Genomic DNA, 493,158 nt, shown 5'->3' with positions numbered 1-493,158 from the left:
AATTAACATCAGAAAGAATACTATTAACAATCAGCTATAATCAGCTATTTTTAAACAGTTAATAGATCTAAATTAATGCTGTCAGGTACTGAAGTTTGTTTGTAGTTACTGAAGTGTTTCTGTGGACATTTGTACCAGTCACTCTGACAGCTGATACAGCTGTTATCAACTTGTTATCAGTAACTGTTGTCACTAAAAGGAACTGAGGATTTTTCATTTCATAACTTTGTCTCCTCTGTCCTCGCATCTCTCTCTTTCTCATGTCCTCACTGGGTGGAGCTAGGACACAAGGAGAGGAAGCGAATGGAGGAGATGAGGAGACAAATTTACCGAATGAAAAGCACCCAATGGCTTCCATTCCCCAGTGCGGTAAGCATTACTTGTGACCTTGGTATAAGTTGGTATAAGTCATCCAGCATTAAAGCACCACCATCTGGTGGTCAAGGAGAAAGAAACAGAACAAGAGCAGGAAATGTAACTGTAACTGTAACGACTTTACATTAAGCAAGACTTCTTAGATCTTGTTGTAACTCATTGTTTAATCAGGTAAAAGGTTAACTTGAAACTTAACAAATGCAATAGCATTTGAAGTGTGAGTGTGTTCTATTTTACCTACACCCTTGAAAATGTATTCTCACATATTTGGTGTGATAAAGTCACAAATCTTTTTTATTCAGATATATTTATTTAACATCAGACCACCTTTCTTGATATCTTAATATTTAAATTTCTATTTAACTAATTTTCTGCCCATACTTTTCTATTTTGCACATGAAAATGATTAATTTTGTTTCATTAACTTACATGCAGTTTTTATGACTCGATGCCCCGACCCATGATTGCTTTTTTTGTATTCCTCTCTGGTCTCAGCAGGATTATGTAACATTTGGGTCCAAACAGTGCCACCAAGAGGCCAAAACTAGAGGCAAGGATGGCAAACACCTCCACTGCATCTGCATATTTTCCTGGTGAGCTGATATAAGCAGGGACAAAGGCCACCCACACAGCACAGAAGATCAGCATACTGAAAGTGATGAGTTTGGCCTCATTGAAGCTATCTGGAAGATTCCTTGATATAAATGCAATCAGAAAACTGAGGATAGCCAGTAAACCAATATAACCAAGTAACACTGCAAAACCAACTGTGGACCCAACTGCACACTCATAAACTATTTTGTCATTGTGGTATTGAGTGTTTTTATGAGGAACTGGTGAGGCAGATACAAGCCAGGCAGTGCAGATTGCTGCTTGAATAGAAGTGAGAACAATAACTGTTCCTCTCTGCTGCAAAACACCAAACCACTTGAGACTGGCTCCACCTCCTGGCTTGGAGGCCTTGAACACAGCCAGAACCACCATGGTTTTCACCAGGATGCATGAGATACAAAGCACAAAGCTGATCCCAAATGCTGCATGTCTCAGCTGGCATGTCCACAGCCTGGGACGACCGATAAAGAGCAGTGAACACAAGAAACATAACTTAAGTGACAACAATATCTGGAAACTCAGCTCTGAATTGTTGGCGCGTACTATTGGTGTTCTGCGATGATAGATGAAGATGCTCAGGACAACAGCACAGATACATGTGCCCAGCAATGAGGTGACTGTCAAGCAGATACCCAGAGGTTCATTGTAGGAGAGGAACTCTGTTTTCTTAGGAACACAGTGGTCACGCTGGGGGCTGGGCCAGAAGTCCTCTGGACAACTGGTGCACTCCATGGAGCCTATGAATATAGGGACAGTCTTGAGATGCATTTTCATAATTACATGTACAACCTCCCATGTTTAAAACTGAATACCAACCAGTCTCATTGCTGATCTTTCCCTCAGAACAAGGGATGCAGTCAAAACAGCACACAGGTTCCCCTTTCTTTCTGGCCATGCGGGTACCTGGAGGACAGCTCTCACTGCACACTGACCGGGGTGGCTATAGGAAGAAAATTACATGTCTGGTATTCTAGATGACCTGACACTGTTATAATGAGTTGTCAATGGGGTGTCTGAAAAACCTTTTTTGATTCAAAGTTCCAGAAGATTTTGTCTTCATCAATTGTGAGTTCTTCTCCATTGAAGGCCGACCTCTTAACTTCACCCACAGTCTGAAGCTTAGTTCTTCCATCAGGAAGCCACACCCAGTTCATGATATCATATATTGGTAAAACATCACCATTTTCATCAAATGAGACTTGATCACCAAATGGTGTGGTAAAGCTGACCTTATGTAAGTAATACAGAAGCTAGACAGAGGAAAACCGAATAACACAGATTAAAAAAAAGACACAGCAGTAGTATTTAGTAATCATATTGAGGACATCACCATTAGAGATGTGTTGCTGTTATGCCTGCAGGCACACAGGTAAATTGTGGATCAGGCGGGACGGTTCATAAAAATGAATGAATCACATTAATGTCGGGTAGGTTGTGCGTGGCTGAAAAATATATATAATGAGGAAAAGTTTTGTGGTTTGCAGTGATTTAGAGACTTGTTTGTAAAGTTTTGTACAGTTACTTGTTTTGTAAGGTTTACAGCCTGTCTTGTTTTCACTGTTCTTTGTAACATTTTGAATCCTAAAAGCAAGTTCTGAAACGTTTTACCACCCACTCATTTCACCTCCTCTCATAAGTGTGACAATAAATATAAAACTATATTTATGATTCTCTTTATTTATAATTCTTCATTGAAACGTGTGCATTTTTGTATCTGTTTTATACTGAAAGTGTAGGCTAATGCATACTGACTGACGATATATAAAAAATTACTGCTCAACTGAAAGAATTTCAGGAGCAGCCCCACAGTGTGGATGCAGGCCTATAAATTAAAGAAAATAATTGGTCAAGGTCAGGTAATGTCAGGGCCCATCTGTGCATCTCTGATCTACATAAAACTGAATTGATAATAATATCCACTGCTTTTACCCAGTGGCAGAGAAAAGGCTTTCAGGTATGTGCATGGAACTTTACAATTAGTACACAAAGTATTGTATTTAATCCTATGCTCTAAATGATACTGTGCAAAAAATATAAATGTATATAATTTTGTCATGTAATCAGGTGGAGTGTAAACTGATACCACACCTGCCATGGCTCCAATCCTGTCAAATTACCACAGCTGTGCCCACTGAAAGGCCCTCTACCTGGCTCACACTGCAGCATTTCATCAAGGGCATATGCCAGAGCATACACAGCTTTGTACACATTATACTCTGGCCTGAGGTTTGAAATGTCCAAAAATTCAGTTTCTACATTCCCTAGATCTTCCTGTCCAGTGCATAATGCTCCCCCAGTGTCTCCACCTGATGGAAGTGAATCAAATCTACACTGAAATGTGTGCTCCCAAAACTGGTTCACCTGAAACATGAAAACAGTGTATCATCAGTAATAACAATATATTATCATTTCAATTACCAAACCAGATAGCATAAATAATCTCTCACCATGCTATTTCCATAGCTGTTGTTGTGGTGGGGATCAGGACGTATTTGTAGAAGGAATTCTCTGAGGCCTGGAATTTCTCCTCGTCGGATGGCGATGCCCAGTGTGCCAGCCAGGTATGGCATAAGGTCAGGAGTCTGGAGCACAGTAACTCCTGTCCAAGCTTCACTGGCCATCCACTGCAGGTCTGTCACATTCTGCCTCACCACCTGTGTATTAAGCCAACTATTTAATTCCTTACTGCCATGCATAGTTTTGTGTAATTTGTTTGAGTTAGGGTCCTAAAACCATGCCTTTAACAAATACATGGTGTGATTTATTTTCTAAAACATATTTGCCAAAGGCCAAGATGTACTTGTTACTTAAAAGTTGACTATGACAAATAAACATTAATAATATTAATTTGTATAATTAAATTTTATGTCAAGCCCAACCTCTTCCATGAGGTTAATCATGTTACTCTCATGCGCAAAAACAATGACCACACGAGCTGTGGATTTCTTCATCACATCCACAATCCTTCTTAGTTTTACTTTGTCCTTGTCACTGGGCAACACCTCTATGTAGGCCAGACAGCCTCCACCAGACTCAGCCAGGTCAGATTGGAAGGATCGGGCAGCGCGGAGTCCATAGTCATCACCACTGATCAGCAGACCTGCCCAAGTCCAGCCAAAGTGGTTGAGAATCTGAATCATAGCACGGACCTAATTTAGTAAAAAAATGATGGGATTAGCACATGGGCTGAAATGATCTTTCAGTGTAAAACCTGCTAAACAGGTACAACAATGGACCCTGTTTAATTATTGCCTTTCAGCTCTGTTATCTGAAACTAAACAACAAAATCACAAAGGGAATATATTTTTCATTGTGGTGAAGGGACTTTCTTTCTGTGGAATGTTTAGCTATATATGCTTTCTTTTATGAATTTTCATTTTGCTGATAGATGGTCACCTGGAAAGCATCACTTGGTATCGTCCTAAAGAAGGATGGAAAGTTTTGTCGGTCACTCAGACAGGAACATGTGGCAAAATGACTCACCTGTGAAAAACACAGACTGTACATCCTAAAAACATTCAAAGTCTTTTTTCTTAAAGTTTTTTCCTCTATGTTTAAAATTGACATTAAATTTGAAATTACATCAAACCAAAATAATTCAATAGAATTCTGGCAAGACAGAAAACTTACCATAGGTACTCTGTACAAACCTAAGACACTGGAGATGGCAATAGAAAGTGTAGAGGAAGCATCACCCACAACCCCTAGGACTGGAGGGGTTCCTACACAGTTCTTGTCTAATATAAACTGCTCCTCTTGACCACTGACTAAGTACAACGATGCACTGAATCCAATCCCTAGGTTTTCACAGTTATCATACAGACTATATCCCAGAGTCACATTAGGTAGCAGGTTGGAGTTTCTGTTGATCTCATCAATAGCAAAGGCCATGGTCTGAGCCCACCTGAATCCTAGAACATCAAAACTAACACAAGAAACACCACTATTAACTACTGGAAAATACAACATGAAACAGTAACTGGGTCAACATGTACATATTTCACAGCAACAGGTTTTGTAAAGAAGTAAGCAGAATGAAATAGCAACAATCAGTATACTCCTTAAATAAAAGCATGCAAAAAGTAGTATTCATAAAGCATAAAAGCACAATGTAATTCTTTCTGAGTAATATGTATGATTCTCAGAACTAAACTCTACTCATTGGATATATTTTCTGTTGTTTTTAATTTTTTGCTGTTTCCCTGACAGACTCACCCATGGCATGTTGGCTGATGTGGCTCTGAGGTAAAGGACAAGTCAGGAAATACAGAAAAGAAGTGGACCTTAAACAATCCACCTAAAACCACATCTCCAGCTTTGTGCATTCCATTTAGATGAAATTGTCCCTGCAACCGACAAGAATAAAGAGGGGAGGACACAGCAGAAGAAAAGAGGGAATGCAATAATATGAAATACATGAGCAAGAGCAAGTTGATCTCTGAACATTCCCACATTGTTCTGTTTATCGTTTTTCTGAGCCCGGACAGCTTACTTCCCATGTCAGTCCCTTTTATTGACTTGCTGTATTGTTTAATCTTGCACACCGCCCATCAGGGCGAGCAAAAGTAGGGGCAGGGCCTAAAATACCTGAGCACTGACCTCAGTGTCAGGATCCTGTTGAAACTGAAGGAATTATTAGTTTCCTTTTTTTCCTTTCCTGTATTTTTTAAATTAATTGCATATTGGGGGGCTTTACATGCTCTAAAACATACCAAATTTGGCACACATGTCAGTTGCGGTGAAAATTTACATTTGATATGATTTTTGCTGATGGGTGTGGCCTGATTACTTAGCCATGACCTCTAAACAGCAGTCCCCCCAATTTCAACATTTCCCAATGACTCCTCCTAAATGCTTGACCAATGTACAACTCAAATGTGGTCAAAAAAGATACTGGCAATGCTGTATTGTGAAGTGACATTTCGTCCAACAGCATTGCTCTGATGGCATGGTAAAATTTGATGTTTCAGCATGACACAGGAAGTTGCTGTAACTTCTGTGCACATAGTCCAATCTACCCCAAATTTCACATTTGATAAGAGCCCCAGTCTGAAGATCTCTACATGCCAATGTGGGGTCATAGTCTTAGCACCACCTGCTGGCAACAGGAAGTAAGCCTTCTGTGACTATCAACCTTTGATTACATGACATTTCCAGTGTGGTCTACACTTGATATACTGGAACATGATGTACAATTAGTCGGTGTTCTGTAGCGCCACCTAGTGGAGACAGGAAGTGACACCGAACTCCTTCCTGCAGTATCCAAAGCATGGGAAACTTCATTGCCTTGTCAACCGGTCTGCATTTAGCAATGAAGCCGTGGCTGCCATGCCCAGGGAGGCAGAAAGGGTGCCAGGGCCCACCCAATGCTGCTTGCCACTTTAATTTGAGATTGATTGTGTGTTATACTGAGGCACACTTTTATTAATATCTCCCTATGGTCATCTTTCCAACCCAAATTTAAGTTGTGAATGACTGCAATGATTTAGGTCTACTGAAATTTGTGTATGTATGTTTAGTTGTAGATAAAGCAGACTGTTTCACCTTTCAGTAAAACATTTCCTTACATTGTTCTCTTCAGAATCCCTCTGCAGTCCTGAGCAGATACCTACATGAATCAGAGGAGACACTTTATATGGAGTATAATCCCATATTTATGTGTGTACCAAGCATACCAAATTAAACTCACTAAATAGTAAGTGTGTACAACAAGCCCTACAATGCTGGGCATGTAACCATATTTTAAGCCTGTAAAACTAGAAACTAGAGGACCTGCACTCAGCAGAGTGCAGATCTCTGCCAGGCAAACTGCAAATAATATGCAGATGTAACCTCTTTGTAATCATGATCTGGCCATTTGTGACAAGTGACAAGAAATTTCAAGATGTTCTTGAAATATTGTATTCACAAGGGTGAGATGGACATGATGCGGAGATAATAATGAAGCAGAGCAAACTTGATGCCTTTCTTCTGTTCAGTCTAGTCAGAATCGCAACTTATGACAACTAAGTCAACAAGACAATGCCTTTGCAGCAGCACTTGCTGTCCTCTGCTACCCCTTATCTGCTACCCCCTACTTTCTGTAGTGGTATATTTTAACACCTTTCAGACCACTGGAGTTTAATCACTATATCTGTAACACTGAAAGTGTCCTATATATACGTATACAGACTACACCTGTGGTGGAAAATCTGAAAATAAAGACAGACCCAATGACCAAGATTGTCTTGGTGTTTTAGTAAGACTTTGCAAAGGATCGGTAAACATATTCTCCTACCAAATGCATCTTTCCTTCTAAAAAGATGGTGCCTCCCTCACATGTAAACCAAGCTTGTTTTGGCAGCCACTTCCGCATTCCATAAAACCATTTTGTTGTCTGTGGGGGGTTATGACAAAGGTAAACAACTGTCAAAACAGAAGCATTGTAAGTGGATTGTGGATGTGATTCTACATGGTCACGTCACAAAGCCTGTGTGTGTCAAGTGATGCTTGGTGTCACTCTACTCAGAGTGTGTTCACATCCTGAGCAGTGTTAAATAGATTTTCTCTACAATATAAGACATATACAGCTCATTGAAGAGTCAAGATGGCTGCCAAGGGGACATGGAGACTTGCAGGTACTCTGTGTTCATCCCACAATTTGCAGCAAATTTCCATCTTATTGCTACAACAATTATGTACCTACTCATATCCCCAATATAACTTCATCTTGTAGCTGAAGACAGCGGTGAAATCTACTCTGTGTTGGGAGGAGGTCAACATCTCTTGTTTGATACATTTCTGGACAATGACTAGGATACCAAGCTAGGATGCCTTCAACAGCAAAGTGTGTGATGAACATATGTACCATGTTGCAGTGATACTGCTTTTGGCTGGTGATGTGGAACCCTCAGTCTAAAAGTAACTTAATCGCTGACTTGGAAACCACACATGTAATGCAGCTAATCCAGCTAGCCCAGCATGCAATCCCTACTAATAGCTGGATGACTCCAGTTTAAAACATGCTGCTCTATTTGACCTTGCTTTACTACCTCTTCCTATATCCCTATGGACACCAGCAGGTCCATGTTGACGACTAAATGCCCAGCAGCTGGCCTCAACATCCATGAACCAGTGGGAGTAGGTCTCAGGCGAATCACTGCTGACGTTAGCGGCTATGATAAGCCAGCTGACCCCAATGTCAGCAGCTTCTGACCAATGGCACCATGCTGAAATGCCCAGTAGCTGGCCTCAACAACATCCACAAACCAGCAGGAGTAGGTGCCTCAGGCAGACTGCTGCTGATGTTAGCAGCTATGATGCTAAGCCACCCAACACTAATGCCAGTGGCTTCAGACCAGTGAGGGAGTGCCCATGACTCAATGTCCAGGAGCTGGCCTCATCAACATCAACAAACCAAAACCAGCAGGCCTCAGGTGGATCATTGCTGACGTTAGTAGCCCTGGTGCTAATCAATGCTAAGCCAACTGACACCAGTGCTAGTGGCTCCATACCAGCGAGGCCGTGCTGATGACTTGACTACCTGTCCAGCAGCTGGCTTATCTGACGTCCACGACCAAGCGGCAATAGTCCTGAGGTGGTCCTGTGCTGGTGGCCCCAGGCCTAACTGTTGCTAATGTTAGCAGCTCGATACCAGCAGATCTGCACTAATGGTTAGACACTCAGCAGCTGGTCTCACTGACACTGGCAGCCTAGCAGCTGAAAACACAGAACAATACAGGGCCTGTGCATTCTCTACTGCTGACAGGCTCACAAACTGTCGACTGTAACTAGCAAATCCAGGAACGCTGTCATGAAAAAATTACAGTTCACAAAGTTTGCTAAAGCTCTAAATCAAGCTCAAATAATGCGGGACCCTCAAAGTAAAGCCATGGGGCTATTTGATTGACATTTAAATGTCTGTAGTATGACACCCAAATGTGAACAGTTGGAGCATTTACTTGGTTGAACCCCTCAGCCAAGGTCAATTTTTATAATCAACTGAAAGTCCTCCTCAATCACTATGATTTTAATAAAGAGATAATTATCATGGGCAATTTTAATGTAAACTGGGATTAGAGAAAGAACAGACAAAAACTCAAACAGATCACCAGCCACTATAATCTCACTCAATTAATAGAAAACCCCACTAGGATAACTAATGGCTCCAAAACAAGGATAGCTTTAATATTTACAAATAAACGTTAAATAATCACCCATAATCACCCAGACCCATAACCTCCTGATCAGACTATCAGACCACAAAGCAGTCTTTTGTCTGGGAAACTTACTAAGTAACAGTTCATTAATACACTCTCAAATCCTCCCAGAACTACATCCTCCGATAACATTGTCCCAAATAATCAAGAACAAAATCTAGCTATAACTCTGCAAGATCATGAATGGGCCAAAGATAACAACTGTGATTCTTTTCACATGTCAATCCAAGAGGTTATGGCACCCTTCATTAGGAAGGGGATTCCCTGCCCTGGCTTTATAATGAGTGTAAGAAATTAACGGCATGTAGAGATAAACTTCTAAAAAAATTGCTGAAATCTGGCTTAATAACAGAAAGACATAATTTTACTTTCATAAGAAACAAAGTCACACAGACCCTACCAAAGGCCAAAGCATTTTTTTTATTACTGTTGCTATTATTACTGGAAAATAATCTGGCAAAACATTAATAAACCAGTTAGCAAGCAAAATCAGCAGGACAACAAAGGTTTGGAGCTCAAAACTGATAACCTGCTGGTGTCAGACCCCAACATCCTGGCTACTAACCTCAAGAAATCTTTTTTGAACTCTATTAGTGTACAAATATTGACCACTTTTTGCCATTTTCTTCAGTGGTAAATAGTTGGTTGTGTGTGGTTTAAAGGACTGCGTGTACAGTGAGGTCAAGTAAAACACTGAGATATCTCATGAACAAAGCTTCAAAGCCAAGGATAACTATGGATTTGACACCAACTTCCTGCAGTACACATCTGATCATCCTATCATTCATACAATCAGCTGTTCATATGGCTTGGAAGGTGGCCACAGTTATCGTCTTACAAACAACATCCTTGTAAAATACAGTCTGTTAAGCTTCATTAATTTTATTTTTAAAATTAAAACTGCGTGTCTCGTTTATAAAATTCTGCATGGGATGGCCTCTGTTAAATGGTTACATTAAGCAGAGGACAAGTCCAATAAGGACAAAAAGTGGCACCACTATTCAGACTACAAGGGCCCCCGTTAGAGGGGACTGTGACGTGCCCCTAAGACAAACCACCATTGGTCAAAGTGTCCTGTCATTTAAAGGTAGTACATTGTGGAACAGCCTACCACTTATAGTCAGGGAGTGTTGTAGCTTTCCAGCATTTAAGAATCATTTGAAGGTTTGGCTCAGGGTAAGCTAGACTTGTGCTCACTTCTAAATAGAAAAAATTGTGCAAACATAAATGCATATATGTATCCAAATCTTATGCTTGACTGCATACATATATACATCTATGCATGCTAACTTTGTGCAATAGCACATTCATATAGATATCTATGCATGCAAATCTTGTGCAATAGGGCAATGTGCAATTTTCAACAGCACTTTACACCAAATAATGTGCAGTAACACTAGCACTTTAGCACCTGTCACTAACACTTCACACTCTAAACACTTTACTCTAATGGTCTCCTTTTCTCCTGGTTTGTACTGACTAACAGCTCATATTGTACTGTCGTTCATTTGTCTTTGTCTATTACAGTATAGTTTTTGTTATTACTGATTATCTTTTTCTTGTGTTAATTATTTTCTGTTCGTGTGAAGTTTATATAATTGTAATTTGTGAACTCTGGTATGTAACATCAATCTGCCAAGCGACTACAGACCAAAATATATAATAATATAATCTTGCATATTTACATGTAAATGTTCATTAATAGGCACTGTGCCTGTTTTAACAATTAAAGGAAAATTAAGTGAAATTAAATTAAATTAAATTAAAGATGTCTGTACTGCTGTGACCTGGAGGTCTTCATGTACTTTTACTTGTTATTACTGTGTCTGTGTCGCTGGTCCCCACACTGTAGCAACAGCTGTCCTGTACACTGCTTACATTTCTTAGTACAGAAAGCATTCCTTGTGACTTTGTTGATATGAATCATCCAGTGCTAAAGCAGCACCATCTGGTGGTGAGGAGGAATGGAATAGAATGACAGCGAGGAATGTAACTAGAGTTCTATGAATTCTCGATGACAGTCGGACTGGTCTGTCATTCAGAATCTGGTTGAGAAGATTCTGTAGAAACAAATAATGGGACGACATTAGGCTTTTTGTCATCACATGATCACAGGTGACTTTGTTGGTTGGAGCTGAGAGGAGGTTTTTGTATTATGGAGCATTATAAAAAGAGTGAGTGTATCTTGATGTCCACATCAGTTCCAGATGAAAATTAAATTGATCTAACAAAGATGTTAAATGAACCCAGTTAATCTGCATAACTGATACAGACAAATTAATTCATCAGAGAAAGTAGGGCTGCACATCACAGATCATAGATCTAGAAGGTTATCAGCGTTCTGGCACAATTTTGCATTGTGCAAGACTTTTTGGATCTTGCTGCAACTCATAGTTTAAAGAGGTATAAGGTTAATTTAAACTATAAAAGTTGATAAAGGCAATAGCATTTGAAGTGCAAGTACTTTTAACTATGTCTTTGAAAAAAAATTAATGCATTTCGACATATATGATCCAAATGGAGAGGGATTTTGTGTACAAGTACATTAATTTGACATTTGTCCTGGTTTCTCAGTATCTTAACATTATTATTGATTTTAAACTTTTTTGTACTTTGTGGAGAAAATTATATATTTTGTCTCATTAAATTAAGGGCATATTTTATCAGAGCAGCCAGTGTGAAACAGGGCTAATAGATTTGAAGAAAAAGATAATCAGCCAGGTTAACGCACAACACCTGTGTGGGTGTACAACGGCTTTAATCCAGAGCTGGAAGAAGGGCAGTGAGAATTATGTAGCCGTAGGCTTAGCTTAACCCTGGGTTAACAGTGTGTGTATAAGGGCTGAGGATAGCCCTGGGCTAAGAATATCCAGTGTGGAAAGTCCTCCTCAAGGCATTCTTAAAATATCATGATCACAAGAATCAGACCAAAAAACATAATGCCTCTGACCAGGGCTGGCATCAATGTGGAGGCATGAAAAGATGTTTTTTTTTTCAGAAAGTGTGAATTACAGAGGTCCTTGAACATACAGTCATGAATGAGATGATGAAAAAAAAAATAGGCTGATGGGTCCAGTATTATGCAAGATTAGCAGCTGAGAAGCACCAGGTCCATTGTCATGAATGCACACACACAAGTGATTGCATAACCCCTCCAGGTTAAAGCCTAGTAGATAAGAGTAGTTTTGCCTCAATAATATTTGCTGACTGGAGGCTGGTAAGCCTCAGGCTAGCTGGCTAGGTAGCAGACTGAGCTGGAGTGATGGGCTCAGGAGAAACACAATCTGTAGTGGTAGTGTGAAACTTCCACCTGTAGAATGCCACATCTTGCACTAACTCAGGATCCTGCTTCCAGAAAATAGTGAGGGTTCAGGAGGCCATTGTCTTCATTTGCAAAACCTTCCTTTGATATTTCAGTCTTGTGGCAGGATAAAAGCCAGGCAAGACATTGTGAGTCTGCTGAGTCCACATTTGGCCACATGTACTAAGCAGAGACTGTCATGAGGGTAAACACCAGGCAGCAGTGGAAGGACCCAAATGCAGAAAGACTAGGCAGATGTCAGTGTGTGAAAGCTCCATCCACCAGGTCACTCTATGCTAATCGGTAGAAGTTTTTCTCCCAGTGGTGCAAGATACATGACAAGGCGTCGGAGAGCTGGGTGCAGCTAAGACGCAGGGAGAGGAAGCGAGTGGAGGAGATAAGGAGACAAATTTACAGAATGAAAAGCACCCAATGGCTTCCATTCCCCAGTGTGGTAAGCATTACTTGTGACCTTGTTGGTATAAGTAAAGTCATCCGGCATTAAAGCACCACCATCTGGTGGTCAGGGAGAATGAAATAGAACAAGAGTAGGAAATGTAACTGCAAATCTATGAAGTCTGGATGACTGACTCTGGGTAAGAAAATTTTGTGGGCACAGATTGCAGGAATGAAGGCTTTTATACTAGGACGTGCACCGTATGTCATCACATGGACATGGTTTTTTTGGTAGGTGCTGAGAGATGCTTTTTGAATTCAGAGGTATTATAATAACTTGTGAGTCTATCTTGAAGTCCACATGAGTTCCAGGTCAAAAATAAATGCATATAATAATGTTAAAAGAATCCAGAATATAATGGGAAAAGGAAGCACTGCAAGTGATCTTCAGTGGGGCAGGTTGTTTGCACAACTTTACATTAAGCAAGACTTCTTAGATCTTGTTGTAACTCATTGTTTAATCAGGTAAAAGGTTAACTTGAAACTTAACAAATGCAATAGCATTTGAAGTGTGAGTGTGTTCTATTTTACCTACACCCTTGAAAATGTATTCTCACATATTTGGTGTGATAAAGTCACAAATCTTTTTTATTCAGATATATTTATTTAACATCAGACCACCTTTCTTGATATCTTAATATTTAAATTTCTATTTAACTAATTTTCTGCCCATACTTTTCTATTTTGCACATGAAAATGATTAATTTTGTTTCATTAACTTACATGCAGTTTTTATGACTCGATGCCCCGACCCATGATTGCTTTTTTTGTATTCCTCTCTGGTCTCAGCAGGATTATGTAACATTTGGGTCCAAACAGTGCCACCAAGAGGCCAAAACTAGAGGCAAGGATGGCAAACACCTCCACTGCATCTGCATATTTTCCTGGTGAGCTGATATAAGCAGGGACAAAGGCCACCCACACAGCACAGAAGATCAGCATACTGAAAGTGATGAGTTTGGCCTCATTGAAGCTATCTGGAAGATTCCTTGATATAAATGCAATCAGAAAACTGAGGATAGCCAGTAAACCAATATAACCAAGTAACACTGCAAAACCAACTGTGGACCCAACTGCACACTCATAAACAATTTTGTCATTGTGGTACTGAGTGTTTTTATGAGGAACTGGTGAGGCAGATACAAGCCAGGCAGTGCAGATTGCTGCTTGAATAGAAGTGAGAACCATAACTGTTCCTCTCTGCTGCAAAACACCAAACCACTTCAGACTGGCTCCACCTCCTGGCTTGGAGGCCTTGAACACAGCCAGAACCACCATGGTTTTCACCAGGATGCATGAGATGCAAAGCACAAAGCTGATCCCAAATGCTGCATGTCTCAGCTGGCATGTCCACAGCCTGGGACGACCAATAAACAGCAGTGAACACAAGAAACATAACTTAAGAGACAGCAATATCTGGAAACTTAGCTCTGAATTGTTGGCGCGTACTATAGGTGTTCTGCGATGATAGATGAAGATGCTCAGGACAACAGCACAGATACATGTGCCCAGCAATGAGGTGACTGTCAAGCAGATACCCAGAGGCTCATTGTAGGAGAGGAACTCTGTTTTCTTAGGAACACAGTGGTCACGCTGGGGGCTGGGCCAGAAGTCCTCTGGACAACTGAAGCACTCCATGGAGCCTATGAATATAGGGACAGTCTTGAGATGCATTTTCATAATTACATGTACAACCTCCCATGTTTAAAACTGAATACCAACCAGTCTCATTGCTGATCTTTCCCTCAGAACAAGGGATGCAGTCAAAACAGCACACAGGTTCCCCTTTCTTTCTGGCCATGCGGGTACCTGGAGGACAGCTCTCACTGCACACTGACCGGGGTGGCTATAGGAAGAAAATTACATGTCTGGTATTCTAGATGACCTGACACTGTTATAATGAGTTGTCAATGGGGTGTCTGAAAAACCTTTTTTGATTCAAAGTTCCAGAAGATTTTGTCTTCATCAATTGTGAGTTCTTCTCCATTGAAGGCCGACCTCTTAACTTCACCCACAGTCTGAAGCTTAGTTCTTCCATCAGGAAGCCACACCCAGTTCATGATATCATATATTGGTAAAACATCACCATTTTCATCAAATGAGACTTGATCACCAAATGGTGTGGTAAAGCTGACCTTATGTAAGTAATACAGAAGCTAGACAGAGGAAAACCGAATAACACAGATTAAAAAAAAGACACAGCAGTAGTATTTAGTAATCATATTGAGGACAACACCATTAGAGATGTGTTGCTGTTATGCCTGCAGGCACACAGGTAAATTGTGGATCAGGCGGGACGGTTCATAAAAATGAATATATCACCTTAATGTCGGGTAGGTTGTGGGTGGCTGAAAAATATATATAATGAAGAAAAGTTTTGTGGTTTGCAGTGATTTAGAGACTCGTTTGTAAAGTTTTGTACAGTTACTTGTTTTGTAAAGTTTACAGCCTGTCTTGTTTTCACTGTTCTTTGTAACATTTTGAATCCTAAAAGCAAGTTCTGAAACGTTTTACCACCCACTCATTTCACCTCCTCTCATAAGTGTGACAATAAATATAAAACTATATTTATGATTCTCCTTATTTATAATTCTTCATTGAAACGTGTGCATTTTTGTATCTGTTTTATACTGAAAATGTAGGCTAATGCATACTGACTGACGATATATAAAAAATTACTGCTCAACTGAAAGAATTTCAGGAGCAGCCCCACAGTGTGGATGCAGGCCTATAAATTAAAGAAAATAATTGGTCAAGGTCAGGTAATGTCAGGGCCCATCTGTGCATCTCTAATCTACATAAAACTGAATTGATAATAATATCCACTTTTACCCTGTGGCAGAGAAAATGCTTTCAGGTATGTGCATGGAACTTTACAATTAGTACACAAAGTATTGTATTTAATCCTATGCTCTAAATGATACTGTGCAAGAAATATAAATGTATATAATTTTGTCATGTAATCAGGTGGAGTGTAAACTGATACCACACCTGCCATGGCTCCAATCCTGTCAAATTACCACAGCTGTGCCCACTGAAAGGCCCTCTCCCTGGTTCACATTGCAGCATTTCATCAAGGGCATACGCCAGAGCATACACAGCTTTGTACACATTATACTCTGGCCTGAGGTTTGAAATGTCCAAAAATTCAGTTCCTACATTCCCTAGATCTTCCTGTCCAGTGCATAATGCTCCCCCAGTGTCTCCACCTGATGGAAGTAAATCAAATCTACACTGAAATGTGTGCTCCCAAAACTGGTTCACCTGAAACATGAAAACAGTGTATCATCAGTAATGACAATATATTATCATTTCAATTACCAAACCAGACAGCATAAATAATCTCTCACCATGCTATTTCCATAGCTGTTGTTGTGGTGGGGATCAGGACGTATTTGTAGGAGGAATTCTCTGAGCCCTGGAATGTCTCCTCGTCGGATGGCGATGCCCAGTGTGCCAGCCAGGTATGGCATAAGGTCAGGAGTCTGGAGCACAGTAACTCCTGTCCAAGCTTCACTGGCCATCCACTGCAGGTCTGTCACATTCTGCCTCACCACCTGTGTATTAAGCCAACTATTTAATTCCTTACTGCCATGCATAGTTTTGTGTAATTTGTCTGAGTTAATGTTCTAAAACCATGCCTTTAACAAATACATGGTGTGATTTATTTTCTAAAATATATTTGCCAAAGGCCAAGATGTACTTGTTACTTAAAAATTGACTATGACATATAAACATTAATAATATTAATTTGTATAATTAAATTTTATGTCAAGCCCAACCTCTTCCATGAGGTTAATCATGTTACTCTCATGCGCAAAAACAATGACCACACGAGCTGTGGATTTCTTCATCACATCTACAATCCTTCTTAGTTTTACTTTGTCCTTGTCCCAGGGCAACACCTCTAAGTAGGCCAAACAGCCTCCACCAGACTCAGCCAGGTCAGATTGGAAGGATCGGGCAGCGTGGAGTCCATAGTCATCACCACTGATCAGCAGCCCTGCCCAAGTCCAGCCAAAGTGGTTGAGAATCTGAATCATAGCACGGACCTAATTTAGTAAAAAAATGATGGGATTAGCACATGGGCTGAAATGATCTTTCAGTGTAAAACCTGCTAAACAGGTACAACAATGGACCCTGTTTAATTATTGCCTTTCAGCTCTGTTATCTGAAACCAAACAACAAAATCACAAAGGGAATACATTTTTCATTGTGGTGAAGGGACTTTCTTTCTGTGGAATGTTTAGCTATATATGCTTTCTTTTATGAATTTTCATTTTGCTGACAGATGATCACCTGGAAAGCATCACTTGGAATCGTCCTAAAGAAGGATGGAAATCTTTGTCGGTCACTCAGACAGGAACATGTGGCAAAATAACTCACCTGTGAAAGACAGAGTGTACATCCTAAGAATATTAAAAATCTTCAACGTAATTTTCAGCTTTTTAAAGTTGATTGCTTCATCTTTGCAATTGACATAAAATTTGAAATTGAATTAAAATGATCCAAAATAATTCTTAGATGGCAGGGCAGAAAACTTACCATCGGTACTCCGTACAAACCTAAGACACTGGAGATGGCAATAGAACGTGTAGATGAGGATTCACCCACAATCCCTAGGACTGGAGGGGTTCCTACACAGTTCTTGTCTAATATAAACTGCTCCTCTTGACCACTGACTAAGTACAACGATGCACTGAATCCAATCCCTAGGTTTTCACAGTTATCATACAGACTATATCCCAGAGTCACATTAGGTAGCAGGTTGGAGTTTCTGTTGATCTCATCAATAGCAAAGGCCATGGTCTGAGCCCACCTGAATCCTAGAACATCAAAACTAACACAAGAAACACCACTATTAACTACTGGAAAATACAACATGAAACAGTAACTGGGTCAACATGTACATATTTCACAGCAACAGGTTTTGTAAAGAAGTAAGCAGAATGAAATAGCAACAATCAGTATACTCCTTAAATAAAAGCATGCAAAAAGTAGTATTCATAAAGCATAAAAGCACAATGTAATTCTTTCTGAGTAATATGTATGATTCTCAGAACTAAACTCTACTCATTGGATATATTTTCTGTTGTTTTTAATTTTTTGCTGTTTCCCTGACAGACTCACCCATGGCATGTTGGCTGATGTGGCTCTGAGGTAAAGGACAAGTCAGGAAATACAGAAAAGAAGTGGACCTTAAACAATCCACCTAAAACCACATCTCCAGCTTTGTGCATCCCATTTAGATGAAACTGTCCCTGCAACCGACAAGAATAAAGAGGGGAGGACACAGCAGAAGAAAAGAGGGAATGCAATAATATGAAATACATGAGCAAGAGCAAGTTGATCTCTGAACATTCCCACATTGTTCTGTTTATCGTTTTTCTGAGCCCGGACAGCTTACTTCCCATGTCAGTCCCTTTTATTGACTTGCTGTATTGTTTAATCTTGCACACCGCCCATCAGGGCGAGCAAAAGTAGGGGCAGGGCCTAAAATACCTGAGCACTGACCTCAGTGTCAGGATCCTGTTGAAACTGAAGGAACTATTAGTTTCCTTTATTTTTTTCCTTTCCTTTATTTTTTAAATTAATCGCATATTGGGGGGCTTTACATGCTCTAAAACATACCAAATTTGGCACACATGTCAGTTGCGGTGAAAATTTACATTTGGTATGTTTTTTGCTGATGGGCGTGGCCAGATTACTTAGCCATGACCTCTAAACAGCAGCACCCCCCAATTTTGACATTTCCCCCGTGTGGTATTTTAATGAACTCATCATAATGACCTAAAAATTGCCGTGTGCCATCTGGACTACTTTGTGATAAAATGTTACTAGATTCAGCTATTGTTGAAGTGCGTGGTGTATAGTTTGATGTCTCGCCATGAAACACAAAATTGCCATAAATTAGGTGTAAATAGCACACCAACACCAAAATTAACGTGTTTGACAAGAGTAAAGTCCAGAATACATCTACATGACAGTATTCTGTGATAGAGCCACCTACTGGACACAACAAGAAATGACATGCTTTACATTTTGGTGTGCTTTTTCTAGCAGGTTGACCACATCCAATTCAAATTTAGTCAGAGAAGCCTTAAGACCCTGATAATACAACAGTGTGAGGATTGTGATGTTTTGTCAAATGGCGTTGCCCTGGCAGCATGGCGAACTTCAGTGTTTCTTTAACTTCAGTGTACATTGTGGAATCTGATGGGCTTGGCCAAATGGCTTGGTCATGCCTTCTAAACAACAGTCCTCACAGCAGGTTTCACCGACATACACGGAAATCAGAATACTCATATCATGCCCAGTCTCTTGGACCCATAGCTTAAACCCAACAGGAAGTAGGCCATTTTGAAATAAGTGGTCAGTTTTAATGATTTCCACATATTGTACTTTAACAAATTCCTCCCACAGCGTAACTCATAATGAGCTCAAAATCTTTCTGTGTCATCTACATTATTTTGTGATCAAAAGCTATTCAAAAATGTTGTATCATTGAAGGACGTAGCTGTGGTGTGGCATTGAGTTTTGATGTTTAACCATGAAACAGGAAATTGCTATACTTTTGGTGCAAATGGGCCAATCTGCATTAAACTTACTGTCTTTGATAAGACTCCATGCCTCAACACATTTACATGACCATATTCAGTCATAATCATAGCACCATATGCTGGCAACAGGAAATTATATGCTTTAGACTTTCACCTGGTCCTTGCTTGACCAATGTACAACTCAAATGTGGTCAAAAAAGCCTAAAGATACTGGCAATGCTGTATTGTGAAGTGACATTTCGTCCAACAGCATTGCTCTGACGGCATGGTAAACTTTGATGTTTCAGCATCTGTGCACATAGTCCACAGTCCACTGTTGGAGCATTATAAAAAGAGTGAGTGTATCTTGATGTCCACATCAGTTCCAGATGAAAATTAAACTGATCTAACAAAGATGTTAAATGAACCCAGTTAATCTGCATAACTGATACAGACAAATTAATTCATCAGAGAAAGTAGGGCTGCACATCACAGATCATAGATCTAGAAGGTTATCAGCGTTCTGGCACAAATTTGCATTGTGCAAGACTTTTTGGATCTTGCTGCAACTTATAGTTTAAAGAGGTATAAGGTTAATTTAAACTATAAAAGTTGATAAAGGCGCATTTGAAGTGCAAGTACTTTTAACTATGTCTTTGAAAAAAATGTAGTGCATTTTGACATATATGATCCAAATGGAGAGGGATTTTGTGTACAAGTACATTTATTTGAAATTTGTCCTGGTTTCTCAGTATCTTAACATTATTACTGATGTTAAACTTTTTTGTATTTTGTGGAGAAAATTATATATTTTGTCTCATTAAATTAAAGGCATATTTTATGACTCAGGGCCTCGACCCATGATAACTTTCTTTGTGTTCCTTTCTGGTCTCAGCAGTATTATATAACATTTGAGTCCAAACAGTGCCACCAAGAGGCCAAAACTGGAAGCCAGGATGGCAAAGACCTCCACTGCATCTGCAAATTTTCCTGGTGAGCTGATATAAGCAGGGACAAAGGCCACCCACACAGCACAGAAGATCAGCATGCTGAACGTGATGAGTTTGGCCTCATTGAAGCTATCTGGAAGATTCCTTGATATAAATGCAATCAGAAAACTGAGGATAGCCAGTAAGCCAATATAACCAAGTAATACCGCAAAACCAACTGTGGAACCAACTACACACTCAAAAACTATTTTATCATTGTAATATTGAGTGTTTTTATGAGGAACTGGTGAGGCAGATACAATCCACACAGTGCAGATTGCTGCCTGGATAGAAGTAAGAACCATAACTGTTCCTCTCTGCTGCAAAACACCAAACCACTTCAGACTGGCTCCACCTCCTGGCTTGGAGGCCTTGAACACAGCCAGAACCACCATGGTTTTCACCAGGATGCATGAGATGCAAAGCACAAAGCTGATCCCAAATGCTGCATGTCTCAGCTGGCATGTCCACATCCTAGGACGACCAATAAACAGCAGTGAACACAGGAAACATAATTTAAGAGACAGCAATAGCTGGAAACTCAGTTCTGAATTATTTGCACGAACTATAGGTGTTCTGCGATGATAGATGAAGATGCCCAGGACAACAGCACAGATACATGTGCCCAGCAATGAGGCAGCTGTCAAACAGATACCCAGAGGCTCATTGTAGGAGAGGAACTCTGTTTTCTTAGGAACACAGTGGTCACGCTGGGGGCTGGGCCAGAAGTCCTCTGGACAACTGGTGCACTCCATGGAGTCTATGAAAATAGGGAAAGTCTTGAGATACATGTTTATATTGTATTTGTAACCTGCCATGTTTGAAACTGAATACCAACCAGTCTCATTGCTGATCTTTCCCTCAGAACAAGGGATGCAGTCAAAACAGCACACAGGTTCCCCTTTCTTTCTGGCCATGCGAGTACCTGGAGGACAGCTCTCACTGCACACTGACCGGGGTGGCTATAGGGGTAAAATTACATATCTGTCAGACTGCTGTAATGAGTTAGCTATGGGTGGTCTGAAAAATCAGAATTAACCTTTTTTGATTCAAAGTTCCAAAAGATTTTGTCTTCATCAATTGTGAGTTCTTCTTTGAAGGCCGACCTCTTCACCTCACCAACTGTCTGAAGTTTCATTCTTCCATCAGGGAGCCACAGCCAGTTCATGATATCATATATTGGTAAAACATCCCCATTCTCATCAAATGACACTTGATCACCAAATGGTGTGGTGAAGTTGATCTTTTCTAAGTAATACAAAAGCTATGAATATCACAAAACATAAGAGACGACAGGTTAAAAAAAAAAAAAAAAAAAAAAAAAAAAAAAATATATATATATATATATATATATATATATATATAAACTATATATGCCTATGGTGAACACAACGGTAGTATTCAGTAATCAAATTAAGGATGTCAAAATACAACTGATCTGATAATAGTATCCACTGCTATTAACCAGTGGTGTGGAAAATAAGTATTGGTTATGTGCATGACACTTTACAATTACCAATCTCATACTTTTGTATTTAATCTTATACTCTAATTGCTACTCTGCAAGAAACAGGTGGAGTGTAAACTGATATCACACCTGCCATGGCTTTAATCCTTTCAAACTGCCGCAGCTGTGTCCACTGAAAGGTCCTCTCCCTGGCTCACACTGCAGCATTTCATCAAGGGCATACGCCAGAGCATACACAGCCTTGTACACATTATAATCTGGCCTGAGGTTTGAAATATCCAAGAAATCAGTCTCTACATCCATTAGATCTTCCTGTCCAGTGCATAATGCTCCACTAGCATCTACACCTGTTGGAGGTGGTGCAAATCTACACTGAAATGTGTGCTCCCAAAACTGGTTCACCTGAAACATATTGAAATCAGTGTGCTTTAAACAATTACAATATTTTCTCCTTTCAATTACCAGATCAGATTGCATGGTTAATCTCTCACCATGCTATTTCCATAGCTGTTGTTATGGTGGGGATCAGGACGTATTTGTAGGAGGAATTCTCTGAGCCCTGGAATTTCTCCTCTTCGGATGGCGATGCCCAGTGTGCCAGCCAGGTATGGCAGAAGGTTGGGGGCCTGAAGCACAGTAGCTGCAGTCCAACCTTCACTGGCAATCCACTGCAGGTCTGTCACATTCTGCCTCACCACCTGTGTATTAAGCCAAATATAAACATTCATACTCTCATGCCACTGAAGTAGTGTCTAGTCTTCTGAATTATACAGTTCACACAGTTTTCTTGCCTCATTCATTCATACACAGATCCAATCCTATGTTTTTTACAGTATAGTGAGCAAAATATTTCATCATCATAACTAGAGTATTAAATAATTTAACTGGGTGACTGATGTCACAAAAGTGTTTCTTTCACAAATAAGTGGTGTGATTTATTCATTAAAATTTAGTTGTCAAAGGCCAAGATATTCTTGCTACTTAAATTTTTGTCTTTAACAAAAAACATTAACAACATTGACTTGACTTGTATACTTAAATTAAATTGCAATTAAATTTTATTTAAAGCCCAACCTCTTCCATGAGGTTAATCATGTTACTCTCATGTGCAAATACGATGACCACACGAGCTGTGGATTTCTTCATTACATCAACAATCCTCCACAGTTCAGCTTTGTCATTGCTCCAAGGTAAAACCTCTAAATAGGCCAGACAACCATCATCAGACTCAGCCAGGTCAGATTGGAAGGATCGGGCAGCGTGGAGTCCATAGTCATCATCACTGACCAGTAGACCTGCCCAAGTCCAGCCAAAGTGGTTGAGAATCTGAATTATAGCACGTACCTAATTGAATACAGAGTGAAGGGGTAAGGCTGTCAAATCTTTCAATGGAAAACCCGCTGTTCAGGTTCAACAATGAACCTGGTTTAGTTATTGCATTTCAGCTTTGTTATTTAAGACCACAGAACATCAGCAACTCAAAGAATGTGACTGTTGTCACACAAAAGGAATATATTTTTCATTGCAGTTAAGGGATGTTCTCTCTGACCATCATTTTATTGAACACGCTTTGTTGTATGAATTTTCATTTTGTTAATAGATAATCACCTGGAAAGCATCACTTGGTATCGTCCTAAAGAAGGATGGAAATCTTTGTCGGTCACTCAGGCAGGAACACGTGGCAAAATAACTCACCTGTGAAAGACACAGACTGTACATCCTAAAAACATTCAAAACCTTCACTGGCTCTTTCAACTGTCTAAGGCTGATTACACCATGAATACAACTGACATTAAATTAAATGAAAATGATCAAAAAGAATTCTTAGATGACAGGGCAGAAAACTTACCATAGGTACTCTGTACAAACCTAAGACACTGGAGATGGCAATAGAACGTGTAGATGAAGAATCACCCACAATCCCTAGGACTGGAGGGGTTCCTACACAGGTCTCGTCAAATATAAACTGCTCCTCTTGACCACTGACTAAAGACAATGCTGCACTGAATCCAATCTCTAGACTGGCACAGTTATCATAAAGACTGTATCCCAAAGTCACATTAGGTAGCAGGTTGGAGTTTCTGTTGATCTCATTAATAGCAAAGGCCATGGTCTGAGCCCACCTGAATCCTAGAACATCAAAACTAACACAAGAAATACCACTGATTACTCATGAGAAAACAACATGATAGTGACTGTGTCAACATGTACATTTTGCACAACAACAGATTTTGCAATCGATCACCGACAATAATTTCATTCAGTTATACTACTTAAATAGAAGCACGCAAATAAAACATGTTTCAAATAGCATAAATACACAATGCAATTCTTTCAAGTAATATTTCATCAAAAACATATATTCTACTTATAGGATTCATTTTTCATGTCTTTTTCTTTTTTTGCTTTCTTGTTTCCCTGACAGACTCACCCATGGCAGGTAGGCTGTTGTGGCTCAGAGGTAAAAGACAGGTCAGGAAAGATAGAAAAGAAGTGGACCCTAAACAGCCCACTTAGAACCACATCTCCAGCCTTGTGCATCCCATTTAGATAAAACTGTCCCTGTAACTGACAGGAAATAGGAGAGGACATAGCAGAGGAAAAGTAATAATACAATAATGGGAAATACATGAGCAAGAGTAATTTGATCTCTAAAAATGCCCACATGACTTTCCTCTTGTTTACTCTCTTTCTGAGTCAACCCCTTTTATTCTCTTGCAATGTTGTTTAATCTGCACACTATTCATCAGGGCATTGACACTAGTAGGGGCAGGGCCTAAAATACGTTTCATTTGAGATTAATTTTGTATTGAGGCAGAAGTCATTTGTGCACTTTTAAAGTCTTCCAAAGGCCATCTTTCCAACCCAAATTTAAGTGGTGGATGACTACAGTGATTAACCCTCATATTGTCTTCCCAGGTCAAAACTGACCCGGTCTGGTTTGACTGCTATTAAAGCACAAAGTATAAAATAATCATCAAATTCTGTGTTGCACCTTTTTAGTCAACTTGTTTCCAACACATCAACATATATTTTACACTTATTTTTGTAATGTATGGTATGATAGATGTGATTTATATAGAATTGCACTTCATTTTTTATTTAAAAAAAAAACAGAAATTCAGATTATTTTGACTATGGTTATGATCTGAGGCACATAAATTGTTGTATTATCACAGACTGGTATATGTCAAAGTTTAGTCAGGATATTGTTTTGAAATAATGTAAAAAAAAAATTAATGGCAGCAAATAGTCACACCTGTTGTCCGCCCGGGTCAAAATTGACCCGGTGTGGTTTAAATGTTTAAACGATATATTTTATGACTCTAAAATGACAGAAACAACTGGAGTCTGTTGTGTTTTCCAGAGACACTGCACTAAACTCAGACACACCTACGTGAGGTTGATATTAACTTCACTTACAGTACAAACACACCAACAAAAGCCCGCAACCAGTACAGAACTAGGAGAAAATGTTACACTGAGCCATATTTACAAATAGAGCAGAGCAGAGCAGAGCTTCCCTTCGTTAGCTGCCAGTTAACCACTAAAGTTAGCTCCGCAGCTGTAAAAACACCGAAGCCCACCAGCTACTAGCTAACAGCTAACGCTAACTAACGTTACCTGACCCTTTCCCAAATTCAACACTGATTTGTTGTCCAGATGGAGATTGTTCATGTGCTGGAAAGACTTATGGCTACCTAGCAATGACTAAATTAAGTTAGTTGATACATTTGCTGGTCAGGTCTGTGACATATAAGCAACTAACATTTGCAAAGCTAACTAGCTAGCCTGTTAGGAATCGGCATCTGGGCTCTTCACCTGTGCTAACATTCCCAGTCAGGGCTTAACAACTTATGTTGCTAAATCCCGACTTATCTTGCTAACCCTGTATGTCATATTTATAAAACAGCTATTTTTTTTACATTTACTTTAAGTGAGTTTACCTGAAGACCTGGCTGACATGAAGTAGCCTCTCCATCTCCAATGCTTGCTCTCAGTACCGTTGGCACCAATTGGATAACATGCAATGTATCGATCCACAGCCGATCTATCGCCGACTTTGAAATGGCATGCATAATCCCGTCCTCTGACAAACCATGTCCTGCTATGGGCCGATGCTTCTCAGATGCATTTACAGACGTCAGGAGTAGAATGCTGACGCATGATCTGAGGCCAACGTTGGTGAGACGTATGTGTGCTATCTGGGTTTAGTCAACTTGTTTCCAATTAATTACCACAAATTTTACATTCATTTTTGTATTGTATGGTATAATAGTCCTCATTTATATAAAATTATACCTCATTTTTGAGTTAAAAAAAAACACAGAAATACTGAAGTACAATTCTGTGTTCCATATTTTTAGTGAACTTCAGTCTAACTCATTACCACAAATTTTAAACTTTTTTTAAACTTTTCTGTGTGTGTGCATCAGTGTCTGTGTAGGTAGGGGCACATCAAAATCATGAAATCAAAGTACAGTGTGTGTGTGTTTTCATTTGCATGAGTGGCAGTGTGTGGTCACAATGCAATGGCTTTAGCAAATATATGCACCACACTCGTGGCACATGGTGCTCGTTTTCTTGTCACCCACATAGAATCGGCACCTCTTCTTTGCTCGTGATGGAAGAGGAGGAGCAACTTGGTGAGGGGAGCTGCTGCAGTGGTCAAAGGACTTCCATTACCAAGTTGGCAGAGGCTGGCATGCGGGGAAGTACCTGGCGTCGATTGATGAGTGGTGTCACAAGTTCTCTCCCAAGCTCCTGAAGGAACAGCCTCCTCTTGTGGCACTTCTCCTCCTTTTCTGGGGCAGTAGGAGACCAGAGCATGCATGTCAGTGAACACAAACTTGGATGAGAACTTTGCCCTTTTTCTTGTCACCAGCAGTACAAGGGGATGCTCTGGTCTGTTCTTCCTCACTGTTCCCACCATAGCCATCTTCCTCTTTAGCAGCTCCTGGCCAAGGACACAGGAGGTGAAAAAGTTATTGCAGGTGATGGTGTGTCCCCGAAGACCCTCCGTCACCTCGAGAACCACGCGCTGGCCCTGATTTTTCTCCGGCTGGCCATCCACAGGTTTGCCTGTATACATTTGCATATTCCAGGCATAGCTGGTCTGGGCATTGCAGGCTACCCACATTTTGATGCCGTATTTTCCTGGTTTACTTGGCATGAATTGCTTGAAAACACAGCGACCTCTGAACAGGGCCAGGCCCTCGTCCACTGTTACGTCAGTACCGGGATTGTAAATGAGTGGCAGGCGACACACCCACTTATCCCACACCTCTCGGATGACAGCAAGTTTGTCTCTTGCACGGTGTGCTGGTCTGGTGTCACAATCATCAAAATGAATGATCCTTGAGAGGATATGAAATGTCTTCAGTGGCATGGTGGCACGAAAAATTGCCCCAGATTTAGCATGCCATAGTCTAGATGTACTCTCTTTACTGGACTTGTAGATGCCAGCAAGAATCAGAAGACTCAAATATCCTTCTAGTTCAGTTTTGTCCATCTCGTTCCACTTGTCACCATACACACGACGCCCCTCCTTATTTGTCATTTGTAGTACCACGTTTTCAATTTCCTCTGACATAAACAACTGAAATGTAGACTTTATGCTATCAGCATGAGAAATAGCATACCTCGTTGGCCCTTGGGGGCTCCTCTCTGTCTCTGCACCCAACATATGCCTTCGGTCAGTTGGAGGAATGGAGGACCAGACTGGTCCAGCTGATTGTGGGTGTTCACCTTCCTCTTTACTATCCAATCAGATTTTGCCATGGTTTTGTTAGCCAGTCAATTTGCTGCTGCCAAACTTTAAATTGCCTCTGTCTTTGCTCCATCAGTTTTCGTTCAGACAGTTGCGCGAATGGCTCAGGCTTTACTCGCCATTTTTGCTGCTATTGTTTGGTGCTCCTCAAGCCGATTCCGACCTCGATCCCCTCGAGGGTCCCAGCTCTGTTTTCTTCCTCCCTCTCTTCTGATAGCCTGCATAGGAGCATTGCCTGTCTTGAGGCAGCTCCACCAGAGGAGTCTGAGCTCCTTTTATCCCAACTTCATGAACCAGTGTCTCTCCTGCAGTGGGCCTTCCCCTCTCCCAACTCGTGAGTTGGCTGAACAATTGCCATGATCCATCAGAGTCCAGTCGGCTCGAGGCCCTCCAGTCTGCTCGAGGCCACAAAGAACCAGGAAATCAGTCTTCCTCAGCTGATGAGAAGGAAACCCTCCACTGCATCTTGATCTACTGCTCCCTCCTCTTACTCTATCCCAGGCGCCATGGACAGCTCCTTGCTCTCCACCCTGCAGTAGCCAACTCTATTCATACCATCAACGCATGCTTCCAAGCACTGGAGACCGCCTCACCCCTGCCTCTCCTTCAGCGACTCTTCTGCCGCGCAGGTCTCTATACTGCAGTCATCCTCCACTACAGGAACCTCTCAGCATTCCCTGGCTTCAGCCGTTCCAGCCCCTCCTTTAGGTAGGCCGTATGCAACACAAGCAGCAAATATATCCAGTGTCTGAGATGAATTTCTCCAAGGTAAGACATTAACTTGGGTAGCCTTATCATGCATCCCTGAGTGCGTTACAGCATCGCCACAGGGAAAGTATTATTGCTGTGTTCTAATCTGCTGATCTCCAGCTGATCACAGATTTATCTATCGGGCATTTATTTATTTTTTTGGGGCCTTGCATATGTTGACACTCTTATTGTTTATCTTGTTAGAATTTTGCTGTCTGCTAAGGTAAGGATGCATGGTTTAATCTGGGTATCCTCTCTTATTTTTTGGGGGGGTTCTCTTCACTACAGCTTCATCACCCCATTTATATATGTGCAAATTGTATTCACCACGATGGGGTCTAACCGCCAAAGACTTTTCATGTTTCATATCACATGCATGTGTTAATAAACTATTTCCTTTTACTCTTAGTCTCTCCTGATTGAAATATACTGACTGCTGACTCCTTATACCTCTTAACTATTAACCCCGCGAAAGCTTAGAGGGCTTTCACCTGCAGATAGCGCCGCCATCAGGCACACACACATCCTCCCACACATACACACCATCACCCCATGAAACTTACACCTATAGAATACCATGTTTTGGAACAAGTACAGAATAAAGTTGTCAGAATAAAGTCAAAAGGTGGGGGAGTGTGCCTTCTAGTTAACAACTCATGGAGCACTGATGTAGAGATAATCTACCAGTCCTGTTTGCTGGTACTGGAACACCTTAAGTTCAGGTGCCAACCATTTTATTCACCAAGGGAATTTCCCTCTGCCTTGCTTACATTCCACCTCAAGCTAATGCTACAGTAGCTCTGGATGAACTCTATGACACATTCAGCAGCTATGAGAACCAGCACCTGCAGGCTATTCCCATCAGGGCGGGGGATTTCAACCACTGCAGCCTCAAATCAGTGTTACTAAAATACTATGAGTACGTCATCTGCAGGGGCAACGGACTTTTGATCAGTGCTACTCTACTGTCAAGGGACTGTACAAGTCTATTCTATGCCCTCATTTCGGGAAATCAGACCATTTATCCATGCTTTTGCTATTTGTTTACAAGCAGAAAGTTAAAAGAGAGAAGCCCACCTTGAGGACAGTTCAGTGTTGGTCAGCAGAAGACAAGCTCAAACTCTAGGGTTGTTTTGAATAAACTGACTGGATGGTTTTAAGGAATCTCCTTAACCTGAACAAATAAGCTGATACAGTGAATATGTTAAATTCTGTGCGGAAACTTGTATTCCCAATTGCGCCATTTGCTCCTAGCCAAACCAGAAACCTTGGATTAATAGCAATGTCCTCCTGAGACTGAAAGAAGGGACTGCTGCTTTTAAGGGAGAGCACAATGCACACTACAAGGAAGCAAGGTTCGAATTCAGGAAAGCCATTAAGTCTGCATAAAACAACACCAGGACAAACTCAATCATTACAACAGCTGGGACTCATGGCACTTGTGTCAGGGACTGCAAGCCATAATGGGCTACAAAACCAGGTCAAGTGGTCTCACCAACCCCACTGCTTCATTCCCAGATGAACTCTATGCCTATTCAGAGCATGATTCAGGACTGACAGAAAAACGTACAAATTCTTGAAGTGACTGAGGCTGACATGAGTTGACATGAGTGAGGAGTTTTTAAAAGCAAATCAAACCTCCTCGCTTGGATAGTATTCCACTTTGTGTCCACTCAGCTATTGCTTGTTTTCACAGACATTTTTAATTTGTCACTATCACTCTGTGTGGTTCCTACATGCCTGTACTCAAAAATATCTGAAAACTGTTTGAATAATATTAGACCTGTTGCTTTAACCTCAGTAATAATGAATTGCTTTGAGAAACAGGTTGACCTGTACATGAACCATAACATCTCTGCTGATCTTGATCCACTACAGTTTGCTTAGATCCCTGGAGACGCTGTATCATTATCTTAACATACTGTGCTGAATCATCTTAGGGTAAGATGGGACCTGCTGCACCAACAATGTTGAAGCCTTCCTCTAAAGCTGAAAGATGTTGGCCTCTGTAATTCTATCTGCAGGTGACAATATGACTTTCTGACAGGCAGACTTCAGACTGTAGGAGTTAATAAAAGGGATTCATCCACCACATTTGTCAATACTGGAGCACCAAAAGATTGTTGTGGTCATCCCTTACTTCACAGTTTGTTCACATATGACTGTGTTGCCAAACATTCATAAGAATTGCATTAACAGCACTACTGAAATTGGGCTCATTACAGTCAACAATGAGGACGCTGTGGATTTCAGGAAATCCAAATATGACACACCTGGTGAAATTGTAAACAATTTCAACTTCTTAGGCATACAGATCTCTGACTCCCTCTACTGGTCTCTGAACATCAGTTGTGTTGTCAAGAAGGCACAACAGAAACTATGTTTTTCTGAGATGTCTTAAGAAACATAGACCACAATATGAGCAACTTTTATTGTGCTACAGTAGGAAGCATCTTGACAAGGAAGTATATTTGTGTGATTCAGCAACATAATAGAATAAGACTTTATAATCATCTGGATATGAAAGGATGAAAGGATAGTAAAAACAGCTTCAAAAATTATAGGAGTACCACTGCCACAGATACAGGACATTTGCAATGCCCGCTAGAGGAAAAAGGCACTGTGCAATATAATGGACACTAGTCACCAAACACATGGTGTGTTCTCTTACCTTCCCTCAGGGAAATGCTTGCAGAGCATTGGAGCTTGGACCACCTGCCACAAAGACAGGTTCTTCCCCTAGGACGGGGGTCGGCAACCCGCAGCTCTAGAGCCGCATGCGGCTCTTTAGCGCTGCCCTAGTGGCTCCCTGGAGCTTTTTCAAAAATGTTTGAAAATGGAAAAAGATGGGGGAGGGAAATATATTTTTTGGTTTAATATGGTTTCTGTAGGAGGACAAACATGACACAAACATTCTTAACGTTTTCCAATGCTGTAAAAATGTGTAGAATAAATATTAAATTTCAACATTTCTGTCAACGAAGATTTGCGTCATAGCCTGCGACACTTTTCTATCAGCAGGGCAGGATGCCAGGCAGGTGGCTGTTGTAAACAAACCGGCGGCTGTGTGATGGGCCATGGATCCCAAAGGGAAAAAGAGAAAAATAACTGAGGAGAACAGAGGATTCAACGTTTCTTGGGCCGAATCATTTGCATTCATTGCCAATGCAGAAGGATTGCCTGAATGTTTGCTCTGTAGCGAGAAGTTGTCAAATAACAAAAAGAGTAATGTGGAAAGACATTTCCAGGGAAGGCATGCTACATTTGCAGCCGAGTACCCAGTTGGGAGTGAGAGAAAAAGTGTGATTGCATTACTTCTGGAGAAATTAGAGGAGCGGAAAAATAGATTTAAGAAGTGGATTGCACCTCCAAACTCCACTACTGCTGCAAGTTTTGTTGCAACCCGGGAGATAATAAAGCATGGAGAACCGTTCACAGATGGTGACTACATGAAGGAGTCATTCATCAACATATCAGAACACCTATTTGCAGACTTCAAAAACAAAACCGAGGTAATAAAGAAAATCAAAGACATGCCTCTCTCCGCTAAGACAGTGAAGGAAAGGGCCATTAAAATGGCAGGCAACATCACCGATCAGCAAATCAAGGACATTAATTCAGCGCCAGCATACTCAATTGCCTGTGATGAGTCGTGTGATGTGATCAATATTGAACAGACTGTGCTTTTATGCAGGTATGTGAACTCCGATGGACCACAAGAAGAAATGATCCAATTAATACCACTGAAAGGCCAAACACGGGGGGAGGACACATGTGAGGCTGTGCTGAAGTGTTTAAATGACAATGGAATAAACACCAACCCACCTGATTTCAGTGGCTACAGATGGGGCACCCAGCATGAGAGGATCAAAAAGGGGGTTTGTGACTTTGCTACAGAAAGCATTGGATCGAAATCTGCTTGCATTCCACTGCATCTTGCATCAAGAGGCACTGTGTGCACAAACATTCCCATCGGAGTGTATGGCGGTGATGAACTTTGTCATCGAGATGGTGAACAAGATAATTGCAAAAGCATTGAACCACCGTCAGTTCCATGCATTGCTTGATGAAGTTGACAGTGAATATTCCAATCTCCTACTACACAACAAAGTCCGATGGCTGTCCAGGGGTGAGGTTTTGTGTCGCTTTGTCGCTTGTTTAGAACACGTGAAAACATTCCTAAAAAGCAAAGACCTGAACTACCCGCAACTGGAAGATACCGAGTGGCTCGAAAAACTGCACTTTTTGGTGGATATGACAAGCCACCTAAACAAGCTGAATGAAAGTCTCCAGGGGCAGGGAAACACTGCACTGCAAATGCTGGAAGCTGTTTTGTCATTCGAGCGCAAGCTGACTGTCTTTGCCAGAGATGTACAGCGAGGCACGCTCTCCCACTTCCCCTCCCTGAGAGAATTCAAAGAAGCCCATCACGATCACACACTCAACGGTGATTATTTACAAGGTGCGATTGTTGATATGCAAACTGCATTTGGGAGCAGATTTTGCGAGTTCCGAAAGGAAAAAATGACACTGTCTTTCCCTGTCACACCCCTTGAGATTGACCCGTCCTTGTTGAGCACATTTCCAGGAGTAAATCAAGCTGACCTTGAAATGGAAATGGCTGATATAGCCAACAAAGATTTAAGGGGTTTCCAAATTCAAACGTCTGACAGCCGAGCTTGAAGATGTCACTCGCCAGAAAGCCCAGCTTGCCCAAACCCACAAATGGAGTGAAATTGAAAGCCTCCCAACACCCGAGAAACTTGTCTATGACACATGGAATGCTCTTCCTGACAGTTATAGGAACATGAAGACATATGCATTTGGAGTATTATCCATCTTTGGATCAACATACCTGTGCGAGCAGATATTCTCAAACATGAAGTACATCAAATCAAAATATCGCACCCGCCTCACAGATGAGAGCTTGCAGTCCTGCGTCAAGATTAAAGTTACATTTTATATGCCCGATGTTGAGAAGCTGACCAGTGATGTCCGAAAACAGAAGTCACATTAAACGGGTAAGAACACAATCCTGTCATAGGCACATATTTAGTAACAAAGTGGCTGTTTTTATAAAGTGATTTCTGATTTTTGTCAGTATATATTTGGAATGACACTTAGGGATATTATTGTGTTTTGTTGCTCAGGTCCGAGGATAGCTGCATTGGTTGCGTGTCAAAAGAGAAGAGGATGCTGCTGCGTTTTACCCTTGCACTGACTTGCTTGGTATTTGCACAGAAATCAAACTTAAAATGTATTAATTTGATTTTATATACTTAACCTTTTCAAAAGGCTGCTGTTTTATTTTTATAAATGCAGGCTGCGTTTTATTGCACTCTATTTGTTGCCCAGATAAGGGGCACGTTATGCACGTTCCATTTTGTTGTTGTTTTTTCGAATCCTCAAAATAAAAATGACATCAAAAATCGGATTTCTTTATTGCATTTCTTTAATTTCATCAAAGCAATGAAACATAATTCATTAATATTGTAATGAAGTTAAACTTGAGGCGACATCGTACAACAGAGTAGTCACGTGGTGCGTCATTCTCTACAGGATGCACTGCAGGGAAAATAAACATTTAATCATGAAGGCTCATTATGTATTTGTAGCCAACTTAGTCATTTTGATAGTAGGCTAATATAGCTAATATAGATACATACAGCATGTGTTGCCTTCATTATAAGGCTTCTATAAGGCTTTTAATTTTTTGCGGCTCCAGACATATTTGTTTTTTGTTTTTTTGGTCCAATATGGCTCTTTCAACATTTTGGGTTGCCGACCCCTGCCCTAGGAGACCAGACTACCGAACAATAGTTTTAAATGTTTCTGAGATTCTGTTCTTATTTATTGGTGTTTTTACTCTATGCTGTGTATGTATTCATTTATTATTCTTATTTGTAGGTTTTATAGGTTTTTAAGGGCATAATGCATTTCATTGCATTGCTTGTGCACTTTAATTTTAATGTATGTGACAATGACTGTGAACTTTAACTTGTGTAAGTCCACATCAGTTCCACACAGGTCAAATATAAATGCATATAATAATGTCAAGTGAACCTAAATGAAGTGATGAAATGAAATGAAGTGCACGTGCTTTACATTTAAACCACATCCTGGAAAAAATAAAATGACTTGTTTTGAATTATTCTCATATATGATTCAAGTGGTAAGCGATATCATATTCCAATATATTTATTTAGCGCCAGTCCTGTTGCTTTTATTGTTGTTATTATTATTATTATTATTATTATTATTATTATTATTATTATTATTATTGCTAATATTGCTGTTATTGATAAACTGCTTTCCTGACTGAGAAAAACCATTCATTCTAGTTCATGGAACTGGGTACAGTTTTTATGACTCAGTGCCTCGACCCATGATTGCTTTCTTTGTGTTCCTCTCAGGTCTCAGCAGGATTATGTAACATTTGGGTCCAAACAGTGCCACCAAGAGGCCAAAACTGGAAGCCAAGATGGCAAAGACCTCCACTGCATCTGCATATTTACCTGGTGAACTGATGTAAGCAGGGACAAAGGCCACCCACACAGCACAGAAGATCAGCATGCTGAAAGTGATGAGTTTGGCCTCATTGAAACTATCTGGAAGATTCCTTGCTATAAATGCAATCAGAAAACTAAGAATAGCCAGTAAGCCAATATAACCAAGTAAGAATGCAAAACCAACTGTGGACCCAACTACACACTCATAAACTATTTTGTCATTGTGGTACTGAGTGTTTTTGTGAGGAACTGGTGAGGCAGATACAATCCAAGTAGCATAGATTGCCACTTGGATGGAAGTAAGAACAATAACTGTTCCTCTCTGCTGCAAAACACCAAACCACTTGAGACTGGCTCCACCTCCTGGCTTGGAGGCCTTGAACACAGCCAGAACCACCATGGTTTTCACCAGGATGCATGATATGCAAAGCACAAAGCTGATCCCAAATGCTGCATGTCTCAGCTGGCATGTCCACAGTCTGGGACGACCAATAAAGAGCAGTGGACACAAGAAACATAACTTAAGTGACAGCAATGTCTGGAAACTCAGTTCTGAATTGTTGGCACGTACTATAGGTGTTCTGCGATGATAGATAAAGATGCCCAGGACGACAACACAGATACATGTGCCTAGTAATGAGGCAGCTGTCAAGCAGATACCCAGAGGCTCATTGTAGGAGAGGAACTCTATTTTCTTGAGAACACAGTGGTCACGCTGGGGGCTGGGCCAGAAGTCCTCTGAACAACTAGTGCACTCCATGGAGTCTGTGAAAATAGGCACAGTCTTGAGATACATGTTCATAATTATATCTATAACCTGACATGTTTCAGGCTGAAAACCAACCAGTCTCATTGCTGATCTTTCCCTCAGAACAAGGGATGCAGTCAAAACAGCACACAGGTTCCCCTTTCTTTCTGGCCATGCGGGTACCTGGAGGACAGCTCTCACTGCACACTGACCGGGGTGGCTATAGGGTGAAAACTAAATATGAGTTATTTTACAGTACCTTACGCTGCTATAATGAGTTATCCATGTGGTGTCTGAAAAAACAGAATTAACCTTTTTTGATTCAAAGTTCCAGAAGATTTTGTCTTCATCAATTGTGAGTTCTTCTCCTTTGAAGGCTGACCTCTTAACTTCACCCACATTCCGAAGTTTAGATATTCCATCAGGGCGCCACAGCCAGTTCATGATATCATATATTGGTAAAACATCCCCATTCTCATCAAATGACACTTGATCACCAAATGGTATGGTGAAGTTGACCTTTTCCAAATAAAACAATAGCTAGACAGAGGAAATCAAAAGAGCACAGATAAAATAGAACTACATATTACCATGGTGAACACAGCAGTAGTATTCAATAATCAAATTCAAGACATCAACATATAACTGACCTGATAATACTATCCACTGCTATTAACCAGTGGTGTGGAAAATAATTTTTAGCTATGTGCATGGCACTTTACAATGAGTGATTTAATACCATTATATTCAACCTTATACTCTAAATGCTGCTTTCCAAGAAATACTTAAGTATGTGATTTTGTTATATAAACAGATGGAGTGTAAACTGATATCACACCTGCCATGGCTCAAATCCTTTCAAACTGCCACAGCTGTGCCCACTGAAAGGCCCTCTCCCTGGCTCACACTGCAGCAGGTCATCAAGGGCATACGCCAGAGCATACACAGCCTTGTACACATTATATTCTGGCCTGAGGTTTGAAATGTCCAATAACTCAGTCTCCACAGCCTCTAGATCTTCCTGTCCAGTGCATAATGCTCCCCCAGTGTCTCCACCTGCTGTAGGTGGTGCAAATCTACACTGAAATGTGTGCTCCCAAAACTGGTTCACCTGAAACATATTGAAATCAGTTTGTTAAAAGTAATGACAATATTTTATCCTTTCAATTACCAGATCAGATTGCGTGGTTCATCTCTCACCATGCTTTTTCCATAGCTGTTGTTATGGTGGGGATCAGGATGTATTTGAAGGAGGAATTCTCTGAGCCCTGGAATTTCTCCTCGTCGAATTGCAATGCCCAGTGTGCCAGCCAGGTATGGCATAAGGTGGGGAGTCTGGAGCACAGAGACTGATGTCCAAGCTTCACTGGCAATCCACTGCAGGCCTGTCACATTCTGCCTCACCACCTGTGTATTAAGCCAAATATAAACATTTATACTCTCATTCCACTGAAGTAGTGTCTAGTCTTCTGAATTGTACAGTTCACAAAGGTTTCTTGTCTTACTCATTCATATACAGATGTGATCATATGCTTTGCACAGTATTATGAACAAAGTAATTCATCGTCATAACTGGATCTGTGCAATTTGTCTAGGTAAACAGTCTCACTCTGAAACCATGCCTTTAAGAAATAAGTGGTGTGATTTCTTCACTGAAAAATATTTGTCAAAGGCCAAGATGTTATTGTTACTGAAATCATTATCTTCAACAAATAAACATTAACAACATTAAGTTGCATACTTCAATTAAGTTACAATTAAGTTTCAATTCAAGCCCAACCTCTTCCATGAGGTTAATCATGTTACTCTCATGTGCAAATGCAATGACCACACGAGCTGTGGATTTCTTCATCACATCAACAATCCTCCTCAGTTTGACTTTGTCATTGCTCCAAGGCAAAACTTCTAAATAGGCCAGACAACCTTCACCAGACTGAACAAAGTCAGACTGGAAGGATCGAGCAGCGTGGAGTCCATAGTCATCATCACTGATCAGCAGACCTGCCCAAGTCCAGCCAAAGCGGTTGAGAATCTGAATTATAGCACGGACCTAATTGAATACAGAATGAATGGGTAAGTTACAGGCTGAAATAATGTTTTGATGGAAAACCTGCTGAATGGGTTCAACACTGAACCTAGTTTAGTTATTGCATTTCAGCTTTGTTATTTAAGACCACAGAACATCAGCAACTCAAAGAATGTGACTGTTGTCACACAAAAGGAATATATTTTTCATTGCAGTGAGGTTATGCTCTTTCTGAGTTATGTGTAACTGCACATGATTTCTTTCATGAATTTTCATTTTGCTGATAGATGATCACCTGGAAAGCATCACTTGGAATTGTCCTAAAGAAGGATGGAAATCTTTGTCGGTCACTCAGGCAGGAACATGTGGAAAAATAACTCACCTGTGAAAGACACAGACTGTACATACTAAAAACATTTCAAGCCTTTACTGGCCCTTTCTATCATGGATTGCTCCATGATTTCAACTGACAAGAAATTTGAAATTAAATGAAAAAGATCGATAAGAATTCTCAGATAGCAAGGCAGATAACTTACCATAGGAAGTCTGTACAAACCTAAGACACTGGAGATGGCAATAGAACGTGTAGATGAAGCATCGCCCACAATGCCTATGACTGGAGGGGTTCCTTCACAGGTCTCGTCTAATATAAACTGCTCCTGTTGACCACTGACTAAATCCAGAGCTGCACTGAATCCAATCTCTAGGTTGGCACAGTTATCATAAAAACTGTATCCCAGAGTCACATTAGGTAGCAGGTTGGAGTTTCTGTTGATCTCATCAATAGCAAAGGCCATGGTCTGAGCCCACCTGAATCCTTGAACATCAAAACTAACACAAAATATAACACATTTTTACAGTAACTGGGTCAACATGTATATTTTTTACAACAGTAGATTTAGCACAGAAATTAGCTAGTTGATTCGCAACAATTATCATACTAGAAAACTGAAAGTATGCAAAGAAGCACTATGTTTTAAATAGCATATATACACAATATTATTCTTTCAGAGTAATATTTGGTTGTCAAAATGCATCCTGATAATTTTAACTTTCTTCCATGCTTTTTTTTTTACTTTTTTGCTGTTTCTCCAACAAACTCACCCATGGCAGGTAGGCTGTTGTGGCTCTGAGGTAAATGACAGGTCAGGAAAGACAGAAAAGAAGTGGATCTCAAACAGCCCACCTAGAACCACGTCTCCAGCCTTGTGCATCCCATTTAAATGAAACTGTCCCTGTAACCGGCAGGAGGGAGAATAAATAGGGGAGGACACAGCAGAAGAAACGTAGGAATACAACAACATGCAATACATGAGCAAGAGCAATTTGATCTCTAAAAATGCCCACATGACTCTTCTCCCATTTACCATTTGTCTGAGTCTAGTCAGTTCTATTGCTTTGCCATCCTCTTTTATTGACTTGCAGTATTGTTTAATTTTGCACACCACTCATCAAGGAATAAACAAATTTAGGGGCAGGGCCTAAAATACATTTCATTTGAGATTTTGAGTTGAGGCAGAATTAATTTGTGAACTTTTACCCTATCCTACTTTCCCTACTTTTACCCTACCATACTTTCGCTCTATGACGATCTTTCAAACCCAAATTTAAGTGATGAATGACTGCAAATATTGAGGTCTACTGAAGTTTGTAGGACAATAGTATTATGAGTTTATTCATTTTTCTTCAATCTCATGGACTTTCATATGTATCTTCAGTTGCAGATAGAGTAGATAGACTATTTCACCTTCCAGTAAAACACTGACTTGCATTGTTTTATTTAGAATCACTGTGCATTCCTTTGCAGATAAATACTGTACATTTATCAGAAAAACTCACCATATATCAGATAAACTCAATAAATGATAACTGAATATGTGATATGCCCTGCTATGCTGGGCATGTAACCAGATTTTAGACCCATTAAGCAGGGGAAACTAGAAGACCACACTTAAATAGAGTGCAGATGTCAAAAAAGTATGTTCAGATGTAACCTTGGGAATCACCAATGGACGTGAGGTTACACTGAACTTTGACCACCAAAATCTTATCAAGTGAGATTGACTGGTCTTGTTTGTGAAGTTTAAAAAAAATACTGTCAAAGTGTTCTTGAAATATGGTGTTTAGAATAATGGAACAGACATGAGGTCACAATGACCTTGACCTTTGACCACCACAATTCATTATTGTATCAAGTTGAAAATACTCCAAGTTCAGGCGGGTGAGTCAAATAAGTTATTTATGACTTCCAAAAACACCTCACCTTACCACGAACTGATTTTACCTGGCTGAAATCAAGATCAGTTTCAGTCTATGTTATGTTTAGAACATTTTCCTCTCTGTACTTCTGCATTAAGTGGTCTTTACTGACAGCCCTTGAAACCAATCACAGTACCCACTCTCATTTGGGATTGATGTAAAACCAGGAACACGTCATCAAGGCGCACTCTGTAACAAGCCAAGCAAGCTCTCCCTCTTTCATTCAAATAAAACACGGTAATGGTGATGGCAGGAGAAAGACAATCAACATTAAATCTCAAGATTTTATAATAATTAGGAAAAGATAAATAATTCCAGGTAGGCTTTTAAAGTTGGATTGTTAAAACATCACATAATTAATGTATATTCTGCTCCTGAGGCAAGAAAGAAATCTCAGTTATTTGACAGACTTGGAGAACTCCTTACAGTTGGCTTCAATCTAATTTTAAGTAGTGATTTTAATAGTTACATAGAAAAATGACAATAGCTGTCCTTTTTGTTTTTGATTGCATTTCTATATCATTTTTTTTACATGTCAAACTCTAACAGGTTATTTAATTAATTACAGAATGACTTGAATATATTCTTAAGAAGTGTGCTTCTAATCCTAGGTACAATTGTTTGTTTTTCTCAGTTAATATTGAACTATTGAATTAACAAAGAAAATAAAGGAATTGTGTGAGAGAACATGTCCACCTTGCTTAACAAAAAAACAAGGGATTAGCGAATACTGAGGCAGTTGAGGCTTCCTCACAGTTATAAATAAACAGTCTTTATCACTGTCAGCTGCTTCATCCATCTGCAAAGCAAAATGGTTGTCTTGTATCTTGACATTTAGCTGCTCCTCTGTGTCTTTTGACATGTCATAAACGCGATGGTATCTGTGGTCATTCCTCATTTCCCATTGTTGTGCCAGTGAAGCCAGTAGCAAGATAAGCCTCGTTATATTTTCTTGTCTTTGTTTTGGCAGTTTTGATGTTTGGTGTACAACCATTGTCTGTTTTTCGTTTATCTGGCAAACCTATCATATACTTCTTCATGCTTTGCTAGTGTGCACTGCAGCATGCCTCATTTGTTTACATTTAACCCTCCTGCACTGCCCCTCCCCTATCATGTCTCTGCACCTCCCACTTTGGCTGGCGAGAAGGAAAGAGAGGCACAATATGACGTTTTCTGTCATTTGATGTTTGGAAACTCTTGAACCCAAATAGTCTTTGCAATATGTTCAGAGAAAGTGACTATACTTTAATCGGGTGTCTACATAACTTATTATTAAACGAGACTTCTTGGATCTTGTTGTAACTCATAGTTTAATTAGGTGTAAGGTTAAAATTTACATCAATAAAGGTCACAAAGGTAGTGATAGCATTCAAAGTAGAAGTGCTTTGTAATTGAACTACATCCTGGAAAAAAACAAAACAAAAAAATACTTTTTTGATTGTATTTCTGTATTGTATAGAGAGGATTTATTCTGGCCCATGGATGGAAGGGCACTGTTTTTATGTCTCAGCACTCCTACCCATGATTGCTTTCTTTGTGTTCCTCTCTGGTCTAAACAGGATTATGTAACATTTGGGTCCAAACAGTGCCACCAAGAGGCCAAAACTAGAAGCCAGGATGGCAAAGACCTCCACTGCATCTGCATATTTTCCTGGTGAGCTGATATAAGCAGGGACAAAGGCCACCCACACAGCACAGAAGATCAGCATACTGAAAGTGATGAGTTTGGCCTCATTGAAACTATCTGGAAGATTCCTTGATATAAATGCAATCAGAAAACTGAGGATAGCCAGTAAACCAATATAACCAAGTAACACTGCAAAACCAACTGTGGACCCAACTACACACTCATAAACTATTTTGTCATTGTGGTATTGAGTGTTTTTATGAGGAACTGGTGAGGCAGATACAAGCCAGGCAGTGCAGATTGCTGCCTGAATAGAAGTGAGAACCAGAACTGTTCCTCTCTGCTGCAAAACACCAAACCACTTCAGACTGGCTCCACCTCCTGGCTTGGAGGCCTTGAACACAGCCAGAACCACCATGGTTTTCACCAGGATGCATGAGATGCAAAGCACAAAGCTGATCCCAAATGCTGCATGTCTGAGCTGGCATGTCCAAAGTCTGGGACGACCGATAAACAGCAGTGAACATAAGAAACATAACTTAAGTGACAACAATATCTGGAAACTCAGCTCTGAATTGTTGGCACGTACTAAAGGTGTCCTGCGATGATAGATGAAGATGCCCAGGACAACAGCACAGATACATGTGCCCAGCAATGAAGCAGCTGTCAAACAGATACCCAGAGGTTCATTGTAGGAGAGGAACTCTGTTTTCTTAGGAACACAGTGATCATGCTGGGGGCTGGGCCAGAAGTCCTCTGGACAACTGGTGCACTCCATGGAGTCTGTGAGAATGGGAAGAGTCTTGAATATTGTATGCACCAAGTGTTATGTTATAACAGGGACAAAGGACAAATAGGGACAGTCTTGAGATTAAGGATTAATATTTATACAGAAAATTAGACTTTTTCTATCCCAGGAAAGGAAGCCTGACCTTTATTGTGTCTTATTTTGATAATTATTAAGGCAAAATAACACAATTAATGTCCATCAGCATTAAAATGAATATAAGCTTCACATTCGGCTTGAACTTCAATGTATCTGCTGCTCAACTGCAACTGCCAGAATTATGAAATGCCAAGTATTTTGTCTATGGTTTGTCTTCTAAGAATAACAGTCACATGAAGGTGATATTTTACAAATCTTCATTATATAAACAAAATTCTTTAAAGCAAGTCATTTGGTGTTTTCTAAGCCATTTTATTAAACTAAGTTTTCTACAGCTGCTCCACTGCTGCAAGCCGAGGCTGTGCCTGCAAGCCACCACCAACAGATGAATTCAGTGATCCGACCGCATTAATTATGATATTCGCACAATCACAAGAGGTCAGCCTGCAACAGAATGAATTTGATGGGCCAAAAGATGTTACCATATTACCAACAATAGAGACGAAATCCCACAAAGTCAGATTCAGAGCATGTATGTGTGTGTATGTGCACACAGTTCACACACACATATCTGCTGCATGTTTTATGACAGTGAACTGTCAGCCAAGTATTTGAATATGTTCTGTGGTAAAGGTAAATAAATAAAATATTTTTCCCGTTTTCTGTCAATATATTTCCCAGGAAATGGGAAATGATCTTGATTAGACTTCCAGGAAATGCCATTTCCCTGAATTAAATCCTACTTGAGATAAATATTTATACTATATCTAAAAATGCCACGATTCAAACTGAATACCAACCAGTCTCATTGCTGATCTTTCCCTCAGAACAAGGGATACAGTCAAAACAGCACACAGGTTCCCCTTTCTTTCTGGCCATGCGAGTACCTGGAGGACAGCTCTCACTGCACACTGACCGGGGTGGCTATAGAGAGAAAATTACATATCTGTTATTCTATACTATTTTACACTGCTATTTTGAGTTATCCATGGGGCGTTTAAGACAATGTGAAGCAACCTTTTTTGATTCAAAGTTCCAGAAAATTTTGTCTTCATCAATTGTTAGTTCTTCTCCTTTGAAGGCCGACCTTTTGACTTCACCCACATTCTGAAGTTTAGATCTTACATCAGGGAGTGGCAGCAGATTCATGATATCATATATTGGTAAGGGATCACCATTCTCATCAAAGGACACCTGATCACCAAATGGTGTGGTGAAGTTGACCTTTTCCAAGTAATACAAAAGCTATGAATTTTAGAATAAGGGAAAGAGGAAAACCAAAGAGGACACATTAAAAAATAATTACAAATGACTATTGTGATACTGTATAATCATACTGAAGGTATCAATATGTCCCTGACCTGATAATACTTTCCACTATTATTAATCAGTGATCAGGAAAATCCATTCAGCTATTTGCTCAATACTTTACAATCAGTAATCTCAGAGCTTTGTATTTAATCCTATACTTTAAATGCTGTTTTGCAAGAAATGCTTAAGTATGTGATTTTGTCATATAAACAGGTGGTGTTGTAATCTGATATCACACCTGCCATGGCTCCAGTCCTTTCAAACTGCCACAGCTGTGTCCACTGAAAGGCCCTCTCCCTGGTTCACACTGCAGCAGGTCATCAAGTGCATACGCCAGAGCATACACAGCCTTGTACACATTATACTCTGGCCTGAGGTTTGAAATGTCCAAATATTCAGTCTCTACATTTTCTAGATCTTCCTGTCCAGTGCATAATGTTCCCCCAGTGTCTCCACCTGCTGGAGGTGGTGCAAATCTACACTGAAATGTGTGCTCCCAAAACTGGTTCACCTGAAACATGTTGAAAACAGTGTGTTATAAACAATGACAAAAGAAAAACAGATTAGATTGCATGGTTAATCTCTCACCATGCTGTTTCCATAGCTGTTGTTGTGGTGGGGATCAGGACGTATTTGTAGGAGGAATTCTCTGAGCCCTGGAATTCCTCCTCTTTGGATGGCGATGCCCAGTGTGCCAGCCAGATATGGCAAAATGTGGGGAGTCTGGAGCATTTTGGCTGCTGTCCAAGCTTCACTGGTTATCCATGTAGGCCTGTCACATTTTGCCTCACCACCTGTGTGTACAGATTTAGAAATCAATAAATAATGTCTGGTCTTCTGAATCATACATTTTACACAGTTGATGTTTTGTTCATTCATACATAGGTGTAATCCAATGTTTTACAGAGTATCATGACTTTTGTGTAATTTGTCTCAGTGAAGATCTCACTCTTAAAACAAATAAAAAATGAGTGTTGTGATTTATTCACTTAAATATATCTGTCAAAGGCCAATACATTATTGTTGTTTAAAATCTGTCAGTTTAACAAATAATCATTAACAACAATAAGTTGTATACTTCGAATAATTTAAAGTTATACTCCAAGCCCAACCTCTTCCATGAGGCTAATCATGAGACTCTGATGTGCAAACACAATGATCACACGAGCTGTGGATTTCTTCATCACATCCACAATCCTCTGTAATTCAGCTTGGTCATTGCTCCAAGGCAAAACTTCTAAGTAGGCCAGACAACCTTCACCAGATTGAATAAAGTCATATTGGAAAGATCGGGCAGCGTGGAGTCCATAGTCATCATCACTGATCAGCAGACCTGCCCAAGTCCAGCCAAAGCGTCTGAGAATCTGAATCATAGCACGTACCTAATTAAATACAGAGTGAAGGAATTAGAACATGAGCTGAAACAATCTTTCAGTAGAAACCTGCTGAACAAGTTCAAGTTCTGGTTTAATTATTGCCTTTCAGCTATGTTAACTGAGATCAAACAACATCATAAGTGACACAAAGAATGTGGCTGTTACACAAACGGAATATAAACTTTCTGAGCAATGAAAACCTGCACATGCATTCTTTTATGAATTTTAATTTTGTTGATAGATGATCACCTGGAAAGCATCACTTGGTATCGTCCTAAAGAAGGATGGAAACCTTTGTCGTTCACTGAGGCAGGAACATGTAGAAAAATAACTCACCTGTGAAAGACACAGACTGTACATACTAAAAACATTCAAAACCTTTACTGCTACTTTCAAGTTAAGGTTGATGGCACCATGTACACAGCTGATGGTAACTTACCATAGGTACTCTGTACAAACCTAAGACACTGGAGATGGCAATAGAACGTGTAGATGAAGAATCACCCACAATCCCTAGGACTGGAGGGGTTCCTTCACAGGTCTTGTCTAATATAAACCACTTCTCTTGACCACTGACTAAGGACAATGCTGCACTGAATCCAATCCCTAGGTTGGCACAGTTATCATAAAGACTGTATCCCAGGGTCACATTAGGGAGCAGGTTAGGGTTTCTGTTGATTTCATCAATAGCAAAGGCCATGGTCTGGGCCCGCTTGAATCCTAGAACATCAAAACTACCAAAAGAAACACCACTGTTTACTACTGGAAAATTCAACATGACACAGTAACAGGGTCAACATGTACATTTTTCACTACAGAATTTTGCAAAGACATAAGACAATCAAGCAGCAGCAGTTATAATGCTATCACGTTCTTGATAAAAACATGCAAGTAAAATGTCTCAAATAGCATTCATGCACAATGTAATTCTTTCAGAGTACCATATTGTCAAAAATACATTCTAGTAATGTGATTCATTTTCCATAGTTTTAGCTTGCTGTGTCCTTGACAGACTCACCCATGGCATGTAGACTGTTGTGGCTCTGTGGTAAAAGACAGGTCAGGAACGACAGAAAAGAAATGAACTTTGAACAACCCACCTAAAACCACATCTCCAGTCTTGTGCATCCCTGTATGAAACTGAAACTGTCCTTGTAACTGGCAGGAATAAAGAGGGAAGGACACAGCTGAAGAAATGTAGGAATACACCAACGTGAAACAAATTAGCAAGAGTAATTTGATCTCTAAAAATGCCCACATGACTTTCCTCCTATTTACCCTTCTTCTGAGCCTACTCAGTTTTATTGCTGTATCAACCCCTTTTATTGACTTACATTATTGTTTCATCTTGAACACTGCCCAACAAGGTGTAAACAATAGTGGGGGCATATCATATTTTTGGTCCATCGGTCTCTTCAAGTTTTATGGTGTGTGCTCCTTCAGTGCAACCCAAGCCCTGAAAGACATCTTCATATTCAGAGAGTAAATCATGGCCTTCAAGCCTGTGAATACCAGAGGTCTTTGAGCATACAGTTGTGAATGTTCACAAAAAAAGTAGGCTGATAGGTCCAGTAGTGTGTAGGATTAGCTGAGAAAAAACTCCAGGTCCGTTGAACAAACACATGCATGCAAGCACAAACAACCAATCTCATGATCTTCAGGTGTATGCCTGGTTGATATAACCAGGCTTAACACCTGGTGAAAGTGAAGCAGAGAAAACTTAATGCCATTTGTCTGGTTGGTCTGATGACCACTGTGTCAACAAGACAGTGCCTTTATGGCAATGTTGTGCATTCCTCTGCTCAGCACTTACTGACTGTAGTGGTATAGTGCTATATAGTAATAGCAGTGTGTGTAGACACAGGAGCCAGTAGGCCACTCAAATTTAACAAATTAAGTAAAAAATCTAGAGATTTTTTCAGGTTTATTGCTGATACACGTATTACGTATTACACTAATACAGTCATCCACATTGGGAAAGAAATTGCAAGAATTGGATCAGGTGCAGTGGACCTTGACATGCTCTTCGCTCTCGCCATGTCCTGTCTTGATAACTAGATCAAACCAAACGTAATCACAAGCAGAGGAAGGGGAAGTGAGCTGCGCTAGATCAGCCGCACCAAACATCATCGCAAGCGATGTGCTCAACTAAGCAGGAAGGGAAGCCTGCTGGGCTGAGAGCTAAGCTAACACAGCTTGGACCTAAAGCTGTTCCACTCCCCAGTCTACTCCTAACTAATGTCCGATTAGCATGACAAAAAATGGATGACATAAGACTCAGGCTGACTCAGCAATGACAAATCAGAGAATGCTGTGCCCTCATCCTCAATGAGACCTGGCTCATAAACAACATCCCCAATGAAGCTATTGCTTTGGATTGGCAGAATGTGTTCTGAGCTGACACAAGACTCAGGAGACAGGAGAGGGCAGTCTTTGTATATGATGATTTCGCTGCTTTTCCTGTCTGCCAAAACCCAGCTTCTAACTATCAGTTAGAAAAGTCAGTGTGGACAGATGAAGCTACAACAGCTCTAAAGGACTGTTCTGAAAGCAGTGACTGGTTGATGTACAGGGCTGTAAAATCTTCTCCGCTTCATCAGTATCCACAGAGGATGTGAGAAAAATCCTGCTGATAGTGAATATGAGTAAGGCTGCTTGGTCTAATAACATTTCTGGCTGTGTACTAAAATCATGTGCCAATTAGCTAGTAGATGTCATCTCTGATCTTTAACCTAACACTGTTCAGGTGAGTGTTCCCACCTGCTTCAAGGCAACCACCATCACCCCTGTGCCTAACAAAACTGGAGTGTACAGTCTAAATGACTACTGCCCTGTGGCACTCACTCCCATTCTGATGAAGTGCTTTGAAAAACTGGTTCTCCAGCACATAAAAACCAGCATCCAGCCTGGACCTTCACCAGTTTGCTTTCAGAACCCACAGATCCACAGAGGATCATTAACATGCACCCACATAAACACACTCTCAGACACATCTTTTGCTTGAGAACTGTTGAAGAATTTACTTGAAACATTTTCTGAAATAATTAATACCGAACTACAACTTTAGCTTGTGACATCTTACTGAAAAAACTAGGGATTTTAAGAGTGGAAACAACACAAGTAACTGCAGCACGCATCTTCTAAATTTGTATTTTGTATTGGCTGAGGAAACAGCAACTTTATGACATCTTACTGAGACAAAGAACTAAACATGGAACAAGTCACAACAATGGAAGCATTAAAAGTAACACTGTAGCATGCATCTTCTATTTTTTTTACTGTGTGACAGCATTCATCACATTCACCCCCCCAAAAAATTGCACTATATATATATATATATATATATGTATATATATATATATTCTGATTTTATCCTGCAGTTTAAACACCCTGGATAAAACCTTCTCACCTGACAGCCATCAGGACCCATCTCCTTGCACAGTGCGGCAACAATCTGGGCATTGACGGGTGTTGTTTTTATTTAGTTCACTGTGGCCAGAATGTCTGTCATTACAGTGTTCAGTCTTGGTAATATATTCAGAGAAAGTAACTATACTTTAACCAGGTGTCTGCACAACTTATCATTACATGAGACTTCTTGGATCTCGTTGTAACTCACAGTTTAATTCGGTTTAAGGTTAACATTTACATCATGAAAGGTCACAAAAGTAGTGCTAGCATTCAAAGTAGAAGTGCTTTGTACTTAAACTATATCCTGGAAAAAATTAAACAACTTCTTTTAAACTATTCTCACACATTAGAGATTTTATATTCCAATTCATTTACTTGGCATCAACCCTGATTTCACAGTGTCTTAATATTTATTTTTGTATTAGGTGGAGAGAACTCATTCTGGCCCATGGAAAACAATGTGTTTTTTATGACTAAATGCCCCGACCCATGATTGCTTTCTTTGTGTTATAGTTTATAGTTATATAGTTTAATCAGGTATAAGGTTGATTTAAAACATGAAACATGCCATAGACAATAGTACATGAAGTCTAAGCGGTTTGAATTTCAACCACATCCTTGAAACAAATCAATGTCTTCTCACACATATGATCAAAGTGATAAGGTAAATTTATTTTACATCAATCTCTCTGCTTTCATGGTATCCTAACATTATTATTGCTATTAAACTTATTTTCCGACCAAATTTATGTATTGTGTGTAGAAAAATGATTATTTTCTCCATTAAATTAAGTGTGGTTTTATGACTCCTTGCCTCGACCCATGATTGCTTTCTTTGTGTTCCTCTCGGGTCTCAGCAGGATTATGTAACATTTGGGTCCAAACAGTGCCACCAAGAGACCAAAACTAGAGGCAAGGATGGCAAAGACCTCCACTGCATCTGCATATTTTCCTGGTGAGCTGATATAAGCAGGGACAAAGGCCACCCACACAGCACAGAAGATCAGCATGCTGAAAGTGATGAGTTTGGCCTCATTGAAACTATCTGGAAGATTCCTTGCCATAAATGCAATCAGAAAACTGAGGATAGCCAATAAGCCAATATAACCAAGTAACACTGCAAAACCAACTGTGGACCCAACTGCACACTCATAAACTATTTTATCATTGTGGTATTGAGTGTTTTTATGAGGACTTGGTGAGGCAGATACAAGCCAGGCAGTGCAGATTGCTACCTGAATGGAAGTGAGAACAATAACTGTTCCTCTTTGCTGCAAAACACCAAACCACTTCAAACTATCTCCACCTCCTGGCTTGGAGGCCTTGAACACAGCCAGAACCACTATGGTTTTCACCAGGATGCATGAGATACAAAGCACAAAGCTGATCCCAAATGCAGCATGTCTCAGCTGGCATGTCCACAGTCTGGGACGACCAATAAACAGCAATGAACACAGGAAACATAACTTAAGTGACAGCAATATCTGGAAACTCAGCTCTGAATTGTTGGCGCGTACTATAGGTGTTCTGCGATGATAGATGAATATGCTGAGGACAGCAGCACAGATACATGTGCCCAGCAATGAGGCAATTGTCAAACAGATACCCAGAGGCTCATTGTAGGAGAGGAACTCTGTTTTCTTAGGAACACAGTGGTCACGCTGGGGGCTGGGCCAGAAGTCCTCTGGACAACTAGTGCACTCCATGGAGTCTGTGAAAATGGGAACAGCCATGAGATAAATGATCATAGTTATGTCTACAAATTGCCAAATTTAAAGATGAATACCAACCAGTCTCATTGCTGATCTTTCCCTCAGAACAAGGGATGCAGTCAAAACAGCACACAGGTTGCCCTTTCTTTCTGGCCATGCGAGTACCTGGAGGACAGCTCTCACTGCACACTGACCGGGGTGGCTATAGGAAGAAAATTAAAAATCTGTTATTCTACACTACTTTCCTGTGCCATTTTGAGTTTTCCACTGGGTGTGTGATGAATCAGAATCAACCTTTTTTGATTCAAAGTTCCAGAAGATTTTGTCTTCATCAATTTTAAGTTCTTCTCCATTGAAGGCCGACCTCTTAACCTCACCCACATTCTGAAGTTTAGATCTTCCATCAGGGAGTGGCAGCAGATTCATGATATCATATATTGGTAAGGGATCACCGTTATCATCAAATGACACTTCATCACCAAATGGTGTGGTGAAGTTGACCTTTTGCAAGTAATACAAAAGCTATGAATTTTAGAATTAGGGTAGAAGGAAAAGCAAAGAGGACATGTTAAAAAGGGATTACATATGACTATCATGAGCATATTGAATAATCAAATTGAAGGCATCAGCATACCACTGACCTGATAATACTTTACAGTGCTATTACCCAATGATACTGAAAATCTTTCTAGCTATTTGCTTGACACATTACAATTAGTAATCTCACAGTTTTGTATTTAACACTATGTTCTAAAAGCTACTCCGCAAGAAATACTTAAGTTTGTGATTTTGTCATATACACAGGTGGCGTGTAAACTGATATCACACCTGCCATGGCTCCAATCCTTTCAAGCTGCCACAGCTGTGCCCACTGAAAGGCCCTCTCCCTGGCTCACACTGCAGCATGTCATGAAGTGCATATGCCAGAGCATACACAGCCTTGTACACATTATACTCTGACCTGAGGTTTGAAATGTACAAAAAATCAGTCTCTACATTCTGTAGATCTTCCTGTCCAGTGCATAATGCTCCGACAGCACCTATACCTCCTGGGGGTGGTGCAAATCTACATTGAAATGTGTATTCCCAAAATTGGTTCACCTGAAACATATTGAAAACACTGTTATAAATTATGATCATAAAAAAAACAGATCAGATTGCATGGTTGATCTCTTACCATGTTATTTCCAAAGCTTCCATTGTGGTGGTCAGGACGTATTTGTAGAAGGAAATCCCTGAGACCTGAAATTTCTCCTCTTCGGATGGCGATGCCCAGTGTGCCACCCAGGTATGGCAAAAAATGTGGAGTCTGGAGCATTTTGGCTGCTGTCCAACCTTCACTGGTCATCCATTGTAGGTCTGTCACATTTTGCCTCATCACCTATGTATTATACCAAATATATAAATCAATAAATAATGTCTGGTCTTCTGAATCATACATTTTACACAGGTGATGTCTTGTTAAGTCATAAATAGGTGTAATGCGATGTTTTACAGAGTGTCATGACTTTTGTGTAATTTATCTCAGTGAAGGATCTCACTCAAAAAAATAAGTAATAAGTGGTGTGATTTATTCACTAAAATGTATCTGTCAAATGCCAAGATTTATTGTTGCTAAAATTTTTTAGTTCAACTAATGAACATTAACAACATTAAGTTGTAAGTATAAGTATTAAGTATACTTCAAATAAGTTAAAGTTATATTTCAAGCCCAACCTCTTCCATGAGGCTAAACATGAGACTCTGATATGCAAAAACAATGACCACACGAGCTGTGGATTTCTTCATCACATCCACAATCCTCTGTAGTTTAGCTTGGTCATTGCTCCAAGGCAAAATTTCTATGTAAGCCAGACAACCTTCACCAGACTGAACAAAGTCAGATTGGAAAGATCGGGCAGCGTGGAGTCCATAGTCATCATCACTGATCAGCAGACCTGCCCAAGTCCAGCCAAAGCGTCTGAGAATCTGAATCATAGCATGTACCTAATTAAATACAGAGTGAAGGAATTAGAACATGAGCTGAAACAATCTTTCAGTAGAAACCTGCTGAACAAGTTCAAGTCCTGGTTTAATTATTGCCTTTCAGCTATGTTAACTGAGATCAAACAACATCATAAGTGACACAAAGAATGGAACATAATGCTCATTGCAGTACTTCATGAGCAATGTATAACTGCATATGCTTTCTTTTATGAATTTTCATTGTGCTGACAGATGGTCACCTGGAAAGCATCACTTGGAATCGTCCTAAAGAAGGATGGAAACCTTCGCCGGTCACTCAGACAGGAACATGTGGAAAAATAACTCACCTGTGAAAGACACAGACTATAAATCCTAAAAACATTCAAAGCCTTTACTGTTTCTTTCAAGTTAAAATTGATTGCACCATGTATACAACTGATATTAAATCTGAAATTAAATCAAATCATCTAAAAGAATTCTCAGATGGCAGGGCAGATAACTTACCATAGGTACTCTGTACAAACCTAAGACATGGGAGATGGCAACAGAACGTGTAGATGAAGAACCACCCACAATCCCTATGACTGGAGGGGTTCCTACACAGGTCTCGTCTAATATAAACTGCTCCTCTTGACCACTGACTAAGGACAACGCTGCACTGAATCCAATTCCTAGGTTGGCACAGTTATCATAAATACTGTATCCCAGAGTCACATTAGGTAGCAGGTTGGAGTTTCTGTTGATCTCATCAATAGCAAAGGCCATGGTCTGAGCCCGCTTGAATGCTTGCACATCAAAACTAATAAAAGAAATGCCAATGTTTACTATTGAAAAATTCAACATGACACAGTAACTGGGTCAACATTTTGCACAACATATTTTTGCAAAGAAGTAAGCTAATCAAACAACAACAGCTATAACACTACTATGTGCATGATAAAAATGTGTTAAAAATGCAAAACGGCTGAAATGCATACATACACAATGTAATTACTTTCAGAAAAACATTACATTGTCAAAAATACATTCTATTAATGTGATCATTTTCCATATTTTTTCCTCACCCATAGCAGGTAGACTGTTGTGGCTCTGTGGTAAAAGACAGGTCAGCAATGACAGAAAAGTAATGGACTTTAAACAGCCCGCCTAAAACCACATCTCCAGCCTTGTGAATCCCTGTATGAAACTGAAACTGTCCTTGTAACCGGCAGGAATAAAGGTGGGAGGACACAGCCGAAGAAAGGTAGAAATACCAGAATGTATAATAGATGAGCAAGAGTAATTTGATTTCTAAAAATGCCCACATGACTTTCCTCCTATTTACCCTTCTTTTGAGCCTAGTCAGTTTTATTGCTGTGTCAACCCCTTTTATTGACTTACATTATTGTGTCATCTTGAACACCGCCCAACAAGGCGTAAACAATAGCGGAGGCAGGGCCTAATAAACATTTCATTTGAGATTAATTTTACATTGAGGCATAATGAATTTGTTCACTTGTAATAATCTCCTCACCGCTATCTTTCCAGCCCAGATTTCATTTGTGACTGACTGCAATGATTGACATCCATGGTTGGCATTCCTTCTAGATGTCAAAAGCCACTTATGAGCTGTAGGCACAGTAACTTGAGTCTGATCTGAATGAAAATACTTCACAAAGGGTTCAACATTACATCACACAATAGGGAAAAACTATGTTCACCCATGCCTGACACAGCTCTCTCTGCTCCTTTGTACTGCACAGGACATTGCTCAATAAATTAAAGGAGGTATATGCAGTTCTCAGCCAACATATATGAATTGTGTTTTTTGCCTCTTATACAAAGCCAGTATCTTATTCCATAAATAAAAAAAAAACAAAGTATGAAATTTGCCTTATTTTTAAAGTGAATTTTACCCTTTATTTTCCTATTGTGGGTTTAACATATCCAGCCCCTAATAGCTAAGCAGGAAGATTAAGTCATTATCAAATAACTCAAGTACTGAGAGCCATCACACTAAAACAATTATTACACAAACTCTACTTAAAAATTATTAGTCATCAATAAATTACAATTAAGCACTTTAAACTCTTATTTATCAGTCTTTAGTTCACAGTTCATCATGTTGTCTTCCACTGTTTACATTGCTTCCTGTAGCAAGAACAATTTATTTACAGGTCTCTCCAGCATGCTGGTTTTTGGTCTGCAGCTTTACTTAATGTACTGTCCCACTGTAGTTGGGCAGGGTTTGGATTATTCTTCCTATTATCCATGCGTTTCATGGGGATGACCTGTTGACTACAAGCACCACATTTCCAGGCTTGAAGTTTCTTTGCAGGCTTGACCGTTTCTGGTGCTCCTAGAGGAGGGGCAAGTATTCACGAGTCCATCTGGTCCAAAATAAATCTGACGCATATTGTACTTGTCTCCAACATCTCCGAGCATACTGATCATCCTTGCTGAAGGTTGGGCTGTACTTTCATCAGTAGCAAATGGTTGGGTGTGTTGTGGAAATTTTCCCCTACTGGTGAATAATGAAATAGAGACTTCTGCCGGCCGACAAGGTTTTATTTCTTTGCAAAGAAGGTCAATCAGCACACCAGCGGTCAGAGTGGAGAAAGACCCAGAACATGGGGAGACCTGAACATTTATGCCTGAAGAACGCCCCCTAAGGTGTGTTTCACACCCCTTTGTCTGCTGCAGGTATCGGTACCCCACAAAGAGTGTTTTCACACTCCTTTGTCAGGTATCAGCACCGACTCCCTAGGGTGTGGTTCGCATAAGGGGCATCCTGCAAGGTTTTGTATTCAGTTGCTCCCACTGTTAAGAGGTCTAGACATGATTAATTTAAAACACGAAAGGACCTGGTATCTTGATGTGCTCAGAGGGAGGTTGGGAATCTCAAGTGGTTGACAAAAGGATCTAAGCATTGATGAAGAGACAGAGGGGAAGGATGTCTCACGTGGTTAAAATGCAAAGGAATTATATTAACAATTGCAATCAAAGAGTTTGGCATTTTGGTGAGACGGTGGGAGGTTGTGTGTCTCATAAAGAAGTCAAAATTACAATTACAGGTGTCAAAGGCTCAATATCATGTGGGACATCAGGTGGGCCTCTGATTTGTTGGTCATTAATAATGCTTTCAACCTCACACAGGAGCATTTGAAGACTGTCATCTGTGAGGGTTTGTTCTTTTACTAGGGTGTTGAGGATCCTCTGTACAGTACAGATTTGCTCCTCCCATACCCCTCCTTAATGGGAAGCAGCTGGGCTATTGATAATTAATTTCATGCCCTTTTTCTGCATATCCTTTTCAATGTGTGACTAGTCCAGGTTTTCAATGGCCTGTCTGAACTCCTTTTCGGCACTGTCAAAATCTGTGCCATTATCCCAGCGCATCACGGTGACCTGGCCTCTTTTGGTTGTGAAGCGGTGTATGGCATTGATACAGACGCTGGTGTCAAACTGTCTGTGACCTCTATATGGACTGCCCTGATAGCAAGGCAGGTAAATAATACTCAAAGGGTCCAAAGAAATCAACACCTATATTTGTGAAAGGCGGTTTGTCTGGTAAAAGATTATCTTTTCGCACATTTGCCATTTTCTGTTCTCCAACTCAGCCCTAGTCTTCTACAAATTATGCATTACGATATCAGCTTCCTGATGGCTGATGCTGCTTGAGGAATCCAAAACTTTTGTCTTAACTGTGACATCATGTGTTAAAAAAAATATGAGACTGATAACATAACTTGTCATGTACTAAAAACATGTGCCAAGCAGTTACTAGATGTTGTGTTCCCACCTGCTTCAAGACAGCCACCGCTGTCCATGGCCTAAAAAAATTTGCAGTCTAGTCTAAATGACTACTGCCCTGTGGCACTCACTCCTATTCTGATGAAGTGCTTTGAAAAACTGGTTCCCCAGCACATAAAGAACAGCAACCCAGCCAGCCTGGACCCTCACCAGCTTGCATTCAGAACCAACAGATCCACAATAGAAGTGCTCCAGGCCTCTAGGGCTCCAGGCCTCTAGGAGCAGTGCTGAGCCTCCACCCGAGAGATGGACAACGGACGTATCAAATCAATATGGTATGGAGCAGATGAAGGAGTGGGTGAGAAGAAGAAAGTTATGATTGGAGGAAAGTTGTAGTCGGGAGAGGCCACATAAAAAGGTACATATTCTGTTTTTTTTTCACATTTGGCCTTAATCTTTTAGAGTATTATGAAACATCAGATGATTTACATAGCTGACGTTAGCTCTTCTATTTCACTCCCTCATCTGCTCCATACCATACGTTGATATGTCCATTTGTCTGTCTCTCGGGTGGAAGCTCAGCACTGCCCCAAGAGGCCTGGAGCACTTCTGTTGTATGACTGGATATGCAGCGTTTTCCTTTTGCATTCGTCCTCCTATACGCAGTATGCTTCTGTATTTGCAGCACGTTTCAGTATATGCAGTGCCACGCTGTATATGCTGCGTGTTTACCCTTGTCGGCCACCAAAGGTTCTCCACTGATTCTCCTCACACCACAACTGTGATTGTTATTTCACTCAACCCTGTTTTGTTGTTAGTCTCTTTGATTCCTAGTAGGCTCATAATTAAGAGCTTCTGGTCCATCACATTCATATGAATATACAGGCTACAATGCACAATGTAGCATGCAAAATGTTAATGCTTAGCTTTGAATAAACAGAAATCAAGACCACATTGACATAGCCTCCCTGCTACCTGCTGTATATTTTTATTTTGATTCTATTATCTTCACTTGCTGTGTTGTTCTTTTTTGTTGTCTTGTGATATGTTAAGCACCAACACAAGAGGGCCACAGTGGAAATAATCCCTCTGGCTTTATCATCTGTGATTTTTAAAGTATGTGATGACTGCTGTGCAGTTTATCATCAAATGGTTTCAGTCAATCAAAGCATTTGGCCCTGATCAGAGAACAGTTTTTGCAGTAAGATGTGCGTCTTCCAGGAGTCAGTGTGATGCAGACTTTGAGTCCCATAAACTCATGTGAAATGAACATAAATAATCTGCATATCTTATTCAGAGGAAGTTACGGTTTAAACAGGTTTAAGGTGAAATACAGTGACAGCGTTCTAGAAAATAAAAGAATAACTTGTTTTTGAGTATCCTTGCACATATCATATATTTCATATTTAAATACATTTATTTGACATCAGCCCTGATTTTACAATATCATTACATTACTTAAGCTTCTTTTCCAACAAAGATTGACCAAAAACGGTCCATGGTATTAGGTACAGATTTTATGACTCAATGCCCCGACCCATGATTGCTTTCTTTGTGTTCCTCTCTGGTCTCAGCAGGATTATGTAACATTTGGGTCCAAACAGTGCCACCAAGAGGCCAAAACTGGAGGCCAGGATGGCAAACACCTCCACTGCATCTGCATATTTTCCTGGTGAACTGATATAAGCAGGGACAAAGGCCACCCACACAGCACAGAAGATCAGCATACTGAAAGTGATGAGTTTGGCCTCATTGAAGCTATCTGGAAGATTCCTTGATATAAATGCAATCAGAAAACTGAGGATAGCCAGTAAGGCAATATAACCAAGTAACACTGCAAAACCAACTGTGGACCCAACTACACACTCAAAAACTATTTTGTCTTTGTGGTATTGAGTGTTTTTATGAGGAACTGGTGAGGCAGATACAAGCCAGGCAGTGCAGATTGCTGCCTGAACAGAAGTGAGAACCAAAACTGTTCCTCTCTGCTGCAAAAGACCAAACCACTTGAGACTGGCTCCACCTCCTGGCTTGGAGGCCTTGAACACAGCCAGAACCACCATGGTTTTCACCAGGATGCATGAGATACAAAGCACAAAGCTGATCCCAAATGCTGCATGTCTCAGCTGGCATGTCCACAGCCTGGGACGGCCAATAAACAGCAGTGAACACAGGAAACATAACTTAAGTGACAACAATATCTGGAAACTCAGCTCTGAATTGTTGGCGCGAACTATAGGTGTTCTGTGATGATAGATGAAGATGCTCAGGACAACAGCACAGATACATGTGCCCAACAATGAGGCAGCTGTCAAGCAGATACCCAGAGGCTCATTGTAGGAGAGGAACTCTGTTTTCTTAGGAACACAGTGGTCACGCTGGGGGCTGGGCCAGAAGTCCTCTGGACAACTGATGCACTCTGTTGAGTCTATGAAAAATGGGACAGTCTTGAGATAAATGTATAAATTGTGTCTACAAATTGCCAAATTTAAAGCTGAATACCAACCAGTCTCATTGCTGATCTTTCCCTCAGAACAAGGGATGCAATCAAAACAGCACACAGGTTCCCCTTTCTTTCTGGCCATGCGGGTACCTGGAGGACAGCTCTCACTGCACACTGACCGGGGTGGCTATAGGGAGAAAATTAAACATCTGTTATTCTACACTACTTTGCATTGCTACTTTGAGTTATCCATGTGGTGACTGAAAAATCAGTTGTTACCTTTTTTGATTCAAAGTTCCAGAAAATTTTGTCTTCATCAATTTTAAGTTCTTCTCCTTTGAAGGCCGACCTCTTAACATCACCCACATTCTGAAGTTGAGATCTTCCATCAGGGAGTGGCAGCAGGTTCATGATATCATATATTGGTAAGGGATCACCATTCTCATCAAATGACACTTGATCACCAAATGATGTGGTGAAGTTGACCTTTTCCAAGTAATACAAAAGCTATGCGTATCAGAAAAAACGGACAAAGAAAACACAAAGAGGGCAGGTTAAAAAAGAATCATATATGACTGTAATGAACACAGTGGAAGGGTTGAATAATCAATCTGAAGGCTGACCTGATAATACAATCCATGGCTATTAGCAGGTGGTAGGGAAAATATTTTTAGCTATTTGCTTGACACATTACAATTATGAATCTCACAGCTTTTTATTGAATCCTCTACTCTAAAATGCTGCTCTGCAAGAAATACCCAAGTTTGTGATTTTGTTACATAATCAGGTGGAGTGTAAACTGATATCACACCTGCCATGGCTCCAGTCCTTTCAAACTGCCACAGCTGTGCCCACTGAAAGGTCCTCTCCCTGGCTCACACTGCAGCATGTCATGAAGTGCATATGCCAGAGCATACACAGCCTTGTAAACATTATACTCTGGCCTGAGGTTTGAAATGTCCAAAAAATTAGTTTCTACATTCTTTAGATCTTCCTGTCCAGTGCATAATGCTCCCCCAGTGTCTCCATGTGCTGTAGGTGGCGCAAATCTACACTGAAATGTGTTTTCCCAAAACTGGTTCACCTGAAACATATCGAAAACAATCAGTTCTAAGTAATGACAGTACATTATTCTTGCAGTTACCAACTCATATTGCACAGTTAGTCTCTCACCATGCTATTTCCATAGCTTTTGTTCTGGTGGTCAGGACGTATTTGTAGGAGGAATTCTCTGAGACCTGGAATTTCTCCTCGTCGGATAGCAATGCCCAGTGTTCCTGCCAGGTATGGCAAAAGGTGAGGAGCCTGCAGCATAGTAGCTACTGTCCAAGCTTCACTGGTCAACCATTGTAGGCCTGTGACATTCTGCCTCACCACCTGTGCATGATGCCAATTATACAAATACATACTGCCATGCCACTAAAATCGTGTTTAATCTTCTGAATTATACAGTTTACACAGTTGATGTCTTGTTTTACTCATGCATGCACATGCTATATTGTGTTTCACACAGAGTTATGAGCAAAGTAATTCATCATCATAACTGGAGTTTCATGTAATTTGTCTCAGTGAATGCTCAAAACAAATAACAAATGGTGAAATTTATTCACAAAAATAACTGTGAATATGGAGTGAATGACACTGTGACTTAAAATCTTTCAGTTTAAAAATGAAACATTAACAACATCATATTGTACACTTAAATTGAGTTATAATTGAGTTATACTCCAAGCCCAACCTCTTCCATGAGATTAATCATGAGGCTTTGATGTGCAAACACAATGACCACACGAGCTGTGGATTTCTTCATCACATCCACAATCCTCTGTATTTCAGCTTTGTCATTGCTCCAAGGCAAAACCTCTAAGTAGGCCAGACAACCTTCACCAGACTGAGCCAGGTCAGATTGCATGGATCGGGCAGCATGGAATCCATAGTCATCATCACTGATCAGTAGACCTGCCCAAGTCCAGCCAAAGCGCTTGAGAATTTGAATCATGGCATGTACCTAAATCAGTACAGAGTGAAAGGATTAGGGTACAGGCTGAAATAATCTTTCAGTGAAGAATGTACTTAACAGGTTCACCAATTTAATTGATTTAAATTTTGCTTTTCAGTTTTGTTAACTGAGACCAGTCAACATTATAAGTTACACAAAGAGTATGACCTGTTTCACAAAAGGTAGGTATGTTTCACTGTAGTAAAGGGATAGACTTTCTGAGCAGTGTTTAACTGCACATGCCGTCAGTTAAGGTTTTTCATTTTGTGGATAGATGCTCACCTGGAAAGCATCACTTGGTATTGTCCTAAAGAAGGATGGAAATTTTTGCCGGTCACTCAGACAGGAACATGTGGCAAAATAACTCACCTATGAAAAACACAGACTGTACATCCTAAAAACAAAGTCTTTTTTCTCAAAGTTTTTTCCTCCATGTTTAAAATTGACATTAAATTTGAAATTACATCAAACCAAAATAATTCAATAGAATTCTGGCAAGACAGAAAACTTACCATAGGTACTCTGTACAAACCTAAGACACTGGAGATGGCAATAGAAGGTGTAGACGAAGAATCACCCACAATCCCTAGGACTGGAGGGGTTCCTGCACAGGTCTTGTCTAATATAAACTGCTCCTCTTGACCACTAAGTAAGGATAATGCTGCACTGAATCCAATCCTTAGGTTGGCACAATTATCAGAAATACTGTATCCCAGGGTCACATTAGGGAGCAGGTTTGAGTTTCTGTTGATCTCATCAATAGCGAAGGCCATGGTCTGAGCCTGTCTGAATCCTAGAACATCAAAACTAACACAAGAAATGCTAGTATTTGAAAGATACCACATGACACAATAACTGTCGACATGAACATTTTCCACAAAATAATTTCCACATTTTTAAGCCAGTTTAATAGCCACAGTTATTATAATGTCAAAATTATATGCTACTAATGGGATTTATTGTCTTTGGTTTTTCCTTTTTTGCTGTTATCTTGACAAACTCACCCATGGCAGGTTGGCTGTTGTGGCTCTGAAGTAAAAGACAGGTCAGGAAAGACAGCAAAGAAGTTGACCTTAAACAGCCCACCTAGAACCACATCTCCAGCCTTTTGCATCCTATTTGGATAAAACTGTCCCCGTGACTGGCAGGAATAAAGATGGGAGGACACAGTAGAAGAAAAGTAGGAATGCAATGTAATGAAATACATTAGCAAGAGCAATTTGATGTCTAAAACTGCCTGCATGACTTTTCTCTTGTTTTCCCCTTTTCTGGGCCTACTCAGTTTTATTGCTATGTCAGCACCTTTATACCGTAAGTCAATAGACTGCCAGTATTGCTCAGTCTTGCACACCGCCCATCAGGGAATAAACAGTAGTAGGGGCAGGGCCTAAAATACACTTCAATTGAGATTTGTTTTGGACTGAGGAAGAATTCATTTTTTGCAGTTGTAAAATCTCCCTACGGCCATTTTACCAATCCAAGTTTTAACTTGAATGATTCCAATGATTGAGACATGCTGTAATTTGCAGGACAGTCATGATATGAGTTTATTTGTTTTTCTTGAAACTCATGTTTAGTGGACTTTGATATGTATTTTCAGCTATAGATAAAGTAGATAAGACTCTAACACCTTCCCCTAAAACATCTACTTGGCTTGTACGATACAAGCTTTTGTCATTTTACAGATGACGGACTATTTTAGCTGAAGTTACTGAATCTACTTAGGGATATACACAACACATGAAATGTTGCACACACACTGTGAGCCACATACAGACAGAGGAGTGCTGCAGGATCCCAAACAGAAGCCGGTGTTTTGTTACTAACATGACAACATTACGATGTGAAATGTGTCTTTCTGAGGCCGAGAATTAACGTTAGCATATCCACTGTTCCAGTCTGTTACCTGACAGTGTTACCAGACTTTAGCCTGTTTCAGCAGCTCTGACTGGCTGTTGGTCGGAATTGTAGAGAAGTTTGGACTTCAGTAAAGTGAGCCCAACTCGTTATCTGATATAGTTGTCACCTTTGCTTGTAAAACATTTTGTTTAGTCCTCATCCTTAAACTGTACGAAGTCAAACCAGTTTATGTCCATGTGATACAACAGAAGTGCATTACTCTAATAACTCTAATAACTCTAATAACACAACACTGATATCTAAACACTGTGTTCAACATGGATGAGCAGCTGGTTACGCTGTCAATGTTTTGGTTAGCAGGCTCTGTATACGTTATTGTTATGATGCTCTAGGAAACATGGAATATTATTCCCTATTATTTTAGTTATTATTCCTCAGTGGTTCCTTACATTCTCCACTGACTGCATGTTTCTTCAACAGGGACATGCTGATGGATATTTCTGCCTCCTAGTCTACATATTCATCTAATGTAACTGCTTATAAACATTTGGGTTGCACAATTGATTTAAACATTGTTAAAATATGGCCACGTGCAATATCCAAATCACAGAAGCTGTAAATTTTTTTCGCTAAAGGAAAAATGTTTGACCAACAGCATTATAATGAAGAACTGTAGTGCTGCATAGATGTCCTGACCTTCAAATCTTGTTCTCCAGATGTGAGAAAACATATTTGTTTGATACAGACCCCAACAAATGTCACATAATCATGATTTTTTTTTTTTTTCACTATAAACAAAAGTTATGATGCTAAAAGAGCATTCCCACTCATAGTGAAACAATCACCACATCTGTCAAAGTAATATGATATGTTTTTTGAATCATATCATGCAGCACTATTATTATTATTATTATGTAAATCACATACTTTCATACTTTGGTATGAAATATGTTGTTTACTGTAAATAAGTTTGCCTTGCTATTATTGTGTTCATTTTTTGCAAACAATATTGCCTGATAGTGAGTCAGCATTACTTGGAGTGGACTGCGGGGCCACAGACATCAGAGAGACAATCATCTAGTTTTGCAGGGCTGTGTAATACAGGTCATTAGAACAAAGTTTCCATCTCCTGACAGACAACAAATTGAAATCAACAGCAGATGAAGAGGATGACCTGTGACTGTGAATGAATTTCACACATTTCTTACCACCACCCCCCCCCCCCCCAGGAATGAGATCATAACATTATTCAGTTCAAAAAAAGGTTGCTCATATATATAAAAATTCATTAGTGAAGACATGTCATTGAGTTATTAAGGCAGTAGCAAATATTAGGTTTGTGCCTTTTGCAATAGATTTTCTTGGCACACAGCTGTTGCTGGCATAAATTCATTTTTTCCACATTCATTAAACTAGGAAATATTTTTTTTACTGCAGTAAAAAGGTTGATAAAAAATGCTAGAGATGCTGAGCTACTGATTTTCACATCAACCAAGACAAAAAATGTTTGTGGTTGGTTGTGTGGTGGAGTATGGCTGAAAATACATGGAGTAAAACAAAGGACTATGATTTATGTTGGGTTTAATTATGCTATTGTGCTGACATTTATTTAACTAAAAGTCAGTTTAGAGACTTTTTACCAGTTCCTTTTATCCAACTGATAAAAAAAATGTGAGGTGTGACCTTTTTCAGCTGCTGACATGGGGCATGTTTGAGATTCCCTGAACTATTGCAATAATATTGAAGGAAATTGCCAGTTTACAGGGGATCAAAAACAATTGCACATTTCTGCACAGTCCACCCTCACATCCAGAGGTCTGTCGTCTTCAGAAGCTGCTTTTGAATTGGGTTACTGCAGCTCCCTTTGAAGGTGTGGACACCGGTACAATGTTGGCTTGCAGTGCAGGATGGGCCGGGTGAAGACAGAGACACACCTGAGGCTTCAATACCCAGTATCCAATATCTACCCTATAGGATAGCGGAGACTGAATAGAAAAGAGCGGGATGGTTTTATACTGCTGACTGACAATAGAAGTGGGGAAGATCAGGTGGTGTAAATTGTGGGAATGGGGTTACTGCAGGGCAGAGGAAGAAAAGTGGAATAGCAGTAAACAGGTTGAGTAATGTGGCCAAGATGGATAGGGAATCTGCCAGGGCATCTGGTGAACAGGTGGAGAGTTGCAATAAAGGGGGCTGGTGAAGTGGGAATGCAACTGAAAGGAAGGGCCAGAGAGGCACAATATGACATTTTATGACATCTTATGTTTGGACACAAAGGAGCTGTGATAAGCTTTTTGAATTTAGGATCAATAAATTAATTAATATAGGGGCAGTGGGTGTATCTTTGAGTCCACATTAATAAACATAATAAATGACAAAATATAACATAATAAAATAAGAGAAAGTTTGTAGTTTATTTAAATTTGTGGTTTATTTGGGTGTACAGTTAATTTACACCATCAAAATCACAGTGACAGCATTTGGAGTGCAAGTGATTTTATTCAAACTACATCCTGGAAAAAATACAGTAACCCATTGTGTTTAAGTGTTCTCATACATATTGATCCAAGTTGACAGAGATTTCATTTTCAGATACATTTATGTGGCATTAGCCCTGCTTTCTCAATATCTGAGCATTAAAATTACTTTAAACTTACTTTACTACCTGCATTTCTGTATTGTGTAGAGAGGATTCATTTCTCTTTTATGACTCAATGTCCCGACCCATAATGGCTTTCTTTGTGTTCCTTTCAGGTCTAAAGAGGATTATATAACATTTGGGTCCAAACAGTGCCACCAAGAGGCCAAAACTGGAAGCCAGGATGGCAAAGACCTCCACTGCATCTGCATATTTACCTGGTGAGCTGATATAAGCAGGGACAAAGGCCACCCACACAGCACAGAAGATCAGCATGCTGAAAGTGATGAGTTTGGCTTCATTGAAGCTGTTTGGAAGATTCCTTGATATAAATGCAGTCAGAAAACTGAGAATGGCCAGTAAACCAATATAACCAAGTAACACTGCAAAACCAATTGTGGACCCAACTACACACTCAAAAACTATTTTGTCATTGTGGTATAGAGTATTTTTGTGAGGAACTGGTGAGGCAGATACAAGCCAGGCAGTGCAGATTGCTGCCTGAATAGAAGTGAGAACCAGAACTGTTCCTCTCTGCTGCAAAACACCGAACCACTTCAGACTGGCTCCACCTCCTGGCTTGGAGGCCTTGAACACAGCCAGAACCACCATGGTTTTCACCAGGATGCATGAGACACAAAGCACAAAGCTGATCCCAAATGCTGCATGTCTCAGCTGGCATGTCCACAGTCTGGGACGACCAATAAAAAGAAGTGAACACAGGAAACATAACTTAAGTGACAGCAATAGCTGGAAACTCAGTTCTGAATTGTTGGCGCGTACTATAGGTGTTCTGTGATGATAGGTGAAGATGCTCAGGACAACAGCACAGATACATGTGCCCAGCAATGAGGTAACTGTCAAGCAGATACCCAGAGGCTCATTGTAGGAGAGGAACTCTGTTTTCTTAGGAACACAGTGGTCACGCTGGGAGCTGGGCCAGAAGTCCTCTGGACAACTGGTGCACTCCATGGAGTCTGTGAAAAAAGAGAGAGATACATGTTTGTGTCATATCTACAATCTAGGGATGTCCTTGACAAAGAACTGATTTGTCTGTCCAATACGAATAGTTAATGATTTGTTTCCCTTTTTTCCAGTTCAGTGTGCCACACTAAACGCCTTCATCTGCCTGTGTATGTTTCACCAGTAAGACTTGCATTTTAATGTCTTTAATAGTAGTTGTCTATGATGTAAACATCAGATTTTCACACAATATGTGCATTGTCCTACAGTTCACTTATAAAATCAGCAGACCTGCTGAGCTCCCCGGCCAGAGTTTGTGATTGTAGGAACAGAGGAAACATGACCAAAGATGTTGTTTCTGTCACTATGGAATGAAGCTCATCATGATGATTTGCAAAAGTAGCCCCAATATAAATTCTCCTGTGTAAAACAGGATACTAACCCGTCTCATTGCTGATCTTTCCCTCAGAACAAGGGATGCAGTCAAAACAGCACACAGGTTCCCCTTTCTTTCTGGCCATGCGGGTACCTGGAGGACAGCTCTCACTGCACACTGACCGGGGTGGCTATAGGGAGAAAATTAAACATCTGTTATTCTACACTACTTTCCTGTGCAATTTTGAGTTATTCACTGGGTGTGTGATAAATCAGAATTAACCTTTTTTGATTCAAAGTTCCAGAAGATTTTGTCTTCATCAATTGTTAGTGTGTCTCCTTTGAAGACCGACCTCTTAACCTCACCCACATTCTGAAGTTTAGTTCTTCCATCAGGGAGCCACAGCCAGTTCATGATATCATATATTGGTAAAACATCCCCATTCGCATCAAATGACACTTCATCACCAAATGGTGTGGTGAAGTTGACCTTTTCCAAATAATGCAAAAGCTAGACAGAGGAAAACCAAAGACGACAGGTTAAAAAATTACTAAATATAACTATGGTGAACATTGCGGTTGTAATGAATTATATTTAATCCTATACTCCAAATGCTACTCTGCAAGAAATGAAAAACATATAGTTTTGTCAAATAAACAGATGGAGTGTAAACTGATATCACACCTGCCATGGCTCCAGTCCTTTCAAACTGCCACAGCTGTGCCCACTGAAAGGCCCTCTCCCTGGCTCACACTGCAGCATGTCATGAAGTGCATACGCCAGAGCATACACAGCCTTGTACACATTATACTCTGGCCTGAGGTTTGAAATGTCCAAAAATTTAGTTTCTACATTCTCTAGATCTTCCTGTCCAGTGCATAATGCTCCCCCAGTGTCTCCGCCTGCTGGAGGTGGTGCAAATCTACACTGAAATGTGTGCTCCCAAAACTGGTTCACCTGAAACAAATTGGAAACACTGTGTAATAAATAATGAAAATATATTATCATTATTATTATTATCCTTCCGATTACCAGATCAGATTGCATGGTTAATCTCTCACCATGCTATTTCCATAGCTGTTGTTGTGGGGATCAGGACGCATTTGTAGAAGGAATTCCCTGAGCCCTGGAATTTCTCCTCGTCGGATGGCGATGCCCAGTGTGCCAGCCAGGTATGGCAAAAGGTGAGGAGTCTGGAGTACAGTAGCTGCTGTCCAAGCTTCACTGGCAATCCACTGCAGACCTGTCACATTCTGCCTCACCACCTGTGAATCATACCAAATATACAAATTGATACTGCCTTGCCACTAAAGTAGGTATTGTCTTCTTATAGTTACAGCTGATGTCTTGTCTTACTTATTCAGACACAGATGCAATACATGCTTTACACAGCATTATGAGCAAAGTAATGCCTCATCATCAGTTTTGTGTAATTTGGCTGAGTGAACGGTCAAATTCAAAAAATGTGTATTTAACAAATAACTGGTGTGATTTTTCCATTTAACTATATTTGTCATGGACTAAAATGTTATTGTTACTTAAAATCTTTCAGTTTACCAAATAAGTATTGCCAACATAAATTATATACTTAAATTAAGTAGCAATTAAGTTATATTTCAAACCCAACCTCTTCCATCAAATTAACCATGAGACTCTCATGTGCAAACACAATGACCACACGAGCTGTGGATTTCTTCATCACATCCACAATCCTCCGCAGTTCAGCTTTGTCATTGCTCCAAGGCAAAACCTCTAAGTAGGCCAGACAACCTTCACCAGACTGAGCCAGGTCAGACTGGAAGGATCGGGCAGCATGGAGTCCATAGTCATCATCACTGATCAGCAGACCTGCCCAAGTCCAGCCAAAGCGGTTGAGAATCTGAATTATAGCACGAACCTAAGTAAATACAGAGTGAAGAGATTAGAGCACAGGCTGAAATAACCTTTCTGTGGAAAAACTGCTAAACAGTTTCAACAATGAACCCTATTTAATTATTGCCTTTCAGCTTTGTTATTTCATACAAAATAAGCTTATCAGCAACACAAAGAACGTGGCTGGTATTTCACAAAGAAATATTTTTCATTACAGTGGGTTACAATGCTTTTTTCTGAGCAATGTTTCTCTGTAAATGTGATCTTTTATGAATTTTCATTTTCCTGATAGATGGTCACCTGAAAAGCATCACTTGGGATGGTCCTAAAGAAGGATGGAAACTTTTGTCGGTCACTCAGACAGGAACATGTGGAAAAATAACTCACCTGTGAAAGACACAGAGTGTACATCCTAAAAACATTCAAAAACCTTATCCTGATTTTCAACTTTCTAGGGCTGATTGTGCCATGTTTCCAAAAATATTAAATCTGAAATTTAATCAAATGATCCAAAAGAATTCTTAAATAGCAAGGCAGAAAACTTACCATAGGTTGTCTGTACAAACCTAAGACACTGGAGATGGCAATAGAACGTGTAGAGGAAGAATCACCCACAATCCCTAGGACTGGAGGGGTTCCTACACAGGTCTCATCTAATATAAATTGCTCCTCTTGACCACTGACTAAGGACAACGCCGCACTGAATCCAATTCCTAGGTTGTCACAATTATCATACAGACTGTATCCCAGAGTCACATTAGGTAGCACCTTGGAATTTCTGTTGATCTCATCAATAGCAAAGGCCATGGTCTGAGCCTGCCTGAATCCTAGAATATCAAAACTAACACAAAAATTGCTACTGTTTACTACTGATAAATTCAACATGACACAATAACTGGGTCAACATGTGCATTTTGCAAAGAAGCAATCCAACTGAATAGCAACAATTATTATAATCATCATAAAAGTTTGCAAAAAAAACATAATGTTGAAAGTGGCATAAATACATACTGTAAGCATTTTAGAGTAATATTTGATGGTCAAAAATACATTCAACAAATGTGATTTTTTTTTCCAACAATTTTTCCTTTTTTGCTATTTGATAGACTCACCCATGGCACGTAGGCTGTTGTGGCTCTGAGATAAAAGACATGTCAGGAAAGACAGGAAAGAGGTGGACCTTAAACAACCCACCAAGAACTACATCTCCAGGTTTATGCATCCCATTTAGAAGAAACTGTCCCTGTAACTGGCAGGAGGGAGAATGAAAAGGGGAGGATAAGACATAAGATAAGTAGGAATACAACAACATGAAATACAGAAGTAAGAGCAATTTGAGAGTTAAAAATGTACACATGACTTTCCTCCTGTTTACTCTTTGTCTGAGCCTATTCAGTTTTATTGCTATGTCAACCCCTTTTATTGACTTGCAGTATTGTTCTGTCTTGCACACCGCCCATCAGGGCATAAACAAAAGTAGGGGGAGGGCCTAAAATACATTTTATTTCATTTCAATAACAATATACTACCATCTGCAGTACACACACATTACAACACTGAATGAGTGTCTCAATACCACTCTGGTCTGAGTGAACCCATAGATAATCTTATATTTGCCAATTCATTATGGGGTGCCAAATGTAAAAACTTGATTACAGTTTTCAAACTGATATATTTTCAATATTTAGTTCATTTTCTTCACATTTAGCACACTTTACACACATTTGAGACATAAATTATTTTAAAATTTGGTTATATGTGAATGAAAATGAAATATTAAATCTAAATGTTAAATCCATATCTAAATGCTAAATCTAAATCTTAAATCTAAATCTAAATCTTAAATCTAAATCTAAATGTTAAATTTTAAATCTAAATCTAAAGCTAAATATTTAGAAAATATCCCACGCCCCTTCTCAACCACGCCTTTCAGCAGTAAACGGTTGCAGCTAATGATCTTGCAATATTTTCACACGCACATCCATTAAGGTATATACGAAGTCTCGCGAGATCGGCGACATGTTACATGCTACCTGCTACATGCTACAATTGACGTTTCGGCCAAAATCACGGTGTAAATGGCGACTTTTGTGGTTAAATTTTAATGTCGTGGCTCACGGACACTTGGATTACACCACACGAGCAGGATGTAGATATTTTGTGTTTGTTTTGTGTTCTTTTTTTTACATTTACATTTGATTTCCATTCACTGCCATTGTACTGGATTTGGCTGCAAGCCTACTTTACACTCGGCGACCCATTTAGATTTAGATTTAAAATTTAAGATTTAGATTTAGATTTAGATTTAAGATTTAGATTTAGATTTAAGATTTAAATTTAGATTTAACATTTAGATTTAGATTTAACATTTAGATTTAGATTTAACATTTAGATTTAGATTTAGCATTTAGATTTAGATTCAGTCAGATAGACTCAGTCTGCTTCTCGAGGAGAGACATACAAATGGGGACTTGCCATTCCAACATTCTAACTTTGACAATCTGCTGGTGAATGCATGGAAATGAGTGGGCTGTTTATACAGTGGGAACCTCTTCTAATCATCATGCTTCTAGTCATCAACTGCTTATATGGATGAAAAAGCTTGGAACAGAATCAGTCATAAAATTATGCAGTTTAAGTAATTTGCTTGTAGTGGTCAAATAGTTCACCTACAGTGTTCATTTTGAGCCTTTTCATATGAGATATCACATGGGAAAAAATATTATCTACAGTAATTCTTTATTTTTTTACTCAACCCCGTTACTTTTCCATGTGGTAACCCATCTGTTTCCAGCTGCTACCCAAGGCTACTGTTGTGTCCACATTGAAATCATGATATAATAAAGAAATTTTCTCTTAATTAGAACAGTAATCTCCTTTAAAGCTGGAGTAGATAGAAAGCCTAAAACAGTTGATTGTTGAGTCTCATCTCCAGGATGTAAGTTACGTTTTGTTTTCTCCGTCTTGAGCCCCATGCAACTGAAGGTAAAGTCAAAAGTGGCTCATTAGCTGGACTCTTCAAAACTCTCTTTATGAGAATTCCATACTATAGTGACCTTCCCTTCAAGAGTTTCTGCCATTGATTCAGGATTTCACTGAAGGAATGTGCACAAGCAGCTGTACTAGTAGGACAGCAAATCAGAACGCTCAGTCTCTGAGATGACCTGTCATTGGTTTAAATCAATCATCTAGGGCCAGATTTCCTAAAGCCAGAAAATAGAACCAAGAGGAGGTGCAGAAGTCTAGTTCTCTGTTAGACCACATAATTTACAATATGCTGAAAGGTCATTATAGAATTATTGCTCATCGATGCCAAACAAATGTTGCCTACCACAGTTTTATGCTGATGACAAACTCTCAGAAATGAGCCAACAAGATGCAGTAGTGAAACTTGGTGTTCCTCAGGTTACCTTGTGTAGTCTACTCAAACAATGAGAAACAGTCTGCTGATGGAGGGAGAAAAGTAATGTAATCCCTTCTTGAGCAGGCCCTTGGCGAGGTAAAAATATTGAAGTGTCTGTTTAATCACTTTATATTTGTATGATAAATATCCAAATGTCAAGAAGATGACAATCTGAATGAGAAATAAAGAAAAATAAACGGGTTATAATGATCATCCCTTTTCAGTAATTAATTTGAGCCAGAGAGATGTTGTCACAATAAGATGTTTCTACTGTGCACTGCAGACTGGCACTGAAATGGGGAACAGGTGAGCAGGTAAGTTGGGGCGGGGTTACAACAGGGCAGAGGAAGAAAAGTTTCAACAGGTGAGCAGGTTAAGTAAGCTGACGGAAATGGATAGGGAATGTCACAGGGCATCTGGTACACAGATGAAGAGTGGAAATAAAGTGGGATGGAGAAGTGGGAATGTGACTGGAGGGAGAAACAGAGAGGTAGAATATGACACTTGGAAACTCAGGAACTGAGAGGTGCTTTCTTTCAATTCAGGGCCATTACAAAAACTGTGAGTATGTCTTGAAGTCCACATCAGTTCCAGGTCAAAAATAAATGCATATGATGAAAACGTTAAATGAATCCAGATAGTCTGCTGAAATAATTCAGAGAGAGTAACTCATAATTCATAATGGGAGAAGGACATCGTTAATGGCTGACCCAGCAGCTGATTTTCAATGAGAAAGGTTGTGTGAACAACTTTACATTAAGCAAAACTTCTTGGATCATAGTTTAATCAGGTATAAGGTTGATTTAAAACATGAAACATGCCATAGACAATAGTACATGAAGTCTAAGCGGTTTGAATTTCAACCACATCCTTGAAACAAATCAATGTCTTCTCACACATATGATCAAAGTGATAAGGTAAATTTATTTTACATCAATCCCTCTGCTTTCATGGTATCCTAACATTATTATTGCTATTAAACTTATTTTCCGACCATATTTATGTATTGTGTGTAGAAAAATGATTATTTTCTCCATTAGATTAAGTGTGGTTTTATGACTCCTTGCCTCGACCCATGATTGCTTTCTTTGTGTTCCTCTCTGGTCTCAGCAGGATTATGTAACATTTGGGTCCAAACAGTGCCACCAAGAGGCCAAAACTGGAGGCCAGGATGGCAAACACCTCCACTGCATCTGCATATTTGCCTGGTGAGCTGATATAAGCAGGGACAAAGGCCACCCACACAGCACAGAAGATCAGCATGCTGAAAGTGATGAGTTTGGCCTCATTGAAGCTATCTGGAAGATTCCTTGATATAAATGCAATCAGAAAACTGAGGATAGCCAGTAAACCAATATAACCAAGTAACACTGCAAAACCAACTGTTGACCCAACTACACACTCATAAACTATTTTGTCATTGTGGTACTGAGTGTTTTTATATGGAATTGGCGAGGCAGATACAAGCCAGGCAGTGCAGATTGCTGCCTGAATACAAGTAAGAACCAGAACTGTTCCTCTCTGCTGCAAAACACCAAACCACTTCAGGCTGGCTCCACCTCCTGGCTTGGAGGCCTTGAACACAGCCAGAACCACCATGGTTTTCACCAGGATGCATGAGATACAAAGCACAAAGCTGATCCCAAATGCTGCATGTCTCAGCTGGCATGTCCACAGTCTGGGACGACCAATAAACAGCAGTGAACATAAGAAACATAACTTAAGTGACAGCAATAGCTGGAAACTCAGCTCTGAATTGTTGGCGCGTACTATAGGTGTTTTGCGATGATAGGTGAAGATGCTCAGGACAACAGCACAGATACATGTACCCAGCAATGAGGTGACTGTTAAGCAGATACCCAGAGGCTCATTGTAGGAAAGAAACTCTGTTTTCTTAGGAACACAGTGGTCACGCTGGGGGCTGGGCCAGAAGTCTTCTGGACAACTGGTGCACTCCATGGAGTCTGTGAAAATTGGAACAGTCAAGAAGATAAATGTGTTTATTATATGTACAAACTGTCATGTTAAAAACTGAATACCAACCAGTCTCATTGCTGATCTTTCCCTCAGAACAAGGGATGCAGTCAAAACAGCACACAGGTTCCCCTTTCCTTCTGGCCATGCGAGTACCTGGAGGACAGCTCTCACTGCACACTGACCGGGGTGGCTATAGGGAGACAATGAAATATCTCTTATTCTACATCATTTGACACTGCTATAATGAGTTGTCAATGAACCACACATTAGGTGTCTGAAACCTTTTTTGATTCAAAGTTCCAAAAGATCTTGTCTTCATCAATTGTGAGTTCTTCTCCTTTGAAGGCCGACCTCTTAACCTCACCCACATTCTGAAGTTTAGTTCTTCCATCAGGGAGCCACAGCCAGTTCATGATATCATATATTGGTAAAACATCCCCATTCTTATCAAATGACACTTGATCACCAAATGATGTGGTGAAGTTGACGTTGTCCAAGTAATACAAAAGCTATGAATATCACAGTGAAGGATTGAGAAAAAGAGGACAGGTTAAAAAAATTACATAAGTATATGGTGGACACAAATTGAAGACATCATCATATCACTGACCTGATAATACTTTCCATTGCTATCAGCCAGTGGTAGGGAAAATGATTTCAGCTCTATGGTCAGCATTTTACAATTAGTAATCTCATAAATTTGTGTTTAATCCTATACTCCAAATGCTACTCTCCAAAAAGTACAAAAGCATGCATGATTTTGTCATATAAACAGGTGGAGTGTAAACTGATATCACACCTGCCATGGCTCCAGTCCTTTCAAATTGCCACAGCTGTGCCCACTGAAAGGCCCTCGACCTGGCTCACACTGCAGCATGTCATCAAGGGCATACACCAGTGAATACACAGCCTTGTACACATTATACTCTGGCCTGAGGTTTGAAATATCCAAAAATTTAGTCTCTACGTTCTCTAGATCTTCCTGTCCAGTGCATAATGCTCCCCCAGTGTCTCCGCCTGCTGGAGGTGGTGCAAATCTACACTGAAATGTGTGCTCCCAAAACTGGTTCACCTGAAACATGTTGAAAACAGTGTGTTATAAGTGATAATGACATATTATCCTTCCAATTACCAGGTCAGATTACATGGTTAATCTCTCACCATGCTATTTCCATAGCTGTTGTTGTGGTGTAGTTCAGGACGTATTTGTAAGAGGAATTCTCTGAGCCCTGGAATTTCTCCTCGTCGGATGGCGATGCCCAGTGTGCCAGCCAGGTATGGCATTAGGTGGGGAGTCTGGAGTACAGTAACTGCTGTCCAAGCTTCACTGGCCATCCACTGCAGCCCTGTCACATTCTGCCTCACCACCTGTGTATTAAACAAAATATACAAAGTTATACTGTCATGACACTGAAGTCTTATGTTGTCTTTTAATTATGGAGTTAATGCGGTTTATGTCTTTACTCATTCCTACACATGTGCAATCCTGTTTATCTGAATCCTAAGTATTACGAGCAAAGCAATGCATCATCATAACTGGAGTTTTACGTAATTCATCAAGTTGAATGATCTCAGTCTACAACTGTACCTTTAACATATTAGTGGTGTGATTTATTGAATTAAATATATCTGTCACAGGTCAAGATGTCCTTGTTATTTAAAATTTTGGCTTTGACAAATAAATATTAACAACATTAAGTTATATACTTAAATTAAGTTTTATTTAAGCTGTATTTCAAGCCCAACCTCTTCCATGAGGTTAATCAGGTTTCTCTCGTGTGCAAACACAATGACTACATGAGCTGTGGATTTCTTCATCACATCCACAATCCTCTGTAGTTCAGCTTTGTCATTGCTCCAAGGCAAAACCTCTAAGTAGGCCAGACAACCTTCACCAGACTGAACAAAGTCAGATTGGAAGGATCGGGCAGCGTGGAGTCCATAGTCATCATCACTGATCAGCAGACCTGCCCAAGTCCAGCCAAAGTGGTTGAGAATCTGAATCATAGCACGGACCTAAGTGAATATAGAGTGAAGGGATTAGTGTACAGGTTGAAATAATCTTTCAGTGGATAACCTGCTAAACAGGTTAACCAGTGGACCTGGTTTAATTATTGTTTTTCAGCTTTGTTATTTCAGACCAAACAATGTCATCACAAAGAATGTGACTGTTGTCACACAAAAGAAATATGTTTTTCATTGCAGTGAAACAATATTCATACTGAGCAATGTTTCCCTGTACATGCTTTCTTTTATGAATTGTCATCTTCTTCTGATCTTCTGATAGATGGTCACCTGGAAAGCATCACTTGGGATCGTCCTAAAGAAGGATGGAAACTTTTGCCGGTCACTCAGGCAGGAACATGTGGAAAAATAACTCACCTGTGAAAGACACAGACTGTAAAACATTTCAAGCCTTTACTGTCTCTTTCAACTTTCTCAGGTTGATTGGTCCATGTTTACCCCTGACATTAAATTTGAATTTTAATCAAAATGAACCAAAAGAATTCTTAGATGACAAGGCAGAAAACTTACCATAGGTACTCTGTACAAACCTAAGACACTGGAGATGGCAATAGAACGTGTAGAGGAAGAATCACCCACAATCCCTAAGACTGGAGGGGTTCCTACACAGGTTTCTTGAAATATAAATTGCTCCTCTTGACCACTGACTAAAGACAATGCTGCACTGAAACCAATCCCTAGGTTTTCACAGTTATCATAAAGACTGTATCCCAGAGTCACATTAGGTAGCAGGTTGGGGTTTCTGTTGATCTCATCAATAGCAAAGGCCATGGTCATGGCATTCCTGAATCCTAGAACATCAAAACTAACACAAAAAATGCCACTGTTTACTATTGAAAAGTACAACATAACAGAGTGACTGGGTCAACATATACATTTTGTGCAACAGATTTAAGAAGTAAGACAATTGAATTGAAATCATTATTATAACACTTGAATAAAAGTTTGCATAGAAGTAATGTGTTTAAAGTGGCATAAGTAATAATGGCATACATTCCTTTTTTGCTCTGTCACTGACAGACTCACCCATGACAGGTAGGTTGTTGTGGCTCTGAGGTAAAAGACTGGTCGGGAAAGACAGGAAAGAGGTGAACTTTAAACACCCCACCTAGAACCACATCTCCAGCCTTTTGCATTCCATTTAGAATAAAGTGTCCCTGTAACTGGCAGGAGGAAGAATAAAGAGGGGAGGACACAGCAGAAGAAAAGGAGGAATACAATAATGTGAAATACATCAGCACGAGTAATGAAATCTCTAAAAGTTCCCACATGACTTTCCTCCTGTTTACCCCTTTGCTGAGCCTAGTCAGTTGTTTTGATATGTCAAACCCTTTTATTGCAGTATTGTTCTTGCACACCACCCTTCAGGGCATAAACAAATGTAGGGGCAGGGTCTAAACTACATTTTATCACATGGTGGCTGGTCAATAGAGAGCAGCAGGGTGCTGCCCCACCACTCCCCTTGTCCTAGTGAACAAGTCTAATTACTTTGAAATACACACTGTTTATTTTTTTAATGACCAAGGACAATATTGTGCAGTCAATAAGTAAAATGTGCAATCTGCATAAAATTAAAATCAAATGTAATCAAAATAAAATTAAATATGTTTAACAATAACTAATGTTACTGATAGGTCATGTGACCATGGCCTGGGGCACAATTTTTTCACCCATGCTCTCAATACAAGAGATGGGAGCTTGGTGGAGTGCACATTACATGCACCCTCAGAATTAATCTAAATGCTGCTGATTTACACATCGTCAACCTCTGGGAGGCAGCAGTTGGATAAAGTATTGAGGTCCTTTACTTCAGGAAACAATAACAGTAAAAGTCAAAACCTTACTTGAGTCAAAGCATGTAAGTATTATCAGCTGTTATCAGTATGAAAGGTAAAAGTAACAAGTCACTTTTTCTCAGTAACTAGTAACTGTACCTGTCAGGCAAATGTAGTGGAGTAAAAAGTTGAGTAAAACTATAAAGAAGCATGAAATGGATGTAATTAGAAATTCTACTTAAGTACAGTAATTGAGTAACTGTACTTAGTTACATTCCCCCCTGGAGACGACAAAAGGGGAATGTGTGGTGTCGGTCTTTTCCAGACTTGAAAAGTGCTGTATTGTGCAAAATAATTGGCAATACACCAGTAGGTACTTTATATTAACTTATCGAAAGACATTTAACCACAAAGTCACTGAGAAATCTGCATTCCTCAAGGAGAATTTATGTACAAAAAGCAAATTTTAAGCTACAAGCTGGCAATGTACAAATTTCAAAATGTAATACCATATTTTAATTTATCTATTCTTAAAGTTTGTTATTTTATTCTATTTTTTCCATTGTCTCAGAGTTTGTGTCATCAGATTTCTTTCACACTTTTTTTGCTGACTTTAGTCTTTCAACTTAATAAATTGTGGCATAAAAGATAATTATTGTAAAGGATTGTCACTACTAATTTGTACTAAGTACCTTAACTAAGCAAGTTAAGAGATAATAATAAAGCAGAAGAAACTTGATGCCATTCTTCTGGTTGGTCTTGACAGGATGGCTAGCTTAGTAAGTTTCAGGAATCAAGGTGAACGGCTCAGGTTGCAGGTTCAGGTTACAGGCTAAGGTCAGAGAATCAGTGGAAATTGTGAGGCAGGGGTAACTACAGGCCAGAGGAGGAAAAGTGGCGACAGATGAGCATGTAAGGTAAGTAGTAATTAAGGTGACCAAGATGGATAGGGAATGTCCCAGGGCATCTGGTGGATAGGTCACGAGTATCAATAAAGGGGGCTGGGGAAGTGGAATTGTGACTGGAGGGATGGACGGAGAGGCAGAATATGACTTTTTGTGACATTTGTGATGAAACTCAGGAGCTTCTGCACCAAATGTTGTGAAATTCTAAACTAGTCATTCCTTGATCTGACTGTGTTTGTGATACGCTTTGTACAAAGAGAACTTAAGAGAGAGAGATCAGCTGTTGAAAGACTCCACCACAGAGCTTGACTTCAAGTCAATAAAAGAGACCCTGGAGTCCACCATGGAGAAATACTATCAAGAAATAGAGAAACTTAAAATCAAGATATTCAAGAGAGATACTCTTGATTACCATGAGTCTATCCTTGGTTGACCTTTCTTAAGACCTTTCCAAGAGACACTACTACACATCAGACTCTAGCACCTCACTTGACAAAGATGAAGCATCCATCATCCATCAACAAGGAAATGTCATTTGTTCCAACACCTGTTTCATCTTGTCATCTGTTTTTTTGCAGCATTTGTTTTTTTTATTCATTTATTTATTTTTTTTTTCACAAAGAGAGTTTTCTTTTAAATATTGTGTCATCTGAATGTAAACCTGTTCTAAAATTCAAATGTACTCTCTGCCCCCATACCAGTAGCACACCTATCAACACTATTTGCAAGTTGGTTGAGAGAGATGTTGAATCCTTGTTTCAAGCACCATCCTCCTCAGTAAGAAAAGAGGTTATTGTTAAGCCAGCTGACAGAAGAGGTGGGGTTGTTTTGATGAACTGATTGTGATTACAATATTGAAATTTGAAGGCAGCTTTTGATGATCAGTTTTATAAAAAAAAAAATGTCCCCACACAGCATTTTAAAACAGTGCTGCAAGAATACCTTAGTGATGACTCTACATAAAGTTAACAGATATCTCAGTAATGTACCAGATGGACCTATAGTTACAGACATAAGGTCCCTCACAGAACCCCTTTCTATCCAGTCACTGCTCTCAGATTCTGTGGCATTGAATCCCAGCTGTAGACACACAGACCTTGAAACAAAACTTATTCAGGGTGAAATCAGATACATCTTTCTTCTGAAAAAATGAACAGCTCTAGGTCTTAAATAAACACTAAACTTTTGTTTTCTATAGGCATCCCCTCCAGATCTGCATGTTCCAACACGGCTCCTCTTGGACATATTAGTGCATTCAGCTCATTCAGTTTGTGCAAATGTATATTCTATGTATATCATATGTTCATTTTTGTTTCTTTTTCCTGTTTACCTGCTTCTCGGGATCTTGTAAATAGATTAGTACTTGTGTGACATGACGTTGTGATTTTGTGTGTCCTCGCCTGAGTGAGGTGGTCTCATCTAATTCATAGCACCTGCTGATTGATTGGTCAAAACCTGGTAGGGTTTCTGCCTTGGCCTTTGTGTGTATAACTGCTGTGTGAAACACTCATGTCAGTAGCACTGATAATAGTTAAGGACTGGAATGTTTGCTGCTGTTTTTATTCACCTTTTCTTGTGCACTGAAAGCACCTTTTGTTTGAATACTTGCGTCTTAATTAAATAGATTATTTTTGCATTTATCTCAACTTGTGGACTCCTTTGTGGCTTTCCAGTCCAGTCAAACTGGTGTGCAGGTATCTCCTTTGCCGTCCATTCAGATTTCTCTTTCACGCCACATCAATTCCAGACGGGTCAAAATTAAAGGCATGACATAATATTAATAACACCCAGACTGTCTGCATAGTGAATTCAGAATTTATAGTTTAAACAGGTGTAAGTTCAACTTAAACCATCAAAAGTCACAGTAATAACATTTAAAGTGCAACTGCTTGTATTTTAACTTGTGCCTGGAAGAAACTGTATAACTTGTTTTAATTAGTCTTATGTAAATGGTAAGAGATTTCATATTATGATACATTTATTTGGCATTAGCCCTGCTTTCTCAATATCTTAGCATTACTGTTAGTGTTAACTTACTTTTCTGCCTGTTTGTTTTTAATGTAGAGAAAAAATTAATTCATTCAGTTCAGTCCCATTAAATAAGGTATACTTTTTATGACTCCTTGCCTCGACCCATGATTGCTTTCTTTGTGTTCCTCTCTGGTCTCAGCAGGATTATGTAACATTTGGGTCCAAACAGTGCCACCAAGAGGCCAAAACTGGAGGCAAGGATGGCAAAGACCTCCACTGCATCTGCAAATTTTCCTGGTGAACTGATATAAGCAGGGACAAAGGCCACCCACACAGCACAGAAGATCAGCATGCTGAAAGTGATGAATTTGGCCTCATTGAAGCTATCTGGAAGATTCCTTGATATAAATGCAATCAGAAAACTGAGGATAGCCAGCAAGCCAATATAACCAAGTAACACTGCAAAACCAACTGTGGACCCAACTGCACACTCATAAACTATTTTGTCATTGTGGTATTGAGTGTTTTTGTGAGGAACTGGTGAGGCAGATACAAGCCAGGCAGTGCAGATTGCTGCCTGAATACAAGTAAGAACCAGAACTGTTCCTCTCTGCTGCAAAACACCAAACCACTTGAGACTGGCTCCACCTCCTGGCTTGGAGGCCTTGAACACAGCCAGAACCACCATGGTTTTCACCAGGATGCATGAGATGCAAAGCACAAAGCTGATCCCAAATGCTGCATGTCTCAGCTGGCATGTCCACAGCCTGGGACGACCAATAAACAGCAGTGAACACAGGAAACATAACTTAAGTGACAACAATAGCTGGAAACTCAGCTCTGAATTGTTGGCGCGTACTATAGGTGTTTTGCGATGATAGGTGAAGATGCTCAGGACAACAGCACAGATACATGTGCCCAGCAATGAGGCAGCTGTCAAGCAGATACCCAGAGGCTCATTGTAGGAGAGGAACTCTGTTTTCTTAGGAACACAGTGGTCACGCTGGGGGCTGGGCCAGAAGTCCTCTGGACAACTGATGCACTCCATGGAGTCTGTGAAAATTGGAACAGTCAAGAAGATAAATGTGTTTATTATATGTACAAACTGTCATGTTAAAAACTGAATACCAACCCGTCTCATTGCTGATCTTTCCCTCAGAACAAGGGATGCAGTCAAAACAGCACACAGGTTCCCCTTTCTTTCTGGCCATGCGGGTACCTGGAGGACAGCTCTCACTGCACACTGACCGGGGTGGCTATAGGGAGAAAATTAAACATCTATTATTCTACACTACCTTAAACTGATATGATAAGTTATCAGTGGGTTGTCTGAAAAATTGTAATTAACCTTTTTTGATTCAAAGTTCCAGAAGATTTTTCCTTCGTCAATTGTGAGTTCTTCTCCTTTGAAGGCCGACCTCTTAACTTCACCCACATTCTGAAGTTTAGATCTTCCATCAGGGAGCCACAGCCAGTTCATGATATCATATATTGGTAAGGCATCACCATTCTCATCAAATGACACTTGATCACCAAATGATGTGGTGAAGTTGACTTTACCCAAGTAATACAAAAGCTATGAAAATCAAAATAAGGAATAAAAGAAAATCAGAGAGAACAAATTAAAAAAAAGAATTATATATGACTAAGGTGAGCCTACCTAGTATTCAAATATACTGCACAATAGGCAATATGGCCTAAGATCACAGTGTAATTTGAAACACAGATGGTAACTACATGTACCATGGTATTTTTCTTTAAATATAAATACTTCTGTTTGGTGTAAAGCACTGGTATGGCAATTGCATGGCAGGTATTACTGCATTCAACCATATTCCTATTTCACATAGTACAGAGGTATTTTAACAACATTTACTATGCAAAACTGGGGTAATAAATAGAAAAATAATACAAAACATTTTCAGGTATATCAAGTACTATCACTCTTGTTCACTACTTTTGACAAGATTTGTCAATTTTCTGCTCATTGTTTGACTTTTTATCCTGAACTGTTATGTGCGGATAATGCAAGATGCATCAGTCTTTTTTGACCAAGTCCTCCTTATTGTCATGTGGACTGTAGCAAATTGTTGCAAACAAGCTAAACAAACATGTCTGCATGTAGTTAACCTGTTTAGTTTCTAGCGTATCTCAAAATTGAAGAGAAAGAAATTGTTCTTTTATTGGTTCTTTAATCTTATATTGTAATTTATTGACATGCTGCAGCCTCTCATTTGCTTTCTGTGTCTGGACAGCTCCTGCACAAGTCAAGATAAGTCAAAGAAGTTAGAAAGTGACAGAAGTATTTTAAGGTGCTCTGTCTACAGCCTCTCATCCACCTCCGCCATGTTTTATTTAAACACAGCATGCTAGATTGACTGTGCAGCACTTTTAACCATTTCCAAACGAATCTTGTGCCAGCTTTTCTTCTTGTTGAAGGAAAGTGAGGGCTCTACCCTTCAGTGTGGTGAGGTCAAAATTCATACTGTAGCAGAGTTTCTATATTGTCAACCCCTGCTGCATACTAGACTTATCAACATATGAAGACAACCTGTCACTGACCTGACAAAATCATCATCTGCTATTAACCAGCAGTAGGGAAAATCCCTTCAACTATTTGCTGAGTACTTAATGGTAAATTAAGTTGTTGCATTACATTAATGCCAGATGGTGTAAAAAATAATAAAATAAAGTTAAAAAAATAATAACTTAGACTGATAAACCAGGAATGTAAACTGATATCACACCTGCCATGGCTCCAATCCTTTCAAACTGCCACAGCTGTGCCCACTGAAAGTCCCTCTCCCTGGCTCACACTGCAGCATTTCATCAAGGGCATACGCCAGAGCATACACAGCCTTGTACACATTATACTCTGGCCTGAGATTTGAAATGTCCAAAAATTCAGTCTCAGCATCTTCTAGATCTTCTTGTCCAGTGCATAATGGTCCCCCAGCTTCAACCCAACCTACAGGAACTGGTGCAAATTTACACGGAAAAGTATATTCCCAAAACTGGTTTATCTGAAATATATTGAAAAAAGCAAGTTAAAAAAAACAACAATATAATATTCTTGCTATGTCAGACTGTATGTTTTAATTCTCACCATGCTATTTCCATAGCTGATGTTGTGGTGTAGTTCAGGACGTATTTGTAAGAGGAATTCTCTGAGCCCTGGTATTTCTCCTCGTCGGATGGCGATGCCCAGTGTGCCAGCCAGGTATGGCATTAGGTGGGGAGTCTGGAGCACAGTAGCTGCTGTCCAAGCTTCACTGGCCATCCACTGCAGGCCTGTCACATTCTGCCTCACCACCTGTGAATCATACCAGAAAGAAATTATTAAGATAAAGCTCATGAGATGACATAGCTTCTGAGTGGGACCATCTTTTCTTGATACAAAGTGATGTATCATAACTCAGTGTTATTTGTCTGAATAAATTGTCTCACTCTAAAACCTGCAAACAGGGTCTTTAACAAATCTCAAGTCTGACTCATTCAATACAATATATTTGTCACAGGCGAATATGTTGAAACTTAAATCTTTCAGTTCCACAAATAAAACATTGATTTGTTTTATTATATGAAGTTATAATTAAATGGTATTTCAAACCCAACCTCTTCCATGAGATTAATCATGTGGCTCTCATGTGCAAACACGATTACCACACGAGCTGTAGATTTCTTCATCACATTAACAATCTTCTGTAGTTCAGCTTTGTCATTGCTCCAAGGCAAAACCTCTAAGTAGGCCAGACAACCTTCACCAGACTGAGCCAGGTCAGATTGGAAAGATCGGGCAGCGTGGAGTCCATAGTCATCATCGCTGACCAGCAGACCTGCCCAAGTCCAGCCAAAGTGGTTGAGAATCTGAATCATAGCACGGACCTATATGAATACAGAGTGAAGGGATTAGACCACAAGTTGAACTAATATTTCAGGGGAGAAACTGCTAAACAGGTTCAACAAAAGACCTTATTTAATTATTGCCTTTCAGCTTGTTATTTCAGGCCAGATAAGCCCATCAGCAACACAAATAATGGTAATACTGGTATTTCACAAAGGAGTACATTTTTCACTACAGTGGGGTGTTTTTTCTGAGAAATGTATAACTGCTCATGCTTTCTTTTATGAATTTTTATTTTGCTGAGAGATGCTCACCTGGAAAGCATCACTTGGGATCGTCCTGAAGAAGGATGGAAACTTTTGTCGGTCACTCAGGCAGGAACATGTGGCAAAATAACTCACCTGTGAAAGACAGACTGTACATCCTAAAAACATTCAAAACCTTTACCAGCTTTTCAACTCTCTAAAGCTAATTGCAACTAACATTAAATTTGAATTGTAATCAAAATTCTTAGATCACAAGGCGGAAAACTTACCATAGGTACTCTGTACAAACCTAAGACACTGGAGATGGCAATAGAACGTGTAGAGGAAGAATCACCCACAATCCCTAGGACTGGAGGGGTTCCTTCACAGGTTTCTCTTAATATAAATTGCTCCTCTTGACCACCGACTAAGGACAATGCTGCACGGAATCCAATCCCTAGTTTGACGCAGTTATCATATAGACTGTATCCCAGAGTCACATTAGGTAGCAGGTTGGGGTTTCTGTTGATCTCATCAATAGCAAAGGCCATGGTCTGAGCCTGCCTGAATCCTAGAACATCAAAACTAACACAAGAAATACCACTGATTACTATTGAAAAATGCCACATGGCATATTCGGTGTGTCAACATGTACAGTTTGCAAAACAACAGATTTTGCAAAGAAGAAAGCCAACATAGCAAGATGATCCAAGAACATCAAAACTGAAGGAAGACAGATAACAGTTTACTTATTGAAAAACACAACATACAGTGACTGTGCCAACTGTAGTGTTGCAAATATAGACTGTGCAACAATTGCACACATAATAAGGGCAACAACATCAGATTTCAACAGTAACACCAGTCCAACAGAAAATTTATTAGATAAGGCAATGTAGTATGTTAACAAGGCAGTGATATTTAGTCCCATGCACACCAGTGACCAGATTTACTATTCTTAAATAATACTGTGCAAAAAAAATCAATCAATGCATAGTGTAATTCTTTTCAGAGTAATATTTGATTATCAGAAATGCATTCTACTAATGGGAACTCTCCAGTTTCTCCTTGTTGCTATTTTCCCAACAGACTCACCCATGGCAGATAGGCTGCTGTGGCTCTGAGGTAAAAGACAGGTCAGGAAAGACAGAAAAGAAGTGGATCTCAAACAGCCCACCTAGAACCACATCTCCATCCTTGTGCATCCCATTCAGATGAAACTGTCCCTGTAACTGACATGAGGAGGAATAAAGAGGAGAGGAAACAGCAGAGGACACATAGGAATACAATAACATGAAATACATCAGCAAGGGCAATTTGATATCTGAAAAGGCCCACATGACTCTCTTCCTGTTTATCCCCTTTTTGGACACTGGTCTGTTTTATTGCTATGTCAACCCTTTTTATTAAATATCCAGTAATGTTTAATCTTGAGGACCACCCATCAGAGAATAAGCAAAAGAAGGGGCAGGGCCTAAAATACATTTCATTTGAGATTTATTTTGTATTGAGGCTTCAATTTCTGCAGTTTTAGTAAAATCAAATGAAGGCTATGTTAGCAACCTTTCCCACCCACATTTGCCGAAAAGTAATTTTATGTATTTATATTTTTTTCAGTATCATATTAAGTTGACTTAGATAGGCTGTTTCAACTTCCAGTAAAATATCTACTTCATGGTTGCAGCATACTAATACATGAGCTGAACTAACACATATTAGCATGTATTTTTTTTATTGCACTGTGTTTAATGAATGACTGTTGCATCTGTCTGGCATGCAATTAGATATTGTCGGTTCTTGTTTTTGCATTAGATTCTTGTTTACTTAATTGGCAATGTAGATTTTCTCGTTAGACAGTTTAACCAGGGCTGCAGCTATTTCCTCCTCTTCTTCCACAGGGGTTTGTTCATAGTGTTCATTTAGTTTAGTGGCATGTGTTACTGTGTTTCCCAACACCGACAGCATATTTAGCTAACTAGCTCACAAAAATATATCATATGAGGACAGTTTATCTTAATGATTAGTAACAGTTACTTAAAGAAACTGTGATAGATGCTAATACATCACAGAAGAGCCACTGTGTCTATTTTGATTGTAGTTTGTCATCATTACTAATGGCGTTTTGGTCCTTAAAATGCACAATTCAATTTGACTTTTAACTTTACTGTCACAGTTCAATTCTTTTTATACAGATCATCAGTTTATTGCCTTGTCAACGGTCATTCCTACTTCCAAATCCTTCTTTTAAAAGACGAGCTATAAAGTCAGATATAATATGCACCACACTAAGACCACATGGCCAAATTTAAATAATGTATTGACAATACAGTAACTTATTCCACTATAACTAGTCAAGTGGAAACAAACTGTTAAGCACAAAAGACAACAGCTACTTTACAACAGCTCACCTGAAAAAAATCCACCAGGACAATTAATCCTGTTGATGTAAAGTAACCTTCTGCCATCTCATGACTCTTTTTTTAACTTCAAAGTGCAGTCTTTAACATGAAACAATAGCAGATGAAATTCAAGCTCACAACAAAATAAAAAACACAACATTATGATTGTAATATTAAAATGGACTTTGACAGAATGGTGTATTCATTGTATTGTCACATTCTTTAAACTGTTAAGAGCTTTAAAAGCTAATATCTGAATGAAAAACAGGTGAACATGTCACACTAGTAACTTTTTAAATCTTATTATGCCCTTTGAGGGGTTCTGACAACTGTCAAAATTTTCAAATTCTTTTTTAAAGGGATAGTTCAACCAAAAATAAAAATAATTTCATTATGTACTCAATCTCATGCCAATTGAAGTTCAGCTTTAGTTTTTTAGTCCACAAAACACTGCTGGATTTTCACAGTAAAACAGCATTACAAAATCCCCCAAACAATGGACACAAATAGTGACCAGTTTTCAAATGCAAAAAGCAACAGAATAAAAACATTTAATGCCTCTAGACTGGTCTGGTGTAATCCAAGTCTCCTAAAGCCCCCATATGATAAGTTGACTACATAAATGTTATTTACACAATGTTTTTAGCCTGAATCTTCACTGTAAATCCTTAGCTTAGTGCCACGTTCACATGCACACTGTCTGAACTGGGTGTATGTGGTGTGATGGTGTGAAAACAGCATGTTGGGACTTGGGCCTTTTCCATACACAGATCTGTCCTGGCTCAACTCGGTTTGACTCAGTCTGTCAGCCCAGCACGGCAGGGGTTTCCATTACAACAGGGCTACCCACTGGAAGGTTTGTCTTTTGAATGAAGACAAGCTTGAGGAGGCTTGAGTTGAACTGCTGTATAAAGGTGGATAAATATACACGTCTATTTCCTTGAATACTTCAAATTAAAGGTCCCCTGTTGATTTGTTCTTGGAAAAGACCTAGACAAGCAATATGGAGGCATTTTGTGATTTTTCCAGTTTTTATTTTTTTAATTTAAAAACTGGTCATAATTCACCTACACTTTTTGGGGGATTCTACAACACTGTTTTCCAGTGCAGCAGTGTTTTGTAGGCTAACAAAAAAAAAGAAGATCAGGACGTCCACATTCTCTCTCGAGAGGGCTGCTCTTTGAGTCACAATGTCCACTGTCTTTGAGAACACTCTTTATCTTGTCACACTTGTTGTTTGTACAGGAAGATGATGATTGGAGAGCTTGGACAAATGTGGTTCAGATGCTCATTTTCTTTGCACCATTTCAGTGAATTTGTGTAAGCATTCTCAAAGGGAAAAGATTTTATATTCAAATAGATTTATTTGGCAACTATTTATTTGGCTTTCTCAATTTCTTACAAATGTACCTTTCCATATAGGGTAGGGACATGCGCCCACCAATTATTTGGGAAGACAGAATTGTCCCTACCAGTATTTGAGCAAACTCATTCACATGATCTTTTGGATGAAGTAAAAAAAAAAAAAAACATAATTATTGGCTGACAATCATGTGACTATTGCTTAGCTGTTGTTTCACAGACAGAGAGAGCTGCAAGCTGCCAAGAGTTGTTTTGATGCACCTTCCCGAACTGATTTTGACAGAGCATAGTTCAAAAACTGAAAAAAATATTTGGTGCTCAGCTAGTGCCACATTATTTGAGTGCTCATGAATTCTTTCATATTATGGTTTGTGAACAATGTAGTGGTTTTCTCTCTCCCCAGCCCTTTTCTAAAAATGAGGGTTATATGGACACACCCTTTCATGCTGTTGTTATTTTGCCATCAGGCGATTGCATGATTAAAATGATTAAATTTTTTTGCCCCCTGCAATTTTAAAAGCACTCTCAGTTCATTTCAAGTGGCTTATCTTAACATGGCTATTACTATTAATCTGCTTTCCTACCTATTTCTGTATTGTGTAGTAGGGAAGGTTTCAGTCAGTCCCATGAACTGAAGTGCAGTTTCTATGACTCCTTGCCCCGACCCATGATTGCTTTCTTTGTGTTCCTCTCTGGTCTCAGCAGGATTATGTAACATTTGGGTCCAAACAGTGCCACCAAGAGTCCAAAACTGGAAGCCAGGATGGCAAAGACCTCCACTGCATCTGCATATTTACCTGGTGAGCTGATATAAGCAGGGACAAAGGCCACCCACACAGCACAGAAGATCAGCATACTGAAAGTGATGAGTTTGGCCTCATTGAAGCTATCTGGAAGATTCCTTGATATAAATGCAATCAGAAAACTAAGAATAGCCAGTAAGCCAATGTAACTAAGTAACACTGCAAAACCAACTGTGGACCCAACTACACACTCATAAACTATTTTATCATTGTAGTATTTAGTGTTTTTATGAGGAACTGGTGAGGCAGATACAATCCAGGCAGTGCAGATTGCTGCTTGAATAGAAGTAAGAACAATAACTGTTCCTCTCTGCTGCAAAACACCAAACCATTTCAGACTGGCTCCACCTCCTGGCTTGGAGGCCTTGAACACAGCCAGAACAACTATGGTTTTCACCAGGATGCATGAGATGCAAAGCACAAAGCTGATCCCAAATGCTGCATGTCTCAGCTGGCATGTCCACAGTCTGGGACGACCAATAAACAGCAGTGAACACAGGAAACATAATTTAAGTGACAACAATAGCTGAAAACTCAGCTCTGAATTGTTGGCGCGTACTATAGGTGTTCTGCGATGATAGATAAAGATGCTCAGGACAACAGCACAGATACATGTGCCCAGCAATGAAGCAGCTGTCAAGCAGATACCCAGAGGCTCATTGTAGGAGAGGAACTCTGTTTTCTTAGGAACACAGTGATCACGCTGGGGGCTGGGCCAGAAGTCCTCTGGACAACTGGTGCACTCCATGGAGTCTATGAAAATGGGAAGTCTTGAAACACATATTTGATTATATTGTATGAATAAACTCTCATGTTTAAAACTGAATACCAACCAGTCTCATTGCTGATCTTTCCCTCAGAACAAGGGATGCAGTCAAAACAGCACACAGGTTCCCCTTTCTTTCTGGACATGCGGGTACCTGGAGGACAGCTCTCACTGCACACTGACCGGGGTGGCTATAGGGAGAAAATTAAATATCTCTTATTCTACATCATTTGACACTGCTATAATGAGTTGTCAATGAACCACACATTAGGTGTCTCTAATGTAAGAAGAAACCTTTCTTGATTCAAAGTTCCAAAAGATTTTGTCTTCATCAATTGTGAGTTCTTCTCCTTTGAAGGCTGACCTCTTAACTTCACCCACATTCTGAAGTTTAGTTCTTCCATCAGGGAGCCACAGCCAGTTCATGATATCATATATTGGTAAAACATCACCATTCTCATCAAATGACACTTGGTCACCAAATGGTGTGGTGAAGTTGACCTTTTCCAAGTAATACAAAAGCTATGAATATCAGATTAAGGGAGGGGGAAAAGAAGACCAATTTAAAAGATTTACACATGACTCATATGAACATAGTGGTTACTAGCACTTAATGCAAAATTGCATTCTACACTTATCAGCATATGAAGACATCAACCTATCTCTGACATGATAATACAATCAACAGCCATTCCTCAGCAGTAGGGGAAATCATTTCAGCTATGTGCTTGGCATTTTACAACAAGTAATCTTAAGGTTTAGTATTTAATTATATACTGTAAATACTCTGTGAGAAATAATAAAGCATGTGATTTCATCCTAAACAGGTGGAGTATAAATGCCAGACAGTGTAAAAATAATAAAATAATGTTTAAAGAAAATAATAAAAATAATTTGATCTGATAAACAGTTGGAGTCTAAACTGATGTCACACCTGCCATGGCTCCAATCCTTTCAAACTGCCACAGCTGTGTCCACTGAAAGGCCCTCTCCCTGGCTCACACTGCAGCATTTCATCAAGGGCATACGCCAGAGCATACACAGCCTTGTACACGTTATACTCTGGTCTGAGGTTTGAAATGTCCAATAACTCAGTCTCAGCATCCTCTAGATATTCCTGTCCAGTGCAAAATGCCCCCCCACTGTCTACCCAACTTACTGGAGGTGGTGCAAGTCTACACTGAAATGTATATTCCCAAAACTGGTTCACCTGAAACATATTTAAAATAGTGTTATAAAAAATGACAATATATCATTCTTGCAATTCCCAAATTATATGGCACTCTTAATCGCTCACCAAGCTATTTCCATAGCTGTTATTGTGGTGTAGTTCAGGACCTATTCGGAGAAGGAATTTCCTGAGCCCAGGAATTTCTCCTCGTCGGATGGCAATGCCCAGGGTGCCAGCCAGGTATGGCATGAAGTGGGGAGTCTGGAGCACAGTAACTCCTGTCCAAGCTTCACTGGCAATCCACTGCAGGCCTGTCACATTCTGCCTCATCACCTGTGTATTACAGCAAATTTAAATATATGTTTACTTGATTGTCTTGTCTTACTCATACATACACAGGTGCAATCCTGTTTTATGAGCAAATTGATGCATATATCATGACTGAGTGTTATCTGCCTGAATAAATGATCTCACTCTGAAAACCTTACAGGGTCTTTAATAAATAAAAGGTATAATTCATTCAATTAAATATATTTTCACATGTGAATATGTTATTGTAACGAAAATCCTTAAATTTGACAAATATACCACTAAATTGTACAACTATATTAAGTTATAATTAAGTTGCATTTCAAACCCAACCTCTTCCATGAGGTTGATCATGTGACTCTCATGTGCAAACACCATGACCACACGAGCTGTGGATTTCTTCATCACATCCACAATCCTTCTTAGTTTAATTTTGTCCTTGCCCCAGGGCAACACCTCTATGTAGGCCAGACAGCCTCCACCAGACTGAGCCAGGTCAGACTGGAAGGATCGGGCTGCGTGGAGTCCATAGTCATCACCACTGATCAGCAGACCTGCCCAAGTCCAGCCAAAGCGGTTGAGAATCTGAATCATAGCACGCACCTAATTTAATAAACATAAGTGTTAAATGCTGGTTTAAATAATCTTCTAGTGGAAAACCTGCCAAAGAGGAACAACAATGGACCCTGTTCAATTATTGCCTTTCAGTTTTGTTACCTGAAACAAAACCACAACATCACAAAGGGAATATATTTATCATTGTGGTGAAGGGACTTTCTTTCTGTGCAACTGCACATGCTTTCTTTTATAAATTTTCATTTTTGCTGATAGATGCTCACCTGAAAAGCATCACTTGGTATCGTCCTAAAGAAGGATGGAAACTTTTGCCGATCACTCAGGCAGGAACATGTGGCAAAATAACTCACCTGTTAAAGACAGTATGTACACCCTAAAAACATTGAAAGCCTTTACTGTTTCTGTCAGCTTTAATGTTTAAGCTTAATTACTCCATGTTTACAACTGACATTAAATTGAAATTAATTAAATTATCCCTAAGAATTCTTTTATGGCAAAGTGGGAAACTTACCATAGGTACTCTGTACAAACTCACGACACTAGAGATGGCAATAGAACGTGTAGAAGAAGAATCACCCACAATCCCAAGGACTGGAGGGGTTCCTATACAGGTCTCATCTGCTATAAACTGCTGCTCTTGACCATTGACTAAAGACAATGCTGCACGGAATCCAATCCCTAGGTTTGCACAATTATCATACAGACTGTATCCCAGAGTCACATTAGGTAGCAGGTTAGAGTTTCTGTTGATCTCATCAATAGCAAAGGCCATGGTCTGAGCCCTCCTGAAACCTAGAATATCAAAACTAACACAAGAAATACCAGTATTACCACTTACCATTGAAAAAATCAACACAGTAGCTATGCCAACATGTACATGTTGCACAACTACAGATTTTACTGTTCATAGTCAGTTGAAAAGCAACAATTATTATAATGCTTAAAACTAATTACAAAATTGCACAAATATATATGTTCAAACTGACATAAATTCCTATAATGCTTTTCTTATTTCCTTTTTTTCCTGATGGACTCACCCATGGCAGATAGGCTGCTGTGGCTCTGAGGTAAAAGACAGGTCAGGAAAAACAGAAAAGAAGTGGACCTGAAACAGCCCACCTAGAACCACATCTCCAGCCTTGTGCATCCCATTTAGATGAAACTGTCCCTGTAACTGGCAGGAGGACGAATAAAGAAGGGAGGACAAAACAGAAGAAAAGTGAGAATAGAACAGTATGAAATATACAAGCAAGAGCACACTGATCTCCAAAAATGCCCACATGACTTTCCTCCTGCGTACTCCTTTTCAGAGTGCAGTTTTATTGCTATGTTAACGATTTTTATTGACCAGCAGTCTTATTTAATCTTTTGCACCACCCATCAGGGCATAAGCAAAAGAGGGGGCAGAGCATTTGGTCTGGCACCCTCAGTTACTTACTGCTACTCTCTAAAAACTCCCTCAACAAACAGTCATCAGAAAATCCAAAACACAATGAAAGATCAAGAACTTCAAACAATCACTAACTGTTATTCAAGCAATCAGTCACTGGAAAAGTTCAGAAAAATTGAATTAACATTTAGCAAACAGTTACCTTTTATAGATATAGTTAGTCCTTTATAGATCAACATACTACCATTTGTGATAATCCACATGATTTTAAGGTCAAAATGGTTATTCTTCATATAAAATCACTCACCAACAAAAGCTTTTTTATTTAAGATATGATTAATGAACACAATCTGGCAGATCTGGCTGTCCCATTCCAACTCTGCCTGGCTCACTGAAGCCCCCCACCAATCTTAGCTTCAGTACACTCTCCAAAGCAAAATAAGTAAGGGGGTGCTGCAACATGTATGTATGCAGCTATATTACTGTCAAGGACAAATTATACTCCAGCACTTTTGTGACAATCTACTGCCTCCAAAACACAATGCCAACTTCCTACCTGAATATTTATCCCATATTTGTACCAAGTTTGATAATTCAGTTCTCATTTGAGATATAGAGGCCTATCTTATGCTGATCTAAAGTGGAAGTTGAAAGCACAAGGTGCAATGGATTTAATGTACCAACCTTTGCCGTCTTGTACAAGAGGTGCAGGGGTATCATGTCCTGTCCTGCCTCTTGCACCCGCAGCACACAGTAGCATACACCTATCAGCTGTGCCAAACTACCTTGATTAATTCATGGGTGCAGCTCTGCTGGCTGAGGAGTGGAGGAGAGGAATGAGGAGTAGGGGAGAGAGACAGTGTAGACAACAGGAGAAGCAAGCAAAGCCTCCATCTCCTCTTTCTCCTCATCCTCATCTCCTCTTCCAATAAATGGCCATGTAGACCAACTTTTATATAGTTTAATATGGTTTGTACTTTGTCTTTAGTTGTCTTTTTTAATTAATTCAGAACAACTGCAGTCTTCATAATGCAGCCCACAGTACACCTCAAGGTACATGAATTCAACATTAACATCTTAAATTTTAAGAGGAATCTGTTTTCTTCAGAACACAGTGGTCACGCTGGGGGCTGGACCAGAAGTCTTCTGGACATCTGATGCACTCCATGGAGTCTGACAAAAAAGTGGAGATAGTGAAATACTTAAATAATATCTGTTGAGTAAAATAAAGATATTGAAAAAATGTGGCACTATTGCACTATTTGTTTAAGAAATGGCTGTTGTATCTGTCAGGCATACAATAACTTATCTGATATTGTCAGTTCTTGAGAAACATGCATCCACTAATTATCTAAATGGCAATGTCGTAGATTTATTCATGTTCTCATTACTCATTTTCTTCCACAGCTGTAACTTTGGTGGTGTGTGTTCCTGTGTTCCCACCACCTATGGCATATTTAGTTCACTAGCACACAAAAAAGTATCATATGTGGAGAGTTTATCATAATATTTAGGAACAGTTACTTTGATTGTAGTTTGTGATCATTACTGGGGGTGTTTTGATTCTTAAAATGCACAATTCAATTTGATTTTTAACTTTACGGTTACAATTCAATTCTTTTTTTTATTTTTTTGCAGCTCTTGATTTGTAAGGATCAACAGATCATTGGTTTATTGGCAGCAGCCATTCCCACTTCCAAATCCTTCTTTTAAAAGATAATATGTCATGTCAGATATAGCCACACCACATGAATATTATATTGCCAAATTTAAATTATTTATTTACATTATATTTACTCATTCCACAATTACTAATCAAGTGGGAACAAACTGTTAAGCACAAAGACAAAAAAGCATCACTAAATGACAGAGCTCACCTGAAAAGAAATCCAACAGGAGGATTTATCTTGTTGTAAAGAAACCATCTGTCAACTCGTGACCCTTCTTTAACTTCAAAGTGCACTCGCTACTCGCTTGAAGGCGTGTCTTTTGGGTGAAGATGAATGGATAAACCTTTCATATATGCCTGTTTACCTAAATCCTTCACAATAAAAGTCCCCTGTTGTTTTGTTATTTACAGAAAATGTTTTCATTTCATCAGCAGTAACTTAACACAACTCCAGATACCTAAAATTCCAAACAGCGACACAGGAGAGAAGCTACATATTAATACATAAGGATTCTGTTAAAAGCTACAAAAGCACTGAGAGCTGAACATAAAGAGATTTTAAGAAATGTCTTCATGTCCCTGCATACACATGAGCTGAGTATCACAACACTCACTTGTTCGAGGGAGAGAAAGGAAGCTTGTCACAGGTTGGCCCTGGCTGGCAAGATGTCACCACAGCCTATCTGGAGGCAGGTCAGGCTCACTTTTTCCCCACTCCAGAGTAGGTCTATCTCGGGCGTGGCTTGAACCAGCATGGCATGTTGAAAGTGATAATGGAAATGCTATTTGTTGTGGTACGTTTTTGCTCAGCCCAGGGAAAAGCACAAGTGGGAAAGGCTCATAGGAGACTTGGATTAGATAGACTTGGATTTTTTTTTTTTTGAAAACTGGTCACCATTCTCTTACATTATTTGGGAAATTTTTCTACAACACTGTTTTCCTGTGAAAATCCAGCACTGTTTTGTGGACTAACAAAATAAACCTGACCTGACCCTCAACCAGCATGAGGGTGAATAGATAATAGCTGATTTTGTTTTTTTTTTGGGGGGGTGAACTATGCCTTTAAGCAGATCAGGACGTCCACATTCTCTCTCGAGAGGGCTGCTCTTTGAGTCACAGTGTCCACTGTCTTTGAGAACACTCTTTATCTTGTCACACTTGTTGTTTGTACAGGAAGATGATGATTGGAGAGCTTGGACAAATGTGGTTCAGATACTCATTTTCTTTGCACCATTTCAGTGAATTTGTGTAAGCATTCTCAAAGGGAAGAGATTTTATATTCAAATAGATTTATTTGGCATCAAGCCTGCATTCTCAATTTCTTACAAGCCCACCAATAATTTGGGAAGACAGAATTGTCCCTACTAGTATTTGAGCAAACTCATTCACATGATCTTTTGGATGAAGTAAAAAACAACAACATAATTATTGGCTGACAATCATGTGACTATTGCTTAGCTGTTGTTGCAGAGACAGAGAGAGAAATGCAAGCTGCCAAGAGTTGTTTCAATGCATCTTTCACCACTGATTTTGACAGAGAATCGTTCATAAATTCAAAAAGTATAGCGCTCAGCTAGTGCCACATTATTTGATTGCTCTGATTAATACATATATTCCTTGATATTAGAGCTTTTTCTCTCTCCCCAGCCCTTTTCTAAAAATATGCTGCTATATGAACAAACCCATTTATGCTGTTGTTATTTTGCCATCAGGCGATTGCATGATTAAAATGATTAATTTTTTTTTGCCCCCTGGCAACTTTAAAAGCACTCTCAGTTCATTTCAAGTAACTTATCTTAACATAACTATTACTATTAATCTGCTTTCCTACCTATTTCTGTATTGTGTAGTAGGGAAGGTTTCAGTCTGTCCCATGAAATGAAGTGCAGTTTCTATTACTCTTTGCCCCGACCCATGATTGCTTTCTTTGTGTTCCTCTCTGGTCTCAGCAGGATTATGTAACATTTGGGTCCAAACAGTGCCACCAAGAGGCCAAAACTGGAGGCCAGGATGGCAAAAACCTCCACTGCATCTGCATATTTACCTGGTGAGCTGATATAAGCAGGGACAAAGGCCACCCACACAGCACAGAAGATCAGCATGCTGAAAGTGATGAGTTTGGCCTCATTGAAGCTATCTGGAAGATTTCTTGATATAAATGCAATCAGAAAACTGAGGATAGCCAGTAATCCAATATAACCAAGTAACACTGCAAAACCAACTGTGGACCCAACTACACACTCATAAACTACTTTATCATTATAGTATTGAGTGTTTTTATGAGGAACTGGTGAGGCAGATACAATCCAGGCAGTGCAGATTGCTGCCTGGATGGAAGTAAGAACAATAACTGTTCCTCTCTGCTGCAAAACACCAAACCATTTCAGACTGTCTCCACCTCCTGGCTTGGAGGCCTTGAACACAGCCAGAACAACTATGGTTTTCACTAAGATGCATGAGATGCAAAGCACAAAGCTGATCCCAAATGCTGCATGTCTCAGCTGGCATGTCCACAGCCTGGGACGACCAATAAACAGCAGTGAACACAAGAAACATAACTTTAGTGACACTAAAAGCAGGAAACTTAATTCTGAATTGTTGACGCGGACCATGGGTGTACGGCGATGATAGATAAATATGCTCAGCACAACAGCACAGATACATGTACCCAGCAATGAGGCGGTTGTCAAGCAGATACCCAGAGGCTCATTGTAGGAGAGGAACTCTGTTTTCTTAGGAACGCAGTGGTCACGCTGGGGGCTGGGCCAGAAGTCCTCTGGACAACTGATGCACTCCATGGAGTCTGTGAGAATGGGGAGAGTTTTGAATATTGTATGTAGCATGTGTCATGTTTAAAACTGAATACCAACCAGTCTTATTGCTGATCTTTCCCTCAGAACAAGGGATGCAGTCAAAACAGCACACAGGTTCCCCTTTCTTTCTGGACATGCGAGTACCTGGAGGACAGCTCTCACTGCACACTGACCAGGGTGGCTATAGGGAGAAAATTGATTATATCTCATTCTACATCACTTGACACTGCCATCATGAATTGTAAATGAACCACAAATTAGGTATCTGAAATGTAAAAAGCAACCTTTTTTGATTCAAAGTTCCAAAAGATCTTGTCTTCATCAATCGTGAGTTCTTCTCCTTTGAAGGCTGACCTCTTAACTTCACCCACATTCTGAAGTTTAGTTCTTCCATCAGGGAGCCACAACCAGTTCATGATATCATATATTGGCAAAACATCACCATTCTCATCAAGTGACACTTGGTCACCAAATGGTGTGGTGAAGTTGACCTTTTCCAAGTAATACAAAAGCTATGAATATCAGATTAAGGGAGGGGGAAAAGAAGACCAATTTAAAAGATTTACACATGACTTGTATGAACATAGTGGTTACTAGCACCTAATGCAAAATTGCATTCTACACTTATCAGCATATGAAGACATCAACCTATCTCTGACCTGATAATACAATCCACAGCCATTCCTCAGCAGTAGGGAAAATCATTTCAGCTATGTGCTTGGCATTTTACAACAAGTAATCTTAAGGTTTAGTATTTAATGATATACTGTAAATACTCTTCAAGAAATAAGAAAGCATGTGATTTCATTCTAAACAGGTGGAGTATAAATGCCAGATGGTGTAAAAAATAATACAATAATGTTTAAAAAAATAATAAAAATAATTTAGTCTGATAAACAGGGGGAATGTAAACTGATATCACACCTGCCATGGCTCCAATCCTTTCAAACTGCCACAGCTGTGCCCACTGAAAGGTCCTCTCCCTGGCTCACACTGCAGCAGGTCATCAAGGGCATACGCCAGAGCATACACAGCCTTGTACACGTTATACTCTGGTCTGAGGTTTGAAATGTCCAATAATTCAGTCTCAGCATCCTCTAGATCTTCTTGTCCAGTGCAAAATGACCCCCCACTGTCTACCAAATTTACTGGAGGTGGTGCAAGTCTACACTGAAATGTATATTCCCAAAACTGGTTCACCTTAAACATATTCAAAACAGTGTTATAAAAAATGACAATATATCATTCTTGCAATTCCCAGATTATATGGCACTCTTAATCACTCACCAAGCTATTTCCATAGCTGTTATTGTGGTGTAGTCCAGGACGTATTTGGAGAAGGAATTCCCTGAGCCCAGGAATTTCTCCTCGTCGGATGGCGATGCCCAGGGTGCCAGCCAGGTATGGCATGAAGTGGGGAGTCTGGAGCACAGTAACTCCTGTCCAAGCTTCACTGGCAATCCACTGCAGGCCTGTCACATTCTGCCTCACCACCTGTATATTATAGCAATATATCATGTCTGAGTGTTATCTGCCTGAATAAATTATCTCACTCTGAAAACCTGCTTACAGGGTCTTTAATAAATGAGAGGTATAACTCATTTAATTAAATACATTGTTACATGTGAATATGTTATTGAAATCGGAATCTTTCAGTTAAACAAATAGACCCCTAAGTTGTGTAATGATATTAAGTTATAATTAAGTTGCATTTCAAACCCAACCTCTTCCATGAGGTTGATCATGTGACTCTCAGGTGCAAATACCATGACCACACGAGCTGTGGATTTCTTCATCACATCCACAATCCTTCTTAGTTTTACTTTGTCCTTGCCCCAGGGCAACACCTCTATGTAGGCCAGACAACCTTCACCAGACTGAGCCAGGTCAGACTGGAAGGATCGGGCTGCGTGGAGTCCATAGTCATCACCACTGATCAGTAGACCTGCCCAAGTCCAGCCAAAGCGGTTGAGAATCTGAATCATAGCACGCACCTAATTTAATAAAAACATGTTGGAATAAGTGCGCAGGCTTAAATAATCTTCTAGTGGAAAACCTGCTAAACAGGAACAACAAAGGACCCTGCTCAATTATTGTCTTTCAGTTTTGTTACCTGAAACATAATCACAAAGTCACAAAGGGAATATATTTATCATTGTGGTGAAGGGACTTTCTTTCTGTGGAATGCTTAACTGCACAGTCTTTCTCTTGTACATTTTCATTTTGCTGATAGATGCTCACCTGGAAAGCATCACTTGGTATCGTCCTATAGAAGGATGGAAACTTTTGTCGGTCACTCAGGCAGGAACATGTGGAAAAATGACTCACCTGTGAAAGACATGGACTGTACAACCTAAAAGCATTAAAAACCTTCATTGTTTCTGTCAGCTTTAATGTTTAAGCTTAATTACTCCATGTTTACAACTAACATTAAATTGAAATTAATTAAATTATCCCTAAGAATTCTTATATGGCAAAGTGGGAAACTTACCATAGGTACTCTGTACAAACTCACAACACTAGAGATGGCAATAGAATGCGTAGAAGAAGAATCACCCACAATCCCAAGGACTGGAGGGGTTCCTATACAGGTCTCATCTGCTATAAACTGCTCCTCTTGACCACTGACTAAAGACAATGCTGCACGGAATCCAATCCCTAAGTTTTCGCAGTTATCATAAAGACTGTATCCCAGAGTCACATTAGGTAGCAGGTTAGAGTTTCTGTTGATCTCATCAATAGCAAAGGCCATGGTCTGAGCCCTCCTGAAACCTAAAATATCAAAACTAACACAAGAAATACCAATATTACCACTTACCATTGAAAAGATCAACACAGTAGCTATGCCAACATGTTGCACAACTACAGATTTTACAATTCATAGTCAGTTGAAAAACAACAATTATTATAATGCTTAAAACTAATTACAAAATTGCACAAATATATAATTTGTTCAAACTGACATTTTTTTCATTTTTTTCTGATGGACTCACCCATGGCAGATAGGCTGCTGTGGCTCTGAGGTAAAAGACAGGTCAGGAAAAACAGAAAAGAAGTGGACCTGAAACAGCCCACCTAGAACCACATCTCCAGCCTTGTGCATCCCATTTAGATGAAACTGTCCCTGTAACTGGCAGGAGGAGGAATAAAGAAGGGAGGACAAAACAGAAGAAAAGCGAGAATACAACAATATGAAATACACAAGCAAGAGCACACTGATCTCCAAAAATTCCCACATGACTTTCCTTCTGCGCACTCCTTTTCAGAGTGCAGTTTTATTACTATGTCAACTATTTTTATTGACAGGCAGTCTTATTTAATCTTTTGCACCACCCATCAGGGCATAAGCAAAAGAGGGGGCAGAGCATTTGGTCTGGCACCCTCAGTTACTTACTGCTCCTCTCCTCACTAACTGTTATTCAAGCAATCAATCACTGGCAAAGTTTAGAATAATTGAGTTAACATTAAGCAAACAGTTACCCCTGTCTGTACTTAGTCTTTTATAGATCAACATACTGCTACTTGTGATCATCCACATGATTTTAAGGTCAAAATGGTTCTTTTTAATACAAAATCACTCACCAATAAAAGCTTTTTTATTTAAGATATGATTAATGAACACAATCTGGCAGATCTGGCTGTCCCATTCCAACTCTGCCTGGCTCACTGAAGCCCCCCCACCAATCTTAGCTTCAGTACACTCTCCAAAGCAAAATAAGTAAGGAGGTGCTGCAACATGTATGTATGCAGCTATATTACTGTCAAGGACAAATTATACTCCAGCACTTTTGTGACAATCTACTGCCTCCAAAACACAATGCCAACTTCCTACCTGAATATTTATCCCATATTTGTACCAAGTTTGATAATTCAGTTCTCATTTGAGATATAGAGGCCTATCTTATGCTGATCTAAAGTGGAAGTTGAAAGCACAAGGTGCAATGGATTTAATGTACCAACCTTTGCCGTCTTGTACAAGAGGTGCAGGGGTATCATGTCCTGTCCTGCCTCTTGCACCCGCAGCACACAGTAGCATACACCTATCAGCTGTGCCAAACTACCTTGATTAATTCATGGGTGCAGCTCTGCTGGCTGAGGAGTGGAGGAGAGGAATGAGGAGTAGGGGAGAGAGACAGTGTAGACAACAGGAGAGGTAAGCAATTCATATTTCATGACTTTTCCTAATTTGATGGGTACAATTGATTAAGCATAAAATTATCATGATGATATTTATTCAATGTGCTGAACACATATTACATGCATCGTTGTTCCTCTGGGGTCAATTTGACCCCAAGCTGTTTTATCTGTGTAAAACTTGTACGTCTGTGTGTGACCCATGTGTGACCTAACATCCCCACACCTGCAGGTGCAGAGTTGATACTTTTGAGTTGATACATGACATGGGGGAGGGGGAACAATATTGGCAGGTGTCAGGTTTGTCCCACCCGAAATGATTCTAAGACCAGCATTACTTGTTCGCTATGCAAGAAATATGTCTGCAAGGAGCATGAACACACTCTCTGCACATCATGTGTAAAGTAGTGCAGACTAGAAGCTTGACTGTGGGCATAAAGAACTGTTCCATGACTATCTGACTGATGTTCTCATTATGATTTTCTGTTTCACAAATGGGTGAATTTTCAAACATGTAAGCCCCTCACACACACCAAAAAAACAAACAAACAAACAAAAAAAACAAAAAACAAATCATAAACAAAAAAAGGATAACAAAAGAGGAGGGGTGAGTGAGACTTTATAATGACTAACCACAAACATGTCACAAAAAAAGGAGATAAAAATAAGTAAATAAATATGTTTATGAGAGGAAAGGGGGGATCACCAACATCAATCAATATGGTTCATTCTGTGAGAGTCATGAATATGCACCCCAAATTAGAAAAGCTTTGGATGAAAGATTTTCAAGATCAAGTCTAAAACTGAAAATTTGACCTGATGGTGGTGCTGCAGGAAAGGTCATAACATCACGAAAACCAATAGGGTTCATACTCTTGTGGTTATTAATGTTGTCAGTAAATTTGAGAAGATTTGGATGAAAACTTTTCAAGATAAATTAATTCTAAATTTGTTTGGCCTGATGGTGGCGCTGGAGGACAGGTCAAGGTTTCATTACCAAGGGGTTATTTATGTATTCAACAAATAAAGAAAGTGCCTGACACAAAAACTTGGTCAACAATTTTCTGTAAATAATTTTGTGGAGGCAAATATCCCTGGGGTCAGATTGACCCCAAGGGTAAAATGTGTTAGTAATATTTGAGGATAATAGGAGGGTTAAATAATATCCATTGAGTAAAATAAAGATATTGAAAAAATCTTGTCAAGTGGGAACAAACTGTTAAGCACAAAAGACAAAAAAAGCATCACTAAATGACAGAGGGGTGGGTACTTTACAACAGCTCACCTGAAAAAAATCCACCCGGAGGATTGATCTTGTTGTTGTAAAGTAGCCGTCTGCCACCTCGTGACTGTTCTTTAACTTCAAAGTAAAGTCTTTGACATCAAACAATATTAAAATGGACTTTGAGGGAAAGGTGTATTCAAAAGACTTAAGAATAACCATATTTGTTACATTCTTTAAACTGTTAAGAGCTTCGAAAACTATCCATCCATCCATCCATTGTCTTCCGCTTATCTGAGGCCGGGTCGTGGGGAGAGCAGTCTGAGCAGGGACACCCAGACTTCCCTCTCCCTGGACACTTCCTCAAGGTGTTCCGGAGGGACCCCAAGGCGTTCCCAGGCCAGCCGAGTGACACTGTCACTCCAGCGTGTCCTGGGTCTTCGCCGGGGCCTCTTCCCAGTGGGGCATGCCTGGAACACCTCCCCAGGGAGGTGCCCAGGAGGCATCTGATATAGATGCCCGAGCCACCTCAGCTGACTCCTCTCGACGTGGAGGAGCAGCGGCTCTAATCCGAGTTCCTCACGGGTGACAGAGCTCCTCACCCTATCTCTAAGCGAGCGCCCCGCCACCCTGCGGAGGAAACTCATTCCGCTTGTATCAATCAATCTTGCATTCCATCCTCCCCTCACTCGTAAACAAGACCTCAAGATACTTGAACTCCCCCACTTGAGGCAGGGACTCTCCTCTGACCCGGAGGGAGCAAGACACCTTTTTCCGGTCGAGAACCATGGCCCCGGACTTGGAGGTGCTGATTCTCATCTCAGCCGTTTCACACTCTGCTGCAAACCACCCCAGTACAAGCTGAAGGTCCTGGTTCGAAGGTGCCAACAGGACAACATCATCTGCAAAAAGCAGAGATGAAATCCTGTGGTCCCCAAAACGGGCTCCCTCCGGCTCCTGGCTGTGCCTAGAAATTCTGTCCATAAAATGAATGAACAGAACCGGTGACAAAGGGCAGCCCTGCCGAAGTCCAACATGCACCGGGAACAGGTCTGACTTACTGCTGGCAATGCGAACCAAGCTCCTGCTTCGGTCATACAGAGACCGTAGCAGAGGGCGCCGAACTCCATATTCCTGAAGCACCTCCCACAGAATGCCACAAGGGACACGGTCAAATGCCTTCCCCAAGTCCACAAAACACATGTGGGCTGGTTGGGCAAACTCCCATGAACCCTCAAGCACCCTGTGGAGGGTATAGAGCTGGTCCAGTGTTCCACGACCAGGACAAAAACCGCATTGTTCCTCCTGGATCTGAGGTTCGACTATCGGCCGAATTCTCCTCTCCAGTACCCTGGAATAGACTTTACTACGGAGGCTGAGGAGTGTAGTTGGAGCACACACTCTGGTCCCCCTTCTTAAATAGAGGGACCACCACCCCAGTCTGCCAGTCCCGAGGCACTGTCCCCAACTGCCACGCGACGTTGCAGAGGCGTGTCAACCAAGACAGCCCTACAACATCCAAAGACTTGAGGTACTCAGGGCGGATCTCATCCACCCCCGGTGCCTTGTCACTGAGGAGCTTCCGAACTACCTCAGTGACTTCAGCTTGTGTGATGAATGAGTCAACCTCTGGTCAGCCTCTGCTTCCTCTATGGAAGGTGTGTCAGTGAGATTGAGGAGATCCTTGAAGTATTCCTTCCACCGTCCGACAGTATCCCCAGTTGAAGTCAACAGCTCCCCACCACCACTGTAAACAGTGTTGGCAGGGTACTGCTTCCTCCTTCTGAGGCGCCGGACGGTTTGCCAGAATCTCTTCGAGGCCGACCGGTAGTCCTCCTCCATGGCCTCCCCGAACTTTTCCCATACCCGAGTTTTTGCTTCCGCAACCACCCAGGCCCCAGCGTGCTTGGCCTGCCGGTACCCGTTGGCTGCCTCAGGAGTCCCACGAGCCAACCAAGCTCGATAAGACTCCATCTTCAGCCTGACGGTATCCCTTACTTCCGGTGTCCACCACCAGGTTCGGGGATTGTCGCCGCGACAGGCACCGGAGACCTTATGGCCACAGCTCCGAATGGCCGCGTCAACAATGGAGGCAGAGAACATGGTCCATTCGGACTCAATGTCTCCAGCCTCCCTCGGGATCTGGTCAAAGCTCTCCCGGAGGTGAGAGTTGAAGACCCCTCTGACAGATGGTTCCACCATATGTTCCCAACAGACCCTCACAGTATGTTTGGGCCTGCCAAGTCTGTCCAGCTTCCTCCCCTGCCAGCGGATCCAACTCAACACCAGGTGGTGATCAGTTGACAGCTCAGCCCCTCTCTTGACCTGAGTGTCCAAGACACACGGCTGGAAGTCAGTTGACACGACCACAAAGTCGATCATTGACCTCCGACCTAGGGTGTCCCCGTGCCATGTGCACTGGTGGACACCCTTATGCTTGAACATGGTATTCGTTTTGGACAAACTGTGACTAGCACAGAAGTCCAATAACAGAACACCACTCGGGTTCAGATCGGGGGGGCCGTTCCTCCCAGTCACGCCCCTCCAGGTAACACTGTCACCACCCACATGATCGTTGAAGTCCCCCAGCAAAACGATGAGTCCCCAGTCGGAGCACTTTCCAGCACCCTTCCCAAGGTCACCAAGAAGTCCGGGTACTTTGCACTGCCGTTCGGCCCATAGGCCGAAACAACAGTGAGGCACCTGAAGGTGCAGGGTGGCGACCCTCTCGTTTACCAGGGAAAACTCCAACACATGGCTGATGAGCTGGGGGGCTATAAGCAAGCCCACACCGCCCCGACTGTGCGTGGAGGTGAGCCCTACTATCTCTAGCCAGTACTGCTCAACCTCCCACACTAGCTCAGGCTCCTTCCCCCCCAGCGATGTGACATTCCATGTCCCCACTGTGAGATTCCATGTCCTGGGATTGGGTCTTCGGGGCACCCGCCCACGACTGCCACCCAAACCATATTGCTTCGGCCTCTTCTGAACCCTCCCGCAGGTGATGGGCCTACAGGAAGGCGGGCCCACGTCACTCCTTTGAGCTGGGCCTGGCCGGGTCCCGTGGGCAAAGGGTGGGGCCCCGGTAACACCAATCTGGCCGACGTAAGCATCCCTAATGTTGAATTGTTCAGGAGGAGCTTTGGAACCGCTCTTAGTCTGACCGATCACCTAGGACCTGTTTGCCTTGGGAGACCCTACCAGGGGGAACAAGCCCCCGACAACATAGCTCCTAAGATCATTCAGGTTCTCAAACCCCTCCACCACGATAAGGTGGCGGTTCAAGGAGGGGCTTTGAAGACTAATATCTGAATAAAAAACAGTTGAGTTAGTTTATGCCCTGAGTTTGAGAGTTCTAAAATCTGTCTTTTGTTTATCATTTCAAATTCTTTTTTAAAGGGATAGTTCACCCAAAACTGAAAATTCAGTCATTATCTACTCACCATCATGCTGACTGAGGGTCAGGTAAAGTTTTATAGTCCTCAAAACACTGTTTCAAAGCAACAACAGCATTACAGAATCCCCCAAATGGTGAATAGTGACCAGTTTTCAAACAAAAAACTATTTGTGTGGTAAAATCCAAGTCTGCAAAAGCCCCCACATGCCAAGGTGACTAGAAACTGTTATTTACACCATGTTTTCAGTCTGAATCTTCACTGTAGATCCTTAGTTTGGAGCCATGTTCACATGCAACTGGGTGTATGTGGTGTGATGGTGTGCAAATGGAATTCTGGGCTTTTAGTGGCCCTTTGCCATACACAGATGGCTCAGCTCAGTTTTGCTCAGCCTGTCAGCCCAGAATGGCAAGGGTTTGCATTTCCATTACAACCGGGCTACTCGCTTGAAGGCGTGTCTTTTAAGTGAAGATAAACAGAAAAACCTTTCATATATTCCTGTTTACCTAAATCCTTCACAATAAAACTCCCCTATTGTTTTGTTATTTACACATTTATTATGAAGCAGCACAGACAGAAAATGTTTTCATTTCATCAGCAGTAACTTAACACAACTCCAGATACCTAAAAGTTCAAACAGCGACACAGGAGAGAAGCTACATTTCAATACATAAGGATTCTGTTAAAAGCTCCAAAAGTACTGAGAGCTGAACATAAAGAGATTTTAAGAAATGTCTTCATGTCCCTGCATACACATGAGCTGAGTATCACAACACTTGCTTGTTCGAGGGAGAGAAAGGAAGCTTGTCACAGGTTGGCCCTTGCTGGCAAGATGTCACCACAGCCTATCTGGAGGCAGGTCAGGCTCACTTTTTCCCCACTCCAGAGTAGGTCTATCTCGGGCGTGGCTTGAACCAGCATGGCATGTTGAAAGTGATAATGGAAATGCTATTTGTTGTGGTACGTTTTTGCTCAGCCCAGGGAAAAGCACAAGTGGGAAAGGCTCATAGGAGACTTGGATTAGATAGACTTGGATTTTTTTTTTTTTTTTTGAAAACTGGTCACCATTCTCTTACATTATTTGGGAAATTTTTCTACAACACTGTTTTCCTGTGAAAATCCAGCACTGTTTTGTGGACTAACAAAATAAACCTGACCCTCAATCAGCATGAGGGTGACTAGATAATAGCTGTATTTTTTTTTTTTTTTTTGGGGGGGGGTGAACTATGCCTTTAAGAAGATCGGGACGTCCACATTCTCTCGAGAGAGGGCTGCTCTTTGAGTCACAGTGTCCACTGTCTTTGAGAACACTCTTTATCTTGCCACACTTGCTGCTAGCACAGGAAGATGATGATTGGAGAGCTTGGACAAATGTGGTTCAGATGCTCATTTTCTTTGCACCATTTCAGTGAATTTGTGTAAGCATTCTCAAAGGTAAGAGATTTTATATTCAAATAGATTTATTTGGCATCAAGCCTGCATTCTCAATTTCTTACAAGCATAGCTTTCCATATAGGGACACATTATTTGATTGCTCTGATTAATACATAAATTCCTTGATATTAGAGCTTTTTCTCTCTCCCCGGCCCTTTTCTAAAAATGAGTGCTATATGAACAAACCCATTAGTGCTGTTGTTATTTTGCCATCAGGCGATTGCATGATTAAAATGATTAAATCTTCACCCCCTGGCAATTTTAAAAGCACTCTCAGTTCATTTCAAGTGGCTTGTCTTAACATGGCTATTACTATTAATCTGCTTTCCTACCTATTTCTGTATTGTGTAGTACGGAAGGTTTCAATCTGTCCCATGAAATGAAGTGCAGTTTCTATGACTCCTTGCCTCGACCCATGATTGCTTTCTTTGTGTTTCTCTCTGGTCTCAGCAGGATTATGTAACATTTGGGTCCAAAAAGTGCCACCAAGAGGCCAAAACTGGAAGCCAGGATGGCAAAAACCTCCACTGCATCTGCATATTTACCTGGTGAGCTGATATAAGCAGGGACAAAGGCCACCCACACAGCACAGAAGATCAGCATGCTGAAAGTGATGAGTTTGGCCTCATTGAAACTATCTGGAAGATTCCTTGATATAAATGCAATCAGAAAACTGAGGATAGCCAGTAAGCCAATATAACCAAGTAACACTGCAAAACCAACTGTTGACCCAACTACACACTCATAAACTATTTTATCATTGTAGTATTTAGTGTTTTTATGAGGAACTGGTGAGGCAGATACAATCCAGGCAGTGCAGATTGCTGCCTGGATGGAAGTAAGAACAATAACTGTTCCTCTCTGCTGCATAACACCAAACCATTTCAGACTGTCTCCACCTCCTGGCTTGGAGGCCTTGAACACAGCCAGAACAACTATGGTTTTCACCAGGATGCATGAGATGCAAAGCACAAAGCTGATCCCAAATGCTGCATGTCTCAGCTGGCATGTCCACAGTCTGGGACGACCAATAAACAGCAGTGAACACAGGAAACATAATTTTAGTGACAACAATAGCTGAAAACTCAGCTCTGAATTGTTGGCGCGTACTATAGGTGTTCTGCGATGATAGATGAAGATGGTCAGCACAACAGCACAGATACATGTGCCCAACAATGAGGCAGCTGTCAAACAGATACCCAGAGGTTCATTGTAGGAGAGGAACTCTGTTTTCTTAGGAACACAGTGGTCATGCTGGGGACTGGGCCAGAAGTCCTCTGGACAACTGGTGCACTCCATGGAGTCTGTGAGAAGGGGGAGAGTTTTGAATATTGTATGCACCAAGTGTTATGTTTAAAATTGAATACTAACCAGTCTCATTGCTGATCTTTCCCTCAGAACAAGGGATGCAGTCAAAACAGCACACAGGTTCCCCTTTCTTTCTGGCCATGCGGGTACCTGGAGGACAGCTCTCACTGCACACTGACCGGGGTGGCTATAGGGAGAAAATTAATTATCTCTTATTCTACATCACTTGACACTGCCATAATGAGTTGTCAATGAACCACACATTAGGTGTGTGAAATATAAGGAGCAACCTTTTTTGATTCAAAGTTCCAGACGATTTTGTCTTCATCAATTGTGAGTTCTTCACCATTGATGGCTGACCTCTTAACCTCACCCAGATACTGAAGTTTAGTTCCATCAGGGAGCCACAGCCAGTTCATGATATCATATATTGGTAAGGGATCACCATTCTCATCAAATGACACTTCATCACCAAATGGTGTGGTGAAGTTGACCTTTTCCAAGTAATACAAAAGCTATAAATATCAGGGAGGGGGAAAAGATTTACACATGACTCATATGAACATTGTGGTTACTAGCACTTAATACAAAATTGCATTCTACACTTATCAGCATATGAAGACATCAACCTATCTCTGACATGATAATACAATCAACAGCCATTCCTCAGCAGTAGGGAAAATTGTTTCAGCTATGTGCTTGGCATTTTACAACAAGTAATCTTAAGGTTTAGTATTTAATTATATACAGTAATGCTCTGCAAGAAATATTAAAGAATATAATTTTGTCCTAAACAGGTGAAGGGTAAATTGATATCACACCTGCCATGGCTCAAATCCTCTCAAACTGCCACAGCCGTGCCCACTGAAAGGCCCTCTCCCTGGCTCACACTGCAGCATTTCATCAAGGGCATATGCCAGAGCATACACAGCCTTGTACACATTATACTCTGGCCTGAGGTTTGAAATGTCCAAAAATTCAGTCTCTACATTCTCTAGATCTTCCTGTCCAGTGCATAATGCTCCCCCAGTGTCTACACTTCCAGGAGGCGTTGCAAATTTACACTGAAATGTGTATTCCCAAAACTGGTTCATCTGAAACATATTCAAAACAGTGTTATAAAAAATGACAATCATTCTTGCAATTACCAGATTAAATTGCACTGTGAAACTCTCACCAAGCTATTTCCATAGCTGTTGTTGTGGTGTAGTTCAGGACGTATTTGGAGGAAAAATTTCCTGAGCCCAGGAATTTCTCCTCGACGGATGGCGATGCCCAGTGTGCCAGCCAGGTATGGCATGAAGTGGGGAGTCTGGAGCACAGTAGCTGCTGTCCAGGCTTCACTGGCCATCCACTGCAGGCCTGTCACATTCTGCCTCACCACCTGTGTATTATAGCAAATATATAAATTCATACATATAAATTAAAAAATATGTTTACTTGACTGTCTTGTCTTACTCATACATATACAGGTGTAATCCTGTTTTATGAGCAAATTGATGCATATATCATTACTGAGTGTTATCTGCCTGAATAAATGTCACTCCGAAAACCTGCTTACAGGGTCTTAAATAAATAAAATGTATGACTTATTCAATTAAATATATTTTTACATGTGAATATGTTATTGAAACCTAAATCTTTCAGTTTGACAAATTACCAGCATTTGACTTAATACCATTAAGATGTACAACTATATTAAGTTATAATTAAGTTTAATTTCAAACCCAACCTCTTCCATGAGGTTGATCATATTACTCTCATGTGCAAACACCATGACCACACGAGCCATGGATTTCTTCATCACATCCACAATCCTTCTTAGTTTTATTTTGTCCTTGCCCCAGGGCAACACCTCTATGTAGGCCAGACAGCCTCCACCAGACTCGGTCAGGTCAGACTGGAAGGATCGGGCAGCGTGGAGTCCATAGTCATCATCACTGATCAGTAGACCTGCCCAAGTCCAGCCAAAATGTCTGAGAATCTGAATCATAGCACGCACCTAATATAAGAAAAAAAATACGGGATTAATGCATGGGCAGAAATGATCTTTCAGTGGAAAATCTGCCAAAGAGGATCAACAATGTACCCTGCTCAATTATTGTCTTTCAGCTTTGTTACCTGAAACCAAACCACATAATCACAAAGGGAATATATTTATCATTGTGGTGAAGAGACTTTCTGAGGAATGTTTAACTGCACATTCTTTCGTTTATACATTTTCATTTTGCTGATAGATGCTCACCTGGAAAGCATCACTTGGTATCGTCCTAAAGAAGGATGGAAACTTTTGCCGATCACTCAAACAGGAACATGTGGCAAAATAACTCACCTGTGAAAAACAGACTGTACAACCTAAAAACATTCAAAACCTTTACTGTTTCTGTCAGCTTTAATGTTTAAGCTTAATTACTCCATGTTTACAACTGACATTAAATTGAAATTAATTAAATTATCCCTAAGAATTGTTATATGGCAAAGTGGGAAACTTACCATAGGTACTCTGTACAAACTCACGACACTAGAGATGGCAATAGAACGTATAGAAGAAGAATCACCCACAATCCCTAGCACTGGAGGGGTTCCTACACAGGTCTCATCTACTATAAACTGCTGCTCTTGACCACTGACCAAGGACAATGCTGCACGGAATCCAATCCCTAGGTTTGCGCAATTATCATAAAGACTGTATCCCAGAGTCACATTAGGTAGCAGGTTAGAGTTTCTGTTGATCTCATCAATAGCAAAGGCCATGGTCTGAGCCCTCCTGAAACCTAGAACATCAAAACTAACACAAGAAATACCAATATTACCACTTACCATTGAAAAGATCAACACAGTAGCTATGCCAACATGTACATATTGCACAACTACAGATTTAACAATTAATAGTCAGTTGAAAAGACAACAATTATTATAATGCTTAAAACTAATTACAAAATTGCACAAATATATATGTTCAAACTGACATAAATTCCTATAATGCTTTTCTTATTTCCTTTTTTTTCTGATGGACTCACCCATGGCAGATAGGCTGCTGTGGCTCTGAGGTAAAAGACAGGTCAGGAAAAACAGAAAAGAAGTGGACCTGAAACAGCCCACCTAGAACCACATCTCCATCCTTGTGCATCCCATTTAGATGAAACTGTCCCTGTAACTGGCAGGAGGAGGAATAAAGAAGGGAGGACAAAACAGAAGAAAAGTGAGAATACAACAATATGAAATACACGAGCAAGAGTACACTGATCTTCAAAAATGCCCACATGACTTTCCTCCTGTTTACTCCTTTTCAGAGCCCCGTTTCATTGCTATGTCAACAATATTTATTGACGAGCAGTCTTATTTAATCTTTAACACCACCCACTAGGGCATAAGCAAAAGTCTGGGCAGGGCTTTTTGCCTGGTGCCGTCAGTTACTTACTGCTCCTCTCTAAAAATTCCAAAATGAAGTTGTCAGAAACCCAGAAACACAATGAAAGATCAAGAAATTCAAACATAGCAATCTGAATTAGCAAAAGAATCAGTAATGGTCATTCCAGCAAGCAATCACTGGAAAAGTTCAGAAAAATCAAACTAATATTAAGGAAACACATACCCCCCACCCGCCCCCACCCCCAGATGAGTTCCGGGTGAACATGTTAGCAATCAGAGAATAAATTATATTTATTTATTATTATATATTATAATAAATTTCAAAAGCAGGTGCACATGACGGTAGATTTATCAGGAGGTAATAAAGAGAAAAGATTTTCAAGGGAGGAGACAGATCTGGTTTGAGAAGAGAAAGTGCAAGAGTGTGCAATATGCTAAGATTTCAGGGCGCCTCCAAAGCAGCTTCATGTGTGAAGTCAAGTCATTTTACATGAACACTTACAAAAATTATTACAATAAATGAACCGCACATGTCATGCAGATATGTACCTGGTTATGCTTTACACTGAACCACCTTTTGATTACATTATAATAAAAAAATAAATTTCATTTTATTTTTTAATTCATTATTACCATCATCATTATTATGCAGCTCCACTTGCGGTGGAGTGGAGTGGAGGAGAAGGGTTAGGAGTAGTCGAAAGAGATGGTGCAGTTGAGAGGAGAGGCGAGGGAAGTTGCATCTCAAGCCAGGTGAACACCCACTTGAGCCTGATAGAGGTGCAGCTTCTCGGCCACCTCATCTTGTCTTTGTCCTCATCCTCGCCTCCTACTCCCATCATCGCTCCTCTGTCCCATTAACACTTAGAACCAGAAAGTGTCTCCAAAATTTTATAACCTGCGCCCAAAAATATGCAGCCAGCATCAGTCTCTGACAGAAGTACACATATCTTTTTCTCCCCTGGTCGGGCCAGTTTTGTGGTCAGATACAATATCTCACAAAAGTGAGTACACCCCTCACATTTCTGCAAATATTTAATTATATCTTTTCATGGGACAACACTGAAGAAATGACACTTTGATACAATGTAAAGTAGTCAGTGTACTGCTTGTATAACAGTGCAAATTTACTGTCCCCTCAAAATAACTCAACACACAGCCATAAATGTCTAAACCGCTGGCAACAAAAGTGAGTACACCCCTAGGTGAAAATGTCCAAATTGGGCCCAATAAGCCATTTTCTCTCCCCAGTGTCATGTGACTTGTTAATGTTACAAGGTCTCAGGTGTAAATGGGGAGCAGGTGTGTTAAATTTGGTGTTATCGCTCTCACATTCTCTCATACTGGTCACTGGAAGTTCAACATGGCACCTGATGACAAAGAACTCTCTGAGGATCTGAAAAAAAGAATTGTTACTCTACATAAAGACGGCCTAGGCTATAAGAAGATTGCCAACAGCCTGAAACTGAGCTGCAGCACGATGGCCAAGACCATACAGTGGTTTAATAGGACAGGTTCCATTCAGAACAGTCTGGGGCAAGCACATGACACACACACACATGCAGGCTATTAAATATGATACTTATACTTTATTGCAGATAAACAATATGTTCAAAAGACACTTTATTGTGTGATGTGTGTGTGCTTCACCAAAACGTGCCAACTGCTGTCTTGTGCAAACAGACTGATTGGGCCACAGACTTCATTAAGGTTTTGGCCAGTTTTGACTTCAGTGCACTGAGCACAAGATAGTGAATGCGCCTGGCTACGCCTTCGTTTTATCTTCCATGGCTACACAAAAATGGCACCTGTGCTTGTGTAAAATAGCCAAGCCACCTGTCATCGCTTTGTACCGGGTGCAAGATAGGGCCCTTTAACTTGAATGTAGATCAATGAGAAAACTCAAAAGCCCTAGAGTTTTTAAATTCCATTGTCTCTTTTGATTTTATTCAACATGTCAAGACACCAACACACGGACATGACCACACTCTTGACTTAGTCTTATCAAAGGGTATTGGCATTGAACATTTTTGTGGTCTGTTTGAAGCCCCCATTTCTGTTATGAACCACACATTTCCTAGATAAGGTTCTAGAGAAGGTAGTGTTATAGCAATAAACACCATTCTAAGAAGGACCTTCCATCCTGGTGATATGACATTAGTGTTGTCTTTTCCTGATTTTAAAGGCTGTATTAAAGTAAAATAATGTAATTTTCATAACTGATCAGACTGTTCTAGCTGTTTATATTGTTTAATTTTGCCCACTTAGTCAATATAGTAAACATGGTGCACGCTCTTGACTCTCACTCCTTGGACCAGAAGATCTGTTTTCTTGCTTTACAAATCTTTTCTCTTTGTTTCCTCCTGGTAAATTTGCCACCATTCTGCCACAGATTGCACTCCTGGTGCACCTGTTTCTTAAAGATGATGACAGCTAACTTTCTGATTGGTTTATTGTATGTTCGGGCACTTGGGCACACCTGATACGTGTACCCTGCTTTGTGATGATGGTGCAAGGGGCGAGGCAAGATGGCAAAGGTGATTTTGGATACACCTTAAATAAATTAAACCCATTACGCCTTGCGCTTTCCACTTACACTTTAGATCAGCTTAAGATATGGCCTTAAGTCATTCATAGTATTATTTACACAGTTAATTCTTTATTTGTTTTTTGTCCTTGAAGTCCTAGTGACTGTGAAATCATAAATGAACCTACAAAAACAGCATTAATCATGTAACACTAATTTTTTATAGAGATTTTTATTTTCTTTAAGTTTCATCTGACAATGATCAGTGTTGAATGCAAATCACAAATGGAATTAGAACTTACTTTAAGTGCAAATTTTGTGATTTTGATGTGCCTCGACCCATGATTGCTTTCTTTGTGTTTCTCTCTGGTCTCAGCAGGATTATGTAACATTTGGGTCCAAACAGTGCCACCAAGAGGCCAAAACTGGAAGCCAGGATGGCAAAGACCTCCACTGCATCTGCATATTTGCCTGGTGAGTTGACATAAGCAGGGACAAAGGCCACCCACACAGCACAGAAGATCAGCATGCTGAAAGTGATGAATTTGGCTTCATTGAAGTTGTCTGGAAGATTTCTTGCCAAGAATGCTAAGAGGAAGCTAAGGATAGCCAGTAATCCAATGTAACCCAGTAACACTGCAAAACCAACTGTGGACCCAACTGCACATTCATAAACTATTTTGTCATTGTGGTATTGAGTATTTTTATGAGGCTCTGGTGAAGCAGAGACAATCCAAGCAGTGCAGATTGCTGCCTGAATGCAAGTAAGTGCTAAAACTGTTCCTCTTTGCTGCATCGCACCAAACCACTTGAGATTGGCTCCACCTCCTGGCTTGGAGGCCTTGAACACAGCCAGAACCACCATGGTTTTCACCAGAATACATGAGACAGAAAGTACAAAGCTGATCCCAAATGCTGCATGTCTCAGCTGGCATGTCCACAGCCTGGGACGACCGATAAACAGCAGTGAACACAAGAAACATAACTTTAGTGACACCAAAAGCAGGAAACTTAATTCTGAATTGTTGGCACGGACCATGGGTGTACGGCGATGATAGGTGAAGATGCCCAGAACAACAGCACAGATAAAAGTGCCCAGTAATGAGGTGGATGTCAAACAGATACCCAGAGGCTCATTGTAGGAGAGGAACTCTGTTTTCTTAGGAACACACTGATCACGTTGGGGGCTGGGCCAGAAGTCCTCTGGACAACTGATGCACTCCATGGAATCTGACAAAAAGGTGGAGATAGTGGAGTACTTGATGTAAGATCCATGAAATAAAATAAAGATACTGAAAAATGAACACCCACCAGTCTTATTGCTGATCTTTCCCTCAGAACAAGGGATGCAGTCAAAACAGCACACAGGTTCCCCTTTCTTTCTAGCCATGCGGGTACCTGGAGGACAGCTCTCACTGCACACTGACCGGGGTGGCTATAGGGAGAAAAATGAATTTGTTATTCTATACTTTGCTCTGATCCACAGTGCATAATGGGAGAGGTGTCTGAAAAAAGTATGTATAACCTTGTTTAATTCAAAGTTCCAGAAGATTTTGTCTTCATCAATTGTGAGTTCTTCTCCTTTGAAGGCCGACCTCTTAACCTCACCCACATTCTGAAGTTTAGTTCTTCCATCAATTAATGGCAGCCAGTTCATGATATCATATATTGGTAAGGCATCACCATTCTCATCAAATGATACTTGATCACCAAATGGTGTGGTGAAATCGACCTCTTGCAAATAATGTAAAAGCTACAAAAAACAAAAAGAAAAGAGGAAAAAAAGAAAGAAAAAACATAAGGAGTGTGACAGATTAATCTTTAACACTGTCTAATTGGTTTTATAGAATTAGTTAGTCATCATTTTTACAAAACATATTGGAAATGTGTTTTATGCTGTTACTAGTATTTAATATTTTGAAGGAAGATAATAAAACTAATAGCCAGCACCCAATGTCATTACAAAGTATCAAAGTATCTTACAAAATTGTTCCAAATATTCTATACCCACAAAAAGCTCCATACAATAAATACCTCAAGGCGAAGCAGCTGTTTTCAAAACATAAACAGGTGGAGTGTAAACTAATATCACACCTGCCATGGCTCCAGTCCTTTCAAATTGCCACAGCTGTGCCCACTGAAAGGTCCTCTCCCTGGCTCACACTGCAGCATGTCATCAAGTGCATATGCCAGAGCATACACAGCTTTGTACACATTATACTCTGGCCTGAGGTTTGAAAGATCTAAAAACTCAGTCTCCACATTTTCAATATCTTCCTGTCCAGTGCATAATGTTCCCCCAGGTTCCACCCAACCTGCTGGATCAAATTTACACCGAAATGTGTATTCCCAAAACTGTCTCACCTGAAATACAGTAAAAAAAAAAAAAAAGTCAGCATTAACAGAAATGAAAAAATATTTTTGCAGTTTGAGATCAAATTGTTGTTAAACTACCATGCTATTTCCATAGTCATTGCCATTTTGGTTAGGACGTATTTCTAAAAGAAATTCCCTGAGCCCAGGAATTTCTCCTCGGCGGATGGCGATGCCCAGTGTGCCGCTCAGATAAGGCATGAGGCGGGGTGTCTGGAGCACTGTAGCTGTTGTCAAGGCTTCACTTGCTATCCACTGCAGGCCAGTCACATTCTGCCTCATGACCTGTGTATAGCATTTTATAAATATACAGTCATTTCACACCTCTGTTGAAAAAATACATTGTACCTGCAGCTGCAGTTTTTTGTCACAGAAGCACAGAAAAAAGTGTTTATTAAGTAGGTGCTCAGTTTAGCATAGGAACTGCTTAGTATAATGTATCAATAAGTAAAAAAAAAAGTAAAGTGAGATAAGTAAACACAGCTGTCTTTTAATGCATAGTACGTGGTTTGGACTTTCTCCAAAATACATAACTCAAGCTTATAACAAGCTTCTGTCTGTTGTAAGCTTACCTTTAAAACAGAATCAATTTAATCACTTTATTTTCATAATATAATTATTCCTTTCATTTCTTCTAGAGTGGTCCTTTCAGTCATTCACACTGATGGAAAGTCATATTTTTTTGTTATATACACAGGTAAGACTGTCAAACAAACTGAACAATTTGACCTCTGGAACTACAATTCTTTTTGTTAATAAGAAAGACTGAAAAGCCTGACAATGATGATAATTGACAAAGTTTTGGTATGCAAGTGTAGACAAACAAATAAAAAAAGCAAATTACATAATTTATCATGTTTCATAAAAATCATGGATTTCTCAATTATATGACATTTTGAATCCAACCTCTTCCATTAGTTGAAGCATGTGGATTTCATGTGCAAACACCATGACCACACGAGCTGTTGATGTCTTTATCAAATGTACAATCCTCCTGAGTTCACTTGGGTCACTGTCCCAGGGTAAAACCTCTAAGTACGCCAGACAACCTGCACCAAACCGAACCAGGTCTGACTGGAATGACTGGGCAACATGGAGTCCATAGTCATCATCACTGACCAGCAGGCCTACCCAAGTCCAGCCAAAGTGTTTTAAAATCTGTATCATAGCACGCACCTAAGTGGACATGTAAGCATTACAGAATTAGTACACAGACTGTTCTCTTAAAGTGATACATACAACTTATTTCAATAAGTGTAACTTCTAAAGATTGTGTTATTTATAGAAGTTTTACAATTGGGTCACATTTAATTAATCCCTCTTAATATCAGACAGAGTTTCACCTGAAATGCATCACTTGGGATTGTTCTAAAGAAGGACGGAAACCGCTGTCGATCACTCAGGCAGGAACATGTGGCAAAATAACTCACCTATGAAGAAATATACATGCACACCATTTACTAATTTCATGCAAGACCCAGTCAAAATATTTTCAAATTTCACAATTTATCACTTTTAAGTATGAAGATTCAAATATAGTACATTAAATATACAACAATACAAACAAAAAACAGGAAACATACCATGGGAATTTTGTATAAACCTAGAACATTGGAGGCGGCAATAGAAAATGTTGAATAGTGGTCACCAACAATCCCCAGGACTGGAGGGGTCCCTAAACAGTTCTCCTGAAGCATAAACTGCTCTTCTCGGCCACTTGCCAGTGATAAGGCACCACTGAATCCAACAACAAGTGCACCACAGTTATCATAAAGACTGTATCCCAGAGTCACATTAGGTAGCAGATTAGAGTTCTTGTTGATCTCATCGATAGCAAAGGCCATGCTCATAGCATGCCTGAACCCTAGAATATCAAAGCTAACACACAAAATATCACTTTTAACAACTGAAAAGTAAAATGGCATTGTGTAAACTGGGTAAATATACATATGTAAATAAGAAATTACACAGTTGCAATGTTATTTAAAACTGTCATGAAAAGTTATGTACATGTTCCATAACCATTTAATGACGTTTTCTTCCCTGCCATGAATATTCGTCACAGACAGAATTTTCTGCACACAGCCATGCTTTTTGCTCTGTGTGTTAAACTTACCCGTTGCAGATGGGCTGTGCTGGCTCTGAGGTAAATGTTCGCTCAGGGAAGACAGAGGTGTAGTGGACCTCAAACAGCCCACCGAGAACCACATCACCAGGCTTGTGCATTTCATTAAGGTGAAATTTTCTCCGTAATTTACAAGATGAAGGGAAAGAGAAAGAGGCAGAGCATAAAGAGGAGAAAAAGAAAAAGAACGAGATAAGGTAGACACACAAGAGGAAATATGAGGCAAGAAAATCTCCCATAACTGCGCTCCTCCCTTTGCACCTGTTTCTCTTCCTCATACAAGGTTACTTAATTTTATATAGAGGGCTAGGTCATCCCTACTGCAAGCTTTCCGTCACTGTTTTCACCTCCCCTATAAGGAGAGGGGCACTGGGACTCCCAGAGCCCCTCCCAGACTGGGAGCATATCATATAAAATAATAATATAAAATGCTTTGCCATATCAGCAAGTTTTTGGCAATTCTAAGCCACGAAACATATATTCTTTTTCTATTTGATAAATTTGGGAAATGACTGGGGATTACAATCAGCTACATAACACTGATTAGGAGTCTATTGGTTTAATCCTATTTTGTCAGACTTTTCCTTTCTCTGTTTTTTAAAAAAATCTCTTGGGATAATACATCTCATTCCTGTCGTATGTACTATATGTACTGTTTGTGTACCACAATAGTTTGACCGTGCCTTTTTAGAATGTTTAAGGTGTTGATCATACAGTACTTAACCATGCCGTAGCCAAGAATAGTATTCTTCTGACACCAAAGTAATTTTTGTAAATATGACACTATATTATCATTAGCATGTAACAAAACTACTTCACTAACACGTATACTATGCAGGATTTTTCACTTGATGTTTGTAAGAACACAGTTCAAAGATGGCCCCCTCTTCCCTGGCTTAACCCAGCGGTCGCCACGTGAGCTAGGAACTGATTGAAGAGAGGAAGCAGTGTTGACAAGAACAAAGTGAATGAGAGAAGTAAAATGTTATTTTCTGATTAATTCACTGAGATTATTGTATGTGTGTGTGGCTCAGCACTGCCCTTGCTCAAACAAGCACTACAGACCCGCAGCTCTTTATACATCCAATGATACATGTGTGCTACTATTGGCTGGGGGCTATACAAACTGCCAAAACACAGCAAAGCAATAAGAAAATAGATTTTACTCTTACTTCAGGGAAAGGATCTTATTCAAAACTAAAGCAGTCCTTTGTGAGGAACCTGGCAGCAACAGATACACAGAGTGGATTAATTTCATCTTCGAATTTTAGCCAGCTGGAAAATGAGGCAAAAATCTCAGTCTACGATCTTGCAAAAAGGAGATTAATGTGATTCACATGATTCATGTTTCACATAACATTTCTTTGTTTCTTTTGAATTCATTCTTTACAGAAAAGTTTACTTGCTGAAGCTGAAAATCAAGTTACTTGTTTGTAATATATTGACCACTTCAAGGAGAGATCACAACTGAATGAATGCAGATTATACACTGGTTTAGACCAGTGTTTCCAAACCTGGGGTCAGGGCCCCTCTTAGAGAGGCGCCAGAAATCACAGGGGGTGTCCAAGACTTTGTCTGCTCTGAGCTCCTAAAAATCAAATTTGCACATGTTAACTAAAATCACAATTTCAGGATTTGTACACCGTTTCCAAAGTCAGATTCAAGCACTTTTTAAGAATTTTTAAGGTGCATCTTCACGCTTTTCCAGCACCTCATAGCTGTGGGTAATGACATGCAAAACGATTATTTCACCTCTTCATCACATTAAATCAGATGTTATTGTGCTATTTTCGACCAAAATTATGTTTTGTGATAGACTATTACAGATGAGTAACAAAGTAAAGGAAAACAAAGTTTCATGTTTCAAAATATGTCAACTGTCTGTAAGTAGATCTGGCTTCCTATTAGGGCTGCAAATTGTGTGCATTTTCCAAAAAAGATTAATTAAGAAGATGGAATACGTGTTTTTTTTTCCTCTTTTTTTTATTTTAAGTTGAATTTTCCTTATCTGATGGATGGCTTCGCCAGACAAAATGATGTCAAATGAGGCACAATTGATGCCATTTCAAGATTCATAGTACATTAATACATGTTTAATTGTTATTTTTTTATTTGACAGTTAATCAATTGATGTTTAATCATTAACTTCCTGTACAATCTGGCTCAGCAAATATTTGACTTATTTTATTTCTTTGTGTAAAATCTAATTCAGTCATGAAGCAATTTATCATGAAAAAAATATGATTAAAATTTCAAGCACTTTATCCAAAATCCAAGCATTTTTCAAACCTTGAAAACACTACATTAAGACTAAGATGTTAAAAAGATTTCAAGCGCCTTTTAAACCTTGCAATTTATACAAAAGTCTGTATACAAAACTATTTAAAAAGATCAGTTAAAAATAGTAGGTTACTTTGCAGGCTACTTAGTAGGCAACAACACTGTGACCTCTCAGCTCTATTAGAAAAAATATTAAGCTGATACAAGAACAGAAACATTTACAAAATGTAAAAGTTATGAGAATGAAACAATTTAATTTATGTTTATTTTGGACAGTAAAGCTTTGGAATGAATAACTTATTCTTTTATTGTATGTGCATGTGTTTTCAGTCTGAGGAGGCTCAGCTTTCCTTAGATACAAGTAGGGGGCCCTCCAAGGAATAACGGTGGAGAATTGATCATTTTATCACCAATGTGGCTTTTATGGCCTGGTAGTTTCTCGACCCATGATTGCTTTCTTTGTGTTCCTCTCTGGTCTCAGCAGGATTATGTAACATTTTGGTCCAAAAAGTGCCACCAACAGTCCAAAACTAGAAGCCAGGATGGCAAAGACCTCCACTGCATCTGCATATTTACCTGGTGAGTTGACATAAGCAGGGACAAAGGCCACCCACACAGCACAGAAGATCAGCATGCTGAAAGTGATGAATTTGGCCTCATTGAAGTTGTCTGGAAGATTTCTTGCCAGAAATGCTAGCAGGAAGCTGAGGATAGCCAGTAATCCAATGTAACCCAGTAACACTGCAAAACCAACTGTGGACCCAACTACACACTCATAAACTATTTTGTCATTGTGGTATTGAGTATTTTTATGAGGAACTGGTGAGGCAGATACAAGCCATGCCGTGCAGATTGCGGCCTGAATGGAAGTAAGAACCAGAACTGTTCCTCTCTGCTGCACAGCACCAAACCACTTGAGACTGTCTCCACCTCCTGGCTTGGAGGCCTTGAACACAGCCAGAACCACCATGGTTTTCACCAGGATGCATGAGACACAAAGCACAAAGCTGATCCCAAATGCAGCATGTCTCAGCTGGCATGTCCACAGCCTGGGACGGCCAATAAACAGCAGTGAACACAGGAAACATAGTTTAAGTGACACCAAGAGCAGGAAACTCAGTTCTGAATTGTTGGCGCGGACCATGGGTGTACGGCGATGATAGATGAAGACACCCAGGACAATAGCACAGATACATGTGCCCAGCAATGAGGTGGTTGTCAAGCAGATACCCAGAGGCTCATGGTAGGAGAGGAACTCTGTTTTCTTAGGAACACATTGATCACGCTGGGGGCTGGGCCAGAAGTCCTCTGGACAACTGAAGCACTCCATGGAGTCTGACAAATACCAAAAGATGATGAGAGAATCCTTGCTGTATTCAGTATTATATATAATAGCCTTAAAGTAAGAACATATGAAACATTAACACCCACCAGTCTTATTACTTATCTTTCCCTCAGAACAAGGGATGCAGTCAAAACAGCACACAGGTTCTCCCTTTTTCCTGGCCATGCGGGTACCTGGAGGACAGCTCTCACTGCACACTGACTGGGGTGGCTGTAGGGCAAAAATAAATATCTCATTCTATATTATTATCCACTGCTAAGTTTTACTGTCCAAAAAGGGGAGGTTTTTTTGAAAAGGAAATAATAACCTTGTTTGATTCAAAGTTCCAGAAGATTTTGTCTTCATCAATTATGAGTTCTTCACTCTTAACCTCACCCACATTCTGAACTTTAGTTTTTCCATCAGGTAGCTGCAGCCAGGTCATGATATCATATATTGGTAAGGCATCGCCATTGTCATCAAATGACACTTGATCACCAAATGGTATTGTGAAGTTGACCTTTTGTAAATAATTTACAAGCTGCAAATAGGTGATATGTATTGTAATAAGGAGAATAAGAGTGTGAAAGCCCAAAGAAAAGTGTTACACAATTTATAACAAAATCATCAACATTTTATACCTTTCTAAAGTTTTATCTATGCCATACACTGACTCTCTGTACCTCCCTCTGGTCACATTCATAGTTATTCAAACCATTGCCATTATCTTCCTGGCCAGCCTAAGACATTTCCTCTTTTCCACATCAGGGTGCTGCAGTGGTCTCCTGTTCTTAAAGCTGTAGTAGTTACCAGTTCCTGAGCTGCTGCATCAGTCCCCTGTTCTGGAGCTGCAGCTTCATTGTGCTTCTGACTCTGAACAGCAGCATTCAGAAGTTGGCTGCAGCAGCCTCGTGCTTGTCTATCAGTTGCTGTGCTCCTGTCCTGCACTCCAACCACCGATAATTAGTCCTGAACTCCATACAACAGATTTTGATCTGGCAGTTTTGGGATCCAGTGGAGGCCACATAAAAAGGCAGGGTTGCCATGGCTTCCAACACCATTGGTTGTCTCAGCTGTCCAGTACTGCAGAGGTTAAGCTACTTAGTGCCACAGAGGCAATATCTGCTCCTGATCCCCAGTCGGTCTCTAGCAGTCACCAGTTCCCAATTTGCAGCACTCTTCAGTTCTTGAGCTACAGCAGTCCCCTGTCTCTGAGCTGCAGTAGTGCTGTATTCCTACTGAGCTGTAGTGGCCCCTTGTTCCTGCTGAGCTGCAGCAATGAACTGGTCCTGCATTCCATCCGCCGGCCACCAGTTGTGAACTCCAGTGTCTTGCTCTGCCCCTGTCCAGCCCCCAGGCTGTCCACATGAGTTCCCCCATCTTGCCCCTTTCGAGTCCCTGCTGACTGTCTGAAATCCTCAGTTCTATCAAGTTACCAGGCCAATTGCCCCTGACCAGCATAATGAGACTTCTGGTATCTGTTTCTTGAGGTGGGAGGGTTCTGTCACACTCCCTCTCCCTCCTCCAGCCATTTTCCCACTGCTATTCTCTTCCTGGCCACCAGATGTCCTTGAACTTTCCCTCCTTTCCCCACAACTGACTGTTCCACTCATTTGTTTCCACTTATGTCTTTAGCTGTACAGTTACTGGAATGTCTCTGCCCACTTTCTAACCAGTCCTCCCTTCCCTCATATATATATTACAGATGCACCAATTTCAATTTTCTTGGCCGATTTTTTGGAAGGGTCTGACCTACTGATTCCGATTTTGGCCAATTCCAATTTTTAGTCTTTCTAAGAATTGTAATTGAGAGCATTCACAAACATTTTTGAAACTTTTCTTGTAAAAACTAAATTGGATGTTCATAATTAGACACTGACTATTAAATATTCATTAAATACTATTTAAATTTTCTCCAAAGTCCTCCAGGTTACAGCCAGGCCTTATTATAATTTTATATTAACATTATGAATCAGGTGAATGTGATCTCGCCGGACATGATTTCACATGATCTCCTGTGGAAGCAGATGTAAACAAACTGGAGACTGATGCAGTGCAACAGTTTGCTGCAGTAAAACTTTGCAGTGAGAAAAACAGATGCAGAAGTTAAACGAGTCTGGATGAGAAAATGTTTGAGGAGGCACATCAACACAGGTTGTTTATTCTTCAGCCAGAACAGGAGGTGAGATTTTAACTGTCCCTCTGTGAACAGCAGTCTGCTGCCGGCTAACATCAGCCTGAAGAGCTAGAGAGTTTACGGCTGTTCTGAGACATTGTCAGCTGCTCTGTCTCCTTGTAGACTGTCTGTCTTCTCCTTATTCTGTTCTTGGAATCTGTCGCTGACACCAGCTTCAAGCAAGCATGTGTCTGAGTGTGTAGCTGTTATCAGTGCTGTGGTGATATCACGGTCAGTTTGTCTGCTGCGCGCATGACGTGACCATTGTGCAGAAGATGTGTGTGACAATGACCGGCACATGATCGGATTTGTGACGCTGACCGGCCGGTCACCGGTCAGGGCCTGTCACGTGAACACCAGCCCGACTCCAAGCATTGCCTATTAATCGGTGCAAGTCTCTCTCTACATATGTATATATATATACATGTATATGCAGTGAAGACCTCAGGGTGTAGCAGCAGTTTTTAAAACATTAACAAGTTGAGTGTAAATATCACACCTGACAGCTGTAGTGTTTGCAAAGCAGCACAGCTGTGCCCACTGAAAGGCCCTCTCCCAGCTTATCAGTGTCATTTTTATGAAATGTGCCCTTTTTCAATACTGTATTCACAAAACTAAAATCAGTAAGTACCTTGGGTAAAGCAAGTGTTTTAAAACATAAACATATGATGTGTAAATTGATATCATACCTGCCATGGCTGCAGTGTTTGCAAAGTGGCACAGCTGTGCCCACTGAAAGGCCCTCTCCCTGGCTCACACTGCAGCATGTCATTAAGTGCATGTGCCAGAGCATACACAGCTTTGTAAATATTGTACTCAGGCCTGAGGTTTGAAAGATCCAAAAACTCATTCTTCACATTTTCAATATCTTCCTGTCCAGTGCATTGGGCGCCCTCAGCTTCCGCCCCGCCTGCTTGGGCAAATCTACATTGAAATGTAGATTCCCAAAACTTCTTCACCTGAAATACAGTATATTTTACACTCACTCATTAAAATATCTTATTTAATATTTAAATGTATTACTTATTTTAGATTAAACTGTAAAATTAAACTATTACCATGTTATTTCCATAGTTGCCATTGTCATTTTGGTCAGGGCGAATTTGTAAGAGGAATTCCCTGAGGCCTGGTATTTCCCCTCGATGGATGGCGATGCCCAGTGTACCACTCAGGTATGGCATGAGGCGGGGTGTCTGAAGTACAGCAGCTGCTGTCCAGGCTTCACTTGCTATCCATTGATGGCCTGTCACATTTTGCTTCACCACCTGAGTGCATAATTAAAAAATATTTGAAAGACAGAAAAGTCAGTTAGCAAAAATAAATGTGGGTGTGAAGAGCTTTGAGCAGTTGACAAACTAGAAAAGCACTCTATAAAAAGCAGTCCATTCACAATTTACAAACACGTCCAATTTAGCATGGGGCTTGGCAGCTGCTATAAGGTACAGTAAATAATCACTATGTTTTCATGTATCATTTTATTATTATGTTTGTTATTTTTTTGATTGAAAATGTCAGTAAAATGTTAAAATAAAGCATTATATTAAATTCTAGCCTCTTCCATTTGTTTATTCAGGCGAATCTAATGTGCAAAGACCACATAAGCTGTAAATGTCTTCCAAATGTAAAATTGATATAAACAATGAATTAATCGATTAAATCTACTTGTTGTGTGAATATGTTATAACCGTGTTACTTAAATCTCTCAGTCTGATAAATAAAACAATAAGTTGTGTAGATCTATTTAAGCTCTAACCAACCTCTTCCATGAGGTTAATCATGTAACCCTCATGAGCAAACGCCATGACCACACGAGCTGAGGATTTCTTCATTACATCCACAATCCTCCTTAGTTCATTTGGGTCACTGTCCCAGGGTAAAACCTCTAAGTAGGCCAGACAACCTCCACCAGACTGAACCAGGTCAGACTGGAACGACTGGGCAACATGGAGTCCATAGTCATCATCACTGACCAGCAGACCTACCCAAGTCCAGCCAAATCGTTTTAGAATCTGAATCATAGCATGTACCTGTGTGGATATATTAGTGGCAAAGGATTAGAGCAAGACTTTAAGAGAATAGACAAGTCTATTCTCTTAAAGTGACTTCAGTTTTTGCAACGTATATAAATCACTATTTGTGTGCACATGTTTTACAATCAAATTGAATTTGTGTCATGAAGGACAATTTCTACACGCTTGCTGTACTGCCTGAACCAGACATAGTTTTCAGTTCTCAACTTAGTAGTAGTGATTCACCTGGAAAGCATCACTTGGGATTGTTCTAAAGAAGGATGGAAACTGTTGTCGATCACTCAGGCAGGAACATGTGGCAAAATAACTGACCTATAAAGAGACATGCAGTATAAATGCAGTCAAAACATTTTCATATATATTTCATATGTAATCATATGCAGTATATGAATATACAGAAATACAAACGGTAGAAGACAGGAAACTTACAATTGGCATTTTGTATAAACCTAGCACACTGGAGATGGCAATAGAAGATGTAGAGAAGGAATCACCCACAATTCCCAGGACTGGAGGGGTTCCTAAACAGTTGTCCTGAAGCAGAAACTGCTCCTCTCGGCCACTTGCCAAAGATAATGCACCACTGAACCCAATAACAAGTGCACCACAATTATCATAAAGACTGTATCCCAGAGTCACATTAGGTAGCAGATTGGAGTTATTGTTGATCTCATCGATAGCAAAGGCCATCGTCATGGCATGTCTGAACCCCAGAGTGTCAAGGCTAACACACAAAAAATCTCTATCAATCACTAAAAAGTAAATATGGCACTGTGACAACTGGGTAAATATACGAAAAACTAAACCTGTTCATAACAGATTACAAAACAGCAATAATATACTTCAAACAGATGTATTTTGATATTTCAAAAGCATCACTCTCATGAAAATAAAAATATATATCATAAAAATATTACTCATGTTTCATAAGCATTTTAACACTCTGACATTTTCTTCTTTACAATGATGCTCTAAGCAGACAACATAATTTGCACAGTGCCACGCTGTGGTGTGTGAAACTTACCCCTTGCAGCTGGCCTGCGGTGGCTCCGAGGTATATGTTCGCTCAGGGAAGACAGAACTGTAGTGGACCTCAAACAGTCCACCTAGAATCACATCACCCGGCTTGTGCATTTCATTGAGATGAAAATTACTACGTAATTTACAAGATGAAGGAATAGAAGAGGAAGAAGAGTATGAAGTGGAGGAAAAAAAACCCAACAAAATAAGGTAGACACACAAGCAAAAATATGTGTCATGAAGAGGTCCCATTACTGTCCTCCTCCCTCTGCCCTCCTCTGCTTCTCTTCTTCATACAAAGGTAGTTAATTTTATATACAGGGATATGTCATACCTATTGCATGTTTTCCGTCATTGTTAAATGATTCACACCACCTATCAGGGCACAGACTATGGGGGCAGATCATAATACACTTAATTATGCTAATATAACATACAGGATTTGCATAATGTAAAATGCTATGCTATATCAGCAAGTATTTCAGCAAATACAAGCAATGAACTATATTATATATTTTGTGAATCACTTAAATATTTATCTCTCTTGCTTTTCAATTGGAAAATTAAAACCCATCTTGTTCATTATTTAAAGCAACTGCAGGGAGTCTTAGGAGTGCTTAGGAAACAGTCTCAGTTTATTACTGATACCTCTATATGACCTACGCTTAACAGTTAAAAGTTAACAGGATCATCCACAAGAAGATCAACCATTTCTGTATTGTTGTTCTTAATGGCTGCCATTGGGTTGTTACCCAGCATGTTACCCAGTTAAAAGAAGCAGGAGGAGATTTTTATTCCAATAATTTAATTGTTATATTTTGTGGTCACTAAATTGGAAACATGACCTTTTGTCCACAGGAGCCTCAACAAAATATGAAAGTTAGCACTTCTGTCTCACAGAAAGAAGGTTGTGTGTTTGAATCCCAGTTTGCCCAGCCTTTCTGTGTGCTTGCATGTTTTCCCTGTGCTTGCATGGGTTTCCTCCAGGTGCTCTGGTTTCTCACGCCATCAAAAACATGCATAGTAGGTCAATGCTTCAGTAAGTATCCCTCATCCAGTTGGTCTATGGATGCTGCATAATGGCTGCTGACTGCTCCTAAAGTTAGGATGTGCTAAAAAAAACACTTATATATAATTGTATTATTAAGTGACAATAAAGTTGACCTTCCTTGCTTTACTCATCTTCTTCTTCAAAAATCAAAGGGGATGCATAATTGGTGTCCATAGGACTGAAAAGGTTAGATTGAGTGTAACATCTCTTAACTCTATTCAGTTTCAAAACATGATTTGCACTGCAAAGCTAATTGAACAATCGCTTTTTAACAGTAAAACCATGTTTTATATATATGTGGAGACAAATCTGACAAATTATTAGCCAATCAACTCAAAGGCTTTACAGCACAATAAAATATTTCTAAGATCCAGCTGCCAAATGGCCACATAACTGTGGATCACTCACAAATTAAAGAAGCATTCAGGGACTTCTACATCCAGCTTTATACCTTGGAATCATAATAATGCAATTTTTGACTTTCTAAATTGCCTCAATATCCCCAGACTCTCATTAGACTTAGAGAACAGATTAGGAGAGCCTATATCACAGGCAGAAATAGCCTCAGCCATTTCCTCAATGCAGTCAGGTAAATGTCCGGGCCTCGCCAGCTTCCCAAAAGAATTTTTAAAGAAATTTTCTCCACTGCTTTCCCCATTGCTATGTTCAGTTCTCTCTGAATCTTGCAGACAAGGTTCCCTTACTTCATCATTTACAGAGGCCTGTATTCCTCTCATTGCCAAAAAAAGTAAAGGCCGACTTCGCCTCCTACAGGCCTATTTCCCTCCTAAACATGGATGCTAAAATTTTAGCCAAGGTCCTAGCCCGTAGATTGGAGAATGCCCTTTCTGCTATCATATCTAAAGACCAAACCGGCTTTGTTAAAAGCTGACAATCCTACTTCAATATAAGGCAACTGTTTGATATTATCTACTCTGCCTCTGATCAAAAGTGACATAGTCTATGATAGGGAAACTTTTTCAACAATTACACTTGTTACAATAAAAGCTGTTTAATTTAACTTTTGTATGTCTTTGCATCAATTTTTACTTGACATAAACTTAAAGTCCTGCAGTTAAGAAGTGGGATACATATTTATTATGAATGGGCCATTTGAGGGCAGGTCTCTACTAAATAACAGCAGACTACATAATGGTTCAGACTAGTTGATCATGTTACTGAAATTGTTGCTTTTATGAGTTTGTGGTTCCTCGACCCATGATTGCTTTCTTTGTGTTTCTCTCTGGTTTCAGCAGGATTATATAACATTTGGGTCCAAACAGTGCCACCAAGAGGCCAAAGCTGGAGGCCAGGATGGCAAAGACCTCCACTGCATCTGCATATTTGCCTGGTGAGTTGATATAGGCAGGGACAAAGGCCACCCACACAGCACAGAAGATCAGCATGCTGAAAGTAATGAGTTTGGCCTCATTGAAGTTGTCTGGAAGATTCCTCGCCATAAATGCTAGCAGGAAGCTGAGGATAGCCAGTAATCCAATGTAACCAAGTAACACTGCAAAACCAACTGTGGACCCAACTACACACTCATAAACTATTTTGTCATTGTAGTATTGAGTGTTTTTATGAGGAACTGGTGAGGCAGATAAAAGCCAGGCAGTGCAGATTGCTGCCTGAACAGAAGTAAGAACAATAACTGTTCCTCTCTGCTGCAAAACACCAAACCACTTGAGAGTGGCTCCACCTCCTGGCTTGGAGGCCTTGAACACAGCCAGAACCACCATGGTTTTTACCAGGATACATGAAACAGAAAGCACAAAGCTGATCCCAAATGCTGCATGTCTGAGCTGGCATGTCCACAGTCTGGGACGACCAATAAACAGCAATGAACACAGGAAACATAGTTTAAGTGACACCAAGAGCAGGAAACTAAGTTCTGAGTTATTGGCACGAACCATGGGTGTGCTGCGATGATAAGTAAAGATGCCCAGGACAACAGCACACATAAGTGTGCCTAGCAATGAGGCGGATGTCAAGCAGATACCCAGAGGCTCATGGTAGGAAAGAAATTCTGTTTTCTTAGGAACACAGTGGTCACGCTGGGGGCTGGACCAGAAGTCCTCTGGACAACTGTTGCACTCCATGGAGTCTGACAAAAAAGAGAAGGTGGTGAGCTGAATTTGTATCCTTAAAAGAAAATTATAACATTGAACATAAACACTTACCAGTTTCATTGCTGATCTTTCCCTCAGAACAAGGGATGCAGTCAAAACAGCACACAGGTTCCCCTTTCTTTCTGGCCATGCGGGTACCTGGAGGACAGCTCTCACTGCACACTGACTGGGGTGGCTATAGGAAGAAAATAAATCTGTAACTATATTATTATAAACTGCCAAGATCTATAGTCCAAAAATGGGTATGCTTTGTGGAAACGCAGGAACAACCTTTTTTGATTCAAAGTTCCAGAAGATTTTGTCTTCATTAATTGTGAGTTCTTCTCCTTTTGATTCCAGCCTTTTAACCTCACCCACATTTTGCACTTCAGTTCTTCCATCAGGGAGCCAAAGCCAATTGACTACATCATATATTGGTAAGGCATCACCATTTTCATCAAATGACACTTGATCACCAAATGGTGTGGTGAAGTTGACTTTTTGCAAATAATGTAAAAGCTACAAAAGGAAGTGACATTTTAATTGAAGGTTATCCAACAGTTCAAGTACGAGTACTTATATTTGGGCTGTCAGCTCGTCACCCTGTGTCACAGAACTAGACAAAAACGTGTTTTATCCTGCTATTTGTACTATATATACACTTATTTTTCAAAGAAAATAATGAAATTAATAGCTGGCACACCAATGGAATTTTTACAAAATCATAACATTCTCTACTCACCAAAAACATAAAAATTAATATCACACCTGCCATGGCTCCAGTCTTTGCACAGTGGCACAGCTGTGCCCACTGAAAGGCCCTCTCCCTGGCTCACACTGCAGCAGGTCATCAAGGGCATACGCCAGAGCATACACAGCCTTGTAAATATTGTACTCAGGCCTGAGGTTAGAAAGGTCCATAAACTCAGTTTGCAGATTTTCAATATCTTCGTGTCCTGTGCATACTCTTCCCCCAGGTTCCACCCAACCTGCTGGATTAAATTTACACTGAAATGTGTATTCCCAAAACTGCCTCACCTGAAATATTGCATTAAAAAGTCATTATTGGCAGAAGGTTCAATATTATTTATTATTGTTATTTGTAATTGTAATTGTAACATTCAACTACTACCATGTTATTTCTATCATTGTCATCATTTTGGTCAGGACGTATTTGTAAGAGGTATTCCCTGAGTCCTGGTATTTTGCCTCTGTGGATGGCGATGCCCAGTGTGCCACCCAGGTATGGCATGAGGCGGGGTATCTGGAGGACAGCAGCTCCTGTCCAAGCTTCACTTGCTATCCACTGCTGGCCTGTCATATTCTGCCTCACCACCTGTATACACACACACACACACACACACACACACACACACACATACATATATATATATATATATATATATATATATATATATACATACATAGAGAGAGAGAGATGAAGTTTACAAGTGGATTCTGTTTTGTAAGCTTACTATTGTAACCAAACCAATTTCATTGAATTTTTAGATTAATTTATTATCCCTTACCCTCTAGCTGCACACTGATGAAAACCCAAAAATGTATTCATATATTTCAAGAAGGGGTGTGTATCTCACTGACTGAGATGATTCGATACATATTTCAATATATGTTCAACAATACGATATATTTTATAAATCTTTTAAGTGGCCAACGATTCAGTTCGTTATAATTCAACTCTGTCACAATACGTTACAAATCAATACAAGACATTGCAATGTGTCAGTCTTTACATTTTGATTCAATAATGCTACATTTGTAGAGTGCTGTTAGTTGCCAAAAAATCCTGATAGTTTTACTAAATATAGTAACAGTAGAGACAGAGAGAAGGAGACATTGCAGTGATGTTTATATCTTATTATGAGTCACGTGTAAATGAGATGAGATAAATGAGAAACTTTAAAACTGTTTAAAATATCAGGATTTCTGCAGCAAGATGATCTGCTGCTCTGTTTCATATGAAGAGTGCTGTGGTTTTGATCAGTGTGGAGGAACAGCGATGCTCTGTTACCTGCTTCCACAGTGACATGACATCTCTGTGGGTCAGACTCATGTCTCTGTTCTCTGCTGTCAGACATGTTTTGCATAAATGATCTGCAGCAGCGTTTCTCATCTTTCTTATAAAACAAACTTATTCTACTTTTGAGCGTTACGAAAGTTTGGTGGTGTGATGCGGTACAATGTCACTTCTGTTGCTGTTTTCAGTGCCGTCTGTTTTAAGCAAATGAAGAGGAGACCCAGGAGAGGGAGGAGGGAGCGCTTGTTTTCTGTGAGCGCGGCAGCAGGTGTCCAGCGCAAGCGGGCGGGAGAGAGAAGATGGTGGAAAGTTACACTGACCGCTCCCTGATCCCAAAATTAAATGTGTGCACATCCTAATGAGTGCTGCATCGATTTGTTTCCGATTCGTGTTCAGCTTTTTACCGATGAAGGCCGTCTGAACCGATGCACTTGTATCTAACACATTCGAGTCCGATGCATCGGACGCATGAGTGAATCGTTACACCTCTAATTTCAAGCAATGTTTTCATCTAGCTGAATCTTTGACAGGTTGACGTGTTCCAGAGAATGTTTCTTGTGTACAGGTAAAGTTATCAAACATGTTGAACTGACAATGGTCAAACTGGAAATTAAATTTACTGTTGTAGATCATTTTGTTTGACTGAAAGAGATGATAATTGACAGGAATTTCACAAGTGAATTTGGCTTTGGAGAAATATGTAATTAAAACAAAGAAACAAAAACTGATTGTGTCACATTTCTTAATTATATTGTATTCAATTCCAACCTCTTCCATTAGATGAATCATGTGGAACTCGTGTGCAAACACCATGACCACACGAGCTGTGGATTTCTTCATCACATCCACAATCCTCCTGAGTTCACTTGGGTCACTGTCCCAGGGTAAAACTTCTAAGTAGGCCAGACAACCTCCACCAGACTGAGTCAGGTCAGATTGAAAAGATCGGGCAACATGGAGTCCATAGTCATCATCACTGACCAGCAGACCTACCCAAGTCCAGCCAAAGTGTTTCAGAATCTGAATCATAGCATGCACCTGTTGTAGTGGTTTTAAGGGATTATAGCAAAGAAAATATGTTTTAATTTATACATATACTCTGACGTTAACTTATTTTAACATTAAAATCAAATGCAGTATTCAAATACCTTTCACAAGCAATCACACATAATTACTCCCATTAAGATAAAAAAAAAGGGGATTGTGTCATCAGGGACAATTTCTACAAGCTTGCTGTACTCCCTGAAACAGACGTAGTTTTCAGTTCTCAATTTAGCAGTAGTGATTCACCTGGAAAGCATCACTTGGGATTGTTCTAAAGAAGGAAGGAAACCGTTGCCGATTACTCAGGCAGGAACATGTGGAAAAATAGCTCACCTGTGCAGAAACATAAAATATCAAATGCACTGCATACAATTCAGACTCAGTGAAAATATTGTCATACTTCAACAATGTATCACTTTTGAAGATGGATTTAAGTCATATATAAATAGATCAATACCAAAAACTGAGGATAGGAAACTTACAATGGGCATTTTATATAAACCTAGCACAATGGAGGTTGCAATAGTAAATGTGGATGGGGAATCACCCACAATCCCCAGGACTGGAGGGGCACCTGTGCAGTCATCCTGAAGCAGAAACTGCTCCTCTTGACCACTCGCCAGTGATAAGGCACTACTGAATCCAACAACAAGTGCACCACAGTTATCAGAAAGACTGTATCCCAGAGTCACATTAGGTAGGAGATTAGATTTCTTGTTGATCTCATCAATAGTAAAGGCCATGGTCATAGCATGTCTGAACCCTAGAGTGTCAAAGCTAACACACAAAAAATCACTATTAACCACTAAAACATATTAATGCTCTGTGAAAATGGGTAGATGTTACACAGTTGCAATAAAATACTTTTTATATATGAATTTTGATATTTTAAAAGTATCACTAAAACTGATATACTGATCAGACAGCATAATTTGCACAGTGCCATGCTGTCTGCTCAATGTTTGAACTTACCCTTTACAGATGGGCTGTGCTGGCTCTGAGGTATATGTCCGCTCAGGGAAGACAGAGCTGTAGTGGACCTCAAACAGCCCACCTAGAACCACATCACCAGGCTTGTAAATTTCATTAAGATAAAACTTTCTCCGTAATTTACAAGATGAGAGAGCTGCAGAGCATAAAGGCATAAAAGGACAAAAACACAAAGTAAGGTAAACACACAGAAGGAAATATGTGTCAAGAAAATTTCCCATAATTGTCCTCCTGCCTTTGCAACTGTTTATCTCCTTCATACAAGGTTACTTTATTATATATGCAGGAATATGTCATCCCTATCGCATGCTGTCTGTCATTGTTTAATCTTTCACGCCACCAATCATGGCACAGGCTACGGGGGCAGGACAAAATACACTTACAGACTTGATTAAATCATGATATAAGCTATAACTGTATTAAATGTTTTGTACATCACTTTGTTTTTTGTTGTTTTCATACTGAGACATTGTTCATTATTAAAATATACTGTGTAAATGTCTGGATTGTAATTATATTGTAGTAAACTGCATAGCACTGATTAGGAATGTATTGTCTTAGTCCGTTTTTGTGAGGTGAAGTTTCTTTTTCATTTGTATTTTTGTTTTTTCAGTATTACACATTCCGTAATTCGTAATTAATTTCGTAATTTCTACACAAAGCCCTGTTATATGTACCATATATTATTATTATACATATTCAGAATTGATTTTAAAATTATTTTATTGGTTTATAAAGCTCTTAATGGTCGTGCTCCTTCTTATTTATCTAGCTTGCTTTTACCATATGAACCCAGCAGAGCCCTCAAGTCTTCTGGAAGTGGCCTTTAAATAGAACCAAAAGCTGGAACTAAAACACACGGAGAGGCATCTTTTTATTACTATGCCGCCCATTTATGGACTAGCCTGCCTAAAGATCTGAGGGCAACATGTAATATTAATACTTTTAAAAGCAAACTTAAGAAAAGCAAACTTAAGCAAACTTTTAATTCAAGATGGCGTTTCCTCAGTACTTAGTTCATCATGATGTAATGTGTGTGCTGATTGTGTGTTTGTGTGATCTTGGGTGTGGGTGTGTGTGGGCAGGGTGGGGTGGGTTTCTTTATTTTCTTTATCTTTGATTGTAAAATACTTTGTGCTACATTTCCTATGATTATTATTATTATTATTATCATTATTGGTAGTAGTAGTAGTAGTAGTAGTATTTTATTATTATTATTATAATTATATGTTTGTGTACCACAGGTTGACATTGCCTTTTTGTAAGGATTAGAAGCATGGATCATGTCAGGAATGGAGTTCTTGACTTAATGTTAAAAGTTTCAATCACAAACCATGAAACCTTACTTACTTCATATAACAGACAAATCCCAAAATGCCTTTCTCCAAGAGAAACAATGAAATGATTTGGATCATGTGAGTAAAAGGTGTGACTCATTTATCCTTTTCTTCAAAAATCAGTGGGGAAGCACATTTGGCATCTATAAAGACTGCTTATAATGACTGAAAAGGTTTCACTGAGTGTAAATGTTATTCATACTCTTTGAAGAATATAAGAAATGTGCCTTAAAATTATGTCAACTTATAAAATTAGACCCAGTGGGCTTTATTAGTATTGTAAAGCAAAGATTTGGCCTCATGAAAGAACCTTTCATATGAACAGATTTGTTCTAACAAGGTTTGTACTGATTTAGGAGAACTCTGATCTGTATATCAGATCATATATATATATATATATATATATATATATATATATATATATATATATATATATATATATATATATATATATATATACATATATATACATGGCTTGATTGATAGATATTTTTGAGTATCTTCTGCATATCAGTGGAAATTTACGGAGTGTTTCCTAATAATATTTCCTAAAGAAAGCATATATAAAGTGAACAGGATTGTTCCAAGCACTAACCCTTGTGGAATTCAATTACTAACTTTGGTGTGCATATAAGATTCATTGTTAACATTTACAAACGAAATGCTCAAGTCTCAGTAACAGGATATTGTAGTCACTGATGTCAAAAAGCTGCAATAAGATCTAGCAAGACAAGCACAGAGACAAGTCTGTTGTCAACTGTGATAAGAAGATCATTTGTAACTTTCATTAGTGCTGCTTCTGTGCTATGATGATCTATGTTCTAAATCCTGCAGTCCCTCTGTTTTCCTGGTACCTGCCAACTGCTTCAGGAGACTGCTGGGCCAACCAACTTGACAGCTTCCTTTATCCCTGGTTTGCACCAGTGGGTTCAGAGGTTGCCACTATGACAGGAACTGACGACCCTCTGACCACAGACCCCTAACAGCTGCCTCTGCAATTAGAGGTCACCTTTAAACATGGTCCACTCATATTCCATGTCCCCATCCTTCCCAGGGATGCACAAGAAATTATTTAGGAGGTGGAAGTTGTTCACAGTTCACCTGCACTACACACCTGATTTTACCTGGTCTGTCTGGCAGCCTCAGATCCAACTCACCACCAGGTGATGATCAGTTGACAGCTCTGCTCTTCACCTGAGTGTCCCAGACATATGGCTTGCTTAAAACAATCTTACTTTACTTATTGCTGAAAAACAAGTTTGTTTGTTGTATTGTGTAAAATACATAGCAGTGATCATGAAGTTGAAGTATTCTGCATAAAGGGCCATTGTAAAGGGGAGTCTAACTAGAACAAGCAATGATATTAAAGGATGTCAATCTGGGAACAGTCAAAAAATTTCATTATGTGCAGATTTTTTTTCTGTTTTTCTAAAATCCCCAAACTCTATATCTTGTTATCTTAAATATTATGTAATGTTATACTCTTCAGGTGTTGATGGAAGAGCAACCTGGATAAGTCATGCTTCTTGACTCATACAATGGTGTATAAATGTTTTCCTTGGACTTAGACTAAAACATAAGTATTTTCTAAAGGCACAAGCTGATCTACTTTGTCTCTCACTTTGGGTGAAGTAGTTATTTCTAAACTGAAATACTGTACTTGGTGGGGAACATGCATGAACAACAACAACCATCTCAAAGAAGCTGGTTTTATTTCATATTGGAGTTTTAGTCAGGTGGACTGAGGCAAAGCCACCCAAATCCTACTATATATGCTGAGTCAAAATAACAATAATTAAGTAAGAATTGATGTCTTTATTTCTTCCACATTCCTCTGAATTTATTCTTTGCAATAAAAAACATATCTATAGTTAAAAGCATGTTTACTTGTTCATAACATTTTGGTCATTTAAAGGGCAGATCACTACTTAATTAATGCAGAATACATATTAGTTCAGACTAGTTCATCATTTTACTGTAACTGCTGCTTTTATGACTTTGTGGTTTCTCGACCCATGATTGCTTTCTTTGTGTTCCTCTCTGGTCTCAGCAAAATTATGAAACATTTGGGTCCAAACAGTGCTACCAAGAGGCCAAAACTAGAAGCCAGGATGGCAAAGACCTCCACTGCATCTGCATATTTACCTGGAGAGTTGACATAAGCAGGGACAAAGGCCACCCACACAGCACAGAAGATCAACATGCTGAAAGTGATGAGTTTGGCCTCATTGAAGTTGTCTGGAAGATTCCTTGCCAGAAAAGCCAGTAGGAAGCTGAGGATAGCCAGTAAGCCAATATAACCCAGTAACACTGCAAAACCAACTGTGGACCCAACTACACACTCATAAACTATTTTGTCGGTATGGTATTCTGTATTTTTATGAGGAACTGGTGAGGCAGAGACAAGCCAGGCAATGCAAATTGCTGCCTGGATAGAAGTAAGAACCATAACTGTTCCTCTCTGCTGCATTGCACCAAACCACTTCAGACTGGCTCCACCTCCTGGCTTGGAGGCCTTGAACACAGCCAGAACCACCATGGTTTTTACCAGAATACATGAGACACAAAGCACAAAGCTGATCCCAAATGCTGCATGTCTCAGCTGGCATGTCCACAGTCTGGGGCGCCCAATAAAAAGAAGTGAACACAAGAAGCATAGTTTAAGTGACACCAAGAGCAGGAAACTCAGCTCTGAATTATTGGCTCGTACCATGGGTGTGCTGCGGTGATAAGAGAAAATGCCCAGGACAACAACACAGATACATGTGCCCAGCAATGAGGTGGTTGTCAAGCAGATACCCAGAGGCTCATGGTAGGAGAGGAACTCTGTTTTCTTAGGAACACAGTGATCACGCTGGGGGCTGGACCAGAAGTCCTCTGGACAACTGGTGCACTCCATGGAGTCTGTGAAAATAGGGATAGTATTAACATACATGTTTATTTTTATCTCAGACCTGCAATGTTAAAAACTAAATACGAACCAGTCTTATTGCTGATCTTTCCCTCAGAACAGGCAATGCAGTCAAAACAGCACACAGGTTCCCCTTTCTTTCTGGCCATGCGGGTACCTGGAGGGCAGCTCTCACTGCACACTGACTGAAATGGCTGTAAGGACAAAAATAACTATATATTATTGTACCCAGCTAATACAGTCCGAAAAAGTAAAGGTCTCTGAAAAAACAGAAATAACCTCTTTCGATCCAAGGTTCCAGAAGATTTTGTCTTCATCAATTGTGAGTTCTTCACCTTTGGAGTCCGACCTCTTCACCTCACCCACATTCTGAACTTTAGTTCTTCCATCAGGTAGCCACAGCCAGTTCATGACATCATATATTGGTAAGGCATCACCATTCTCATCAAATGACACTTGATCACCAAAAGATGTGGTGAAGTTGACATTTTGCAAATAATGTAAAAGCTACAAATGGATTGTTAAAATAATGAAGAAAAATGATCAGGACTGTGACAGACTTCACCCAGGACCCTTTTATCTTTCTAGAACTTTATCAAAGAATGAGATGCCTGGTAGCCCTTCTATTTAGATAGATTTCCACCAGCCCTGGATCTCTTTGGGTCAGTCATAACCATTTCCTTACAATGAGATGGGTTTGTTTCATTGAATGACATGGGTGCATCATTGGTCCAGATTTGCAAAGTCACTAGGCACATAAAACTCTGCCAAACTACGCAGTGGTGATCAAATATAAATCAAAATTCTGTTATTGCATTGCCTGGTTCTTGCCTAAATTATTTTGAGAAACACTTTTCAGTGTACTTTGTAGCTGTCATATGAAAATGTTTTTTTTCCTACTTGAAAACAGACTGAGCATGGGCCCAACTTGATGAACTATGATGAAATATGATTCCTTTCAGAAGAAAATAATGAATATTCAGCTTACCAATATAAATGTTACAAAAAGTGACTTTTTAAAATAACATTCTTTACTAATTAAATGAGTACCTCAGGGTATTGATGCTTTTTTCAAAACATAAACAGGTGGAGTGTAAACTAATATCACACCTGCCATGGCTCCAGTCTTTGCACAGTGGCACAGCTGTGCCCACTGAAAGGCCCTCTCCCTGGCTCACACTGCAGCAGGTCATCAAGGGCATACGCCAGAGCATACACAGCCTTGTAAATATTGTACTCAGGCCTGAGATTTGAAAGATCCAAAAACTCAGCCTGTGTATTTTCCAGATCTTCCCGTCCAGTGCATAATGTTCCCCCAGGTTCCACCCAACCTGCTGGATCAAATTTACACTGAAATGCAGATTCCCAAAACTGCCTCACCTGAAATACAGTGTATCATAAAGTCAATATTGGTAGAAATTACAATACTATTTATTACTTTTATTCATTTCATACCAAATTGTAGCATTCAACTCTTACCATGCTATTTCCATAGTCACTGCCATTTTGGGCAGGACGTATTTGTAAGAGGAATTCCCTAAACCCTGGCATTTCTCCTCGGCGGATGGCAATGCCCAGTGTGCCGCTCAGGTATGGCATGAGGCGAGGTGTCTGGAGAACGGTAGCTGTTGTCAGGGCTTCACTTACTATCCACTGCCGGCCAGTCACATTTTGCCGCACCACCTGGATACAATATTATGATGTATGTTTTAGATTTTGTTGAAAAAATAGTCTGCTTTGTTACAAATATTGATTTGTCTACAAAAATCTTGTCACAAAAGCACAGATGTAAAAAATAAATCATAGAGTGCTACAGGGCACTCAATTCAACATAAGGTCTGCATACAGCGATCTATAATTAAGAAAGGAGCAGTCACTACAAAGTGAATAAATAAGCAGTACTTTTTCATGCATAAGTGGTCATTTGGGCTTTCTCAAAATGCATAAGTGAAGTTTACACCTGGATTCTGTTTCTGTGTTCTGTTTCTACTGTTACTGTTCAGGCATGGTCCTTTTCCTGCCTGCTAAATGTAAGCTGCAAATGTATTAAAATATTTAGAACAACGTTTCCATCTGCCTAAATCTTGTACAGGTTAATATTCTTGACATATACACAAGTAATATTATCAAACTTTTCAATTATCAAAAATTTGACCTGATGAGGATTGAACCAGAAGTGATTTTGGTAACAAATAAGAAAACAAAATAATTTATAATGTTATTTTTGTAAAGGTCATGGATTTCTAATAAATATTATATTTTATTCCAACCTCGTCCATTAGATGAATCATATGGAATTCATGTGCGAACACCATGACCACACGAGCTGTTGATGTCTTTATCAAATGTACAATCCTCCTGAGTTCACTTGGGTCACTGTCCCAGGGTAAAACCTCTAAGTAGGCCAGACAACCTGCACCAGACTGAGCCAGGTCAGACTGAAAAGATCGGGCAACATGTAGTCCATAGTCATCATCACTGACCAGCAGGCCTACCCAAGTCCAGCCAAAGTGTTTCAGAATCTGAATCATAGCATGTACCTAAGTGGATACATTGGTGCCAAGGGATTATAGCACAGAACAAATATATTCTTTTAGTATGACATTAATCTCATCAAAAGAAATCTGCTGCCTGAAACAGACATGGTTTGATGTTCTCAACTTAGTAGTAGCGATTCACCTGGAATGCATCACTTGGGATTGTTCTAAAGAAGGAAGGAAACCGTTGCCGATCACTTAGGCAGGAACATGTGGAAAAATAACTCACCTTTGAAGAAACATAAAATACATGTCAGCCCTAGCTAAAACATGTTAATGTTTCAACAATATAGATGGCATTACTTCATATACAGAGAGAAATAGAAATGCAGGATATGAAACTTACAATGGGCATTTTGTATAAACCTAGAACATTGGAGGTGGCAATAGAAAAGGTAGAGTAGGAATCACCCACAATCCCCAGGACTGGAGGGGCACCTGTGCAGTCATCCTGAAGCAGAAACTGCTCCTCTTGACCACTCGCCAGTGATAAGGCACTACTGAATCCAACAACAAGTGCACCACAGTTATCAGAAAGACTGTATCCCAGAGTCACATTAGGTAGCAGATTAGATTTCTTGTTGATCTCATCAACAGTAAACGCCATGCTCATGGCATGTCTGAACCCTAGAGTGTCAAAGCTAACACACAAAAAAAAATCACTATTAACCACTAAAAAGTAATCTCTGTAAAAAAAACAGGGTGTTAATAACATACAGAGTTACAATAATATATATTTTTACAGATGTATGTATCTGTAATAAGAAGTTACATTACTCATGTTTCATAAGCATTTCCACACAGTGACATTTTTTTTCTTACCAAGAAAACTGAGTAAACAGCATAATTTGCACAGTGCCATGCTGTCTGCTCCATGCCTGAAACTTACCCTTTACAGATGGGCTGTGCTGGCTCTGAGGTATATGTCCGCTCAGGGAAGACAGAGCTGTAGTGGACCTCAAACAGCCCACCTAGAACCACATCACCAGCCTTGTGAATTTCATTAAGATGAAACTTTCTCCGTAATTTACAAGCTGAGGGAAAAGAAGAAAATGCAGAATATAAAGAGGAGAAAGGAAAAAACAAGATAAGGTAGACACACAGGAAGAAATATGCATCAAGAAAAGCTCCCATAATTGCCCTCCTCCCTTCCAAATGCTTCTGTTCCTCATTCAGCATTACTTAATTTTATATGCAGCTATATGTCGCCCTCATTGCATGCTTCATCACTTAATATTTCACGCTACTCATCAGGGCATGGGCTATGGGGGCAGGACATATTACACTTATAAACTTTATTGGTTTTTTTTTGGGTTTTTTTAACATATAAAACATGATGTAGAATGCTACTCCATAAAAACAGATGTTTCAGCAAATACAAAACATGAACAATTTCATATACTTTGACAATTATTTTGTACATCACACAGTTTTTGTACATTTTTTACATCATACAGCTTAATTAATTCTATTAAAGGCCCAGAGTGTAAGACTGATGGGTATTTATTAAAATGGAATGTAAATATTTCATTGTCTTAGAATGAAACATTTTATCCACAAAGAGAGCAGGTCCTCTTCCACATATTCTGCCATGTTGCACCACTATGGTTCTACTCTTGCCCAGAACAGAACAAACCAAGCCTTTCATGTTTTGTGCACAGCCACATTATGTTCTCCACTTTAAGGAGAAAATGAGACAAAGTGTTTGCAATCTGCAGGCTCACCACTAGATGCTACTAAATCCTATACACTGGTCATTTAATGTTAAAAGTTTTAATCACCAAGTGTAAAAAGTTATTTACCTCACTGAAGAGGCAGTGAAATTGCTCAGTTGGTAGAGTGTTGGCCTCATGTACTGAGGCTGTGAGTTCTCTGCTGTGGCTGTGGGTTCAACTCTTGCCTATGGCCCTTTGCTGCATGTCATTTGCCCACTCTCTTTCCTCTCATATCTTCAGCTGTTCCATCAATTGACGGCACAAAAAGCCCCCAAAAAATATTTTTTAAAAAGAAGGCGTGGCTTTGTTTAGGAGATGATGAGGTACTATTGAGGAGATGCATCGTTGGTGTTCATATGATTGCCTCTTGTCACTGTAAAGGTTGTGTAAATTTTTTCTGTTTCCAAACTTGTTACATCAGACAAAATGGGCTAAAGGTTGTTATGAGACCCTTAATTAATATGATGCTAAGCTAGATCTTCCCCCACAAAAAAAAATCTTATTTCTTTTCATGCTGAAAAAAGATAGTATTCAGTGAAACTACTTTCAAAGTACCATGTTCTTACCAAGTGTGGGTTTTGGAACATTTTATTAGGCAGTCTGGACTTGTGTATTCTACAACAAGGGTGTGTATTATTGTAAATCAAAACCTTCAAAAGATTTCCCCAGGGAGAGAGGAGGCCACCAAGGTTGTCCCATCTCCCTATTGATGTTTGCTAACTCAGAACAGACAGTTATAGTAAGAGCAGCAGTATGGGAACAACCTGTTACAAAATCACATTATATGCAAATGACATTTGGCTGTTTGTCTCAAATGCAAAAACCATACATCATAAAGATTGTGCAAAATTATAGGTAATCATTAAGTGGTGTTGTAAGAACAACCAGATTAAGTCCTGATCCTTCCCTTTTACAATGTTCACTTAAAGCTATCTTGTGACTGCATGTCTTGTTTGGATATATAAACATGTTCTCTCTCCAAAATCGTCCAACAGCAGCTTGGTCAGTGGCCCTAAAATTCAAAATATGATGCAAGAGCAGGAACACCTTTGATGTTAGTTTTGCACATGCAGGGCTCTGCAGTGAAGTTAGCAATAATAATATGCAATGTTTGGATAGACTTTCAATATAAAGGCACAAAAACTATTAAATAGGTTTAGGCAACAAAAGTAGTTGCTTAGGTTTAAGCACAAACACTACCTGGTTAAGTTGCAGAAATGATCTATGTAACATAGGTAAGTTAAAAAGAAGCCAACAATGTTGACTAGGTAAGTCTTATGTCTTATTTAAGTCCATCTATTTTTGCCAACTCCTTCATACATGGACTTGATCACTTTTTAAGGTTACCTAGAGTGTCATAGGGTACTTGCATAGGGTACTGACCAACCTGATGTATTTAACATGTTGGGAGTGAGAAACGAAATGTGTATATCTTTTTAGTTTTGAAGTAGTTTTACATGGGAAACTTCTTTGAACGACTGCAATAATCACATAAAGGGATTTTATTTCATCTTGTAGGTTTCGGTATAAATGGAGACAAAGCCTTTAAAAGTCTCTGTAATCATAGGTAAAATCATCAGGTAAAAAAGGGAATAATAAAGTAAGAATCTCATTTGTTACGTGTTTATTTTAAATGTACATTATTTGCAGAAAAGACATGTATAAATTTAAAATGAGTTACTTCTTTGTTGTATGTTGGCCAGTTGATCTCTACTGAATAAATGCAAAATACGTACTGGTTCAGACTAGCTTATAATTTTACTGTTCATGCTACTTTTATGTCTTGGGGGTGCCTCGACCCATGATTGCTTTCTTTGTGTTCCTCTCTGGTCTCAGCAAAATTATGTAACATTTGGGTCCAAACAGTGCCACCAAGACACCAAAACTAGAAGCCAGGATGGCAAAGACCTCCACTGCATCTGCATATTTACCTGGTGAGTTGACATAAGCAGGGACAAAGGCCACCCACACAGCACAGAAGATCAGCATACTGAAAGTGATGAGTTTGGCCTCATTGAAGTTGTCTGGAAGATTCCTTGCCAGAAAAGCCAGTAGGAAGCTGAGGATAGCCAGTAAGCCAATATAACCCAGTAACACTGCAAAGCCAACTGTGGACCCAACAACACACTCATAAACTATTTTGTCAGTATGGTATTGTGTATTTTTATGAGGAGCTGGTGAGGCAGAGACAAGCCAGGCAGTGCAGATTGCGGCCTGGATTAAAGTAAGAAACATAACTGTTCCTCTCTGCTGCATCGCACCAAACCACTTCAGACTGGCTCCACCTCCTGGCTTGGAGGCCTTGAACACAGCCAGAACCACCATGGTTTTTACCAGAATACATGAGACAGAAAGCACAAAGCTGATCCCAAATGCTGCATGTCTCAGCTGGCATGTCCATAGTCTGGGGCGCCCAATAAAAAGAAGTGAACACAGGAAACATAGTTTAAGTGACACCAAGAGCAGGAAACTCAGTTCTGAGTTATTGGCACGTACCATGGGGGTACTGCGATGATACATGAAGATCCCCAGGACAACAGCACAGATACATGTGCCCAGTAATGAGGCGGTTGTCAAGCAGATACCCAGAGGCTCATGGTAGGAGAGGAACTCTGTTATCTTAGGAACACAGTGGTCACGCTGGGGGCTGGGCCAGAAGTCCTCTGGACAACTGTTGCACTCCAAGGAGTCTGAAAAGAAGGGGAATGTTCTACTTTTTCAGCAGTTTCCACATCTTTTCTCATACCTTCCAGTTGCTATGGCAGTCACAGGAACATTATCTCTCCCAGCTTTGAACATTTATTGATATGAAACCATTGCTGAGGATGTAAGCCCGGTTTCTGAAAGTAGTGGGTTCCTTCAGGGAGAAATTACAAATTAGTACTGCATAAAAAATATTGATACAAACCAGTTTCATTGCTGATCTTTCCCTCAGAACAAGGGATGCAGTCAAAACAGCATTCTGGCCGTCCTCTTTTCCTGGCCATGCGGGTACCTGGGGGGCAGCTCTCACTGCAAACTGAAATCGGTGGCTATAGGGAAAGAATAGTAAAATCACTCTTATATACATGTGATATCTACATTTGATGTCATTGCATGCAATACCAAAGGAATAAGGAGAATTAACCTTTTTCAATTCAAAGTTCCAGAAGATTTTGTCTTCATCAATTCTAAGTTCTTCACCTTTGGAGACTGACTTTTTAACCTCACCCACACTCTGAACTTTAGTTTTTCCATCAGGAAGCTGCAGCCAGTTCATGATATCATATATTGGTAAGGCATCACCATTCTCATCAAACGACACTTGATCACCAAATGATGTGGTGAAGTTGACCTTTTCCAAGTAATACATAAGCTACAAATGAAAGAGATACAACAGGCTCATAATGTCCAATTTTCTTGATTGTGTAAGGGTCTGGGAGCAAGGCCTGCTAGATTTGGTCATTCTGGTGTTCAAATGAAGTATATGGAAAACATGAAAATGCATAATCTAAAAATTTTATCAACAGTAATGAGGTATCCTAAATATAAGTTTTGTGTGTACAATATATTACCAGAGGTTAACTGTCACAGCAAAAACAAACTTTCAAAAACATCTCTTCCAACTACTTCTACAACTACTTCTGACTACAACAAAGTCTGATTAAATTTGTTCTTTAAAGTGTAACTTAACCCAATTCTGAGCCACCCACTGCATATTTTTTAAAAATACTAAAAACTGGGAAAAAGGCTGAGGAGGTGGTTGGGGTGGGGCTGCACAGGACAGCCATTGTAGGGGTTGTAGCCTTGTGGTAATGGACCATCAGTCAGTGTAGCTATAAACAGTGATACAGAGCTGGTAGTCAGACGTAACCAGCCACAAGCAGCTGCTATCAGACTATCAGTCCACACTGACACAATAGTCTACCAGAGCTTTGACAGTGACTATGAAACACAATAATGGTTCTTTGGTAAGGTTCTGTGTAGTACGTCACCTATATTGTAGTTGGGCTAAGTGTTCGTGGCTCGGGGAGGCTGGGAGCTGTGGAGCTTCTACAGCCGTCAAATGTACAAATTGGTGACGAAAAGTGCCACCATATACTGTAAGTCATCTGCGACCAAATTAGCCAATAGCAAAATTAAATTGTATTAGCAAGGTTTCAACCAGTAGAGGGCAGTCACCATGCATATTTAAAACACCATATGTAAAACTCAAATACTTGGCACTAAAATGTAAAGATCTGGACCTGAATCAATCAACAACACTACTAAATACCTATATATATTGGTTTTCAACTAAAAAAAAATGGTTTGGGGATTGTGTTACACTTTTATACTTATTAAAGGAAATTGCATATCAATTAAATTATGATAATAGCAGACAGTTATATGTTTTATATACATATAACTTTACATAATAGTTTTTTCCATTATTTTCTGCTCTCACAGAAATGCATTCAGTATCAAGGTGTGCAAGCTGTTTTCAAAACACAGTGTACATTTATATCACACCTGCCATGGCTCCAGTCTTTGCAAAGTAGCACAGCTGTGTCCACTGAAAGGCCCTCTCCCTGGCTCGCACTGCAGCAGGTCATCGAGCGCATATGCCAGAGCATACACAGCCTTGTAAATATTATACTCTGGCCTGAGGTTTGAAATATCCAACAACTCAGTCTCCACATTCTCCAGATGTTCCTGTCCAGTGCATAATGTTCCCTCTGATTCCACCCAGCCCGCTGGAGGTGGTGCAAATCTACACTGAAAGGTGAATTCCCAAAATTGCTTCACCTGAAATGCATTAAGAACTGCTTGATAACAGACATAATAGTAAAATTGTATTTTTACAATTTGTCATCAGATTGTAAAGTTGATGATTGTAAAGTTGATGTCCCACCATGCTATTTTCATAGTTACTGCTGTGGTGCTGCTCAGGATTAATTCTTAACAGAAAGTCCCTGAGTCCTGGTATTTTCCCTAAACGGATAGCAATGCCCAGTGTGCCAGCCAGGTATGGCATAAAGGCAGGGGTATGAAGTCCATCAACTAATGTCCAAGCTTCACTGGCAATCCACTGCAGGCCTGTCACATTCTGTTTCACCACCTGTGCATAGCATTAAACCAGTATTTTTCAGACTGCCAAAGTCTTTAAGTCGTAAAAGTCTAAACATAAACTCTCATTATACTTTGTTTTGTGTAATGCATTACAACAAAACTACATATAGTAGTCTGTTATAGTTGTTTCTTAGTGATGAAAATACAGATTTATTTATTTATTTCAGAGCAAAGTGATTCATTTAATTCAACATCAACATATTTTGATCTTTGTTCAAAAAATATGAGTTATGGAAAAAACAATAGGCATAAATGGAATGTAGTTTAGTGCATGCAGAATATTGGTATACATATAAGCATAGATATGTGCAGAACTGTTGCGTGACTTAATTTTTTTGGCAAAAATATATAGTTTTGCTACACTTAAGTTAGTCCTTCAAATGAAACATGGAAGTATTGTTTTTAATAAAGATATGATGAACACATGATCAGGTGTGAAGACATGAATTTAGGCTAAGAGGAAAAGAAAAAGATTTTATGGAGTCATGCTATCGATTCATAAACATTAGTGCTTTTTCACTCCCCAACCTCTTCCATGAGTTGAATCATGTGCATCTGATGTGCAAACACAATGACCACACGAGCTGTGGATTTTGTCATCACATCCACAATCCTCTTGTATTCATTTGGATCATTGCCCCAAGGCAAAACTTCTAAGTAGGCCAGACAACCTTCACCAGACTGAGCCAGGTCAGATTGGAAGGATCGGGCAGCGTGGAGTCCATAGTCATCATCACTGATCAGCAGACCTGCCCAGGACCAGCCAAAGTGTTTTAAAATCTGAATCATAGCACGCACCTAAGTGAATGCAGAATAAAGGGATTAGTGTATAGGCTGGAAGATTGTTTCAGTGGAAATTTATACATACATCTCTGATGATGGAATCGTAATTAATTAACCCTCATTATGCTTTTCATCCTAAATATATACAGTATAGTTTCACCAATGATGCACAAAGCAGATTTATTTTATGTACACAAGATTTGTTTGATTGGAAAGACTTATTTTCAAGTTTCCTATGATTTACTTGTGTCATCAGTGCAGTCATTATTTTGGTAACAGTGTTTCACCTGGAAAGCATCACTTGGGATTGTTCTGAAGAAGGAAGGAAACCTTTGCCGATCACTCAGGCAGGAACATGTGGCAAAATAACTCACCTGTAATAAAACACACATAATGAAGTGGAGGCATTCAAAATAATTTGCTTATTTTCATAATTTATATCAATTCAGATGCAGCAGGAGAGACAGGAAACTTACAATAGGCAGTTTGAATAAACCCAGAACATTGGAGGTGGCAATTGAAAAGGTTGAGAATGGATCACCCACAATCCCAATAACTGGTGGGGTCCCTAAACAGTTCTGCTGAAACATAAACTGCTCCACTCGGCCACTTGCCAATGACAGTGCAGCGCTGAACCCAATACCAAGTGTGGCACAGTTGTCATAAAGACTGTATCCCAGAGTCACATTAGGTAACAGATTGTAGTTCCTGTTGATTTCATCAATAGCAAAGGCCATGGTCATGGCATGCCTGAACCCTGGTGGATCAAAGCTAACAAACAAAATATCACTATTAATCTATTTAAGAAGTAATACAGAATGTACGTATATTATCGTGCGCTGGTTATCTGTAACATTTGTGTGAGACTTACCCTTTGCAGCTGGGCTGATGTGGTCTTGAGGTGAATGTCAGCTCGGGGAAGACAGAGCTATAGTGGATTTCAAACAATCCACCCAGGATCACATCACCAGCCTTGTGCATCCCATTAAGATTGAAATGCCTCCATAATTTACAAGATGGGGAAAGATAGGAAAGCTCAGAGGAGAAAAAAGTGAAAGAACTCCAAATCAAATAGACACATAAGAACAAATATTTGACCAGTAAGACCCGCATAACTGCCCTCCTCCCTTCACCCCTCTATCTAATCTTCATGCATCGGTACCAAATTTATATGCAGGGCTATGTCATTCCCTTTTGTCGCTGTTTTATTGGTCTCGCAACCTATCAGCACATGAGCAGCAGAGGGGGATGGGCATAAAACATATTTCAGTATAACTGTGCCACATCAACAGGTATTTATGCAAATGCCCTCATATATTTCGTTAAACATTTGAATGATCGTGGTCTTTAGATTTGAGAATAAAATACAAGATTCATGTTAGTGTGTCAATGATTTGACAACTGTGCTTTATACCCAGTGGTGGATAGTAGTGAAGTACATTTACTTGAGTACTGTACTTAAGTACATTTTTTGAGTATCTGTACTTTACTTGAGTATTTGTTTTTTTTGGAAACTTGTGACTTTCACTCCACTACATTTCAAAGACAAATATTGCACTTTTGACTCCACTGCATTTCTAGGAAGGTTGTTGTTACTTTTCGACTGACCTTTAAAGTAAAGGAAACCAATCACAGTAGCTCCTCTCAAATGGGATTGATGTAAAAGTGGAAATAGGTCATCCAGGCGCTTCAATCTAATTTTATGATGTGATTTTAATACAGTTACATCAGAAAATGACAATAACTGTCCTTTTTGGTTTTGATTGTATTTCTATGCTATTTTTTTATAGGTGTTTCTATAGCCTTTGTGTAGCAGAGTGGTTCTACAAGCATCAGTGCATCATTAGGTGGTTTCAGAGAGTTACAAGGTTCTGTAAATGCATCGTGAAAACAATACATGTATTGATATTAGAAAATGTACTTTGTAATTTGTACTTTTGAATACTTAAGTATTTTTAAAAACATGTACTTTTCAATACTTAAGTATTTTTAAAAGCAAGAACCCTAGTACTTTAACTCAAGTAAAATTTTGACTGAGCAACTTTCACTTGTACTTGAGTAATGTTTGACCAGGGGTATCTATACTTGGACTCAAGTACTTGGGTTAAGTACTTTGTCCACCACTGTTTATCCCTCACACTGACACTAGGGTTGAAATACTTGAACTCTTTCCCCGCTAGTGTTTTTTAATAAAGTTGCCAGCCAGTGGCAGCATTTTTGATGGAATTCACTTATTTTTCAACACCAGCAGAATATTCAGTTCTATGAATATGTTAACATGGGCATATCACAGGAAAGAACAAATCTCCTAGTTTCAGACACAAAAAACAGTTTTATTCTAGATTCATTTTTTTTTTTTTTTGTAAGCACTTGAATATTGGTTGGTTTAATCAAAAAATACACTTTTCAGACAAAAAATGGAGATAATGGCGTTTTTTGTGAAAGAGACATTTTTTAAATTAAATTTTTGTTTTTTTAATCGCTTAATTTTACATGTGTTTACATCACTGTCACCAGTCTGGTTAACATCATGTGTGTGTGTCCCGGCTGCGGCACGGGTCACAGGGACAGTGGTGTGAGTAGCATCACTGTAGGAGGTCCAGGAACTGCAGCATATGCAGCCCTGCCGCTCTACAGCTGAGCACCATGTTTTCATGCTGAATAACATCATCTTCTTCTTCTGCTGCTCAGTGCCAATGGTTCCCTTCATCTTGAAGTTAAAATTTTAGTTGGATGATATGTAGTGCAGTGAAAACAGCAACTGACGGAATATCTCGTCATTGGCGAGAAAGTGTTGTGTCTTAAATGATGAGATATCTCGTCAATGGCGGGGAACAAATTAATTAAAGTGGAACTGAAAAATACAGAGTTACAAAGCAATAACACCAACAACGTATTTGTATAAATCTACTTTTATTTTGTAAGAGACTAAATACTTATTGAGTAAAAGCTGGGAGCCTACATTCATCATGAATTTGGTGGGTACTGGGAACTGAACAAGGCAATTTGCAGTTATTTTAGGGGAAAATGGCCAGAAGAAAAACATCAGGTGCAGAATAGATTGTTAATAGAATAGCAGTAATGATTCAACAACCCAGGTTACTAAGGGAGAGGGAACTAGATGTTATTTCTCAGCAAAAGTGTGTATTTGTCAGATCAAAGGGGAAGTGGCAAGAAGAGTGTGAGAGAAAGTATTATATAATTAATGTTTAATAAATAAACATTTTTAACTTTGAACAAAGACTTATGGAAATAAATTACTCAAGAAGTTCTCAATCTGAACATACATGTCTAATTTCTACATTTATATTCATTTGTCCTCAAATCTTAATTCTTGCAAACAAATGAGAAAAGGCTCTTTTATACATCTTGAGCCAAAATTAATGTCTGAACAATTTGTCTTTGGAGGAAATTAAAAACATAATCAAAACATAATGAATCTCCAGGGAATGGCACAGTACAGTAAATTCTTACAGTTATATATATCATTATTTTATAATTATTTTACTTATTACCATGTAGTTGTATTTCAAGACATAGTGGATAATGAGCTACTTCCCTCTTTTTCAACAGTGTGGGTTATCATGCATTTCAAAATGTCCCCTCTCATATTGTTATCGAACTTCTTGAAAGTATCTAAAGCAATCGTTAACATCAAGGACGCTCTGTTACTTTATGTCATTTTTAATTATCAATAAAAAAGAATCATTTCAAGACCAGATCACTGTTGAATGAATTTGAAATACAGGCACAATGAAATTAATTAATATGGAGAGTTACATTTATGACTTAGTGGTGCCTCGACCCATGATTGCTTTCTTTGTGTTCCTCTCTGGTCTCAGCAGGATTATGTAACATTTGGGTCCAAACAGTGCCACCAAGAGGCCAAAACTGGAGGCCAGGATGGCAAAGACCTCCACTGCATCTGCATATTTGCCTGGTGAGTTGACATAAGCAGGGACAAAGGCCACCCACACAGCACAGAAGATCAGCATGCTGAAAGTGATGAGTTTGGCCTCATTGAAGTTGTCTGGAAGATTCCTTGCCAGAAAAGCTAGCAGGAAGCTAAGGCTGGCCAGTAAGCCAATATAACCCAGTAACACTGCAAAACCAACTGTGGACCCGACTACACACTCATAAACTATCTTGTCATTGTAGTACTGAGTATTTTTATGTGGAACTGGTGAGGCAGATACAAGCCAGGCAGTGCAGATTGCTGCTTGGATTGATGTGAGAGCCAGGACTGTCCCTCTCTGCTGCATTGCACCAAACCACTTCAGGCTGGCTCCACCTCCTGGCTTGGAGGCCTTGAACACAGCCAGAACCACCATGGTTTTCACCAGGATGCACGACACACAAAGCACAAAGCTGATCCCAAATGCTGCATGTCTCAGCTGGCATGTCCACAGCCTGGGACGGCCGATAAACAGCAGTGAGCACAAGAAGCATAGTTTTAGTGACACCAAGAGCAGGAAGCTCAGTTCTGAATTGTTGGCACGTACCATGGGTGTGTTGCGATGATACGTGAAGATGCCCATGACAACAGCACAGATACATGTGCCCAGCAATGAGGCGACAGTCAAGCAGATACCCAGAGGCTCATGGTAGGAGAGGAACTCTGTTTTCTTCAGAACACAGTGGTCACGCTGTGGGCTGGACCAGAAGTCCTCGGGACAACTGGTGCACTCCATGGAGTCTGACAAAGAAAAGATTCTCTTTGTTTCTGCAATTTTTTACTATAATCATTTTCACAATATTTACCTTTTGTCACACATTAGCATGGCCAGTTTTTTCCCCCTTTGACATGACTAGCCTAATAGGTAGGGCCAGCCACTGGCATAAACACTCTTTATGGTTGTGTAGGACCACAACTGCCACGAGGGGTATTCACTGATCAGTGTGAGTTTCTGTGTTTTTTGGCCACAGTGGCCTTGATGACCTGCCCACACTTTACTGAAAATTAGGATATTACAGAGAAAGAAAAAGTTCTAATGCAGACGACTGCAAGACACAGAGTGTGCAAATAGTGACAAAAGTGTCAACGTGAAATAAACTTCCTTTGATTATGGATCTGTTACTATGCATTTTCTTGGTTTACACCGCAGACTGGAGTCTCTGTTAGAAATGACAAACAGCATGAGCTGTATTATACACTTGTCTCCACTATGACATGTGTCATTGCCTTTTCTCTCTGTATGGAAGCCCATTTCTGCCAGTGTGATAATTGAGGACAAATTGGGTTATAATTGATACCATAATGATACCAACCTGTTTCATTGCTGATCTTTCCCTCAGAACAAGGGACGCAATCAAAACAGCACACAGGCTGGCCCTTTTTTCTGGCCATGCGGGTACCTGGAGGACAGCTCTCACTGCACACTGACCGGGGTGGCTGTAAGGATTGTCAGGATTATATCACACTGAATCTAGACAGTTTAATGTTATTATTGTGTGTCCTAAGGCAAAAAACACAATAAATAGAAGTAACCTGTTTGGAATCAAAGTTCCAGAAGATTTTATCTTCATCAATTGTGAGTTCTTCTCCTTTGAAGGCTGACCTCTTAACTTCACCAACATTTTGAACTTTAGTTCTTCCATCAGGGAGCCACAGCCAGTTCATGATATCATATATTGGTAAAGCATCACCATTCTCATCAAATGACACTTCATCACCAAATGATGTTGTAAAGTTGACCTTTTCCAAATAATGCATAAGCTACAAAGGAGTATAATACAGATAAATACTGCGATAAGTAGATTCAAAAACAAAACTTGTTCTGGATTGGGCAAATGTTTTCAGAGGTTCTGGAATACATAAGCTGGATGTAATCATTCTAGGGTTCAAATACAGCACACTAAAAACATGAAAAATGAGATTCTCTAAACTTGATTTTATACTGTTGATTGATTAATTAATTATTTTTCTCACAACAAGTAAAGGGAATTTCATTTTGGATCAAAAATATTCCACTCAAATAAAATCAAGAGATTCAAAGCAGCCTACTCATGCTATAGTTAATAATGTCTTGTTTACCCAAATCTCTTTCAGTAAACACCTCAATAGGCAACAGCTGTTTCCCAAAATTAAACAGGCGGAGAGTCAACTGATACCACACCTGCCATGCTTCCATTGTCTGCAAAGTAGCACAGCTGTGCCCACTGAAAGGCCCTCTCCCTGGCTCACACTGCAGCATGTCATCAAGGGCATACGCCAGAGCATACACAGCCTTATAAATATTGTACTCAGGCCTGAGGTTTGAAACATCCAAGAATTCAGTCTCGATACTCTGTAGGTCTTCATCTCCAGTGCACAGTGCCCCCCCAGCTTCCATCCATCCTGCTGGAGGTGGTGCAAATTTGCAATGAAATGTGTACTCCCAAAACTGCCTTACCTGAAATGTATTAAAAACAGTCTTAGCAAAAATAACGTTTCATTTTTTACAGAAATCTGACTGTAAGGTTACAAAATTACCATGCTATTTCCATTGTTATTGTCATCATGTACGTCAGGACGTATTCTCAGCAGAAAATCCCTGAGCCCTGGTATTTCCCCTCGTCGGATGGCAATGCCCAGTGTGCCACCCAGGTATGGCATAAGGTGAGGGGTCTGGAGCACAGCAGCCGCTGTCCAAGCTTCACTGGCCATCCACTGCAGGCCTGTCACATTCTTCTTTACCACCTATGTATTGCATCTTATAAATATTTGGTCAAAACAGCTGAGTTACAATAATAGATATATAATTGATAAAAAAAAAATAGTTAATATTGAATTGTTGATTTTAGGATACAACTCTCAAGCTCTCAGACCATGAGCATAAATGGAAATGAACAATAAAGATTTGGGAAGAATGGTGTGCTAAACCAGTTCTTAAACTGAGTCTGTATGCACAGTTAGACAGATAGATAAATACCTCATCCATTAGCTGAATCATATGGATCTGATGTGCAAACACGATGACCACACGAGCTGTGGATGTCTTGATCACATCCACAATCCTCTTTAGTTCAGCTGGGTTGTCACCCCAGGGCAAAATCTCTGAATAGGCCAAACAACCTCCACCAGACTGAGCCAAGTCTAATTGAAAAGATTGAGCAACATGGAGTCCATAATCATCATCACTGACTAGCAGACCTGCCCAAGTCCAGCCAAAGCGTTTTAGAATCTGAATCATAGCACGCACCTAATTGAGTACAGAGTAGAGTGTACAGGTTGGAATAATCTGTCAGTCAAAACTTTACTCTATTTATGTCTCACAGTTAATTGATCCCCTTACACTATTTCTTCTAAATGCACATAGTTTCATCAACTCTGCAAAAGGCAAAGCACTTTTCCATACAAGCTAAAAAATATTTTTGGATTCGGGGACAAACTTTTTTTGCATTATATTTCTAGAGTTTCACCTGGAAAGCATCACTTGGGATTGTTCTAAAGAAGGATGGAAACCTCTGGCGATCACTCAGACAGGAACATGTGGCAAAATAACTCACCTAAAAAGAAACATACAGTGTAATCACAGGATGTTTGTCTCATGCAAGCCTGTAGAAATATTGAACATGTCATCATTTAAAATCTAAAATAAAATATGCCTGTGTACAAATCAAAGGCTTGCTGGAGAAGCTATTTTTTCTTTTTCCGCCCTATGCTATCAAGTTTGCATTGTATTCAAATACATCACATCAAAAGACACACAGTTAAGACTGAAGGAAGAAAACTTACAATGGGCAATTTGAATAAACCTATCACATCAGAGGTGGCGATAGAAAATGTTGAGAAGGAATCACCCACAATCCCCAAAACTGGAGGGGTCCCCACACAGTTCTCTTGAAGTAGAAACTGCTGCTCTCGACCACTGGCCAATGACAATGCAGCACTGAATCCAATCACAAGTGTGGCACAGTTGTCATAAAGACTATATCCTAGAGTCACATTAGGTAGCAGGTTGGAGTTTTTGTTGATCTCATAGATAGCAAAGGCCATGGTCATGGCATGCCTGAACCCCGGAGGATCAAAGCTAACACACAAAAATAACTATTAGCCTTTAAAAAATAATACCATTTGCACTTTACACTTTCCGATGCATGAGTGTGAGACTTACCCTTGGCAACTGAGCTGATTTGGCTCTGAGGTGAATGCCAGTTTGGGGAAGACAGAGGTGTAGTGGACTTCAAACAGCCCACCCAGAATCACGTCACCTGGCTTATGCACTCCATTCAGATAAAACTGTCTCCTTAATTTGCAAGATGGGAAGAGAGGAGAAGGCTCTGACAAGAAAAAGGAAGAAGAGAAAAACATCAAGATCAGATAGACATACGAGAACAAAAATGAGTGTAAAAATGCCCCCATGACTGCCCTCCCCCCTACACCTGTTTATTATTTTCATGCAAGGTTTCTGTTTTATATGCAGGCTAATGTCGTCTCCTTTGGTGATTTTCGTCATAGTTTCACACCACCCATCAGGGCATGAGCAATCACGTGGGGGCCTGGCATTTACTCTACAACCAGAGAATATCATAATAACATTAATTATGTACTGTAATATCACCTCATCACTTTAATGTAGGTCGTAATTATTTTGCTATCATGAAGTTGGAGCTCATCTTCAGTTTTTGAATGAATGAATTAGCACCTTATTTGACTTTATGGAAACATTACAACAGAACTGCATTGTAAACTAAAGTAAAATCACAGAGAGTTAAAAAGACTTTAGAGTCCTGTCAAGGCTGTCACCTCATGCCACTAACAGTTCTGGAGTTGCACTTGCAGGTGTGTCAGCAGCCTCAAAAACTGACCCCTTCAGCATCTTTCTGTCTTCTCATCAAGTCATCTCTAAACAACTCATGCCAAAGAGAAAATATAATCAGGAAAAACCCTTTACCCATAGAGTTCTCTTCAGGAACCACTCTGGCTTAGAGCAAATTGAGGAGATGGGTGTAACGTCTTGTCCTCTATACTTGCAGTGGTTCTGCAAGTTCACAATTTGACAACCAGTTTAATAGAGGCAAAAGACAACACAACATTAAAAGGGTTGAAAACATAATTTATCATTTATACATCTATTAAAATTAACAGAGCAATAATCCAACTTTGAAGAGGGGGAGGTTCAATTCTGCAGTTCTAAATGGGCAGGGAAATGTCCATTTCTACTCGCCAAGGGGAGGGGGAAGAGCAGGTCAAGGTCGGCTTGTCATGCGTTGGTTGCTCCTTCTGTTGTAGCTCCATCGTCGCAAATTAAATGTTGTTGATGGCTGACTTCTGAGCAGTCGCCACAGACTGGGCCAGCATCATACTTCGGCCTTCCGGACGCCTAACATGACCTTAGGGCTGCAGCATGTGGCGTGGAACTTGGCCTGCAGATTGAAACACACGAGAGAATGAGAGACCAACATTCACAGAGTTAAATTTACATGCATCACAAAATAGTGAGCACCCTTTGAATTGAATCATGAACATACCCGCAGATTGAAATGCACAAGAGAATGAGAGACAGTAGTGTTTGCTGCATGCAACTTAAATACCCTACAGAGTGAGACACATTCTACCACATCTGCCTTCAATCAGCACTTGTATAACAGCCATTGGCTCACCACAAAGTGATGTCCCTCCACCCCATACACAGTCTCAATACCACTGCACACAGAAAACTACTCCAATCAGTGCCAGTAGAATGTAGGTGAGATAGTATGAAGGTGCCAATACAGGTCTACCCTGTACGGAAGAAGTCCCCCCAAAAAAGCCTTTAAACAGGGAAAAAAATCAAGAAAACCTTAGGGAGAACTATAAAACTAGCTTTCACGGCAGCTTCACTTTGTGATTTTGCTTTTGTGAACATAGCCTGCTGTGACACCAGACTCTTTTTAAACTCTTCTGCCTTCTGTAGCTTCTGCTATGTGTCCAGTTTTTGTACTTGTCCTGATGTTATGTCTCATAGTGCCATCTTATGTTATATTCTTTAATTACAGCCACATAAGCTCTGCAAACAAGGCACAGAGGTTTACCTCTGATGTCGACAAACAAGTACTCTGCCTCCCACCTGCTTTGAAAGACCCTGTTTTCAAAAGTCCACTTTTCATTTTGTCATTTATTTTGGGGGCTAGCTGAAGTGTCACTGTAAAAGCGCTGACCGATTCATTCATCCGCTGACCACTGATCAGTGTGTCATTTCATCTGGTTTCATAGACATAATTGGGTATCATCTGCACAACAGTGGAAGATTAATGGAGTGTTTCCTCATAATATTTCCTAAAGGAAACATATATAGAATGAATAGAACTGGTCCAAGCACGGACCCTTATGGAACTCCATGACTAACTTTGATGTGCATAGAAGATTCATTGTTAACATGTACAAACTGAGATTGATCTGATAAATAGGATCAGTTTAGTGCCATTCCTTTAATGCCAATTAAATGTTTGAGTCTCAGTAATAGGATATCATGGTCAATGGTGTCAAATGCTGCACTAAGATCTAGCAAGAAATGTACAAAGACAAGTAAAGACAAGTCCATTGTCAGATGCATTTAGAAGATCACAGAGCCCTTTCTCACTATTTGTCCCACTGGTTAGTGGAGGGGATTTGACTGGCTTATGGAATCGATGGGTTACAGCCTCTATTAGGCTTGCTAACACCTTCCACTCTTATGGTTAGGTGATGGCCCTCTTCATTTCTGTAAAGGGTACTGGTGCCACCATGAGTTTGAAATCCCAACAAAATGATTTGTTTAACAGCTTGGATACAACAGCACCTTCACTGGAGGATGCAGTCTTCAGTGTGGTTCTTTGTAAGCATGTATAAGCCCATGGACAGAGGAATTGGACTCTACAGTATCTCTCATAGTGGAATACAGAAAAGAAGATTTAGTTCCAGGGTAACCTCAGATCTCTAAAAACTTGAGTGAAGTATCTCACCACACTAATTGAAGTATGCATTTTTATGTCAACAGATGGCAATAAAACTACCTTACAGAGTCAAACAGTACACATTCATTAATAAATTAATAAGAAATAACCAGTCAAAGGAGGCAATAATGATGGATGACTCAGCATTAACAGCTTTATTCCTTCTCATTTGATTCTGCTTTTTTCTTACGTGTAAAGAACGCTATGTAGTTAAAAATAAAGTTACATTTAATATGGATCACTTATGAGAAGATCATTCTAGAAGGACTGTTAAATGCAGACAGTATCCGAAGTGCTGCTTTATGTCTTTGGGGTGTCTCGACCCATGATTGCTTTCTTTGTGTTTCTCTCTGGTCTCAGCAGGATTATGTAGCATTTTGGTCCAAACAGTGCCACCAAGAGGCCAAAACTGGAAGCCAGGATGGCAAAAACCTCTACTGCATCTGCATATTTGCCTGGTGAGTTGATATAAGCAGGGACAAAGGCCACCCACACAGCACAGAAGATGAGCATGCTGAAAGTGATGAGTTTGGCCTCATTGAAGTTGTCTGGAAGATTTCTTGCCAGAAATGCTAGCAAGAAGCTGAGGATAGCCAGTAAGCCAATATAGCCCAGTAACACTGCAAAACCAATTGTGGACCCAACTACACACTCATAAACTATCTTGTCATTGTGGTATTGAGTATTTTTATGAGGACTTGGTGAGGCAGATACAAGCCAGGCAGTGCAGATTGCTGCCTGAATAGAAGTAAGAATGATAACTGTTCCTCTCTGCTGTACAGCGCCGAACCACTTCAGACTGGCTCCACCTCCTGGCTTGGAGGCCTTGAACACAGCCAGAACCACCATGGTTTTCACCAGGATGCATGAGACACAAAGCACAAAGCTGATCCCAAATGCTGCATGTCTCAGCTGGCATGTCCACAGCCTGGGATGGCCGATAAACAGCAGTGAGCACAAGAAGCATAGTTTGAGTGACACCAAGAGCAGGAAGCTCAGTTCTGAATTGTTGGCACGTACCATGGGTGTGTTGCGATGATATGTAAAGATGCCCAATACAACAGAACAGATAAATGTGCCCAGCAGTGAGGCAGCTGTCAAACAGATACCCAGAGGCTCATTGTAGGAGAGGAACTCTGTTGTCTTCGGAACACAGTGGTCACGATGGGGGCTGGACCAGAAGTCTTCTGGACAACTGCTGCACTCCATCGAGTCTGACAAAAAGATGTTCTTAAGATAAATATCTATACTATATGTTTAAAGGAAACCTAGGGTATTCCAAAATGAAGACTAACCAGTGTCATTGCTAAAGTCTCCTTCAGAAGAAAAACACAGACTTGTTACAAGGTTGTTACAAACCTGATTCATTGCTGATCTTTCCCTCAGAACAAGGGATGCAGTCAAAACAGCACACAGGTTCCCCTTTCTTTCTGGCCATGCGGGTACCTGGAGGACAGCTCTCACTGCACACTGACTGGGGTGGCTATAGGGATTGTAAGAGTTATTATTCTACACCATTTCAAACTGTTATGTGAGTTGTCGTTGGGAAGAAGATCAACAAGCAGAGGTAACCTGTTTGGTTTCAAAGTTCCAGAAAATTCTGTCTTCATTGAGTGTGAGTTCTTCACCTTTAGCTGACTCTTTAACCTCGCCCACATTCTGAATCTTTGTTGTTCCATCAGGGAGCCACAGCCAGTTCATAATGTCATATATTGGTAAGGCATCACCATTTTCATCAAATGACACTTGATCCCCAAAACTTGTAGTGAAGTTTACCTTATCCAAATAATACACCAGCTTTAAATGGGTAAAACAACAGATAAATAGTTTATGAATTCAAATATGTACCTGATCCAGTATATCACTTTTTGTTTGATTATTAAGAAGTATTCTATGTTCCAGCTTTGCTGAAATGATCGTACTGGCTGAAAATTTTTGATTTGCCGCCCTCTCTGGTTAGAGGTTTCAAGTCTGTTTCACCTCTGAACCCACCACACAGCTATGCAAAAGGTAAAGCTAAAAGGAATTTTTAACTGATTAAGGAATGTCTCAGATTATTACTGACGTATCTATATGACCTACGTAAGTTAACAAAAAGACTGGCTACTTCAGCATAGTTGTTCTTAATACCTGCCACAGGATTGGATCTCCTTGAAAACAGAGGGAACCATCCTATGTTTGCATTTTCAGCCAAAGGTACAGTGAGTAGTACGTTAGCCAGTCAAAAAGAACAGTTATCACATAAGGATAAACAACATCAGTCAGTACCTCAAAGTTTAGCAGTTGTATTTGGAAATATAAACAAGCAGAGTATAAAGTTATATCACACCTGCCATGGCTCCAGCATTTGCAAAGTGGCACAGCTGTGTCCACTGAAAGGCCCTCTCCCTGGCTCACAACGCAGCAGGTCATCAAGGGCATACGCCAGAGCATACACAGCCTTGTACACATTATACTCTGGCCTGAGGTTTGAAACATCAAACAACTCACTCTCCACATTATGCAAATCCTCCTGTCCAGTGCATAATGTTCCTGCAGCTTCTTCCCAACCTGCTGGACGTGGTGGAAATTTGCACTGAAATATATATTCCCAAAATTGATTTACCTGAAATGTAAGAAAAAAAAAAACTGAGTTGACAGAAATAATGACAATATATTATCTCTGGTCAGATTTTATGATTAAACTCTCACTATACTATTTCCATGGTTGTTGTGGTATTGGTTAGGGTGTATTCCTAAGAGGAAGTCCTTGAACCCTGATATTACTCCTCGACGGATGGCGATGCCCAGTGTGCCACCCAGGTATGGCATGAAATCAGGCGTCTGGAGTACATCAACTGATGTCCAGGCTTCACTGGCCATCCACTGCAGGCCTGTCACATTCTGTCTCACCACCTGTGTATTAATTTATATCATTAGAAGTCTAAGGCAATGATGTAGTCTGCTTTGTGGTATTCACTCAACTGTGTACAATTATGCTATGATAATCATTTTATTTATATAGCACTTTTTAAGCATAAACACAAAGTGCTTTCCATATTACAAGACAAAATTCAAATCAAAGACCTATATAAGCCCTATATAAACCCTCCGGCCCATCCCATACAGCATGTATAAACCTTTTAGAGCACATAATCAAGTGGCACTGAGCCCATACTGTCCATAAACTGATGGAAGAGCAAATGCAGAATAAAAGAAATTAGTTCGTATAAAATTTGAATATCTCAAAAAATGGTAAATGTATTTAAATGTATCTAAGAACACTAAAATGATGATAGTAAGACATGCACAATTAAAATATATTAAGGCAAAGTTAAAAACAGAGTGCAATAAAATAGTAATAAAGGAGGAAATAATGCAATGATGGAAGAACACAATAATGGAATGATCAAAACTTTTTAAGGTAGACATCCTCAGTCTGGTCTGTGGAACAGCCACAGTGTTTTGATTAGCTGGGCCATAAGGGTTTAAAAGGTCTTTAATATAACCTGGAGCCTGACCATGGGTGGCCTTGATCGTAATAAATAAAATTTTAAAATGACTTCCAAAATTAATGGGCAACCAGTGAAGTGACACTAAAATTGTGGTGATTTGACAGAATCTTCTAGATTTAGTTCATAATGTGGCTGCAAGACTGAGAGTGAGTTTAAACAGATAAAAAGAGACTTGCAGTAGTCCAGACTTGAAGATATAAAAGCATCTTTGACTTTTTCTTTTTTTTCTAAAACTGAGAATGTGTCTGATGTAGAGATGTTTGGAGATGTTTTTTTAACTGATAAAAACAAGCTTGGGTGATCTTTGTTGTATGCTGCAAGGTTCATTGCTATGGATTTTACACTGTCCATAACAGAACCAAGAGATCAGCATAACAGTGAAATGAGATGTTGTGTTGCCATGATAATTATACATAGATTCATGTATTACATTGTATTTTGAACCCAACCTCCTCCATTAGTTGATAAATGTGGATTTCATGTGCAAACACTATGACCACACGAGCTGTGGATTTTTTCATCACATCCACAATCCTCTGTAGTTCAGCTGGATCATTGCCCCATGGCAAAACCTCTAAGTAGGCCAGACAACCTTCACCAGACTGAGCCAAGTCGGACTGGAAAGATCGGGCAACATGTAGTCCATAGTCATCATCACTGATCAGCAGGCCTACCCAAGTCCAGCCAAAGTGTTTCAAAATCTGAATCATAGCACGGACCTAATTAGAGAGAATGTAGTTTAAGGTACTGCAAAATTCACATCAGAATTTATTCAGTGTTCTCATCTCAGTTTACAGTTTTTCATGCACAAAGGATTTCCTCATGCCCGACATTGTTTGTTTCATTATATTCAGGTTTGCATGTTGTACTTATTATGTTGCTTATAGTTTCACCTGGAAAGCATCACTTGGGATCGTTCTAAAGAAGGATGGATACCTTTGCCGATCACTCAGGCAGGAACATGTGGCAAAATGACTCACCTAAAAAGAGACAGACAGAATGTGCACATGCTTTGTAGAGTTTCTATAAATATATACCCATTTGACTTATTTCAACAATTTATTGGCATTTAATATGAAACAAATTACTAAAGTGCCCACTGAAAGCACAGAGGAAATGTAAGCTCACCATGGGTAATCTGAATAAACCTAGCACATTGGAGGTGGCAATAGAAAATGTAGAGTAGGAATCACCCACAATCCCTAGGACTGGAGGGGTCCCTAAACAGTTCTCCTGAAGCAGAAACTGCTCCTCTTGACCACTGGCCAGCACCAAGGCAGCACGAAATCCAATAACAAGTGCACCGCAGTTATCATAAAGACTGTATCCCAGAGTCACATTAGGTAGCAGGTTAGAGTTTCTGTTGATCTCATCAACGGCAAAGGCCATCGCCATGGCATGCCTGAACCCTTGAGTGTCAAAGCTAAAACACAAAATGTTGCTATTAACTTGAGATATTGTGAGAAGTATACAACTATATTATTTGACCAAGTTATTTAATGTCCTGTATTACTGTAAAATGTCCTACTTTTTAATAGCAACATTTAATGTTATAGAAATTTCTTAATATCTGATCATATATCACAATACATGACACATATCACATCTTCGTCCTTCATGTTTTCTTTTCTCAGTATCTTGGTTTTATGCTGTTTGCTGTGTATATGTGAGACTTACCCTTTGCAGGTGGGCTGACGTGGTTCTGAGGTAAATGTCCATTCAGGGAAGACAGAGGTGTAATGAACCTCAACCAGCCCACCCAAAATCACATCTCCAGCCTTGTGCAACCCATTGAGATGAAACTGTCTCCGTAACTTACAAGATGGGGAAAGAGAGGAACACACAGAGAAGAAAAAAGAAGAAGAAAACAAGAGTAGGGATATGTCAAAAAATGTCGCCATAACTGCCGTCCTCTCTTCACTTGTTTCTAATCTTATGTATGGTTACTTAATTTTATATGCAGGACTATGTCATCTTCTTTGTGTACTTGTGTACCTTTCGTCATTGTCAATTTTTCACACCACCTATCAGGGCATGGTCAGTTGTGTGGGAAGGACCTAATACAAAGACTATCAGTTTCAGTTGTGTAGAGACACAGTGTAGAGACTACACCATTATATAATGGAAACAATTCATTCATTTGTGCACAACAATATGAAAAATATATTAGACCATATTTCATAAATTACAAATATACAGTTTTTTCTATACCTTTGAAATATATTGAGGGGAAAAAACAAAATTATAGTGATTAAAGAAAATAAAAAAGCTAAACATAATTAAAAAAGTATTTTTTTTGTTTAATTTCAGATGTGGCACAGCGATTAACTGTTTGGCCTCACAGCAAGAAGGTCCCGGGTTTGAATCCCACTCCTTGCAGGCCTTCTGTACCTAGTTTGCATATTTTCCCTGTGCTTTCATGGGTTCCTTCTGGGTGCGCCAGTTTCCCCCACCAGCAGAAACATTAATGCTGTAGGTCAATTCTCCAGTCAGTACCCATGACCAAGTTGCTGGCTTAGGTTGCTGGAGTTGGTCCTTCATAATACATATAAACATATAGATGTGTGCCTCTGCAGAGAGTGGTCAAACTATATGTCAGTGGTTCCTAAACTGGGAGACAGGCAGAGACAGTGACAGAGCCACTGCAGGGGGTCGACCAGGGGGAGAAATATACAGTGAAACAAAGTTATCTATATATATCTTAGCTATCATGGGGAGCATGCACTTTTTTTGCCTTCTAATGGGAGGCATGCCAAAAAAGTTTGGGAACCACTGACATATGCTATAAGGAAATTGCACATGTAGTATTTGTCACGTCCTTTTAACTATAGAGCTGAAAATCATCTTTTAAGATCCATTTTACTGTAATACAGCCTCTGTCCACTGGGTGGTAGTGGCAGAGCCTGCCTGGCTGGCATCTTGCATTTCGGCAAATATACACAAGGCCTAGTACTTCACTAGATCTGTTGTTGCTCAGTGAATCCCTCACAAAAATACATGCAAATTTCATTTTGTCTGGGTGGTTGTCAAACATGTGCACAAGCACTGAGGAATAGATACAAAACACCATGCCATGAGGTGCACAAAATACAACAGACATACATATATACATCATACATGTCTACATCAAATTAAGTAATAATCAGTTGACCCACTAACCAGAAAATAACAACAGGTATAAAACCATTTCAGGACATATCTGCCTTATCTTATCAAGGTCAATTCTGGTTTGGTGTCTTTATATTAGGCTTTACAACAATCATTCTAACATCCATCAGACTCAGCTACAGAAGTTTTCAAATACATGAATTTGGACAAACTATTCAGTGGTACCTATTGCTCATAGAAATTAGTGTAATCTGTCAGACTCACAGGACAGTTTTATTATTGAATCATTATCAGAATAAGAAATGCGTCAATGATCTGTGGGGGAATTTTTTTCTATCACAGTTGCTGCCATTCAAGAATAGAAGTATATATATAAACCCAGAATAAAAAACAGCCTAAAATAACAGAATAGAAATAGTAAGTATCTAAAAATATGTTAAAAAAAATGTGCACTAAATACTACTATATACACTAATATCTAGAAAAATAAAAAATAAGAAATAAAATAAATATACAACAACAACACAGGTATGCATCAACAACAATTATGCTGAATATGGGGGATAATTGGGTTAGGAAGCAAACGTATAACAAATGAGACTATGGATTAGCTTACATGCAAAGTATAAATAAATAAATGCAGTCATGATGCTAGTGTAACCAGTGTGTTGCATTATTGATTTGTTATTGCACAGTATTAAACCATTGAATTGTTTCACAAATTACTGTATTGTTGGATCATTATTGCACAGATGACAATATAAATGACAAAACAGATAATAATCAGTCAATCTGTTGTATTGAATATATAGATAAGATATATAGAAGATATAAATAATTTATATTCTAAAGTTTTACTAAATACTTTTTTTCAAACATCACAATGGAACAATAAATTGTGTTATTTATTTTATACAGGAATCAAACCACTCAAACAAGCAATTAAATGTATGAATTTTTTGGTTGCGTAACTTAAACATGAGGTGACACCAAGCAAAAAAACGTGTAAGCGTAGAAGCTATTTAGTCTTTAAAATGATATTTAGTCTTTAAAATGATGACTTTACAAGAAGAGAAAAGAGACAGGAACACAACATAGAAAAGACTTTAACGAGAGTTCACTAAAGACACCTAGGTGAAAGGAATCCTCTTTGTGATGCATAGCTGACGTACAGAAGAAGGAGGGAAGCTTTTGTCTGAAAATCTATATAAACCTTTGAAAACACACACACAGTGTGTCCACATGCAGACCCTTGAGGGATGGAGATCTCTGCTCTCTTCATTGGCCTGATCCTTTCTCTGGGTTTGTGTGAACTGAACTCAGCTTTTGCCATAAATGGTTCTGGGGATGGTCTGAAACAAAGGACTGAGCTCAGAACAAAGGCCTCATCTCTGACATGTAAGCTCCAGGGAACGACTCGTGTACCTGCATTCTCAATGGATGGTGACTACATCATTGGGGGTGTTTTCTCCATACACTACTACATGCACACAGTGAAGCATAACTACACTTCCAGGCCTGATCCACTAAGATGCACAGGGAGGTTAGTAAGACGGAGAAGTGGTGGATAAGAGGATGTTACACTGTGTTGGGATAGAAATGTTTTGATTTGTATGATGTGCTTAAGATAATGTTGCAAAGCTTTAAATTCCCAAGTCTATATTTGGCCATAAAAATTACCAGCATTATGTTCTCCAAAATAGTAATGAGAGACATTGTTAAAAAAATAAGCATTTTTGTATTTTTTAAATGAAAAAATAGGTAAAGTAAAATCAAATATGTGTGTCTACCAACTGTTTTAAATATTTAACAGGGTAAAACCAAATTAGCTTTAAAAAAAAAAAAATAGATGACTATTATTCTGTGCATTGAATTCCTGTCAATTTTGAACTGATATCTAATCCTGTTTGCTGAATTAATGGTCAATTTGATTTTTTTTAGTATGATGTAGCATTTATTTGGTTCTCAGATGCAGTTCAGATATCAGTTATTGTGTGTAACTAAGAATTGCAGTTCTCCTTCAGTGTTTATTTCTGTTATATTGATTTTAATGTCAATTTAAACAGTAACACGAGTGTATTTGCGCAGCATGGACTCCCGTGAACTGCGCTTCTCACGCGCAATGGTCTTCGCCATTGAGGAGATTAACAACAGCTTGGAGCTGCTGCCAGGAATCAGACTCGGTTATCAGATCCATGACTCATGTGCCTCTGTGTCCGTGGCGGTGCAGGTGGCATTCCAGTTTACAAATGGCCTGGACCCTGTGTTTAACACCGGAGAGAACTGCGCGCAGTCCAGTATGGTGATGGCTGTAGTTGGTGAGTCTGGGTCCACGCCATCCATCAGCATGTCACGCATCATGGGGTCCTTTAACATTCCTCAAGTAAATAATTTTGAATTTCTGATAAACGATGTGTTTAATGCTGCTTTTTTGTTTCTCCCAGTAAAGAACTAGACTGTTGTTTTCCTTTAGGTGAGTCACTTTGCCACTTGTGCATGCCTGTCTGATAAGCAGCAGTACCCAAGCTTCTTCAGAACAATTCCCAGTGACCAGTTTCAGGCTGATGCACTGGCCAAGCTGGTAAAACACTTTGGCTGGACTTGGATAGGAGCTGTCCGCTCAGATTCTGACTATGGCAATAATGGCATGGCATCTTTCCTGCACGCAGCTCAGAAGGAGGGAATCTGTGTGGAATATTCTGAATCTTTCTATCGGACACATCCACGCAGCAGGATCCAGAGAGTAGCTGAAGTTATCCGCAGGTTTCTCCTTCACTGATTGTGCTTTTGTTCCGTGTGCTGACATTGATCCTGTAAACTACAAGAAATGTTAGGTCAATTAGATGATGGAAGATTATTTTATTATTTTAGCGAAAAAATAGCAGTTTATTTATTTATTATTTTTAGCAATGTTTATTTTATTACCCCTAGAAGTGAGACAAATGCTGCACAGTCAGCATATCAAAAATCTAAGTTATCAATTTCTTTCTTTCTGTTAAGCATCTTTTATTTGTATAATATAATATATTTGTAAAATATAATGCACTATAATATCTCTCCAGGTCGGCGGATTATTTTGTTATTAAAGTGTTATTTTATTATTTTATTGGCAAATCAATGCAATTTAAAAATGTTTCTTATCATTACTATCATATTTATAACTCATATCATAAAAACATTGACTCAGTGAAATAAATGCAGTACATTCAGAACAAAAAATCTAAACTTATCATTTTTTTAATAGCTAACTAACTAACTATTAATAATTTTACTGGTATAATGTAATGCATTATAATATCTCTTCAGGCTGACAGATGGAGGATTGTTTTATTATTTTGTGGCAAATTAGCTATTTATCTTTTTTTTAATTAATATTCATCACTTATATTATTAAAAATGAAATAAATAAGATGAGTGCTGTAATTTAGCACATCAAAAATCTAAATTATCTATTTGCTTGTTTGTTTGTGTTAATTAGCCTAATACATTTATTGGTATAATAAATATAATATCTTTCCAGGTGGACAGATGGAGGATTATTTTATATCTTTATTGTCTGATTATGCAGCACATTAAAAATCTAAATTATTGATTTCTTCATTTGTGGTAACCATCTATATTTATTTATTTATTTATTTATTTATTTATTTTTGGAATAATATAATACACAGTAATATCTCTCCAGGTCAATAGATGGAGGATTATTTTATTATTTTACCAGAAAATTAGCTATTTATCTTTTTTTACAATGTTTCTTTTTCTTGTAATTATTGCTTAAAAAGATACAGTCAGTGGGACCAATGCTGTACATTCATCACATCAAAAAAAACATTTAGAGATTTCTTTGTTTGTTTGTTTGCATTAATTATTTTTATAATTTTATTGGTGTGATATAACTATAATATCTCCTCAGGTCAACAGCTATGGTTGTTGTGGCATTTGTAGCCTCTGGAGACATGAGGATCCTGCTGGAGGAGCTGTCACGCAAGCCTTTTCCACCTCGCCAGTGGATTGGCAGTGAGTCCTGGGTGACAGACCCAGACATGCTGAGGTTCAGCTTCTGTGCTGGAGCCATCGGATTTGGGATTGAACAGTCTGTCATCCCAGGTCTGAGAGAATTTTTGTTGGATCTCTCTCCCACTGAAGTGGCTGCCTCTCCTTTGCTCACTGAGTTCTGGGAGGATGCATTCGACTGCAGGCTGGGAAAAAGTGAAAAAGGTGTGCTGATTTTTAACACAGTTGACAGTTATACTTGGGTCATTGTGGTTTTGTTGTTTTGTTGATTGTCTGTGCGAGTGCAGCCTCCTGTGTTAGAAAGTCAGTAGCTGCATGAAGATCAAACCTCAAATTTATATTGAAATCTATGGATATTGAATAAAGACATGAGGTGGACATAAGGTGCATGTCTGTAACTCTTACTTGATGATTTCAGGTCATGTTTAGGCCTTTTCCTGTCCCAGACATGATTATGCATCAGCTTAGCTGCAGCGATTCCTCAACACTGAAGTCCTGAACACAAGCATGTAGTATATAGACAGAAAAATTAAGAGGGGGTGGCAGGATCTGAAACAGCAGTTATTTAAAAGAAAATAAAGCATGTGCTTTGACAAGACAAGTTCCTGCAAGGCATATTCAGCTGCTGAAATACATCATAAAGAAGGCAAAAAAGAATAAGAAACATAAGAAAGAATAATAATGTAATATCGTTGTCAAAGGTCAAAAAAACAAACACCTCCCTTAGTCTTTGTGTGTTCCAAGGTGCAGCCTTAGACGAGAGTGTGTGTGATGGAACTGAAGACATACAGACGCTCCAGAGCCCGTACACGGACACATCTCAGCTCCGAGTCACTAACATGGTGTACAAGGCTGTTTATGCAATTGCACATGCCATTCATAATGCAGTGTGTCAGGAGACTAATTCCACAACTCATTGTGACAAATTCACCAGGATAGAGTCCAAACAGGTCTGGTGAAATGCATGAAGGAACACCCCAATTATTTTTCCACTATATTATACCTTTTATGAAATTAAATATTACATGTATTTTACAATCTTTCCTTTCACTCCCTCACTGTCTAACACAATTTCATTTTCACAGGTTCTTAAACAGCTTAAGAAAGTAACTTTTTCCCAAAATGGTTATGATGTGACATTTGATGCCAATGGGGATCCTGTGGCCAAATATGAGCTGGTTAACTGGCAAAAAAGAGAGAGTGGCAGGATTGAGATGATGACAGTAGGGCACTATGATGCATCACTGCCGGTGGGCCAGGAGTTCCACATCAACAGGAATCTCTCCTGGGTGGAGGGTGGCACAGAGGTGAGGAGCCCATAAGCAACAATTTAACATATTAGAATCAAAATCAAATCAAATCAACTCTTTTTAGTGTTATTCTTACCATACATTTCTGCAAGGCACAATGTAAAAATGTTTCTCTGGGAACCAAAGTGTAAGCTGACATACTTAAATAACACTACAACACAGATGTTTAAAATCAGACAGACATTTAAAAGAAAGCACAACAAATGTAAAAAATGTTAAAAAAAAAAAAAAAAAGTAAAATTCAATGTTAAATGTAATATCCAGTATAAGATGTTGTATTTGCTACAGCTGATCAGAGATAGAGATGGAGCTACTGTTCAGCAGCCTGATAGCCTATGGAAAGAAACTCTTCAACAGTTGTTTGGTTCTTCCTCTGATGTTGTGAAACCTTCTGCCTAGTGGCAAGAGATTGGACGGAGGGTAGGGAGACACCTATGATCTTCTTGGCTCCCCTTACCACTCCGCAGGGCTTTATTGTCACTGGTTTTGCAACTGGAGTACAAAGATTGACAAAAGACTGATTCGGTTATATGCTACATTTGTATAGTCTTTCAAATTTTCAGTCCCACATGCAAATTGATTCTTAAAAAATAAGACAATAATTAATATAAGAACATCAAACAAAAGCAAAAAAACAAACAAATAAATAGAATGGATCCAGATGTTTTTTTTTTTTGTTGTAAGAGGGGGAGAATGTTAAGAGTGATAGTGGGATTAGAGTTCCTCTTTTTACTTTTCCTCTTCTCCAAACCCTTTGGACTGGTTTTCATTGAGAATAATATTGAGGTGTGGTTAAGCTGTGTGTTTTGGAAATGATGTCACAGTGAGGTGTGCACCCACTGAAGTAAATATGTGACAAAGCTCAGGTGTGGGGATAGTGCAGCAGTTGAATGAGTGTTACGGAGACAACAGCTTTTGGAAAGCTCAGCTGAGGACATAGTACAGCTTCACCACTATTCAGCTTGCAGATTTTTGTTTGAGAACGAGATTTTTTATTTTCAGGATCTGTACTACACCAACCTAAACTCAACTGCTGAAACAAAACAGAGCTCATCACTCACAAGAGTGCTGGCAAGGTCTGGTCCAATGGACCTCCTACTAGCTAGCTTGCTACTCAGTAAGCTAACCCACCTCCCACCTATTTCTCTGTTCCGAAAACCAATCTAATTTCCCCTTCAACACACTCCAGGTTAGATAATTGTTAGTAAAACCCCTAGACTTGACTAATCATAACACTTGAAAAAATGCAAAACTGTCCTTTAATACTAAAAGCTGCTTTGCACACTTGAATGTGTGTTATCTTGTATCTATGTGCCAGGTGCCTGTGTCAGTGTGCAGTAACAGCTGTCCACCAGGAACTCGTAAAGTGCTGCAGAAAGGAAAACCCATCTGCTGTTACGATTGTATACCATGTCCTGAGGGAGAAATTAGCAATGTTACAGGTAAATTCTAATGTATATCTACATCATCACATATATAGCTGCTAAAATCCCTTTCTTTTATTGTTTTTTCAGGTTCCCCTGATTGTAGCATTGCTATGGATAATCTTTTTTTCATTTGTAATGCATATCTACGACAACAAATATATTAATGATAGTGCTAAAGCCCCTTTTATTTGTTTTTTTTTTTTCAGATTCCCCTGATTGTTTCCCTTGCCCAAAGGAGTTCTGGCCTAATGCAGAGCGAGACACCTGTTTCCCCAAACCTGTAGAGTTTCTTTCTTTTGACGAGGTCCTGGGAATCATCCTGGCTGCATTCTCAGTTGGTGGTGCCTGTCTTGCCATTATAACAGCAGCTGTATTCTTTCGGCACAGGACATCTCCAATTGTCAGAGCCAACAACTCTGAGCTGAGCTTCCTGCTGCTCTTCTCTCTGACTCTGTGTTTCTTATGTTCATTAACTTTCATTGGAGCACCCTCTGAGTGGTCCTGCATGCTGCGCCACACAGCGTTTGGGATCACCTTTGTCCTCTGTATCTCTTGTGTTCTTGGAAAAACAATAGTAGTCTTAATGGCCTTCAAAGCTACACTTCCAGGTAGTAATGTCATGAAATGGTTTGGGCCTCCACAGCAAAGAATGACTGTAGTGTCTTTTACATTTATTCAAGTTTTAATATGTACTATTTGGTTGGTTATTAATCCACCTTTTCCAATGAAAAACTTCACCATATACAAGGAGAGAATCATCCTGGAGTGTGCATTAGGCTCAGCTGTTGGTTTCTGGGCTGTACTTGGGTACATTGGTCTACTGGCTGTCTTTTGCTTTGTGTTAGCTGTCCTCGCCCGGAAACTACCTGATAATTTTAATGAAGCCAAGTTTATCACCTTCAGCATGCTGATATTCTGTGCAGTCTGGATCACCTTTATCCCAGCATATGTCAGCTCTCCTGGGAAATTCACTGTGGCTGTGGAGATATTTGCCATCCTGGCCTCCAGTTTTGGACTAATACTGTGTATATTTGCTCCAAAGTGTTTCATCATATTGTTTCAGCCAGAGAAGAACACCAAGAAACATCTGATGAACAAAAATCAATTCTAAGACATTTAAAGTTTAGAAATAGACGAATACTTATAATTAATAAGAAATAAGAAATTATTCTTGAGGTCCTTAAGAATGTGTATGACTGCTGTCATCAAGTGCCATTCAGTCAATTATATCAATATTAATGCAAAGCTGACATTGTGTGAGATGTCTTTGTCACAACAACTTGACATTAGGAATCTTAAAAGAAACAGCTTAATGTTGTAAAAATTACATTACATTGTCAAATGTGGTTGGTTTTTGATTCTGGCCATCATTAGACCATTATAAGTGTGTCATGAATAATTTCCTTGACATTTTTGTCTTGATTAATGACACGCTGTCATAAAGAAAAACATTATCAACTTTGCCTTAAAAATGACACTTCATGATGACAGACAGAAACATTCATAAAGAACAGTCATGTTTGTGATGGATGTCATGACATGGTTGTAACAGGATAATGACAGCCTTTGACCCAGACCTTCAAGTTAATTGTTCCTGAAATACTTAAGATGGCAACATAAAGTGTGTCAAATCATTTTGGAATGTCTTTTTACTGTTTTATCATAATTTCAGAAATATTTTCTCATCATTTGCCAAATAAAGTCTAAATTCATAACACAAATATGTGGTACTCAGGTCTCTCTTAACATTTTGATAAGTTTCCAAATATATCAAAGTGGAAGAATGAATCTTGTAATTCACTGAAGACAGCCATTAAAGGTGTACATCAGTTAGACTTAACTGTCGTGACATCTGAAAAAGGAGAAAAGACACTAGGACACTACATGAAAATTCTATTGGTCATGCAGCCTGTAGAACAGACTTGGACAATAAAATACCACTAGGTAAGGGCATCCTCTCTCTGCTGTATACTAAGCATATGTACAATAGAAGGAGGGAAGTCTTTGTTGAAACATCTATATAAAGCAGTGAAACCACACATTCAGGGGACTGTGCCCACATACAGACATCCAAGGGATGGAGATGTCAGTTTTTTTTATCATCCCGGTTCTGTCTCTGGGTTTGCATGAGCTGAACTCAGCTCTTGCCTCGAATGATTTGGGGAATGGTCTGACACAGAGGGCTGGGCTTACGGAGGGTAGGTTTGGTGCTGGCGTTGTGACTGAGGCCTCATCTGTGAAATGTAAGCTCATGGGTACTGCTCGTCTACCTGCTTTCTCGATGGATGGAGACTACATTATTGGGGGTGTATTTGCCATACACCGCTACAAACACAGAGTGAAGCATAACTACACCACCATGCCTGAGCCAGTAAAGTGCACAGGGAGGTTAGTAAGTGGGAGAAGTGTTAGGGGAGAATGTTACACTGTGTGTGGATAGAAATGTTTTGATTTTACTTGATTCCCTTTCATTAACAGGATAAAACAAATTAAGACTTAAGAATTAGTTGACTACTATTCCTTGCATTAAAATGCCATTGAAATGAATTTTGGACTGATATCTAATCCTTTGCTTTGAATTTTGGTGGTCACTTAACCCTTTGATGTATATTTGGTTCACAAATGGAGTACAGATGTCCATTATTGTCCTTAACTATGAATTGCAAATCTCTATTATTGTGTGTTCTATGTTAAGATGTCAACTGTCCTCATCATATGCAAATTTGAACACTCATGTGTGTCTGTGTGCAGCATTGACTACCGTCAACTACGCTTCTCACGTGCAATGATCTTTGCCATTGAGGAGATTAACAACAGTACAGAGCTGCTGCCCGGAATCAAGCTTGGTTATCTGATCTATGACTCGTGTGCCTCAGTGATTTTGGCGGTACATGCAGCGTTTCAGCTTTCAAATGGCCCTGACATAGTGTTTCACAACAACTGCTCTCAATCTGGTATGGTAATGGCTATCGTTGGTGAGTCTGCGTCCACACGATCCATCAGCATGTCACGGGTCATCGGGTCCTTTAACATTCCTCAAGTAAATATTTTTGAATTTACGACAAATTATGTGTTTAACATAGGTGTGTTTTTATTTTTGTTTTTTTGGTTCCATAAAACAATTACACTGTTGTTTTCCTTTAGGTGAGCCATTTTGCCACTTGTGCATGTCTGTCTGATAAGCAGCAGTACCCAAGTTTCTTCAGAACAATTCCCAGTGACCAGTTTCAGGCTGACGCACTGGCCAAGCTGGTAAAACACTTTGGCTGGACATGGATAGGTGCTGTCCGGTCAGATTCTGACTATGGCAATAATGGCATGGCATCTTTCTTGGAGGCAGCTCAGAAGGAGGGGATCTGTGTGGAATACTCAGAATCTTTCTATCGGACCCACCCACGCAGCAGGATCCAGAGAGTAGCTGAAGTTATCCGCAGGTTTCTCCTTCACTTATTGTGCTTTTGTTTCCTGTGCTGACACTGACCTTGTGCACACAAAACCACAAAATGTTTAGTAAAATATTAAATGGATTTTTTTTTTTAATCCTGGTGGGAAATGGAAAATATATCTTCTTTATCATTACATTTATTTCTCTGATTGCTGATGGTTAAAAAATAGAATTAGTGAGACCAATACTGAATATTTAACACACCAGAAACTTTAGTATCAGTTCCATTTCTTTGTGTTAACTATCATCATACTTGTATTGCTATAACTGTCATGCACCTTAATGTCATTGTAGGTCGACAGCTATGGTTGTTGTGGCATTTGTGGCCTCTACAGAAATGAAAATTCTGCTGGAGGAGCTGTCACGTGAGTTCTCTCCACCTCGCCAGTGGGTAGGCAGTGAGTCCTGGGTGACCAACAGAGATTTGCTGAGGTTCAGCTTCTGTGCTGGAGCCATTGGATTTGGGATTGAACAGTCTGTCATCCCAGGTCTGAGAGAATTCTTGTTGGATCTCTCTCCCACTAAAGTGGCAGCCTCTTCTCTGCTCACTGAGTTCTGGGAGGATGCGTTCAATTGCAGGCTGGGAAAAAGTGAGATAGCTGTTTATTTTTTAACATAGCTATTATTCATAGTTGGGTCCTTGTGGTTATGTTATTGTGGTGATTGTGTGTGTGGAGCCTGTTCAGCAGCTGCTTAAAGATCAAATCAAAGATTTCTCTTGAAAGGGACTTATTTTACTGATTTTGCTAAAGACCCTAAAGACATAAGATAGAGAAAACGTGGCTATATTGTTGTCAAAGTTAAAAAGCACTGGACTCTGTCTCTGTGTGTTTTAGATGTGGCTATAGACAACAGTGTTTGTGATGGATCTGAAGATATAAAGGTGCTTCAGAGCCCGTACACAGACACATCTCAGCTCCGAGTGACTAACATGGTGTACAAGGCCGTTTATGCAATAGCACATGCCATTCATAATACAGTGTGTCAGAACACTAATTCTACAACTCAGTGTGACAAATTCACCAGGATAGAGTCCAAGCAGGTCAGTTGAAATTAATAAGTGAACAACAAAATTCATTTTTATACAACAATGTGCCTTTTATGAAATTAATATGAATTACATATTACATTTTTTCCTTTATCTCCATCACCATTACTTAACCCAGGTTCTTATCCAGCTGAAAAGGGTTAATTTTTCCCAAAATGGTTATGATGTGTCATTTGATGCCAATGGGGATCCTGTGGCTGTATATGAGCTGGTTAACTGGCAAAAAAGTAAAAGTGGCAGCTTAGAGTTGGTGACAGTAGGGCACTATGATGCCTCACTGCCAGTGGGCCAGGAATTCCGTATCAACAAAAACCTCACCTGGGTGGAGGGTGGTACACAGGTAAGGAGCCAAAAATCAGTTTTAAGCTTTTACATTTCAAATTGGCTGATCTCACAGTGTGCAATATATGTTTGTAGTCCCTGCCCCCCCCCCCCCCCCCCCCCCCCATCTTCAATGGCTGTAGACATCTATTGCTAATACGATTCCCAAGTAAGAATTTTGGGATAAAAAACCTCATTCTGTGTAAATTTCCAAAATTGAGATAATGTGAGACTTCTTCAGTCTGAGATACACAAACATACATACATACATACATACACATATACATACTATATAATATTTACAAAATTTTAGTATAGGATATAGTTCTTTCGCTGAGCTGCTGCAAAAGGATATGAACGAAAAGGAAATTTGCACAAAACTGCTCTAACTCTGAAGGATAACCACTTGATTTGTCAGCCTCTGATTGCTTTGCCCTCATTTTACATTCAGATTAACTGAAGAACACATTTTTACGCAATCAATCATTTTATCCCGTAGCAGTTACATAGAAATGGCTTTAGAAACGGATATCCCCATGGTCAGAAATCATCAGGAGAAATCATAATCGTGCTAAAACTTTCAATGAGAATATTGGCATGTGAGCACTGTTTCATGTCATAAAATGTAACTCTATCCTTTCATCCTAAAGCTGTTATTCATGTCTGTGTGCCAGGTGCCTGTGTCAGTGTGCAGTGACAGTTGTCCTCCAGGAACTCGTAAAGTGCTGCAGAAAGGAAAACCCATCTGCTGTTATGATTGTATACTGTGTCCTGAGGGAGAAATAAGCAATGTTACAGGTAAATTCTAATGTATATCTACATCATCACATATAGAGCTGCTAAAATCCCTTCTTTTAATCATTGTGTTTTTCAGATTCCCCTGATTGTTTCTCTTGCCCAAAGGAGTTCTGGCCTAATGCAGAGAGAGATACTTGTTTCCCCAAACCTGTAGAGTTTCTTTCTTTTGACGAGGTCCTGGGAATCATCCTGGCTGCATTCTCAGTTGGTGGTGCCTGTCTTGCCATTATAACAGCGGCTGTGTTCTTTCATCACAGGACATCACCAATTGTCAGAGCCAACAACTCTGAGCTGAGCTTCCTGCTGCTCTTCTCTCTGACTCTGTGTTTCTTATGTTCATTAACTTTCATTGGAGCACCCTCTGAGTGGTCCTGCAAGCTGCGCCACACAGCGTTTGGGATCACCTTTGTCCTCTGCATCTCCTGTGTTCTCGGGAAAACAATAGTAGTCTTAATGGCCTTCAAAGCTACACTTCCTGGTAATAATGTCATGAAATGGTTTGGGCCTCCACAGCAAAGAATGACTGTAGTGTCTTTCACATTTGTTCAAATTTTAATATGTACCATTTGGTTGGTTATTAATCCACCTTTTCCAATGAAAAACCTCACCATATACAAGGAGAGAATCATCCTGGAGTGTGCATTAGGCTCAGCTATTGGGTTCTGGGTTGTACTTGGGTACATTGGTCTACTGGCTGTCTTTTGCTTAGTGTTAGCTGTCCTCGCCCGGAAACTACCTGATAATTTTAATGAAGCCAAGTTTATCACCTTCAGCATGCTGATATTCTGTGCAGTCTGGATCACCTTTATCCCAGCATATGTCAGCTCTCCTGGGAAATTCACTGTGGCTGTGGAGATATTTGCCATCCTGGCCTCCAGTTTTGGACTAATACTGTGTATATTTGCTCCAAAGTGTTTCATCATATTGTTTCAGCCAGAGAAGAACACCAGGAAACATCTGATGAACAAAAATCAATCCTAAAACATCTGATATTTGAAAATAGTAAAGATTATAACGTACTGCACAGCATTTATACTGTGCTCATTCACTGCAGTCTTCACCTGATCTGCATGTAAGTTTTTTGACATTAATTTTTTTTTATTTCAATGTTATATTTTACATGTTCTTTCAATGTCTTATCGTCTTATTTCATATTTAATTGTGTGCTTAATAAAGTCTAAATACACCACAAAAAGTGTGCTGCTTTGTGTCTCAATATTTTGATAAATAACCCTCAAACATATAAACGTGGAATAACAAAAATTTTCAGCTCCAGTTTTACGTTGATCTAAAGTGCAAGTGGAAAGAGCGAGGCAGAAAGGATCTGATTTATTCAAGGTGTGTCCAAATCCACCTTTGCCGTCTTGCACCAGGGATGCAAGTGGTATTTTGCTCTGCTCTGCCCCTTGCACTACCAGCGCAAAGCAGGATACACCTACCCTCATTAATTCACAGACGAGTTTAGGCCAAACATGCAAAAAACAAATCCAAAAGTTAGCTCTCATTACCTTTAAGAAGCAGGTGTGCCAGGAGCACAAGCTGTGTCAGCATGAAGGCGAATTTGCCAGGTTTTAGCTGGTCTAAGGTGCAAGTGGGTTTTACTCCAATGCGCTGAGCATTGTAACACCTTCATTTTGCCTTCCGCCTTCCGCCCACTGTCGCACAGCTCAGGCGGAAGTGCATTTGCTATCTTGTAAACGTGGCAAAAATGACACTTACACTCCTGTAAGATAGCAAATGCACCTGTGCCACCAGTGCAACGGCTTTGCACTGGGTGTAATATAGGGCCCTTGATGTTTTGAGAGGGGAATAAATCACATGAAAGTTTGTCAGGTTTAAAGTACCAGTGTGTGGGATTTTTTAAATTTGCACATCTAAAGGCAATATCTAAAGTCATGTTTGGCTTATCCATTATGGGTGACTGTAAAAGCATGGCAGTACAACATGGTGCCTTCTCTGGAGGAAGACCTGCATTCTCTGTAGATAGAAACAGCTCATTCTAAATGAACAGAAATACATTATTATACAAAAAAGTCCATTAGGTAGGGGTATCCTCTCTCTGATGTACAATGAGCTGACGTACAGTCAAAGGAGGGACTTTTTTTTTTTTAAATCTATATAAATGAATGCAAACACAAATACAGTATGCCTACATACAGAAACTTAAGGGATGGAGATCTCATCTCTCCTTATTGGCCTAATCCTGTGTCTGGGTTTGGGTGACCTGACTTCAGATCTGAAACAAAGGGTTGGTCTTGGAGAGAAAAAATATAATGCTGAGGGCAGCACCAAGGCCTCATCTGTGAAGTGTAAGCTCATGGGTACCACTCGTCTTCCTGCATTCTCAATGGATGGTGACTATATTATTGGGGGTGTTTTCTCCATACATGAGTTCAAACAAACAGCGAAGCATAACTACACCACCAAGCCTGAGCCACTAAAGTGCACAGGGAGGTTAGTAAGAGGGAGAACTGATGGATATGAGGATGTCAGACTGTGTGGGGAAAGAAATGTTTTGATTTGTACAATGTTAGTTGTGTTTGAGTAAAAAGAAAGTTTTTATATTCAGTTGAAAATCAGTATTTAGCCATAGCAAAGTGTGACTATCTGAAAAAAAATAAAATAATTGTGTTTCTTAAATGAAAATATAATTGTGTTTAACACCAGTTTTCTTTAACGATTATTTGTCCATGCATTCAAATTTCTTTCAAAGTTAGGACTGACGTATACATAATTCTGTGTTTTGAATTTTTATGGTCAGTTAACTTTGTGATGTACAACTATATTTGGTTCACAGATAAACTGCAACTATCAGTAATTGTCTATAACTGAGAATTGCATTAGTGCTTCATTGTGAATTGTCCTCAGTTCATGTAAATGTGATATGAGTGTCTTTGTGCAGCATCGACTCCAGTGAACTGCGCTTCTCTCGTGCAATGGTCTTCGCCATTGAAGAGATTAACAACAGCACAGAGTTGCTGCCAGGCATCAAACTCGGTTATGAGATTCACGACTCATGCACCTCAGTGCCTGTAGCAATGCATGTGACATTACAGCTTTCAAATGGCTTGGACCCTGTGTTTTACACCAGTGACAAATGCTCACAGTCTGGTATGGTGATGGCTATTGTTGGTGACTCTGGGTCCACGCGATCGATCAGCATGTCGCGCATCATCGGGTCCTTTAACATTCCCCAAGTAATTACTTTAAATTACTAGCAAACTATGTATTTAATATGGGCCAGTACTGATCATTTGTCTGTTCTGCTACAAATTATACTATTGTTTTCCTTTAGGTGAGTCACTTGGCCACTTGTGCATGTCTGTCTGATAAGCAGCAGTACCCAAGTTTCTTCAGAACAATTCCCAGTGACCAGTTTCAGGCTGATGCACTGGCCAAACTGGTAAAACACTTTGGCTGGACTTGGATAGGAGCTGTCCGCTCAGATTCTGACTATGGCAATAATGGCATGGCATCTTTCTTGGAGGCAGCTCAAAAAGAGGGAATCTGTGTGGAATACTCAGAGTCTTTTCATCGGACCCACCCACGCAGCAGGATCCAGAGAGTAGCTGAAGTTATCCGCAGGTTTCTCCTTCACTGATTGTGCTTTTGTTCCTTTGTTAATTTTAACGGGACATAGAAAATCCTCATTCTACATCACATTTATTTCTTTTATATTTATTACTGATATTGTTTGTGTTAATGAGCTTTACACTTGCATTGGTAAAATATTATTTGCTATAATGTTTGTCCAGGTCGACAGCTTTGGTTGTTTTAGCATTTGTGGCCTCTACAGAACTAAGGATCCTGCTGGAGGAGTTGTCACGCAAGCCTTCTCCACCTCGCCAGTGGATTGGCAGTGAGTCCTGGGTAACTGACCGAGACATGCTGAGGTTCAGCTTCTGTGCTGGAGCCATCGGATTTGGCCTTCAACAATCTGTTATCCCAGGTTTTAGAGAATTCCTACTGGATCTCTCTCCCGATACAGTGGCTACCTCTCCAGTGCTCACTGAGTTCTGGGAGGATGCATTTAACTGCAGGCTGGGAAAAAGTGAGTGTGTTGTTTTATTGTTTGTCTTTCTGAATGCAGCTTTTTCAATGTTATATTTATGTTGTCAGGCCAAACTCAGGCTATGTTTCTAGAGGGAAATCCAATTATATTGAACAATGACCTTAGGTGCCACTTGAGATGAATAATCTTATTTGATAATTTCAGGTCATGTTTCGGCCCTCTGCTGCCTTGGAGAATGTTTTGTGTGAACTTCAATACATTGATTTTATAATACCATGACTGTCAAGTCCTTGACACAAGCACACAGTAAATAAACATTCAATAGACAGTGTACAAGCCATTAAGCTAAATAAAGATAAAATCTATATACATACTTATTAGCATCTATCAATTCCAGTATATGTAAGTATGTATGCAGGTCTAATTAGACTATAATATTGAAAATAATTAAAGATGGTTAATTTATATTAAATGAAGTAAAATATGTTAAGTTAGTGATTAAATGAAAATTTGTGTATATTTTTTGTCTTTTGTAAATTTGATTAATCATCTGATAAGAGATTCATGTTAACCTGATTTTGTGTGAGAATAAAAAAAACGGGTCTGACACAAACTTAAACAGCAGCTGTTTAAAAGAAAGTGGATAAGGGCATGTCTGCAAAACAGTGCCATGAAATGTAATGTGAAATATGCATGTTTTATGAATAAATTAGGAAAATATAGATATAGGAGTATTTACATGGCACATTTGGCAAATTTAATTAAACACAAAAAAGGCAAAGTCAAATAACAAACACATAACAAAGAATAATAATCTAATATCATTGTCAAAGCTAAAAAAAATGCTCTGTGTGTTTAAAGTTGCAGCCAAAGATGTGAGTGTGTGTGATGGAACTGAAGACATACAGACGCTCCAGAGCCCGTACACAGACACATCTCAGCTCAGAATTACTAACATGGTGTACAAGGCTGTTTATGCAATAGCACATGCCATTCATAATGCAGTGTGTCAGGACACTAATTCTACAACTCATTGTGACAAATTCACCAGGATAGAGTCCAAACAGGTCAGTTAAAGTGAACAAATGAACACCACAATTCATTTTTTTTTCACTCTAATGTACCTTTTATATAATTAAATAGTCACTCTATTTATTTTTCTTACTTTACTAATCCAATTGTCTTTCTTTATTTCATCCTCACAGGTTCTTACTCAGTTAAAGAAAGTTAATTTTTCCCAAAATGGTTACGATGTGTCATTTGATGCCAATGGGGATCCTGTGGCCAAATATGACCTGGTTAACTGGCAAAAGAGTGAGAGCGGCAGTATTGAGTTGGTGACAGTAGGGCACTACGATGCCTCACTGCCGGTGGGCCAGGAGTTCCGTATCAACAGGAACCTCACCTGGATGGAGGGTGGCACACAAGTAAGGAGCCCAAAAGAAATCATTTCATATATTTAAATATTAAATTTGATTATGTCAGAGGTGTCTTCAGCATTGTGGATCTGTTTCTGGCCCCAGTTTCTAAATAAAAAAAAAATACTAAATTATCTGCCATGAAAAGAACATCCAAAAGCCTAGCCCTTTACATAATAATTCCAATCAAAGAAAATACAAATAGCCTAATGCCCACAAAGCCTTTGACTGCTAAGCCAAATCTCACAAATCTACCACATCTCCCCTCTAAGTTCCTCCAAGAGAGATACAGAGTCTGCTGGCTCCATATTTGGCTAATACATACTGTCACATATTTGTCAAGTAGGGCAACAGAACAACAAGAGGAGAAAGCCAAAATGCACAGTAAGGCAGAACTGGTGGAGTTCAAATGACTTAATGTAGTCAAAACACAAAAAGGCTTATGGAGGGTAGGCAGGCAAAGGTCTAAATCAGAAGGTCAGGCAGGAAAACCAAAGTCCAATAAATCAGACAAATTCTCCAAGACACAGAGGCACATGAAGGCAAGGGCTGCATTGTGTGACTAAGACAAATTGGCACAAGAACGAGGGAATGTAGGCCAGTCAGGGGCATAGGAAGCTAGTAGGTAATCAGAAGAGGTGGAAAAAAAAGACAAACACAAGAAGTAAAGTAAGCAACGGTACATTTGTGAAAAATCTTATCAAAATACAACAGGAAATAACTGAACTGAAACCCAAACCCATAACAGTCTTGAGAGTTTTGTTAAAAGTCTTGTTTTCATTCATGGCTCCCATCTGGTGCACTCTCAGCTGTTCATGCTATTGAGATGGTGTGGCTGGTAAAGCCCTATGTGGTCCGTTGACACTCCACACAGCTTGACAGTGTCAACCTTGTTTAGTGGGGTGAGTGTTTAGGATATATGTACAGGAGCATTGTGGACTACACCCTGTCCATTCAGGTTCCCTCTCTTGGACATTTTAGATTCCTTTTCAGGATCATGTGCTCATGAAACTCAGGACGTATGAAATGGCGCTTTTTGCGTCCACTGTGTTACACCAGACATCCACCTGCATTCTCCCGTGCTTCAGAAGGACTGGCTTAAAAGGATTTTATGCTTTTAATCCCTACAAGGATAGGCCAATTAGTTTAATATGCATGTTAAAGGCAAAATAAAGTAGTGCGGGGCAGCTGGGACTAACATGTAGCCAGTCAAGAGCAGAGGGGTTGGTTTGATGATATATCGCAATAAGGCATAATTTCATTGGATTCCATCCAGTATTTCAAGAGAGTCCAGTGGAGGGCTGAGCCTGTGTGAGATAGAATGAAGGTTATGATATTGTAACCTTAGTTCTATTAGCATAGCTCTGCCACTCTATCATCGTACGTTGAAGGGGTTAACAGATGAAGAGACAGCAAGGATGCTTCCTTATCGTGTAAGACGTATTCGGTCAGCACATCCTGATTTGGAATGATTTCAGTTGGCGAATACAAATCCACATCCAGTAGGCGGCTCCACCTGTGCTTATAGAACTAGCGTTAGCAATAGCGTAACTCTCTATTTGTCTAAGTTTGTGCAGATTTCTGAAGCCTTATTTCAGTTTCATTTTAACTTTAGACTGCAGTGTGGTGAATTCTGTCCCACAGAAATGGCATTAGGAAGGGATTTTTTTCACAGCCAGTATAAACAAGACCAATGGTTACAAAGATCAGTAACCTATTAAATGGCATCAGTAATGCCATTAAATACACATATTGTCATGTGAGTATTGTTTCAAGACAACCTTGAAAACACATGAACCTATCCTTTCATCCTAAAAGCTACGCCACACAGTTGAATATATGTGTGTTTCTTTGTGTCTTTGTGCCAGGTGCCTGTGTCAGTGTGCAGTGACAGTTGTCCTCCAGGAACTCGAAAAGTGCTGCAGAAAGGAAAACCTATCTGCTGTTATGATTGTATACTGTGCCCCGAGGGAGAGATTAGTAATGTTACAGGTATTTTTTTTTTCTAATACATGTCTACAACACCAAGTCTATTTCTGCTGAAAGCACTTTGTAATTTATGTTTTTCAGATTCCCCTGATTGCTTCCCTTGCCCAAAGGAATTCTGGCCAAATCCAGAGAGAGATACTTGTTTCCGTAAGCCTGTAGAATTTCTTTCCTTTGACGAGGTCCTGGGAATCATCCTGGCTGCATTCTCAGTTGGTGGTGCCTGTCTTGCCATTACAACAGCGGCTGTATTCTTTCATCACAGGACATCACCAATTGTCAGAGCCAACAACTCTGAGCTGAGCTTCCTGCTGCTCTTCTCTCTGACTCTATGTTTCTTATGTTCATTAACTTTCATTGGAGCACCCTCTGAGTGGTCCTGCAAGCTGCGCCACACAGCGTTTGGGATCACCTTTGTCCTCTGTATCTCCTGTGTTCTCGGGAAAACAGTAGTCGTCTTAATGGCATTCAAAGCTACACTTCCAGGTAGTAATGTCATGAAATGGTTTGGTCCTCCACAGCAAAGAATGACTGTAGTGTCTTTCACATTCATTCAAGCGTTAATATGTACTCTTTGGCTGGTTATCAATCCCCCATTTCCAATCAAAAACCTATCTATATACAAGGAGAGAATCATCCTGGAGTGTGCATTAGGCTCAGCTATTGGTTTCTGGGCTGTACTCGGGTACATTGGTCTACTGGCTGTCTTTTGCTTAATGTTAGCTGTCCTCGCCCGGAAACTACCTGACAATTTTAATGAAGCCAAGTTTATCACCTTCAGCATGCTGATATTCTGTGCAGTCTGGATCACCTTTATCCCAGCATATGTCAGCTCTCCTGGGAAATTCACTGTGGCTGTGGAGGTATTTGCCATTCTGGCCTCCAGTTTTGGACTAATACTGTGTATATTTGCTCCAAAATGTTTCATCATATTATTTAAACCAGAGAAGAACACCAAGAAACATTTAATGAATAAAAATCAATCTTAAGAAATCTGAGGTTTGGAAATAGTTATTTAGTTAGTTATTAGAATGTACTTTCATTGTCTCATTGTCTTAACTCAGAAAAACTGTTTTATTGTGTGCTAAATAAAGAATAAATTTACAACAAAAAGGTGCGGTACTGACTTCTGTCACAACATTTGGATAGATTTCCTTAAACTATATCAAAGTAGAAGGATAAACCTTGTGACTTTTTTTTAGTAGGGAAGGAGTCACATAAACACTTCATTAAAGGTGTATAATTGTTCAACTAACAGTGAGCTTGCAGGTTGCAAAGACCTTGTCTCACTTGCCCCTTCCAAGGATGTATGTCAAGTTGAGCAACACAACAAGATGACTGATCTTAAATATACAGACAAAGGCTGAGCAGGAGTAATTATTATTTTTTTTTTAATGACACAAAATCCAAAATTCAAAACTATGCAGAAATTATAACCTTGGCCAGACAGCACAGAATAAAGGTAAATGAGAAGGACCAGAGGCAGGGCAAACAGGTGGGGGATCTGGGGGCAGGGCAAAGGCCAAGCAGGGGACCTCAGGCAGATGATCTGGGTTCAAGACAGATGAGCGTAGCAAGAGGGGGACCAGGAGGCAGGGCTGAAGGGTGAAGATCCTCTGTACAATGGCATGATTGCTGGCAATGAAAATAGAGCAGTTCTGGAGGCCAGCAAAAAGGCTGGAGCACAGGAAAGACAGTCTGCTGCAGTGACTGCAGCCTACTGCTGGAGATCCATGTCTGGAGTGGACTGGAATGTGGTGGCAGGGGAGCCAAGCAAGAGACTGGCAACAGGACTGCAGTGCTGGAAAATGTCGACAGGGCAGCAGGACTGGAGGCCGGCAACAGGGAGTCTAGCAGGTAAGCTGGTGAAGCCAGGGAACATGGAAGCAGAGGCAGCATGGGCACAAAAGACTGCTGAGGCTCAGGATAAATGGAGTTCCTAAGAAAAGACAGCTGCAGCACTAGACCAGGAAAAGACAGCAACTTTGGGACCAAGAGCAAGTGATGGTTGCAGCCCAGCTGGACCAGGAAGTGCAGATGGCTGAGGCCCAACCAGAAAAGGTGCTGAAGATGGATGTCGCCAAGTTGGAACAGGAGATCGCTGCTCTCCAGCTTGAAAAGGAACAGATGATGGTGGCGCCCACCCAGGACAGGCACAGGAAATGGCTGCAGCCCCACCAGAACAGGTGAGACGAGGGGCCACTTAGGCACAGACATGGTGTCAGCTGACCCAGGGCTGAAGAAACATTGGTTGACTCAGGAGCTGTCTTGGTGTCAGCTAGCCAAGGCACTGGAGAGATGTCATAGGTATTGGGAAGCAAGATGTCCAAGTCACGTGACAGCAGACGTCCAAATCACCAGGCAACCATTTTCAAAACTATGTGATGCTGGGCAGCCAAGGCTCTGGGACATTGGACAGCTGGGTATGGTGAGTACCACGCTTTCTTCTAGATGGCTTTCCAGGAGGTGGCTCCTGGGCAGGATCAAGCAGGGAATTAGCTGTTTCTGTACTAGCCGACTGGTCAGCTAGCTTCAAGCGAGCAGTCTGGCTACTGTCTGACTCTAAAGCAATGTCAAACAGAAAGAAGACCACATAGCTAACAATATGGAGTAAGACAACAGGGAGCCTTGACATTGTCTGGAGCTTTCTTGCGGGGGCCATTTTGAAAGGTAGCCAGGTGCCGCAGAAAGGACACTGGGAATCACTAGAGTTGGGACCAGGCAGGAAGCTGGCCACCTTCTGGGCACAGGAACTAGCTGGAGGCTAGCAGGCCGGTGACTCGCCAACTCCAAAACTGGAGCTGACAAGAGGCTAGCAGGTTAAGGATTGGCAGGTAGCAGACTCCCTAGCTCAGGACATGAAGGCTGCATCTCATAAACTCAAGCTCGACTGACTGGAGTGCAGGCTGAGTTGAAAACTGTTTGCTAGCAGACTGGGCAGCTCGCTGGATCTTAGCAGGCCTAGGTGCAGATTGGAAGCTTTCAGGCTAGATGTTAGCAGGCCAAAGTGTGGGCTGGAGGTTAGCATGCTGAATGCTAGCTGGCTGGGTAGAAGGCTCATGGTTAGCATGTTGAGGGTGGCAGAAGCTCAGTCCATAAGGGCATGTATTTAAGCATGCCAAGAAGGCAACAAAACAAGATTAGTGATCAAAAAAATACAGACAGTATTTACAGTACATACAGTAAAAATACAACAACCATACAGGGATAGAGAGGGAGTCCACACAGTAACAGAAGCTGACAAAATCCAAAATCCAAAATTAGTTAGAAGTCCACAATCACCAGGAAAATACAGGAAAGGACTGAGATTAGCAGCAAAAGCAAAAAGCAGGGGCTTTCTCGGCGGTAGGGGGAAAAAATAAATGGGTGCTGAAAGTTGTGATGCATTTATGGTGAAACAGCTCCATTTCCTGGTTTTGATTAAAACAGTATTATATACTGGTAATTGAAGAAGTGCTTAAAGAAGTTAATAATGAAGAAAAGAAATGAACACCTTTAATAATGACACTAGCAAAAAAATTTAAAAAAGTATAGTAATCAATTGGAAATCCAAGAATCCACCTTATATGAAGCAATGGTGGATAAACTTATTGTTATATAGCAACACAGACAAAGTAATGTATAATTTTAGAGGGCAACAAATGAATTTCAATAAAGGGGCAAATTCATTAGTGATATACAAATATACACTAGAGGGGTAGCTTTCCTTATTGACAAATGTATGTATTTGTGTATTTTGGGACCCTCTAACTTACTTTTTCTCTTTTGTATGTTGTATGTATAGAGAGCTGACGTACAGCAGAAGGAGGGGTCTGAAAAAGTCTGAAAAATTAATGTAAATTAATGGGAAACGGTTCATTCTAAGTTAAAAACACAACAAATCTTATTTTCAGGCTATTATCCATGAATCAAAACATACATAGAAATATTGTATTCCATTTGTGCCATTATACTATTAAGTCCCTGTAAATTTTACACACTAGACCTTCAACTGTAATGCCAGTACAAATTTAGGAAGATATGTTGTCTTTCCAATTATAGCTATACAAAAGGAGAAAAGAGTTCATAAAAGGCCATTAGGTAGGGGCATCCTCCCTATGTTGTATAATAAGCTGACGTACAGTAGAGGGAGGAACTTTTTTGTCTGAAAATCTACATAAATCAATGGAAACTCATATGTGTGTGCCCACATACAGACACTCAAGGGAATGGAGATCTCAGCACTCTTTATTGGCCTGATCCTGTGTCTGGGTTTGTGTGAGCTGACCTCAGCTTTTGCCTGGAATGGAGAGAAAAAATATGGTGCTGAGGGCAGCACCGAGGCCTCATCTGTGAAGTGTAAGCTCATGGGTACCACTCGTCCTCCTGCATTCTCAGTGGATGGTGACTATATTATTGGGGGTGTTTTCTCCATACACGAGTTCAAACAAACAGCGAAGCATAGCTACACCACCAAGCCTGAGCCACTAAAGTGCACAGGGAGGTTAGTAAGAGGGAGAACTGATGGATATGAGGATGTCGGACTGTGTGGGGATATTAGTGTTTTGATTTATATAATGATTCGCGTGTATCATTGAAAATTCTGTTAAGTTTGGACTGATATAAAATTCCATGTTTTGAATTTTGATGGTCAGTTAACTTTGTGATGTACACCTGTATTTGGTTCACAGATAAACTGCAACTATCAGTAATTGTCTATAACTGGAAATATATCACTGCTTTATTGTGAATTGTCCTCATTTTACGTAAATCTGAATAGTGACATGAATGTCTTTGTGCAGCATCGACTCCCGTGAACTGCGCTTCTCTCGTGCAATGGTCTTTGCCATTGAGGAGATTAACAACAGCACAGAGTTGCTGCCAGGCATCAAACTCGGCTATGAGATTCACGACTCATGCACCTCAGTGCCTGTAGCAATGCATGTGACATTACAGCTTTCAAATGGCTTGGACCCTGTGTTTTACACCAGTGACAAATGCTCACAGTCTGGTATGGTGATGGCTATTGTTGGTGACTCTGGGTCCACGCGATCGATCAGCATGTCGCGCATCATCGGGTCCTTTAACATTCCCCAAGTAATTACTTTAAATTACTGGCAAACTATGTATTTAATATGGGCCAGTACTGATCATTTGTCTGTTCTGCTACAAATTATACTATTGTTTTCCTTTAGGTGAGTCACTTTGCCACTTGTGCATGTCTGTCTGATAAGCAGCAGTACCCAAGTTTCTTCAGAACAATTCCCAGTGACCAGTTCCAGGCTGATGCACTGGCCAAACTGGTAAAACACTTTGGCTGGACTTGGATAGGAGCTGTCCGCTCAGATTCTGACTATGGCAATAATGGCATGGCGTCTTTCCTGCACGCAGCTCAGAAGGAGGGGATCTGTGTGGAATACTCTGAATCTTTTCATCGGACCCACCCACGCAGCAGGATCCAGAGAGTAGCTGAAGTTATCCGCAGGTTTCTCCATCACTGATTGTGCTTTTGTTCCTTGTGCTGACACTGACCTTCTGCACACTAACCACAAAAATGTTTGGTCAAATATGAGACAGATTTTTTTTTCCTTTCTTAATTTTAATGGGAAATAGAAAATCCTTATTCTACATCACTTTGTTTCTTTTATATTTATTACTGATATTGTTATGTTTGTGTAAATGAGCTTGACACTTGCATTGGTAAAATATTATTTACTATAATGTTTGTCCAGGTCGACAGCTTTGGTTGTTTTAGCATTTGTGGCCTCTACAGAACTAAGGATCCTGCTGGAGGAGTTGTCACGCAAGCCTTCTCCACCTCGCCAGTGGATTGGCAGTGAGTCCTGGGTAACTGACCGAGACATGCTGAGGTTCAGCTTCTGTGCTGGAGCCATCGGATTTGGCCTTCAGCAATCTGTTATCCCAGGTCTGAGGGAATTCTTACTTGATCTCTCTCCCACTAAAATATCTGCCTCTCCAGTGCTCACTGAGTTCTGGGAGGATGCATTCAACTGCAGGCTGGGAAAAAGTGAGAACATTAATCTGATTTTAACAAAGTTGACTTTCAAAGTTTACTTCTTGTGGTTGTGTTGTTTTGTTGATTGTTTGTCTAAATGTTGTTTTCTGTGTTACAAAGTCAGCAGCTGGTTTAAGACCAAACTTCACATCCTATTGAGAGGGAAATTCATTAATATTGAACAAAGTCCTTAAGTGTTTCTTAAGGTTAATAATCTCACTTGATGACTTCATGTCATGATTAAGCCCTCTGCTGCCTTGGAGAATGTTTAGTGTAAATTTTACTGCATTGGTTTCACAATACCAAGACGTGAGTCTTGGACACAAGCATACAGTATATATATATTAAACATCTGATGAGTGATTCATATTCACCTGATTACAAACTGGGTCTGGCAAAAAATTTAACAGCAGCTACTTAAAACACAGTGGATAAGGGCATGTCTGCAAAACAGTCCTGTGAAATGTAATTTGAAATTAGGATGTTTTATGAATAACAGAAAATTTAGACACAGGAGTATCTTCAAAGCACATTTGGGAGGTTTAATTAAATGAAAATAAAGCACAAACCAAAAACAAATACATGCGAAAGAATAATGATGTAACATTCTGTGTTTTAAGGTGCAACCATAGATGAGAGTTTGTGTGATGGAACTGAAGACATATGGACGCTCCAGAGCCAGTACACAGACACATCGCAACTACGAATCACCAACATGGTGTACAAGGCTGTTTATGCAATAGCACATGCCATTCATAATGCAGTGTGTCAGGACACTAATTCTACAACTCACTGTGACAAATTCACCAGGATGGAGTCCAAACAGGTTAGTTAAAGTGAACAAATGAACACCCCAGTTCCCTTTTCCCTAATGATTTATGATTTATGAACTTACACATTTATAGTAATACATTTTGTTTAATGGCACTTTTCATGACACTCAAGGTCACCTTACATCAGATAACAACAACAGCAGAGATTATAGTCATCATTAAAATATACAATCAACAGCAACAGTAGATAAATTAAATATTCATTATATTTACTTTTCACTTTTACTTGTCTTTCTCTACTTCATCCTCACAGGTTCTTGCTCTGCTGAAGAAAGTAAATTTTTCCCAGAATGGTTATGATGTGTTGTTTGATGCAAACAGGGATCCTGTGGCCAAATATGAGCTGGTTAACTGGCAAAAAAGTGAGAGTGGCCGTATTGAGTTGGTGACAGTAGGGCACTACGATGCATCATTACCAGTGGGCCAGGAGTTCCACATCAACAGGAACCTCACCTGGGTGGAGGGTGGCACACAAGTAAGGAGCCCAAAAGCAATCATTTAATATATTTAAATTTCAAATTTGATCATGTCAGAGGTGTTGGATGTGGATCTGTTTCTGGCCCCAGTTTCCTCTGTACATATACAGGCTGTGAAGAGACCAGTGCTTTACAAAATTACAGCATAAAAGAAGTGAGACAAAATCCACAGTCCTCTTATGCAAAAATTGTCCAAAATTAATATATGGGACTTCAGCAGTCTGAGATAGACAAATCAAGTGGTTATCTTCCAAATCAGTATTTGTATTTCAGCATGAGAAATTGCTGAGCTGTGGTAGAGAGATAGTTTTGAACTAAAAATCTGTAATTTTGGAAGATAACATGTTCTATGTCATGTGGGCTCTACTCTCTACTGGAAAACGTTCCTGCTGGGTTTTCCTATTTCAGACAAATTCCAAAAAACACAGACACAATAGGGCAAGGGCTCGAACACGTGACTACAAGACAAAGACAAACTGGCAAAAAAGTCGGAAAACATGCTGAGTAAATACATAGGGAGGCTGATCAGGGACAGAGGAAAGTAATCAGTAATCAAAAAAAGTGGGAAAAAATACAAACGCTTGAAGTAAAGTAAACAAAGGCACATTTGGAAAGGCTCTTATTAAAATAAAACAGAAAATGACTGAACTGAAAGCCAAAACCATAACAGTCTTGAGGGTTTTGGTTTAAGACTTGTCTTCAACCACAGGCTTGTGAAATGTTTCTTGCAGGGTGTCAGGAGGCAATGGCCAGTGCTGCGGGAGCCTCTGGAGCAAAATTTGCTGCTCAGGAGATAGAATGAAGGTTATGATATTGCAACCTTAGTTCTATAAACGCTGCTCTGCCACTCTGTCATTGTCATTGAGTCCAGCAGATGGCACATGCTAATATAACTAGCATTAAATAGTGTAACCTTCTGTTTGTCTGAGTCAGAATGCTGAGGCCTCATTTCAGTTTCAGCTGTGCTGCATTTTTACACAAAAGGAGTGCTGTGGATTTTGACCCTCAGAAATTACACTGAAGTAGCTTCAGGATGGGATTTCTTCACAGCCAGTATAGACAAGAGTAATAGTTACAGAAACCAGTAACACATAAGATACTGTCATGTGAGTATTGTTCCAGGACAAGCTTTAAAAAATGTGAATCCATCCTTTCATCCGAAAAGCTGTACAGCACACCTGCATGTGTTTCTTTATGTCTATTTGCCAGGTGCCAGTGTCAGTGTGCAGTGACAGTTGTCCTCCAGGAACTCATAAAGTGCTGCAGAAAGGAAAACCCATCTGCTGTTATGACTGTATACCATGTCCTGAGGGAGAGATTAGCAATGCTACAGGCAATATATAATATATATATAATATATAATATATGTCTACAACACCAAGTCTATTACTGCTATAAGCCCTTTGTAATTTACGTTTTTCAGATTCCCCTGATTGTTTCCCTTGCCCAAAGGAGTTCTGGCCGAATGCAGAGAGAGACACTTGTTTCCCCAAACCTGTAGAGTTTCTTTCCTTTGACGAGGTCCTGGGAATCATCCTGACTGCATTCTCAGTTGGTGGTGCCTGTCTTGCCATTATAACAGCGGCTGTGTTCTTTCATCACAGGACATCACCGATTGTCAGAGCCAACAACTCTGAGCTAAGCTTCCTGCTGCTCTTCTCTCTGACTCTGTGTTTCTTATGTTCATTAACTTTCATTGGAGCACCCTCTGAGTGGTCCTGCATGCTCCGCCACACAGCGTTTGGGATCACCTTTGTCCTCTGCATCTCTTGTGTTCTTGGAAAAACAATAGTAGTCTTAATGGCCTTCAAAGCTACACTTCCAGGTAGTAATGTCATGAAATGGTTTGGTCCCCCACAGCAAAGGATGACTGTGGTGTCTTTCACATTCATTCAAGTTTTAATATGCACCATTTGGTTGGTTATTAGTCCACCTTTTCCAATGAAAAACCTAACTGTATACAAGGAGAGAATCATCCTGGAGTGTGCATTAGGCTCAGCTGTTGGTTTCTGGGCTGTACTTGGGTATATTGGTCTACTGGCTGTCTTTTGCTTTGTGTTAGCTGTCCTCGCCGGAAACTACCTGATAATTTTAATGAAGCCAAGTTTATCACCTTCAGCATGCTGATATTCTGTGCAGTCTGGATCACCTTTATCCCAGCATATGTCAGCTCTCCTGGGAAATTCACTGTGGCTGTGGAGGTATTTGCCATCCTGGCCTCCAGTTTTGGACTAATACTGTGTATATTTGCTCCAAAGTGTTTCATCATATTGTTTCAACCAGAGAAGAACACCAAGAAACATCTAATGAACAAAAATTAATCATAACAAATCTGAGGATTGGAAACATTTAAGATGGCTGTGCTTATGCTGGGCACACATTTCCCAAGCTAATTAAACATGTTTTTTATTTATTTCATTGTCATTCCTTCAATGTCCTTTTAATATGTTATTGTCTGTTTTCACCAAAGATGTTGAATGTCCTTGTCTTTTTCACAAAAAAACTATCATTGTTGTTAAATAAACTTTAAATTCACAACAAAATCTGGGGTACTGTCTCAAAATTTTAAGCCATTTATTTAAAATATGTCAAAGTTAAACAATAAGTTTTGCAGTTTATTTATTTATTTTTTTAAGATGGAATGAACCACAATAAACTGCACTGTAAGCTATAAAATGCTGAAGGGGTAAGGGTAGAACAAAACTATGGAGATATCTGGTGTTCACGTGTATATTTGCAAGAAGAGAAAAGAGACAGGGACAATTACAGAGACTATATTTAACATGAAACCCAATGCAAAGACTTGGACAAGAGTTAATAGAAAACTATTACATAAAGGCATTAAGCTGATGTACAAAAGAGGGAGGGAAGCCTTTTTCTGAAAATCTATAAAGAGCAGTAAAAACACATACATATGCAGTATGCGCACATGCAGACACCTGAGGGATGGAGCTCTCATCTCTCTTTATTGGCCTGATTCTGTCTCTGGGTTTGTGTGAGCTGAACCCAGCCCTTGCCTTGAATAGTTCTGAGGGCGATCAGAAACAAAGGGCTGTGCTTACAGAAGATAGGGCTGGTGTTGGGGTCAGCACTGCGGCCTCATCCATGAAATGTAAGCTCCAGGGTACCACTCGTCTACCTGCATTCTCAATGGATGGAGATTATGTTATTGGGGGTGTTTTCTCCATACACCATTTTAAAAACACCGTGAAGCATAACTACACCACCAAGCCTGAGCCACTAAAATGCACAGGGAGGTTAGTAAGAGGGACAAAGTGGGGGATAAGAGGATGTTACACTGTTTAGATTTTGATTTGTGTGATGTTTCAATAATGTTGCAATGCTTTTGTGTAGTATTGAAATTGATATTAAGTGTGGAAGAAGTATTTGGCCATATGCAGGTATTATATTTACAAAGAAAGTACTGACTACTTAACACAAGTTTTTGAAAACATTTAACAGGATAAAAACTAAAAAAAATTTACACGACTCTTCTCCATGCAGTAAAATTCTCATGAATTTTGGACTGATTTTGAATCATTTGTTTTCAGTTTTTGTGGTCAGATTAACTGTGATGTATTGGTTCACAAGTAGAGAACAACTATCAGCTATTGTCCACTACTATGAATTGCAGTGCTGCTTTATTGTGTGTTTTGCTTAAAACTGTGAATCGTCCTCACGTAAATTTCAACAGTAATATGACTGTCCATGAGCAGGATTGACTCCCGTGAACTGCGCTTTTCACGTGCAATGGTCTTCGCCATTGAGGAGATTAACAACAGTATGGAGCTCCTGCCAGGCATCAAACTTGGTTATCAGATCCATGACTCGTGCACAGCAGTGCCGGTGGCAGTGCATGTATCATTCCAGCTTTCAAGTGGTCAGGATCCGGTGTTTAACACCAGTGATAGTTGCTCGCAGTCAGGTATGGTGATGGCTGTCGTCGGTGAGTCTGCATCCACACCATCCATCAGCATGTCACGCGTCCTTGGGTCCTTTAACATTCCTCAAGTAAAAGTTTTGAATTTATGGCAAACAATGTGTTTAACAAAGGCCAGTATCGTTTTTTTCTGTGAAGACTTAGACTGCTGTTTTCCTTTAGGTGAGCCACTTTGCCACTTGTGCATGTCTGTCTGATAAGCAGCAGTACCCGAGTTTCTTCAGAACAATTCCTAGTGACCAATTCCAGGCTGACGCGCTGGCCAAGCTGGTAAAACACTTTGGCTGGACATGGATAGGAGCTGTCCGCTCAGATTCTGACTATGGCAATAATGGCATGGCGTCTTTCCTGGAAGCAGCTCAGAAGGAGGGGATCTGTGTGGAGTACTCAGAATCTTTCTATCGGACCCACCCACGCAGCAGGATCCAGAGAGTAGCAGAGGTTATCCGCAGGTTTCTCCTTCACTGATTGTGCTTTTTTCCCCTCTGTGCTGACACTGACCATCTGCACACAAAACCACTACAAATGTTAAGTCAAATAATATAATGTAATATAATTTTATTATCTTCATGGCAAATTGAAATGTATCTTTTTTTTTTTTCAGAATGTTTAATTATCTCATATTGATTATTAGTCCATGAAACCAGCACTGCACATTCAGCACAGCAGAAATCGAAGTATCCCATATGCTTCTTTTGTATTAATCTTGATAGGCTACTTTGTATTGGTATTACATAATGAACTATAATTTCTGTCTAGGTCAACAGCAATGGTTGTTGTGGCATTTACAGCCTCTACGGAACTGAGGCTCTTGCTGGAGGAGTTGTCGCATGAGCCTTCTCCACCTCGCCAGTGGGTAGGCACTGAGTCCTGGGTAACTAATCGGGACATGCTCAGGTTCAGTATCTGTGCCGGAGCCATTGGATTTGGGATTCAGAAATCTGTCATTCCAGGTCTGAGAGAATTCTTACTGGATCTCTCTCCAACTAAAGTGTCTACCTCTCCTGTGCTCACTGAGTTCTGGGAGGATGCATTTAACTGCAGGCTGGGAAAAGGTGAGAGTTATGCTCATTCATTTTTAATATAACTGAATTTGCAATTGGTCCACCAATGTCTGAGTGGAGCTTCCTGTGTTAAACAACTGCTGACCAACTGCTTAACATATATATATATATATATATATATATATATATATATATATATATATATATATATATATATGTATTTTTGGTGACGACAGTTTGTTTTGTTGATTACCTTTCTGACTGGGACTTCCTATGTTAAAAATTTAAGAGCTGCTTTCAGACTAAACTCCATTTTACCTTTGAGAGGAAAGTCTATTGTTATTGAACACAGACATGAGGTGGACATAAGGTGCATCTCTGTGAATAATCTCATTTGATAATTTCAGGTTGAGTTTAGGCCCTCTGCTGTCTAGGAGAAGATTTTTTATGAACTTGGCTGCAGTAGTTTTACAATAGCAACAGTCCTGAAGTCCTGAAGAAACACACACAATATATAGATATTTTCCAAGCCACCAAGCTAAACAGAGACCAAAGAATTATATTTCCTGGCATGTATCACTTACGGCTTACAGAATGCTGGTCTAATTAGATAATACTAACAGTGATTTCCGATTATTTATTTTGATCACATTAAAATAGATCTAATTTGTTTCATGAGTAACTCATATTAATATAAGTTTATATATGTAAAGCTGGAAAAAAAGGACCAATACTGAAACATTAGTTTTTAAAATGAAGACTGATCTATTTATTTAAATAGATAGTGTGTGAATGTCTGCAAGCCAGTTCTTTTAAATGTAATGTAAAGTGAGCATGATTTGTAAATTAATTACAACAATATAGATATACTGTATTTTTCTGCAAGGGCGTTTTTGTGGTTTCAATAAAACAAAAAGAAAGAAACAATGTCCATAAACAATAATAATGTGATATCACTGTCAAAGCTGAAAAAACACCTTCCTCCATCTCTACATGCCTCTAGGTGCAGCCATGGACAAAAATTTGTGTGATGGAACTGAGGAAATGCAGACGCTCCAGAACCTGTACACTGATACATCTCAGCTCCGAATCACTAACATGGTGTACAAGGCTGTTTATGCAATAGCACATGCCATTCATAATGCAGTGTGTCAGGACACTAATTCTACAACTCACTGTGACAAATTCACCAGGATAGAGTCTAAAGAGGTTAGTCAAAGTAAATAAGTGAACACAATTAATTTTTTGAAATTAAAGATGAAGTTTATTTTTAAATGTTTCCTTTCACTCCATCACATCACATCCATCTTGTTTACTTCTTACTTCTTACATCTCATTTTACTTGTTTACTCTCACAGGTTCTTACTCAACTTAAGAAAGTAAATTTTTCCCAAAATGGTTATGATGTGTCATTTGATGCCAACGGGGACCCTGTGGCCACATACGAGCTGGTAAACTGGCAAAAAAGTGAGAGTGGCAGTATTGAGCTGGTGACAGTAGGGCACTATGATGCCTCACTGCCGGTGGGCCAGGAGTTTCTCATTAACAGGAACCTTTCCTGGGTGGAGGGTGGCACACAAGTAAGGAGACCAAAAGCAGTAACTTAACAAATTTTGAATTTGTTGATCTCAGCAGGTATGATATATGAAATCATAAGAGGTAAGCGATTGAGACACAAAATCCTCAGTCCTCATTCTGTGCAGAAATAGCATCCAGGATTCAGGTAATATGAGACTTAAGCAGTTTGACGTAGAGACAAATGAAGTGAGTATCTTCAAAGTACTTAAAGTATTTTGATATAAAAGTATAGTATAAACCAGGTTCCCTTGCAGAGATGAGGCAAAGGGATAGTAAAAAGACTATGTTGAAAGACAACCAATTGATTTGTCTTACTCTGACTGTTTAAGCATCATTTTAGTTTCGATAAATAAATGAAATACTTGTAAGTTATTAGATCACATTGTTTTTGTCAAGACATTTAATAATGCTGTGTACATTTCAAGAACATAAATATTGAACATAAATCCAAAACGTCACTGCTGGGACTTTAATTTTTGTTTTCCTTTTGGACGAGCTTCTGTGTATGACCTTTTGGATTGACAGTAACAATTGCGTGACTTTGAACTCAACTTTGTCCCCAGTGAGTATCTCTGTATCTGAGTCTCTGTTGCTTTGAGAGTTGTTACAGTATAATCTGGTCATGACAGACTCAGCAGAGACCCACCAGCTACCCGTTTTCCAACCTCACATCCATCCTAATGACTCTGAATGGGAATCCATTATCAAATTTCTTTCACCCGGTGTATGAGGATGACTTAACTCTGGCCACAATGTTTATGGGAGTCTACTGGCAGTCTTTTAAGCATGACACATCTCAGGTTTGTGTGCCTGCAGCTTTCCTGTCCAGCCAGCTAGTCCATTACATACCAGTCCCGAGCCAGCTAGCCGGCTACCTGCTGCCAGCTACTAGCCACCTGCCAGTTCCTACTACTGAGATGGCTAGCCATCAACCTGCTAGACTATGTTATCTCCATTTCCTGAATTGCCTAAACATTGGCCTGCTAAACTCCTGCAAGCTCCACCTCCTGAGTCAGATAGCTGGTCTGCTAGCTTTCAGCCAGTTCCTGTTCCCGAGTTGGCTTGTCTGGTGCCTGATTCCTCCTTCAGTGACTCCCTAGAGATTTTGGGGAACCTGGCTAGCCTTAAAGATGGCCCTCACAAGAAAGCGAGGTTCCAGATGGCATCAAGTATCCACATTATCCAGTTCCTTATCATCCTGTTCCCTGGTTTCTTTTGTGCTAGACCTCACTCTTAAGCCAGACAACACCCAAACTGCTAACCTCCAGCCAGTCGGCTAGCACAGAGCCAGCCAGCCTCCATCCTGCCATGAAGCCACAGTCAGGGAATCCTTCCAGATGAAAGTCTGACTCTTGCTGAAGTTGCTCAGTATCCTGGCCTCACTGTTGCCCAGCATCATGGAGCTTTCATGGACAAGTACTCCAGCCAACACCTCTCCAGTCCCCAGCTTGGCTAATGCTAAGGCAGTCTTTGAGTTGGCTGAAGCTGCAGCCATCTTCCATCCCAGCTGGGCCAAAGCCATCTTTAGTTCCTGTTTAGGCAGGGACATTTCCAGGCCCTCCACCTGAGGTCTCCAGGTCTGCCATTAGGTCACTCATTTGAGGTCTTCTGCTCTGCTTTGGCCCTGCCACCTAGCCATCGTCCTGAGTGGCCTCGCCTGTTTGCCCAGGCTCCGGGCTGTCTTCCAGAGCGATCCCTCAGTTTGCCCTACCTTCGGGCCATCCTCCAGAGCGGTTCAACTCACCTCCCTTTCTGCTGGGTTATCCACCAAAAAAAAAAAAGGCTTTTGCTTAGTTTTTGGCTTATGGGGGGTTGTGTGTGTGTGTGTGTGTGTGTGTGTGTGTGTGTGTGTGTGTGTGTGTGTGTGCATGTTTTACTTGTTTTTCTGACTTATGGATTTTTGTCTACTCCCTGCTGACACTGTTTGCCTTTTTGGACTGCCTGTCTGTGTATAATCTTGTGGACCATCACTAGAGACTCCATGACTTAAAACTAACCTTGCCTCCATTGAGTATCTGTGCATCAGAGTCTTTGGTACGTCGAGAGTTGTTACAGTTGCAATGCCTTCTGACAAAATGAGTGCTGTGGATTTTGTTCCTGAGCAGATATACTTAAATGGCTTTAGGTAGGAATCTCTTCACAGGCAGTATAAAAAAAGGAATTATTAGAGTGACCAATAAAACTGTCAACATCCATCTCGGCATGTGAGAATTATCAGAAGGCAGACTTGAAAATAACTGAACTTGTCCTTTCACTCTCAGAGCTGCAAAGCATACCAGAATGTTGCTTTGTATCTTTGTGCCAGGTGCCTGTGTCAGTGTGCAGTCACAGCTGTCCTGCAGGAACTCGGAAGGTGCTGCAGAGAGGAAAACCCATCTGCTGTTATGATTGTGTACCATGTCCAGATGGAGAGATCAGCAATGCCACAGGTATTTTCGTTTTCTATTGCGTATAATCAAATATGATGAGTTTTGCATATCCAGACTCCATGTGTCTGCATTGGATAAAGGACTGGCTCCACATATTATCACTCTGGTATAGTGGAAAATATGCTCCGACTTGTTTGTATTTCTTTAAATATATCACATTCTTCTTGGCCATCACAAAGCCCAGGATGCAGCAATACTGTTCCTTCAGTGTAACAGAGGTTATTACAGGGGACATTAAAATGATTAAATCCCAACAACAGAAAACCTAATAGCTCCTATTTTGTTTATGTTTATAATGTTAGCAACCAAGTTAAGGTTAGGGGAACTTGTCATTACTAACTAGGAGGTTGTTGGTGTTTCCTCAACAGGAATTTCAAAAACAGTAACATGCAAACAGTGGAAGGAAAAGAGAATGCCAACTGCTATAGGGGGGCATTGGCAGGTTTACACAAGTCTACATCTAGTCAGTCTAATATATTGCTACTAAATGCCTGTTTTCATTTACTGTTTTTCAGATTCCCCAGACTGTTTCCCGTGTCATAAGGAGTTCTGGCCAAATGCAGAGAGAGACACTTGTTTCCCCAAACCTGTAGAGTTTCTTTCTTTTGACGAGGTCCTGGGAATCATCCTGGCTGCATTCTCAGTTGGTGGTGCCTGTCTTGCCATTATAACAGCGGCTGTATTCTTTCGGCACAGGACATCACCAATTGTCAGAGCCAACAACTCTGAGCTGAGCTTCCTGCTGCTCTTCTCTCTGACTCTGTGTTTCTTATGTTCATTAACTTTCATTGGAGCACCCTCTGAGTGGTCCTGCATGCTGCGCCACACAGCGTTTGGGATCACCTTTGTCCTCTGTATCTCTTGTGTTCTTGGAAAAACAATAGTAGTCTTAATGGCCTTCAAAGCTACACTTCCAGGTAGTAATGTCATGAAATGGTTTGGGCCTCCACAGCAAAGAATGACTGTAGTGTCTTTCACGTTTATTCAAGTTTTAATATGTACTATTTGGTTGGTTATTAATCCACCTTTTCCAATGAAAAACCTCACCATATACAAGGAGAGAATCATCCTGGAGTGTGCATTAGGCTCAGCTGTTGGTTTCTGGGCTGTACTTGGGTACATTGGTCTACTGGCTGTCTTTTGCTTAGTGTTAGCTGTCCTCGCCCGGAAACTACCTGATAATTTTAATGAAGCCAAGTTTATCACCTTCAGCATGCTGATATTCTGTGCAGTCTGGATCACCTTTATCCCAGCATATGTCAGCTCTCCTGGGAAATTCACAGTGGCTGTGGAGGTATTTGCCATTTTGGCCTCCAGTTTTGGACTAATACTGTGTATATTTGCTCCAAAGTGTTTCATCATATTGTTTCAGCCAGAGAAGAACACCAAGAAACATCTGATGAACAAAAATTAATTATAAGACATTAGAGGTTTGAAAATAATTCTTCACCTTCATGTTTTTGATTTTAAAGGACCAATGTGTAGGATTTAGTAACATCTAGTGGTGAGCTTGAAGATTGCAAACACTTTGTTTTACTTTCCTCTTCTAAGTGTGTAGGAGAACCAGTGGCGGCTGCCCTATGATGGCTGCCCAAGCCCAGTCTTTGGATTGTCCTTGTAGAAACATGGTTGTGCAACAATGCAGCCTTCATGGGGGACGACCCATGCCCTATGTAGATATAAATGGCTTATGCTATGATAATGAAAACACAACAATTCTTATTTTGATGTGATGATACAGAAATGAAAATTTTTGAATAATAATAAAACAAATAATTTCTGCCAATAAATCTTTGCAAATCTTACACACTGGAAGTATGTTCTTGATTAATTTCACAAAAAAATGTTTTTTCATGTGGCTAAGGCTAAATTTACAACACAAATGCATGGTGCTGAGTTCAGTCCTGACAAGTTGATGAATTTATTTAAAATATATTCAAGTGAAACAATCTTGTGATTTATTAAGGATGAGAATAAATCACATACATTACCCATTAAAGGTTTACATTGCTGCACATTATGATATGTTGCTGACTTTTATCTTACAATCCAGACTCGGTGGCCAACAGCAGTAATACGGAAAAGTGGTTGCAAAAGGAGTTTGCAATCTGTACTACAGTAATCTAATCAAGAACAGGACTGAAAGACAATGCCAAATGAAAGGTAATATTCCTAATTTCAGCTAAAAATATCCTAGCACCTATAGAAAACACACAACACTTACCTATAGACAAATGGGTCCCATTCAGTGAAGAACATTTGTAACATGTTGTACATGACAATTTGTCGCAGGTCATCGTACATCATCTAGCTTAACTATATCATCTAGTCTATTTCTGGCAGATGTACAGGAGACAGGGTGTCTTCCATGTCACTGTTGCTGGTGCTTGCATTCTACTAGGCTAGTGGAAGTAAACATTAACTGCTTCAAGTCAGAACCAACGTTGTTCCACGTCACATCAGTATTGCAGTATTATTGCAAAATACAGCAATATCATTTAGGGAGTTTAAAATTATTTTAAATATTTCAAAATATACTTTGAACTTTTGGCAAAGCAGAAAAAATAGATGATCATATTACACAATGAATCAACACAAAATACATACAACCAAACAAAAGAAAATGAGATAAAGCAAACCATTATGAAATCTAATCAAGAAAAAAAATCTTTTAAAATAAGAAGAGGTGGTCCAGTGAGCTATCCTTACATCTGGAAAGCCTGACATATATCTATATATATCTATATATCTATATATCTATATATCTATATATATATATATATATATATATATATATATATATATATATATATATATGTATATATACACATATATATGGATCTATAAATAGAAGTTACATCAGATGATGGCACAAACCCAGTCTGTTAATACTAGACATAAACTGATGCAAGGTAATTGGTTAATGTGCACTTACACCGATCAGGCATAACATTATGATCACCTGTCTAATCTTGTGTTGGTCCTCCTTTTGCTGCGAAAGCAGCCATGACCCATCAAGGCTTGGACTCCACTAGACCCCTGAAGGTGTGCTGTGGTATTTGGCACCAAGATGTTAGCAACAGATTCTTTAAGTCCTGTAAGTTGCGAGGTGGAGCCTCCATGGATCGGACTTGTTTGTCCAGCACATCCCACAGGTGCTCGATTGGATTGAGATCTGGGGAACTTGGAGGCCAAGTCAACACCTCAAATTCGTTGTTATGTTCCTCAAACCATTCTTGTGGCATGGTGCATTATCCTGCTGAAAGAGACCACAGCTATCAGCTGTGCAACAATGCTTAGATAGGTGGTACGTGTCAAAGTAACATCTATCCCCATGTGCATTAGTGAGCCTTGGCAGCCCATGACCCTGTCTCTGGCTTACCACTTTTCCTTCCTTGGACCACTTTTGATAGACCACTGAAGACTGGGAACACCCCACAAGAGCTGCAGTTTTTGAGATGTTCTGACCCAGTTGTCTAGGATCACAATATGACCCTTGTCAAACTCGTTCAAATCCTTATGTTTGCCCATTTTTCCTGCTTCTGACACATCAACTTTGAGGACAAAATGTTTACTTGCTGCCTAATATATCCCACCTATGAACATGATGAAGAGATAATCAGTGTTATTCACTTCACCTGTCAGTGGTCATAATGTTATGCTTGATTGGTGTATGTTACTTCAGTTAAATTACATACATTTGATACTAGTAACCCAGATACATGTATCTAGGGAAATGTGGTAAAATACATGAGTTTTGGGGGAAATCAACACAGCAAATGCGCCCGGGTATCCCAAAATTTCAGAAAAGCAAACAGTCCCTCCTCGACATGTGCGTACTACAGGCTAGATGTCTGATTGCCCTCTCTTGGAAAACAGCCATTCTGCCACTCTGCCATTTGCATCACATGACCCTAAATTATCGTACTTAACAAAAATTATTGTACATGTGTACTGTACCTTGTCACACAGAGGCTCTGTCTGTCTTGCTCTGAACAGGATGGCATCTGTGTTTCACTTTACACAGTCAGTTTCAGCTCATCACACACACACACACACACACACACACACACACACACACACACACACACACACACACACAAACACACACACATTCCTTCTGTTTTTACCCATCAAAATAAAAGCCCCAGACTATGTCACTGCTCTACCACCTGCTTGAATGAACTTTCCTGAGAGTAATATTCTCATTTGTAATTAACTCTAGGTCACTGTTTCTGTCAAAAATGATCATTCCAATGCTTATTGATATACTTATGGTGGCTTGATTTGGTACTACATACATTTTGTTGTTCATGCTTTACAGTAGTTTGCCCCGATGCTCTCAAGATGCCAATACCTAATGGTGACTGTTTTATTATTCTAGTATGGTAAAAATACGGAGTGTAGAACTGCATCAATAAATACTGTTGGAACACAATACAATTAAGAAAAGAAATAAAGGCTCCTTATCCATTTATTCCTGTGTCCCAACCGGTACACAAATCTGTTTACTGCCAAATCCTCTGTCTGACGTACAACAGAAGGAGGGAAGCTTTTTCTTCTGAAAATCTATATAAACCAATGAAAACACAGCATACCCACATGCAGAAACGTAAAAGATGGAGATCTCAGCTCTCCTTATTGGCCTGATCCTGTCTCTGGGTTTGTGTCAGCTGAACTCAGCTATTGCCTTGAATGGTGATGGGGATGGTCTGAAAAAAAGGGCTGGGCCTACAGAAGATAAAACTGGTGCTGGGGTCAGCACTGAGGCCTCATCTGTGAAATGTAAGCTTCAGGGTACTGCTCGTCTGCCTGCATTCTCAATGGATGGTGACTACGTTATTGGGGGTGTTTTCTCCCTACACCACTACATGAACACAATGAACCATAACTACACAACCATGCCTGAGTCACCAAGCTGCACAGGGAGGTTAGTAAGAGGGAGAAGTGGTGGATAAGAGGATGTTGTATGTGTTGTATGGATGCTGTAGGGAAAGAATGTTTTGATTTGTATGATGTGCTTATAGTCATGTGGCAAAGCTTTTTTGTTGTCATGAAAAAACAGAATTTCAATTTATTAACAGTATAATATGAATTATTAGAATATTATAATATAATTATAAAATTATAATATTGTTGTTATTATTTGCAGTGAAAGTAGCTGAATTTTGACTGGTATCTAATTGTTTCAATTTTATTGCCAAACTCTTTGATGAGTATTTGATTCACTGTTGCAGTGCAGCTATGAGTTAGTGTCCAGTATGCAGTTCTGCTTTAATGTGTTTTCTGTTAAATTTAACTTCACATCTTGTCCATCATCATCATCATTATCATATGTAAATTTTAACAGTGAACATGACTGTGTTTGTGCAGCATTGACTCCCGTGAACTGCGCCTCTCACATGTAATGGTCTTTGCCATTGAGGAGATTAACAACAGCACAAAGCTGCTGCCGGGAATCAAGCTCGGTTATCAGATCCACGACTCATGTGCCGCAGTGCCCCTGGCAGTGCATGCAGCTTTTCAGCTTTCAAATGGCCTGGACCCGGTGTTTTCCACTGGTGACAGCTGCTCGCAATCTGGGATGGTGATGGCTATCATCGGTGAGTCTGGGTCCACGCCATCCATCAGCATGTCGCGTGTTCTTGGGTCCTTTAACATTCCTCAAGTAAATATTTTGAATTTCTGCCAAACTATGTATGTAACAGAGGCCAGTGCTGATTTTTCGGCTTGTCCCATTAAAGGATTGTACTGTTAATTCCTTTAGGTGAGCCACTTTGCCACTTGTGCATGTCTGTCTGATAGGCAGCAGTACCCAAGTTTCTTCAGAACAATCCCTAGTGACCAGTTCCAGGCTGATGCACTGGCCAAGCTGGTAAAACACTTTGGCTGGACATGGATAGGAGCTGTCTGCTCAGATTCTGACTATGGCAATAATGGCATGGCGTCTTTCCTGCACGCAGCTCAGAAGGAGGGAATCTGTGTGGAATACTCAGAATCTTTCTATCGGACCCACCCACGCAGCAGGATCCAGAGAGTAGCTGAAGTTATTCGCAGGTTTCTCCATCACTGATTGTGCTTTTGTTTCCTGTGCTGACACAGATCCTCTACACACAAAAAACAAAACCAAAAAAGTTTGGTCAAATATGAGATGAAAGATCATTTTACTATGTTAGGGAAAAATTGAAAATCGTGTTTTCCTCACATTTATTTCTCCCATTTGTTACTGATTTGGATTTAAAAATAGAAATAAACATTCCATTTTATTACATTTATATTATTATAATATAATGAACTATATCTCTTCAGGTCGACAGCTAAGGTTATTGTGGCATTTGCAGCCTCTGGAGACCTGAGGATCCTGTTGGAGGAACTGTCGCGTCAACCTTCTTCACCTCGTCAGTGGATTGGCAGTGAGGCCTGGGTAACAGACCCAGACATGCTGAGGTTCAGCCTCTGTGCTGGAGCCATCGGATTTGGCATCGAGCAATCTGTTATTCCAGGTCTGAGAGAATTCTTGTTGGATCTTTCTCCTGCTAAAGTGGCTGCCTCTCCAGTGCTGACTGAATTCTGGGAGGATTCATTCAACTGCAGGCTGGGAAAAAGTGAGACGGTCATACTGAATTGTACCAGCTGGCATTCACAGTTTCACCGGGTCTCTGACATTGTGTTGTTTTGTTGACTGTCCGTCTCATTTGAGCCTCCTGTGTTAAATAGTCAACAGCTGCTTTAACGTCAAATCCCAGATTTCTATTGACAAGGAAATCTATAATCTCACTTGATGATTTCAAGTTCAGGTCTTGGACAAGATTGACTTTGGCTGCGTTGGTTTCACAGTAACAATACTGAAGTCCTGAACACAAGCGTATATTATTACACTACACCACACTACAATCTCCAGGCCAAATTACAGAATAAAAAATGTCCTTACTAACATATGTCAGTTTCAGTACATGTCAGCCTAATTAGGTCATCATACTGACAGTAAATTGAGATCAAGTGTGTACTGTAAGACATTAAAACAGGTCAAGTCAAGTTGGTGATTAATAGAAAACTTGTTGACTGTTTTTCCTTTTGTAAATGTGACTAATCATCTCGTCTGACTGGTGTTAACGTGAGTTGGTATACATAAACATAAAATAAAAGGGCCTTACACAAACTGAACAGCAGCCAAAAGAAAATAGATGAAGGCACATCTTAACAACAGTTTTTCAAAATGTGAAATATTTTATGAATAAGTTAAAACTATACAGATATGAGTTTCTGCAAGGCACATTGGGTGGTTAAAACACAACAAAGAGGAAGGAAAAAATAACAATAAGCTTATAACAAAGAAGAATAATGTCATATTATTTTCAGGGTAATAAACACTTTGCTCTGTCTCTGTGTGTTTTAGGTGCAACCATGGATGAGAATGTCTGTGATGGAACTGAAGACATAAAGACACTTCAGACAGCGTACACAGACACATCTCAGCTGCGAATCAGTAACATGGTGTATAAGGCCGTTTATGCAATAGCACATGCCATTCATAATGCAGTGTGTCCAGACACTAATTCTACAACTCAATGTGACAAATTCACCAGGATAGAGTCCAAACAGGTCAGTGGAAATGAAAAAGTGAACGACACAATGCTTCTTTTTATACATTTCCTCTCTGTCTTACTTTATTTCATCCTCACAGATTCTTACTCAACTGAAGAGAGTAAACGTTTCCCAGAATGGTTATGATGTGTCATTTGACATCAATGGGGATCCTGTGGCCACATATGAGCTGATTAACTGGCAAAAAAGTGAGAGTGGCAGTATTGAGTTGGTGACAGTAGGGCACTATGATGCCTCACTGCCGGTGGGCCAGGAGTTCCGCATCAACAGGAACCTCACCTGGGTGGAGGGTGGCACACAAGTAAGGAATCCAGTTAACCTACAACAAAAATTAACATAATCACATTTCAAATTTGGTGAGCTCAAAGGGAACAATATATGTTTTTGGTCCTTGTTGCCCCTGTACATCCTTTAAAAACAGCTTGTTGTGCTGTGGATTATGTTCCTCAACATATACATTGAAATGGCAGTAGCAGGGATCTCATCAGCCAGGGTAAAGAAGAGCAGTCGTTAGAGGGTGTGGTAACCATTTTATTTTAAGAAAGACTTGAAAAATTGTGAACCTATTCTTTAATCTATTCTTAAGAGCTGCGTATCACACCTGAATATGTGTGACTTTGTTTGTATCTATGTGCCAGGTGCCTGTGTCAGTGTGCAGTGACAGTTGTTCTCCAGGAACTCGTAAAGTGCTGCAGAAAGGAAAACCCATCTGCTGTTATGATTGTATACCGTGTCCTGAGGGAGAAATTAGCAATGCTACAGGTAATTTGATTTTTTAAATGTATATCTTCAACATAAAATAAACAGTTGCTAAAAACGCTTCTTCTTTCAGATTCCCCTGATTGTTTCTCTTGCCCCAAAGAGTTCTGGCCAAATGCAGAGAGAGACACTTGTTTTCCCAAACCTGTAGAGTTTCTTTCCTTTGACGAGGTCCTGGGAATCATCCTGGCTGCATTCTCAGTTGGTGGTGCCTGTCTTGCCATTACAACAGCGGCTGTGTTCTTTCATCACAGGACATCACCAATTGTCAGAGCCAACAACTCTGAGCTGAGCTTCCTGCTGCTCTTCTCTCTGACTCTGTGTTTCTTATGTTCATTAACTTTCATTGGAGCACCCTCTGAGTGGTCCTGCATGCTGCGCCACACAGCGTTTGGGATCACCTTTGTCCTCTGCATCTCCTGTGTTCTTGGAAAAACAATAGTAGTCTTAATGGCCTTCAAAGCTACACTTCCTGGGAATAATGTCATGAAATGGTTTGGTCCTCCACAGCAAAGAATGACTGTAGTGTCTTTCACATTTATTCAAGTTTTAATATGTACAATTTGGTTGGTTCTCAGTCCACCTTTTCCAATGAAAAACCTCACCATATACAAGGAGAGAATCATCCTGGAGTGTGCATTAGGCTCAGCTGTTGGGTTCTGGGCTGTACTTGGGTACATTGGTCTACTGGCTGTCTTTTGCTTTCTGTTAGCTGTCCTCGCCCGGAAACTACCTGATAATTTTAATGAAGCCAAGTTTATCACCTTCAGCATGCTGATATTCTGTGCAGTCTGGATCACCTTTATCCCAGCATATGTCAGCTCTCCTGGGAAATTCACTGTGGCTGTGGAGATATTTGCCATTCTAGCCTCCAGTTTTGGATTAATACTGTGTATATTTGTTCCAAAGTGTTTCATCATACTTTTTAAGCCAGAGAAGAACACCAAGAAACATTTAATGAACAAAAATCAATCCTAAAACATCTAAGTTTTGTAAATAGTAAAAATATAAAATATACAGCTCATGCTGTGCACATTCAATAGTCTTCACCTAGATTTGAATCTCTCCTTGTACAGTTTATTTTAACCTCTGTTTTTTGTTTTTTTATTGGATGTCCTTTTAATGTCATTCTATTTCACAATAAATGGTATGTACTGGACAAAAAATAAAATTTGCCATTCTGGCCTCCAGTTTTGGATTAATACTGTGTATATTTGCTCCAAAGTGTTTCATCATATTGTTTAGACCAGAGAAGAACACCAAGAAACATTTAATGAACAAAAATTAATCCTAAAATAAATTGAAGTTGAAAATAGTGAATATAATTCACAATAATTTGATATACTTATATGTCAACTAGATATGATATATTCTTATATTCTGTCTCAATATTTTGATAAACCATTATTATTAAAACCATATTAAAAACATTATTATCTGTAGAATGTTTTTCTTTGACTGAAAATAAATATGAGGATGCAAGGTTAAACTGTTTGTTTTGCAAAATAAAAATAAGTCCTTTCATTGATTAATAGTCTCAATTAAAAACACCTGGGATTTGGAGAATATGATGCTCATTACACTCTAATTAAGTGTAATCAGGTATAGACTGAAGCATTTCCATTTCAGTTTGCTGTAGAACTGGTGTCTGCTCCTCTGTGACATATCAAATTATTATTTCCTTTATTAGAATTTAAATGTCATAAAAGCACAAGTAATTGTAAACAGGTTTGAACCTAATTTACAAACTACCTACAGTAAATAGTAAGGGCAATGATTGTTTATACTGTAGATCCCTTTCTTGAAACATATGATGAAGAAGTCCTTCCTGCCTGTGCTATATCATCCATTAACATCCCTCAAACTCCAAACGCCCTAACTACCTGTTAATGGTTTGAAACACTTGTGACCTGTGTTGCAATTTGTGATGAATTTTCAAACAATGGCACTGAATAAAATCAGAATGAAAAGAAGTGTTTTTTGTCTAACAGTTGTCTAACAGCATCTATAATATTGAAGAGATAATGCTGAAATAACAGAAAGTAAAAGAAAGATGCAACAGTAGCATGTTTCTTAAATCTAATATTTAGGAATGTCACATTTTTCTTAGTTACCATTCATGGTCATATTTACAGTGTACACAATAGGCTGGTTCATAACACTTACACACTCCACTTCTAGGACACTTGAGTTAATTCATGGGTCATAAAAAATAACATTTTAAGTAATTAATTCTGATTAAATCTGCCATTTAAATAGCAAGACAGGCACATCTTGCTCTTAAAGGGAGTGGGGGATAACACTGATTGGTTTCATTTATATAACATTCTAAACACAACTATGATTAATTAAGAAACTACATAAAACCTCTTTGCACCTTGTGCCTTACTTTGTGTCCAGATTATGCACAATTTAAATAGTAAAATGGAGTTGGACAAAGCATAAATGCCCGTGCGCCACGCATTTTTATAGATCATCTGAAAAGGGTCCTGTATATCCAAAACATCAAAGGTCAACTTCCTTGTGACATCATAATGTCCTGCAAAAACACTTCTCCCACAGTCCATCAGGACTTTGCTTGCAGGCCGGAGGGTGGCCACTTCAAACTCATGATCGCAAATTCCTCCACTGCATCAGTGAATTTGTCACTGTGGGATTGAGGATAGAGTATAGAGGAGCTGGTGAGGAAAGTACGTATGAAGTACAGCGTATTATCAAGAGCCTAGTGCATACACAGCATCACAAGCATTGTACTCAGGCCTTGGGTTAGAAACATCCAAAACACATCAATAAGTCTTTATCTCAAGCACACAGGACTCCTACAGCTTCCACTCAACCTACTGGAGGAAATGCATATCTACACTAAAATGAATATTCCCATAACTGCCTGAAAGAGATTTAAAACAACTTTTCAACAGACATACCAATATTTCATGCCTGTACAGATTTGATGTAAAGCTATAATCTTTCCATGCGATTTCCATAACTACTGTTGTCCTATAGGTCAGGACATATTCTTAAAAAAAACTTGCTAGCACTAATATGTTGTATTTTTCTCTGCAATAATCCTTTTTTTTTTTTTTTTATCTCTGACCCTTTTGGGTTTTGAGTGTGCTGTCAAAGTAAAATGCAGTTTAAGTTCTGAATAGTAAAGATAAATCAAAGGGTAATTGAGTTAGGGTAGATCAATTATGAGCAGATGGCTCCTAAAGGAATGTAAAATACAAACAGAACAATCAATATCTGTTTAATGTCTGTTTTTCTGTCTGGTCTCAGTAGAATTATGTCACAGTTAGATCCAAACAGTGCCACCAAGAGGCTAGTTGGCAAACACTACTACATCTGCCTATTTTCTCAGAGAGGGTCACCCACACAGCACTTGAAAATCAGCATTCTGGAAATGATATGTGTGGCCTCACTGAAGTTCCCATGTGTGTTGGAAGTAACACATAGGTATCTACAACCTCCACTAAGCTAATAGTAGAAGGTGGAAATGACAAGGACTGCAGTCCACGTGGAAGTGTCCATTTAAAACTGTGAAAGAAACTGGACAACTGCAGGACAATATCTCTAACAATTTGTCTGTTTCTTCTTAGGGAAATACCAGCAAAATGACTGATTGTTAATTTTAAAGCACTCTTGGTTTTCTTTGAGCATATAATATTTTTCTTAACATGTTATCTGTTTTAGATTTGATGGAGTGGACTCGATTATAGATTAGCTGAACTTTACAAGGGTATTTGGGGAGGGGGGTTGTGATAGCATCAGTATAGATTTCACAGGATATTATAGTAAAATATTTCTTATGTGTGATGAATGTAAAACAGGATTTAACTTAACGAACAGCACAGTTAAAGTGTGCATTTGTTTGGCTTTACAGTTATATGAGCGAGAAGAAAGAAAAATAGGTGCAAGTGTAGGGCAATATTGGGACAATATCTGCTGTTTACAATGATAACTTTATATGAGAAGAGGAGGGGAAGAAAAGCCACAGAGGCATAGTAGGGGCATTTACTCATCTGATCCATTTTAAGATGACGTACATTAGAAGGAGGGAAGCTTTTGCAATTGAAAATCTATATAAACCAGTGACAACAGTAAGCCAACATATAGGCACTTAAGCTTGAGGGATGGAGTTCTCAGCTCTCTGTTTTGGCCTGATCCTGTCTCTGGATTTGTGCAAGCTGAACTCAGCTTTCGCTGGGGGTGATCTGAAACAAAGGGCTGGGCTTACAGAGGGTAAGACTAGTGCTGAGGTCACCACTGAGGCCTCATCTATAAAATGTAAGCTCCAGGGTACCACTCGTCTGCCTGCATTCTCAATGGATGGTGACTATGTTATTGGGGGTGTTTTCTCCATACACACCTACATGCAAACAGCGAAGCATAACTACACCATCACACCTGAACTACTAAAGTGCACAGGGAGGTTAGTAAGAGGGAGAAGTCAGGGATGTTAGACTCGGGAGAATAGAAATATTCTGATTTGTATGATGTGGTTGCAATAATGTTACAAAACTTTTGTGTAGTATTAAAAACTTACTTAACAGGATAAAACATTTAAGTCTTTAAAAAATTGTTGACTAGTGTTAAAGTCATGTATTAAAATGCCTGTGAATTTTGGACCGATATCTAATTCTGTGTTTTGACTTTTGGTAGTCAGATTGCTGTTATAGTTACAGTACAGTACACAGTTTATAGTTGTGGGAAAAAAAAAAAAAAAAACTAACCAGAAAATAACTAATTTGTGGTACTGATAGATTTAAAAAAAAAAAACGACTTGTTTTATTTTAATCAAGTCCAAAATCAGTATTTTGCCATTTAAATTGCAGACATGTTCATACAAAGTGTGACTGTATAAAAGACACAAAAGGTCTTAACTGAAACTGCTGAAACACTGAACGGGATTAAAAATACCTTTAGAATTAGATGACTGTTTTTAATCCATGCATTAAATTCCTGTGAATGTATATCTCATCCTGTGTTTTGAATTTACATGGTCATGCAACTCTATATTGTAAATTTTGTTTAGAGTCCAGAGCAACTATCGCTTTTTATCCATGATTATGAATTGCAGTTCTTCATTATTGTATTTTCCTGTTGAAATTATGAATTGTCCTCATCATATGTAAATTTCAGCAGTGATATGAGTGTCTGTGTGCAGCATTGACTCCCGTGAACTGCGCTTTTCACGTGCAATGGTCTTCGCCATTGAGGAGATTAACAACAGCACAGAGCTGCTGCCTGGCATCAAGCTCGGTTATCAGATCCATGACTCATGTGCTGCAGTGCCACTGGCAGTGAATGTGGCATTTCAGCTTTCAAATGGCCTGGACCCGGTGTTTTACACTGGTGACAATTGCTTGCAATCAGGCATGGTGATGGCTATTATTGGTGAGTCTGGTTCCACGCCATCCATCAGCATGTCACGCATCATCGGGTCCTTTAACATTCCTCAAGTAATTATTTTGACTTTATTGCAAACCAATGTGTTTAACAAAGGCTGGTACTGATTTTTCAGACTGTCCCCATTGAAGAATTACACTGTCTTTCTTTCAGGTGAGTCACTTTGCCACTTGTGCATGTCTGTCTGATAAGCAGCAGTACCCGAGTTTCTTCAGAACAATTCCCAGTGACCAGTTCCAGGCTGATGCACTGGCCAAGCTGGTAAAACACTTTGGCTGGACCTGGATAGGTGCTGTCTGCTCAGATTCTGACTATGGCAATAACGGCATGGCATCTTTCCTGGACGCAGCTCAGAAGGAGGGAATCTGTGTGGAATACTCAGAATCTTTCTATCGGACCCACCCACGCAGCAGGATCCAGAGAGTGGCTGAAGTTATCCGCAGGTTTCTTCATCACTGATTATGATTTTGTTTCTTGAGCTGATATTGACCGTCTCCATACAAAATAGCTAAAAATGTTTAGACAAATATTAAAAGGGAGATTTTTGAGTAATTTTAGGGGCAAATTTGAAGTGTATTTCATCTTTTTTTTCAGTACCTTTCATCGCCTTGTGTCAACTATCTGTTTTACTTTAGTTTTATCTATTTAAGTGTCATTTTCATATTTCATATTTTTCATATTAATTCAATATGATCAATTACAATGACTCGCCAGGTCGACGGCAATGGTTGTTGTGGCGTTTGCAGCTGCTGGAGATATGAGGATTCTGCTGGAGGAGCTGCTGCGAGAGCCTTCTCCACCTCGCCAGTGGATAGGGAGTGAGGCCTGGGTAACAGACCCAGATTTGCTAAAGTTCAGTTTCTGTGCTGGAGCCATCGGATTTGGCATCGAGCAATCTGTTATTCCAGGTCTGAGAGAATTCTTGTTAGATCTCTCTCTTGCTAAAGTGGCTGCCTCTCCAATGCTCACTGAGTTCTGGGAGGATGCATTCAACTGCAGGCTGGGAAAAAGTGAGAGAGTTGTATAACATGTATAACTTGGTTTCACAATACCAACACAGGTGTCCTAAGCACAAGCACAAAGTATATAGGACATCAAGATAAAGATTAAAAATTGTACTTACTGGCATGTATCAATTACTGTAGGTCTAATTGGGGTTTTCGATCATTTATGTGTTTTAAACATGTCAAAGCAGATCAAGGGAATTGTGGAAATCTTTTTTCATAAATAGGACTGACTGTCTTGAAACTGATTTGTGTTAATGTCAGCTGGTAGACCTATACATGAAGTTTAAAGAAAGACAAAGAAAAAGATACTGATACAAGATGACACAACAGTAAACAGCAGTCAACATAAACCGTAGCCTACTTTGAAAAGTAATGGAAAATAAGCCTGTTTTGTGCATGCATTAGGACAATATGGAAATAAGTCTCTCCAAGGCATGTTTGGCAGTTGGAATATAAAAAAGAGATAAAACACAATGAATAAAAACAACAAAAATAATAATGTAGTAATGTTTGTCAAAGCCAAAAAAGTCATTTGCTCTTTTGCTGTGTTTCTAGGTGCAGCCATAGACAAGAGTGTGTGTGATGGAACTGAAGACATATGGACGCTCCAGAGCCCGTACACAGACACATCTCAGCTCCGAATCACCAACATGGTGTACAAGGCTGTTTATGCAATAGCACATGCCATTCATAATGCAGTGTGTCAGAACACTAATTCTACAATCCAGTGTGACAAATTCACCAAGATAGAGTCCAAACAGGTCAGGTGAAATGATTAAGTGAACACCCCATTTTTTCTGTAAAGATTAATGTTCAATTTGTTTTTTCCATTCTCTTGCTCACTCTCTTACTTTATTTCATCATAACAGGTTTTTACTCAGCTAAAGAAAGTAAATTTCACCCAGAATGGTTATGATGTGTCATTTGATGATAATGGGGATCCCGTGGCCAGATATGAACTGGTTAATTGGCAAAAGAGTGAGAGTGGCAGCATTGAGTTGGTGACAGTAGGGCACTATGATGCCTCACTGCCGGTGGGCCAGGAGTTCCGCATCAACAGGAACCTCACCTGGGTGGACGGTGGCACAAAAGTAAGGGTCCCAAAATCATTTTAACATTGAAACTTCAAATGTCGTGATCTAACCTAACAATGTGTGTACCTTGAAAGAGATCCCGGTAAGTTTTTTATAATTGCTCTTCTTATAACCACTAATTGTGGAGAGATCCTTTCCTAAAACAATTCTAAGGAAATTGATGTTGATGTTTTGGGTAAAAATCTCTTCCACTCTTCAGTCAAAAGTTTGAGATTGACATATTGTCACAAAAAGATTGAATTTGTATTTATAGTGTTACTTTATAGGATAAACATTGATTTGTCCAATTCAGACTGCTGGAGCCTCACGTTAGCTTTAACTGAACTTTAGAAGGCATTTTTACAGTACAAACAAGTACATATCAGCATGTGAGTATTGTTTTAGATAGACTTTGGACTTATCCTTCAAAAGCCATACCGCACGTCTTAATGTGTGTGTTTGTATGTGCCAGGTTCCAGTGTCAGTGTGCAGTGACAGTTGTCCACCAGGAACTCGTAAAGTGCTGCAGAAAGGAAAACCCATCTGCTGTTATGACTGTATACCATGTCCTGAGGGAGAGATTACGAATGTCACAGGTATCATTTTCCAAATGCATATATATTACACAGCATCAAATATATGAATACGACAAGTCCTTTTTGATTTATTGTTTCAGATTCCCCTGACTGTTTCCCTTGTCACAAGGAGTTCTGGCCTAATGCAGAGAGAGACACTTGTTTCCCCAAACCTGTAGAGTTTCTTTCCTTTGACGAGGTCCTGGGAATCATCCTGGCTGCATTCTCAGTTGGTGGTGCCTGTCTTGCCATTATAACAGCAACTGTCTTCTTTCGGCACAGGACATCTCCAATTGTCAGAGCCAACAACTCTGAGCTGAGCTTCCTGCTGCTCTTCTCTCTGACTCTGTGTTTCTTATGTTCATTAACTTTCATTGGAGCACCCTCTGAGTGGTCCTGCATGCTGCGCCACACAGCGTTTGGGATCACCTTTGTCCTCTGCATCTCTTGTGTTCTTGGAAAAACAATAGTAGTCTTAATGGCCTTCAAAGCTACACTTCCAGGTAGTAATGTCATGAAATGGTTTGGGCCTCCACAGCAAAGGATGACTGTCATGTCTTTCACATTCATTCAAGTTTTAATTTGCACTATTTGGTTGGTTCTCAGTCCACCTTTTCCAATGAAAAACCTCACCATATACAAGGAGAGAATCATCCTGGAGTGTGCATTAGGCTCAGCTGTTGGGTTCTGGGTTGTACTTGGGTACATTGGTCTACTGGCTGTCTTTTGCTTTCTGTTAGCTGTCCTCGCCCGGAAATTACCTGATAATTTTAATGAAGCCAAGTTTATCACCTTCAGCATGCTGATATTCTGTGCAGTCTGGATCACATTTATCCCAGCATATGTCAGCTCTCCTGGGAAATTCACTGTGGCTGTGGAGATATTTGCCATCCTGGCCTCCAGTTTTGGACTAATACTGTGTATATTTGCTCCAAAGTGTTTCATCATATTGTTTAGACCAGAGAAGAACACCAAGAAACATTTAATGAACAAAAATCAGTCCTAAGAAACCTTAGGTTTAATTAGTTTAGTTAAGTTATACATAACAACACTTATACTGTGCACATTCAACAGTCTTCACCTAGATGTTTTAAATATTTGCACATAAAAGTTGTTAATGGAAGTGCTTATTATTTTTATTTCATTACTATTTTTTGATTGTCCTTGCAATATAGCATTGTCTTATTTTATAAAAAATCTTATGGGCTAAATAAAGTCTAAATTCATAACAATAATGTGTAGAACTGAGTCAACTTTTTCATATACTTATTTCAAATATAACCAAAGTTGACCAATAAAAATGAAAAAATATATTGTACTTGGAGGTCATAGAAATACCTTGGTCAAGAGTTCATCAAACATCACTAGGTAAGGTCATCTTCTCTCTCATGTATAGTAAGCTACAGTGGTGGAATACTGAAATAGTTAGCTTTGTGTTAAGTTTGGAGTGTTTCTAACCCTGCCTGGGTCACCTGGATGATGGTTATGGACTTGAACCCCATCCTCACATATGGGTTCCCAAGTGTCAGTCCAATTTTAAGGCCATGTGAGGCTATTGGAGGCCTTTCCCCAGGGCTATAATCAGGTTAAGGGGCAGGGAGCTCTGCCTGGGGTGTCTGGAGAAGGGCGTGAGTCCCAGCTAGACATCCTATTCAAAAGAGTGCCAAATGTCAGAAAATGAGAGTTCGATTTTGGCAATAACACTGAATGGGGTTCCCACATATCAGCCCAGCTTTGGGTCTGTGTGTCAGCCTGTGAGCCTGCTGTAGGCCTCCACACAGGGCCAAAGAGCCAGTGTTAGCAGCTGTGGATTGGGTTTAGTGGCTCTGAGCCCTGCACACAGGGCACAAATACAATACAGTATATATAATATATAATAAAGTATAATGATATATCCAGATTATAAAGAATACTCATTAATTCTCAGTCATTCTAATTTATACACACACAAGACCTATAGACATGCATCGGAGAGATGTCAGAGCAATGGGGCTGCACATATACATGTACATAGATATACTCAGGTGCCCCGAGTTTCAATGCCTTGCTGAAAGGCGTCTTGGCAGTTCCCAGGAGATGAACCGGCACGTCTCCAGCTACCAGTCCTGTACTTCAGTCCATGCCAGACTTGACCAAGCTACACTCTGGTTCTGGTTGTATCCCCATATACACACTTAGAAAATATTTCAATTCAGTATTTTTAAAGTGTGGCATTAGTACTTTCAATTACTAAAAGATCTGAATACTCCTCCCCCCCGGTAAGTTGACGTACAGGAGAAGGAGGGAAGCTGTTGTCTGATAGTCTATTTAAGAAAATGAAAACACATATGCAGCCGATCCACACACTGACACTTGACGGATGGAGATCTCAGCTCTCTTTGTTAGCCTTATCCTCTTTCTGGATTTCTGTGAGCTGAATTCAGCTCTTCCCTTGAATGGTTTTGTGGATGATTTGAAACAAAGGGCTGAGTCTACAAAAGATAGGATTGGCATTGGGGTCAGCACTGAGGCCTCATCTGTGAAATGTATGCTGCAGGGAGCCGCTCTTCTACCTGCGTTCTCAAAGGATGGTGATTATGTTATTGGGGGTGTTTTTTCCATACACCACTACAAACAGACAGTGAAGCATAACTACACCACTATGCCTGAGCCAGTAAACTGCAGAGGGAGGTTAGTGAGTGGGAGAAGTGGTGGATGAACTGTGGTTAAAAACAGTTTTGATTTGTTTGAAGTGCTTACAATCAGATTACAAAGTTGTGTAGTGTAAAAAAGAAATATTTTATTAACAGGTCTCAAATTAAGACCTTAGAAGTAGTTGAATTTTGTCAAACTTCTGTGATTGTTGGACTGATATCTAATCCTGTGTTTTAAATTGTGGTGGTCCGTTAACTCTGTGATATATGATATTTGGCTCACAGATGCAGTGCAGTATACCAGTAATGTTCATAAATGTGATTTGAAGTTCTCCTCTATTGTGTGTTTCTGTTAAAATTATGAATTGTTCTTATCATTTGTAAATTATTAGACTGACATTAGTGTTTCTGTGCAGCATTGACTCCCGTGAACTGCGCTTCTCACGTGCAATGGTCTTTGCCATCGAGGAGATTAACAACAGCACAGAGTTGCTGCCAGGAATCAAGCTTGGATATCAGATCCATGACTCATGCACCTCAGTACCTGTCACAGTGCATGTGGCATTTCAACTTTCAAATGGCCTGGACCCTGTGTTTTACACCAACAAAAATTGCTTGCAGTCTGGTATGGTGATGGCTGTTGTTGGTGAGTCTGGGTCCACGCCATCCATCAGTATGTCGCGCATCATCGGTGCCTTTAATATTCCTCAAGTAAATATTCTGAATTTCTGGAAAACTATGTGTTTAATACAGGCCAGTAAGGATTTTTTGTCTGTCCCAGAAAATATTTACAGTGCTGATATCCTTCAGGTGAGCCACTTTGCCACTTGTGCATGCCTGTCCGATAAGCAGCAGTACCCGAGTTTCTTCAGAACAATTCCCAGTGACCAGTTTCAGGCTGATGCACTGGCCAAGCTGATAAAACACTTTGGCTGGACATGGATAGGTGCCGTCCGGTCAGATTCAGACTATGGGAATAACGGCATGGCGTCTTTCTTGGAAGCAGCGCAGAAAGAGGGGATCTGTGTGGAATACTCTGAATCTTTCCGTCGGAACCACCCACGCAGCAGGATCCAGAGAGTAGCTGAAGTTATTCGCAGGTTTCTCCATCAATGATTGTGCTTTTGTTCCTTGTGCTGACACTGACCTTCTTCACACTATAACACAATAAGTCAAATATAAGATGGCACATTATTTTATCATTTTAGTGGAAAAATTTAAATATGTCTTTTCATGTTTATTTCTCTCATATTTATTATTGATATTGTTATAAAAATATAATTTCTGAGACAAATACTTAACATTCACCACACCAAACAACTTAAATGTTGTCTTTTATTTCTTCCTGTTAATAATCTTGATACTTATAATCTAATGCACTCATAATTTCTCTTCAGGTCAACAGCTATGGTTGTTGTGGCATTTACAGCCTCTGCAGAATTGAGGATCCTGCTGGAGGAACTGTCAATTGAGCCTTCTCCACCTCGCCAGTGGATTGGCAGTGAGGCCTGGGTAACCAACCAAGATTTGCTGAGGTTCAGCTTCTGTGCTGGAGCCATCGGGTTTGCCATTCCGAAATCTGTTATTCCAGGTCTGAGAGAATTCTTGCTGGATCTCTCTCCCACTGTAGTGGCTGCCTCTCCTTTGCTCACTGAGTTCTGGGAGGATGCGTTCAACTGCAGGCTGGGAAAAAGTGAGAAAGTTGTTCTGACTTTTAACATAGTTGCTATTCACTGTTGAGTCGTTGTGATTTGTTTGGTTCATTATCTGTCTGAGTGGAGCCTCCTGTGTTAAATAATCAGCAACTACTTGGAGATCAAATCCCAGATTTCTATTGAGAGGGAAATCTATTGATACTGAACAAAGGCGGAAACAGGCTCTCTGCTGTCTCGTGTTTTACCCTGCAGTGATTTTCCAATCCCAAAATGAAGTCCTAATCACACTAACACAGTATATAGACAGTGTCTGGGACACTTAGTTAAATAAAAATCGTAACAATAACTTTAATAACTGAAAGTACACATAGAGTTTACTGTATATGCAAGTATGTATGTAGGCCTAATAAGGCTTTTATATGGACAGTGATCAGATTATTTATGTGTTATAGATGCATAAAACAGCCTAAGCAGTTGATAATTTAATGAAAAGTTGACTTTTTTTTGTCTAACATGAGTATGATTATCTGATGAGTGATCCTTGTTAATGTGACTTTAAAAAAGAAGAAAAGTACCGGACACAGACTGAAACAGTAGCTGTAAAAAAAGATACAGGCATGTCTATAAAAGCAGTTTGAAATGTAATGTAAAAGTAAATATGTTTTGTTCATGACTTAGAAAAATATTTTTAAAGTATTACCTATAAGTAAAATACTGGTATGAGTTTCTTCAAAGGATTTTTAGTGGTTGAAATAAAATAAATAGAAAACAAAACAAAATTAAGCTCATAAGAAAAAATACTTATGTGATATCACTGTTAAAGCTAAAACCACCATCCTCTGTCTCTGTGTTTTAGGTGAGGACATAGACAAGAGTGTGTGTGATGGAACTGAAGACATACAGACGCTCCAGAGCCCATACACAGACACATCTCAGCTCCGAGTCACTAACATGGTGTACAAGGCTGTTTATGCAATAGCACATGCCATTCATAATGCAGTGTGTCAGAACACTAATTCTACAACTCAGTGTGACAAATTCACCAAGATAGAGTCCAAACAGGTCTGTCAAATCAAATAAATAAACACATCAGTAAACATCTTATTTTCATCAACTTAACTTTTATGAAATTAAATACTTTTTCTTATTTGGTTCCCCCTTTCTCTCCCTCCCTGTCTTACTTTATTCCATAATTACAGGTTCTTAATCAGCTAAAGAAAGTAAATTTTACCCAAAATGGTTATGATGTGTCATTTGATGCCAATGGGGATCCTGTGGCAAAATATGAGTTGGTTAACTGGCAGAAGAGTGAGAGTGGCAGCATTGAGTTGGTGACAGTAGGGCACTACGATGCCTCACTGCCAGTGGGCCAGGAGTTCCGTATCAACAGGAACCTCACCTGGGTGGAGGGTGGCACACAGGTAACTCAAAAGCAGCATTGTCATATATTAACTTTCCCCCCAATCCATACTGGCTGAGAGGAGATTGATACCTGACACAGTTCTGATCTAAAAGACAAACAAAATCCACAGTTTTAATTTTGTTTAGAAAATACCACACAACATTCAAATATAAAAAGTCAAGACATTTCAGCAGTCTGAGACACACAGATCAGTGGGGTATCAGCTTAAGTTAGAGCATTTCTTGCATGACATACCCAGTAACAAACAAAAAAGAAGATGTACAAAAAAAAAAAGATTGCAATATTGAAAGATTATTATTTTATTTGTCAGAGTGCTGAAGCCTCATTTTAGCTTCATTTGAGCTTCACAATGCATTGACCCCAAACGAGTGCCATGGATTTTGCCTCACATCATCTATGTTGGAATAGCTTTAGGAAGGAATTACTTTGTGGCAAATATGAACAAAAGGAATGGTCACATTGGGCCAATAAGAATTTCAACACATATTTGCATGTGATTATTATATGAAGAAGGACTTGAAAAAATGTGAAACTATCCTTTAATTCTGAGTGCTGCTAATTGCACATAAAATGTGTAATTTTGCTTGTATCTATGTGCCAGGTGCCTGTGTCAGTGTGCAGTGACAGTTGTCCTCCAGGAACTCGTAAAGTGCTGCAGAAAGGAAAACCCATCTGCTGTTATGACTGTATACCATGTCCTGAGGGAGAGATTAGCAATGTTACGGGTAATTTTTTGTTTATCATGCATATCTACAACATCAAATATATTACTGCTAAAATCCCTTTTAAATTTATTTTTTTCAGATTCCCCTGATTGTTTCCCTTGTCCAATGGAGTTTTGGCCAAATGCAGAGAGAGACACTTGTTTCCCCAAACCTGTAGAGTTTCTTTCCTTTGACGAGGTCCTGGGAATCATCCTGGCTGCATTCTCAGTTGGTGGTGCCTGTCTTGCCATTATAACAGCAACTGTCTTCTTTCGGCACAGGACATCACCAATTGTCAGAGCCAACAACTCTGAGCTGAGCTTCCTGCTGCTCTTCTCTCTGACTCTGTGTTTCTTATGTTCATTAACTTTCATTGGAGCACCCTCTGAGTGGTCCTGCATGCTGCGCCACACAGCATTTGGGATCACCTTTGTCCTCTGCATCTCTTGTGTTCTTGGAAAAACAATAGTAGTCTTAATGGCCTTCAAAGCTACACTTCCTGGTAGTAAAGTCATGAAATGGTTTGGGCCTCCACAGCAAAGAATGACTGTAGTGTCTTTCACATTTGTTCAAGTTTTAATATGTACTATTTGGTTGGTTCTTAGTCCACCTTTTCCAATGAAAAACGTATCTATATATAAGAAGAGAATCATTCTGGAGTGTGCATTAGGCTCAGCTGTTGGGTTCTGGGCTGTACTCGGGTACATTGGTCTACTGGCTGTGTTTTGCTTAGTTTTAGCTGTCCTCGCCCGGAAATTACCTGATAATTTTAATGAAGCCAAACTTATCACCTTCAGCATGCTGATATTCTGTGCAGTCTGGATCACCTTTATCCCAGCATATGTCAGCTCTCCTGGGAAATTCACTGTGGCTGTGGAGATATTTGCCATTCTGGCCTCCAGTTTTGGATTAATACTGTGTATATTTGCTCCAAAGTGTTTCATCATATTGTTTAGACCAGAGAAGAACACCAAGAAACATCTGATGAACAAAAATCAGTCCTAAGAAACCTAAGGTTTAATTAGTTTAGTTAAGTTATACATAACAGCACTTATGCTGTGCACATTCAACAGTCTTCCCCTTTATGATTTAAATATTTACACATAAAAGTTCTTTGTGTAAGTGCTTATTATGTTTGTTTCATTACTATTCTTTAATTGTCCTTTCAATATAGTATTGTCTTATTGTCCAAAACATGTTATTGGATAAATAAAGCCTTAGCTAATAACAAAAATGCGTGGAACTGAGTTCTCTCTCAACATTTTGATGTAATTAATTCAAATATAACCAAAGTTGACCAACAAAAATGGAAAAATATATTGTACTTGGAGGTCATAGAAATACCTCTGTCAAGAGTTCATCAAACCTCACTGGGTAAGGTCATCTTCTGTCATTTATAGTAAGCTACAGTGGTGGATTATTGAAATAATTGGTGTGGTAAGCTTGGGTCACCTGGATGATGGTTATAGACTTGAACCCCATCCTCACATATGGGTTCCCAAATGTCAGTCCAGTTTTGAGGCCATGTGAGGCTATTGGAGGCCTTTCCCCAGGGCTATAATCAGGTTTAGGGGCTGAGAGCTCTGCTTGGGCTGTCTGGAGAAGGGCGTGAGTCCCAGCTAGACATCCTATTCAAAAGAGTGCCAAATGTCAGAAAATGAGAGTCAGTTTGATTTTGGCAATAACACTGAATGGGGTTCCCACATATCAGCCCAGCTTTGGGCCTGTGTGTCTGCCTGTGAGCCTGCTGTAGGCCTCCACACAGGGACAAAGAGCCAGTGTTAACAGCTATGGTTTGGGTTTAATGGCTCTGAGCCCTGCACACAGGGCACACATACAATACAGTATATATAATATATAATAAAGTATAATAATATATCCAGATTATAAAGAATACTCATTAATTCTCAGTCATTCTAATTTATACACACACAAGACCTATAGACATGCATCGGAGAGATGTCAGAGCAATGGGGCTGCACATATACATGTACATAGATATACTCAGGTGCCCCGAGTTTCAATGCCTTGCTGAAAGGCATCTCGGCAGTTCCCAGGAGATGAACTGGCACGTCTCCAGCTACCAGTCCTTGCTTCATACTGTACTTCAGTCCATGCCAGACTTGACCAAGCTACACTCTGGTTCTGGTTGTATCCCCATATACGCACTTAGAAAATATTTCAATTCAGTATTTTTAAAGTGTGGCATTAGTACTTTCAATTACTAAAGGATCTGAATACTCCTCCCCCCCGGTAAGTTGACGTACAGGAGAAGGAGGGAAGCTGTTGTCTGATAGTCTATTTAAGAAAATGAAAACACATATGCAGCCGATCCACACACTGACACTTGACGGATGGAGATCTCAGCTCTCTTTGTTAGCCTTATCCTCTTTCTGGATTTCTGTGAGCTGAATTCAGCTCTTCCCTTAAATGGTTTTGTGGATGATTTGAAACAAAGGGCTGAGTCTACAAAAGATAGGATTGGCGTTGGGGTCAGCACTGAGGCCTCATCTGTGAAATGTATGCTTCAGGCTCCCGCTCTTCTACCTGCGTTCTCAAAGGATGGTGATTATGTTATTGGGGGTGTTTTTTCCATACACCACTACAAACAGACAGTGAAGCATAACTACACCACTATGCCTGAGCCAGTAAACTGCAGAGGGAGGTTAGTGAGTGGGAGAAGTGTTGGATGAAAAAAAAAAGGTTTGATTTGTTTGAAGTGCTTACAATCAGGTTACAAAGTTGTGTGGTATAGAAAACTATATGTGATTTGAAGTTCCCCTCTATTGTTTGTTTCTGTTAAAATTATGAATTGTTCTTATCATTTGTAAATTATTAGACTGACATAAGTGTTTGTGTACAGTATGGACTCCCGTGAACTACGCTTCTCACGTGCAATGGTCTTTGCCATCGAGGAGATTAACAACAGCACAGAGTTGCTGCCAGGAATCAAGCTCGGATATCAGATCCATGACTCATGCACCTCAGTACCTGTCACAGTGCATGTGGCATTTCAACTTTCAAACGGCCTGGACCCTGTGTTTTACACCATCAAAAACTGCTCCCAGTCTGGTATGGTGATGGCTGTTGTTGGTGAGTCTGGGTCCACGCCATCCATCAGTATGTCGCGTATCATCGGGGCCTTTAATATTCCTCAAGTAAATATTTTGAATTGCTGGCAAACTATGTGTTTAATACAGGCCTGTAAGGATTTTTTGTCTGTCCCAGAAAATATTTACAGTGCTGATATCCTTCAGGTGAGCCACTTTGCCACTTGTGCATGCCTGTCCGATAAGCAGCAGTACCCAAGTTTCTTCAGAACAATTCCCAGTGACCATTTCCAGGCTGATGCACTGGCCAAGCTGGTAAAACACTTTGGCTGGACATGGATAGGTGCTCTTCGGTCAGATTCGGACTATGGGAATAACGGCATGGTGTCTTTCTTGGAAGCAGCGCAGAAAGAGGGGATCTGTGTGGAATACTCAGAATCTTTCCATTTGAACCACCCACGCAGCAGGATCCAGAGAGTAGCTGAAGTTATTCGCAGGTTTCTACATCAATGATTGTGCTTTTGTTCCTTGTGCTGACACTGACCTTCTTCACACTATAACACAATAAGTCAAATATAAGATGGCACGTTGTTTCATTATTTTAATCATATTTATTCATCTCATATTTACTGTTGACATTGTTATGAAATATAATTTCTGAAACAAATATTTAACATTCACCAATCCCAAGAAATACATTTTGTCTTTTATTTCTTCCTGTTAACTACCTTGATACTTACAATCTAATGCACTCATAATTTCTCTTCAGGTCAACAGCTATGGTTGTTGTGGCATTTACAACCTCTACAGAACTGAGGATCCTGCTGGAGGAACTGTCAATTGAGCCTTCTCCACCTCGCCAGTGGATTGGCAGTGAGGCCTGGGTAACCAAGCAAGATTTGCTGAGGTTCAGCTCCCTTGCTGGAGCCATCGGATTTGCCATTCCGAAATCTGTTATTCCAGGTCTGAGAGAATTCTTGCTGGATCTCTCTCCCACTGTAGTGGCTGCCTCTCCTTTGCTCACTGAGTTCTGGGAGGATGCATTCAACTGCAGGCTGGGAAAAAGTGAGAAAGTTGTTCTGACTTTTAACATAGTTGCTATTCACTGTTGAGTCGTTGTGATTTGTTTTGTTCATTATCTGTCTGAGTGGAGCCTCCTGTGTTAAAAAAAAATCAGCAACTACTTGGAGATCAAATCCCAGATTTCTACTGAGAGGGAAATCTATTGATACTGAACACAGGCGGAAGCAGGCTCTCTGCTGTCTCGTGTTTTACCCTGCAGTGATTTTCCAATCCCAAACTGAAGTCCTAAACACAATCACACAGTATATAGACAGTCTCTGGGACACTTAGTTAAATAAAAATCTCAACAATAACTTTAATAACTGAAAGTATACATAGAGTTTACTGTATATGCAAGTATGTATGTAGGCCTAATAAGGCTTTTATATGGACAGTTATCAGATTTATATGTTATAGATGCATAAAACAGCCTAAGCAGTTGATAATTTAATGAAAGGTTGTTGACTTTTTTTGTCAAACATGAGTATGATTATCTGATGAGTGATCCTTGTTAATGTGACTTAAAAAAAAAAAAAGAAAAATTAAAAAGTACTGGGCACAGACTGAAACGGTAGCTGTAAAAAAAAGATACAGGCATGTCTATAAAAGCAGTTTAAAATGTAATGTAAAAATAAATGTTTTGTTCATGACTTAGAAAAATATTTTAAAGTATTACCTATAAGTAAAATACTGGTATGAGTTTCTTCAAATAATTTTTAGTGGTTGAAATAAAATAAATAGAAAACAAAAAAAAAATAAGCTCATAAGAAAGAATACTTATGTGATATCACTGCTAAAGCTAAAATAACCATCCTCTGTCTCTGTGTTTTTAGGTGAGGACATAGACAAGAGCGTGTGTGATGGAACTGAAGACATACAGATGCTCCAGAGCCCGTACACAGACACATCTCAGCTCCGAGTCACTAACATGGTGTACAAGGCTGTTTATGCAATAGCACATGCCATTCATAATGCAGTGTGTCAGAACACTAATTCTACAACTCAGTGTGACAAATTCACCAAGATAGAGTCCAAACAGGTCTGTCAAATCAAATAAATAAACACATCAGTAAACATCTTATTTTCATCAACTTAACTTTTATGAAATTAAATACTTTTTCTTATGTGGTTCCCCCTTTCTCTCCCCCCCGTCTTACTTTATTCCATAATCACAGGTTCTTAATCAGCTAAAGAAAGTAAATTTTACCCAAAATGGTTATGATGTGTCTTTTGATGATAATGGCGATCCTGTGGCAAAATATGAGCTGGTTAACTGGCAAAAGAGTGAGAGTGGCAGCATTGAGTTGGTGACAGTAGGGCACTACGATGCCTCACTGCCGGTGGGCCAGGAGTTCCGTATCAACAGGAACCTCACCTGGGTGGAGGGTGGCACACAGGTAACTCAAAAGCAGCATTGTCATATATTAACTTTCCCCCAATCCATACTGGCTGAGAGGAGATTGATACCTGACACAGTTCTGATCTAAAAGACAAACAAAATCCACAGTTTTAATTTTGTTTAGAAAATACCACACAACATTCAAATATAAAAAGTCAAGACATTTCAGCAGTCTGAGACACACAGATCAGTGGGCTATCAGCTTAAGTTAGAGCATTTCTTGCATGACATACCCAGTAACAAACAAAAAAGAAGATGTACAAAAAAAAAAAGATTGCAATATTGAAAGATCATCATTTTATTTGTCAGAGTGCTGAAGCCTCATTTTAGCTTCATTTGAGCTTCACAATGCATTGACCCCAAACGAGTGCCATGGCTTTTGCCTCACATCATCTATGTTGAAATAGCTTTAGGAAGGAATTACTTTGTGGCAAATATGAACAAAAGGAATGGTCACATTGGGCCAATAAGAATTTCAATACACATATTTGCATGTGATTATTATATGAAGAAGGACTTGAAAAAATGTGAAACTATCCTTTAATTCTGAGTGCTGCATATTGCACATAGAAATGTGTAATTTTGCTTGTATCTATGTGCCAGGTGCCTGTGTCAGTGTGCAGTGACAGTTGTCCTCCAGGAACTCGTAAAGTGCTGCAGAAAGGAAAACCCATCTGCTGTTATGATTGTATACCATGTCCTGAGGGAGAGATTAGCAATGTTACGGGTAATTTTTTGTTTATCATGCATATCTACAACATCAAATATATTACTGCTAAAATCCCTTTTAAATTTATTTTTTTCAGATTCCCCTGATTGTTTCCCTTGTCCCATGGAGTTTTGGCCAAATGCAGAGAGAGACACTTGTTTCCCCAAACCTGTAGAGTTTCTTTCCTTTGACGAGGTCCTGGGAATCATCCTGGCTGCATTCTCAGTTGGTGGTGCCTGTCTTGCCATTATAACAGCGGCTGTGTTCTTTCATCACAAGACATCTCCTATTGTCAGAGCCAACAACTCTGAGCTGAGCTTCCTGCTGCTCTTCTCTCTGACTCTGTGTTTCTTATGTTCATTAACTTTCATTGGAGCACCCTCTGACTGGTCCTGCATGCTGCGCCACACAGCGTTTGGGATCACCTTTGTCCTCTGCATCTCTTGTGTTCTTGGAAAAACAATAGTAGTCTTAATGGCCTTCAAAGCTACACTTCCTGGTAGTAAAGTCATGAAATGGTTTGGGCCTCCACAGCAAAGAATGACTGTAGTGTCTTTCACATTTGTTCAAGTCTTAATATGTACGATTTGGTTGGTTCTTAGTCCCCCTTTTCCAATGAAAAACGTATCTATATATAAGAAGAGAATCATCCTGGAGTGTGCATTAGGCTCAGCTGTTGGGTTCTGGGCTGTACTTGGGTACATTGGTCTACTGGCTGTCTTTTGCTTAGTGTTAGCTGTCCTCGCCCGGAAACTACCTGATAATTTTAATGAAGCCAAGTTTATCACCTTCAGCATGCTGATATTCTGTGCAGTCTGGATCACCTTTATCCCAGCATATGTCAGCTCTCCTGGGAAATTCACTGTGGCTGTGGAGATATTTGCCATTCTGGCCTCCAGTTTTGGACTAATACTGTGTATATTTGCTCCAAAGTGTTTCATCATATTGTTTAGACCAGAGAAGAACACCAAGAAACATTTAATGAACAAAAATCAATCTTAAAATGTTTGAAGTTTGGAAATAGTAAAGATTGCATCTCGCAGTAGAGCTTATGCTGTGTACATTCAACTAGTCTTCACCCAGCTTATTCAAATGTTTACATGGTCATGTTTCCTTTATTCTTTTGATTTCATTGTATATTTTGAATGTTTTGTCAATATTTTACTTCTCTATTTGGCAATATTTTCTCATCTGCTAAATAAAGTCTACACTCAACTGAATTGTATGGTACGGAGTTCTGGTTTGACTTAGATTATTTCAAACAAAGTGAAACAAATCATTCATTTAACATTGGAATAAATCACATGAGCAGGCCATTAAAAATCTGCTTTAGTTCATGATACTACAAGTTTAGACTGGGATACTATACAATTATATATAAAAAAAAAACAACAACAACAATACTTCTTTTGATACAGCAAAAAGAAAAAATAAGTCCAAAGCACAAAAAGTGCTGTAAGTTTTCTTCCAGAAAGTTACTGAACACTGTCTGGTTTTGTGCAAACAGTAAAGACTCAACTAAACTGAGGTCTTAAATGAGCCCTTATGCTTTTGTTTACAGCGCTGGTACTTTGGATACTATGAAATTTTAGTATGGTATTGTTTTTAAACACATGGCATGATCTTCCTGCTCATAAGAAAGCCACTGTGTTGAAGTTCTCCCCAGAGAATGAGAGGGTCACCTCCAGTGGTGGACAAAGTACTCAACTCCAGTACTTGAGTCAAAGTATAGATACTCCTGGTCAAATATTACCCAACTACAAGTGAAAGTTGCTTAGTCAAAATTTTACTCAAGTTTAAGTACTAGAGTACTTGCTTTTAAAAATACTTAAGTATTCAAAAGTACAAAGTACATTTTGTAATATCAGTACATTTATAACAATACTGCATTGTTTGCTCAGTGTTTTTACAGAACCTTGTAACTCTCTGAAACCACCTAATGATGCACTGACTTGCTTGTAGAACCACTCTGCTACACAAAGCCTATAGAAACACCTATGAAAATGTCAATATAGAAATACAATAAAAAAACAACAAGGACAGCTATTGTCATTCTAATTTTTTTATTTAAACATCCCCACCCCAAAAAACAGCAGGGCCTTTTTTTTTCTCCCCACACATTCACTATGGGGGAGTTGCAAGGTTTCCTGTATAGTCTGTTACCACAAACAAATTACAACTCTGCTTTCAAGAACCCATCATTCTGTTGAACCACTTGGCTACATGGGAACATAACACATGCCTTAATAAAATCTGTAAACCACACACAATATTTGCCCTGGATTTTTCCCCATCTGTGTAAAGTGATGGAAATCCCTAAAAGACGATGCACATTTAGTCTCTTTCCTCAGCCTCAGTGTTCATATACAGCTGTGTGTGTGTGTGTGTGTGTGTGTGTGTGTGTGTGTGTGTGTGTGTGTGTGTGTGTGTATGTGTGTGTGTGTGTGTATGTGTGCAAGCGTGCATGTGTGTGAGTATGTGTTGACAGCCATAACTTAACACAGGACAGGAAACAGTAACACTGATAATTGAATGTACTGCCATACTTCAACATAGGAGTTTACAACACAACGAATGCTCTGCATGGATTAATCTAGCTTAATACCTGGCTCCTGCCTCTTTCAGCAAGACAAACTCAATAAAATAAAAAATAAAAAAATTAATCCAAAATAAATAATCCAAGCAAAGTCTTTGAACAAGGAACTACAGAATTTTTTTTTTTTTTTTTTCCCACTGTAGTAACGTCCACTCAGTTTTCCAAAGGTGAATGTAGTGCATTTCTCTACCTACTCAAACTTGAAGAAGTCCTTATTCAACTTCAGTAGAAGCTGGTTTTCGAAGTTGTGTGAATCAGTTCTTCCCCTCCTTGGGCTGAAGATCAATCTAGCTGCAGTGAAAAGCCTTTCACAGGCAGCAGAGGCTGGTAGCGCAGTGTTTAACTTGAGTGACAGGCTGGATACAGCTGGGTAAGATGTTAAAATATCCATACCTCAGCCGGTACGCATCCATTTGTTTGGTCATTGTTTCCTGGGTGTGTACATGCTTCATGTTTGAGAAGTCCTCTTCATCAGAAGTGCTTAACGAGTGAGTGTGCCACAGAAGAGGCTCATCATGGTCAGGAAGATGTTCCTTGATGTAACTGAGACCGAAATCACACAAATGGTTTTCATCATCAGGCTATACATATTTACCAATTTTCAAATCATTGCATTGGCTGCCTATAAGTGTATAAAACTCTTAATGGCCTTGCACTCAGTTATTTGTCAAATTTGCTTTTACGGAATGAACCAGCTAGATCCCTCAGGTCTTTTGGGTATAAATAAAGTTTTGCTTGATCGATTTAACTTTAGTTTAAAAAAGTGGGAATGAGAACATGACCAAGCAACATTTAATGATAGATGTTTTCTTACCTAGTTTGAGGACATCTTCATCAGCGGTCCAGGATTTTTTGAATTTCGGATGAAGAACGGCTGCAGCAACCAGCTCTGGGTCAGACATCATTTCCCCAAACCATTTCTTCAACCCATCTTGCAGGGCATCACCCAAAAAGGCGATGTCAGCTGGACTGTACCTAACACACACAAAAACAAAAAATGTTTGGGTGAATGTAACACACATTGTAAAGTGATTTGGATAAAGGTGCTATAGAAGACCTTTTACCATTTAATAAATCTAACCATTACTTTTCTTTTCTACAAGACTTCTGACAAATTCCAAGATTCACTTGGAATTATTTCTATAGGTTCCGCATAGGGTAATGGTATTAAGTATTAGTGTATGTAATAAAACACACAAACATTCACTAATTACATTGGAACATCAGGTGCAGCACACACAGCTCTCACAGCCCCATCTCCTTGTTCTTTGAGGATTCTCAGGATCCGCTCCACAGCCAAGTAAAAGGAGTTCCATCTTGTTGCATTAGGTTGGACCAGCTGAAGTTTGCAGTCTTCTTCAACCACCTCTGCAGCAGTAGTAGTCATTCCAGAGAGCCTGACAGTTGGAGAAGGCAGACCATGACAATTTCTTGTAGGCCTCTACCTTGTTTGCATTATTGGCATCCACTGTAGAAACCAGATTCATCAATTGACAACCACACCGATGATGCTTTGGAAGTTGGTACTGGAGACCATCATCTTCAGTCATAATGGTGTCAACATCAATGATTTCCACCTCCTCACCCTGATCCTCATCATCTTGTGTTGGATCTTGATCAGTTACCTCCTCAGCAGTAACATTGTGGTCATTGTTGGTCATGGTTCTGACTATCTTCTCACGGATTTCATATTCTGAGGGTATGTTATTCATTGCACTTGCCAAGACGTCAAATGTGTGAGTGTCCTTCAACTGCCTGCATGCAAGACCAACAGAATGCCTCTCAAAGCTGCTTGAATCCAGCCAATGTGCTGTAACACCAATAAAACTCCTCCTCCTTGCAGTCCAGCAATCAGTTGTTGTGGCTATGTATGAAATCTTCCTCATTGCTTCCTTCACCTGCTCCTTCATTGCCAATGTGACTTTATCAAGCTTGCACCACACAGTGGTCCGAGACATGACGGTGCAGTTTGGCTGTAGATCTTGAACAAGGCTCTGAAATGCTGGCTGCTCAACAAGAGAGTAGGGCTGGAGACCATGAACTATAAAGTTGAGTCACTCGTCTGAGAGACTTGCTTTGTTTCTTCAAGCTTCATCTGTTTGAGTTTCATGGAAGACATCCCAGCCTCAGACTTTCTCTTGCAGGCTGCTGTAGTCAGTTCACTGTATTTCTTCAGCTGACTTTTATGCTTCCTCTTTAAAAGACAAAGTAGAACTTCAGTTAAAAATAGTTAACTCAGATAGGTAGGTAGGTAACTGAAGAAACAATTTCAATGTAATTTATGATTATTTCTTGGATTAACAAATTTTAAGAGGTTTATTTCTAAATGTACACATTTCTTTCAGGAACTTGCATTCCGCTCCATTGTTCTCAATCACCAAATATAGAACATTAGTAGGGTTATAAGATTAACATCATATGTATATGTCCTTGGTGTCCAAAGAAATGTAAAAGAAAGGCTTAACAATGGGAAGAGTGGTTGCTTCAAGAGGGCGCTTGGATAGTGATTAAAAGGCATTAACCTCGTGTCACTAGGCTTTCCACAGCACCTGCCCAGGCTGCTCTCCGCAGGCACTCGCTCGACTAATGGCTCGCTTGGGCACGGCTCACGGGCCCTAAGTCCTGGTTGTCAGCGCCATTGCCTTGTTGTCAAGTGGATTACAGACATCGAGTTAACAAAAACAAGTGCTCCTCTTCTTCGGCCATCCTTGGAAAAACAGTATGGCTACAAACTACAGTTGGGCGATATATTAAAAATTTCAAACGACCATCGTCAGCCCATTCTTCTGTGACTGGCGATATCTTTGCCCCCCCATCTCCCGTCCTCTTAAGCCTCTCGCTGCACAAGAGGTGAATTCATGATGTTACGCATTCTGCATATGTTCATGATGTCCAATAGACAAAATAAACTCACAAAGTGTGTGGAAATTACATGTTCTGACATGTTATTTTCAATTTTAAATTCGGGAATACAACCATACACCTTCTGAATTCAAGTTTCTCTATTGTACAGAACTAATTGGCTCATTAACTCCTCAGAAAACACACTTGTTTCAAACTCAACAGAAAAACATGTAAAACTGACCCAAACCATCTTTGTTAGTCTGTCCACTCTTCCAACAATCACCAGCTCTGGTTTGATCAAAATAAATCCTTTATCCAGCGTGTGAAAACAGTGTACAGAGTCTGACTCTGCAGGCTGAGTGAGTGTTACTGCACCGCTGGATGAGAGCGTGGTGCAGAGCAGAGGCTGTCGCTCTGCAGGCTGTTACATTAGCGAAATAAAATGACAAATATCGCCCTAAAAATTGGCAAAAGTCGATTCACTCAGGACACGGGTCCCAACAAGGTAAGGGCCTGAAGGGAGTCGAATTGAGAAGTGAAGGGACAAATATTTTGCTCAAATTATAATGTTATAAAATAGCATTTCAATCACCGGTCACTGCATTAAACCACAACCACTTCAGCCTCAGATAACTTCATTTAAAATGTTTATCTGGAGAGAAAGAAATGTTTGTTTGTTTTTTTTACATACCTTGCATATGATTATTTCTGACCCAGTGTATGTAAAATTAATGTTACATACATACATAAGGTAAGACAATATATATTTTTTTCTGTTCATTGAGTAAGAAAGAAAAAAACAATGAAAACAATGATTTGTAGTGATCAAAAACAAGATATTTAATAAATACTTGCAATATTTAATGATTAAATAAAATGGGTGAGGGTCATGCCAACCCATGGTGTGCATTAGAAGGGATTTAGATAGCTTGTACAGTAAAGGGCTTGGTAAGGCCATCCTTTCTCTGAGGTACTGGAAGCTGACGTACAGTAGGAGGAGGGAAGCTGTTTTTGAAAGTCCATATAAACTAGTGAAAACACAGTATGCCCATAATACAGACAGATGAGGGATGGAGCTTTCAGCACTCTTTATTGGCCTGATCCTGTGTTTGTGTGAGCTAAATGTATCTCTTGCCTTGAGTGTTTCTGGAGATCTGAAACAAAGGGCTGGGCTCGGGGTCAGCACTGAAGCCTCATCTGTGAAATGTAAGCTCCAGGGTACCACTCGCCTACCTGCATTCTCAATGGATGGCGACTACGTTATTGGGGGTGTTTTCTCTATACACCGCTATGTGCACACACTGAAGCATAACTACACCACCAAGCCTGAACCACTAAGCTGCACAGGCAGGTTAGTAAGAGGAAGATGTGGTGGAAGGTGTTATACTATGTGGAAAATGAATTGTTTTGATTTGTATGATGTTTACAATCCTGTTGCAAAGCTTTTGTGTGGTCATGAAAACTTTTTAGAAATCATTTTTAATTTTATTTATTTCATATTATATGCCAGATTAGTATACTGCCATTTAAATTGGAGTTATTAAATTCACAAGTACATTTAATATGTGAAAAACATTTCTTTTGTATTCATTATCTAAAAACTGATATCTAATCCTGTGTTTTGTTTAGCCATCAGTTATTGCCCAGAATTTGTAGTTCTATTTTATTGTGTTTCCTGTTAAAATTGTGAACTGCTCTCATCATGTGTAAATTTGAACGGTTACATGTGTTTATGTTTAGGATTGATCTCCGTGAGCTGCGCCTCTCACGTGCAATGGTCTTCGCCATTGATGAAATTAACAACAGCACAGAGTTGCTGCCAGGTATCAAGCTCGGTTATCAGATCCATGACTCATGTGCTGCAGTGCCTGTGGCAGTGCATGTGGCATTTCAGCTTTCAAATGGCCTGGACCTGGTGTTTAACACCACAGACAATTGCTCACAGTCTGGGATGGTGATGGCTGTAATCGGTGAGTCTGGGTCCACGCCATCAATCAGCATGTCACGCATCATTGGGTCCTTTAGTATTCCTCAAGTAAATATTTTGAATTTCTGCCAAAATATGTGTTTAATACAGGCCAGTGCTGTTTTTTGTCTGTTCTGTAAAGACTTACACCACTGCTTTCCTTTAGGTGAGTCACTTTGCCACTTGTGCATGTCTGTCTGATAAGCAGCAGTACCCGAGTTTCTTCAGAACAATCCCTAGTGACCGGTTCCAGGCTGATGCGCTGGCCAAGCTGGTAAAACACTTTGGCTGGACTTGGATAGGTGCTGTCCGATCTGATTCAGAATATGGCAATAATGGCATGGCATCTTTCCTGGAGGCAGCACAGAAGGAGGGAATCTGTGTGGAATACTCTGAATCTTTCTATCGGACCCACCCACGCAGCAGGATCCAGAGAGTAGCTGATGTTATCCGCAGGTATCATCTTAGTGACAAATTGAAAATGTTTTTTTTTTTACCATTTTTTCTCTAAAATGTATTACTGTTATTGTTAATTAAAATATCTCTTATGTTTCCTTGCACTGACTATCTCTACGTTTGTACTGGTATAATATAAGTCACTATGCGTTTCCAGGTCAACAGCTGTAGTTGTTGTGGCATTTGCAGCCTCTGGCGATCTGAAGTTCCTGTTGGAGGAGCTGTCGCGTGAGCCTTCTCCACCTCGCCAGTGGATTGGCAGTGAGTCCTGGGTAACCAACCCAGACATGCTGAGGTTCAGCTTCTGTGCTGGAGCCATCGGATTTGGCATTGAGCAATCTGTTATCCCAGGTCTGAGAGAATTCATGCTGGATCTCTCTCCCACTAAAGTGGCTGCCTCTCCTTTGCTCACTGAGTTCTGGGAGGGTGCATTCAACTGCAGGCTGGGGAAAAGTGAGAAAGTTCTGCTGATTTTTAACATAATTGATATTCATGGTTACATCTTCTGGTTGTGTTGTTGTGGTGTTTTTGTGCATGAGTGGAGCTGCCAAGTTTTTAAAAAGCAAGCAGCTGCTTTAAACCCAAATCCTAGATTTCAGATGAGGGATAATCTACTGATACTGAACAAAGACATGAGGCAGATTTAATGTGCATTCTGTAAATAAACTCACTTGATGAGAAGTCAACTTTAAGGATGCCTAAATTTGACCTCTCATCAAGTGAGTTTATTTACAGAATGCTGTATTTGACAAGATTTTGAAAGTACTTTTCTGCAGTGGTTTCACGATACACAAAACTCTAGAGGCCTCTACAGTATATAGACAGTCTCCAGGCTGTCAAGTTAAATTAAAATTAAAAAAAAATGTTCTTACCAGAGTTTATTGTATCAGTAGGTATGCATATAGGTATTATTAAAATTTTCTCATATTGACATGGATTTCAGACCAGGTATATATATTTCTTAAACACATTTAAGGGAGCATAAACAATTTGATAGGAAGTTAGTTGATCACTGAGTCTCACTGTTTTGTTGAGTGGCTCGGTCCAAACCATCAGCCCTAAGCATCAGTATTTGACAATCTGGGAAGGAGGCTCAACAATCAATCACGTTTACCTTGAACCGTTTACCCCACCTTTAAAACAGGTTAAGTCGGATGGTGATTAAAGGAAAAAAAAGCCACCACCACCTAAAGTAAAACACCAGCTTTAAAAAAAAAAGATTGAAGATTGTCATATACTTTGAAATATAATGTAAAGTGTGGGTGATTTATAAATAAAGTAGAACAATACAGATGTATGAGATTTTGCAAGGCAGGTTTGGCAGTTCAAATAAAACAAAAAGAAAGAAAAAAAAGAGCAATGAACACAGAATAAATAATAATAAAGGATCCTTGTCCAAGTTAAGTTAAGCACCTTCCTCTCTCTGTCTTTTTAGGTGCAGCCATGTACAAGAGAGTCTGTGATGGAACTGAGGACATGCAGACGCTCCAAAACCCGTACACCGACACATCCCAGCTCAGAATCACCAACATGGTGTACAAGGCTGTTTATGCAATAGCACATGCCATTCATAATGCAGTGTGTCAGGACACTAATTCTACAACTCTGTGTGACAAAATCACCAGGATAAACTCCAAACAGGTCAGTTTGAATGAAAAAGTGGCAACCTACAAGTAATTTTCTGGTATAATGTACCATTTCTGACAAGTGCGTTTTATTATTCCTGCCAGGCATAAGACTGGAGGGAATATGTGTGCGTGCGTGCATGCATGAGTGAGTGTGTGTGTGTGCATGATCACTTGACCAACAGCTTGTCCACAACTAATGTTGAATCCTACTTGACTGATCAGGGACCGAGGGACCGCTTTGATTCAGAATCTTTGAAGAACCTTGAAAAACCATTTTTATGAGTTTTATGGCCTCATGTTTCTATTGACAGTGTCTTTCTGTTTTGAGGTCATCCCATTCTTATGAACAGAATAGGGAATTCCTTCAAACTTGTGATGAACTGGTTAGCCTTTGATGGTCAGCTTACAAGGTCACAGTGACTTTACTAGACACACTTTTGGGCATGATTCAGGAATTCATATGCTAATTAAGACAAAATTACACACAAATATCTAATATGATAAAATGATGATATGGTGACATTTTATTTGAAAAAGGTCAAAGGTCAGCTTTACTGTGACATCATATGTCATAATTATCTTAAAGCGTGTTTCTCACTGGACATTATTCACTTGAATCATACATGTGTAGTGATGACATCTACTTTGTCAAAATACACTTAATACCTTTGATTAAATTTCCTCAAAGTAAAAGGTCAACTACATACATAATATGTGTCTAGGCAGACATGGATGTAAACTAAAAGTTGACTGGTTAGTGGAGGCATACAACTGCAAGGCAGTCATTTGACTTTTGATTCCTTTGACTGCTCTGTTTCATACAACCACTGACAGCTGCTTCCTCACTCTTCCTAAGCAAGTAATCAACAACTGCTTCAGTCTGATACCTTGTTTCAGCAACGGGGGTCATGTTAATGTTGCAAACCTCTGCTGGTTGCATCTGACAGTTGTACTGGCATTGGAGTAGGTGCTTATCCATCTATTGCCTGGTGGGGATCTGCAGTCTAATGAGTACCCTTTTACATTTTTTTCCTTTCTCTTGCTAACTGTCTTACTTTATTTCATCCTTATAGATTCTTACTCAGCTGAAGAAAGTGAATTTCTCCCAAAATGGTTATGATGTGTCATTTGATGCCAATGGGGATCCTGTGGCAAAATATGAGCTGGTTAACTGGCAAAAGAGTGAGAGTGGCAGCATTGAGTTGGTGACAGTAGGGCACTACGATGCCTCACTGCCGGTGGGCCAGGAGTTCCGTATCAACAGGAACCTCACCTGGATGGAAGGTGGCACACAAGTAAGGAGCCCTAAAGCATCAATTTAACATTAAATTTCCTCAAGTCCATACTGGCAGCTAGGAGATACATCCCTAATACAATTCCAATGTAAGAAAGGGGGACAATATAAAGTTACAGTGTAGTAACTTAAGTGCAGTGACAAAAGAAATTTGTACTATTACTAATTTGATCAGCTGAACTTTAGAACACAGTCACACATGCCGATTAAAACTTAGGTTTAGTTTTTTGGTCCACAAAATTTGGAGATTTGGAGAAAAGCTGGAGTTTCATTGGAGCACAGCAATGCAGAATCTCTCAGAGAATTTAAGTGAATGGTGACCAGTTTTCCAACATAAACAAACAAACAAGCAAAAAAAAAAAATCAAACCCAAATGCCTCAGTACTACTTATCTGGTCCCAGCAAACGAAGTTCACTAGAAAGCCTGAAACTTGACTGTAGATCCTTAGCTTGGAGCCACATTCCACACTGTCTGAACTGGGTGTGTGTGGTGTAATGGTGTGCGTGCAAGTCAACGGCATGTTGGGGCTTTAGGAGACTTGGATTACACCAGACAGGCAGTATTGAGCCATTTTTATGTGTTATCTTTTTTTTTTTTGTTTGTTTGTTTTTCCATCATCCATCCATCCATCCATCCATCCATCCATTCATCGTCTTCTGCTTATATTTGTTTTTCCCCATTTGAAAACTGGTCAACATTCACTTAAATTGTTTGAGAGATTCTGCTGGGCTGTTATCTTGTAAAACTCCAGTAGTCTTTTGTGGACTCAAAAACTAAACCCATTCTTCAATCTGGATGATTGTATTTTCATTTTTGGTTGAACCATTCCCTTTTCGACGCCTTTAGGAAAGGATTTCTTCTGTATAAAAAAGAAGAATCATTACAGGGATAAACAGTTTCAATTCACATATTTACATGTGACCATGGTTATTATTTGTATCTATGTGCCAGGTGCCAGTGTCAGTGTGCAGTGACAGCTGTCCACCAGGAACTCGCAAAGTGCTGCAGAAAGGAAAACCCATCTGCTGTTATGATTGTATACCATGTCCTGAAGGAGAGATAAGCAGTGTCACAGGTAATGTTATTTTTTCCTACAACATATCGACAGCATCAACTATATGTCTCAAAATCCCTTTTATATTAATTTCTATCCAGATTCTCCTGATTGTTTCCCTTGCCCAAAGGAATTCTGGCCGAATGCAGAGAGAGACACTTGTTTCCCCAAACCTGTAGAGTTTCTTTCCTTTGACGAGGTCCTGGGAATCATCCTGGCTGCATTCTCAGTTGGTGGTGCCTGTCTTGCCATTATAACAGCAGCTGTATTCTTTCGGCACAGGACATCACCAATTGTCAGAGCCAACAACTCTGAGCTGAGCTTCCTGCTGCTCTTCTCTCTGACTCTATGTTTCTTATGTTCATTAACTTTCATTGGAGCACCCTCTGAGTGGTCCTGCATGCTGCGCCACACAGCGTTTGGGATCACCTTTGTCCTCTGTATCTCCTGTGTTCTTGGAAAAACAATAGTCGTCTTAATGGCCTTCAAAGCTACACTTCCAGGTAGTAATGTCATGAAATGGTTTGGTCCTCCACAGCAAAGAATGACTGTAGTGTCTTTCACATTCATTCAAGTTTTAATATGTACTATTTGGTTGGTTCTTAGTCCCCCTTTTCCAATGAAAAACCTCACCATATACAAGGAGAGAATCATACTGGAGTGTGCATTAGGCTCAGCTATTGGTTTCTGGGCTGTACTTGGGTACATTGGTCTACTGGCTGTCTTTTGCTTTCTGTTAGCTGTCCTCGCCCGGAAACTACCTGATAATTTTAATGAAGCCAAGTTTATCACCTTCAGCATGCTGATATTCTGTGCAGTCTGGATCACCTTTATCCCAGCATATGTCAGCTCTCCTGGGAAATTCACTGTGGCTGTGGAGATATTTGCCATTCTGGCCTCCAGTTTTGGATTAATACTGTGTATATTTGCTCCAAAGTGTTTCATCATACTTTTTAAGCCAGAGAAGAACACCAAGAAACATTTAATGAACAAAAATCAATCCTAAAACATCTAAGTTTTGTAAATAGTAAAAATATAAAATATACAGCTCATGCTGTGCACATTCAATAGTCTTCACCTAGATTTGAATCTTTCCTTGTACAGTTTATTTTAACCTCTGTTTTTTTTTTTTTTTTTATTGAATGTCCTTTTAATGTCATTCTATTTCACAATAAATGGTATGTACTGGACAAAAATTAAAATTTGTAATGCAAGTGTGTTCTGTCTTGACTTTTTAAATAAAATTGTTTCAAATATATCACAGTAAAGCTTTAAATCCACAGTAGCCAGAATGGACAACCTTATCATCTGCAAGTTTGCTACTAGATGCCACTAAATCCACATTGGTCTTTCAAAGATGTACATTTTTAGGTTTAGTTATAATATGAGCTAAAAGCATAAAAGATGGGGTGAAAAAAATTAGCGTATCTAGTGCTTCCAATGATAACTTTAAAGTTGAACAAGCGTTCATCAGAAATGACTAGGCAAGGACTGCATCTTGTCTCTCATGTAGAATAAGCTGCAGTAGTGGAATGTAATTAGGGTAGTAATATTGCAACCCTACTTTTACTGGCGTAGGCAGAGTTCTCTGTTAGCCCTCTCCAAACACATGCAGGTATTCCACTGAAAATCTGCATGTGCATTTTGCCTAAGTCACCTCCTGTCATCACAGACCCTGAAAAAGAGCCCAAAAGAAGAAATCACAAGCATGGACCACTATGCTGCCATACATATGTCCTCAATGCTTGCCCCACCTGAACGAGACACTGCCACACTAAACAGGTGTGGACAGACCACAGTGGGAAGGTCTCTGCTACCTGCATATGGGCTTGAGAGATCAGTAATTTTGCCTCCCTGTCCACCACATGGGGTTGAGGACAAAACGCATCCAGCCGTATGCATTTGCACATGCACTGTGCATATGTGCCCAAACAGATGGATCATTTTGCAGAGTCAGGGAGAACCACAATGATAGTGAAAACGTTTTTGCTTTCCAGAACAGAAACCAAATCTGCTGTGCAACGGAGGGGTGTATTGATATACTTGATACATACAATATATGATATCATTGATACATGATATATATATATATATATATACATATATATATATATATATATATATACGACACAGACACTGCCTGTTTCTTTAACAGGTCCTGGATCTCTGTGGAGAGAAATTTTTCCTCATGGAAGGATAGATTTATCTCATGATGCCCATGAATGGAGGATGGACACTGAAGAACTGGAGATAATAACCCAGTCTCAGTATTCTGTCCAATTCTCACTGTTTCAGAATTTTTACAAATCAGATAATCATTTGATTAATAGAAAAATGATAAATAATTAATCCAAAATGAAGAAATCAGTTGCTGCCCAATACAAAATAGTTCAAAAGTAGCTCCACCTCAACCGACAACAGTAAAATGCATTAAAAATACGTGAATTAATTATTAATACTAATCTAGTAATAATAAAAGTCACAGGGACTATTTTACTGCATTAGGTATTTTTTACTAGATTTTTTGCAGTGAGATATTAGTACTTTGTCTTAAGCAAAGAATCTGAATACTCTCCCACCACTAATAAGCTGACGTACAGTAGAGGGAGGGAAGTTTTTGAAAATCTATATAAACCAGTGAAAATACACACCAACAGTATGCCCACATGCAAACACATGAGGGATGGAAATCTCTGCTTTCTTTATTGGCCTCTCTCTGGGTTTGTGTGAGCTGCACTCAGCTTTTGTCTTGAATGGTGATGATTTGAAACAAAAATCTGTGCTTCCAGAGGATAGGACTGTTGGTGGGGTCGGCACTGAGGCCTCATCCATGAAATGTAAGCTTCAGGGTACTGCTCGTCTACCTGCATTCTCAATGGATGGTGACTACATTATTGGTGGTGCTTTCTCCATTCATACCTACATGCACACAGTGAAGCATAACTACACCACCAAACCTGCGCCATTAAGTTGCAGAGGGAGGTTAGTAAGAGGGAAAAATGGGGTATAAGTGAATGTTTGACTGTGTGGACTGTTTTGATTTGTATGATGTGCTCAGAATCATACTGCAAACTGTTTGTGTGATATTGAAAAAATTAAAAACAACATTTCTTGTTTTTGTTTTTTGTTTTCTTGATATCAGATGCCAAATGAGTATTGTGCCATGTTAAGTGCAGGTATTATATTCATAAATATCGTCTTTTATTCATAAAGACAGAGTGTGAAGACATGAAAAAGAGGCATTTTGGTGTCTTAAAATATATCGTGGTGTATTAATACCAGATTCAGATTAAGACTTTGGTTGACTATTGTTATTCCATTTGCTTAAAATTCCTGTGAATTGATTTCTAATCCTGTGTTTTGAATTTTGGTAGGTACTCTGATGTATATTTGGTTCGCAAATGCAGTGTGCAGTCAGAATTGCAATTTTCCTTTATTATGTTAATGTAAAATTCATCAGTGACATTGGTATGTCTGTGTGCAGGATTGAGTCCCGTGAACTGCGCTTTTCACGTGCAATGGTTTTTGCCGTCGAGGAGATCAACAACAGCACAGAGCTGTTGCCAGGAATCAAACTTGGTTATCAGATCCATGACTCATGCGCCTCAGTGCCTGTGGCAATGCATGTGACATTGCAGCTTTCAAATGGCCTGGACCCGGTGTTTTACACTGGAGACAACTGCTCGCAGTCTGGTGTGGTAATGGCTATCGTCGGTGAGTCTGGTTCCACGCCATCCATCAGCATGTCGCGCATCATCGGGTCCTTTAACATTCCTCAAGTAATTACTTTGAATTTCTGGCAAAATGTGTTAAACATAGGCCAGTGCTGATTTGTTTGTCTGTATCAAATTACCTTGTTGTTTTCCTTTAGGTGAGCTACTTTGCCACTTGTGCATGTCTATCCGATAAGCAGCAGTACCCGAGTTTCTTCAGAACAATTCCCAGTGACCAGTTCCAGGCTGATGCGCTGGCCAAGCTGGTAAAACACTTTGGCTGGACTTGGATTGGTGCAATCCGGTCAGATTCGGACTATGGCAATAATGGCATGGCATCTTTCCTGAATGCAGCACAGAGGATGGGGATTTGTGTGGAATACTCTGAATCTTTCCATCGGACCCACCCACATAACCGGATCCAAAGAGTAGCTGAAGTTATCCGCAGGTGTTTCTGTCACTGCTTGTGCTGTTGTTCCCTGCGCTGGCACTGCATACACAACTAGAAAAAAATGTTATCTAAAGTTACATTAACATTAACATTAACAAATGTAATATTTTATTCTCTCATCATATTTATTTCTCTCATAATATTGCATAATATAATGCTCTGTAGTGTCTCTCCAGGTCGACAGCTAAGGTTGTTGTGGCATTTGTTGCCTCTGGAGACATGAGGATCTTGCTCAAGGAGCTGTCACACGAACCTCCTCCACCTCGTCAGTGGATTGGCAGTGAGTCCTGGGTAACTAACCGCGGCATGCTGAGTTTCAGTTTCTGTGCTGGAGCCATTGGATTTGGGATTGAGCAGTCTGTTATCCCAGGTCTGAGAGAATTCTTGTTGGATCTCTCCTCCAGTAAAGTGGCTTCTTCTCCAGTGCTCACTGAGTTCTGGGAGGATTCATTCAACTGCAGGCTGAGAAAAAGTGAGAAAAGTGTGTTGACTGTTAACATAGTTGCCATTCACTGTTGAGTCGTTGTGATTGTGTTGTTTTGTTCATTGTCTGTCTGAGTGGAGCCGCCTGTGCTAAAAAATCAGCAACTACTTGGAGATCAAATCCCAGATTTTAACATAGTTAAGATTAACACTGAACACTGAAGGCCTGAAAAAAGCACACAGGATATATTAAGTCTCTGGCCACGAAGCTAAATAAATATGAATCAAATCCAATCCAAATGTATTTATAGAGCACATTTAAAAACAACAACAGTTGACAGTTGCAGTGTTGTACATTCAAAATATAACAAATGAAAAAATGTACTTCCTAAAATGTATCAGTAACAGCTTATGTTTGTCTAATTATGCTATTATACTTAGTGATTTTAAACAAATCAAAACAGGAAAGGAAAGGATGATGATTAATGGAAAAGTTCTGGACACTTTTGCTTTGTGAATAATTGACTGATTGGTGTTTCAGCTACAAGTTAGATAGAAAGTAGATGAAAACATATCCTACATATACTACTTTGAAATGTGATGTAAATTACGCTAGTTTTATGAATAAATTATAACAATATAGAGGAATTTCTTCAAGGCATGGTTGGTGGGATAAATATTCATATTAAATCATATTATATTATATTATATATATATATATATATCATATTAAAATAATATCATCGTATCGCTGTCTCTGTCTGTGTGCTCTTAGGTACAACCAAATACAAGAGTGTGTGTGATGGAACTGAAGACATACAGACGCTACAGAGCCAGTACACTGACACATCTGAGCTCCGAATCACCAACATGGTCTACAAGGCTGTTTATGCTATAGCACATGCCATTCATAACGCAGCCTGCCAGCACACAAATTCCACAACTCAATGTGACAAATTCACCAGTTCCCAACAAGTCAGTCACAATGAATAAGTGGATGCCCCAATACACTTATTTTGTTATAATGCATCTTTTCTGAAATATTAATTTTGTTTAACTTTTTTCCCTGTCTCTCTGTCACTGTCATATTTCATCCTCACAGGTTCTTACTCAACTGAAGAAAGTAAATTTTTCCAAAAATGGTTATGATGTGTCATTTGATGCCAATGGGGATCCTTCAGCCACATATGAGCTGGTTAACTGGCAAAAAAGTGAGAGTGGCAGCATTGAGTTGGTGACAGTGGGACACTATGATGCCTCACTGCCGGCAGGCCAGGAGTTCCGTATCAACAGAAACCTCACCTGGGTGGAGGGTGGCACACAAGTAAGGAGCCCAAAAGTAATTTAACATATTTAAATTTCAAATTTGGCCATCTTGAAACACACAATAAGTTTGCATTGGAAGCATTTTTGGTTGATGCTGAAGAGTCATTTTAGCTTCAGGTGAACTTTAGAATGGCATAACAGTTCAGTGCAAATGTGGACCCAAATGCAGACAGGACACATGGTAATGCTGAATGAACACAAGGTATTTTTAATAACTTACTGGAGGTCGTAACTGAGCAGGTAGGGCAACACAAAATAACTAAAGGCAGTTGAAGAGTCCAGGTACAAAAAGGCTCACAAACAATAGACTGGAGGCTGAAAACAATAGTGCAGGCCTCGGGGATGATAACTGGAGTGCAGGGCAGGAGGCCAGCAACTGGGAGACTAGCATGTAGGCGAGTGGGGCCAGGGAAACAGAAGGATGCTGCAGAACAGGAAATGAGGACTACTGAGGCACAGGAAGTGATGCCAGCTGCAGCCCAACGCTAAAACCCAAAACCATAACAAACACATTTTTACACAAAATGGAAACCGTTGATTTGTCCACCAGCAGTTACATTGAAGTACCTTTGGCAAGGGATCTCTTCACGACCATTATAACAAGGAGTCATTACAAGGAACATTTTCAGTATGTGTATTGCTATGTGACCATTGTTTTAAGAGAGACTGAAAAAATATGAACCTATAATTGATAGAGCTGTGTAGCACACCTGAAAATATGTGAATTTGTCTGTATTTATGTGCCAGGTGCCTGTGTCAGTGTGCAGTGACAGCTGTCCTCCAGGAACTCGCAAAGTGCTGCAGAAAGGAAAACCCATCTGCTGTTATGACTGTATACCATGTCCTGAGGGAGAAATAAGCAATGCCACAGGTAATATTTGGTTTGTAATGCATATCTACAACATCAAATATATTACTGCTAAAATCCCTTTTAAATTTATTTTTTTCAGATTCCCCTGATTGTTTCCCTTGTCCCATGGAGTTTTGGCCTAATGCAGAGAGAGACACTTGTTTCCCCAAACCCGTAGAGTTTCTTTCCTTTGACGAGGTCCTGGGAATCATCCTGGCTGCATTCTCAGTTGGTGGTGCCTGTCTTGCCATTATAACAGCGGCTGTGTTCTTTCATCACAAGACATCTCCTATTGTCAGAGCCAACAACTCTGAGCTGAGCTTCCTGCTGCTCTTCTCTCTGACTCTGTGTTTCTTATGTTCATTAACTTTCATTGGAGCACCCTCTGAGTGGTCCTGCAAGCTGCGCCACACAGCGTTTGGGATCACCTTTGTCCTCTGCATCTCTTGTGTTCTTGGAAAAACAATAGTAGTTTTAATGGCCTTCAAAGCTACACTTCCTGGGAATAATGTCATGAAATGGTTTGGTCCTCCACAGCAAAGAATGACTGTAGTGTCTTTCACATTTATTCAAGTTTTAATATGTACTCTTTGGTTGGTTATTAGTCCACCTTTTCCAATGAAAAACTTCACCATATACAAGGAGAGAATCATCCTGGAGTGTGCATTAGGCTCAGCTGTTGGTTTCTGGGCTGTACTTGGGTACATTGGTCTACTGGCTGTCTTTTGTTTTGTGTTAGCTGTCCTCGCCCGGAAACTACCTGATAATTTTAATGAAGCCAAGTTTATCACCTTCAGCATGCTGATATTCTGTGCAGTCTGGATCACCTTTATCCCAGCATATGTCAGCTCTCCTGGGAAATTTACTGTGGCTGTGGAGATATTTGCCATCCTGGCCTCCAGTTTTGGACTAATACTGTGTATATTTGCTCCAAAGTGTTTTATCATATTATTTAAGCCAGAGAAGAACACCAAGAAACATTTAATGAACAAAAATTAATACTAAGGCATCTTAAATTTGTAAATAGATAAGATGGAAACATACAGTATAGTCTGTGCTCTAAAAATTTATATTAAAATGTAAGATTATTCATTTTTCCATTTAACATTTTCTTAATTTCACTGTATTTTCATATTTTTTAACATGTTAAGATCTGTTATTTTGCAAATCATTTTCGATCATGTACTAAATAAAGTTAAAATTAATAACAAATGCATGATACCAAGTTCTGTATCAACATTTTTCATCAACTATTTGAAGAATGTTTTTGCATGACTGAAAAACATTTCAAATGGTGAGAATACAAGTGCCATGCGAAACGAGGGAGCAAAACTACAGCATATTACATATTGTGTAATGAAAAGAAGATGGCTATATTACCATTAATGCATTGCATCAGCACATCATATAAAAGACAAATAAAATGTAAATAAAAATGTTTTAAATGTCCAACGATTAGATTCGATACGATTCAGCTCTGTCATAATACGATACAATATGATGCAATACAATTTAATAAAATGAGTGGATCTTTACATATTAATTCAATTAATGCTACATTTGTAGAGTGCTATTAGTTGCAAAAAGAATTCGTGATAGTTTTAGTAAATATAGTAACAGCAGAGACAGAGAGAAGGAGACATTACAGTGATGTTAAGATTTTATTATGAGTCTCGTGTAAATGAGATACTGCAGCCTAATCTGTGAACAAACTTTAAAACTGTTTAAAATATTAGTATTTTTGCAGTAAGGTGATCTGCTGCTCTGTTTCATATGAATAGTGCTGTGGTTTTGATCAGTGTGGAGGAACAGTGATGCTCTGTGTTACCTGCTCTCACAGTGACATGACGTCTCTGTGAGTCAGACTCGTGTCTCTGTACTCTGCTGTCTGACACGTTTTGCATAAATGAACTTTTTCTACACTTGTGCATAATGAAAGTTGGGTGGTGTGATGTAGTACAATGTCACTTCTGTCACTGTTTTCTGCCTGGTCTGTTTTGATGAAATGAAGAGGAGACACTGGGGAGGGAGGAGGGAGCGCTTGTTTTGTTTTTTATCTTTTTACCGAAACAGGCCATCTGAACTGATGCATTTGTATCTTATACATTAAAGTCCGACGAATTGGACATTGCATTTGCATTTTTGCATGGGGAGTTGACATAAGCATGGGCAAAGGCAGCTCACACAGCACAAAAATATACTGAAAGTAATAAACTTGGCCTCAATGAAGTTTGGAATTTTGTGATTCATTTAGAATGGGATTAGACTCCACAAATAATGCATTAAAGGTAGGTATTCATTAGGATTAACGTTAATGTGAGTTGATAAGGCAAAAAGGGACTTGGACAAGAATTCATCAAAGACCATTGGGCATCCTCTCTCTGATGCATAGTACACTGACGTACACCAGGAGGAGGGAAGCTTTTGTCTGAAAGTCTATATAAATCCATGCAAACAAATATACAGTGCCCACAGAGACTTGAAGGATGGAGATCTCAACTCTCTTTATTGGCCTGATCCTCCCTCTGGGTTTGTGTGAGCTGACCTCAGGTCTTACCTTGAATGATCCTGGGGTTGGTCTGAAACAAAAGACTGGGCATACAGAGGAAAGGATTAGTGCTGCAGTCAGCACTAAGGCCTTATCTGTGAAATGTAAGCTCCAGGGTACCGCTCGTCTACCTGCATTCTCAATGGATGGTGACTACGTTATCGGGGGTGTTTTCTCCATACACAACTACATGCACACAGTTGAGCATAACTACACCACTATGCCTGAGCCGCTAAGGTGCACAGGGAGGTTAGTAAAAGGGAAAGTGCTGGATAAGAAAATGTTACACTGTGCTGGGATAGAAATGTTTTGATTTGTATACTGTGCTTAGAATTGTGCTGCAAAGCATTTGCTGTACTGAAAACGTGAAAAGTTTCCTTTTTTTAGATGCAATATTAATATCAGGCCATAAAAATTGCAGTCTCTATATTCATTCATATTTTGTCGACTATTGTTAATATTTGCATTGCTATTCCTGTGAATTTTGGACTGATATCTATTTGAATTGGTTTGAATTTTGGTGGTTGGATAACTTTGATATATATTTGGTTCACAGATGCAATGCTGCTATCATTTATTGTCCATAACTATGAAATGCAGTTCTCATATATCCTGTTTTCTGTTGAAATGATGAATTGTCCTCATCATATTGTTGCTTTCCCACAACTCATGTCCAAAATGTCAAGTTTTCAGGACCCAAAAACACAGCTATGCTTAATTTTTCAGAAGATCCAGTGGCTTGGTAATCTTTTTTCTTTTTGGTTTAAGAAATAGGAGATTGTCTCAGCTGATAAAGAAGCATCTCCCCCTTCAGTGTTATCAAAAAATTCAAAACACCAACTGTGGAGATGAATGATTTTCACAGGAAAGTGACGATACATAAAAGCAACCAGTTACATGAGTGTCTGTGTGCAGGATTGACTCCCGTGAACTACGCTTTTCACATGCAATGGTCTTTGCTATCGAGGAGATCAACAACAACACAGAGCTGCTTCCAGGCATTAAGCTAGGTTATCAGATCCATGATTCATGTGCCTCAGTGCCCATTGCAATGCATGTGACATTGCAGCTTTCAAATGGCCTGGACCCTGTGTTTTACACTGGTGACAACTGCTCGCAGTCTGGTGTGGTAATGGCTATCGTCGGTGAGTCTGGTTCCACGCCATCCATCAGCATGTCACGCATCATCGGGTCCTTTAACATTCCTCAAGTAACTACTTTAAATTTCTGGCAAAATGTGTCACACATAGGCCAGTGCTGTTTTTCCATCTGTCCCAGTTACTAGTTCCCTTGTTATTTTCCTTCAGGTGAGTCACTTTGCCACTTGTGCATGCCTGTCCAATAAGCAGCAGTACCCGAGTTTCTTCAGAACAATTCCCAGTGACCAGTTCCAAGCTGATGCACTGGCCAAGCTGGTAAAACACTTTGGCTGGACTTGGATAGGTGCCGTCCGCTCAGATTCAGACTATGGCAATAATGGCATGGCGTCATTTTTGGAGGCAGCACAGAAGGAGGGAATCTGTGTGGAATACTCTGAATCTTTCTATCGGACACATCCACATAGCAGGATCCAGAGAGTAGCTGATGTGATCCGCAGGTTTGTAATTTGTGCTGACACTGACTTTCTACACACAAAATCACAAAAACATTCAGTCACACATATGTTGGAGAAATATGGAGAATTATTTCATTTTATTAGTGAGAAATTGAAAATGAATCTTTTTTCATCTTGTTTATTTCGGTCATATTTTATTACTGATATAAAAGTCGAATCAGTGAGACCAATATTTCTCATGTTTGTTTGTGTAAAATGTCTTTCTGCTTATACTTAAGGATAATTTTATATTTAATGCATCACAGCCTAATGTTTCTCCAGGTCAACAGCTATGGTTGTTGTGGCATTTGTAGCCTCTGGAGACATGAAGATTCTGCTCAAGGAGCTGTCACGTGAACCCAGTCCACCTCGCCAGTGGATTGGCAGTGAGTCCTGGGTAACTGACCGAGACATGCTGAGGTTCAGCTTCTGTGCTGGAGCCATCGGATTTGGCATTCAGAAATCTGTTATTCCAAGTCTGAGAGAATTCTTGTTAGATCTCTCGGTCGCTAAAGTGGCTGCCTCTCCAATACTTACTGAGTTCTGGGAGGATGCATTCAACTGCAGGCTGGGAAAAAGTGAGAAAGTTGTGCTGATTTTTAACAAAGTTGACATTTACAGTTGGGGGCATGGTTGTGGTATTGTTGTGATTGTGTGTTTGTGGAGCTTCCTGTATTAAAAAGTCAGAAGTTGCTTAAAGATCAAACCCAAGAGTTTTATTTAGAGGAAAATCTACTGATATTGAACAATTGCTTGAGAAGATTTTGTCTGCTGTGCTCACAACAACAACACTGATGTCCTAAAAAAAGGCACACAGTATATAGGCAGTCTCCAGGCCACCAAGCTAAATAACAATTAAAAATTGTATTTCATAGCATGTATAAGTTACAGTATATATGTAAGTATGTAAGTCAGTTTAATTAGGAAATTCTACTGGCAGTGATTTCAGATCTTTTATACATGTTGTACACCGAAGAAACAATAAAAATATAATATTGTGTCAAAACTAAGAAATGTCTTTCTTTCTCTTTGTATTTTTAGGTGCAACCATAGACAAGAGTGTGTGTGATGGAACTGAAGACATACAGACACTCGAGAGCCCGTACACAGACACATCTCAACTCCGAATCACTAACATGGTGTACAAGGCTGTTTATGCAATAGCACATGGCATTCATAATGCAGTGTGTCAGGACACAAATTTTGGAACTCAGTGTGACAAATTCACCAGGATAGAAACGAAACAGGTCAGTCAAAGTGAATAAGTGAACACCCAGCCTGATCTCATTCCCGACTAGTTACATACCAACACTTTGTCTAAACCCTTCAGTGGCTCATACAGACATGGACACTGTTCACAGTTAAAAGCAACACACCAGGCTTTTCAAGTGATATTAATGCAAAACCGCTTGTGTCTGTATAACCTAGTCTTCTGAAGTGGAAAAACAGGGAGGAAGTCTGCACATGGACCAGGTGGGGTGGATGGATAATTAAACAAACACAGGACTCTCGCCCAGGAGGTTGACCCATGTGAAACCAAAATGTTATTAAAAGTTGGAAGGCACATAGCGGTCTAGCTCAGTTGGTAGAGCATTTGCCTCATGTACTGTGACTGTGAGTCCTCTGCAGCAGCTGTGGGTTTGAATGTAACACAAGACCCTTTGCCGCATGTCATTCCCCACGCTCTGTCCCCCTTTCCTGTCATATCTTCAGTTGTCCTATAAATTAAAGGCATGACAGACCGCTGTCACATTAGTGACGTGACTTCCATGTGTCATGTGATGTACATAGTGTAACATGATTTTTACATCCCCATCTTATACAAAATCTAACTAAGTAGTTTTGGGGCCTAAACTTGGGCAACATCTGACTTGTTTAAAAGTATTAATCATGTGTTAAAAAGGTTTTCTGGCCGCATCTGATACAGTAGCCTTGTGCTTCAGTGCTGCCAAAGGGCAATGACAGATCGTTGGTAGGCTATGTCATGAGTTGGGATATGAATGCGTTGGAACACTGCAATGCCCTTTTTCACTAAAATGTTTTATTTTTCCTTTTTCTCCTTTTCAGTCTGCCTTTATTTCATTCTCACAGGTTCTTACTCAGCTGAAGAAAGTTAATTTTTCCCAAAATGGTTATGATGTGTCATTTGACATCAATGGGGATCCTGTGGCCACATACGAGCTGATTAACTGGCAAAAGAGTGAGAGTGGCAGCATTGAGATGGTGACAGTAGGGCACTATGATGCATCACTGCCAGCAGGCCAAGAGTTCCATATCAACAGGAACCTCACCTGGATGGAAGGTGGCACACAGGTAAGGACCCCTAAGGCAACAATTTAACATACTTAAATTTCGAATTTTATGTCTTATAGTAAGTTATATGTGTGCATTGAAATAGTTTTTGGTCACTGTAATTGTTCAGGTCGAAGATAATGGATAGGGGGACAAAATCCACAGTTCTAGTTCTGTCCAAAACTTCCATACAAAATTCAGTCAAGATACAAACCTTGGGACTGGCTCCAGGTACAGAATGTTTTCGTAATAATCACAGTAATAATCATATAATCACTTCATTCATCTAGCTCAGACTGCTGAACTTAGTGTTCCCCATCAGTGACTTAGATGGCTTTAGGAAAGGATTTCTTCACAGCCACTATGAATGAGAGAAATGGTTATGATGACAGAAAGACTTGAAAAAAGGAGAGCTGTGTAGTACACCTGAATATGTGAAGGTCTGATTTTATCTATGTGCCAGGTGCCTGTGTCAGTGTGCAGTGACAGTTGTCCTCCAGGAACTCGCAAAGTGCTGCAGAAAGGAAAACCCATCTGCTGTTATGACTGTATACCGTGTCCTGAGGGAGAGATAAGCAATGCTACAGGTAGTATTTCTGAAATATATTTACATCAAATATACAAAAATACTAAAGCCTTTTTTTTCATTTGTTTCAGATTCCCATGATTGTTTCCCTTGTCCCATTGAGTTTTGGCCTAATGCAGAGAGAGACACTTGTTTCCCCAAACCTGTAGAGTTTCTTTCCTTTGACGAGGTCCTGGGAATCATCCTGGCTGCATTCTCAGTTGGTGGTGCCTGTCTTGCCATTATAACAGCGGCTGTGTTCTTTAATCACAGGACGTCCCCGATTGTCAGAGCCAACAACTCTGAGCTGAGCTTCCTGCTGCTCTTCTCTCTGACTCTGTGTTTCTTATGTTCATTAACTTTCATTGGAGCACCCTCTGAGTGGTCCTGCATGCTGCGCCACACAGCGTTTGGGATCACCTTTGTCCTCTGCATCTCTTGTGTTCTTGGAAAAACAATGGTTGTGTTAATGGCCTTCAAAGCTACACTTCCTGGGAATAATGTCATGAAATGGTTTGGTCCTCCACAGCAAAGAATGACTGTAGTGTCTTTGACATTTGTTCAAGTTTTAATATGTACTCTTTGGTTGGTTATTAGTCCACCTTTTCCAATGAAAAACCTCACCATATACAAGGAGAGAATCATCCTGGAGTGTGCATTAGGCTCAGCTGTTGGTTTCTGGGCTGTACTCGGGTACATTGGTCTACTGGCTGTCTTTTGCTTTCTGTTAGCTGTCCTCGCCCGGAAACTACCTGATAATTTTAATGAAGCCAAGTTTATCACCTTCAGCATGCTGATATTCTGTGCAGTCTGGATCACCTTTATCCCAGCATATGTCAGCTCTCCTGGGAAATTCACAGTGGCTGTGGAGATATTTGCCATCCTGGCCTCCAGTTTTGGACTAATACTGTGTATATTTGGTCCAAAGTGTTTTATCATAATGTTTCAGCCAGAGAAGAACACCAAGAAACATTTAATGAACAAAAATTAATGCAAAGGCATCATGGATTTGTAAATAGATAAATTGAAAAAATGTGCTCCAAAAAATTACATTGAGATTTGAATTTTAAAAAGCTTTTTTTTCTATTTAATATTTTAATTTCCTTGTCATTTCATATATTTTTAACATTTTGTCTGTCATTTTGCAAAACATTTTCAGTCATAGACTAAATTAAGTCAAAATTCATAACAAACACATGATACCACGTTCTGTCTCAACATTTTGATAAAATCTCTGCTATTTGAAGTTTTTGCATGACCGAAAAATATTTTAAATGGTGAGAATACAAGTTCCATATGAAATGAGGGAGTAAAACTACAGCATATTACATATAGTGTAATGAAAATAAACCTGGTTATATTACCATAAATGTGTTGCATCAATGTTTTGCCCTGCCATTTAATCAAAATACATTTTGTTAATAAATGAACTGTGGCAAGTATAAAATATGAGCATGTAAAGTTCCTCTCTTTCCTTTGTAGCATAAAAATTACATTATTACTTTTATTAATGCAATAGTAACAATTGAGAACAACTAGGATTCATAGAAAATGGTGCTCATCACATCTTGGTGAATAGACTTAAGTACTGACACTATAGTCTACAGCTATTCTGTTGCATATCCAATTATTACAATGTTTGTAACGTAATGGCATGCGATCATAATGGAAGGCCAGCAAAATGAGACCCTGCATCTTACAGTAAAGGTCATTACTACAGTATTACATGCATACAGTAGTTCTAGATTGGACCACCATCTTCAAACTTGGCCTTCCTTTTGATCTTAACTAGGCCCATTTGATGTCTGTTGACATAGAGACAGACAGACAAACACCTGGCAAAATACTCAAAACCTCTTCTGTGATAGTTCCTGCTATAGTAGGTGTCTCCAAGACCACATTTTGCCATGAAAAACATTAATCATAAATTAATCATTAATCATATTTAAATATTTACATTAACAATGTTGTTTAACATTAAATATTTTCTTCTTTTTTTGCCATCTTTGCCAACTTTTGATATAATTATTATTGTCCGATTTTACAAATAATTTCTCTGTCTGTGCTGAAACTATAAAACAAAGTGAATTCATAACCAACATATGTTCTACTGGATTCTGTCTCAACATGTTCAAAATACACCTTTTATTTTTGTTGTACCACCCATTAACACCTTCAAATCCTCAAATATCCTGTTAATGATTTAAAATATGACCCGTGTTACAATTTGTGTTGAATTTCCAAACAAACAAGCTGAGTCAAAATGAGTGGAGTGTTTCTTGACCAACAGCTGGCAACAGTATTATTGATATTTAAGAGATGATGTTGAAACACCAGAAAGCAATGAAGATAAAACAGCAGCATATTTTTGCAATTCCATTTTCAGCTAAATGAACTCACATATTTCAGTCACTATTCATATTAATATTTTAATGTGTGCACATGAAAAGACAGACTGGTAGGAAAAATAAAAACAAAAGCAACAGAATGTATAAGTTCTCACTGCACAGACATATGTACATGTGTATGTTAAATTAGCCATGGATATCACTGAAACAGACCATTCACAGCACAAGGTGAGCTTTAATCCAGCTTCAGGATGTCCAGTCACATAAGAAGGAGGTGAATGCTGGTGAGAGTTTCAGCATGTCTGCCTTTTAGCAGTTATAAAAAGGGCAGTGGTACCGTTCCCTTTTGGTACTGCATGTTCAGCCACTCTTTGGGAAACTTCCTCATCCACCAGCCTTCATCTTTTCTCCCTGTGGCTTATGATTGGTAAGACATAGGAAGAAAAATATTTTCTAATATATACCAATCATGAAATGTGTAATTGTTAAAAAATAGATTACAGTATACAGCATATCTCCTAGGAGAATGTCCACATTAACTCTGTGGAGATGTACATGTAACTCCATGACCCTGGGAGTTGTGCTTAGCCTGCTGCCGACATGACATGGACCCAGATAAGCAATGAATAAGTGATGTATGAATGAACAAAAAATATGTATATATCTGAGAAAACTACGTTACAACTGCAATGACAAGACAAGAAATAAATGTTTATTAAGATTTGATTACATTTGGTATGGTTATTCTCTGCTGGGTTAACAGGCTCCTCAGTTGCTTTGTTTTACATACAGTGTGACTGTATGTAATCATGTACTTATGAGCAGATTTGCTGCATTAAACAAAGTGATGTTTTATGACTTTGTTGTACCTCTACCCATAATTGCTTTCTTTGTGTTCCTCTCTGGTCTCAGCAGGATAATGAAACATTTGGGTCCAAACAGTGCCACCAAGAGGCCAAAACTGGAGGCCAGGATGGCAAAGACCTCCACTGCATCTGCATATTTTCCTGGTGAGTTGACATAAGCAGGGACAAAGGCCACCCACACAGCACAGAAGATCAGCATACTGAAAGTGATGAGTTTGGCCTCATTGAAGTTGTCTGGAAGATTTCTTGCCAGAAATGCTAGCAGGAAGCTAAGAATAGCCAGTAAGCCAATGTAGCCCAACAAAACTGCAAAGCCAACTGTGGACCCAACTACACACTCATAAACTATCTTGTCATTGTGGTATTGGGTGTTTTTATGAGGAGCTGGTGAGGAAGACACAAGCCACGTTGTACAAATTGCTGCCTGGATGGATGTAAGAGCCAGAACTGTTCCTCTTTGCTGCATAGCACCAAACCACTTGAGGCTGGCTCCACCTCCTGGCTTGGAGGCCTTGAACACAGCCAGAACCACCATGGTTTTCACCAGAATGCATGAGACACAAAGCACAAAACTGATCCCAAATGCTGCATGTCTCAGCTGGCATGTCCACAGTCTGGGACGACCAATAAACAGCAGCGAACACAGGAAACATAATTTAAGCGACGCTAAGAGCAGGAAACTGAGTTCTGAATTATTTGCGCGTACCATGGGTGTGCTGTGATGATAGATGAAGATGCCCAGGATAACAGCACAGATAAATGTTCCCAGCAACGAGGTAGTTGTCAAGCAGATACCCAGAGGCTCATGGTAAGAGAGGAACTCTGTTTTTTTAGGAACGCAGTCATCATGTTGGGCATTGGACCAGAAATCCTCTGGACAACTGGTGCACTCCATGGAGTCTAAGAAAAGAATTGAGTTGTTGAGATATACATCTATTTTGTGTCTCAAAAACAGTGTGCCTCATTCACTAACATGTACCTAGGAATGTTCTCACTGTGGACACAAAATAAGTTCTGACTCAGACTTAAGCATCTAGCTCATAAAACGTGTGCACTGGCCAAGTTTGTTCTTACCGCTGTACATATGTTAGTGAATCAGAATCATTCCAAATTGACAGGCTCATTCTTGCTCTGTGCAATCTGCATACTGCCATGACCCCAATTCTCTATATACGGAAATACATTTGAATAGAAAATTATCATGGAGAAAGCGATGTAGTCGTAATTTCACATTTAGAAAGAATCAGGCGTAGCTGCGGTATGTGGGGGTGTTTATTTGTGTTTAGAGCTTAACCACTGTAAAACAATCATAAAATAATGTTTTATTTCTCTGATTGATTGACTTTCTACCAGCACTGAGTGCTGCTTCACCCCATTCAGTATGTAAATCAGACACACAGCTGTACTGCCTGTGTCAGAGGAGGAGCGCAGAAAAAATTATTTTGCAACTCATAATAATTCCTTGGGCTGCAATAACCGAAGCGGTGCATGTTGTGTCCCTGGAGAAACGTACTGTGTCTCAGTTGACAATGAAATGGCTTGAAATTAAATCTGATGCATTAAAAAGAATTAAAAAAAAAACAGAAGAAAAATGAGGAAACAGGTGGAGAAGAAAGGGAACCTGATCTGTCAGCCCAAGACAGGAGATTCACCGGAATTATTAGAATATCCTTAAATGGGATAAAAAGTTAAGGTAAAAGTAATGACATCCAGCAAGGACATTCACTCAATAACAACAACAACAACAACAACAACAACAACAACAATAATAATAATAATAATAATGATCTAGCACAGTACATTCTTAAATTGCAACACAAAGTGCTAAACATAAAAACAGCAGAAGGAAAATAAAACAAGCTAAATCAACCATAATTTATTAATATTAAATCTCTTTTTTTTCTTTTGATATGTTCTGCATTAAGCTTAAAGGTGTGTTTCAACATTTTCTGAGACAGCCAGTCTGTCATTAATTGCGCATATGCATAGTCTGGCATTCCAAAAGTATTCACAGGGTACGATCATAGGTAAGAAGATATCAGTGAATCCCAGATTTGTACATACCATATTTGTTCACAGCTTTAAACACAAATGTAGTGATACACACTGTTTGTGAATGAGGCTTAATGTTCAAAACTGAATACCAACCAGTCTCATTGCTGATCTTTCCCTCAGAACAAGGGATACAGTCAAAACAGCACACAGGTTCCCCTTTCTTTCTGGCCATGCGGGTACCTGGAGGACAGCTCTCACTGCACACTGACCGGGGTGGCTATAGGGAGAAAATTAAATATCTGTTATTCTACACTACCTTACACTGCTATTATGAGTTATCCATGGGCCAAAATTTTGTGTCTGTAAAATCAGAATGAACCTTTTTTGATTCAAAGTTCCAGAAGATTTTGTCTTCATCAATTGTGAGTTCTTCTCCTTTGAAGGCTGACCTCTTAACATCACCCACACTTTGAACTTTAGATTTTCCATCAGGGAGCCACAGCCAGTTCATGATATCATATATTGGTAAGGCATCACCATTCTCATCAAATGACACTTGATCACCAAATGATGTGGTGAAGTTGACCCTTTGCAAGTAATGTAGAAGCTACAAAAGGATGAGAGAAGACACAGAAACACAAACAATACCACATACTAGAAGGAAAGCGCAGTTATTTGTGTGCAGTCCTTTCTTAAAACCAATTAGATGAATTAGATTAGGTACATGAAAAATGTAAGTGTTAAACATGATTTTGATCAAAACAGTTGTTTGCTTCTATATCCATGTTTTTAGCAGGTGTGCTCATGTTATACATAATACATTACTATTTGTACAATTTATTGGGTGCTAATTTTCTGCAATGGAAAACACCATTTAGGTGGCACCTCATGATGTAGTACACAGCTTAAAATTGAAAAACACATGGAGTGTAAACTGATATCACACCTGCCATGGTTCCAGTCCTTTCAAACTGCCACAGCTGTGTCCACTGAAAGGTCCTCTCCCTGGCTCACACTGCAGCATATCATCAAGGGCATACGCCAGAGCATACACAGCTTTGTACACATTATACTCTGGCCTGAGTTCTGAAACATCAAACAACTCAGTCTCCACAACATCTAGATTTTCCTGTCCAGTGCATAGTGCTCCCCCTGCTTCTATCCAACCTGCCGGAGGTGGTGCAAATCTGCACTGAAATGTGTATTCCCAAAACTGCCTTACCTGAGGAAATGAATTCAAGATTAAAATAACAAAAACAATGTGACATTTTAATGCTGATCAGCGAGTGAGGTAAAGAAAAAGGCCATCACTATGCTATTTCCGTAGCTGTTGTTGTAGTGTGGGTCAGGATGTATTTGTAAGAGGAACTCCTTGAGCCCTGGTATTTCTCCTCGACGGATGGCGATGCCCAGTGTGCCAGCCAGGTACGGCATGAGTTGGGGAGTCTGGAGTACAGCAGCTGCTGTCCAAGCTTCACTGGCCATCCACTGCCGGCCTGTTACATTCTGCCTCACCACCTGTGCATTGTATTATACATCAATGTCACCCAGTTGAATGTTGTATAACACATTTGTCAAGTAAAAAATGTGACTCCTTAGTCACACTTAAGTTTTAGATTTCAAAATCAATATCATTTCTTTATTCTTACCTCCTTCATAAGGTGAATCATGTGACTCTCATGTGCAAACACTATTACCACACGAGCTGTGGATATTTTTATCAAATTCACAATCCTCCTTAATTCACTTGGGTCATTGCCCCAAGGCAAAACCTCTAAGTAGGCCAGACAACCTTCACCAGACTGAGCCAGGTCAGATTGGAAGGATCGGGCAGCATAGAGTCCATAGTCATCATCACTGACCAGAAGGCCTACCCAGGTCCAGCTGAAGTGTTTTAGAATCTCAATCATAGCACGGACCTGATTGAATAAAGAATGAAAAAAATGAGTGTACATGATAAAATATTCTTGCATAGAAAATGTATCATGTATTTTATTCTCTGCCATGTGCATCATCAAACCTTTATAGCCTCGCTAATGACATGTAAAGCACATATTCCGTATTTTGAAGCAAATCAGCTTATTTCAGAGGAGAATATATAGCATAGAGTATGTATTGTGGAATAATATATTTGAATGTTGAATATCTTTCTGCTTTAGTTTACCTGGAAAGTATCACTTGGGATTGTTCTAAAGAAGGATGGAAAGCGTTGCCGATCACTCAGACAGGGACATGTGGCAAAATAACTCACCTGTGAGAGACATGTATACAAAGGGGTATTCACTTCACGCAGGTTTGCAGACCCATTCTAGAAACTCTGAACAAATATATATGCTGTTTCACTAAAATAGAGCATATCAAAATCATTCTGTGATGACAAGTGGAAAAAGAACTATAAGAAACTTACAATGGGCACTTTGTATAAACCTATGACGCTTGACATGGCAATTGTAAATGTTGAATATGAGTCACCCACAATCCCCAGTACTGGAGGGGACCCCACACAAGTATCATCCAAAAGAAACTGTGCCTCTTGCCCGCTGGCCAGTGACAATGAAGCACGAAATGCAATTCCAAGTGTGGCACAGTTATCATAAAGACTGTATCCCAGAGTCACATTAGGTAGCAGGTTGGAGTTTCTGTTGATCTCATCGATAGCAAAGGCCATGGTGTGAGCATGCCTGAACCCTAGAATATCAAAGCTAACACACAAAATGTTACAATTAGTAAGGAGTCACCTGTGAGAACTCCCTTTCCACCATACATACTCTGGGAAGAATAGAAAAAGAATGTGCACACTTTTCCTACCCTTACCCTTTGACAACTCACCCTTGGCACCTTGGCTGATTTGGCTCTGAGGTGAAGGAAAGCTCAGGGAAGACAGATGAGTAGTGGACCTCAAATAGCCCACCCAGAACCACATCGCCATCCTTGTGCATCCCATTGAGATAAAATTTCCGCCTTAATTTACAATATGGGGAAAGATTGGAGAGTACAGGCAGTAAGAAAGAGGAGGAGAGCAAAATCAAGAGACACAGGTGTTTGTCAAAGGCCACCATAGTTGCCTTCCTCCTTTCACCTGTTTTCTAATCCTTTTGTACAGTTGCTTAATTTTATATACAGGACTGTGTCATCCCCCTCATCAATTTACGTCATTGTTTCTTAAACTGTTTACACGACCTGTTTTTGCATGTGATGTAGAGGCAGGACCTAATAAACTTGATGAACTGACTTGAGTGAAAGTCCACTTCCTACATGCTAAAATATACAGGTCAGTGACTGAATAATATCATTTATTTTAAAAATTCTACTACGGAGGGCAAACTGTAGGTATACAGTAAACTTTGCAGACTAAAAAACAAAGAACTAAATAAACTATACACAGCTGTGAATCAGTGGGAAACATGCATGCAACTTGATAACATTCACAGCTGCTTTACCACATGATGTCCAGTAGGTGGTAGCACTATGCCAAGGTGTTTTATTATTTAGACAATTTAGTCTCTAGTTTTACACAATTGAAACTAGGATAAACTAGGACAAAAATACCAATTTTTTTTATTTCCTAATTATATTATTATGATATTTACTCTTTACTATTATTTACTGTTATTCTTTGGTCTGAGAAACAGTGTATTTCTGAGTCTCAAAATGCAATTAAAATGATAAATTAAATTGAGTTATTAAAATTCCAAGCAATTAATTCCTCATTGTTTTGGCAAATGACTGTGATGAAAACAAATTGTACCATACAGCATTTTTTTTTCATCCTGTAATTTACATTCTTCATGGCAACCTGAAATGCTCCAGTTGTTGCTTTGCGTTTTACTGTAGTATGCCTACATCTAACTGCACAAAGTGTAAAAAAAAAAAATCAATCCCTACTCATTCATTCATTGCATGTGTTTATTATGAGTCTAGGACAAAATCTTTTAGTGGTAGAAAGTAAAATTTTGCAAGCTAATTACTGTACCTCAGTTCAAATTTGACACACTTGTACTTTACTTGAGTATTTCCATTTTGTGCTACTTTATCGCTCTATGACACATTAATGCATCATTAATTAAGATGTATAAAAAAGAGTGCTTTTACTTGTACTTTCATTACATGAATATGCTTTTTTACTTTTACTGTTCTAAAATTTTCAACACCAAACTTTTCTATGCAATGGGATAGCTATGTCTACTTAAATAAAATATCTGAGTATTTCTACCACCACTGATCATTGTTTTAAAAGAACAGGAGTTAAAAGAGAGTGACTTTATTTTCTGAAAATACAGAGCAAGACTGATAGTTCAAATGAGACATATCTTGCCTTCTCTCGTGTGCCATTGCCTTTTCATTGTGATTGGTTGATCCAGCATTGACTCATATGACCTATGAAAGGAAGCATGCATTGGACTTTTTATATAGTCTTGTTCATTAGTCTTTCAGACTCTGTTGGAGAACCACTGACTCCAATAAACAGTCTTTATGGGGTCAGTATGGACACAGCATTCAACCCTTGTTGGGGCCTCATCCTGGCTGCTTCTTTGGGCATTGTTTAGCATTATTTTTCCAGTGTTCCCTGATGTTCTGAAAAGTTCAAAGGAAAGGACAGAACAACATTCAGACAGAGATGTGGTGAAAGAAGAAGAGACTGTAACAGAGAGATTGACAGGTTTGGGGATAGAGAAAGTGAATGGTATTGCTTCTAGATTACCTCAGTGTTTGAAACTGACAGACAGTGAACCTCTAGCCCTGCATTCAAAAGGGGATGTTGTGATTGGAGGACTTTTTCCTCTGCATTACGTGGCCCCTAAGCCACAACACAGCTACCGCAACAAGCCTGAGCTCACATCTTGCAGTGGGTGAGGATACTTGGTATAAAATATCATCCAATGTAAAAAAAAAAAAAAAAGCTCACATTTTTACAAAAATAAGAGACTGAAATCCTCTTGCTGTGCTGTTACTCCTAAACATCTCACATGTTATTAGTTATATTGTGCTACTGTGATACTGTGTTTTCTGTCTCATAATGAATTGCATAGACTGCATACAACTTTATTTAATGTTCTGCAGCTTTGACCACAGAGCCTTCCGCTGGATGATGACCATGGTGTTTGCAGTGGAGGAAATCAACCGTAATTCAAGCCTGTTACCAGGTGTTAAACTAGGCTACCGGATCATGGACAGCTGTGACCATGTCCACACCAGCCTGCAAGCCCTTCTCTCTTTAGTCAGTCACTCCAGTGCTGTGATGAGTGAGGTGAAACCTCAGGAAAGTGAAAAAGGATCAGACATGCTGAAGGACAGAGATACTGGGGTAGAGGAAGAAAAGACAGTAGGAAAAACTACAGGAAATTACATGAAGGACAATGTCACAGAGGAAAGACTGGATTGGAGTACACAATCTGAAACTTTCCCCTCATGTCTGTCTGATTCTCCTGTGCCTGCTGTGATCGGTCTTGCATCCTCTTCCCCAACAAGAGCTGTAGCTCACACTCTTGGCCCTTTCAGCCTCCCACTGGTAAGAAAGGAATGCCAGTATACTTTTTTAGATAAGCTGGCCTTCCTTCATTCATTTGTTTAATATTTCAAAAGTATATTTGGTAATGTTTTCTTTTTGCTATGTGTTGTTTCTCAATAAAGATAATGTAAACTTTATCTCCCCACAGGTAAGTTATTTTGCCACTTGCACCTGTCTTACTGACAAGCAAATGTACCCGTCATTCTTGCGAACTGTGCCAAGTGATCTCTTTCAAGTTAGAGGTCTTGTCCAGCTGGTCACATTCTTAGGCTGGCTCTGGGTGGGCACAGTAGGGACCACGGTGAGATACAGACTTTTCTTTTGCACACTAGTATGGTTAGTTAAACACACCAACATGATTTCAAGACCCTTCTCTATTTCAGGATGACTACAGTCACTATGGCATTCAAGCATTCTCTAGTCAGTTTAGACAACAAGGTGGGTGTCTTGCATTTCATCTGACTATCCCCAAATCACCCACAGTGGCTGAGATACAGGAAATGGCAGACATACTGCAGAGTTCAACTGCACAGGTAGTGGTTGTCTTTGCCACAGAGGGACAGCTGCTGGAACTACTATTAGAGGTAAACAACCTACATTTCAGTTTGTGTATGTGACCAGGCATTACATATTACAAATTGCAGTTTAAATTAATCAAAATTAGTAAATGAGAATTTGAAATGTCAAAAGAATATTTTTTTCTGAATGCCCTATTTTCCAGTTGACTGAGAGAAATGTGACTGGGATCCAGTGGGTAGCTAGTGAAGCCTGGGTGACTGCTACTCTGCTAAAGTCACCCCAGTTCCACCCCCTCCTAGAAGGCACACTGGGCTTCTCTTTCCCGGGAGTTAGGATACCCGGCTTGAAAGAGTTCCTGCTGAATGTCCGCCCGTCTCCCAAACCTGGCATGGAATTTGTCAACATGTTCTGGGAAGAACTGTTTGGGTGTATGCTTGAGTTTAGAGAGGTCAGATACCCCCAAAATATAACTGATTCTATTAATAAATTTATGGAAATGGGTGCTTTTGGTTACGAATTAGACTCTCAGAAAGATTCTGAGTCCTTGGTTAGGCCTACTGTAGGAAAAACAAGCACACCAAAGGAGTCAGTTGCTGCAAACTATAAAGATGCTGGTGAAAATCCTGTATGCACTGGTTCAGAGGATCTGAGGTACACTGACAGCAGTTACACTGATGTATCTCAGGTCAGAATATCATATAATGTGTATAAAGCTGTATATGCCATCGCCCATGCTCTGCACACTGTATTGAACTGTGAATCTGCAGGATATAACAAGGGGAAGTGTGAGAAACATAAGTCATTTACTTCTAGGCAGGTAAGTTGAGTAAACACAAAATGTATTTGATATTTGAATATGAATTCTTGTGAATTGATGTTATGCTTCATGACCTGTTTTCCTCTTCTCTGTACTTTTTTGTCTTCTTCCTTCAATATAGTTGCTGCATCATCTAAGCCAGGTGAATTTTACCAACCAATTTGAGGAGAAGGTATATTTTGACTCTAACGGAGAGCCAGTCCCTCTCTATGACATCATTAACTGGCAGAAGGACAGCAAGGGTGAAATTAGGTAGAATATCTGAGATGAATACAGCCGTCTATTTAATAAAACATGGTTAAGAAGGATTATATATGATTGTTGTGGCTCTTTCATCCTTACCGTATCAGCATATTTAACATACAAGGACTAACAACTGGGGTCTCTAAATACTCCAAGAATGACCTACTGTCAGAAACAACCATCATAGCAAAATGTTAATTTATTACTTCTTAAAACAAAAATGTTTGATTCATGTCATCTGAAGAAAAATAAAGAAAAAAGTTTAAGATCATTTTAAGAAAGTTGCAGACCACATGAGGAAAACTGTGTCTACTGCCTCCTCTAAAATGACTTAAAGAGTACCACTACCCCCTCATACTGTGTGATTCTGGCAAACATGAACTCAATCAATAAATAGATCCATCTATTAAAATAGTACAAGGGGAGTTGGATGTTTTGACTGTGACTGGCACTAATTAAAACAGAAACAGAAAACGATATGAAGTCATTTGGAACAAATTAATTGTCAAGGTCATGAAAAAAAGAATTAAGCACCTGTAAGATATAAAGATATGACAAAAAGTATACCTCTGGGGCCTGCAGGTACCCCAGTCATTACCCCAGGCATTTGGACAAGTTATGCAGCTAAATTGTTACACATGTTGTTTGGCCTGATTGCAAAAGGATTATGTTATGTTTAGATTTGTCAGAGTTGGAAGCTATGATGGCTCCGCTCCCTTGAGACAACAACTGCAGATGGAGCAGAAAACCATTGTCTGGACAAAAGGACAATCACAGGTGGGTCATAAGTCCTGTAAATCTATTCCATATGTATCTTTAAAAAAGGTTTCTTTACAGTATGCTAAATTTGAACTAGGCAATATGATCATTTATTTTTCCTGAGTAAAAACCTTGTATGCTTGTTTCACCAAGCATGTAATCAGCTGCACGGAAAATGCTTGTTGTGTATTTTTTCGTCTTTATTTGTTCAGGTGCCTGTATCTCAGTGTAGTGCTCCATGCTCCCCTGGCAGCAGGCAGGCCAGGCGTCCAGGAGAGCCCCATTGCTGCTTTGACTGTTTGCCCTGCGCAGATGGGGAAATAAGCAACCAGACTGGTAGTCCATATATGTCTTGTTAATTCATAACTGAATAGTCATGCTGTGTGGATGCAAACTGTTCTATAGAGTTTGAATTTGATTGCAGATTGATTTGATTGTCCCCAAAGGTTCCACCGAGTGCACAAAATGTCCTGAGTACTACTGGTCAGACAAAGACAAGGTGAAATGTGTGGCCGGGGTTGAAGAATTCTTGTCTTTCTACGACACCATGGGCATCATCTTGGTCACACTTACACTGCTGGGTGTTATCCTGACAACCATCATCACTACTGTCTTTCACCATTTCCGTTCCACACCGATTGTCAAGGCTAACAACTCAGAGATTAGTTTCTTGCTTCTCCTGTCACTCAAGCTCTGCTTCTTGTGTTCCCTGGTGTTCATTGGCCAGCCATCTGTGTGGACATGTAGGCTATGTCAGGCAGCATTCGGGATCAGCTTTGTCCTCTGTCTGTCCTGCCTCCTTGTTAAGACCATTGTGGTTCTTTTGGCCTTCCGGTCTAATGTACCTGGTTCCAGGGCCCTGCTGTTTGGTCCATCTCAGCAGAGGGCTCTGATTCTTTGTACCACAGCTCCTCAGGTGGGACGGGTACAGCACCACAACTAATTTTCACCTCAACTTGTGACCAAATTTCATGTTTCTTTTAAGAACAGCTTATGTTTCTATCTTTGCTGTCAGGTTTGTCTCTGTGCTGGTTGGCTGTTGGGTGCACCTCCCTTCCCATTCAGGAACCCAACCTACCAAGCCTCAACTGGAAAAGTAAGATATCCACAGTGTCTTTTTTGATATTAGCTTTAAGAGCTGCCAATGTCACAAATCCTACAACCATGTTTTTTTTTTTTTTTTGTTTCTATGTATATCCTTGAGATCAGACAGAAACCAAACATAATTACATAAATTAGTTACTTGACACGCTAATGCAAATTGTATTATATGTTTTGATTGATCTGTATTAATGTGTTGTTGGACATAATTAGATTGTGGTGGAGTGTAAGGAGCCATGGCCTCCTGGATTTTATCTGGTCCTGGGCTACATTGGCCTACTTGCCTTCCTCTGCCTCCTTCTCGCGTATCTTGGACGCAAGCTACCTGATACGTTCAATGAAGCCAAGCTTATCACCTTCAGCATGCTGATCTTCTGGGCCGTGTGGATCTCTTTCATTCCAGCGTATGTCAGCTCTCCTGGGAAGTTCACTGTTGCTGTAGAAGTATTTGCTATTTTAGCCTCCAGCTTTGGACTGCTACTATGTATTTTTGTGCCCAAATGTTACATAATTTTACTGCGGCCTGAAAGAAACATTAAGAAAGGCATGACTGGAAAATATCTCAGATGAACTCAGCATTTATGTCGTAGGTGGTAATTTTAAGTGACTATCAAGCAAAGAGAAGAATTTTTTTTATTTGAAACTGTGGAAGTAAATTTTTATTGTCAGCAAAGTTTGAATGTGAAACAAAATATAATGCTGCAAAAACCATGCTTCCATATTTTTATTTTAATTATATGTGTCAAGTACTGACCCGACTGAAAGTTTCTCTCCTTACTGTAAATCAATATGACTGGAATGTGTGGATACTTTTCATTCCCCTGCATCCTACACAACAGCTCTTTATTTGGTGATATATATTTTTTTTCTAATGACTGAAATAATAAAATGTGTGTATTCCACCTTCCTCATTCACCTGTTGAGCATGTAATTGTATTGTTTGTAATTTTGGCTGGGACCATTACTGGTACAGCACTTCAATTCTGGAAGCTTAGTGATTTAAAACAGTGTCACATCTATGAGACTTTCAAAAGGACACAGTTACTCCTTCAATAAAAAGTGGAAGCGTGGCATTCACCAAAACACTTATGAATCTCTGATTTTTTCTTTAAACACCATCAGTCTCAGCATGCTGAGTATGTTGTCTTTGACTCAGCAAAGAATAACTGAAATCAGTGGGAGTTTTAATAGGTCATCATACCTTTTCATGTGCTTGAGAGACGGACACACACTTTGAATAAACTTTTCCTTTTTTCCCCAGTCAGAATTCTGTTATTCCTGTTTCTTTGATTAACAATATGTTTTCACAGCACTTAATAGTTCTATTCCAGATGGAAAATTGCACAAGGTTGAAGAGGAAACAAATCTTTTATTGTTTTAAGTGCCATAGTGCCCCTGAAGGGTATTTTTTGCAGCTCCACTGCTTGTGTGGCGTGAGGGGCATGGGAGGATAGAAGGGTATTTTTCTCCCCTGGGAAATTATATGTACTGGTATATATATTATATAATAATTCATCCAACAATTGTTAAGGCACACAGGTTCAATATCACCAGGGCAGGAGACGTATTCCAATAAAACAATAATTTATTTAATAACAAAAAGGAAAAAAAAACAATTAACAATAATGATTAAAATGTCTGGGTCACCAGGGGTTATGGGTGAAGGCAGGTACACTAACTAAAGGTAGGAGGTCAGGCTGGCTTACCAATGGCGGCAGGGGACAAATACAAAAGGGGAAGGGTCCTAAAATAATCCCACACCTGTGACACAGCACACCAACCAAATAGGGACTTGTGAAAACACCACCACCAGGGGACTGGACCGCCACCAAGGTTCACCGTACCTGTCTGGAAAAACAGAAATAAAACAATTAGTACACCTGCCATCAAAGGCTAGCAGTGCCTGGTGACCAGACAGCTGAAATATGGTCATGCATAAAACTCATTCACTCACACACTCACTCTGGACCATAACTTAAAACTAGAATCAAAATACAAAAGAAATCCAAATCCAAATTAAATTTATATTAATATATTCAACAGAAATGTAAATTAACAGAAACTTCATTAACTAACAAACAACCAAATATACACATTAAAATACAACGATTGGCTCCAATATTGGCTGCAGTTTGCGGCCCTAACAAACAATTGAGTGTCTGCAGGCAGCTATGGTTACGTCTTCAAGGGTCTGACAACGACCCGAGTTAAACTGCTCTGATCCACACCAGGGTCCCAGAAGAGGGGGAGAGCCTCGTAGAGTCTAGCAGAACCAAGTAGAGCTGAGTAGAGTCGAATAGAACCAAATGGAGCCAAAACAGAGCCAAACAGAGCTGCAGTGTGGCAACAAGCAGGTGGAGGAGAGCCACCAAAAGCCGGAGCACAATACACATGCAGGCACAAGACACAACCCGCAGCACGCCAAGTGGAGCGACCTGTCTCCCGGCGTCTCAACAGTCAGCTGTTCAAGTGGTTATGCTGTGCACCCAAATATTGTCAAGCCACAGACCTGCTCCGCCAGGTTGCAGCCACCTCCATGAGGAGATCTTTGAGCGGAAGGAAAAAGAAAGAGGTGAGGCCACCCTATAGCCACAGCACCGGTGAACTTGGCACAGTGCCATGCAGTGGCCAGGAGGGAGAAGTCATCTGGCTACACTTGCTAAAGCACTCAGTGATTTTATTTCATATTGATCACAGACTGTAGATCTCTCTGCCATTGAACAAGTGTGACTCCCAGAAGCTGGTAGTCAACAAGAAAGTCAGGAGCAGTGAGAGGTCCCCCCACCTTCCCATAATCTTAGGTCTACATTGTAGGACACCTGCTTCATTGTCACCTTCCTCCCCCCTTTGCAATGTTGGAGGAAGATGAAGATTCATAGGACATTGATTTGGAAACTGTGCTCTCTGAAGACAATGAATGACAGACAGCAAATCATCAACTTGCCATTCTAAAGAGATTACTGGCAGGGCAACCAGTACTGAGGAGGATGTGGATTTGTGATCCCTATCAGTGCAGGTGCCCCTCATGCTGGATTTTAAAGACCTGGGGCCCTATCTTACTCTAACCTCACGCACAAGTTGAAAGCATGAGGTGCAATAGATTTAATTTTTTCAAGGTATATCCAAATCCACCTTTGCAGACTTTGCACTTTGACCAGGTTTTAGCCCGTCTAAGGTGCAAGTGGTTTTTACTCCAGTGCAACGACCACAAAATAATGAATGCATTACAAAGCAAAATTTGTGGGAGCTGACTCATGGGTTGTGTTCACCATGATGTATGGCTACTGGTTACAACTGTCTCGCACTCCTCCTATCAGGAGATGAGCCACTTTAAGAAATGGTGTGAGGCCGTCTATCCCTGTAGGTGGTTGGTTCTCCACTATCGACCTCAGTGATGGGTGCTTCTACATCTGGCAGTTGTACTAGACCTCCGCTTGCTGCATTAAGGTCGTCTTTGCAACCATGAAGAGGCAAATGCTGCTGTCTTGGAGCACATTTAAAACCTGGCCCTGCATCTGTAGTTACCTGTAGTGAAGACTATGCAGACTATACAACACTGTACAGTCTACAGAGCCATCCACTTGGGCTGCCTACTTGGAATGACTGGGGGTCTTTACCGCAGGCTGCAGGGCTCAGCAAGTGAATCCCCATTCAACTACAGGCCAGGATATCCTATCTCTTCTGCAGTCTCAACTGAAGACAGGGAAATCTGTCATTGCTCTGCAAGGGATGGTGGCAGCAATGAAGGCTCTCAGTCAGTTCACAGAAGTGGACTTTTAGTTCCTCTATAGGACTAGGACATAGTCCTCAGTGTGTTTCCCATTTTTACCCCTTAAGGTTGCCAATTTGAAGGAGCTTTTCCTTTTCATGGATGCACCATAAGAAGAACAAGGCTGCATCAATGCGTGCAAACAAAAGGTTATTATAGTATGCTAAGGGGGCCATTTAGCTCAGTTGGTAGAGTGTCTGACCCATGTATGGAGGCTGTCAGTCCTCTTCAGCGACCACTTGTTTGACTCCTGCCTGTGTCCCTGTTGCCCTCTCTCTTCAACCCCTTTCCTGTCTGCTCTTCAGCTGTCCTATCTCATATAAAGGCAGAAAAAAGCCCAGAAACATAACTTAAAAAAAAAAAAAAAAAACTATGCTAACATAGAGATAGGGCAAATATCTTTGCTACTCATCTTTAAGGTGTGTACTATTGATATATGCATTTTCAATTACTCAACATTGTTCTACTGTGGTCACAGAATAAGTAAACAGTTGATGCCAACAATAGTGGCTGGGGGGATAAGATAGTGAAGTTCTGTATACGCATACTTATACACATAGATTCAACAATCTGCTGGAAACAATTTTCTAGATTTGGACACACTACACCTTGCGCTTTGAATATGTTTGAGTATGTCTACATGACACAAGTACCCTGCTTATGATGGGTTATACAGGTTTTTGGAGTATACAGGTATTTGTTTTGTGCATGTAAACAGCTTATCCTGGTTTCGGAAACCTCGATATGACCTTTCCCCGGTTACCTGGATAAGACCTTACCCCAGTTGCTTGGATAAAACCTTACCCCTGGTTACCTGGACAAAACGTTACCCCAGTTACCTGTATGAGACCCTACCCCCAGCTTACCTGTCTGTCATTGGCCCTTGGGTTGCACTTTAAGAAACCATGTGATAGCACATTCTAGTTGTGTGGGGTAACTGCCAGTGAATAAGATTTAAATGTATTAGTAACTGAGTTGGGATATATAAGAATTCGATGACTGCTTTGGAGAAATATGTTCATATTGGCCTACACATTATCACACCTGTCACAATTGTGACTGATTATAAAACAAACTTTTTTACCCACTTGTCCATAAAATAATGATTGATTACTTTGGATGGTTACTACTGACACGAGATTTGGACACTGTCATGTTTGGGGAAAATTTGGGATTAAACAGTTAAAAGCAAAAGTATCTCAACTCATAGAGGAGCACTTCCTCCTTTAGTTTTAGTGAAAGATTCAAAATAATCACATTTTGGAAGCCAGCAATGTAATATACAGAGCTATTTTGTGATTTAGCTTGGTAGATGTGTTTATTATGGTTAGGATCACAAAAACATATTTAAATCTTTGGATAACAACAAAAGTGTTGCTCCTCTTTGTGATTGGTTAATCCAGCAATGACTCATTTGACCAATGAAATGAGGCAGGGCTCAGACTTTTTATATATTTTGTGTCATTAACCTTTAAGAAACTTTGTTGGAGAACCATCACCTCCAACACACACAGGCTTTATGGGGTTAGTATGGGCACTCCATACAACCCCTGTTGGGGCTTCACCCTGGCATTAGTTAGCCTTCTTTTTCCAGTGTTCTCTGATGTTCTGAAACATGCAAGGGAAGGGAAAGAACTGTGTCTAGAGAAAGGTGCAGTGAAAAAAGAAGACATTACAACAGAGAGACTGGCTGGCTTGGGGATAGAGGGAATGGGTAGTGTTGCTTCTGGGTTCCCTCAGTGTGTGAAACTTACAAACACTGAACCAATGGCCTTGCAGTTTGGAGGGGATGTTGTGATTGGAGGGTTTTTCCCTCTGCACTATGTGGCCCCAAGGCCACGGCATAGCTACCGCAGCAAACCTCAGCAAACATCTTGCAGTGGGTAAGGTACTATTGATACTTGATATAGTCCCACATAAAATCTCACATTTCACACAAATAAGTTACTCTAATCATTTCCTCTTTCTGTGACTGGGCTGTATGTTGCATCCATAATATTAACGTGTTATGAGTTATATTGTGCTACTGTGATACTGTGTTTTCTGTCTACAACTTTATTTAATATTCTGCAGCTTTGACCATAGAGCCTTCCGCTGGATGATGACCATGGTGTTTGCAGTGGAGGAAATCAACCGTAATTCAAGCCTGTTACCAGGTGTTAAATTAGGCTACCGGATCATGGACAGCTGTGACCATGTCCACACCAGCCTGCAAGCCCTTTTCTCTTTAGTCAGTCACTCCAGTGCTGTGATGAGTGAGGTGAAACAAATGGAAGAGACTGAAAAAGGATTAGATATGTTAAAGGATGGGAGTTCTAGAATGCAGGGGGTAAAGATGATAGAAAAAATAAAAAAGGAAAGTATGACAACCACAGTGAAAAAGAGAGGCACTGAAATCAGTAGAGTAGTACCTTGCAGCATTGAAAATACTGGGAATTACATGATGGAAAATGTAACAAAGAACAGAATGGATAGGAGTACACAATCTGAAACTTCCCCCTCATGTCTGTCCTATTCTCCTGTGCCTGCTGTGATCGGTCTTGCATCCTCTTCCCCAACAAGAGCTATAGCTCATACTCTTGGCCCTTTCAGCCTCCCACTGGTAAGAATGAAATGAAAAAAAAAGATGTTCCCCTTACTTGTACTACTTGATTTTTTTAAGAAGTCACACAATAAAAATATAATGTTTTGTTTTTGGATTCTGTCTTATCTCATAGATATTGTTACTTTGTCTCCCCACAGGTAAGTTATTTTGCCACTTGCACCTGTCTTACTGACAAGCAAATGTACCCGTCATTCTTGCGAACCGTGCCAAGTGATCTCTTTCAAGTTAGAGGTCTTGTCCAGCTGGTCACATTCTTAGGCTGGCTCTGGGTGGGCACAGTAGGGACCACGGTGAGATACAGACTTCGTTGTAACACAACTAGTAGTTAGTTAAATATACCAACACTGTAATTTACAAGATCCCTCTCTACATATGTTTCAGGATGACTACAGTCACTATGGCATTCAGGCATTCTCTAATCAGTTTAAACAACAAGGTGGGTGTTTTGCATTTCATCTGACTATCCCAAAATCACCCACAGTGGCTGAGATACAAAAAATGGCAGACATACTGCAAAGTTCAACTGCACAGGTAGTGGTTGTCTTTGCCTCAGAGGTACAGCTGCTGGATCTGTTTTATGAGGTAAGCACTCTACATGTGAGTTAATTAACTAGACATAAAATATGATAATGTGCAGTATTTCAATTAATAATACTGTACATAAATTAGGAATATCAAGGAATGTTGGTGCCCATGGTAAATTGTTGTATTATCATTATTTTTTTAATGTGCCTTATTTTCCAGTTGGCCCAAAGAAATGTGACTGGTATCCAGTGGGTTGCCAGTGAATCCTGGGTGGCTGCTAGCGTACTGACCTCACCCCACTTCCACCCCCTCCTAGAAGGCACACTGGGCTTCTCCTTCCCAGGAGTTAAGATACCCGGCTTGAAAGAGTTCCTGCTGAATGTCCGTCCCTCTCCCAAACCTGGAATGGAATTAATCAACATGTTCTGGGAAGAAATGTTTGGTTGTAGGCTTGAGTTTAGAGGACTCAGATCCAAAGAAAGTGAAACAATGAATAACTTGGGATCAGATGTTTTTCCTCACAAATTAGACTTTCAAAATAATTCTGGGTCCTTGGTCAGGTCCATTGTAGGAAAAACAAGCACACTAAAGGGGTCAACACACTGATGTATCTCAGGTCAGAATATCATATAATGTGTATAAAGCTGTATATGCCATCGCCCATGCCCTGCACACTTTACTGAATTGTGAATCTGCAGTCTATAACAAGGAGAAGTGTGAGAAACATAAATCTTTTACTTCTAGGCAGGTAAGTTGAACAACTACAAAACACATGATATGTTTAATTCAATAATGTGATCATTTAAAACTTTCCTTGAGTTTTCGCGTCTTTGCACCATTCTTTAGTATGTATTTCTTCTCTGTACTTGTTTTTTTCTGTCTGTTTTCATACAGTTGCTACATCAACTGAACATGGTGAATTTCACCAACCAGTTTGAGGAGAAAGTATATTTTGACTCCAATGGAGAGCCGGTGCCCCACTATGATATCATTAACTGGCAGAAGGACAGCAGCGGTGCAATTAGGTTCAATATTGTACTTATACTTCTAATGAAGACACAGCAACACAACTGTCTATTTAAGGAATCCTAATGGAGAGGCTTTATTTATGTTTATTGTGGCTATTTACAATTTAAGCTTTTAGCCAAGTTATTAAGCAAAGCTGTCACACATATTGTCTGGCTTGATTGCAAGATTTCTATGCCTTTAGATTTGTCAAAGTGGGAAGCTACGATGGCTCAGCTCCATTGAGACAACAGTTGCAGATGGAGCACAGCAAAATTGTATGGACAGGAGGACAGTCACAGGTGGGTCATATGCCTCCTAAACTGATTTCATAAAAAAAATAAATAAATAAATAAATAAATTTAAAAAAATCCTATACAGCACACTAATTTTGACTTGGGGGATCTGTCATTTTTCTTCTGTAAAAGAGCCGTTGTTCCAACAAGCATCTAATCAGCTGCACGGAAAATGCTTGTTGTGTATTTTTTCGTCTTTATTTGTTCAGGTGCCTGTATCTCAGTGTAGTGCTCCATGCTCCCCTGGCAGCAGGCAGGCCAGGCGTCCAGGAGAGCCCCATTGCTGCTTTGATTGTTTACCCTGTGCAGATGGGGAAATAAGCAACCAGACTGGTATTCCATAAATGTCTTGTTTATTCATATATTTTCTATTTTGTGTATATAACAGAAGGGCATGAAAACCACAGAAATGTTGCACAACTGAATAGTCATGCTGTGTGGATGCAAACTGTTCTATAGAGTTTGAATTTGATTGCAGAGCATGTGTTGACTGTATGTGTCCCCAAAGGTTCCACCGAGTGCACAAAATGTCCTGAGTACTACTGGTCAGACAAAGACAAGGTGAAATGTGTGGCCGGGGTTGAAGAATTCTTGTCTTTCTACGATACCATGGGGATCATCTTGGTCACACTTACACTGCTGGGTGTCGTCCTGACAACCATCATCACTACTGTCTTTCACCATTTCCGTTCCACACCGATTGTCAAGGCTAACAACTCAGAGATTAGTTTCTTGCTTCTCCTGTCACTCAAGCTCTGCTTCTTGTGTTCCCTGGTGTTCATTGGCCAGCCATCTGTGTGGACATGTAGGCTCCGTCAGGCAGCATTCGGGATCAGCTTTGTCCTCTGTCTGTCCTGCCTCCTTGTTAAGACCATTGTGGTTCTTTTGGCCTTCCGGTCTAATGTACCTGGTTCCAGGGCCCTGCTGTTTGGTCCATCTCAGCAGAGGACTCTCATCCTCTGTACCACAGCTCCTCAGGTGGGAGCTCTATAGCACCACCACACTTTTTTGTTTTATTTCTTTTTTTTTTTGTTTTTACTGTGAAGCATCATTTTCAAAGATAACAACATAACTTTTTGCCATGCTTCTTTTCCATATACCATACTATTAAAAAAAAAAAAAACATGAGAACACACTTCTTATTTAACCGCCACACATTTAAACCTTAACTTGAAGAAAAGAAAGAAGAAAGAATTGCTTATGTTTCTATCTTGCCATCAGGTTTGTCTTTGTGCTGGATGGCTGTTGGGTGCGCCCCCTTTCCCATTCAGGAACCCAACCTACCAAGCCTCAACTGGAAAAGTAAGAATGATAGTGTCCCACAGTGTCTTTTTTGATACTACCATTAAAAGTTGCCAAATTCAGGAATGCTAAGACTATGTTTTTTGATTGATCTGTATTCATGTTTACATAAATAGATTGTGGTGGAGTGTAAGGAGCCATGGCCTCCTGGATTTTATCTGGTTCTGGGATACATTGGCCTACTTGCCTTCCTCTGCCTCCTCCTGGCTTTCCTTGGACGCAAGCTACCTGATACATTCAATGAAGCCAAGCTCATCACCTTCAGCATGCTGATCTTTTGGGCCGTGTGGATCTCTTTCATCCCTGCTTATGTTAGCACTCCTGGAAAGTTCACTGTTGCTGTGGAAGTATTTGCCATATTAGCATCCAGTTTCGGACTGTTATTATGTATTTTTCTGCCCAAATGTTACATAATTTTACTGCTTCCTGAGAAAAATGTCAAGAAAGGCATGACTGGAAAATATTACAGATGAACTTAAGATTCTTGTTTTAGGTGGTCATTTTGAGTAGCAAACAGAAGCTAGTGCTTTTAACTGGAAATTATGAACATAGTGTAGTGCACTGTAGTGCACACTGTAGTGCACTTAAAAATGTTTTAATATTCAAATGTGAAACAAAATTAAATGCAACATGAAACACGTTTCGATGATTTGACTTTAATATGCTTCAAGTACGCAACTCACTGGGAGTTTCCCTTATTACAATAAATTATTACTGTGTAACCGATATGAATATGTCTTTCCTCCAAAGCCCTTTGCCTAAAATTTGTGAACCTGAGTCTTTGACCTCACTCAAACCACTGTATCTTTGAAAATGAGGTATGATTACTTGCCTCATTTCATCTGTTGAGCATATGAGCCTAATTTTAATTGGGTGCTGAAAGTGTCTACTGCACTTCAACTGTGAAAACTTGATTGTGAGTTGAAACAGTGTCACAAATTACTGGAGAGAGGCCGACCAAAATCTTCGCCTAAACACCATCATCCTCTGCATACTGAGTACTTCGTTCTTCAACCGACCAATTGATATAGACATTTTTATTTATTACCGATAATTAAGGAATTATATTCAATCAGTGACAAAATTTGTATGGCATTTTAACATAAAATGAGTGTAAAATGACTGCAATTAAGCCAATTATTGCCATGAAAATGCTGCCCAGTGCCTCAGGAGATGGTTGCATAAATGCCAGGCAGTCAGCATCTTCAGCCACATCAGTTTTACACATATAACTGTATTGGTACTTTGCCCAAACTTCTAGTGTACCACACAAGAACCAAGCTTTTAACCCTCACCACCACATTTATCCTGTGTACAAGACATACATGAATGGGGCTGATTTGAAATAAAACTATAAATTCTCTCAATCCCACCTTTAATTATGACCATCATTTTGGACTACACCTTTTTACTGATTCTTTCCATGGTACCTGTATCTCTGTGCTCTATGCTCCCTTGTTCCTGTGTTTCATCTTTTAGATCATGATCTAAAAGCCTTGTTTATTGATATATGGCAAATAAGCAATAAGTTAATAACTTAAAGTCACCACACACATTTTTCTTTTGATCCCTCTGTACATGAACAGTGTTGTAATACCTTATCACACTGTACTTTGCAAACATTGGAATCTCACTGACTTTGGATCAATCCAAAAATAAAACTTGCAGGAGTAGCAGGAAAGAGGATCAGCAGAAAATCTTTTCCACAAAAAAGAGCCTTAGAATCTCCAAAGAACATTCACCACTATTTTTTTTTATTTCTTTGAAATATCCATTAAAGTTAAACGCTTCTTGAAATGATACATGTGTGTTTACTTATGTATCTTTCTTCTTCAATGCTGTAATATCACTTGCATACACCAGTAACCCAGTTGATACAAATGTACAGTATATAATTTGTGAAGACAACATTCAAATAACATTGAACACTTAATAGAAATAAATATTTTCAGAAAGGCAATTTATAGCATATTAATTCTTTTATTTTCCTATTAGATGCTGTTTTGTATTCTTTTCTGGTTTCAGTAAAATAATGTAACACTTTGGAGCAAACATGCAGAACAACAAGCCAAAGCTGGATGCCAGGATGGCAAATGACTCCACTGCATCTGCATAATTTCCAGGGGAGCTGATATAGGCAGGGATGAATGCCAGCCACACAGCGCAGAAGATCAGCATGCTAAAAGTGATGAACTTGGCCTCATTGAAGTTACCTGGCAACTTACGGGCCAGAAAAGCCAGGACAAAGGAAAGACAGGCCTGAAAACCGATATATCCCAGCACACACCAGAATGCAAGGCTAGAGCCCACGCTACACTCCAGTATGATTTTTGAGTGTTCATATTGTGTATTTCGAGATGGAAATGGAGGTGCATCAATAAGCCAGGCAGCACAGATGACCACCTGAACCAGAGTGCAACTGAAGATGATGACCCTCTGCTGCTTTGGCCCCAACCACTTCATGATGTTGTCCCCTGGTCTGGTGGCAGTGAAAGCAGCCAAAACCACCAGAGTCTTTCCCAGAATGCAGGAGAAGCAAAGTGAGAATGTGATGCTAAAAGCAGTGTGGCGCAGCATGCAGGACCAAGATGTTGGCTCTCCAATGAACACCAGGGAACACAAGAAACACAGAGTCAGCGCAAACAGGATAAAGAAGCTGAGTTCAGAGTTATTCATACGGACAATGGCTGTGTTTCTATGATAAAAAAAGATGCCAAAAACAGCTATAGTGATGCAGGCACCCACCACAGAGATCACTGTTAGGGCTATACCCAAGGAATCATAGGCCAAGAACTCCACTTGTTTGGGAATGCAGGCTGTTCTGTCTTTGTTTGACCAGAAATCCTCAGGACAAAATGTGCACTCTACTGAATCTACAGGGAACAAGGTAAAAAATATGACCTGATCATAATAGAATATATTTCTCTGTAACTGTTAAGCATATATTGCTTGGTTTTAAGCTCACTTGTCTGATTGCTAATTTTGCCACTGTCACATGGTACACAGTCAAAGCAGCAAACAGGCTCCCTATGGCGGACAGCCTTCCGAGAGCCTGGAAGACAGCTGGCACTGCATACAGACACTGGCACCTAGGGATCAGATAATGGCTTTCAGTTTTGCGGTGTGAAATGACTGTGCTGGAATTATGAGTCACTACTTGATTAGCTTATGTCAGAAAAAAAGACTGTTGCATTTTGTACTGTTGGGGAAAAAAAACAAAAAGCTGCTTGCCTCACTCTGATGCCCTGCCCATATGATCCTGTCCTCCTGGATCACCAGCTCCTCTCCGGCAGGTTTGGTTCCATCAAACAAACCCACAGTGACAAACTCAATGTTCCCGCCGGTGCCTCTCTGCCAGTTGAGGATATCATAATAGGGTATGGAGTCGCCCTTCAGGTCAAAGTTCACCTGCTCCCCAGCAATGTTAAATTTCACTTCCTGAAGGTAGTATTGGAGCTTGAAAACCAAGAGATAATATGAGATACTCTCACTCTTTTCAGTGTAATACTGTAACAGTAAGAATACTAGATTGTACCTGCCAGGGGTGTATGTTGTTGCTTTGAGCACAAGAGTTGTTTTGGAAAGGTCCACTGCCTGCTTGACAGAGAAGAAGGTTGTGGAGGGAATGAGCAATTGCATATACAGCCTTATAGACATTATATGCCACTCTAGGACTAGATGTGTTCATGTAGGCTGAATGCTGCTCCAACAGGGACTCCTGGCCCGAACAGGGAGGCAATTGGGAGCCAGAAGACAGAGAAGGACTGCAACCATACAGAGCCTCCCACAGCTCTTTAACCAAAAGATTACTGGGATACATCTGAGGGTTTACTGTTTGCAGATAGTCACTCAGTCTGGATATATGTCCTTTCCTGACGCCGAACCCAATGGTTCCTCCCATGAAAGGGTAATACTCGCTCCCTGCAAAGACAGATGCTGTGACCCAGGCCTCACTAGCCACCCATTGTATTCCAGTGATGTTCTGCATCATATAATCTCTCAAAAAAGGTGCCATCTCCCCCTCAGCTGAAAAGAGCACCACCACTTTTGCTGAAGAGCTGCGCATCACCTATACAGAGAGGCAGATGGTGAATTTAGGAGAGAGTTTTGCAAGGAAGAGAGAGGGAAGAAAGAAGACTAAAATTAGAGACACTGAGTATGACAGGTAAGCTATGTAATGTGAAATAATTGAATTTTTTTCATCCTCAACCCCCCAGTTATACATCAACACAAAAAAGACACTGTGGGAGATAGCAGTGTCAGTACCCCTCTTGGTTGGGTCCATGGAGGCATCGATCCAACCAGAGGACACTGAGATATATGGGCTGGAAACATCATGTAGACTGCAGTAATTTTAGCCTTGATTGTCTAATTTTATGACAAAATAAAAATTGGCACTGATGTAGAAAAGGGGCTGAAGGTTAAATAAAAATCTCTAATACTTTAAAACTGAATTAGGTGTGTCTTTGTACATATTTACCTGGATGATTTCCAGTGTCTTCTTACGATTGTAGAGCAGAGGGATAATTTCTTGGTATGCTACACACACTTTGGTACCCTGTAATTCTCTCAGTAAACCTTCCACAGCAAAGCGCCCATATTCACGGTCCCCTCGCACCAGCCCAACCCAAGTCCAGTTGAAGCGTACCAGCAGCTGAGCAATGGCCTTCACCTGGATGCAAGAGACCAGGCGAAGGAAAAGTATAGTCCTAGCCAGTGCTGATGAATTATGAATCAACATTTTGTTCCTGTATTATGTATTTCCCAAAAGTTTTCAGAAACAAACTTTAATTGACTATTTGCTGTAATTTGAGAAGATTTATGAACAGGTTGCCATTTCTTTCCTGCTTGAAAATGAACCAAGCACCACCCCTCCAACGTGTCATTACCATTGTTACACACATTGTGCTGTTCTGATTGGCTCTAATTGCACCCAGAGGCTGCACTCACTGACAATGGCCCTTGGCATCTGTGAATTTGTCTGGTGATGTTAGGCTAATGAAAGGGTGTCAAACTCTTTTCAATCTGAGGCCAAACTCTCACCTGATAGTCATCATTTGGGATTACTCTGAAGAATGTAGGAAAATTTATTCTGTCAGAGAGACATGCACACGAGGAAAAGTAGCTGATCTGTGTAAAGAAGGAAAAAGAGCACAGAAGAAAAAGGTTATAGGGACAAGCAAACACAATATATTTTACCAGTTATTTGTGTTGAGAAGACATGTTGAGTGGCCATTTGTTAAAAAATGTCATCATCTGGTTTCGATAATAGACTTAAGAGACACTTAAGACCCAATTGTTGCCCTTTTATGGTGGAGGCAAAGGCTTGTCACACCCACTGGTATCCTCTGCAATACTTTTACCCCTTTGCCTGTGCTGCTTGCTAGGTTTGACTCATGGTGTCTGCCCAGCACAGCAAATTTTGTCCCAGCTTGAGGGTGTGTATTTGATTTACTGATGCACACATGGCTCTGTAAATTCTTCACATTAAAGTCGCCTGTTATTTTGTTATATTAAAGCTTTTAAGAATCATTGGGTTTTCATCAGCAATAACTTAGCAAGTTAGTCTAAAAAAAAACTGCATAATATCAGCTAATTTTGGTGTAAAAACAGTATAAGATAATGAACAGTAATGACACCTGGGACACAATAATAAAGTGGTCAGAATGTAACGACCCCGATCATATTGCTTAAGTGTGATGTGGTGAAGGAGAAAAGACTGGTGTACTCGATACTGACTAAATGATGGCTGTTGCAGGAGAAACGTTTATTTATATTTACCATACTTAATTTGAGTTGAACAGATATGAAAAAACTGAGATTGAGCTTGTTTTTTTGATATATGGGTACATGTGTCCTGATGCAGGTTTGGTTTGACTTTGTTTGGTCTCTGTTTTGTCGGTCTCTGTTTTGGAGAAGTGCATCTGTTATTGATTGTGTGCAATACAAAATCCAAATGAAATCAAAGTAATGTTTTTAGGGGTATTTGTAGCAAGGAACTGAAGAAGCTTCTTGGATGAAAGGCGAAACGTCTTCAAGAACTCTATCAAGTCCAGTTGCCTATGACAACCCTTGCTACAAATATGATGACCTGGATGACTGAGAATCTTCACGGACACATTTTTGGGGGTATTACAGAGAAATAAAGTCATCATTACCACTGGTATTCTGAATGGCTGCAGGATTCTTGACAGCACAATAGACAGGGCAGAACCAGATTCCCCAATCACAGCGAGGAGAGGAGAGGCACCGCTGCACATGGGAGAGTCATACTCACTCAGCCCGTTTAACACAGCCAGAGCAGCCCTCTGCCCAGTCAGTGGATATGCACATGAATCAAAGATTTTGTATCCAAGGGTTTTATTGGGCAATAGCTCTGTACTTTGGTTTATCTCCTCCACTGCCAGCCTCATAGTCTGAGCCCAGCGGAAAGCTCTGGGATCAAAGCTGCAGTCCAACAGACACAGATGCACACACCACACACACACATTGAAACATGTATGTAAAAAAGGTCAAATTAAAAGCAGAGGTAGTGTGTTAATTTTAAGTTAATCTGACTTGCATCTTTGCATCAATCTTGTGATCATGTGTTTTAGTGGTTTCCTTTTGGTTTGTCAATATATTCTCCTTTTTTTTCTCCAAGATAATTGTGTCTTTAGTAATGCTTTAATTTTCAGAGCTGTAATTTTTACATAATTCTGTAATAATTTCCAAGATATTATTTTTGAACAAACCATGTAATTTGGAACAATTCTTAAGAAAAAAAAGATGAATTATTCAACTGGTGTATATCCAAATATTAATTCAAATTAATTCCTTGTGTAACCTCAAGCAAATTCCTATTTCTAAATAATGCCAATATACACCATTCTTTCCTGGACACTTTGTTGAAATCATGTGGAAATTATTATTAGGGAAATACACATCCATAAAATAAAGCATTACCATTTCTTTTTGTGTCTCTCTCTGAAGCCCTAAATAACCTAACTCAAGCTAAAAGAGCAAGTTAGTTCAAGTCATGACTGTATAAGATTGTTTTCTTACATGTCAGGCTAAACTGCATGCTATGAAATACATTCATTAAAAGAAACCATAATTACAAGTCAACATCTATTAAACTCACCCATTGCATTTGATGGGTGGTGGTGTGTAGGTGCTGTTGAGGTCTGGCATTTCCTGGTTATAGTGAATGGGGAAGATCCCCCCAATGACATAGTCACCCTTGGCCACAAAGTCAGGCTGAAAGCTGTTTTGAAGCTTGCACACTTTGGCCGCAGACAGGGGTGAAGAGTTGAAGCTGGAAATCGGGATATAGTTTATAGTGAGGACACAGACAGAGTAAAGCAAGGGAAATAAGACTAGGAGAGTCATACTGTTAAACATCTCCCAAAAGACAGAGAGAGAGAGAGAGAACAAGAATTCAGGCAAGTTATACACAGTATGTGACCTTCTCATTCTTACATCATCAAGACATCACAACATTGGACATCAACGCCCCGCCTGATTTACTAAAGTGAGTTGATGCAGTTTGATTGACAGGATGCAACGGAACAACGATACTGGAGAGAGAAAAAAAAGTCATATTTATGTCAATGCATGGGTCTATCCACACATACAGATATGGATAGAGCCTTCTCTCCACACTGTGCATTAATTTTGTCCATGTTTCTGCATGTTTTCTGAAAGCTTATGGATATGGACGAAGTGGAGCAGTACCTCCAGTAGTTGTGGGAGCAGTGTAGCTAATAGTTCAAACTAGACAAGACCACAGGACATAATGAAGTTTTAAACATCCCACAGTATTGAAAATGGTATTTGTCGTTGATTAGTTAGTCAAAAGAATTCTCTGTTCACATGTTGTGATGTATTAAATTTCAGCACAGATCACTGCTGTCTCTGCATTTGTCCTCTTCTTAAGGGCTGCATTATTACATCCTCCCCTACAGTCGCCATGTTTGTTGGAACTTTTGAATATCTTCTTTGGGGTAACTTTTGAGCAGCAATCTCTGTGGGATGTATTGCTTAACATTGATTTCAATATAAAGGATGCATAGAAGTAGTGAGCAGTGGTGGTTACATGGTTTAAAATGTGTATATTTATTTGTGCATGTAAAGGATAGTTAGCTGCTGTTAGCTTAGTTAGCCATGCAGCTAGAGGTACTGTTATGACTCAAGTCTGGTCAAACCTGCAGCTCTGTGGACTATTTATGACTTCATGTAGTATTCAGGGAATAGTGTATCAATGTGATTAACAGTGGCTCTGAACAGGACTCTGATTCCAGAAGCAACGATGATGACAGGCAGGGACAGTTGAGACATGAAGGGGAAAGGAGTGAGAGGGAGGTTGGCACCACAGAGGCAGCCACAAGCCAAAACATTTTCACGTCTAATGCGGTGGATTAAGGATTTATGTCAACCAAACCATGAGTTAGTTATACTGATTGTTGAGCAATGGAATGGCAAGACAAGACCTTTTTTTTAGTTTAATTTTGTTCTGTCAAGTTTGAAGTGTGTTTTACGGACAAGCTTGTCTTAGTTAGGTAAAAGAGAGAACATTTAGTTCAGGAGGTGAATGGTTTACACAGACAACAGGTCTAAAATATCTGGTTCTCAGCTTTGCAGGTGTAGACGGGTTTGAAAAATTGGACTCATGCAGGACTCTGATTCATGATCATGAAGTATTAGCTATAGTGATGTCACAGCTACTGAGTCTGGGCGGTCCCCTCAGCTCTAAATGTGGTCACTACAGTATATAAATGAGCTGTGTCCTGAAATATCATAATCTTTTGAGTGTGTATGAGAAAGGGCAGGTATTGTATCGTCAGCCATTAAAATAGTTAAAACTACTGAGCTAGATCTTCTCCTCAAACCTTAGCCAGCCATGGCAATGCTGGCGGCAAAGCTTTTTATGTTTCTTTTTCTCTTGGGGAGCAAACTTGCTTTAGCTGCTGCTCTGGATGTCTGTGTTTTCTTGGGGGAAGAGGAGAAAAACAGCTTATATGAAGATGGAGATGTAGTTATAGGAGGTTTATTCCCTCTACACTACAGCCCTGTGCCTTCTCTTCTCACATACAAAACAAAACCAACACCTTTTATGTATAAATAGTAAGTGAATATCTGAATATATTTGATAGTAATTGGCAAGAGTGGTATAATGAATTTGTATTTATTTTAATATATGTATATGTTTGTGTTGCGTGATGAATTTTATTTCACTTCTGCACAGTTTCAATTCTCGTGCCTTACGTTGGATGCAGACCATGACTTTTGCAATCAAAGAGATCAACCAGCGCAGTGACCTCTTGCCACAGCTCAAGCTGGGTTTCCATATCCGTGACAACTGTGGTGACATCCCTGTGTCTCTGAGAGCATCTTTGCTGTTGGTGAACGGTCAGCCAGAGAGAAGTTCCAGGGCTGTGAATGAAAACAGAAACTTGAAACTTGAAAAAAACATTTATTCTAATTTCAGTTGTGCTGCCATACAAAGGACTGTGACCCCAGTAATCATTGGAGGTTCTTCCTCTGGAATATCTATAGCTCTACTAAGAAGCTTTGGTTTGTTCCATATTCCCCTGGTGAGACTGCCTGACTGTCTAAGCACTTTTGTTGTGGTGATGTTAAAAATATATGTTCTTTCTGTGTTTAATAAGTCATACATTTACAACTCATTGCTGCTCTGTGTAAATGGTGTCCAAGACATCAAATGTTGAAAATGATTTCTTGAGCGTTTGAATAGGGAACATTTGTAAGAAACACTTATTCCTTAAACACATTAACACCTCAACACCTTTGCTGTAACATGCTTTTCACTGGACAGAGATAAAATATTTGTTGCTCTTGATTGGTCTTTCAGTTCGATGGTGCTTTATTTATAAATGTACTAGTTATATGCTTACAATAAAAAATATACAGATTTATATTTTGAGAAATCTATCAAACATTTCAAATGTCTAAGTTTCAAAAGCAATATGCATTTATCTGCTATTTTGAAGACTAAGTAGTTCCACTTCCATTACACTCCCACTCTCCTTTTCATTCAAGAGTGAGGGAAATTATGCATGACTGAATGTTTGTGTAGAGGGTGGTGTTGTTTAGTGTAATTTTATGCTTGTTCAACAACTTATTCAGTGAGTCAAACTGTGCAGAAGATTAACTACTGTTTGCTATAACAACAGGTGAGCTATTTCGCATCCTGCAGCTGTCTGAGTGACCAAAGGGAGTTCCCCACATTCATGCGCACCATGCCTAGTGACGCCTTCCAAGTCAGAGCCCTGGCCCGGCTGGTTAGCTATTTTGGCTGGACCTGGGTGGGAGTCATTGGTCTGGAATCTGATTACGCTCGCTTTGCCATCCAGCTCTTCCTGCGTGAGTCAGTGCAGTATGGTGTGTGTGCTGCCTACATTCACTTCTACCCTGTAGTCCTGAGTCAGCAGGCTCTAGATGAACTTCTGGATATTATTCAGGTACCTATGGGTGAACAAGATTTGTATGCAGGGTCAGACGAAATGACATGAACAATAACAAATTGTTTCAGACATTTGTTGATTAAATTGGTAAATGGTTAAATAGAGGCCATTGTTTGAGATGCTGAGTTATTATACTGAATAGACAAGGTCATCGGGGGTAGATGTCATTTGAACATTTAAAATACTTTTGCAGTTAACACATCTCAATTATATTGGTCTTTGAGTCTGTTCTACTACAGTAATAGAACTGTAAATTGTTGTACTATCAATTGGAAGTTTAGGGTCACAAAACCTAATATTGCAACACTGCAAACTATGTGTAAGAAATATTTTTTTTTATTCATTTGTTTTACACCCCTGTACATATGGACTGTTCAGTATTTAAAAGTGTTATAATTTATACTATTTTAGGTAGAGGAATGTTAATCATATGTCATATAAATCAGAGGAGGCCAACAACTCATCAGTTAATCAGTTTATTTCATCAGATAGTGATATATTTATATCTGCATTTTCACTGTTTAGATGGCGTCCTCAAAGGTAATCATTAACTTTTGTAGTGACTTAGAGATGAAGAGTATTCTCAGAGAGATCCAACGTCGGAATATAACTGGACTGCAGTGGATCGCCAGTGAGGCTTGGTCAACTGCCAATTCACTCTGGGAAAAGTTTGGAGATCTCCTAACGGGAACAATGGGATTTGCCATCCGGAGAGCTGATGTGATTCCAGGGCTGAAACAACACCTCACTAGTCTGAGACCATCACTTATTCATGAATCAGCTTTTTTGGCAGAATTTTGGGAAGAAACGTTTAACTGTCGACTGAACGGGTCAGTGAACAGCCACTCTCACACGGGCGATAACTACTTTGACAGATTGCCATGTAAAGGGACGGAGGATTTAAATGATGTTTACTCTCCTTACTCTGATGTGACACAGTTAAGAGTGTCCTATAATGTCTACAAGGCTGTGTATCTGGTGGCCCATGCCTTGCAAGACATGAGTAACTGCATGGTGGGACAGGGACCTTTCCTTAATGGCACCTGTGCAAACCCAAAGAACTTTCAACCTTGGCAGGTGAGACTAATCCTAAGTTCAATGTTATTTTTAAGTCAAAATTAAAAAAAAAAGATGACAAAGACGTCAAAAGCCCCATAGTTTGTATTTTTATAACCTGTTTTCCTCCTTCCCTCAGCTAATCCACTACATGAAGCGTGCTACTTTTTCTGTGCTGGGGGAGAAAGTCAACTTTGATCAAAACGGCGACCCAATTGCTTATTATGATCTCATGAACTGGCAAAGGAAGTCTGACGGCTCACTACATTTGGTGAAAGTAGGTTTCTATGACGCCTCCTCGCCTGCTGGACGCAGCCTGGTCATAAATGACTCCATGATTCAGTGGCCTGTTGGGAAGCAGGTGTGTTCTCTGCAAGCTGGCTTGAGGCCATGTTCACCTCTTACACTGTTCTATGTACTGCTGATCAACACTTCAGCTAATTTCTTCTCATTAGTGTGCAATATACTTTATTGTTAAACAAGCAGAAGAAAAAATGTCAACTGCAAATATGAACTACTCCCACGTCAATTGGAATGTTGCATAAACCTTATTGACAACTTTGACAAATTTAATAAAAAAAATATTCTATATAATATTCTAGTAAGATATGTCAGGTTACACCTCAAAATGCAGAAAATATGTTCACAAGAAAAAAATAAGAGTTTTTTTGTATCATGTGTTTGGAGATTATGGAATGTTAACAATGGTGTTACATCTGACATAGACATGAGTTTGAATTTGCTCTTTGTGCAATAATTATTTAGCCCATTTTCACCATAAAAAATGTGCATGTTGGTACAATGTGCATGCACCTTACAGATCCTTTTTCTTTGAGTAAACATGATGTTTTTGTTTGGGCAGAACTTAGGTGGAGGCAAAAAAAAATTCCCTAAACGCATTAGCCAATACTAGCTAGCTACTTTTGTTGGTTTGTTTCTTAACAATGGCTGAAGAAAATACAAGCTGAATATGTACGGTCACTCACTCTCCAGGAATGGAGTTGAAAAAGTTAATTGAAAAAGTTTACATGAACCAATGGGACCAGACTGGTCCGACCCGTACATGCCTTACTACAACTACAACTGCCATAGGGTTGGGGTATTGGAAGAACATATAAACAACTGTCTGAGTCCATTGCTAGATGGTCTTTTTGGAGGTATCTGGCAAACTTTTGTAATTTAATGATCTGCATGAGTGACAAATACAAGAATTAAAGCCATTTAAATAGACGGAAAGATAAAATATATTAATTCTAAAAATTACTGGGAGCCAGTGTAATGAGCTAAGCACAGTTGTTATATGGTCAAATTTACTTTTTCTAGTTAAAACTTTAGCAGCTGTGTTCTGGAGTAGTTGAAGTCGATCAAGGTGCTGAAAATAAAAGCATGGAGGGTTTTTCAGCACCATCCTCTAATACAAAGCTCCTGACTTTGGAAAATATTCTCAGATGATAAAATCTAGTATTTAACTGTACAGTTTATTTGGCTCTGGAAAGTGAGTTCAGTGTCCAGGATGATGCCAAAATGTCTGACCTGTAGGCTGCTTTCCAGAGCCCACTGTGACAATTTTAATGAGATTTCTTGTCTGTTAGCCTTAGCCCCTGTAATCGTTAATTCTGTCTTGTTATTGTTTAGCTGTAAAAATTACTGGGTGTCCAGTTACTGATATCCTTGACAAACCCAGATAGTGTATCAGCGAGATCATTTGGGGACAGAGCAATGTATAACTGTGTGTCATCAACATAAATATGGTAGCACTTGTTGTGACTACTGATAAATTGGCCGAGGAGCAACAAGTATAAATTAAGCAATAATGGGCCTAAAAAAATGCCCTGGGGAACACCACATGAGATAATATTTTATTTTTAAATCCCGACGACAATCTTTTTTCTCAACTTACCCAAGTAGTTTTTATGTCTTAGTCTAACCAACCTGCTACAGTTTTGCAATGTCAACCACATATGTAATGTTGCTTGAGTTATGTCACTTTCCACCACTAGCGTATGTAATTTTAGCCAAATTAGCAATTGACTGGTTCTCATGTGTAGGTTATGAATGTGCTGTAATTATTATAGAATTGTACACTATTACTCCCTTATAATTCTGTTAATTCTATAACAAAATAAGGGGTAGTGTACTGAACTGTATTGTTTTTTTTGTTTTTTTTTGCACAGCTATTACATGTTATAGTTATGAGAAAGATTTTGACTTGTACTAAACTGGGTTTGCATACTTTGAACATTTAATCTATATTGAAATAGAGGCTGCAGAGACCAGAGACAGAATATTCATGAAAAAGCAGCTGAATATAGATTGAAATCTGTGTCTTTCTGAGTGGTTGAACTTTGCCTCTCAGGCTCCCCGGTCTGTTTGCAGCGACAGTTGTCCTCCAGGTTCCCGCATTGCCAGGAGAAAAGGGGAACCCATCTGCTGTTTCGACTGTGTCCCCTGTGCTGAAGGAGAAGTTAGTAATGAGACTGGTGTGCTATATTTTGTCTTTTATCATGCTTCTTTCTTGGTTCAAGCAATATAAACACACTTGTTTGTATTTACAGTAAATGTGGTTTCTCTAAACTAAAAAGTTCTTTTTCTCTCCCCATTTCAAGATTCTTTAGAGTGCTCAGGCTGCTCAGAGGACACATGGCCCAATACAGCCAGAGATCTCTGCATCCCAAAGACTATTGAGTTTCTGTCTCACCATGAGTTAATGGGTATTGTGCTATGTGTTATATCTGTCATTGGAGCTTGTATTTCCCTCTCTGTCCTCACCATCTTCTTCACATACAAAGACACACCACTAGTTCGGGCCAACAACATGGAACTGAGTTTCCTTCTCTTGGTGTTTCTTGCTGTCTGTTTCCTTGTTGGCCTGTTGTTCATTGGTGAGCCTTCAGACTGGCTTTGCCGTATCAGGTACCCAGCATTTGGGATCAGTTTTGCCCTCTGCATTTCATGCCTCCTGGCCAAGACAGTTGTGGTCCTAATGGCTTTTAGGTCGACGCTTCCAGGAAGTAATCACATGAAGTGGTTTGGACCTAACCAGCAGAGAGCCAGTGTGTTTTTAGGAACAGCTGTCCAGGTAAAACACTTTGCACAAGTCAACTTTATATATGTTTTTTAAACTGTTGATTAAAACTGATTATCCTGTTTTTCCCTCCACTCAGGGAATAATCTGTCTGATCTGGCTGCTCATGAATCCTCCTCATGCCAACAACAACACAGATTACCACAGTGCTACCATCATCATCGAGTGTGTTCCAGGTTCAGAAGTCGGCTTCTGGTGTGTTCTTGGTTACATTGGCATCCTGGCCTGCATGTGCTTCCTAATGGCTTTTTTGGCTCGGAAGCTGCCAGATAATTTTAATGAGGCAAAGTTCATCACCTTCAGCATGTTAATATTCTTTGCAGTGTGGATTACATTTATTCCAGTTTTTGTGAGCACAGCTGGAAAATACACAGTGGCTGTCCATATTTTTGCTATTTTAGCTTCAGCTTTTGGTCTCCTGTTTTGCATTTTTGCTCCAAAGTGTTACATCATCATTCTGACACCTGAAAAAAACTGCAAGAAAAACATGATGCAAAGATGAAAATGAAAGTCATGATTAATGATATATCTTCCATAAAAATAGTAGACATTTGAACAACATTTAAACACTGATCTCAGAGAGCTTGATGTCAACCCATGCCCATGTTCAACATTAACTCACTTTGATATAATCTCTCTGTCAACCCTGGAATGTACTGTTGCACTTTCAAAATCACCCACCTGCCTTTCAGTCTGCATCCTTGCTTGGTTTTTAAAAGTTCCATTTCAGACGGTGGGCCCAGAAATTTTAGTGATTGTTAACTGCTGTCTGTCCACTGGGATATAAAATCTTCCTTAGCCATCTAAAGAACAATGGGCCTCATTCACTAATGTGCATAGAAATGTACTAACTGTGCACATAAACTAAGTACCCATGCAAAGTTACTGTCTGATTCATGAAACATGTGCACCAGCCAAGTTTGTTCTTACAACCGTGCATATATTTGTGAATCATTCTAAGATGACAGGCTCGTACCCGCTGCCTGCAACCTTCACACTGACACACACCCCCTTTTCTCTATATAAGGAAACATGTTTGCATGGAAGAGTAACATAGCGAAAGCTGTGAAGTTGTAACTTTACAGTCAGACCGAATTAGGGTGTTGCTGCAGTTTGTGGGGGTGTTTATTTGTGTTTAAAGCTTAACCACTGTGAAACAATCAGGAAATAATATTTTATTTTTCTGATTTACCCACTTTCGACCAGTGCTGTAAATACAGTTTTGATATGCTTTACATTTAGTTAAAAGGTGTGTTTCAACATTTTCTGAGGCAATTCTAAATTTGTCAGCAGAATACAAACAAGTTCAGGTAAGAAAATATTGATGAATCTCAGATTTGTGCCGAAAACTGTTCAAGCACCAAATTATGCGCACTCACTGTTTGTGAAAGAGGCCCGATGTTGGCATTCATGATGTGGCTCTAGAATGATTTATCTCATATATGTCAAACAGATCTTTCTCTGTTATGCTTGGAAATTTTTTCCCCTATGTGCCTCTCCTTTGTGGGATACTTTGTCCTGTCTGGCAGAAATTAAAAATTGGATATCAAACAATTTCCTGCAGCTGAATGACTCCAAATCATGTAAACAAGTAATCTAGTTATGGTGCCTTATCTAACAATGTCAAGAGAGATGTTCACAACCGAGGGGTTATTTTTGACTCAGAGCCGTCTTTTGATGTTCAAATGACCAAGCTATAACAGACCTTCACACAACTGATACAACTAAAAGTCATTCATGCGTCTATTTCCTTTTTATTTCCTTGCAGCAGACTCTATTCTAGTATCAACAAGCAATCCATTCAAAGAACTGCAGCTGGAACAAAATGCTGGTTAACTCTGAATTCTAGAACTGATTTTAAGATTTTACTGCTTGTATTCAGAGCCTTGAATGGTCAGTCTCACACCTGTATCTGTGATATGCTTACATATTTGGTGCACTCAAAGGCTGTGAGAAAAACGTCTTCAGTAGCTCTGTCCTTCATAAAAAGTTTCAAAAAGTATTAACTTTTGAAAGTAGCAAGCTAACCTCGTCATCAGGATGGAAGGAGCACAGGCACTACACCAGTTGAGAACACAAGTTAGTGACAAATGAGTGACTGTATGTGCGTTTAATTATGGGTAAGGGCCGGATCATGGGACTTATATTCACTGTTTCAGGCCGGTGCAGATTTAACTTAGAGATAACTGTAGTTAATGGGCTGGTTCTGGTTCTCAGCTTTGCAGGTGCAGGTCGGTTTGAAAAATTGGACTCATGCAGGACTCTGATTCACCCTACACCCCAGGAGCATGAAGTATTAGCTATAGTGATGTCACAACTACTGAGTCTGGGCGGTCCCCTCAGCTCTAAATGTGGTCACTACAGTATATAAATGAGCTGTGTCCTGAAATATCATAATCCTTTGAGTGTGTATGAGAAAGGGCAGGTATTGTATCGTCAGCCATTCAAATATTTAAAACTACTGAGCTAGATCTTCTCCTCAAACCTTAGCCATCCATGGCAATGCTGGCGGCAAAGCTTTTTATGTTTCTTTTTCTCTTGGGGAGCAAACTTGCTTTAGCTGCTGCTCTGGATGTCTGTGTTTTCTTGGGGGAAGAGGAGAAAAACAGCTTATATGAAGATGGAGATGTAGTTATAGGAGGTTTATTCCCTCTACACTACAGCCCTGTGCCTTCTCTTCTCACATACAAAACAAAACCAACACCTTTTATGTATAAATAGTAAGTGAATATCTGAATATATTTGATAGTAATTGGCAAGAGTGGTATAATGAATTTGTATTTATTTTAATATATGTATATTTTTGTGTTGCGTGATGAATTTTATTTCACTTCTGCACAGTTTCAATTCTCGTGCCTTACGTTGGATGCAGACCATGACTTTTGCAATCAAAGAGATCAACCAGCGCAGTGACCTCTTGCCACAGCTCAAGCTGGGTTTCCATATCCGTGACAGCTGTGATGACATCCCTGTGTCTCTGAGAGCATCTTTGCTGTTGGTGAACGGTCAGCCAGAGAGAAGTTCCAGGGCTGTGAATGAAAACAGAAACTTGAAACTTGAAAAAAACATTTATTCTAATTTCAGTTGTGCTGCCATACAAAGGACTGTGTCCCCGGTAATCATTGGAGGTGCTGCCTCCGGAGTATCCATAGCTCTACTAAGAAGCTTTGGTTTGTTCCATATTCCCCTGGTGAGACTGCCTGACTGTCTAAGCACTTTTGTTGTGGTGATGTTAAAAATATATGTTCTTTCTATGTTTAATAAGTCATACATTTACAACTCATTGCTGCTCTGTGTAAATGGTGTCCAAGACATCAAATGTTGAAAATGATTTCTTGAGCGTTTGAATAGGGAACATTTGTAAGAAACACTTATTCCTTAAACACATTAACACCTCAACACCTTTGCTGTAACATGCTTTTCACTGGACAGAGATAAAATATTTGTTGCTCTTGGTTGGTCTCGATGGTGCTTTATTTATACATGTACTAGTATTATGCTTACAATAAAAAATATACAGATTTATATTTTGAGAAATCTATCAAACATTTCAAATGTCTAAGTTTCAAAAGCAATATCCATTTATCTGCTATTTTGAAGACTAAGTAGTTCCACTTCCATTACACTCCCACTCTCCTTTTCATTCAAGAGTGAGGGAAATTATGCATGACTGAATGTTTGTGTAGAGGGTGGTGTTGTTTAGTGTAATTTTATGCTTGTTCAACAACTTATTCAGTGAGTCAAACTGTGCAGAAGATTAACTACTGTTTGCTATAACAACAGGTGAGCTATTTCGCATCCTGCAGCTGTCTGAGTGACCAAAGGGAGTTCCCCACATTCATGCGCACCATGCCTAGTGACGCCTTCCAAGTCAGAGCCCTGGCCCGGCTGGTTAGCTATTTTGGCTGGACCTGGGTGGGAGTCATTGGTCTGGAATCTGATTACGCTCGCTTTGCCATCCAGCTCTTCCTGCGTGAGTCAGTGCAGTATGGTGTGTGTGCTGCCTACATTCACTTCTACCCTGTAGTCCTGAGTCAGCAGGCTCTAGATGAACTTCTGGATATTATTCAGGTACCTATGGGTGAACAAGATTTGTATGCAGGGTCAGACGAAATGACATGAACAATAACAAATTGTTTCAGACATTTGTTGATTAAATTGGTAAATGGTTAATTGAGGTTGTTGTTTGAGATGTTGAGTTATTATACTGAATAGTCAAGGTCATCGGGGGTAGATGTCATTTGAACATTTAAGATACTCTTGCAGTTAACACATCTCAATTATATTGGTCTTTGAGTCTGTTGGTGTGTTGTACTACAGTAATAATGAATTTAATCATATGTCATAGAAATTAGAGGAGGTCCAACAACTGATCCGTTAATCAAAGTTTATTTCATCAGATAGTGATATATTTATATCTGCATTTTCACTGTTTAGATGGCGTCCTCAAAGGTAATCATTAACTTCTGTAGTGACTCAGAGATGAAGAGTATTCTCAGAGAGATCCAACGTCGGAATATAACTGGACTGCAGTGGATTGCCAGTGAGGCTTGGTCAACTGCCAAATCACTTTGGGAAAAGTTTGGAGATCTCCTAACGGGAACAATGGGATTTGCCATCCGGAGAGCTGATGTGATTCCAGGGCTGAAACAACACCTCACTAGTCTGAGACCATCACTTATTCATGACTCAGCTTTCCTGGCAGAATTTTGGGAAGAAACATTTAACTGTCGACTGAACGGGTCAGTGAACAGCCACTCTCACACGGGCGATAACTACTTTGACAGATTGCCATGTAAAGGGACGGAGGATTTAAATGATGTTTACTCTCCTTACTCTGATGTGACACAGTTAAGAGTGTCCTATAATGTCTACAAGGCTGTGTATCTGGTGGCCCATGCCTTGCAAGACATGAGTAACTGCATGGTGGGACAGGGACCTTTCCTTAATGGCACCTGTGCAAACCCAAAGAACTTTCAACCTTGGCAGGTGAGACTAATCCTAAATTCAATGTAATTTTTAAGTCACAATTTTAAAAAAGGATGACAAAAATGTCAAAAGCCCCATAGTTTGTATTTTCATAACCTGTTTTCCTCCTTACCTCAGCTAATCCACTACATGAAGCGTGCTACTTTTTCTGTGCTGGGGGAGAAAGTCAACTTTGATCAAAACGGTGACCCAATTGCTTATTATGATCTCTTGAACTGGCAAAGGAAGTCTGACGGCTCACCACATTTGGTGAAAGTAGGTTTCTATGACGCCTCCTCGCCAGCTGGACGCAGCCTGGTCATAAATGACTCCGTGATTCAGTGGCCTGTTGGGAAGCAGGTGTGTTCTCTGCAAGCTGGCTTGAGGCCATGTTCACCTCTTACACTGTTCTATGTACTGTTGATCAACACTTCAGCTAATTTGTTCTCATTAGTGTGCAATATACTTTATTGTTAAACAAGCAGAAGAAAAAATGTCAACTGCAAATATAAACTACTCACACGTCAATTGCAATGTTGCATAAACCTAACTGACAACTCAAATTTTTCTAACATTTAATTTGATAAAACATAATCTACATAATATTCTATTAAAATATGTCAGATTACACCTCAAAATGCAGAAAATATGTTCACAATGATATTACATCTGACATAGACATGAGTTTGAATTTGCTCTTTGTGCAATAATTATTTAGCCCATTTTCACCGTAAAAAATGTGCATGTTGGTACAATGTGCATGCAGCTTACAGATGCTTTTTCTTTAAACATTATGATGTTTTTGTTTGGGCAGAACTTAGGTGGAGGCAAAAAAATTCCCTAAACGCATTAGCTAATACTAGCTAGCTACTTTTGTTGGCTTGTTTCTTAACAATGGCTGAAGAAAATACAAGCTCTTCTGAATATGTACAGTCACTCACTCTCCAGTTGAAAGAGTTAGTTGAAAAAGTTCCTATGAACCAATGGGACCAGACTGGTCTGACCCATACATGCCTTACCACAACTACAACTGCCATAGGGTTGGGGTATTGGAAGAACATATAAACAACAGTCTGAGTCCATTAACTAATAAGAATATAAAAGCATGTGGGGTTAAATTAATGAGTGTCACTAAAATAAAATGAAACAAAACTCAACGTAAAGACTAGCCAACCAAAATACTGAAAGGCACAGCTAAACAGGAATGTTTTCTGTTTATTGTTAAAAGAGGATAGCATTATGACACACCTGGCATGATCTTTATGCTTGGAGCATAAAAGCTAAAGGCAGATTCACCAATTTTTATGGGGACCCGGAGAATAACAAGGCGACCTTTTCCACACGGCTTGAGGGTTTAACTAGCATGTCCGAGAGATACTGAAGTGGCAGGCCATCCTCTAATACAAAGCTCCTGACTTTGGAAAATATTCTCAGATGATAAAATCTAGTATTTAACTGTACAGTTTATTTGGCTCTGGAAAGTGAGTTCAGTGTCCAGGATGATGCCAAAATGACTGACCTGTTGGCTGCTTTCCAGAGCCAACTGTGACAATTTTAATGAGATTTCCTGTCTGTTAGCCTTAGCCCCTGTAATCGTTAATTCTGTCTTGTTATTGTTTAGCTGTAAAAATTACTGGGCATCCAGTTATTTATATCCTTATTTTTAAATCCCAATCTTTTTTCTCAACTTACCCAAGTAGTTTTTATGTCTTAGTCTAAGCAACCTGCTACAGTTTTGCAATGTCAACCACATATGTAATGTTGCTTGAGTTATGTCACTCTCCACCACTAGCGTATGTAATTTTAGCCAAATTAGCAATTGACTGGTTCTCATGTGTAGGTTATGAATGTGCTGTAATTATTATAGAATTGTACACTATTACTCCCTTATAATTCTGTTAATTCTATAACAAAATAATGGGTAGTTTACTGAACTGTATTCCTTTTTTTTTTTGCACAACTATTACATGTTATAGTTATGAGAAAGATTTTGACTTGTACTAAACTGGGTTTGCATACTTTGAACATTTAATCTATATTGAAATAGAGGCTGCAGAGATCAGAGACAGAATATTCATGAAAAAGCAGCTGAATATAGATTGAAATCTGTGTCTTTCTGAGTGGCTCAACTTTGCCTCTCAGGCTCCCCGGTCTGTTTGCAGCGACAGTTGTCCTCCAGGTTCCCGCATTGCCAGGAGAAAAGGGGAACCCATCTGCTGTTTCGACTGTGTCCCCTGTGCTGAAGGAGAAGTTAGTAATGAGACTGGTGTGCTATATTTTGTCTTTTATCATGCTTTCTCCTATGTGATCCAAACAGAAACTTATCTGCTTGTACATAAATGTGGCCTCTCTAAACAAAAGTTCTTTTTCTCTCCCCATTTCCAGATTCTTTAGAGTGCTCACGCTGCTCAGAGGACACATGGCCCAATACAGCCAGAGATCTCTGCATCCCAAAGACTATTGAGTTTCTGTCTTACCATGAGTTAATGGGTATTGTGCTATGTGTTATATCTGTCATTGGAGCTTGTATTTCCCTCTCTGTCCTCACCATCTTCTTCACATACAAAGACACACCACTAGTTCGGGCCAACAACATGGAACTGAGTTTCCTTCTCTTGGTGTTTCTTGCTGTCTGTTTCCTTGTTGGCCTGTTGTTCATTGGTGAGCCTTCAGACTGGCTTTGCCGTATCAGGTACCCAGCATTTGGGATCAGTTTTGCCCTCTGCATTTCATGCCTCCTGGCCAAGACAGTCGTGGTCCTAATGGCTTTTAGGTCGACGCTTCCAGGAAGTAATCACATGAAGTGGTTTGGACCTAACCAGCAGAGAGCCAGTGTGTTTTTAGGAACAGCTGTTCAGGTAAAACACTTTGCACAAGTCGACTTTATATATGATTTTTAAACTGTGTTGATTAAAACTGATCATCCTGTTTTTCCCTCCACTCAGGGAATAATCTGTCTGATCTGGCTGCTCATGAATCCTCCTCATGCCAACAACAACACAGATTACCACAGTGCTACCATCATCATCGAGTGTGTTCCAGGTTCAGAAGTCGGCTTCTGGTGTGTTCTTGGTTACATTGGCATCCTGGCCTGCATGTGCTTCCTAATGGCTTTTTTGGCTCGGAAGCTGCCAGATAATTTTAATGAGGCAAAGTTCATCACCTTCAGCATGTTAATATTCTTTGCAGTGTGGATTACATTTATTCCAGTTTTTGTGAGCACAGCTGGAAAATACACAGTGGCTGTCCATATTTTTGCTATTTTAGCTTCAGCTTTTGGTCTCCTGTTTTGCATTTTTGCTCCAAAGTGTTACATCATCATTCTGAAACCAGAAAAAAACTGCAAGAAAAACATGATGCAAAGATGAAAATGAAAGTCATGATTAATGATATATCTTCCATAGAAACAAAATAGTAGACATTTGAACAACATTTAAACACTGATCTCAGAGAGCTTGATGTCAACCCATGCCCATGTTAACTCACTTCGATATAATCTCTCTGTCAACCCTGGAATGCACTGTTGCACTTTCAAAATCACCCACCTGCCTTTCAGACTGTCAACAATCAGGAAATTTCTCTGATTTGAATCTCTGATTCAAATCATGTAAACAATCTGTCTATCTAACTATCTATCTGAGAACGCCAAGATACCCACAGCCTCATTTTTTGAGTCAGAGCTGTCTTTTGATGCTCAAGCGACAAAGGTATCACAGTCCTACTTTGCACTACTGAGACAACTAACCAAGGTCAGGTCATCCCTTTCCCCTGCAAACTTAGAAAAAGTCATTAATGCATGTATTACCTTTTTATTTCCTTGCAGCAGACTTTATTTTAGTATCAACAAGCAACCCATTCAAAGAACTGCAGCTGGAACAAAATGCTGCTGATATAGACAGGACTGCCAGGTACAACACAGATGTGGGACCAGTGGAAGACAGAGGGTTCAGAGGCAGCAAGATTTTCACAGCCTGGATTTAAATGAATTAACTGACAAAGCAAATGTGAAAATAACCTTAACCACTCCATATTCACTCTTGTACCATACCTGTAATAATAATAATAATAATAATAATAATAAGAATAATAATAAGAATAATAATAATAATAATAATAAACTTGTATAATGTCAGAAACAGCCCATGCCAGATTCACTTCAGTTTTTTTTAGGTGAACACATTTACCATAGGACATCACCTACTGACAGGTTTCAATATTGCAGCAATACTTGTTTTGCAAAAGAATTCACTGAGTGGATTAAACTGACTGAAACAACTCTGAACACACTATAGCAGGAATCAACAACTCAATGAAAATTCAGGGTAATTTAAGGATAATTTCTTTCTTTAATTTCTTAGTTCTTAGTGAACACTGTCATGACTGGAAATGTATAATGTATTACTATGGATGTATTTGTAAAATGCTTTAGGTACTGTAATTGACACTGAGAGCTAGAATGACTAGTTCTATTACACTTAATATATCTGCCAAACAAAAACATCTGTTATATTGTCATTACAGAAAATCTGATCAGTAATCAGAATGCAGTAAGGCAGAATCTCAAAGTGATGCTGCTGCATATATCTTTGTCTGTTGCCTGACTTGAATAGTTCAACAAATATTTACTTAACATTAATATTAATCTTACAATCTATTACATTGATGCAATGTAGTAGTTTTTTTTGTGCAGCAGTTTCACAATATAGGATGTTTCATATTCATACAGTGAAAAGGAAGATCCAGAGGAAGACCAGAGGCAGCAAGAGGGAGGAGGAGTTTGAGAAGACTGAGAAGCTTCTAATTCAAGCATTGAAAAAGCTTGTACAGTTGCCCCAACAGAAGGAATCTTTCAAATTCATTAGTTCATTTTTGAAGCCAGCACTGTGCTGCTCAAACTGGAACAACTGGAATAAGTTACTGGGGGAAAAAATCTTTGCAGGGAACAAACCAGACTTTATTTTTGCCTTTGGCATGTAAACAATGACAACTCCTGTCATTGTCATTCTGATGGCACTGACATGCTTAGAAATATTTACTTTTTTAGAGATAAACAGTGTCCTCCACGATCTGGGACACAGCGTCTTTGCTCTGTGGGAGGCTATGTAGCTTATGCAAGTTTGAAGTATAATGCACCAATTTTGCATTTTATTTTGAGTGAAAATCATGATTCTTTTTCTTCTTTTTTGGAGTTATGTTAATGTCCCTTGGGTGTGTTTATTCAGGTCGTGTCATGAGATTGTGGGAAGGCCAGCTGGTGTTGTGCACAGCAAGAAATTGATCTTTTAGATGTATGTTTTTGTCTTTGTTTTTATGGAATGTTTTTAATCTTATTTGTTAATGCAGTCTATATATAGACTGAGTTCTGTCTCTGTCTTGTGTTATTTGAAATCTGTGTGACCCTGTGTTGTGGTTGATCATTTCATTCATTTTCATGTGAGAATACTCTTGGGATGAAATTCCCCAGATGGCGCTTTGAAAACTTGAAAAATTCAAACACCTCCCTATATACCAATTTCTAAACTCTGTTATGTACTTGACAAGTCAAACCAGCTAGTAATCAGGAAAGTGGAAAACAAAAACTTAAATCTCAAATTGTAAAGTAAAGACAAAACATAATTGTGCTGTCACAATGATAACCCATGGAACACACAGAACTTTGGGGACTGTCTAATGGCAAAAAGGAAAATGCAAACACATGTGCATCACTTACATGCTGTTCACACAGGGTGTGTGTTTTTCAGTCATACATGTCACATATGTGTGATGGAACAGTTACACTATGTTAATCTTTACAGCTGTCTATGCAAGTTATATGACATGCAATACAAAGTTAAACTATCCCGTGTGAACCCATAGATTGTATATAGACAACATGAGAATCAATGACAATCCCTAAAATTCTGAAAGTGAAGCAAAACAATCTCGATTGCCACTTTGTGGCAGGCTGCAGTACATGTCATAAATCCTGCCATCCAGTGTTAAATGGTGGGATAAGTACACATAAAATAAAATATCATGCTGACGTACGTTCAAGTGTTTATTTTTTCTGACCAGTTTTGTTTTCATTAATTATTCTATTATATAAAAATGTGTTTGATGGAACCCAAAAAGTGTAGTCACTACTTCACAGACTCTGACTCTGTCACCAGTACAAGATGGCAGCTTTTTTGGCTTCTGTTTTTTACAGTGGCATTTTTTATTTATATCAATGTGCACACCAAAAAATACTCTGTGCACATGAGAAAGTTTCCCATGCACTCCAGAAAGTCTTTCAGGAACCTCACAACATTTCAGCCTTGATTTGGAGCTCTGTAATTTTCTTGCCTTTTACATATGACTTAATTTTCTTAACTCAGTTAACAGTTAATGTCAGTAAGAAAAAAAAAAAACTTTTTTCATCATCTGAACAGCTGATTATGAGTATAAGCTCATTTTCATTTAGGCTACTGTATATTCAGCCCAAGAACACAAGGCGTTGCCTGTCATGGTGTCACAACAACTGTATCTGGGCGGTCCCCACAGGTTCATGTATGCAAATTTCAGTATACATATACACATGTATATATATATATATCAGCTGTGCCCTGAATCACAAATCATTTGTATGTGTATGAGAAAGGGCAGCTATTTATGTAAATTCAACTGTTAAAATATTTAACTTTACTGGCAGGAGCTTTCTCTCAAACCTGGGCCAGAAATGGCAATGCTGGCTGCAAAGCTTTTCATCTTTCTTTGTCTCTTTGGGGGTAAACCTGGTTCAGCTGCTGCTCTGAATAATTGTGTTTTCTTGGGGGAAGAGGACAGCAGTCTGTATCAAGATGGAGATGTTGTTATAGGAGGCTTATTCCCTATACACTACAGTCCTGTGTCTCCGCTTCCAACATATCAAACAAAACCAACACTCATTATGTATAAATAGTAAGTGACTATATGAATGCATTTGATAGTAATTGGCTTGTGTATTGCACTATAGAAATGTACTGTATTTGTGTGTAGGGTACTTTGAATTAGGTATATGCAATTTCTGTGCTGTGACATGAATTGTTTTATACTTCTGCACAGTTTCAACTCTGATGTCTTGCAATGGATGCAGACCATGACTTTTGCAATCAAAGAGATCAACCAGCGCAGTGACCTCCTGCCACAGCTCAAGCTGGGTTACCACATACGAGACAGCTGCTATGACATACCGGCATCTTTGAAAGCATCTTTTCTGTTGGTGAATGGTCAGCCTGAGAGAGGCTCCAGAGCTGAGAGTGTGAACCGAGACAAAGGAAAAAACATTACTTCTAACTTAGGTTGTGCTGCCATACAAAGGACTGTGTCCCCGGTAATCATCGGAGGTGCTGCCTCTGGGGTGTCCATGGCTCTTCTAAGAAGTCTGGGTTCTTTCCATATCCCCTTGGTGAGGCTGCCTGACTGTCTATGCATTTTTGTTGTGATAATGCTGCTTCATATTAATAATGTGCCATACAGTTGCAAATCATTGCTGTCTTGTAAAAACTATATGTCTCCGAAATAACAAAAGTATATATCAAAGTAAATATCAGAATTCATTTTTTAAGAATCTTTTAAATCCATTGAGAAACACTTTGCATACTTTTCACTGGAGAGATAAAACATTTGTTGCTATTGATATGACTTTGAGGTACACAGTATTTTTAAATATATCCGTACTGTGCATTTAATAAAAAAAAAAGGCAAAATTAAATTTTCAGAAATTTAATGTTCATATTTTAAAATCATTATTAGCTCATTTTCCATTTTGAGTCATAAGATTCCAAACTCTGGGAAAGTTCTGCACCACTGAATCCCTGCAAAGACGGTGGTATTGTTTAGTGTAATTTGATGCTTATTCAAAAGCCTTTTCAGTGAGTCAAACTGTGCAGAAGATTAACTATTGTCTGCTCTAATAACAGGTGAGCTATTTCGCATCCTGCAGCTGTCTGAGTGACCAAAGGGAGTTCCCCACATTCATGCGCACCATGCCTAGTGACGCCTTCCAAGTCAGAGCCCTGGCCCGGCTGGTTAGCTATTTTGGCTGGACCTGGGTGGGAGTCATTGGTCTGGAATCTGATTATGCTCGCTTTGCCATCCAGCTCTTCCTGCAGGAGTCAGTGCAGTATGGTGTGTGTGCTGCCTACACTCACTTTTACCCTGTAGTCCTGAGTCAGCAGGCTCTAGATGAGCTTCTGGGTATTATTCAGGTACCTATGGGTCAATATGAATTTTTCATACATGCAGGTGCAAGACAACATAACTTGACTGGCAATAAATTGTTTAAAAAAGTTGTTGCTTAAACTATGATCAGTTAAGGCCATGGTTTGAGACAATGTATTGTGAACTGAATAGTCAAGGGCATAGGGAGTACTGCAATGTGTTTTTTTTTTGTATTAGAATTATATAGTTAAAATTGTTATATCACCTAGAGCATTCAGCTTGCAAAGTGTACTATTATAACACTATAAACAGTATCCTGGAAAAAAAATGACATTTGGTTAATTTGGCTCCACTCTGAAACAATTTATCAACTTCATTTGTGTTATTTCAGGCTGAAACATTAGTTCTTGTTATTTATTTATTTATTTCACCCTTGTGTCTGTGGCCTTTTCATAAACCTATTCATTAGTGCAGTATTTTAAAGTGTTAAAATGTATTGTATTGTATTACAGATGCTTGAATGTCAGTCATAGTTCATATTAAGGAGAGGCCGAGCAACACAGTGTCACTTAATTTTACTAAATACGGACTGTACTTTAATTTTCTCTGTTTAGACAGCATCCTCAAAGGCCATAATTAACTTTTGTGGTGAGTCTGAGATGCAAAGCATTCTGACAGAGATCCGACATCGAAATATAACTGGACTGCAGTGGATCGCCAGTGAGGCTTGGTCAACTGCCATATCACTCTGGGAAAAGTTTGGAGATCTCCTAACAGGAACAATGGGATTTGCCATCCGGAGAGCTGATGTGATTCCAGGGCTGAAACAACACCTCACTAGTCTGAGACCATCACTTATTCATGACTCAGCTTTCTTGGCAGAATTTTGGGAAGAAACATTTAACTGTCGACTGAACGGGTCAGTGAACAGCCACTCTCACACGGGCGATAACTACTTTGACAGATTGCCATGTAAAGGGACGGAGGATTTAAATGATGTTTACTCTCCTTACTCTGATGTGACACAGTTAAGAGTGTCCTATAATGTCTACAAGGCTGTGTATCTGGTGGCCCATGCCTTGCAAGACATGAGTAACTGCATGGTGGGACAGGGACCTTTCCTTAATGGCACCTGTGCAAACCCAAAGAACTTTCAACCTTGGCAGGTGAGACTAATCCTAAGTTCAATGTTATTTTTATGTCAACATTTTAAAAAAAGGGTGACAAAGAAGTCAAAAGCCCCATAGTTTGTATTTTCATAACCTGTTTTCCTCCTTCCCTCAGCTAATCCACTACATGAAGCGTGCTACTTTTTCTGTGCTGGGGGAGAAAGTCAATTTTGATCAAAACGGTGACCCAATTGCTTATTATGATCTCTTGAACTGGCAAAGGAAGCCTGACGGCTCACTACATTTGGTGAAAGTAGGTTTCTATGATGCCTCCTCGCCAGCTGGACGCAGCCTGGTCATAAATGACTCCGTGATTCAGTGGCCTGTTGGGAAGCAGGTGTGTTCTCTGCAAAAATGTACTGTTGATTTACATACTTTAGTGTCCAACAGGTAGAATCAAATTTTACCTTCATGTATAACCTACTCATACTGACAACTGTTGCATAAGAATATCTCAAAAATAGACCCCATTAATAACCCAACATTGCAATAAGAATAGATTTAATAAAAATCTCTTTAATATTATGGTATTGGGGTTTGTTACATGTAACATCTGACAAAGGTATGAGTATCTCTGTTGATTGTTTGGAGATTAAAAGAATCTAGACTTTGTGCAATATTTACTTTTACTTAACGCTCCCATATAATGCTTAGATTATCTATTTCAATAATTGGCTGGTCACAGAAGTGTGTTCAGCTTTGACAGAATGATTTGGGTTTGCATACTTTCCCCTTTTAGTCTGTATCTGAACAGCAACCTGCAGAGAGCAGAGAGAGAAAACCTATGGAAAAGATGGGGAATATGGTTTGAAATCAGTTTCTTTCTGAGTGGTTGAACTTTGCCTCTCAGGCTCCCCGGTCTGTTTGCAGCGACAGTTGTCCTCCAGGTTCCCGCATTGCCAGGAGAAAAGGGGAACCCATCTGCTGTTTCGACTGTGTCCCCTGTGCTGAAGGAGAAGTTAGTAATGAGACTGGTGTGTTGTAATTTATCTTTTATCATGTACCTTTCTTGGTTCAAGCAATATAAAAGGACTTCTATGTGGTTTCTCTAAACTAAATAGTTCTTTTTCTGTTCCCATTTCCAGATTCTTTAGAGTGCTCACGCTGCTCAGAGGACACATGGCCCAATACAGCCAGAGATCTCTGCATCCCAAAGACTATTGAGTTTCTGTCTCACCATGAGTTAATGGGTATTGTGCTGTGTGTTATATCTGTCATTGGAGCTTGTATTTCCCTCTCTGTCCTCACCATCTTCTTCATATACAAAGACACACCACTAGTTCGGGCCAACAACATGGAACTGAGTTTCCTTCTCTTGGTGTTTCTTGCTGTCTGTTTCCTTGTTGGCCTGTTGTTCATTGGTGAGCCTTCAGACTGGCTTTGCCGTATCAGGTACCCAGCATTTGGGATCAGTTTTGCCCTCTGCATTTCATGCCTCCTGGCCAAGACAGTTGTGGTCCTAATGGCTTTTAGGTCGACGCTTCCAGGAAGTAATCACATGAAGTGGTTTGGACCTAACCAGCAGAGAGCCAGTGTGTTTTTAGGAACAGCTGTTCAGGTAAAACACTTTGACATTAGTGGACATAAGTCAACTATATAAATATTTTTTTTCAACCGTGGCAATTAAAACTGATTATCCTGTTTTTCCCTCCACTCAGGGAATAATCTGTCTAATCTGGCTGCTGATGAATCCTCCTCATGCCAACAACAACACAGATTACCACAGTGCTACCATCATCATCGAGTGTGTTCCAGGTTCAGAAGTCGGCTTCTGGTGTGTTCTTGGTTACATCGGCATCCTGGCCTGCATGTGCTTCCTAATGGCTTTTTTGGCTCGGAAGCTGCCAGATAATTTTAATGAGGCGAAGTTCATCACCTTCAGCATGTTAATATTCTTTGCAGTGTGGATTACATTTATTCCAGTTTTTGTGAGCACAGCTGGAAAATACACAGTGGCTGTCCATATATTTGCTATTTTAGCTTCAGCTTTTGGTCTCCTGTTTTGCATTTTTGCTCCAAAGTGTTACATCATCATTCTGAAACCTGAAAAAAACTGCAAGAAAAACATGATGCAAAGATGAAAATGACAGTGCATTGCATGTGTTGGTAAAGAATGTCCATGTATAAGAAAGTCTTTTTAATAAAATATATTTGTGTTTTCATTCATGCTGAATTCATATTAAAATTTCATTCTGAAAATACAATGATGCAAGCCTTTTTTGAAATAAGAAAAGTAAAAAACTTCTTTTAGTGATATTTTACAACTACATATAAACATTTTTAATATAAATTCTTACTGGATGTAGCTTTCTTTTAGAACTCAATCTACTGCAAGCTTTATCACAAGGAATGTTAAACAAGGAGGAGCACAACTTACATACATGGTTCTTTTCATTATTTTATTCAGTGTTTATTTGAGTTTGTGAGTCATGTACAGTAAATGATGATGATAAAGCAATGCATTCAATTTCATTCATTCAAGTGTGTCCCCAAGTATGAGCATATAATACAGTCCCAATTCCAGAAATGTTGCGTAAAACTTATATCAAAACAAAATGCAGAACAAACACAAGATATTTGACGTTCAGATAACTTTATTGTTTTCTTTTGCTTTGTTTTGGAAACAAAACTCTCATTCTGAATTTGTAGCCTGCGGAACATGTTTAGCACTGTTTTATGCCACCTTTTCTTTTAACAACACTCAGCAACCATTTGGGAAATGAAGGTTATGAAAGTGAAATTCTTTCCCATTCTTGCTTTATATACAGCTTCAAGTGTGCAGCAATCTGGGGTCTATTATGTACTTCATAATAGATTACACTTTTTCAATGGGAGACAGGTTTGGACTACAGGAAAGCAGAGCACCCAAACTCTTTCACTAAAAAGCGACACTGTTGTAACACATGCAGTATGTGTCTTGGTATTGTCTTGCTGAAATAAGCAGGGACACCTCTGAAAAAAAAAAGAATCTGAATGGCAGCATATTTTGCTCTAAAACCTTTATGTGTTTCTCCTCTTCTAATTATTTAATCAAATTTGACAGTTAGCCATACCATGGGCACTAACATACCCCCATATCATCACATTACTTATTTTTTAAATGAGTTGTAACTAATTATCAAGTACTCATTCCCATCCATGATTTTCTCCTGTACTACAGTACATCTCTAAAGTCATATTACGCGCATGGCATTTATTAATTAAATATCAGACTTGTAGATGCAGCTCTGAATTGTATAAAATGCAACAAAATACTGCTATACTCATTTAAGTGTGCACAGCATATTCTTAAAAAAAAGTTTTAAAATTAAAGGATATTATTTTTTGTTGTTCACAGTTTTTCCCATGACATGTTTCTTGGTATTTTTCTCTGGCTTGATCAATATTATGTAACATTTTGGTGCAAAAATGCTAAGTAATAAGCCAAATGCTGAAGACAAAATAGCAAAAGTTTCCACAGCTACAGTAAACTTTCCAGGCGAGCTGACATACGCTGGGATGAAGGTAATCCAGACAGCACAGAATATCAGCATGCTGAATGTGATAAATTTGGCTTCATTAAAGTTATCAGGCAACTTTCTTGCAAGAAAAGCAAGGATCAAACATATTATTGCAAGGATCCCTATGTATCCCAGCACTGCATAGAAAGCAGCCTCAGAGCCTGTGTTACATTCTAAAACAATCTTTGTATTGCTGTATTTGAAAACCATGTCTGGGAAAGGCGGGTTTAAATTAAGCCACAACACACATATCATTATCTGAATCAAAGTACATGAGCAAACTATAATTCTCTGTTGTGCAGGACCAAACTTTCCTGCAATTTTGTTGCCGGGAACTGTGGCTTTGAAAGCTGTAACAACAACAATAGTTTTTCCCAAGACGCAGGAAATACAAAGTGCAAATGTCACACCAAAAGCTGTGTGACGCAGCATGCATGTCCAGACTGTGGGTCTGCCAATGAAAGTGAGGGGACAGAGAAAACACAGAAAAAGAGAAAACAACAGAAAACAGCTCAGTTCAGTGTTGCTGGCCTTTATCACAGGAGTTTCTCTCTGGCAGATAAAGACCATCATCGTGGCCAGCGACAGGGATGCACCTAGCAGAGATACAGCTGTGATAGCTATTCCCATTGGCTCATGATATGTCAGGAACTCAACTGTTTTAGGAATGCACTCATCTTTCCTCTCATTGGACCAGAATTCTTGTGGACAGGGTGTGCAGTCAACTGCACCTGTTGAACAAGAACAGAAAGGATCAGTTTGGTGTCTACCACTTGGGACAAATATATGATATTGAGCAATTTAAATTAAATTGACTGTAGCTGACTTGACCTGAAAATCAGACCAATCAATTGTAAACCAAGAAAATTCAACACTGAGCAGTGACATTGATTGTTAAACATGAAACACTGACTATGGAAAAGTAAATACATGTCATGATATTGATATGTACATTTTTTTATTGTATAGTATATATACTTTTGATACCTGTTGAGTTGGCTATGGTTCCATCAGCACATGTGATACAGTCAAAACAGCAGGTGGGTTTTCCCTTAATTTGAGCTTTCCTGGTTCCTACTGGACAAACATTAGAGCACAACGATGTTGGAACCTGAGAGAAAGTTTAAGAAATATAACAATAGTGTAGCTATTTTCAGTTGACCTTATCACCATGTGTTCAAACAGGGGGAAAAAAGGTTTTCATGATTACCATTTTCCCTGTCCTCCAAACAATTTCTTCCTCCAGGATGTTGAGCTTATAGTCACCATTAACAGCAGATACAAAATGACCCAGTGTGACATGTTGCACTTTCCCATCTATCAGCTGCCAGTTAATAATATCATAAGAGGCAGGAGGGTCACCATTGTCATCAAAAAACACATTATCCCCAAACTGATTGATAAAATTCACCCTTTGTAGATGATCAGAGACCTGAGAAAAAATACACAGATCTTCTGTTAGATAGTGTTTGTATTCACCAGGTAGTAGTTTAATTGCAGGCAGTTGAGGTATCAGAGACTGCAGGTATCTGCACTATTTCTCACCTGTATAGGTCTAATTTCTGATATATTCACACATGGCCTCACTGGTTTTCCTCCAACTGGTTGGCAGAATACCAGCTGATGGAGGGCATGTGCAATGGCATAAGCTGCTTTATACACATTATAGGACACTCTGAGTTGTGTTACATCAAAGAACACATCCTGTGAATTCATTAATGTCTCATTGCCTATGCATATTTCATTTGTTGCCTCAGTATCTGTATGTTCCCCAGATGCAACAGGTCTACAGCCCACCATAATCTCCCAGAAATCCTTCACAAAGGCTGCATTTGGATCAGTATATGGACTGATGCCTGTAAGAAATGGTTTTAGATTTGGAATAGCCATCTTCTGCACCACAAATCCTAGGGCTCCACCGAAAGCTTGGTAGATTTCCGGTGTAGAGGCCTGAATCGCTGTTATCCAGGCCTCACTGGCAATCCACTGAATTCCTGTAATGTTCTGTCTCACAACCTCTTTCATCAAAGGGTAAAAGTCACCCTCTGGCACAAAAGCAAGAATGACTTTGACAGTTGACTGTTTGATCATTTCCACAACATCCAGAATTTTATCCATGGTGTATGTACGTTCAACTGTTCCAACAAATGCAATACAAATCCCCAGCTTTTTAACCTCTTCACTAAAAGCCAGGATCCCGTTCCGCCCGTAGTCATTGTCTGACTGTATGGCCCCAATCCACTGCCAGCCAAAGTGTTTGACAAGTGCAGCCAAAGCTTTTGCCTGGAAGTAGTCGCTGGGGATTGTCCGAAAAAATGTGGGATATTTAGCTCTGTCACTCAGGCAGGCACAAGTTGAGAAGTAACTAACCTACAAAAGAAAGAAGTCTGAAAAAAAGCCTCAGAACAAACACTGCACAAGTCTTAAATACAGAGAACAGTAATGTCATAAGACTATTATTCAGTTTCTTACTATTGGCACTTGAAATGGTCCAAGAGTTCCAGCCACAGCTAAAGACTGAGATGATCCTGCCTCTGCTATGACAGCAGATATAGCTGGAGGACAAGGAGAAGTCAGTTCTATTTCCTCTGGTCTACCAGCCAGTGTCAGTGCAGCACGTAAAGTATTTGTAGGAGATGAACAAGAGTCAAGGATCCTATAGCCAAGAGATATATTTGGCAGAAAAGCAGGATCTTTGTTGATTTCTTCAATTGCAAAAATCATCACTTGGGCCCACCGAAAAGCTCTCAAGTCAAATCTAAAAAGGTTTTAGAAATTCACATAGTTTGTAGGATTAAAGAGCTGCTGCTGTAAATGCACATACAATAGCAAGAGTGTAAGAGTAAGAGTAGAGTTAAGAGTTTGTAAGACAAGAGTAAAGTAACATGTATGGAATGTATGGAAAAATCAAATATTAAAGCTCACCGTGCACACTTCACTCCAGGTGGTTCGCTCTCAAATGCTGAAGAAATGCTACTTATGTCTTTGTTGAAAACTGGGAAAATCCCCCCGATCATTATGTCTCCCTGCTTGAACAAACTTGGCATATCAAATCTACCAAGCAGTTCACAGCCAGAAACTGTGTCCAGGTAGAGAACAAACAGAGATAAGATAATAGCTCTCTGCAGGTCATGCATGTTTGCTGGGCATTTTTTAGATGAGGTGAGGACACAGCTCTTATAACAACTGCGCCATACAGAGGTCTCTTCATAAAAGATTTAATTTTATTCCCACAGGGTACAGCAACCTTCGATGAGTAGGTATGGGTTGGGTGATGTAATGTGCCTCCCTGTTTGAACAAACTTTCTTGTAAACCATTTTCAGATTCTGTTGCTTTGACCTTTCAGTGTATTGACACAACTCAGCATGGGACTTCATGACAGAAGGCAGTAATGCTGAAACACTCATATCTTTAAACCATCTAAAAAATCATCATCATGAACTTTTGGCCTGCATTTTCACTGGTGTCAGAACTCAGCTGATTGCCTGCAGCTCACCATCCTGACAGGATAGGTGGTGCATAGCCGTCACTAACAAATTAAAAATTATTTTGTCTGATTGGTCAGAAGTCATGATTACCAGCAAATCAACATAGACACAGATCTGCACTGGTGAGCAGAGAGGAGCAATGTCGAAGTTAAGACAGCAGATATCGCCAAAGTTTCAAACACTATCACAACATTATGATCTGTTTCTTTGACAACTGCATAGTTACACCAGTGCCTTTAGTCATGGTCGGGATTTCACTTGAGGTGATGTGACAGCTTCAGTTGCTCTTCATAGAGATACGCTGCAGAGTAAAACTTAGCACACATCTGTCCTGTCTTTTTTATTGCAACTCTGCATTGAGATTTCAAGTTTTATTACTTATATAAAAGTATAACAGTGACAGTAAAACTGTATTTTACACTATGCCAAACAGGACAGCTGCGATCTATTACAGTCCTAGAGGGGACCCACAATACCAGGTGGGGTCCCCTTTTTATGTGGTGGTTGACATCTATGCCCTTCCCCCACTACGCTGGTCATACAAAAGCAGTACAGGAGTCAACAAAGTGCATCGCCCATTTGATCATTATATTTGGACATGACATTTTTAGTATTGGAACAATCAGGGTAAAGTGGTAATGCCAGCATAATGCTTGATGAGAAGGATAACAGCTTATCACTAATGCATTCAGTATAACATGCATGAACTCATGCACAAAGTATATATTTAGGCAGGTTTGGGAAAAGAAAAGGTTTGTGTTTAAATAGGTTTGTTATGTTAGTTCAAGGGTGTAATGTAATTCATATACATAATGTAACTTACACACATTACATGACTTATGTATGTTAGACCTACAGCTAAAAAAATTAAACAGAAAAAAAAAACAGTGACTATTAGTCTCACACTGGACACAAAGCATGGCCACCTGGGTGAAAGTCCTGTGTTTGTTCGAAGCATCCACCCCACATTCCCAGCTGGCTTTCTCCCTCTTTATACGACGTTACCTGACTTTGATGGCATTTAAAATACTTAACACTACAGGGATGCCTTCAGAAATGATGCTGTAGGGTTATTTACAGAGTCATAGTTTGAAGCATAGAAGCACTGACCAAGCTGCTGTATGAGGTACAATTTCTTCTCAAGAACTAAAAGACTAAAGTAAGGAAGAACTGTTTGTAATGATACGTGTATTTATATTCTATATTCAAAAGAAATTAAACACCTATTAAAAGGTTAATTGGTGACTCTAAATTGTCCATAGGTGTGAATGTGAGTGTAAATGGTTGTCTGTCTGTGTGTGTACCCCACCTCTGGCCTAGTGTCAGCTGGGATACGCTTCAGCCCCCATGATCCTTCAAGGAAAAGCAGTTATGGATAATGGAGAAATGAATGAATGAAAACAGGAATATAAAACAATTGTAAGACACTTAGGAATTCAAATAGACCTAAAAACAATGGCTAATTAATGCTATTCCAGCCACCCCTGCATAAATCAGTGGTCAGCAACAGTTAAAAAGTCTAGACAGGCCACTGATGAGTTAAAACAAGACTACTGCATCCAATTCCTCATTTCATATAAGCACAGGTACAGTAGGTTGCTGCTGCAGCTAACTGTATGGACACACAGCAGTGATGGCAAAACAATGGTTTCTGGATACCTGAACCATACCTGAGCCATACCTGAGCCGTTTTCAACAAGGTTTATTGATTTGACGTCCTTGATAGATGGTTGCATCTGCTGGGGCAACGCTTGATTCTACATTTCTGAAAGAATTCAGACAGCTTGTGAAACATTGATTCAAAATATTAGTCACCTCACCTCTGTCAACTTTGATGTTTAATATAAACAAAGATATCATGACAATGTCATGAGTACATGCCCAAAAATGTTGCAAAAAAAGTCCATCTTGGCTTGGTTGACTGTAAGTTACAACAATTTGACTCTTCTGTGTAATCATGAATGGTATGGGACTGTGCAACAAACCACAAGCCATAACTCTCTCCTGCAATATTTTCTTGCTGTTACAAAGTTATGTTTCTTATTTTTATATGAATATAATGTTTATTAATGACAAAGTCTTGTATATCTACATGATCTATGTAAGATTTCATGCTGGTATTTTCCCCATCAAATGTTTTTTAGAGTTTTGTTCTGGCCTAAAGGCAATGATATAGCACTTTGGGAAGAAAATGCATGCCAGCAAACCAAAACTGGAGGCCAGGATGGCAAATATCTCCACAGCTACAGTGAACTTCCCAGGAGAGCTGACATATGCTGGAATAAATGTGATCCAAACTGCACAGAATATCAGCATGCTGAAGGTAATCAGTTTGGCTTCATTAAAGCTGTCTGGCAACTTCCTGGCAAGAAAAGCAAGTATAAAACACAAGAGAGCAAGAAGTCCGATATAACTCAAAACAGCCCAGAATCCAACAGCTGAACCCAGCGCACACTCTAAGATGATCTTCTCTTTATAGTACTTCATGTTCATCTTTGGGAATAGAGGGTTGATTGTCAGCCAGAGTATACAAATCACAACTTGAATGAGGGTGAAAGTCAGAACACTGAGTCTCTGCTGTGTAGGACCAAACCACTTCATCACATTACTGCCTGGAAGTGTGGCTCTGAAGGCCATCAAAACCACTATAGTTTTCCCCAGAACACAAGAGATACAGAGGACAAACGTGATCCCGAATGCTGTGTGACGCAGCATGCAGGACCACTCAGAGGGCCGTCCGATGAAGGTCAGAGAACACAGGAAACACAGTTTTAATGAGAATAGAAGCAGGAAGCTCAGTTCAGAGTTGTTGGCTTTTACAATGGGAGTCTCTTTATGAGTCAAAAAAATGACTGATGTCAGAAAAGATAAAAATACACCAACACAGCTGAATCCAGTTAAAAGTGCGCCCATGATCTCTTTGTAGGAAAGGTATTCAACTGGTTTTGGAAGACACTGATCTTTCTTTACATTTGGCCAAAATTCAGGTGGACAGATCAAACAGTCTGGAGAATCTGGAAAAGGAGTGAAATCACACAGAAATGCCATCACTGCACCAAAGTAAAATATAATTTAACCATTTCCTTATTGTTCTGTTACTCTTTTCAACATTACTACTATAAACATGAAATAATTCAATTCCAAAATCCTTACTTGTCTGATTACTTATTGTTCCCTCAGGGCACTCAAAGCAGTCGAAACAGCACACAGGCTTAAACTTGTTTATGGCCTTACGGGTCCCTGGTGGGCATGGTTCTCTGCATACAGACCTTGGCACCTTGGTAAAAAACACTGCATGTAGAAACTCTATGCAAAAAAATATATTTTTTGCATATCACTGATTGCAATATATAAAAAGTTTCTAGGAAGTCAAGATTGTTATCAATCTGTGGATGATTAAATACATTTTATTAAAAATGACATTATCTGTCGCATCAAGACTACCTCTCCACACTATACATTACATATGTATAGGGACTGACCCCCACAGGACAGCTAACATGGATACTCTTTAAGGCACAAAACCTGTGATGACCATCACAATAAGGATGCCATGATAGTCATGCCACACAGAGAACCTGGGTTACATATGCTACCTTCACTTTACCTTATCACTGTTTCCTCCCCAAACTATTTTGTTGTTGTCTTTTAGTTTGAATTGTTTCCCCTCTGGAAAAGAGGTATCATATTGACCAATATTTTCAATCTCAACAGAGCCATCTTCTTTCATCTGCCAGTTAACTAAGTCATACTGGGCAGCCGAGTCTCCATTTGCATCAAAGAAAACCTTGGCCCCATTTGGTGTTGTGAAGTTCACAAATTTTATGTGTTCCAAGACCTGCAGAGAGACATTTGGCAGACTTTAGCATACACAAAACATCCAAGCAAAAAATAATCCATCAGGACTTTTTGAAAGTCAAATAAAACTATTAATAAATGCAGAACATTGTTTTTTTGCAATAACAACAAATAAACACTAAACACTAAATACTACATGAGAATAGTATGCCTAAGTAAATTAACCAGAACTTACTAGCTTTGGTTGAACTTCATTCTTGTTCACACAGGGCTTTCCTGTGGTGGGATTTGAGCCATTTTTACATTGCAGTAATGCATGAAGGGCATATGCCACCAAGTACACAGCTTTGTACACATTATTCTCAACCCTGAAATGTGTAACTTCTGTATAGTCACTGGAGACTGTCCTGAGATCCTCTGTGCCAGTGCACATAGCAGAGGTATTTGATGGAGAGAAGCTGCAGTCAAAGAACTTCTCCCAGAAAGCTTTAACTACAGCACTCTGTGGTTCATCAGAAGGCTTCAAGCTGAGTAAGAATTCACCAAGACCTGGTATGAATGCTTGAGGGAGGGCAAAGCCCATTGCCCCCTGTAAAATGCCCTTTCTCTCAACAGAAGACAGATCTGCTTTTGTGATCCAAGACTCACTGCCAAGCCACTGCTTTCCTGTTATGTTATAATTCTCCATTTTTGACAGGAATGATTTGGTGTAGGACAAGGACATAAACAACAGGATCACTGTTGACGAGGATTTCCTTACTGTCTCTACAATAGCATTCATTTTGGTTGTAGATGTCTTAGAGTGAGGTAATTTGTATTCAACACATATGCCCTCTTTCTTTGCTTCCTGAATGAATTCAGCTGAACCTTGCTCTGAGTACAGTTCTTCAGAATAAATAATCCCCACCCAGCGCCAGTCAAAGTATTTCATCATCTGCACCAGGCCGATGATTTGGAAGCGATCACGTGGCACAGTTCTGAAGAATGTGGGGTATAGTCTTTTGTCACTCAAACATGCACAGGTTGAAAAATGGCTTACCTTCAAAGAAAAAAAAAAGTTAAATACAATAAATAGATATATTTTAAAGCTATACAAGACAATTATACATTGTACATTTTGCAGAAATTTCCCAGTCATTTCTTCTCACCTGTGGAATGGATAGTGGGCGTAGTATCATGTTTATATCTTTGCTCATTCCAGAGGATGAGTGGCCTAAGAAAGCCTGCATCTGACCACTGCAGTCCTTTGAATCCTCTCCATTTACAGCTTCTATAGCTGCACGTATCATGTTTTCATTACCACAGCCATCGTACAGCCTGTATCCCAAACTCATACTGGGAAGGAGTTCAGTATTTCTGTTGATCTCCTCTACAGTGAAAATGACTGTCTGAGCAAACTTCAGTTCCCTGTCATTCCATCTGCAAGTATTGACACTTTACTGACAAACAGATTATTATAGCTGATCTTTTTGCAACAGATCAGGTTGACACATAAAACATGTTATTTCCTCTCACACTGTGCATCATTTCTTACATATTTTAAGTATATTCACTTACTTTTTGCAGTATATATATGGAAGTGCCTGGTAGCCATAATCTATTAGCGTGAAAGCACCACTCATAGCAAAAACTCCCCCTATAATAAAATCACCTTCTTTTGAAAATTCCATGAACCCTGTCTCCCCAATTAGTTTGCATGTTTGGTTCTCTGACTTTGTCCTTCCCAGCAGAGTGAATAAGATAACAGTGATCCAAACCATTACGACCCACCCTCCCCTTCACTGACACAAATCTGACCTGGGAGTGAACCTTTATAACTTTTTCTAACATAAGAGAGACATCGCCTACCCCAGCGATGCTGTTGTTTTTCATGCGTCACAATTCTTCTAAGAAACTCATCCTGGTGATTGAAATGTAGTAAACAGAAGGTCTGATTTACCTTTTCTTTCTAAGAATCAAAACAAGAGCTTCTAAGGAAGTTAAGGTTTGAATAGTTATGGGTACATCCTGTGCTGCAATGTAGTTTTTACTGTACATTTTTTTGAATATGATATATCCAGTATGACAAGTGTAAATAAATGACAAAAAGGTCACAAACTATCAGGAATGTCCATAAATTAACAGTATGTCATTCATGACTTAATGCAATAATATAATAATTAATGCAGCAAGTGTCAAATTGTTGTTAACTTGTTCATGTCTTCTCCATAGGTGGGTATACAGTTAAAGGGCCAGGCCAAAAATAGACCTTACTTCAACAGGATTTAAAATACATTACCCCAGAGAGGTGCCTCCAGAAATGACGCCACAGAGGTACCTAGAGTGTCTTAGTGTGAAGTTAGAAGCACTCAACAAGCTTCCATATTTGATGAATATAATGCAAGTACAAACAAAATCTCAAGGAAATATGAGGGGAAAGGACTTAGTGTAGTGTGGTGGAAACTAAAGTTGATTCATTACAACATCTTGTGTTTCTATATCATTTCCTGTTAGAGACTTCATGCTGGAATTTTCCCCATCAGATGTTTTTTAGAGTTTTGTTCTGGCCTAAAGGCAATGATATAGCATTTTGGGAAGAAAATGCATACCAGCAAACCAAAACTGGAAGCCAGGATGGCAAATATTTCCACAGCTACAGTGAACTTCCCAGGGGAGCTGACATATGCTGGGATAAATGTGATCCAAACTGCACAGAATATCAGCATGCTGAAGGTGATCATCTTGGCTTCATTAAAACTGTCTGGCAACTTCCTGGCAAGAAAAGCAAGTATAAAACACAAGAGAGCAAGAAGTCCGATATAACTCAAGACAGCCCAGAATCCAACAGCTGAACCCAGCGCACACTCTAAGATGATCTTTTCTTTATAGTACTTCATGTTCTTCTTTGGGAATGGAGGGTTGATTGTCAGCCAGAGTATACAAATCACAACTTGAATGAGGGTGAAAGTCAGAACACTGAGTCTCTGCTGTTTAGGACCAAACCATTTCATCACATTGCTGCCTGGAAGTGTGGCTCTGAAGGCCATCAAAACCACTATAGTTTTCCCCAGAACACAAGAGATACAGAGGACAAACGTGATCCCGAACGCTGTGTGACGCAGCATGCAGGACCACTCAGAGGGCCGTCCGATGAAGGTCAGAGAACACAGGAAACACAGTTTTAATGAGAATAGAAGCAGGAAGCTCAGTTCAGAGTTGTTGGCTTTTACAATGGGAGTCTCTTTATGAGTCAAAAAAATGATTGATGTCAGAAAAGATAAAAATACACCAACACAGCCGAATCCAGTTAAAAGTGCGCCCATGATCTCTTTGTAGGAAAGGTATTCAATTGGTTTTGGAAGACACTGATCTTTCTTCTCATTAGGCCAAAATTCAGGTGGACAGATCAAACAGTCTGGAGAATCTATAAAAGGAGTGAAATCAAACACAAATGTATTATCATTACACCAAATTAAAACACAACCCTGGTTACAAAGAAGGTGGTATGCTGTGTAAAACATCAATAAAAACACAATGCAATGATTTGCAAATCCTTTGTGACAGATATTCAGTTGAATGAAGTTTAAAGACAATACATTTAATCTTCAAACTGATTAAATGTATTGTTTTTGTAAATACACACTAATTCTGAATTTGAGGCCTACACCACATTCCAACACACTTACAACAGCTACAACAAAAGACTTGGAACATTGTGGAATGCTCAGAAAACACCTGTTTGGAACACCCCACAGGCAAACAGGTGAACTGGTAACAAATGATGTCATCATGATTGGTTATTAAAGGGGCATCTCTGAGAGGCTCACTTGTTCCCAAGCAAGGATGGGGCAAGGTTGACTACTTCATGAAAAACTGTGTGAATAACAGTTTAAGAAATTTAGTTGAAGAACAACAGTTCTCAACACTCAGTTTAAAGGAATTTAGGGATTTCACTATCAACAAGCCATGATGATGGCAGCATGATGACAGATATACAATGAGGAAACAAAGAGAAAAGATTTTCAAGCGAGGAGGCTGATCTCCTGGTTTGAGCAGTGAAAGCACGAGAGCGCGGAATATATGGAGATAGCTGGTTGTCTCTAAAGCAGTTTCATGTGAAGTTTATTTTACACCTACAAAAAGTAATACAATACCTGAACTGCAAATGTCATGCAGATATGTAACTGGTTGCGTTTTACGCTGAAGCACCTTGCATTAATGCTGTGTTAATTAATTCATTCTGAGAAATTCATCATAATCAACATTATAACACAGCTTCAATGGCTGAAGCTCCTGAAGAAAGAGCCAGTGGGCAGGAGTGGGGAGAGGAGTGAGGAGTGGAGGAGAGAAACAATGTGGTTGACAGGACATGCAAACTGACTCAGACCTCAATGTGGTTCGTGTGGGTGTTCAACCAGAGTGAGGCGCAGCTTTGCAACTGGCTATTCTACATCTCCTCCTCCCATCCTCAGTCCTCCATCCCACTAACACTAGTGTGGGTGGAAGAAACAGAGCCAGAAAGTGTGTGCAGAATTCCACATGGGTTGTCTATGGGTATCCAACCAGCATCCGACTTTGACAGAAGTGCTAAGATCTTTTTCTCCTCGGGTCAGGACAGTCTTGTGGTCAGAAATAATGTCTTGTTCATTTTGTATACTATACATCATAACTGTTTAATCCTTGACTTTCTGGATCCCAATAAAAACACAGGCACAAACACTATACTTGCTCCAGCTGTCATGCTGACTGATCTGTTAAAGACGATCCGTCAGCTGTGATCCTGTCCCGTGCACAATCTGCAACGCGCTGGCTGCTATCTTGTGCAGACAGATCGATCCTGCCACAAACCTTGGGCTTCGACTAGGGTTTAGCCATTCTCAGGTGCAACTGGTTTTTACTCCAATGTGTCAAGCACAAGATGGCAAATTCATTTTCTATCTTACAGATGTAGCAAAAATGGTAGCCACCTGCTCCACCAGCATAATGGCTTTGCACTGGGTGCAGGATTTGGCCCTAAATACCTTTTCTTTGTACAATAGGTTGAAAAGTCTTTGCAGATTATTGAATTCTGTTTTTAATTGACATTTTACACAGTGTCCACACTTTTTTTGGAATCAGGTGTGGAGATCAAACATTGTTTTATTGTTCACTTACACTTTTCATTCAATCTTACAGCAATAAACATAGGATAATTCAACTTTGAAATCCTTACTCACTTGTCTGATTACTTATTGTTCCCTCAGGGCACTCAAAGCAGTCGAAACAGCACACAGGCTTAAACTTGTTTATGGCCTTACGGGTTCCTGGTGGGCATGGTTCTCTGCATACAGACCTTGGCACCTGATGAGGTAAAACACTGCATGTAAAAACTCAATGAAACAAATTCTTCTTCTTCATCACCAACATTGCAATGTTTATAAAATCACTATATAAACACAGCACATGTCAACTGTAGTGACCACAATAAACATGGGTTAAACATGCTACCCTCAGTTCACTTTACCTTGTGACTGTTTCCTCCCCAAGCTATTTTGGTGTTGTCTTTTAATATGAACTTTTTCCCTTCTGGAAAAGAGGTATCATATTGACCAATATTTACAATCTCAACAGAGCCATCTTCTTTCATCTGCCAGTTAACTAAGTCATACTGGGCAACCGAGTCTCCATTTTCATCAAAGAAAACCTTGGCCCCATTCGGTGTTGTGAAGTTCACATATCTTATGTGCTCCAGCACCTACCCAGAGACAATCAGCACATTGTAGCATACATACAACAAGCAAGTAAAGAGGAATCCATCAAGACGTGTTAGTAATCGAATGAATCCCTCATTGAATGCCTAACATTTAGCATTAACCACAAAAAAGAAACACTAAACACTACATAAGTATATTATGTCTGAACAATTAACCACAACTCACTAGCTTTTGCTGAACTTCATTCTTGTTCACACAGGGCTTTCCTGTGGTGGGATTTGAGCCATTTTTACATTGCAATAGTGCATGAAGGGCATATGCCACCAAGTACACAGCTTTGTACACATTATTCTCAACCCTGAAATGTGTAACGTCTGTGTAGTCACTGGAGACTGTCCTGAGATCCTCTGTGCCAGTGCACATAGCAGAGGTATTTGATGGAGAGAAGCTGCAGTCAAAGAACTTCTCCCAGAAAGCTTTAACTATAGCACTCTGTGGTTCATCAGAAGGCTTCAAGCTGAGTAAGAATTCACCAAGACCTGGTATGAATGCCTGAGGGAGGGCAAAGCCCATTGCCCCCTGTAAAATGCCTTTTCTCTCAACAGAAGCCAGGTCTGTTTGTGTGATCCAAGATTCACTGCCAAGCCACTGCTTTCCTGTTATGTTATAATTCTCTATTTTTGACAGGAATTGTGTGGTAAAGGACAAGGACATGAACAACAGGACCACCTTTGATGATGATTTCCTCAGTGTCTTGGCAATAGTGTCCAACTTTGAGAGAGATTGAAATGTCTTAGAGTAAGGTAATCTGTATTCAACACATATGTCCTCTTTTTTTGCTTCTTTAATGAAATCAGCTGAACCTTGATCTGCATACAGTTCTTCAGAATAAATAATCCCCACCCAGCGCCAGTCAAAGTATTTCATAAGCTGCACCAGACCGATGATTTGGTGCCCATCACTTGGTACAGTTCTGAAGAATGTGGGGTATAATCTTTTGTCACTCAAACAAGCACAAGTTGAAAAATGGCTAACCTTCAAAGAAAAAAAAAGAATGTGTTATAGACAATCAATCTACATTTTTAAGATGGACAGTATTATGACAAATTGTACATTTTGCAGAAATTTCGCAGTCCTTTCTTCTCACTTGTGGAATGGAGAATGGGCTTAGTATCATGTTTATGGCTTTACTAATTCCAGAGGATGAATGACCTAAGAAAGCCTGCATCTGACCACTGCAGTCCTTTGAATCCTCTCCATTTATAGCTTCTATAGCTGCACGTATCATGTTTTCATTACCACAGCCATCATACAGCCTGTAGCCTAGACTTGTCCCAGGAAGGAGCTCAGTATCTCTGTTGATCTCCTCCACAGTAAAAATCACTGTCCGGGCAAACTTTAATTCCCTGTCATTCCATCTGCAAGTATTGACATATTACTGATAAACAGGCTATTATAGCTGATTATGTTGCAATAAATCAGGATGGCATATAAAACAGGTTATTTTCCTCTAAAATTGCATGCAGTTTTTTTACATAATGTATGCATAGTCACTTACTTTTTGCAGTATGTATATGGAAGTGCCTGGTAACCATAATCTATCAGTCTGAATGCGCCACTCAGACCAAAAACAGCTCCTATAACAAAATCAGCTTCTTTCATAAATTCCATGAACCCTGTCTGCCCGATCACTTTGCATGTTTGGTTCTCTGACTTTGCCCTTCCCAGAAGGGTGAATAAAATAACAGCGATCCAAACCATCATGGGCCACCCTCCCCTCCACTGAAGCAATTCTTACCTGGGAGCTTACATTTATAGTTTTTTCTGACATAAGAGAGACATCATCTACTGCAAAGATAATATTGTTTTTCATGCATCACTACACTTCTAATAAAGTTATCCTGTGATTAACATGTAGTTAACGGAAGGCCTGATTTACTTTTTCTTGTGAAAATCAACATAAGTAGGCCTGCTTCTATGGTAATCGAGTTTTGAATAGTTGTGGGACCATTCTGTGCTGTACAGCATTTTGTAAAGTACATATCTTTGAATGTGATATACCAAGTATGACTTAATGTGCTAATAATAAAATAATGATTGCAACAAGTGTCATATTTCAGTAATCATGATTTCTGAGTTATTAATGATGTTAATGTCATCTTCATAGGTAAGTTAACAGTTATAGGGCCAGGCCAAAAATTCACCTTATTCCATTGGCATTTTAATTAATTAAGGGTTATTATTTTAAATAACCCTTGAGAGGTGGCTCCAGAAATGATACTGCAGGGATACCTACAGTGCCATAGTTTGGAGCATAAAAGCACCGACCTAGCTGCCATAATTGTTAGTTTGGAACTGACAATAATGGAATGGCATGGCACAGGTAATATAGGTGACTGCTTTACCTGCCTGTACGTACATGTAGCAGTCGTGGCAAAACAAAGGTTTCCAGATCATTTAACTATTTTGAGGAAATTATTCTGAAAAAGGCTCATCACTTTGAATTCCTTGATGTAGGGTGAAAACTCGTGGAGAACAATTTGTTTGACATTCATGAAAGGACTCAGACACCTTGTGAAACAGTGATTCAAACTGTAAATTATCTCAACTCTGCCTACTTTGGTGTTTAAAATAAAAATATAAAGAGATTTTATGACAATGTCATGAGTGCATGTGACAAAAAAAAAAATGCTGTTTGAATGACTGCAAGTTATAACCATTTAACTCATTTGTGTGGCCATGAATTAGAGAGATTATGCAGCAAACCACAAGCAAGAACTCTAACCTCTTTTAGAGTTAACTTGCTGTTATCTAGGTAATATGTTATTTATTATATTCAATAGCAAAACAATAAAATATTCACTTTTACAATATCCCTTATTATAACCTACTCTAAAGGTACCCCACTTAACAATTCTAAGTTGAAACTTTTTGACTGAATGCTTTAATGAATCTTTTATAGAAAAAAAGTTTGTGTCCCACATGAAAATAATAAAGATACAAACAAAATCACACAATCAAATAAAAATTAAAGTAACTGACTTTACGTACTGTGGTGGAGACTAAAGTTCATTAAACAACAACTTGTGCTTCTACATCATCGTCTATTAAAGACTTGTTGCTGGCATTTTCCCCATCAAATGTTTTTTAGAGTTTTGTTCTGGCCTAAAGGCAATGATATAGCATTTTGGGAAGAAAATACATACCAGCAAACCAAAACTGGAAGCCAGGATGGCAAATATCTCCACAGCGACAGTGAACTTCCCAGGAGAGCTGACATATGCTGGGATAAATGTGATCCATACTGCACAGAATATCAGCATGCTGAAGGTGATCAGCTTGGCTTCATTAAAACTGTCTGGCAACTTCCTGGCAAAAAAAGCAAGTATAAAACACAAGAAAGCAAGAAGTCCGATATAACTCAAAACAGCCCAGAATCCAACAGCTGAACCCAGCGCACACTCTAAGATGATCTTTTCCTTATAGTACTTCATGTTCATCTTTGGGAATGGAGGGTTGATTGTCAGCCAGAGTATACAAATCACAACTTGAATGAGGGTGAAAGTCAGAACACTGAGTCTCTGCTGTGTAGGACCAAACCATTTCATCACATTGCTGCCTGGAAGTGTGGCTCTGAAGGCCATCAAAACCACTATAGTTTTCCCCAGAACACAAGAGATACAGAGGACAAACGTGATCCCGAACGCTGTGTGACGCAGCATGCAGGACCACTCAGAGGGCCGTCCGATGAAGGTCAGAGAACACAGGAAACACAGTTTTAATGAGAATAGAAGCAGGAAGCTCAGTTCAGAGTTGTTGGCTTTTACAATGGGAGTCTCTTTATGAGTCAAAAAAATTATTGATGTCAGAAGAGATAAAAATACACCAACACAGCCGAATCCAGTTAAAAGTGCGCCCATGATCTCTTTGTAGGAAAGATATTCAACTGGTTTTGGAAGACACTGATCTTTCTTTACATTTGGCCAAAATTCAGGTGGACAGATCAAACAGTCTGGAGAATCTAGGAAAGGTGTGAAATCAAAGTGAAATTAAATCATTACATGAAAAAAAATGCAATCTCAAATGCAAAGAAAGTGGTATGCTGTGTAAAAAATAAATAAAAACACAATGCATTGATTTGCTAACCCTTTCCAACCCATATTCAACTAAATGAAGTACAAAGACAACATATGTAATATTCAAACTGATTAATTTTATTGTTTTTAGTAAATATACACTCATTCTGAATTTGGGGCCTTCAACAGAAATGACAAAGAAAAGTTAATCCTTCTATTATCCTCAAATATTACTAACACATTTTATCCTTGGTGTCAATCTGACCCCAGGGATATTTGCCTCCAGAAAATGATTTACAGAAAATTGTTGACCAAGTTTTTGTGTCAGGCACTTTGTTTATTTGTTGGATACATAAATAACCCCTTGATAATGAAACTTTGACCTGTCCTCTAGCCCCGCCATCAGGCCAAACTTTTAAATTAGAATTAATTTATCTTGAAAAGTTTTCATCCAAATCTTCTCAAATTTACTGACAACATTAATAACCACAAGAGTATGAACCCTATTGGTTTTGGTGATGATATGACCTTTCCTGCAGCGCCACCATCAGGTCAAACTTTCAGTTTTAAAGTTAGTGTATCTTGAAAATCCAAATCTTTTCTAATTCGGGGTGCATATTCATGACTCTCACAGAATGAACCATATTGACTGATGTTGGTGACCCCCCCTTTCTTTTCATAAACATATTTCTTTACTTATTTTTATCTCATTTTTTGTAACATATTTGTGGTTAGTGACTATAAAGTCTCACTTGCCCCTCCTCTTTTGTTATCCTTTTTTGGGTTATTTATTTATTTATTTATTTTGGTTGTTTTTTTTGTTTTTTGGTGTGTGTGAGGGGTTTACAAGTTTGAAAATTCACCCATTTGTGAAACAGAAAGTCATAATGAGAACATCAGTCAGATAGTCAGAACATGGAACAGTTATTTATGCCCACAGTCAAGCTTCTAGTCTGCACTACTTTACAGAGGATGTGCAGAGAGTGTGTTCATGCTCCTTGCAGACATATTTCTTGCATAGCGAACAAGTAATGCTGGTCTTAGAATCATTTCGGGTGGGACAAACCTGACACCTGCCAATATTGTTCCCCCTCCCCCATGTCATGTATCAACTCAAAAGTATCACCTCTGCACCTGCAGGTGTGGGGATGTTAGATCACACATGGGTCACACACAGACAGAAAAAAAAAAAAAAGGTAAACTATTATTTTTTGAATGATAAACATTGCATGGGGTCAAATTGACCCCAAGGATAATAGGAGAGTTGAAAAAAAAAAAAAATCAAAACTCAACTTTGAAATCCTTACTCACTTGTCTGATTACTTATTGTTCCCTCAGGGCACTCAAAGCAGTCGAAACAGCACACAGGCTTAAACTTGTTTATGGCCTTACGGGTCCCTGGTGGGCATGGTTCTCTGCATACAGACCTTGGCACCTGATGAGGTAAAACACTGCATGTAAAAACTCAATGAAACAAATTCTTTTCCTGCATCACCAACATTGCAGTGTTTATAAAATCACTATATAAATACAATCTACATCAACTGTAGTGACCACAGTAAATATACAGTAGGTTGCCAAGATAGTCCCAGCACTTAAGGAACTTGGGTTAAACATGCTACCCTCAGTTCACTTTACCTTATGACTGTTTCCTCCCCAAACTATTTTGGTGTTGTCTTTTAATATGAACTTTTTCCCCTCTGGAAAAGAGGTATCATATTGACCAATATTTACAATCTCAACAGAGCCATCCTCTTTCATCTGCCAGTTAACTAAGTCATACTGGGCAACCGAGTCTCCATTTTCATCAAAGAAAACCTTGGCCCCATTCGGTGTTGTGAAGTTCACATATCTTATGTGCTCCAAGACCTGCAGAGAGACAATCAGCACATTGTAGCATACATACAACAAGCAAGTAAAGAGGAATCCATCAAGGCATGTTAGTAATCAAATCAACTAACTAAATCAACATTTAGCATTAACCACAAAAAAAGAAACACTAAACACTACATAAGTATATTATGTCTGAACAATTAACCACAACTTACTAGCTGTGGCTGAACTTCATTCTTGTTCACACAGGGCTTTCCTGTGGTGGGATTTGAGCCATTTTCACATTGCAGTAATGCATGAAGAGCATATGCCACCAAGTACACAGCTTTGTACACATTATTTGCAGCCCTGAAATGTGTCACGTCTGTGTAGTCACTGGAGACTGTCCTGAGATCCTCTGTGCCAGTGCACATAGCAGAGGTATTTGATGGAGAGAAGCTGCAGTCAAAGAACTTCTCCCAGACAGCTTTAACTACAGCACTCTGTGGTTCATCAGAAGGCTTCAAGCTGAGTAAGAATTCACCAAGACCTGGTATGGATGCCTGAGGGAGGGCAAAGCCCATTGCCCCCTGTAAGATGCCTTTTCTCTTGACAGAAGCCAGGTCTACTTGTGTGATCCAAGATTCACTGCCAAGCCACTGCTTTCCTGTTATGTTATAATTCTCTATATTTGACAGGAATTGTGTGGTAAAGGATAAGGACATAAACAACAGGACCACCTTTGATGATGATTTCCTTAGTGTCTTGACAATAGCATCCAATTTTGATAGAGTTTGAATTGTCTCAGAGTAAGGTAATCTGTATTCAACACATATGTCCTCTTTCTCTGCTTCCTTAATGAATTCAGCTGTACCTTGATCTGCATACAGTTCTGCAGAATAAATAATCCCCACCCAGCGCCAGTCAAAGTATTTCATAAGCTGCACCAGACCGATGATTTGGAAGCGATCACTTGGCACAGTTCTGAAGAATGTGGGGTATAGTCTTTTGTCACTCAAACACGCACAGGTTGAAAAATGGCTAACCTTCAAAGAAAAAAAAAAAAAGAACATGTTCAATACAATCAATCTACATTTCTAAAGATGGACAGACAAATGACAGATTGTAAATTTTGTAGTTATTTCCCAGTCATTTCTTCTCACCTGTGCAATGGATAGTGGGCTTAGTATCATGTTTATGGCTTTACTAATTCCAGAGGATGAATCACCCAAAAAAACCTGCATTTGACCCTTGCAGTCCTTTGAATCCTCTCCATTTACAGCTTCCATTGCTGCACGTATTGTGTTTTCATCACCACAGCCATCATAGAGCCTATAGCCCAAACTCATTCCAGGGAGGACCTCAGTATTTCTGTTGATCTCGTCCACAGTGAATATCACTGTCCGGGCAAACTTAAATTCCCTGTCATTCCATCTGCAAGTATTGACATATTAATGGTAAAGAGTTTATTGCAGCTGATCATTTTGCAATATATCATGTTGTCACATAAGAAATGTTATTTTCCACTAATACTGCATAGTATTTTTAAATATTCAAGTATAGTCACTTACTTTTTGCAGTATGTGTATGGAAGTGCCTGGTAGCCATAATCTATTAGTGTGAAAGCACTACTCATGCCAAAAACTCCCCCTAAAATAAAATCCCCTTCTTTCGAAAATTCCATGAACCCTGTCTGCCCGATCAGTTTGCATGTTTGGTTCTCTGACTTTGTCCTTGCCAGCAGAGTGAATAAGACAACAGTGATCCAAACCATTACGAGCCACCCTCCCTTTGACTAATGCAAATCTGACCTGGGAGCGAACCTTTATAACTTTTTTCAACATAAGAGAGACATCACCCACACCAATGATAATATTGTTTATCAAGGTCCACTACACTTCTAAGAACGTGGTGGTAGATGTGTAGAAAACAGAATGCTTGATTTACCTTTTTTGAGAATCAACACAAGTATGTAGAAGGTAGTTAAGTTTTGAATAATTGTGGGTACGTTCTGTATTGTATAGTATAACGAACAGTGCAATATGATATACACAGCATGATGAGTAAATGACTGATTGATTGATTTCATTCATGAACTATCAGGAATGTCCAAGAATTTACGGTAGTTAATTCATGACTGAATGAAAGAACAATATATTAATCAATGCAACAAGTAACAAATTTCAGTCATCGTGGATTCTAAGTTATTAATGATGGTCATGGGTAAGTTTACAGTTAAAGGTCCGGGCCAAAAATTCTCCTTCGTTCTGTGGCATTGAAATTACATCAACCTAGAGAAGTGCTTTCAGAAATGACGCTACAGGGGCACCTACAGTTTCATAGTTTGATGCCTAAAAGCACTGACCAAGCTGCCTCATTTGACATGCTAGGATTGACAATGTAATGGCACCTTCCTTTTGTGTCTAGCCTACATTTATACATACAATTTCTTTTACTATTTAAAGACTATTTAAGTTCTATGGTGTCATCCTGTTGTGTTGTGATTGTTAGATCTATTTTAGTTTTAAATAAGATATTAAACACAGGAATATAATGAACTGCAAGATAGTGATTTTAGTGATCAAAATTCACAAATAATGATATTCCTGTCTGTGGGTTTATGCCAGTGTGTGAATGTGTGTGCACATACCCTGCCACCCAAACATAAGTCAGTGTCCCCTTGGGCCGTCCCTGTATGTAAAAATCTAGGCACAGCACTGAAGACTTTAAAACAGGGTGGCCTGGTGGCTCATTTGGTGGGCTGTAGGTTTGATCCCTGCCTGTGGCCCTTTGTTGTGTGTCATCCCTCTACTCTCCCTCTGTCTTTCCTCTCCTCACTAAATTTGTCCAATCAATAAAGGCATAAAAAACAAAGTAATATATTTTTTAAAAGAATTTAAAACAGGATTCCTGTCTCTGAGTCAGACAACTTGTGAAACAGTGCAAATTATAAATCATCTCACTTCCGTAAGTTTTGGTGTTTAATATAAAAGTACAAAAAAGATTTCATTACAATATAATGAGTTCATGTGGCAAAAAACATCTGGGTTTGATTGACAACCTAAAACCATGAATTATATGAAGAGATGATGCAGTAAACCATGACAAAAGTCAGTTTGCTGTTATCTAAGTTATTATATTCAATAGCAACAAAACTTCAGTCAAAAAAATGAAACATTCACTTTTACAATATTGTTTAATATAACCAACTAAAAAAATTAGCCTACTTAATAATTGCAAGTTGAAACTTTTTGGTTGAATGCTTTAATGAATCTTGTATAGAAACAAATTTTGTCTCCAACATGAAGATAATACAGATACAAACAAAATATCACAGTTCAGCATTTACCAGTTTGGACCCAAATGCAGAGAGAGGGGAGCAGTTAAATGATATTTAATAAACAAAACAGAAACAACAAAAGCTACACAAGGAGAGTCCTCAATCAAGGCAGGAAAAACCAAAAATAGTCCATACAGGGAAAAAAAAAGAAAAAAAAAAAAAAAACAGAGCAAGAAGATTTCATAAGAAAACACTAAGGTAAAGACAAACTGACAAGTACAAACCAGCAACTAAGGACAAAAAGACACAAGATTAAATATACTAGGGAGAGGGAGAATAACAAGACATAGGTGATGGCTGTCAGGGACAGGTGAAAATAATCAATGATCAGCACTGAGGCGATGGAGCATCCATCAGGTGAGCTGGTGATGCCAGGGAGACTTGAGGCAGCTGCAGCTCAGGATGGACAGGAGGTGATTGCAGCCCAGCCGGAACTGGAGGTGGCTGCGGTGGCCCCGCCAGAACAGGAAGAGGCTGTAGCGGCGGCCCTGCCGGGACTAGAGGTGGCACCAGCAGCAGCCCCGCCGGAGCAGGAAATGGCCATAGCCCCACCGGAACAGGAGAGATGAAGGCTGGGTTACTGGGCAGTTACTGGGCATCTGTGGCGCTGGACAGCTGAGAGGACAGCTGAGAGGCGTGATGTCAGCGACAGCCGTGCTTGCATCTGGGAAGCTTCTCAGATAATGACGTAGGGGCTGGCTCAGGCAGGGAACAGGCTGGCTGAGAAGCAGGCTTCAAGCTAGCATTGCTTGGGGAATCAATATAGGGCTGCAGGCTTCTATTTAGGTTGGCAAGCACTGCCAAGGTCTAAGAATTTTGGGCCTTGACAAAATGTTTTTTTCCATTAAAGAATGAACAAATAGTCTGCACTTTAAATCAAAGCAGCCTTCAATGGATGATCCTACTTGCTCCAATTCAGAGCTCACCCTCTTCAGCTCCTCTAAAACAGAAAAGTATGCTGGGTCCTACTGGCTGGTTTGTTCTGTCACAGTTCAAGAACTTACTGGCTTGGACGCAAGCACAGACAATGCAGAGAGCATGGAGCAGTTAAGTGATATTTAATAAACAAAACAAAACCAACAAAAGCTTACACCAGTGTAACACAGGGCACGAGCAACAAGATTTTATAAGAAAACACTAAGGTAAAGACAAACCGATGAGTACGAAACAGCAACTATGGAGGGAAAGACACAGGGTTAAATACACTAGGGAGAGGGAGAATAACCAGACACAGGTGAGGGCAGTCAAGGGAAGGTGAAAATAATCAGTGATCAAAAAGAGCTGGAAAACAAACAGAAACAGGAAGTTAAGAACAGCAAAGACACACAAGGGAAGACACACCAAAATAAAACAGAAAGTGACTAAGAAAAATCCAAACCATGATACAAAATCCAATAATCAAATAAAAATTTAAATTACTGACTTAGCATAGTGTGGTGGAGACTAAATTTCATTAAACAACAATGTGTGTTTCTGTATCATTTCCTGTTAAAGTCTTGTTGCTGGTGTTTTCCCCATCAGATGTTTTTTAGAGTTCTGTTCTGGCCTAAAGGCAATAATATAGCACTTTGGGAAGAAAATGCATATCAGCAAACCAAAACTGGAGGCCAGGATGGCAAATATCTCCACAGCTACAGTGAACTTCCCAGGAGAGCTGACATATGCTGGGATAAATGTGATCCAGACTGCACAGAATATCAGCATGCTGAAGGTGATCAGTTTGGCTTCATTAAAGCTGTCTGGCAACTTCCTGGCAAGAAAGGCAAGTATAAAACACAAGAAAGCAAGAAGTCCGATATAACTCAAAACAGCCCAGAATCCAACAGCTGAACCCAGCGCACACTCTAAGATGATCTTTTCTTTATAGTACTTCATGTTCATCTTTGGGAATGGAGGGTTGATTGTCAGCCAGAGTATACAAATCACAACTTGAATGAGGGTGAAAGTCAGAACACTGAGTCTCTGCTGTGTAGGACCAAACCATTTCATCACATTGCTGCCTGGAAGTGTGGCTCTGAAGGCCATCAAAACCACTATAGTTTTCCCCAGAACACAAGAGATACAGAGGACAAACGTGATCCCGAACGCTGTGTGACGCAGCATGCAGGACCACTCAGAAGGCTGTCCGATGAAGGTCAGAGAACACAGGAAACACAGTTTTAATGAGAATAGAAGCAGGAAGCTCAGTTCAGAGTTGTTGGCTTTTACAATTGGAGTCTCTTTGTGAGTCCAAAAAATCACTAATGTCAGAAGAGATAAAAATACACCAACACAGCTGAATCCAGTTAAAAGTGCGCCCATGATCTCTTTGTAGGAAAGGTATTCAACTGGTTTTGGAAGACACTGATCTTTCTTTACATTTGGCCAGAATTCAGGAGGACAGATCAAACAGTCTGGGGAATCTAGAAAAAGGAGTGAAATCATACAGAAATGCCATCATTACTCCAAAGTGCAATACAATACACGTGTGGTGGAACTTGTGTGTGATTTTGCACAAAGGTTATCAAACTTCAGAAACACTCTGATTCTGTTTCCTCCACCCACAGTAGTGTTAGTGGGGATGGGAGGAGGAGATGAGGATGAGGAGATGGAAAAGGGACAGCCGAAGCTTCACCTCGATCCGGCTCAGGTGGGTGTTCAGCCGGTTTGAGTTGCAGCTTCGCGGCGAGACTGAGTCGGCTCACCTCTCCTCTTGACCACAGTGTCTTTCCCCCGCTCCTTTCTACTGGCTCCTACTTCAGGATATTCAGCCAGTTGAGCTGCATAATAATGCTGACAATGATGAATTATCATGCACTACATAAATTCAAGGTATTTTTTTGCAGGTGTTCATGTAAAATAAACTATTTACACATGACGGCTGCTTTGGGGATGCCTGCTGTTTCCATATATTGTGGGCTCTCACACCTTCACTTCTTGAACCAGGAGATCTGTCTCCTCGCTTGAAAGCCTTTTCTCTTTGTTTCCTCCTGCTAAATCAACCATCATTTTGCCAACACTTGCCCTCCAAGTGTTAATTCTTAAAGGTGATTAGAACTGACTTTTTTGGATTGGTATATTGCATGTTTGGCCTAAAACTCACCCATGAATTAATACATTTGTGCACAGCAGATAGGTTTATCCCACTGTGCAGTGCAGACACAAGGTGTGGGACAGGGCAGGATGCCCCTGCACCCTTTTCATAATAAAAGGTGGATTTAGACACGCCTTCAATAAATTAAAAGCTTTTCCCCTTGCACTTTGAACTTGAATTTACGATCAGCGCAAGATAGGGCCCTGAGTGTTGGTCTACAAATCTTGCATTTGTACTGTATTCAATTGAACATAGGTCAAAGAATTATTTGCAGATCATTGCATACTGTTTTTATTTACATTTTACAAAATGTCCCAATTTTTTGGGAATTGTTCTTTTACTCATATGCCATTCAATCTTGAACATGAATCAATTCAGTTCTGAAATCCTTACTCACTTGTCTGATTACTTATTGTTCCCTCAGGGCACTCAAAGCAGTCGAAACAGCACACAGGCTTAAACTTGTTTATGGCCTTACGGGTCCCTGGTGGGCATGGTTCTCTGCATACAGACCTTGGCACCTGATGAGGTAAAACACTGCATGTAAAACCTGAATTTGCAATGTTTACAAAGTTTATATGAAGTCAAGATTGTCATTCAGCTGTGAAACAACCAAAATGAAATGACATTCTGATACTGATACTATGTCTCCACCCTACACATTATGTATGTGAAGGAACTGACCCCCACAGAGAGTGTTAATGTAGACATAACCAACATCATATGAGGTGACCACAATAGTCTCACTACTTAGAGAACATGGATTAAACATGCTACTTTCTATTCACTTTACCTCTGTATTTTCAGTGTGGTCACTGTAGTGACCACAACAAACATACAGTAGGTTTCCGAGATAGTCTCAGCACTTAAGGAACTTGGGTTAAACATCCTACCATCTGTTCATTTTACCTTATGACTGTTTCCTCCCCAAACAATTTTGGTGTTGTCTTTTAGTTTGAATTGCCTCCCCTCTGGAAAAGAGGTATCATATTGACCAATATTTACAATCTCAACAGAGCCATCCTCTTTCATCTGCCAGTTAACTAAGTCATACTGGGCAACCGAGTCTCCATTTTCATCAAAGAAAACCTTGGCTCCATTTGGTGTTGTGAAGTTCACATATTTTATGTGTTCCAAGACCTACAGAGAGACAATTCAGAATACATACAACATGCAAGCACAAAAGAATTCATCAAGGCATTTGATGTTCAAATGGAGCCCTCAATGAATGGCTAATATTTTTTTGCAAACGCCACAAAAAACAAAAACACTAAGGGCCTCAATTACTAAGGTCCCAAATAAAGAGTGCTAAATTGCACATGCTTTCTTACATATTGCACATTTGTTTGATGTAAGTTTTGTGGGCAATCAACCAAAAATAGTTGCATAAATGACAACAGGTGCAAACACTGGGGAGACAGCAGTAATTATATGATGGTTTTGCATGTATTACAGGTTTCCGCCATGGAGAGTTTGGATGGAAAGCAGAATGACTGCAAGTGCAAAATGAGATTTGATCTCACGGAGGTGTTAGTGGAAGAGGCAAATATTAGACATATTGTCAAGCTAAAGCAAAAAAGCCAAGAACAACAAATGAAATAGAGAGAAGATGGCAAGATATCAGGCAAATAGCAAAATTCAATCAGAAGAGACTTCACTCTGAGAGCATGAAATATATTTAATTGAAATGTACACAATCTGGATGAGAAATGTGCAAAGTGTTAGGTGATTAGATTCCATTGTGACGTCATTATGCATAAGGGGGTAGTAAAGACACAATTAATGTAGGAACCCCCCGATGGAGTCTAGACACTGGTGGTGATAAAGGGATAGTTGAAGGTCAGGATGTGATGAGGACTGGACTTCTGATGAGCTGAAGCTGGGCACTGGATATGAAGAAATGGAGGTGAATGGGGAGGTGGAGGGTTGCAACGATCTGGCTGGCCAACTGAAAAGTAAACACCCATAATCAGCTGATTGCAAATAAGCAGGAAAGAGAAAGAAAGTTGTCAATGAATGACTCGTAAAGATAGTCTTCCAGATTGAACTTACGCTGAATTTTATAAAAATTGGCTCATAAATGAATATAATTAAAAATAAACAAATAATAATAATAATAATAATAATAATAATAATAATAATAATAATAAAATCCATTGTGCATGGGGTGCGAGCTGTGTCCTCTGTGGCCCGACTACTCTGGTCGCGTACACCAGGCAGCTGGTCAACCCTGTATCTGGTCTAATACTGGCAATAAACGCCCTGGCAAGCGGGCTCAAAGCTGGGGCACAGGCAGTGGTGAGGTCTCAAAGTCAAACTGGGCCCACAGTGGTTGGGGACTGGAGGAGGAGGGCAGGTGATTTGGGGAGAGGGGAGCAACCGTTGCGGCAGTGATGCACAACCTGCCAAAAAACCTCAGTTAAAAATGTAATGTTGGTGAAAAGAAAAAAAATAGGAGGACATAAAAAAGGTCAGGTCAGGTGTTAATTTTCTTCAGGCTTCAGTGACTGCGGATGTTCAGTTTTGTTTGGCTGCAAATAGGCTGCAATAAATTTATGTTTAATCTTGGTGTTTTTCTGCAACAAGGACAACTGAATGAAAATAAAAATAAATGCATCCCACAAACAGCTCATGTGAAATTACTTTAAATTAGAGTGTCTCCTCATCGCCACAGTAACAGCGGCCATCTATGCACACTGCTGGCCTGATTAGCACCTTCCTTTCAAATGTATCAAATACATATGCAGTCACAGTCTCCACAAATTATTTTCAGGCTTGGTAATTTGCAGTACGTGCACTGTTTGCATTTTCCCCTCCCAGTATTTTACACACTAAGGTAGAAATGTCCTATATTGCAAGTTCATTAAGGCAAACATACTAAATAGGTAGTGCGTGTTGTGTTGCACATTTGAAAGATGCAAACTTTTCACATATTTTTACAAACACAAACCTGTAGTACATCAGGCTAAGTAAGTAAGTGAATTAACCAGAACTTACTAGCTTTGGTTGAACTTCATTCTTGTTCACACAGGGCTTTCCTGTGGTGGGATTTGAGCCATTTTTACACTGCAGTAATGCATGAAGGGCATATGCCACCAAGTACACAGCTTTGTACACATTATTCTCAGCCCTGAAATGTGTCACATCTGTGTAGTCACTGGAGACTGTCCTGAGATCCTCTGTGCCAGTGCACATAGCAGAGGTATTTGATGGAGGGAAGCTGCAGTCAAAGAACTTCTCCCAGACAGCTTTAACTACAGCACTCTGTGGTTCATCAGAAGGTTTCAAGCTGAGTAAGAATTCACCAAGACCTGGTATGGATGCTTGAGGGAGGGCAAAGCCCATTGCCCCCTGTAAAATGCCCTTTCTCTCAACAGAAGCCAGGTCTGCTTGTGTGATCCAAGATTCACTGCCAAGCCACTGCTTTCCTGTTATGTTATAATTCTCTATATTTGACAGGAATGGTATGGAAAAAGACAAGGACATAAACAACAGGACCACCTTTGATGATGATTTCCTCAGTGTCTTGACAATAGCATCCAAATTTGGGAGAGATTGAAATGTCTTAGAGTAAGGTAATCTGTATTCAACACATATTTCCTCTTTCTTTGCTTCCTGAGTGAATTCAGCTGAACCTTGATCTGCGTACAGTTCTTCAGAATAAATAATCCCCACCCAGCGCCAGTCAAAGTATTTCATAAGCTGCACCAGACCGATGATTTGGAAGCGATCACTTGGCACAGTTCTGAAGAATGTGGGGTATAGTCTTTTGTCACTCAAACAAGCACAGGTTGAAAAATGGCTAACCTTCAAAGTAAAAAAAGTGATAATACAATAAATATATATATAATTTTAAAGTTGGACAGGACAGTGAAAATTGTACATTTTGCAGTTATTTCCCAATCATTTCTTCTCACTTGTGCAATGGATAGCGGGCTTAGTATCGTATTTATATCTTTACTCATTCCAGAGGATGAGTGGCCTAATAAAGCCTGCATCTGACCACCACAGTTCTTTGAATCCTCTCCATTTACAGCCTCTATGGCTGCTCTTATTATGTTTTCCTCACCACAGCCGTCTGACAGCATATAGCCCAGACTCATACCGGGAAGGAGCTCACTGCCTCTGTTGATCTCCTCCACAGTAAAAATCAAAGTCCGGGCAAACTTCAGTTCCCTGTCATTCCATCTGCAAGTATTGACACATGAATAATAAACAGATTATTACAGCTTATCTTTATGCAGTACATCAGGTCTCCACATAAAACATATTATTTACCACTAATACTGCGTATAATTTTTTGCATATGTAAACATTGTCACTTACCTTTTGCAGTATGTATATGGAAGTGCCTCGTAGCCATTATCCATCAGTGTGTATCCACGGCTCATAGAGAAAACTCCTCCAATATTAAAATCCCCTTCTTTTGAAAATTCCACAAACCCTGTCTGCCCAATCAGTTTGCATGTTTGGTTCTCTGACTCTATCCTTGCCAGCAGAGTGAATAAAACGACAGTGATCCAAACCATCATGAGCCACCCTCCCCTTCACTGAAGTAATTCTGACCTAGGAGCTGACCTTTATAGCTTTTTTTTCATCATAAGGAAAACAGCACCCACAACTATGATAATAGCGTTTTTGATGCATTGCTACATGAACTAGTGCATCAAACTCTTCATTTCACATGAACACGGGTACAGTAGGTGGCTACTTCAGCTGACTGGATGGACACACAACAGTGATTGCAAAACAAAGGTTTTCAGATCACTGAACTATATCAAAGAAATTTCCATTTTGAAGTTTTAATTGTTTTACTTTACTTGATACACGGTGACAACTCCTTGATTCTGCATTTATGACACAGGCACCTTATGAAACAGTAATTAAAACTATAAATAATCTCACCTCTGTCAACTTTGATATAAAATACAAAAAGATATAATGAAAATTTCATGAGTGCATGTGGCAAAAAAAACAAAACAAAACAAAAAGAAACCTCCATATTAGTTTGACTGATGGCGAGTTGTGTGGCCATGAACGGTGTGAGGAGAACATGCAGCAAACCATGATCAAGACCCTTCTCTTTCAAAGTTTTCTTGCGGTTACCTAAGTTATATATTGTTTATTATATTCAAAATCAACAAAAATTCACTGTTAAAAAAAATGAAACATTCACTTTTTCGTACGTTACTTGGTTACCCCACTTAACAATTGCAAGTTGAAACTTTTTGATTGAATGCTGTAACGAGTCTTTTATAGACACAAACTTTGTGTCCAACATGGATATAATACATGTACAAACAAAATACCATAATCAAATAAAAATTGCAACAACCAAGTTAGTGTAATGTGGTGGAGACTAAAGTTCGTTAAGCAACTTCTTGTGTTTCTACGTCATTTCCTCTTAAAGATTTCTTGCTGGTATTTTTCCCATCAAATGTTTTTTAGAGTTCTGTTCTGGCCTAAAGGCAATGATATAGCATTTTGGGAAGAAAATGCATACCAGCAAACCAAAACTGGAAGCCAGGATGGCAAATATCTCCACAGCTACAGTGAACTTCCCAGGAGAGCTGACATATGCTGGGATAAATGTGATCCAGACTGCACAGAATATCAGCATGCTGAAGGTGATCAGTTTGGCTTCATTAAAGCTGTCTGGCAACTTCCTGGCAAGAAAAGCAAGTATAAAACACAAGAAAGCAAGAAGTCCGATATAACTCAAAACAGCCCAGAATCCAACAGCTGAACCCAGCGCACACTCTAAGATGATCTTTTCTTTATAGTACTTCATGTTCATCTTTGGGAATGGAGGGTTGATTGTCAGCCAGAGTATACAAATCACAACTTGAATGAGGGTGAAAGTCAGAACACTGAGTCTCTGCTGTGTAGGACCAAACCACTTCATCACATTACTGCCTGGAAGTGTGGCTCTGAAGGCCATCAAAACCACTATAGTTTTCCCCAGAACACAAGAGATACAGAGGACAAACGTGATCCCGAACGCTGTGTGACGCAGCATGCAGGACCACTCAGAGGGCCGTCCGATGAAAGTCAGAGAACACAGGAAACACAGTTTTAATGAGAATAGAAGCAGGAAGCTCAGTTCAGAGTTGTTGGCTTTTACAATTGGAGTCTCTTTGTGAGTCCAAAAAATCACTAATGTCAGAAGAGATAAAAATACACCAACACAGCTGAATCCAGTTAAGAGTGCGCCCATGATCTCTTTGTAGGAAAGATATTCAACTGGTTTTGGAAGACACTGATCTTTATTTACATTTGGCCAGAATTCAGGAGGACAGATCAAACAGTCTGGAGAGTCTAGGAAAAGGAGTGAAATCATACAGACATGTCATCATTACACCAAAATAAAATACAATACACCTGTTGTAGAACTTGTGTGTGATTTTGCACACAGGTTATCAAACTTCAGAAACACTCTGATTCTGTTTCCTCCACCCACAGTAGTGTTAGTGGGAATGGGAGGAGGAGATGAGGATGAGGAGAAAGAGGAGAAGGAAATGGAGAATGGGCAGGAGTGAAGCTGTACCTCAATCTGGCTCAGGTGGGTGTTCAGCCGGATTGAGCTGCAGCTTCGCGGCCAGACTGGGTCGGCACGCCTCTCCTTTTGACCACAGTGTCTCTCTCCCCTGCACCTGCCCACTGGCTCCTACTTCAGGATATTCAGCCAGCTGAACTGCATAATAATGATGACGATAATGAATTATCATGCACTACATAAATTCAAGGTATTTTTTGCAGGTGTTCATGTAAAATAAACTATTTACGCATGAAGGCTGCTTTGGAGGTGCCTGCTGTTTCCATATATTGCTTGTTCTCACACCTTCACTTCTTGAACCAGGAGATCTTTCTCCTCACTTGAAAGACTTTTCTCTTTGTTTCCTCCTGCTAAATCCCCTGTGATGCTGCCAAAGCTTACGCTCCAGGCACACCTGGTTCTGAAAGGTGATGAAAACTGACTTTCTGATTGGTACACTGCATGTTCAGCCATAAAGACACACAATAATTAATTAAGGCACTTGTGCACAGCTGATAAGGGTATCTCGTTGTCCACTGCGAGTGCAAGGGGTGGAAAAGGGCAGGATATCCCTTCACCCCGTCACAAGAAAAGGTGGATTTAGACACACCTTGAATAAATGAAAACCTTGTCGTTTTGCACTTTGAATTTGCACTTTACATCAGCATAAGACAGGGCCATGAGTGTCATTTATAAAAAAAAAAAAAAAAAACAGAAAAAAAAGTTTATCAATTTCAGCATTAAATATTTTGTCTTTGTACTGTATTCGATTGAATTTAGGTCAAAAAGTATTTGCAAACCATTGCATCCTGTTTTCATTTATATTTTACACAATGTACCAATTTTTGTGCAATTCTTTTGTTACTCATATTTCACTCAGTCTAACAACAATAACCATGAAATAATTCAGTTCTGAGTAGCTCAGTTGGTAGAGCATGCGCCCCATGTTTGGAGGCTCTGAGTTCTCTTTGGATTTGACTCCCGCTTGTGGCCCTTTGCTGCATGTAATTCCCCCATTTTCTCTCCCCATTTCCTGTCATTTCTTCAGATGTCCTAATAATTTAGGGCATAAAACAACCCCAAAAATATTAACAAAATGGTGACATTCCTACTCACTTGTCTGATTACTTATTGTTCCCTCAGGGCACTCAAAGCAGTCGAAACAGCACACAGGCTTAAACTTGTTTATGGCCTTACGGGTCCCTGGTGGGCATGGTTCTCTGCATACAGACCTTGGCACCTGATGAGGCAAAATACTGCATGTAAAAACTCAGTGAAACAAAATATTTTGTATATTACTCAACCTGCAATGTTTACAAATTTCATATGAAGTCAAGATTGTAATTCAGCGACCAAGATAAAATGAAATGACATTCTCCAACATGTTGATACTACGTCTCCACCCTACATATTACTTATGTGAGGGAACTGACCTCCACAGGGAGTGTTAATGTAAATATAACCAACATCACGTGAGGTGACCACATCAAAATGTACCAAGATAGTCTCGCTACTTAGAGACCCTGCGTTAAACATGATTCTTTCCATTGATTTTACCTTATCACTGTTTCCTCCCCAAACTATTTTGGTGTTGTCTTTTAGTTTGAATTGTTTCCCCTCTGAAAAAGAGGTATCATATTGACCAATATTTTCAATCTCAACAGAGCCATCTTCTTTCATCTGCCAGTTAACTAAGTCATACTGGGCAACAGAGTCTCCATTTGCATCAAAGAAAACCTTGGCTCCATTTGGTGTTGTGAAGTTCACATATCTTATGTGCTCCAGCACCTACAGAGAGACATTTGGCAGACTTTAGCATGCATAAAACATCCAAGCAAAAAATAATCCATCAAGACGTTTTGGTAGAATGCATAATGCATAGCATCATTTTCTTCAATAACCTCAGATAAACACAAACACTAAATACCTAAATACTACATGAGAATAGTATGCCTAAGTAAATTAACCAGAACTTACTAGCTTTGGTTGAACTTCATTCTTGTTCACACAGGGCTTTCCTGTGGTGGGATTTGAGCCATTTTTACATTGCAGTAATGCATGAAGGGCATATGCCACCAAGTACACAGCTTTGTACACATTATTCTCAGCCCTGAAATGTGTTACTTCTGTGTAGTCACTGGAGACTGTCCTGAGATCCTCTGTGCCAGTGCACATAACAGAGGTATTTGATGGAGAGAAGCTGCAGTCAAAGAACTTCTCCCAGACAGCTTTAACTACAGCACTCTGTGGTTCATCAGAAGGTTTCAAGCTGAGTAAGAATTCACCAAGACCTGGTATGGATGCTTGAGGGAGGGCAAAGCCCATTGCCCCCTGTAAAATGCCTTTTCTCTTGACAGAAGCTAGATTTGCTTGTGTGATCCAAGATTCACTGCCAAGCCACTGCTTTCCTGTTATGTTAAAATTCTCCACTTTTGACAGGAATTGTGTGGCAAAAGACAAGGGCATAAACAACAGGACCACCTTTGATGATGATTTCCTCAGTGTCTTAACAATAGCATCCAACTTTGATAAAGTTTGAAATGTCTTAGAGTAAGGTAATCTGTATTCAACACATATGTCCTCTTTCTTTGCTTCCTGAGTGAATTCAGCTGTACCTTGATCTGCATACAGTTCTTCAGAATAAATAATCCCCACCCAGCGCCAGTCAAAGTATTTCATAAGCTGCACCAGACCGATGATTTGGAAGCGATCACTTGGCACAGTTCTGAAGAATGTGGGGTATAGTCTTTTGTCACTCAAACATGCACAGGTTGAAAAATGACTGACCTTTGAAAGAAAAGAAAAAAAACAAATTAAATGCAATAAATAGATATAGAATTTTAAAGTTGGACAGGACAGTGAAAATTGTACAATTTGGAGTAATTTCTAAGTCATTTCTTCTCACTTGTGCAATGGATAGCGGGCTTAGTATCGTATTTATATCTTTACTCATTCTAGAGGATGAGTGGCCTAATAAAGCCTGCATCTGACCATGGCAGTTCTTTGAATCCTCTCCATTTACAGCCTCTATGGCTGCTCTTATTATGTTTTCCTCACCACAGCCGTCTGACAGCATATAGCCCAGACTCATACCGGGAAGGAGCTCACTGCCTCTGTTGATCTCCTCCACAGTAAAAATCAATGTCTGGGCAAACTTCAATTCCCTGTCATTCCATCTGCAAGTATTGACACATGAATAATAAACACATTATTATAGCTGATCATTTTGCAGTACATCAGGTCACCACATAAAACATATTATTTTCCTGTCATACTGTCTATAATTTTTGCATATGTAAGCATTGTCACTTACTTTTTGCAGTATGTATATGGAAGTGCCTGGTAGCCATAATCTTTCAATGTGTATCCTCGACTCATCGAGAAAACTCCTCCTATAATAAAATCCCCTTCTTTTGAAAATTCCATGAACCCTGTCTGCCCAATCAGTTTGCATGTTTGGTTCTCTGACTTAGTCCTTGCTAGCAGAGTGAATACGATGACAGTGATCCAAACCATCATGAGCCACCCTCCTCTTCACTGACGCAAATCAGACTTGAGAGCTGACCTTTATATCTTTTTTCATCATAACGGAAGCATCACTCACACCTATTATTATTTAGGTTTTCATTCGTTACTACACTAGAATCTTAATTTGGTGATTGACATGTAGAAAAAAGGAGGTTTTCACCTTTTTTTCTGAGAATCAAGACAAGTTCTTCTAAGGTAGTTAATTTGTGAAAAGTTGTGGTTACATTCTATAGTGTATGAGAAACTAGATAAGTTACATTACTTCACACACAAGAAAAGATTGACTTCATTCAAGAACTATCAGGAATGCATAAAAATTAACAATATGTCTTGCATGACTTGATAAATAATAATAGCAATAATAATAATAATAATAATAATAAGCATAATCACCATATTATTGTTATTGTTATTGTTATTGTTATTGTTATCATTATTATTATTATTATTATTATTATTATTATTATTATTATTATTATTATTATTATTATTATTTGTACTTGTGTGTCTCTTTCATAGTTTCCAAATAACATAAATTTGGTTTTGGCCATCCATCACCCTGGATTATATTTAATTATGGGGCATAACCAGGCAAGCTGGTGTGTCTTAAAGCTGTAGTATGCAATTTTTTTTTGCATCAATGAGCAGTAATTCCATAATAATATTTCAGCACATTGTCAATCAAGTACTTTGGGGGAAAAATAGACTTATGCACCTCTTTTTGGCTCTGTTTTCAGGCTTTAGGAAATCTGGCCCATGACAATAGATTTAACCAATCACAGGTCATCTCAGAGACCAGACATTCCTATAAGTCAGGGTACAATGGAATTATCAGAAAGATAATCTTAAAAAGAGTCCAGCTAATGAGCAACATGCTCAGCCCAGCCCAGCTGTAGTTGACTTGCTCAGATTTTGTTGATTTGGTTGTTTTTCTTTGATTTTTGTGCATCCACAATGGTTAAGTAGGCTACGTAGTCTCTGTGCCGTTGCTGTGTCTGCCTTCCTGCCTGCTCGATCTGCAGCTTCAACAGCTTCTGTCAAAATAGGCTCAGCATGTATTTGAAGCAGAGCAAAGTTGAGAGCCCCTCCTGAGATACACTGTGGGGCTTCTAGCAAAATCACAAGTGCTGTGTATAATACACAAAATCAGCTTCAGTGGCCACAATGCAGCCGTAACATGATGCCTAAGTTACCCAACTAAACAATCACAAGTTGAAACATTTTGGATGAATGTCATTAAAAATGTTGTATCCAAGATGAATAGAATGCATTTACAAACTGAAATTTCATATATTTTAAACATTGCCGTATTTATGATCAAATAAAAATAGAAAACAAGGCCTGAATCAATGTATACAATTTATTAAACACATAACAAGTAAAAGATTACAAGGTACCACAGTGTCTTGTGTTTCTACATTATCTGGCAGACTATACAGCAAAAATGGTTTATTTGTTGTCACACTGAGGCCATTCATTTTGGAGGACACATACTTTACAGATTAAATAGTTCTTGCTGGTATTTTTCCCATCAAGTGTTTTTTAGAGTTTTGTTCTGGCCTGAAGATAATAATATAGCACTTTGGGAAGAAAATGCATACCAGCAAACCAAAACTGGAAGCCAGGATGGCAAATATCTCCACAGCTACAGTGAATTTCCCAGGAGAGCTGACATATGCTGGGATAAATGTGATCCAGACTGCACAGAATATCAGCATGCTGAAGGTGATCAGTTTGGCTTCATTAAAGCTGTCTGGCAACTTCCTGGCGAGAAAAGCAAGTATAAAACACAAGAAGGCAAGAAGTCCGATATAACTCAAAACAGCCCAGAATCCAACAGCTGAACCCAGCGCACACTCTAAGATGATCTTTTCTTTATAGTACTTCATGTTCTTCTTTGGGAATGGAGGGTTGATTGTCAGCCAGAGTATACAAATCACAACTTGAATGAGGGTGAAAGTCAGAACACTGAGTCTCTGCTGTGTAGGACCAAACCATTTCATCACATTACTGCCTGGAAGCGTGGCTCTGAAGGCCATCAAAACCACTATAGTTTTCCCCAGAACACAAGAGATACAGAGGACAAACGTGATCCCGAACGCTGTGTGACGCAGCATGCAGGACCACTCAGAGGGCCGTCCGATGAAGGTCAGAGAACACAGGAAACACAGTTTTAATGAGAATAGAAGCAGGAAGCTCAGTTCAGAGTTGTTGGCTTTTACAATGGGAGTCTCTTTATGAGTCAAAAAAATTACTGATGTCAGAAGAGATAAAAATACGCCAACACAGCTGAATCCAGTTAAAAGTGCACCCATGATCTCTTTGTAGGAAAGGTATTCAGAGGGTTTTGGAAGACACTGATCTTTCTTTACATTTGGCCAAAATTCAGGTGGACAGATCAAACAGTCTGGAGAATCTGAAAAAGAAGTGAAATCAATTATTATCTCACACACACACATTCATTAGTACTGGTACTGGCAGATCAGGAGCCTTGAGGGATCACTCAGGGCTAATCAGTTAGAACTGAAGACAACTCCTTGATGAGAGGTGGAACATTTTCAAGAACCCCACCAGACTCAGCTGGCTACGATAACCCTCTCTACGAAAGCTGTGACCTGGATAGCTGAGAATCTTCACAGATGTGTGTAAAAGTAAAGTAAAAATACAGTTACTTTACAAAAACATGTACTCAAATAGAAGTAAAAGTGGGCATCAAAATAACTAGTTGTGTAAGAATAGTCTGAAATTCTATCAAACACAGATGGTCTTTCTCAGGTAAAGATAAAGATGTAACATTCACTTTTATTTGTGTGAAGAAATTACAAGTCATCATCTCCTGATTAGACAACCTGCCACATATACTCCAGTACAATATTCTCAGTCATCAACAGTAATTTAACACAAAACTGACACAGCTGAAAGCCAATATGAAACAGTAAAATAATGCAGACACCTAAAAGTAATACCGCGCCAGAGGAGAGAAACTACATTTCAAAAGATATAGATTCTGTTAAAAGCTACAAAATTACTGAACATAAGAGACTTTCAGAAACGTCTTTCTCCCTGCTCTCATGTATACACATGAGCTGAGAGTAAATGTAACTCATTACTACCCACCTCTGCATTTTATCACTCTTTTTAATTTTTCCTTATAATATACATCAATGTTTTCAAATTGAAAAACAAATCCTTACTCACTTGTCTGATTACTTATTGTTCCCTCAGGGCACTCAAAGCAGTCGAAACAGCACACAGGCTTAAACTTGTTTATGGCCTTACGGGTCCCTGGTGGGCATGGTTCTCTGCATACAGACCTTGGCACCTGATGAGGCAAAATACATCATTTAAAAACTCAATGAAACAAAGTGTCTTTTTTGTCTATCACCAATTGCAATATTTATACAGTCCCCATAAAGTAAAGATCGATACCCAGCTGTGAAAGGACCCTGATTAAATAGAAATGACATTTTCTATTGCATCAAGACTGCATACACTACATATTCCATATGTGCCACTGGGCAGCTAACATGCATATTGCGGTGACCACAGTAATAAGTAGGGCACTGAGATAGTCTTGACACTTAGAAAACCTGGGTTAAACATGCCACCTTCCAATCACTTTACCTTAAGACTGTTTCCTCCCCAAACTATTTTGGTGTTGTCTTTTAGGTTGAATTTTTCCCCCTCTGGAAAAGAGGTATCATATTGACCAATATTTACAATCTCAACAGAGCCATCTTCTTTCATCTGCCAGTTAACTAAGTCATACTGGGCAACCGAGTCTCCATTTTCATCAAAGAAAACCTTGGCTCCATTCTGTGTTGTGAAGTTCACATATCTTATGTGTTCCAAGACCTACAGAGTGACAATCACTACATTGTTAGCATATATACAACATACAAGCAATACCTAACTATTTTATTTTCACATTAACAACAAAAAATAGAAATACTAAATACTATAAGTTCCTCAATATATTAACCACAACTTACTAGCTTTGGTTGAACTTCATTCTTGTTCACACAGGGCTTTCCTGTGGTGGGATTTGAGCCATTTTCACATTGCAGTAATGCATGAAGGGCATATGCCACCAAGTACACAGCTTTGTACACATTATTCTCAGCCCTGAAATGTGTCACATCTGTGTAGTCACTGGAGACTGTCCTGAGATCCTCTGTGCCAGTGCACATAGCAGAGGTATTTGATGGAGAAAAGCTGCAGTCAAAGAACTTCTCCCAGACAGCTTTAACTACAGCACTCTGTGGTTCATCAGAAGGTTTCAAGCTGAGTAAGAATTCACCAAGACCTGGTATGGATGCTTGAGGGAGGGCAAAGCCCATTGCCCCCTGTAAAATGCCTTTTCTCTCAACAGAAGCTAGGTCTGTTTGTGTGATCCAAGATTCACTGCCAAGCCACTGCTTTCCTGTTATGTTATAATTCTCTATTTTTGACAGGAATGATTTGGTGTAGGACAAGGACATAAACAACAGGACCACTGTTGACGAGGATTCCTGTAATGTTTCTACAATAGCATTCAGTTTGCCTTCAGATGTCTTAGAGTAAGGTAATTTGTATTCAACACATATGCCTTCTTTCTTTGCTTCCTTTGTGAATTCATCTGTGCCTTTCTGTGAGTACAGACCTTCAGAGTAAATTATTCCCACCCAGCGCCAGTCAAAGTATTTCATAAGCTGCACCAGACCGATGATTTGGAAGCGATCACTTGGCACAGTTCTGAAAAATGTGGGGTATAGTCTTTTGTCACTCAAACAAGCACAGGTTGAAAGATGGCTTACCTTAAAAAAACAAAATAACATACTTTTTTCAAAGATTGCAACAACAATAACCAAATACAATCATGAAAATTTGACAGTTTGCAGTTATTTCACTAATCATTTCTTCTCACCTGTGGAATGGATAATGGGCTTAGTATTATGTTTATGTCTTCACTCACTCCAGAGGATGAATGACCTAAGAGAGCCTGGATCTGACCACTGCAACCCTGTGAATCCTCTCCATTTACAGCTTCTACAGCTGCTCGTATCAGGTTTTCACTCCCACAGCCATTGTACAGCTTATAGCCCAGACTCACACCGGGAAGAAGCTCCTTATCTCTGTTGATCTCGTCCACAGTAAAAATCACAGTCCGGGCAAACTTCAATTCCCTGTCATTCAACCTACAAATAGTGTCAAGTGTTCACACATTACTGATAAACAAGTCATTACAGCTAATCATTTTTGGATACATCAGATCAGCACATAAAACATGTATTTTTTCTCAAGCATTACATACATTTTTTTTTACATATTGTAAGTATAGTTACTTACTTTTTGCAGTATGCAGATGGCAATGCCTGGTAGCCATTATCTATCAGTTTGCGCGTACTACTCATAGAGAAAACTCCTCCTATAATAAGATCACCCTCTTTTGTAAATTCCATGAACCCTATCTGCCCAATCACTTTGCATGTTTGGTTCTCTGAATTTGTGCTTGCCAGCAGAGTGAATAAGACAAGACTTACCCAACCCATCACGAGCCACCCTCCCCTTTACTGAAGCAATTCTGACCTAGGAGCTAGTCTTTATAGCTTCTTCTAACATAAGAAAAACATCACCATCCAATGTGAGCATACTCTCAATCCTCTCAAGAGTATTGACTTTTTCATGCACCACTACACTTTTAACAATGTGATGCTGCTGATTGAAATATAGATGACAGATGGCCTGATTTTATTTTTTTTTTCTGACAATTAACACAGTATTAAAGTAATGAAGTACCGAATATATAATAGATACATGTTGTAAGATATAGTCCTTTGTACCATATAAATCTGCAATTATGACATGACCAGTATGTTTCTGTTTCTGAGACAATTCTACATTTTAGTATCATATTATCAATTAATTGATCCCACAATAAAAATTGCTTTTTGTAATTAGTAGTAGTTAAATGCTTTATTCATGTCTAAACTGAGGAAAAATGACATATTAATGTGATAATATATTACTTATTTCTATAATAATAATAACATTATTATAACAAAATATTGACATGTTAAATTAAGTGTACATATACATTTCCTGTGGTAATATTTCACACAGTCTACTAATGTTTTGAGTTGTACGCAGTACGACAATGGTATATATTGTGACACTGTACTGATATCCATTATTGTTTTGAAATCAGTCATTACATTCATGGCCTGAGGAAAGTTTGTGTCCATGCATCATTCACTCATTACCTGTACATTTTTAAACCCACTGACATTGGATTTATCCAGAACTAAGTTCACAGATAAAGCAGGTATGAGGATCAGTCAGAAACTCAGCCTCAGAAACTTAAAAGTACATTCACTGATAAAAATAATTATTTCTTCATTATTTCTTCAAAATATATATTATAGTTATACACGCTTCTTGTCATTACCTTATCATTATCAGCACCCTTTCAATACAAATGTGAAATAAAACAAAAATTGTGAAAACTACTTTTTAAGTAACATTAAACATTTAAAATATTACTTCTCAGATATTTTTACATTTTTAACTGATGAAATATTATTTCTTTTATTTACCCATTAGGTGTTGTTTTGTATTCTTTTCTGGCTTCAGTAAAATAATGTAACACTTTGGAGAGAACAGGCAGAACAACAAGCCAGAGCTGGAAGCCAGGATGGCAAATGACTCCACTGCATCTGCATAATTTCCAGGGGAGCTGATATAGGCAGGGATGAATGCCAGCCACACAGCACAGAAGATCAACATGCTAAAAGTGATGAACTTGGCCTCATTGAAGTTGCCCGGCAACTTACGGGCCAGAAAAGCTAGAATGAAGCACAAACAGGCCTGCAGACCAATATATCCTAGAACACACCAGAATGCAAGGCTAGAGCCCACACTACACTCCAGTATGATTTTTGAGTGTTCATATTGTGTATTTCGAGATGGAAATGGAGGTGCATCAATAAGCCAGGCAGCACAGATGACCACCTGAACCAGAGTGCAACTGAAGATGATGACCCTCTGCTGCTTTGGCCCCAACCACTTCATGATGTTGTCCCCTGGTCTGGTGGCAGTGAAAGCAGCCAAAACCACCAGAGTCTTTCCCAGAATGCAGGAGAGGCACAGTGAGAATGTGATGCTAAAAGCAGTGTGGCGCAGCATGCAGGACCAAGATGTTGGCTCTCCAATGAACACCAGGGAACACAAGAAACACAGAGTCAGTGCAAACAGGATGAAAAAGCTGAGTTCAGAGTTATTCACACGAACAATGGCTGTGTTTCTATGATAAAAAAAGACGCCAAAGACAGCTATAGTGAGGCAGGCGCCCACCACAGAGATCACTGTTAGGGCTATACCCAAGGAATCATAGGCCAAGAACTCCACTTGTTTGGGAATGCAGGCTGTTCTGTCTTTGTTTGACCAGAAATCCTCAGGACAAAATGTGCACTCTACTGAATCTACAGGGAACAAGGTAAAAAAAAAGAGTAGCTTATTTCAAATATTCAGCATTTAAATATTATCTGTTCGTAATAGAATATATTAAATGCAAATTGTTGGGTTTTTATTGCTTGATCTTAAACTCACTTGTCTGATTGCTAATTTTGCCATTGTCACATGGTACACAGTCAAAGCAGCAAACAGGCTCCCCACGACGGACAGCCTTCCGGGACCCTGGAGGACAGCTGGCACTGCATACAGACACTGGCACCTAGGGAGCAGTTAATGGCTTTAAGGTATTTTTGTACAGTTGGCTGGACGAAAAAAAACAATCTTTAGTCATCACTTTACACTCTAGGATATTATGAAATTGTGTCTATTTTCTGACATTTTATGGATGAAATTATCAACTGATGAATTAAAAAAAGTATATTTTCTGGTCAGAAAACACAGCCCTAAAGAAAATGGTGGAGGGGTTTTGTTGTAATACACTAAGGACTGGATTGTTGTCCAAAAGCTATTTTAGAATGTGTAGTTATACTCAATATATATGAATGAAAAACAACACGCTACCTGTGGTTGTTTCAAAAAGTCGCCTATCATTAAGTTACAGGACATGGTTTGATTGAAGAAGGCCCTGCTTTTGGATGTTTGAGTTACACATGGAATATTTAATTTCCATGCATCTCTTGACTCTCTAAACTTTCTCTACTGTTTACCATATGACCTGCCCACCTGACTTACCTCCACCTCAACCTACAGAACTTCAACAGTTGGCATCTGATGTAGGTAAAAACACAGTGTGAGCAGCTTGCCTCACTCTGATGCCCTGCCCATATGATCCTGTCCTCCTGGATCACCAGCTCCTCCCCGGCAGGTTTGGTTCCATCAAACAAACCCACGGTGACAAACTCAATGTTCCCGCCGGTGCCTCTCTGCCAGTTGAGGATATCGTAATAGGGTATGGAGTCGCCCTTCAGGTCAAAGTTCACCTGCTCCCCAGCAATGTTAAATTTCACTTCCTGAAGGTAGTATTGGAGCTTGAAAACCAAGAGATAATATGAGATACTCTCACTCTTTTCAGTGTAATACTGTAACAGTAAGAATACTAGATTGTACCTGCCAGGGGTGTATGTTGTTGCTTTGAGCACAAGAGTTGTTTTGGAAAGGTCCACTGCCTGCTTGACAGAGAAGAAGGTTGTGGAGGGAATGAGCAATTGCATATACAGCCTTATAGACATTATATGCCACTCTAGGACTAGATGTGTTCATGTAGGCTGAATGCTGCTCCAACAGGGACTCCTGGCCTGAGCAGGGAGGCAATTGGGAGCCAGAAGACAGAGAAGGACTGCAACCATACAGAGCCTCCCATAGCTCCATAACCAGAAGGTTACTGAGATACATCTGAGGGTTTACTGTTTGCAGATAGTCACTGAGTCTGGATATATGTCCTTTCCTGATGCCGAACCCAATGGTTCCTCCCATGAAAGGGTAATACTCGCTCCCTGCAAAGACAGATGCTGTGACCCAGGCCTCACTAGCCACCCATTGTATTCCAGTGATGTTCTGCTTCATGTAATCTCTCAAGAAAGGTGTCATCTCCCCCTCGGCTGAAAATACCACCACTACCTTTGCTGCAGATCTGCGCATCACCTTTCCAGAGAGGCAGAGGTTTGAAAAGGAAAGAGTTTCACAAGGAAGAGAGAGGGCAAAAATAAAGAAGGTTTAAACTGCAACTGAGCAAAGCTCACACAGACATAATAGGAAATAACTGTACTTTTTTATATTTCCACACCTTGTGGTAATTAGGGTTGGATGGATCACAATGACTGACAGTCATTGACCTCTAAGGCCTCTACCATCATGATTAAAAAGCTTTCTATATTTGATGTAGTATGTGTTCTCAGGTCACTGTAGTGTTGTCATGTTTTGTTTATTATTTTCATTTTAAACACAACAAATTTACAGACATGTCGTGTCAAGACGAGCAACCCTTTAATCCTTGCAATGATTTCATTGTCCATCACTAAGTTTCACTGTGGACATCGTCATATGCCAATTTGAGGTCATACAAATGAAGTGGTAATCAAAAAGACAGGCAGACTGGCAGACAGCAATACAAGCCAGTACCCCTTCCCTGCATCAATAAATAGGCTGAAAGCAACATGTAGGGCTCTGCCTTCTGCCTGGTGCAAAGAGGTGTACAGGGCAGCATAGCTGTTATTGCTATTTTCTGACAGATGCAGTTGTAATTTTAAAGCCCAGTGCCCACATTGTGTCGATAGCAAATGTATTTGCACCCATCTGTGTGCTCATGGGTGCGCTGGTCTTAACATGAGGTGTGGTCAGGCACATTGTTGGCACAACGATATCTTGAGGTTGCACCACTGATCAGCAAAAATCTGGTCTGAAGTCATTGGCACAGTATTTTTCTGCCAAAGGATGCAATATTCAGATGGAAAGATCAGCAGAGTTCACAATGCATGCGCACTCTGCCTCTAGGGCATTGGAGTTAATCCATGGGTCATAAAAATTAACATTATAATTAATAGCGGATGTGTGGATGAAATAGGATCAGGCTGTAATTGTTTAAATCCAACAATCAGGGTCGATTACTACATTTCCCGTGTTATTTAACACATCCAAAACGTCTCTCACACAGCTTGTAGTTTTGATGCTTAATGCCCAATAAATATCAGGGCTGATAACTTTTTGTCTATATTAATATCTCAAATAAAATAAAAAAAAAACAAAAAAACGGTTCATTCTATGGCAAATGCTCTACAAAAGCCAAAATATATTTGTGAAGTTTTGTTGATGTACTTGCTATACTTTACTGGGAAATTGAAATTTGTAATTGTGATGTCAGTTACATATGGTTCAGTCAGAGCTATGGAATATAAAAACACCTATCTTTATTTATCTGATATCCTCCAACTCACACTTGTACACATCCTGTGCATCGGCTAAAACAGTGACTTGACATGCACGACTGAATGTGATTGACTGTCATCACACGTGAAGTTTTTAAAGTTAGGCTTGTCTGTGGTGGGTGGCAATCATTTCTTGGCTAAGGGGACTCGTTTCAGCTTATATTAGGTAGTGCTGCTGGGGAGCTGAAGCGCTAAACAGAGACAAGGCACTCAGGAGCATGCAAGATCATTACATTCTTTGGATTTTCCCAGAAAAGACAACCTGAATCCTTTAAATACAAATCAGTCCACAGGGTGTTATAGGCAAACAAGAAAGTCAGAGAGGGTTTATGTTACAATCTGTTCATCCATAGGCAATACAAAGTGATTAAAACATATAAATTGCTTCACATACTATCGTTAATGGAACTGTTTGTTCAGAAGTGAGCACCTACTATAAAAAGATCTTGAGGTGACTTTATGCAGTGTGTCTTTATCTACCTGCATGATCTCCAGTGCCCTCTGGCGATTGTAGAGCAGAGGGATCATTTCTTGGTACGCCACACACACTTTGGTACCCTGTAATTCTCTCAGTAAACCTTGCACTGCAAAGCGCCCATATTCATGGTCCCCTCGCACCAGCCCAACCCAAGTCCAGTTGAAGCGTACCAGCAGCTGAGCAATGGCCTTCACCTGTGTGCAACAGAAAAGAGCACCAACTTACTCTCAAAAAAGATTATCACCATCATTTAAATAAAATTATAGAAAACATTTAAAAAAATATATCTCCCATGAACATATTGTACATGTATAGTCTGTATGACCTTAAAATTTGGCACATTGCACATTCCCAGTTACAGTATTTCTATTTTAGTAAAAATGATCATTTTTACATCACAATTTCATTTTCATTGGAAAAAAAAAAGATATACATTATAATGATGTGAAATTTGTTGGGGTTTGTACCATCTAGAGAGGCAATTTGCCAGGGCAGTTCGGCATCCTCACAGTACTTCATAATGATGCCATTTTGTCACATTTTTCTTTATCCAAAACTTCTGCAATTTGGATAATAGTTTTGATAATATTTCGATTAATTATGCAGCCCTACTGATAAAATTTCACAATGTTGTCCTTCAAACCTCTACTTCATAAACATGAACACAGCAGTGATCTTTTGTAAAAGAGTTGAATTCAGGAGCTGTGAGGTTTTCACTGGATAACACTTGACAACACAGAAATATATAACATTTTTACTGCTACATCACTGACAGATTATCGAACCCTTCTTATTCTGAGGCCAAACTTTCACCTGATAGTCATCGTTAGGGATTACTCTGAAGAAGGTAGGATATTTTCTTCGATCAGATAAACATGCACACGATGAAAAGTAGCTGATCTGTGTAAAGATGGAAAAAGAGAGTACAGTAGTACAGCAGCATAGATTATAGGGTAACATGTTAATGTGTTGAGGGATTACAGATGAAAAGTACTGTCATTACCATTGGGATCCTGAATGGCTGCAGGATTCTTGACACCACAATAGACTGTGCAGAACCAGATTCCCCAATTACAGCGAGAAGAGGAGAGGCACCGCTGCACATGAGAGAGTCGTCCTCGCTCAGCCCATTCAACACAGCCAGAGCAGCCCTCTGGCCGGTCAGTGGATATGCACATGAATCAAAGATTTTGTACCCAAGGGTGTAATTGGGCAATAGCTCTGTACTTTGGTTTATCTCCTCCACTGCCAGCCTCATAGTCTGAGCCCAGCGGAAAGCTCTGGGATCAAAGCTGCAGTCCAACAGACACAGATGCACACATAGAAGACAGCAAGTACAGAGGAAAGTTAAAATTAAAGTAGAGATGATGTTTTGATCCAAAGTGAGTCTGAGTTGTAACTTTGAATCTATATTGTGGTGTAATAATGTTTTGCTTTGTCCCTATTTTTTTAATCCAATTTTTCTAAGACATTATCAGGATCGGTCTTTGGTAATGCTTTATTTTACAGGTCTGTTATTTTCAGTCAATTCCCTCATAATTTCCATATTATTAAAGTCCCATGTTATAACTACATTTAGGGAAAATTGATGCGTTTATAAACTGGTACTTCCAAGTTATTTATTTAATTTAATCTCTTGTGTTGTTGTGTTATACTGTAAAGCATGAAACTTCTCTGAAATTATTAGATAAAGATATGTTAAACAGATAAAGTAAAATAATACTATGTATTATTAAACTGCTTCTGAAATTTCAGGTTAAGTGACTACTTTACTGCATTATCCATTCATTAAAATAGGAGTTTCATAACATGTTTGTTGTCCTTTGATTGGACTCAAACTATGATTTTTCAGACCACATCTTTTAAACTCACCCATTGCACTTCACTGGCGGTGGTGTGTAGGTGCTGTTGAGGTCTGGCATCTCCTGGTTATAGTGAAGGGGGAAGATCCCCCCAATGACATAGTCACCCTTGGCCACAAAGCCAGGCTGAAAGCTGTTTTGAAGCTTGCACACTTTGGCTGCAGATGGGGGTGAAGAGGTGAAGCTGGAAATTGGGCCGTAAGTTGCAGTGAGGACACAGACAGAGTAAAGCAAGGGAAATATACCATGGATGCTCATATTGTTACACAGCCCCAAAAGAGAGAGAGAGAGAGAAAGAGCAAGGCATTAGGCAAGTTATATACAGTATGTGACCTTCTCATTCTTGCATCTTATTAACAACATACTGACACTGGATTGGACACAGAAGTCCCTCTTGATTTACTGAAGTGGCTTAATACAGACTGAATGAAAATTAATGTAACAGATCAGTGGAACTGGAAATAGAATGTCCTGACCCTGTGGGGCAAACAGGTAGTCCACTCATCACAGGACTGACAATTCCCCAGCTCCTCCTGTCCACATGTCACTGACCCTAGTCAGTCGTATCTACACTGGAGCAAATTTCCCTATGAATTTACAGTTAACATCTGCAGCAGGGTTGCTATTATTATAATACCGCTATTTCTACAGTATCACTACCAGAATTTACTTTCACAGTATTTACTGTAATTCTTTTTAAAATATTGTACCATTGAATATGAGGTTTACAGTGTAAAACTGTAGCTATTATGTCAGTGACTTATTTCATTTTAACGTTTTAAAAGGTTGTACTTTTTTCATGTGAGACAAAGGACAGACAGCTATTTTGTTCAAGTCAATACTGCAACACCATTTTTGGGTGGAATGTTATATATATAAAATATATGTGATTTATAAAATGTCTTGGCCGGCTTTAATTTTTCTAAGTTCTAAAATTGACCCGTGGTAGAAAATATGCTTGTCCTAGATAAGAATTTACAACTTCGAACAACTGAAAAATGTGACAAAAGCCTTCAAAATCTAAAACAACTACAGATAACATAGGTATAAAATGTACTACCATAATCATCTTTGTTTAAAAATCTATATTTTTATGTAAATGTCCAGATTTCTGTTCTCCATCAGAATTTTACAAAAACATGATTTTATTATGCATAAAAGGGTTAGCTATATCCTAATGATCCCTAAGGATACTTTCTGGCATAAGAAAGACAGGAATACCGCTCACTCACTCACTGGTAAGCTTTCCATTTTCAAATTGCGACAAATATTTATTACTATCAAATGTGTGTCAATCATAACAAGTCAAATCTGTAGCCTTTCTAAATCAAAGCTAATTAAGAATAATGGCTTTAAAATGTGTACCATGGATAACATAAGAGATTAGATAATCCTTTAATTACTCACACAACAGGGAAATAATGATGTCACGACTACTGTATCTGGGCGGTCCCCTCAGCTTTATGTGTGCTAACTACAGTACATAAATCTGATGTGTCACAAAATGTCATATTCCTTTGTATGTAGTCAGAAAGTGCTGGTACTGAAAGCATTCATTTTACTGGCAGGACCTTTCACTCAAACCTTGGCCAGCCAAAGCAATGCTGGCTGCAAACCTGCTTATGTTTCTTTGTCTGTTTGGGGGCAAACCTGCTGTTGCTGCTGCTCTGGGTAGCTGCGTTTTCTTGGGGGAAGAGGAGAAAAATAGTTTGTATGAAGATGGAGATGTAGTTATAGGAGGCTTATTCCCTTTACACTACAGCCCTCTGTCTTCTCTTCTCACATACAAAACAAAACCAACACCTTTTATGTATAAATAGTAAGTGAATATTAAAATGTATTTGATTGTAATTGGCTGGTATAGTACACAGTACTATGGTGTCTTAATGTTTTATTTATCTGTGTTGTGTGATGAAATGCTTTTAACTTATGACCAGTTTCAGCTCTCGAGCCTTACGTTGGATGCAGACCATGACTTTTGCAATCAAAGAGATCAACCAGCGCAGCGACCTCCTGCCACAGCTCAAGCTGGGTTTCCACATCCGTGACAGCTGTGATGACATCCCTGTTTCTCTGAGTGCATCTTTGCTGTTGGTGAACGGTCAGCCAGAGAGGAGTTTCAGAGCTGAGAACGTGAGCAGAGAAAAAGGTCCAGAAAGTAGAAGTGGTTCTAATTTAGGCTGTGCTGCTATACAAAGGACTGTGTCCTCAGTAATCATAGGAGATGCTGCCTCTGGGGTGTCCATGGCTCTGCTAAGAAGCCTGGGTTCTTTTCATATCCCCCTGGTGAGACTGCCTGACTTTTTTTGTTGCGATAATGTTAATAATAAGTTTTTGACATTTTAAATCAGTATTTTATTACTAATAATGAAAAGTGCCACACTATTGCAAATTGTCACTGTCCTGTGAAAGGAAAAAGAAAACAGTGTATTTAACTCAAGGTTGAATATAAAAAAAGTATGATTTATCTGAAATCTCATTCTCAGGATGTAAACTATTGCTGATTTAGATCTCAAACGCAGCAAAATATTGAGAAAATAACTGAATAAAGGCAGACAACAGGGTCTCTGCTAATCAGACACCAACACAAACTTCAAGTGAGAGACTTGACTATTTTAGTACATTGTTTTTAGGAAAATCTTTTTTGCCTTTAAGAAGCAGGCCTTTTTTCAACACATACAGAAACACTTCAATGTATCTTCAATCTTCAATCCTTCAATTTATTTGTAATGTTGAAAATCATGGTTTTCACTGGACAGGGAAGCAATAAGTGTAACCATTGACTGGACTTTCATGTATACAATGATTTGTTTGTAAATGTACCAGTATTATGCTTATGGTGTAAAGAAATCTTTAACTTTTAAAGGTGGATTGCATAGGCTTTAGTGGAATCTACTGGTGAGCTTGTAGACTGCAGATGCTTCGTCTTTCCCTCCCATTCCAAACGTGTGATAGAACTGACGAAACTTGCGCAAAACATGAGAGGCCATATATAGAGCCAGTGTTTGGTTTGTCCATTCTGGGCTACTGTAGAAACATGGCAGTGCAACATGTTTATCTCTGTGGTAGAGGAGCCGCACCCTTTGAAAATATAAGCATATAATGAAATAATGAAAATAATGAAATCGCAACAAATAATGAAATCGCAACAATTTTTTTCAGGTGATTATACATTTGTGAATGTTATATTCCATTTCTGCCTTATTCCGACAATATCTTATACATTGGACCTTAAACATAAAACATTAAAAATGTCCATATTTTAAAATCAGTATTAACTCATCTTACACTTTGACAACAGAGTGGTTAAGTTGCAAGACTCCAAACTCCCTTTTTCATTTCAAGTGTGGAGAAAATTCTGCATGACTGAACACTTATGAAGACATTGGTATTGTTTGGTGAAATTTGATGCCTATTCAAAAGCCTTATCCGTGAGCCTTTTCAGTGAGATTGACTATTGTCTGCTCTAATAACAGGTGAGCTATTTCGCATCCTGCAGCTGTCTGAGTGACCAAAGGGAGTTCCCCACATTCATGCGCACCATGCCTAGTGACGGCTTCCAAGTCAGAGCCCTGGCCCGGCTGGTTAGCTATTTTGGCTGGACCTGGGTGGGGGTCATTGGGGTGGAATCTGATTACGCTCGCTTTGCCATCCACCTGTTCTTGCAGGAGTCAGTGCAGTATGGTGTGTGTGCTGCCTACACTCACTTTTATCCAGTAGTCCTGAGTCAGCAGGCTCTCGATGAACTTATGGATGCTATCCAGGTACCTATGGGTCAATATATAACAAGATATGGCACAGTTGGGGTGACACACTGAAAACTGGGGTTCTTCATAAACGAAAAAAAAATTGTGAATGTGAATGTCATGAATTCATGTACATTTATTTTACTCTTTCAGTTACCACATTTTAATGTAACTGGTCTTCAACGTCTTTATATTGATGGCACTAATCCTGAAAATTATCTTTGGTTTATCGATTAAAACACTCAGTTTGATCAATACTGTATTTATCTGTGACAATAGACAAAAATTACATTTTACAATTAATATAAAATCAATGAAGCATGCAAATTCTTTAATGTTTTATAGTTTTAGTCAGTAAAAATCAATTCTGTTCTCAGGAACACTGTACAGTTTCTTAACTTAATTTTAAGCATTTCAAGATGATTCATTGGACTGCATTATCATTAAACATCTTCTTGTTATTTACTTATGAATCTATAATCTGTATTATTATACATGCTTGAATGTCAATTATAGTTATAACCAAACCTATATTTCCACGGTTTAGATGGCGTCCTCAAAGGTAATCATTAACTTCTCTGGTGAGTCAGAGATGAAGGGTATTCTGACAGAGTTCCGACGTCGGAATATAACTGGACTGCAGTGGATCGCCAGTGAGGCTTGGTCAACTGCCAAATCACTTTGGGAAAAGTTTGGAGATCTCCTAACAGGAACAATGGGATTTGCCATCCGGAGAACTGATGTGATTCCAGGGCTGAAACAACACCTCACTAGTCTGAGACCATCACTTATTCATGACTCAGCTTTCCTGGCAGAATTTTGGGAAGAAACATTTAACTGTCGACTGAACGGGTCAGTGAACAGCCACTCTCACACGGGCGATAACTACTTTGACAGATTGCCATGTAAAGGGACGGAGGATTTAAATGATGTTTACTCTCCTTACTCTGATGTGACACAGTTAAGAGTGTCCTATAATGTCTACAAGGCTGTGTATCTGGTGGCCCATGCCTTGCAAGACATGAGTAACTGCATGGTGGGACAAGGACCTTTCCTTAATAGCACCTGTGCAGACCCAAAGAACTTTCAACCTTGGCAGGTGAGACTAATTGTAGATTAAATAGTACTTTTTTAAGTAAAAATTTTAAAGCGGCTGAGAAAGAAGTCAAACGCTCCAGTTTGTCTTTTCATAACCTGTTTTCCTCCTTCCCTCAGCTAATCCACTACATGAAGCGTGCTACTTTTTCTGCACTCGGGGAGAAAATCAGCTTTGATCAAAACGGTGACCCGATTGCTTATTATGATCTCATGAACTGGCAAAGGAAGTCTGATGGCTCACTACATTTGGTGAAAGTAGGTTTCTATGATGCCTATTCGCCTGCTGGACGCAGCCTGGTCATAAATGACTCCGTGATTCAGTGGCCTGTTGGGAAGCAGGTGTGTTCTCTGCAAAAAGGCTTGAGGCCATGTTCACCTCTTAGACTGTTATATGTACTGCTGATCAACACTTCAGCTAATTTGTTCTTATTAGTGTGCAATATTCTTTACTGTTAAGCAAAATTTAATGTCAACTTCAAATATATACCTGCATGTTACAACCACAAACCCCATTAAAAAACAACTTTTGTGACAACAGTGTAAGTATAATTACCATGGTAATAGCCAAATTTGTGAATGGGTTATAGCTGAGATGATTAAAGATTGAAAATGGTATTTTACAAATACAATGTTCGCATGTAATAATGCAAATTTGATAATCTAATCTTATCCCAATAATCCTGTTCAATTGTAGTTGTGACAGCTTTTACAGATGAAACTGAATTTGGTTTGCATCCTACAACAGTTTAGTCTGTATCTGAAGCAGAATCTGCAGAGACCAGTTTTGTATAATAAAACAAAGTCGCTGGTGAATATTGATTGAAATCAGTGTCTTTCTGAGTGGCTAAATTTTGCCTCTCAGGCTCCCCAGTCTGTTTGCAGCGACAGTTGTCCTCCAGGTTTCCGCATCGCCAGGAGAAAAGGGGAACCCATCTGCTGTTTCGACTGTGTCCCCTGTGCTGAAGGAGAAGTTAGTAATGAGACTGGTGTGTTGTAATTTGTATTTTATCATGCATTCTCCTATGTGATCCAAACAGAAACTTATCTGCTTGTACATAAATGTGGCCTCTCTAAACAAAAGTTCTTTTTCTCTCCCCATTTCCAGATTCTTTAGAGTGCTCACGCTGCTCAGAGGACACATGGCCCAATACAGCCAGAGATTTCTGCATCCCAAAGACTATTGAGTTTCTGTCTTACCATGAGTTAATGGGTATTGTGCTATGTGTTATATCTGTCATTGGAGCTTGTATTTCCCTCTCTGTCCTCACCATCTTCTTCACATACAAAGACACACCACTAGTTCGGGCCAACAACATGGAACTGAGTTTCCTTCTCTTGGTGTTTCTTGCTGTCTGTTTCCTTGTTGGCCTGTTGTTCATTGGTGAGCCTTCAGACTGGCTTTGCCGTATCAGGTACCCAGCATTTGGGATCAGTTTTGCCCTCTGCATTTCATGCCTCCTGGCCAAGACAGTCGTGGTCCTAATGGCTTTTAGGTCGACGCTTCCAGGAAGTAATCACATGAAGTGGTTTGGACCTAATCAGCAGAGAGCCAGTGTGTTTTTAGGAACAGCTGTTCAGGTAAAACACTTTGACATTAGTGGACATAAGTCAACTATATAAATATTTTTTTCAACCGTGGCAATTAAAACTGATTATCCTGTTTTTCCCTCCACTCAGGGAATAATCTGTCTAATCTGGCTGCTCATGAATCCTCCTCATGCCAACAACAACACAGATTACCACAGTGCTACCATCATCATCGAGTGTGTTCCAGGTTCAGAAGTCGGCTTCTGGTGTGTTCTTGGTTACATCGGCATCCTGGCCTGCATGTGCTTCCTAATGGCTTTTTTGGCTCGGAAGCTGCCAGATAATTTTAATGAGGCGAAGTTCATCACATTCAGTATGCTAATATTCTTTGCAGTGTGGATTACATTTATTCCAGTTTATGTGAGTACTGCTGGGAAATACACAGTGGCTGTCCATATATTTGCTATTTTAGCTTCAGCTTTTGGTCTTCTGTTTTGCATTTTTGCTCCAAAGTGCTATATTATAATCTTGAAACCTGAAAAAAACAGCAAGAAAAACATGATGCAAAGATGAAAATGGCAGTTTATTACATATGTCCAACAAGAATTTCCATGTATAAGAAACTTTTTAATGAAATACTACTCCTTTGTGAAAGGAAAGAGTGAATACATGCTAGAAATACAATAAAACAAACCTTTTTGAAATACTTTTAAGCAGTTTTCTCTAACGATGCAATGATCAATTGTATCATACAACTAAATAGTTAAAATTTTACATATATATACCTTAAATATATATATACTGTGGGAGCTGTATTGTAGGGGCATAAGCTTCTGGTAAGATCTCCCAATTCAAGTTGGTCCCTGGGGAACAGCCAGACTAAGATTCACAAACCCTGTATGAATCAGGTGGAGTGGTACTGGCTAAAAATGGTTGGCCTCACCTTAGTGCACAGCCCTGGGTTTGGTTCTGGTCTCTGTCATTTACCTGAGTTGTCCAGGTACTCGGCTTTCTTGGAATTTCAGGTCGGCATCCTGAAAAGGATACCACCAAGGAACTTTAAAGTTCTGTTCTTCAGCAGTCACGCAGGCAAGACATCGTGACATTGAACCACAATATTGTTGACAACATTATGGTCCTATCATCAGATCTGAAAATATATATTTCGGACATATGAAGAGATGAGAGGAGCAGAGCATTCAGTTTATCACCACCAGGTGAATTGTTGGATCAGATGGCAGAGGAGGCTGCCAGACAGACCTGGTAAACCCAACCATGTAGTGAGCATAAACTGGGAGCAAAAGTAAACTGATTTTTCATGAAATGTCTACTTTCTACAAGTTTGTCTTTTAGAAAACATCCTTTAAAACTATCTGTATACTGAAAACTTAATTGCATCTTATCAGTGGTTAAAAGTTTAAACAACTGGATTTTTTATTGCAAAATGTCTAAACAGTATAGTTATACAGTAAAGTTTTTTGTTTGATTGTGAAAATGTTGAGAGAGAGTTTTTAAATTATGTTTGGTAGTAAACCAATCATTACTAGATTCATACGTTTTTGGTTTTTGTGCTTTTAGTAAGTAAATGTATTCTATAAAAACAATTATGCATTGGTATTAGATGAATAGTACTATGTGGTAAAATATTTCAGTTAAATGCAGACATACATTTAATTCACTAAATTGTGTCCTCAAATATAGGCAAGGCATATTCTTACCAATCATATCTCTTCAAACCTATACTTTTTCTCTCGCAAACAACATAATTAACACTTACAAATGAGTTTAACAAAGCACTCACATACACAGTGAAAGTCATTTATTATGAAATAATTAGCAAAGTATATTCCTACAGCATTTCATGGTTTTGTCAACTAAAATCACAATGACTCAATGAATACGCAATACAAAATTATCATTCATCAATTAATGGTAAATTATGCATTAAGTTAGAATTAATGAACATCAAGTAATCATGCTTTTCTCATACAGTGCATCTTGTGCATCTTTGATTTAATAAATGTTTACAACATTTATTAAACATTAGGTTTAATTATGCAAACTCTGCATTGTATGAAATGATCTTTTAAAATTAAGAAATTATATTTTGTTATTCAAATTTCCCATGACATGTTTCTTGGTATTTTTCTCTGGCTTGATCAATATTATGTAACATTTTGGTGCAAAAATGCTAAGTAATAAGCCAAATGCTGAAGACAAAATAGCAAACGTTTCCACAGCTACAGTGAACTTTCCAGGAGAGCTGACATAAGCTGGGATGAAGGTAATCCAGACAGCACAGAATATCAGCATGCTGAATGTGATAAATTTGGCTTCATTAAAGTTATCAGGCAACTTTCTTGCAAGAAAAGCAAGGATCAAACATATTATTGCAAGGATCCCTATGTATCCCAGCACTGCATAGAAAGCAGCCTCAGAGCCTGTGTTACATTCTAAAACAATCTTTGTATTGCTGTATTTGAAAACCATGTCTGGGAAAGGCGGGTTTAAATTAAGCCACAACACACATATCATTATCTGAATCAAAGTACATGAGCAAACTATAATTCTCTGTTGTGCAGGACCAAACTTTCCTGCAATTTTGTTGCCGGGAACTGTGGCTTTGAAAGCTGTAACAACAACAATAGTTTTTCCCAAGACGCAGGAAATACAAAGTGCAAATGTCACACCAAAAGCTGTGTGACGCAGCATGCATGTCCAGACTGTGGGTCTGCCAATGAAAGTGAGGGGACAGAGAAAACACAGAAAAAGAGAAAACAACAGAAAACAGCTCAGTTCAGTGTTGCTGGCCTTTATCACAGGAGTTTCTCTATAACGGATAAAGACCATCATCGTGGCCAGCGACAGGGATGCACCTAGCAGAGATACAGCTGTGATAGCTATTCCCATTGGCTCATGATATGTCAGGAACTCAACTGTTTTAGGAATGCACTCATCTTTCCTCTCATTGGACCAGTATTCTTGTGGACAAGGTGTGCAGTCAGCTGCACCTGTTGAATATGAACAGAGACTTGCTTAGTAAAAATTACGATGAATGACTGGCAATGATATTTTGAGCATCAAATATATATAAAGATATTAAAAAATATATGCTACAATATTGATGTGTGTATGTTTTTGTAGTTTTGATACCTGTTGAGTTGGCTATGGTTCCATCAGCACATGTGATACAGTCAAAACAGCAGGTGGGTTTTCCCTTTATTTGAGCTTTCCTGGTTCCTACTGGACAAACATTAGAGCACAACGATGTCGGAACCTGAGAAAAAGTTTAAACAATATAATAACAGAGCAGCTATATTCAGTTGATATTATGTTCAAACAGGACAAATGGTTCAACCCCACAAGCTTATTGCATGAAAAGAAGTCTTCATGATTACCTTTTTCCCTGTCCTCCAAACAATTTCTTCCTCCAGGATGTTGAGCTTATAATCACCATTAACAGCAGAAGCAAAATGACCCAGTGTGACATGTTGCACTTTCCCATCTATCAGCTGCCAGTTAATAATATCATAAGAGGCAGGAGGGTCACCATTGTCATCAAAAAACACATTATCCCCAAACTGATTGATAAAATTCACCCTTTGTATGTAATCAGTGACCTGAGAAAAGGAAAAGTTTGTTTCTGTATCAGCATTCATAATGATAAGATCACTTCAGTGCAGAAAAATTCATTGTGTATTTTCACACAGCTTAGGTATTGCAGATTTTACTTGCACTATTTCTCACCTGCTTGGGTCTAATTTCTGATATATTCACACATGGCCTCACTGGTTTTCCTCCAACTGGTTGGCAGAATACCAGCTGATGGAGGGCATGTGCAATGGCATAAGCTGCTTTATACACATTATAGGACACTCTGAGTTGTGTTACATCAAAGAACACATCCTGTGAATTCATTAATGTCTCATTGCCTGTGCATATTTCATTTGCTGCTTCAGTACCTGTGTGTTCCTTAGAAGAAACAGGTCTACAGCCCACCATAATCTCCCAGAAATCCTTCACAAAGGCTGCATTTGGATCAGTATATGGACTGATACCTGTAAGAAATGGCTTTAGATTTGGAATAGCCATTTTCTGCACCACAAATCCTAGAGCTCCACCAAAAGCTTGGTAGATTTCTGGTGTGGAAGGACGAGCTGCTGTTATCCAAGCCTCACTGGCAATCCACTGAATTCCTGTAATGTTCTGTTTCACAACCTCTTTCATCAAAGGGTAAAAGTCACCCTCTGGTACAAAAGCAAGAATAACTTTGACAGTTGACTGCTTGATCATTTCCACAACATTCAGAATTTTATCCATAGGGTACGTACGTAGAACTGTCCCAACAAATGCAATACAAATCCCAAGCTTTTTGACCTCTTCAGTAAAAGCCAGGATCCCGTTCCGCCCGTAATCATTGTCTGACTGTATGGCCCCAATCCACTGCCAGCCAAAGTGTTTGACAAGTGCAGCCAAAGCTTTTGCCTGGAAGTAGTCGCTGGGGATTGTCCGAAAAAATGTGGGATATTTAGCTCTGTCACTCAGGCAGGCACAAGTTGAGAAGTAACTAACCTACAAAAGAAAGAAGTCTGAAAAAAAGCCTCAGAACAAACACTGCACAAGTCTTAAATACCACAGAACAGTAATGTCATAAAACTATCATTCAGTTTCTTACTATTGGCACTTGAAATGGTCCAAGAGTTCCAGCCACAGCTAAAGACTGAGATGATCCTGACTCTGCTATGAGAGCAGATATAGCTGGAGGACAAGGAGAAGTCAGTTCTATTTCCTCTGGTCTACTAGCCAGTGTCAGTGCAGCACGTAAAGTATTTGTAGGAGATGCACAAGAGTCAAGGATCCTATAGCCAAGAGATATATTTGGCAGGAGATCTGGAACTTTGTTGATTTCTTCAATTGCAAAAATCATCACTTGGGTCCACCGAAAAGCTCGTAGGTCAAATCTAAAAAGGTTTTGTTGATGAAAATAGGTTGTACAATTACAGAGCAGCTGCTGTACAAGTACATACAATGGCAAGTTTGTAAGAAAAGAGTAGAGCATGTAAGAAGTATGGATTAAAACTTACGCTGCACACTCCACTCCAGGTGGTTTGCTCTCAAACATAGAAGTGCTGCTTATCTCTTTGTTGAAAACTGGGAAAATCCCCCCGATCATTATGTCTCCCTGCTTGAACAAACTTGGCATATCAAATCTACCAAACAGTTCACAGCCAGAAACTGTGTCCAGGTAGAGAACTAACAGAGATAAGATAATAGGTCTCTGCAGGTCATGCATGCTTGCTGGGCATTTTTTAAAAGAGAGGAGGACACAGCTCTTATAACAACTGCGTCAGATGCAGGTAGATGAGAGGTTGATTTGTTTTCCTTCGGGCACACCCATCCTAGATGGTAAATATGATCATCATATTCAGAACACACATTATGTATGCTAACATGAACATTCACAAAGAAAATATAAAGAATCAAACCCCAAAACTTTCTGATACATCAGCAGTTTACTAAAAAATAAGTAAGTAAGTAAACCTTTATTTATATAGCACTTTCTAACACACAAAGCACAAAGTGTTTGAAACAAACACATGAAAAATACAAAAATTAAGAGTAATAAAAAAACCCTAATATAGAACACAGAACAGTGAGTGACAGACCAAAATAAACCAAACCAACACAAAAACAGGGAAGGAGCTTCTACGAATGGCTGAGGCTGTTAAATTTATGTTAAATCAATGCAGTGCTGAGAAAGCTTAGTGAATGTGCATTGCAAGTACAATGAAATTAAACACTGGAGGAGGAGTACAAAATGATGTCAAAAAAGAGCATAGGTTTGGTTTTACCTTTGATATAGACTTTTTCTGGGAAGCCGATATACATGTCGCTTATGTGTCATGCAACTAAAGGCCTTTGCACCTCAGACGCATTGTTTGTCTTTGTGATTAATTTGCTTGTTCATAAATATGTCAGACTGTATTCAGCCAAAGCAAGCTTTTGCATCAATGAGGGAATTTTTCTTTCAGACCAATTGTTCCAAAGTTTTGCTTCGGACATGTACACATCTGACCAATCCAACTGCATGTAAATGACAATGTCACATTCAATGTGGCAGGTTGTTTGTTTCACTGAACTCTGTTTTATATGATAAAGAGGACAATAACTACAGAGACAACTGTTTCAAAGATAACACATGGAGAGGAATAGCTAATGATGATGGTGTGCATTAATCAAGCTTCAGCAAAAAACATCTTTCTCTAATTTTCCAATTGGGTGAACCCCCTCCTGTCAGACTGTGAAAGAAGCCTAAAACAGCCTAAAACAGATTCACCTTCCCTATTTGAATGAAGAGTTGGCTGTTAACTATTTTGGGAGTGACTACTGTGTCTTGCTGGACAGGCATTCCCACTATGCCCTGTGATAAGATCTGTCCCTTGTTTGCCTCTGAGTGACTGTACCCTCCCAGGCATTTGTTAAACATTTACCTAGCTATGATGCCAACTGGTGCCATGAACTGAATAGGACAGGGATGAGAGTAACTTAGCTACAGCAGCTCACAATTTTGTTCCCAACGTTGTTTCAGAGTCTGTTTCCCCTTACCTTGACCTCACCAGAACCTTATCCACAACCCTACCCAGAGCCAAATGGTGACTTCGCACCTGTGGCTTCGCTGGCTAGCCAGCTGGGCAATCACACTCGTGATCAGCTCTCGTAACAGCTCTATGCTCTACTGATCTGTTTTGTTTTGTCATAGCCGCTGGTGTAGCAGTATTATAGGTCAGTTTGATATTAAGTCAAATACACAGGTGACTCAGCTGCCCCGAACTGGAACACAGTAAGAGTCCATGAATGACAGTGTAGCTGCAAGTCAGTGCATTTTCCACAAGGGTTTCCACCAGAACATTAGCAAGGTTTTTTGGATGTATTGATCATACCAACTAGATCAAAAATATGTTTTTGTGTATGTCTAGAATGACATCCTTGTCATATGTCCGTGAACATACCCACAGGTCACATGAATCGTATATCTTGATTTGCTAACTGGCCAAGGTACAAAACGCAAGAAAAATTTGCACACATTGTAGGCTGCTTTTAAGATGTTGTGACTCTGGTGCAGGAGTCTATTTGTGCCTATTTAAAATGGGATGCTAATTAGTTTTATTTGATTTGTGTGTTTTCTTTGATGCACTTTAATGAAATGTGAATTCAATTAAAATATAAAATTGGTATTTCAGTCAAATTTGACAATAAAAGATTTCATGAGTATAGACATACACTCCCTTTCCTTCTTCTTGATTTTAGCAAGTTATATTATTTTTTTCACAAAGTCCAATGTAACCACCTGGTGCTTCTGTAAAGACTAACTACATAAAACATAAAAGCAAAAGAAAGGAAAATATGTATATATATTTATGTTTATTGAGCTCTGAGTGTGGTACCCTGTAGAAAAATTACTTAATCCTGATTTCTTATATTTGCACCTTTTACCCATCTTCTACTGGACAATGATAGGCTTCACTACAAAGATTATCAATAACTGCCTTGCTAATGAACACTTTAATGACAGTTGTTGATAGGGGGGATATGTGTGTGTTCCATTTCTTGTTCACTTTCAAAATATTTCTTAATTTGTCCTTTGCTGAAATGATCTCACTAAAGAATTGCAAGTTGAAACATTTCTTTGTTGAATCTTGTGTCCAACATGAATGTAATGCAGTTACATTTAATTTCATGTACTGTAAACTCTACCATATTTGTGATCAAATAAAAATGGGAAACACATGACTCAGTGTATTTACTTTATTCCATACATTGCAAAAAGTAAAAGAATTACAACAGTGTTTCTACATTATCTGTCAGATTATGCTTTAAATGTTGTTTTTATCTTTTCAAACTAAGACCATTCGTTTTGGAGGATAAAACAGATTAAAGTGTTCTTGGTGGTATTTTGCCCATCAGATGTTTCTTTGAGTTTTGTTCTGGCCTGAAGATAATGATATAGCACTTCGGGAAAAAAATGCATGCCAGCAAACCAAAACTGGAAGCCAGGATGGCAAATATCTCCACAGCTACAGTGAACTTCCCAGGAGAGCTGACATATGCTGGGATAAATGTGATCCAGACTGCACAGAATATCAGCATGCTGAAGGTGATAAATTTGGCTTCATTAAAGCTGTCTGGCAACTTCCTGGCAAGAAAAGCAAGTATAAAACACAAGAAAGCAAGAAGTCCAATATAACTCAAAACAGCCCAGAATCCAACAGCTGAACCCAGCGCACACTCTAAGATGATCTTTTCTTTATAGTACTTCATGTTCATCTTTGGGAATGGAGGGTTGATTGTCAGCCAGAGTATACAAATCACAACTTGAATGAGGGTGAAAGTCAGAACACTGAGTCTCTGCTGTGTAGGACCAAACCATTTCATCACATTACTGCCTGGAAGTGTGGCTCTGAAGGCCATCAAAACCACTATAGTTTTCCCCAGAACACAAGAGATACAGAGGACAAACGTGATCCCGAACGCTGTGTGACGCAGCATGCAGGACCACTCAGAGGGCCGTCCGATGAAGGTCAGAGAACACAGGAAACACAGTTTTAATGAGAATAGAAGCAGGAAGCTCAGTTCAGAGTTGTTGGCTTTTACAATGGGAGTCTCTTTGTGAGTCAAAAAAATGATTGATGTCAGAAGAGATAAAAATACACCAACACAGCCGAATCCAGTTAAAAGTGCACCCACGATCTCTTTGTAGGAAAGATACTCAGTAGGTTTTGGAAGACACTGATCTTTCTTTTCATTTGGCCAAAATTCAGGTGGACAGATCAAACAGTCTGGAGAATCTGAAAAAGGAGTGAAATCATATATCACCACACTAAATTCATATATATTCACGCATGCATTAATTCAATTCTGAAACCTTTACTCACTTGTCTGATTACTTATTGTTCCCTCAGGGCACTCAAAGCAGTCAAAACAGCACACAGGCTTAAACTTGTTTATGGCCTTACGGGTCCCTGGTGGGCATGGTTCTCTGCATACAGACCTTGGCACCTGATGAGGCAAAATACATCATTTAAAAACTCAATGAAACTAAATGTTTTGTATATCATTGACACTGCAATATTTATTAAGTAAACATATGAAGTAAAGATTGTCATTAAGTTGTGAAAGAATCCAAATTAGATAAAATTATGTTATCTATCATGTATAGATATATTTTATATGTATGACTCACATGCTAACACTGATACTCTTTAAGACACATCATCTGTGGTGACCACATTGACATGTAGGATGCCGTGATAGCCTTGCCAATCAGAGAACCTGGGTTAAACATGCTACCTTCATTTCACTTTACCTTATCACTGTTTCCTCCCCAAACTATTTTGGTGTTGTCTTTTAGGTTGAATTGTTTCCCCTCTGGAAAAGAGGTATCATATTGACCAATATTTACAATCTCAACAGAGCCATCCTCTTTCATCTGCCAGTTAACTAAGTCATACTGGGCAACCGAGTCTCCATTTTCATCAAAGAAAACCTTGGCTCCATTCTGTGTTGTGAAGTTCACATATCTTATGTGCTCCAGCACCTACAGAGAGACAATCACTACATTGTTAGCATATATACAACATACAAGCAATACCTAACTATTTTATTTTCACATTAACAACAAAAAATAGAAATACTAAATACTATAAGTTCCTCAATATATTAACCACAACTTACTAGCTTTGGTTGAACTTCATTCTTGTTCACACAGGGCTTTCCTGTGGTGGGATTTGAGCCATTTTCACATTGCAGTAATGCATGAAGGGCATATGCCACCAAGTACACAGCTTTGTACACATTATTCTCAGCCCTGAAATGTGTCACATCTGTGTAGTCACTGGAGACTGTCCTGAGATCCTCTGTGCCAGTGCACATAGCAGAGGTATTTGATGGAGAGAAGCTGCAGTCAAAGAACTTCTCCCAGACAGCTTTAACTATAGCACTCTGTGGTTCATCAGAAGGTTTCAAGCTGAGTAAGAATTCACCAAGACCTGGTATGAATGCTTGAGGGAGGGCAAAGCCCATTGCCCCCTGTAACATGCCTTTTCTCTCAACAGAAGCCAGGTCTGTTTGTGTGATCCAAGACTCACTGCCAAGCCACTGCTTTCCTGTTATGTTATAGTTCTCTATTTTTGACAGGAATGATTTGGTGTAGAACAAGGACATAAACAACAGGACCACATTTGATGATGATTTCCTTAGTGTCTTGACAATAGCATCCAATTTTGATAGAGTTTGAATTTTCTTAGAGTAAGGTAATCTGTATTCAACACATATGCCCTCTTTCTTTGCTTCCTTTGTGAATTCAGCTGAACCTTGATCTGCATAAAGTCCTTCAGAATAAATAATCCCCACCCAGCGCCAGTCAAAGTATTTCATAAGCTGCACCAGACCGATGATTTGGAAGCGATCACTTGGCACAGTTCTGAAAAATGTGGGGTATAGTCTTTTGTCACTCAAACAAGCACAGGTTGAAAGATGGCTTACCTTAAAAAAACAAAATAACACACATTTTTTCAAAGATTGCGACAACAATAACCAAATACAATCATGAAAATTTGACAGTTTGCAGTTATTTCACTAATCATTTCTTCTCACCTGTGGAATGGATAATGGGCTTAGTATTATGTTTATGTCTTCACTCACTCCAGAGGATGAATGACCTAAGAGAGCCTGGATCTTGCTACTGCACCCCTTTGAATCCTCTCCATTTACAGCTTCTACAGCTGCTCGTATCAGGTTTTCACTCCCACAGCCATTGTACAGCTTATAGCCCAGCCTGACTCCAGGTAGGAGCTCAGTATCTCTGTTGATCTCCTCTACAGTAAAAATCACTGTCCGGGCAAACTTCAGTTCCCTGTCATTCAACCTACAAATAGTGTCAAGTGTTCACACATTACTGATAAACCTGACCATTTTGCAACACATCAGATCAGCACTTAAATCATGCTATTTTACCCTAACATTATGTATGTTTTTGTTTAATTTACATATTTTAAGCATAGTCACTTACTTTTTGCAATATGCAGATGGCAATGCCTGGTAGCCATTATCTATCAGTTTTCGTGTACTACTGATGGAGAAAACTCCTCCTATCATAATATCACCTTCTTTTGAAAATTCCATGAACCCTGTCTGCCCAATCACTTTGCATGTTTGGTTCTCTGACTTTGTCCTTGCCAGCAGAGTGAATAAGATAACCGTGATCCAAGCCATCACAAGCCACCCTCCCCTTCCCTGATGCAATTCTTAACTGTGAGCTGACCTTTATAGCTTCCTCTACCATATGAAAAATATCACCTGCCAATGAGAGCATACTGTCATTTTTAATATGTTATCTACAAACCCCTATTCCTCTATTGTTATGTTGTGTAAAACATAAATAAAACAAAGACTTTGTAATGGTTAAGACTAAAATAAGAACAACATTAAAAAAAAAAGACAGTCACCATCCTGTGGTGTTCAGAAGATGACGTACTCATCTTGTAAATAGGTGAAGCTTGTTAACTTGTTGGAATGAATTGTAAACAGAGGCTTTGACTGCATCCCTGTTAATATGGTTATTCATTTTAGATACAGGCAGTGCATTCATTTTGAATGGTGAGAGTCTATTATTCTACTATTTAGGAGGTGTCCATTATCAGAAATAAATAGACACCCTGCAGGAGATCAGGATCAAACATTCATCTGGATCATGAGTCCTTTTCAGAGGTGACTTACAGCATATGCTCAAATTTAGATTTTTTTTAAATTGTCTCTCAATTTCTGTCAATTTCTAGTTAATCACTGAAAGAAGTCAGTATATCACAGTGTAACAGCATTTGAAATTATTTCAAAATAATTTTCCAAATAGTTTTTATTTTTATTTATTTCTTTTTTTTTTTTACAGTTGGCTTGCAACACAGCTCAGGTTTGTTCAGTCCTATTTAAATTTTTTACTAAGACATTTCAACATTTGTGATAGACAAAACCTGTCAAATTACTTACAACCATATATGAATGGCATAATTAAGCAACACTGAGCTGCTGAGAGGGCATCATTTGCATAACATAAAGTATAAATCAAAAGGGTAAATAAAAAGTAATTCATATACTTTCTTCCCTCTGTCTTTGCTTTTATGCTTATATATTTATCATTGTATTGAAATCAGTAGTGGGCAATGATAATTACATTAAATCAATTTTAAATTTAGAAAGTGTTAATGACATTTGATTAATTAAAAATGAATGTTGTATCAGGTCATCATTTTCTATATTTACCCATGTGGTCCGTGTATGAAGTATAATTAATCTGCAGTTAGTAATGCCAGTTACTTCCATCTTTTTATCTTAACAATTATAAATTAACATTGTATCTGTTGTTTTTCCTTATAAAACAAAGAAAGTCACTGCGATCAGCTTGTTCCATTATTGAACTTTTATTTAAGGAGAGCTAATCTAAATAAATAAATTATCTTAATAAAGAACACAATTCATAAGATATATTCATATTTCTGCCACTTTCCTACAAATGATTGTGAATACAGTCTCAATGGGAGTGAAGAATGTTGTGATTTGTGTTTATAGAAAAAATTATTACATTCATCAATTTATTGATTGATGCTTGGTTACTTAATCTTTTACTTTTAATTAAAATTTAGCTATATTTAGTACTGTGACCTTTGGTGAGTTGATTTACCTTGAACTTTGACTTTATTATTAGGTTTTAAGATATAGTATATGCTTAGATATGTAAGCTTCTCCTTCGGCTAATGAAATTGTTGTTCTCTTTTGGCTTTTTTTAAAAATGGCATCTTCAGGCTACTCTTACTGCCTCAGTTCCCTGCTCTCTGCTTTTTCTCTATTTTTTTTCTATTTTCACTGTACAACTTCTATAATTGAACAAGTTGAATAAACTGATTGCAGTCACTTTTCTGTTTGAGACAGAAAAAAAACATTCAATGTTCATTTGTATTTGTTAGGATAAAAAAAAACTTGCAGTCACTTTTCTTTTTACTGTTTTTGAAAAAAAAAAATGACTGAACTGAAGTTACTGACATTTTTATTGTGCAATGTGAACAACTGCTGATGAGCTATACTTAATACATAAACCCCACAGTTTAAAGTTTCACATTGCTATGCTATTCAGATATTAATGTAAATAAACAGAGAAACCATAAAAAAAAATCTTTAATATAGAGCTCTGTGCAAGTGTTCCTTGCAGTCAGAAATTGCATAAACCACAGATGATTATTACATTCAACTGCTGTGACTTGAAAAGAAAAAGGCTGAAAATTAAATATTCACAAAGTGCACCATCACCTCAGCTGTTGAGGACGTTAAGTGGACTGATTTGTGATGACATTTTTAATTTTGTTTTTCATTCTTCTCTCTTTTTGATCAGCATTTTGATTGAGACACCAAAATAATTATTATACAAGCTAAAATGCTCTCATTGTATTCAGCTTTAGATACAGTATGGCAAGTTTAATAATTTAATTCATCTGTTGATTTTAATAACCAGCACATACTTTGTTGGTACCCTTGAATTCTGTAGACATGTTATCAGTTGAACATTTAAGACGACACTCAAGAAATGTAACTTGGTCAGGATGGATTGTAGCAAACTGGGAAGTGAGACAAAAACACAGTACAAAGTACCCAGTAGCTCTATCTGCCTGAAAACATCCCACGATCTCAGTGTTAATCCCACAGTATCATCACCAAATACGTCTTCAAACCAGTGTCTCACATTCTTATTTGGAAAAGTGGGACTGAAAGTCAGCCAGATAAACAACACAGTAACAGGCAGAGTCCTGAAATGCTGTTGTGTGGTATAAAACAGTTTCATGACAGTATGAGCAGTCCTGCAGGCAATTAACACATGTACAGTTCTCTCCAGAGCACAAGAGAGGCAGACAACGAAGGAGATCCTAACAGCTATCTGGGGCCACTCAGCGGGCTGACGGGTGATAACTGAAGGTGAAAAACAGCGCCATGTCATGGTAAAAAACATCACCATTGTAAAGTCACTGCCATGAGCAGGATGGTGTCTGTTCGGTGATATATTTACTCTTGTCACGTAGATCCAGAGCAGGAGTGCAGCAGCCAGAAAAAATCTCGCAACCCATCTGCTGGTGTCTGTATGCTGCACCCTAAATTTGTTGCCATCTGAGGAAAAAGTTTTAGATTATTATGTAACTTTTTAGTAAAATTAATGCATGACTTTCCTTCTAATGAATGACAACTTTGTTTTTAATATTACCTGCTTGTGTGAGAAATGCTTCTTTTAGACAGTGTGGTGCACTGAACTTTGAAAACACCTGTTGATGAGATATGAAAATTAGTTACTGTGGACACATCACCCATTCATGCAAATACAGATGGGCAAAATGACATATAGTATAGTGTGAGATGATATAAATTTGTCATTCATCAGACCTAGCTATACCATTTGTAGCCTACTTTGATAATGCATCCTTAGAACTCCACCTTGAAAAGTAGCTTTATTTTTATGACTTTATGACTATTCACTCATTTAATATATTTCTTTGTATTTATGACATGAACAGGACTACAACCTTGTTTTATAAAAAAATAAGTTTTTACATAAATTTAGCCAAAATGATAGCTATTCCTATGTGGCTGCTCTATCTACAGAGGTGCAAGCCTCAAAAAGGACTTTTTACATCAATCTCAAATTGCAGATTGCACAAAACCCATCTCTGACAATAAAATAAGAAATATATTACCAGCTTTTGTAAGCATAATTACAACTAATAATTACAACTTGTTACAGCTCCTCTAGCAGGGATGAGCAGTGATGATACTGTGAAACACTCAGAAGGCACAGAAATACTGTAGGTGTACATTCAAACCTGCACATAGCAGATCCTGACATAAGCCCTCTTTGATTCTGCTGAGGACATCAGGCTCCCTTGGCTCTCAGACAGGATGAAGAAAATCAATTCTAAGAATGCAGGTCCACGTTCTGTGTACAAAAAGCCGTGCAGGAGTTTGACCTCAAAGCTGCATGTCTTACAGAAGCAGACACAATGCATTCTTTTCCAGTGGTTCACTACAAAAAAGGTGCCGATATGGGCACGGTGAGCCATAGAGGGACAGATACTTCTGTAATTCAAATGTTTGCTGTGATTATCAGTCTTTATCTGCATGAAGGAAAATTGCAGACAAACACATACGAGTGTTACACATTTCATAACAAATTGTCACGACCAGAAATACATTTTGCACACAAAAATGTATTGCTGAGTGTGTATTATAAATTCAGATTTCATTTCATGTGCTGAATACGATTCCTCTCAACATCAACCTCTGGTGCTCACCTCTCTTGTAAGCAGAAGACAGTTGTTCTCAGATACAAAACATGCCGACAACTGCTGCAAGGGACATTGGCAGACATGCTTGTTTTGCTTCTCCTCATTCACATTCTTCTTCACTTTTTGCAACAAACTCACACAACGGTGAAGGCTACGGGCTTTTTTTATCCTGTCCTGTGTGAAAATCCTTTCCAAAGCAACACTCATTTCAGGAAAGAGACAAAAGACAAAGAAAAGAGAGAGAAAAAAACGTTACAAGCGTTAGTTCATGATCACATTATGTAGCACATACCACATTCAAATCCCATAACTACTGTCATACATTGCATTAATCACCCAACTGCTCACAATTTGTTGCCAGACATAAGCTAAAGTGACATAAAATAAACAAACAGTGCAACATTAAAAGAATAATAACCCAACTGTGAGACTGTGACTCTGTATATAATTACAGTAATTTGACTTGAAATTGTAATTGACTCATAAAAGCTCCTCCAGAGATTGTCTAATTGTCTTTTGAGGGGTCTCTCAATATGGTGTTTAGCCCCCTATAATTTAGACGGGTTCCCAGTTGAGGAAATCATTTAATTACAAGGTAATTGCTGGTGAATCTATGGGAAACCACACTGGGGTATCCAGGTCCTTGATAAAAACAAGAGCAAGTTAGTGAGCCAGTGGAGGAAATGGAGAAAACAGAAGTACTGTAGTTTACCAACAATTTACTCACCTTTCACATGTTAGTGTCAGTTTGATTTTGTCATGAATAACGACCTTTTTATATGATGTATTTGAGCTGAAGCCCTCTGTTCCTTCGCCATGCCCATACTGACTGAGCTGAGTACACTGGTCCGGTCTAAGCCATGTGCCAGATGACACCATCCAAGTGAACAGTGTTAAGAAGACAAATGTGACCGTTGTCATCTCAGAGCCTCGCCTTTGGCACAGTCGGGATTCTTGGACGGATGTATTTTATAGCTTCCTGTCTGCAGGTGGAGGAGGCAACGCAGTGGGCCATCCTCTGAGGTAAATGCAAATATTTTTTTTTTTTTTTTTTGCATAAGACCTGAAGGATGTCAGGCATGAAGAACAAATCTGACAAGAATACACATGGGCCTTGTTTCCTAATCAGAGTCATTCCAATAGGTGTTTAATGAGGCTAACTTGGGTACTTATTTGTTTCTGATTCTGGCAGAAACAACACTAAATAGTGATTGCATGTGAATGATTGTTTATTGCACATTAAACAGAATTTTTAAAGGAGTTTTGAACTGATTATGAAACCGTCTCTATTTATTACCGATGCCTTCATGTGACCTACACAAGTTAACAGGACTTCAGAGAAGCTATCTATTTCTATATTGTTGTTCTTAATGCCTGCCACTGGGTTGGAGTCTCCTTGAAATCAAATGAAACAAGTCTGTGTCTACATTTTCCCTGTGCAAAGTCACAGTGAGTAGCAGCTTAGCCAGTTAAAAGGTTCTCTGGAGTACCTCTAACAAAATCAATTATGCAACAGTCATGTAAGCAGCCATCTTGTTTTATTTAAAAATGCATTAACTACCAAGGACATTTTCAGATCATGAGCAGGTGGTAAAATCATCAATATATAAATTTCCTGTTCGGAAATTCTACAGGCTACATGAGTAAAAATGATTTTGAAACACAACCACATTATCTAATGCTTGTTGTTTGTGTCTTGATGTTTTATCACCTGCAATATAGCCCTCTACAAAATGCTACAGGCCTTTTTCAACATGACAAGCCATAGCAGTAACAGGTGTAAATAATAAAAATGTATAACTGTCATTATTTACACTTGTGGTGTACCGACAGTGACAAATATTTTTTAATTATATCACAGTGTTATTGTATCATTATAGGGGCTGGATATACTATTCGCATGTAGATTACAAAATTGACATCATACTGGCCTGTTGTCTGTCTGACTGATTTAATTTTGAAGAACCAAAAATTATGTAAACTGGTGATGTAAAATCTCACAATTTTGGAATTGATTTTGATGACATAATATTGTAGTTATTTTCCTGAAAAGGTATTTCATTTATTATTCAATTTGAACTAATATGACAGAGGGAAAAAGAGGGACACTGTTAGCTAATTTCTTACATGTTATAACATATGTACTGTAAATGTGTACTGTCATAAAACAGAAATAACAAATATACTATATGTGAGGATACTCAGATAATTATGCAATGCAAATTAAGATGAATTATTGATTAAAGATTCATTTTTGTATGCAATATTATGTGCAGCATCTTTGATATTAAGAACTAGCACTGAAAAATAGTAGGTGCCCTTATATAATTCGGGGGAAAAAAACATGATGTTAAAACAGTAAATACTGAATAATTAAACAATAAAAAGAAAAAAAATAGAGAATCACAACAATATAAATTTAACAATTAATATCTTTTGTTTTGCCCATTATATGCTTTTTGGTATTTTGATTTGGCCTCAGTAAAATGACATAACATTTGGGGATAAAAATGCAGAAAAGTAGTCCATAACTGGAAGCCAGAATAGCAAATATCTCCACAGCCACAGTGAATTTCCCAGGAGAGCTGACATATGCTGGGATAAAGGTGATCCATACTGCACAGAATATCAGCATGCTGAAGGTGATAAATTTAGCTTCATTGAAATTATCAGGTAACTTTCGAGCCAGAAAAGCAAGTACAAAACACAGGACAGCAAGGAGTCCTATGTATCCTAACACAGCCCAGAACCCTACAGGTGATCCGAGGGCGCACTCAAGAATAATCTTCTCCTTATAGAGGTTCATATTTTTGTAGGGAAAAGGAGGTTTGATTGTCAGCCAAAGTATGCAAATTACAGCCTGTACAAGAGTGAAACCCAGAACACTGAGCCTCTGTTGTGCAGGACCAAACCATTTCATCATATTACTACCAGGAAGTGTTGCTTTAAAGGCCATTAACACCACTATAGTTTTCCCAAGTACACAAGAGATACAGAGGACAAAGGTGATGCCGAATGCTGTGTGTCTCAGCATACAGGACCACTCAGAGGGCCGGCCGATGAAGGTCAGAGAACACAGGAAACACAGAGTCAAAGAGAAGAGCAGCAGGAAGCTCAGCTCAGCGTTGTTGGCCCTGACAATAGCAGTTTCCCGGAAATGAAAGAACACCAATGCTATCATAGTTGTCAAAATCGCCCCGATCAGACAAAAGAATGTCAAAATGATCCCCATGAGCTCTGCATAAGACAGAAATTCAATTTCCTTCAAGACACATGTGTTTCCTCCAGCATTTGGCCAGTAATCAATGGGGCATTTGAGGCACTCCAAAGAGTCTGTTTTTGAAAGAGACAAAAACATTGATTAGGTCCTATGCTCACCAGGATACTAAGTACAATATATTTCTTATTCAATTTTTTTATGAATCCGACCTGTAACGTTGCTAATTTCTCCTTCTGCACATGATATACAGTCAAAACAGCAAGCAGGTTTTCTTTTCTGTAGGACTTTGCGTTTTCCTGGGGGGCAGCTCTCACTGCACACTGACACAGGCACCTGGTGCATGAATACATGAATGAGTTGTATGTGACTTACAGTGTCTTCACCCTTTTTTTACTGGTATCACATATCAATTGAATTTAGAAATAACAGATTAAATTATGAATAAGGACTATATTGCTGAAGAGGGAGGTGCCAAACCATGAAAAAATATTACATTAGTTTTTACATTAGCCATCAAAAGGGGTTCACATAGAAAAGCTCAAATATGTGGGATTTGTTTAAAGACATAATTTGGACACAGTAGTTTGGAGAATTTTAGAAAACTAATAAATGCCTTTGGACAAACCTTTTTTTATATATATTTGGTGTAGTCTGAGCAATACAGATATAATAATATAGTATTGTTCTGTATTATGCTGTCTCGGTCAATTGCTGAGTGTCTATGGGATAAAATAATGTAATTATGATCGCATAGACATCCTGGAAGCACGGGAGACTAAGCAAGTAAACTAAGGAAGAGGTTGCCTTTTCCTTAGCTTTATTTGAGGAGAAGCCCACGGTCTCAGACTTTGAAAACCACTGTTTTATTGGATTAATAAAGGGGCAATATGTAGCAATTGCATGCATACAACAGTCCCAATAACAAGTTGGAGCCTGTAAAGTCTAGTCTGGTTGAAGTGAGCTCAGACTAACAGCCAGAGCACTGTTGGTGTGAAAGATGCATGTGACATCATAAACTGATCATAAATACTTATAACTATGTTATAATTTCCCAATAATCTCTAATTTCTTCTCTCTCTTTCTCTCTCTCTAATTGTGGTCATTTTATGATTTATTATGGTAAATACACTACAGATTTCTCCTTTAAATGTTTTGCAGTATGGTACTGTGACTGACAATCCAAAAATGTGAGAACAAAGCAATATGAATATGTACCGTATGACCTCCTCCTCCCCACACTATCTTCATGCCATTCATTATAAACTGACGCTCAGGGGGCAGAGTGGCATCAAAAACACCAACGGTGGAAACATGCCTGGTCTCTGAGGTTACACGTTGTAAATTTATGAGTTCATATCGTGCAGGTGGATCTCCATTCTGATCAAAAGTCACTCTTTCCCCCTGACTTGTCGTGAAGTTGATGTTCTGTAAATAATGTAGCACCTGTAGAGAAGGGGAGTGACGTAAATACAGCAGGCTTGTTTTCTTTGTAATCTCATATAATTTTGAATTACGTGTGAGTTTCATGGGATATAAACAAATCATAAGATCAATAACCTTTTTGTTTTCTTTCTCACCTGCCATGGTTGAATGTCTTTAGTATTGACACAGCTCCCATTATAGAGGGGGCCCTTCCCCTCTTCACATGTAACCAGGCTGTTGAGAGCATGGGCCACTGCATAAACTGATTTGTACACATTATTAGTGAATCTCAGCTCAGAAACATCTGTAAAATATGATTCAACATTCTGGAAGCTCTCTGAGCCGCTGCATGGCTTCCTGTTTTCAGATGCATTCAGAGTGCAGTCAAACATGGCTTCCCAGAAACCTTTGACAAACTGACTGTCAGGAAACTGTGAGGGGTGGAGCTGCCTCAGGTGCTCCTCCAATCCTGGGATCTTGGCTTGGGTGACAACAAAGCCCAGGGAGCCCAGCAGGATGCTGTGCCCCTCACTGTCAGTCAGAGAGTGATCTGTGATCCAGGCGTCACTGCCGACCCACTGCAGTCCTGTGACGTTCTGTTTGTACAGTTCAGCCGCCAGCACCTTAACCTCTCTGTGGGACATGAAGGCCACGATGACTTTAGAAGTGGAGTACTTCACAGTTTCAACTACTTTTGCTAACTCATGAAGAGGACCTGTTTGTTCAAATGCATTGTAGTACTCTATGCACACCCCCTCTTCTTGTGCAGCTTGTATAAATGCAGTAATACCATTGATACCGTAGTCATTTTTGTTACTTATTGCCCCCACCCAGGACCAGCCGAAGTGCTTGACCAGCTTTGCCAACGCTCTGCTCTGGTGGAGGTCACTGGGAATAGTTCGGAAGAAGGATGGAAATTCCTCTCTGTTGCTGAGACAAGCACAGGTTGCAAAGTGGCTAAGCTGTGCAAACAACATTTAAACAGAAACAGAAATTTGTTCATTAATCATTTTGAAAAATAGACAAGTTAATTAAGAAATTCTTCAAATCCAGAATTAGACATATCCAAGACTGATCCAAGCATTTTACTTTAAAGTGTGGGTCAAAGTCACACAAATTGCAACATAAACAAACTCAACAGATTTTTAGTCCTCAATATGTTCTGAATTAGAAAAAACAGTCTTAAGGAATCATATGAGGGTTAAATTTTGAAAACAGCCTAAATATGATCTGAAAACATGCCTTTTTAGTGCAGAAATGTTGTGAGAAAAAAGAAGTGACCGTCACACAAATTGCCACAGAAAATCTGACAGTTGGTTTTATTTCTCATAAAAGGTCTATGCATGTTCTTCGAGATCCACGTGATCTTTCAAAGGTGTTCCTTAACAATACCCTGGTCCACTTTCGTGCTTTGTAAAATAATAATTTAAATCAACATCACTATACTAGTATATACATGTACTAGTATATAAATTACTTTTATATACTAAAAAAATATTCATGATTGCCAAATTGGCGTTAATTAACATAACTGTTGGCAAAGATTAACATAAACATGTTAGCTTTTAAATAAAACTTTTCATCACAAAGATATATTTCCTTCTGCACATTCACTGTCCTGCATGTCTCATGTAAAACCCAGATTGTGGCTGATTGTGGACAATACTGAACCCTTTCAAGATTTCAGTACTTCCCTGTACTTTCCCGCGCTCTGATTTCTTAAGACATTTATTATGTTATAAATGACATGTATGAGACTAGAACGGTTGAAAGTTTTTGTTGTTGCAACATCTATGGGGTCATGTCATATAATGTCTGTACCAGATCACTATAACTCAAATAATAATGGCATGCAATGCTTTTATGGGCTTGTTGGTAATAAATTATGCACACCACACACTGAATAAAAACAAAGTATTACCACTGGTATCTGGAACCTTCCTATAATTCGAGCAAATCCCACTGTGGGTGCAGAGCCCGAGTGGCCTAGTATAGCCTGTGCAGTGTCAGCCGTTGTACAGTTCCTCTCATCTATGATCCTCCTCTGCCCGTTGGCTAAATATATAGCAGACTTTATAATGTTTGTCATTCCACAGGCATTGTATATCTTGTAGCCCAGCGTGTGATTGGGAAGAATAGCAAGATTTTGATTTATTTCCTCAATTGCAAAGATCATGGTCTGGGCAAATTTGAATTCTCTTACATTGATGCTAGAAAAAAAAAAATACATTTTTAAATAATTTGATTTGCACAAAAATGTGTTGAAGAAGAAAGAAATCACGTGACAGAACAAAATCAAAAACACATACTTACTGCAGGCATGTTGGAGGATCAGGTAAGGTTTGAAATGTGGGCACGCTGCCTCTGTACCCAGTGCGAAAGGTGAAAATGCCACCTAGGATGAAGTCTGCAGCCTTGGTCAGCTCGGGTGGTTGCGCCCTCCCCTGCAGTCGACACACAGGCATCCCCCACCTGATCAGAAGAAACAGGAAGAGCAGCTTGAGCAGTAGCATTGTTTCACGCCGCAGGCTGCCCCATGTGCTGCTCTTTATACCCTACCTTGGCCTTTTCAACCTAGTTCATGTCCATGCTCATGTCCATGGACCTGCTGCTGTTAGAATGTAGAGCAAATGAGGGAGGAGTCCCCAGGGAAGGAGAAAAATGGTATGCAGTTTTTTCGTTAGTATGTTGAAATTTGACACTGAGCAGCTTTGAGGAGCTGTTGGTTCCTTTAGGTTTCAACACAATTCTTTAGTGAAACTCAGGTATATGGTGCCGTCACCACGATGCCAACATCTTCATGAACCAACAGAAGTTAAACAATTAACAAATGTATTGGTGCTACAAAATAATGAAAATATTCCACACAAATTAAGGAGGATTTCTCTGTGCAATATACAGTAGTATACATAATATACAGTAGCCAATTAAAAGTGGTCAAATTAATCTGAATTTTATATATGCCTTTTATAATATATATATATATTTATTTTGTGGCAAATCCTTTCTATCAATCAATATGCCTGATGTGCATAAAACATATCACAGCATAGTTTTTCAACCTTTTTTTTTTTATAGAAATATATTTACCTTACAGTCCATATTTTTTAAAGTCTGTTTATTTTCCTTTCACATGGACGTTATGTTTTCTGTCCTATTTATTTGTTTTTTTGGGGTTTTCTTTTTTCTTTAATCTTTTTTCACTCAGCAGGGTATGTTAGTTTTTGCCAAAAAATGTCCAAGAAATTACAGAACCAGGAGTTTCAGGATTTTCTGAAAGATTTTTTTAACATTATAAAGGTGCTTTCATTCTTTATTTTTTCTTTACTATTTTATCAGAGTAATACTGAAATTGCTCAAATGAAAAAAATAAATTATACATGTACTATTGTCCCATGATTGTCTATCATTGTTTGCATTTTGATGCCATCACACATTTTTTAAACATTTTTGAATATGAAAATTATTAATTTAGTAGAACGTGCAGTCTTTTCTAGGTATGCTCTCTATGTATCGATCATAAAAATAAATAAATAATAATTTTAAAAAAAAACCTGCAGATTTCTTGATTCCAAAGACGGAAATTTGCAAATGCTGCTGCATTTCACTTTTTCTGTTGGTAATGCTGATGCGATTATGTTACACCACATGTTCTTTGTAGCAGAACAGTGTTTTATGCTGCACACATAGAAGAAATACAGGCAGCTGATGAATGGTTGACTGTTCCTTCTTGGTGTCATGCAGGTCTGTCATATTGTACTATATACTGTAATACTGTAATGCATTTGTTTGGACTTCCTAAAGTTTCAGATTAATAAATCGTCATATTGCATAATATTTGCAGCCTAAATTTTTACAGACAGCAGTTGAACATTGACAAACATTGGCAAGAGATGAAGGCCTCAATGGTCTCCCAGGGCTCTCTAACTAAAAAGTGAATAACATGATCAATATCTACACAGAACTTTATTCAAAATACAACATTTAATTTAGATTATAGGCCCAACAGTGGCACGCTACAGCAAACATGATGTCAGAGCTAAAAGAAAAACAAATAACAAGGAAGGAAGAGACGGGGATATCAAAACAAACCCTTAATTGACTTAACATGTAACATTTACATGTTGTGACAAAGCTGTTAATTAATATAGACCCTTGGAGCAATATGCCACCTGTTGTTCTTGTTGTTGTGTAAAAGGATGAAGCAATCTCCTAATCTCTTGTGTCTTGTGTCTGCTGCTGCTCTGCTGCAGCTTTCCCACCAGAGACATGCCACTGGGAAATGAAGTCATGCTCACAGATGTGGACCTCCGCTGTTTTTCTTCTGTGTTGCTTTTTTTGTATGCACATGTGTAACCTTTACTTCTGCTGGATTGCATCATTTCATATTTGAACGTATCATTGTCAGTGAAAATATTTTTCTAGGGGGATACTAGAGCCACGTTGCAGGTCTCATACTTTACTGAACTTATCAGAACCACTCTTTACTCATGTCATCATAAAGTTTCTTAAAGTTTGTCATTTACTCACACAGTCATTACGCAAGTTATGCATCTGTTCTGAACTTTGATCATTTAGTGGCTTGACATTTTCATAGAAGTTTTGTCTACAGGTAGGCTGTACTGCACTCTATCTAAGTCAAAACCACTTTCCCAGTACATCATGGCCTGCAACTGTAAAAAATATCTTATATAAATACTAGATTAATTCATTTCCTCTTTCCGTCTCCTCCATCCACCTCTGTTGTATTTTTTACTTTTAAGATTTGCTTGAGATGCTAGTAAAAGAAGAGGCTAAAAAATCTGAATATGATCTTAGAGGAAACAGCTGTAGATGTTGATCATGAGCAGACACAATTTGGATTTAGTCTCAATCATTTTGATTATTTTGGTCAGAAGTGCTGCATGACATGCCTGGAGATGACTGAGTCAGCGGTCTATCAGAAATATGCCCCCCCCCCAAAAAAGTCCTAATCGTAGGACTTCATTGTTTACTCTACACCTTAGATGAGCAAGAATACATTTCATTCAACGTGTCTGACCTTTCAATTGCATTTATTTAAAACAAGGACAGTAAATCTATACATATCCACTTCTTTAACAGTATATTCACACAGAGAGCCAGTCTGGACAGGAGGAATGATTATAGGGACTAATAATTGTACATATGGGCATGTGAGTACTGTATTAAGATAGAATTAGAAAAATGTGAGCCTTTAATCTGATTACTTCTAATTATAAAGGGGATAATTAGGAGTTATCAAATAGACAATTTGAAATACTTACAGTCCACATACCTTCAACTATAGAAGTGCAGTTTGCATACCGTGTATTTAGACAGTAGTAATTAAGATTATAAAGTGGTTAGCATGCAGTCCATATATCCTGTTTTAAGGTCACTCAGCCCCAAGTCAAAGATATGTATCCAAAAGTGTTTGACATTAACGTCAATACAACCAACTGGGGTACCTGCATATACTTTCTGACACATTTCACATCATTCCAGTTTGTCATGACTTCATGTCAGTCACTTTGTTTCTAATAACTTAATGTCATCTTTTCATCTTCAATGGATTGGGGTCAGTGGACCACAGAAAAAACAACTGCTTCCATCTGTATGTAGTTGGGATAATAGATGATATGTATTCATTGAGTTTATGTTTGGTATGTTTGCCGTGGGTCCTAATTTAAAGTATCACACAGTCCATAATGCTTTAATTTCCTCTCTGTTTTTAGATGATGTATTGTCTGTGATTTTGCTGTTCTGTTCTGTACATGTGACATCTATTGCATGTCCGTCCATCCTGGGAGGGGGATCCCTCTTCTGTGGCTTCTGCGTTTTTTCTTTCTTACATTTTTTTCTCCTGTTAGGTGTTATTGGGGGAGTTTCCTTACCTTTCTGAGGTTCTACAGGTTCTACAGTCCCCAAATAAAATTTGGCTTGATTTGACATTTTGAACTCTCAAGAAAAGATTAAATCGAAGGCAGCTGGACTTGTTTATATGTCTTTGAAGACGTTTCGCCTCTCAACCAGGAAGCTTCATCAGCTCATGCATGTCAGACTAGTCTAAGCTAGCTAACCTCTCTCCTATTCAGTGTTGTTATTTCATCCTTGCCTGGGAAATTCAACAACTTGACCTCCAAAAACAACAGTTGTTCACAGTCATGTGACTCTAACAACTGTCACTCATACTTGGTTTCGGGTGACACCCAATGTCTAACGACTCCAAACAACTGTTGTTAAAACTGAATGGAGCACTAATGAAGCTGACTCCATCCATTGTTACCAAACCCTACACACCAATGAGCCATTAACACCTATGGTCTGGTGAACACATCCACAGTGGTTAAATACCTGGGTTTCCCACCATTTAGTCAGACTAGCTTAGACTACTCTGACATGTATGAAGAGATGAAGTTTCTTGGATGAGAGGCGAAACGTCTTCAAACGAAGTCCAGTCGCCTTCGATTTAATCTTTTCTTGAGAATACAATGACCTGGATGAATGAGAACATTCACTGACATTTTAAACGTTTTAACATTTTGAGTCACCCTTTTTCATACATGTCAGAACCTTACTGAAAGGTAATTCTGTTAATGTGAATGAATTTTGGCTGTAGGAGACACACTGTTAAACATAATGTGGTCCATCTTCATATCTTTTATTCACATCATTGTTCTGGTACTGTAGCCTTCCAGTAATTATTTAACTGGACACCCAAAATTACACTGTAAATGTGGTGCACTCTTTCATCTAAAAGCAGAAACTTACAGTTGAGGTTGCTGTATTTCTCTGACATGAAAAAACTGTTTAAAAGAAATACATCATAGCTGGTAATTAAACAGTAAACAAAACAATTTACAGTTTTATAAAAGAGCCCTTAGAATGACCTTTGTGTGCAGTCAACCCTGGATACAGAATTACAGATGTTCACAATATAAATATACATGTGTCTTGCTGGTGGTGCCAGTAGTTTACCAATTTTGGAGGCATATTTCATAAGGTAAGGCAATATTCTTCATATTGCTTATTTGGTATTGTCTTATGGGCAATGCTCTCTGATTTTTCACTTTTTAGTTGTGGTTTTAGTTAGGGTTGTTTTTTCTTAATAAATGTAAATGTGTAAAAAAACAAAAAAAAACAAAAAAAACAAAAAAACAATACACACCAGACTTGAATATAATTAAATATTTATTCACTGAACCATATTCATGTGCATAAAATGATGCAAAAACAGATTACATTTTGGTTTTAAAAAAGCACTTCAGCAAAAGAGACATAATACATTACATGTGATTTGGACAATGGTTAAGGACGTATATCATGATGAGCTGTTTTTCCCATTATGTGTTTCTTGGTGTTCTGCTCCGGCCTAAACAGAATTATAAAACATTTTGGTAGAAAAATGCAGAAAAGTAGCCCATAGCTGGACGCCAAAATAGCAAATATCTCCACAGCTACTGTGAACTTTCCAGGAGAGCTGACATATGCTGGGATAAAAGTGATCCAGACAGCACAGAATATCAGCATGCTGAATGTAATGAATTTGGCTTCATTGAAATTATCAGGCAGTTTCCGAGCCAGAAAAGCAATAATGAAACATAACATGGCCAGAAGTCCAATGTACCCAAGTACAGCCCAAAACCCTACAGCAGAGCCCAGAGCACACTCCAAGATGATTCTGTCCTTATAGAGTAACAAATTCTTGGATGGAAAAGGAGGGTTGATTGCCAGCCAAAGTATGCAAATTAAAACCTGTATGAGAGTGAAACCCAGAACACTGAGTCTCTGTTGTGCAGGCCCAAACCATTTCATCACATTACTGCCTGGAAGTGTGGCTCCGAAGGCCATTAACACCACTATTGTTTTCCCCAGAACACAAGAGATACAGAGGACAAAGGTGATGCCGAACGCTGTGTGTCGCAGCATACAGGACCACTCAGAGGGCCGGCCGATGAAGGTCAGAGAACACAGGAAACACAGAGTCAAGGAGAAGAGCAGCAGGAAGCTCAGCTCGGAGTTGTTGGCTCGTACTAGAGGGGTTTCTCTGTGGCAGTAGAAGACTAGTGTTGTCGTTGTAGTCAGAAAAACTCCCAACAAAGAAAATAAGACTAATAATGTTCCCAGGATTTCTTTATATGCCAAGAATTCTATTGCTTTGGGGACGCAGGCATCTTTCTGCTTGTTGGACCAGTACAATGGTGGACATTTCATACAGTGTATTGAATCTGCGAAATAAAAAAAAATAAAAAAGTAAATAAACAGATAAACATGGAGTTTAAATGAACATTGCTGATTTACTGTTTTATATCATTTAGTGTCATTATGTATAGAATATTTCATTGCATTTGAAACAGTAAATTAAGTATTTGTGCTTTATTAACCTGTCACATTACTAATCTCGCCTGCTGGACAGGGTATGCAATCATAACAGCAAACTGGCTTTCCTTTCTGGAGAACTTTATGAGTTCCTGGAAAACAGCTGTTACTGCAGACTGACACAGGCACCTGCAACACACAAACACAATTCATAAACACAATTAGTATACAATCCATTCAAATACACATGAAAAAATAATAAAACTCATATCATGTTTTTTAGAACAATATTCAGTAGAGTCCAAACCTCTGCTTTACCTTTGTCAGGCCATTTCCCCAGACAACTGGGATGTTATTCATGATAAATTGACTCCTTGGAAGAGAAGCATCATAAATGCCAACTGTTATTCCTTCCATGGTCCCTCTGTGCGTCATTTGTAAATTAACAAGTTCATATTTGGCTGGTGAGTCTCCATTACTGTCAAAATAAACTCTTTCCCCTTCCCCAGTGGTAAAATTCACATTGTTAAGATAGTGCAAGACCTAGTAAAGAGATTATTCAGTTATTTTACATGACAATGATTCTTGCTGATAGCATTCTGTTACACTTTAATGGCTCCTCACCTGCCATGGTTGAATGTTTTTGGTATCAGCACAGCTCCCATTGGAACCCTCCTCACATTTAATCAGGTTGTCAATTGCATGGGCCACTGCATAAACTGACTTGTACACATTATTAATGAACCTCAGCTCAGACACATCAGTGAACTGTGATTCAACATTCTGCAAGCTCCCAGAGCCGCTGCAAAGCTTTCTTTGTGTGTTTGCAGTTGCATTCAGGGCACAGTCAAACATTTCTTCCCAAAAATCTCTGACAAACTGACTGTCAGGGAACTGTGAGGGGTGCAGCTGCCTCAGGTGCTCCTCCAGCCCCGGGATTTTAGCTTTACTGACAGTGAAGCCCAGCGAGCCCACCAGGATGCTGTGTCCCTCACTGTCAGTCAGAGAGTGATCTGTGATCCAGGCGTCACTGCCAACCCACTGCAGTCCTGTGATGTTCTGTTTGTACAACTCTTTTGCCAGCAACTTAATTTCTCTGTGGGACATAAACGCCATAATCACTTTGGAAGTGGCATGCTTAATGATCTCTACTATTCTCTGCAGGCTTTCAGGTGGACCCGATGATGAAAAGGCTTCAGAATACTCAATGCACACTCCATATTCTTGTGCTGCTTGGATAAATGCAGCTATGCCATTGAGGCCATACTTGTTATCCACAGCTACAGCCCCAATCCAGGTCCAACCAAAGTGCCTGACCAGCTTTGCCAGAGCTCTGCTCTGGTAGTAGTCACTGGGAATAGTTCTGAAAAAAGTGGGATACTCTATTCTGTTGCTCAGACAGGCACAGGTGGCAAAATGGCTGATCTGTAGTGAAAGATACAAACATTTTGGTGTCAGTGAAAAAGCAAATATTTAATAGTCTTGCATAATCACTATTTAGATTCATGCCACAGTTACAATTCTGCAGAACATCACAATAAAATATAGATATTGCCAACATGACACTTACCACGGGTACCTGAAACCTTCCAACAACTTGTGCAAAGGCAATAGTTGGTCTTGATCCTGAATGTCCCAAGATAGCTTGCACCGTCTCAGTTTTAGTGCAGTTGCCCTCACTGACTTCTCCCTTTAGTCCACTCACCAGTGCCAGTGCAGCTCTCAATATGTCCATAGTTCCACAGTTATCATAGATCTTGTAGCCAAGTTTAACATTAGGGAGCAGATGAGGATTTTTGTTGATTTCATTTATAGCAAATATTACTGTTTGAGCAAATTTGAATTCTCTAAAATTGAAACTGGGGTAAAAGACAAATGTTAAAGTATCAAAAACTGTACAAAATACACATACACCATTTAAATATATAGACCTTGCAGTACATACTTCTTGCATTTCCGTACTTCTGGAATTGTCTGAAATGTGTTAATTACATAATCCTGCCCTGTGCGAAATGAAAAGATGCCTCCAATAACAAGGTCACCATCTTGGGCCAGTTCAGCCAGTTGTGCTGAGCCTTGTAGTCTGCACACACAATCTCCTTTTCCCGTTAGCAAAACCAGGAGGAGCAACCTCAGCAATGGCATGGCTCTGCTCCGCTCCTCAGGCCAGGCCAATCAGCTGTATAGCTGATGGCAAGGCTTTATACACGTTCAACAACAAGGGGGAAGTTGTTATGGTTGAACGCAAGCCTCAGGAGACCAGAGGAAACCAAACAAGTTGAGCCAAAGATGTGTTTTTGTGAATTTTATTCTTTGATCACAAATCAGTAAAGATTTAGGTATAAGCCTATTAATGCAGTCATCTCAATATCTTCAAATGAAATAATATACAGTGGAAAAATGTTACAGTGGAACAATACAAGTCTTCATAATGACAGCAGATGTCTCCTTGACAATCTGCTTATTATTATTGTGTAAAAATTATGATGGCACAAGTATGCCTTCATTTAAGTCTTCAGAATTATTTTGGTGCTCCCTTCCCCATCATATTCTTTTTTGTATTTTTCTCTGGTTTCAATAAGATAATGTAACATTTTGGAATGAAAATACAAATGAGGAGTCCAAAACTTGAAGCCAGAATAGCAAATATCTCCACAGCTACACTGAACTTCCCAGGAGAGCTGACATACGCTGGGATAAAAGTGATCCATACTGCACAGAATATCAGCATGCTGAAGGTGATAAATTTGGCTTCATTGAAATTATCAGGAAGTTTCCGAGCCAAAAAAGCAAGAAAAAAACATAACATGGCCAGAAGTCCTATGTAACCAAGAACAGACCAAAAGCCTACAGCTGAACCCAGAGCACACTCCAAGATGATTCTATCCTTGAAATCTTTAAAATTTTTAAATGGAAAAGGAGGAGAAATTGTTAACCAGAGGATACATATGACAACTTGTATAAGAGTGAAACCCAGAACACTGAGTTTCTGCTGCACAGGCCCAAACCATTTCATCACATTACTGCCTGGAAGTGTGGCTCTGAAGGCCATTAACACCACTATTGTTTTCCCCAGAACACAAGAGATACAGAGGACAAAGGTGATGCCGAACGCTGTGTGTCGCAGCATACAGGACCACTCAGAGGGCCGGCCGATGAAGGTCAGAGAACACAGGAAACACAGAGTCAAGGAGAAGAGCAGCAGGAAGCTCAGCTCAGAGTTGTTGGCTCTGACAATAGGAGTCTGTCTGTATCTGAAGAAAATAAATGCCACAACAGCAGTCAGACATGTTCCAAACAGAGAGGCTGCAGTGAGCAGTGCTCCCATAATCTCTTCATATGATAGAAACTCTGCCTCCTTCTTTACACAGGCATCTCTTCTCTCATTTGACCAGAACTCAGGGTCACATCTCACACAGGTGATAGAATCTGAAAAATAGTATTGAAACAGGTGTTAGACTTCCTTACATCATTTGTCTTTTTTTATGTTAATTTTTTTCTATGGCTGGTACCAGATACTTAAAGGATAAATTCAAGACATAGTATTATCATGAATGATTTGGATCTTAAAAGTACAAGATATTATATAAGTACAGTATAAAAGATGCTATTCATTATTTTTGATCATTTGTTTTGTCTTACCTCAATAGCTATATGTTATTGTTTCTCGGGTGTGACATTTGATTTTTCAAACAAAAATATTCACTGCTGTAGTACAAACAATTTCATTCCCTCTAAATGCATTAATTGCAGTTTCATAAATAAAACCAAAATTATATGAATCAGCTGATAGTTTAATAATAATTTTAAGAACTTAGTACAGATAGTTCTTTTTAAGTATCATTGCCATATTAATTTAAGAACCAAGATCAAAATGGCAGCATGTGTACAACACGGGTCTGTCCAAGATTAGGCTAATTTGTAACATCTGCCAGTCTTGTTTACATGTCATACAATCAATCCATTGTCATCTCAACTTGTCACATGCTGATGCTTTGTCAAACCTACTTGGTGTCTGGTACCGAAGCACAAGGTGCCCTTGAGCGGCTGTATCTAACATGGCCAAAACATTTTTAAAGGCACAAATACTACTTGCATAGGTGAAAACACAAAAACAACCTGGGTGGGTTTAGGATAAGACCATGTATGGGGTTGCAGTAAGTATGGTACGTTATGTTACGTTATGTTACGTTACGTTGCGTTGCGTTGCGTTACGTTGCGTTGCGTTACGTTGCGTTGCGTTGCGTTACGTTGCGTTGCGTTACGTTGCGTTGCGTTACGTTGCGTTGCGTTACGTTGCGTTGCGTTATGTTGCGTTGCACTTTTCATGATTTTTAGGAACCCAGGAAGGCCCCCAAAGGAATTGTCCAATTGGAGGTAAAGGCACCATGTAAAGGTGTTTGAAATGGACATTCAAGATGCAACCTCCCAAACTGTGAGTTGGGAGACCTCCAAGAACCAGGGCCAGGACTCAACTGAACTCTCCAAGTCCAAGGACAAACTGGTGCAGTCGCAAGCATCATCAGGCATCATCAGGGACACCTCTAACCCCAGCCACAGACTTTTGCCATCCTTCACATTGGGTCTTTAATCGACATATGCATTTCAGAGACTTCGCATAGCTGGTGTCAGAATTTTCTATCAGGATTTGTTTATGATATTTGATGCTTTGATTTTGGATTTGCTTACAAGACAACATAACTACTGTATAAGCCATACTTATGAAATCAGGTTACAAATTGGCATGTGAAAATGACAACTTTTAGATTTTTGTTTTTGTCTTGCATTAACTATTCAACCCAATTTCAAAAAAGATGGGATGCTGTGTATAACATGAATAAAAACATAATGCAATGATTTGCAAATCATTTTTAACTCATACTTGATTGAGTATAGTGCAAAGATCAGATATTTTTCTATATATTTTTGTAAATATGCACTCTTTCTGAATTTGATGCCTGCAGCACATTACAAAAACATTAGGACAGGAGTAATAGTGTATTTGGAAAGTTGTGGAATGCTCAAAAAACATTTCACAGGCAATCAGGTGAATTTTTGAACAGGTGATAGTATCATGATTGTGTTTTTCAGGGTCATCCCTCAAAAGCCTCAGCAGTTCACAAGCATGGATGGGGTGAACATTGTGAAAAAGTGTTTGTGGCACATAGTCTAACAGTTTAAAACTAATGTTTCTCAACACAAAAAATCAAAGAATTTGGGGATTTCACCATCTACAATCCAAAATGTCATTAAAAGATTCACAGACTCCAGAGGGGCAAAGCTGAAAACCGGCAGTGAAAGCCTGTGACCTTTGACCCTTCAGGCAGCACTGCATTAACAACTGTATTAAAAAGCTACATAATTATATAAAGTGTACTTCATGGGCACATGAACACTTTGGAAAAGTTGTTGAGAAACAGTTCATGGCTGCATCTACAAACACAAGTTAAGATTCTATGATGCAAAGCTAAAGCCACATATCAACAACAACCAGAAACATTGGTGACTTATTGGGGCCTGAGACTGACTGACGCAAAGTGAAAAACTGTGCCCAATCATAGGCATTGTGCCCTCTAGGCTAAAGGTGAAAATGACCATCCAGATTGTTACCAGCACTAACTTCAAAAGGCCGCATCTGGAATGGTGTGAAGGAGTGTTAGTCCCCATGGCATGGCTAACGGTCACATATGCAAAGGGCCCATTAATGCTGAAAGGTACAAGTTTTGAAACAACATATGCTGCCATCCAGATGTCTTTTTCAGAGATATGTCTGCTTATTTCAGCAAGACAATGCCAAGCCACATTCTGCACACGTAACAATAGCGCAGCTTCACAGTAAAAGAGCTCAGTTACTAAACATTTTGGGATTGGGGTTGTACTACACCTGTAATGTTGCTTATTTCTCCCTCTGCACATCTTAAACAGTCATAGCAGCAGACAGGTTTTCCTTTCTGCAGAACCTTGCGAGTTCCTGGGTGACATTTCTCACTGCAAACTGACAAAGGCACCTGAATGAACAATAATAAAAAAATGTTTGAGCAGTCACTTTGTGTGGTCAATATATGCAGCTTAATAATTTTGATGCAGTAACAATAATTATTAAGTTATGTAAGTATAACAAATCAAATAGACTGTAATAGACAATTATAATGATCATATAGTAGCTTACCTGTTGTGAGTTATTTGCCCAAATTAAAGACTTATTTTGCAGACTTAGTTGTTTCTCTGCAGGTAAAGATGAATCATGAAGACCAACTGTGACAAAGTCCACAATGCCATTTTCTGTTGGCTGCCAGTTTATAATTTCATACTTTGCTGCTGGATCTCCATTTTCATTAAAGTAAACCTCATCTCCTTCCTTTGTTTTAAACTGAATCTTTTTGATGTGCTGTAAAATCTAAGAGGATTTGCATTGATGTAGTTTAACAATATTTTCAAGGTCTATATTCTCAACAGCATGATAGACAGACTTTAAAACATTTCAAATATTTTCTTTGTTAATTGGGCTTAACATATAAACTATAATTCAAATCTTCGGTGTTTAACTCACCATGAATGGATCCAGTTGCACTTTGTTGTTACATGTTTTATTACAGCTGAGAATATTATGAAGTGCATGAGCCACAGCATACACTCCTTTATACACATTGTTAAAAATAGGCATGAGAGACATATCAGTGAAGCTGTTTTGCATTTCAGTCACATCTTCATGTCCAGTACATTCTCTCTGATTCCCTGCTGATGACCTTAATTGCTTGAACTTACAGCTAAATAATGTCTCCCAAAACTCTGTAAACAATTCATTATTAGATGAATTCAGTGGCTTCACATCCAACATGAACTCTTTCATGCCACTGACATGTGCTTTGGGGATGGACAGACCTATAGCACCATCCAGAATGTGATGCCTGTCCATGGCTGCAATTTGGGAATCAAAGATCCAGCCCTCACTGCCTACCCACTGATACCCAGTTAAGTTGTGGTGAGACAATTCATGTATCAGTACATCCATATCCAAATGTGAGAGGAAAGTGACAATCACCTTGGAGGTGGAAGCCTTGATAACATCAACTATCTTCTGTATTTTGTCCAGTGGATCTGTTCTAAAGAAAGCTACCGAGTACTCTAAACAGATGCCCAGCTGTTGGGCTGTTTCAGTAAATGTAGCCATGCCATTATTGCCGTAATCATCATTTGTTCTAATAGCTCCAACCCAAGTCCAACCAAAGTGTTTGACCAACTGTGCCAGGGCTCTGCTCTGGTAGTAGTCACTGGGTATTGTTCTGAGGAATGATGGGTACTTGGTTTTATCACTGAGACAAGCACAAGTAGCAAAGTGGCTGATCTAAAAGAAGTAAAAGAAATGATATCTTAAGATAAAAATATAAAATATAAAACATGTACACAGCACACTACAATTCTTTTAAAATCATATTTGCTATGAGAACCTGGTAGAATTACAGAATAACTGTTTTGCATTAATTGAATTTAATTATTAGTAACCCACCATTGGAACATGGAAGGGTCCAATAACAGTGGCTATAGCCATGCAAGGAGACGAAGAGGTCTCTCCCATAATAGCCTGCACTTGGGCAGGTCTGGTACATGGTGCCTCTGAGGGTGCAAAAATCACTTCATTTCCATTAGCCAAGGCCAGTGCAACCCTCACTCCTCTGGCAATTGAGCCACATGCATCATACAGCTTACAGCCAAGAGAGATACCAGGCAGTAGGTCTGTGCTGTTATTAATCTCCTCCATGGCAAAGAGCATAGCCTGGGCAAATTGGAACCCTCTGAAATTCAAACTTAATGCAAACAGTTGGAAATTCAACCAATTTGTCATTGAAAGAAAACAATCGAACAGTAAATTGAAGCATTTGATTGTATGAATATACATGGAATATTCCTAATTTTAACACTCATTTTGATTACCTTTCTTGTACCGTTTTTGTGTGTGCCCTCATGTCCTCTTAGATATTTTAAATCGAAAAATAATTATAATTTACCTGGTGCATTGCAGTGGCAGTGGTTTGTGCGTGTAGGTATCCTGTCTGTCTCTCCACCTGCTGTGGAAAGAGAAGATTCCCCCCAACATGATGTCCCCATCCTTTGATAACTGAGGATTCTCTGGATCTCCTCTCCGTCTGCACACTGGCTTGTCAGCCTGAGAGAGAGATGCCACCAACAACAGCTGTAAGAGTGCCCAACCCTGCTCTGGCCACCTCTGAGTGGACGACATGCTGTCTGAGAGAACTGAACCACTGGGTGGCATCACATGTACTTAACTGTACACCAAAGGCTTGCACTGGTATTTATACATTTTGCAACAGCATCAAAAATCATAATAGAACAATGATGTCTGATCTCTGTGGGCCCACGAGGACGGCAAGGGAGGGAGGTGTCCATGAAAAAATATTTTGCGTCTTAGCCTATTTTAAATACTTAAACTGTATGTTTTCAGATAAAAGTATTCATTTATCCCAAATTTTATTTTCTAAGTTAAAATTAGAATGTAAGCACAAGTAATGTTGCGAATTATAATAATGCACAATTAAGGTGACATAGAGTTGAGAAAACTCAAAGTTTTTTAGTTGTTTATTTGTTTTGTCTTGTTTTGGTCCCTATCATCCAGCAGACACAGCAATATTCATGTGGACTCATGTTTGCGTCCACCTCATGAATAGAAGTCCAATATTCACTCTCCTCTTAGCTCGATTTCTCCACCAACTCTTTTGATCCTTAATGTTCTACCATGTCCACCAGTTAATTGGTAACTCTGGTGTAAAGTGTATTTTTAGATTTGTTCTTCTTGAATACCACAGTGGGCCTGAGAGATAAACACAACGCAACATAAGAAAACATCATTGACAGTCTTTTCATGCATAAATAGTTAGAAATGCATTGAGATATTTTGCTTTATTTTTTATTACTACTAATCAAATGTGAACACAAGATCATATAAGCCCGTTAATTATGTTTATTTGTTTCATTAATCTTTGTGAACCATGGCTACCTTTCAGTATGCGTCCCACAAAAGACTTTCACATACCACATACCACATCAAAAACAGAAAAAAAAGCCCCCACAAAACATTACGTTCTTAATGATTATTAGATATCTTATCTCAACATTAACCATAATGTGTCCCAAGGCGATGCATGTGTAATTTCAGACAGCATTCTGGCTATTTTCAGGTCAGTGTTGTATGGCGAGTCAATGGTGGGAAAGATCAGATGGGACATTGTAGTTGGAACCACTTGCACCAAAGACCTATTAAAACCAGGCCAGTAGGTCCGTCTGCACAAGATAGCAAATGGCACATTTGGCCAAGGCACACACACGTCTCCATTATCATAAAACATCTTTCATTTTTGTTAAACAGCATGCATGTGTGTCTCACGGGATGGGATCACAGCTGTCAGATCATCTTTAACAGATCAGTCAGCATGAGAGTACCTGCAGTATTTGTGTCTGTGTGGTGCCCACTGGCTTCAAGATCTTCAGCCAGCGCAGCCGCATAATACTAATGATGATCATAACAAATTATAAAATACAATGGAAGTTACATATTTGCATGACATTTACAGTTCATTTATTGTATTACTTCTGGCAGGCGTTAATATAAAATAAACTATTTACACACAAAGCCTGCTTTTGAAGCGCATTGCCTTGTGTGCTCTCAAACCAGTAAATTAAAACTATTGCACTGTGCACTTATAGGGCCCAATAAGTATTTGTTTCATGTTTCTGGAATTGTGCGAATAAAATATGCCTGCAGTAATATGTCACCATCTACGTAGAGCCAGTTCAGCTGGCTGTGCTGGACCTTGCGGTCAGCACACAGTTTCCCTTCCCTTTAGCAGAACCAAGAGGAACCGCCTCAACAAGGACATGGCTCTGCTGTGCTCTTCAGGCCAGGCCAAAGTCAGCTCATTTCAGGGATTTATACATGTTCAACATCAAGGGGGAAGTTATCATTGTGGAACTCAGTGGAAACCAAACAAGTCAAACCAAAGATGTTTTTGCATGTGAAACCATTAATTTTAACCTTTGATCACAATTTTATAAAATATATTCAGTGTTGCTGAAAAATATTTCAGTAGTACAGTAAAAATATTTGATACAATAAGGATAGGTGTCTACTTGACAGTCTGCTTAATAAATTATTTTGTAAAATTAGAATAGCAGGAGAATGTCTCAAACACCATCATTTCTCAGAATGTTTTTGGTGCCTCCTTTCCCATCATGCTCTTTTTTGTATTCTTCTCTGGTTTCAGTAAGATAACATAACATTTTGGAATAAAAATACAAATGAGCAGTCCAAAACTTGAAGCCAGAATAGCAAATATCTCCACAGCTACACTGAACTTCCCAGGAGAGCTGACATACGCTGGGATAAAAGTGATCCATACTGCACAGAATATCAGCATGCTGAAGGTGATAAATTTGGCTTCATTGAAATTATCAGGAAGTTTTCGAGCCAGAAAAGCGAGAATAAAACATAACATGGCCAGAAGTCCTATGTAACCAAGTACAGACCAAAATCCTACAGCTGATCCCAGTGCACACTCCAAGATGATTTTGTGCTTGAACATCTTCAAATTCTTAGATGGAAAAGGAGGAGAAATTGTTAACCAGAGGATACATATGACAACTTGTATAAGAGTGAAACCCAGAACACTGAGTTTCTGCTGCACAGGCCCAAACCATTTCATCACATTACTGCCTGGAAGTGTGGCTCTGAAGGCCATTAACACCACTATTGTTTTCCCCAGAACACAAGAGATACAGAGGACAAAGGTGATGCCGAACGCTGTGTGTCGCAGCATACAGGACCACTCAGAGGGCCGGCCGATGAAGGTCAGTGAACACAGGAAACACAGAGTCAATGACAAGAGCAGCAGGAAGCTCAGCTCAGAGTTGTTGGCTCTGACAACAGGAGTCTGTCTATATCTGAAGAAAATAAATGCCACAACAGCAGTCAGGCATGTTCCAAACAGAGAGGCTGCAGTGAGCAGTGCTCCCATAATCTCTTCATATGATAGAAACTCTGCCTCCTTCTTTACACAGGCATCTCTTCTCTCATTTGACCAGAACTCAGGGTCACATCTCACACAGGTGATAGAATCTGAAAAATAATATTGAAACAGTTGTTAGACTTATTCAGGACCGATACTTGTCTTTTTTGTCTTTATGTTGCATGTTTTAAAGCCTGTAAGATGGTGACAAAATGTTAACAAGATGGTTATGTCTTAATGCCTTATTTTCGTAAGAAGTTATCATGCTGTCATGTTTTTACATCAATTTTCACTTGCTGTAGCGCAAATGCATGTCATTCACTCTCAGTGCATTTATTGCACTCAAAGAGGGAGAGTGAGAAATCAATAAATTAAAAAGCGCGATCAAAACTTAATGCATGCAAAGATATTATGAGGAGGATGTAAGAGTATATCGTTCATATGCCTTTTTGTAATTTAGTGAACTCACAGACTCATTACAAATTTTTATTATGTTTCACACACATTTTTCTTCTTTCTCCTCCCATGAAGGTGACGCAGAGAGTATGAGAATCTATGGGCTAAAGACATCAGACTGCCTCAATCTTTTCAGGGATATCAGAGTAATTTCAAATACACTTGAGTTACGTTTCTTTTTGTCTTACATTAGGGATTTGACCTTGATATAATTTTCTAACACAGTGTATGAGTTCATGTGACTGATTTCAGGCAAGTTTGTTTTGGATATGTGACTTGTGATTTTTGATGAAATTCTATGATTTTTTTTCTTCAACATGATAGAATTATCATATAATCCCTTCAGGAAATCTGCGCTTTTGAAATCAAATTGTGTATTTATGCATTTCTCAAAATTGGCAAAATAAGATACATAAAAGAGATTTTTGTTTCATCTTGCTTAAATATTACTAAACCTGTAATGTTGCTTATTTCTCCCTCTGCACATCTTAAACAGTCATAACAGCAGACAGGTTTTCCTTTCTGCAGAACCTTGCGAGTTCCTGGGGGACATTTCTCACTGCAAACTGACAAAGGCACCTGAATGAATACAATGACAATGAAAAATAATTTAATTAGGCATTCACTTTGACAAGATTTTGTCTTTTTGAAGCATTGTTTGTTAATTTTGATAAATTAAAACCAGTGGTGCTATTGATGCTTACAGTGATCACATTGAAACTTACCTGTCGTGAGTTCTGTGCCCAAAATAAAGACTTATTTTGCAGATTCAGCTGTTTGTCTGCAGGTAAAGATGCATCATAAAGACCAACTGTGACAAAGTCCACAATACCATTTTCTGTTGGCTGCCAGTTTATAATTTCATACTTTGCAGCTGGATCTCCATTCTCATTAAAGTAAACCTCATCTCCTTCCTTTGTTCTGAAATGAATCTCTCTTATGTGCTGTAAAATCTAAAAGATATGATGCAGTGTGATTATCTGGCAAACATACTGTAGGTTTATTTTCGGTTTATTTTTCATTTTTCTGTATGATACAGACTGCAACAATTTATCCTTTGATATAAAGATCATTTTCTTTGTTCATGCGTTTTAATTAAAGACAACAACAACAACAACAAAAAAAAAAACAAACAAACTTTAATTTAAGTCTCTGGTGTTTAACTCACCATGAATGGATCTAGTTTCACCTTGTTGTTACATGTTTTATTACAGCTGAGAATATTATGAAGTGCATGGGCCACAGCATACACTCCTTTATAGACATTGTAAAATATAGGCATGAGTGACATATCAGTGAAGCTGTTTTTCACTCCAGTCAGATCTTCATGTCCAGTACATTCTCTCTGATTCACTGCTGATGACTCTGACTGTTTGAACTTACAGTTAAATAATGTCTCCCAAAACTCTGTAAACAATTCATTACTAGATGAATTGAGTGGCTTCACATCCAACATGAACTCTTTCATGCCACTGACATGTGCTTTAGGGATGGACAGACCTATAGCACCATCCAGAATGTGATGTCTATTCCTTGCTGCAGTTTCAGAATCAAAGATCCAGGCCTCAGTGCCTACCCACTGATACCCAGTCAAGTTGTGGTGAAACATCTCATCTATTATAACATACAATTCAGTGGGGGAGAGAAAAGTGACAATCACCTTGGAAGAGGAAGCCTTGATAATGTCAACTATCCTTTGAATTTTTCCTGGTGGATCATTTCTAAAAATAGCTACAGAGTACTCTATACAGATGCCCAGCTGCTGGGCCGTTTCCGTAAATGTGGCCATGCCATTATTGCCATAATCATCATTTGTTCTAATAGCTCCAACCCAAGTCCAACCAAAGTGTTTGACCAACCGGGCCAGGGCTCTGCTCTGGTAGTAGTCACTGGGTATTGTTCTGAGGAAGGATGGGTACTTGGTTTTATCACTGAGACAAGCACAAGTAGCAAGATGGCTGATCTGAAAGGGAAATGACATCCTGAGATACAGATATAAAATGTAAAACATTTACACAGCATATTACAACTCTTTTTAAAAGCCATTCAGCTATTACCAACTGACCAATTATTGAATAACTTATTTTTTTCACAAATAGAATTGCATTTTTACCAGTCTTACTCACCATCGGGATACGAAATGGTCCAATGACAGTAGCTACGGCCATGCAAAGAGAGGAAAAAGTCTCTCCCATAATAGCCTGCACTTGGGCAGGTCTTGTACATGGTGTTTGGGAGGGTTCAAACACAACTTCATTACCATTAGCCAAGGCCAGTGCAACCCTCACTCCTCTGGCAATGAACACACAAGCATCATAAATCTTATAACCCAGAGAGATACCAGGCAGTAGGTCTGTGCTGTTATTAATCTCCTCTATGGCAAAAAGCATTGCCTGGGCATACTGGACCCCTCTGAAATTCAAACTTCATGTGAACAGTTACAAATAGTTCAATTTTCAACCAATTTGTCTTTGAAATAGAAATTATATAGACTATGAAAGCAGTTTTTCATATCAATATACTCACTTCATCTGAGACATTTGAAATCTGAATTGATATTTACAGTATAATTTACCTGGTGCACTGCAGTGGCAGTGGTTTGTGCATGTAGGCATCCTGTCTGTTTTTCCACTTGTTGTGGAAAGAGAAGATTCCCCCCAACATAATGTCTCCATTCTTAGATAGCTGGGGGTTCTCAGGATCTCCAATCTGCCTGCACACCAGCTCTTCAGCCTGAGAGAAAGACGTCACTAACAACAGGTGTAAGAGTGACCAACCCTTTTCTGGCCACCTTTGTGTGGATGTCATGTCTAAGAGGGCTAAACAACTGGGTGGCATAAAACTTAATGCTAGTCACAACATTGCACTGTTATTTATACATTTTGGTTCTGCATAAAAAATAATTGAATAGTGATGTTTTATCTCTGTGGACATACCAGGTGGGTTGAGGGGAGGGATGCAAAAACAGAATCAGAGCCAGGTTTATTGCCAAATAGATTTTCACGGGAATTAGCCTTCAAGTTTTAATGCATGGCAATAAGCACAGTATGTTTAAAAAATTTAAAGAAAGATAAAAAAGTGACTACTGCACCTCAAGAAGAATAAATAGAAAATAGAAATTTGGCAATAACATATCAAATATTATAAAAATAAATATGTTCATTTTATTATATAACTGAAAGAGCTGTATGGTTTTTGTGCAGGAATGTGCAAAGTATTCAGTAAGAGAATAAAAATATTTGAAATGTGCAAGATGGTATTACCAGGAAAAATGTGTTAATGTACAACATCGATTCTAAAAAAGTCGGGATGCTGTGTATAACATAACTAAAACAGAATGCAATGATATGCAACTCCTTTCCAATGAATATTTGTACTTTGTACATATATGCTCATACTAATTTTGATGCCTACATGCCTTTTAACAGCACTCAGTAACAGTCTGAGCGAACCTGAAGAAGCTATGGGCGAAACACATTATTCACTTTTAACAAAGTCAATGTAAAGCCAGTTCAGTACATGGTGGTTATTTTGATAATATGTTCCCGCGACCAACCAGCACCAGATTACTTACACATTGGCTGTGCAAGGGAAGCCTCGTTTATTAACACTCTGTAAGAGTTTGAGACGTCCTGCTTTGAGAATTGAAAGCACAAATGATGTATTTTACATCAATAACTGCAAAAAGTAATACAATGCACGAATGGCATGCAAACATGTAACTGGCAGAAGTGCAACAATTCCCTCATGCATCTGATGCATCAGGCAATGTATTAGATGTGAATGCATCGATTCAGACCTATATTGCTAAAAAGCTGTATGTGAATGTGAATGTATGGAAATCAGTGCAGCACTAGCATATCGATACATCTCATTAGGATGCATATATGTTTCATTTTTGGCATGAAGGGACTGCTGATGTAACTAGGACCTAGTGAGCTTCAGCTGGTGAATGGAGTCATGGAGGACGGTCACATTGTCTTTCAAAAGGAGAGAAAAAGTCACTCAGTTCATCAAGTTGTTTATGAAGTGAGGGGCTGGCCGAGAATTAACAAGTAAAGACAGCTATTAAGAACTTTAATAAATTCTTGACATAGTTGAACTGAGAGGCCTCAATTCCCTTTAAATTAGAATGTTTTGTGATACGTGGTAAGAGTGCCACATATATCCTAAAGTCCTAACAAAGTAAAAGTAAGATAAAGTCCTAACACCTTTTGTGACATTGATGTTATACGTTGTTTTTCATGTTATTTGGTGCCCAGTCTTGTCATGATAATGTGATAATGTGTTTTTGTGTGACATGAGACATATTGTATAAAACTGAGTATGTCTATTTATTCTTTAAGGTTTTTTAACTTGGTCCATGTGTACACGCTGTACCAATTTCTTCTAAACTCATTCAGTCAACACCTGAGGATAACCAAGTTTATTCTTCTGTTTGTTAAAGTGCAGTCTGACCAGAAGTACAAGTTTTCTTCATCAGGGGATTTAGTTTTGTAGTTTGTGATCTACCTGTACTCTTTTCAGATAGAAGCACAGTCACTGGCTGAGAATTGGTTTTGGAATTTCTCTGACTGCAGTTGTTTAGCTTCTCTCATAGCCTTGCTAAACCTGCACTTTCGACTGTCTATACCTTTCCCCTCTGGCCTCTTTCTTCTGCAGCCTTATCTGTCTGAGTTTGGATGTGAACCAGGGTTTATCATTGTACTGTCTAACACACCGTTAGTATAAAAACAGGATCCTACACCTTTCATTTTAATGGTTCTGTGTCGAATTCCACTCTGAACTGTTGGAAGCCTGCCTAGGGGGGAAAGGAAGAACCTGCTTACTTTAGCTTTTGCTTTGTTTTCAGTCATTCATGATTATGGGTTCTCCCTGCATAATATTGAATGGTGATCTCCCAAACACAACACACACTTATCATGGCCATCTTTGAATGGCATATTAACTCACAACAAAAGAATACCCATGCTGGATTGCCACACTTGAGGTCTTGTACTAGCCCTTGGAGGTCGTTGTTTTTACTAAAGCCTTGTTATTCAGTCTCTCTGGGAAGTTGCAATGTTGTGATCACAACAAATCACACAAATTCAATTCAATTCATCCAATTCAATTCACAGAATTCAATTCGTCTTCATGAATTCTGCAATATCTTGCAATTTTGTCCGATCACCGTAACTTTTCAGCAAATTTCACAAATTAATAAATCCCATTCCATGAGTTCCACCAGTCATAGCAGTCCGTGTGTAGATGACGTATATGTATGTCTCAATAAACCAACTCAATGTTTTATAATTTACACATTTGTTTTTACAAATTTTTGTTTTTTTACTTTGCCACATCTACTAGAAAGAATGCACGGTTTGTCACTTTTATTAACATTTATTTTTTTGATATTGTGCTTGCTGTTTTAATTGAGGTTGAGATAACAAAAAAGAGACATCCACTGTAGGCCAACTTGGTCTGTGCTTAACAGGCACTATCACTTAACGCATCTGGCAACCACAAGCAGTGCGCTTTGGACTGTAAGCTAACTTTCAACATCTGACCTCAGCAGCAGACCAGCATTAGTGACTCAGGTGAGATCAAAAGTTTTGATACCAGCACAGGTGCTTTACAGGTAAACCTTAATGCATGGCCATGCAAATGGGTGTGCCGCGAAAAAGTACCCTGACAGGGCAATCATTCCCTGTATATATGTAATATATTACGGGAGAAATAGTCTTGATACAATGTGAAGTGAAAAGATGCCTCCAATAACAAGGCCATCATCTTGAGTCACTTCAGCACATCAGCAGAACCAAGAGGAGCAGCCGCAACAATGGTATAGCCCTTCTTTTTTCTTCAGACTCAATCAATAAGCTCTACAGCTGACTGCAGGACTTTTAAACAACAAGGAGGAAGTTGTCATTGTTGAAGTCAAGCCTGATGAGATCAGAGGAAAACAAACATATCAAGCCAAATACATTTTTATCCGTGAAAATGTGGATTTAATTATTTGATTTACAGTAGAAAAACGTGAAAGAAATAATATGGTAGTGCAATGCAAATGTTCAAGAAAATGAAGATATATGTCTACTTGACAGTCTGCTTTTTTAAAATCAAGATTTATTTAGAAAGGTTATGGCATTTGAATGTCTTAGCAAATGTGTAAATTTAAGTTTTCAGAATGATTTTTGTGCCCCCTTCCCCATCATATTCTTTTTTGTATTTTTCTCTGGTTTCAGTAAGATAACATAACATTTTGGCATAAAAATACAAATGAGCAGTCCAAAACTTGAAGCCAGAATAGCAAATATCTCCACAGCTACACTGAACTTCCCAGGAGAGCTGACATACGCTGGGATAAAAGTGATCCATACTGCACAGAATATCAGCATGCTGAAGGTGATCAGTTTGGCTTCATTGAAATTATCAGGAAGTTTTCGAGCCAGAAAAGCGAGAATAAAACATAACATGGCCAGAAGTCCTATGTAACCAAGTACAGCCCAAAAGGCTACAGCTGATCCCAGAGCACACTCCAAGATGATTTTCTCCTTGGACTCCTTCAAATTCTTAAATGGAAAAGGAGGAGAAATTGTTAACCAGAGGATACATATGACAACTTGTATAAGAGTGAAACCCAGAACACTGAGTTTCTGCTGCACAGGCCCAAACCATTTCATCACATTACTGCCTGGAAGTGTGGCTCTGAAGGCCATTAACACCACTATTGTTTTCCCCAGAACACAAGAGATACAGAGGTCAAAGGTGATGCCGAACGCTGTGTGTCGCAGCATACAGGACCACTCAGAGGGCCGGCCGATGAAGGTCAGAGAACACAGGAAACACAGACTCAAGGAGAAGAGCAGCAGGAAGCTCAACTCAGAGTTGTTGGCTCTGACAACAGGAGTCTGTCTGTATCTGAAGAAAATAAATGCCACAACAGCAGTCAGACATGTTCCAAACAGAGAGGCTGCAGTGAGCAGTGCTCCCATAATCTCTTCATATGATAGAAACTCTGCCTCCTTCTTTACACAGGCATCTCTTCTCTCATTTGACCAGAACTCAGGGTCACATCTCACACAGGTGATAGAGTCTGAAAAGTAATATTGGAACAGGTGTTAGACTTCTTAATTACACTTGATCTCTTTTCTATGACAACTAGACCCTACATGATTACTATATAATATAAATAATACGAAAATAAGATGGGAAAAAATCAGTCAAGACAAAAAGAACAACAGTAATATTCTACATTATTCTAGGTTTTTTTAAGTTGACAAACAAAAAGGTCTTTGCACACCTGAATGTATGACAGGTGTGTTGGAGGAAGAGTCAACTTGAAGAAAACCAGAAAAACTCCTACACCCTGTCTGGCTTTCTGCTGATGTATTAAATATCTGACATTTTGGTCTGGATGACCTTACTTGATGAATGTCATCCAGACCAAAACGTCGGATATTTAATACATCAGCAGAAAGCCAGAGAATGTGTGGGAATCTTTCTGGTTTTCGTCAAGTACGGCAGATATCAAAATCTCAGAAGAAAAGACCAAAACTATCTGCATGTTCAGATGCCACTAAGAGAGGGTAGAAAATAATGTAGGTCTTTTTGTATCATGAGTAATAGCTGATTTTCATTGGTTGATATCATTGCATTCATTTACAAATACGTTTGTGTTACATACATTTTTTAAATTGTGATAAGCTTGATATGCATTTTCAAGATCCTGCAGACTTATAATATTGCTTTCTGACTTGCTTCAGTGACTTTGGTATAATTGGCATGCAACCATGGCAATTCTTGGATTTTGGTTTTGCAATAAATATTACTACACCTGTAATGTTGCTTATTTCTCCCTCTGCACATCTTAAACAGTCATAGCAGCAGACAGGTTTTCCTTTCTGCAGAACCTTGCGAGTTCCTGGGGGACATTTCTCACTGCAAACTGACAAAGGCACCTACATGACGAAAAGGAAAATGAGAAAAATGCATGGGCACTCATTTTGACAAGGGGTTGTCTTTAAAGCATCAATTACTAATTTTGATGCATCTAAACAAAACATTATGATACAGTAAAAGTAGCTATAACTTACAACTAGTCAAATACTTTTTCATTAAAAATTAAAGTGATCACATTGAAACTTACCTGTTTTGAGTTCTGTGCCCAAAATAAAGACCTTTTTTGCAGATTCAGCTGTTTGTCTGCAGGTAAAGATGCATCATAGACACCAACTGTGACAAAGTCCACAATGCCTTTTTCTGTTGGCTGCCAGTTTATAATTTCATACTTTGCTGCTGGATCTCCATTCTCATTAAAATAAACCTCATCTCCTTCCTTTGTTTTGAACTGAATCATTTTTATATGCTGTAAAATCTAAGAAGACATGCATCAGTGGTGATCATTAGCTGACAAATATGATGTTATTGGATTGTCTAAACAGCATCATAAAGACTGTAACAATTTATATTTAATAATTCAGACCATCTTCTTTATAAATGTGATTTAATGTGAAAACTTTAAATCAAGTCTTTGAACTCACCACAAATGGATCTAGCTGCACCTTGTTGTTACATGTTTTATTACAGCTGAGAATATTATGAAGTGCATGGGCCACAGCATACACTCCTTTATACACATTGTAAAATATAGGCATGAGTGACATATCAGTGAAGCTGTTTTTCACTCCAGTCAGATCTTCATGTCCAGTACATTCTCTCTGATTCACTGCTGATGACTTTGACTGCTTAAACTTGCAGTGAAATAATGCCTCCCAAAACTCTGTAAAAAACTCATTACTAGAAGAATTGAGTGGCTTCACATCCAACATGAACTCTCTCATGCCACTGACATGTGCTTTAGGGATGGACAGACCTATAGCACCATCCAGAATGTGATCCCTATTCTTTGCTACACTTTCAGAATCAAAAATCCAGGCCTCAGTGCCTACCCACTGATACCCAGTCAAGTTCTGACGAGACAACTCATCTATTACCAAATACAACTCAGTGGGGGGGGTGAAAGTGACAATCACCTTAGAAGTGGAAGCCTTGATAATGTTAACTATCTTTTGTATTTGGTCTGGTGGATCTGTTCTAAAGAAAGCTACAGAGTACTCTATACAGATGCCCAGCTGCTGGGCGGTTTCTATAAATGTGGCCATGCCATTATTGCCATAATCATTATTTGCTCTAATAGCTCCAACCCAAGTCCAACCAAAGTGTTTGACCAACTGGGCCAGAGCTCTGCTCTGGTAGTAGTCACTGGGTATTGTTCTGAGGAATGATGGGTACTTGGTTTTATCACTGAGACAAGCACAAGTAGCAAGATGGCTGATCTAAAAGAAAAGAAATGCTTTTCTTAAAATCACATAAGACATATACAACATTTACTGGAATACTCAATGATATATTTTTGTTACAAATAGGATTATATTTTTGCTAATCTCACCCACCATTGGGATACGAAATGGTCCAATGACAGTAGCTACGGCCATGCATAGAGAGGAAAAGGTCTCTCCCATAATAGCCTGCACTTGGGCAGGTCTTGTACATGGTGCCTTGGAGGTGGAAAATACAACTTCATTTCCATTAGCCAAGGCCAGTGCAACCCTCACTCCTCTGGCAATGGAGGCACAAGCATCATAGATCTTATAGCCCAGAGAGATACCAGGCAGTAGGTCTGTGCTGTTATTAATCTCCTCTATGGCAAAAAGCATAGCCTGAGCAAACTGGACTCCTCTGAAATGCAAACTTCAAGTGGACGGTCATAAATACACAGTAAATAGATGTAATTAGAAACAATTTGTCTATGAAATGAAATGAGCATACTAAATGAAAGCATGTGATGGTATTAACATGCACAACAATGAACATTTCTTGAAAATCTTTTATATTTACCTTTTTTTTTCTAATTTAATCTTAGATATTTTAAATAGAAAAATATTTATAGTATGTTATTTAACTGTTTACAAATAGATGGTACCAATTTGTCCTTCAAATAAAAATAACAGCAAGATAAATAAAAGCATTTGATGATATTAATATACACAATAAGAAGTTTCTTTTATTTTAATACTTAGTTTGATGACCTTTTTGCACCTGTTAAGTACCTGTACACACTTCCTCATAGATATCTGAAATCAAAATAGATATTTACTGTATAATTTACCTGGTGCATTGCAGTGGTGCAGGCTTGTCCATGTAGGTATCCTGTCTGTTTTCCCACTTCAGGTGGAAGGAGAAGATTCCCCCCAGGATAATGTCTCCATCCTTGGATAGTTGAGGGTTCTCCGGTTCCCCTCTCCGCCTGCACACCAGCTCCTCAGTCTGAGAACAAGACATCACCAACAACAACTGTAAGAGGGTCCAACCCTTTTCTGCCCACCTCTGTGTGGATGTCATGCTGTATTCAAAGGCAAAACCACAGTGTGGCATCACATGCACATTACTGTAAACCAAAAGCGTGCAGTGATATTTATATATTTTGATGCAACATAAAAAATAATTGAACAGTGACGTTTTATCTCTGTGGACATACCAGGTGGGCAGAGAGGAGGGAGATGCCCAAACAGAATCAGAATCAGGTTTATCCCAACCAGTTGGAACTAAAGAAGCTTCTTGAATGAGAGGTGAAAAGTCTTTAAGAACTCTATCAAGTCCAGTTGACTATGACAACTCTTGCTATGAATCACTTTTACGATGTTTGCTTTTTCTGCTTGCTAAAATGCCTTACTTGCCTTTTTGGCAGCTTACTTAGCTGCTTAGCCCAAGGAGAGCCCAAATTATTATTATTATTATTTTTTTTTTTTTTTACCACCTTTCTCAGCTTGCCATTTTAGACACTGTTGCAGGCTTACATTAGCATCTGTCTCTGATATGGAGATATGAAGCTCAGCGTAAGTTCAATCAGGAAGACCTTCTATTACACTGCCTTCATTCATAAATTTCCTTTACTCCAGCTCTCCCCTTCTATTCCCTCTAATCAGCTGTTTGTGGGCGTTCACCTTCGTCTTTACTATCCAATCAGATTTTGCCACGGTCGCGATAGCCAGTCAATTTGCTGCTGCCAAACTTTAAATCGCCTCTGTTTTTGCTCCATCAGTTGTCATTCAGTCAGTAGCGCGACCCTCCTCCACCCCTCTCTCCTCCAGTCATTGGACCCAGGTAGCCACAAGATGTTCACCTCGATCCTCCCTGAAGCCCTCTCCTCCAGTCTTCAGGTCCAGGAAGCAGGAGTCTACAGCCACACGGTGTTCACCTCGATCCTCCCCGACGCCCTCTCCTCCAATCTTCAAGTCCAGGCAGCAGGAGTCCAGAGCCACTTCACCTCACCAGTCTCTGCTTCGCACCTCTTCACCACCACCACCAGTGTCTAGACCCCGGGGGGTTCTCTTCTCTACAGCTTCATCACCCCCATTCATATATATTTATAGTATATACATATTGTTTCACCTCAATGGGGTCTAACCGCCAAAGACTGTTCATGTTTCATATATGTCATGCATGTGCCAATAAACCATTTCCCTTTTACTCTTAGTCTCTCCTGATTGAAATATATATATATTGTTCTCTGAAATAAATTTATTTCTGTCAAACAGCAACACATTGAAGGCAGAACAGATGTCGTCATCCACTGCTTGATGGAGAGTCTGAGGGGAAAAATAACCAGTGTCTGCGGGGGTTCTTCAGTCCACAGCAACAGAGGAGGGGTCAAAATGAGTTGAGCCCAGCTTTCCCAAGGCCGATTAATGCATCGCCAGTGACTCAACTCGTTCACCTCTCAACGTGTGGGGGAGGTAAGCACCACGCATCCTATCTAAGGGAGTTAGGTCGACTCCAGCTCAGTCGATATCATCTTCTCAAGGTCTATAAAATTCTGAACCTGTGACATAATTATGACATCACAGGAGAGGCTTATACCCTAGCATAGAACTCCAACCATGACATAGTTGCCTATAATATCACAAACCAAGCATGATACCCTACACCAGGCCCCTTCAAATGGCAGCCCCTGGGCTACATGCGGCCCAGAACTAAACCCTGACTGTCCAGGTCGTGGCCCAACCAGAAAAGCAGAGAAAAACCAAGAAAATCATATTCTGTGACCTTACAGACATTTCAGAAATTCATACAATAGTTCAGATCTTGAATGCAACACTCTGCATAGCATTGCAGCACTCAACATTGTTGTGAAAATGTGTGTGTACTAGTGGTAATGTTAGAAGTAGTAGTCCTATAATACAACCTCTAAAACCAATTCTTTCTCAACCAAGAAATGCAAAATTGACAATGAAAACCATCAGGTTAACCTTGCCTGGACTGACAAATACTTATATATTTTATTTTGCTGCCAAATCCAAGTATCAAACCGATGTGGCTAATTTGCAAGTGAGTTGCAGTGTTTAAAGATTACAATCTTCAGAGGCACCACATTGAGAAACACTGGACTTCCCAGACAAACTTTATCGATGGATCACAGGAGAGGGCTGCAAAAGTGCAGAGTTTGATTGCATCTTGCAACCAGAGCTGTACTACGATGATGCGGTCATGCACAGCCCAACAGAGAGCTGCAGCAGCTTCCCTCCATTTGTTCTGGATCCTGGCAAGAAAAAAAAGACCATTCACAGACTCACAAACCGTGAAAGACTGCATGTTGGCCATCGTGGATGAATAAAAAAATGATAAAAGATTAATTGTATTGAATTTGTAATTGATTAGCCCTGTACTTTGAGCTGCACCAGGGTCAGGTTTTTATTTTTATTTTTATATTTTGTGGGGAAAAAAATTTTTACTACCTCAGGTTCTGTCAAGTTACAGTACTTTTGGCTTTTATGCACTTTTTGATGTGCTTGTGTCAGATGTGACCAAATTTAAAAGGGAAACAATGAAAAAACGTTGTTTGTTTTTCATTACATTAATTTGTGTTGGTTTAAAATTTGTCATTACCTGCTGCTTACCAGTCACTGAAAATGTCTGGCCCAGCTAAATTTCTTGGTTTTAAAATCTGGCCTGATTGAATTTGTAACTGAATGGCCCTGCTGTAAGCCATAACCTCTTGCATCTGTGTTGGGGAAAACATAATAAAGGTGCTGCTGTTCAATAGACATCTGTTAGTTCATGTTTTGTAGAAGCCTTATATGAACACAATTTTATTACTTAAAAAGTAGCCCATATGAAAAATACAAGAAATCCATATTAGAATAAGGCTATAGATTAGTGGTAGATAGATGGAATATTATGAAAGAGTTACTTAAAAAATTAAAGCTATTAAAAGAATCCTGAAATACCAAACACTTTTTATAGGGTTTTTGTAATTATGTACAAAGGTAGTGAGTAAAATTTACAAGCAAGGCATTAGTACATTTTATGTCCAAGAAAGAAAATTGCTAGTAAAATCTACTTGAGTATTTCAGATTTAACTATTCTTAGGTGTAAGTAAACTTTACTTGAAGATTTCCAAAGGAAATATTACTAAGAATTTCTGTGTGTTAATTGTTACCAAGCTTTTTTTAAGTAAATACCACTCCAAATTTATTTCTGTGTACAGAAATGCTTTATCTTCTGAGAAGTGATGGGTCTAAAACACAGAGGACTTCTCTGATTACAGATGAGAGACACAGAAGGGATATTAATAATATACATTGGAAAACGACAAAAATACTACAGTAATACAATGCTAGTCTCCGATAAAATGAATATAAATGTCCACTTGACAGTCTGCTTAACAAATTATTATTCAAATATTATAATGGCACTAAATGACTTTGCCACCATATTATTTAAAGTTTTCAGAATGATTTTGGTGCCCCCTTCCCCATGATATTCTTTTTTGTATTTTTCTCTGGTTTCAGTAAGATAACATAACATTTTGGAATAAAAATACAAATGAGCAGTCCAAAACTTGAAGCCAGAATAGCAAATATCTCCACAGCTACACTGAACTTCCCAGGAGAGCTGACATACGCTGGGATAAAAGTGATCCATACTGCACAGAATATCAGCATGCTGAAAGTGATAAATTTGGCTTCATTGAAATTATCAGGAAGTTTCCGAGCCAGAAAAGCGAGAATAAAACATAACATGGCCAGAAGTCCTATGTAACCAAGAACAGACCAAAATCCTACAGCTGAGCCCAGAGCACACTCCAAGATGATTTTGTCCTTGAACTTCTGAAAATTCTTAGATGGAAAAGGAGGAGAAATTGTTAACCAGAGGATACATATGACAACTTGTATAAGAGTGAAACCCAGAACACTGAGTTTCTGCTGCACAGGCCCAAACCATTTCATCACATTACTGCCTGGAAGTGTGGCTCTGAAGGCCATTAACACCACTATTGTTTTACCCAGAACACAAGAGATACAGAGGACAAAGGTGATGCCGAACGCTGCATGTCGCAGCATGCAGGACCACTCAGAGGGCCGGCCGATGAAGGTCAGAGAACACAGGAAACACAGACTCAAGGAGAAGAGCAGCAGGAAGCTCAACTCAGAGTTGTTGGCTCTGACAACAGGAGTCTGTCTGTATCTGAAGAAAATAAATGCCACAACAGCAGTCAGGCATGTTCCAAACAGAGAGGCTGCAGTGAGCAGTGCTCCCATAATCTCTTCATATGATAGAAACTCTGCCTCCTTCTTTACACAGGCATCTCTTCTCTTATTTGACCAGAACTCAGGGTCACATCTCACACAGGTGATAGAATCTGAAAAATGGTATCAGTGCATGTGTTAGACATTACACTTGATCTCTTTTCTATCACAACTAGACCCTACATGATTACTATATAATATAAATAATAGGGAAATAAGATTGGAAAAAATGTTCTGTTGTATTTTTGAGTTGGCATTTGCAAGACCCTGCAGACTTATAATATTGCTTTTTGACTTGCTTCAGTGACTTTGGTATAATTGGGATGCAACCATGGCAATTTTTAGATTTTGGTTTTGCAGTAAATATTACTACACCTGTAACATTGCTTATTTCTCCATCTGCACATCTTAAACAGTCATAGCAGCAGACAGGCTTTCCTTTCTGCAGAACTTTGCGAGTTCCTGGGGGACATTTCTCACTGCAAACTGACAAAGGTACCTACATGACGAAAAGGAAAATGAGAAAAATTCATGGGCACTCATTTTGACAAGGGGTTGTCTTTAAAGCATCAATTAATAATTTTGATGCATATACACAAAATATTATGATACAGTAAAAGTAGCTATAACTTACAACTATTCAAGTACATTTTCATTAAAAATTAAAGTGATCACATTGAAACTTACCTGTTTTGAGTTCTGTGCCCAAAATAAAGACCTTTTTTGCAGATTCAGCTGTTTGTCTGCAGGTAAAGATGCATCATAGACACCAACTGTGACAAAGTCCACAATGCCTTTTTCTGTTGGCTGCCAGTTTATAATTTCATACTTTGCTGCTGGATCTCCATTCTCATTAAAGTAAACCTCATCTCCTTCCTTTGTTTTGAACCGAATCATTTTTATATGCTGTAAAATCTAAGAAGACATGCATCAGTGGTGATCATTAGCTGACAAATATGATGTAATTGTACTGTCTCAACAGCATGATGAAGACTGTACCAATTTATATTTAATAATTCAGACCAACTTCTTTAAAAATGTGATTTATTGTAAAAACTTTAAATCAAGTCTTTGATGTTCAACTCACCACAAATGGATCAAGCTGCACCTTGTTGTTACATGTTTTATTACAGCTGAGAATTTCATGAAGTGCATGGGCCACAGCATACACTCCTTTGTACACATTGTAAAAGAGAGGCATGAGTGACATATCAGTGAAGCTGTTTTTCATTCCTGTCAGATCTTCATGTCCAGTACATTCTCTCTGATTCACTTCTGATGACTCTGACTTCTTAAACCTGCAGTGAAATAATGTCTCCCAAAACTCTGTAAAAAACTCATTACTAGGTGAATTGAGTGGCTTCACATCCAACATGAACTCTTTCATGCCACTGACATGTGCTTTGGGGATGGACAGACCTATAGCACCATCCAGAATGTGATCCCTATTCTTTGCTGCAGTTTCAGAATCAAAAATCCAGGCCTCAGTGCCTACCCACTGATACCCAGTCAAGTTCTGACGAGACAACTCATCTATTACCAAATACAACTCAGTGGTGGAGATGAAAGTGACAATCACCTTAGAAGTGGAAGCCTTGATAATGTTAATTATCTTTTGTATTTGGTCTGGTGGATCTGTTCTGTAGAGAGATACAGAGTACTCTATACAGATGCCCAGCTGCTGGGCGGTTTCTGTAAATGTGGCCATGCCATTATTGCCGTAATCATCATTTGTTCTAATAGCTCCAACCCAAGTCCAACCAAAGTGTTTGACCAACTGGGCCAGAGCTCTGCTCTGGTAGTAGTCACTGGGTATTGTTCTGAGGAAGGATGGGTACTTGGTTTTATCACTGAGACAAGCACAAGTAGCAAGATGGCTGATCTAAAAGAAAAGAAATGATTTTCTTAAAATCACATAAGATACAACATTTACTGGAACATTCAATGATATATTTTTGTTACAAATAGGATTACATTTTTGCTAATCTTACCCACCATTGGGATACGAAATGGTCCAATGACAGTAGCTATGGCCATGCATAGAGAGGAAAAGGTCTCTCCCATAATAGCCTGCACTTGGGCAGGTCTTGTACATGGTGCTTTGGAGGGGGAAAATACAACTTCATTTCCATTAGCCAAGGCCAGTGCAACCCTCACTCCTCTGGCAATAGAGGCACAAGCATCATAGATCTTATAGCCCAGAGAGATACCAGGCAGTAGGTCTGTGCTGTTATTAATCTCCTCTATGGCAAAAAGCATAGCCTGAGCATACTGGACTCCTCTGAAATGCAAACTTCATGTGGATTGTCATAAAGAGATGTAATTAGAAACAATTTGTCTATGAAATGAGCATACTAAATGAAAGCATGTGATGGTATTAACATGCACAACAATGAACATTTCTTGAAAATCTTTTATATTTACCTGTTTTTTTTTCTAATTTAATATTAGATATTTTAAATAGAAAAATATTTATATTGTGTTATTTAACTGTTTACAAATAGATGGTACCAATTTGTCCTTCAAATAAAAATAACAGCAGAATAAATTAAAGCATTGATGGTATTGATATACACAATAAGAAGTTTCTTTTATATTAATACTTAGTTTGATGACCTTTTTGCACCTGTTAAGTACCTGTACACACTTCCTCATAGATATCTGAAATCAAAATAGACATTTACTGTATAATTTACCTGGTGCATTGCAGTGGTGGGGGCTTGTCCATGTAGGTATCCTGTCTGTTTTCCCACTTCAGGTGGAAGGAGAAGATTCCCCCCAGGATAATGTCTCCATCCTTGGATAGTTGAGGGTTCTCAGGTTCCCCTCTCTGCCTGCACACCAGCTCCTCAGTCTGAGAACAAGACATCACCAACAACAACTGTAAGAGGGTCCAACCTTTTTCTGCCCACTTCTGTGTGGATGTCATGCTGCATTCAAAGGCCAACCCACAGTGTGTCATCACATGCACCTTACTGTACACCAAAAGCATGCACTGATATTTATATATTTTGATGCAACATAAAAAATAATTGAACAGTGACATTTTATCTCTGTGGACATACCAGGTGGGCAGAGAGGAGGGAGATGCCCAAACAGAATCAGAATCAGGTTTACCACCAAGTAGGTTTTTGAGGAATTTCTTATTCAGTTCTTCAGTTCTGACTGGTTGGAAGTTTGGAACTCCTAACCAGTCAGTCAGAACTGAAGAAGCTTCTTGAATGAAAGGTGAAATGTCTTCAAGAACTCTATCAAGTCCAGTTGTCTATGACAACTCTTGCTATGAATCACTTTTATGATGTATGCTTTTTCTGCTTGCTAAAATGCCTTACTTGCCTTTTTGGCAGTGTAACCCCCATAAATTTAACAGATAGTCTAAACCCTACTTTTAAACACTGTGTATAGTTGTTTGTATGTTACAGTTCAAGTCAAACCTTCATTAGTTATTGTGTATGCACTAATTCATATGAAACCCTCTCACTTTTAACAGATATTTAATTGAGCTGAGTAGCAGAGTTATTATTGCAGTTCATGAAAAATCCTGAGGCTGGCGCTAAGCGTCTGCAAAATGCACCTTAGGGAGTAGCGATATGTAGAAGAAAGGGGGAGGGGAAGCGCAGCACACGGAAGGAAAACGAAAGAAGTCCAGCGACACATGACGAGCAAAAGAGTGAAGGGGAAAACTTGTTTTTATTTGTTAAAGTTCAGTGTTAAAAGTAGTCCAGAAGATGCTTAACTTGTTCCAGGATACCATTGTTTACGGCAGGATGAAGGAGGATCATTATTAGATGTGTTTTGGATGACGATTCTCCGGTTGTTTTTTTTTGGGGGGGGGGTCGACTTCCAAGAGGGGTCAGCAGAGGATCTTCAGCAAGTGGGAGGGACAACAACTGCTGCTGTCACGTGTGTTTGAGTCAGAGAGGAGACGCCGCTGGATTTAGATGCACCAGATCTCCACTTGGATTTGCAGATAAGCTTAAGCAAAATATACAAAAAGAAAGGGGCCCCTAACTGAACTAAAACTACATAGTTGACTGAAAAAAACAGAACGTACTGACTTGACTGACTGAACAAAATTTTCAAGGAAAACTCATCAAGAAAAAAAATGAATTGCAACTGAAGAGGAGATAAATAAGAACTAAAGGGATGTATTGAACTGAATGAAACACTACCCGGGTAATAACAAAAGAACTGAGGGGTGGACAATTTAATTGAATTTTTTTTTATTTGCTTTTTTTATTTCTTTTTATGAGTTTATATTTTTTTTAGTACTGTTGAATAAGTCAAAGTGATATTTATGAAGAGTATACAGTTATATTTGGCTGTGGAATAAATCCATATTTTTTTGGGTTCACTAAAGAGAGTCTTTGGTTTGCTTACTATCCTCTTTGCAGGGCCCATACTTAAGATATTGGTGTAACTGCCTATTAGTCTCTTAGCCTATTTCATTACAAATACTGTTTACATCAACCTCAATTTTTTGTGGCGAGCCAGCCAGGAGGATTTTAAGTAAAACTCAGAACATACATAGCTCATTCAGTGTATTGTTGTTTGTTTATATTTGTCAAAGAGAGTAAACATGGCTACTATTACTGATATTGAACAGGATTATGGAATATACCCAAAAAGGGCAGCCTTAGTACAAGGCATTAGTGAAGATGATGCTGATGAGGAAATCACTGAGTTTCTTGAAACATATGGGACGGTAGCCAAGATAGTCAGACTAAAACCACTCAGTGCTATCACTGAGTTTGACTCTGAAGAGGCAGTCACACACCTTAAGCCACAGTTTCCCTTTGAGGCGGCTGCAGCTAGAGACCCCAATGTTAAATGGTGCCTAGATAGCATTGACGGCATGATTCCTTCAACTAGCCAGCCCTCTTTCTCAGTAAAAGCAGGCCCCAGTGAATCAGCTCCAGATAAGGAAGGCTCCAGCGAGTCCTGCAGTTCTGATTCCAGTGAGGTTGAGTCAGATAATAGTGAAACACCATGCACATCAGTTCTTCAAAAGAAAAGACATCAGACTGTTCCTGCTGCACCCCAGTCCACCTCCACATCATCTCCTAAGGTTGTCAAACCTAAAAGGAGAGCTGCACCAGTCAATCCAGCAGCACTGGACAATGATGTACTGAGCCCCCAAGATGTTCGACGCATAATAGTAGAACATGTTTTCAAGAATGAAGCTTCTGCTCCCAGCCTAGGCCAGAAACGACTGCCTCCCTTCTCAGGTAGAGTGCCCAAACCACCAGGTGAAGTGGACTTTGAGACCTGGTGCTTGCATGTCGAACTCATGTTTAATGATGACCTTCCCACTGACATGCAAAGGAGGATGATATTGGAAAGTTAACTCCCACCTGCTTCAGACACTGTCAGGCAACTTGGGTCCAATTCATCCCCACATGATTATGTAAGACTCCTTCAGTCAGCATATGGACTTGTCAATGATGGTGAGGAAATTTTCGCCAAGTTTCTCAGCACTCATCAGGATGCAGGTGAAAAAGCCTCTGAATATCTTCGCCATTTTAGGAGCTCAAAAGTGAAACCTGTCTTGCAGCTTCAATATGTTTCAGAAGCCCCTCCCAAGGATGAACTTAGTACAGTTATTCTACAGAAATACATAACAGAGACAGAAAGCCTAAGGAAGCAAGTGGCAGAACTACAAATACAGTTGACAGAGAAGAGAGCTCAAAGGAGAAAAAAAAAGAACAGAAAACAGCTGCTATGCTTGAGCCACCAACTGCAACAGCTGGAGTTCAAGTACACCAACAAGCCCCAAGGCCAGAGCCAAAACCTTGGTTTTGTTTCAAATGTGGGGAAAATGGCCACATCGCCAGACAATGTGAGAATGCCCCCAACAAAGACCTTGTACACAAAAAATATAAAGAGCTAAGAGCCAAACAGCAAGACTGGAGAGCCAAGCAAAGCCAAGCTTTAAACTGGACCGGGTTTCAGTAGAGGGACGGACTGAGGCCCAACCCTTTTTTTTTAAGTAAATTCCACTCCAAATTTATTTCTGTGTACAGAAATGCTTTATCTTCTGAGAAGTGGGTCCTACACACAGCGGACTTCTCTGATTACAGAATACAGACAAAGAAGGAATATTAATAATATGCATTGGAAAACTACAAAAATACTACAGTAATACAATGCTAGTCTCCGATAAAATGAATAAAAATGTCCACTTGACAGTCTGGTTAACAACTTATTACTATAATTATAATGGCACCAGAATGACTCTGCCACCATATTATTTAAAGTTTTCAGAATGATTTTGGTGCCCCCTTCCCCATCATATTCTTTTTGGTATTTTTCTCTGGTTTCAGTAATATAATGTAACATTTTGGAATAAAAATACAAATGAGCAGTCCAAAACTTGAAGCCAGAATAGCAAATATCTCCACAGCTACACTGAACTTCCCAGGAGAGCTGACATACGCTGGGATAAAAGTGATCCATACTGCACAGAATATCAGCATGCTGAAGGTGATAAATTTGGCTTCATTGAAATTATCAGGAAGTGTCCGTGCCAGAAAAGCAAGAATAAAACATAACATGGCCAGAAGTCCTATGTAACCAAGTACAGACCAAAATCCTACAGCTGAGCCCAGAGCACACTCCAAGATGATTTTGTCCTTGGACTCCTTCAAATTCTTAAATGGGAAAGGAGGAGAAATTGTTAACCAGAGGATACATATGACAACTTGTATAAGAGTGAAACCCAGAACACTGAGTTTCTGCTGCACAGGCCCAAACCATTTCATCACATTACTGCCTGGAAGTGTGGCTCTGAAGGCCATTAACACCACTATTGTTTTCCCCAGAACACAAGAGATACAGAGGACAAAGGTGATGCCGAATGCTGTGTGTCGCAGCATACAGGACCATTCAGAGGGCCGGCCGATGAAGGTCAGTGAACACAGGAAACACAGACTCAAGGAGAAGAGCAGCAGGAAGCTCAACTCAGAGTTGTTGGCTCTGACAACAGGAGTCTGTCTGTATCTGAAGAAAATAAATGCCACAACAGCAGTCAGGCATGTTCCAAATAGAGAGGCTGCAGTGAGCAGTGCTCCCATAATCTCTTCATATGATAGAAATACTGCCTCCTTCTTTACACAGGCATCTCTTCTCTCATTTGACCAGAAGTCAGGGTCACATCTCACACAGGTGATAGAATCTGAAAAACAGCATTAATGCAGGTGTTAGATTGACTCAGTACATTTGTCTGCTTTTGTGTGGCTATTTTGCATCTTTCCTGTGCCTACAAGAGAGACACCACATGATTACCAGATAATGAATGTATAATCATATGACAGATACATGGTATGACTGTGACTGATTTGGATCCTAAGTACAAGATACAGTATAAAGAGTTCTTATTAATATTTTTTATCCCCATCAGGTGTAAACCAGGAGGGGATCATGTACTCACTTCTGAGTGTACAAGTGTGTCCGTAATAACTGTATTTAGATGACTTGATGCATCAATATTGCATGTAATAATATCTATTTCTGGGTTGCTTATCTGTACGATTAATTATTATTGCACCTGTAATGTTGCTTATTTCTCCCTCTGCACATCTTAAACAGTCATAACAGCAGACAGGTTTTCCTTTCTGCAGAACCTTGCGAGTTCCTGGGGGACATTTCTCACTGCAAACTGACAAAGGTACCTGAATGAACAAGACAACTATGAGAAAAATGGATGGACATTGACTTTGACGAGGTGTTGTCTTCCAAAGCATGTAGGATTATTTCTGATGCTCAAGACGTCCCATCATAACACAGTAAAATTACAATAAATAACATACAAGTTTAATAATACAAGTCTAACAATTGAAATTGACTGTCATTAACAAGTGCAAGTCATCGTTTACCTGCTGTGAGTTCTGTGCCCAAATTAAGGATGTATTTTGCAGATTCAGCTGTTTGTCTGCAGGTAAAGATGAATCATGAAGACCCACTGTGACAAAGTCCACAATGCCATTTTCTGTTGGCTGCCAGTTTATGATTTCATACTTTGCTGCTGTGTCTCCATTCTCATCAAAGTAAACCTCATCTCCTTCCTTTGTTTTGAACTGAATCTTTTTTATGTGCTGTAAAATCTAAGATCATACGTATCAACATAGATCATCATCTCACAACAGTTCATGGTACAAATGTAAAGCATTTTATTTTGATCATGGGACTTAATGTAGAAGTCATATTTTTTCGAGTCTTGAGTTTTCAACTCACCGTGAATGAATCTAGCTGCACCTTGTTGTTACATGTTTTATTACAGGTGAGAATGTCATGAAATGCATGGGCCACAGCATACACTCCTTTATACACATTGTAAAATATAGGCATGAGTGACATATCAGTGAAGCTGTTTTTCACTCCAGTCAGATCTTCATGTCCAGTACATTCTCTCTGATTCACTGCTGATGACTTTGATAGTTTGAACTTACAGCTAAATAATGTCTCCCAAAATTCTGTAAACAATTCATTACTGGATGAGTTGAATAACTTGGCATCCAACATGAACTTTCTCATGCCACTGACATGTGCTTTGGGGATGGACAGACCTATAGCACCATCCAGAATGTGATCCCTGTCCATGGCTGCAGTTTCGGAATCAACAATCCAGCTCTCACTGCCTACCCACTGATACCCAGTTAAGTTGTGTTGAGACAATTCATGAATTACGACATCCATATCCAAGTGGGACAGGAAAGCAACAATCACCTTAGAAGTGGAAGCCTTGATAATGTCAATTATCTTCTGTAGTTTGTCTGGTGGATCTGTTCTGAAGATAGTTACAGAGTACTCTAGACAGATGCCCAGCTGCTGGGCGGCCTCTTTGAAGATGGCCATGCCATTATTTCCATAGTCATCATTTGTGTTGATAGCTCCAACCCAAGTCCAACCAAAGTGTTTGACCAACTGGGCCAGGGCTCTGCTCTGGTAGTAGTCACTGGGTATTGTTCTGAGGAATGATGGGTATTTGGTTTTATCACTGAGACAAGCACAAGTAGCAAAGTGGCTGATCTGAAAGACATAACAATAAAGATGCAAAATATAAAACATCCAGGCCTACAAAGCACACGACAAATCTTTCAAAGACTCTTTTAGTATGACCAGTGGGAAGAATTAAAGAATAATAATCACTTTTAACAATTTTACTCACCATTGGGATATAAAAAGGTCCAATAACAGTGGCTATAGCCATACAAGGAGAGGAAGAGGTCTCTCCCATAATAGCCTGCACTTGGGCAGGTCTGGTACATGGTACTCCGGAGGGTGCAGAAACCACTTCATTACCATTAGCCAAGGCCAGTGTAACACTCACTCCTCTGGCAATGTTACCACAGACATCATAGATCTTATAACCCAGAGAGATACCAGGCAGTAGGTCTGTGCTGTTATTAATCTCCTCTATGGCAAAAAGCATCGCCTGGGCAAACTGGAACTCTCTAAAATGCAAACTTGATACAGACATTTATACATAGCTGAAACTACAAACAGTTTTTCCATGAAATAAAAAAAGCATATAATAAATGAACAATTAATAAATGAAAGCATATAATGGTATTAATACACACAATGATTAATATTTATTGATTTTTCTTTCTTTTTTTTTGTATTTGATTTGTACTCAATACTCATAGATTTTTTCAGTTCAAAAAGTATTTCTATTAAGTAATTTACCTGGTGCATTCCAGTGGCAGTGGTTTGTGCATGTATGTTTCCTGTCTGTCCTTCCAAGTGCTGTGGAAAGAGAAGAGCCCCCCTAAGATAATGTCCCCATCCTTAAATAGCTGGGGATTCTCTGGATCTCCTCTCCGCCTGCACACCAGCTCCTCAGCCTGAGAGAAAAATGCCACCAATAACAGCTGCAAGAGTGCCCAACCTTTCTTTGGATATTTCTGACTGGATGTCATACTGACAGAGCCAAACCACAAACCATAACCCTAACTCTACTTAACATAAATCACAAGCTTTAGCTGGTATTTATACCGTTTGGGGCAGCATAAACAACCATTATAGTATAGTCATTCTTAATCTCTGTGGACATACCAGGTTGTGGTGCCCAAACACAAAAAGAGTTTTGAAATATGAAATGTCCTACCTGTACATACTAAACAAGAAGATTCATTTGTGCTGTACAAATTATCCCTTTTTCTCCATTTACAATAGAACAATTTGGAGGCATATTTTGTTATCAAATTTATACATGCTATTTTAAACATGCTTTTAAACTGTCATGCAGAACGAAGTTCAAAAACATGCAGCATGCAAAAACAGTGACTGGCATCCAACCTTCTACCATCATTATACAGTTATACAGGCTTGAAATGAGGGCTAACATTAACAGTTTTTCTTGACTGTCTCTCATATCATAACATTAATCCAACATCGCTCCAGCCTGCAAGATTATAATAGCGAGCTACATTATCCATGCAACATGCTAATGCCAAGTTCAACAGGCTACTACAAACTAAAAACTAAAACAACATAAAACATGACAAAACTTACAGCTTAAGTAGAGGCCAACTCGCACCACTCGCTTGGTCTCTTTGAAACTTATACTCTGAAGTCGTGTCACAGACAGCCAGTCTCAATCCATCTTTGAGCTTGTCCATCAATGGCCCTCATAAACTGTGCACGTTGATAAAGTAGTTTATAGTAAAATGCCCATATTTGTTTGTTCTTGCAGCCAACAATAGAGCAAAGAGCATGCTTAGTCTCCAGGTGTAACGCAGCCGCAACCTCTTTCTCTATTCCTTCCGCCATACTCTGGCTTGAATAAATCCAGCTGAATAGTCAGCCAAGACACTGAATGTATCCTCATCCACAACATCCTCTAAACTCATGTTTGGATGCCATTTTAGCAGATGGAAACATAGTTTTCAGGTGTAGAGACTAAGTTTTACTCTTGAGTGACAGCGCACACTCTGGCTACCCAGAGACAGAGAATAGAAATCCAAGCTGAAGTGGCCTGTAGGTCCTTACATGCAACCATGTCACTGACACATCAACTGATGGCACTGGATGCAGGAAGAACTGTTTAGTGAACTCAGCTTTCTCTGTGAATAAAGCACACACTGAGGAATTTATTGTTTCAGTTGACTTAACTTACCGTCAACGCTGCCTGGACATGGACAAAAATGCCAAATTTACCCTTTAAGGTCTTTTGACAGTAGACCTATGGCCGTTGGTGTTAGAAATTGATTTTATTGTTCATTCAGGGTGCAGGACTTTATACATTGTAAATATGATTATGTCTCATTGTACACAGACAAGAATTCAAACTAATCCAACATACCTTTTCATTTGTTTTACCTACCATTGCACTTATTGTACTCATTCAGTCAAATTGTTCTTTTCAGCATAATTGGTATTTTCTGTATGTAGGCCCAGAATCAATTGGCAGCTATCCTAATTAATTCTGCAGAGTCACTGAGGGCCAGTCAGTTCAACTCAGCGTTTTTTCTTGGAGTGAAATCCCTTGAGTCTTAGGTTTTTAAAAGACATTCTGGTACAGAGGCTTTCACATAAATTCCTTGTGAAAAAGGGCAAATTTTCAGTACAGCATTTAAAAGATGACTGCATAACCATTTCATTGTTAAAACAATAATTTAAAAAATGAACAAAAAATAAGCACATAGCTATTCATAAAACTGAATAAATAAAAATGCCAAGTTTAAGTACCTATACCTAATGTAACCCATACAGTCTATTGTCTAACCATGAACTAGTTTAAATAGTACTACACTGCATAACACAAAAAAAAAATACTACAACCAGCAGATGGTGGCAGCATGCTTTTGGAAAAGTTATCATTTCTTGTTTATATGTATTTACATAGTTAATATCTAGTTAAAATGAACATAGACTAGATGTATAACAGTTAATGTTACACTATGAGATATTAGATTCAGTGTCATATTTTAGAAAAGATGTTTACTCTAAAAAAATAAATGAAAAATAAAGGGGACGAGTTTGCTGCCTCTCAATGTTTGTACTGATGAAGATAACTGTGAAATTACTAAAGGCCTACACAGAGAAAATATCTGAAAATAATAAAATGTACTGAATGATTGCAATAAACGCAATGATAAAAAATAATAAACAAAAAAAAAAAACACACATTATACACGTATACAGTTATACTCTTTACACAAACTACTTGCTCTTGCTACCATGAACTGTTCATAGTAAAACATTACAACAACAACATTTGTAACTTTACAGCTGCATCTTTTTAATATTTTTGTACACAAGTTATTTAATACTTTTAGTGCATTTTTTATTTGCATCAGGTTGAGTGCAAAAAGCAGAAATAAGATGGTGATGATAAGATAGATGACATCCTGACATAAAAAGTTTGACTTCTGGTAAATATTGTCAACTCTGAGTCTGGAGTATGGTCCACCTGTCAAGCGTTTGATACATGTTTTGGTTAAGTAGGTCTTTGTAAGATTTGATCACAACAGTATTTGATTTCTTATTGCTTATTTTCCAGGAGAAGTCTTAAGTCTAAACTGTGTGTAAGCATGGTTCTTATCGCCGCTCTCCTAAACTCATTGTCCGTGGTGGTGTTTCCAGCTCATCTGGCTGGATGGTTGAAAGATGCTATGTGCATCGTTGATTGTCTTAAGGTCTGCTGCTCTTTAATCCAAACCCCATGCTTATTTTTCTAATGCCTGTGAGTGAAATTTTGTCAAAGGTGTTTCAGCGAATAAGGCGAAACAAAATAACAAATAAAAAAAAAAATTGGCAAAATTTGATGGAGCAACTGGCCGTATCATTTCAATGAGCCACTGCTGCCATGGCAGTCACTCAATTTCAGTGTCTGTTTAATTATGTGTGTAGGAGAAATGTTGTCATTCATTTATGAAGTAAAAGAAAAATGTTCATTTTTCTCAAACACACACACCTATTAATAGTAAAACCAGGGAAACAGATAATTTGCAGTGGATTCTTGATGAATATGATTGTGTATTATTTACTTAATGCTATATATGTTATATGTTAATGTACAGCAAGAAAATACTACAGTAGTAAAATGTCTACTTGCATGTCTGGTTACCAAATCATGATGTAAAAAAATATGATGGCACTAAATGACTCTGCCACCACATTATTTAAAGTTTTCAGAATGATTTTGGTGCCCCCTTCCCCATCATATTCTTTTTTGTATTCTTCTCTGGTTTCAGTAAGATAACATAACATTTTGGAATGAAAATACAAATGAGCAGTCCAAAACTTGAAGCCAGAATAGCAAATATCTCCACAGCTACACTGAACTTCCCAGGAGAGCTGACATACGCTGGGATAAAAGTGATCCATACTGCACAGAATATCAGCATGCTGAAGGTGATAAATTTGGCCTCATTGAAATTATCAGGAAGTTTCCGAGCCAGAAAAGCGAGAATAAAACATAACATGGCCAGAAGTCCTATGTAACCAAGTACAGACCAAAATCCTACAGCTGATCCCAGAGCACACTCCAAGATGATTTTGTCCTTGGACTCTTTCAAATTTTTATAGGGAAAAGGAGGAGAAATTGTTAACCAGAGGATACATATGACAACTTGTATAAGAGTGAAACCCAGAACACTGAGTTTCTGCTGCACAGGCCCAAACCATTTCATCACATTACTACCTGGAAGTGTGGCTCTGAAGGCCATTAACACCACTATTGTTTTACCCAGAACACAAGAGATACAGAGGACAAAGGTGATGCCGAACGCTGTGTGTCGCAGCATACAGGACCACTCAGAGGGCCGGCCGATGAAGGTCAGAGAACACAGGAAACACAGAGACAAGGAGAAGAGCAGCAGGAAGCTCAACTCAGAGTTGTTGGCTCTGACAACAGGAGTCTGTCTGTATCTGAAGAAAATAAATGCCACAACAGCAGTCAGACATGTTCCAAACAGAGAGGCTGCAGTGAGCAGTGCTCCCATAATCTCTTCATATGATAGAAACTCTTCCTCCTTCTTTACACAGGCATCTCTTCTCTCATTTGACCAGAAGTCAGGGTCACATCTCACACAGGTGATAGAATCTGAAAAACAGCATTAATGCAGGTGTTAGATTGACTCAGTACATTTGTCTGCTTTTGTGTGGCTATTTTGCATCTTTCCTGTGCCTACAAGAGAGACACCACATGATTACCAGATAATAAATGTATAATCATATGATAGATACATGGTATGACTGTGAATGATTTGGATCCTAAGTACAAGATACAGTATAAAGAGTTCTTATTAATATTTTTTATCCCCATCAGGTGTAAACCAGGAGGGGATCATGTACTCACTTCTGTGCTGATGGCATAATTTCTTTTTGTGCACATTCATGACTGTATGCTGAAGGACGTCTGTGATTCAGCATTTTTGAAAAACCTTGAAAAAACATTTTTGATATTCATTTCATGCCCTTAATGTTTTTATGGCCTGAGACCGTATATTTTCAGGGCATCCTATACTTGTGAACGTGATATCTCAATATCAACTTGACAGAATTTCTTCAAACTTGACACAAATATTCACTTGAGACTCAAGGCTGAAGTAATTAGTTTATGATGGTCGGAGGTCAGGGTCACAGTGACCTAATTAAACATATTTTTGGCCAGAACTCAAAATAGGTAAAATAGATAAGATAAAATGATGAGATGATATCATAATATTAAGCTCTCTATCAGAGCTCTGTACTCCTTGAAAAAATGGCCTGCTAAATTCTTTGAAAATTATTCACTGGAATTGTATGTCACTAAAGTGATTGTTTACATTTTAAAATACACTCAATACCTTTTATCAAATTCCTTTTAAAGTTATGGAGGTCATGGTAATGCTAGCGGAGCTTAGCAAATCTCTGCTGGTTGCAGCTGGCAGTTGCAGTGCTATTGCAGTAGGTGCTTCGCAATTTGTTGCCTGGTGAGGAAGTCTTTTGATTAGACATTTGTTTTCTGCTATTTTTAAATAACTAAACATTAACATTGTTTTTTTTAGAAAGATAACAGTCATTTTCTGTAGGTGAGTTGAATTCAAATTGGGACTTAACTGAACTTAACTGTTTAGAAGCATTTTCAAGACTGTACATAGCTGATTGTAGACATATATGCCAGGATTTAGGCAGTGGTTTGTTTTGAGTATCTGGACTTTACTAGAGTGTTTTGTTTTTTTTTTGTTTTTTTTTTTGGAAACTTATGACTTTAAAAGACAAATGTTTGACAAATCTTAAATAGTTTTGACTCCACTACATTTCTGGGAAGTTATTTTTAGTCTAAGCATAGCTTTGTAATAAGCTGTTGCTGTTTTCCTTTTCTAAAATGCAATTGACCACATGCTGTGTTCCTTTCAGAAGGAACCCAATCACAGTACCCGCTCTCAACTGGGATTGATGTAAAAGCAGAAATATGTTATTGAGGTGTACTCTGTTACAAGCCAAGCGAGCTCACAACTTTTTATTCAAACAAGACAGAGAGAGAAAGACAAAGACAAAATTAAATCTCAAGATGTTATTATAATTAGAAAAGGAGAAATAATTCCAGGTAGGCCTTTAAAGTTGGATTGTTTTCACCAGGGTAAAAAATACCACACAATTCTATGTACTGCCCCTGAAGACAGAAAGAAACTTTGAGAATGCCTTACACTTGGCTTCAATCTAATTTTATGTGGTGATTTTAATGCAGTTGCAAAAATTAGAAAATTACAAAAGCTTTCCTTTTTGTTTTTGATTGCATTTCTATACTGTCATTTTTATATGCATTTCTATAGGCTTTCAGGTTCTGTAAATGCATTGTGAAAACAGTGCAGTAATGTACTGATATTAAAAAATGTACTTTATACTTCGTAATTTTGAATACTTAAGTTAAATTACTGAAGTACTTGCTTTTATAAAGACTTAAGTAAAATTTGATTGTTCAACTTTCACTTGTAGTTGAGTAATATTTGACCAGGCATATCTATACTTTGACTCAAGTACTTTGTCCACCACTGTATTTAGATGATTTGATGCATCAACATTTGATGTAATAATATCATTTTCTGGGTTGCTTAAATGTAGGATTAATTATTACTACACCTGTAATGTTGCTTATTTCTCCCTCTGCACATCTTAAACAGTCATAGCAGCAGACAGGCTTTCCTTTCTGCAGAACCTTGCGAGTTCCTGGGAGACATTTCTCATTGCAAACTGACAAAGGTACCTGAATGAACAAGACAACTATGAGAAAAGTGTATGGACATTGACTTTGACGAGGTGTTGTCTTCCAAAGCATGTAGAATTATTTTTGATGCTCAAGACATCACATTATAACACAGTAAAATTAAATTATATACAAGTTGACTAATACAAATCTAACAATTCAAATTTACTATCATTAAAAATTGCAGGTCATCACATAGTAGTTTACCTGTTGTGAGTTCTGTGCCCAAATTAAAGATGTATTTTGCAGATTCAGCTGTTTGTCTGCAGGTAAAGATGCATCATAAAGACCAACTGTGACAAAGTCCACAATGCCATTTTCTGTTGGCTGCCAGTTTATAATTTCATATTTTGCTGCTGTGTCTCCATTCTCATCAAAGTAAACTTCATCTCCTTCCTTTGTTTTAAACTGGATCTTTTTTATGTGCTGTAAAATCTAAGAATATAGGTATTAACATAGATCATCATCTCACAACACTTAAAGTTTCACAATGTAAAACCATTTCCATTCTTAATGGGACTTAAGGTAACAAGAAATTTTTTTTTTTTTTTAAACTCTTAGGTTTTCAACTCACCGTAAGTGGATCGAGCTTCACCTTGTTGTTACATGTTTCATTGCAACTGAGAATTTTATGAAGTGCATGGGCCACAGCATACACTCCTTTATACACATTGTAAAATATAGGCATAAGTGACATATCAGTGAAACTGTTTTTCACTCCAGTCAGATCTTCATGTCCAGTACATTCTCTCTGATTCACTGCTGATGACTCTGACTGTTTGAACTTACAGTTAAATAATGTCTCCCAAAACTCTGTAAACAATTCATCATTTGATGAACTGAGTGGCTTCACATCCAACATGAACTCTTTCATGCCACTGACATGTGCTTTGGGGATGGACAGACCTATAGCACCATCCAGAATGTGATTCCTGTCCTTGGCTGCAGTATGGGAATCAAAGATCCAGCCCTCACTGCCTACCCACTGATACCCAGTCAAGTTGTGGTGAAACATCTCATTTATTATCAAATACAATTCAACTGGGGTGATGAAAGTGACAATAACCTTAGACGTTGAGCCTTTGATAACTTCAATTACCTTTTGTATTTTGTCTGGTGGATCTGTTCTGTAGAGAGATACAGAGTACTCTATACAGATGCCCAGCTGCTTGGCAGTTTCAGTAAATGTAGCCATGCCATTATTGCCGTAATCATTATTTGTTCTAATAGCTCCAACCCAAGTCCAACCAAAGTACTTGACCAAGTGGGCCAGGGCTCTGCTCTGGTAGTAGTCACTGGGTATTGTTCTGAGGAAGGATGGGTACTTGGTTTTATCACTGAGACAAGCACAAGTAGCAAAGTGGCTGATCTAAAAGACAAAAGAAAAGATATCCTAAAATAACAATCATAAATATAAATCATCCAGGCCTACAATGCACACAACAAGTATCTTAAATCTCCTTTTAGTCTGACCAATGAAGAATTGCAGAGTAATAATTAGGTTTCACAAATGTTATCTCATTTTTACCAATTTCACTAACCATTGGGACAGAAAAAGGTCCAATAACAGTGGCTATAGCCATACAAAGAGAGGAAGAGGTCTCTCCCATAATTGCCTGCACTTGGGCAGGTCTGGTACATGGTACTCCAGAGGGCAGAGATAACACTTCATTACCATTAGCCAAGGCCAGTGTAACACTCACTCCTCTGGCAATGTTACCACAGACATCATAGATCTTATAACCCAGAGAGATACCAGGCAGTAGGTCTGTGCTGTTATTAATCTCCTCTATGGCAAAACGCATTGCCTGGGCAAACTGGAACTCTCTGAAATGCAAACTTGATGCAGACATTTATATGTGGTCGAAATTGTAAACCATTTGTCCATGAAATGAAAAAAAGTAAAAACATAATGAATGAAAGCATGTAATGGTATTAGTACACACAACAATTAATATGTCTTGATAACCTTGTTTTTATTTATTTTGTATTCACTTACTCTTGGATATTTTCAATAGAAAAAAGATTTCTGTTGTGTAATTTACCTGGTGCATTCCAGTGGCAGTGGTTTATGCATGTATGTTTCCAGTCTGTCTTTCCAAGTGCTGTGGAAAGAGAAGAGCCCCCCTAAGATAATGTCCCCATCCTTAAATAGCTGGGGATTCTCTGGATCTCCTCTTCGCCTGCACACCAGCTCCTCAGCCTGAGAGAAAAATGCCACCAATAACAGCTGCAAGAGTGCCCAACCTTTCTTTGGACAATTCTGACTGGATGTCATACTGACAGAGCCAGACCACAAACCATAACCCTAACTCTAATTAACATAAATCACAAGCTTTAGCTGGTATTAATACCTTTTGGGGCAGCATAAACAATCATTATAGAATAGCCATTCTAAATCTCTATGGACATACCAGGTGATTTGAGAAAAGGAGGTGTCCAAACACAAGAAGAGTTTTGGGCCTCAGTCTATTTGAAATGTAGCTCAGCATAAGTTCAGTCAGGAAGATTATCTTTGTACCTCATTCATCCTTAACTGTCTTTCTCTCGCCCTCTCTCTTTACCCACTTATTCTTAATCAGCTATCCATGGGCGGTCACTCTTTAAGTCAACTGACAAGATTTAGTCACAGTCTCCATCACCCAATCATGTCGTTGTGTCAAAACTTTCAAGGTCCTATCTTACACCCGGCGCAAAGCCGTTGCGCTGGTGGCGCAAGTGCTTTTGCTATTTTACACCAGCACAAGAGCCATTTTTGCTATGTCTGCAAGATAGTAAATGCACTTGCACTGGGTCTGTGCATGAGGTCTAAACAGGAAGGCAAAACGAAGGCGTGGCACAGCATGTTTGCTATCTTGTGCTCGGTGCATTGGAGTAAAAACCAATTGTGCTTTAGACCAGCTAAAACCTAGTTGAAGCGCAAAGTCTCTGGTCTTTCAGCACAATGTTGTAACACACACACACATCTTCACAATCACAAAATGCCTTCATTTTTAGTCATTCTCCTTCTCACATGGGAGTGTGGATTACTAGTGTTATTGGAACATATTTTCTATCAGCAAGTAAGTTTAAATATTGAAATTAAATATTTGTGCAGGTGCATACACATCTCCACAGTCACAGAACACTTTTCATTAATGTTAAACAGTTGTGCACGTGTGTCTTTAAAGATAAACTCACTAATGGGAAATGTATTTGGTTGTGTTTCGTGCATAACTTTTCATAATCATAGCTCAGGAAAAAAAATTAAGAGAACATTCCAAATTTTTCTCAAATCAGAATCTCTGCATTTATAAAGATATTGTTAAAGGAAATTTATTATCATTATACAACACAAGGTTAAACAAGGACAAGAAAGCTTTAGTCCCTTCATGCTATACACACATACACAGATAATTACAATCAGAATAAAAACATATAATGAAACTAAAACATTGTACACAGTTATTTAATAATTTTGTAGTGCATTTTTTTTTTAATTTACATCAAGTTCAATGTAAAAAGCAGAAACAAGATGGTGATGATAATATGGATGACATCCTGTGTTGCTGCCTTTCAGCTTGGAGTATGGTCCACCTGTCAAGCACAACAGTTGGATACAGAATGTTTTGGTTAAGTAGGTCTTTGTAAGATTTGAACATAACAGTCTCTGATTTCTTATTGCACAGCCAGCCTGAGATACATTTTCTCTGTTTTGCTTCTTGGCCAGACATTTGCCAGGAGCAGTCTTAAGTCCAAACTGTGTGTAAGCATGGTTCTTATCGCCACTCTCCTAAACTCGTTTTCTGTGGTGGTGTTTCCAGCTCATCTGGCTGGATGGTTGAAAGATGCTATGTGCATCGTTGATTGTCTTAAGGTCTGCTGCTCTTTAATCCAAACCCCATGCTTACTTTTCTAATGCCTGTGAGTGCACGTCTGTCAAAGGGGTTTCAGCAATTAAGGCAAAACAAAATAAACAAAATAACAAATTAAAATTAAATTGGGCAAAATTTGAAGAAGCAACTACCCACAGCATTTCAATGAGCCGCTGCTGCCATGGCAGTCACCCCATTTTGGTGTCTGTTGAATTAAGTGTGTGGGAGAAATGTTGTCATTCATTTATAAAGTAAAAGAAAAATATTCATTTTATAACACTTGGTGAATTTGATTATATATAACTTATTAAATGCTATATATGGTATAAGTTCATGTACAGTGAGAAAATACCCCTAACTCTAATGATGTAAAAAAATATGATGGCGCTAGAATGACTCTGCCACCATATTATTTAAAGTTTTCAGAATGATTTTGTTGCCCCCTTCCCCATCATATTCTTTTTTGTATTCTTCTCTGGTTTCAGTAAGATAACATAACATTTTGGAATGAAAATACAAATGAGCAGTCCAAAACTTGAAGCCAGAATAGCAAATATCTCCACAGCTACACTGAACTTCCCAGGAGAGCTGACATACGCTGGGATAAAAGTGATCCATACTGCACAGAATATCAGCATGCTGAAGGTGATAAATTTGGCCTCATTGAAATTATCAGGAAGTTTCCGAGCCAGAAAAGCGAGAATAAAACATAACATGGCCAGAAGTCCTATGTAACCAAGTACCGACCAAAAGCCTATAGCTGAACCCAGAGCACACTCCAAGATGATTTTGTGCTTGGACTCTTTCAAATTTTTATAGGGAAAAGGAGGAGAAATTGTTAACCAGAGGATACATATGACAACTTGTATAAGAGTGAAACCCAGAACACTGAGTTTCTGCTGCACAGGCCCAAACCATTTCATCACATTACTACCTGGAAGTGTGGCTCTGAAGGCCATTAACACCACTATTGTTTTCCCCAGAACACAAGAGATACAGAGGACAAAGGTGATGCCGAACGCTGTGTGTCGCAGCATACAGGACCACTCAGAGGGCCGGCCGATGAAGGTCAGAGAACACAGGAAACACAGACTCAAGGAGAAGAGCAGCAGGAAGCTCAGCTCAGAGTTGTTGGCTCTGACAACAGGAGTCTGTCTGTATCTGAAGAAAATAAATGCCACAGCAGCAGTCAGGCATGTTCCAAATAGAGAGGCTGCAGTGAGCAGTGCTCCCATAATCTCTTCATATGATAGAAACTCTGCCTCCTTCTTTACACAGGCATCTCTTCTCTCATTTGACCAGAAGTCAGGGTCACATCTCACACAGGTGATAGAATCTGAAAAACAGCATTAATGCAGGTGTTAGATTGAGTCAGTGCCTACAAGAGAGACACCACATTATTAGCAAATAATAAATGTATAATCATATGACAGATACATGGTATGACTGTGAATGATTTGAATCCTAAGTACAAGATACAGTATAGAGTTCTTATTAATAATTCATTATCCCCAACAGGTGTAAACCGGGAGGAGATTGTACAACTAAGCATTAAATATTGTTTTTTTTTTTTTTTGTTTTTTTTCTAAAGGTAACAGTCATTTTCAATAGCTGAAATAGTTGAATCAGTGTCTCAAATTGGGACTTAATTGAACCTTTACATTCATTTTCATGACTGTGCATAGCTGATTGTAGACCCATATTTCTGTATATAGGTGATTTGATGCATCAATATTTGATGTAATAATATCTATTTCTGGGTTGCGTATCTATAGGATCAATTTTTACTGCACCTGTAGTGTTGCTTATTTCTCCCTCTGCACATCTTAAACAGTCATAGCAGCAGACAGGCTTTCCTTTCTGCAGAACCTTGCGAGTTCCTGGGGGACATTTCTCACTGCAAACTGACAAAGGCACCTGAATGAACAAAATGACAATAAGAAAAATGGATGGACATTGACTCTGACAAGGTGTTGTCTTCCAAAGTATGTAGGATTACTTTTGATGCTCAAGACATCGCATTATAACACAGTAAAATTATAATAAATAAGTAAATAATGATGTACAAGTTTAATAATACAAATATAACAATTCACATTGACTGTCATTACAGTCATCACATAGTAGTTTACCTGTTGTGAGTTCTGTGCCCAAATTAAAGATGTATTTTGCAGATTCAGCTGTTTGTCTGCAGGTAAAGATGAATCATGAAGGCCAACTGTGACAAAGTCCACTATGCCAATTTTTGTAGGCTGCCAGTTTATAATTTCATATTTTGCTGGTGTGTCTCCATTCTCATCAAAGTAAACTTCATCTCCTTCCTTTGTTTTGAAGTGAATCTTTTTTATGTGCTGCAATATCTAAGAAAATATGTATTAACATAGATCATCATCTCACAACAGTTAATGTTCTTTTTTTTGTTTTTTTTTATTGTGTTTTCGACTCACCGTGAATGAATCTATTTGCACATTGTTGTTACATGTTTCATTGCAGCTGAGAATATTATGAAATGCATGGGCCACAGCATACACTCCTTTATACACATTGTAAAATATAGGCATGAGTGACATATCAGTGAAGCTGTTTTGCACTCCAGTCACATCTTCATTTCCAGTACATTCTCTCTGATTCACTGCTGATGACTTTGACTGCTTGAACTTACAGCTAAATAATGTCTCCCAAAACTCTGTAAACAATTCATTACTAGATGAATTGAGCGGCTTCACATCCAACATGAACTCTTTCATGCCACTGACATGTGCTTTGGGGATGGACAGACCTATAGCACCATCCAGAATGTGATGCCTGTCCATGGCTGCAGTTTGGGAATCAACAATCCAGCTCTCACTGCCTACCCATTGATACCCAGTCAAGTTGTGTTGAGACAACTCATGTATTAACATATACAACTCCATGGTAGAGATGAAAGCGACTATCACTTTTGAAGTGGAAGCTTTGATAACTTCAACTATCCTTTGTATTCTTCTTGGTGGATCATTTCTGAAGAAAGCTACAGAGTACTCTACACAGATGCCCAGCTGCTTGGCAGTTTCTGTGAATGTGGCCATGCCATTATTGCCATAATCATTATTTGTTCTGATAGCTCCAACCCAAGTCCAACCAAAGTGTTTGACCAAGTGGGCCAGGGCTCTGCTCTGGTAGTAGTCACTGGGTATTGTTCTGAGGAATGATGGGTACTTGGTTTTATCACTGAGACAAGCACAAGTAGCAAAGTGGCTGATCTAAAAGACAAAAGAAAAGATATCCTAAAATAAGAATGATAAATTTAAGTAATCTACAATGCACACAACAAGTATCTCAAATCTCCTTTTAGTATGACCAATGAAGAATTGCAGAGTAATAAGTAGGTTTCACAAATGTTATCTCATTTTACCAATTTTACTCACCATTGGGATATAAAAAGGTCCAATAACAGTGGCTATAGCCATACAAGGAGAGGAAGAGGTCTCTCCCATAATTGCCTGCACTTGGGCAGGTCTGGTACATGGTACTCCAGAGGGCAGAGATAACACTTCATTACCATTAGCCAAGGCCAGTGTAACACTCACTCCTCTGGCAATGTTACCACAGACATCATAGATCTTATAACCCAGAGAGATACCAGGCAGTAGGTCTGTGCTGTTATTAATCTCCTCTATGGCAAAAAGCATCGCCTGGGCAAACTGGAACTCTCTGAAATAAAGACTTGATGCAGACATTTATGCATAGTCAAAATTGCAAACAATTTGTCCATGAAATAAAAAAATACATAATAGATGAAAGCATGTAATGGTATTAATACACACAACAATGAATATTTCTTGACAATTTTTTTTGCATTTGTTTTGTATTCACTTACTCTTGGATATTTTCAATAGAAAAAAGATTTCTGTTGTGTAATTTACCTTGTGCATTCCAGTGGCAGTGGTTTATGCATGTATGTTTCCAGTCTGTCTTTCCAAGTGCTGTGGAAAGAGAAGAGCCCCCCTAAGATAATGTCCCCATCCTTAAATAGCTGGGGATTCTCTGGATCTCCTCTCCGCCTGCACACCAGCTCCTCAGCCTGAGAGAAAAATGCCACCAATAACAGCTGTAAGAGTGCCCAACCTTTCTTTGGACAGTATGTCATACTGACAGAGCCAAACCACAAACCATAACCCTAACTCTGCTTAACAGAAATCACAAGGTGTAAATGATATTTATACCTTTTGGGGCAGCATAAACAATCTTGATAGAATAGTGTCAGTTAATCTCTGTGGACATACCAGGTGGTTTGAGAAAAGGAGGTGCCCAAACACAAAAAGAGTTTTGGGCCTCAGTGTATTTGAAATGTAGCTCAGCATAAGCTCAGCAGGAAGATTATCTTTGTACCTCATTCATCCTTAATTGACTTTCTAACTCCCTCTCTCCTTACCCACTTATTCTTAATCATGGACGTTCACTCTTTAAGTCAACTGACCAGATTCAGCCACAGTCTCCATCAACCAATCATGTTGTGTTGAAACTTTAAATCTGTTCTCTTCTCTTGGGATCTCAGTTCAATCATTTCTGCCCATATGGTGCCACTGCTACAACAACTGCTGCTGCGAAATGAAGGGCAGATTTTTGCAACGGACCCAGTTCTGGGCCTGTGACGGCATGTCTTGCCCACTCAAACTTCCATCTGAACAATGGGCTGCCTGTGTAACTGGCACCAGACCTAGGGGTGTCTGGGCCGGCAACATGTCATACACAGGCTAAATACCACTGTGGATCTATGGTACACTGGCTGTGGCTCAATGAGGAGACACACATTGGATTAATTTTTAATTACTGAAACCAAAGAGAACCAAAATACCAAATTTACAATAAAAACAAACTATTTATACAAGACTGCATCAAGACCCTTGTGCTAATAATGCTTATTCAGCTAACTCTGGCAAAATGCTCAACATGACGGCAGCAGCTTAACCACAATATAAACAGTATTAACGCTACTCTCCACAAGAGTTAATAGTGAACTAATTTTTAAACAGACAAAGTAATAACACATTTTTGCAACATGAAAATACATCTGCATGTCTCAAATCATGCCTGTGAGACCTACAGTATTACATTTACCAACCGCATGAAGCAGGCAAACTAGCATGTCAGTTGTATTTATAATGTTCGGCAGATACACACAATGAACTACACACCAAAACACTATGGCCCCTATCTTACGCTGATCTAAAGCACGAGTGGAAAGCGCAAGGCGCAGTAGATTTAATTTATTCAAGGTGTGTCCAAATCCACCTTTTCCGTCCTGTGCCAGGGGCGGGAGTGATATTTTGCCCTGCCCCGCCCTTTGCGCCACCAGCACAAAGCGGGATACACCTATCAGGTGTCAACAAGGTGCAACACCACTGCACTGTGTTCAGGTGTCCATAGGATAGGGGCTTTGAATGAGAGCTGGCCACTTTTTGTGCCCTTAGGCTTGGTCTCGTTAGATCTAGTTGGGGTGGGTGTCTGGCTAGACACACTTGGACTTTCTATGAGCTTAAACAGCGTTATGACTATCCTAGAAAGAAGGTGATATAAGTGATATAATAGGTCATATAATAGCCTAGAAACCCTAGGAGGGCCCTGATCTCTCCCACATTCTCTGGCTCTCTGTCCTTTAAATGCTGAACCGCTTCACGGTCTTAAGGGTCTATCTGGACACCTTCACTGGTCACTGTACACCCCACATACCTGATTTGCCTTTTAAATAACTCCCATTTTTTGGTTGTAGTTTAACACCATGTGCTCTCACAGTACTTGCCTCAATTCATTACCATGGTCACAAAAGGTCTTGGAAAAACAGAGCACGTCATCTAAATATGGGGAGTAGCACTCATCCCACAGGCTGTCGACAATTCCCTCCATGCATCTTTGAAATGCTGCTGGGGCATTGGTAAGGCCAGGGAGGCGGCTGCACTCATATAGGCCTCAAGGCATGCTGAAGGCAGTCACATGTCTGGAACTCTCATCGACAAAGTACTGTTGGTAAGCACTGCCTTGGTCAAGTATTGAGAACCACGAGTAACTCCCTATGTTATCCAGCAGATCTTGGATATGTGGAAGAAGATAGTGATCAGGGACAGTTTTGGTGTTCACACCCTGGAAATCAACACACAGACATAAGCTCTTGTCTTTTTTTCTGACACGGACCACCAGAGATGAGTAAGGTGAGGTGAACTTTTTGATCCAGCCTTGGTCGAGCAGGTTTTGGACATAATTCTTTACCTCTTTGTACAGAGGCTTGAGAACTGAATTGTAGGATGTTTGGACAGGTGTTTCATCCTTTAGGTGGATTCTCAGTTGCAAATTTGGGATGCAACCAATGTCAAAATATGCCTTAGCTAACACATCTGATTCTTCATACAACATTCATTTTGTTCATCCTCTTCCAGGTGTGACACATCAACAGGTGGGTGCCATTTTTGTTTGGTCATGTTTTTAATGTCATGTTTATCACTTGTTGTTCTCTGCTTGTCTGTGTTTTGCTGAGCTGAGTTTACAGTGGGATGGTAAATAAGCGCTGAACCACCTGGAAAACAGTTAACTGGTTTCACTTCAGTTACCTCCACTGTGCCTAGAACTGTTCTCTTTGTGAGGTACTTGTTTAGTGGGGTTCTGAACTATTTTTGTGGACCCATTTTTGATACATCTACTAATGCTGGAAACAGCCCTTGTCCCTCAGGACAGTTACACACTAAGTTGGGTTGAAAGAGCATTGCCCCACCCCTTGGCCATTCTCTGACTCTACACTTAACCTCACAAATCTGCCCTGCTGGAATGTTAACACCTCTCTTTCCTGTTCTTACGCTGCACTCAAAGGTTGTCTCATCAGGGTTCAAAACCTGGAGAGCAGAAAGTAGGGAATCCACTGCACTCTCGCTAATGCTTAAAGCTTCTGTATGGTGACATGTCCATGACTCTTACTACAGATCTGGAGCAACAACATTTGCCCATCCGTCAAAGGGGATATCTGTGCCATTAGCTGCAGTAACCTCCAAAAGTAGGTCAGACAGTAGGGATTCAAGTGGCTGGATTTGGATAAGGGGGAGTATTTGTTCCATCAAGGCTCTTCTAACCATAGTCACTTGAGCAACTGAGTCGAGGAACATCTGGAAAGGGACTCCATTGATGGCACAGGAAACCATACATTGCTTCCCTATCAGTTGTGCTAGGCATTTCTTTGGTTGTTGTGGATACTGTGTGTTTGTTTTTTTTAGGGTTGGCTGTTTTAGAATGGCTAGCTGGTGCTGGGGGCCCTTCAGCTGTTGCAGTCACTGGCTGCCCCTCTCTGGTGATCTCACCCTGTTTCCTGACATCTTCTTTTGCAGACAACCAATGGTGCGATGTCCAGCTTGGCCACAAACAAAGTAGTGAGGGCAGCTCATCTTGCTCTGCTGTACACAATCACTGCACCTGCCCCTGGTCACAGATGCTAATGCAGGGTACTAGTGAGCATGGGTCCCCAGGTGTCATACTGTCAGGAGGTTTCACCATCTGGACCAGATGTTTGGTCAGTGAGGACACTTGTGTCATCAGTTCTTTAATAGCAGCACAATTAGCCTGTAACTCAATGTCAACTTTTAAATTACCTTTATTAGTTAACATTTTTATGAATGTACCAGGTTTTATGATCTTAATCACAGTGCAAATTACCTCTGACGTTTATGAATAGTAAAACCAGGGAAACAGATAATTTTCGACACTTAGTGAATTTGATTCTATATCATTTATTACATCCCATATATGCTATATGTTAATGTACAGTGAGAATATTTCAATGATAAAATGTCTATTTGAATGTCTGGTTACCAAATAATAATGTATAAAATTATGATGGCGCTAGAATAACTCTGCCACCATATTACTGAATGTTTTCAGAATGATTTTGGTGCCCCCTTCCCCATCATATTCTTTTTTGTATTCTTCTCTGGTTTCAGTAAGATAACATAACATTTTGGAATAAAAATACAAATGAGCAGTCCAAAACTTGAAGCCAGAATAGCAAATATCTCCACAGCTACACTGAACTTCCCAGGAGAGCTGACATACGCTGGGATAAAAGTGACCCATACTGCACAGAATATCAGCATGCTGAAGGTTATAAATTTGGCTTCATTGAAATTATCAGGAAGTTTCCGAGCCAGAAAAGCAAGAATAAAACATAACATGGCCAGAAGTCCTATGTAACCAAGAACAGACCAAAATCCTACAGCTGATCCCAGAGCACACTCCAAGATGATTTTGTGCTTGGACTCTTTCAAATTTTTATAGGGAAAAGGAGGAGAAATTGTTAACCAGAGGATACATATGACAACTTGTATAAGAGTGAAACCCAGAACACTGAGTTTCTGCTGCACAGGCCCAAACCATTTCATCACATTACTACCTGGAAGTGTGGCTCTGAAGGCCATTAACACCACTATTGTTTTACCCAGAACACAAGAGATACAGAGAACAAAGGTGATGCCGAACGCTGTGTGTCGCAGCATACAGGACCATTCAGAGGGCCGGCCAATGAAGGTCAGTGAACACAGGAAACACAGAGACAAGGAGAAGAGCAGCAGGAAGCTCAACTCAGAGTTGTTGGCTCTGACAACAGGAGTCTGTCTGTATCTGAAGAAAATAAATGCCACAACAGAGGTCAAGCATGTTCCAAACAGAGAGGCTGCAGTGAGCAGTGCTCCCATAATCTCTTCATATGATAGAAACTCTGCCTCCTTCTTTACACAGGCATCTCTTCTCTCATTTGACCAGAACTCAGGGTCACATCTCACACAGGTGATAGAATCTGAAAAACAGCATTAATGCAGGTGTTAGATTGACTCAGTACATTTGTCTGCTTTTGTGTGGATATTTTGCATCTTTCCTGTGCCTACAAGAGAGACACCACATGATTACCAGATAATAAATGTATAATCATATGATAGATACATGGTATGACTGTGAATGATTTGGATCCTAAGTACAAGATACAGTATAAAGAGTTCTTATTAATATTTTTTATCCCCATCAGGTGTAAACCAGGAGGGGATCATGTACTCACTTCTGGGCTGATGGCATAATTTCTTTTTGTGCACATTCATGACTGTATGCTGAAGGACCTCTGTGATTCAGCATTTTTGAAAAACCTTGAAAAAACATTTTTGATATTCATTTCATGCCTTAATGTTTTTATGGCCTGAGACCGTATATTTTCAGGGCATCCTATACTTGTGAACGTGATATCTCAATATCAACTTGACAGAATTTCTTCAAACTTGACACAAATGTTCACTTGAGACTCAAGGCTGAAGTAATTAGTTTATGATGGTCGGAGGTCAGGGTCACAGTGACCTTATTAAACATATTTTTGGCCAGAACCCAAAATAGGTAAAATAGATAAGATAAAATGATGAGATGATATCATAATATTAAGCTCTCTATCAGAGCTCTGTACTCCTTGAAAAAATGGCCTGCTAAATTCTTTGAAAATTATTCACTGGAATTGTATGTCACTAAAGTGATTGTTTACATTTTAAAATACACTAAATACCTTTTATCAAATTCCTTTTAAAGTTATGGAGGTCATGGTAATGCTAGCGGAACTTAGCCAAATAGCAATGCTATTGCAGCAGGTGCTTCGCAATCTGTTGCCTGGCAAGGAACTTTTTTAATTTGTCATTTGTTTTCCATTATTTTTAAATAGTTTTTTTTAAAGGTAACAGTCATTTTCTGTAGTTGAGTTGAATTCAAATTGGGATATAAGTGAAACTTTACAGGCATTTTCAAGACTGTGCATAGCTGATTGTAGACATATATGCCAGTATTTAGACAAAGGTGGACAGTAATGAAGTACTCTTACTTGAGTACTGTACTTAAGTACAGCCATGCAATGAACTGGCAACTTGTCCAGGGTGTACCCCACCTCTCACCCAATGTCAGCTGGGATAGGCTCCAGCCCTCCACGACCCTTCAAGGATAAGTAGTTACGAACAATGAATGAATGTACTTAAGTACATGTTTTAAGTACTGTATCTGTATTTTACTTGAGTATTTGTTTTTTTTTTTTTTTTTAAAGGTTATTTTTTGGGCTTTTTTTTTTTTGCCTTTATTGACAGTGACAGCTGAAGGTATGACAGGAAAGGGGGGTGAAGAGACAGGGGATGACACGCAGCAAATGAGCCACAGGTGGGATTCGAACCGGCAGCCGCTGCAGAGGACTAACAGCCTCAATGCATGGTGCGCACGCCCTACCGACTGAGCTATAGGGGCGCCCCCTGAGTATTTGTTTTATTGAAAAGTTATGACTTTCACTCCACTACACTACAGACAAATATTGTACTTTTGACTCCACTACATTTCTAGGAAGATTGTCATTACTTGTTATTTTTAGGCATAGCTTTGTAATCAGCTGTTGCTGTTTTTTTCTTTTTGAAAAAGCAATTGGCCACACGCTGTGTTCCTTTCAGAAGGAAACCAATCACAGTACCCACTCTCAACTGGGATTGATGTAAAAGCAGAAATATGTTATTGAGGTGTACTCTGTTACAAGCCAAGCGAGCTCACAACTTCTGATTCAAACAAAACTCGGTAATGGCAACAGCAGGAGAAAGACAAAATTAAATCTCAAGATGTTATTATATTTAGAAAAGGATATTCCAGGTAGGCTTTTAATGTTGGATTGTTGTCATCGGGGTAAAAAAACCCCACATAATTAATATATATGTACTGCCCCTGAAGACAGAAAGAGGCTTGGAGAACTCCTTACAGTTGGCTTCAGTCTAATTTTATGTGGAGATTTAATGCAGTTACGTCAGAAAATTACAAAAGCTATTTGTTTTTGATTGCATTTCTGTGCTGTGATTTTTATATATATTTCTATAGGCTTTGTGTAGCAGAGTGATTCTACAGGCAAGTCAGTGCATCATAAGTTGTTTCAGAGGGTTACAGGCAATTGAACTGATATTAAAATATCAGTACATCAATATCAGTATTATTTATACTTTGTACTTTTGAATACATAAGTATTTTTTACTTTAACTTGAGTAAAATTTTGATTGATCAACTTTCACTTGTAGTTGAGTAATATGTATTTGACCAGGAGTATCTGTACTTTTGCGGTGTATTTGGTGAATTTCGTACACCACTGTATTTTGGTGATTTAATGCATATTCAAAGTGATAATATTGATTTCTAAGTTGCTTAAATGTAGGATTAATTATTACAGCACCTGTAGTGTTGCTTATTTCTCCCTCTGCACATCTTAGACAGTCATAGCAGCAGACAGGCTTTCCTTTCTGCAGAACCTTGCGAGTTCCTGGGGGACATTTCTCACTGCAAACTGACAAAGGCACCTGAATGAACAAAATGACAATAAGAAAAATGGATGGACATTGACTCTGACAAGGTGTTGTCTTCCAAAGTATGTAGGGTTTTCTTGATGCTCAAGACATCACATTATAACACAGTAATAATAAATGATAATGTACAAGTTGAATAATGCAAGTATAACAATTCAAATCGACTGTCATTACCAAGTGCAAGTCATCACATAGTAGTTTACCTGCTGTGAGTTCTGTGCCCAAATTAAAGATGTATTTTGCAGATTCAGCTGTTTGTCTGCAGGTAAAGATGCATCATAAAGACCAACTGTGACAAAGTCCACAATGCCATTTTCTGTTGGCTGCCAGTTTATGATTTCATATTTTGCTGCTGTGTCTCCATTCTCATCAAAGTAAACCTCATCTCCTTCCTTTGTTTTGAAGTGAATCTTTTTTATGTGCTGTAAAATCTAAGAATATATGAAGATACAATCATGATCTCGAAAATGTTCATGTTTTACAATATAAACCATTTCCTTTGTTAATGGGACTTAATGTAAAGAGTACTTTTTTTTAACTCTTGGGTTTTCAACTCACCGTGAATGGATCTAGCTTCACCTTGTTGTTACATGTTTTATTACAGCTGAGAATTTTATGAAGTGCATGGGCCACAGCATACACTCCTTTATACACATTGTAAAATATAGGCATGAGTGACATATCAGTGAAGCTATTTTGCACTCCAGTCAGATCTTCATGTCCAGTACATTCTCTCTGATTCACTGCTGATGACTTTGACTGTTTGAACTTACAGTTAAATAATGCCTCCCAAAACTCTGTAAACAATTCATCATTTGATGAACTGAGTGGCTTCACATCCAACATGAACTCTTTCATGCCACTGACATGTGCTTTGGGGATGGACAGACCTATAGCACCATCCAGAATGTGATGCTTATCTATGGCTGCAGTACGGGAATCAAAGATCCAGCCCTCACTGCCTACCCACTGATACCCAGTCAAATTCTGGCGAAACATCTCATTTATTATCAAATACAACTCAACAGGGGAGGTGAAAGTGACAATAACCTTAGAAGTTGAGCCTTTTATAACTTCAATTATCTTTTGTAGTTTGTCTGGTGGATCTGTTCTATATACAGCTACAGAGTACTCCAGACAGATGCCCAGCTGCTGGGCCGTTTCTATAAATGTAGCCATGCCACTATTACCATAATCATTATTTGTTCTAATAGCTCCAACCCAAGTCCAACCAAAGTACTTGACCAAGTGGGCCAGGGCTCTGCTCTGGTAGTAGTCACTGGGTATTGTTCTGAGGAAGGATGGGTACTTGGTTTTATCACTGAGACAAGCACAAGTAGCATAGTGGCTGATCTAAAGGAAGGAAGACATAAAATTCCAAGATAAAGATACAAAGTGGAAAACATTTACACACTACAATTCTTCTAAAGTAATCAAACAAAATGCTATCTCACTTGCTATGATGAGATGGAAAAATTACATTGTAATAGGCTTATTATTTTTCACAAATATAATTTCCTTTTTACCAATCTTACCCACCATTGGGATATGAAAGGGTCCAATAACAGTGGCTATGCCCATGCAAGGAGAGGAAGAGGTCTCTCCCATAATTGCCTGCACTTGGGCAGGTCTGGTACATGGTACTCCAGAGGGCAGAGATAACACTTCATTACCATTAGCCAAGGCCAGTGTAACACTCACTCCTCTGGCAATGTTACCACAGACATCATAGATCTTATAACCCAGAGAGATACCAGGCAGTAGGTCTGTGCTGTTATTAATCTCCTCTATGGCAAAACGCATTGCCTGGGCAAACTGGAACTCTCTGAAAAACAAACTTGATGCAGACATTTATACATAGTCAAAATTGCAAACAATCTGTTCATGAATTTAATAAAAACATAATAAATGAAAGCATATAATAGTATTAATACACACAACAATTACTATGTCTTGATAACCTTGTTTTTATTTATTTTGTACTCATTTACTCTTGGATATTTTCAATAGAAAAAAGATTTCTGTTGTGTAATTTACCTTGTGCATTCCAGTGGCAGTGGTTTATGCATGTATGTTTCCAGTCTGTCTTTCCAAGTGCTGTGGAAAGAGAAGAGCCCCCCTAAGATAATGTCCCCATCCTTAAATAGCTGGGGATTCTCTGGATCTCCTCTTCGCCTGCACACCAGCTCCTCAGCCTGAGAGAAAAATGCCACCAATAACAGCTGTAAGAGTGCCCAACCTTTCTTTGGACAATTCTGACTGGATGTCATACTGACAGAGCCAAACCACAAACCATAACCCTAACTCTAATTAACATAAATCACAAGCTTTAACTGGTATTTATACCTTTTGGGGCAGCATAAACAATCATTATAGAATAGCCATTCTTAATCTCTGTGGACATACCAGGTGGTTTGAGAAAAGGTGTCCAAACACAAGAAGAGTTTTGGGCGTCAGTCTATTCGAAATGTAGCTCACCATAACTTCAGTCAGGAAGATTATCTTTGTACCTCATTCGTCCTTAATTGTCTCCCCCTCTTTCTTTACCCACGTATTCTTAATCAGCTATCCATGGGCGGCCAACTGACCAGATTTAGCCACAGTCTCCATCACCCAATCATGTCGTTGTGTCAAAACTTTAAATCTGTTCTCCTCTCTTCAGATCTCGGTTCAATCATCGCTGACTGTATGGTGCCACTGCTACAACAACTGCTGCTTCTACATGACGGACAAATGTTTGCAACAGGCCAGTTCTGGGGCTGTGATGGCATGTCTTCTCCACTAAAACTCTTCTCCAGTCAGAGATCCATACTCCGATCCATAGAAAGCCTCCTGGTCGATGTCCTCCAGCATCCTCCTGGCTCCTCACCAAAAGTCAGCTAGTGGCTACCTACTTGCTGGGTCTTCCAAGCGGCATATTCTGATCTGCTGTTGTATGAAGAGTCTGTTGAAATCATCGCTGGATCCAAGTCTAAGTGCACGCATGCCAGCTTTCAGCCAGCTCCATGCAAACATTATTATCAACGCTCCTGGTCTCCTGTTGCAGCCACCAGGTCTTCTGTTGCAAAATTGCTTCACTCATAGTCTTCATGTCCTTATGCATAATCAGTATTCTTCAATGGTCTTTTGACCTTCATTACAGTTTGGCCGTCGGACCATTTATTCTTTTTTCCATTTTATTTAGGTTTGTCTCTCAACCTTTATTTCCGCTCTGTCCTTCTATTCTGTTTGGTCTTTTGTGAACTGTTACTATGACACGTTGTGACTTCATTACTTTGGCGGTTCAATCTTTCTTGTTTGTGTATTCTGCTCACACTACTACTTTTAGCCAGGATAACACAAGTTGTCATTTTGGCCCATTGCGACCTCATTCACCACATGATGTTCATGATGTTGCACTGTTTTGTCGATGTTAAGTGTGTGTCTGTACCGCTGTAATCTCGGTAAAAATTGGTTTCAGTAATTAGCCTGTTAAGAAATGAGCAAATACAACATTTCTGTATTTGGTTGTGTTTTGTGTATTTGCATATTTTTTTCCTAAGTATTTCTCAGAAAAAAAGCAGATTCCAGTTTTTTCTCAAATCAGAATCTCTACATTCATAAAAGTATTGTTAAAGGAAATTGATTATCATTATACAGCACAGGGTTGTACAAGAAAAAGAAATCTTTAGTCTCTTCATGCTACACACACATACAGATACTTATGATCAGAATAAAACAAGGTAAATTACTGTACATAATGACACTAAAGCACGCATAGTTAATTACATTCAGCTATACACCCAGGAAATAATTTTGTAGTGCAATTTTTTAAAATTTGTGTCCAGTTGAATGTAAAAAGCAGAAATGAGATGGTGATGATAATATGGACGACATGTTGACATAAAAAAGTTTGACTTCTGGTAAATATTGTCAACTTTGACAGCATTTGAGCTCAAAGCATCATTAATGTAAACACAGGGTCTGCCTACCCTCATGCCTGAGTCTTCCATATTGCACCTGTCAAGTGCAAGAATTTGATCCGTGATATTTCAGTTAAGTCTTTGTGAGATTTGAACACAACAGTCTTTGATATCTTGTTGTTCAGGCAGCCTGAGATACATTTTGTTTCTTGGCCAGACATTTGCCAGGAGCAGTCTTAAGTCCAAACTGTGTGTAAGCATGGCTGTTATCGCCGCTCTCCTAAACTCATTGTCCGTGGTGGTGTTTCCAGCTCATCTGGCTGGATGGTTGAAAGATGTGTGCATCATTGATCGTCTTAAGGTCTGCTGCTCTTTAATCCAAACCACACGCTTACTTTTCTAATGCCTGTGAGTGCACTTCTGTCAAAGGTGTTTCAGCAATTAAGGTGAAAAAAAGAGAAAAAGAAAAAATGAAAAAAAAATGGCAGTCATACCATTTCGGTGTCTGTTTAATTATGTGTCTGTCATTAGTTTATAAAATAAAACAAACACACACTCCTATTAATAGTAAAACCAGGGAAACAGATCATGTGCGACTCTTGGTGAATATGATTGTATATAAGTTATAATGCTATATATGCTATATGTTAAGGTACAGTGGTAAAATACTACAGGAGTAAAATGTGATGGCACTAGAATAACTCTGCCACCATATTATTTAAAGTTTTCAGAATGATTTTGGTGCCCCCTTCCCCATCATATTCTTTTTTGTATTCTTCTCTGGTTTCAGTAAAATAATGTAACATTTTGGCATAAAAATACAAATGAGCAGTCCAAAACTTGAAGCCAGAATAGCAAATATTTCCACAGCTACACTGAACTTCCCAGGAGAGCTGACATACGCTGGGATAAAAGTGATCCATACTGCACAGAATATCAGCATGCTAAAGGTGATCATTTTGGCCTCATTGAAATTATCAGGAAGTTTCCGAGCCAGAAAAGCAAGAATAAAACATAACATGGCCAGAAGTCCTATGTAACCAAGTACCGACCAAAAGCCTATAGCTGAACCCAGAGCACACTCCAAGATGATTTTGTGCTTGGACTCTTTCAAATTTTTATAGGGAAAAGGAGGAGAATTTGTTAACCAGAGGATACATATGACAACTTGTATAAGAGTGAAACCCAGAACACTGAGTTTCTGCTGCACAGGCCCAAACCATTTCATCACATTACTGCCTGGAAGTGTGGCTCTGAAGGCCATTAACACCACTATTGTTTTCCCCAGAACACAAGAGATACAGAGGACAAAGGTGATGCCGAACGCTGTGTGTCGCAGCATACAGGACCACTCAGAGGGCCGGCCAATGAAGGTCAGTGAACACAGGAAACACAGAGACAAGGAGAAGAGCAGCAGGAAGCTCAGCTCAGAGTTGTTGGCTCTGACAACAGGAGTCTGTCTATATCTGAAGAAAATAAATGCCACAACAGCAGTCAGGCATGTTCCAAACAGAGAGGCTGCAGTGAGCAGTGCTCCCATAATCTCTTCATATGATAGAAACTCTTCCTCCTTCTTTACACAGGCATCTCTTCTCTCATTTGACCAGAAGTCAAGGTCACATCTCACACAGGTGATAGAATCTGGAATACAATATTGAAGCAGGTGTTAGACATACACAATGTCCCATGTTGCACATTTTCTTTGCCTTCAAGACAAAACAGCATTGTTACTAAATATTAAACAACTACTGTACTTGGCATCATGATGTATTTGAATGTTGTACAAGATACAAGATAAAAAGTTTTTGTTCATTATTTTTTCGTCATTGGTTTCAATTTTTGATAATTAAGTATTATATGCTGTATATTTTTTCTTGGACGTTATCATAGCTCAAACAAACTATAGACTTTTACCCTGGAGACTGGGGTTAATTTCACATGTGAAACCAAAACTTTATTAAAATGTTGTTGCAGCCAAATCCAGTACAATTGAAGTGAACGGTGACCACTTTTAAAATGTAAAAAACGAACACAGAAAAACCCACAAAATGTCTCCATACTGTATGTCAACTGTAGCCTCTCAGACCTGATCAGCTGAAGCTCTGGGAGTGTTTTGTGAACTGGAGGTCTTCACCCATCCTCACATCGGCACAGGGGTGAGTAGATATTGAGTGAAATTTCATTTTTGGGTGAACTATCACTTTAATCTTGACACAAGCAAGGCTGCATGTATTTAGATTTTAGGCTTTGTTTTTGGTTTGCTTTTTAAAATAAATAATTATTGAAATCACATTGCAAAACTATGCCATTTCTTGAAGTTGGCACATGAACACGACAACTTTTTTGTTTTGCTTGCATTTAATATCAGCGCACCTGTAATGTTGCTTATTTCTCCCTCTGCACATCTTAAACAGTCATAGCAGCAGACAGGTTTTCCTTTCTGCAGAACCTTGCGAGTTCCTGGGGAACATTTCTCACTGCAAACTGACAAAGGCACCTGAATGGGAAAAAAAACCATAAAGGAATGATTGGACATTGACTTTGACAAGATGTTGTCTTGTAATGTATCAAACCCTAACATAATAATACTGTAACAATAACCAGTGACGTATACAAGTACAATAATTCAAATACACTTTCATTAACAATTATAGTGATCATGTGGTAGCCTGCCTGTTGTGAGTTCTGTGCCCAGATTAAAGACGTATTTTGCAGAATCAGCTGTTTGTCTGCAGGTAAAGATGAATCATGAAGACCAACTGTGACAAAGTCCACAATGCCATTTTCTGTTGGTTGCCAGTTTATAATTTCATATTTTGCTGCTGGATCTCCATTCTCATTGAAGTAAACCTCATCTCCTTCCTTTGTTTTGAAATGAATATTTCTCATGTGCTGTAAAATCTGAGAAGATATGCATCAATGTAGACATTATCTGACAAACATTTTCTTGCTCTATTGTTTCAACTGAATGATAGACAGATTGTGACTTGTTTTTCAAATTTTATACAAGGAATGTAAACCTATGAATTAAGTCTTTTGTGTTTAACTCACCGTGAATGGATCAAGCTTCATCTTGTTGTTACATGTTTTATTACAGCTGAGAATATTATGAAGTGCATGGGCCACAGCATACACTCCTTTATACACGTTATAAAAGATAGGCATGAGAGACATATATGTGAAACTGTTTTTCACCTTAGTGACATCTTCATGTCCAGTACATTCTCTCTGAGTCCCTGGTGATGACTGTGACTGCTTAAACTTACAGTTAAATAATGTCTCCCAAAACTCTGTAAATAAATCCTTACTGCTTGTAGATGAATTGAGTGGCTTCACATCCAACATGAACTCTTTCATGCCACTGACATGTGCTTTGGGGATGGACAGACCTATAGCACCATCCAGAATGTGATGCCTGTCCAAGGCTGCAGTTTGGGAATCAAAGATCCAGCTCTCACTGCCTACCCACTGATACCCAGTCATGTTGTGGTGAGACAACTCAGGTATTAACACATCCATATCCTTATGGGATAGGAAAGCAACAATCACCTTGGAAGTTGAACCTTTGATAACATCGACTACCTTTTGTATTTTGTCTGGTGGATCTGTTCTATATACAGATACAGAGTACTCTATACAGATGCCCAGCTGCTGGGCCGTATCTATAAATGTGGCCATCCCGTTATTGCCATAATCATCATTTGTTCTAATAGCTCCAACCCAAGTCCAACCAAAGTACTTGACCAAGTGGGCCAGGGCTCTGCTCTGGTAGTAGTCACTGGGTATTGTTCTGAGGAATGATGGGTACTTGGTTTTATCACTGAGACAAGCACAAGTAGCAAAGTGGCTGATCTAAAGGAAGGAAAACATAATATCCCAAGATAAAGATACAAAATGGAAAACATTTACACACTGCGATTCTTCTAAAATAATCAAACATTTGAAAATTCAAAAATGCCATCTCACTTGCTATGATGAGATGGAAAAATTACATTGTAATAGGCTTATTATTTTTCACACATATAATTTCCTTTTTACCAATCTTACCCACCATTGGGATATGAAATGGTCCAATAACAGTAGCTATAGCCATGCAAGGAGAGGAAGAGGTCTCTCCCATAATAGCCTGCACTTGGGCAGGTCTGGTACATGCTGCCTCGGAGGGTGCAAACATGAATTCATTACCATTAGCCAAGGCCAGTGCGACCCTCACTCCTCTGGCAATGGAGGCACAAGCATCATATACCTTATAACCCAGAGAGATACCAGGCAGTAGGTCTGTGCTGTTATTAATTTCCTCAATGGCAAAAAGCATAGCCTGAGCAAACTGGAACCCTCTGAAATTCAAACTTGATGCATAAATTTAAAAACAGTTGGAATATTACAACAATTTGAAAGAGAAACACTGACATAGTAAATGAAAACATTTGATTTATTAATAACCACAAAATGGATTTCTTAAAATTTTCAATTTGACAACCTTTTTGTCCCTGTTTTGCATCTGTATGCGCTTCCTCTTAGATATCTGAAATCTAAATAGACTTCTATGGTATAATTTACCTGATGCACTGCAGTGGCAGTGGTTTGTGTGTGTAGTTATCCTGTTTGTCTTGCCACTTGCTGTGGAAAGAGAAGATTCCCCCCAAGATAATGTCTCCATCCTTAGATAGCTGGGGGTTCTCAAGATCTCCTCTCCTTCTGCACACCAGCTCATCAGCCTGAGAAAACGATGCCACCAACAACAGCTGCAAGAGAGCCCAACCCTGCTCTGGCCACCTCTGAGTAGATGACATACTGCCTAAGAGAACTGAAGCACTGGGTGGCATCACATGCAGATCAAAACCTCCAATGGCTTTTATACATTTTAGAGCATTAAGAAAATAGTGATAGATCTCTGTGGACCTACAGTGTAGGGCAAGAGGAGGGAGGTGCCTTAACAAAGGAGTTTTGGGCCTCAGCCTATTTTAAATATCTTTACATACGTTACCAGACAGGTAGTAAATCAAGCTGCAAACACAATATTATCCTCTTACAATGTTGATATGGCTATCATGTTAGCATTTGCATGTTACCTCATAAAGCAGACAGAGTAACATTAACATTCATTTGGACTTACGTTTATGTCCACTTTATGAATGTAAGTCACATATCAGGCCAGTGAATGTGACACGATCATGCATGTAAAAAGTAACGAAAAGAGTTAGTTGAGCACACAGGTCAACACACGGACAGTGGTAGCTTGCTGTTCTGTGCCACAACCCAGCATAACTGTCTTCACTGATGTAAACAGCTGTATGCTCTTTACTCACTCGCCAAAGTTAAGATTACTTGCAACACTCTGACTTGGTCATAGCATAATCAAAACCTACATTGGCCATGTTAAGGCCGTGGGTCCCAACATATTTGGTGACCATGTGAGGCTATGCATCAACATATTTGGTGTCATGTGTGAGGGACTGTACTGTTCAAAATTGTGAAATATTGCTTTATGTACTTGCAAACAAGTGCATTGTCGTGAAAATTTATTTAGGAGAGTCCCCATGTTAAGCAGCTTGTTTCTTCCCTAGCATAGAGCCTAAAACCTGGCATCCACAGAATTAATCAGGTTGAATTTCAGTGTGTGCAGGAAAGAAATACTTGTTCCAGCGATGGGTGTGATGCACAGACTCTATCCAAACCCCCATTGTTAACATGCTTGCTTCTGAACTCTGAAGTCTGAAGACATTGGTGAAGACGTCCCTGCCGCCTTTCGTAGGATGCAGACCCTTCAGTATGTAAAAGCTGATCAGATTTCTGCATTGAACATGGACCATGTTAAGACCTTTCTTCATACAGTAGGGAACCTAGAGGTGATGATTGAGTATCTCCAGTCCAAACAAAATCAGTAATAACAGCCTCCAATGTACTGTGGCGAGAAAGAACATAGAGCCATCATTAGGTGCAACCCAGCTGAATGAGCTCCAAGACACCAAGCCCAATCCCTGGAGCAGCTGGTCTATGTCTTAAATATGGAGAACCAGGACACTTAAGGACAGCATGAGGTTGTGAGCTGCATTGAAGCACATAACCAACGTAACATAGAGACAGACACTAGGGGCTACTAAATCTAGATCACCAACCACAAGAGTTACAGACGGGCTGCACCAAAAACAAGTGCAAGTCTACATATTCCTGTGAGTGTAAATGGCATTCCAGTGCAGGCTGTGGGAGACACAGGAGCTCAGACAACAGTATTCTCTGAAGAGCGGTTTTTCTCTAGAGATGATCAGACAAGCCAATATAAGACCTATTTTCTAAAAGATTATATAAATTTGCATCAAACATGATTGACTGGATTGTATACGTAGCTCCCTAACATTATCAAGAGCATGTAGCCACAAGCGAATGCCAGAAAAAGACACACAAGATTCAAGCACAGGAATGTTCCGACTGTGTTGGAGAGTTGGTGTGTACAGGATGACACCAAAGAGGATGGAATAAGCCCCAAGCTTCAAGCACGTTGGAAGGGTCTCTTGATTATTTCCTCATGCTGTGGTCCTGTGAGTCAAGAGTTGAGTACAGCAACATAATACATCATGATTAGCTTAAACCATATGACAACGTAGTGATTCCTGCTTGGGTTAAACATCAGAGGAGCTCTCAGCTCTGCTGTTCATGGTAGGAATTTAACAACAAGAGGGATGTTATATCAGTTGAATTCAAGCCTCAGGAGATCAGAAAAAAACAAAGAAGTTAAGCCAAAGATGTTACTGTGAAACTGTGGATTTTATTCTTTGATTATGATTTCATAAACTGTGCAGGAGTTACAGTGGGCCATCCACTGATCTGAGGGTAGGAGGTTTAATCCCTGGCCAAGACACTGAACCCAAAACCGCTCCCAGAATTCATGTCAACACCTTGCAGTTGTGTTGGTGATTAAATGTATTCAGTGGAAAAATATTACAGAAATACAATGCATGTCTTCAATAAGAGGAAGATAGACAATCTTGATAGTCTTGACAAATGCCTTTGCCACTGTAAGTTTTCAGAATGTTTTTGGTGCCCCCTTCCCCATCATATTCTTTTTTGTATTCTTCTCTGGTTTCAGTAAGATAATATAACATTTTGGAATGAAAATACAAATGAGCAGTCCAAAACTTGAAGCCAGAATAGCAAATATCTCCACAGCTACACTGAACTTCCCAGGAGAGCTGACATACGCTGGGATAAAAGTGATCCATACTGCACAGAATATCAGCATGCTGAAGGTGATAAATTTGGCCTCATTGAAATTATCAGGCAGTTTTCGAGCTAAAAAAGCAAGAATAAAACATAACATGGCCAGAAGTCCAATATACCCAAGAACAGCCCAAAATCCTACAGCTGATCCCAGAGCACACTCAAAGATGATTTTGTCCTTGAAATCCTTAAAATTCTTAAAGGGAAAAGGAGGAGAAATTGCTAACCAGAGGATACATATGATAACTTGTATAAGAGTGAAACCCAGAACACTGAGTTTCTGCTGCACAGGCCCAAACCATTTCATCACATTACTACCTGGAAGTGTGGCTCTGAAGGCCATTAACACCACTATTGTTTTCCCCAGAACACAAGAGATACAGAGGACAAAGGTGATGCCGAACGCTGTGTGCCGCAGCATACAGGACCACTCAGAGGGCCGGCCAATGAAGGTCAGAGAACACAGGAAACAAAGAGTCAAGGAGAAGAGCAGCAGGAAGCTCAGCTCAGAGTTGTTGGCTCTGACAACAGGAGTCTGTCTATATCTGAAGAAAATAAATGCCACAACAGCAGTCAGGCATGTTCCAAACAGAGAGGCTGCAGTGAGCAGTGCTCCCATAATCTCTTCATATGATAGAAACTCTGCCTCCTTCTTTACACAGGCATCTCTTCTCTCATTTGACCAGAACTCAGGGTCACATCTCACACAGGTGATAGAATCTGAAAAATAGTATTGAAACAGGTGTTAGACTTATTTAGGAGCGATACTTGTCTTTTTTGTCTTCATGTTGCATGTTTTAAAGCCTGTAAGATGGTGACAAAATGTTCGCAATATGGTTGTCTTAATAACCAAACCTCATTTTCCTAAAAAGTTATCATGCTGTCATGTTTTCATGTCAATTTTCACTTGCTGTAAAGCAAACGCAATTTCATTCACTCTCAATGCACAATGCATTTATTGCAGTTACAGAGTGAGAGTGAGTCAGTAAACTCAAATAAGAGATCAAAACCTAATTCAACCTAAAGATATTATGAGGAGGATATCGTTCAAAGGCCTTTTTGTAATTTGGTGAACTCACAGATTCATTACAAATTTTTATTATGTTTCACACACATTTTTCTTCTTTCTCCTCCCATGGATGTGAAGCAGAGAGTATGAGAATCTATGGGCTAAAGACATCAGACTGCCTCAATCTTTTCAGGGATATCAGAGTAATTTCAAATACATGAGTTACTTTTTTTTCACATTGGGGATTTGACCGTGATATGAATTTCCAACACAGTATATGAGTTCATGTGACTGATTTCAGGTGCAGTTTTCTTGGATATGTGAATTGTGATTTTTGATGAAATGATATATATATATAAATATATTTTTAAACATAATATAATTACCATATAATCCCTTCAGGAAATCTGCAGTTTTGAAATCAGATTGTCATGTCAAAATAACAACTTTTAAATTTTTGTTTCGTCTTGCTTAAATATTACTGTACCTGTAAAGTTGCTTATTTCTCCCTCTGCACATCTTAAACAGTCATAACAGCAGACAGGTTTTCCTTTCTTTAGGACCTTGCGAGTTCCTGGGGGACATTTCTCACTGCAAACTGACAAAGGCACCTGAATGAACAACACAACTATGAGAAAAACATGTATGGGCATTTACAACAAGCTGTTGTTTTTGCAAGTATCTATTATTAATTTTGATCCAGTGAACCCAAATATTACCATATTATCCAGTAATGATAACTAATAATTTATTCATTTATAACAATTAAAATATACTGCCATTAACAGTTACAGTAACATTGTATCTTACCTGTTGTGAGTTCTGTGCCCAAAATAAAGACCTTTTTTGCAGATTCAGCTGTTTGTCTGCAGGTAAAGATGAATCATGAAGGCCAACTGTGACAAAGTCCACAATGCCATTTTCTGTTGGCTGCCAGTTTATAATTTCGTACTTTGCTGCTGGATCTCCGTTCTCATTGAAGTAAACCTCATCTCCTTCCTTTGTTTTAAAGTGAACCTTTCTGATGTGCTGTAAAATCTAAGAATATATGCATAAATATAGATCATTATCTGACAACCACTGTCTTGGTCTATTGTTTCAACTGAATGATAGACAGACTGATTTATTTTTCAAAATTTAAATTGACATGTAAACCTATAAATTCAAGTCTTTGGTATTCAACTCACCGTGAATGGATCTAGCTTCACTTTGTTGTTACATGTTTTATTACAGCTGAGGATATCATGAAGTGCATGGGCCACAGCATACACTCCTTTATACACATTGTAAAATATAGGCATGAGTGACATATCAGTGAAGCTGTTTTGCACTCCAGTCAGATCTTCATGTCCAGTACATTCTCTCTGATTCACTGCTGATGACTTTGACTGTTTGAACTTACAGTTAAATAATGTCTCCCAAAACTCTGTGAGCAATTTATTAGTAGATGAACTGAGTGGCTTCACATCCAAAATGAATTCTCTCATGCCACTGACATGTGCTTTGGGGATGGCCAGGCCTATAGCACCATCCAGAATGTGATGCCTGTCCATGGCTGCAATTTGGGAATCAGAGATCCAGCCCTCACTGCCTACCCACTGATACCCAGTCAAGTTGTGGTGAGACAATTTATGTACTAGCACCTCCATATCCATATGGTTGAGGAAAGCAACAATCACCTTGGATGTAGAGGCCTTAATTATGTCAACAATATTTTGTATTTTGTCTGGTGGATCTGTTCTAAAGAAAGCTACAGAGTACTCTATACATATGCCCAGTTGCTTGGCATTTTCTGTGAATGTGGCTATGCCATTATTGCCATAATCATCATTTGTTCTAATAGCTCCAACCCAAGTCCAGCCAAAGTGCTTGACCAACTGGGCCAGGGCTCTGCTCTGGTAGTAGTCACTGGGTATTGTTCTGAGGAATGATGGGTACTTGGTTTTATCACTGAGACAAGCACAAGTAGCAAAGTGGCTGATCTAAAAGAAAAAAATATATATTATGAGATAAAGATAATTAGCATTTATACAGTACACTCCAGTTTTAAAACTGTTTTCCTATGACCAACTGGAAAGATTGTAGAATAACAATTAATTCCACAAATATAACCTCATCTTTACTAAATTTACCCACCAGTGGGATATGAAAGGGTCCAATGACAGTAGATATAGCCATGCAAGGAGAGGAAGAGGTAACTCCCAAAAAAGCCTGAACTTGGACAGGTCTGGCACATGGTGCCTTAGAAGGTGCAAATACCACTTCATTTCCATTAGCTGAGGCCATTGTGACCGTAACGCCTCTGGCAATGGACCCACAAACATCATAGATCACATAGCCCAGAGAGATACCAGGCAGTAGGTCTGTGCTGTTATTTATTTCTTCTATGGCAAAGAGCATAGACTGGGCATACTGGAACCCCCTGAAATTCAAGCTGTGAACAGTTGTAAACAGATGGCACTGTAACCAGTTCCTTCTTGAAACAGAAGCAGTTGCATAGTAAATTAAAACATTTCAATTCAGTTTCAAACAATTCAATTTTAATACTCAGTTTGGTAATGTTTTTCTTTTGTATCTGTTCCCACTTCCTCTAAATAATTTTAAACCTAAATAGGTTTCTGTGGTTTAATTTACCTGGTGCATTGCAGTGGCAGTGGTTTGTGCATGTAGCTGTCCTGTTTTTCTTTCCAGCTGCTGTGGAAAGAGAAGATTCCCCCCAAGATAATGTCTCCATCCTTAGATAGCTGAGGATTTTCTGGATCTCCTCTCCGCCTGCACACCAGCTCCTCAGCCTGAGAAACTGATGCCACTAATAACAGCTGTAAAAGTGCCCAACCCTGCTCTGGCCACCTCTGTGTGGACGTCATAGTGACTTAAGAGAACTTAACCACTGGGTGGCATCACACATACCTTAATGGTAATCAGATGTTTGCACTAGTATTTATACACTTTCGTGCAACATAAAAAAAAAATAATAACATGGTGGGATGAGAGAAGGGAGGTTCCCAAACAGAAAAAGGGTTTTTCAAATATCTTAACTGTATAAGTTATCAGATAAGAATATTCGGTTGTACTTTACATAACCACATACAGTATATTATACGTGAATTTAAAATACAAATTGATGAAGGTGATAGTTATTGGCCTAACTGAAATGGCACAAATATTTTTTTTGTTTATTTGTTTGTTTTCTGTATATCTTATGTTCTAACTTATTTATACAACAAGCAAACACAGAACAATATTAGAATTCATGTGAAGTCATGTTTGTGTCTGTCCGATGAATGTAATGGACGAAATACATGAGGCGGAGTGGGGTTTTTCACCTGCTACACAGACTCCATCATTTTTGTGTGTGGTGTTTTTTTTCTGAGATTTAAAGTAGGATATAAAAAATATAATATTTGTAGCCCTAATCCCTACTTTAATCAGGGGGCCCTGGGGTCTGTTGTTCTGTTTCACTTTTACATTTGTACCTTTAATTTTGTCTTGAGTGACTCTTCAATGTACTGTAACACCACTATTATCAGGCTATGTGTCCTACAAACATCAATATTTATATTTCATATTATATTATTAATATGTGTGTGTGGTGGTGTTTTTATTTGCAGATACCCTGCCCTCTGCCTATATTTCCTTAATTTTGTCATTATTTTGCTGTGTTCTGGATATTTTAACAACCCAAAACATTGGTATTGGATGTTCGGGTATCTTTCTGGTGTGCTTATGAACAACTCAGCCAAATTCTAGTGCTTCTACCTTTAATACAGCCTCTTCTGGCTGAGAGCAGTGAAAATGAATTAAATCAGTAAAGTTATGGGCTGTTACACCAAAGAAAAACAGAGAAACATATGTGTGAATACAGGCTTCTTTTATCACAGTACATGAGAGATAGGACTGTTAACATGAATGGTGCAGTCTGTGCCTGACACAGGAATTCCATCAGTCTTTTACTCTTGACAAACCAAACCGATGTAACTCTTGAGAGCATCTTTTGCACACAAAAATCTCAGATCAAAGTCTCCCAGGATTACTAGCCTATTTCTAATAGGTACGACATGCACACATAGATTCATATTGCCAAGAGATCTAACCAAAAAGTAAAACTTTATAAAAATTACAATTATATCAAAACAATGCTGGTTAAACTGTACATATAAATGCTTAAAAACTTAATTGTTTATGACAGAAAACCAAACAAGATTTTTTTCTGTAAAAATGTGGAATATATTGCATCAAAATTCCATTAACTGCATTAAATGTGAAATTAATCACTAATTCAGAGTCAAGCTTGTTAATTTGTACTAATTATACAACCACAATTCCAAAAAAATGGGATGTTGGGTTAAACATCACTAAAAACAGAATGCAGTGATTTGCAAATCACTTTCCATTGTCAGTAAACACAGTTTGTCGCTCTAACATGCCAAGTGAAAGCCGTATATCAACAACATCAAGTTCACAATTCAGATTGTCTTCAAGGGTAAAGAGGAAAAGGGCCATTCAGATTGTTACCAGTGCTAACTTCAAAGGCAAGCATCTGTGATGGTATGGGGTCGGATAAGTGCTCTTTGTGAAGACCTCATTAATGATAAAAGGTGCATACAGGTTTTGGAGCAACATATGCTGCCATCTAGATGACATCTTTTAGAGAGATGTCAGTGCTTATTTCAGCAAGAGAATGCCAAGCCATATTCTGCATGTGTTACAACAGTGTGGCTATATAGTAAAAGCTGTTGGGTCTTCAACAAAAAGAAGGTAGATGTCTACTTGAGAGTCTGGCTTACAATTTATTAAGTGATTATTGCCACATGCATTTTAAGCTTTCAAAATTATTTTGGTGCCCCCTTCCCCATCATATTCTTTTTTGTATTTTTCTCTGGTTTCAGTAAGATAATGTAACATTTTGGAATAAAAATACAAATGAGCAGTCCAAAACTTGAAGCCAGAATAGCAAATATCTCCACAGCTACACTGAACTTCCCAGGAGAGCTGACATACGCTGGGATAAAAGTGATCCATACTGCACAGAATATCAGCATGCTGAAGGTGATAAATTTGGCCTCATTGAAATTATCAGGAAGTTTTCGAGCCAGAAAAGCAAGAATAAAACATAACATGGCCAGAAGTCCTATGTAACCAAGAACAGCCCAAAAGCCTACAGCTGATCCCAGAGCACACTCCAAGATGATTTTGTCCTTGAACTTCTGAAAATTCTTAAATGGAAAAGGAGGAGAAATTGTTAACCAGAGGATACATATGACAACTTGTATAAGAGTGAAACCCAGAACACTGAGTTTCTGCTTTGCAGGCCCAAACCATTTCATCACATTACTGCCTGGAAGTGTGGCTCTGAAGGCCATTAACACCACTATTGTTTTCCCCAGAACACAAGAGATACAGAGGACAAAGGTGATGCCGAACGCTGTGTGTCGCAGCATACAGGACCACTCAGAGGGCCGGCCGATGAAGGTCAGAGAACACAGGAAACACAGAGTTAATGAGAAGAGCAGCAGGAAGCTCAGCTCAGAGTTGTTGGCTCTGACAACAGGAGTCTGTCTGTATCTGAAGAAAATAAATGCCACAACAGCAGTCAGACATGTTCCAAACAGAGAGGCTGCAGTGAGCAGTGCTCCCATAATCTCTTCATATGATAGAAACTCTGCCTCCTTCTTTACACAGGCATCTCTTCTCTCATTTGACCAGAACTCAGGGTCACATCTCACACAGGTGATAGAATCTGAAAAAATCATATTGAAACAGGTGTTATGCTTGCTTTGTCCATTTTTCTTTTGTAAAGTCTACATTGGATATTTAATGAATGGATAAATAGCAACAATGTATCATTAAAAAATGTGGAGTATTATTACAAAGACAAAAAATAATAAGGTAATTCTTTATTAGTCCCCCGATAGAAAAAAATGTAGCGGTAGAGCAGCAAAGTTTATAGAGAAATAAAAAAAAAAAAAAAAGAAAATGAAATAAAATAAACAATAATTAAATAAGAAATAAGTAAACAAGAAATATAAAACAGATGAAAGATAGACAAGAACAAGAGGAAATATTTTATGCATCAGTGTACAAAATATTCAGGATATCTGATGCATTGATTTGATGTAATAATATTGATTTTTTGTTTCATTAAAAGATTGCATAATCACTATATTATCCCTGAAGGAACACCCCACTGCTTTTGGAATCAAATTACAAAACTATACCATTTTTTTTAACATTGGCATGTGCAATTTTTAGACTTTTGATTTATCTTCCATTTAATATTACTACACCTGTAATGTTGCTTATTTCTCCCTCTGCACATCTTAAACAGTCATAGCAGCAGACAGGTTTTCCTTTCTGCAGAACCTTGCGAGTTCCTGGGGGACATTTCTCACTGCAAACTGACAAAGGTACCTAAACACAATGTATGGGTATTCACTTTAACAAGGTGACAAAACACTTATATTTAATATTAATGCATCAAAACCAAACATGGTACAAAATGAACTATATAATTATACAAATTAAAATATTTCAATTAAATTGATTATACTATGGTGTACCTGCTTTGTGTAATTTGCCCAGATTAAAGACGTATTTTGCAGAATCAGCCGTTTGTCTGCAGGTAAAGATGAATCATGAAGACCAACTGTGACAAAGTCCACAATGCCATTTTCTGTTGGTTGCCAGTTTATAATTTCATACTTTGCTGCTGGGTCTCCATTCTCATTAAAATAAACCTCATCTCCTTCCTTTGTTTTGAACCGAATTTTTCTTATATGTTGTAAATTCTAAGAAGATATAGATCAATGTACATGATTATGTGACAATCTGGAGAGGTATTGTCTTAAAAGCTCGATTAACAGAGTGTAAACAATTTATATTTCAAAGTTTAAACCATTTTCTTTTGAATGTATGATAAGCGAAAACTTTAAATCAAGTCTTTGTTGTTCTCACCATGAATGGATCTAGCTTCACCTTGTTACATGTTTTATTACAGCTGAGAATATTATGAAGTGCATGGGCCACAGCATACACTCCTTTATACACATTGTTAAAAATAGGCATGAGTGACATATCAGTGAAGCTGTTTTTCACTCCAGTCAGATCTTCATGTCCAGTACATTCTCTCTGATTTCCTGATGATGACTTTGACTGCTTAAACTTACAGCTAAATAATGTCTCCCAAAACTCTGTGAACAATTCATTACTAGATGAATTGAGTGGCTTCACATCCAACATGAATTCTCTCATGCCACTGACATGTGCTTTGGGGATGGACAGACCTATAGCACCATCCAGAATGTGATGCCTGTCCATGGCTGCAGTTTGGAAATCAAAGATCCAGCCCTCACTGCCTACCCACTGATACCCAGTCAAGTTGTGGTGAGACAATGTGTGTATTAGAACATCCATATCCATGGGAGAGAGGAAAGCAACAATCACCTTGGAGGTGGAAGCTTTGATAATATCAATTATCTTTTGTATTTTGTCTGGTGGATCTGTTCTAAAGAAAGATACAGAATACTCCAAACAGATGCCCAGCTGCTGGGCATTTTCTGTAAATGTGGCCATGCCATTATTGCCATAATCATCATTTGTTCTAATAGCTCCAACCCAAGTCCAACCAAAGTGTTTGACCAACTGGGCCAGAGCTCTGCTCTGGTAGTAGTCACTGGGTATTGTTCTGAGGAATGATGGGTACTTGGTTTTATCACTGAGACAAGCACAAGTAGCAAAGTGGCTGATCTAAAAGGAAGAATAAATGACATCCTAAGACAAAGTTGTAAAATATTAAACACTTACATAGTAGATTATGCTTCTTTTAAAATTCCTTGTCTTGTGACTAACTAGTATAATTAATTACTTATAAATATTGTCCATAAATATAAGGTCGTTTTTTATGAATCTTACTTACCATTGGGATATGTAAGGGTCCGATGACAGTAGCTATAGCCATGCAAGGAGAAGAGGAGCTCTCACCCATAATAGCCTGCACTTGGGCAGGTCTGGTACATGGTGCCTCAGAGGGTGCAGATAACACTTCATTTCCATTAGCCAAGGCCAGTGCAACCCTCACTCCTCTGGCAATGGAGCCACATGCATCATAGATCTTATAGCCCAGAAAGATACCAGGCAGTAGGTCTGTGCTGTTATTAATTTCCTCTATGGCAAAAAGCATAGCCTGGGCAAACTGGAAGCCTCTGAAATTCAAACTTGATGCAGACAGTTATAAATAGTTGGAAGCTTAGCTAAATAAATTTGTTTTCAAACTAGACACAATAACAGCCTACACACAAAAAAAATATTTTAATTCTCAGTTTGATAACCTTTTTTGTATCACTACTTACTTGTTAAACATTTTAAATTCACATTCAAGTGTAATTCACCTGGTGCATTGCAGTGGCAGTGGTTTGTGCATGTAGGTATCATGTCTGTTTTTCCACTTGCTGTGTAAAGAGAAGATTCCTCCTAGCATAATGTCCCCGACCTTTGATAACTGGGGGATCTCAGAATCCCCTCTCCGCCTGCACATCATCTCCTCAGCCTGAGAGACAGATGCCACCAACAATAGCTGTAACAGTGTCCAACCCTTGTCTAGCCACTTCTGTCTGAATATCATTCTGTCTAAAAGAGCTAAACCATGACACACGTGGCATCACATGCACCTTTGTGTATATCAAAACCTTGCACTGGCATTTATATATTTTGGAGGGGCATAAAAAAGCCATAATTGAACAGTGATGTATTTTTTCTCTGCGGACCTACAAAGTGGGGAAAGGAGGGTCCCTAGCCTTTTTTAAACATCTTCCTCTAACATGCATATTATGCATAAAACACCTGCCCAAGACACACCCAAAGTAAATTCAAAGCTCCTCTTTCACAGTTTTGAGTAGGTTAACTTATTTTTTTCCCCATCAGTCAAAGTCACTGAAAGTGCAACTGTCATTGAATAATAGAAGTTTGAACAGACTGAATTTGAAGGGCTTTATTACTTTAATACTTTTATGCAAAAATATCCCTGCAGATAACCTTTAACTGTGACTTATGAGCTGGAAAAAGCAACAAGACTTCAACATTCAGCCTTACCTAGTCCCAAGTTCAAATGTTAACAGTACAACAGAAAATGAGAATATTAGAGCCAGAGCGCCGACGGGTGCCCTATTGGAACTGGAGGAATTGTTATCATGCCTCCAACTGAATTGCATTTCTGGAAGCTTAAACACACTCACAAACTCACCAAATTGGTGGATGTGTCAGTCATGGTGAAAATACATGTTTGATATGGTATTTGGCGATGGGCATGCCCAAATGGCTTGACTACACCGTCTAAACAGCAGACCTCGTGGTAAGTTCCACTGATATGCAGGAAAATCAGTCCACACATGTATCATGCCCAGCCGCACAAAAAAGTGTCCTGCATCGTGGACAGTCTGAACCCAACAGGAAGTCAGCCATTTTTAATTTTATGGTTAATTTTGAAAATTTCCACCTGTTGTATTTTAACAAACTCCACCTTTGGAATTCATCATAACAACTTCAAAATCAGTGTGTGCAATTTTGACTACTTTGTGATAAAAAGTTATTTAAAAATTTTGTGTTCATTGAAGGGTGTGGCCGTGGCATTGTGTCAAGTTTTGATGTCTCACCATGAAACACAAATTGCTACAACTTTGGTGTCAATGGTCTGCACCAAACTTAACGTTTGATAAGAGTCTCATCTTGAACACATCTACTTGACAATTTTAAGTCATAGTCATAGCACCACCTAATGGCAACAGGAAATAGCTTTTTACACTTTGACATGCTCCTCCTAGCACGTTGACCATATCCAGCTGAAATCATTGTCAAAATGGTCAGAAAGGCCTTAAGAGCTTGGAAATGCTGTATTACAAAGATCATTATGTTTCATCTGTCTTGACCTCAAGCAGTCAGTCTGAGGTCTCCAACTCAACTTCTGCCCACCCCCAGCGCTGTCCACCTGAGGCTCCTTGTTCATCCTCAGTCCAGCCCAAGTCTGTCCTCCTGAGCGGCCTTGCTTGTCTGCTCAGGCTCTGGTCTGTCTTCCAGAGCAGACCCACCAGTTTGCCCTGCCACTGGGCTGTCCTCTGGAGCAGTTCCACTTGTCTGCCTTGCCACTGGCCATTATGCCCAAGATTTTTGACTTTTGTTTATTTTTTGTTTATTAAAGTTTTGTTTCTTCCTGCATCCTGTGTTTGCATTTGGGACCACCTAAGAACTAAATCATTAACACGAAGAAACTAACATTGTCAAAGTAAGGAGTAGACAAAAACAACATCAAATGCAATGATTGGTATTTGTTTCAGTAACTTATATTTTTATGTTTCAGTAACAGAATTTTCTTTCAGTAAGACAGCATGAGTGCCGTATCATTGTAAGAAAATGAGCATTTTATTATTTTGGTAGACTGTTTGAGGGGGACCACAGGGTGTCCAAAGTCAATATTACAGTATTTGCCAATTACACAATCCTCCAAATACAAGGTTACCATCTTAAGCCAGTTCAGGTGGTTGTACTAGGACCAGTGTGTAGGATTTGGTGTCATGTAGCGGTAAGTTTACAGACTGAAAACTCCTCCCCTCACGCAACAGTTGCCATGAAAATTTGTGCAAAACACAAAAGGCTTTATCTGGAGCCAGTCTTTGGTTTGTCTATTCTGGGCTGGACCTCTGTGAGTCACAATTTTTGAAAAACATTGAAAAAACCTTTTTTATATCTCCACACTGGTTTAAGCTGTGGCCAGAGGCATTATGTTTTTACGACGTTCTATTCTCATGAACAGGATATCACATGATATTGCAAAAATGCCTTAGCACAAATGACCACTCTGACTCAAGGGTAAAGTAATTCGATTTTGGCCATAACTCAAGAATTCATGTGCTTAGTGGAAGAGTGCCCTCAGTATAGTGCAGATCCCTGCCAGACAAGAGATGGTGAAGCACCTACTGCCATGCCACAACCAGTGGAGGTTTGCAAAGTTTCACCAATATTAACATGACTCCTATATACATTTTCCATAGATGAAACAAGATTTCAAGTGTCAGAGGTCAGGTGTCTAGTTTAAAACAGCTAATATGCCGGTTTATAAGAGAGTAGTCAAAAATTAGAATTAAAGCCTCAAAGTTGTTTGCCTCTGCCAGCCAGTCAAATTGCAATTCGCATCCATGTCTGTCCAGTCTAATATAATGCATGTAGTGAAGATTTTAAAGGATATTTAATATGGAATTTACAGCTAAATTAACTTGTAATTTTGGAGGAATTTAATAAAGGTATTAAGTGTTTGGTAAAATATGTGTGATTGTAGTGAATTGTAGTTCATTTAGAGACTATTTTTACAGACAACTGATTGGGAGCTAAACATTATGATGAAGCTGACCTTTGACCTTTTGGATATAAAAGTAATCAGTTCATCATTTTTTCTTCTTTGTGTGTAATTTGGTCATTATTGTCATATTAATTTTCAACTTATGCCAAAAAAAAATGTGATTGGTGAGGTCACTGTGACCCTGATCTTTGACCACCAAAATTAAATCAGTTCATCCTTAACTCCAAATGGATTCTTGAACCATGTCTGCAGAAATTACCCCCCAAGCCTTATTGCCTTCATGAGAACCGGACAGACATGAGGTCACAGTGACATTCACCTTTGACTACCGAAATCAATTCAGTTCATCCTTGGGTCCAAATGGCCATTTGTGACAAGTTTAAAGAAATTCACATGAAAAAAAATGGGGTGACCTGATAACACACCTATGGCCACGACTATTGCCAGCATGGAGGGATAACAAAAAGGGTTTTCAAGGTTTTTCAAGAATTCTGAATCACATAGGTCCTTCAGCATTCATGTCGGTCACAAATGTGCCCATAAATATTAGGCTGATCAGCTCAGCAGTATTTAAGATTTCCTGTGGACAAACTGAAGATCCTTTTATCCTTTTACTTCCATTTTGCAAAAATATACACTTACTATCTTTTATTAAATTCCTTCAAAGTAACAGGTCAATATACTGATAAATTCCATATTAAATTCCTGCATAGTCTTCACTACATACATTATATAAGTCTGGTCAGACACTGATCTAAGCTGCAACCTGACTGGTTGACAGAGGCATTCAACCATGAGGAAGTCATTCTATTTTTTGGACTACCCTGTTTTTTACTACCATTGAAAGCTGATGTCTCAAGCTGCAAGTGATCAAGAACTGCTTCAGTGTGAAAGCTAGGGAAAATGTATGTGAGGGTCATGTTAATGTTGGTGGAACTTTGCAAACCTCCACTGGTTGCATCTGGCAGTTGGTGTGGCACTGCAGTAGGTGCTTCACCATCTGATGCTTAGTGGGGATATGCTCAGTCCACTGAGTGGATACTTCTTGGTATCAGAATGATTTTGTTGCCCCCTTCCCCATCATATTCTTTTTTGTATTCTTCTCTGGTTTCAGTAAGATAACATAACATTTTGGAATAAAAATACAAATGAGCAGTCCAAAACTTGAAGCCAGAATAGCAAATATCTCCACAGCTACACTGAACTTCCCAGGAGAACTGACATACGCTGGGATAAAAGTGATCCATACTGCACAGAATATCAGCATGCTGAAGGTGATAAATTTGGCCTCATTGAAATTATCAGGAAGTTTTCGAGCTAAAAAAGCAAGAATAAAACATAACATGGCCAGAAGTCCTATGTAACCAAGTACCGACCAAAAGCCTACAGCTGAGCCCAGAGCACACTCCAAGATGATTTTGTCCTTGAACTTAAAGTTCTCAATGGGAAAAGGAGGAGAAATTGTTAACCAGAGGATACATATGACAACTTGTATAAGAGTGAAACCCAGAACACTGAGTTTCTGCTGCACAGGCCCAAACCATTTCATCACATTACTGCCTGGAAGTGTGGCTCTGAAGGCCATTAACACCACTATTGTTTTCCCCAGAACACAAGAGATACAGAGGACAAAGGTGATGCCGAACGCTGCATGTCGCAGCATACAGGACCACTCAGAGGGCCGGCCGATGAAGGTCAGAGAACACAGGAAACACAGACTTAAGGAAAAGAGCAGCAGGAAGCTCAGCTCAGAGTTGTTGGCTCTGACAACAGGAGTCTGTCTGTATCTGAAGAAAATAAATGCCACAACAGCAGTCAGGCATGTTCCAAACAGAGAGGCTGCAGTGAGCAGTGCTCCCATAATCTCTTCATATGATAGAAACTCTGCTTCCTTCTTTACACAGGCATCTCTTCTCTCATTTGACCAGAACTCAGGGTCACATCTCACACAGGTGATAGAATCTGAAAAATAAATATTGTTGCAGGTGATAGACGTGATGTGTACATTTATATTTTCTATTTTCTATACCACAGTTACTATACCATGAAAAGAAATGGATAACCATGTTCCTGTAGTACTGTTTAAAGTAAAGTTGCAAAGGGCTTTATGTACTTTAATCAGGATTAAAATAATCCAGGACTGAGGCAAATATTGAATAAAATGCACTAAAGATAAAATCAGTGGTAGTAATGGAATTAAAATTGAGTAGTAATATTGATAAACCATTTAAAAAAAAGTTTGAAGAAATTATTTAAAAGATGTCTCTAATGCTGGAAGTCTCACATCTTCAGACAGTGAGTTCTAGAGTTGAGGAGCCCTGAATGTAAAAGCCCAGTCACCTTTAGTCTGGACCTGGGACTTAAGAACAGCCAGCAGAGACCTGCTGGAGAGTCTTATGCAGCCGCCTGGATCATTGGGGAGCAATTCAGCAATAAAATTGTAACTTGCAAACTAACTTTTTGACTCAACTATAAATTCAGTTACTTATAATAATCTAACTGAGGTGAAAAAAAAGCGCAAATGACCTTCTCAAAATTAGGCAGAGAGAGAAAATCAAAGATTTTCGAGATGCTCCTCAACTGATAAAAGCAAGACTGAATGATATTTGTATTTTGTTTTTCAAATGAAAAGTCATTGTCACCCAGGTTACTGGCTGCAGGTTAGACATTTGTAGACCAGGAGTTGTCATATTTGTATAAACAGCGACATTGGAGTAATTTTAAATACTGTGAGACTGCAGGAATTCATGTAGCTTAAAAAACATATGTAAAATTGTGATATGAAAATGACAACTTTAGAGATTGTTGACTTAGTAGTAGTAATATCATATTACTACACCTGTTATGCTGCTTATTTCTCCCTCAGCACATCTTAAACAGTCATAACAGCAGACAGGCTTTCCTTTCTGCAGAACCTTACGAGTTCCTGGGTGACATTTCTCACTGCAAACTGACAAAGGTACCTGAATGAACAAAATGACAATGAGAAAATGTAAGGGCACTCACTTTGACAAGGTGTTGTTGCATGCATCTATAATTAAAGGGACAGTTCCTCCTGGAATTCCTCTTACCTATAGTGCTATTTATCCATGTAGATTGTTTTAATGTGAGTTGCTCAGTTTTGGAGATATCAGTCCTAGAGATGTCTGCCGTCTCTTGAATATAACAAGACTAAATGGCACTTGTGAGGAGTTTCACTACTTTATTTCTAGTTGGAAGAAAGTGGTTCTGGTAGATTCTACTGTAAAAAGGAAATAGTTCTCACATGAAACTACTTACAACAAAGTCTGTCTTATCTTGAGGATCATGGTTTCTGAGAAGAGACATTGCTGTCTGCTTTTTCAAAGGTATGTTTGAGAGAATGTGAGGCAGACATCTCTACAACTGATATTCAAACCTAAATACTATAACAATAACTAATAACAATTATAACAATCCAAGTTGACTTCAATTAAAAATTACAGCGCTGATGATATATGATATGTATGACATAGTAAATATGATACTGTATCAAGAACAAATACAGTAACTGAAAAAATAAATGGCAAGAACAATTCAAAGAGACTTTGATTCAGAAATACAGTGAGCACATGTTAGCTTACCTCCTGTGAGTTCTGTGCCCAAATTAAAGATGTATTTTGCAGATTCAGCTGTTTCTCTGCAGGTAAAGATGCATCATAAAGACCAACTGTGACAAAGTCCACAATGCCATTTTCTGTTGGCTGCCAGTTTATAATTTCATACTTTGCAGCTGGATCTCCATTCTCATTAAAATACAGCTCATCTCCTTCCTTTGTCTTAAAGTTAATCTTTCTTATGTGCTGTAAAATCTATGAAAATATGTATCAACATAGGTTATTATCTGACAAGCATTTGGCAGGTCTACTTTCTCTACATAAAGATAGACACACTGCAATGATTTATTTGTAAAATTTAAACTGTTTAAGTCTTTGGTGTTGAACTCACCATGAATGGATCTAGCTTCACCTTGCTGTTACATGTTTTATTACAGGTAAGAATATCATGAAGTGCATGGGCCACAGCATACACTCCTTTATACACATTGTAAAATATAGGCATGAGAGACATATCAGTGAAACTGTTTTTCACTCCAGTCACATCTTCATGTCCAGTACATTCTTTCTGATTCACTGCTGATGATTTTGAGAGCTTAAACTTACAGTTAAATAATGTCTCCCAAAACTCTGTAAACAATTCATTACTAGATGAATTGAGTGGATTCACATCCAACATGAACTCTTTCATGCCACTGACATGTGCTTTGGGGATGGACAGACCTATAGCACCATCCAGAATGTGATTCCTGTCCATGGCTGCAGTTTGTGAATCAAAGATCCAGCCCTCACTGCCTACCCACTGATACCCAGTTATGGTGTGGTGAGACAATGTGTGTATTAGAACATCCATTTCGTTGGAGGAAAGGAAAGCAACAATCACCTTGGAGGTGGAAGCCTTGATAATGTCAATTATCTTTTGAATTTTGTCTGGTGGATCTGTTCTAAAGAAAGATACACAGTACTCTATACAGATGCCCAGCTGCTGGGCATTTTCTGTAAATGTGGCCATCCCATTATTGCCATAATCATCATTTGTTCTAATAGCTCCAACCCAAGTCCAACCAAAGTGTTTGACCAACTGGGCCAGAGCTCTGCTCTGGTAGTAGTCACTGGGTATTGTTCTGAGGAATGATGGGTACTTGGTTTTATCACTGAGACATGAACAAGTAGCATAGTGGCTGATCTAAAAGACAAAAGAAAATAAGTCCCAAGATGTAAAATATAAAAGATTTAAACAGCACACTTCAATTCTTGTATATCTCTTATTGCTATGGTAAGCTGGAAGTATTATAATCTAGATTTGGTTAGATCATTTTCCACAAATATAAGTTCATTTTTATGAATCTTACTTACCATTGGGATATGAAAGGGTCCAATGACAGTAGCTATAGCCATGCAAGGAGAAGAGGAGCTATGTCCCATAATGGCCTGCACTTGGGCAGGTCTGGTACATGGTGCCTCAGATGGTGCAGATAACACTTCATTTCCATTAGCCAAGGCCAGTGCAATCCTAACTCCTCTGGCAATTGAGCCACATGCATCATAGATCTTATAACCCAGAGAGATACCAGGCAGTAGGTCTGTGCTGTTATTAATTTCCTCTATGGCAAAGAGCATAGCCTGAGCAAACTGGAACCCCCTGAAAGTCAAGCTTGATTTAGACAGTTATAAATAGTAAAAACAATTCTCCTCAAAATATAAAAAATATCAGACAATATTTCTTATTTTAATACACACTTTGCTAACCTTAATGTACCTGTTTTGTATTCGTTATTTTACATTAAATTAAGTAAAGTATACCTGGTGCATTGCAGTGGCAGTGGTCTGTGCATGTAGTTATCTTGTCTGTGCTTCCACTTGTTGTGCAAAGAGAAGATTCCTCCTAACATAATGTCCCCGACCTTTGATAACTGGGGGATCTCAGGATCTCCTCTCCGTCTGCACACCAGCTCCTCAGCCTGAGAGACAGATGCCACCAACAACAACTGTAACAGTGCCCAACCCTTGTCTGGCCACTTCTGTGTTGATGTCATTCTGTCTAAAAGAGCTAAACCATCACACACTTGGCATCACACGCACCCTTGTGTAATTTGAATCTGATCTTGCACTGGCATTTATTCATTTGGAGCAGCGTAAAAAAAAAAAAAAAAGAACAGTGACGTATTTCCTCTGAGGACCTACAATGCGGTATGACGGGAGGGACATTTCAAACTGAAAGAAATTTGGTTCTTAGCCAGATTGACATATCTTCCTTTACAGTAAAATTTTAGTAGAATTGTGCATATTATGCATAAACCACTTATCCAAGGCATACCCAAAGTACACGGAAAGCTGTTCTATAACCATTTGGAATAACTTAATTTTTTGCAGCCCAAGTCGGAATCATTGTAATTGCTTCTATCACTGAGTAATAGAGGTTTGAACACACTGAACTTGAAGGCTTTTTATTTCTGTCTGAATATTTTGCAAACATACCTCTGAAGATGACCTATAAATGTGACCTATTAGCTGCAAAAGAAAACATCCTAGTTGTATTTTGGATGCTCACATTTTTTTTTACTTTGCACACAGAAATAATGTTATTTCACAAAGAACAAAAACTAACAGGGTCAAATTTATTAGCGCCCCTGATGCTAATAGTCAATTGTGTATCCTTTTTGCTGGATAACAGCCTGCAGTCGTTTGTTGTAGTTTTCAACATGTCTCCTGCTGAATCCCAGCCCATTCTTCCTTGGCTAATCTCTCAAGCACCTCCAGATTTGATGGTCCTCTGGCATGGACCTTGGTCTTTAGTTCACCCCACAGATTTTCAAAGGGATTCATGTCAGGGCTTTGTGCAGGCCAGTCAATAACGTTCTCTGTTTTGGGTCATTGTGTGTGTGCCTCAGCCAAGCGCGAGACAAACACGAACACTTTTAACTTTAATATTTACACTTTATTGCTGATAGAAAATATGTTCAAGTAACACTTTACTAATCCACACTCCCATGTGAGGAAAAGAATTAAGATAAATTAAGACGTGTGTTTTGGCCAAACGTACCAGGTGCTATCTTGTGCTGAAAGACCACAGACTTTGCGCTTCGACCAGGTTTTAGCTGGTCTAAAGCGCAACTGGGTTTTACTCCAATGTGCCGAGCACAAGATAGCCAATATGCCAGGCCACACCTTCGTTCTGCCTTCATGATTAGACCTCCTGCCCATGGCAGCACAGACCCGACGCAAGTGCCTTTGCTATCTTGCAGACATGGTAAAAATAGCACTTGATAGCACAAGATAGCAAAACCATTTGCACCAGCAGTGCAATGGCTTTGCACTGGGTGTAAAATAGGGCCCATAATGTCAAAATCACTTCTCCCACAGTCCGCTTTACTGTTGATTGTTATAAGAGTTGTGGACACAAGAAGACTTTTAAAAATTTTAATTAAGAGTTGAAAAGCAAATTTTATGCTTGCTGAATTGCAGAATGGAATTAAAGGATAGACACAAATGCAAAGTTGCAACAGTTATAAGCATGCTGTATTTGCTGAAACCCATGTTGTCCCTCAATTTTGCAAGGCATAGACCTATGTGAAGTTCTAGTTAGCTTTAGCTCCCAGCCTCCAAGTTAACTTCCAAACCAAGACACACTGATAAAGAATATGGCAAAAGACCAGCTGGGTTTATGAAATAGATGCCAACGAAAGTTAATAAGTTTGCCTAACATTTTCTTCTCATTTGGTCATTAATTCTTCACCCTCACTGAAATTGCAGAGTTTCCCCAGACTTTGCTTGCAAACCCTAACGCTAATGTTTGCATTTTACATTATACAGTACAAAATACACACAGACTGTGCAATGCTTGCTTAATTTTCATAATTCTTTGTCTGAAATGTGCTAGTTACATAATGTTCAAGGGACAAAGTGGCCATCTTAGACCAGTACAGCTGATTGTACAGTATATATGAGGACCAGTGTGTAGGAGTTGGTGGCATCTCGCAATGAACTAGTAGACTGAAAACACTTCCCCTCACTTTCCCCTTCCATGCGTTTAGGACAGGGGTCTGCAACCTGAGGCTCCAGAGCCACATGTGGCTCTTCAAATCCTCTCCAGTGGCTCCCTGTGACTTTGGCAAAAAATGACATGGAGATGAAAACCGTTTCATTGTTGTAGGTCTATGAAAAAGTTGAGACAGCTCAAAATTTCAAGCCAACATACTACATACATAGTACATCAGTTCTAAGGCCAAGTCAAATTCTTCAGTTTTGAAAACTACTAGCTTTTGTTGAGATAATTTACTTTTTTCATTTAGATAAATTTAGATATTTGAATTTTAGAAACAAACAACAAAACATCGTATTTAAACAAAATATACTGTAAACCATTTAATTTTAAGGCAACAAAATAGTAACAAATCAGGTTCACAGTTAACTTTTTCGAGTTTCTCTAACTTTAACTTTTATAATAAATTTATCTAGAGAAGAATGGTAAATTATCTCAACTAGACCTCAGCAGAAAGTATGCAACTAAAATATGCATCAAAGACTGTGTCTATGGTTCGGTGTCTTTTCCTCTAAACTGTGATGGTGGTTCGTCTTCTTGAGTCTCCATAAGCTATGGCTGCCAAAAAAAAGTCTTCAGGGAAAAGAGAGCATTTAATAGTTGTGTCTCCTGACAGATTTTCTCCCCCTTTTTTGGCCAAAAATGGCTCTTTTGATTTGAAAGGTTGCAGACCCCTGGTTTAGGAGAACTACAGAGGCCCCGAAACCCACACAAAACATGAAAGGCTATATGTGAAGTCATTGTTTGGTTTATTCGTTCTGGCAGTGCATCATGACAACTTCTGTGGAAGAGGAGCCATGCACTCTTTACATTGGTTTGACTCACCTGATGCACAGTGCAAGTAAAAGCCTGCCACAGGTTCCATGGTTTCAGTCGGCATTGTGACATCCCTAACACATTACGACTTACTACTGCTGACCTCATATGATCCAGGTACTCTCTCCATTACTCTCTATAGCCCAACTAACCATAGTGGGGCCACATGTCATAATCAACAGCAGACAGAACATCACGTGAAATTATTTTATGATCTCCCACAATATTTTTGAAAAATACCAGTCTGGCTTTCGAGCCAATCACAGCCCAGAGATGGCACTAGTTAGGGTTGTTAATGACCTGAGGTCAAATATGGATATGAAAAAACTTCACAATTCGGTTGGCCTCTCTGGTACTTTCTGACAGAGAATTTTATGATGAATACAATGGATGAATGTTCTTTTTTTTTCAATTTAATGATTTTGTCCTTAAAATGGAAAAGGAGGAGAAATTGCTAACCAGAGGATACATATGAAAACTTGTATAAGAGTGAAACCCAGAACACTGAGTTTCTGCTGCACAGGCCCAAACCATTTCATCACAGTACTGCCTGGAAGTGTGGCTCTGAAGGCCATTAACACCACTACTGTTTTCCCCAGAACACAAGAGATACAGAGGACAAAGGTGATGCCGAACGCTGCATGTCGCAGAACACTTTCTTCGACTCAACCAGGATAAAACAGAGGACCAGAAAGAGAACCCACATTACACCAATTTAATGTATCTGCATTGGCTTCCTGTGTGTTTCAGAATTGATTTTAAGATCCTTAATTATCTTAGCCCAACCTATTTATCAGATTTGCTTTTATCACATGAACGCTCTAGAACCTTCAGGTCTTTGGGTATTGGCCTTGTAATTGTCTCCAAAGTTAGAACAAAAAACCCAAAATGAGGTATCATTTCATACAGATGGTCCATGTCTGTGGAACAGCCTGCCTGAGGACCTGAGGGCCACAGAAAGTGTAATTAATTAGTTAATTAATCAATTAATATATATATTTAATTATTTTGTACAGATTATATGCCTTTATTTTTGATAGGGACAGCTGAAGATACATCAGGAGAGGGGGCAGAGAGAGGAGAGATGACACACAGCAAATGGGCCTTATATGGGAGCCAAACCAGCAGTATTGTTTTATTGTTTTTATTGTGTGAAGAAGCACCTTGCGTTACATCTTGTTTGTATGAAAAGTGCTATGTGAATTAAGTTTGACTGATTGAATGATTGATTCAAAGTCCTTCTATGTCCATGTGTACAGTCCCTGGGAAACAACAACAACCACTGAGCTGCAACTTAATATGTTTAAAATGACAAAATAGCACCTGGGACAGTAATGGTACGAATGTAAACAAGCTGACAGTTGATTCAGTCATTTTAATGTCTTTTAATTTTATGGTAACAAAAACACAACCATTCTTCAGGTGATTCTAAACCAAGGAATACATACTTCTAAATATTATGGATTTTCCTGCCATATTTTGTCAATGAATCCCAGTACATCTTACACATTGGAACTATGAATGCTGTAATAAATTAAATTAAATAAAGTGGAAAAATGATTAAGAAAATTATCATGGCACTAGAATACATTTGCCAATTTTTTAAAATTAGTTATCAGAATGTTTTTGTTGCCCCCTTCCCCATCATATTCTTTTTTGTATTCTTCTCTGGTTTCAGTAAGATAACATAACATTTTGGAATAAAAATACAAATGAGCAGTCCAAAACTTGAAGCCAGAATAGCAAATATCTCCACAGCTACACTGAACTTCCCAGGAGAGCTGACATACGCTGGGATAAAAGTGATCCATACTGCACAGAATATCAGCATGCTGAAGGTGATAAATTTGGCCTCATTGAAATTATCAGGAAGTTTCCGAGCCAGAAAAGCGAGAATAAAACATAACATGGCCAGAAGTCCTATGTAACCAAGAACAGACCAAAATCCTACAGCTGATCCCAGAGCACACTCCAAGATGATTTTGTCCTTGAACTTCTGAAAGTTCTTAAATGGAAAAGGAGGAGAAATTGTTAACCAGAGGATACATATGACAACTTGTATAAGAGTGAAACCCAGAACACTGAGTTTCTGCTGCACAGGCCCAAACCATTTCATCACATTACTACCTGGAAGTGTGGCTCTGAAGGCCATTAACACCACTATTGTTTTCCCCAGAACACAAGAGATACAGAGGACAAAGGTGATGCCAAATGCCGCATGTCGCAGCATACAGGACCACTCAGAGGGCCGGCCGATGAAGGTCAGAGAACACAGGAAACACAGAGTCAATGACAAGAGCAGCAGGAAGCTCAGCTCAGAGTTGTTGGCTCTGACAACAGGAGTCTGTCTGTATCTGAAGAAAATAAATGCCACAAAAGCAGTCAGGCATGTTCCAAACAGAGAGGCTGCAGTGAGCAGTGCTCCCATAATCTCTTCATATGATAGAAACTCTGCCTCCTTCTTTACACAGGCATCTCTTCTCTCATTTGACCAGAACTCAGGGTCACATCTCACACAGGTGATAGAGTCTGAAAAATAGTATTAAAGCAGGTGATAGACTTGATAAGTACATTTGTCTTGTTTTCTGCCTGAGAAGCATATTTTCTATGCCTATTAGACACAAACTACATGATTACCAGATAGTACATTTCTAAACATGTAATAATAAACAGTTATTCATGAAATACATTTCAAAACACACTTAGAATGTGCCTTATGTTTTTGATCCACATAGAATTAAGGTACCAACAGGAAAAAATATAAATCAGTACCCATATGATTTTGTTACAATATTAATTAGAGCTACAAGCAGCAATGAACAGGCCCTCACACACTCGTGCAAGTTGGGCTGTGTGATTACCCCCTGACAGACAAGGCTATGGACACCACATTGTTTAGACACCACAGGAGAGAGTTCATTGTTCCCTCATGTGTCCATTGGTGGCACATCCACAAAATAAGACATGTCACATTCTTCACAATACCAATATTATAAAGCTCTTAATGCTTTTCTTACTACATTTGAGTTGAATCTGTTCAACCTTCTAGGAGGAGTACAAGAATGAATGGCCTGAAAACAACACAACCAGCCAAAATCATCCCAATGATTTTGTCATATTTTCATAAACAGCGTCCTTGGAGTAATACTGAATACTGTGAAACTGTGCATGATGATGTGTAGCTGATTTCAGGGATATGTATCTGTATTTATTCAAGATATTTGTAATTACATTGGTGTTTGGTTTATGTGAAAGACGTCTATAAAATTGCTCTGTGAATGTTAAAACTATTAGATTATTGTTTAGCATTTAATATTACTACACCTGTAGTGTTGCTTATTTCTCCCTCTGCACATCTTAAACAGTCATAGCAGCAGACAGGCTTTCCTTTCTGCAGAACCTTGCGAGTTCCTGGGGGACATTTCTCACTGCAAACTGACAAAGGCACCTACATGAATTAAATGACAGTAAGAAAAAAGATGTATGGGAATTCAGTTTGACAAGGAGTTGTTTTGTACACATCTGTAATTAGGTCTGACACATTGAAACCAAACATTATGATACTATAATAACAACTAATGATTGAAAAAAATTGCCTATAACAATTAATAATTCATATAACAATTAATAACAGTCATCACATACCTGTTGTGAATTCTGTGCCCAAATTACAGATGTATTTTGCAGATTCAGCTGTTTGTCTGCAGGTAAAGATGCATCATAAAGACCAACTGTGACAAAGTCCACAATTCCATTTTCCTTTGTCTGCCAGTTTATAATGTCATACTTAGCTTCTGGGTCTCCATTCTCATCAAAGTAAACATAATCTCCTTCCTTTGTTTTGAACCGAATCTTTTTTATGTGCTGTAAAATCTAAGAAGATGAATATCAACACAGACAAAAAATGTGGGTCAGTCTTCCAAACAGCATAATAGACACAGTGAAATAGGTTAAACCATTTTCTTTCTTAATGTGACTTAATGTTGAAACTATAAATTAAGTTTAATTAAGTTTAATATTCAACTCACCATGAATGGATCTAGATGCACCTTATTGTTACATGTTTCATTGCAGCTGAGAATATCATGAAGTGCATGGGCCACAGCATACACTCCATTATAGACATTGTAAAAGAGAGGCATGAGTGACATATCAGTGAAGCTGTTTTTCACTCCAGTCAGATCTTCATGTCCAGTACATTCTCTCTGATTCACTGTTAATGACGTTGACTGTTTGAACTTACAGGTAAATAATGTCTCCCAAAACTCTGTGAATACTTCATTACTAGATGAGTTGAGTGGCTTCACATCCAATATGAAATCTTTCATGCCACTGACATGTGTTTTGGGGATGGACAGACCTATAGCACCATCCAGAATGTGATGTCTGTCCATGGCTGCAGTTTGGGAATCAAAGACCCAGGCCTCACTTCCTACCCACTGATACCCAGTTAAATTGTGGCGAGACAATGAGTGTATTAGCACCTCCATTTCCACAGCAGAAAGGAAACCCACAATCACCTTGGAGGTGGAAGCTTTGATAATGTCGATTATCTTTTCTATTTTGTCTGGTGGATCTGTTCTAAAGACAGATATAGAGTACTCTAGACAGATGCCCAGCTGCTGGGCCGTTTCTATAAATGTAGCCATGCCATTATTGCCATAATCATTATTTGTTCTAATAGCTCCAACCCAAGTCCAACCAAGGTACTTGACCAACTGGGCCAGGGCTCTGCTCTGGTAGTAGTCACTGGGTATTGTTCTGAGGAAGGATGGGTACTTGGTTTTATCACTGAGACATGAACAAGTAGCAGTGTGGCTGATCTAAAAGACAAAAGAAATTATATCTCAAGATGAACGTATGAAATATAAATATCAAGGCCAACACAGCACACTATAATTCTCAATCAATTCTTAATTCCAGGATAATCATTATCTGTAATATCATTTGTAAATAAAATGTCATTTTTACCAATCTTACCCACCAGTGGAACATGAAAAGGTCCAATGACACTAGATATAGCAATGCAAGAAGAGGAAGAGGGCCCTCCTATAATGGCCTGAACTTCGGCAGGTCTTGTACATGGTGCCTCAGAGGATGCAAATACTAATTCATTACCATTAGCCAGGGCCAGTGCAACCCTCACATCTCTGGCAATCATGATACATGAATCATAGATTCTATAACCCAGAGAGATACCAGGCAGTAGGTCTGTGCTGTTATTAATCTCCTCTATGGCAAACAGCATAGCCTGGGCATACTGGAACCCTCTGAAACTCAAGCTTAATGTGGACAGTTATAAATAGATGGAAATCCAACTAATTTGTCTTACAAACTAGTACACTAAACAAAAAGGTTCAATTGTATTTATATACACAACAGGGAATATTTCTGATATTAATATTCAGGTTGATAACTTTTTTGCTTTGTATCTGTACTCACTTCTTAGATATTTTAAATGGAAAACAATTATAATTTACCTGGTGCACTGCAGTGGCAGTGGTGTTTGCATGTAGGTCTCCTGTCTGTGTTTCCACCTGTTGTGCAAAGAAAAGATTCCTCCCAACAGAATGTCTCCATCCTTAGAAAGCTGGTGGTTCTCAGGATCTCCTCTTCGTCTGCACACCAGCTCTTCAGCCTGAGAGACAGATGCCACCAACAACAGCTGTAAGAGGGCACAGCCCTTCTCTGGCCATCTATGAGTGGATATCATACTGTCAAAAAGAACTAAACCACTGGGTGGCATCACATGTACTTTAATGTAAGTCAAAGTCTTCAACTGATATTTATATATTTTGGAGCAGCATGAAAAATAACAATGGTGATGTTTTATCTCTGTGGACCTACAAGTTGGGGCGAGGGCTGGGAGGCGCTCAAACACAAAGTGTTTTTGTCCTTAGCCAGTTGTAAACACCTTAACAAGATATGAGATAATATTCAGTTGTACTGTACGAACATTTGTCAGTTTTTACATATTTTAACATTCTGAATGTCCAATTAAAACTTGAAATTGCATGTTTTTTTTTATATTGTTTTTAGGATTTTATTGTGTCCTCATTGGATCGCATAGGTCATGATTATTGAAAAAGAGGGTAGTCAGAGAGGGGATGACACGCAAGAATGAGCCGAATTGCACCAGGGCCGCTGAAGACCATTTGTAGCCTCACTACATTGGGCACACACTCCACCAAGTGAACTAGCAGGGCACTCTGAGGGCTCTATCTTACACCCGGTGCAAAGTCGGCTGCATAATAATGATGATGATAAGAATGAATTATAAAATACACCGTAATTTCAAGGTGCGTCAGTGTAAAACATAACCAGTTACATATCTGTATGGCTTTTACAGTTAAAATATTGCATTACTTTTTGCAGGTGTTAATGTAAGACAACCTATTTACACATGAAACATGTCCATTCATTGCATGCTCTTGCACTTTCACTTCTCGAACCAGGTCTTCCTCCTTGCTTAAAAATCTCTTCTCTCTTGTTTCTTCCTGGTAAATCGGCCGTCATTTTACCACTGTTTGCACTCCTGGTCCCCCTCCTTCTTAAAGGTAATGACAGCCAACTTTCTGACTGGTTTATTGCATGTTCGGCCTCAACTCACCCATGAATTAATCAAGGCACTTGGGCACAGCTGATAGGTGTATCCCAGCAGGGCAGGGCAAAATATCACTCCCACCCCTGGCAAAGATGGATTTGGACACACTTTGAATAAATTAAATATATTGTGCCTCACGCTTTCAACTTGTGCTTTAGATCAGTGTAAAATAGGATCCATTTTTTTGGTTGCCTTTAATTCACCTTTGACTTCTCTGTAAGTTTTTTGTGTTTGGTCTTCCTTCCTTTGCTTTAGGACTCTCCTTGCCTTACATTGATGTAAGCTTTTTGCA

The 493,158-nt window shown here is 39.3% G+C and overlaps 59 protein-coding genes and 6 pseudogenes across 63 annotated transcripts; 18 read left to right on the top strand and 47 right to left on the bottom strand.

Moving 5' to 3' along the window:
• Window positions 1-813: 813 nt before the first annotated feature.
• On the bottom strand, window positions 814-5,312 carry LOC146328889 (extracellular calcium-sensing receptor-like). Its single transcript, XM_084716550.1, has 9 exons — window positions 5,203-5,312; window positions 4,618-4,912; window positions 4,384-4,470; window positions 3,867-4,136; window positions 3,435-3,641; window positions 3,076-3,348; window positions 2,010-2,237; window positions 1,804-1,927; window positions 814-1,724 (listed from the first exon to the last, which is right to left on the bottom strand). The coding sequence occupies exons 1-9, from the start codon at window positions 5,310-5,312 to the stop codon at window positions 814-816; spliced, it is 2,505 nt and encodes an 834-aa protein (XP_084572676.1).
• An 8,362-nt stretch (window positions 5,313-13,674) lies between these two features.
• Window positions 13,675-18,338, bottom strand: LOC146328888 (extracellular calcium-sensing receptor-like). The gene is made up of 9 exons (XM_084717851.1): window positions 18,073-18,338; window positions 17,488-17,782; window positions 17,242-17,328; window positions 16,725-16,994; window positions 16,293-16,499; window positions 15,934-16,206; window positions 14,871-15,098; window positions 14,665-14,788; window positions 13,675-14,585 (listed from the first exon to the last, which is right to left on the bottom strand). Exons 1-9 carry the CDS (start codon window positions 18,309-18,311, stop codon window positions 13,675-13,677), a joined length of 2,634 nt encoding a protein of 877 aa, XP_084573977.1. The 5' UTR covers window positions 18,312-18,338.
• Window positions 18,339-20,319: 1,981 nt separating this feature from the next.
• LOC146328887 (extracellular calcium-sensing receptor-like) lies at window positions 20,320-24,569 on the bottom strand. Its single transcript, XM_084716548.1, has 9 exons — window positions 24,370-24,569; window positions 23,788-24,082; window positions 23,547-23,633; window positions 23,013-23,282; window positions 22,430-22,636; window positions 22,068-22,340; window positions 21,510-21,734; window positions 21,309-21,432; window positions 20,320-21,230 (listed from the first exon to the last, which is right to left on the bottom strand). Exons 1-9 carry the CDS (start codon window positions 24,567-24,569, stop codon window positions 20,320-20,322), a joined length of 2,592 nt encoding a protein of 863 aa, XP_084572674.1.
• A 10,252-nt stretch (window positions 24,570-34,821) lies between these two features.
• Window positions 34,822-39,123, bottom strand: LOC146328886 (extracellular calcium-sensing receptor-like). Its single transcript, XM_084716553.1, has 9 exons — window positions 38,846-39,123; window positions 38,278-38,572; window positions 38,037-38,123; window positions 37,496-37,765; window positions 36,916-37,122; window positions 36,554-36,826; window positions 36,028-36,255; window positions 35,812-35,935; window positions 34,822-35,732 (listed from the first exon to the last, which is right to left on the bottom strand). The coding sequence occupies exons 1-9, from the start codon at window positions 39,109-39,111 to the stop codon at window positions 34,822-34,824; spliced, it is 2,661 nt and encodes an 886-aa protein (XP_084572679.1). The 5' UTR covers window positions 39,112-39,123.
• Window positions 39,124-41,499: 2,376 nt separating this feature from the next.
• On the bottom strand, window positions 41,500-46,493 carry LOC146328885 (extracellular calcium-sensing receptor-like). Of its 2 annotated transcripts, none has more exons than XM_084717847.1 (9): window positions 46,219-46,493; window positions 45,640-45,934; window positions 45,450-45,536; window positions 44,937-45,206; window positions 44,413-44,618; window positions 44,063-44,335; window positions 43,531-43,758; window positions 43,314-43,437; window positions 41,500-42,410 (listed from the first exon to the last, which is right to left on the bottom strand). In XM_084717847.1, exons 5-9 carry the CDS (start codon window positions 44,554-44,556, stop codon window positions 41,500-41,502), a joined length of 1,680 nt encoding a protein of 559 aa, XP_084573973.1. In that variant the 5' UTR covers window positions 44,557-44,618; window positions 44,937-45,206; window positions 45,450-45,536; window positions 45,640-45,934; window positions 46,219-46,493. The 2 variants fall into 2 exon arrangements, with proteins under 2 accessions (XP_084573973.1, XP_084573974.1); XM_084717848.1 differs by having other exon boundaries at window positions 44,063-44,344; window positions 44,416-44,618; window positions 46,219-46,361.
• Window positions 46,494-49,411: 2,918 nt separating this feature from the next.
• On the bottom strand, window positions 49,412-53,627 carry LOC146328884 (extracellular calcium-sensing receptor-like). The gene is made up of 9 exons (XM_084717849.1): window positions 53,353-53,627; window positions 52,793-53,087; window positions 52,549-52,635; window positions 52,040-52,309; window positions 51,501-51,704; window positions 51,152-51,424; window positions 50,618-50,845; window positions 50,402-50,525; window positions 49,412-50,322 (listed from the first exon to the last, which is right to left on the bottom strand). The coding sequence occupies exons 1-9, from the start codon at window positions 53,592-53,594 to the stop codon at window positions 49,412-49,414; spliced, it is 2,634 nt and encodes an 877-aa protein (XP_084573975.1). The 5' UTR covers window positions 53,595-53,627.
• A 3,910-nt stretch (window positions 53,628-57,537) lies between these two features.
• On the bottom strand, window positions 57,538-61,738 carry LOC146328883 (extracellular calcium-sensing receptor-like). The gene is made up of 9 exons (XM_084717850.1): window positions 61,467-61,738; window positions 60,975-61,269; window positions 60,745-60,831; window positions 60,202-60,471; window positions 59,637-59,840; window positions 59,275-59,547; window positions 58,743-58,970; window positions 58,527-58,650; window positions 57,538-58,448 (listed from the first exon to the last, which is right to left on the bottom strand). Exons 1-9 carry the CDS (start codon window positions 61,703-61,705, stop codon window positions 57,538-57,540), a joined length of 2,631 nt encoding a protein of 876 aa, XP_084573976.1. The 5' UTR covers window positions 61,706-61,738.
• Window positions 61,739-65,026: 3,288 nt separating this feature from the next.
• LOC146328882 (extracellular calcium-sensing receptor-like) lies at window positions 65,027-69,393 on the bottom strand. Its single transcript, XM_084716551.1, has 9 exons — window positions 69,284-69,393; window positions 68,718-69,012; window positions 68,472-68,558; window positions 67,927-68,196; window positions 67,361-67,564; window positions 66,984-67,256; window positions 66,582-66,809; window positions 66,366-66,489; window positions 65,027-65,937 (listed from the first exon to the last, which is right to left on the bottom strand). The coding sequence occupies exons 1-9, from the start codon at window positions 69,391-69,393 to the stop codon at window positions 65,027-65,029; spliced, it is 2,502 nt and encodes an 833-aa protein (XP_084572677.1).
• A 3,234-nt stretch (window positions 69,394-72,627) lies between these two features.
• Window positions 72,628-76,712, bottom strand: LOC146328881 (extracellular calcium-sensing receptor-like). Its single transcript, XM_084716549.1, has 9 exons — window positions 76,603-76,712; window positions 76,087-76,381; window positions 75,847-75,933; window positions 75,298-75,567; window positions 74,713-74,919; window positions 74,351-74,623; window positions 73,833-74,060; window positions 73,618-73,741; window positions 72,628-73,538 (listed from the first exon to the last, which is right to left on the bottom strand). Exons 1-9 carry the CDS (start codon window positions 76,710-76,712, stop codon window positions 72,628-72,630), a joined length of 2,505 nt encoding a protein of 834 aa, XP_084572675.1.
• A 3,657-nt stretch (window positions 76,713-80,369) lies between these two features.
• On the bottom strand, window positions 80,370-85,620 carry LOC146328880 (extracellular calcium-sensing receptor-like). The gene is made up of 9 exons (XM_084716547.1): window positions 85,412-85,620; window positions 84,607-84,901; window positions 84,386-84,472; window positions 83,843-84,112; window positions 83,334-83,540; window positions 82,975-83,250; window positions 81,576-81,803; window positions 81,360-81,483; window positions 80,370-81,280 (listed from the first exon to the last, which is right to left on the bottom strand). Exons 1-9 carry the CDS (start codon window positions 85,618-85,620, stop codon window positions 80,370-80,372), a joined length of 2,607 nt encoding a protein of 868 aa, XP_084572673.1.
• A 3,102-nt stretch (window positions 85,621-88,722) lies between these two features.
• LOC146328879 (extracellular calcium-sensing receptor-like) lies at window positions 88,723-92,984 on the bottom strand. Its single transcript, XM_084716546.1, has 9 exons — window positions 92,740-92,984; window positions 92,214-92,508; window positions 91,966-92,052; window positions 91,460-91,729; window positions 90,944-91,150; window positions 90,581-90,856; window positions 89,941-90,168; window positions 89,714-89,837; window positions 88,723-89,633 (listed from the first exon to the last, which is right to left on the bottom strand). Exons 1-9 carry the CDS (start codon window positions 92,982-92,984, stop codon window positions 88,723-88,725), a joined length of 2,643 nt encoding a protein of 880 aa, XP_084572672.1.
• A 3,672-nt stretch (window positions 92,985-96,656) lies between these two features.
• On the bottom strand, window positions 96,657-100,677 carry LOC146328878 (extracellular calcium-sensing receptor-like). Its single transcript, XM_084716703.1, has 9 exons — window positions 100,568-100,677; window positions 100,066-100,360; window positions 99,816-99,902; window positions 99,299-99,568; window positions 98,862-99,068; window positions 98,499-98,774; window positions 97,859-98,086; window positions 97,632-97,755; window positions 96,657-97,564 (listed from the first exon to the last, which is right to left on the bottom strand). The coding sequence occupies exons 1-9, from the start codon at window positions 100,675-100,677 to the stop codon at window positions 96,657-96,659; spliced, it is 2,505 nt and encodes an 834-aa protein (XP_084572829.1).
• Window positions 100,678-108,152: 7,475 nt separating this feature from the next.
• LOC146328877 (extracellular calcium-sensing receptor-like) lies at window positions 108,153-112,197 on the bottom strand. 2 transcript variants are annotated; one of them, XM_084716542.1, is made up of 9 exons: window positions 112,088-112,197; window positions 111,561-111,855; window positions 111,313-111,399; window positions 110,800-111,069; window positions 110,239-110,451; window positions 109,889-110,161; window positions 109,358-109,582; window positions 109,131-109,254; window positions 108,153-109,063 (listed from the first exon to the last, which is right to left on the bottom strand). In XM_084716542.1, exons 1-9 carry the CDS (start codon window positions 112,195-112,197, stop codon window positions 108,153-108,155), a joined length of 2,508 nt encoding a protein of 835 aa, XP_084572668.1. The 2 variants fall into 2 exon arrangements, with proteins under 2 accessions (XP_084572668.1, XP_084572671.1); XM_084716545.1 differs by having other exon boundaries at window positions 110,245-110,451.
• A 3,067-nt stretch (window positions 112,198-115,264) lies between these two features.
• On the bottom strand, window positions 115,265-119,750 carry LOC146328876 (extracellular calcium-sensing receptor-like). The gene is made up of 9 exons (XM_084716702.1): window positions 119,456-119,750; window positions 118,923-119,217; window positions 118,683-118,769; window positions 118,246-118,515; window positions 117,421-117,624; window positions 117,061-117,330; window positions 116,492-116,719; window positions 116,278-116,401; window positions 115,265-116,196 (listed from the first exon to the last, which is right to left on the bottom strand). The coding sequence occupies exons 1-9, from the start codon at window positions 119,740-119,742 to the stop codon at window positions 115,265-115,267; spliced, it is 2,697 nt and encodes an 898-aa protein (XP_084572828.1). The 5' UTR covers window positions 119,743-119,750.
• A 2,415-nt stretch (window positions 119,751-122,165) lies between these two features.
• Window positions 122,166-128,546, bottom strand: LOC146328875 (extracellular calcium-sensing receptor-like). Its single transcript, XM_084716701.1, has 9 exons — window positions 128,299-128,546; window positions 127,704-127,998; window positions 127,500-127,586; window positions 127,002-127,271; window positions 126,303-126,509; window positions 125,934-126,203; window positions 123,397-123,609; window positions 123,176-123,299; window positions 122,166-123,079 (listed from the first exon to the last, which is right to left on the bottom strand). Exons 1-9 carry the CDS (start codon window positions 128,544-128,546, stop codon window positions 122,166-122,168), a joined length of 2,628 nt encoding a protein of 875 aa, XP_084572827.1.
• Window positions 128,547-130,538: 1,992 nt separating this feature from the next.
• Window positions 130,539-135,749, bottom strand: LOC146328874 (extracellular calcium-sensing receptor-like). The gene is made up of 9 exons (XM_084716541.1): window positions 135,511-135,749; window positions 135,021-135,315; window positions 134,785-134,871; window positions 134,263-134,532; window positions 132,589-132,792; window positions 132,225-132,494; window positions 131,748-131,975; window positions 131,529-131,652; window positions 130,539-131,452 (listed from the first exon to the last, which is right to left on the bottom strand). The coding sequence occupies exons 1-9, from the start codon at window positions 135,747-135,749 to the stop codon at window positions 130,539-130,541; spliced, it is 2,631 nt and encodes an 876-aa protein (XP_084572667.1).
• A 2,825-nt stretch (window positions 135,750-138,574) lies between these two features.
• Window positions 138,575-143,447, bottom strand: LOC146328873 (extracellular calcium-sensing receptor-like). Its single transcript, XM_084716539.1, has 9 exons — window positions 143,203-143,447; window positions 142,660-142,954; window positions 142,456-142,542; window positions 142,047-142,316; window positions 141,256-141,459; window positions 140,887-141,156; window positions 140,056-140,283; window positions 139,847-139,970; window positions 138,575-139,769 (listed from the first exon to the last, which is right to left on the bottom strand). Exons 1-9 carry the CDS (start codon window positions 143,445-143,447, stop codon window positions 138,856-138,858), a joined length of 2,637 nt encoding a protein of 878 aa, XP_084572665.1. The 3' UTR covers window positions 138,575-138,855.
• A 2,357-nt stretch (window positions 143,448-145,804) lies between these two features.
• Window positions 145,805-150,883, bottom strand: LOC146328872 (extracellular calcium-sensing receptor-like). Its single transcript, XM_084716540.1, has 9 exons — window positions 150,774-150,883; window positions 150,379-150,673; window positions 150,190-150,276; window positions 149,648-149,917; window positions 148,902-149,108; window positions 148,520-148,795; window positions 147,156-147,383; window positions 146,937-147,060; window positions 145,805-146,718 (listed from the first exon to the last, which is right to left on the bottom strand). Exons 1-9 carry the CDS (start codon window positions 150,881-150,883, stop codon window positions 145,805-145,807), a joined length of 2,511 nt encoding a protein of 836 aa, XP_084572666.1.
• Window positions 150,884-153,684: 2,801 nt separating this feature from the next.
• On the bottom strand, window positions 153,685-158,246 carry LOC146328871 (extracellular calcium-sensing receptor-like). Its single transcript, XM_084716533.1, has 9 exons — window positions 157,999-158,246; window positions 157,620-157,914; window positions 157,304-157,390; window positions 156,814-157,083; window positions 156,375-156,581; window positions 156,019-156,294; window positions 155,391-155,618; window positions 155,171-155,294; window positions 153,685-154,598 (listed from the first exon to the last, which is right to left on the bottom strand). The coding sequence occupies exons 1-9, from the start codon at window positions 158,244-158,246 to the stop codon at window positions 153,685-153,687; spliced, it is 2,649 nt and encodes an 882-aa protein (XP_084572659.1).
• Window positions 158,247-161,098: 2,852 nt separating this feature from the next.
• Window positions 161,099-172,900, bottom strand: LOC146328870 (extracellular calcium-sensing receptor-like). Of its 3 annotated transcripts, XM_084716536.1 has the most exons (10): window positions 172,851-172,900; window positions 165,970-166,122; window positions 165,421-165,715; window positions 165,186-165,272; window positions 164,742-165,011; window positions 163,490-163,693; window positions 163,128-163,403; window positions 162,371-162,595; window positions 162,158-162,281; window positions 161,099-162,012 (listed from the first exon to the last, which is right to left on the bottom strand). In XM_084716536.1, exons 3-10 carry the CDS (start codon window positions 165,685-165,687, stop codon window positions 161,099-161,101), a joined length of 2,367 nt encoding a protein of 788 aa, XP_084572662.1. In that variant the 5' UTR covers window positions 165,688-165,715; window positions 165,970-166,122; window positions 172,851-172,900. The 3 variants fall into 3 exon arrangements, with proteins under 3 accessions (XP_084572662.1, XP_084572663.1, XP_084572664.1); XM_084716537.1 differs by lacking the exon at window positions 172,851-172,900 and having other exon boundaries at window positions 165,970-166,124; XM_084716538.1 differs by lacking the exon at window positions 172,851-172,900 and having other exon boundaries at window positions 162,158-162,272; window positions 165,970-166,073.
• On the top strand, window positions 168,660-175,881 carry LOC146328869 (extracellular calcium-sensing receptor-like). The gene is made up of 8 exons (XM_084716535.1): window positions 168,660-168,943; window positions 169,489-169,783; window positions 169,874-170,163; window positions 171,314-171,609; window positions 172,159-172,364; window positions 172,500-172,721; window positions 174,043-174,166; window positions 174,358-175,881. Exons 1-8 carry the CDS (start codon window positions 168,660-168,662, stop codon window positions 175,260-175,262), a joined length of 2,622 nt encoding a protein of 873 aa, XP_084572661.1. The 3' UTR covers window positions 175,263-175,881.
• Window positions 175,882-176,228: 347 nt separating this feature from the next.
• Window positions 176,229-180,760, top strand: LOC146328868 (extracellular calcium-sensing receptor-like; annotated as a pseudogene).
• Window positions 180,761-181,867: 1,107 nt separating this feature from the next.
• Window positions 181,868-188,198, top strand: LOC146328867 (extracellular calcium-sensing receptor-like). The gene is given in 8 exon segments (XM_084716531.1): window positions 181,868-182,217; window positions 182,666-182,960; window positions 183,059-183,348; window positions 183,519-183,820; window positions 184,643-184,842; window positions 184,981-185,202; window positions 187,062-187,185; window positions 187,264-188,198. Coding segments are annotated over 8 exon segments (2,652 nt in total). The 5' UTR covers window positions 181,868-181,933.
• Window positions 188,199-191,387: 3,189 nt separating this feature from the next.
• On the top strand, window positions 191,388-196,804 carry LOC146328866 (extracellular calcium-sensing receptor-like; annotated as a pseudogene).
• Window positions 196,805-197,429: 625 nt separating this feature from the next.
• Window positions 197,430-204,848, top strand: LOC146328865 (extracellular calcium-sensing receptor-like). Its single transcript, XM_084716532.1, has 8 exons — window positions 197,430-197,740; window positions 198,200-198,494; window positions 198,586-198,875; window positions 199,183-199,478; window positions 200,431-200,636; window positions 200,786-201,007; window positions 203,311-203,434; window positions 203,950-204,848. The coding sequence occupies exons 1-8, from the start codon at window positions 197,430-197,432 to the stop codon at window positions 204,846-204,848; spliced, it is 2,643 nt and encodes an 880-aa protein (XP_084572658.1).
• A 3,205-nt stretch (window positions 204,849-208,053) lies between these two features.
• LOC146328864 (extracellular calcium-sensing receptor-like) lies at window positions 208,054-212,798 on the top strand (annotated as a pseudogene).
• Window positions 212,799-215,928: 3,130 nt separating this feature from the next.
• Window positions 215,929-220,944, top strand: LOC146328863 (extracellular calcium-sensing receptor-like). Its single transcript, XM_084716700.1, is given in 9 exon segments — window positions 215,929-216,227; window positions 216,963-217,257; window positions 217,358-217,647; window positions 217,919-218,214; window positions 218,767-218,972; window positions 219,081-219,302; window positions 219,757-219,880; window positions 219,961-220,875; window positions 220,934-220,944. Coding segments are annotated over 9 exon segments (2,658 nt in total).
• A 1,274-nt stretch (window positions 220,945-222,218) lies between these two features.
• On the top strand, window positions 222,219-227,279 carry LOC146328862 (extracellular calcium-sensing receptor-like). Its single transcript, XM_084716699.1, has 8 exons — window positions 222,219-222,529; window positions 222,909-223,203; window positions 223,303-223,592; window positions 223,890-224,185; window positions 225,004-225,209; window positions 225,347-225,568; window positions 226,172-226,295; window positions 226,375-227,279. The coding sequence occupies exons 1-8, from the start codon at window positions 222,219-222,221 to the stop codon at window positions 227,277-227,279; spliced, it is 2,649 nt and encodes an 882-aa protein (XP_084572825.1).
• A 1,349-nt stretch (window positions 227,280-228,628) lies between these two features.
• Window positions 228,629-233,496, top strand: LOC146328861 (extracellular calcium-sensing receptor-like). Its single transcript, XM_084716697.1, has 8 exons — window positions 228,629-228,939; window positions 229,138-229,432; window positions 229,532-229,821; window positions 230,094-230,389; window positions 231,220-231,425; window positions 231,562-231,783; window positions 232,389-232,512; window positions 232,592-233,496. The coding sequence occupies exons 1-8, from the start codon at window positions 228,629-228,631 to the stop codon at window positions 233,494-233,496; spliced, it is 2,649 nt and encodes an 882-aa protein (XP_084572823.1).
• A 5,508-nt stretch (window positions 233,497-239,004) lies between these two features.
• LOC146328860 (extracellular calcium-sensing receptor-like) lies at window positions 239,005-245,361 on the top strand (annotated as a pseudogene).
• Window positions 245,362-247,016: 1,655 nt separating this feature from the next.
• On the top strand, window positions 247,017-252,095 carry LOC146328859 (extracellular calcium-sensing receptor-like). Its single transcript, XM_084716530.1, has 8 exons — window positions 247,017-247,315; window positions 247,818-248,112; window positions 248,205-248,494; window positions 248,674-248,969; window positions 249,696-249,895; window positions 250,023-250,244; window positions 250,994-251,117; window positions 251,197-252,095. The coding sequence occupies exons 1-8, from the start codon at window positions 247,017-247,019 to the stop codon at window positions 252,093-252,095; spliced, it is 2,625 nt and encodes an 874-aa protein (XP_084572656.1).
• Window positions 252,096-253,582: 1,487 nt separating this feature from the next.
• On the top strand, window positions 253,583-259,086 carry LOC146328858 (extracellular calcium-sensing receptor-like). Its single transcript, XM_084716528.1, has 8 exons — window positions 253,583-253,893; window positions 254,560-254,854; window positions 254,952-255,241; window positions 255,521-255,816; window positions 256,280-256,485; window positions 257,330-257,551; window positions 257,994-258,117; window positions 258,188-259,086. Exons 1-8 carry the CDS (start codon window positions 253,583-253,585, stop codon window positions 259,084-259,086), a joined length of 2,643 nt encoding a protein of 880 aa, XP_084572654.1.
• Window positions 259,087-261,295: 2,209 nt separating this feature from the next.
• Window positions 261,296-266,243, bottom strand: LOC146328857 (extracellular calcium-sensing receptor-like). The gene is made up of 9 exons (XM_084716526.1): window positions 266,134-266,243; window positions 265,712-266,006; window positions 265,469-265,555; window positions 264,954-265,223; window positions 264,616-264,822; window positions 264,251-264,526; window positions 263,684-263,911; window positions 263,458-263,581; window positions 261,296-262,209 (listed from the first exon to the last, which is right to left on the bottom strand). The coding sequence occupies exons 1-9, from the start codon at window positions 266,241-266,243 to the stop codon at window positions 261,296-261,298; spliced, it is 2,511 nt and encodes an 836-aa protein (XP_084572652.1).
• Window positions 266,244-268,375: 2,132 nt separating this feature from the next.
• olfcu1 (olfactory receptor C family, u1) lies at window positions 268,376-272,822 on the top strand. The gene is made up of 11 exons (XM_084716527.1): window positions 268,376-268,813; window positions 268,962-269,114; window positions 269,197-269,397; window positions 269,535-269,780; window positions 269,916-270,149; window positions 270,271-270,401; window positions 271,073-271,169; window positions 271,364-271,487; window positions 271,598-272,067; window positions 272,167-272,247; window positions 272,466-272,822. The coding sequence occupies exons 1-11, from the start codon at window positions 268,391-268,393 to the stop codon at window positions 272,820-272,822; spliced, it is 2,517 nt and encodes an 838-aa protein (XP_084572653.1). The 5' UTR covers window positions 268,376-268,390.
• Window positions 272,823-278,119: 5,297 nt separating this feature from the next.
• LOC146328855 (extracellular calcium-sensing receptor-like) lies at window positions 278,120-282,227 on the top strand. Its single transcript, XM_084716525.1, is given in 11 exon segments — window positions 278,120-278,623; window positions 278,764-278,916; window positions 279,008-279,208; window positions 279,371-279,661; window positions 279,723-279,899; window positions 280,046-280,176; window positions 280,362-280,458; window positions 280,662-280,785; window positions 280,961-281,430; window positions 281,674-281,754; window positions 281,871-282,227. Coding segments are annotated over 11 exon segments (2,586 nt in total).
• Window positions 282,228-283,734: 1,507 nt separating this feature from the next.
• On the bottom strand, window positions 283,735-289,125 carry LOC146328854 (extracellular calcium-sensing receptor-like). The gene is made up of 8 exons (XM_084716524.1): window positions 288,878-289,125; window positions 287,913-288,201; window positions 286,798-286,884; window positions 286,235-286,426; window positions 285,290-285,823; window positions 284,986-285,210; window positions 284,720-284,843; window positions 283,735-284,627 (listed from the first exon to the last, which is right to left on the bottom strand). The coding sequence occupies exons 1-8, from the start codon at window positions 289,123-289,125 to the stop codon at window positions 283,735-283,737; spliced, it is 2,592 nt and encodes an 863-aa protein (XP_084572650.1).
• Window positions 289,126-290,635: 1,510 nt separating this feature from the next.
• Window positions 290,636-296,863, top strand: LOC146328853 (extracellular calcium-sensing receptor-like). Its single transcript, XM_084716520.1, has 8 exons — window positions 290,636-290,859; window positions 290,981-291,329; window positions 291,930-292,217; window positions 292,746-293,297; window positions 293,416-293,637; window positions 295,633-295,756; window positions 295,883-296,355; window positions 296,441-296,863. Exons 1-8 carry the CDS (start codon window positions 290,636-290,638, stop codon window positions 296,861-296,863), a joined length of 2,655 nt encoding a protein of 884 aa, XP_084572646.1.
• A 1,994-nt stretch (window positions 296,864-298,857) lies between these two features.
• LOC146328852 (extracellular calcium-sensing receptor-like) lies at window positions 298,858-304,864 on the top strand. The gene is made up of 8 exons (XM_084716522.1): window positions 298,858-299,081; window positions 299,203-299,551; window positions 300,145-300,432; window positions 300,799-301,350; window positions 301,468-301,689; window positions 303,472-303,595; window positions 303,715-304,187; window positions 304,275-304,864. The coding sequence occupies exons 1-8, from the start codon at window positions 298,858-298,860 to the stop codon at window positions 304,695-304,697; spliced, it is 2,655 nt and encodes an 884-aa protein (XP_084572648.1). The 3' UTR covers window positions 304,698-304,864.
• A 3,162-nt stretch (window positions 304,865-308,026) lies between these two features.
• Window positions 308,027-312,739, top strand: LOC146328851 (extracellular calcium-sensing receptor-like). Its single transcript, XM_084716523.1, has 8 exons — window positions 308,027-308,247; window positions 308,392-308,734; window positions 309,249-309,536; window positions 310,104-310,655; window positions 310,774-310,995; window positions 311,509-311,632; window positions 311,744-312,216; window positions 312,317-312,739. Exons 1-8 carry the CDS (start codon window positions 308,027-308,029, stop codon window positions 312,737-312,739), a joined length of 2,646 nt encoding a protein of 881 aa, XP_084572649.1.
• A 1,236-nt stretch (window positions 312,740-313,975) lies between these two features.
• Window positions 313,976-314,594, bottom strand: LOC146328850 (vomeronasal type-2 receptor 26-like; annotated as a pseudogene).
• Window positions 314,595-315,116: 522 nt separating this feature from the next.
• LOC146328849 (extracellular calcium-sensing receptor-like) lies at window positions 315,117-317,235 on the bottom strand. The gene is made up of 5 exons (XM_084716696.1): window positions 317,084-317,235; window positions 316,631-316,916; window positions 315,704-316,528; window positions 315,369-315,590; window positions 315,117-315,269 (listed from the first exon to the last, which is right to left on the bottom strand). Exons 1-5 carry the CDS (start codon window positions 317,203-317,205, stop codon window positions 315,117-315,119), a joined length of 1,608 nt encoding a protein of 535 aa, XP_084572822.1. The 5' UTR covers window positions 317,206-317,235.
• A 2,521-nt stretch (window positions 317,236-319,756) lies between these two features.
• Window positions 319,757-323,205, bottom strand: LOC146328848 (extracellular calcium-sensing receptor-like). Its single transcript, XM_084716695.1, has 6 exons — window positions 323,159-323,205; window positions 322,594-322,864; window positions 321,681-322,484; window positions 321,255-321,485; window positions 320,801-320,924; window positions 319,757-320,661 (listed from the first exon to the last, which is right to left on the bottom strand). The coding sequence occupies exons 1-6, from the start codon at window positions 323,203-323,205 to the stop codon at window positions 319,757-319,759; spliced, it is 2,382 nt and encodes a 793-aa protein (XP_084572821.1).
• Window positions 323,206-323,943: 738 nt separating this feature from the next.
• On the bottom strand, window positions 323,944-334,641 carry LOC146328847 (uncharacterized). The gene is made up of 11 exons (XM_084716694.1): window positions 334,577-334,641; window positions 334,169-334,439; window positions 333,242-334,051; window positions 332,832-333,062; window positions 332,505-332,628; window positions 330,244-331,138; window positions 328,265-328,535; window positions 327,343-328,152; window positions 326,928-327,158; window positions 326,641-326,764; window positions 323,944-324,848 (listed from the first exon to the last, which is right to left on the bottom strand). The coding sequence occupies exons 1-11, from the start codon at window positions 334,639-334,641 to the stop codon at window positions 323,944-323,946; spliced, it is 4,737 nt and encodes a 1,578-aa protein (XP_084572820.1).
• Window positions 334,642-337,833: 3,192 nt separating this feature from the next.
• Window positions 337,834-343,788, bottom strand: LOC146328846 (extracellular calcium-sensing receptor-like). Its single transcript, XM_084716693.1, has 6 exons — window positions 343,745-343,788; window positions 343,336-343,606; window positions 342,431-343,225; window positions 340,328-340,558; window positions 339,816-339,939; window positions 337,834-338,747 (listed from the first exon to the last, which is right to left on the bottom strand). The coding sequence occupies exons 1-6, from the start codon at window positions 343,786-343,788 to the stop codon at window positions 337,834-337,836; spliced, it is 2,379 nt and encodes a 792-aa protein (XP_084572819.1).
• Window positions 343,789-344,822: 1,034 nt separating this feature from the next.
• Window positions 344,823-349,331, bottom strand: LOC146328845 (extracellular calcium-sensing receptor-like). The gene is made up of 6 exons (XM_084716692.1): window positions 349,267-349,331; window positions 348,859-349,129; window positions 347,946-348,740; window positions 347,511-347,741; window positions 347,070-347,193; window positions 344,823-345,736 (listed from the first exon to the last, which is right to left on the bottom strand). The coding sequence occupies exons 1-6, from the start codon at window positions 349,329-349,331 to the stop codon at window positions 344,823-344,825; spliced, it is 2,400 nt and encodes a 799-aa protein (XP_084572818.1).
• Window positions 349,332-350,827: 1,496 nt separating this feature from the next.
• On the bottom strand, window positions 350,828-355,002 carry LOC146328844 (extracellular calcium-sensing receptor-like). The gene is made up of 6 exons (XM_084717844.1): window positions 354,810-355,002; window positions 354,388-354,658; window positions 353,474-354,277; window positions 353,106-353,336; window positions 352,680-352,803; window positions 350,828-351,897 (listed from the first exon to the last, which is right to left on the bottom strand). The coding sequence occupies exons 1-6, from the start codon at window positions 354,920-354,922 to the stop codon at window positions 350,984-350,986; spliced, it is 2,457 nt and encodes an 818-aa protein (XP_084573970.1). The 5' UTR covers window positions 354,923-355,002; the 3' UTR covers window positions 350,828-350,983.
• A 948-nt stretch (window positions 355,003-355,950) lies between these two features.
• Window positions 355,951-362,452, bottom strand: LOC146328843 (extracellular calcium-sensing receptor-like). The gene is made up of 8 exons (XM_084716691.1): window positions 362,205-362,452; window positions 361,336-361,624; window positions 361,146-361,232; window positions 360,335-360,526; window positions 358,041-358,574; window positions 357,737-357,961; window positions 357,069-357,192; window positions 355,951-356,941 (listed from the first exon to the last, which is right to left on the bottom strand). Exons 1-8 carry the CDS (start codon window positions 362,450-362,452, stop codon window positions 356,049-356,051), a joined length of 2,592 nt encoding a protein of 863 aa, XP_084572817.1. The 3' UTR covers window positions 355,951-356,048.
• Window positions 362,453-363,795: 1,343 nt separating this feature from the next.
• On the top strand, window positions 363,796-369,138 carry LOC146328842 (extracellular calcium-sensing receptor-like). The gene is made up of 8 exons (XM_084717845.1): window positions 363,796-364,013; window positions 364,132-364,480; window positions 365,671-365,958; window positions 366,488-367,039; window positions 367,156-367,377; window positions 367,901-368,024; window positions 368,144-368,616; window positions 368,716-369,138. The coding sequence occupies exons 1-8, from the start codon at window positions 363,796-363,798 to the stop codon at window positions 369,136-369,138; spliced, it is 2,649 nt and encodes an 882-aa protein (XP_084573971.1).
• Window positions 369,139-370,665: 1,527 nt separating this feature from the next.
• Window positions 370,666-373,507, bottom strand: olfcn1 (olfactory receptor C family, n1). The gene is made up of 5 exons (XM_084717846.1): window positions 373,241-373,507; window positions 372,313-373,137; window positions 371,964-372,185; window positions 371,719-371,842; window positions 370,666-371,576 (listed from the first exon to the last, which is right to left on the bottom strand). Exons 1-5 carry the CDS (start codon window positions 373,490-373,492, stop codon window positions 370,666-370,668), a joined length of 2,334 nt encoding a protein of 777 aa, XP_084573972.1. The 5' UTR covers window positions 373,493-373,507.
• A 2,925-nt stretch (window positions 373,508-376,432) lies between these two features.
• Window positions 376,433-398,976, bottom strand: LOC146328838 (uncharacterized). Its single transcript, XM_084716690.1, has 11 exons — window positions 398,471-398,976; window positions 397,525-398,325; window positions 397,219-397,443; window positions 396,966-397,089; window positions 395,898-396,809; window positions 395,444-395,489; window positions 379,219-379,489; window positions 378,298-379,107; window positions 377,930-378,160; window positions 377,499-377,622; window positions 376,433-377,411 (listed from the first exon to the last, which is right to left on the bottom strand). Exons 1-11 carry the CDS (start codon window positions 398,852-398,854, stop codon window positions 376,498-376,500), a joined length of 4,842 nt encoding a protein of 1,613 aa, XP_084572816.1. The 5' UTR covers window positions 398,855-398,976; the 3' UTR covers window positions 376,433-376,497.
• Window positions 381,825-385,067, bottom strand: LOC146328840 (uncharacterized; annotated as a pseudogene).
• LOC146328839 (extracellular calcium-sensing receptor-like) lies at window positions 386,056-391,094 on the bottom strand. The gene is made up of 6 exons (XM_084717843.1): window positions 390,895-391,094; window positions 390,503-390,791; window positions 388,737-389,543; window positions 388,375-388,602; window positions 387,369-387,492; window positions 386,056-387,272 (listed from the first exon to the last, which is right to left on the bottom strand). The coding sequence occupies exons 1-6, from the start codon at window positions 391,092-391,094 to the stop codon at window positions 386,359-386,361; spliced, it is 2,562 nt and encodes an 853-aa protein (XP_084573969.1). The 3' UTR covers window positions 386,056-386,358.
• A 445-nt stretch (window positions 398,977-399,421) lies between the features above and the next one.
• LOC146328837 (extracellular calcium-sensing receptor-like) lies at window positions 399,422-405,220 on the bottom strand. Its single transcript, XM_084717837.1, has 6 exons — window positions 404,907-405,220; window positions 404,408-404,705; window positions 403,451-404,245; window positions 403,070-403,297; window positions 402,785-402,908; window positions 399,422-400,329 (listed from the first exon to the last, which is right to left on the bottom strand). The coding sequence occupies exons 1-6, from the start codon at window positions 405,170-405,172 to the stop codon at window positions 399,422-399,424; spliced, it is 2,619 nt and encodes an 872-aa protein (XP_084573963.1). The 5' UTR covers window positions 405,173-405,220.
• A 1,894-nt stretch (window positions 405,221-407,114) lies between these two features.
• Window positions 407,115-411,255, bottom strand: LOC146328836 (extracellular calcium-sensing receptor-like). Its single transcript, XM_084717836.1, has 6 exons — window positions 410,950-411,255; window positions 410,501-410,798; window positions 409,543-410,337; window positions 409,100-409,327; window positions 408,830-408,953; window positions 407,115-408,028 (listed from the first exon to the last, which is right to left on the bottom strand). The coding sequence occupies exons 1-6, from the start codon at window positions 411,210-411,212 to the stop codon at window positions 407,115-407,117; spliced, it is 2,622 nt and encodes an 873-aa protein (XP_084573962.1). The 5' UTR covers window positions 411,213-411,255.
• Window positions 411,256-414,418: 3,163 nt separating this feature from the next.
• On the bottom strand, window positions 414,419-418,760 carry LOC146328835 (extracellular calcium-sensing receptor-like). The gene is made up of 6 exons (XM_084717841.1): window positions 418,528-418,760; window positions 417,812-418,109; window positions 416,900-417,694; window positions 416,506-416,733; window positions 416,194-416,317; window positions 414,419-415,452 (listed from the first exon to the last, which is right to left on the bottom strand). Exons 1-6 carry the CDS (start codon window positions 418,758-418,760, stop codon window positions 414,539-414,541), a joined length of 2,592 nt encoding a protein of 863 aa, XP_084573967.1. The 3' UTR covers window positions 414,419-414,538.
• Window positions 418,761-422,146: 3,386 nt separating this feature from the next.
• LOC146328834 (extracellular calcium-sensing receptor-like) lies at window positions 422,147-425,876 on the bottom strand. The gene is made up of 6 exons (XM_084717838.1): window positions 425,644-425,876; window positions 424,943-425,240; window positions 424,035-424,829; window positions 423,635-423,862; window positions 423,323-423,446; window positions 422,147-423,060 (listed from the first exon to the last, which is right to left on the bottom strand). The coding sequence occupies exons 1-6, from the start codon at window positions 425,874-425,876 to the stop codon at window positions 422,147-422,149; spliced, it is 2,592 nt and encodes an 863-aa protein (XP_084573964.1).
• Window positions 425,877-429,207: 3,331 nt separating this feature from the next.
• On the bottom strand, window positions 429,208-432,867 carry LOC146328833 (extracellular calcium-sensing receptor-like). The gene is made up of 6 exons (XM_084717839.1): window positions 432,635-432,867; window positions 432,114-432,411; window positions 431,180-431,974; window positions 430,822-431,049; window positions 430,494-430,617; window positions 429,208-430,121 (listed from the first exon to the last, which is right to left on the bottom strand). Exons 1-6 carry the CDS (start codon window positions 432,865-432,867, stop codon window positions 429,208-429,210), a joined length of 2,592 nt encoding a protein of 863 aa, XP_084573965.1.
• Window positions 432,868-436,083: 3,216 nt separating this feature from the next.
• Window positions 436,084-441,420, bottom strand: LOC146328832 (extracellular calcium-sensing receptor-like). The gene is made up of 6 exons (XM_084717840.1): window positions 441,188-441,420; window positions 440,684-440,981; window positions 439,717-440,511; window positions 439,350-439,577; window positions 439,019-439,142; window positions 436,084-436,997 (listed from the first exon to the last, which is right to left on the bottom strand). Exons 1-6 carry the CDS (start codon window positions 441,418-441,420, stop codon window positions 436,084-436,086), a joined length of 2,592 nt encoding a protein of 863 aa, XP_084573966.1.
• A 1,526-nt stretch (window positions 441,421-442,946) lies between these two features.
• Window positions 442,947-447,125, bottom strand: LOC146328831 (extracellular calcium-sensing receptor-like). The gene is made up of 6 exons (XM_084716688.1): window positions 446,902-447,125; window positions 446,404-446,701; window positions 445,444-446,238; window positions 445,129-445,356; window positions 444,790-444,913; window positions 442,947-444,332 (listed from the first exon to the last, which is right to left on the bottom strand). The coding sequence occupies exons 1-6, from the start codon at window positions 447,123-447,125 to the stop codon at window positions 443,419-443,421; spliced, it is 2,583 nt and encodes an 860-aa protein (XP_084572814.1). The 3' UTR covers window positions 442,947-443,418.
• Window positions 447,126-450,891: 3,766 nt separating this feature from the next.
• On the bottom strand, window positions 450,892-456,626 carry LOC146328830 (extracellular calcium-sensing receptor-like). The gene is made up of 6 exons (XM_084716518.1): window positions 456,394-456,626; window positions 455,896-456,193; window positions 454,915-455,709; window positions 454,560-454,787; window positions 454,227-454,350; window positions 450,892-451,805 (listed from the first exon to the last, which is right to left on the bottom strand). The coding sequence occupies exons 1-6, from the start codon at window positions 456,624-456,626 to the stop codon at window positions 450,892-450,894; spliced, it is 2,592 nt and encodes an 863-aa protein (XP_084572644.1).
• A 2,359-nt stretch (window positions 456,627-458,985) lies between these two features.
• LOC146328829 (extracellular calcium-sensing receptor-like) lies at window positions 458,986-463,084 on the bottom strand. Its single transcript, XM_084716517.1, has 6 exons — window positions 462,819-463,084; window positions 462,310-462,607; window positions 461,310-462,110; window positions 460,932-461,159; window positions 460,632-460,755; window positions 458,986-459,899 (listed from the first exon to the last, which is right to left on the bottom strand). The coding sequence occupies exons 1-6, from the start codon at window positions 463,082-463,084 to the stop codon at window positions 458,986-458,988; spliced, it is 2,631 nt and encodes an 876-aa protein (XP_084572643.1).
• Window positions 463,085-465,282: 2,198 nt separating this feature from the next.
• Window positions 465,283-469,428, bottom strand: LOC146328828 (extracellular calcium-sensing receptor-like). The gene is made up of 6 exons (XM_084716519.1): window positions 469,120-469,428; window positions 468,622-468,919; window positions 467,673-468,467; window positions 467,296-467,523; window positions 466,973-467,096; window positions 465,283-466,196 (listed from the first exon to the last, which is right to left on the bottom strand). Exons 1-6 carry the CDS (start codon window positions 469,350-469,352, stop codon window positions 465,283-465,285), a joined length of 2,592 nt encoding a protein of 863 aa, XP_084572645.1. The 5' UTR covers window positions 469,353-469,428.
• A 1,889-nt stretch (window positions 469,429-471,317) lies between these two features.
• LOC146328827 (extracellular calcium-sensing receptor-like) lies at window positions 471,318-475,184 on the bottom strand. Its single transcript, XM_084717833.1, has 6 exons — window positions 474,873-475,184; window positions 474,401-474,698; window positions 473,440-474,231; window positions 473,046-473,273; window positions 472,773-472,896; window positions 471,318-472,225 (listed from the first exon to the last, which is right to left on the bottom strand). Exons 1-6 carry the CDS (start codon window positions 475,103-475,105, stop codon window positions 471,318-471,320), a joined length of 2,583 nt encoding a protein of 860 aa, XP_084573959.1. The 5' UTR covers window positions 475,106-475,184.
• Window positions 475,185-478,880: 3,696 nt separating this feature from the next.
• Window positions 478,881-483,504, bottom strand: LOC146328826 (extracellular calcium-sensing receptor-like). The gene is made up of 6 exons (XM_084717829.1): window positions 483,208-483,504; window positions 482,761-483,058; window positions 481,796-482,590; window positions 481,432-481,659; window positions 480,669-480,792; window positions 478,881-479,791 (listed from the first exon to the last, which is right to left on the bottom strand). Exons 1-6 carry the CDS (start codon window positions 483,438-483,440, stop codon window positions 478,881-478,883), a joined length of 2,589 nt encoding a protein of 862 aa, XP_084573955.1. The 5' UTR covers window positions 483,441-483,504.
• Window positions 483,505-487,630: 4,126 nt separating this feature from the next.
• On the bottom strand, window positions 487,631-492,023 carry LOC146328825 (extracellular calcium-sensing receptor-like). The gene is made up of 6 exons (XM_084717830.1): window positions 491,743-492,023; window positions 491,247-491,544; window positions 490,291-491,085; window positions 489,908-490,135; window positions 489,587-489,710; window positions 487,631-488,791 (listed from the first exon to the last, which is right to left on the bottom strand). The coding sequence occupies exons 1-6, from the start codon at window positions 492,006-492,008 to the stop codon at window positions 487,878-487,880; spliced, it is 2,625 nt and encodes an 874-aa protein (XP_084573956.1). The 5' UTR covers window positions 492,009-492,023; the 3' UTR covers window positions 487,631-487,877.
• Window positions 492,024-493,158: the final 1,135 nt, after the last annotated feature.

Source organism: Lutjanus erythropterus, chromosome 4, assembly GCF_056507025.1.
Source record: "Lutjanus erythropterus isolate fLutEry1 chromosome 4, fLutEry1.hap2, whole genome shotgun sequence".
Lineage (NCBI taxonomy): Eukaryota > Metazoa > Chordata > Actinopteri > Lutjaniformes > Lutjanidae > Lutjanus > Lutjanus erythropterus.
Note: the sequence above shows the minus strand (reverse complement) of the source record. Positions and strands in the feature narration are given on the sequence as shown.

Excerpts from the sequence above, each read along its gene's own strand:
- LOC146328857 (XM_084716526.1), bottom strand. The coding sequence starts at position 266,243 with ATGCACAAGGATGGCGATGTGGTTCTGGGTGGGCTATTTGAGGTCCAC. Across the intron at positions 266,007-266,133 it reads AATCAGCCAAGGTGCCAAGG|CTTTGATATTCTAGGGTTCA; the intron begins GTGAGTTGTCAA and ends TTTGTGTGTTAG. Across the intron at positions 263,582-263,683 it reads GGAACTTTGAATCAAAAAAG|CCACCCCGGTCAGTGTGCAG; the intron begins GTTCATTCTGAT and ends TTCTCCCTATAG.
- LOC146328835 (XM_084717841.1), bottom strand. The coding sequence starts at position 418,760 with ATGACATCCACACAGAGGTGGGCAGAAAAGGGTTGGACCCTCTTACAG. Across the intron at positions 417,695-417,811 it reads GACCATTTCGTATCCCAATG|ATCAGCCATCTTGCTACTTG; the intron begins GTGGGTGAGATT and ends CTTTTCTTTTAG. Across the intron at positions 416,734-416,899 it reads TGCAGCTAGATCCATTTGTG|ATTTTACAGCATATAAAAAT; the intron begins GTGAGTTCAAAG and ends ATGTCTTCTTAG.
- LOC146328872 (XM_084716540.1), bottom strand. The coding sequence starts at position 150,883 with ATGCACAAGGCTGGTGATGTGATCCTGGGTGGATTGTTTGAAATCCAC. Across the intron at positions 150,277-150,378 it reads GTTTATTCAAACTGCCTATT|GTGAGTTATTTTGCCACATG; the intron begins GTAAGTTTCCTG and ends GTTTTATTACAG. Across the intron at positions 146,719-146,936 it reads AAAGATCAGCAATGAAACTG|ACTCCTTGGAGTGCAACAGT; the intron begins GTTTGTATCAAT and ends CCTTCTTTTCAG.
- olfcn1 (XM_084717846.1), bottom strand. The coding sequence starts at position 373,492 with ATGATTTTTGCAATTGAAGAAATCAACAAAGTTCCAGATCTCCTGCCA. Across the intron at positions 373,138-373,240 it reads GACCATTTCAAGTGCCAATA|GTTAGTTACTTCTCAACTTG; the intron begins GTAAGAAACTGA and ends TTTCTTTTGTAG. Across the intron at positions 371,577-371,718 it reads AACCATAGCCAACTCAACAG|GTGCAGCTGACTGCACACCT; the intron begins GTATCAAAACTA and ends CATATTCAACAG.
- LOC146328880 (XM_084716547.1), bottom strand. The coding sequence starts at position 85,620 with ATGTATTTCATGTTATTGTATTCCTATGTGTCCTCTGCTGTTTCCTCT. Across the intron at positions 84,473-84,606 it reads GTTTGTACAGAGTACCTATG|GTGAGTTATTTTGCCACATG; the intron begins GTAAGTTTTCCG and ends TGTCTTTCACAG. Across the intron at positions 81,804-82,974 it reads AAGGATTGGAGCCATGGCAG|CTTTTGTATTACTTGGGTAA; the intron begins GTGTGATATCAG and ends TGATTTTCATAG.
- LOC146328831 (XM_084716688.1), bottom strand. The coding sequence starts at position 447,125 with ATGACATACTGTCCAAAGAAAGGTTGGGCACTCTTACAGCTGTTATTG. Across the intron at positions 445,357-445,443 it reads TGCAAATAGATTCATTCACG|ATATTGCAGCACATAAAAAA; the intron begins GTGAGTCGAAAA and ends ATATTTTCTTAG. Across the intron at positions 444,333-444,789 it reads AGAAATAAGCAACACTACAG|ATTCTATCACCTGTGTGAGA; the intron begins GTGCAGTAAAAA and ends GCTGTTTTTCAG.
- LOC146328883 (XM_084717850.1), bottom strand. The coding sequence starts at position 61,705 with ATGCAGGCAGTTTTAGACATCAAATTGCTCTTGCTAATGTATTTCATT. Across the intron at positions 58,651-58,742 it reads GGAACTTTGAATCAAAAAAG|CCACCCCGGTCAGTGTGCAG; the intron begins GTAACAACTGAT and ends TTCTCCCTATAG. Across the intron at positions 58,449-58,526 it reads AAAGATCAGCAATGAGACTG|ACTCAACAGAGTGCATCAGT; the intron begins GTTGGTATTCAG and ends CATTTTTCATAG.
- LOC146328865 (XM_084716532.1), top strand. The coding sequence starts at position 197,430 with ATGGAGCTCTCATCTCTCTTTATTGGCCTGATTCTGTCTCTGGGTTTG. Across the intron at positions 198,495-198,585 it reads GGTCCTTTAACATTCCTCAA|GTGAGCCACTTTGCCACTTG; the intron begins GTAAAAGTTTTG and ends GTTTTCCTTTAG. Across the intron at positions 203,435-203,949 it reads AGAGATCAGCAATGCCACAG|ATTCCCCAGACTGTTTCCCG; the intron begins GTATTTTCGTTT and ends ACTGTTTTTCAG.
- LOC146328886 (XM_084716553.1), bottom strand. The coding sequence starts at position 39,111 with ATGGTAAATGGGAGAAGAGTCATGTGGGCATTTTTAGAGATCAAATTG. Across the intron at positions 37,766-38,036 it reads TTCCAAGTGATGCTTTCCAG|GTCCGTGCTATAATTCAGAT; the intron begins GTGATCATCTAT and ends GTATTCAATTAG. Across the intron at positions 36,256-36,553 it reads AAGGATTTGAGCCATGGCAG|CTATTGTTTTATTTGGAAAA; the intron begins GTGTGATATCAG and ends TCCTCTGTCTAG.
- LOC146328875 (XM_084716701.1), bottom strand. The coding sequence starts at position 128,546 with ATGGGACCTCTTCATGACACATATTTTTGCTTGTGTGTCTACCTTATT. Across the intron at positions 127,272-127,499 it reads TCCCAAGTGATGCTTTCCAG|GTACATGCTATGATTCAGAT; the intron begins GTGAATCACTAC and ends ATATCCACACAG. Across the intron at positions 126,204-126,302 it reads GCAACTATGGAAATAACATG|GTGAAGAAGTTTTGGGAATC; the intron begins GTAATAGTTTAA and ends ACTGTATTTCAG.
- LOC146328887 (XM_084716548.1), bottom strand. The coding sequence starts at position 24,569 with ATGTATTTCCCATTATTGTATTATTACTTTTCCTCTGCTATGTCCTCT. Across the intron at positions 23,283-23,546 it reads TACCAAGTGATGCTTTCCAG|GTACGTGCTATAATTCAGAT; the intron begins GTGATTATCTAT and ends GTATTCAATTAG. Across the intron at positions 21,433-21,509 it reads GGAACTTTGAATCAAAAAAG|CCACCCCGGTCAGTGTGCAG; the intron begins GTTAATTCTGAT and ends TTACCCCTATAG.
- LOC146328845 (XM_084716692.1), bottom strand. The coding sequence starts at position 349,331 with ATGAGTCGAGGATACACATTGAAAGATTATGGCTACCAGGCACTTCCA. Across the intron at positions 347,194-347,510 it reads GGGGAGGAAACAGTGATAAG|GTGCCAAGGTCTGTATGCAG; the intron begins GTAAAATCAATG and ends TTGCCTCATCAG. Across the intron at positions 345,737-347,069 it reads AACAATAAGTAATCAGACAA|ACTCTCCAGACTGTTTGATC; the intron begins GTGAGTAGGAAT and ends TCCTTTTCCTAG.
- LOC146328827 (XM_084717833.1), bottom strand. The coding sequence starts at position 475,105 with ATGATATTCAGACAGAAGTGGCTAGACAAGGGTTGGACACTGTTACAG. Across the intron at positions 472,897-473,045 it reads GGGCAAATTACACAAAGCAG|GTACCTTTGTCAGTTTGCAG; the intron begins GTACACCATAGT and ends CATTGTGTTTAG. Across the intron at positions 472,226-472,772 it reads AGAAATAAGCAACATTACAG|ATTCTATCACCTGTGTGAGA; the intron begins GTGTAGTAATAT and ends TGATTTTTTCAG.
- LOC146328888 (XM_084717851.1), bottom strand. The coding sequence starts at position 18,311 with ATGTGGGAATGTTCAGAGATCAACTTGCTCTTGCTCATGTATTTCATA. Across the intron at positions 17,783-18,072 it reads CATCAGCCAACATGCCATGG|TTTTGATGTTCTAGGATTCA; the intron begins GTGAGTCTGTCA and ends TTCTTGTGTTAG. Across the intron at positions 16,995-17,241 it reads TTCCAAGTGATGCTTTCCAG|GTCCGTGCTATGATTCAGAT; the intron begins GTGATCATCTGT and ends TTACTAAATTAG.
- LOC146328877 (XM_084716542.1), bottom strand. The coding sequence starts at position 112,197 with ATGCACAAGGATGGAGATGTGGTTCTAGGTGGGCTGTTTCAGGTCCAC. Across the intron at positions 111,400-111,560 it reads GTTTGTACAGAGTACCTATG|GTGAGTTATTTTGCCACATG; the intron begins GTAAGTTTCCCA and ends TGTTTTTCACAG. Across the intron at positions 110,452-110,799 it reads TGATCAACCTCATGGAAGAG|GTGGTGAGGCAGAATGTGAC; the intron begins GTTGGGTTTGAA and ends TATAATACACAG.
- olfcu1 (XM_084716527.1), top strand. The coding sequence starts at position 268,391 with ATGATGACCATGGTGTTTGCAGTGGAGGAAATCAACCGTAATTCAAGC. Across the intron at positions 269,781-269,915 it reads GTATGCTTGAGTTTAGAGAG|GAGTCAGTTGCTGCAAACTA; the intron begins GTCAGATACCCC and ends AGCACACCAAAG. Across the intron at positions 272,068-272,166 it reads TTTGTACCACAGCTCCTCAG|GTTTGTCTCTGTGCTGGTTG; the intron begins GTGGGACGGGTA and ends CTTTGCTGTCAG.
- LOC146328825 (XM_084717830.1), bottom strand. The coding sequence starts at position 492,008 with ATGCCACCCAGTGGTTTAGTTCTTTTTGACAGTATGATATCCACTCAT. Across the intron at positions 490,136-490,290 it reads TGCATCTAGATCCATTCATG|ATTTTACAGCACATAAAAAA; the intron begins GTGAGTTGAATA and ends TCATCTTCTTAG. Across the intron at positions 489,711-489,907 it reads GGGCACAGAATTCACAACAG|GTGCCTTTGTCAGTTTGCAG; the intron begins GTATGTGATGAC and ends TAATTCATGTAG.
- LOC146328830 (XM_084716518.1), bottom strand. The coding sequence starts at position 456,626 with ATGACATCCAGTCAGAATTGTCCAAAGAAAGGTTGGGCACTCTTACAG. Across the intron at positions 456,194-456,393 it reads CTGCCACTGGAATGCACAAG|TTTGTTTTTCAGAGAGTTCC; the intron begins GTAAATTACACA and ends GTCTGCATCAAG. Across the intron at positions 454,351-454,559 it reads GGGCACAGAACTCACAGCAG|GTGCCTTTGTCAGTTTGCAG; the intron begins GTAAACTACTAT and ends TTGTTCATTCAG.
- LOC146328852 (XM_084716522.1), top strand. The coding sequence starts at position 298,858 with ATGGCAATGCTGGCGGCAAAGCTTTTTATGTTTCTTTTTCTCTTGGGG. Across the intron at positions 299,552-300,144 it reads GTTTGTTCCATATTCCCCTG|GTGAGCTATTTCGCATCCTG; the intron begins GTGAGACTGCCT and ends CTATAACAACAG. Across the intron at positions 300,433-300,798 it reads AACTTCTGGATATTATTCAG|ATGGCGTCCTCAAAGGTAAT; the intron begins GTACCTATGGGT and ends TTCACTGTTTAG.
- LOC146328832 (XM_084717840.1), bottom strand. The coding sequence starts at position 441,420 with ATGACATCCAGTCAGAATTGTCCAAAGAAAGGTTGGGCACTCTTGCAG. Across the intron at positions 440,982-441,187 it reads CTGCCACTGGAATGCACCAG|TTTGCATTTCAGAGAGTTCC; the intron begins GTAAATTACACA and ends GTCTGCATCAAG. Across the intron at positions 436,998-439,018 it reads AGAAATAAGCAACATTACAG|ATTCTATCACCTGTGTGAGA; the intron begins GTGTAGTAATAA and ends GCTGTTTTTCAG.
- LOC146328881 (XM_084716549.1), bottom strand. The coding sequence starts at position 76,712 with ATGCAAAAGGCTGGAGATGTGGTTCTAGGTGGGGTGTTTAAAGTTCAC. Across the intron at positions 76,382-76,602 it reads CAACAACCTACCTGTCATGG|TTTTGATGTTCTAGGATTCA; the intron begins GTGAGTCTGTCA and ends TTTTTGTGTTAG. Across the intron at positions 74,624-74,712 it reads ACAGCTATGGAAATAGCATG|GTGAACCAGTTTTGGGAGCA; the intron begins GTGAGAGATTAA and ends AACATGTTTCAG.
- LOC146328861 (XM_084716697.1), top strand. The coding sequence starts at position 228,629 with ATGGAGATCTCAGCTCTCTTTGTTAGCCTTATCCTCTTTCTGGATTTC. Across the intron at positions 230,390-231,219 it reads CAACTGCAGGCTGGGAAAAA|GTGAGGACATAGACAAGAGC; the intron begins GTGAGAAAGTTG and ends CTGTGTTTTTAG. Across the intron at positions 231,784-232,388 it reads GGGTGGAGGGTGGCACACAG|GTGCCTGTGTCAGTGTGCAG; the intron begins GTAACTCAAAAG and ends TCTATGTGCCAG.
- LOC146328853 (XM_084716520.1), top strand. The coding sequence starts at position 290,636 with ATGGCAATGCTGGCGGCAAAGCTTTTTATGTTTCTTTTTCTCTTGGGG. Across the intron at positions 293,638-295,632 it reads AGTGGCCTGTTGGGAAGCAG|GCTCCCCGGTCTGTTTGCAG; the intron begins GTGTGTTCTCTG and ends TTTGCCTCTCAG. Across the intron at positions 296,356-296,440 it reads TTTTAGGAACAGCTGTCCAG|GGAATAATCTGTCTGATCTG; the intron begins GTAAAACACTTT and ends CCCTCCACTCAG.
- LOC146328846 (XM_084716693.1), bottom strand. The coding sequence starts at position 343,788 with ATGGATAATGGCTACGAGGCACTTCCATATACATACTGCAAAAG. Across the intron at positions 343,607-343,744 it reads CCATATACATACTGCAAAAG|ATGGAATGACAGGGAACTGA; the intron begins GTAAGTGACAAT and ends CAATACTTGCAG. Across the intron at positions 339,940-340,327 it reads GGGGAGGAAACAGTCATAAG|GTGCCAAGGTCTGTATGCAG; the intron begins GTAAAATGAACA and ends TTACCTCATCAG.
- LOC146328884 (XM_084717849.1), bottom strand. The coding sequence starts at position 53,594 with ATGTGGGCATTTTTAGAAATCAAATTACTCTTGCTCATCTATTATACA. Across the intron at positions 53,088-53,352 it reads CAACAGTCTACCTGCTATGG|TTTTGATGTGCAAGCATTCA; the intron begins GTGAGGAAAAAA and ends TTCTTTTATTAG. Across the intron at positions 51,705-52,039 it reads TGTTTAGCCTCATGGAAGAG|GTGATGAGGCAAAATGTGAC; the intron begins GTTGGGCTTGAA and ends TATAATACATAG.
- LOC146328854 (XM_084716524.1), bottom strand. The coding sequence starts at position 289,125 with ATGACTCTCCTAGTCTTATTTCCCTTGCTTTACTCTGTCTGTGTCCTC. Across the intron at positions 288,202-288,877 it reads CCACCCATCAAATGCAATGG|CTTTGATCCCAGAGCTTTCC; the intron begins GTGAGTTTAATA and ends GTTGGACTGCAG. Across the intron at positions 284,844-284,985 it reads GGGCAGGGCATCAGAGTGAG|GTGCCAGTGTCTGTATGCAG; the intron begins GCAAGCAGCTTT and ends TCTGATCCCTAG.
- LOC146328876 (XM_084716702.1), bottom strand. The coding sequence starts at position 119,742 with ATGAGGAAGAGAAACAGGTGCAAAGGGAGGAGCGCAGTTATGGGAGAT. Across the intron at positions 118,516-118,682 it reads TCCCAAGTGATGCATTTCAG|GTGCGTGCTATGATACAGAT; the intron begins GTGAAACTCTGT and ends ATGTCCACTTAG. Across the intron at positions 116,197-116,277 it reads AAAGATCAGCAATAAGACTG|ATTCCATGGAGTGCATCAGT; the intron begins GTGGGTGTTCAT and ends CCTTTTTGTCAG.
- LOC146328847 (XM_084716694.1), bottom strand. The coding sequence starts at position 334,641 with ATGAGTAGTGCTTTCACACTAATAGATTATGGCTACCAGGCACTTCCA. Across the intron at positions 328,153-328,264 it reads GCCCATTCTCCATTCCACAA|GTTAGCCATTTTTCAACTTG; the intron begins GTGAGAAGAAAG and ends TTTTCTTTGAAG. Across the intron at positions 327,159-327,342 it reads ATGAAGTTCAGCAAAAGCTA|GTGCTGGAGCACATAAGATA; the intron begins GTGAGTTGTGGT and ends GTCTCTGGGTAG.
- LOC146328870 (XM_084716536.1), bottom strand. The coding sequence starts at position 165,687 with ATGGCGATGGCCTTTGCCGTTGATGAGATCAACAGAAACTCTAACCTG. Across the intron at positions 165,012-165,185 it reads TCCCAAGTGATGCTTTCCAG|GTCCGTGCTATGATTCAGAT; the intron begins GTGAAACTATAA and ends CTCTCTAATTAG. Across the intron at positions 162,013-162,157 it reads AAAGATCAGCAATGAATCAG|ACTCGATGGAGTGCAGCAGT; the intron begins GTTTGTAACAAC and ends TCTTTTTGTCAG.
- LOC146328879 (XM_084716546.1), bottom strand. The coding sequence starts at position 92,984 with ATGTGGGCATTTTTGGAGATCAGTGTGCTCTTGCTTGTATATTTCATA. Across the intron at positions 91,730-91,965 it reads TACCAAGTGATGCTTTTCAG|GTGCGTGCTATGATTCAGAT; the intron begins GTGAGCATCTAT and ends TTATTAAATTAG. Across the intron at positions 89,838-89,940 it reads GGAACTTTGAATCAAGAAAG|CCACCCCGGTCAGTGTGCAG; the intron begins GTTTCTTCTTAC and ends TTCTCCCTATAG.
- LOC146328828 (XM_084716519.1), bottom strand. The coding sequence starts at position 469,352 with ATGACGTCCACACAGAGGTGGCCAGAGCAGGGTTGGGCACTTTTACAG. Across the intron at positions 468,468-468,621 it reads GACCCTTTCATATCCCACTG|ATCAGCCACTTTGCTACTTG; the intron begins GTGGGTAAATTT and ends TTTTTCTTTTAG. Across the intron at positions 467,097-467,295 it reads GGGCACAGAACTCACAACAG|GTGCCTTTGTCAGTTTGCAG; the intron begins GTAAGATACAAT and ends TTGTTCATTCAG.
- LOC146328885 (XM_084717848.1), bottom strand. The coding sequence starts at position 44,556 with ATGCTCCAGACTCCCCACATTTTGCCATATCTGGCTGGCACACTGGGC. Across the intron at positions 44,345-44,415 it reads ACAACAGCTATGGAAACAGC|ATGTTTCAGGTGAACCAGTT; the intron begins ATGGTGAGAGAT and ends ACTGTTTTCAAC. Across the intron at positions 42,411-43,313 it reads AAAGATCAGCAATGAGACTG|ACTCCATGGAGTGCACCAGT; the intron begins GTTGGTATTCAG and ends CCATTCTCACAG.
- LOC146328859 (XM_084716530.1), top strand. The coding sequence starts at position 247,017 with ATGGAAATCTCTGCTTTCTTTATTGGCCTCTCTCTGGGTTTGTGTGAG. Across the intron at positions 248,970-249,695 it reads CAACTGCAGGCTGAGAAAAA|GTACAACCAAATACAAGAGT; the intron begins GTGAGAAAAGTG and ends GTGTGCTCTTAG. Across the intron at positions 251,118-251,196 it reads AGAAATAAGCAATGCCACAG|ATTCCCCTGATTGTTTCCCT; the intron begins GTAATATTTGGT and ends TATTTTTTTCAG.
- LOC146328838 (XM_084716690.1), bottom strand. The coding sequence starts at position 398,854 with ATGCAAGAAGTATGTACTGCAAGGTCTATATATTTAAATGGTGTATGT. Across the intron at positions 397,444-397,524 it reads AAAACATTCAACCATGGCAG|GTCTTGCACTATCTTAACAA; the intron begins GTGAGGAGCCAT and ends TCTCTTTACTAG. Across the intron at positions 378,161-378,297 it reads ATGAAGTTCAACCAAAGCTA|GTGCTGGAGCACATAAGATA; the intron begins GTAAGTTGTGGT and ends GTCTCTCTGTAG.
- LOC146328871 (XM_084716533.1), bottom strand. The coding sequence starts at position 158,246 with ATGGGGGCATTTTTACACTCATTTTTGTTCTCGTATGTCTATCTGATC. Across the intron at positions 157,915-157,998 it reads AATCAGCTCAGTTGCCAAGG|CTTTGATCCTCCGGGGTTCA; the intron begins GTAAGTCTCACA and ends TTTGTGTGTTAG. Across the intron at positions 156,295-156,374 it reads ATAACAATGGAAATAGCATG|GTAAGGCAGTTTTGGGAGTA; the intron begins GTAATTTTGTAA and ends AATACATTTCAG.
- LOC146328834 (XM_084717838.1), bottom strand. The coding sequence starts at position 425,876 with ATGACATCCACACAGAAGTGGGCAGAAAAAGGTTGGACCCTCTTACAG. Across the intron at positions 423,863-424,034 it reads TGCAGCTTGATCCATTTGTG|ATTTTACAGCATATAAAAAT; the intron begins GTGAGTTGAACA and ends ATGTCTTCTTAG. Across the intron at positions 423,447-423,634 it reads GGGCACAGAACTCAAAACAG|GTACCTTTGTCAGTTTGCAG; the intron begins GTAAGTTTCAAT and ends TTCGTCATGTAG.
- LOC146328882 (XM_084716551.1), bottom strand. The coding sequence starts at position 69,393 with ATGCATAAACCTGGAGATGTAGTTCTTGGTGGGTTGTTTAAGGTCCAC. Across the intron at positions 68,197-68,471 it reads TCCCAAGTGATGCTTTTCAG|GTTCGTGCTATAATTCAGAT; the intron begins GTGACCATCTAT and ends GTATTTACTTAG. Across the intron at positions 66,810-66,983 it reads AAGGACTGGAGCCATGGCAG|CTTTTGCATTATTTGGAAAA; the intron begins GTGTGATATCAG and ends TCCTCTGTCTAG.
- LOC146328839 (XM_084717843.1), bottom strand. The coding sequence starts at position 391,094 with ATGCTACTGCTCAAGCTGCTCTTCCTGTTTCTTCTGATCAGGTGGGGG. Across the intron at positions 389,544-390,502 it reads GAAGGTTCCAGATACCAGTG|CTTAGCCACTTTGCAACCTG; the intron begins GTAATACTTTGT and ends TTGTTTGCACAG. Across the intron at positions 387,273-387,368 it reads AGAAATTAGCAACGTTACAG|ACTCTTTGGAGTGCCTCAAA; the intron begins GTCGGATTCATA and ends TTTCAAAAACAG.
- LOC146328851 (XM_084716523.1), top strand. The coding sequence starts at position 308,027 with ATGGCAATGCTGGCTGCAAAGCTTTTCATCTTTCTTTGTCTCTTTGGG. Across the intron at positions 309,537-310,103 it reads AGCTTCTGGGTATTATTCAG|ACAGCATCCTCAAAGGCCAT; the intron begins GTACCTATGGGT and ends TTCTCTGTTTAG. Across the intron at positions 310,656-310,773 it reads AGAACTTTCAACCTTGGCAG|CTAATCCACTACATGAAGCG; the intron begins GTGAGACTAATC and ends TCCTTCCCTCAG.
- LOC146328826 (XM_084717829.1), bottom strand. The coding sequence starts at position 483,440 with ATGACATCAACACAGAAGTGGCCAGACAAGGGTTGGGCACTGTTACAG. Across the intron at positions 482,591-482,760 it reads GACCCTTTCATATCCCAATG|ATCAGCCACTATGCTACTTG; the intron begins GTAAGTAAGATT and ends TTTGTCTTTTAG. Across the intron at positions 480,793-481,431 it reads GGGCACAGAACTCACAGGAG|GTACCTTTGTCAGTTTGCAG; the intron begins GTAAGCTAACAT and ends TTGTTCATTCAG.
- LOC146328844 (XM_084717844.1), bottom strand. The coding sequence starts at position 354,922 with ATGGAATTTACAAAAGAGGGTGATCTTATTATAGGAGGAGTTTTCTCT. Across the intron at positions 354,659-354,809 it reads CCATCTGCATACTGCAAAAA|GTTGAATGACAGGGAATTGA; the intron begins GTAAGTAACTAT and ends CACTATTTGTAG. Across the intron at positions 354,278-354,387 it reads GCCCATTATCCATTCCACAG|GTAAGCCATCTTTCAACCTG; the intron begins GTGAGAAGAAAT and ends TGTTTTTTTAAG.
- LOC146328889 (XM_084716550.1), bottom strand. The coding sequence starts at position 5,312 with ATGCACAAAGCTGGAGATGTGGTTTTAGGTGGATTGTTTAAGGTCCAC. Across the intron at positions 2,238-3,075 it reads CAGGATTGGAGCCATGGCAG|CTTCTGTATTACTTACATAA; the intron begins GTGTGGTATCAG and ends TCCTCTGTCTAG. Across the intron at positions 1,725-1,803 it reads AAAGATCAGCAATGAGACTG|GCTCCATGGAGTGCACCAGT; the intron begins GTTGGTATTCAG and ends CTATATTCATAG.
- LOC146328848 (XM_084716695.1), bottom strand. The coding sequence starts at position 323,205 with ATGGTTTGGATCACTGTTATCTTATTCACTCTGCTGGGAAGGACAAA. Across the intron at positions 322,865-323,158 it reads ACTCTGCTGGGAAGGACAAA|ATGGAATGACAGGGAACTGA; the intron begins GTCAGAGAACCA and ends CAATACTTGCAG. Across the intron at positions 320,662-320,800 it reads AACAATAAGTAATCAGACAA|ATTCTCCAGACTGTTTGATC; the intron begins GTAAGGATTTTG and ends CTCCTTTTCCAG.
- LOC146328843 (XM_084716691.1), bottom strand. The coding sequence starts at position 362,452 with ATGAGCATCCATGGTATATTTCCCTTGCTTTACTCTGTCTGTGTCCTC. Across the intron at positions 361,233-361,335 it reads AGCCATTCAGGATCCCAATG|ATCAGCTACTTTTCATCGTG; the intron begins GTAATGACAGTA and ends ATCTTTACACAG. Across the intron at positions 360,527-361,145 it reads TCCCTAACGATGACTATCAG|GTGAAGGCCATTGCTCAGCT; the intron begins GTGAAAGTTTGG and ends TGTTGCACACAG.
- LOC146328878 (XM_084716703.1), bottom strand. The coding sequence starts at position 100,677 with ATGCACAAGGCTGGAGATGTGGTTCTAGGTGGGCTGTTTCAGGTCCAC. Across the intron at positions 99,903-100,065 it reads GTTTGTACAGAGTACCTATG|GTGAGTCATTTTTCCACATG; the intron begins GTAAGTTTCCCA and ends TGTCTTTCACAG. Across the intron at positions 97,565-97,631 it reads AAAGATCAGCAATAAGACTG|ACTCCATGGAGTGCATCAGT; the intron begins GTTGGTATTCAG and ends CCATTCTCACAG.
- LOC146328862 (XM_084716699.1), top strand. The coding sequence starts at position 222,219 with ATGGAGATCTCAGCTCTCTTTGTTAGCCTTATCCTCTTTCTGGATTTC. Across the intron at positions 223,593-223,889 it reads GTAGCTGAAGTTATTCGCAG|GTCAACAGCTATGGTTGTTG; the intron begins GTTTCTCCATCA and ends ATTTCTCTTCAG. Across the intron at positions 226,296-226,374 it reads AGAGATTAGCAATGTTACGG|ATTCCCCTGATTGTTTCCCT; the intron begins GTAATTTTTTGT and ends TATTTTTTTCAG.
- LOC146328869 (XM_084716535.1), top strand. The coding sequence starts at position 168,660 with ATGGAGATCTCTGCTCTCTTCATTGGCCTGATCCTTTCTCTGGGTTTG. Across the intron at positions 168,944-169,488 it reads CCACTAAGATGCACAGGGAG|CATGGACTCCCGTGAACTGC; the intron begins GTTAGTAAGACG and ends GTATTTGCGCAG. Across the intron at positions 174,167-174,357 it reads AGAAATTAGCAATGTTACAG|ATTCCCCTGATTGTTTCCCT; the intron begins GTAAATTCTAAT and ends TTTTTTTTTCAG.
- LOC146328836 (XM_084717836.1), bottom strand. The coding sequence starts at position 411,212 with ATGCCACCCAGTTGTTTAGCCCTCTTAGACATGACATCCACACAAAGG. Across the intron at positions 410,799-410,949 it reads CTGCCACTGCAGTGCACCAG|TTTGAATTTCAGAGGGGTCC; the intron begins GTAAATTATACT and ends GTTCACATGAAG. Across the intron at positions 409,328-409,542 it reads TGAAACTAGATCCATTCATG|ATTTTACAGCACATAAGAGA; the intron begins GTGAGTTAAACA and ends CATATCTTTTAG.
- LOC146328829 (XM_084716517.1), bottom strand. The coding sequence starts at position 463,084 with ATGCCACCCAGTGCTTCAGTTCTCTTAGGCAGTATGTCATCTACTCAG. Across the intron at positions 460,756-460,931 it reads GGGCACAGAACTCACAACAG|GTGCCTTTGTCAGTTTGCAG; the intron begins GCAGGCTACCAC and ends TTTCCCATTCAG. Across the intron at positions 459,900-460,631 it reads AGAAATAAGCAACATTACAG|ATTCTATCACCTGTGTGAGA; the intron begins GTGCGCTGATAT and ends ATTGTATTCCAG.
- LOC146328849 (XM_084716696.1), bottom strand. The coding sequence starts at position 317,205 with ATGCCAAGTTTGTTCAAGCAGGGAGACATAATGATCGGGGGGATTTTC. Across the intron at positions 316,917-317,083 it reads CCTGGAGTGAAGTGTGCACG|ATTTGACTTGAGAGCTTTTC; the intron begins GTGAGCTTTAAT and ends AAACCTTTTTAG. Across the intron at positions 315,270-315,368 it reads TTTGGAGGACAGGGAAAATG|GTTCCAACATCGTTGTGCTC; the intron begins GTAATCATGAAA and ends ACTTTCTCTCAG.
- LOC146328833 (XM_084717839.1), bottom strand. The coding sequence starts at position 432,867 with ATGACATCCAGTCAGAAATATCCAAAGAAAGGTTGGGCACTCTTGCAG. Across the intron at positions 432,412-432,634 it reads CTGCCACTGGAATGCACCAG|TTTGCATTTTAGAGAGTTCC; the intron begins GTAAATTACTTA and ends GTCTGTATCAAG. Across the intron at positions 430,618-430,821 it reads GGGCACAGAACTCACAGCAG|GTACCTTTGTCAGTTTGCAG; the intron begins GTAAACGATGAC and ends TTGTTCATTCAG.
- LOC146328842 (XM_084717845.1), top strand. The coding sequence starts at position 363,796 with ATGCTGGCTGCAAACCTGCTTATGTTTCTTTGTCTGTTTGGGGGCAAA. Across the intron at positions 364,481-365,670 it reads GTTCTTTTCATATCCCCCTG|GTGAGCTATTTCGCATCCTG; the intron begins GTGAGACTGCCT and ends CTCTAATAACAG. Across the intron at positions 365,959-366,487 it reads AACTTATGGATGCTATCCAG|ATGGCGTCCTCAAAGGTAAT; the intron begins GTACCTATGGGT and ends TCCACGGTTTAG.
- LOC146328858 (XM_084716528.1), top strand. The coding sequence starts at position 253,583 with ATGGAGATCTCAACTCTCTTTATTGGCCTGATCCTCCCTCTGGGTTTG. Across the intron at positions 256,486-257,329 it reads CCAGGATAGAAACGAAACAG|GTTCTTACTCAGCTGAAGAA; the intron begins GTCAGTCAAAGT and ends TCATTCTCACAG. Across the intron at positions 257,552-257,993 it reads GGATGGAAGGTGGCACACAG|GTGCCTGTGTCAGTGTGCAG; the intron begins GTAAGGACCCCT and ends TCTATGTGCCAG.
- LOC146328837 (XM_084717837.1), bottom strand. The coding sequence starts at position 405,172 with ATGCCACCCAGTGGTTCAGTTCTCTCAGACAGCATGTCGTCCACTCAG. Across the intron at positions 404,246-404,407 it reads GACCCTTCCATGTTCCAATG|ATCAGCCACTTTGCTACTTG; the intron begins GTGGGTTACTAA and ends TACTTCTTTTAG. Across the intron at positions 402,909-403,069 it reads GGGCAAATAACTCACAACAG|GTGCCTTTGTCAGTTTGCAG; the intron begins GTAAGCTACTAT and ends TTGTTCATTCAG.
- LOC146328873 (XM_084716539.1), bottom strand. The coding sequence starts at position 143,447 with ATGGGAGCTTTTCTTGATGCATATTTCTTCCTGTGTGTCTACCTTATC. Across the intron at positions 142,955-143,202 it reads GCACAGCCCATCTGTAAAGG|CTTTGACACTCTAGGGTTCA; the intron begins GTAAGTTTCAGG and ends TTTGTGTGTTAG. Across the intron at positions 142,543-142,659 it reads GTTTATACAAAATGCCCATT|GTGAGTTATTTTTCCACATG; the intron begins GTAAGTTTCATA and ends GTTTCTTCAAAG.
- LOC146328874 (XM_084716541.1), bottom strand. The coding sequence starts at position 135,749 with ATGGGAAATTTTCTTGACACATATTTCCTTCTGTGTGTTTACCTTACT. Across the intron at positions 134,872-135,020 it reads GTTTATATAAAATGCCCATT|GTGAGCTATTTTTCCACATG; the intron begins GTAAGTTTCCTA and ends GTTTCTGCACAG. Across the intron at positions 131,453-131,528 it reads AAAGATCAGCAATGAAACTG|ACTCCATGGAGTGCAACAGT; the intron begins GTAAGTGTTTAT and ends CTTTTTTGTCAG.